Source organism: Pipistrellus kuhlii, unplaced genomic scaffold, assembly GCF_014108245.1.
Source record: "Pipistrellus kuhlii isolate mPipKuh1 unplaced genomic scaffold, mPipKuh1.p scaffold_m20_p_8, whole genome shotgun sequence".
Lineage (NCBI taxonomy): Eukaryota > Metazoa > Chordata > Mammalia > Chiroptera > Vespertilionidae > Pipistrellus > Pipistrellus kuhlii.
The window spans coordinates 27034198-27569345 of record NW_023425584.1 but is presented as its reverse complement, the minus strand read 5'-3'; the positions used below and the strand labels follow the sequence as shown (position 1 = coordinate 27569345).

Here is a 535148-nt window from a genome sequence, read left to right as displayed (position 1 = left end):
CCAGCAACCCAACTGCTGTGCCACCTTCCCCACTGCCTCCACATCTGCCCAGGCATCCCCAGCCCAGGCGACTTGCCCACCCCAAGGACTCGCGTCTTATCTGCCTAGACTGCAACGACTCAGGCAGTTATTCACAAGCCCAAGAAATACCGGCCCCCACCCACTCCCCTGCCCCCGTAAGCTACGAGTCTGGCAGCCCGGCCAGATTGCTGGAATGAGGAGGCCCCTCCCTCTGAGGCTTGCAGTGGAGTTTATCCACCTGGGGAAATTGACTTTTAGGTCACAGCTCATGTTCCAATTCCTTCTCCTAAAACCTACGGTAGCTCTGGGCGTCTGACAGATAAGGAATAGTTAGTGGGAGAGAGCCTGATAGAATCGAGAAGAATGCACAGAGAAATTAGGAAAGGAAACTGGCAGATATATAGGTGAAAATGAAACAAACCCCATTTTACTGCAAGAGGCCAAATTTCATAGCACAAACCTAAAATATCTTCCCAGAGTCTGTCGTATTGAAATTTGACTAAGCTGTGTCTCCCACTGACTCCCCACCTCCAGCCTAAGTATCTCACACCCTTGTTAACTCCAGCTGTGAGACTCACTTCAGACTGACTAAACTCTAAAACATAATCTTGGGGAGGCAGGAGGCTAGTCTGTGTCCTAGCCACAGCCTAGAGGCTTAGAGGTAACTAAGGCAGCCACTGATGATTGACTCTGCACAAAAATGGGTTTAGAAGCTTCCCTGATGCCTCAAGAAATCACACATGGGCATCTCTATTCTGGGACACCCCTTCCCCATGTCACACCTGTGCTTCTCAGGATCCGCACGACCACTAGCGATCTGAATGACTTTCAGCAAGTCTTTTCTTCACTGTGGACCTCAGTTTCTCATCTCAGAATGAAACCAGACAATCTTAAGAGTCCCTTTCACCTCTAAAATCACAATAAGTGTAAAAAATGTCTTAATGTTCTATTTTTTTCTCATTAGAGTAACCCATGAGATTGTTTTAAGGAGAAAATCTTATTGGACTCTATTTTTTTGTAGGATGTTCCAGGAAAAGTATGAGAGATGCTCAATAAATCTATTATTGTTATAATTTAGGCATTTTTTCACTGCTAAAAGCCCTAAAACCAAGGCAGGAGGGAGGGGCATTGAGGTAATACAAATGAAGAGTAACTTAAATTTAATTTAGTCTGTTGAACTCAAACTGGCTAGGATGTTATTTTCAAAGATTATCTCTGATATGTCAGGGCCTTCTTAGATTAGGCCATAACCCAAATTCATTCTTTCTCAAATAAGAAGAAACCTAGTTGGTCTTATTTACAGCCATCAGCCCTGTATCACCACTTCTTCTCACAACACTCCTCTCATCTTTTGCCCGTCTGTCTCTTCCTCCTCCAATCAGTCTTATGGCTCTACTCCAGATATTTCCTCTTGAAGTAAAGCACACAGACCAGGAGTAGCTAACATCACAAATAAGGAAACTGAAGTGCAGACATCCACCAGGAAGACAAATGGGTGATTCATAAAAATAAAAATAAAAAGACATGAAAATAAGAGGAGTCTCTCTTTTACAACTTCATGCCCTCATTCACAACTTCACCATTCAGGAAAAGAGGGAAACGTCACATCTAACAAACCAGAGAGAAATGAAAAGAAAAGAAAAGAAAAGAAAAGAAAAGAAAAGAAAAGAAAAGAAAAGAAAAGAAAAGAAAAGAAAAGAAAAGAAAAAGAAAAGAAGCGAAGCCAGAAAAGGAAATATACAAGGGCTGAATATATTCAGGTTTCAATATGATATTACAGCTATTGAGGGGCAGTTTAAAACTTGACAGAATTTTCTTTGCAATCCACTTTTGCCATGCTAACTCATTACAATGTATGTGTTGAAACCATACTACTACCATCTACACTGCTCACTCTATCTACAAGAAGTACACAGGACACAGACAATTCAGAGAAGGCAATCAAGAAAAAACTATCTATTGTAGTAAAACCAGGGCCAAAGCTAAGTCAAGAATTAGTCGCCAGACTGCTGGCACAAAGTTCCTGCCCTAATCATCTCCAGTGTGGGCTAGGGTTTACATTTTCTACCTCATTATCCGAATGTTTTCTGGGCCACAACCTGAACCTGTTTGCTCCAGGGTAGCCTTCCGGAATGGACTTCGGATTAAGAAAAGTTGCTAATGAATTCCTGCAGTGGAGGAAAGTTAAAAGCACCAAAGTATAATAGTGTCTGCCTAGAGGAAGAGGCCTCGCAATAGTGCCTTACCCCTTTCTCAGCTCACCTTCCCATAGTCAAGCCTCCTCCCACGGCTTACCAATAGTGGCCTCACCTTTCCATCCAAAGCAGCTTTGCTCAGGATCCTTCAGCTCTATGCAGCTCAGGAAGAACCATGTTAGAAGAAATTTTGTTGTTGTGGATTTGGTCTAGAAAGTTCTCTGCTATACACTCTTATCTCACCACAAGTAGTCAGTGCAGCATAGTTTATCTGGAGAGAATTAGAAGACCAATCATTCTTAAATTTTTTAATTGAATGTATTGGGATGAAATTGGTTAATAAAATTTTGTAGGTTTCGTGGGTACAATTCTATAACACATCATCTGCCTATTGTATTGTGTGTCCACCACCCCAAGTCAAGTCTTTCCATCAGGATTTATCCCCCCTTTACCCTTTTCTATCTCCCCACCCCATTCCCTCTGGTAATCACCATGCTGTTGTTGTTTTTGAGGTTTTTTTGTTTTTTGGGTTTTTTTGCTTAATCCCTTCACCTTTTCACCCAGTCCTCCAATCCCTCCCCTCTGACAGCTGTCGATTTGTTATCTATGAGTCTGTTTATTCTTTTGATTGTTAGTTCATTTTATTCAGTAAATTCTACATATAAGTGAAATCATATGGTTATTTGTCTTTTTCTGGCTGGCTTATTTCACTTAGCATAATACTCTCCTGGTCTCATTCTTCCTTTTAAGTATATTTTCTTCTTCTTTTTTTGCTTTTATCTTCCTCCAGGACTTCAGTTTCCTACATGTGCAGGCACCTTAATGTGGTACACTGGTCCCACACCTAACTGTGCAGCAGAACCAGCTGACAAATATTGTAGGCATCAGAGAGTCAAAAGGCACAAGAAACTTTTTTTTTAATTGAATAAATCTTTGTTGTTCAGATTATTATAATTGTTCCTCTTTTTTCCCCTATATCTTCCCTTCCCCTGGTTCCCACCACACCTTCTGCCCTTACCTCCTCCCCCCCCCACCCTGCCCACTGTCCTCAACTATAAGTGTACAATTTTTGTCCAGTCTCTGGACTCCCCGACACCCCCCACAACCATTTCCTCCCGAGAATTGTCAATCCACTCCCTTTCTATAGCCATGATTCTATTATATTCACTAATTTATTCTGTTTATCAGATTTTTTTATTCACCTGATTTATTTATTTATTTACTTATTTTTTAATAATAAGCAGAACAGGTTGTGTTTTATTTGGGGCAACTTTGAAAGCAGAAACTGAGGAAGATCAGGACAGCTGATCTGTTGGGCACTTCCTGTGCAGCCATCTTGGATCCTCCCCCTCACCTGATTTTTAGATTCATTTTGTTGATAGATATGTATTTGTATACATACGTAGCTGGAACCTCAACAGATGTCCAGGTGAGGAATCAGACTGCCCCCAGGGGCCCAGATGGCCCTCCCTGAACCCAGACCTCCATCCAGGCCTCAGACCTACCTATTTGTCGCAGACCGTTATGGGTGAGGACCAGAGGGCATTCCAGGGAACCCTACTGGAAGCCAGTGCCTGTTCCTTGATTGGAATCTAAATATCCAGGATAGTCCTGACCACCATTTCATTATCCCAGGCTTGCACTTGCCCCAAACCTCCCACCTGCGTCCGTAGTGCCCCCTGGCCACACCTTGCTCGAGCACCCAGACCTATTGTATATCAGGGCTCAGACCTACATCCGGGTCCCAGACCTTGATGATGGCCTGGCCGAGAAGGCCAACCCTGGACCCAGGTAAAAAACCTCGAACACAAACTTGTAATCGGGGACTAGATCTCTATGCATAAACCCAACAACCATTCCATAACCCAGTCGTTCAGGTGAGGTACCAGACCACTCCTGGGGCTCAGACTTCCCTCCGGGCCAGAACTGCCCTCACAGGACCCAGACCTCCACCTGGGGCTCACACCTACCTCCAGGAGCCAGACTATCATGGTGGGGCCGAGAAGATTATCCCAGGGCCCAGGACTCAAACACAGAATCCAGACTTATATCAGGGGTGTATTTCTCAATTTGTAATCCTGACCACCATTTTCATAACCCAGATGTCCAGGTGAGGTACCAGACTGCCCCCAGGGGCCCAGACGTCCCTCCCTGGCCTCAAAGAACCTCCCAAGACCCAGTCCTCTGTCTGGGGCTCAGACCTACCTATTTGTCACAGACCATTATGGCGAGGAACAGAAGGCCATTCCCTGAACCATACTGAAAGCCAGTGCTCTTCCTGAATTTGAGTCTAAATATTCAGTCTAGTCCTGACCACCATTTCATCATCTGGAGGTCCTGCCCTTGACCCAAACCTCACACCTGGTTTCATAGCGCCCCCTAGTGACCACACCTTATTTGAGCACCCAGACCTACATCTGGGTGCCAGACCTTTCTGGCTGGGCAGAGAAGGCCAATGGGGGCCCAGGCCAGGAACCTCAAACACAGAGTTGTATCAGGGGACTAGATCTCTATGTATAACCCCAACAACCATTCCATAACCCAGATGTTCAGGTGAGGTACCAGACCTACCCTGGAGCTCATCCTTCTCTCTGGGCCCGAACTGCCCTCAGACACCCAGATCTCCATCGGGGTCCAAGACTATCATGGCAGGTCCGAGAAGATTATCCAGAAGCTCAGGTCTGAAACACAGAATCCAGTCTTATATCAAGGGTATAGGTCTCCATTTGTGAGAACACCATTCGATAACCCAGATGTCCAAGTGAGATACCAGGCCAGACCCTGAGCCCAGAAGTCCCTTCGTGGCTCGAACTGCCTTCCCAGGACCCAGACCTCCATCAGGGACTCAGAACCTACAATCAGGTCCTAGACCATTATTGGTGAGGATCACAAGGCCATTCCGGGGACACAGACTTGAACCCACTGCCTATTCCTTTATTGGAATTTAAATATCTAGGCTATTCCTGACCACCAATTCATAATCACGAGGTCTTGCCCTTTACCCAAAACTCCTTTGTGGGCCCATAGCGCCCCCTAGTGACCACACGTCTCTCCCAGCACCCAGACCTATATCCAGGGCTCAGACCTTCATGGTGGGGCAGAGAAGGCCAACCTGGAGCCCAGGCCACAAACCTCGAACACAGAGTTGTATCAGGAGATCTCTATGCATAACCCCAATAACCATTCCATAACTCAGATGTTAAAAATTTTTTATTAAGACGTAACATAAGACTGGTGCAGCTCCATCTGAACAAAAATAAATGTGAGAAAACTGAGGTTTCTTAGAGTTATATGACCAATCCATGTGCCTCTCTCACATCAATGTTTCTCTCCCTCCCTCTCCTGCCCCGCTTGCTTGCTTCTCTGCAGCTTTGCTCCCTTCTGCAGTGCTTGGCTTCTTTCTTCGGGTCTTCAGTCTTCACTCTGGCCTGGGTATGCAAATTAACCACCATCTTGGTTGGGATAATTTGCATACTCACCCTGATTGGCTGGTGGTCATGGCTTGTGGGTGTAGCAAAGGTATGGTCAATTTGCATGTTTCTCTTTTATTAGAGAGGATAGTGGATAGTTTTTATTGTGTAGAATACACATAAAAAATTTACTATTTTAATTATTTTTAAGTGCACAAAGAAGTGACATTAAGTACATTAACAATGTTGTGCACCATCACCATATTCATCTCCAGAATATTTTCATCCCCAAAGAATAGTAAATAGTAATTAAATAGTAATTTTTCATTCTCCCCTCTTCCAAACCCCCGATAACCTCTAATTCTACTTTCTGTCTCTATGAACTTGCCTAGATACCTCGTGTAAGGACAATCATACAATATTTGTCATTTTTTGGTGTCAGGCCTATTTCACTAAGCATATGCTTTGTTTTTATTTTTTATTTCAGAGAGGAAAGGAGAGGGAGAGAGAGACTGAAACATCAATGATGTGAGAGGATCATTAATTGGCTGCCTTCTGCACACCCCCTACTGGGGATCAAGCCCGCCAAGTGCCCATGACCAGAATCAAACCCTGGACCCTTCAGTCCGCAGGCCAATACTCTATCCCCTGAGCCAAACCAGCCAGGGCACAGCCTAATGCTTTTAAGGTTCATTCGCGTTGAAGCATGTATCAAAATTTCATTTTTTCCCACTAATCATCCAAGAGATGTCTTTTATTTTTTAATACTTCTACTTTATTTATACAACTTCCAGTGAGTGATGATGACCAGTGCAGGGTCCTTTGGGAAGTCCCTGTTTCTAGTAGAGTTTGGGAGAAATCTAAGCCCAGTGGGAGAAGGATCAAAAGCACCTCAATTCCCATTACTTACCTTGAGTAATGTTAACTTGCTGACTTCTAGTCAGACTCACTTTCTCTACTGCCAATGTCAGCAATGAATTTAGAGCTGACCAATCTCAAACTTTAAAATATTATTTTAAGGAGGGAGGGAGGGGAGGGAGAGCGAGCGAGCGCAATTGTCTCCCATCATGTCCTGACATAGGTATGTGCCCTGATCAGGAATCGAACCTGTGATTTTTCTGGTGCACGAGACAATGCTCTAACCAACTGAGCCCCACCGGCCAGGGCCAACCTCAGTTTTTATGAATATGAGTAGAGTGCCTGCCACCCTTCTCACATTCTGTAAGGCTTTTCCTCCCCAAAGGTCCACACATTGGCAACGAAATTTCATGTTTTGTGGCTGAATTGATAAAAAATTTCATTTTTTGTGGCTGAATGTGATACATACATACAATTCTATTGTATGTATATATCACATTTTGTTTATCCAGCCATCTGTTGATAGAAAACATTTTTTTATACTTTACCTTTTCACAGAGTACAATTTAGTAAACATTTCCCTGATGTTTGACATTTATAGGTTCCAATCTCTTGCTACAGATAATGTTATGATTGCCTTTGTGCAAACTCTGTTTTCCTTTTATTAAATTGTGTTTTTTGGGTTAAATTCCTAGTACTCAAGTCCTAGATTCAAAGGATATGAATACTTTATTCTCACTAAATAGATTCATATTTATCCTCCTCGTTCATCATCTTTCCCAGCCTGATGATGAAATTAGTATCTGTAATTTGATATAAAAGTATAAAACTTTGATTAGAATCAATTGGAAGGTACAAACAATTCCACCAATTGAAAATAAAAGCTTCAAGTTCATGGATATATGGACCGAGAGATTTGAGGGGAACTTTCTGTGACTCTGATGTTAGGAGTAAAGAAACTGAGATGTCAAATGGGCATTTTAGTCACAATCTCTCTTCTATGTAACCCAAGTCTCATCTTCTCTGTACCAAACTCTATTACAAGAGTTTGGCTCAGTGGATAGAGCGTCAGCCCAAGGACCTCAATTGCAGGCTCAATCCCCAGCCCTGGTTGGGGCATGTGTGGGAGGCAACCAATCAGTGTGGCTCTCTCACATCAATGTTTCTCTTTTGCAACCGCAAAGATGGACCTGAGGATTGCTAGTCAGGAAAATGCAAATATCATATGATTTCACTTGTATGTGGAATGAACAAATTTTTTTTAAAAAAAGAGACTCATAGATACAAAGAATAGACAGCTGTCAGAGGGAAGGGGGATTAGGGACTAGCTAAAAAAGGTGAAGGGAGTAAGAAAAAAACAATAACTCATAGACACAAACAACAGTATGGTGATTATCAGAGGGAAAGGGAGGTAGGAAAGGGCCAAGGGGTATAAATGGTGATGGAAGAAGACTTCACTTTGGGTGGTGAACATACTAGAATATACTGGTGATGTGTTGTAGAACTGTACATTTGAAACAATTTTATTAATCAATGTCACCCCAATAAATTCATAATAAATAAATATCAGCTCCATTGACGGCAGGGACTTTTTAAATACACGTTCATATGTTTTATATATGTTTTTATATGTTTTAAAATGTGTTCTTATTGACTTTAGAGAGAGAAGGAGATGGAGAAACATTGATATAAGGGAGAAACATAAATCAGCTGCCTCTCATACACATCCTGACCAGGTGGCCAGGGCACTGCTCTATTCCAGCTGAATCATCAAGCATAAGAGTCATAAACTTAACCTGACATCATAGGAAAACAGAGAGACAATTTCAAATGAGAAAATTTATGATAGGTGAGGAGAGTAACATAGTGCAAATAGGTCTTTTTTTTATTATTAAAAGCAGAGGATAGACAAAACCGGTTTGGCTCAGTGGATAGAGCATCTGTCTGCGGACTGAAGAGTCCCAGGTTAGATTCCGGTCAAGGACATGTACATTGGTTGCAGGCACATCCCCGGTGGGGGGTGTGCAGGAGGCAGCTGGTCGATGTTTTTCTCTCGATGTTTCTAGCTCTCTAGCCCTCTCCCTTCCTCTCTGTGAAAAATCAATAAAATATATATATTTTTTTTTAAAGCAGAGGATATATATATTTTTAAATATATTTCTTTAATGATTTCAGAGAGTAAGGGAGGAGAGAAACATCAATGATGAGAGCGAATCACTGAACGCCTGCCTCCTGCATGCCCCCTATTGGGGATTAAGCCCAAAACCCAGGCATGTGCCCTTGGCCTGAATTGAACCTGGGACTCTTTAGTCCGAAGGCTGATGCTCTATCCACTGAGTCAAGCCGGCTAGGGCGCAAATAGGTCTTCTTCAGATATGGTGGTGCCTGGGAGATCAAGTCGTTAGAAAATTGTGGAGGGGATTAAAATTTTTTGCACTGAAGAGATGACAACTTTTGGCACATTCAAAAGGATTGCTGAAATCTTAATAAAAGTAACTATTTACAAGAGTGTGGGTACAGTCAAGGAAACACTGTTTGGAGAACCATCTGGGGGCCAGCAACAGGGAGCCTAAAGTAGCAAAAGGGAGTAGTTACCAAAAGACAGAGCTGTGTCAGCCACTGGAGCAAAAATGTGGCCACTGATAACCTGTTTGCTGAATATATTTGGGGACAGGAAACAAATACCTTGATGTTACCTTTCTCCCTCTCCAAATCTCCTGCTAGTTGTTCCCACTGTCCAAACCCAAAATGAAGCCAGAGAAAATAGTGCCCAGTTATTAACACAGTTCAAGAAATAGGAAAGTGGAGAATAGCTCAGGAAGAAAAAAGATAATCTTCATCATTAAAACCACTTTGTAAAGCTATCTCCAAAAGAAATAATGCTTTAGACCTGGCCGGGTGACCCAGTTGGAGCATCATCCCATGAAACAAAAGGCGGCAGGTTCAATCCCGGTCAGGGCACAGACCTAGGTTTGGTTCAATGCCCAGTTGGGATATATATTGAAGGCAACTGATCAATATTTCTCTCTCACATCCATGCTTCTCTCTCTCAAAATCAATAAACATATTCTTGGATGAGGATTTAAAGAAACAATGCTTCAATGTGCTTACCAGCATTGTCAACTATGTCCAAACTTCCTTCTAAATCTCTTCCCATTCTCCATGGCATCACCTTCCTTCTGTTCACACAATAATTGATTCAACTCCTCCTCCTCCTCCTCTATTCCCCACATATCCAATCATTTGCCAATTATACTTTCACAACTTCCCTCAAATTCCCTTTCAGTCCATTTCCAGTTCTGCCTGTTTGTACATGCTTTCATTTTCTTACTGGTTAATATCAGTTGTTAGTTTAACTTAGCCACCTTGCCACCTAAAACATTCAAATGACACCTATGCTACTGGATTAATCTTTCTAAATTAGTTTCACTACCACTATTGTTGCTCAAAAACCTTTAGTGACACTTGGTATAGCTCAGTGGTTGAGCACTGACCTATGAACCAGAGGTAATTTTAAGTAGATGGACAAAAAAGGCAGAGACATGGAATATATACAGAGAAGTATGTCTCCTGTGTGCTAAACACTCCTAAGTACATTTACAAATGTTCTCATTGGTTCCATTCAATAATCCTCTTTTCATAGATTAGGTACCCGAATGGAATTATGATTCCATTCCCCGTCAGTGCACACGCTCAGGTTGTGGGTTTGTTCTCCTGAGGTGAGAATGGGGGCGGGGGTAGAGGGAGGGGAGATAGTGTAGGAAGCAGCCAATCATCGTTGATGTTTCTATCTCTCCCTCTCCCTTCTTCTCTGAAATCAATAAAAATATATTTAAAAAAGAAACTTGAAAAAAACCTTTAGTGACTTCTACTGCCTGCCAGATTAGCATACTACTCAAAGACCTAAGTATGCAGTTCCAGTTTTTCCCAATTTATTTCCCACAACTCTCCTTTATCTTCAGTACAGATTAGCCACTTGTATTTGGAAGCAAATGAAGGTTACTGGAAAGTGTACACCATTGAAATTGGTCAGACTTGGATTCACCTCCCCAGCTCAATAACATCACCAGCTGGTGGCCTTGGGAAAGTTACCTCCCCTTTCTGAGATAAGCTTCGGGTACCTAATCTATGAAAAGAGGATTATTGAATGGAACCAATGAGAACATTTGTAAATGTACTTAGGAGTGTTTAGCACACAGGAGACATACTTCTCTGTATATATTCCATGTCTCTGCCTTTTTTGTCCATCTACTTAAAATTACCTCTTCCCCACCCCCCTTTTTGTGGCTCATTTTTTTAGGTCAAATGCTTTATCTATCCACGGTGCTTCTCTTAATCTTTCTTACTATCTGGAAGTCACTGGTCCTCAACCTTCACATTTTTATCTTCCTTATAGTAGCAAGTACTTAAACACAGAGAGCTAAAATGGTTGATATCTCCACTAAAGTTGATGCAGTAGAGGTATGGTGTCCTCACATCCAAGCTAACCCAGCAAGTCTTCAGGGTTTAGTAAAGCTTAGATTAAAAACCAAATCTCAGTTACTAAGACTGCTATATGGACTACATATGCTTATATCACTACTCCTTTCAAGAGTTATTCAAATACTATGTGATTGGGATGAGGATGAGGTGTGCTAGTCAATCACACCTCTTATCGGAGGTTCTAATATTAGCAATACTATGCATCAGTGACAATAGTAAGACCTTTTACTTTAAATGAATTTTCACTGAATCTGTTCAACCCTGTGACACAGACATTACTAGTAGTCTCTCCTTTTTAAAGAAAGAAAACTGAGATTCAGGCTAATTTGTTCAAGATCATAGAGCTAGAAAGTGACAGGGTCAGGAATGGAACCTGGTCCTTTTTATTTAATCCTCAACCAATAACATTGATTGATTTTAAAGAGGAAGGGAGCGAGAAACATCAATTGGTAGCTTCCCATATGTGCCCCAACCAAGGATCAAACCCACAACCTAAGTATGTTCCCTGACTAGGAGCCAAACCCATAACCTTTCCCTATATGGGACAAGGCTCCAATTGAGCCACACCACCACACCGGTCAAGGTGGAACTTGGTCTATTGATGCTAAGATGTATGTCCTTAAGAATTATAAAATATTAAATCAGATGCCTAACTCTGAGGCAAATTACTTCACAATATATGCATCAAAGAAAAAAAATGCATCGTTTATGTTATCTGAACAAGTAATCGGAAAATGTACACTAAACGACAAGACTAACTCTAATTTGTTTGCATGATGTGACAATATGAGATGGTGCTACAACGCTGAAAAAGAATGGATACATAATTTCAAAAGAAATAGAATTCCAACCAGAATGCAAGCTATTTTAAGACAGGAACCCATTGCTATGTATGTCTGGATCCCAGATGTGTTTTGCACAAAGAAGGTAATCAATACCTGATAAAATAGATGGTAACCATTGGGAAATAGGCATACTACTTAAACGGTAGAAGTTCATATCAGAGAATTTTAGAGCAGGATATGGACACAAACCTATTTCAGGTATTTTTTTTTTTTTAAGCAAACCATATAAAATGGTAGAAAAATTAATGGAGCCAAAGAAAATCTGCTTGAGTAGAAAAGAAAGCACACAACTATGAGTAGAATGCCTGGCAAAGTATCTTTTTAAATCCTTTCCCTCTCTGAATATTCAAATCTTCCAGCTCCAGTGCGAGTACAAAAGTAGGTAGAAGCAGTACATGACTCAATTTCCTTTCTAGCCGTCCAACTTTGGGATTCCTTTTTATTTGGGGGTTGGGGGTCCTTTTTATAAAATATATTTTATTGATTTTATACAGAGAGGAAGGGAGAGAGATAGAGTTAGAAACATCAATGAGAGAGAGTCATCGATCAGCTGCCTCTTGCACACCCCCCACTGGGGACATGCCCGCAACCAAGGCACATGCCCTTGACCAGAATTGAACCCGGGTCCCTTCAGTCCCCAAGCCGACGGTCTATCCATTGAGCCAAACTGGTTTCGGCTGGGGGTCCTTTTTAAAAGCAGTTTTCAATTATCTCCTTTTTCAGATAAATGTTTTATCTGCAACATTTATATTATAATATTAGGATTCATTCACCCAAAGCCAGTTCCAATGCCAAAGACTAATTTCCCAAAACCAGTTATGTGCTTCTCTTTGAAATGAATAATAAATTCTATTTCCCAAGTAAGACACTTCCACACATATTTAGTAAAAAACTAAATTTAAGCATCAAGAACATTCATAATGTGCTAAATTCAAATTAACTTGAGGCTAATTCATGTCCACTAATTTTTCAAACTAACCCCACCTCCCCCAAAACTATACAACTGTTAACTTTATTATTTTTAAAAATCCTCACCCGAGGATATTTTTCCATTAATTTCTTAAGAGAACAAGAGGGAAAGACAGAAATACAAGTGTGAGAGAAACACATCGATGGGTTGCCTCCTGCACATGCCAACCAGGGCCTGGACCAGGAAGGATCCTGCAACTAAGGTACATGACCTTGACCAGAATCGAACCAGGAACCCTTCAGTCCTTAGGGAGACTCCATCCACTGAGCCAACCCACTTAAGGCTGTAAACTTTATTTATAAAGTAAAATTTAGGACACATATAAACCTTTCAATTATAGCAAATGCAGTTACTTTTTCTTCAAAAACTGTATTAATGATTGCAAGTTATTTCCTAACAAAACTGTATTTTAAGAAAAAAATTGTATTTTAAAGTCAGCTAATAAGTCAAAATATAGCAAAGACATAAGACAATGCAAAGATGGTGAGCATAATGCTAACAGTGGCCTACTATATAATATATTAGAGGCCCAGTGCATGAAGTTTGTGCTCAGGGGTCCCTAGGCCTGGCCAGCCTTTCTTCCCCTGGCTGCCAGTTGGTGTCTTCCTTCCCCAGCTACCAACCGGGGCCTACCTTCATTCCACACTGCCTTCTGGTGGTCACATCTTAGGGAGCGATCGAACTCCTGGTCTCCTGGCCAAGCTCCCAAGGGGACACTTCACATATTAGCCTTTTATATGTACATAGATAATGATTATCATTTTTCAATTTAGGATCTCAACTGATTAAGGTGTCTCCCTTAAGGTGATTTTGTTAATACTTACCAAAAAATCATGAATCATGAAATAAAGCAAAATAAAAATGGATGATGTACTTTAAGGGTCTTTGTGATATAACAATTAAAAATAAAGGAGTCCAATACATTATGCAATGAGCTTTGCCATAAGCTGTTGGATGAATGCCCTTCCATTCAAATTTCAAAGCTAGTCCTAATGTCTAACATCTTCCTTGACCCACATAGGTCACCACTATGGCTCATCTATCTCTGACTAAAATGCCCACTCTATCACAATTCCTTAAATTCCACCACAAACTAAACTGTGGGTACCTTATGAGCAAGGACTGTTCCTTATTTATTGTTTAGCTAGGTCATGCTCAATAAATTTTCAAGTATTCAAATCAGAGCTAATCTAAGGGTTCCTCTTAAAGGCTGTTACTGAATAATAACCAAACATGATGAAAAGAGTAACATTTTCAAATTAGAATTCAAGTGATTATAGTCTCCATGCACATATGAAGTCCGAATAACTTAATTTACCAAGGTTAAATAGTAAGATCTGAATTCACATTTCAATTGGATTATTGCCCAACTAGGATCCAGAGCAAACCTTTCCCAGGATAACTTTCGATTATTTTCTCTTTAGCTTAAGTATTTAGTAAATCACTTAAAATTCAACTAAAGACGATTTCTATAGTAAAAATCCTCTATTAACACGCAACTGAAATATGCTGTAAGTTTTAAGTAGGATAAACCAAAGAAGAGCAATAAACAGCGTATTTATTGCTACAAAATAATCCCAAAACTCAATATATATAGCACCTTCAGAATAAAGGGCACTTAGGCTTTTTATTGTTTGGTGTTTTGGTTTTGTTTTTAATCCTTACCAGGGGATATTTTTCCAGTGATTTTTAGGGAAAGTGGGAGAGGGAAAGACAGAAACATCAATGTGAGAGAAACACATCTATTCATTGCCTCCTACAGGAGTCCTGATCAGGGCCAGGGCCAGGGCCAGGGAGGAGCCTGTATGTGCCCTTGATAGGATCAAACCCTGGACCCTTTGGTCTGCAGGCTGCTGACCAGACTGGCTAGGGCAGCCTTGTTTTTAAAAGATGAATTACTTATTTTTTAATCAAGTATTTCTCATAAGAAACTAAAACAAAAATCAGAAGAAAAAAAATGTCCAAGCAAAATTGGTATTTTAACTGTAAAATATCCAACAAATCCTTGCAGGGCCCTAGCAGATTTAAGAGGACTAGCTGGTTATCTATATAACCAATGTCTTTAGCCAGGCTCCTATACTTTTGTTCCTCTTTGACAGGTTATAAATGGCAAAACAAGACCTGCAGAAGTTTTAAATTATGAGAAGAAAAACTGGAAATGTGTTAATTAATAAATTATGGTATTGGTGCCAATAAAAAGATCTAGAAGTACCCAGAGATAACCTAATATAGGTTATAGAGTACTGGGAGAAAACAAGAGGTTTTGTTTTTTTTACCTTACAATGTGCTTTTTAAATGCAAGCAAAGATGCCCATTTCTTGTTCTCAATAGCTACACGATCTTACACAAATTATTTCAATTAGGTAAGCCTGTAGCTACTATGCAACAGACAGACATTAGGATCTCATCATAGAATTATTCTGAGAAGATAAATGAAATGATGCTTTGCAAAGTGCTTAACAGTGCAAAGCATATAGCCAACACAGTAAATAATGCTAAGTCTTATGTGCAGACATCATATAGAAAAACTGGGAAGTATCTCTGCAGTAAAACTATTGGAGAATACAAAAAGGGAAGACAAAAGTCATTGACTGTGTTATCATATATAATCTGCTTTTACAATTTTCAGTAAAATGTTCTCATTGAATTTAACCTAAAGCTTTAAAAAATGAGTATGTACCTTTTTCTATATGTATACTGAGAACTGAAAAATACACCAGACAACTGCTACATTATCTAGCACATTTAACTCTGAAGTAGCTATTTCATCAACCAAGTATATATTTGATGATAATCACTGCATTATTCCTAACAGCAATGGAAGAAAACTCTTATTCATCAATAAAGGAATGTTCTAAGTTGTGTTTTAACTATATTATGCAACAGTATACAGACATATATGGGAGAATACACATAAACTGGACTATATAAACTTATTTTTAAATTAACCTCAGTGTGGGCTGGCTTTAGCTCAGCGGTTCGAATAAATTAACCTCAGTGCACACAAAAATATATCTAGCTGGCCTGGCCAGGTGGCTGGTTGTGGGTTCCGAGTCAAAACACATACCTAAGTTGTGGGTTCGAAGGGTATGTAAGGGGACAACTGATCAGTTTTTCTCTCCCTCTCTAAAAAATAAAAACACATCTTTAGGTGAGGAGGATTAAAGATCTAGCTGAATATATATATCTACTAACAAAAATTATCCTTGAGAAGGTTTGCTCACATAGATAGGACTTTTATTCACTTTAGTTTGGTTTATAAGCAGCTAATTCTAAGTTATTTTAAAAAATATACCAGAGCCCCAAGATTCAGTAAGATTTTTGGATTCCCTATTTCCTTGTAATACTGGTATTTTCTGTGACTTTAAGTATAATCCAAATGTTATGCAACACTTTTGCAGCATATAGCAGAAAGTATATTTTTTAGCTTTATTATTTCATGGGACTTTTTAATTGGAAAAAAATGTAATTTTTTTATATCCACTTTTAATAAAAAGTATGAGATAAAGGGACATTAAACTAACCTTTAGCTGAAACCGGTTTGGCTCAGTGGATAGAGTGTCAGCCTACAGACTGAAGGGTCCCAGGTTCAATTCCGGTCAAGGGCACGTATTTTGATTGCAAGCACATCCCCAGGGGGAGGCAGCTGATCGATGTTTCTAGCTCTCTATTCCTCTCCCTTCCTCTCTGTGAAAAATCAATAAAATATATATTTTTAAAAACATTAAAAAAATTAACCTTTAGTAAAATACTAGGAAAAAGAAGGGGGAAAAAAGCCTAGTCCTCCCTTGGTTTAGAGATGATCTTTGTGGCTGTTTCAGAAGAAAACAAAATAGGGCATCTGAAACTGAAATAGAAGCAATTTTTCCTAGTGATCAAAATCTTCTCTGACTCAGAAAATTAGTTAAAATGGAAGAGACTTACCCAAAGTACAAATGTTGCTTTTTTGGGTAGTATGCATAATGTCTAGATGCAGTTCTGTTCAAATCAACCCAATATCCAAACATGCATTTTCAATCAGCAAAAACACAGGCATTTTTAAATTCAAATTCCTAAATTTCAGAAAATTTGGCAGTTAAAAGTAAATAAGGCTACAAATTAAGTAATAACTAACACTGTCACTTCTAGTCTTAAAATAATCATAAATACCAAATTCTCAAGTATCCTCAATCTTTTGACCTTGCTTAAAAACAAAAATGTATGGTGAAATATTTAAATATGAAATCTTTTTCCAAATCATTAATTTATAGGAAACAATCCATTATCATTCTAACTTGATAGTTATCGCTCTGAATACCAAATGCAAGCTTAAAATTTGAAATTACTACCAATTTTTAAAGACATTTTAAACCACTTTTAACTAATGACTACCACTGAATTTATACTAAAAATACTGTATTCGCAAGTTTTCCACAATAGGGAAACAAATTGTACTCAAAGAAATCAAAACATACAACTGGTTGCCCCTCCTCCCAATAAGAGTCCCACATGCCAAAAATGCTTGCATAAAAATTGACAAAAGGAATTCTGAAGAGTAAATACCAGTCCAAATTACAGAAATTTGTAGAGGCACACACATGACAATATAGCTAACTATTAATATACCTTAAACAGAACACTAAGTCGCTTTCCTAGCAAACAGAAGTTACTTTTACATCATTCAATTTTAGAAGTCACTATATTGGAATTCAAAATGACAACAATCTTATCACTTTTGAAAACCCTCCAAAAGATGGTCTATTCCCAGAAAAAAAATAGATCTTCCACTAAAACTGAGTAAAGACGAACAGTGACAATTAAAACAATTTAAGCATATCATTCTCTGTACCCTACAGAACTCTAAAACACTAGACCAAATAAAAATAAAGCCCACATGTAGGGATTCACTAAAAGTGAAGAGAAAAAAAACCACCCTGTAGAAACATTTGAGAGCAAAATACCTTGTGTTTACTCTACGTACAAAAACATCTATCCTATTTGCCATAGAAATACACTTAGGTATTCATACCAAGTATCAGCTACCCTTCGTTAAAGTGACAACCGAACAGCCATAACCTATCTTAGCAATCTTGACCTTTCTTCCCCTTGAGTAGAGCACTGATAATTAAGGGGGGAAATTTTGGCAAGCATCTTAAAAATATACATAGTGACAAGAACTAAAAGAGAAAAGGGGTCAGATGTTAAAATATCCTTTTAAGTCCAATAATCTCCTTCACAAAGCTTCTTAGCAGGGCTTTTGGCAGCAAAATTGAAGCCAAGTATTTTATAACATTAAATTAAATGTACTAGATTAACAGGTATTCTGAACCCACCCACCAGGTTATACATACTCTCACTCAATCGTGTAAAGAATTCTTTATTTGTTATATCCATAAACGTTGCTATTCTATATTTCTATCCAGTAAGATAATTTTCTCCTATATCGTTGTTTTGTTTTTTTATAAACAACTTGAAATCTATTGCAAGGGCTACAAATATACATTTGTTAACCAAGCAGAATACAGATATTTTGCTTTACAACTTGCATCTAAGATACCAGTACAGTAGCTGGTTCATTAGTTGTCATAGCAATTTGGGGCCATTGCCCAAGCTATGCATAGCAGTTTACATTTTCAAATCTCATGTAAAAAGGGCAATTGTAATATGGACTCATAACTACATTCCTATGAAGCCCACCTTAGTTACAAGTAAATGTGTAACCAAGTCTGCACAGATTTTTGATGGCAAAACTTCTAAATCTGATGCAATTGTCCTAAACTCAAGTTTTTAAACAAATTTTGCCCATATAATGCCATCCTGCCAGTAGATGGCGCTACAAACACTGGGGAAAGGATTTCCATGAGGCCAGCAGCTACAGGATAAAAACATTTAAACCTGCACTGAAAATACAAAAATGCATTTTTAGAGGGTAAAATATAACCCTTATTGTAACCATTCATTTCAGACAAACCAATAAGAGGGATGAAACTAGGCCATCTGAAAGTTTTTAAACAGTTTATATGAATGAAAACACATGCTTAACACAATATTTTAGAACTGCACAGTACATACTTTGAAGTAAATTCTCATAGAAAGAAGTAACCAATCATGTCAAGATGATATGCAAATCCTTTAAGTACAAGAGATGGATGCACAGAAATTTTAAAGATCCTAAAAAGCCGCATCCACCATTTCAAAAGTTTTGCCTGTAAAGGGATAAAATTCAACACGTCACTAGCAGGGCAACAGAAAAAAAAAAACAAACCACAGGACCTTTTAAAAGTTTGTCTAAGTACACATCAAAATTAAGAATTAACACGAAAAATTTTCAACTAGTATCCCTTAAAACGGTACGGAATGGATCCTAGAAAAAAAATGTTAGACATGTACGGTCAAACACAATGATTTATTAAAAATAAAACGTAAAAATGATTTTTGTACATATGCTTCCAAATTTCAGGCATGGGATCCAAGTAGATTTCATAGAAAACGCTGTAGCCAGGTATCAAGTCCTTACAACAAAGTAAACTAACCCCCCACCCCAACCCCCACCCACCCAGGTGTTGCTACAGAATCAGCAAGTTCACTCCCTCCCTCCCCCAAAAACACAAATTAAAACAAGACATTTTGCTAGTATAAAAACGACCAAGGTCCAAGTAATAATAAAAAAATAGAGTCCATCAATAACTAACACAAAAATGTGTATGTGGGGCAGAGTCCATCTTCCAAGGGAGAGACGAGAGGTGGCAGGCAAACAGGACGATACCCCTAAAGGTAAGCAGCCTTAGCAGCGGCTCCCCCAAGGGCAAAACGGGGAAGGCGGTGGGAGAGAACGGAACTCAGGAGTTGACCGTAGGGTTATTGAAAACAGCTACCCCTAAAGTCAATCCCAGACATTAAATTTCTTTTTAGAAGGAACTGCCTCCATAGCCACCCCCACCGCCATAGCCACCTCTGTAAGGTCCACTGTTACTGCGGCCGCCCCAGCTGCTGCCTCCGCCGCCGCCGCCGCCGCTCTTCATGGGCCCGTAGGAGGACTGGTGCTGGCTGTAGCTGCCGAAGCCGCCGAAGCCGTTCCCGTAGTCGCTGCCACCGTAGGACGAGCCGCCGCCGCCGCCGCCGTAGGCATTGTAGCCGCCGCCGTAACCACCGTAGCTGTTGTAACCGCCGCCGCCGCCCTTGGACAGGCCGTTCTGGTCGCGACCACCGCCGCGGCCCCGGCCGCCCCGGCCGCCCCGGCCCGACCGGGAGCCGCCGCCGCCCCCGCCCGAGTGGATATCCTCCTTGGGGACGGCCTTCTTCACCTCCACGCGATGGCCCTGGATCGGATGGAACTTGACCACCGCGGCCTTGTCTGCCGCGTCGTGATTCTGGAAATACACGAAGCCGAAGCCTCGCTTTTTGCCAGACTGCTTGTCGGCGATGATCTCGGCCTTCTCCACGGTGCCGAACTGCGAGAAGTGCTCGATCAGGTCGCCCTCGGCCACGTCTCCTTTAAGGCCGCCGACAAAGAGCTTCTTAACCTTGGCGTGGGCACCGGGCCGCGCCGAATCCTCCCGGGACACCGCCCGCTTCAGCTCCACCGTGTTGCCGTCCACGGCGTGGGGAGACGCGGCCATGGCGGCGTCGGCCTCCTCCACATTGGAGTAGGTCACGAAGCCGAAGCAGCGGGAGCGCTTGGTCTGGGGGTTCACCACCACCACGCAGTCCGTCAGGGTCCCAAAGGCCTCAAAGTGGCCGCGCAGGCCCGACTCACTCGTCTGCACGTTGAGGCCGCCGATGAACAGCTTACACAGCTGGGAATTCTCCATCTCCAAGGCCCGGGCCTTCCCCCCGCCCTGCGAGCTCCGAGGTTTCGCCGTCGCCGTTATCGTTGGCTAAGGCCTCTTCACAGACCGGGCCCAGCCGTTGCCGGAGCCGCCGCCGCCGATCGCCGACGGGGAAGGGAAGGAGGGAAGGGGAGGGAAGGAGGAAAAAAGGAAGGGGGAGGGAAGGGGAGAGATGCCGGCTAGAGGGCGAGCCGAGGAAACTGGAAGACAACCAAGGCCGCAGCTACCGCCACCTCCGATCCCCTATCAGGGCACCACACAAAGAGGCCGCTGAACGCGCGCGCACCCTCCCCGAGACGTGCGTCACCGCCGACGTACGGCAGCCCAGGGCTACCCGCCAATCCCCGCCTGGTTCTCCTTAGTCCCGCCTACCGCGCCGCAGCGCCGCTCTGGATCGCAGACTCCCCGCCCTCCGCGATCTAACCCAGCTCACGGCCTGCCCCGTTCCTGCCTTGCCAATACCGGCCAGCTTTTACTTCCGAGCTCTCCACTGTGCCCTGACGAGAGACTCCCCCTGCACTCCCCGCACCTCCGCGATTCATTTGCACCCGGCTCCGCGGCTGTTCCCAGTGATTTTACCCCTCCCCTTGCCGTGTCCCCTCGCCCAACTCCGCAGTGGCGTTCGCGCCAGCCCCTTGAGAGACAAGTCAATTCAGCCAATCACCGTAATCTGCTTCCACCCACTTCCGTTTTCTGCAGCCGCTAGACGGGCGCGCTCCCCGGAGCGCGCCGGCCCCGACGCCCCCGACGTGCGGAGCCTGCAGCAGCCTCACGCCTCCTCCCGCCCCGGGCTTGCAGGGGGTTGGGAGGGGCGATGCGCGGAGGCACTCTAGAGGCCGTTCCCAACGGATGCGGCCTGGGGCGCCACGCGCGGGTTTTTTGAAAACTTGACTGTTGGGACTGGGGGCCTGGATGTATTCGCGCTACACCTGGCGCTCTTGCCCCCCGTCCGCACAAAGATGAGAGGTAGAGGCCTGATCGGGAAAGGCGGTTATTGGCCGTTTACAGTGGCCCGACGCGCAGTTAAACTAAACATTGGCACGTGGCCCTGCGCGGAAGCGAGCCCGAGGCGCTGAGGAAGAGAGCGACGTGCCAAAGGGCTTCAGCCTGTACCGCCCAGGCCACCCTTGGCCGTCCGTGAAGCCCTTCTGCGACGCCCTTCTCTGCCTCCCTTCGCGCACTCCCACAGAAGACGTTTCACTTTAAGTGAAGACGTTTTATATATTTAGTTTACGTTATATACGGTATACGTTGCTTTCTTTTTAAAACGTTACCTTCTTAAAGGTGTTTAATACCAGACTGAAAGCTGAGGGAGTTGAACACATGAACATTACATACAAATATCACGCACCCCTGATACTTTGGCCTTACAGATCCTAAGATGGGAATGCAAGAAAATTAAAATGGCTTCTATTTATTGAACCTTTGTGTGCCAAACAAGATACAGTTAGTGGGACATTAGATGAGGCATTATGTGACCAAGAGCTCCCCAAACCATGTGGTAAATACTGAAGAAGAGGAATGATTTGTGAAAGAGGTGGAAGTTGCATTGAATTTCAGAGTCAACGACTAAAGATTTCTATAGGGAGTCTGAACAAATTCCGGAGGAGACAAAGCTACGTAAGTTTCAAAGGGACCAGTTTGGAGCAGGTTTTGATACAAGATAGAGGGCTCTTGATATTAGGAATGTCTGGAATTTTATGAGTTTAAATATTATTCCAAGTGTATATAAAAAGGCTATCTACATTTGGAATAATAAGGTTTGGGGGCAAAGAGCCCAATGCCTGCTTGGTTCATAGTAAGGGCTCTGTTTATCTAACAAATAGTATGCCAAGTATTGAGAATATTGCAGTAAACAATAGACAAAAATCTCTGCCATCAAGAAGTTTATGTTCTAACAGGAAGAGTCAGACAATAAAGAATGGTATATAGCATGTTAAAAAATTGTGTCACTAGAAAAAAGAGGACAATAGGAAACTATTACCTTGTTTTAAAAAAAGATGTATGTCAGGATTGCTAAATGATAATGATAAAGGATGAGGGAAATAAAAGCATTCCAGTGATTGGAATCTGGAAGCCTAAAATACAGCAATGGTAGAACTAGAAAATCTAAGACAATAAATTATTTTGGAGGAAGTGGGGAAGATGATGAACATAGTTATACATGTTTAAGGGGACACTGATATTCATGGTGCAATGTTTTTTGGGATGCCTTACAGGTGAGAGAATACATTTTAGAATCATCCAAAAAATGTTAAAACAATAAAAGATGAATTCTGAAGAAAAGAAAATAAGGCGATAACTTATTTTCCTATGTAATCTGTAAATTTTAAAGTAACAGCATTGGCCTGCTGACCTGAAGAGTCCCAGGTTTGATTCTGGTCAAGGGCACATGCCTGGATTGAGGTCTCAATCGCCAGTAGGGGGCAGCCGATCAATGATTCACATCATCTATGTCTATCCCTCTCCCTTCCTCTGAAATGAATAAAATATAAATATAACAAATAAAGATAAAGTAACAGTTTCACCTACATTGTTTAAAAATAATCCTCCACATCACCTAATTGGGGATCCATTATGAGTTAATTTATCTTGAGTAGGAAAGCTTCACAGAGGTGTATGTCTGGTATAAGCCTTCCATATAGAAGAAAGATTCAGGAAGCCAGGATAAATATAAGATACTTGAATGTTAGATTCTTTTCAGAGATTAGATTGGTAAAGGTAGGGCCACTTAATGAAGTCAGTTTTCTTCCCCTCAGATCATTCAGGGAGACAAACTTGTTTTTACCTACTTTACCTTTTAAATCATTGCCTGAGTTTGTTTCTTGACTTTGCTTATAGGTGTGTCAGCCTTCCAACACACACACACACACACACACACACAAATGTAAAAATCAACTGACATTTAGACAACATTTGGTTTTCACCCTTCCTGCAAGATTGATTACAAAAACCTCCTTAAATGTGGTGGTTACAAACTCACAGAACTTCACATTAAAAGGTTGTATTTTAATGTTCCTAAATTATACTTAAAAAAAGAAAGAGAGAACTGGAGAAAAAATAATAATTGAGGGAGAAAAGGAAAACTATAGCCATCAATATTTCCAGAAAGAAACAATTATTTTTTTAATCAATGCTTCATAACATCCAAGAATGTTTGTTTTGTTTTTGCATTTAAGGCCCTGTTATGGACTGAACTGTGTTTCCCTTTCCCCAAAATTCTAATTAATGTAACTGTAATTGAAGATAAAGTATCTGAAGAGACCATTGAGGTATGACCTGAATCCAATAGGACTGGTGTCCTTATAAGAAAAGGATGAAACTAATACAATATAATATTGAATGTAAACTGCAATTGAAAAATTTTAAATAAGCTCCCGTGTATTTAAAAGTTTCCCTGAAAATAAGACAGTGTCTTATATTAATTTTTGCTCCCAAAGATGCGCTAGGTCTTATTTTCAAGGGATGTCTTATTTTTCCATGAAGAAGAATACGGTACACATTTATTGTTAAATGAAAATAAAGGAAATTTATTACCTGTATACGGTACGGTAGTACAGTTGTCAACACAAACTAGACAAATTGAATCCTACAGTATCAAGAATTTACTCATTTATTCAATGACAATCATGTCAAAATCTTCTGGAACATCATCATAACAATCTAATTCCTGAATTTCCTGGTGAATTTCTTGACTCCATTTCTTTCAGAATCAGTGGACCAAATCTCTCATGTTTAGCCTGGGGGGGGGGGGCTTATTTTTGGGGGGATTCCTAATATTTCACTCAGAAGGAAACCTGTAAGTAGGTCTTATTTTCGGAGGATGTCTTATTTTCGGGGAAACAGTAGTAGCAGCAGCAGTAGTAGTAGTAGTAGTAGTAGTAGAAGAAGAAGAAGAAGAAGAAGAAGTAGTAGTAGTAGTAGTAGTAGTAGTAGTAGTAGAAGAGGAGAATAAGACATCAGGGCCACATGTGCACAAGAGGGATGACTATGAAGAGACAGCAAGAGGTTTGGTCACTTACAGGCCCAGGACAGAGGTCTCAGAAGAATCCAGCCCTACTGGCACTTTTTATCTTAAACTTTGAACCTCCAGAACTGTGAGAAAATTAACTTCTATTGTTTAAGCCACCAGTCTGTGGTACTTTGTTATGACAGTGCTGGCAAGCTATTAATTGCACCTAGAAAAAAAGTGCTTTCAGTATCTATATTCAGAGGTATGAGACTTCACTGGATTTCTTTAGGCAAGATTACACCAGATTTTATCTATGAATTTCATAACAGAGTGACAGAATTACATTCCTTAAAGTTACATAAATTAATGTAATACTTTAAACAATAGGATTTTTTTTTTCATTTAAATTACATAAATTAACTTTTGGTTTTGAATTTTATGGCTTTCATTTGTTTTTTGTTTGTTTTTAGTGCATTGTTTTTACTTAGTTCAATAAGAACTTCAACTTTTTTTAGTATTTCCTTCAGCAAATCAATGTGAAAATCAAGTTTTACCTGTTAAATCCATTTTCAACTTCTTGTTTCAGACTATAGTTTCGTTGGGCATGTGAGTTACAATTTACAAAGCTTACAACAGAAAAGAGAAAAAATTTACATTGATTGAGATCAAGTTTCCATCAACCTAAAAAAATAGCAACTCAAAGTGAGATTTAATTTGTAAAGTGTTCTATACTCCTATCTGTGAGTGAAGCTACATTCTTACTACCATATACATCTTGAGTGCTCAGGAATCTGGTTCTTCTTCATTTCTAATTACATACCAAACAGAGGAAAGAACAGGTTAGTCTTATTCTGTACGCTTCAAGAGTAATACTTAGTTGTAGTTGTTCAGTGAGTTCAGATTATGTACAAAGCCTTTCTGAATTACACAGGATCTAAACATTTTAACTTAAATTATATTTACTGTAATTTTAGCATATTAATGAGAAAGAAAATTATGCACATCTTTTTTCCAACTAAGAGTAGGAAAACAATAGAAAAATTAGCCAAGATTTATATGAGCAAGTATAATGATGAGATTATCAGCTATGAAACCAAGAATCACATGCTTTTTGAGAAACCTATTCTATATGATCATCACTGGCTGGAATCACTCAGTGTATATAGAAGTGGTTTGGGATTGGCTATATACACACCCTAATTTACCTGAAATCTATTTTGCTGCCAGAATTCTGTACTATTAAACACTAGTACAAATAACTTTTTTTCCTGAAAAGTTGTAAGTAAATTGCCATATGATGCCCCAGTGCCCATACTAAAAACTTTAGTCAATAAGTGCTATAAGTGAGGACATAATCACAATACCACCAACACAACCAGAAAATTGATCTATTATTATCAACTAATACACTAGCCCTATTCAAGTTTGATAATGGCCCCAAGAATACAAGAGGATCTAGTTCAGGATAACATGTTACATTTAGTTGTCTTGTCTCTTTAGTTTTCTTGAACTATAATAGTATGTCAATCTTTCCTTGACTCGGATGAACTTGACTCTTTTGAAGATTATAAAACCAGTTATTTTGTATAATTTCTGTAAATCTGTATCTTTGGATGATATTACATCCTATCAGATGACACGTAATTTCTATTTGTTTCATTACTGTTTTGTTGGAGTATTTTGAGATTACATAATAACTCTTTCCTCATCAATTTTTCATCCACTAGTTTTTAGTATTCATTGATGTTTCTTGGCTGAATTATTACTATTATGTTTTTGAAATAGTAAAAATTTCTAAATCAATTATCCCTTCTATCTTTATTATCTTTCCCCCAATTATTTGTGCATTTTTTATATCAATATGGACTCATGGATTTCTACTTTTTTAGTGGGTTGTAATTTGCTATTATCATTATTTTGATGCTCTAAGTAGCCCAGATTTGGCCATGCAAGCTGACTTCTCTGTTCTTTTGACATGTCCCTGTAATTCACTGAGCACTTTTTGCTTGCTGGCCTAACAAGATATTTCATGTTCATCTTGGACCTTCCCTGCCCTGGAATCAGTTATTTTTCCAAGGATTCTTGGTTCCTTTTAGTGAATAATGGTACTTAGAAACCAAGTTATGTGTTCATTACTATTTGTTGCTGCTCCCAGGCAGAGAAAGAGAATATATGTATGTACACATATATACAGTACATTATGTATACATGTATATTACATGTATATAATCTACACATTTACATCTACTTTTATTTTTACATCTATCTACCTATCAATCAATCAAACCACTGGTTCACACCACTACCTCCAATTCCAATCCAATACCACAGAATTCATTCTAGTTTATTTCTATTTCCATATTTACAATATATCTTTTTCTCTGACAGTCAAAAACCTGGTTGCCATTATTCTAAATACATTTACTCATTAGCTCAGTCCACCTAAGCATGAATAAAATTTCATGAGGATGGTAAATGTTAAAAATTGAAGAGATTATCCTTAAAAGTCTTGATCAAGAGGGCAACAAGAAAAGCCCAGAGCAAGCAAAAGGAAGGAAATAATAAAGATCAGAGATGAAATAACATAGAGACCAAAAAAACAAAACAAAACAAAACAAAATAATACAAAAGATCAATAAAACTGAGAGCTGGTTCTTTGAGAGGATAAACAAGATTGATGAACCTCTAGCCAGGCTCACCAAGAAGCAAAAAGAGAGGGCTCAAATAAACAAAATCAGAAATGAAAGAGGTGAAGTAACAACTGACCACACAGAAATACAAAGGATTATGAAAAAATACTATGAATAACTCTATTCCAACAAACTGAACAACTTAGATGAAATAGACATATTGTTAGAAAAATACAAGCTTCCAAAATTCTATCAGGAAGAATAAAACAACCTGAATAGGCCAATAACGACTGCAGAAATTGAAGCAGTAATCAAAAATCTTCCAGCAAACAAAAGCTCTGGTCTGGACAACTTTACAAGGGAGTTCTACCAAGCTTTCAAAGAACCAAAACCTATCCTCCTCAGACTATTCAAAAAAAATTCAAGAGGAAGGCACACTTCTAAACTCTTTCTATGAAGCCAGCATTACCCTAATTCCAAACCCAGATAAAGACACCACAAAGAAAGAGAACTATAGGGCAATATCCTTGATGAACAAAGATGCTAAAATCCTCAACAAAATTCTAGCTAATCTTATCCAGCATTATATTAGAAAGACCATATACCATGACCAAGTGGGATTTATTTCAGGGATGCAAGGATGTTACAATATCCACAAATCAATAAATGTGATACATCACATAAACAAATTGAGAGACAAAAATCACATAATCATATCAAATGATGCAGAAAAAAAGCATTTGACAAAATCCAACATCCTTTCTTGACAAAAACTCTCAGCAAAGTGGGAATAGGGGAATCATACCTCAACATAATAAAAGCCTATATGACAAACCTACAGCCAACATCATACTCAGTGGGCAAAAACTAAGTCCTTTTTCCCTAAGAACAGGAACAAGACAGAAATGCCTACTTTCACCACTCTTGTTTGATACATTACTGGAAGTGTTAGCCATAGCAATCAGACAAGAAGAAGAAATAAAAGCATCCAAATTGGATGTATTATGTCATATTTGCAGATGACATAACACTGTACATAGAAAACACCGAAGACTCCATAAAAAACTACTGAACTTAGTCAATGAATTTGGCATTGTAGCAGGATACAAAATTAACACCCAGAAATCTATGGCTTTTTTATATACCAACAATGAACTTACAGAAACAGAAACTAAAAATAAATAAGTAAATAAGTAAATAAAATAAAAAATAAAAATCCCACTTACTGTTGCACCAAAAAAAATTAAGATACCTAAGAATAAACTTAACTAATGAGGTAAAAGACCTGTACTTGGAAAACTATAGGACATTGAAAAAAGAGATAGAGGAAGAATAAACAAATGGAAGAACATACTGTGTTCATGGATTGGTAGAATTCAACATAATTAAAATGTCCATACTGCCAACTTACTCCATACATAAAAACAAACTCAAAATGGTTAAAGGACCTAAATGAAAAGTGGGAAGACGCCATAGGCAGCAAAATATCAGACATGCTGTAGCAATATCTTTTTTTTTTTTTTTTTTTTTTTTTTTTTTTTTTTTTTTTTTGCAAAGCTGTGGTCCTCTTTATTCACATCTTTGGAACAGTGCATAAAAGTTTTACATCCAGAAGCTATCTATATAGTCTTTGCAAACTTACAATCTTAAAATATCAACAACTTCCCCCCCCTTTCATATTCACTGACTTTTATTTTTTTATTAAGGTATTATATGTGTACATATCTTACCATTGCCCCCCCCCCCACTCCCATAGATGCCCTCACCCCCCAGAGTTTTACGTCCATTGGTTATGCTTATATGCATGCATACAAGTCCTTCGGTTGATCTCTTATCTCCTCCATATCTCCCTACCCTTCCTGCTATAATTTGACAGTCTGTTTGTGGCTTTACTGTCTCTGTATCTATCTTTTTGTTCATCAGTTTATATGTAGTAGCAATATCTTTACCGATACAGCTCCTAGGGCAATGGAGACTAAGGAGAAAATAAATAAATGGGATTACATCAAAATAAAAAGCTTCTGCACAGCAAAAGAAACCATCAACAAAACAACAAGAAAGCCCACTGCACGGGAGAACATATTTGCCAATGCTATTTCAGATAAGGGTTTAATCTCCAAAATTTACAGGGAACTCATACAACTTAACAAAAGAAAGATAAGTAATCTGATCAAAACATGGGCAAAGGACATAAATAGACAAGTGCTGAAAGAGGACATACAGAAGGCCGAGAGACATATGAAAACACTCTCAAAGTCACTAATTGTCTGAGAGATGCAAATCAAAACAACAAGGTACCATAGCACACCTTTCAGAATGGCTATCATCAACAAATCAACAAATGACAAGTGCTGGCGAAGATGAGGAGAAAAAGGGACCCTCATGCTCTACTATATAGTAGGAATGCATACTAGTGCAGCCACTGTGGAGAACAGTATGGAGTTTCCTCAAAAAACTAAAAATGAAACTCCCATTAGACCCAGTAATCTCACTTCTAGGAATATATCCCAAGAAACTAGAAATACTGATCAGAAAGGATATATGTACCCCTATGTTCATAGCAGCACAATTCACTATAGTTAAGATTTGGAAACAGCATAAGTTCCCATCAGCAGATGAGTGGATTAAAAAACTGTGGTACAGCTACACAATAGAATACTACGCTGCTGTAAAAAAAGAAGGAACTTTTACCATTTGCAACAGCATGGATGGAACTGGAGAGCATTATGCTAAGCAAAATTAGCCATTCAGAGAAAGATAAATATCACACAATCTCGCTCATATGTGGGATATAATGATTAACATAAACTGACGGGCAAAAATAGATCCAGAGACAAGGTAGCACTAAACAGACCGTCCAACCTCAGAGAGAAGACAGGGGAGGGGGGAGGGCTGAAGATCAACCAAAAGACTTGTATGCATGCATATTAGCATAGCCAATGGACACAAATATTGGGAACGTGTGAGTGGCCAGGGGTGGCCAATCAGTGAATGTAATACTTTAAACAAAAAAAAAATTTTTTTGTAAGACTTTATTTGTGTAAACTTCTGACACATGCCAGAGAGCAAGATCTCAAATGCTCCCACAATCTGATGGGAAGAGGATCTGCATAGACATACAAATTGCCAACAAGTACAGGAAAAGGTGCTCAACATAACTAATCATCAGAGAAATGCAAGTCAAAACCATACCTGTTAGAATGGCTATTACAAAGAAGACAAGAAATAACAAGTGTTGATGAGAATATGGAGCAAAAGGAACCTCTGTGCACTGTTGGAGGGAATGTAAATTAGTCCAACCAACCGCTATGGAAAACAACCTACTAATAAGTGTTGGTCAATGGATAAAGGAAATGTGGTACATATATAAAAAGTGAAATATTTTTCAGTTATTAAAAAGAAGGAAGTTGTGCCATTTGAGACAATATAGATGAAACTTGAAGGCATTATATTAAGTGAAATTAATAGAGAAAAATACTGTATACATATCACTTATATGTGGAATCTAAGAAAAAACCATAACTCATAGATACAGAGAACATTTGAATGGTTTCCAGACAGAGGCCAGAAAATAGATGAGGATGGTCAAAAGGTACAAACTCCCGGTTTTAGAATAATTGAGTCCTGGGTGGAGGTCAGGGTTTGATTGCCAGTCAGGGCACATGCCCAGGCTGTGGGCTAGATCCCCAGGGCAGCGTGTGCAGGAGGCAGCTGATCGGTGAGTTCTCTTTCATCACTGATATTTCTCTCTCTGTCTCTCTCCCTCCCTATTCTCCTCCCTCCCTCCCTCCTTATTCCTCTCCCTTTATCTCTCTGAAATCAATAAAAATATTTTTTTAAAAATAAGTCTTGGGGGTGTGATGTACAGCATGGCTACTATAGTTAGGAAAACTGTATAAGTGGGACTAAAGGAGAAGACACAATCATACAGGTTATAAATCCAACAATGAGTTGATTAATACAAGTGTTGAAGTAAATTTTTAACTGATTATTCAGTTTACTTAGCACTACATATAATACTGAAAATGCCAGATTTTTTTTTAAACAAGGCAAAAGAGTTAAGAGAAGAATGGGTAAAAATCCAGAAAATACCACAGAAAAGACAAGCTTCTATGCCCTATAACTATTGCTATGATTTGGTAGTTTCAAAGTTTGGAATCATAACCACACACAACCATATATTGCTTCTCTTTGGTAAGTTACCTATCTCAAAATAGTTCAAATTCATTCTTTTCCTTTCAAATGTGATATTCCATTTACATGCCACAAGATGGCAGAGAACACATTCCTAAATAGCAAAAACATAACAAAACAAAACACTCACCTTTTTCTTTTACCTGAAGAAGTCCAGCTCTATGGATAGAGGACAAATCCAAACACCTTAGAAAAGTATCTCATTTTTAAAGGCTTCAATGTCACAACTTTCCTCTGATATTTGGGAAACCTGTTAAAAAATTTATATCAAGACAATATAGCCAAGATGAGCTCAAATATGGGAAATTAAAGTTCAGAAAGAATTAAGAATAATGTTGGCTTTAAAAACTACCAAAAACAAAGAAAAAAAATTTTTAAATGCTTTGGTCCTGATGTCTCTGAGAAAACTTAATGGCTGCTTCCTGGTCATCCCTACTTGCCTGTCCCTCAAGCGTCTCAAATTCAACTTGTCCCACACTAAACTTGTCATCTTCCACACTCTCTTCTTTGTGTTCCTATTCTAGTTAAGAATTCTATTGCCCATCAGGCACGGCTCAATGACTGAGTGTCAACCTATGAACCGGGAGGTCACGGTTAGATTCCCGGTTGGGGCACGTGCCCAGGTTTTGGGTCTATACCCATTGTGGGGCCTGCAGGAGGCAGCCATTCAATGGTTCTCTCATCATTGATATTTCTATCTTTCTCTTCATCTCTGAAATCAATAAAATATATAAAAAGAATACTTTCATCTCCCTGGCTAGTGTGACTCGGCTGTAGGATCATTCTGAATACCAAAAGGTCGATTCAATTTCGTCAGGACACATACCTAGGTTTTGGGTTCAGTCCCAGTTGAAGCATGTACAAAGGCAACCAATTGATGTTTCTTTCTCAATTTCTCTCCCTCTCCCTCTCCCTCTCCCCCTCCCTCTCCCTCGCCCTCACCCCTCTCCCCTCTCCCCTCTCCCCTCTCTCCTCTCTCCTCTCTTCCCTCCTCTCCTCTTTCCCCCCCCCCTCTCTCTTCCTCCCTCCTCCCCTCTCTTTAAAATCAATAAAAACATATCCTCAAGTAAGGCTTTAAAAAAATACTATCATCAACCTGGTTGCCAAATCCAGAAATCCTCAGGTCATCCTTGTTGTTTCAATATCTGACTGATAAAAAAAAATCTCTTTTCTTCATTATTGTTGCTGTTATGAAGTCAACTACTAATCCAACTATTTCTCCTTTAAAAGTAGTCTACTGTAGGGAGCGGTTATAGGGTTAAGTCTCGGACTGACCTGTTGGCAAAGCCACCAGCAAGTCCCAGTTTAGAGGGCACAGCCCTGTTAGCATAATTAAGCTTGATCTTATGACACTCCCTAGATCTTCCTGGATAGCTGATGGGCTGTGGGAGGTGCAGCAAGTGCTGCCAAAACAAGTGAAACTTATAAGAGCATTGTAAATTACCTTGTTTACCTCTGACTATTATATAAAATAAAGCCTCAGCTTGCAGTCTGGATCTTTTCTGTGGTCTCAGCCAGGCACAGAAAATTTACCTAGACCCAGCTTATCTTTGTCTTTTCTTCATCCTTCACTGGCCCTACTCAGGCTTGCCAAACCCTTGGCTGTGCTGGCATAGCACAGTCTCTTCTGGTGCTTCTGATATATATTTTTTTCGTTGCCTATTATTTGATGTAGTTTCTATGATGTGTCTTCAGTGAAATTCTTTTTTTTTTTAATTGTTGACAGTATTACAATGTCCCTCATTTTCTTCCCCTTTGTTTCCTTCCACCCAGTCCCCACTTCATCCCAGGCCTTCACAACACTACTGTGTCCATGGGCTCTGCATATGTGTTCTTTGGTTAATCTCTTCCTGTTCCCTCCTTCTCCCTCCTCTCTGAAATCTGTTATTTTTGTTCCATGTATCCATGCCTCTGGACCTATTTTATTCTTCAGTTTATTTTCTTCATTAGATTCCACGTTAAGTGAGATCATATGATATTTCTCTTTCGCTGACTGGCTTATTTCACTTAGCATAATAACAACCCCCAAATTCATCTACTCTGTCACAAAGGGTAAGAGGTCCTTCTTTTTCACAGCTACATAGTATTCCATTGTGTAAATGTACCACAACTTTTTTTTATGGGTGGGTTTCTTTTTATTTACCCTATCCAATTGTTGAGCTTCTTTAATTCATTCTAAAATAGTCATTTCATATTCAAGCAATGCCTCTGTCCCATTCTTTCTCTTCTTTTCTTATGTCACCCCAATTAAATGAATGATAAATCCCCTTATCCTACTCACCACATATCTTTTAAGAAAAATGATTTTATTGACTTTAGAAAGAGTGAGGGAGAGTGAGAAAGAGAAACATGGATGAGAGAGAAGCATAGATTGGCTGCCTCCTGCATGCCCTCTACTGCATGGGAATACAGTCTGATACCCAGGTATGTGCCCTGTCCAGGAATTGAACCCATAACCTTTAAGTGCATAGGACAATGCTCAACAAACTGAGCTACACCAGCCAGGACTCACCATACATCTTAATCACTCTTCCATATTTTCCATATTTTTGTCTCTCTTCAAAGTATCCTGGATATCTTCTGATCTACCCTATAGTTCACTAATTCTCTTTAGCTTTGCTCAATATTCTCTCAAACCCTTCAACTGAATTTTTATTAATTTATTCATTTCTAGAAAATTCTTTTTGATCCCTTTTCAAATATTTTCTCTTCATTTTATTTATTTTTAAAGATTTTAAAAATGATTTTGAGAGCAAGAGTCCTTGACAGAGGTAAGGATAGCTATAGCAGGGTGAGAAAAAAAAAGGAAGATTTTTTTCACCAAGCTCTGGTATAATCTATCAGCTGTAACACATAGATAACTGAGACCAGCAGGCAGGCCAGCCAATTGCCATGTCCCCTCCCCCTGACCAGGCTGGCTGGACCCCACCCATGCATGAATTCATGCACTGGGCTTCTAATATATATACAATATATACAGAGATAATAATAATCTGGCCACTCAGTGTATATGAAACAGAGTTTATTCTTATATTCTTATTATAGTATTTTCCATATGAACTATAAACCTATTTTTGCCCAATCCTGTATATGCCAGAAAATCCCATAGATTTTCAAAATGCTCTCTTACTATCATCTCTACAAGATGACTGAAAATTATATTTTGACACATCTTTTAAACAGTTCCATCTAATATATTGGGCTGAGATCCTGACTCCTCCCTTCTGGTTTTTCATTGGTCTCAGATCCTGCTGGATTCCAGAGCTGTGTGTGATGATTTCAACTCCAAGAGGCAGCATCTGAAATGAAGCTATATGTTATTTGGTGGACAGATAAGCCAAGAAGAAAGAGAGGGATGTTGTGACTTGGAGACGTGGCAAGCATGTCATCTTTTGAAGAGAAATAAACTTAGAAAAATAATCATGGAAATGAAGAAAGAAAACATGTAGAAGATGAAAAGAATAGCATGAGAGAGAAATTTCCAACAGGTAAGAAACTGGGAAACAAACCTCTTCAATGCTAAAGAAAAATCTTGCTAATGTGTTTTTCTAATGTTTATTTATATTAAAACAACCTCACTTTAAAATATGCAAAGATTTAAAATAATAAAATAAAATATGTGAAGATTATTAAAAATTAGAACTATCCTATTTTCAGGCCTGTTTATATCAGCTGTCTTCTTGTTTATGTGATCTGAAAAGCAATGCCATAGTTTTGGAGTACACTATTTCTAAAGGAAATCACCAAATGCTAGTATTAGCACAATGGAGTTTTAATTACTTTCTGTTTTGTCTGTTTTTAAGTAAACTTAAAAACGTGGGTTTTGTTTTTTTTTTCCATTGACAGAATTTAGTTCTTCTTCTTGATACATTTAATGTGTTATTATTTTTAAAGAATTAAAAACCCTTAACATCTCTATAATGGTAAGCTCAGTCATTAACCTAGAAAATTAAAGCCAATTCAGACAATCTGTGTTGGCTTGATTTTAAAAGTAACTATTAGACTTTGGAAGATGAAAAGTATATATTTTTCACTAACACTTTTTGTGAACTCAGGCAATTGTCAAATTCAAGGAAAAAATGGATAAACTATCTCCAGCAGAGAAAATCAAAGTACAGATGAGTTAATGTTATCCCCAAAAGAACAGATGAGTTAATGTTATCCCCAAATCTCAATAGATGAACATGAAATTGTATTTTTTGGAATGGGTGAATAATAGGATAAGGAGTTTGCATGATGTGGAATAACGAGGCCTATTACTTTTAATAAGGCTGAAAGAGAGTAGGCATTGTTTCTTGATGCTTCTTGTGGTTAGTTAATTTAGTCCTTCGTTCTTAGGGAAGGCTTTAAGATGTATCTTTACAGAGATTCTAGTTATATTTGTTTTCATGGGGGATAAAATATTAATTTAATTGTTTTTTAATATGAAATGATCATATAAACTAGCAATATTACTGTGCATGTGGTTTAAAAAGTAGAAGTCTTGGCTCTGCTACTAACTACATAACCATGAGAAAGTCGCTGGGTCTTAGTTGCTAGTGACTTAGTCTACTCCAGATAGAATTAAAGTATCATTCCTATCAAAAGTAAAGGACCACTTGGAGATCAAATAAGACAGAGCACTTTGTTAGTACTTAAATTCTTGAGTGAATTAATAAATGGGGTAGTATTTTTAAAATAATTAAGTTTTACAATTGGGGGGGGAGACATATGTAATATTTTCAACAATAAAGAATTTTTAAAAAATCATTAAGCTCTAAACAAGTATTAGGTGTTATTTGTACCAACACAACCTTAGAATCTGTATTCTTAGAGGTTTTATAAAAAGGAGAAAGAGTTCTATTGGTGGGGCAGGGGGGAGATGCTAGCAGTATAGGACCCTTACATACATACTTGGGGAGTGGGAATATGAAAAATTTCACTTTGCACAAAGCCACAGACTCCCTGAAGTTACGTAAAGAATTTTTTAATATAAAAGAAATATAAAATGTCCTACTCACCTGCTTTTAATTTTTTAATATATTTTTATTGATTTCAGAGAGGACGGGAAAGGAAGAGAGAGATAGAAACATCAATGATGACAGAGAATCATCCATTGGCTGCCTCCTGCACCCCCCACACTGGGGATTAAGCCAACAAACTGGACATATGACCTTATTGGAATCAAACCGTGACCTCCTGGTTCATAGGTCAACACATAACTACCGAATCACACCGGCCAGGCTACTCACTTGCTTTTAATATTAAGAGAAAGAAATACAGAAATTTCTTGTAGTCTTCAAGGTCAAAACACCACAGCACCAAATGAAATATAATACATAATCTAACATATACTTTAGTTTTTCTGGGTTATGGATAATTAAGGGAAAAGGTGAAATAGAAAAGAGATAACAGATAGAAAGAGAAGAAAACAATGAAAGGTAAAAATACAAACAAAAACCAAACACAGAGAAACCAAAGGACAGACACACATGAACTCTATCCTTAACCCTACATACTCCCCCAAAAAGAGTTATTGGAATAGAGACATAAGAAAGGACACACACTAACAAGATGAAATTCAGAAACAAAAATAAATATGCATCTATTTATTTATACTATGGTGGAGTATATAAGTTTTGGTCATCTTGAAACTTTGAAACAAAGAGTACCAAAAAATGTATAATGTAATATTGTACATTTACACAAAAGTACAGTAGCCAGTTTAAGGCATCTGCCTCAGGAGCTACATACAATGAAGTTGAAAGTTGAAGATTATAAACCTCTACCATATGATAAACATATTTTTGGGTAAAATATCACTTGGTAATTTGAGATCTCACAGTCCTGGTCATTTCCAACCAAATAAACCAAAGATGAACTTTCCTAAAATAGAAATGTATCCCAACATTTTGTTTCCAGATAGGCAGTATTCAATATTATAACTTAATTAGGGGCCTGGTGCATGAAATTCGTGCATTAGGGAGGGGTCCCTCAGCCCAGCCTGCCCCCTCTCACATATTGGGAGCCCTCAGGGGATGTCCTATTGATGGTTTAGGTCCACTCCCCTAGATAAACATGTAAAGGGTTAGGGTTAGGTTTAGGGTTAGGGTTAATTTGCATACTCACTCTGATTGGCTGTGGGCATGGCAGAGGTACAGTCAATTTATATATCTATCTATTATTAGGTAAGACTAGAGGCCTGGTGCATGAAATTCGTGCATGGGAGGTTGGGGCGTGTCCCTCAGCCCAGCACCCTCTCCAATCTGGGATCCACTGGGATTGGACCTAAACAGGCAGTCAGACATCCCTCTCACAATCCAGGATTGCTGGCTCCCAACTGCTTGCCTGCTTGCCTTCCTGGTTGCCCCTGTTTCTGCCTGCCAGCCTGATCACCTCCTAGCCACTCCCCTGCCAGCCTGATTGATTCCTAACTACTCCCCTGCCAGCTCATTCTAGCCTACCAATCTGTACATGTAGTTATTTCCTATTTCCTATTTCCTTTTCATTCCTTTTTTCTTCCAAGTTAAGCTTGCTTGGTAGAAGGTCTCCAATAAACAATTAAAGCTTTCTATTTCTCATTTGTATTTCTGGTCCACTCACTGTCATAAAGAACTTAAATCTGTCTTGACATTCCCCTTCAGCCAATACCTGTAAACTTTAAGGCTGCTGAACCCCTGAATCATCCAAACCCTAAACCTTCACTTCAAAAACCACTGTTTCTTATTTTAAATGTTGCTATTTCTACTTGCCACTGTACCATATCTGAGTCATAGATCATTTCCTTGGGTCTTTCTTTATTAAACATATTATTTTATCAACAGTTTCTTTTCATCTGTGGTATTTTTATAGTGTTCCTCATTGTAGTATCCATTGATAAAACCATTATAGACATAGGTATTCTTAAGGTTATTTCTTTTCAATAAGAATCTGCTAAGCTGCCAGGACCGGTTTGGCTCAACGGATAGAGCGTCGGCTTGGGGACTGAGGGGTCCCAGGTTCGATTCCAGTCAGGGGCATGTACTTTGGTTGCGGGCATATCCCCAGTGGGGGGTGTGCAAGAGGCAGCTGATCGATGACTCTCTCTCATCGATGTTTCTAACTCTCTATCTCTCTCCCTCCCTCTCTGTACAAAATCAATAAAAATATATTAAAAAAAAAAAAAAAAAAAAAAAGAATCTGCTAAGCTTTTGAACTCAAGAGAGAATGTGAAAGCAAGCCAGGGTAATTTCAAACAGCATATAAAAGTCTGTTCTCTTTCATTACTATTGGTCAGCTTCCTTTATAAATGCACTATGTGGGGGACAAATTCAGTTGTGTGTTTTCATTTAATCCTTACAATGACCAAACAGACATTTTTATCCCCATTTTACAGATAGTAAAACTGAGCAGAAAGGCTAATTAATTTATGGCAAAGTCATACAGACACCAAGTTGTGATGCTCCAACTGGAACTCAACTCCAAACATATTGCTTCTGGCCTCCACAACACACACACACAAGACTGAAGGTGACAGGGATCGGGATGTATATTTGGGCTGCCTTATACAGTTGACAGAATCCTGTCACATATCTTTATATTCATTAGCTCTAAAAACTATGCTGGTAGAACAAAAATAAAGCACTCTGAGATGAGAGGAAGGCCAGGATATAGAGAGACACTCTGGATATCTACCTGTATCCTCTCAGGGAAACTGTTCCGCCTATAGAACTGTCTAGTTTGTAAAGAACTTACATTAATATTCTGCATTGTGTTTAATATTTTAGGATTTACAGAGCATACTCAAGTCTTTCATACATTTTCATCAAGCACAGATAAAGATCAAAGAAGATTAAATCATCCTAATTACTCCTTGCAAGTCTCAGAGCAAGTACCTCCTAAGAACTGGTGGTCAAAGTATTCACCAACAAAACAAGTAAGCTTAGAAAAACTTTCTCATAACCCTGACAAAATGGAATTTCCTTTAAACCATTCAGCACCTAATAAAACCAATATAAAGAGCAATAACTCTGCATTTTTCTACTTTGACTCCTGTCAACCCCCTTTTCTAGTCTTGCTCCTATTACTAATAGCCTATACTGTGGTCTTAATTGTGGGCCTTTCTGGAAACCTCTCTCTCATCATTATCATCTTCAAGAAGCAGAGAGAAGCTCAGAATGTCACCAACATACTGATTACCAATCTCTCTCTCTCTGACATCTTGGTATGTGTTATGTGCATCCCTTTTACTGTCATCTATACTCTGATGGACCATTGGATATTTGGAGATACCATGTGCAAACTAACTTCCTATGTACAGAGTGTCTCCATTTCTGTATCCATATTCTCACTTGTGTTAATTGCTGTTGAAAGATATCAGCTGATTGTGAACCCCCGTGGCTGGAAGCCCAATGTATCTCATGCCTACTGGGGTATCACCTTGATTTGGCTATTTTCTCTTCTGTTGTCTATTCCCTTCTTCCTGTCCTACCACCTCACTGATATGCCTTTCCACAACCTCTCTCTACCCACTGACCTCTATACTCACCATGTTGCCTGTGTAGAGAACTGGCCCTCCAAAATGAACCAGCTCCTCTTTACTACTTCCATGTTTATGCTCCAGTATTGTTTCCCTCTGAGCTTCATCCTCATCTGCTACATGAAGATTATTATCTGCCTCCATAAGAGAAATGGAAAGGTAGACAGGAAGAGAGAAAATGAGAGCCGGCTCAATGAGAACAAGAGGATTAACACAATGTTGATCTCCATCGTGGTGACATTTGGGGCCTGCTGGTTGCCCTTGAACATCTTCAATGTCATCTTTGACTGGAATCATGAGGTGTTGATGAGCTGCCACCATGACCTGGTGTTTGTGGTTTGCCACTTGGTTGCTATGGTTTCTACATGCATAAACCCTCTCTTTTATGGTTTTCTCAACAAAAATTTCCAAAAGGACCTGGTGGTGCTTATTCACCACTGCTGGTGCTTTACACCTCAGGAAAGATATGAAAATATTGCCATCTCCACTGTGCACACAGATGAATCTAAGGGATCATTAAGATTGGCTCCTACATCAACAGGTATATAAAAATTGTTAACATGTAATACTAAAGCTCTTCTTGAATGGGAGATGAAGAGGTAATATAATAGATGAGGATAGGGCAAGATTCATAAAGAAGAATCCAAAAGCAAATAATAAAAAAAGCAACTTTATACTACCCAGTTTTGTTTTAGGCCAACCTACCTGTCTGTCATCTCTCTCTCTCTCTCTCTCTCTCTCTCTCTTTCTCTCTTTCTTCTCTTCCCCTCTCTCTCTCCCTTCCTCCCTCCCTCCTCCCCCCACCCTTTCTCATACACACACCATACCCCTTTTGTCTTAGGAGAATAACTCAAGCAATTTAGCTGCCATCATTATAGGAAAGAATGAAAGTGAAAATGCAAAAGAGATAAGCAGTACTAATTGCTGGAGAACAAAGTTCCCAGATACTATTGTTCAATGGAATATCCAGAGTCATTATTAATGATATATTTAGTAAAAATAATGCTTTAGTGTTGAAGCAATTTCTTATAGATATGGAAATTATAACTTTCAACCATGTAATCAGCAAACCCAGAAAGCCCCCATAATAATTTATTAATTAGCTAACAAAATAAGTATAGATTGAAAATTAAAGGAATGGTTTGAACTTAATATTTAACCTAAGTATTATAATTTATCATTTATCCCAGTAACTAAATCAGATTCTTTAGTTTATGATAACACCATATTTTCTTCAGTAACAATGCTATTAGCACCACTAGAACTGGCCACAAACTCTTTTACATACCAATTATACTAAAAATCACATTGGCTAATTTATTAATGGTCAATGTAGACAGAACCTTCATTTCAGAATGGCTTTTTATCCTTAATTCTTTTTTTTTAATTTTTTTATTAAGATATTATATGTGTATATACCTTACCAATCCCCACCCTTAATTCTTTATGTATATTAAGTAGAGGTCATTATGATTCTATCATTGGGCTTGAGGGAAGTCACCAGTAGCACTTCTATAATTAGCACCAAATATTTTAAATCTCTTGTAAATTTTTAAAAAATATTTTATTGATTTTTCACAGAGAGGAAGGGAGAGGGATGGAGAGCTAGAAACATCGACCAGCTGCCTCCTGCACACCTCCCACCGGGGATGTGCCCACATGTCCTTTACTGGAATCGAACCCGGGACCTCTCAGTCCGCAGGCTGATGCTCTATCCACTGAGCCAAACCAGTTTAAGCTAAATTTTGTAACAAAGATTTTTTAAAATTCCTCATCCCCACAGAGTCACTTATTTTGGAGAATTAGCTATATTGTTTTCAAAAAGAATACTAAGCTACTGTTCAAATAGCCATTGGCTCAGTGACTTCCACTAAACCATGACCAGCTTTACTAGTATATCTTTTGATGACTATCCCTTATACTGTTACATTTGAGATGCAGCTTACTTGTATGTTTAAAATGTAACAGTATTTTCTTTTTTTCTTTTGAATAAAAAGTAATGTTTCTCTGAATACCTATGATTTTCCATTGTGACTTTTTTCTTACACATTAGCCTACATGTTTTCCACTCCTGAAGGATCTCTCTCTCTCTCTCCCTCCCTCCCTCCATTTTTAAAAACTAATTTTTTAAAGATTTATTTTTATTTATTTCGGAGAGGAAGGGAGGGAGGGAGAGAGATAGAAACATCAATGATGAGATAAAATCATTGATCAGCCACCCCTTGAACTCCCCTGCGTTGGGGATGGAGCCCACAACCCACCCAAGTATGTGTCCCTATCAACCAACCTCCTGATTCATTGGTCAATGCTCAATCACTGAGCCACACTGGCTGAGCACTCCCTCTCTCTCTTTTTGCTCTCCTCTCCTCCTCCTCTCCTCCCTCCCTACTTTCTCTGTCTTTTTCTTCTCTTCACGATTTCTATTCTCTGTTATATCACTTTGGGAAAAATTAATAGCAAAAGCATCACAAGACACTAAAATGAAATAAAATGTAACAGTCTCACAAAATTAGCTACCAATAGAAACTCTTATCTAAAAACCAATTTCAAATGGTGTCAACTTAGAATCTTAAAGGAACAGGACTGTAGTCACTTAGACCAGAAAGCAGTCAACTCTCCCTAGATATGTTTTCTAACTCTTCTGACAGACAATGATTAGTACTATAGTTAAGACTAATGGAATATTTTACTTCCTTGATAAAGATTTATTGATTCTAGTTTCCATTACTAAAATGATTCTGATCAAGCCACTGAAAGCAGGAAAGAGCTTTCATCAAACTCTGCTACTATCGCCTCTCCTGACCCCTTACACATATACCCAGTATCCTCTAACTCTAATCCCTTCACTATCATTAAGAAGAAATCTCCAGGAATTCTCAGGGCCTACTCAAGAAGGCAAATAATCCTTTCCACTAATATTTACAGGGTAAAATAAGACTGTTTTTAGAGTATTAAATTTGACAGTAAAATAGTAGTCTTCAGGCTAATTTAAATTGGCCAATTGAAATAAGTGAATATTCTAGAAAATTTAATTGTACTGGACAAAAAGCTGTCTAAAATTTTTATTGGTAGTTCATCTCATGGTAAAATTGTGTAACATGTAATTAACCTAAAGCAGTAATATTTTAGTGCAAAATTTTAAATTTAAAAGCAATCAAGATTACATTATAAAATTTCCAAAAGCCTCCTAATATTTAAATCAAAAAAGGGGGGATAGTAGAAGAATATCATGTAAGGAAAAATAGCCTGAAAGTAAATTACATCTAGAAAATTTTTACTTTAGAAAATTAACTTTCATTTGTAATGCTAACAGCATACATAGTGTCAAAATAAGCCAAAGGAAAATAATTTGGGCAAAAAAATGAAAAAGGATCGCAAGTCAAATTTATAGAAAAGATTCCTTTATTAACTTTTGGTCGAGAATATGTTTGTATATTTTCAGAAAACAACTCCAAGACCATGTGGATTCCTGCAACAGAGAGGAATTGACAGGACTATTCTAACCATGAAGACAGGAGAGAAATAGTCCAGAGATGGAAGACACTGATGATACCTTGCCATACTAGCAGTCAGCAGCTGTGCGTCACTGCAGGTTGCCCAGGACCAAACCAGAGAGGGTCAGACCTGCATTACCACCATTTGTCCACCATCCAGAACTGAAATATTGCTGACATGTACACGTAAGGAACTGTTTGACATTGAAATTGGGACTCAAAAGAACTGCCCAGAAAGAAACTTACTACAGACTGATTCATTTGCCTCTCAGCATAACCATTATTGCTTGTCTCATTTTTGGTTCTTATAAGTGTGTTTCTAGTAGCACATGATCTCACTCATCTAGGGGAAATGATGAACAACATAGACTGATGAACAAGAACAGACCCAGAATCAAGGAAGCATAGGTCAGACTGTAGGACCTCAGAGGGAAGGTAGGGGAGGGTGGGGATAATGGGGAAGAGATCAAATAAAGGACTGTGTGCATGCATATGAGCCTAATCAGTGGTCACAGACAACAGGGAGGAGGGGGCATGCGTGGGGAGGGGTTTGGGATGGGAATGGGAGGGATGAGGACAAATATGTGATATCTTAATCAATAAAGAAATTTTAAAAAAGAAATCTCCAACTATGATTAAATATTATGATGTTCTTTCTGGCTTCATGAGAAGATTTTTTATTCTCCTACAAAACTGTTTTATCTTTTTTTCTAAACTTCTTGAGTTCTAATGAAACAAAAGTCATTAATGATATAACTATCAATCACAGTCTTTCTTATGTTTATTTTTATCTCAAAAATGAATTAAATCTACTTTTTAATGAATGTCTTTATCCTTAAAGGGCTTATGTTCTGACAGATAGTAGAGCACAAGTCAGTAAGTAGCTATTTGAGAAGGTATAATGTAAATATAAACAAAGTGTTGTAAGGACCCAGTGGGGGTAAAACTAATTTTTGAGAGAAAACAAGGAAAATTTTCAGAAAAGTCAATCTTATTTCCTGTTTTTGCAATATTTGAGGATGGTTCACACCAATATGGCATACTGTTGGACCTCTTAGTAAATAAAATAAGGCCTCATTTTCTCTCCTGGGGCATTACTGTTGCAATTCTTCTATGTGCACACCTGAGAGTTTCTAAAGCCTTCCTTTTGGATACTTGGGATTCCTAATCAGGTGCTTCTGGCAACGCTGCTTCAAAATATTTTCCAAATGTGTGCAACAGTCTCCTATTTCCCTCTGCCACAGAAAGCCCTAAAAATGCTCACTACTGGGAGAAACAAAACTGCTTCAAACCTCCAAAAACTCCTTGAAAATACTCACATTTGCAAATGGACCAAACGCACAGGAAGAAACCTGGCTGAAGTATTAATTCTTGAATAAACTTATTATATAGTCTAGGACAAATTAGTTTTCTTCTCTACATCTTAGTTTCTTCTTCTGTAAAGTAAGGAGTTAAATTAGATGGTTTTTCAGGTCCACTGAGCTCTCTTTAAAGGATAAAAATGAAAGTGAGCTCATCAGTGTGGTTCAGTTGGTTGAACATCATCCAAGTACCAAGAGGTTGCCTGTTCTATTCCTGGTCAGAGCACACGCCCAGGTTTCAGGCTCAATCCCCAATAAGGGGTGTGCAGGAGGCAACCAAACGATATTTCTCTTATCAACGTTTCTACCTCTCTCCTCCCTTCCCCTCTCTCTAAAATTAATTAAAAACAAACATCTTTTTAAAACATAAATAATGGATTGGAGATGGGGGATGAATATGAGTTTGGAGTCCCTGGCAGTAAAATTCCAAGAGGGCAATAGTTTGTGAATACCCAAAACTCAGAATAGGTTGGTAACCAACCATTAACTGAAACCTGGGTTCTTATAAGTGTGTTTCTAGTAGCACATGGCTGGTTTAATTTCACAGAGGGGAAGAGCCCTGGGGTTCTGATTTAAGAATGTGAATCCTTTGAGAAATTATTTAACATGGAGTTGAAGTATTTAGGGGAGAAATGTAGATAGTGGTAAAGGAATAAATCCTCTTCACCTTTGCAGAATAGAGCAAAGCAACATTTCTTTCCTAAGCTAAAAACAAGAGCAAAGATATGATCTTGCTGCCACCTTGTGGCAAACTGCGCAGCTTAGAAAGAAGGGTTTACTTTATCTGGGTCCCCAGTCTAAATCTCCCTTAGGAGACCACATCCTCCTAGGCCCTTACAGTCACACAGAGCTTAATAATTCAAAAAACACTTTCAACCCCATTATCTCATTTCATTCTCAAAGCAAATCTGTGAAGCGGCAGGAAGAAGGTATACCTCTTTGCCAGAGAAAGAACCAAAACTTAGAAAGACTATGTGACCTGTCTAAGTCACACAGTTAGTAACTCACAGTCATCTCCTGACACTAAGTCAGACAATTCATTCACTCTACCGTGTAGGGGCAGGGATAAAACAGGGTTAGGTATGTTCTAGGAACTTGTGAGGGAGGCTTAAAGAGAAATGCTCAATTTCTTCTGCAGACTCAACAGACCACAATCAGGTTGCAGAAAAAGACATACAGATAAGCCTGGATTCCTGCCTTCCTTCCTGATTTGCACATTCTTGGTTAACATCTACAGGTCTCTGCAGTTGCTCTCCCTCCCTGTTCCCCAACCCCAGCCTACCTATCAGGGTTGAAGACATTTGTAACTAAATGCTGACCAAATGGATCTCAGGCAAGGGAGCCAAAGCATCCAGAAATAAGCAAAAACTATTGTACTTCGATCACTGCTCTGTCCTTGGGCTATAGTTCATAATATCTGTGGATCAGCCCAAGTTTTCTAATAAATTTTGATGAGAAGACTAGTTGGCTTGTGCCATAATGATGTCAAGCTCACCAAAATCGAAGGGGCAATGTCTGGGTTATATGATTTACTAACTGGCATATAGAAATGACTTACTAGTAAAATTAATCTGAGAATTTCCAATTTGTCTAAAGCAACCATAACCTTTTTCCTGTGGAATTACAAAGAAAAAAATTTACAAAGCCTAATACCTAAACTTTCCACTAGCGTAGTAGTCCTTTCATTTCATTCATTCATGCAGTCATTCAGTCATTCACTGAATAGACATTCACTAAATGAATAGAATACTGTAATAATCCCTCTAATGAAGACTGTTGCCTAGTAGTGAATAGCAGAAAACAAGCAAAAAAATATAATTGTAAGTGTGTGTAAGATATAAATATTAATTGGGTGAGAAGGAAAAAAAAATCCTTGACCTATGAACTGTGGCCTCCTGCTTCATAGGTCAATGGCTAGGGAAAGAAGTGGATGAAGAATGATTTCACAGGTATCTATAATAATAAAAGCATAATATGCAAATCAACTGAACGACCAAACAGCAGAATGACTACTCAGACAACCTTCCAGATGACACTTTATGACATGCACAGGCGCCAGGCCAGCCAAGGCAGGTGCAATGCGATTGGTCAGGGGGCCCTGCCATCACCCCATGGCCACCCTCTGTGGGGGCGATCAATGCGGTGCTCTGTGATTGATCACCCCAAAGAGAGAGGCCCAGGCTATCCAGCTGGTGGTGCTACGGTGGGTGGGCAGGGCCTCCCTCCACTAGGCGATGGATCTGCCCCCCCATCCCCCACGATCCATCGCCCCACAGAGAGCCAAGCGATCACTCCCAAAACCTGCTGCCTGCAGAGGGAGGCGACCAGTGGCAGGGGACAGTGCTACACAGATGACAAGCAGTGGCAGCAACGGAGGTGGGCCAGCTGCCAGCAGCCGGGGGGTGGAGGAGGGGGCGTGTTGGAAGGGGAGGAAAGAAAGTCCTGATAGGCCCTGATGGCTGGCCAGGTACACTACCCGAGGGGTCCCAGATTGTGAGAGGGCACAGGCTGGGCTGAGGGACACCCCTCCAACCCCGTGCACAAATTTTGTTCACTGGGCCTCTAGTATAATACATAAAACCTTTCACAGCTTGGCCTTTTCAAACCCTCCCTGCCTCTCTCCTGTCACTACTTTGCTCTCACCCTACCATATGCTCTTTTTTCTTCTTTCCTGTTTTTTTGTTTTTTGTTTTGTTTTATCTTTTATATGCCTTTTTATTATATTGATTTTAAAGAGAAACATCAATTTGTTAATCCACTTATTTATGCATTCATTGGTTGATTCTTGTATGTGCCCTGACATCGAACCTACAACCATGGCATATCAGAACAACGCTTTAATCAACTGAGCTACCCAGCCAGGATGCCCTACCATATTCTGAATATAAGTTTTCTTCAGTAATTTAAGGATAAAAGCTTAGGTTTTGGAATCAGATAGATATTTGTTCTAATCCCAGCTCTAACACTTTAGACAACCTTGGGTAAATTATGAGATTTCCTCAAGCTTCAATTTCTTAATCTATAAAGTGAATATTATTGTGAGAGTCAAGTGATATAATGTATGCAAAGCATATAGTTTTGTGCCTGACATCTAGGAAATACATAGTAAATACTAACTGATCATTTCTCTGTGCCTTTGATCATGTTGTTTTCTTTGCCCGAGATTCCTTTCACCTTCCCAAACTGTTTTACACCTATTTTTCCTTTATTTTTATTTTTTAAATATATTTTTACTTATTTCAGAGAAGAAGGGAGAAGGAGAGAGAGAGAGAGAAACATCAATGATGAGAGAGAATCAGGAACCAGCAGCCTGGGGGAGGGGCCATGGGTGGTTGGCCAACTGGCCCTGCCCCTGATTGGGGGGGGAGGGTAATCAGGGGTAAGACAGCCAGGAAGAGGAGCTGCAGGAGTTTGGCCACCCAGTCACGCCCCCTATTGGGGGGGGGGGGGTATCAGAAGCAGGCAGCCGGCAGGAGGAGCTGTGGACCTATCATGGTGGGGCAGGCTGATGGGGGCATGGCTGTTGGGAGGGGAAGGGAGGGGGCATTCGGCTGGCAGACCCCACTTTTGATCGAGGTGGGAGAGTCAAACAGGGAAAGGCCAGCAGCAGGGAAAGGCCAAGAGATTGGCCGCTGGCCCCACACTCCGATCAGGCAAGTTTGCTGGCCACAGTGAGTGTCATAGCAACTAATTGTTAGGTCGTTATGGCCATTACAGTAGCTACCTTTTAATATATAGAGATAATTATTATCATCTCTTGTTGCATCTAAGAAATGCCCATAAGAAAAAATGTGAATTCTGTACATTTTTAAAATGAAAGGATTCTATAATTCATTATTCCCTATCCCTTCCTTCTCCATATCACCTTTCTTCAGGACAAAGACAGAAAAATCTGAAACTTTCTCTCTAAAAGCCTATGGAACAATGTACCCAACAGCAGAAACCAGGAGAGAAAGAGCTTAGCGCTCCTACCCAGTGAGAGTCATTGCTGTGGATCTGGAAAAAACAGAGGAGCCTCTTTCATCATTTCAGAATATAGCATGCAGCTGTTCTTCTGCTATGCCACACATCCTGAAGTTGCTACCAAGAGCTAAAAACAGAGCTCAGGCAATCAGTCCAGTGGAGCCAAGATCATTCTTTTTCAAGGTGGCCCCATTAGAAATAAATGGGCACTTTGTACCCCTTTTCTAACCAAGAATTGGTCTTCCCCACCAGACTGTAAGTTCCTTGAAGGCAAAACCTTTATCTAGTTTATCTTTATAATTTAAGCTCCTAGCAAATCACTGAGGAAAGAGCAGGTACTCAATAAATATTTGTTCAATAAAAGAATTAATTGCTTGTTCTTTTATTTGGAGTAGAGCACAAACAGAAAAGGAACATTGATAGTCATATAAAGAACCAATTGTTGGGGGAATCTTTTAATAATTCTTGTCAGAGAGTACAAACTTGTTCACAAGTTTCAATCTCCCTCTCTCTCTCTCTCTCTCTCTCTCTCTCTCTCTCTCTCTCTCTCTCTCTCTCCCTCCCTCCCTCCCTCCCTCCCTCCCTCCCTCCCTCCCTCTCTCTTTCCTCTCTCCTCTCTCTCTCTCTCCCTCTCTCTCTTTCTCTCTCTCTCCTCTCTCCTCTCTCCTCTCTCCTCCTCTCCCCCTTTCTCCCCCACCCCTGTCTCTCTCCTTCCCTCCTGCTTTCCCTCCACCACTACCCCCATATACCTCATTCAAAACTTGGCTCCAGTGCCTCCTCTTCCATGAAGCTTTTCTCAACCACTATAGTGGAAAAGGATATCTTCTTGATTTCCTATAACACTTTGGATATATTGAAGCATTCATAATATTCTAGTATATTGTGATTAGTTGTATAAGTTTCATAATTTTTACAACATTAAGGGCTAGGGTCATCTTGATTTTCTTAGGTATCCGCATAGTGCTCTGTACACACCAGTCATCTGATGAGTGTTCAGAGCATTCACATTCATTGGCTAAACTTTGTAAAATAAAAAATATAATCATTCAACCCAATTAAAGTATAAAACAAGTGAGCCTTAAGTAGTGTTTTATTCATAAGATCTTTTCTCTTAAAAGTTGATACACTGTTTTGGAAGTTTTGCCACTCTATTATTTTCTGTTTTATTAAGTAATATCTTTTATTCTTAAAAACCTAACAAAAACTCTCATGAGACATTTTTTTTTATTCGAGTTGAATTTAAAAGAAAAATTCATCCGAAACTGGTCTGGCTCAGTGGATAGAGCGTCGGCCTGTGGACTGAAAGGTCCCAGGTTCAATTCTGATCAAGGGCATGTACCTTGGTTGTGGGCACATCCCCAGTAGGGGTGTGGAAGAGGCAGCTGATCGATGTTTCTAGCTTTTCTATCCCTCTCTCTTCCTCTCTGTAAAAAATCAATAAAATATTTTTTTTTTAAAGGAAGAAAGAAAAATTCACCAGGATGGGGGTGGGGGTGAGGAGGGAGGAAATGGGAGACATCTGTAATGCTAGCAACAATCAAAATATTTTTTTATAAGTGAGCACCATCCTAATACATTCATCTCTGAGGAAAAGAATCAGGCACACAGGTTTGGAAGTTATACATATTCTGCCTTGATTTATAAGGTCCATTTAGGTGAAGGCCAAAGTAAGAGAGTCCCTGTATTTTTCTTGAGGACATACTATGTGTGGTTGTATTAGGCATTTTGCATGATAAAAGCTTCTTTTAGAGTACTATTATTTTTTCTGTTACCTAAATGTTTGCAGGTTCCCCATTTCTTTGACGTTTATATAAAATAACTCATGACCAAAAAAAATTTCACAACATCTATAATAATACAAGCCTAAGCGACCATCGCAACCGAATGGACAACTGAACAGACTGCGTGGGGCAACCAGGCCGGCAGGGGTTAGTGAGGGGCAACCAAACGACTGAACAAGCAGGCTGCATGGGGCAACCAGGCCAGCAGGGGGTTAGTGAGGGGCGACCAAATGACTGAACAAGCAGGCTGCATGGGGTGACCAGGTTGACGGGGGGGCGGGGGGCAGTTGGGATAACTAGGCCGGCAAGGAGGCAGTTAGGGGCAATCAGCCAGGCAGGCAGGTGAGCAGTTAGGAGCCAATGGTCCCAAATTGTGAAACATCTGTTCCCCCTACCCATTCCCCATGATTGGGCCTAAACCAGCAGTTGGACATTCCCCGAAGGGTCCCAGATTGTTGAAGGTGCAAGCTGGGTTGAGGGGGGACACCCCCCCCACCCCCATGCACAAATTCATGCACAGGGCCTCTAGTCTACCTATAACAATAAAAGCATAATATGCTAATTGGACTGGACAGCCGAACATCCTTCCAAACGTCCTTCCAGAGGACCTTCCAGACAAAGCTGGGGCTGTGAGGGCCGAGGCAAGCCACCACAGCTGCAAGGGCCAAGCCCCTTGTATGAATTTCATTAAAAGTAATAATTTCACATATTCTCCAAATTCCAGACTAAAACGGCGGGTATCAAAAATCAAGATTGAGAATCACTAGACAACTACACACCCTGGCCAAGCCCTTGGTTTTTTCCATTATTGTCCCTAACTACTTCTCATCATAGAAATAGGGCACAAAGGAAAAGATAAACCATTTAAAAAGTTAAATGACTTTAGGCTATTATACTTCTCAAAGGTAAGGTCTAGAATAGAAGTAAATCTCTTTTCTTGAAATTAAGTGTGAGCTGAAGCTTCCTTGTTACTTGAATAATTGCTTATTTTCTCGTCTAGATGATATACTCTAGATCAGGGGTGGGGAACCTTTTCTCTGACAAGAGTCATTTGGACATTTATAACATCATTCAAGGCCATACAAAGTTATAAACTTAAAAATTAGCCTGCTATATTTGGTCAAACATTTAACTCACCCCCAATGTCTTGGCAGGGCCAGACCAATTTCTCAGACCTTATATGGCCTGAGGGTCAGACGTTCCTCACACCTGTGTATAGATACCATTGTCATCAGATATTTACCACTTTATTACCCTTTCCTCTCTGTTCATTTCTTCTAGATTAAATATTAAGGTATATAAACCAATGGCATTTTCCTACCACTCCTATGCCCAGCAATCAGTTCATTGTGGCCGTCTTGGTGTCATTTCTTAAAGTTATCATATTTGACTATTGGAGCACATTTAGATCATCTAACCCAACTTTTCCATTTTATACATGAGGAGTCCAAAGTCTAAAGAAAATATACTGTTTGTTCAAGGTCATTACACCCAAAAAATGTCTAGACACAAAGATGGCCATTAAAAAAATATTTTATTGACTGAAATTAAGTTAATTGCTTCTTTGTTTTACTAAACTATCTGACAACCCTATAGAATGTAGAAGGAAGAGGTGAAAGTGCTGTTCTGAATATTATGGCTTATAAAGCAATTTGGCACAGACTCTAGAGCAAGCTGCCTGAGTTCTGATGTGGTCTCTACCACTGCCCATCTGTATGAACTTAGAAAATTTTACATATTTTAGCCTCAGCTTCCTCAACTGTAAAATGAACATAATAACAGAAACTACATCAAATGGTTATTTATTTAATAACATTTGTTGAATACCTGTTCTGCAGCATGTACTGTGTTAGATGCTGGGAATACAACAATGGACAAGAAAAACAAGATCCTACCCTTAGGAGCTAACATTATACTATGATTAAAGGATGTAATTCATATAAAATGCCTAATAGAGAGTCTGGCACCTAATAAATGTTCAATAAATGTTAGTTGTTGTTATTTAAAATGTATGCTATATCTACATTTAAAAAGCAAATCTTACAAAAGGAATATTTTGGGGCATTAAACAGCTCACATAACAGTGTTTCACAAGCACAGATATTATCACTATGGCAACATTTTTCTGAATACCTTACGAGGACTAGATTGATACTGTGAAAGGTTCAGGAATATTCTGTGAAAACACCTTGTAAAGAATGGCATGTAGTGGGTAGAGCAAATCCTCGCCAGTTTATGTCCCAAAATGACAACTCTATTATAGAATCCTTTAATAAAACATTAAGTTAAAAAACATAAATATATAGCATAAAATTAACCCATTTTATTTTATTTACTTATTTATTTTGTTAGTCCTCATCCAAGGATATGTTTCCTATTAATTTTTAGAGAGAGTGGAAGGGAGGGGAGAGAGAGAGAAAATGTAGAGACAGAAAGAAACATTGATGTGAGAGAAACACATGTTGATTAGTTGCCTCCCGAATACAACCAATGGGTTGGAGGATAGAGGAGAGTGGAAAAGGAACCTGAACCCAAACCCAAACCTGAAACCCAGGTATGTGACCTTGATCCGGAAATTGTACTAGTGACCCTCTGGTGCACAGACTGACACTCTAACACTGAGCAATGGTGGGCAGGGCTTTAAAAAGAATATTTGTTATAAACTAACCATTTTAAAGGCATTCAGAGGCATTTAGTCCTTTCCCAATATTGTACCACCTCTGCCTAATTCCAAAATGTTTCCATCATTCCAAAGTAAAACCCCTTATTGGTTACAAGTTTCTCCCTATTCCTCCTCCCTATAACCCCTGGCAACGACCAATCTGATTCTGTGTCTATGGATTTATCTATTCTGGTTATTTCATATAAATATCATAATATAATATGTGATCTTTTATATTAGTTTTTTCACTTATTATAATATTTTGGAGATATATCCATGTTGTGATATATATTAGTAAACAATTCCTTATTATGGCTGAGAAATATTTCACTGTATGTATATATCACAATTTCCTTATCTGTTCATCTGTTGATGAACATTTGGGCTATTTCTACCTTTTGGCTATTGTGAATAGTGTTGCTGTGAGAATGCATGGACATACAATTCTTTTGGTTATATATCTAAGAATGGAATTGCAGCATCATATGACCATTCTCGTGTTTAACTTTTCCACATTCTATCAAATTGTTTTCCACAGAGACTGAACTAATTTTACATTCCCACTAGTAATGTCAAGGGTTTCAAGGAGGAGTTGGCTTGGATGACCTAAAGCTGCCTTTATCTTTGACAGCCTGGTAAGAATAGCATCCAGGGGCCAGATGCTGAGTCACAGATTCCTACAGTAACAGAGACCTTCCAGTCATCTGCACTCATGATAATATCGCATAAATTACTTCTTTTCTGATGAAACATGCCATGCCTTGATAAGAGAGACCATATTTTTAATGAATCATTTCAGGACAATTACCTTTTTTGCATTACTACTGGAAATAGGATTATACTGAATTTCCCCAGCTTCTGTCATGATCAACAAGCATCGTTTAATTTTTAAACAACTGACTGAATCTAGATAGAGAAGTAGTCTACAACTATGAAGCAAAAAAAAAAAAAAAGTTGGCCTACAAACAGCTCATAAACAAACAAACAAACAAACAATAACAAAAAAACTGGTTGAGTTGAATGGCTTTCAAAACTTTTATAATGTGGGGATAAGCAATTCCACTTAGTTTACCATATTACTGTAATCCTATCTTACTTAGGGATTACTTACTCAAGGAAACTAAGGATTGCTAAGGTTGCATTTAGGATACACTTAGTTTACTGTAAATGTATTATGGCATTTTCATTTCTTCCTTTTGTTAGTTCTTTCATAGCACTCTCCAGCTGCTCAGCACTGGGCACACAGTAGGTAAGTCTTCAATCAAAGCTTGCTATTTATCATATAATCTGCTGGTACAGAGAGTAAAAAGCTATACTTATCACAGATTTTCAGTTTATTCATGATAACATGAAGTTTATTTATTAGACCTAAATTCTCTTATTGTATTTAAGGTATACTGATCGAGCAGGACAATCAAAAGCACATCTGCCAAAAGTGTGTAAAACAGAAGTCTTAAGCTTCCAAGAAAAAATAGGCTTGTTCCACATTCCTCTCCATAACATTCTACAACCTTGCGTATATTCTCCTCCAAATCCAATGCTAAGATTAGATTTCTGAAATCAGTCAAGTAGTAATGCTGACCCAAGCAACTGTAGCTCTCTCCAGTCTTCTGTACTAAAAGAGCAGCTTGAATTTCCTTGAAATGCCAATACCAAAATTCTTTACATTCCAGACAAAAATGCTTTGATCACCATGAGACTTTGGCTTCTACCATGCCTTTTATCACTTAGTTTTCATTTAGATTTGATGTGTAATTATTACTGGTTAACTCAAGGTTACATATTTTTGTCCTGCCGTGTGGCTAATTGAAAGCTGGGGCTGCACCAGAGAGGAATCGGGAGACCCTTCCCCAGCCCTTCCAGCTGATACCCTAGTCTTTTTCCACACAGCTGTCATTCCAGTTTTATGTCCCTTCTTGCCAGACAGCAGGGATCTACCTCAAACAAACCCAATCTGGAGGGGCTCTTTCTGTGGGGACAACAGGAGCAGGAAAGCAGACAGACAACGTGGAGGCTGTGAGTACCTTTGAAACCAAGGCTACTGGTTGGCTGGGTTTTCTCATATCCTACAAATGATAACAAATATTCCTAATTCCTACGGCCCAGGACAGAGAATACAATCCTGATGATTTGAATTTTTAAGTAGCTAGTATAGTGGCTTCCTACCTCTACTCCTCTCAGGAGTAAATAAATTTACTCACTTATCAATAAATACTTATTAACACTAAGCAAAATACAGGAGGGGATTCAAAGATATACTGCAACTCAATATTTCCTGGCTCTAAATATTTGGAGCTATAAAAGCGCCTGCACTTCCCAGCACTCCTCTCGTTGGTCAGACAGACCTTCTAAATGCCAAGCTGGGTGTGTGGGAGGCCAGAGAAAGAGCAGCCCTCTCATTCTCTTCAATGTACCTGGGCCCTTGACTCTGTGCACTGGGAAAGCCTGGCAGAGTTTGAAAAAAAGTTCTGCAAATCAGCTGCTGATGACTATAAGACTGAAAATGACAGGGAAAAATAAAGATAAATTGTATTAGCATAGCCAGAAGGAAAGGGAAAAGGATGTATAGAAAAGTGAAGGCATGAAAGAATAGTAAATAGCTTATCTCTAATAGTAAATAGCTTATCTCTGCCAGAGATGGCAGTGGGATTTTGGCTCACCTTGTAGAACTCAACTCAGAAGGTCTGAAGCCAATAACTATCTGTGAAGGATCCCTGATGGCTGGATTAAAACAACTATCATGTATATTATGCTAAATACAGGGGAAAAGGCAGAGACAGAAAAGCACTACTGAATTCCCATTTGATCTTTCCTTTCATCATACACATTCAGTCAAAAACCTAAGGAAATCCAATGTATTTGTTTTTGTGTACTGGGTCTGTAGTTGATTTTTATTTCTCTCACCTCTCCGCCATATGTTCCAAGTTTTCTATAATGAGAATGCATTTTTACAGAAACATTTAAATACATTATGTTATAAAAAATTTTAAACCTCCAGACTTGGAGAGAGGGCCCTGGGTCAGACTAGGCATTGCTGAGTGGACCTAGAAATCCCAGAGCTCCAGGGCTCTTTTTTTTTTTTTTTTTTTAATTTATTTATTTATTTATTTTACATATTTTAATGATTTTTTTTTTGCCCCCCTCCCTCCCTCCCCCATATCCCCTCCCTCCCCATAGTTTTATGTCCATTGGTTGTACTTATATGCATGTATACAAGTCCTTCGGTTGATCTATTATCTCCCCCAGATCCTCCTCCCCTCCCCACTGTAATTTGACAATCTGCTTGTTGCTTTACTGTCTCTATATCTATCTTTTGGTTCATCAGTTTATAATGCTCTTTATTATCCACAAATGAGTGAGGTCATGTGGTGTTTCTCTTTCATTGATTGGCTTATTTCACTCAGCATGATGTTCTCCAATTCCATCCAGGTTGCTGCAAATGATGAGAATTCCTTCTTCTTTATGGCAGCATAGTATTCCATTGTGTAGATGTACCATAGTTTTTGGATCCAATCATCTGCTGACGGGCACCTAGGCTGTTTCCAAATTCTGGCTATTGTAGATTGTGCTGCTATGAACATAGGGGTGCATATATCCTTTCTGATTGGTGTTTCTAGTTTCTTGGGATATATTCCTAGGAGTGGGATTACTGGGTCAAATGGGAGTTCCATTTTCAGTTTTTTGAGGAAACTCCACACTGTTCTCCACAGTGGTTGCACCAGTCTGCATTCCCACCAGCAGTGCACGAGGGTTCCTTTTTCTCCGCAACCTCGCCAACACTTGTCGTTTGTCGATTTGTTGATGTTGGCCATTCTGACAGGTGTGAGATGGTACTGCATTGTTGTTTTGATTTGCATCTCTCGTATAATTAGTGACTTTGAGCATGTTTTCATGTGCCTTTTGGCCTTCCTTCTGTCTTCTTTTGAAAATATTCTATTTAGGTCCCTTGCCCATTTCTTAATTGGATCATTCATCTTCCTTTTATTTAGTTGTATCAGCTGTCTGTAGATGTTAGAGATTAAACCTTTATCAGTGGTGTTATTTGCAAATATGTTCTCCCACACCGTGGGCTTTCTTGTTGTTTTGTTGATGGTTTCTTTTGCTGTAAAAAAGCTTTTTATTTTGATGTAGTCCCATTTGTTTATTTTCTCTTTAGCTTCCATTGCCCTAGGGGCAGTATCAGTGAAGAAGTTCTTTTGGCATACGTCTGAGATTTTGCTGCCTGAGGATGCTTCTAGTATTTTTATGGTTTCCCGTCTGATGTTTAAGTCCTGTATCCATTTTGAGTTTATTTTTGTGTATGGTGTAAGTTGGTGATCTAGTTTCATTCTTTTGCATGTGTCTACCCAATTTTCCCAACACCATTTATTGAAGAAACTGTCTTGACTCCATTGTATATTCTTTCCTCCTTTGTCAAATATTAATTGAGCATATTGATTTGGGTTGATATCTGGGTTCTCGATTCTATTCCATTGATCTATATGTCTGTTCTTGTGCCAGTACCAGGCTGTTTTGAGAACAGTGGCTTTGTAATACAGTTTGAAGTCCGGTATTGAGATCCCTCCTACTTTACCCTTCTTTCTCAGGATTGCTGTGGCTATTCGGGGTCTTTTATTGTTCCAAATGAACTGTTGGAGAGTTCTTTCTAGGTCAGTGAAATATGCCCTTGGTATTTTAATGGAGAGTGCATTGAACCTATAGATTGCTTTAGGAAGTATGGACATTTTGATGATGTTGATTCTACCAATCCATGAACATGGTATGTTCTTCCATCTCCTTACATCATCCTCTATCTCTTTTTTCAATGTCGTGTAATTTTCTGCATATAGATCCTTTACTTCCTTAGTTAAATTTATTCCTAGGTATCTTAATTTTTTTGGTGCAATGGTAAATGGAATTGCTTTTTTAGTCTCTGTTTCTGTAGTTTCACTGTTGGTGTATAGAAATGCCATGGATTTCTTGGCGTTAATTTTGTATCCTGCTACATTGCCAAATTCATTTATTAAGTCAATTAGTTTCTTAATGGAGTCTTTTGGGTTCTTTATGTACAATATCATGTCATCTGCAAATAAGGATAACTTTACTTCTTCTTTTCCAATTTGGATGCCTTTTATTTCGTCCTCTTGTCTAATTGCAATGGCTAGTACTTCCAGTACTATGTCAAACAGGAGTGGCGAAAGTGGGCATCCCTGTCTTGTTCCTGTTCTTAGAGGGAATGGTTTTAGTTTTTGCCCATTGAGTATAATGTTGGCTGTGGGTTTATCATATATAGCTTTTATTATGTTGAGGTATGATCCTTGTACTCCCACTTTGTTAAGAGTTTTTATCAGGAAAGGGTGTTGGATTTTATCGAATGCTTTTTCTGCATCAATTGATATGACTATATGATTTTTATCTTTCAATTTGTTTATGTGATGTATCACGTTTATTGATTTGCGGATATTGTACCATCCTTGCATTCCTGGAATAAATCCTACTTGGTCATGGTGAATGATCTTTGTGATGCTCTGCTGGAGCCGATTTGCTAGGATTTTGTTGAGGATTTTGGCATCTATGTTCATGAGGGATATTGGCCTGTAATTCTCTTTCATTGAGTTGTCTTTATCTGGTTTTGGTATTAGGGTGATGCTGGCTTCATAGAAGGAGTTTGGAAGTGTTCCTTCCTCTTGAATTTTTTGGAAAAGTCTGAGGAGGATAGGTTTTAGTTCTTCCTTGAATGTTTGGTAAAACTCTCCTGTGAAGCCATCTGGCCCTGGGCTTTTGTTTGCTGGAAGCTTTCTGATGACTGTTTCAATTTCTTCCCAAGTCACTGGTCTATTGAGATTTTTAGATTCTTCCTGATCGAGTTTTGGAAGTTTGTATTTTTCTAGGAATATGTCCATTTCCTCCAGGTTGTTCAGTTTGTTGGAATAGAGTTGTTCGTAGTATTTTGTAACAATCCGTTGTATTTCGTTGGGGTCTGTTGTTATTTCACCTCTTTCATTTCTGATTTTGTTTATTTGGGTCCTCTCTCTTTGTTTCTTAGTTAGCCTGGCTAGAGGTTCATCTATCTTGTTTATTCTTTCAAAGAACCAGCTCTTGGTTTTGTTGATCTTATGTATTGTTTTTTTGGTCTCTATGTCGTTTATCTGTGCTCTGATTTTTGTTATTTCCTTCCTTCTGCTTACACTGGGCTTTTCTTGTTGCTCCTTTTCTAACTCTTTGAGTTGTAGAGTTAGATCATCTGTTACCCCTTTTCCTAGTTTTTTGCAATAGGCTTGTAAGGATATGAACTTCCCTCTCAAGACTGCTTTTGCTGTGTCCCATAGATTTTGGATTGTTGTGTTTTCATTGTCATTTGTTTCCAGGATGTTTTTAATTTCTTCCTTGATTTCTCTGGTAACCCAGTCCTTGTTTAATAGCGTGCTGTTTAGTCTCCATGTGTTTGATTTCTTTGGATTATTTTTATTGTAGTTAATTTCCAGTTTTATGCCATTATGGTCTGAGAAGATACTTGATATGATTTCTATCTTCTTGAATTTGAAGAGACTTTGCCTATGACCCAAAATGTGGTCTATCTTTGAGAATGTCCCATGTGCACTTGAGAAGAATGTATATTCTGTGGCTTTGGGGTGGAGTGTTCTGAAGATGTCAATTAATTCCATCTGGTCTAGTGAGTCACTTAGGATCGATATTTCTTTGCTGTTTTTTTGTTTAGATGATTTGTCGAAGGGTGACAGTGGGGTATTAAAATCTCCTACTATGATTGTATTGCTATTAATCTCTCTCTTAATGTCCTCCAGCAGTTTTTTTATGTATTTGGTTGCTCCTGTATTGGGTGCATATATATTTACCAGGGTTATTTCTTCTTGTTGGATTGTTCCCTTTAGTATTATGAAATGGCCTTCATTATCTCTTATTATGTCCTTCACTCTGAGATCTAATTTGTCAGATATAAGTATTGCTACCCCAGCTTTTTTTTCATTTCCATTTGCCTGGAAAACTTTTTTCCATCCCTTCACCCTCAGTCTGTGTGCATCTTTTTTTCTGAGGTGGGTTTCTTGTAGACAGGGCTCTTAACACTAATTCCAACAAGGATCTGTTGGCTTTTCTTTCTTTTTTTAATTTTTAAAAGTATGTTTTTATTGACTTTATCGAGAGAGGAAGGGAGAGGGAGAGTGAAACAGTGATGTGAAAAACATTGCTCAGCTGCCTCCTGCACACCCCCTACTGGGGATCAAGCCCAAAACTCGGGCAAGTGCCCTAATCAGGAATCAAACCAGTGACCTCTCAGTTCATGGGAGGATGCTCAACCAACTGAGCCACACCAGCCAGGGCTCTGTTGGATTTTCTGAATCTAGCACTTAACAAGGGGATTTCAGCTTTCCTTACAGACTTGTCTGAGGGTCACAAGATAAATATGTTACAGCGTTTTATGAATGTCAAGCACTTAATCTAGTATTGTTCCAGTTAAAGGCAATTTCCTATAAAACTAAAAGAGGGTAGGGATTTACATAGATTTTCCTACCACCACCACCATCACGAGGACTTTAGTTCAATGAGATACATAGATTAAATCTGACTGACAAAGGCTCTTTGCTCAGGACATCTGAACCAAATACAGAAACAGAAATTCAGCAATAAAAACCTTTACTCCATGTCAGGTGACTTGGATCTCTGTGAAATCTTCAGGTCCTAGAACTGAGTTCCTGAGAGCTCTTTTCATCTTTCCAACTCTGAATCTGATCCCTTGGAGGAAACTCTGAAACCCAACTGACATGGAAGAGCTTTAGCAAAAATGTTTTTGAAATTAGAACAGATCAAGTGCTTTTCCCTGAGATTAACCCTGAGTTTGGTTTGGAGTAGTCACCTTGATGTATTTATGCCCCAGAGGACTTGGAGGGACTAATTAATTGAGCCTGACAAGAAGCACCAACAAGTATATCCAGACAGGGCTACAGACTTTTACTGACACTAGTCCATGGCCAAATCTCTTTCTCATTCTTGCTCCTGTTTGCACAGTGCATTAGAAGAATGGATGATGTCAACACCAGCCGAGAAGACAGGTTATCTCAATACTCAACCCTGGCAGGAGAATCTGTGCCCTGATTTATTTTTAGTACTTTTCTACCTTAGTAATCCAGTCAGCTGAAGAAAAGCCAGCAACCTGATGTTCTCTGAGCTCACTACCCTTATTTGTCCCTTAGCAATCAGCAAGACATTTAGTCACCGAGAAGAAAATTTACTAGGAGTGTGAGGTCCCATCATTTGCAAACTTTTAGAGGCCACATAGGATAATTATCCCAACCCAAGTAGATGTTGAGTCTCACTATTTTGATAATAACCATTTATTCAAGGGAGAAAGACAAAGAAAGAGAGGTTGCTAACAAAAACAATTATATATAGCCTATCATTTTTGTCAGCAGCGTGGAGGATGGGGTATAAAGCAAGAATTCTGCTTTACCTTTCATGAAATGTGAGACCTTAATGTGTGAGGGCATACATTCTGTTCATTTTAAGCTTCAAGCTGGACTATTGCCAAGAGTTCACAATGAATAGTCAGAGCCTTTTCACTAAGATGCAAAAAGTAACGTATCAAACTATTAACTAGTAATTTCTACATTTTTGCATTTGAATTTAACCCCAAATATTAAATTTTATTTCAATCTTATATAGCTTGTCAGGACATATTTATCCAACACCAGCTGTCCTCTTGTTTAAAAGCTGCACCACAAAGACAAAATTAGAATCAAGTGAGGATCATATTCCTCAGCAACAATTCTGCTGTATCTCTCAACGATGCCCTGAGCCATAACTGACAGACAAAATACCGGCATTATTGTTTTTTTTCTTAGACATCTCCTAAGCAGTCACAATGTGGTAGGAACTGTATAGATAACCAAAACAAGGCATAAGCCCTAAACTCAGAGAATTATACTCCTGGGTACAAAATTATTTCCAAGGTTATCTTTCACCAAAATGGGAATAAAGTATGTACTGTTTTGACAGAAAAAGGAGGGAGTGATATCAACTATCACAATCCTTCCCCAGTTTTTTTTTGAGTTTTCCTCTTCAGGAATTTTCCAAACTTATATGAGGCTCAAATTAGACTAAAGTCTGGATAAGATTCAACTGTTCATTATTTCAAACAGAAAAGATCAAATGCCATCATCTTGATATTAGATACTTGGTGGACAATGTATTGTATAAAAATATAATACTAACAAAGAATAATCTCAAAATTCTAAATCTCAATGGAGTCTAAGTGTAATTAGAGCTATAAAAAAATACATTGTGAATGTTTTATGCTCAGTTTGAAAGACCATATTTCTTTCTTTTTTTTGTAAATGTAGTGCTTTTTAATAAAAACTATTTTTTCAAATATATATCCATATGTAGATAAAGACAAATATGAATATGTGAAATTTTTATATAGTGTACAATAAAAAGTAGGTTTAAAATGTGTGCTTATATGTCAGACACTTTATTATAGCACTAGAAATATAAAGATGAAGACATCCTCATTCATTATGGAATTCATGCTATCATCAATAATATGTGAATTATGGACTCCTACACTAGGACTCTGCCTTATCTTTGTTTCCCAGAACCTAGCACTATGTGTGCCTGTAAAAAGAAGGTGCTTGATAATTTGGACTCAACTGAATTGAACCTTAACACCAGACAGATTTGTTAGACTGAATGGCAAGCTGAAACGTTGACAGTTAAAACCTGATTACCTTAACACCTGGCTGAAGAGGCTCTAGGGGAGAGCCTGGAACAGGGTGCAGCGGGATGGCTGTTTCAAATGAAATTTCTCCTTCCACTAAAGGAAGAATGAAAGACCATATTTCTTAATAGGCAATTTAAAAGAGAAGAAAGCAAAAGTGACCAATAAGCATACAAAAGATGCACCTCATTTATGATTAAAGGCATGTAAGTCTACAAAACAATAAAATACTATATTTTGAGGGTTAAAAGGAGTTATCCTCAAATATTGAGAATGTACCATTTTAGAAAAAGACAATCTGGCCATGAATTAAAATTTTAAATGCATGTGCTCCCTCCACCCCCTGCCCGAAATTCCACTGCTATAGATATACTTATAACAGTATGCAAAGATCTATTTATAAAGATGCTCACTTATGTATTGTTTTTAACAGCTCACATATTCTTCAACAGATAACTAATTAAGTAAACTATTATAAACAATTTTAAAATTCTTTGTAGGAATTTAGAAGAATAAATTAGATTTTTGCATATTGTTTATCAAATGATGACCCAGATATATTACATGAAAAAGTAAGGTATACAATATTATATATAGTATGGTTACATGTATGAAAAATAAAGTCATATACATAACTATATTTATATATCTGGAAGGATATTAAGAAACTATTAATAGTAGAATTTGGAGACTGAAAAGCGTCAACTTTTACTTTTCCCTTTATGACTTCTGTACTTTCTGAATTTTTAGAATTTTGCCCTAAGAATCTACTACTTTTTAAAAATTTTAATTTATTGATTTGAGAGAAAAAGAAACATTGATTTATTGTTCTACCCATTTGTGTACTCACTAGAGGCTTGATGCACAAAATTTGTGCAAAGGCCTTAGCCATGGCCCCCGCCTACCACTGCCATGGGCCTTTGCTGCCTCTGTCACAGCCCTCGCCCACTGTGGCTTTGTACTGAAGGAAGGATGTCCAGAAAGACATCCTGTCTAACTAGCATGTTATGCTTTTATTTTAGATTGGTTGATTCCTGTATGTGCCCTGACTGGGGATCAAACCCAAAACTTTGGCATATCATGCTCTAACCAGCTGAGCTACTACTTTTATTTTTAAAAATCTTTTGGCACTCATAAGTTTGTTTCAATTTTCTGAAAAATTCTTTTGTATGGAACATCCCAAGTCCCTTACAAATCAAAAGAATTAAATTATACTCAGAGTAGTTTTATTATTAACTATATTTTACTGTATTCTAATTGGTAATTCCTATAGTTCAGCAGAATTGGCCAGAATTCCTTTTATTTACTAGGCAAGATAACAATAAGAACTGTTTTTATATATCACTTTTATTATGAAAACTAGAGGCCCAGTGCACAAAATTCATGCACTGGGGGTGGGGAGTCCCTCAGCCCAGCTTGTGCCCTCTCACAGTCCGGGACCCCTTGGGGGATGTAGCAGTGTGCCAAGCAGCAGGCTGCCACGGAAGAGCCTGAACTGGGGCCAAGTGCCACTCATGCTCATCCCGGCCCACTGCGCCTGCTGCCACGGAATCAGGAGAGGCTCCCGCAGTAGCATCTGCACTCACCAGCTGTGAGCCTGGCTTCTGGCTGAGCAGTGTTCCCCCTGTGGGAGCACACTGATCACCAGGAGGCAGCTCCTGCATTGAACATCTGCCCCATAGTGGTCAGTGTGCATCATACCAACTGGTCGTTCCAATCATTCCACCAAATCAGTTGCTTGGGCTTAATTATATAGGCTAAAGACCTGGTGCACAAATTGTCCCTCAGTCTGGCCTGCAGGATTGAGCCAAAACCAGCTCTCTGACATCTCCCAAGGGGTCCTGGATTGTGAGAGGGCACAGGCCAGGCTGAGGGACCCAACTGGTGCAAGGTCAGGGCCGGGGAGGGATGCTGGAGGTTGGCCAGCCAGGGTGGAACCATAGGAGGGCAACAGGGCATGTCCAGCCCATCACATTCAGTCCCAATCGGCTGGACCCCAGCAGCAAGTTAATTTACTGGTTGGAGCATCTGCCCCTTGGTGATCAGTACACATCATAGCGAGCAGTTGAGTGGCCTTAGCATATCATTAGCATATTATGCTTTGATTGGTTGAACAGCAGACTGGTCGACCAGACACTTAGCATATTAGGCTTTTATTATATAGGATGGATTTGACCTACCAGGATATATTTCTTCATACTTTAGTGTCATTTTAATGACTATAAAAGATTTAATGTCATAATATCTAATGTCAGAAGGATATTAAGTATGACAATACTTTGAGGACATTAAATTTATTATGGGACCTCTGACCTCAAGTTTAAGAATCCAAGAATGTAACATTGAGTAAATGGCAGGCAAGCATGATCTGATGTAGGAAAGCACACTATAAGTTATTAAATGAAACAGAAACTTAGATAGTAAAACATTAGTATATTTTGTATATTACTGCCTTACCTGATCTCACCAAGCCTCAGGTTAGACATAACTACTCAAATTATCTACATTTTGGTATACTGCACAGAAAAGGTGTACTCCACAGATATAGGCTAAGGTGGCAATTTTAATTTCCTTCTCTTACTTTTGGCAGACACTGTAAATAGGATGGATTCTCCATGATGTTACTTTTGAGTATATAGATGTAGTTTTTTACAAATGAACTCAGGTGCATAACATATATAATAATTCATATTTTGAAGCAAATTATAAATTAACATTCATGCCACTTTTCTACTTTATTTTATATTCTGCTTTATTTTCTTATTACTTTTTCTTTTTTAATAATTCTTTAAGGTTGAATGTATTACATATGTCCCTTCCCTCTCCCCCATTAACCCCTTCTAGCCTGCCTCCACCCCTCACCTTCACCACCCTATTGTTTGTGTCCATGTGTTATGCATATACGCATATAAGTTCTTGGTTGATCTCTTCCCACCCACCCACCTCCACCTTCCCTTTGAGATGTGTCCTTACTTTTTAAATAAGTCTTATCAAGGATATACTATTGAATCTTAAGCTAAAATAGGAAGGTTAAAATAATGAATTTTTTCATTCGTCCATTAACATTACAATTAATTTGATTAAGGGCAGGACCCTGCATTGGACACTTTTTGAGATATATAGATACCTGATATAGCAAAGCACTATACCTGGCACTCAACACATTTTTTTGAATTGGATCTAGCAGAAAAATATACCAAGTATATAGTTTATGGTTGCATCCTTAAATAGATTGGGGATTAGCATGGATCACTTGGAATTTGGTCAGAATACAGAGATTTATGATCAAAACAACGTCCCATCAACCCCCTCACCACATATCTTCCCAGGCCACTCTGAAAAGCAGTAACTTCCTTGTTGCCAGTCCTCTCCTCTCTCCTTTGTGCAAGTTGTCTCATTTGGCATTAAGGGCCAGGAGTTGAGTCTCTGCTACTTGATACCTAATATGAAACCTCTATCCCCTGTGTCCTATACATGATGACAAGTAAATCTCCCTTAAGTACAGGACCTATCATGTCACTGTATTACCAGTACAGAAACCTGCAACAATTCCTTAACATATAATATCTACTAGTAAATCTTTACCATGGTACTTAAGGATCTTTGAGATATGATACTAACTAACCTCTTTCCTATTACACCGACTTAACTGCTTTCCCTTTGCATGCCTCACACTTTAACAATGTTAAGACTTTGCTCATGCTATTTGTCAAAGTGTGCTCTGTGGACCAGCAGCATCAGTTTTATCTAGGAGCTTGTGAGAAATGCAGGATCTCGGGCCCCAACCTAGACTTATTAAAGGAGATCTGCATTTTAACAAGATATTCAGGTATGCTTAAGCAGGTTAAATTTTGAGAACTACTTAAAACTATCCAATGCATTTCCATGGTGCTTGAGAGGCTCCTGTTATCATTATTTATCTCTCTACAGAATGTGTGAATGCCTAGAAAGCAAAAGGCTATCTAAATTATGTGCCTAAAGTATGTTGTCCAGCCCTCAGAAACAAAGAAATACTTTGAGTGTATATTCCAAAATCTATAGATTAGGTTTGTTTCAGTTTTGCAGCTAAAATGGTAACTAAAATCACCATCCTTCACTCCATTGTCTGAAAAACCAGACCCAACATAGACATCATACTTACACAAACTCAAACAGATATACATACAAGGTAATTTATAAATAGGATTTTTAATAAGAAACACAATTGCAAAAGAACAATAAGTTAAAGCCTGCCATGAATATCCAAACTGTTTCTGAAGCAAGTAAACAATCGCTCTAAATTCCCTTTACACTAAAACTGAGGGAATAGGTTTACTTGATGGGCTCTAAGGTCATTTTGGGTTCTAATATTAAATAGTTGTATGATTCTAGGTGATATCACTTCTGCACTGTCTCTCCCCCTGCTCCCTCCCCTCTCCCCCACTTGTAGCTGTAGGAACCAGGGACAGCCCTGAGATTAAGTCTGAAGCTGCAAATCCTGAGTTCCTCTCTTAGTTCTCTCTAAATCCCAACTTCTCCATAACCTCCCTGAAAAGCCTGCTCTGCATGTATCTACTATCATTACACCTCCCCCACAGCCTCCTGGCATTTCAAACTGCCCTTGGCCTCCATGAGCTTGTCACCTCTCTCCCCTACTATATTAGTATACTCATCTTCTCAATCTCTCACACAGCTAAACACTGCCAAGGTGACAGTGAATTAAACTAAACCGTGTTAGAAGAAGGAAGTTAGGAGAACAAGATGTCCCACTAGTCTGCCCTAATCACTGTCTTCCCCTACTCTTTTATTCATCATATTCTATAGTGAAGGTGCTGGACCTAGTGGAATTCGCCTTTGGAGTCTCAAATATTTTATTTACTAACCACACTTTCAGTTCCACTTCTGCCGAGACCTTTGATGTGGGTCTTTGGGGCTTTTACCTAGATCTATTTTACTTCTCAAAACGAATCAATAGTTACCACACATCTCTCTCACATTCTGCAGAAGCTTTTTGCACACTGTCCAGTTCTACTTACTAGTACCTCAACACCACATATATTTACTTATACATCTAAGAAGTAGCAGAGACCACTGTCAAAGTTAAGTTTCTGACCCAGGGTCCTGTATATAAGAAGATTACTGGTGGAGATTTCCATTCATATCCTTATAAGGCCCCTTCTAAAACCAAAGGCTAGATATGAAGTAGAACTTCAGGCTTTTTTTTTTTAGAACCCAGGTCCCCTTTCCTCCTAATTCCCAATAAGGGCAAAGGTCAAGAAAGTATACTTCTTATAACAGAGGGTAGAATTCTCTGATCTGGAGATGAACTGTGTGGATTTACTCCTGGCTCCACCCTGTGTAACCTCTCTTGTAAAAGAAAGAGTATCTCTACATCTTGGATTTTTAAGAATGAGAAAATGCATATAAAGTAGTTAGTATGTAGGGAATTAATCTCACTTTACAATTGCTAAAAATTAAGATCAGAGAAGATTGTGCATGCTATTTTATTTTATTTTTAATTTGTAAAGCCAGCTTAATGCTACAGAGTCTCCTCTCTAGGACTCTTCTAGTTACATATAGCTCTAGTACATGTTGCTGTCCATGTGGTGGGTAACCTGACTCCCAGCTAATGACAGTATGCGGTCCTAGATGTCCTGTGCACACAGTATTCCTCTTGGTAATAACTGCATATGTGTGCATGGCATCATCTTGTAAAATGATGCCATCATCAATATATAAAAACATATATTCAAGCCAGTGGCATCAAAAAGGACAAATTTCCTCTTCTATTTTTTTTTAAATATATTTTATTGATTTTTGTACAGAGAGGAAGGGAGAGAGATAGAGAGCTAGAAACATCGATGAGAGAGAGTCATCGATCAGTTGCCTCCTGCACACCCCCTACCGGGGACATGCCCGCAACCAAGGTACATGCCCCTGACCGGAATCGAACCCGGGTCCCTTCAGTCCCCAAGCCGACGCTCTATCCATCGAGCTAAACTGGTCCCGGCTCCTCTTCTATTTTTTAAAATTTAAATATACATATTTTATTGGTTTCAGAGAGGAAGGGAGAGATATATACATAGAAACATCAATGATGAGAGAGAACCATTGATTGGTTGTCTCCTGCATGCTCCACAATGGGGATCGAGCCCACCACCTGGGCGTGTGCCATGACCAGGAATCAAACCATAACCTCTTGGTTCATAGGTTGATGCTTAACCACTGAACTACACCAGCCAGTCTCTTCTTCTATTTTAGGTTAAATATCAATGGAAATAATAGCTTTATGGTTAAATATCAGTCTCTTCTGGTACCTAAGCCATATACAGATTTAATCCCACTGATATCTTTTAGCTAAATAGAACAGAAAATCATAAGATCTGTATGGAACCACAAAAGACCCTCAATAGCCAAAGCAATCCTTAGGAAAAAGAACGAAGCTGGAAGTATCACACCACCGGACTTCAAATTAGACTGCAGCGTAATGATCATTAAAACGGCATGTTGGTGGAGCATTGTCCCACACACCAAAAGGTGTGGTTTGATTCCCGGTCAGAGCACATAACTAGGTTGTAGGTTCAATCCCCAGTTGATCAGGTAAAATTTCTAGTTATCTAGAAAACAAAAGCTCACCCTTGACATTAGCTTAATGTGTTGAAAATAAAAAGGTGATTTATTTTCTGAAAACCAAGAGAGAAAGAACAAAAGAGTCAAACATGAAGGCACTATGGTTAAAAAAAAAATCAAGTGATCTGAAAAACTAAAAATCTACTGTTACTAAAAAAAAAAAAAAAAAAAATGGTCTAGATAAACTGGGGAAGAAATAGTGAGGTGCAAGTTTAGAATTTCTCATGTACCAAAACTTCCTTAAAAATTTTTCAAAACCATCATCAAAATACTGAGTTGATGTCAAATATTATCTTCTCTTCAAACCCCTTGAATATGTTTACAAGTCAAATTCATTCATTTTTGCAAACTGATACCCCAGTGCCATAGAAAGCAGAAACTCTCGACTTTTTCAAAAAGTGATGAAAATCATCATACATGCACATAACTCACAACTCTTTTTCTGACTTAATTCTTGTACCTCTTTCCTCAACTATTTTTCTCTCTCTTTTTGCTGTTGGGTATAATACAAAATAAAAAACAAATGTCTTCCATAATATCTGTTGCTCTGTGGACACTTTAAACTACCGTATTTTTCGGACCATAAGACGCTCCGGACCATAAGACGCACCAGTTTTTAGAGAAGGGAAATGAAGAAAAAAAGATTCTGAAACAAATAGTGTCCTAAAATATTTTATGTGCATTAAAACCCAACATCACAGTCATAAACACATGTAATCAATCCTGTAAAGTAAACAGCAGCATTTAGAACCATTTTAGAGCCGGGCAAGCACACAGAGACCACACAGAGCCGGGCAAGTAAAAAAACTTTTTTTTTAAAGTATATGTGTAGGCTATATTTGGACCATAAGACGCAGGGACTTTTTCCCCCCACTTCTGGGGGGAAAAAAGTGCATCTTATGGTCCAAAAAATACGGTAATTATCTTTTTCTGTGAATGATGGTTACTTAGTATGGCATTTTTTAACAAATAGTAAATAAATATTTTAAATAAATCTAAAACAGACAAAATCATTTGACATTTAGACATTTGAAATGTATGTTGCTAATCTGCCTTACTTTACTTCTCTTTCCCTAATTTTTGCTTAATGTTGCTACTATCAGATTCTTCAGTTGTTCACTTTTATAAAGAATTAGGGTCCACCCAGCCGTCATGACTCAGTGGTTTAGCATCAACCTATGAACCAGAAGGTCATTGTTTGATTTCCAGTCGGGGTACAAGGCCCAGGTTGTGGGCTTGATCCCCATTATGGGGCATGCAGGAAGCAGTTGATCAATCATTCTTTGTCATTATTGATGTGTCTCCCTATTTCTCCCTCTCCCTCTGAAATCAATAAAAATATTTTAAATAATAATAACTTAAAAAATAAAAAGATCTAGTGTTCTACTTTTCAGACCACTGAACCTATATTATATACATTAAGCTAGCATAACTCTGCAGACATCCTAGCTATTCGGGCAATGTTATAAGGGCATCATCATTGTTCATATGTATGATTTCTGTGTATCCTGTCATCTTTCCAGAGTAAGATTGCCAAGATCTTGGACTCTTCATTTGGTGGAGTCTAATTCTGTTCTCTTTACAAAGAGCTAGGGTTACACTCAGCAAAGGTTACCATTTACGTGAGACATGAAGCTTGCCTGCTAGCATAACTCATCCCCAAAGTAAAATCCCTAGCTATTTTTTTCTCTCAAGGACATACCCAGTGCTACCTAAAATCAAGAAGGAACACTTCAGGATAGTCACATGTATTCTGAACCCACATTTTCATTTTAATACTCTGAAGTATGGTATTTTTTCATAGCAGTCAAGCAAAAGGATTTTTATTATTTATTTTTCTAAACGTCCTTTTCTAACCCCTAGAGGAAGATATATGAGAATCAAATGTAAAAACTAGAGTGGCTTTAGCAAAAGAACTCAATATTTAAGAGGTAATTTTCTTTTTATAAATTATTCCTTTTCTGGAAATGAGGTGGTTCTCATGTTTTATCACTTACCCAATGAGTTTTGAAAGGTTTGTTTTCATAAATAAATAACATTTTAAGTTGTTTAAGTAAGTCTAAAATCAAGCTAAAAAATAAAAATAAAAATAAAACTGAGCTCATTTTTCTACATTCCAGAGTGGCAATCTAAGCCACAACCCTAAATAATGACTGCTTTTGCTTTTAGCCCAATGTTTATCTTCACCTTATCCTCTCATGGAATTTCATCTATTGTAGTAATTATGTAAATCAGAGATTTTTAAAGTATGATCCGACCCTAAAATGTGGAAAATATTTAAAAAAAAAAAAATAGCAAGACCTAGAAGAAACCTTAGGGACCATTCCACTTTTCACAGATAACTAAGATCCCAAAGGGTCTTGCTCAAGATCATATAACTAATTAATGACAGACCTAGAAACAAAATCTAGATTTCTTCAATCCTGAACTAATTATCTACTTTCCACACTACCTGTCCTCTCTATATTTCTGTCCATTCCTATACAATCTTCAGACACAGACTCTTTTAACTCATGCTAGCCAGTGGCATATGCCAAAGTAAAATTCAGAGCACGTGTTGGCTCCATTAGTTATCACTGTCTCCTTTCATTGGTTGGAAGATAAGTCACAGGAGGTGGGAAGTCCTGCCTATCCTCCTTACCCCATGGCTTAAATGCTAGCACTGTGCCCTGACTGGAAATCTTGCCTATGAAGTTTGATTATTCATACTCAGAAAGCATCTGGAATGTTAGGAGGTCCCAGTATGACCTTCCCTTTATAAGGCTTGGATTTTCTCTTTTCCTTCTTATTAGCCTGGGGACATAGAACAATTTAAATGTGGGGGGAAACCTGAATTTCATCCACCACCATAACAATTCTGCTGTTTTCTAGTTTCTCCTTTGAGACATGCCAAGGGGCTTAGAGGAAATTCTAGCCTCTTGAACCAACTGGCCTTGTATTTATTTATAAGTTATGTTTCTTCCAAGAAGTTTCATGCATACTCTCTCATTTAATCCTTCTCTTCCCATGAGGGGAAGCATTTCATTTTTATCTTCCCGTTACAGTCAGAGTTTCCCTGCTGTTTATAGGGTTTCTCTCCAGAGTTTAATACTTAAAGGTTAGAATCTCTAGAAACCACAAACATTCTCCACTAAAGTCTTATAGACAATACTGCCAATAAAGCAAATTAATTCATTCAACAACTATTTACTGAGTATCTTCTATGTGCCTGACACTATTCTACACATGGTGGATATAAGAGTGAACAAAACAAACATTGTCTCTGCCACCACGGAGCTTACAAACAAAAAGGACTATTCCATCACCCAATGAATTCAGAACCATAAATGCACATTAAAAGGAAAAATAATCACTATCGCCTCTATTCAAACTAATTTTTAATTATTAAATGTATATAGTAATATAGAGTTCATTTGCTAGAGGCCTATTGGATAGCACTAGAAGACAGAGATTTGGATTCTATTAATAATTCTGACTCTACCAATAGATTACATGACCTTGAGCAATTATTAAAACCTCTCTGTCCCTTAGTTTTGTTGTCTGAAGATGTTAGACAAAATTTCTCATATCTTCCCTTAGTCTGCAATGCTTTGATTGCTTAACTTCACCTAAGATGGCCAGTGTAGTGTGAGGACTTACTGCCAAGGTTAGAAAAAGAGGAATCCTTCTGTATCGATTGCTTTTATTTGTGGGATGGGGTTGAGGGAAACAGCATAAAGCAATATACACCTTTGTGGAGTCATGTGACCTAAATGTTGGATTGGGTAAATAAACCATCCCAGATATAGTTATTGAAGTATCAGGTTATAAATGTAGAAGATACTGACTCCAGACTCTGTTTAATCATTGGCTATAAAGTGAGCTTTAAACTTTCAAGTAGCTAACACAACAAGAAATACAACCAATATTAAGGTTCAGAGTACCTGTGAGGAAAAACTAAACTAGCAGCATAGGAGAAGCCCAATTATTCATGATACTAAGAACTGAGATCTATTTCTCTACTAAGTCCTCATAGAGATAATACAAACATTAACATCATCCTTCCTTATAATAGACGCAGCAATTTGTTTTATTCAATTTCTTATTATAACAAATATTCTAAAGACTTTAGACCAAAACACGAATTCACAGACACCCTCTGAAATGATGTTTTTTGGAAATAACTCAGTATCTTTTCTGAGTGCAAGTGCTATAGTTCTATAAAGGTAAACATCTGGATTTTTTTAAACTGAAAATATTAAAGTAGTTCCAACTTAGTTAAGAATGCAGATGTTCTGGATCGACATACTGCCTGTAACTAACAACTTGCTGGTCCTAGAGTAAATACAGTCAGTTGAACTAAATTTTATTAAATTCCAGTGAAATTTAGACAGGAGTATTTTTCTCTTTCTTGTAGGTACCCAGGGAAGTAAGAAAACATTTATCTCTGGGATGGTGTTTGGAATATGCAGGAATGTCAGAGTAAGTATGAATGAGCATTTAATATAAGAGGATTTCTGCTTCTTAAAAAAATACACCAAAAACTACCAAACTTTGAAATTTTTATTTGCTTTATACATTATCTTGTGTGCATAAATTAAGTGTTTAGTAACAGCCCACTCACTACTGAACTAAGAAAAAGGAAGTTTAAAACAAAACTTTAGGAGACATATTCCCCTAATAATTGGTCAAAAAGAAAAAAACTTTAAAATTATTATGCAAAAGAAAAATAAATATTAGGCAAAAAAAATGATATGCATTCAAATGTATACAGTTAGGCATTTCTATCAAAGCCACCTCTAATCTTTCATTCACTAGATTGTGTTTGGTTTGGTTTCTTCTACAGGATAAAGAAGAAAACCACTAGAGTTTCTCTGACCATCAGTTCCCAGATTAATGAAACTTCCAACATCAGATCAAGTTATTCTACCTTAGTTCAACCATTGTGTATTGACCCTCAGAGGGTAGGTACGGTTTTAAAAGCCTTCTAAGGAGTTCTAGTAATGGAGACCAAGGCCCAGAAGAGAAGTTGCATGGATCAATGCAACTTTCTTGAAAAGTAGTAGACATGAGGAGAACATCCAGCTGCATGATCTCAGAAGCAACAATAAAGAAATCCATGGGTCTCAGAAATAACTCCATGGTGGTTCTGTGGTTTGGCCATTTGTCTGCATGCCAGACCAAAAGGGACAGTTGGTTTTTAGGAGCTCAGTACCATAAAGAGTATTCTAACTATCTGAGGAATGAATTCTCTATTTAAAAAAATAGGGGTGGGAGGAGATGCTTTTTCAAAAACTTCAAAATTAAAAGAACAACTGTATGGAGGAAGGGAAAAAATCTAATCAGTAAAATTTAGAAACTTTTAATATACAGCCTCTAAATAATTGCCAATATTTATTTATCATATAATAATATAATTGCCCAGTGTTCTATTTCACCATCTCATCTAATGGAATGCTGGAGGAGAGAGATAAAAAGGTGGCATTGGAACAGACATCCAAAGTGACTAAATTAGAAGCATGAGCCACCCTTTCTGATGTGGCTTAGTAGCTGAATGCTGACCAATGAACCAGAGGTCAAGGTTCAATTCCCGGTCAAGGCATATGCCTAGGTTGTGGACTGATCCTAGTATGAGGTGTGCAGGAAGTAGCCAATCAATGGTTTTCTGTAATCATTAATGTTTTCTATCTCTCCCTCTCTCTTCCTCTCTGAAATCAACAAAAATATATTTTTTAAAAAGAAGCATCCTTTTCAAAAGTAATCTTAGGGTGTGGTTAGTAGCAGCTAAAACTGATGCAATTAGTTCACAGCCACCAAGCACCTCAGTTTCAGGGCCTTGATGATATGGATGATAGTGTCTCTTCTATTTCTTAAACCAGATGCAGAGTCCCTGCAGCAGCCTTTCAGAACCCACGTTTGTTGTGGCCCCAGTGTTTACCAAGGTAACTTATCCATACTGCATGATAGAGTTTGGCTTTTATAGATAAATTGCAGGTATTATCAAAGGGGTAAAAAGAAGGAAATTTGAACTAGAAAGGACCTCAGAGATTATTATTATTTTGTATATGAGAAATCTGAGTTCCAGAGTGGGTGAAATTTCACAGAGCAACTCAAGGTTTATCCTGTGCTCTTAGGCTTTTGCTCAATCCTCCAGCTCTGGAGGGCAATCCTTTCTCCAAGCAATCCTCTCTCCTCCAGGTTTATCAGGTTCTCCTAACTAGCTATAAGACACCCTTATGAAGAAGTCAATATGCAAAGCAGTATCTATTTCCTGCTTTGGTCACAGTCTGAAATCAGGATTGAGAAGATTCCTCTATCACCTACTGAAAACAGCAAAATTTAATCAGCTAGGTCAAACCAAACTAAGTTTGAAATCCTCTTCCAATCTCCAAATCTGACAGAACTGGAACATTTTTCTGCCCATTGCTGGCCCAAAGTATGAGAAGCATGGTTAGGGACTTAACCTGTACCACATACAGGATGGGAGACATAGAAAGTAATGCCATTAAGAAGTACTGCCCTAGCCCAGTGCTTGGCAAACCATGGCTTGCAAGCCACATGTGACTCTTTGGCCCCTTGAGTGTGTCTCTTTCACAAAATACCACATGCAATTGAAACTTTGTGGCCCATGCACAGAAGTGGGTTTTTGGCCTGGGCGAGTCTATTTTGAAGAAGTGGTTCTAATGCCAAGCCACACTCAAGGGGCCAAACAAACAAAAAAGGTGAGTTCCACAGAGATTGAGTCTTCCAAGTTTCTAGAATCAGCTTCAACCAGATGAAGGCAGAGTTGAGATTTTGGCTCAAGTCTTCTAAGTCATTGTTCAGAATCCCTAACAAATTATAAAACTGCCCAAGCTACTTGACCAGTAAATAAGATTAAATTACTTGACCAGTAAATAAAGATTAAATCTATGAAAATATATATATATTAGAGGCCCAGTGCATGAAATTCATGCACTGGAGGGGGGGTCCCTCAGCCCAATCTGCACTGTCTCCAATCTGGGCCCCCTTGAGGGATGTCTGACTGCAGTTGGACATCCCTTTCACAATCTAGGACTGCTGGCTCTCAACTCCTCGCCTGCCTGCCTTCCTGATTGCCCCTAACTGCTTCTGCCTGCCAGCCTGATCACCCCCTAACCACTCCCCTGCCAGCCTAATTGACGCCTAACTGCTCCCCTGCCAGCCTGATCATCCCCAACTGCCCTCCCCTAATACCCCGGTCACCCCCAAATGCCCTCCCTTGTATATTCCCTCTTTATTAGATAGCATATTGGACAGTCCTAACTGGTTTTGCTCAGTGGATAGAGCATTGGCCTGCAGACTCAAGGGTCTCAGGTTTGATTCTGGTCAAGGCCATGTACCTTGGTTGGGGGCACATACCCAGTGGGGAGTGTACAGGAGGCAGCTGATTGATATTTCTCTCTCATAGATGTTTCTAGCTCTCTATCCCTTCCCCTTCCTCTCTGTAAAAAGTCAATAAAATATATTTTTTTAAAAAGAAACATTTAAAATTCCTCCATATCTGCCTGGCTGGTGTGACCCCAGGCTGCCACCACTGAAGGGGATCGCACCTTGGTCAGGCTGAGACCCAACCCAGGCTGCCATCTCACACTGGCCAGACGGGGGGAGCATGCCCCAGCCAGGCTGAGACCCCAGCTCAGGCTACACCAGGGCTAGGGGATCGCACAGCTTGGGGGGTCAGGCCCTGCTGGTCTGAGACTCAGCCCAAGCTGTCCCCTCGGCCAGGGGATAGCGCAGTGCTGATAGCGCAGTGCTGGTGCGTGGCTGCTGCAGCTGGCCTGAAGACTGTGCCACGTGGATGCATGGCCCTGCTGGCCTGAGACCCCAGCTGAGGCTGCCACCCTGGCCAGGGTATCCATCAGCTTGGATGCTAGGCCCTGCCTGCCTGAGACCTCAGTCCAGGCTGCCACCGCTGATTGGGTGATCGCACAGTGGTGGTGCCCAGCCATGTAGGCCTGAGATCCCAGCCCATGCTGCTGCCGCAATGGAGTAAAGACTTTTCTTTTTTGACATTTTTTAAAAATTATTTTTAGAGAGAAAGAGACATTGATTTGTTGTTCCACTTATTTTTATGCATTCTTTAGCTGATTCTTGTATGTGCCCTAACCGGGGATTGAACCCACAACTTTAGTTTATCAAACAACATTCTAACCAACTTGGGCAGGGCAGTAAAGACTTTTCAACTACTCTTTTTTCTATTTTGAAAAATGGCTCTTGGGGCATGAATAACAATTTTCTTATTAAAACAACTCTATAAAACTAAGATAAAAATAAATTTATACCTGACTATAAAGTACAAAAGAATGCCCAGAAGGTCCTTGTTTTGATTAGTCAGTTGTCAATAATTACAATGAAAAAGTATGCACACTTACTGTAACTTATATCCCAAATCATTGAATATAGTAAAAGTTCTTTCCATTCTGTGATTCTGTGTTCTTCAGCATCTTCAAGACATCTCTACAACCAGAGGTCAATTTGTTGTGTTTGAATGCCAAATCCAGGCCACAGCCACAGTACAAGTTCACTGGTACAGAGAGAAAGAGAAGATAGCAAACTCAGATGACTTTCGGATTCTAAGGAAAAGTATCATAATAAGATTTTCAATTTTCTTTTTATTCCAATTAACTCTGAAGTCTAATTCATGTTTAAAAGTTTAACAGCTGATTTATTATAGACTCAGAGATTTCTATTGTTATTTTTATATACAAATGTTTCCTCAACAGAAACATCCAAAAAAGACAAGAAGGCGTGCTCTCACTCCCAGGAGCATGCCAACACCTTTCCCTTCCTCTTTTTCTCCCCCCATAGGCATACATCTCCTAAACTGTAAGGGACTCCATAAGACTTACAACCAGAAAACAAGGAGCATCCCTGAACCTATCTTCAATGTCCCCTTTTCTCTGACTTCTTAGTGAGCTAGAGAAGCCAAATCTAGACTCATTTCCCGGTCTAATCTCTCTCCTGTTGCTTCTTCTATCCTAGGCCCTTCCTTGTTTCACTGTCCCCAGCTTTAATATAAAGAAGGAGGAAAGAAGATAGCAAATTGATGAAACTATCATTTTAATAGCTATGAAAGGACTGATTTTCATAAATTAATCTTAACTATCTTGCCAATAATTTCTTGGTATAAAAACAATTTTAAAAATGTGAGAATAAAAATATTCTTTAAAAGAATAAGACAAATGAAAACTGATATATAAATTTCTAAATACTTTATTATGAAGTGTTCTATAGAATAATTAGCTTAGGGAAGGGTGAAGACATGACAATATCACTCATGCTAAACACTAAGTTTGTACTTTATAAATAATTTCTCATTTAATCTTCACATCAACATTTTGAGCTATGTGCTATTACTGCCACTTTATAAGTTAAAAAACAACAACAACAACTAACATCAGAAATGTTAAACACCTTGTCCAAGGTCACAAAGCTAGTAAATGGTACAGCCAGGGTTTAAGTCAAAATAGTTCTTGAACCAAGTGAAGAAAATATATGCATTTAAAAGATTAAGTCAAAACAACTGAATATTTGCATATCATATTTAAGAAACATTTGTATAACACAATATGATATTTTGCTTCCTACATGCCCTCTACTGAGGACCAAGCCAGCAACCCGGACATGTGTCCCTGAAAGGAAACTGAACCTGCAACCTCTTAATACACAGGACAATGCTCAACCAGCTGAGTCACACCAGCCAGGGCACAAATTTATTACAATAAATGTAAAAAACCTATAATAACATAAAAAAAACACTATCCATTTTCTCACCATCCAGAGAAAACCATTAACTTTTATGTACTTTTCTACAATGCTACTACAATATTTTTATAATGTGTTTAACTTTAAAGATATTAGAAGAAAAGGTTTTCCTTTGGAGAAAAGGAGAGCACCTCAGAATTAATGTTTTAACAATGGTTCACATCAGTGAAAAGATATTACCTGGTCTTACCTTCATGGTAGAAATAAAGAACAAAGGTCCAAAGAAGAAACGTAATTTTCACACAGTGACAGAGCAATTTCGTGGCAGAACAGGATAAAATAAAATTCTTCCAGCACCCTGCAAAGTGTCTGTTCCTTTATGCACTTTTTATGAGTCTCTCCAGAGTTTATAGTCTCTGATTCCAGATTACTGCTTCAAATTATTTCTCATATACATATGGCCCCTTTTCCCAACTAAATTAATTGTCACCATTTAAATTTTCTCTCTATTCTCTTGTTTTATTTTTCAGAAGCTTGTTTATCACCCATTCCTGGTAAGTACAAATTTCTAACATCTTGATAAGTGACTAAGCCAAAATTAGTATCTAAGAATACATTGTGTCCTAAATTATTTTTGCCTTCATGAGCAGTTTTGAAGCTACCCTGTGCCAACTCTTGAACTGACACACAGAAGAAACAAGATAACTAGACTATTTAAGTGTATTTATTCATCTACTCATTCACTCAACATATATTTCCTGACTAGAGACTATGGGCAGGTTCCTTTCTTGGCCATTGTGTCTGAACCTCATAGAGCATGAATTCTTCTTCTAATTCTGGTTGACATAGTATTTGTGACTCATGAACTATGCAACAGAGGCAGTTAAGGAGGTATCCTGACATCAAATATCCAAATTGTTGACTGTCCAAGAAGGAAATGTGCCTATCGCACAGTGGCCATCACTGTATTAACATTAAATCTAACTACCATGGCAATGATAATTTTTATGTCAGTTCAGAAAATCTTTCTATATAGAACTTTTATGCTAAGCACTAAAGCTACAGAAATCTAGAAGTCAAGAAATAAAGTGTAATCTCTGCTTTCAAGGAACACATAATCTAGTACAGAAAACAGATATGACTAAGAGGCAGGTAATTGGGATTGAGCTAGTACTAATTTGGGTTATATTTTTAAGATTTCTCTTCATGAGAAATGAGCTCAAAGACAAAAATTTAATCAGATGGATTTTCTCAGGAATATTCTATTCCTAGTACTTACTCGCCCTGACATTTTCCCACATTATTCAGTTAGTGGTTGAGTTTCCATTAGAATGAATCACTTTTGTTTGTTAATTTGAGACATCCAAATATTCTGTTCATGTTGAATCTCTTCCTTTTTCAGAGGAAGTCTGCGCCTTGATTATTACAGAAGTATTTCCTGAAGACTCTGGGGAATTCAAGTGCATTGCAGAAAATGAGGCTGGGTCTGCAGTCTCCATAGCAAGACTCATTGTTTCCCCAGGTAATTATTCTTCAGGATCTCCTTGATCCTTTTCAACCCTGAGCCAAGAGGAAGGTCTTCTGCTCTATCTGAACTGGTGACTAATTATGCTTTTCAGAAGGAAAAGAAGTGGAAAAATCAGAGAGTTCTCCAAAGTTACTGATCAGGAAATGTTCTCCAAAACTGGCCTCCTTTCCTTGGAGCAGTAAAAGCTACAAAAAGAACAAAAATCCAGACAATGCCTTAATAAGCCATATGCCAACAACTCCTGAAACAGCCAGTCCCGCTGAATATGAGATTCAGATTCCAAAGGAGAATTTCTGCACCATCGATGAAAATTCCTCTGAGCTACCACCACTATGGTAAGGCCAGAGAGACCTAACATTCACTCATTCAACAGATGTTCTCGGTTCTGTAGGTAGAACAGTAAACATTATAAAGCTTCTGCCCTCAGGTAGCTTGCATGCCAGATGAATCACTTTTTATTTTATTTTATTTTATTTTATTTTATTTTATTTTATTTTATTTTTATTTTATTTTATACTGTACTAGGATAGAATGGACCTCCTCAGTAGCTTCTGAGACTAATTCATTTCTATCGAATATCACAATTACCTTAGCAAACCTGGTTCCCCTTTCTTCTGCAACATCATGCAGTTAGTGACCAAGTTCCCACTAGGATGAATCATTTTAACTGTCATTTCTCTCTTGCCCTCCATCACCATGGATGCAATAGTAAGTCATGTGTTTTGATTCATATTTAAGGGTTTGTTACAGAAACTTAATAGAAAAAAAATCAACAATGCTCAAATGGCACAAGATTTTGAAGAAGTGGAATCTTTTTCCAAAACAGAATTCAGTGTCATAAATAGGTGCACAGGTTTCTTCACGGTCAGTCTCAGAATAAAGACAGGATTGTCCTATATTGTATTGAGAGAACAAATGTATAAATGTAAAGAAAATTAAGTAAGTAAATTTGCCAGTCAGGTTATGTTTAAAACAACACCATCTACTACCATCCCTACCCCTCAAACAAATTATTGATTAAAAAACAACCTAAGGTAGGGGTGTCGAACTCAGTCAGAGAAGGGGCCAAAATCTAAAATCCAGCCTAAATCGCGGGCCGAATGGTTTACTGAACAGTCATAAACTGTCATTGTGATGGAAACGCAGCGGAGTGCAGTGATGACAGCGCGGTGCGGGCCACATTGCAAGGCCTGGCGGGACGGATTTGGCCCACGGGCCTTGTGTTTGACACATGTGACCTAAGGTCTAGCCAGCGTGGTTCAGTGGTTGAGCATCAACCTATGAACCAAAAGATCATGGCTCAATCCCCAGTAGGGGGCATGCAGGAAGCAGTTGATCAATGATTCTCATCATTGATGTTTCTATCTCTTTCCCTCTCACTTCCTCTCTGAAACCAATAAAAATATATTTAAAAACAAAAACAAAAAAAGACCTAAGCCCTGGCCAGTGTTTCTGTGTTCTCAGTGGTTAGAGCATTGGCCCATATACCAAGGGGTCGCAGGTTTATTCCTGATCAACTTACCTGGGTTGCAGGTTCAACCCTTGACCCCGGTTGGAGCATATACAGGAGGCAGCCAACTGATGTGTCTCTCTCACTTTGATCTCTCTCTCTCTCTCTCTCTCTCTCTCTCTCTCTCTCTCTCTCTCTCTCTCTCTCTCTCTCTCTCTCTCTCTCCCTCTCTCCCTCTCTCTTTCTCTCCCCCCCCAAAAAAAAACCAATGGCGGATTAATGGGGGGGGGGACCCTAAAAATTGATACTTAAAAGTCGTTTAATTTTTTTTTTTTTAACAATGCCTAACATAGTCCACTAAGTATTTTATCAGCATGGTTAATTTTAGGTAAATTTAGACTAAATACCTTTAATAAAACTTATACAGCATCCTTAACTAGATACCTAGTACTACTAAATATAGTCTGTTAATTACAATAAAAAGATATTGGAATCTCTTTTAAGATGAGATTTCTTGCATAATATTTGGGTCTATGAAGTGAGAGAAATATATCATGTTAGAGATGGAAGGAATCATAGGTCATCTACTGTGTTTCCCCGAAAATAAGACATCCTCCGAAAATAAGACCTAGCGCATGGGAAGATAAGACATCCCCTAAAAATAAGACCTAGCGCAACTTTGGGAGAAAAAATTAATATAAGACACTGTCTTATTTTCGGGGAAACAGGGTATATAAAGTTCCTCATTCTGCAAATGACTAAATTATAGATGGTTGGCTCACATTGTTAAGGGATGGTTCTTCATGCTTCCAAGACCTTGGATACTTCCAAGTGTTTCTTGCAATGATGAGAGTGTGGAAAAGAGTTTAGACTTAACAGACCTGGAACAATATATGTAAATTACATAGTAGGAATTCAATAAATAGTAGCTAGCACTTCCCTGCATTGCTTTTTTGTCAGGCTCAGTATATCTCCAATAAGTTTATGACTGTGATTTCTGTTGGTTTCCTGGAATCCCTTTAAGCTTCTAGGATCACTAGTTGCCTGATCAGTAGTTACCTCTATAAATAAATATTTCTCATGGGGTCCAGTAAGAATGGGTGTGTAGGGCAATAAATAACACTGCAACTTATTCAACAAACATTTGTTAAACACTTTCTATGTATTCATCAGTTTCTGTGCTAGATTTGTTTTGGGAAGATGGCCAATACTGATATCTAAATTTTTTTCTACATAAGTACTTTTTAAGCTATGAGCCTTTAGGTCTTAAAAAGACCTTGAATTTGTAATATATTACTTTTCATAGGAGTTTACCAACTTTATCATTAACAACATCTTTTGTGGGGAAAATTACTGGGTAAAAGTTCCATAAAAGTTAAGTTTTTATAGGGTCTATTCTGAGCTACACTGTCCTAGGCAAGATAAATAATAAACAGTCCCTCCTACATTAGGCTAACAGGAAAAAGGTTTACCTAATGTAGGAGATATATCACAATATATCCCACTATATGATTTCCTATTTCATTTGAGTCTCTCAGCAACCTCTGATTTAGATTAGTATAGCAGATACTATCTTTGTTTGCCAGTTAATTATTAAAGCTCAGAGAGTTTAAGCAGCTTGTCTAAGGTTACTCAGTAAGTAGGTGGTAGAGTGGGCATTAAAAACAAGGCCCATTCATCACTGGCCTTGTTTCTAGAGGAGCCTTACAAGATAGAACGTCAGCCTTAAAATCTATGAAGAGGGGATTTAGTCCTTCTTTCTTCAACAGGGAAGATTCACAAAGCCCCCACCATGAAAAAAAAAATTGAGTTTTCTTTATACTTTTCTATTTCCAAATTCATTGCTCTTCCCCGTATAGGAGTTTGCTAAAGATCATAGTCAACATTCACATCTAAAATAAAGAAGCCTGAGAGAAAAGCTCATGTAATCCCACTCCTTAAATATCACTAAGACATCTGAGATATTGTTTAGATTGTGGACTCTTACTTTGACATGCCAGCATAGGTAGATGGACAGACAAGCACATCAGATGTCACTGTTTGGCAGCTGATAAAAGTCAGTGGTGCTATAATACTAAGCACAGAGCCACTAGATTAGTCTGTGAGGGAAGGGGATGCCTCTTCCTTCCCTGCAATAGGGGGTTAAACCCAGCTGGCAACCTCCAGAATTACGGGTAAGTCCCTTCTTTATTCCTGCTGCCTTTGAGTTTTGTTTTTGTTTTTTGTCCAAATCAGAGGAGCATGTACAGAAGTGATCTTCAGATAAAAGTTTGAAAGCCACAATGGTATAACAAAGATTTGAAGAGAAAGTGCTCTATTCATTCCACTGAAACTGGCAGAGATTAGAGAAAGGGTAGAAGAAAAAGTAGTTATGTGTTATTATTTTTAAGACATGATTTTTCCTTGAAAGGAGACACTTGAACTGACTAACTGTGGTGATATGCTTCAAAATATCCTCAATCAGTTTTTTCTGCAAGTTTGTGCTGTACTAGAGATAAGGAAAAATGTTAAGATTTTTTAAAATAGGAGACTGACTAATATTTTATTTATAAAATATTTTATATTTATTTAACATAATTTAGAATAAAATGATAACTTTCATGTAATAGAATAGATTCTAGAATTGAATTGTTGAACAGTAACTACAAACATGAAGAAAAGCCTTTTAGAATTACCTGTGGGAACATCTGTATAAAATGTAGTGAGATATAAACAAAATAAAACTTTTGAAAGGAAAAATTTGAGCTTAAAAAAATAAGTAATTTTTAACTGTATAGACTGATACAAAAATGAACAAGATAGTTGACATTAAAAAATATATATGAAGAAAAATAGGGGACTTTTTGGAAAAAAACCTGCTGGCTATTAAACAGTTTATTCTTTGCTATTTGAAATGAATCTGAATCACGTGCCTGCCCAAAAAGGAGTTTAGAAATCAAACTGGATTCAATTCTGCAATGTAATAAATAAACCGATAACTACAAAACTACTTACCTTGAAATAGCCTCTTATTTTCTTTTTTAGAAAATCTAATTAAAGCTTCTTTTGGGTGTTTTTCTTCAACAATTTAAAGGCCTAATATAGTTAATTACTAAAATGGAATCTAGTTTAATATACTTGTGTTCAGAAACTTGAAGTTAAGGAATATATGACATTTTACCTCTTTTCATAGGATCTTTCTCTTAGCTGTGTAGTTGAATGTTTGTTCTTTCCCAAAACTGCTAGTTTTAATTTAAACTATATACACAATTAGGATGAAGTTGTCTGGAATTTTTTTATTAAAAATACTTTTTTCAAGATAGGAAATTAAATAAGATTTTGTTTCAATAATGACAATTTGGCTAATTTTTAATCAGCTAAAGTTTGATTTAGCATTATCTCAGTATTGGTTTAAACTATGTGAAACAAACTAAATGTGTTTTGAACTAAATTACCTGATATTTTTAGTGAAAACAGAATTAATGCTACAATTTATAGGACTAGTCTTTGTAATGTCTATATATATAGTCTTGCTTAGATATACCATGCTAATGGAAGAAATCAGAGGCAAATATAATTCCTTAAGGTGATTTTAGTGACAAATAATTCCTCTAAGGAAAAATGGGGATCTACTATAGAAAGTCAGGTGAACCATAGTAAGTAAGTAAGAGAAATAGCACCTATCTTTTTTTAGTAAGGTAGAGGCTAGCTTCACAGTTGTCTTATTTCCTTCTGTACATCCTGTTTATCATTTCTAAAAAAATAAAAGGAGCTAAAATAATGTTTAAATTAATCTGAAATACATATTAAACAGGTAAAAAAATAAAAAGTAAAAATAATTAAAAGAACATCAAGATCAATAACTAGATAGTATAATCTGAAAATAACAGAAAAAATCACAAATGGCTTTGGAATGCAGTTAATGACATACATTATATACATACAAAGAGACACAAACGCGTAGTAACTCCTTAATTATTGTCTACTTTGTACAATGGTCAATTTGAAATCAAGGGAAGAAAAAGAGGCAGTGAATTGTAAGGTTAAAAAAATCCACTCAAAGTTGTTAATAGTGAATTATAGATGTTCACTCTACATTGTGAAATTGTGAAAGAGCAAAGGAATAAATACGGACATTAGACTAACATTCTTACAAAATAAGCATACAGTTCCCTTTGATTTACCAAGACATCATTCATCCCAGATCACCAGGATATGAATTAACTGGTGTATCATTGGTTTTGATGAGCAATGGGAAGGATTCAAACTGAATGAAAGCTGACATGCTATATATTAATATTTAACTGCTAATAATTTTTAAATAATTAATTTCTGTGGTTAATGAAACAGTAACCTCTGGACAATAAATAATCATGAGACATGGGAAAAGTCATTTGTGCAATGACAGAGAAAAAGGAAGTGTAGAAACCAGGAAAGTTCTACTCAGAGATAACCTTGAAAAGCACATAAGCTTCTAAAGATGTTAAATAAACAGTACTGTTCTTTATGCAAATATTGTAACTAAATTATTTTCTCCTTTTGAAGGAAAGACATTCTTCAAGAGAAGGCCCCTCCATCAAAGCCAGGAACACAATATCCCCAGGATCTCAACAAGAAGGTGCAGACCAAGGTTGCTTCTGATTCCTTGCAACCTTCTATAATTCCAGGCTTACAGTCCCAAATTCAGGACCCCAACTCTTCAGGAGCAAATCATTATAGTAATAAATTGCCTTTGTCTCCCGTAAACCAACTAAGCATGTTTAACTACGAACGGCCAAAACACTTCATCCAATCCCAAAATCCATGTGGCTCCAGACTGCAGCCTCCTGGACCGGAAACCTCCAGCTACTCTAGCCAGACCAAACAGTCTTCCATCATCATCCAGCCCCGCCAGTGCACAGAGCAAAGATTTTCTGCTTCATCAACAGTGAGCTCTCACATCACCATGTCCTCTGCTTTCCCTGCTTCTCCCCAGCAGCCTGCTGGCTTCAACCCGGGCCAAAGGGTTACAGCCACATATAACCAGTCCCCCGCCAGCTTCCTCAGCTCCATATTACCATCACAGCCTGATTACAGTAGCAGTAAAATCCCTTCCACTGTGGACTCCAAGTAAGTGAGTTTTTTAAATATATGCATACGCATATATACTGCATATACAGTGTCCAAAGATGGTGGGGGCAGAGGGAAGTAATGTAGTCATTCCTCACTATCTAAAAAGGCAATGTGACCTCAATGTCTCATCCCAAAATTCTCCTAGAACACCTTGAACCAGGGTACTGGCAATAAGAGGTGAGCTGAATCAAATCATCTATGAACCCATACAATTACCCATTATTTTCCACCTTCAAAAAATATTTCTAATATATCAAGCACAGTGACTATTGCCCCAGTCCTAAGCTAAGTTCCTTATGCTGCAAATTTAATTGCTCTGGTTCTGGGCTCAGCTGAGATGAACACCTGCCTGCTCATCTTCAGATAGGATTTCCTCTCATATAAGCAAAGGCTATTAAATTTCTTCTCAGTCTCTATCTTTCTTCCTATCCATTTTCCCCTCTGTTGAATATTCAATTGGCTAAAAAGAAAATCTGGGATTCAGACACTAAAAGTGTATGACTTTTCCTTATTATGATCAGAAAAAAAGGCTTGAATAGATACAAGTTTACAACCTTAAGGTTTCCTTAGATGATTAAAACCACACTTTGTTCAAATTGGTTAGGCTGATCTAAACACAGGGAAGAATACCTGCAGCCTTATGCAAGCATGTACTATTTTCACAGTCCGTATCAGTAGAACCTGATACGAAGGACATAGTGGTTGTGCTTTTTTTAAAACATGAACTGAATACTTTGTGCTTATGTAAAGTTAGGGCTATCAGTTTTCCTATTCCTTGGCTAGCTAGAACATTAGAGAATTAAATCAGAGGCATCTGAAAAAATTGTCTGATGGAATGTATTTGTTGCAGGCTTACTGGCAAATTTGCAGACATTCTTGCTAATTTCTCTCAGTAGAGGCTAATTTTTTTCCTAGATATTCCTATTGTTGATGACTATTCTGGAAACCTAGTTGAACTGACTGTAGCATTCAACCTGCAAATAAAACTTTTTAATATTTTTAAGAATAAAAACCAAAAATAGTTGTTAAAATCCTGTCTACTAGGCTTAACTATTTGAAATGTCTAATAGTCTATTTTAACCTACAAAAATGGTGTGTCATATGTTTGATCTAGTATATTTATTTATTTGGGGGGGGGGGAGATATATCAATTTATTGTTCCACTCATGTATGCATTCATTGGTTGCTTCCTGTATGTGCCCTAACTGGGAATTGAACCCGCAAATTGGTGTTATTAGGATGATGCTCTAACCAACTGATAATCTACTCAGCCAGGGCTCAACCTAATAATTTTAAAAGGTGTATTCAAGAATTAAAAGCCCTCTCTTTCTTTTCCCTATCAAATTTCCAATGTGTCAATTATAACATATGGTAGATTTTCTTTGGTAATATTTTATCCAGATTATCTTTTTCCATCTAACTTTCAGTGATTTCCACATTTCTTATATGAGCATTTTAAAATCTAAAATAACCTTTTTTGACTATATTTTTCTTAATAAAGTCCTATTCCAAATTCCTGCCCAGAAAAGAAAGCCATCAAATAAATATTACTGAGCCTCAACCATGTGTTCAAAACAAGAGACAAAGGCAAAAATGGAGAGGATAAGAAATAAAACATAGGAGGTCCCCAAACCAGAGATCAAAGATCCAGCTTTAGCTGTTCCATTTTCAGCAACCACAGATAACCCTTTTAATCTGCCCACAGCCACTTGATACTCATTCTATGCCCAGCTGCACGGGGTGGAAAGCTCTGGGCCTTTGAACATTTGTGTGCAACTCCCTCATTGTTATGCTGTGCTTAAATTTGCCATGTCTTCTAAAATAATCTCTTGGATTCTGACCTAGAAAAGTTTGAAAGTTTTACTTAGCTTTTCATCAGTAAGAAACCCTTAAATTGATCAAACCACCAACTAGAAACTGAGATGAACTCTTTAATTCTAATTATTCCTTCCAAAAACTTTGCTGTGTGATATTCAGCAACTTTACCTTACCCACTCAGTGATTCAATTTTCTGATTCATAACAAAATTAAGGATTTGGGTGATAACAATAGGAAAAAAGGCCTATACAGCAGTGTGCAAGTATAACTTTATAAATATAAGTAAATATAAAGTCCTAACTGGTAATAATGGATGTATTCAGTGAATAAAGTGACTGATTCTCGGGCTTGGTTTTGATAATCCCTCAAGATTTCTCAGAGATATTATATGATGAGAGTCTGAAAAAAGAATTATTTAATATTAATTCACTCTAACAAATGTGTGACTTGTATAAAAATGATAGGTTAGCATTTTTAAAAAATAGGCTATTTTAACTTCATACATTGGAGGAACAGATCTATAAAACCAAAGGAATTTTACTACTGCAACCTGAGAATTCAATCACAAAACAAACAAATGAACAAAGAACAAAAACAAAAACACTATTTATTTAAACACTTGGTTTGGCTATTTACTTTACTTTAATTAAGGATTAATATAGACAACCTTAAAGATCTGAAATGTAAGAAGGGGAAATATGTACCACCAACTTTCATTAGAGCATCTTGAATACAATGAAAAATATTCATTCATTCAACTGATAATATTACCTACCGTATACCCAAGCTCTGTTAGTGGATATAAATGATAACGATAATGAGCAATAAGACTTTTTTTTCAGTTATGTTTACAATATAGAGATACTAACCAAGTCCCCAAAGTCTACAAAAATTAAAATTATGGCTCCATTCAGAGAAGATACATTTCCACTTAGCTTACAAATTCTTTGTTTTTCTTTTTGTTAATCTTCCGACTAGGATATTTTTTCCATTGCTTTTCAGAGAGAGTTAAAAGGGAAGATGGAATGGGAGAGAGAGAATGAGAGAAACATCAATGTGAGAAAGATACATCGACTGGTTGCCTCCTGAAGGCACCCCTACCAGGGGTGGGGAGTGAACAAGCAACCCTGATATGTGCCCTTGACCAGGAATCCAACTGGCCACCCTTCAGTGTAAGGGCTAATACTCCAACCACTGAACTATACCCGGCCAGGGCACAAATTCTTTTAATGATCATTGAGAATATTTGAATAAGAATATGCCACAAAATAGAGCAAGTTTGCCTCATCTGTGTACTTGGAGAATGTTTATTATACTAATAGTAAACATTCATTGAAGGCCGTTTTTCCCACATTAAATAGATATAAGATAGCACTTATATAGCCCTAAGTGAATAAACTATGTGAAATATGAACAAAGCACTGTGAAAACTGTACCTAACAATATAATAATATTTAGAAGTCTCTAAATACTACCTCTGTTCTCCATCAGAATCAACAAGGGAACTCTCGGAGAAGCAAGAACATCTTAGAAGGAAATTTAGGATCAGAATTTAAAATAAGAATTTAAACCAAACTCTTCAACTGCTATTCAAATTTGCTTGCTTTCTTTTTCTTCAAATCTCCCCTTTTTTTTTATCTTACATTTCTTTCTCCTTCCTCCCCTAGTCATTCCTTTCTTTCTCCAAATATCATTTCAGCAACATTAAAGAAACTGTCATTACTGTAGAAGCTATTTGTTATATAGTGCCATATTTGCATTTTCTAGAATAAGAAATTAATAGGAGTCCTGGCCACTGTGGATTAGTTGTTTGGGCATCATCCCATGCACTGAAAGGTCACAGGTTCAATTCCAGGTCAGGGCACATACATGCCTGGGTTGCTGGTTTGATTCCCAATAAAGAGCGTGCAAGAGGCAACCAATCGAAGTTGCATTCTCACATGGATGTTTCTTCCTCTCTCTTCCTCTCTAAAAATCGATTTTAAAAAATCTTTAAAAAAAGAAAGAAATAGGAATTGGAAATTAATAGGAAATAGAAAATCCAATGGCTATGTAAACTGTATCCTCCATTTAGCAATAGAATAGTCACTAAAGATCAGTGGTTATACTAGTAAATGTGTAACAATGAGCTGGAGGAAAGAGCCATTATCTGTGGTACTTACCAATTTCCCTGGTGTAGATATTCCCACAACCACTAATTCAACCACATAATGAGATCACATGGAGCTGGGAAGAGATGCTAAAAATCAGCCCTCTTGAGCCCATATGAGTCAAGCACATCAATGCTTAATATCCACCTATAAATCAAACTTAGGAAATTCAGTTTTAAGATTAGAAGTACTCTCAAGCTACAAGTAACTCCTTACTCTCACTTCTTAGGGAAGATCTTCAAGGAAGGACATGCTCCTTGCATCTAACCTAAATTATTTTTTCTGCTACTTAATTTTCTTGCCAAAACTTAAAGAAACAAAAAAGCTGGTAACAACTCTTATAAAATCCTTCTTATTACTAGGGGAATTGGTGTTTGTATTAACACTAGTAGTACTAAGTGGTAGATTCAATGTATTTAAAGGTAACTGACAAAATAAGGCCAAGTCTCTTTTAGATACACCTCTTCCCCCCCCCCATCTCTCTCTCTCTCTCTCTCTCTCTCTCTCTCTCTCTCTCTCTCTCTCTCTCTCTCTCTCTCTGTATTTTGAAGGAAGTAAACAAAAACAAAAACAAACCACATGACAACAGTACGGCCATTACCAGAAGGAAATGGGGTGGTGGGAAGCAGGAGAGTGTAAAGGAGGAATAAATGGTGATGGAGAGACATGAATTGGGGTAGTCCAATATACAGATGATGTATTATAGAATTATAAACCTTAAACCTATATAGTTGTATTAACCAATGTAATCCAAATAATTCAATTTTAAAAATACACATCTTAAATATTTTCTTTTTAAAAAAAAATTTTTTTTTTTTAAAGCTATCAACAACCCTCAGTTGGCCAATCTGTGAATGCTAAGCCATACCAAAGTACAAATGCTAAGCCCACACCAAGGACTCCTGACCATGAAATACAAGGATCAAAAGAAGCTCTGATTCAAGATTTGGAAAGAAAGCTAAAATGCAAGGACAGCCTTCTTCATAATGGCAATCAAGTGAGCAAGAAGTCTATTTTATACAAAAAGCCAATTAAACTAAAAAATCTAATCTCAATAAGAAAAGTCTTTCTGACTCACATATTTATGACTGTATAAGCAGCAAGAAATAGGATAATCTTTTTTTTAAGGAATATTTAGGTCCTATTTAATATTTCTGTGCATGAAATCACATCTTTGGTGTGGAGTAGTAAAAAATGAAGCAAATGAAAAATCAATCTGAATGATTTAATAAATATTTTCTGTTTTAAGCATTACCTCTCCTAAAATATCTAATGACCAAAAAGGAAATACTGTTAACCTGACTTCTTCATATATTTAGTATATATTATTGATGGACAAGTAGGTATAATTTTTTATTACGTAACTCTTACTGTGTACATTGTATTTAGTTGCCTATCTTTGAAACAGTACTATATGCCTTTAACCCAAACATATTTAACATACCAGTTGCACTGTTTTCAGCCAGAAGTTAGTAAGTCAAATATTCAGTTAATACAAGTTCTTTCTGAAAGTGAGGACATGCAGTACTATATTCAAAGACAGAGATGACTGGAACATACACAAGAAGGAAGGGAAAGAATTTCCCTTGGCTTGGGAGAGCCATATTCAAGGGTGATTATGCCTGCTGTTCCAAGGAGCAAAAAGAAAAGCGAATATCACAGATAAGAAAAGTGGCACTAGAGTAGAAGGAAAAGCTTTGAATGAAAGAAAATACTTTTTAAATCATAGCATCTACTTATAATTCTAAACACAGAACTACACTTTTTTGGTAAAATTAGTAGTGGATTTAAATTAAACAACTTATATTAAATCTCATTATCATTCTCCTTAATGACATTTCTTTAAAGAGGCTAACATATGAGGAGAAGATGGCTCGCAGATTGCTAGGACCACAGAATGCAGCTGCTGTGTTTCAAGCTCAAAATGACAGTGAGGCACAAGATTCACCACAGGTAAATTAAAATAATCTTTATCTAACTGGAGTCCTTTTTGTGTGTATGACTTTTCAATATCTGCTTTCTAAATGTTTATAAATAGCATTCAAAGTAAAAATGGGAGAGGCCGTGATAGGCTAAAATATATGTATCAAGTTTTAATTTTCCCCATTTTCTGGTGATTCTAATATCTCCACAAGAAATGTCACATGCCCAGCGGCATGGCTCAGTGATCGAGTGTCGACCTGTGAACCGGGAGGTCACGGTTCAATTCCCATTCAGAGCACAAGCCTAGGTTGCGGGCTCAATACCCATTAGGAGGAGTACAGGAGACAGCTGACCAATGATTCCTTCTCAGTATTGCTGTTTCTATCTCTCTCTCCCTCTCCCTTCCTCTCTCTGAAATCAATAAAAATATATTTGTTTTAAAAACACTTTAAAATGACGGTGGTGGTACCAAGAAAAGAGACAGCAGCAAAATATATCATTATGAAATCAGAAAATACAAATCCTACATTTTTGTACACTTCAAACAAAATATCAAACTGTGTATAATTGAAGTATAGCATCTACAAATACAAATATATACATATTCAAACCATCTTAAAAGGACAAAGTAAAAAACTTACTAAATGTTTTCAGCTTAAAAATGTAATACTTATAAACCCCTCAAGCTCCCACATACCTTTAAAAAAAAAACAAAACAATGTGAATATTCTAATGTCAGAGATGATGATCCAAATTTTTGGAAATTTTGAGTTTAACTAAATTATTTTTTTTAATTTTTACAAAAAAATAGTTGATTTGCTTGATCACTGAATTGTTTTGACATTTTGCTTAGAAAATCTTACACCCAGCCAAAAATTATGAGTTTTAAGAATTTTGTTTTAAAATGACAAAATACATTAAACATATTCATCCAAAAATAAATTATTTGTAATGATCTGCTGTGTTGCTGTGCAGATGTTTTTCATATTTTTGAGTAGGAACTATATTTTTTGCTTCTTTGTATCTCCCACTATGAACAGTGAAATATACAAATAGGCATGAAATATTTAATCAATTTATTAATTCTATTATAATTTTCATCAATTCATAACTTTACTTTCAAATAGAAATAATCTTCTGGTGCTCAGATAATAAATTCTAAAAGATGTTTGTTAAATATATCTTTATTAAGCAGGAAGGGAAGTAACTAATAGTTTTTCAAAGACTTTTCATAGCTCTACACATGTCTTCCATGATGTCCATCAGGATTTTGTGTCATGAGCTAAAAAGAGAAGTATTTTCCAGTCAAATATGTGTTTACTGCTGTTGGTGCCACTTTCGAGCAGCAGGTATAATATCCTGCATCCACTGCCAACAAAACTGACTTCATGTCTATTCTTGTTTTACTAAAGGACAATCTGTACTATGTGCTCCCATTTCAAATATACCAGAGGGACACATCATCCTTTGTCAAAAAAAATAGTCATCTAGCCTAGCTGGCATGGCTCAGTGGTTGAGTGTCGACCTATGAACCAGGAGGTAACAAATCAATTCCTGATCAGTGCATTGCCTGGGTTGCAGGCTCAATCCCCAGGCAGCCAATCAATGAGTCTCTCCCATCCTTGGTGTTTCTCTCTCTCTCTCCCTTCCTTTTTGAAGTCCATAAAAAATATTTATTTAAATAGTCTTCTGAAAAATGAACCACTATCAACTCAGTCTCATAAATCATGCCTGTGGAACAGTCTTATTAATTCTTGGGATTTCTTGCTAGAATATTATAAGGTTAGTGCAGTATGTTTTAAACGTTTAAAAGCTAAATATATAGAACTGACCATAACTGTAAAAATACAGCCAACAGAGAAATGTTCCTCTCAACTACAACTACTTAATTCTGTTTCATTTCAAGCTAACAATTGTATGTTAACATTATCACTCTTTTAATTTCAAGCAGCACAATTCAGAACATGCACGGTTGCAAGTTCCTACATCACATGTAAGGTAAAAAATAATTTAATTTTAAATATATTATTTGCTATCGAAAATTTTTTAGCTTAAAAATATAATACTTGCCGAATCAGGTTTGGCTCAGTGGATAGAGCATCAGCCTGTGGGCTGAAGGGTCCCAGGTTCGATTCCGGTCAAGGACATGTACATTGGTTGTGGGCACATCCCCAGTAGGGGGTGTGCAGGAGACAGCTGATTGATGACTCTCATCAATGTTTCTAGCTCTCTATCCTCTCCCTTCCTCTCTGAGAAGAATCAATAAAATATATTTTTTTAAATGTAATACTTATCAAGTTCTCAAGCTTCTCACTTATCTTTTATAAAAACAATATGAATTTTCTAATGTCAGAGATGATGACCAACATTTTATCTAATCTTGGCGGATGTGCTCAATGATTAGAGCATCAGTCCATACACCAAATGGTCATGGGCTCAATTCTCAGTCAAGCGCATAATCCTGGGTTGCAGGTTCAATCCCCAGCCCCCATTGGGGTTCATGTGGGAGGCAATCAATGGACGTGTCTCTCTCACATCAATGTCCCTCCCCCTCTATCGCCCTCTCTCATTCTTTCTCCCTCTCTCTCCCTTTTCCTCCCTTCCACTCTCTAAAAACCAATGAAAAAATATCCTTGGGTGAGGATTAACAACAACAACAACATTTTTTTATCTGTTAAGGCCCTGGCTGGGTAGCTTAGGCAGCCATCGCCAACCGGTGCTCTGCAGACCACTGGTGGTCCATTAGGTCCGAAAGGTTGGTGACCGCTGGTTCAGAGCATCATCCTGATATGCCAAGTTTGCAGGTTTCATCACCATTCATGGTACTGCTAATTATTAGAACTATCTTAGAGGACGTTTTAAAATGTTTTCGTCAAATAAGCCATGACCATGTTTCCATGTTAAACAACTTTTTCATGATAATGGAAACCCAATTCTAACAATCTTTGCATGTGATAAGAATTATCCATGGGGTACTCTGATTTTTAGTAAATCAATTTCTTCACCAATTCATGCCACTATAAAAAAGAAAGAGTGCAATTTGTACCAAATGTTTCTAAACTGCTACCATTTCTAACAGTTATCAAATATTCCACAGCTAAATAAAGCCCTAAGGCCTTTCTCCATTGTTATTATACTATCAAACAGTATAGACTCTGGGGTTTCAAATTTGATGGCTAAACTATGTTTGTGTGAAAGTAAGAACAATGACAACTTCTTACATAGTAGTTATTAAAATACTTTTGTAGAAGTAGATCATCTTCAAGGGGAGGCGTGAATGATGAGGATGCAATCCAGGAGAAATTTTACCCGCCTCGTTTCATTCAAGTGCCAGAGAATATGTCAATTGAAGAAGGAAGATTCTGCAGAATGGACTTCAAAGTAAGTTTCAAAGTATTGGAAGAAAATTAACAATGGGATACTAAGTTTTTAAAAATGTTCTCTTCCTCTTCATAGCTTGCTACACAGCTTGAGAAGTAGTGTGTATAACGGATAAGAACACAGTGCTGGAGCCGAGCTTACCTGGGTTTGAATCCTGGCTCTGCCACTTTTCAGCTATGTAACCTTAGACAAGTCATTTAACCTCTCTGTGCTTTTGTCTCATCTGTAAAATGAGAATAACAAATGTACCTACTTCATAAAGTTGTTTGAGGATTAACTAAGTAACCAGGTATAAGATATTCACAATAGTGCCAACCACCTACTGAATACTCTAAGTGAAGCTATAATAATAGGATTTCAAGTATAGAGTGCCTCTTTAGTTCTCCATTAAGAAATTCTAGCAACCCTGCTTTCTCTCTGCCAAGAAGAGTTCTTCAAGCTAGACCAGCTTTTCCTACAATTTCATTATCCTCATTTTGGAGAATTTTTTCTTATGTTTTTCTGGATTGAAAAACATTTTATAAGAATGAACGTCAGCCGAAACCGGTTTGGCTCAGTGGATAGAGTGTCGGCCTGTGGACTGAAGGGTCCCAGGTTCGATTCCGGTCAAGGGCATGTACCTTGGTTGCAGGCACATCCCCAGTAGCGAGTGTGCAAGAGGTAACTGATCGATGATTCTGTCTCATGGATGTTTCTAACTCTCTATCCCTCTCTCTTCCTCTCTGTAAAAAATCAATAAAATATATTTTAAAAATTAAAATAAGAGTGAAAGTCAGTGTGTAGACTTAATTGTTAAGGCTTATATAAGAACACTTAACAAACTGTTACTCATATACCAGTACTACAGCTCGAGAACACCGTTTTGGAAAGGTTATTCATTAGATCAGCAAGCCTCATATATATATGTGCTTCTGGGACTGCTTTTTCAGTCACTATTAGCCAGAAAAGACATATGACTTCCATATTCTTTAATTAAAAGATCTTAAAGAACCTGAGGTTGCACATGAAAGAGCTAGATGTGGTTTAAGATATTCATAAAATACTACATTAATTTGAAGAGTTTTCATTTCAGTTCTATTAAAAATATTGAAAGTAAATACCTTTTAAGCTCTTATTTAGCATTTTCAATCATAAACCCACTCGGGTTAAAATTCATAGACAAATGGGTTCCAATGATGCTATCATTTAAAATTGCTGTCTCCCTTACATTTTCATTTCTAGGTGAGCGGACTGCCAGCTCCTGATGTGTCATGGTATCTGAATGGAAGGCCAGTTCAATCAGATGAATTTCATAAAATGATAGTGTCTGAGAAGGGTTTTCATTCACTCATCTTTGAAGTGGTCAGAGTTTCAGATGCAGGGGCTTATGTGTGTGTGGCTAAGAACAGAGCAGGAGAAGCCACCTTTACTGTGCAGCTGGACGTCCTAGGTAAGCCCTCTGAGAGATCACAAAGTGTCTTTAAACCTGTAGTATTAAAAAAGAAAGTATTAAAAAGAAAATCTTAGAGGACTTCATAGGTAAGGTTAATGTCCACGCTATACAATCCAGTAGAGCCCCAGTTTTTTACCCAAAAGCCACGAATGAGGTGGAAGTATGAGGGGGGATAATATTCTTGAGGAAAACTCAGTGAAATTAGAAAAATAGATCTACCACCAGAGCTTTTCTGGGAAAGAAATAAAGAAGTGGTATAATTTCAGACAGACCAAATAAGATAGTAGAAGCATTTCTATAGATGTAACTAACAGGTTTTAAAGTGAAAAATGTTAGTCTAATCATTTGTCTGGTCTACAATCTAAAATAATCAATCTGACACATTTTCACAGAATTGTCATAATCATGCATAGCTTAAAACTGAAGAGTAAATATCAACTTTTACCTTAGACTGTGTTCCTTTTACTAGGACACTCAATTTGTAATTATGATAACAAAAACATGCCTACCAGCTTTAGAAAACATATATGGCAAAACTCCTATCTTAAATGTTCTTTGTAAGGCTGTTCTCATAAAGTTGATGTTCTATTTTAAATTACTATAATTTAAGTGCTTTAAATATATCACATTTGTAATGGTTTAAGCCATGGTTTATCACTTAGAAGAATTGGCTATTACTCATTTTTTGTTATATAAAAGCTTGACAACTTGAAAAAAAAATTTTTCAGTTTGTATACCACTCAGATCAATGAAAACTCTATAAAATTATTCTATAATATAATAAGGGACCTCAGTCTAAGTGAAAAAATGGGTGATCTTGAAATAAAAAAGCAAAAAGTCAAGTGATTAAGTTTTGGGCAAATCTTCCTTGTGCTAATAGTTCCAGAAATACCATAATGTTAGAGCTGAAAGAGACCTTGGCAGGCATCTGTGCAATCTCCTCATTTCTCCTTCAGAAAAACTAGGATTGTGGTATTATAGTATCATTTCCTCTTATCCCTCAGGTATTTGAAGAAAAGACTTATTAATTATTGACATTTGTATATTATTTTATTGTTTACAAAGTGCTTCTTCACTCATTATCTTAATTGATCCTCACAATAATTTTGTATGGTAGCACAGCAGTCACTATTACTTGGGTATTGTATTATTTTACAATAGATAACACTGAGCCTCAGAGAAACTAAACAAAATTTTTCAGAAGTTGGCATGGCTAGTGGAGCAAATAGAGAATTTGAACCCAAGTTGATGGTACTCTTTTGTACCACTCATGCTGCCTCTCTATAGGTGACATAATAAAAAACAATGAGTTAAATTCTTTTAATGAAACATGATTATAAATTCAATGCATCATTACCTTACTATTTTAGAGCTCTGAATTGTATAATACAATGGTATTGTATATTATTTTAGCTAAAGCTAAAACATGAAGCTTCCAATCCTTTCTACTTTTAAAAACTTTTATATCAACATACAAGTTTCATAATACTTTGGCTTGACTTAATATCTTTTTTATAATATTTCAAATATTTGTTTTTTTATTAATATTTAGCAAAAGAACATAGAAGAGCACCAATGTTTATCTATAAACCACAGAGCAAAAAAGTTTTTGAGGGAGACTCAGTGAAGCTAGAATGCCAAATCTCAGCTGTTCCTCCACCAAAACTTTTCTGGAAAAGAAATAATGAAATGGTACAATTCAACACTGATCGAATAAGGTAGGATAAGTATTTCAAGATTTAACTGTAATTTACTTTGGTCAATCTAGTTATGCTTTGAAAAGCATTATAAATGGCATGAATGTGATCTCAATTTGTCTCGTTTTTAAAACATCTATAGAAATATAAACTTCATTAAGCCATAATCCACTAATCAGAAATTTATAGCATAAAGCAAGCTAGTATTTACCTTGTTACTAACAATAAACAAAGATGGCTCAAAGAAATAGATGATATAAACAAGATTTGCTGTGGGGATATTTAATTCAAGAAAACTAATAGCTATTTGGCAATGACTAAATATAGCCTCAGAATTCCCAAAAGCTTCTTTTTCTTATTAGTCTGACTTTATAGATCATGAACATCATAAATAAAACATTCACAGGAAAATTAACTCTTATATTTTCATTCTTGTTTCTTTTCAGCTTATATCATGATAACTCTGGAAGAATTACTTTACTGATAAAAGATGTAAACAAGAAAGATGCTGGGTGGTATACTGTGTCTGCAGTTAATGAAGCCGGAGTGATCACATGTAACACAAGATTAGATGTTACAGGTACGTCACACTGATATAAAGCATTAAATCAAGTGTTATAAATGACTTTACCCGGAAGTCACAAATCCCAGCACAGCTCAAAATCTGAGGGGTTTTTCCTATATGTAATCAGTTTTGGTTTCTTTTTCTTTTCCTAGTCTGATGTGAATGCCTGGTGCAACCCATTTGTTTAGATTTTCTAAATTAATTTTTATTTGCTCTATTTTAGCCCGTCCAAACCAAACTCTTCCAGCTCCTAAACAGTTACGTGTTCGGCCAACTTTCAGCAAGTATTTAGCACTTAATGGAAAAGGTTTGGATGTCAAACAAGCTTTTAACCCTGAAGGAGAGTTTCAGCGTCTGGCAGCTCAATCTGGACTCTATGAAAGTGAAGAACTTTAGTGACTTCACCAACATTGGAAAGCACAGCTACACTATTAGTAATATATTTGATTAAAGTTTTGAAATAAATCCATAGCTGTATTAACAGATTATGGCTTTCATTAGGTAATAAAACTAATATACATTTATAATATTATTTAGCCTTTGACTCTTGCACATTCTATCTACTTCTCTGGCTTGTGAAGCCAACAGAAAATCCGGGTACATGGTTTATAATTGTAAAAGAGTATCTTAAAATGTGGGATTTTAAACATCTGAGTCATACATTTAACAATTACAGTTATGAATTAATATCAACTTTTTAGACACAACTATTGCTAATAATAAGACTTACTAGTACTTCTTTCTAAATACTGTTTTACCCATTTTCTCTTCTATGAATACTAACATGGTATTAGATTATCTGAGTGTTCCAAAGTTTTATGTCAAAAAGAATAAAATTTCAATTACTTAAAACGGACTGTTTTCTTTTCACAAAAAGTCTAGAACTTTAACATAAAACTTCTGGTTTTTTATTTATCAAACAACTAGCAAACCTTAAGAATAACTAGTTCCAAAAGAACAACATTATATTCCAGAATGGTGTGTCTTCTCGGTAAAAACTCTCGGCTCAATTTCTCCTGAAACGGGGCTAGATTTTCCAAGGCTTTGCACTTCAAAAGCATGAGGAAATCTCTCCTGAAATTCTCAGTTTTAACCAAATAAGTAGCTAATTCTTCAAGATCTTTGAGACTACTGAACTCAATAGAATAAGAACAGTTTGCAGTCAGCTGCTTAATTCTTATATTTAATGTAAATCTGAATAGCTGTATTTTGGGGGTTTTTTTCCTCCTACATTTCAAGTTCAGATAACCTGTTACATTAAAAAGCATACTTCTGTAAGCATCTGAGTTTAGTCTAAGCACAGGAAAGAGCAAATCCTTTGATTAAACTATACCTAAGCTAGGACAGCAGCCTTTTCTTTCTCAGGCCCCTGTCCATGGCTGTCAGGCCTCCCCTGTTCCTTTTATCATCCGTAGCCTCTGACCCTCCCCGCTGTGTGGCCTAGTTTTGCTTTTTATCTGCACATAAAACAGCATTTATCAACATCAGACTACATCTCTTTCAGGAAAATAACAAACAAAAATGGCTTTATTTCTTTACTTTCAAAACAGCTAGCTGGTTTTCTTTGCTGGCTGCCCTAGGGCCCTTCAACTGACTTCCGTCGTGTTTTCCTTTTACCCACGTGAGAGTCCTGCCCCTTCGGTCTCACAGCCCGGCTGGCTTTGGACGCCTTCATTTACACCCACATCTGTTTGGCTTTTTCTACAGTTGGTTTTCAAAGCGTCCACATCTTAGCAAAGCTTCAGGGACAGGCGTGAGTCTGGGCTCCCAAGGAGTACTGTTTTCTGGCCTTCTACATGATCACTGCAAAGCTGGGTTGTTATTAATTTGTTTATTTATTTTAACGTTCCCTTTAGCCATGCCGAGAGGGAAAGGAGGGTGGAAGCTATTTCTGGCAACATCTCTCGGCTAATTCTTTCCAAACACTGGGACTTTTTTAAAACGCTGCAGGACGCGGGACAAATTGTTAAAAATCGGGACTGTCCCGCCAGAATCGGGACGCCTGGTCACCTTAGCTAAGAAATGCCCAGTTTCTAACGGGAGCAGCGGCAGCAGGGGCTCGTGGTTCTGCGTGCGGCCCAGGCGTAGGGACCTGGCCCTGCCTGCACTTTGGGGAACTGGCCTCTCGGCACCTTCGGTTTCCTCAGACCTAAAACGAGGACGAAACACCTACCTTTCAAGAAGGGGTGTGTGAAGACCAAACGAGCCAATAAACACTAAAAAGTATTCAACAAGGAGTAGCCCGTTACAATTAGTTACTTCTACTTTTAGGACTAGCCGCGGGAGCCAGGCTGGCCCTGGCAGGCGCCCTCCCGCTGGAGGCGAACGGCGCGGCCTCCGACCCCCGCCTCGGCCGAAGCCCTTCTAGAAGGTCCTCGGCGCGCACGCGCGCTGACCACCTGGAGCGCGGCCGGCGCCCCTCGCGGAGCTGCCGGCTCGCGCAGGCGCAGGAGCGAGGCGGCTCGCGCAGGCGCGGCGGGCCGGGGAGGTTGGGCCGGCGCCTCTCCCGGGTCCGCCATGCCTGTGGCATCTCGTTGGCACCGAGGCGGTGAGGGATGCTTCTGCGGGGGGAGTTTTGTAACTCCGTATCTGTTCCTGGGAGAGAGGTGACCCCCAGCGCGTTTAGCGCTCACGACCTCCACTTAAGCGGATGGGGACGGAGGTCCCATTTTACAGGCTGGGAAACGGAAACGCTGCAGCGGCCGGGCGCTCGCCCCTTGCGGCGTCCTGGCGCTGGACTCCCGCATTTGCTGTACCAGGACCGTCGCCACAACAGCTGGGAGTCGTGATCATGGCTGAATCCCAGGCCGAGTCCTCTTCCCTCCCAGGCTTCCCAAGAAACTGGTGGAGGAAACAATTAAGGACAGATATGGGGGTTTTATTTTCTATTTTGCTTTTTTTTTTCATTTTACAACAGGACTGGTCTTTTCCTGTACATCCGTTTTATGTTATAAAATTCATGAGTATAGAGTCACAAAATGACTGCCCACTTTACCCCCAAGGGAAAATGTTAGAAATGATTCCTCCCTTATAAAAAGTGGGAAGAAACATATAATCAGAAGCCACAGACCCTGTCCTTCACACAGCATAGAATTAAAAGTGGCTGGTTTTATATCATCTATATCTATACACATTAGGAAGTACATAATAATGTAAGGAAATTTTTGTTTTATATTTCACAGGGACTCCAAAACATAACCTGCATTTCAGAAATGAAGTACAACAAAGTAGAAGCATACTTCTGGAGTTATTAATCTACCTTATTTTTTTAATAATCCTATGTATATGTAAGTACACAGATGTAGATAAAATGCTACTTGAACTAAAGTTATGTGGAGATGAGAAATAAAACGTGGACTTTATAAGCCAGAGGCTTTCAGAATACTAAAACACACTAGTGACACGTTTCAGACTTTATCTCAAATTCATTTACATTGGCACTATTTCCAATTCTTAAGGGACAAAACTTTAGATCACAGAAGTAAAGCTTTCATAGTCAGCATTGACTGAATTAGTTATTCCTTTCAGTTGGCATTTCTGACTTGAATGTAAAGTAAGTTGGCAATCCTAACTTCATTTCTTTTAGAGCCATGTATTGTAGATACACTAGAAGCCTGGTGATTGAAAATCGTGTCCTGGCAGGTGGGGGGGAGGGTCCCCTCAGCCTGGCCCGTGCCCTCTTGCAGTCCAGGAGCCCTTAGGGGATGTCCAACTGACAGCTTAGGCCTGCTTTGAGTTGGCCTAAGCTGGCGATCGGACATCCTTAGCGCTGCCACAGAGGCAGAGAGGCTCCCGCCACCACTGCCCTCGCCAGCCATGAGCCAGGCTTCTGCTGAGCAGTGGGCTCCACTGACCACCAGGGAGCAGCTCCTGTATTGAGTGTCTGCCCCCTGGTGGTCAGTGCACATCATCATAGTGACTGGTAGTTCTGTCATTCAATCAATTTGTATGTTAGCCTTTTATTATGTTATAAGTCAAACTACAATTGAGGCCAAAGGAGTTAATTTTAGTCTCTGCTTTGTTCTTTTCCCTGTTCTGTTGCACAATTAATAGTAAAAAATGCTTGTGCTGAGTCACAAAACTTTGGATCAATACAGATCTGTTAAGGACTGAGAAAACTTCTCAACCTATATTCCTCCTATGTAGGTCAATGTCATTGATTTCAGTTATAAAGAACATTTTTTTTAATTTATTTATTTATTTGTTTGTTTGTTTGTTTGAGAGAGGGGAGAAACTTCTAATCTGCTGCCTCCTTCATTACCCCCATAACCCAGATGTGTACTGACTGGGAATTGAACCGGTGATCTCTTGGTTCATGGACTGACACTCAACCACTGAGCCACACCAGCATTTTGTCTTTAAAGTGCCTAACGTAGAGTAGATGTAATCCCACCAGCCTGACTGACTTCATTTTGGTATGGACTAACACTGGTAATCATATATCAATTAATAGGTTTGTAGGTGTGAGCTTGACTTGGATCTTGATTTAAAAGGCAACTACAGCCAACCTTATAAATTAAGATGTCTTAGGCTTTTTTTTTTAACTACCACATGTAGGGACAGAAAAATATAAAAATATAATTCCATTCAGGGATCAAAAACCTTTATATAATTAGAATTGAAAACAATTTAAGTCTCCATCAATGGAAGATTTATTTAACATTACAGTGAAATAATGCAACATTAAAGAAAGGCATAGGCTCATGTGTGCTATGGAATGATGTTGAAGATAAATGATCTGTAAAAGGGCTTATAGCAAAAAAAAAAAAAAAAAAAAAAAAAAAATTATTCCACACTCCACTCTAAAACGCACCCACCCACCCCTAGAAAGAGAAAAAATTCTAGTTAATACTTGTTAAAATTCTTACGAAGTGCCATAACATAGTTTTAAATGTTCCACGTGCATTTTCTCACTTCTCATAACAAAACTATGAGGTAAGAAATACTATTTCTATGATAGGACTCAAACCATTTGTAGTCAAAGCCTATAGTCTTTTTTTTAAAAATAGTTTTTTTTATTGATTTCAGAGAGGAAGGGAGAGAGAGAGAGAAATATCAATGAGAAAGAATCGTTAATTGGCCAGCTCCTGCACACCCCTCCACAGCCCGAGCATGTGTCCTCAACCGACATAAAACCCAGGACCCTTCAGCCCACAGGCCAACACTGTATCCACTGAGCCGAACCAGCCAGAGCCAAGTCCATAGTCTTGACTACTCACCATAGTAATTGCCTGCTGTCAATATACGTATTGTAGAAAAAAGAAAAAAAAAGCCAAATTGCAGAATAGTATGTATAATGAGGTCTCATTTTTATAAAAATAATTTTCTTTATAAATGTGTGTGTAAAGAAAAATCTGGAGAGTATATGCTGAATCTAACTCAAGCAGTGGGAGTACAGAAATCTTCCTGCTTTATATGTTTTTATTTTAGCTTTATTATTACTATTATTTTTATAATTAGACAAAGATTAAAATTGAATTTTAAAAAAATTGGGGACAAATTATAAATGCATATTTAATCCAGATAAACTCAGTTTTTAAAAATAAGTTTTAAAACAAAAAATTTCTTCTTCTTAGTGACTTTTGGGACGGTAAACCCACATATGTATTACTTAAACAAACTTATGTCATCTGTATTTTTGGACACTTCTGTGCCTGGTGAAGAAAGGACCAGCTTTAAGTCTATTTGCAGCATCCCTGATTTTTGGAAGGTAAGGTAGCATGTGACTGTGGATAAAGTAGTGTTAGGTAATGCATAAACCTTTGGCACATGTAGTAGGCACTTGATACAGTGCATATTTGGTGAAGAAATGAGTAAAAGTTAATGTAATTTCTTTATATTATAGTCAACCAACCAGTGAGTGTTTATTGAGGAGTTATGTTCCCAGTGTGAGTGCTTATAATTAAAAAAATAAATAAGTACTGTCCTAGCCAGTTTGGCTTAGTGGATAGAGTGTCGACCCCCAGACTGAAGGGTCCTGAGTTCAATTCCCAGTAAAGGGCACGTACTTGGATTGCAGGCTTGATCTCCGGCCCTGGTGGGGGCACCTGTAGGAGGCAACCAATCAATGTATCTCTCTCACACCGATGTTTCTCTCTCTGTCTCTCCCTCTCCCGTCCACTCTCTCTAAAAATCAATGGAAAAATATCCTCAAATGAGGATTAAAAAAATTTTTTTAATGTCTTATTTATTGCATTTAGAAAATAAACTTGCTTCTTATGTGGCAGGATCCAAAGTCAGTCTATAATTGTGTATAGTGAAAATTACTCTTTTTAAAAATCCTTAAATTGCCCATAAAATGAAACATATGCCATGTGGGTATACTATACAACCCTATACTGTGTGAGAGTTATAGTAGCATACAGTATATAATAAAGAGTATACATAGCCGAGACCAGTTTGGCTCAGTGGATAGAGCGTCGGTCTGCGGACTAAAGGGTCCCAGGTTCGATTCCGGTCAAGGGCATGTACATTGGTTGCAGGGACAAACCCAGTGGGGGTTGTGCAGGAGGCAGCTGATTGATGTTTCTCTCTCATCGATGTTTCTAACTCTCTATCCCTCTCCTTTCCTCTGTGTGAAAAATCAATAAAATATTTAGGAAAAAAAAGAGTATATATATATATACACAAAATATAATTTTATAGTGTTTTTAATTGCATAAGAGAATCATTGCTTCAACATTTGAAACAGATTTGTTTTTTTCTTTTTTCTTTTTATTTATTTTTAAATAAATCTTTATTGCTCAGATTATTACAATTGTTTCTCCTTTTTCCCCTCATAGCTCCCTTCCACCGGTTCCGCGCCCCCCCCCCAGCCCCCCCGTCTGCCCTTACCTCCCTTTCTCCCCCATCCCCCGCCATTGTCCTCATCCATAGGTGTACGATTTTAATCCAGCCTCTTTCTGCACCCCCCACACCCCTAGATTTGTTTTGTTTTTTTCATTACACTTAGCAAAATGCTTACATTGTGAGGAAAGAACAACTAAGAAAACAGTAGTTTCAGGTTCCCATGTCATAACCATTAGAGCTTGCTGGAAGAGGTAGGAAAGGTTTTCAAGAGGTGATGACTATTCATTTGAGCTTTAAAGGATTAGTAACGCAAGGGCATTCTAGGAAGAATAAGCAATATGTTCTATGAAAATTCTACATATGGGGCTATATTTGACATTATAGGCAAACTAGAGGCCCAGTGCACAAAACTCGTGTACTTGGGGAAGACCCTCAGAACTGCCTGTGCTCTGTCCCAGTCCGGGAGCCCTTGAGAGATATCTGGCTGCTGGCTCACCAGCCATGAGCCCAGCTTCTGGCTGAGCAGCACTCCCCCTATGGGAGCACATTGACCACCAGGGGCAGCTCCTATGATGAGCATCTGCCCCTGGTGGTCAGTGCACATCATAACAACTGATCATTTGGCTATTGGTTCTGTTTGCATATTAGCCTTTTATTTTATAGGATAGAAGATGAGGTAGAAAAGGCCAAACTATGAATTAGGTCAAATCATGAAAGCCATGCTAGGAATTTGGATCTTATCAAAGAGACAAGGTCATCATTATCATTAATATTAATGTTGGCTTAGTCAATAATTTTCATCCTCATCCTCAAAATCACTGGTTTTTATATTCTGATGGGTAACATTATGAATGTAGAGTCTGTTATACAGTTGACATGAAAATACTTTTCCCATAACATTTGTTTTTCCATGTGAAGTTTATGAAAGGACCCCTTTTAGAAGGTCTATACTGGGACTCATGGTACAGTAACAGCCAGTTGTATAATTCAAAGAACAGCAGCCGCATCTACTCTGAGAACATACTCTTAGGAGTCCCCAGAGTCCGTCAACTAAAAGTCCGTAACAACACCTGCAAGGTCTATTCATCCCTTCAGTTTCTGATGAGGGAATGTTATGCCAAATACACTTCTAAAAATGAAGACATGTCTGATTTTGGGCTTCAAGTTGAGACTGAGTAAGTAGTATAAAAATACACGTAACATTTTCTAGCAGCTAACCATTGTATCTTTAAACAGTTGTGAAAATATGTGTATTTTCCAAATAATGCCAACAGGGGCCTTGTTCCAATAATAGTATCAAAGGACAACTCAGCCTTGCAGTGTTTAAAAAAAGAAAGAGCTGAACCTGTTATTTGTTTTGTCTGCCAAATGGCATATGAAGTGCTAACTCATTGGACACAAGGGAAAGGGTCCATTTTTGCTCTTACAAGACTCAATGAGCTCTTCTGGCAATGGCCAGACTCACTTCAAAGACATCCCAAATGCTTCTTGGGATCCTGTGGAGTATCCTAGGTGTCCTGAGCAACCTTCCTTCTTTCTCACTGCAGCATACTTCAGTGATGTCTCTATTGTTGCTAACATAAAAAAGGGACAGTTATGCTGTGCGGGCACTGCATCTGCTGATGCCTGCCAAAGATGTTATGACCATTGTTCTTTAAAACGGCTGAGGCTTCTGCTGGTGTAGACTCCTGTCTATATATAAAAAATTTGTGCCCTAGCTGGTTTGGCTCAGTGAACAGAGCATTGGTCTATGGACCAAAAGGTCCCGGGTTCAACTCCAGTCAAGGGCACACACCTTGGTTGCAGGCTCCTCCCCCCGCCCAGGCCCTGTTTTCTCTGTCCCTCTCTTCCCCTCTCTCTAAAAATCAATGGACAAATATGCTCGGGAGAGGATTTAAAAAAAACACACACACAATCCAAACCCAGTGATGCTACCTCCCTTTAGCACAGAAGTTGCTGGCATCATTGCTTTCAGGGTCCTATGAAAATGTCAGGGGGCAGATAATCTTTTCTGTGGAATTTTCATTAAATATGAGTATTTTTTTTCTTAGTGGTGTCATTTTTATCCCCCTATAAACAAATATAGTATCATAAATAGAAATACAATTTAAGTGGTACAATTTTGGATAATCATTTCAATCTATTTTGGGTAGATAGAATGACTGAAATAAGGAATTAAGGCTTTATTATTATTATTATTTTAATATTTTACAATTAAGTTAAAAGAAAAAACGGAAACAAAATGTAGTTACACACATTTTACTTTGATATATGTAATTTCATTAAAATAACATACCTATATAACAATATTTACATTATAACAAAGTCCTATGTACTGGGTGTTTTATAAATGGTGTATGACCTTTAGAAGACACACCATGAAGCACCTTTTTTTTCCCATGCTGAGTCAGATATTTCTGAATCAAAACCTTTGGTATTCTTGTTCTAGTCAAAGACTTAAGAGCTAATACAACAACAGAGACAATATGTTAAAGAATAAAGTCAGTCATTATTTTCCAGTGTTTAAGCTCCTTGAGGCAAAAATAGATTTAAAAATATTTTATGGTAGTCCAGTGTCTTGTCCACAATAAGCATTAAAAAATGAAAACATATTTAATATTAATTCTTTTAACTTCATCCTCAACTCATTGTTTTGCTTCAAAATTACTATAACACTTATGAACTTAGTACTATTCTTTTAACAACTACTTTTGAACCAAAGTTTAGCTGAAATTCTTAGAATGCTTCCAATTCAGGTCCTTCTCATCTCTCCACTATTCTTTTTATATTAACAGATGGAAGTATTCTACTCCTACTGTCAATGCCCCTTGGCACTGGGGATTTGTTGGTGTTTACAGAAATGGGGGATATATTTTCACTTTATCAAAATCAAAATCTGAAACCAAAGACAAGTTCATTAACCTTCAAAAGAACGACTGGATCACTAGAGGGACTCGAGTTGTTTTTATTGATTTTACGTTATACAATGCTAATGTAAACCTGTTTTGCATCATCAGGTGAGTGATTCAAAACCTGTTAAGAAATTTAAAAAGCATCCAGAGCCCTGGCCAGGTGGCTCAGTTGTTTGGAGCATGGTCCCATGTACAAAAGATTGCAGGTTTGATTCCCAGTTGGCATGTACAGGAGACAATCAATCAATGTTTTTCTCTAAAAAAATAAAATAAACGAAAAACATTCAGAACTCTTATTAGGGTTTCCAGTTTTTGCATGTCTGTACTGAGATTAAAATTATAAGCTTAAAAATATAATGTCATTTTGCTAATAATGAAAAAGAAGATTAAGCAACATCATATTTCATTATTTGAGAATATATTCAAGAACTTGGAGAATTACATACAATATGTTGGTTTTATATTACTAAAGGATATATAATTTTATTGTCACCCCGCAAGTGCAGAGGTCTAACATTTAGTCTTGATGATTTCTTCTTCTATTCCAGTCATTCAAATAGTTACAGTGAAACACAATCATGGCCTTTAAAATTTGTAAAAATGAATAAAGCAAGTGAATTACCTTAAGCAGCCAATGGATAGTATACCTATTATTTTACAGTTCTTCTCTTTAAGGAATCAGAGGTGTTGAGTTTTTTGTTTGTTTTTTTAAATATGTGTATGTGGTTTGTTTTTTTTTAGAGAGTGAGGGAGGAAAAGGAAGAGAGGAGAAATAAAAACATCAATGAGAGGGTAACATCAATAGGCTGCCTCCAGCAGGACCACTGCTGGCATCGAGCCCACAACCTGGGCATGTGACTGACCAGGAATATAACCAGATGACAATCAACCAAGCCACACGAGCTGATCAAGGAATCAAGAGCTTTTTTATCACCATTGTTCACCTTTCCTACTAGTCCTTATCAGGATAAAGTGAAGAGTACAAATCACTTCTATGTCCTAAACAAGAGTGGAAACATTGGGGTAATTGCCTTAAAGGCATATGAAGAACTCTGTAATACTACAATAGATTAAATACAGATTTCCTTTCTCTAGGTTTAATGCTTATTCCTTGTTATCTTTTAAAATGTTATTTTTTTAAAAACCAGCAAATTTTGAAACCTTTATCTGGTAGTATATCTAATCAGTAGTTGTGAGTAAGTATGTTACTTTCACCAAGACCTCACCTACTTGTTTTCTTTTTTGTACACTGTGTCTGGAAAAGTAAATGCAGTCCTTTTTCTCTCTTTTTCTTCTCTGTTTACACTTCAGATCAAAATACTGAGTTTCTTTAACTGATTCACTTATCCAACACTGCACACCTACTATATGCAAAGTGGAACCAATAGTTCTCCTTTCCACTTGTTAACTGGCTATTTTGTTTTTGTTCTTGTTTTGGCAGCATCTTATTCCAGTAAGACATGCTAATATCTTTAGGTAGAAATAATTACTTTGTGACATGGTGATAGAGATGCTTGTTCCTTAAAGTACTGCCAATTCTTAATTATCTGAAGTTGTGGCGAACATTAGAAGTACCGTGAACAACCTCAAAATCATATTATATTTAGTGATGGAATTCATTTTAATATTTATATTTACATAATAGATCTTCATATCCAACATCAGTGCCGAAAGTAAACATACACTTGCTTTAGTAGAATATGTGATCTTGACATTTAGAAACAAGAACTATCTCTGATAAGGTAAAGAAAGAGAGTGTATTTCCCTTCTCTGAAGTATTCAAGAATTACGTATTTTGGGGTGAGTCCTGACTAATAATAGTACGTAACTGACAGTATGGTATTTTCTTGAACATCATCTCCTTCTCCTGTGGAGATAAATTAGTATTCCCAGTTGTGAACAAACAATCTAAATGTAGCATAAAATGAATGTCTGGCTAAAATCACATCTCGTTTTCTTATTTATCTTGGTCTTTGACTATTGGAAATATGCAAAGTACATAAAGAGTACAGTCATTAAAAAAAATAAGTAAAAACCCACTAGAAATTTTTCAAATTGAATCCATGACCTCAAGAAAACATATTTTGTATAAAATAATTGGTTATCACTAAATTACACATCAGCACCAATTAGGAATTTCACATTGAATTACATACTGAAATATAAATGCCTGAAATGCACAAATCTAATTTTACAGATTGGTGGCAGAATTCCCTGCAACTGGAGGAATACTTACTTCATGGCAGATTTACTCAGTGAAATTCCTCAAATATGTTAGCAACTATGATTATTTTATTGCTGTCTGTGAAATCGCATTTTTTATTTTTTTTATCATCTTCATAATACAAGAAGGCATAAAAATGATAAAATTTAAGTTTGCCTATTTCAAAAGTATTGGGAACTGGCTAGAATTACTACTTTTGGTGGTAAGTATATATTCAAATGTATCGTTGAAGGAACTCACATATGAATCAATCAATAAGAGGTGCAAAAAGCAGAAATTTTTATTCATTGGGACTTATTTTAAAAACTTAAAATATCAAATCATAAAATGAACAGTTACAGTACATTCTAATGGTGTGCTTCCAAAAGGGAATAGTCTTTTTTTTTTTTTTCCTTGTTTGATTCTTGGACCAGGGTAAACCTAGAGGAATAGTAATTCCATAGGTATTATGATTTAATATGCACAATAGGTCTCACCTACCCTCAATCAAAAATCTATTTTTTACAATCATGTTGAAAATCATGGATCTTTTCTCTGTTGCTTAAATCTGCTTTCCTCCTTGCACTGAATTTTGAAAGAATAGCTAAAAGACAAGACTACACAAATACTGAAGGGGGAGGAGGTTTGAACAGCCAGAGGGTAGCCTGTGGGCACAGAGGATACCAGTATGCAGAAACAGTCTCTGAAAGAAATTTCAAAGACTGCCAGTCCTGGTCACTAGAACATCCTACCTAATAAAAGAGTAATATGCAAATTAAACATCAGTCTGCTACACCTATGAGCCACGCCCACCATCCACACCCACCAGCCAATCAGAGTATACAAATAGACCCAACAAGATGGCCACAGAGAACAGGAAAAAGGCTTGCGTTTCCCAGGCAATGGAAGAAGCCAAGCTTTCCGCCTGCCCTAGCCGGCCTAAGCCTTCACTCAAGGCTACAAAGTTTCAATTATAGAAGGTAAACAAATCCAAACAGAAATGGCAGCAGCCACGGAGCAAGCAGAAGGCTTGGCTCCACTCCAGGCTACAAAGTTTTAATTGTAGAAGGTAAATAAATTCCAGATACCAGGGCCTCCGCTTGGGTCACCAGGAGGCGTGACTGGCCTTACAAACCACCAAAGGCCTCTCGCTCAGGCCATCCCACTCCCCAAGGGAACCCCCACCCTGATTCGGGACACCCTTCAGGGCAAACCAGCTGGCCCCCACCCATGCACCAGGCTTCTATCCTATCTAATAATCTAATAAAAGAGTAATATGCAGATTGACCATCACTCCAACACACAATAGCTGCTCCCATGTATTCAATAGTCAAAGATTCTGCCCCCATGTGGACACAAGATGGCCACCATAGGATGGCCAGCAGGGGAGAGCAGTTGGGAGGCACCAGGCCTTCAAAGGAGGGCAGTTGAGAGGGACCAGGCCTGCAAGGGCAGTTGGAGGCGATCAACCCTGCAGGGGAGGGCAGTTAGGGTGATCAGGCCAGCAGAGGATGGAAGTTGGGGGCAAACAGGATGGCAGGGGAGCAGTTAGACATCAATAAGGCTAGTATGGGAATGGTTAGGGGTAATAGGCTGGCAGGCAGAAGTGGTTAGGGGCAATCAGGAAGGCAAGCAGGCAAGCAGTTGGGAGCCAGGCAGTCGGACATCCCTTAAGGGGTCCCAGATTGGAGAAGGTGCAGGCTGGGCTGAGAGACACCTCCCCTCCCCTCCCCACCCTGTGCACAAATTTCGTGCACCAGGTCTCTAGTAATAAAATAAACAGGAATGTAGGTAGGGTGTGACAAGTGGTAAGAGCATGGTTTAGGAACAATGAACAAACACTTCTGATGCATACAACCTGATTTTTCACCCCTATTGACCAAGTTAATAGATAAGCCTTATTTCCCAAAACCAGGTTGAAAGTTTATGAGAGTCAGAAAGTGTGCCATCTACCTTTCTATATCCCTAATAATGTTTAACATATGGCAGGCATGGTGTTAAGTGTTTAATGATTTGACTATTTCAGGCAAGGGTAATCAAAAGGAAATTTTCATGATAGTTATAAAGCTCTGATATCTAGTCCTGAAATCTTCTTCTAAAGAAGTGGTAAAGGGTTCCAATGGGGTTTCTTTTTTTGAAACTGTAAAATTTTGTCCTTGTAGTGCTATATGGTGGAAATATAAAATTTTTAGGTATCATGCGGTTACATGAAGCAGAAATCCTTACAGCCTAGTCAGAATTATATAGGCATTGTATATATTTGTGTTTTAGGACTCAAAGAAACAAGCAGGCAGATAGATTAGGATGGTCAGGTTGATATTTTTTAAAAAATATATTTTATTGATTTTTTTACAGAGAGGAAAGGAGAGGGACAGAAAGCTAGAAACATCGATGAGAGAGAATCATCGATCAGCTGCCTCCTGCACACCTCCCACCGGGGATGCGCCGGCAACCCAAGTACATGCCCCCGACCGGAATCCAACCCGGACCCTTCAGTCCACAGGCTCTATCCTCTGAGCCAAACCGTTTTCGGCAATATTTTTCTACATTATGATTAAACATCTATAAATTGAGGCTTACTTCCACTTACTGAAACCCTACGTTTTATCTCTCCCTCCCTTTTGTCGAACTTTTGATTAACTTTTCCATGTGCTTCTTCATAAAGTGCAGGAGATTTAGAGGTAGAAATAGCCACTAATTTAACTCTTCTTTTTTCCCCCATATAGTTGTATTTCTTTACAATTTTCTTCAACTTATACAGTAAAATACAAATTTCCCTCATACTTGAACAGCTGTTAAAACATACTGAACAATATTCAGACTTCTATTTGCTCACATATTGGCTCATTTTTTACAACAATATACTTGCTATTACCGTCTTTTTTGCATGGATAAAGGTATTTATATTTTATTATATTAGATACAACAGAATAGATATATTTTTATATTAGATATCAAAATGGGAACTTAAACTACAAAGCATGAAAAAATAAAAGGATATTCTTAACTATAAAATAATTTTAAAAGTAGTTTGGCCATGTAATGATTGTGACACATCCTTAAATATCCCTATCATTAAGCATCTCTTTGAAATTAAATCAGATTTCTTCTGAAGTTATTTTAAGTAATTATAATCTTTAATATTCTATTTCAATTAATTTTGTTCTTTTTCAGATATTCAAATTCATAAGCTTTAATAACACAATGTCTCAGCTGTCATCAACCCTATCCTGCTGTATCAAAGACATAGTAGGATTTACCATCATGTTTTTTATAATACTCCTTGCTTATGCAAAGTTAGGATTTCTTCTTTTTGGATCACAGGTTGACGACTTCTCTACTTTACGAAATTCCATGTAAGCTCTTAGTATAAATGTAATTATATTTCCAGCTTATAACAAAAAAAATCACAAAAAGATCTATGTTAAGTAGTAACATAAGCTCTAATAACTTTAAACTTGGTTTTATATTTTCACTATTAGCTAAGTATGTCACACTCAAAGCATGGTTAGGCATTGAAAGATCCAAATGGATGGTGATATCAGTTTTTTAAGAGTTACAGGAAAAGTTGGAAAATAAATTTCATTTCTCACTAGAAGTGAAAATTTTATCTAAGATAAAAGAAATTGGCTCCATGTCTGAGCAAAAGAAATCGTGTTTTCTTTAGAGGTCTCCATCTTTAGAACCCTTTTGTTATTGACCTGATTGCCCTTTGCTACTCTAGTAAAGCTGTGTTTTAAAAAATAATAATTAATTAAAATAGCTTTATACATATAAAGCATCAGCAGGTAACAAACTTATAAAACTAATTAGAATCCCTAAAAAAGTATTCAGGCTTTCCTTTAAAAGTGAATAATTTTAATAAATTTACTCCCCTTTTCAAGTAGGTAAGCAAGCTCTGTCTGTATAAGTAAACTATGATATTCTAAAATATCAATTTTCAAAACACACCCTGTGGACTCTAGACCAAGATTGTCTGGGGGAAAATGGCCTCAGATTTAAGTAAAATTGGGAAATTTTGCAGTGCATAGTAATATATGGTTGTGAAAGAAGAAAAAAAAATAACTTTCTTAACTTTAGTTAAGAACATATTTGTCCTTGACCCTTTTTGTTAATTTTGGGGAATCTGGTCTAAAAAATTGTCTTAGGTTGCCCTCTTTTCACCATCCACATCTAGAGAATTGAAGTACCAATGTTATAAAATGTAATGACATTTTTCTGAAATAAACCTTTACTAAGTCAGTAGTAGGAAGAGTAGACTAGGAACCAAGAGGATTTGACTCTACTTTTCCAATTCTACCATTTGCTATTTGTCATTTCTAGACCCTAATTTCTTTATCTATAAATTAAGGGAATGAACTAAATCACTTCCAAAGGTCCTCAACTTCAAACAACCTATAATTTAAGAAGTCTAATTAGCCCGACCAGTGTGGCTCAATGGTTGAGTGTCAATCCATGAACCAGGAGATCTCTTTGCAATCAGCATTTCACTTTTTACCTTGTGTAGAAGAGGATTACAAACCAGTATTAAAAGTTGGATAAATACTTTGAGCATGACTTAATAAGGTTTTGGGCACTAGGAATGAAATTCTAGTCCTAGTCCTAGGACTCTAAATAGCCGATTTCTTCAAAAGCATTTTCTTCCTTCTTGGTAGATAGCCCTATGCTCCTTTGTGTGATTGGCTAAAGCAACATGGAATAAGAAGCACTCTCCCTTTTGACTGACTGACCAATCATGCCAAATGTCTACATACTTTGAAAAATTCCTTAAAATTTCCCCCTTATAAAATAAAGAACTCACATAATTTATAACATACCCCTGATGTGTCTGGCAATGCCACTGCAAATTAATGATGAGAATAATAAGACCTCAGATTAAGAAATCCTAATTCTACAACTAGAGCTATGCTCATTCCAAACCTTAATTTCTTAATTTTCCATCTTTAATAAGTGCTCGTTTCGGCAGCACATATACTAAAATTGGAATGATACAGAGAAGATTATCACACTGTCAAACCTTAGAGGGAAGGTAGGGGAGGGTGAGGGTAAGAGGGAGAGATCAACCAAAGGACTTGTATGCATGCATGTAAGCCTAACCAATGGACACAGACACCAGGGGGGGTGAGGGCATGACTGAGGGTAGAGGTTGGGGGAAATAATGAGGGGATGAGGACACATATATAATGTCTTAATCAATAAATTAAAAATAAATAAATATAAAATTAAGAAATTGAAGACTTTAAAAATATTTCAAATGCTACCGTGTTTCCCCGAAAATAAAACATCCTCCGAAAATAAGACCTACTTACAGGTTTCCTTCTGAGTGAAATATAAGGAATCCCCCCAAAAATAAGACCCCCCCCTAGGCTAAACATGAGAGATTTGGTCCACTGATTCTGAAAGAAATGGAGTCACAAGAAATTCACCAGGAAATTCAGGAATTGGATTGTTATGATGTTCCAGAAGATGATGACATGATTGTCATTGAATAAATGAGTAAATTCTTGATACTGTAGGATTCAGTTTGTCTGGTTTGTGTTGACAACTACCGTACTACCGTATATAGGAATAAATTTCCTTTATTTTCATTTAACAATAAATGTGTACCGTATTCTTCTTCATGGAAAAATAAGACATCCCCTGAAAATAAGACCTAACGCATCTTTGGGAGCAAAAATTAATATAAGACACTGTCTTATTTTTGGGGAAACGGGGTATTTCATATCAAAACCAAGTTTTTATTGTTATTGAAGAGAATAAACCTCAGGATCATGTTTGAGACTTAGCATTGACTAATTATTGGCTATTTTAAAAAAAGAGCAAAAATTAAACATATCATTGATATTAGAAGACATTGTATGGCTCTTGGGTCTAGGTACAGTTTGAAAATCACTTGAACAGCCCAAACTGGTTTGGCTCAGTGGTAGAGTGTGGGCCTGCAGACTGAAAGGTCCCGGGTTCGATTCCGGTCAAGGGCATGTACCTTGGTTGTGGGCGCATCTCCGGTGGGGGTGTGCAAGAGGCAACTGGTCGATGTTTTTCTCTCATCGACGTTTCTAGCTCTCTATCCCTCTCTCTTCCTCTCTATAAAAAAAGAAAGAAAGAAAGAAAGAAAGAAAGAAAGAAAGAAAGAAAGAAAGAAAGAAAGAAAAGAAAAGGAAAGAAAAGAAAAGAAAGAAAGAAAGGAAACCACTTGAACAAAGTGAAAGTATTTTAAGCTTTAGAAAGGCACAGGAATAGCTAAGGAGGCCACTGTGAAGAGAGTTGGTAAAAAGGTAGCCTGGGAAAAGGTTCAGATCTTACAATTAAACATTGGGTTGACTTTAGTTAAATAAATTGAAGCCCAACATTACCTGTTCAGCTATTGAGGTACCTCAAGTCTTGCCTTCAGGGGAATTTTCTACATTCCGTTTTCTAGAACTCTGTGCTGTAACATAACTAAAGCCATTCCGCTTATGCCATAATATCGTCTAATCTTTTTCCTTCTTCTCATCAAAGATTTACACAGTTTCGAATTATTCTTGGGGATTTTAATTTTGCTGCTATTCAGCAAGCCAGTCCTATCTTGGGACCCATTTACTTCATCACCTTCATCTTATTCATATTCCTTGTCCTGCTGGTAAGAATGACCATATGTTTCCTTTTTTGTATACATATTTTTGAGTGAAAATTGAAATGAACAACTTAGAAGAAATTACAGTATCACTATTTAGCTGTCAGAACACTTTACATTGACTAATGCATATATAAGTAACCATTCATATGCACTATTTAAAATTTTATTTTCTATAAACATGTCTGCCTAGGTCTACAAACTACACATTACCCAGTCTGCTGTATTTTAGTCTTCAGAGCAATTTCTCTAATACTGACTATATGAGTTACTTTTAAAATTTAAATCTAATTTTACAAATCCCAGCACTTGCCAAAATCACTAACATTTAAACTAAGTTTTTATTGAAATAATTTATTTGAATATTTCTGTCCAGAACATGTTCTTGGCAATAATTATTTTTACCTATTCGGAAGTGCAAGATGATTATTCAATAGGCAGAAGATCATCGTTTAAACTTTGTAAACCGATTAAGAAGGTATGTCAAATTATTTTTCTAATTAGAATTCTAAGACAAATGTTGCTCAGTTTATACACTTGTAGTTTGAATAACACTTAAACCCAAAAGTGGGTTCTGGTTTGGGTGTGATTTTGAGGGGAGTGTGTGTGTTTTTTCATTTTGGCCCAGTGAAAATCATTTTTGTATTATTTCACTACCAGGGCAGTGAAATAAACTCTCTGGCTTTTTTAAAAAGCATGACCAAAATTATTTCAGAGTTTAATGTATCAAGTAGTAATTGGGCTATTTACTAAATGCAAAGAACTGAATAAACTTTTCTCTCCAAAAGTTTTCCATTTAGATGCCGACTAATTTCTAGAAACAATCTAAACTCAGAATCCCATGTCTTACCTTCCTCACTTTCCTATTCCCATTAATGACAACACTCTTCTCAGGTGCCCCGGGCTCAAATATCTTGGACTTATTTCCTCGTCCCTTATACAATCTGCTGCCAAGGTTTGTCTAAAGTTTTTGTTCATGTGTGTGGAACTCAAGGACACTCTTAATTCTGTCACCTTATCAGGGCCCTCAGTACTTTCCACCCAGCCTTTTGTATAGTAACATCTTACCTGCTCTAGCCTCTTTCCTGTGCCAGGCCAGCTCTGTGCATATTATTTCTCTGCTCAAAATTCTTCAGTTCCCCTGGGCCTATCAAAATAAGTTCAAATTTTTACTATTCTTGTTATTAACCTTCACCCAAGAATATTTTCCCATTGATTTTTAGAGAGTGAAAGAAATGGAGACACGGAGAAACATCAATGTGAGAGAGACATCAACTGGTTGCTTCCTACATGCGCCCTGACCTGGCAGGAATCGAGCCTGCAGCCCAGGTATCTGCCCCTGACCAGAACCAAATCTGCGACTGCTTGTCCATAGGCCGATGCTCTAGCCACTGAACCAAAGGGGCCAGGGCTAAGTTCAAATTCTTTCCTCAAACATTCAGGGCCCTTCTAAAGTCTCACAGCCCCAAATTATCGTTCTTTACTATCATCCAACTACAGCATTTCTACCTCCCATGCCTCCATTTCCAGCATGGTAGGGCCCAATGTTGTAAGCACAGTGCTGTTTACCACGCTTCCTCTCACTGTCTCCTCTGCTCATGTCATTCTCTATATGCCCTGTGCTCTCTCACTGACATTCTATTCTTTCCAACAAAGGAATCTTCTTTGTCCTCTGTTTCTTTTTAAAATATGTTTTTATTGGTTTTTAGAGAGGGAGAGGGAAACATCAATGAGAAGCATCATTGATCGGCTGCCTCCCGCATGGCCCCCAACTGGGGATCAAGCCCACAACCTGGGCATGTCCTATGACCGGGGATTGAACCATGACCTCCTGGTTCCTGGGTCGATGCTCAACCTCTAAGCCACACAAGCCGGGCCTTCTCTGTCCTTTTGACACCACCTCCTTTTGGATGGTAGCAACGACATGTGTGTACAGATCATCTTGCCTCTCTCTGCTTAGCCATACCTTTAACTAACACTTAACACAGAAAAGGTCCTAATAGCTGTAGGGTTAGTGGGATTTAACATCTGTATCCAAGAACTTATATGTAAAATAAAACTATTAATATATCCACCAATGAACTTCCTGTTGTTTCATCATTTATCTTATGATGTTGGTTATATGCATTAAAGTGTTAACTTTTTTTTTTTTTTTTATTGATTTGAGAGAAAAAGAGGGAGAGAAATATTGACTGGCTGCCTCCTGCATGCCCCCTACTGGGGATCGAGCCTGAAACCCAGGCATGTGCCCTGACCGGGAACCAAACAGGCATTTTTATTGTTGACACCATTATAGATGTTTGCCTTTCCTCCCCTTTGCCCACCTATCTCCCAGTCCCACCGTTGTCTGTGACCATAGGCTATGCATATATGTTCTTTGTTAATAGTACTTTTTAAAGAAGTTTTTTTTCAAGTGCAGGTCTGATGCCCACAGGAGAACCTTTTTCTTTGCACCAACAGGCAGAAAGCATAGTGCTGACAAACTGAAACCGTATCATTTGCCTCTACCTTTCTTTAGTGTAGCAATTCCTAGAGACAAGCATTCCATATTTCCGTTACCTGGACCAAAAATTAACAAAACAGGTGCCAAAACCGGTTTGGCTCAGTGGATAGAGCGTCGTCTGTGGACTGAACGGTCCCAGGTTAGATTCTGGTCAAGGGCATGTACCTTGGTTGTGGGCACATCCCCAGTAGGGAGTGTGCAGGAGGCAGCTGGTTGATGTTTCTCTCTCATCGATGTTTCTAGCTCTCTATCCCTCTCCATTCCTCTCTGTAAAAAGTCCATAAAATATATTTTAAAAATACAGGTGTTTTTAATTTTTAATTATATCCAGATTTGCAATAATATTCTTGAAAAACTCAAGCTAAAGAAACCTCAAGAAGGTGAAGACGATAAAAGGTAAGATGATTTAAAATTTTTAATTTACAATTTAAAATCTCTATATTTTACAAGAAACTTATGGGTAAGGTTTTGATAGCAAAACCACTACCATCCAAAGTGCTGACTCTAAATATGTTAATAAACCCAGTAGTGCTTAACTTCTGAGAGTGTCTTGAAACTCTAAGCTAATCTAAAAGTAATATAAGGTATGCCATACCATTAATAAAACAGAAGCTGGACAGGAGGGTGAAATTCCTCTATAAAGATAGGAAACAATTTTAGTCTACATTTAATGCATTTATTTAGCTATTGAAATAAAAACATTTACACAAAACATTAATACACTTACATTTATTGAGTAACTTTGTCATTAAAATGCTTTCCAAACCCATACCTCTTGACAATGGGACATAAACACTTTTTTATAGTTAGAAATGTCTAACTTTTTCTGGGTAACTTTTTTTTTTTTAATATATTTTGTTGTTTTTTTACAGAGAGGAAGAGACAGGGATAGAGAGTTAGAAACATCGATGAGAGAATCATCGATCAGTTGCCTCTTGCACACCCCCTACTGGGGATGTGCCCGCAACCAAGGTATATGCCCTTGACCGGAATCGAACCCGGTACCTTTCAGTCCCTAGGCTGACGCTCTATCCACTGAGCCAAACCAGTTTCGGCTCTGGGTAACTTCTTAATGACATTTTCCAAAAAATCAAGTATCAGAAAGAATAGAAATGCAATTCAGAACCTTTATATAAACCTGCTTGTATTTTATGCTGGCATTTCCCTATTTACTGACATGTGCCTCTAATTTTTCTTTTATATTTCCAGTAAGAAAAACAAAGATTTGGCTGAAGAAGCCAGAAAAAAAGGCTTCGACGAAAATGTAAGATTTTAATTTTCTCATAAAGAAGTTATAGCTTTATTAGAAATACAATAACATAAATGTCCCGATTTAGAAATGAAATTATTTTTTTCAGAGCAGTAGTTGCTGCCTCCAAATATTTCTCCCAGAATCTATGCCCTTATTTAGGACAAATCATTTGGATTCCAAATGCACCCTCTTTCTTATTGGTGCTCTCAGCCAGATACCCTGGTCCCATAGCTGTGCTCTCACTGTGGAATAATCACACGAGGTTTAGTATACTCAATTGAGATGATTATGTAATCATCTAGTAATCATTAATATGAGAAATCACTTTAATGATTTTTTGTATTTCAGAACTATAACATATTCAATAAATGGCTCAGTATATATACACGTATGCTTAAGAAATAATTATAGAGCATACAATATATGCAAGGAAAGAAAATGTAAGTCAAGGATTTTTATATCTACCAAAATGCTCTCAAAGAGTTTTGAACATGGAGGAATTCAGGTAATACTGTTGTATTCCTGAGGATTCTACAAGGATCAGCTTCTGCCAACCAAGAGATGATGGAGAAATTTTGGAAAAAAGGAAGGAGGGACAGAGAAGGAATAAGCAGAAAAAGCTGACTGACTGGTTCACATACTAGTATAATAGTTGAAATTATCTTTTAGAGTTAACCAAGAAGAAAAAACTTTAGCATATTTAAGAGTACAATAGTGAATAAGAAAAATTGTTTTAATTATTTTAAAACTCCTTTATCACATTTTAATATCTCTGAAATCAAGATGTGCCTTATGGTTGACATAGTGTCATTCTTTAATTGGCAGCATTTTTCATAAGTGGTACATTAAAAAGAAGTGTCTTACAGTAGACTCCACTTCTCAAATACAGGGAAATATAGAAACAATTTAAAATGTAACTTGGCAGTAGAAGAGGAAGGAGAAGAGGAGGAAGAAATTACAAGTTAATTTTCTTCTCAAACTTGTTTAATTCCTTATAGAGGAATCCAAAGCAAGAAAGTGAAGTCTCAGGATGTATAAAAAGTTACATGACTAAAAACAAACCACTGAGCCCAGCCAGCATGGCTCAGTGGCTGAGTGTCAATCTTTAAACCAGGAAGTTACGGTTTGATTCCTGGTGAGGGCACATGCCTGGGTTGCAGGCTCAATCCCCAGTGTGAAGCCTCCCCAGTATGGGGCGTGCAGGAGGCAGCTGATTTAATGATCTCTCACCCTCTCCCTTCCTCTCTGAAATCAACAAAAATATATTAAAAACATACACTGAAACAAAAATACCTAAATGGCAAAAGTACAAAACCAAAAAAGAGAACAGAAAATATAACACATGGTAAAAGATTTAAAATATAACCCTAAGACAATAAATATAATTGTGACCAAATATAACACACCTATCAGTAATGGCAAAAAGTATAATCTAGTTAAAAAGAAAAAGAACATATTTTCAGATTGAATCACAAAGCAATACCCAATTCTATGCTATATCCTAAAATATACAACTAAAATAAAGTAATTCAGAAAAGTTAAACATAAAAACATGAACTAAAGTATAATAGGCAAGGAAAAGATATAATGGGACACAATTTAACTAAAGATAGAATTTAAGACAAAAAGCTCTGAATGAGATGAAGGGCACTTTATAAAGCTAAGATCAGCTCTAATAGTCATGATTATCAATGCACCAGATAGCATGTCATCAACTTCCATAAAACTACTGGACTTAGGTAATAGGAACACACAAAAAATAGACAACAGATCAAGAAAAATAAAAGTATTTTTAAAAGACAATATAGCCGAAACCGGTTTGGCTCAGTGGATAGAGTGTCGGCCTGCGGACTGGGGGGTCCCAGGTTCGATTCGGGTCAAGGGCATGTACCTTGGCTGTGGGCACATACCCAGTGCAGGATGTGCAGGAGGCAGCTGATTGATGCTTCTCTCTCATCGATGTTTCTAACTCTCTGTCCCCCTCCCTTCCTCTCTATGAAAAATCAATAAAATATAAAAATAAATAAAATAAAAAGACAACATAATAAATAGGCAATATTAGTTATGTATTAAATTCTGTACTCTCAGAAGATACTTTTCAAAAACCCATTCATTAAAACTGATCATATATTGGGCCACAAAGAGAAGCTCAATAAATTTCAAAAAGTAGTTAATACAGAAAAATCTTCTTGCCCTGGCCTGTGTAGCTTGGTTTGTTGAAAGTTATAGTTTTCAAAACAGTATGGTACTGGTATAAAGACAACTAGACTAATGATCAGAATTGAGAGCCCAAAAATCAATCAATCAATTTTCATTCTCACATCGATGTTTCTCTTTCCCTATCCCTTCCTCTTTCTCTAAAATCAGTAAAAACATATTTTAAAAAGAAAACAAATCTGAAAACTACATAAAAATATATTAATGAAATTATAAAATAAAAATTATTTAACCAAGAAAAAATTTAATTATCAGTAAACAATTTTTAATCAAAGAGAAAATACAAAATGAAACTGTAGACTTCCCAGGAAACAAAATGATAAAAACACTATATAACAGAATCTATAAGATAAAGTCAAATTATTTACCCAGAGGGAAAATTAATAGCCTTAAGTTTATCAATAAAAATCAAAGACAGAAAACATATTAATTTTAGCACGTGACTCAAAAAGTTAGAAAATAGACAATAAATAAGAAATAAAGATAAAAGCAGAATTGAGTTACAAACAAAAATTAGTATACTAATAAATAAGTAAAAGGCTGGTTCTTTGAAAAGATCGGTGAAGTCACTAGACAACAAACGGAATAAGAGGGAGGAAGCATAAACATACAAAGTAAAAAACAACAATGTGGAAATAATCAACAAAAGAAATTTTTTAATTTCACCAAAAGAAATAGAAGATAACACAAACAAATGGAAAGACATTCTGTGCTCATGGAGTGGAAAAATTAATATTGTTAAAATGTCCCTACCACATGAACCCATAAACAGATTCAATGCAATCCATATTAAAATTCCAATGGCACTTATTATAGAAATAGAAAAAATTCTTAAATTTGTATGAAAGCACAACAGACCCTGAATAGCCAAAACAATTTTGAGGAAGAACGGAATCATGCTCCTTGATTTCAAACTATTACAAAGCTATAATTTTCAAAACAGAATATATTTGCAAGTCATATATCTGGCAAGGGGTTAATCTCCAAAATATATACAGAACTCATATAACTCAATAACAACAACAATAAACAAATGGGCAGAAGACCTGCATAAACATTTTTCATGTGAGACATACAGATGGTCATCAGCAGGTAATAATAAAGATGCTCACATAATAATCAGAAAGTTGCAAATCAAAACCACAGTGAGATTGCACCTCACACCTGTGAGAGTGGCTATCATAAAAAAACAAGAAATAACAAGTGTTGGCAAGGATTTGAGAAAAGGGAACCCTTGTGCACTCCAAGGGGGGCGATGTAAACTGCTTCAGTCATGAAAAATACGAAACTTCCTCAAAAATTAAAAATAGAACTACCATATGATTTGGCAATTCTACTTCTGGGATTTTATCTGAAGGAAATAAAAGCACTAACTCAAAAAGATACCTGCACCCACAATCCATTGCAGCATTTTCAATACCAATACATGGAAGTGTACATTAACGGAAAAATGGGTCAAGAAATGTGGTTTATACACAATGGTATATTATTCATCCATAAAAAAAACAAAATCCTGCCATTTGTGACAACGTTGATAGTATGTTACGTGAAATAAGTCAAAGAGAAGTACTACATGGTTTCACTTGTATGTGGAATATGTTTTTAAAAATTCACAGATACAGAGAACAGATTGGTGTTTGCCAGGGTGTGGTTGGGGGGTCAGCTAAATGGGTAAATGTGGTTAAAGGTACAAACTTCCAGTTTTAAGACATGGGGATATAATATTCAGCAGGGTGGCTATAGTTAATAACTGTGCTGTGTATTTGAAAGCTGCTAAGAGATCTTAAAAGTTCTTATCACAATAAAAAAAATCTGTAACGGCATGTTTGAGGGATGTTATCTAAACTTATTGTGATCACTTCACAATATGTGAAGAGTGAAACAAAATAAGTTTACCATTGTGAGTGCACAAAACAGTTTATTCACTTTTTTTTTTTTTTTTTTAATCCTCACCAAAGGACATGCTTTTATTGATTTGAGAGAGAAAGAAGAGGGACAGAGAAACATTGACCGGTTGCTTCCTACATATGCCCTGACCAGTAATCGACCCCACACCTGCCAGGGCTACAGAGTTTACTCCTATATTTTTTTATACAAACAACTATAAACCTATTTTTGCCTCACCCTGATATATCAAATTATTATGTTGTACACCTGAAACAAGTCACTAGAGATTTTTATTAAAATTTCATGCAAATAACATTTGAAAAACTGAATGTAATGAATTTTTCTATAAATATCAACTTGATCAAAACAGCATAGAAGAGACTTTTTTTAATATGTATTTTATTGATTTTACACAGAGAGGAACTGAGATAGAGTTAGAAACATCGATGAGAGAGAAACATCGACCAGCTGCCTCTTGCACACCCCACACTGGGGATGTGCCCACAAACAAGGTATGTGCCCTTGACCGGAATCGAACCCGGGATCTTCCAGTCCGCAGGCCGATGCTCTATCCACTGAGCCAAACCGGTTTCGGCAGAAAGAGACTTTTTAAAGCCTAAACAAATCTCTACTGTAGAAGAAATCAAGTCATCAAAGGGCTACCTTAAAAAAAAATCAGGCCCAGTGGGTTTCACAAGGGAATTTTACCAGATTTTTAAATTGATTTTTAGGGAAAGAAGGGAGAGAAACATCCAAGTAAGAACAGAACATCATTGCCCAGCCAACATGGCTCCGTAATTGTGCATCAACCCATGAGCCAGGACACCGGTGGATTCTCAGTCAGGGTTCATGCCTGGGTTGCAGGCTCAATCCCCAGTAGAAGGCGTACGATAGGCAACTAATTGATGATTCTTTCTCATCATTGACGGTTCTCTCTCCCTCTCCTTTCCTCTCTGAAATCAATAAGAATGTATATTTTTAAAAAGAGCAGAACATCAATTGGCTGCCTCTGTCTGACCCCCACTGAGAATCAAGCCTGAAATATGGGTATGTGCCCTGACCAAGAATTGAACTGGCAACCTTTTGGTGCATGGGATAATGTTGAACCAACCAGGGTGTATTTTATAGAACAAGTTAATTTCAAAACTATTTAAATTGTTCCAGAGCAAATAAAAAACATCCAAATTATTTTTACAAAGTGTTTATATAGTGATTCTAAAATCTGGCAAAGATTATACCAAAAATAAATAAATAGTAATAATAAAACTTATCACATAAATAATAAATTTATCACCTAAACATTATCAAACAATCTAAGAGAACAAAATTATGTATCACTAGAGGCCTAGAGCACGCATTCGTGCACCACTGGGGGTCCCTTGGCCTGGCCTGCACCCTCTCGCAATCCAGAACCCATCAGGGGATGCCAGACTGCCAGTTTCAGCCCGATCCCCAAAGGTCTCTACTATGCATATACAATCTTTGGTTAATCTCTCCCTGCCCTCACCCACCCCCATTCCCTTTAAGATTCATCAGTCTATTCCATGTTTCCATGCCTGTGCATTGAGCATCTGCCCCCTGGTGGTCAGTGCATGTCATAGCTATCGGTCCAATAGTGGAACAGTTGCCTAGGCTTTTATATATACAGATGATTTTGACAGAATTTATTCTAAGATGGAATGATGTTTCAAAATTGGATAATAATTCATTCTATTAATAGACTCTAAAAGGAAAATTACATGATCATTTTCCATAGATGTTGGGATATTTGATAAGTTTCAACATTCAATCTTGAGGGGGAAAATAAAGCAAAATAGGAAGCGATGGATACTTCCTTGATATAATAAAAACATATTCACCCTTAATCTAGCACTTTGCTTAACTCGGAGAAACACTGGACCTATCAGAAACAAGACAAAGAGGTACTGGAGGGATCAGCCAAAACAATTAATAAATTAGAAGTATAAAAATTACCTCTGTGATTCCCTTAAGTTTTCTAGATATACAAATGAACTAAAAATTTATAACAAATTCCATACAGTAGTAGAAAAAATGGTTCACATACATACAACCATGTTATATATGTAAATATCTATTGTTTGTTTAAAAAATGTAATAGAAGACTTCATTTATAAAAGCAACAATGTAGAAAATGCCAAGGAATTACTAAAAAGTGTTTAAAACCAAAATGAGGGAAAATTTTAAACATTCCTTAGACACAAAAATTCACTTAAAAAATGAAAATATATACTTATTAATGTATCAGTCAGGACCTAGTAAGGAAAATGGAAATCACAATATATATTTCAAATACAGAAAATTTACCACAGGGAATTTGGTTAAAGAAGTACTGGAAGACCGAAGAGGTAAAAACATGAGGCAATAAATAATCTGTAGGGTGATGCTACCACTCCAGGGTGAAGGTACAAAGGTGGGGTTATCAGAACCTACTGCACAGGTGTTGCTCAGACCTCTAACTGCACCCAGCCCACTCTGAGGGAGTGTGGAGTCTTATTCTGGGTATGCCAAAAAGTGCTAGTAGCAAGTCTGGGAATGAATTTCAAAGCTTGAGACAAAGCATCACAGAGAATAGTATGAGGATTAAGTTTTTAGTTGGGCAACTTTAGCTAAATAGTTGGCACTGTTCATCCTACAGGCTGTTTAGTTACACACATTTGAATTTCCATAAAACAACAGTAAATACTTCAAGCTTCCATCTAATAAGATGAAACTATCCTTTATACAAATAAAGGTACATTTATCCTCACTCCCAAAAGGGAGAAGCAAAGTCCCAAACGTAATTGTATCCATCCTGTTAGTGAGTTTAAGGCCTTTTTTATTCAAATCAAAATCCCTTAAAAATATGATTAAACTACAAAGCTTATTTTGGGACATGTTTGTATTGAAAGCACTTGTCCACTCAGAATTCCTAAGCCCCAAGGATAGCCCTCTCTGCACTCATTTTGTAGTTGCAACAAATTTCCTCTTGATAATTAGGATCAATCACCAAAGTCAGTTGAATCTTTGCCTAAAGGATTCCAAATGGCCAGGTGGAAGGCTCAAATTCTCGTCAATTGTTGTGTCCCTTGATGGAAGCATGCTGTTTATCAGTTTGTTCCTTTAGACCTCCCCTGACACCAACTACTCATCAGTAAGGATCCAATCAGAAAAATAGAAACACAGTAGGTAGTTCAAAAGGAGGTTTACTACAGAGAATTCATTTCTGAGCTTTTAGGATGACTATAAGAATTAATGTGGAACACCAAATTAATCCAGAAACAACTATAAAGGGCAGCTACCACTTACAGGGAAGAGGTGGGATGACCAAAACCTAGGAACTTGGAGGAAATGTCCCTAATGAGTTGCTGCTCTGCCTTTGATTTTCCTATGACAAGGAAGTCTGCATGGGAAAAAGTGATGGCTGAGATGGGTTTTTTGAAAGGTGAGTCAAGTTTATCAGGCATAGTTTATTCAACCCATATTACTAATATTTCCACATTATTATAGGCCTGGTCACTTAGAAATAGTTATGGGACCTACCACTTTTTAAACAACACATCAAAAGCATTTAGTAAATATGTCAAAACGTGGGTGCTGTCATGTGGCCAAAATAAAACTAGAAATATTAAAAGCAATCCTTTCCTACTTCAAATACTATCTGGTAAGTTTCTCTAACCAGAACAGCACACATTTATTAGGTGAACAGTGCATAAACATACACAGGCATCATCATTCTAAGGAAGGTAATCAAAAACCCTTGTAACAGAGATCCACTTTGCTACTTACTGATACTGCAGGAGCGGGACAACATCATACTCATTTACTGACAAGTATTTGAGTCACAGCTAAACGCATTTTCCTCTTTTTCTAGAGCTGTCCTTATTTTCCACAATGTACAAGGAAGTTTTTCTAAAGTTTGGGAAAAGGCATTTGCACACTAAAGAAAAGTGGGCAGTAGTGAGGACAAAGCACAGGAGGGACTCCTTAGAATCAGAGGATGTAGCAACAGGAACTTGCTGGTACGAGGAACTAGTAGACAGACGGGAGTACACAAATTGATGCAATAATTATGAAGAGAGGATTGGGATGGTTATGTAAGGCTGCAGGAATGTGGCTGAGAAGCAGCTGTGCAGGCAAAGAATACACACAGATATACTTTGAAGTATAGTTGCAAGAACAGAGGTACAAAAATATCTCAGCTTTGGCCCAGTGAAGAATGAAGAAAATCATGAGGGGAAAAAATGAGTTGGAGATGCAGTGCGGAAGAGGCAATGAAATAAGTTGAGAATTTTAATTTAAAAATTCCCCAACTCTACCAACAGTTCTAACACTAGGTCCTCTGAAGTACTCTGCTAATGCAAAGAACTAAAACTGCCAAGGCAAAAAGGCAGTGGGGCTCACACCTCAACCCTGTGATGCTTGTAAGACAAAGACTTGAAATAGAGAAAAATTTAAGATTGCAGACTAGGCTTTTCCTCTAACTTGACAGGAGATTCAAAGTGCAGAGCAGATGAAAAAATGGAAGGAGAGGCTTGAGAAAAAGTATTATTCTGCAGAAATCCAGGATGACTACCAGCCTGTCACTCAACAAGAATTTAAAGAGTAAGTATTTGTTCCCACCAGGGTACAACGGGATTATCATGACATGGGGGTTGGGGAAATGAGTTACACACATTATTTTCCCGAACCCAAAACCTATTCTGCTAAGATGTCACTTTTTCCCAATTTCTTTTACCCAATTTTAAAGTTAAACAGAAAGCACAAGGTTTCACTTGTTTAAATGTAGGAGTGAGACCAACTGCTTTTATCCTTGCATTTCTTTCTTTCTTTCCTTTTTTTAATATATTTTATTGATTTTTTACAGAGAGGAAGGGAGAGAGATAGAGAGCTAGAAACATCGATGAGAGAGAAACATTGAACAGTTGCCTCTTGCATACTCCCTACTGGGGATGTGCCCACCGGAATCAAACCTGGGACCTTTCAGTCCGCAGACCGATGCTCTACCAGTGAGCCAAACCGGTTTTGGCTATCCCTGCATTTCTAAAAAGGAACTGCCATTTATACTTTATGTGTAGCAGATACTGTTCATTCTCCACACAGCTTTAGATTAGATGCGTAACTGACCATACTAAACATGTTTTAGTTTAAATAATCCCTTTCCACTCAAAGAACTTCACAATAGGCACTAATAATTGGCTCTATGCACAAAAGTGTTACTGATTCATTCTCTACTGCCTTCTAAATTATCTCGTAGCCTCTTTTTATATACTGTGGAGCTGGAGAAAGAATTACACTACATCAGTTTAAAGCTAAACCGAATGATGAGAAAAATTTCAGCGCTATCCTACTGAGACAAATGGAGGTGAGAATCTGTGATGCAATCATTATACATTTCTAACAAAGATTCATTTCTGTATTGAATTATTTCCTAAACTGTCCCATTTTCCAATATACTTTAAAAGCACTAAACCACCTATCATCAAACGATTGCCAGAGTCAATGATAATCATCAAATGATTTCTGGAACTTAAGTGCTCAATATGCCTCCAAAGTATATATACACTGGTTCACATAGAGAATTCTATATTATTATTATTATTAAATTCTATGAATGTGAAAGGAGAAGTACAAATAATGTTGCTTATAGTTCATGGTGCAGGTCTCTAATTAACAGCTCAGTAAGTAGGTAAAGATGGTTTCTCAATGTTCCACAACTATAAGAACTGCTGGTGCTCTCATCATGTACCATGTTCCAACTTCCTCTAACCAGATGATAAACACATAGTACTCTGCAAAGCTATCACACAATGGCTCAAGTAAAATAATCTCTCATCTCCATTCGTCCCAATTTGAAATCTCCTATAAAAAGCTAGTGTTAATGAATAAACTTTCTAACCACCTATAGAATTTTACTAATACTTTCAAACTAGAAACCCATCTAAACTATTTCTATAGCGACAGCTTAGTTTCCCAAAAGTGCTTCCTCAACTACTTTAAAAAGCAAAATACACTTTAAAAAATAAAGAGCAAAGTAGTAGTATACGGAGATAAAGTCACGTTTGAAAAGTGTAAATGAGGGTACTCCCAAAGCCTGTTTGGATGGCTGCAAAGTTATGTGTGGCTGACATTTTGGAAACTAGAAGGAAACTCCTCTAATTTGTTTAGGTTACATAAACCCTCATAGAAAAACCTTTTGTTCTCTTAGCCCAAGCAACAGCATTTTGACCATAGTACTCAACTTCCACATTGCTACTCGACAGTGCCTGGATTTTAAAATCTGAATAAAGGACATTTTCAGTCTACCCACATTCTTCGGGCCAGCCTCACCACGTTTTCTTAATAGGATAATTCACTGCAACAAGAAATGCTGACTACTCTCTCTGCATCTTCTCCCTGCATTCCCACAAGGGAATCAACAACATGGCCTTTCCCTGTTTTACCACTTCTCAGAGCTGTAGCCAACCAGATAGTTCACTAACCCTGTTGTCCGCGCCCCCCCCCCCCCCCCAATATGATCCCGGGTTAGGGTAATTCAAAGCCTCCGAACATTAAGACAAGGGAACACTTGAGATCTCTCTTTTTCACTTTTCAACATCTGGTAGGGGTGGAGGGGGGCGGGGGGGGGAAGCAAACAACATTTACAATGACTTAGAACATCAAAGTTCTTTTATTACAAAAGTCTATACAATGAAGTGCCAGACACAGCAATGCAATTATATGGGTAGTCATGTATATATCTATATATTGTTTATATATAGATATACAGTTTTAACTTATGCCAAAGTAAAACTATCACAAACTGCCTTATTCTACCACCTACAGCTCAACTATGACACACAATATTGTCACACAGCATAAGTGCTGCCATGCCACTTTTATCTATTCTATTCACAGCCAAACAGTAACAGCGAATAACCAATATCATGAAGCAGCTGTTAATTTTTAAATGAAACCAGTCAGGCCACTGACTTATAAAAATATGGTACTCATATAGATTTAGCATTACAAAGAAGGAATATATTATTTAAAACATTTAAATAGTGCATATGGACATTTTTGCATGTGGTATATAAAACGTTCATATAAAATATACAGTGCACATTAAATTAGATGTTTGGATATACTCCTATCTGGGGACTGGTAGAAATTAACTAAATGCACACTGCATGATGGATTCAAATCAAAGGGATCTTTTGGCATTCTCAATTTCTCTTGTCTAGGTATACATTATGAATGAATAACCTAGCTGTATCAAAAGGAAAGGACATGCAAAGAGCAGGACTTAGTGTACTCCTTAACTACATGTTCACCACCAATGAATATTCCCTCCCTGCAAAACAGGCATTGCACACACAGGTGAAATATGAAACACTAGAAATGCTACTTATTATCAAGCTACTTCATGGGCTTACTATGCAATAGTGCCAGCAGACTGAGGTCCATGCTTCCCTCATCTTATTAAAGGATGTTGCAAAAGTCCATTTTTGTATGGAACAAATTTTTAATATTAACTAGTTAAGAAAACCAAGCACGAGTCATTACATGCAAAACATGGGCACAATCAAAGTGAGATATTCATCATTCCAAAAAAGCATCAGGAAAAAAAAAGAATACTTAGATTGAGCCTGACCAGAAGATGCTATTAATGACTGTTACAATATTAGCACAAATAAAGTCCATTCTGTGAAAATGATTAGCAGAATGATACCTCATGGGTACCCAAAGAAAAAGCCATGCAAAGACAAAGAAAACAAGATATGCTTCGAGTATGTGACTTGGGGCATACCACTATACATCTTGTGACCAGCGCTTTGAACAACATGTGATTAATCAAAAAGTAGTCCCTTTAAAAGATGTTTTCTTTATGGATTTTGATTAAGAGAAAAAAGGATGCAACCTCCTAAAGGTACATGTAAAAATGCAGTGGTATAGCCCTTGTTAAGAAAAGATTTACTTCAGGCATAATGATTCTTTTGCCAATTTAGGCTCATTTAATTGAACACACAAATCTGAGTACCATCAGAGTTCCTACATACTGACATGGCTCTTTACTCATATTATGTGGAGGTCGGTGGGGAGAAAAAATGGAGGATCTGATCCAGACAAATCACATCATCACCAGTTGATGAACAGTAGCTGAGAAAACAAACAGTAATTTAAGTCCCATAGGCAGCATGTGGTATGATTCAGTTGTGTGTGTTTTCACTATATGAATGAGCAGAGTCACTTTTTGGTCTAACCTCTCTTATCTTGATCCAGGAGCTGTGTTGACCACTGAAATTTTGTTAACATACTACCTGTGAAAAAGTGTTACTTTGGGAATTAAACAGAAATATGTTCCACAGAAGGACTTGAAATTTCAGTTTTCGGAGAAAACAGAACATAGAGTATATGTGCACAGTTATATGCTTTTCTTTCAAATTTTCTGTCATTCTGTAAGAAAAAGGCAACCAAAATAATTCAATGTGAAGATTTTCCTCTTAATTTTCTTCAGTAATGAAAAAAACAATAAAATTGGTAGTAACAAAAAGCTTGTACTTCCAAAGTCCTTGAGGTTGAAAGGATAAAATACCAGTCTTTTACTAATAGGATGTATCTGAAGTATAAAACAATGAAGAAACGGGTGTTTGGTAAAGGTGGCGCGGACAGTCTGGTTAATATGGAACATTGTGTTCTCTAGAGAGGGTCTACTTACCCTACCCCATCATTTCTCTAGTGGCACCACAACCAAATTACAAAATGAGACTGAGTGCCTGACAAAAAGAACTCAAGTACCAGCCAAGTACACATGATAACAGTTTTAGGGAATACAACTGATTTTATGATGTCTCAAGCATTTTTATATGGATTTTGAAGAATCTTGCTTGCTGATAAGAACTTCAAGAAGCCTAAGCTTGGCTTTAATTTTCTTGTACTCCCTGTACTCCTCAAGTACTGGAACACGATCCTCTTTCTGGGCATTCCTAGGGGAGATAATAGAACATGTAATATTCGAGATCATCTGGAAATAAAGTTCCAGAGTTATCCTAATGTGAAACAATGTTACCAAATATAAATTCAAACAAAAAATTGCTCTGTAAGGAAAATGTATTATTGGATTAATTCCTCCATCCCCAAGGAACATTCCTGAAATACTTCTCTTTTTTTATGGATTTTTCTATTGATAGATTAAATGATACTATACTTACCAATGATCACTGTAAATAACTAGAGGTAATCTTTATTTTACTTTTTTATAGGTAATATTTTAATAAGACATACACTGCTAATCTCTGTCAGGTCTGGAGTGCACATATTAAGTGCCAAAGGGCTACAATGAGTCATTTCAGACATAACTCTGGCTTCAGTGAATTGAGATGTAAAAGCAAAACATCTTACTTACAGTAGCAAATAATTTACTAACTTCATATCCTATATAATAAAAACCCAATATGCTAAGTGTCTAGTCATCCATTCAACCAATCAAAGCATAATATGCTAATGATATGCTAAGGCCACTCAACTGCTTGCTACGACATGCACTGACCACCAAGCGCACTGACCACCAAGCAGCAGATGCTCCAATCAATAGGTTACCTTGTTGCTGGGGTCTGGCCAAGTGAGATAGGCTGGACACACCCTGGAGCCCTCCCGTGGTCCCTCCCCAACTCCAACTGTGCCCCCATTGGGGTCCCTCGGCCTGGCCTGCGCCCTCTCACAATCCGGGACCCCTTAGTAGATATCAGAGAGCCGATTTTGGCTCGATCTTGCATGAATTCGTGCACCTGGCTCTAGTTATTAATGACCCAATACAATCCAGGTAAAGCACTAGGTATAATAATTATAAGCAAAATTTACTTCCAATAATGAATGAAAGGGTACTTGGAAAATTCATTCTTGTACTTGAGATTTTTTTTTAAAACTATTTTTGCTAACCTGTATAGAGAACTCTCAAATTATTTAAAGTAAACACATTTTAACTCTAGCCAGTTTTGCTCAATGGATGGAGCACTGGCCTGCAGAATGAAGGGTCCCAGGTTTGATTCTGATCAAGAGCATGTACCTTGGTTGCAGGAACATCCCCAGTAGGGGGTGTGCAGGAGGCAGCTGATTGATGTTTCTAACTCTCTATCCCTCTCCCTTCCTCTCTGTAAAAAATCAATAAAATATATTTATAAAGTAAACACATTTTATAATTTGTAATATACCCATTGCTGGTAAGACCACCGTTACATGGTAAGACTTTTCTGAAACTTGAGATAGCCCTCATTTCTGGGTGCCATTTGAATTAGGATGTATTTTTCTTACTCGAAAAAGAGTCTCACTGAGTCAACTGCACATTATGCAGTTAAATAAAGCCAACTGTCATACTGAATACAGGAGCCACATGACTGCCACCCTGTGACAACCTTGGAAATGGGCAGCCTGGAAGGAACATGCAACCTACGCAACAATGGTTTCAGTGTAAGAAGCCAAACCAACTGCAGATGCCACTCATGTTCTGAGACCCTTTCTAATATAATACATCTTGTTTCACTGATACTTCCAAAGGGTGACAGTGTAGTATAAAAGAACAAAAAAATGACACTCAATCAAGCCTCTCTAGGACAACATTAGATGTTATTCCAGCTTTTTTTTTTTTTTTTTTAAATATGTATTTTCACTGGTTTCAGAGAGGAAGGGAGAGGGAGAATCACTGATCGGCTGCCTCCTGCATAATCCCCACTGGGGATCAAGCCCACAACCCTGTGCTCTTGACTGGAATTGAATCTAGGACCCCCCCACAGGCTGACGCTCTATTCACTGAGCCAAACCAGCGAGAGCCCTCTGACATTTACTTGCCATTATGTATAAAAAATGTTCTCAGGGCTTCAATTTAAAAAAAAAAAGTTTCTTACTTTTATTGGCAGTGCTAATATCCTTATATGCACAATTTATTTCTGATCCTCTATATTTAACATGAGCACTTGCGAGTTTAAAAAGGCTCAATTTTGTGATGTTCAACAAACCTTCCGTTCTGTTGATAAAATGCTTCTTCAAATTCTCGTAATGTTTTACGTAGTTTCTTTTTTTCAGCTCTGGCTTTCCAAAGTTGTTCCAGTAATTCAGGCCTAAAATTGAAATAGGAAGAAAACATTACTAAAAGGACACTGTTGATTCTTATGTTTTCAACAGTGATTTGAACCCTGGCTTCATCCCAGACCAACTAAATCAGAATAGTTGCCAGTAGGGCTCTGCAGCAATAGTTAAAACATTATATATATATCTCCTGCCCTTTCTTTCCTCTTAGCACTAGCTAGCAATAGCCCAAGGCCCAGCTCCCGGGTCAGCCAACACCATGGGCTTTGGAGACCTGAAAAGCCCTTCCAGCCTCCAGGTGCTCAACAACCGCCTGGAGGACAAGAGCTAAATCGAGGGGTATGCACCATCACAAGCAGATGTGGCTGTATCTGAAGCAGTCTCCAGCCCACCACCTGCCAACCTGTACCGTGCCCTTCGTTGGTACAATCGCATCAAATGTTACAAAAAGGAGCAGGCCAGCCTGCCCGAAGTGAAGAAAGCTTTGGACAAGGATGGCCCTACTAATGTGGAAGATACCACAGGAGTGGAGCTACTGATAGTCAAGACAATGACTATGACCTTGAACTGTTTGGGTCTGATGATGAGGAGGAAAGCAAAGAGGATAAGGGAACGCCTTGCACAGTATTAAAGGCAGGCAAAAAACCTGCACTTGTTGACAAGTCTTCCATCTTCTTAAATGTGAAACCTTGGGATGATGAGACAAGTATGGCAAAACTAGAGGAATGTGTCAGGAGCATTCAAGCAGATGGCTTGGTCTGGGGCTCTTCTGAACTGGTCCCAGTGGGGTATGGAATTAAAAAGTTAAATACAGTGTGTAGTGGGAGATGATAAAATTGGAACAGACATGCTGGAGGAGCAGTTCACTGCTTTTGAGGACTATGTGTAGTCCATGGACATGCTGCTTTCAACAAGATCTAAAATCCATCCTGAATCAGTGCCCTTTAAATAAAAGCTTGAAAGATTAAAAAAAAAAAAATCCTCCCAGGTGACCCTAAGAACCAAAGTCAGACACCATATCAGGTAAGAAGCTGACAGAGAACTTAACAAATAACTATCAGCTGTTTCTGGCACTTTGTTAGGAAGCAAATGTAGAATTTTAGTTTTTAAATTTTTCAACACACTAATATTTCATTTAAAAATTGTGAACTGGACATGTATTTGTACATCACGTTTTTTTAAAATGATGTATCTCCTAAGTACTGTATTAATTCCTGCCAAGTGCTCAATTACTTAACATTACATTTCTTGTCATATAATTTTTATTATACCAATAGGCTAAAATCACAAACTAGCTGACATACATAGATGCTGCTCGAGTACTTGACAATCGGAGATCCAGAGCCAGTTTTTCTTGATTTTCCTCCACATCAGATTCTGAGTTTTCTAATGAAGACTGTGCCTGTACAGCAGTTTGCAATATATCAGTTAACTCAGAGGACAGACTAACACCATCTTCTTCTTCTTCCTAAAAAGATATTCAAAAACAAGGAATCAAACAGGCATGACTTTCAACTTTTCTTTTAGAAAAGAGATCGGAGAATAATTTCTTTTAAGGATTACCTTGATTTCTTCAAAAAAATGTGCAGTTTCGCCTTCTATGATTGGCTGTAACATCTGACCCCTTCGCTTGGTGGATGGAGATCCCTGCAACAATCAACATACAAATGATTAAATTTTAAATATTTATTCATTGAGGCTTCACTTAATAATGGTCAACTTTATTTTCAAAATCCTAATCATTTATGCTATTATTTAGGAATTTCTTAGTAAAGAAAATGTTCTTGCTTATATTTATTTTCTAGTTGTGTGTACACAACAGTGACAAATTATATTTTATGTACAAATAATTATAGCCTTAACCAGTCAGCTCCAGTCAAGGACACACACCTGGGTTGCAATTTCCTCCCCAGCTTGAGCCCTGGTCAGGGTGTCTGTGGGAGCAACCAATCGATGTATTTCTTTCTTTTCTTTTTTTTTAAAATATATTTTATTGATTTTTTACAGAAAGAGATAGTTAGAAACATCGATGAGAGAGAATCATTGATGAGAATCATCGATCAGCTGCCTCTTGCACACCTCCTACTGGGGCTGTGCCCGCAATCAAGGTACATGCCCTTGACCGGAATCAAACCCGGGACCCTTCAGTCCACAGGCCAACGCTCTATCCACTGAGCCAAACTGGTTTCCGCTCAATGTATTTCTTTCACATCGGTATTTCTATTTTTCCCTCTCTCTTCCACTCTCTCTAAAAATCGATGGGGCCGAAACCAGTTTGGCTCAGTGGATAGAGTGTCGGCCTGCAGATTGAAAGGTCCCGGGTTCAATTCTGGTCAAGGGCATGAACCTTGGTTGCCGGCACATCCCTGGTGGGGGGTGTGCAAGAGGCAGCTGATGGATGATTCTCTCTCATCGATATTTCTAACTCTCTATCCCTCTCTTCCTCTCTGTAAAAAATCAATGGAAAAAATATCCTTGGGTGAAGATTAAAACAAACAAAATAAATAATTCTAAAAAGGGCTCATTCAGTAAATACTTTAAAAATTCTAAGTAAAAGAAATGACAATTTATTAGAAAAATGTTCCTTTATAAGAATAGCTGTTAACCATTTTGGTCTGAGGAACACTTCATACTTCTTTTAAAAAGCAACAGCTTTAGCCCTAGTCTGTATGTCTCATTGCCTAGAGCAGTGGTCGGCAAACTCATTAGTCAACAGAGCCAAATATCAACAGTACAGCAATTAAAATTTCTTTTGAGAGCCAAAAAATTTTTTAAAAATATATTTTATTATTTTTTTAAAAGAGAGGAAATAGAAAGTCAGAAATATCAAAGAGAGAGAAACATCGATCAGCTGCCTCCTGCACACACCCCACTGGGGATATGCACGCAACTGAGGTACATGCCCTTGACCATAATCGAACCTGGGACCTTTTAGTCCGCAGGCCGACACTCTATCCACTGAGCCAAACCAGTTTTGACAAGAACCAAATTTTTAAAACTTAAACTTCTAACACCATTTCTTCAAAATAGACTTGCCCAGGCCGTGTATTTTGTAGAAGAGCCCCACTCAAGGGGCCAAAGAGCCATATGTGACTCGAGCTTCAGTTTGCAGACCTCGGGCCTAGAGCATCGGCCTGTGGCTTGAAGGGGCTCAGGTTTGATTCAGGTCAAGGGCATGTACCTCGGTTACAGGCTCGAATCCCAGAGCATAAAGAAGGCAACCAATGTGTGTACGTCGCTTATATTGATGCTTCTCTCTATCTCCAATCCCCACCCCCCACCTCTCTCTAAGTCAATGGAAAAAATATATTCTCAAGTAAGGATTAACAAAAATAAAAACATTAAAAAGTAAGTGTCAGCGTAAACTAGGAGATCATGGTTCCAGGTTGCAGGCTCGATCCCCAGAGGGTGATGTTTCAATCTCTCCTTCTCCCTACTTCTCTCAAATCAATAAAAATATATTTTTGAGAGGAGAAACCAGCATGGCAGCATAAGATATACACCTGTGCGTGCTGCTTCTCACAACCAGATCAAAACCACAACTAAAAGACAAAATCGCTATCACCAGAACCATGGGAAGTTCTATAACTAAAAGGCAAGAAAAAAGCGCATTGAGACTGGTTAAGAGGTGCAGAGGAAAAGCAAAGGTACAGAGACACACAAACTGGGCTGGCAACTGGGTGAGCTGTTTTTTTCAATTGGAAGGGAGTTCACGTCCCAACTGCTCTAAACTCCAGTTTCCGGTGAGACTCTGGGGACCCAGACTCCTAACATGGGGTCGGAAAGTGAGGGTGGCTTTCACACAGAGGTGCTCACAGGGATTTGTTACTGTGTGGGGATGCAAGACATGATGACACAGAGATGTGGGGACACTGAGACACACATCTATAATCAGATGACTGGCAGCCACCACTGATTGCTCTGCCCTGGTGACTCCCTAAGCCCTGCCCCACCCAATTTTCAACCCCACCCAAGCTGTGTGCAGCAGTTTTTGCATATAAATAGCCTGTCCCTTCTCTGCCTAATCTAACAAACTGCAGCTGAGTCAGAGAGCCCCAAAAATTCCAAACCCCAAACAAAGAGGAGAAATCTACAGATTTTGCCGTAGCTCCTGCTGGATGGCCTCAGGTAGTGGTTGACTTTGCACTCCTTGGAGATCCAGGAGCCAGTGTACCAGTGGTCAGTGTGAGATGATACCAGATTGCAACTCCTCATATCCATAAGATACTCAAGAGGCAGACCCAGTAAGCACCAAAGCCCCACTGAAGCAAGTCCTGCCCCATAAGGGTGTCTCCTGCACAACAGTTTTCCATTTTAGACACAGTGGGTCCTCACAGCCAATTAGCCTGCAGGTCAATTCCTCCCAGTGTACCAACAGCAATCAAGGTTTCACTACAAGAAGACTGTATCCAGCCCACAAAGGGGTGTATCAAGAGTGTCCACTTCAGGTGATTGGAAATTAAGCATACACTGTCTGAAATAAAGAATAATATATCGAAATTCAACAGTAGACCAGAGAATCCCAAGAATCATGTCAAAGATTTGAAATACGAGGAAGCAAAAAACACCCAACCAGAAAGCAAAAAGCAAAAAGAATCCAAAAATATGAACATAGTGTAAGGAGCCTCTGGGACAACTTCAAGCGTACCAACATCAGAATTATGGGAGTGCCAGAAGAAGAGAGCGAGCAAGATACTGAAAACCTATTTGAAGAAATAATGACAGAAAACTTCCCCTACCTGGTGAAAAAAATAGACTTACAAGTCCAAGAAATGCAGAGACTCCCAAACAAGAGGAATCCAAAAAGAACCACACCAAAACACAATATAATGAAAATACCAAGGGCAAAAGACAAAGAGAGAATCATAAAAACACCAAGAGAAAAATAGTCAGTTACACACAAGAGAGTTCCCATATGACTGTCAGCTGATTTCTCAACAGAAACTATGCCGGCCAAATGGGAGTGACAAGAAATATTCAAAGTGATGAATAGCAAAAACCTACAACCAAGATTACTCGACCCAGCAAAGCCATCATTCAGAATTGAAGATCAGATAAAGAGCTTCACAGATAAGAAAAAGCTAAAGGAGTTCAGCACCACCAAACCTCAATTATATGAAATGCTGAAGGGTATTCTTTAAGAAGTAGAAGAAGAAAAAGGTAAAGATAAAAATTATGAATAATGAAGTGACAACAAATACAGATATATCAACAAGTGAATCCAAAAATCAAGTGAATAAAAAAATCTGATGAACAGAATAAACTGGTGAATATACTAGAATCAGGAACATAGAAAGGGAGTGGACTGACAATTCTCAAGGGGAAGGGGGAGTGAGGGATACAGGAAGAGATTGGACAAAAATCTTACTCCTATGGATGAGGACAGTGACAGGGGTAAAGGCACGGGGGTGGAGGGGGAAACCGGGTAGAAGGGAGCTATGGGGGTGAAAGAAGAGGAACATCTATAATAATCTGAACAATAAAGATTTATTTAAAAAAAAATATATATATATATATAAAAGTAACAGCTTCATTATGTCACATACCATAAAATTCACCCTTTTTTAAGTGAGTTTTAGTATACTGAATTAACAAGTTGTACAATCATCACCACTAAAACATTTCATCACTACCCTCAACCCCCAAAATCGTATGCTTCATCAGCTGTTACCCGAAGATGCCCTCTACCCTTGGCAAACACTAATCTATATTCTGTACCTATGAGCTGGCCTATTCTAGATATTTCATATAAATGGAATCATACAATTTGTGGCCTTTTGCATTTGGCTTCTTTTATTTTGCATAAATATTTTCAAGGTTCATCCATGTTGTTTTATGTACAAGTACTCCATTCCTTTTAATGGCTAAGTAATATTCCATTAACTGGATACACTTATTTTTAAAATCCTCACCCAAAGGATAGGTTATTGACTTTAGAGACGAAGGGGAAGAGAGAAACAGACAGAGAAACTCAATTGGTTGCCTCCCATCCACACTCCAACTAGGGATAGAACACACAATTTAGGTATGTCCCATGACCGAAAATCAAACTGGCAACCTTTTGATGTCACAGGACTATACTCCAGCCAACTAAGAAATCAGTCAGGGCGATACAATACTTCTGTTTATTCATCAGTCACTGGACAATTTGAGTTGTATTAAATATACTTATATGGCCCTAGTTGACGTGGCTCAGTTGGTTGGAATATCATCCCATAGACAAAAGGTGGCAAGTTCGGTTCTCAGTGAAGGTACATACCCAGGTTTCAGGTTCAGTCCTCAGTTGGGGCTCGTATAAGAGGCAACCTATCAATGTTTCTTAATCTCTTTCTCTTTTAAAAAAAATCAGTAATAATTAAATTAACTTTTATATACAAAGTATATAAACTGTATAAGTTTTTTCTCCTGTTCAAAGAAAGCTGACTACTGATAAAAGAGATACAAATTGACCATACGTTCGCAACACCCACCAACCAATCAGGAGTGTGTGTGCAAATTAACCCAGCGAAGATTGCAGGTTAATTTGCGTACACATGGGCGGGGCTGCTGGGGCAGGGAGGGATGCAGGCATTTTGCCCCACCCCAGGAGCCCTGGGCGTCTGGGCAGCATGGGAAGGCAGAAAGGTGGCTTCGGGACGGAGTGAAGAGGGGCTGGCAGCCAGGGTAAAGAAGGCCCCATTCTTGCACGAATCTTCATGCATTGGGCCTCTAGTATCTATATAAAAGTGTTGAGATGACCAACTTGAAAACAACAACAGCCAATTCAAAAAGAATCAGGGCCACCTGGCCAGTGGTTAATGTCATCCTGATATGCCAAGTTAAGGGTTTAATCTCTAGTCAGGGCACAAACAAGAAGTAATCAATGAATGTGTAAGTAAACGGAACAAAAAATTGATGTTTATGTCTCTCTTTCCCTTCCCTCTCTCTAAGTATAAAAAAAAAAAAATTAAATTACAAAAGAATCAGTTTCTATGAAGACTAAATAAAAAGTGCTCAGAAGACCAATGTGAACCTTCTAATGAGTAGTCAGGGGGTGAGAGCCTGAAGGAAACCACCATGAAAGTGGCTACCACCATAAAAATGGCCTGCAAGCCTAAGCAAATCATAAGCTCTGGTAAATTAATTACTATAAGATGATACATAATGGGCTAGGTGCTGTTTTTTACTTGAGCCTGAGAGAAATCTAAAGCCATACTATCTAATGGTTAATTTGGGAATAACACTTAATTTACACATTAGTATTAGAGTTACAATCCTCTAAAATTGGACACAAATATAAATAAGCATTATTTTAGCAAACTTTTTCATTTAAAAAGATAAACTTAAAAAAATCAGTTGATATTATTGTGCAAAAAAACCCCACATAATCATGATGGACATCCCAAAACTAATGTATTTTCAAAGACATTAAATTAAATGGGGATTGGGGGAAAGGGAGGGAGGAAGAGACTGAACATAAACTGTGCACCTATGGATGAGGACAATGGGAGGTGGGGAGGGGGTGGAAGGTGGGGTGGGAACCTGGTGGAAAGGGGAAGAAATGAGGAACCTTTGTAATAATATGAACAATAAAGATTGATATAAAAAAAATTAAATGGGGAAAAAAAACTAGGTAAGAGTTTGAAATATAGATTTCACAAAGTAGGTGACCCTGGGCATATCGCTCCTGAGCCTCAGTTTCATCATCTGTGAAATGAGGATATAAGGCTATCTTCTGTTACCTGTTGAAATTTCTCGGGATGTAATGATATAATCATGCATAAAAATGCTTTACAAAAATGACTAGTAGTAGGAGATAATAGTAAGTACTTCTTATTAATTTCCTAATTTTTTTAAAGCAGTAACCACCTTACAATATATAATTCATGCTACCAAGCCTGTGTCTTTCTCCCACATATTACCAAAACTTTAACTTTTTAAGAGTAGGTCTTGGCAAAATTAACTAGATAAATTTTTGCATATTTTACTTACAAGGATAGGAGTAATGCTAGCTCTTGTCAACATCTGTTTTACAAGTCTGTATCTATCATAGAGAGGTTTAACAATGTGCCTTTCTTCCCTGGTCACCTGAAGCAAAAACAATGGAAATTATCTGGTCATAAGAAATCTAAAATGTCCAAAATATTAAGCATACTGTCTTTCCCCCTAATTTTTAAAAGTTATTTTAAATACCGTATTTTTCGGACCATAAGATGCACTTTTTCCCCCCCAGAAGTGGGGGGGAAAAGTCCCTGCGTCTTATGGTCCAAATATAGCCTACACATATACTTTAAAAAAAAAGTTTTTTTACTTGCCCGGCTCTGTGTGGTCTCTGTGTGCTTGCCCGGCTCTAAAATGGTTCTAAATGCTGCTGTTTACTTTACAGGGTTGATTACATGTGTTATGACTGTGATGTTGGGTTTTAATGCACATAAAATATTTTAGGACACTATTTGTTTCAGAATCTTTTTTTCTTCATTTCCCTTCTCTAAAAACTGGTACGTCTTATGGTCCGAAAAATACGGTAAGTAGTTAATTTCCCAAGTGAAGGGAACAATGCTCTATAATATAGCTCTGAAGATGTGGGCCACAAATGTGGTTCATCCTCTTTTTTAAGATAGATATCAACTTTATTTTTTTAAGCAAGAGAAGCATTACCGGCCTTCCATGTTGACTTTCATAGTAAAGAAGACTTTTCTGGAGAGAAGTTTTCTCTTCTGCCAAATGATCTTTTGTCATTTTCTAGGAAAAAACAAAAACAAAACAAAACAAAACACTCCCTTTTGTACCATCATTACTGTCCTCACTCCCAATGTAAATAATTACGAGTGAAAGGGCAGTTCATCATCTCTCTAACCAAGGCTAATAATACATCTTTGGACGAAACCGGTTTGGTGGTAGAGCGTCGGTCTGCGGGCTAAAAGGTCCCAGGTTCGATTCCGGTCAAGGGCATGTACATTGGTTGCGGGCACATCCCAGGTAGGGGGTGTGCAAGAGGCAGCTGGTCGATGTTTCTCTCTCATCGACGTTTCTAGCTCTCTATCTCTCTCCCTTCCTCTCTGTAAAAAAATCAATAAAATATATATTAAAAAAAAATACATCTTTGCTTGTGAATTTATAGCAACATTTCTCAATCACCTGCAGAATCTGGTCTCCTGATATTTAGGTATCAGTCTTCTTTGGTGGTTTAATTTATATTTTATCTTAATAAGTTATGAACACCAGCTTAGTGGTCTTATTTTATTTAATCTCTTTTTGTTCAATATCTTAATCTATAAAAGGGGAAACTTCACCTGTCTCATAGGGCTCTAATCAGTTAGTATGGTGTAAAGGTATACAATAAGCACACATAAATGCCTATTAATTTATTTAAATTTACATAGCTTTATTGACATTTAACTATATATAGGCCTTATAATCTAATATTTCTCTTAAAAAAAAAATCTAGAAGCAGATCAGTGGAAAGATTGTGAATAAAAACAATGTCAATTTGTGACTTGAGACTTTACAACCTCCGTATCTCTTCATCTGGAACTTACTTTTCACTATAATCCTCTTGTCATAACTTTTAGTACTCTAAATATACTAGAGTAGGCAAGACACCCCAAATTTATTTGCCTATAGAACCTTCCAGCTTTGTTCCATAGGACCTTTTAACATATCAGCAAACTAATGTTCCACAGACTACTCTTTAACACTACACCAAAGAAACTCTCTACTTAATCCCAGAAAGTTGATACTATCTATCCTGATTCTCACCAGAGTAAAATTAGAAGAAATAAAAAAAAAAATCACTGGATATCTTCCTCTAACAAATTATCACTTTAGATTATATGTTTTTTGTAGAGGACAGCTGGGTATAGACTCTATAATAATATGAACAATGTAATTTCAACCTCAAGCCTAATTTTTAAACCTGAATGTGAAAAGCTAATCCAATCAAAATAACTTAAAGGGCGTTGGTTGGTCTAACACAAGATCAAAACAACTAAAGTTGGAGAAAAGGAGCAATTAGAATTCTAAACCAGCTCTGTTCAAAGGAAAGCAACTCCAATACTTATATAATGAAAGAGAAATAATTCTTTTGTCAAGATAGTGTGGACAAAAGTTCACTTGGGACCATCTATTATCTCTGTACTCTCCCAGCAAATAATTTGGGTTGCCAAGTGGTTTGACCAGGACAGCCTGAGGCATGAGCTCAGTGAGTAATGGTTTGCTTCAAAAAATCCTTTCATTTAGCCCTAACAGGTTTGGCTCAGTGGATAGAGCGTCTGCCTGCGGATTGAAGGGTCCCAGGTTTGATTCCGATCAAGGGCATATACCTTGGTTGCAGGCACATCCCCAGTGGGGAGTGTGCAGGAGGCAGCTGATTCATGTTTCTCTCTCATTGATGTTTCTAACGCTCTATACTTCTCCCTTCCTTTCTGTAAAAAAAAAAAAAAAAAAAAAAAAAAAATCCATTAAAAAAATTTCATTCATTTAATCCTTATAATAACCCTTAGTATTTTAATTGGCATCATCATAGTAAGTCATAGGGCTAAGACAACCTATACACATACTATAATCAGTCAGGGCCATGCATAAAAATTCAATACATATAAGTGTTAAGATACAAAGCCAAAATTCAAACTGAGATTGTTTCATGCTCTTTACTCATCTTACCAACTGCCTCCAATATAAATGAACAGATCCCTAAATGATCGGGCACTTTTGGTGTGCTGATAAAAACATATATCTATATCTGAAAACTTGGGGAGCAGACTCTGGCCAGTCAGACTACCTAGATATATCTATGTAACTGTGGTAATTACTTTGTTTTAAAGACTCTAAAGTCTAGTCTAGGCAAACACCATAGATCAAGATTACTTTGATATCTTCTGGAAGACACCTCTCAACACGTTTTTCCTTCAGTCTTTTCATAATAAGTTCCAGTGTTGCTTCCTTAGATGGCTTCTTCTCCTTATGAATGACCCTGGATTCATCTTCATTCTCTTCATCCTCATGGTCTAGAGAAGAGCCAAAGCTTTTTGGAAGAGTATTACTACGTGGACGTGTCTGAGGTACCAATTCTCCATCAGAGCTTCTGTGTTTTGCATCTACATTTCAGAACCAAAAAGACAGATCAGAGATTTTAACTAAAATGCAACTAAGTCAAAAGAGTAAGCAATAAACAAGATATAAAAAGAGGAAAATATACATTAACAGCACCCAGGCTCAGATATTTCAAGATTACATGACATATTTAAATTATATATAGCAACCAATATTCACAGATATTGTAAGATGCTCTTACTATAATATAAGATACTCTGATAAGAATTAGAAAAACACATATGTCCCTATTTTCATGTAGAATATAATTCAGGAAGGAAAAACAAAAACTTAGTAATCAAATTCATAAACCAAATTTCAGAGTGCTAAGTGCTATAAAGAAGGCAAGATAGCCGAAACCGGTTTGGCTCAGTGGATAGAGCATCAGCCTACGGACTGAAAGGTCCCAGATTCGATTCTGGTTAAGGGAATGTACCTCGGTTGCGGGCACATCCCCATTGGGGGGTGTGCAAGAGGCAACTGATCGATGACTCTCTCCCATCAATGTTTCTAACTCTCTATCCCTCTCTATATAAAAATCAATAGAATATTTTTTTTTTTTAAAGAAAAAAGACAAGCCGAAACCGGTTTGGCTCAATGGTAGAGCGTCGGTCTGCGGACTGAAAGGTCCCAGGTTCGATTCCGGTCAAGAGCATGTACCTGAGTTGCGGGCATATTCCCAGTAGGAGGTGTGCAAGAGGCAGCTGGTCGATGTTTCTCTCTCATCGACGTTTCTAGCTCTCTATATCTCTCCCTTCCTCTCTGTAAAAAATCAATAAAATATATTTTAAAAAAAAGAAAGAAAAAAGACAAGATAGGATCGTTTCACAGTGCTGAAAGGAACAGAGCTGTGATTGTGGAAGAACAGCTACATTGGATGGGATTGACAATGAAGACCTTTCTGAGATAGTGACATCCTCGTTGAACATGGAAAAAGAAGATAACCTAGTATAAAAGATTTAGGGGAGAACATTCCTTCCCAATTGAGGCAATAGCCAACAGTGCATAGGCCCTAAAGTGTGCCATGTGCAAGGAACAGAAAATGAGAAAAGAAAGTGACAAAATGAGCAGAGTATGCAAGGCTATGAAACCCATGGCAAGAAATCTGGACTTTATCTAAGTGGGAAAGAAAGCGTAATGGAGGGCTTTGAACAAGATTAGTAACAGTTTTTGAAAAGATAATTCTAGCTGCTATGAAGAGAATGGACTATAGGACAAGAGTGGGGAAAAATTTAAAAATTACTTGGAAAACGCCGAAACCGGTTTGGCTCAGTAATAGAGCATTGGCTTGCGGAGTGAAAGGTCCCGGGTTCGATTCTGGTCAAGGGCATGTACCTTGGTTGCGGGCACATCCCCAGTGCAGGAGGCAGCTAATCGATGTTTCTCTTTCATCGATGTTTCTAACTCTCTCTCCCTCTCTCTTCCTCTCTGTGAAAAATGAATAAAATATATATTTTTTAAATTACTTGGAAACCAATTTTCCTCATTTAAAGTCAATATGGTTAGAAATTGGCATTAAACAAGGAAATGCTTAACAGAGTTGTAGGAAACAATTCTAATGAAGAGCTATGAGAACTTACTGACAAAAATGTAAACTCAATGACAATAGGGACACTATCTTGTTCAATGCTATAACCTCATGTCTACAAGTACTTTCTACCTAAAGATACTAAAAATTTGGTTAAATTCAAATGAATAAACCAAAACATGATAGTCCAGGTTATAAGCCTTTACTTAGTACAGATAAAATTTTTAAGTATTAAAACATGCCAAGTACCCTGACCAAACCTGACTTTAACAATTGGTTAAAGTCAAGTTTGTGTGTCCGATCTCAGATCAGGCACGTACAAGAAACAACCAATGAATGCATAAGCAAGTGGAACAACAAATCAATGTCTCTGTCTCTCTCTCTCTGTCCCGTTCTTCTCCCTTCTCTAAAATCAATAAATGAAAAAAAAAAAATTTAAACATGCTCATAAACATACAAAGTAATTATATCTTAGCAACTGCTGTTCTGGGTTAACAGTAACACAACACCTAGTTTTGGACTCAAGACTTATTTAGTTTTTATAGTAAAAACAGTTTACTATGATTAAATATTCTTAGTCTAAGATGAAATACCAGACACCAAAACTGCTTAGTATTTGAAATACACTTCAGATAAACTTTACAATATCACCTATGAATTTACAATCAAGGGCACCTTTCCAAAGAACACTACTCATTAAAACAGGAAAGACATTTGGAAGAACTGTATAGTGCCACAACTGACCATAATTAAAAGAAAACTTTTACTTTGGTGATTAGTGTCCAAGATTTAAAATTATCAAAATTATAACTATAATTCTCATAAACATTATGAAGAATATTTTAAAAATGAAAATATATTACAGAAGTGACACATTTAATACCTTTAATTTGCTTCCGCAGTTTAGTAAGCTCTGTCATCCATTTTAATACCTTTGGGTTAGCTGCAATATCACTGTAAGAAGGCTGGAAAATTAAGAAACAGAATCACTGACACTTTTGTGGTAAATAATAGTTACATTAATTTATGCCAAAGTAATATTTTATAGTTTCCACAGCAGAGATTTCACTCGATTTTTCAACTTACCTTATTTTAAGAGGATATGAAAGCTCTCACAACAGTATTTTGCAACTGGCAGGAGCCAGATTTAAATATGGATCTTCTTTCCACTTCACATTCTGATTATTAAATTAAATTTATTATATTTAAAATTATTAAACTCTTTCTCCACTTCCTACCCTTGGTACTTGTGGTTTTGGAGGGGGAACAGAAATAATATTAACGTGATTTGTCAATGTATAGTATTTACTTTAAAAATTCTATAGCCCAGCTGGCATGGCTCAGCGGTTGAACGTCGACCTATGTACCAGGAGGTCACAGTTCGATTCTCAAACAGGGCATATGCCTGGGTTGCGGGATTGAACCCCAGTGTGGGACATGCAGGAGGCAGCTGATCAATGATTCTTTCTCACCAGTGATGTTTCTATCTCTCTCTGTCCCTTTTCTGAAATCAATAAAAATATGTATTTTTTTAAAAACTCCATAAGCTGTTTTGCCAATGGAAATATCTGGCATGAAAACCAGGACACTAAGGATCTACATAATTTCAGATCTGTATGATGTCTGGGCATCTCAGATTCTCTTTCCCAGGAAGAGATGAACTAATGCTCTCCAAATACATTCTCCCAGTTCCAATAGATGTACCTCACATGAAAATATTACAAACTGCCGAAACTGGTTTGGCTCAATGGATAGAGCGTCGGCTTGGGGACTGAAAGGTCCCGGGTTTGATTCCGGTCAAGGGCATGTTGATTGCGGGCATATCCCCAGTGGGGGGTGTGCAAGAGGCAGCTGATCGATGACTCTCTCTCGTCGATGTTTCTAACTCTCTATCTCTCTCCCTTCCTCTCTGTACAAAATCAATAAAATATATTTAAAAAAAGAAAATATTACAAACTTACCTTGCTATTTCTTTCCCTTTCAAACTGTTCTTCAAATTGTCTGATTTTTTTCTGAAGTTTCCTGACTAACTGATATGGTGTTCTGTCTTCTCTTTTTTCATCTTTTGAACTAAAGGATGATCTTCGAATCCTGAATTAAAACAAGAGGCAAAAACAGTGTGTTCAAATTTTAAGTTAACACCTAATCTCTTATTGCCCTTATAAAAATGATACTATAACCAAGAAGTATATCCCTAATACTAAAAAACAGAAAAAGAAACTTATGCTGTAGTGTTCTAGGCCATAAAATTAGCTAATGTAGCATTGATTAAAACAATTTTAAATCATTCAAAAGTTGTTTGGGCAAAGGCAAAAACAAAGATACCCTGCAGCTCAGAGCTCTCTTTGTGTTCTGCAAAGGAAAGACTTTGACATTAAGAATCAATTAAAAAAAAAAAAAAAAGAATTTAATTCAAAATTTTGACAAGCTCTGTTTGCTGCTTCCCTTCCAGGTATCTGTATTTCAACTATAAATGATTAAATGAATAAATACACTGTGAGAAAATTTCTATTAGAGAACAAATCCCAAATGGTATTCCCCAATGAATCCAGAATTTAGGGATCCAAAAAATTAAGTTACAAAAATGTGCTTCATGATATATGAGAAAGCTTTGAACTTCACTGCCTGAGTTTCAAAGGACCAGGGTAAATAATAGGAATTATTTTCCTCTCATAAGTACATAAAAATCATATACCTAGCAAAAGACATTGCTTTAGATGAGGAAGTCAATGTTTCTGGATCATGTAAGAAACGCTGGCTTTGCCCAAAATCTAAACTACGGTGTGATAATACTGGAGGACAGTCCTCTTCCAGGGGGTGATGATTCATTCTTCCAGCTTGTGGAGAAAGTTGAGCTTCCCCAGACTCAGAGTCTTCCTGCCAAGACTTAAAAGCAGGAAATGGCTCTGTAAAACAAACACAAAGAACAGTGCCATGGGTCTCTTGGTTCCACATGGAAAAGAAGTCACACAACATCAGCTATATGTCTTTTAGATCAGATCATTATGCGGTGATTCATATAATATTTATGATAGTTTAAAAAAAAAAACAAGGGATACTAGTATCTTCATAAAGCCTACTATGGTTTAAAATTGCCTGAGTTTCATTTTTAAGCCTAGAGTTCTATTTTCATATAAGGAATTATACTTTAAATTTTTGAACCCAGTCACAAAGTAAGAAAGGACACTGTCAAGCTCTTTAAAATTATAGAAATGTTATTTTTCAAGTATGGTAAAGTCTTCATTTAGAAACACTCAGAAGTCCTCAGGCAGGAATTTAACTTAGCCAAATGCTGCCAGGTGAACAAACTGTCCCTCACTGTCAGTGGCTATGTGAAGAAGTGGAAGCTATTCCCCAAGCTATACAGAACACTCACCAAATGGAGTTCTCGGACTCCAAATGAATTCTAACATTTCCAAACAAGTAGCTAACTCACCTAATAGCACCTAGCCTAATATTAAACTGTGGTGGTTATTTTCTGTTACAGGATTCCGATGCATAATATATATTTTAATAATTAAACACCCAACAGTATTATCAAGACATAATTTAATAACACGTCTTTCTTAATCGCATGTATTTTATTGGTTACCCAGTGTTTTCAAATAAAACTACAATGACATTTAATATCTTTGCATATATAGGGCTTAATAACATATAAATAGAGATAAATATGCGGTCCATAAATATATTCCAAATATAAAATCAACTTTCAAGTATTACTGAAATCTGTGGGGAAGGGGAGATACTTTTCTATCTACACATTAACTTCATTTAAAACTACAATTTAAAACTTTTATGCCATGGTTATTAACAACAACAACAAGTTTTAAAGTATTTTGGGATGCAAAGATGGCTTGACAATGTCAAAAATCAAGAATGACATTTTCTTTTTCTTCACTCAATAGCTAAGGATTGCTACTTTAGTAATTTAGTTTCTAATTTTATGTATTAGCAATTTAAAGCATTACAGTTTTTTCAGGGTAATAAAAACATAATTTTGTTAGTTTTTAAAGCTAAGATCAACCTGAACACTAAAAAGATACAAAGCGTGCCTTTCCACAAGAAACCCAGCAATTAAGTGATTTTCAAAGCAACCCTTGTACCTGCTTCCCAGCATATAAGAAACTGGCAAACATTTTACAGGAAATCTCCTATTTTAAGAAAAGATAGAAATAACAGAAACCATTTTTTCTGGGTACCATTTTTAACCCAGAACTGTTTTCCAACCATATGGGGACAGCAGGAGAAGGGCTAATAAAAAAGGCAAACAAAGTGAACCATAAAAAGGCATAAAAACTAAACTATGGTGAACCATACTTACCCTCCCCATCTCTCTGCAGATGCATTGTTTTGAAATCAATGAGGGGGAAAGTGATAGGGCATGACGCTAATAAAATGGAAAAAAAATGGCAAAAAATACTAAAGTGAACACAGCACAGTCAGAACAAACCATACACATAACTAACACAAGCCAAAGATACCAAAAATATTTCCCTAAAACCAGTTAGGCATTCCATTCAAAAACTTTATCCAAAGAAATTACTAACCAAACTTTAAAAACAAACACAAACATACATTTGCATTTCAGCAAGCAAGGCAAAAGAAATCAGAGTACTGTTTAATTAAAACTCAAACATAAAACTCTTAACCAGGTACTATTTGAAGCTTTTTTTAGTATAATTGATTTAATACAAAAAATATCTATCTTTGATTGTTCTTTGATTGCTGTTTTCCACTCAAGAGTTAGCTGGAGAGAATCTAAAGGAAAAATGTTATCCACTTCCATTAAAAGCCAAGACCTTTTGAACAGCTGCTACAAATTCATACCAGTGGGTAGATATGTGCTACCTGCTTACCAGCTACATTCTGTTGACTATACATACTTGGAGCAATACAAAAAAGAAACACACACACAGGAAGAGGTGGACTTCTATCTGAAGTCACCCCACTTCTCTATTAAGAGTTACACTAGCCGGGACCGGTCTGGCTCAGTGGATAGAGCGTCGGCCTGCGGACTGAAAGGTCCCGGGTTCGATTCCGGGCAAGGGCATGTACCCTGATTGCAGGCACATCCCCAGTGGGGGGTGTGCAAGAGGCAGCTGACCGATGATTCTTTTTTCATCGATGTTTCTAACTCTCTCTCTCTCTCTTCCTCTCTGTGAAAATCAATAAAAAATATATATTAAAAAAAAAAGTTACTCTAGACAAGGTTTGTCTCTGATTCTAAGGTATCTAGGGTCTAAAATAATTCTGCCTGTTCACAAAGACATTTAGAACTAGAGGCCCGGTGCACAAATTTTTACACCAGTGTGGTCCCTCAGCCTGGCCTGTGAGATCAGGCTGAAACCAGCTCTCTGACATCCTCCAGGCCGAAACCAGCACTCTAACATCCTCCTAGGATTCCTGGATTGCAAGAAGGTACAGGCCAGGCTGAGGGACCTCACTGGTGTGTGATTGGGGCTAAGGAAGGACTCGGGATGTTGGCCAGCAGGTGAGTGATTGTGGGAGGGCTCCAGGGCATGTCTGGCCTTTCTCACTCGGCTGGACCCCAGCAGCAAGCTAACCTACTGGTTGGAGCATCTGCCCCCTGGTATCAATGCACATCATAGCGATCGGTTGAGTGGCCTTAGCATATAATTAGCATATTACACTTTGATTGGTTGAACATCCTACCAGCCAACCAAACATTTAGCATAGCCAACTGGACACTTAGCATATTAGGCTTTTATTATACAAGCAGTCCTTGGGTTATGTCAGACTCTACATATGTCATTTCGTGGTTATGTCACCATCTCCCATTTATTTGTTAAAAAAAAAAAAAGTTCCATCATTTTGACGTATGTACATGTGTGCTTTACGTTTTTATTATTTATTTACCACAAGTAAAAGTCAGGAATTGTTATCTTTCTTTTAAATTTTTTTTACTGTTTCACTTCATTACTGCTGTGTATGTGCTCCATATGAGTGACATAGGTGCTTATGAAGGTGGGTTCCGACGGCAAACATCACATTACATAGTGCTGTAGGAACTCCGACGTAACCCAAGGACCTACTGTATAGGACATCCTAACTTTACACAGAAAATCAATCTTTGTGTTGGTGGCAAAGTTGGAAGGAACAACATGGTGTGCTAATGGCCACTCTCCCAAGTACATACAGGGTTCATAAATGAGACGTTCACTCAGATATCTGAAAAATCACTGACTCCTATTCCTGGAAGTGCCAGAAGGAGAACTACATGGATTTCTCAAGGCTATAACTCAGGTAGATAACAGGGCACCTTGGGCACTGAAAATCGGGGATCAGTAGTCCATATGTTACCCCCCTTCCATAACACCAGCTGTTAAGCGGCGGATTCTGACACAGAAACAAAAAGAGGCCAGCATTAGGTTTTCTTTGGGAAATCCCCAGGTAGTAGCTGAAGCTAGACAATGTCCTATTTCTTCAGATGATGAAAAATAATTGCTCTTTTATGCTTAATACTTAAGAGGAGGACCTTCAGCATTGGATTGTAAAGGGCTGCATTCTCCATGAGGAAGAAGCCTAAGTCCCGTGTCAGAATCCCAGCCTCATCTTTCAGAGACTCCTTTCCTACTGTGGCTTGTGGGATGCTCTATTGACCATCAATCCTTTTCAGTGACTATGCCAGGATAAATAACTAAGAAAGACATTTGATTTTCACTGCCACCAGGATGCTAACATATCCCCTAACTCTGAGGAACATCTTCATAAATTCTAAACATCCTGAATAACCCAGAATATAGCAAATGAAAGACAACTTCCCTATTTGTGTATTAGTCTAAGTTAAGAAACATAATGTACCACTGGGGGGCATACAAAACATCTAAACAAAAAAATAAGAGGGGGAGTGGGAGACAGCAGTAAAAGTTGGCACAGACAATGACATGGCTGGGACTTTAAAAACTGGCTATATCTTAAAAATAAATACATAAAAACACTCCAAATAAGATCAGGTGAGTTGACTGGAGGAGGCAAAGGGATTGGTATTGGCATTGCAATTCCTCTTGTCATTGCCACTGTATGTTATTATCTAACTTGCCAAAGGTGAGATAACCAAGGGATCTTCATCCAAGTGAACAAATATGTAACTTTATTTAAGATTTTTGAGTTGTCTCACTGTCTCTTTATCAAGGAAGGTGTATGATCCAAAAGGACTCCTGGATCCAAAATTGTTGCTTGCTAGCACTCCCCACCCCAATATTTTATTTGAAAGTTTACAAATATACAGTTAAGTTTGAAGAATTTTACAATGAACACCCATATCAATTACCTAGATTCCACCATTAGCATTTGACTATATATGCTTTATAACATTTATCTACCCCATTAACCATCTTATTTTTTCATGAATGTCAAAGTAAAATGCAAATATTAGTATATATCCCCTTAAACATGCAAATCAATCATTTGAATTCCATATTTATTAACTTTTGCTTTTTTTTTTTTAATAAAAAAACAAACTCATATATAATGAAATAGAAGTACCCAGATGTCTTGTTTTTTTAATTTAAATTCAAACTTTTCTCCTTTATAAAAATTGCTGGGGCCCTAACTGGTTTGTATCCGTAGATAGAGCGTTGGCCTGTGGACTGAAAGGTCAAGGGCATGTACCTTGGTTATAGGTACATCCCCAGTTAGGGGGTGTTCAGGAGGCAGATGATCAATATTTCTCTCTCATTGATGTTTCTAACTTTCTATTCTTTCCCTTCCTCTCTGTAGAAAAATCAATAAAATATATATATTTTAAAATTGCTAGGACCTAGCTCCCGAACTTTATAACCAAACTTAACAGGGATATGGTACAGTATTTGCACAGAAATGCCCTTGAAGATTTTTTTTTAATGATCATAAAGAACAGGAAGCCATATATATATAAAACTCCCCTCTTTAATATGGCGAAATTCCCCAAGACCTCAAGATACTGGGCTTTTAAAGACTGGTCAATATTACCTAATTTAACAATTAACAAAAGCCTATTCTGAGTGATTTTATATTTTTCACTCTGTTTTAACATTTATCTTCAAAGCTAATGGATCAGATAAGATTGTCTAGCTCAGTGGTGGTCAGCAAACTCATTAGTCAACAGAGCCAAATATCAACAGTAAAACGATTGAAATTTCTTTTGAGAGCCAAATTTTTTATTTTTAAAAAATATATATTTTATTATTTTTTTACAGACAGAAAGGGAGAGGGATAAAGAGTCAGAAACATCGATGAGAGAGAAACACTGATCAGCCGCCGCCTGCACGCCCCCACTGGGTATGGGCCCGCAACTAAGGCACATGCCCTTGACCAGAATCGAATCTGGGACCCTGGTCTGCAGGCCGATGCTCTATACACTGTGCCAAACCAGTTAGTCAGAGCCAAATTTTTTAAACTTAAACTTCTTCTAATGCCACTTCTTCAAAATAGACTTGCCAGGCCGTGGTATTCTGTGGAGGAGCCACACTCAAGGGGCCAAAGAGCCGCATTTGGCTCGTGAGCTGCAGTTTGCCGACCACTGGTCTAGCTCATAAGAGATAGTTGCCCCATGATCTCATTAATGCATTTGAGTAAAACCATTCACTCATATGAAAAAGAAAACAGAAAATAAAAATCAATAAGATTGTCCAGAAAAATGCTAGTAATCTCATAACTGCTTGGAAAACTTCATTTACAAAGAACATTATCAGAAAAATAATTAGTGTGGGTAAAATTACCTTCCCATTTATCACCATCAGAAATATTCTTCAGATCTAAATGTGGAATTTGGACACATGCTGCTTCTCCTTGAACACCACTTTGATTTCCTGGCACTTCTGATTCAGTGTTGGCATTCAAATCACATATCTTGCTACAAGAGTCCTATATTTTAAAATAAAGAATACATTTCTCATCTAGGAAGCTTTTTATACTCAGCTTACAGACAACCAGCATATATCCTGTGTGATATTCATTAGTTTACTGTGCTTATACAATAAGCTCCCCATTCCCACCATCCACAATATTTTCAAATATAAATTTGCAGTTTTATATGTCTTAATGGGAAACAATGTTTGGACCCCAAATTCAGGAAAGTATTTTCATAACTAAGTTTCTTGTAACCAAAAGTGGCATATTAAGTGCTACTTTAACTGTAAAACATTTGGTCAGAGTATATTTTAAATCTCCTTGAAATCTATACAACTCAAAAGTTAAAAGCCAGATATAATAATTGGTAGCTTAAGCCTAGTCAAATTTCTAAGAAACATAAAAGAAAAAGAATTCTTACCAGAATTAAGTGCGACAATTTATCACTGTCAAATGACAAATGTTCTTTCCTAAAAATACAAATGAAGTTATTAGTCTTAAGAATAAATAGGTTACTATCACTGCATATTTCTTACCTAGATTCATGTCTTCCCCATAGAGTTAGCATTTACAATGTGACAGAAGAATGACAACTCGACACATTCCCATTCTTTGGAGCCCTATATCTGAAAATCACACACTACTGAAAAGATCCACAGAATCACTTCAGGTTAGAAAAATTAAGTAACACTCACCACCTTCCCATACAACCACACACACCCCCCAAAATTTTTTTTAAACTTAAAAGAAAAATAAGCCTGGCCAGAGTGGTTTAGATGATTGAGCGTCATTTTGTGCACCAAAGGGCTGCCATTCAGGGCACATGCCTGGACTGTGGGTTTGATCCCCAGCGGGAGCACATGTGGAAAGCAACTAACCAATCAATGTTTCTCTCTCTGTCTTCCTCTCTCTCAGCATGTCCTCTGGTGAGGATTAAAAAAAAGAAAGAAAATAAAAAATATTAGAACTAAATGTATAATACAAAAGATTTTGTAAAATAAATATTAGTTTTAACCAAACAGCTCTATATTCCCTCACTCTGAGATATATTTTTCTTTTAAAGATGATTTTTGAAAGGTATAGCTATGTCCTATTATCTTAAGTCTGATTGTGTTCTATCACAATGAAAACTTCTAAACCTCTCCTTCCTAAAAATATCATAACATTTAATAGGAAATTTTATTTCAATTCACTTCTTATTTTCCCACAAAAACCACCCCTATTTAGAACAAGTGTAACAGCAAACTATCACAAAGGACCTCTACCTAAATAACCTGTCAACAGAGCAACTAGTATCGTACTAGGTTAAAAATACAGTTACTGAGGGAAAATTCTTCTCCCCAAAGACACTGTGGCAATTTACAATGATATGCAAAGGTGCTACTTCTACCCTGCCATAACAGGGTAAGCACTCAGAAAACAGGTCTTGATCTAAATATGGCAAGTCATCTCCTCATATACCTAATTAATTACCTTATTCTTGCTGAACATGTAAACAACTAAATTCCCTGGCAAGCTCAAAAGCCTTCCTTTGCTTAGAGTGGGAACAAGTGGTAGGATAAGCTAAATTCTACCCTAACAGACTAAATTCGAGAAACATGTGTTAAACATACAGAATGTAAAATCCACCTAACCAAGAAACTCTTTGATCTAAAAACAAGTTTGCTAACCTATACACAAGTTGAAGAGGAAAGAGCTTTTTCCAAAAAGATTGAGTCCTCACTAAATGGATCCTTATTGTTCTACCAAATCCAGATGTCATCATTCTGGGGATGCCTGTCAATGCTGTTAATCTTATATCTTCAGCCCATAGCTCCAATACTCCCTGGGCTGGAAGAGGATCATTCCTGCCTCCTGAAAGGAAGCACAAGGAACTGCTGTAAGCAGGAAATCTGTGGACCTTCAGAGTATGGGGACACTCCAGAGACATGGCTCCAAAGAATTTACTTACCCTCAGAGAACAGGTTTCCTACTCACAATTAAAAAAGACAATGGCATTAAGTTTTTCCTTGCCAACAGGCTATCACCAAATTAATAATGCTATTTGGAATTTCTCAGTATTTACAATCTAGTCTGCATCTTTATTACTGATTTGTTTTCAGAATACCAATTATCTTTCCTAAGAAAATTATAATACACTTCTTAGCAACATCTTAAAGAATTACAAAAAGGGTAACAAAAACATTCTAGAAATCTTCTTTCTGTTCAAAGAGCCTCTTATGGATTATTCTGGAGACTATATATGGCTGAAATATTCACTGCCTCAAGGAATCCCCTTCCCATTACTGCTAGTAAACAAGAAGGGAAACAAGCACCAACTGCCATGAAATGGTTAAGCTAAGTGAAGTAAGTCAGATGAAAAAGACCCCCCCAAAAATATAATTCAAACAACTAACAAAACAACCTAAGATAAACTCATAGATAGATAGACAGAATCGTAGCTACCAGAAGGGAAGGAGGGTGGGGGACAGCAAATTAGGTAAAGGGGTCAAATATCAGTGGTATACAGATACTGAATTATATATTATACACCTGAATCTTATATATTAATGATGTTATCTCAATATGTTTATTTTTTTTTTTTAAAGAGACAGTCCTGGGCCCTGGCTGCTTTGGCTCAGTGAATAGAGCGTCAGCTTGTGGACTGAAAGGACCTGGGTTCGGTTCTGGTCAAGGGCACATGCCCAGGCTGCGGGCTCAATCCCCAGTGGGGGATGTGCAAGAGGCAGCCAATCAATGATTCCCTGTCATCATTAATGTTTCTATCTCTCTCTCCCTCTCCCTTCCTCCCTGAAATCAACAAAAATATATAAAAAATAAATAAAAGAGATAGTCCTGGGACATACCAAGGAGAAGAGGAACAAAAACATCCTAAATGTATTTGTTGAAGCAAATATACTACAATCTTTCAGTTAGAGATGCATAGTTACAAGACTATGATACATTGAAAGATATATTCAGAGTATCAATAAATTCCTAATTGTTCTACAAATCAACTGAGTTTTAAGTTTCTCTAAGGTGGCTGTATTCATTCCTCTGAATGTTTCCCAAGTTATAACTGTCTGAACCTATACCCATTACCATTAAAATAAGAAGCTTGGTTCTTTAGATTATCTAAAATATATGATATAAAAGAGTCATCTAAAAATTCCACCCACAAATTTAAGAACTCCAAATCTCAAAATGATTAATTCATTAGCAACAATAAGAAAAAATGCTTACCTCTCAAGACAGCCATCTTCACTATCACCATGGTCACCACATGGCTCTAACAGTATACCTACAGACTGATAAAAAAGAAAAACACCACTGTATTAATGGAGCTCACAATACTCATATATGAGAGGAAGTTTCCAATCTTAAGAGTAATAGACACAAGTTAGTCAAATGCCCCTCTTTAGCTCACTACCTTATTATGTAATAGGTACTACTACCACCATCACAATCCTTTTCCTTCCTTATAATTCTCTCCTCCAAAAAAGATGATTTTGTGGTCCCACTTGCCAACTCTGCTTCTCCTGAGTCTCAAATATAGAAGTTGGTATTTGAAATACAACTGTGAATCTCAAAAACGTAAGAACAATCCTCCATTTCCTAATAGGTTTAGTGATACCATCCCATTTCTATTACTTCCCATAATAAATATCTATCAAGTCTAACCCAAATGTCCTGTGCATTCCTACAAATTATGTAAACTTCCTAGTGTTTTTTATCACCACCTCTGAAATCAACAAAAGGTTCAAGTTTCTTAAGAAACTGACCCAATTTTGTTTAATATGAAAGACAGTCCATAGTTATCTGAAAGAGCTATTAAAAGTTATCCCTTTTCCAACTACTTATCTCTGTAAGGCTAAATTGTCTTCATACACCTCATATAAAAGAATTTATAGCAACAACCATGACACTCCTCAAAATAAAAAAATCTAAATAGCTGCTTATCATTAAGGGGGGAAAAAGTAATTTTCTTACTTATGTTACCTTGAATGAGTGTATTATTGTTTTGTTCGAGTTAAGAAACATTTTTATATTTCTGTTTTAATTTCTAATATACTAAATACTGATAAATATACCTATGTAAGTAATAGCTTTATGGGATCCTCAGTAACTTTTCGTTATTGTTGTTAATCCTTACCAGAGGATTTTTTCCCATTGATATTAGAGAATGAAAGAGGGGAGGACATCAATGGGAGAGACACATCAATTGGTTGCCTCCCACACATACCCCAACCTGGGGTGGGGATCGAACCTACAACCTAGGTACATGCCCTTAACCGGGAATCAAGCCCTCAACCCTTCCGTCCTCAGGTCAACACTCTAACCACTGAACAAAATATTCCACTGAACCAAGGATCCTCAATAACATCTATAATAATAAAAGCCTAAGCAACCATCACAACCAAATGGATTGTGTGGGGCAACTAGGCCAATAGGGGGTTAGTAAGAGGCGACCAAACGACTGAGCGGCAGGCTGGGTGGGGAAACCAGGCCAGCAGGCAGGTTAGTGAGGGGGTGACCAAACAACCAAACAGCAGGCTGGTGAGGGTGCGGGGGAGGGAGTTGGGGGCGATCAAGAAGGCAGGCAGGTGAGCAGTTATGAGCCAGTGGTCCCGGATTGTGAGAGGCATGTCCAACTGCCGGTTTAGGCCCAATCCCCTCCCCACATGCACAAATTTTGTGCACTGGGCCTCTAGTCTATATAAAACCCTAATCCTATCTAATAAAAGAGTAATATGCAAATTAACCATCATTCCAACACATAAGATGGCCATAAGGTCTAAGATGGCTGCCCCCATGTGGACACAAGATGGACACCACAAGATGGCCGGCAGGGGTTGGCAGTTGTGGGTGATCAGGCCAGCAGGGGAGGGCAGTTGGGAGGGACGAAACCTGCAGGGAAGGACAGTTAGGGGGTACAAGGCCATCAGGGGAGGGCAGTTAGGGGTCAACAGGCTGGCAGGGGAGTGCAGTTAGGGGCAATCAGGCTGGCAGGGAAGCTGTTAGGCATCAATCAGGCTAACAGGAGAGTGGTTAGGGGGTGATCGGGCTGGCAGGCAGCAGTTAGGGACAATCAGGCAGGTGAGCGGCTGGAAGCCAGCAGTCCTGGATTGTGAGAGGGATGCCAGGCAGTCAGACATCCCATGAGGGATCCCAGATTAGAGAGGGTGCAGACTGGGCTGAGGGACCACCCCCCCACATGCACAAATTTCAATATGCAAATAAACCAAATGGTGGAACAACTGAACAGGTTAGTATAACATGCACTGACCACCAGGGGGCGTGTGCAGAACAAGGTGGGCATCGGCAGCAGGAGGCAGAGCATAAAACATGGTGGGCGTCAGCCATGGCAGGATGGTGGAGCAGGTGAGCAGGGATGCCAGACCAAGGCAGGGCACCGCGCCAGTCGCTGTCATCGGGGCAAGCCTCTGATAGGGCAAGCCTAATGAAAATTCTTTGCTCCCATACACCACAGTCCTGCCTGGTGCTCTCACCTGCTGCTGGTGCTGGTCCTGATTACCCCTCAGGGCTTCTCCACCTCCCCCCTGCTCCTGAGGGGCAATTGGGGCCGGCAACCACCTCTCACACCTGCTGCCAGCGCCAGAGCCACTGCTCGCACCCACTGCCGGCGCTGGCCCCACTCATACCTACAGCCATTGCCAGAGCTGCTGCTCATACCCACTGCCAGCGCCCGGTGCTGGTCCTGATCACTCAGCACTGTCAGCAGATGTAAGCAACAGCTGCCGGCCCCAATTGCTCTGAAGGCTTCTCTTAACACCCCTTGCTCCTGAGGGGCAATCGGGAGGCCACCATGAGGGGCCGGGCAGAGACACAGAGTATGGGCCGAGACCTGCCCCTGTGCCCACTGCAGCCTTGTGGCCCAGTTTCTTTCAAGATGCACAAATTCATGCACTGGACCCCTAGTCAGTATAAATAAAAGTCTAAGCAACCAGCCAGCTGGTAGCTATGACACGCATTGACCACCAGGGGGCATACAATGCAGGAGTAGAAACCACAAGCATGGAAACATGGAACAGACTGATGAATCTCAGAGGGAAGGAAGGATGGGGGAGAGTAGGAAGAGATTAACCAAACATCTTAAATGCATACTAGAGGCCAGTGGCCTGAGCCCTCTCACAATCTGGGACCCCTCGGGGAATGTCGGAGAACCTGTTTTGGCCCCACCAGTACACTAATCCATGCACCAGACCTCTAGTGTAAGAATATAAAGAGGTCCTGAGATCCAAAGTGTGAGAAGCACTGATCTATAAACAGACTTCAGCAACCTTTGTTTTCTAAAACATGATGAAATCATTTAATTGGATCCTGACAAGACATTAAGGGTGAGTTAATTAAATTTTTGACCAAATATAGCAGGTTAATTTTTAAGTTGATAATTTTGTATGACCCTCAAATGATGTTATAAATATCCAAATGGTCCTTGGCAGAAAAAAGATTCCCTACCCCTGCTCTAGATGGCTTCTGCTATCAAAGGAATAATGAAACAATCAGAATTGTATGTTTACCACACCTAACAATTTTTTTTAAGTCTTTGCATTTCTTACCTGGTTATTTTCTTCATCATCAAATACAAAATCTTGCTGCATAACTTCATTGTCTAAATTAGTGCTGGCCACAGATTCTGAGCAGTCTCTGCTTCTTTCACCGGCATTAATAACATCATCAGCAATATTAACCCTAGAAATGAAGATTAAAAAATCAGATCAGGTCAAATGTTGAATATGTAATGCCTTTAAAATAAACAATGATCTGAAACTTTTACTTATTAAAGAAAATACACCCTTTCCATAAAAATCCACTCCCTTTATCCTGCCCAAGTTTCATTAAATGCACTGAGTTTTTGTCTCTCCATGACATGTTGTAAGGAATCTACCTTGTTTGTTATCCCTTTTGAAAATGAATGGTGCCCTTGCCAGTGTGGCTCATTTGGTAGGAGCATTGTTTCATGCACCTAAAGGTCACAGATTCAATTCCCGGCCAATGATCACATGCACAAGGAATGATATCAACCTCCTATCTCTGTAACCTATCTGTCTAGATCTCTGCTTGTTTCTCCTGGTGTGATCCTGCTACACAGAGGTCTAACTTTTTTAAAGTATTTTTCATGTAACATAGTCTGTAAAGGTAAGCTAGCTACCTTCAATACTTTATCTGATGTTCTGGGAGGAAAACCTGGCTGTGTTGGACTTAATAAACAATTTCAGAGATTTTCTATGTACATACATATATATAATACTAGAGACCCTGTGCCAAAATTCGTTCAGTCCCTAGGCCTGGCTGGCAATCAAAGCACGAGCACCTGGCATGGAAGGGCAGGTCCATCTGACCTCTGGGCCCTGGGCAGCACCTGGTCCCCACACACCTCCCTCCTCCTGAGTCCCCACACAGAGAAGCGGTGAGCATGACCGGATGCCACAGGACAGGGTTCAGTTGGTTCAGTGTGGGCCTCTAGGCCACCCAGCAGCACCGCACAGAAGCCGTGAGAGCAGTGCACTCTCTCCCATCTGGCCTCGCAGACCAGCTACTGTGTGAACCCACGGGAGGCAGTGGCGGTCCGGCTCACCCAGAAGAGGCCACGCAGGTGCAGGGCGGGCTCCTCATGGGCGCCCAACACCTGAGCACGGAGGCTTCCCCAGTGCGCAAGGCCTGGCATCCAGAGGAGAGTAGCAGGTGGAGTGAGAGCGAGCTAGGCAGACAGCCTGTATTCTCACCACACCTCCGTCCCGTCACCCCACCCCCAGGTAGCTGGCGAGAGGTTGCAGCCCCCAGCCCAGGCACTGCAGGAGGTTGGTCACTGCCACCCACTCCCCAGTTCCCTGTCCCAGCCTGGGGCCCAGCCCCGATCGGGCAATCAGGGCCTGTCAGCCTGGGGAAGGACTGGAAAGTTGCCCAGCAGGCCCCATCCGACAATTAGGGCCTGCGGGCCAGGAGAAGCTCCTGCTTTAAGCGTCTGCGCGCTAGTGGTTAGTGCGTGTCATAGCAACCAGTCATACTGTCATAACAGTCACTTAGTGTTTTATATGTACTAGTATAGACTAGTATAGATAATTTACATACAAAGTCACTTTTCACACAAACTTCCAGAAATCTCTACGATAAGACCCCATTATTTAAATAGTTTTTTAAAGATAACAAAACAACTTTATAACTCATAATAGCAGTAAAAAGTTTTTAAAAATTTCTTACTGGTTATTAGATCCTTCCCCATCACAATTAATACTTCCTGCTTCATTATTACACACCAGACTTTGCTGTTGTAAATTAAGATCATGATCTATGCTGCTCTGCAGATCAAAAAGGTGCTTTTCCACAGCTGTTCTAATTGTTCTGTCTAAAATGCTACAAAACAGAGCACATTTTAGTGAGATGCAGTCATCCTAACTACATATTTCATCACATGAACATAAATGTTAATGTGACCATTAAAACAAATTATTATGAATTTTAATGAGTAAGCAAGAGTGTAAAAAGAAATACATAGAAGGAATAAACAACATAGGATCAAATTTTAAAATGAACTTTGCCCAAATAGATATTATACAAATCAATCTTAATGTCACTACTACTACTGAGGTGGGAAGGACCAGTGTCAATAATTCATCCTCACTACTCTATAGTCACTTAAATAGACTTTTCAAAACTATGTTTATAAAGCAAAATAATTTATCTTGCTCAGTTAAATAAAAGAAAATGTAAGGGAATTGTTCCTATTTTTTATGTGAAGTCTATTTCTTTCTTTCTTTTTTTCTTTTCTTTTTTTTTTTTAAACACTGATTTGTTGTCCCACTTATTTATGCACTCACTGGCTGATTCTTATATGTTCCCTGAATGGGGATTGAACATGCAACCTTGGTATTTCAGATGATGCTCTAACCAACTGAGCTTACCTGGCTAGGGCCAAAGTCTACTTCCTCAAGAAAATAATAAAAAAGCTCTAACAGTTTTCTATCTTAGTGCCTTCTTCATTTGTTTCTACTACAGTACATAAACTACTAACTAGTTTCACTGTGTTATGTACAATCCTTCCTCTAAAGGAAGCACAATAAATACATGATTTTCATTTCTACAATTCAGCAATTTCTTTTTTAACTTTGGAATTGTCTTCTTTAAGTATAACTACTTACTCTGCAGAGGCTGGTAAGACGCTGGTGGGAGATATATGGGCACTGTAATCAAAGAAAGAAATTAGCTATAAAATTTTAAAATACTAAATGACTTCAAAATATGCTGAAAACTGCCACATTTGTACTACATTGACACAACCAGAAGAGCATGCGTTTTATGTTCATCTCTAGCAGAGTATGATAATAAAAGATCCTTAAAAACATTCTCCTTCCTGTGTGTGTGTGTGTGGGAGGAGGGGAGGGTGCCAGCTACTTCATCTGATACTCACTTGGAGAAACACTGACTTATTCCAAATCTTGAGGAAAAATTACCTACTGGCCCAATAAAAGTACCCATGTAGGATAGTATGTTGGTCTCAATACTGGTCCTATACACCTTGCCAGAAGTAATAGTATTTACTATTTCTCAGAGGATGTTCTCAAGCAACAATCAGGAAAGGCAAAACCTAGCCGTTTTTCGCTAAGTGGTTATCAAGTGTCGGCTGTCGGACTGAAAGGTTCTAAGTTTGATTCTGGTCAAGGACATGTACCTTGGTTGCAGACTCGATCCCCAGCCCCAGTTGGGGCATTTGCAGGAAGCAACCAATGTCTTTCTCATATCGATGTTTCTGTGTGTGTGTGTCTCTCCCTCTCCCTTCCAATTGTTAAAAAAAAAAAAAAATCCTCTAGTGAGGAATAATAAAAATAAATTTGTGTTTTTAAAAAGAAATATATGTAAGAGGTTGCATTTTTTTTTTAAAAGGTATCTATGTTGTAACTGAAATTTTCTTAGCAAGATTATTTTAAGTTTTCTTGTTTGATTTCATGGTTGAGTGAATCTACATCTAGAATAAAATGCTCAAAAGCTAAAGTTCTTTCAAATGAAATACTACCTTGTTGATGCTGTAACACTATTTGTTTCCAGGATGTTTTCAGTCATCCTTAATTGTACCACCTCTGGCATATCATTTGATTTTTCTGCTCCCTCTTCTGGAAGTTCTTCTATATGTTCCAGCTTTTCATCTTCCTCTTCCTCCTCAGAAAGTTCATTAACCTATATCAAAGGAAACAGAGAAGTAAAATTTCATGAAACTAGAAAAGAAAAAAGAAAAGAAAAATTTATGAAACTGCCGAAACCGGTTTGGCTCAATGGATAGAGCGTCCGCTTGGGGACAGAAAGGTCCCGGGTTCGATTCCGGTCAGGGGCATGTACCTTGGTTGCGGGCATATCCCCAGTGGGGGGTGTGCAAGAGGCAGCTGATCGATGACTCTCTCTCATTGATGCTTCTAACTCTCTATCTCTCTCCCTTCCTCTCTGTACAAAATCAATAAAATATATATTTTTTTAAAAATTTATGAAACTGTTAATTAACATTACCTAAGATGTACTATTCTAAGAAAATTTTAAACAAAACTCATTTTTTACTTCATTTCCTAGGACCAAAGATCAATGGGAAAAACCCTTTGGTTCACACACAAAAAAAGCTCTCTCTCACCCCACACTTATCTTCAAAAGTTCTTCTGATTCTCTCCTTGTCAATTTGACCTTCCACTTATCAAGAGTCTATTCTGTTCATAAGTTATTCTGAACCTGCCCAATATATATGCAGCTACTTCAACTCCACTTAAGGAAAACCCTCGTCCATACTTCCGTCTCTTCTTTCTTTGACTGCTATCATTCCCCTCTCTAGGGTCTTATGAAATGCCTGCTCTCCATACTCCAGCTTATGGAGAATGCTGCTCCCTGCCTTCCCAAATGTATACAGAAACATAATTATCACCTACATCTTCAAAGCATTCTACTGGATTCGCATTCATTTAAGGACCCCACGTCTACTGACTCCGGGCCATTTTTCAAATACACCCTATTCATCATATCCAGTTCTCTCTTCTCTCTCACTCTTCTCATACTATCGATATTACTAAAAGTATCTACTACGTTAAAGAGACTCTAACAGCCAACTAGTTGCATTAATAGGCTGAAACTCCAAAAGAAGAGAGCACGACACAAACTTCCTTCCCTCCTTCCTTCCCTCTTTTCCTCCTTCCCCTCTTTCTCTCTCTCCCACCCCCACATCTCTCTAAAAAAAACAAAAAACAAAAAGAAAACTGCCCCAGCTGGTTTGGCTCAGTGAATAGAGTTGGCCTGGGGACTGAGAAGGCCTGGGTTTAATTTCAACCAAGGGCACATGCCCAAGTTGCAGGCTCAATCCCCAGTAGGGGCATGCAGGAGGCAGCCAATCAATTATTCTCTCTCACCACTGATGTTCCTATTGCTTCCCTCTCTCCTTTCCTCTCTGAAATCAATAAAAATATATTTTAAAACTTTTTTTTAATATATTTTATTGATTCTGTACAGAGAGGAAGGGAGAGAGATAGAGAGTTAGAAACATCGATGAGAGAGAGTCATCGATTAGCTGCCTCCTGCACGCCCCCTACTGGGGATATGCCCGCAACCAAGGTACATGCCCTTGACCGGAATCAAACCTGGGACCCTTCAGTCCCCAAGCCGACGCTCTATCCACTGAGCCAAACCGGTCCCAGCAATTTTAAAACTTTTTTAATCAATAAATATATTTTAAAAATACTAATGCAATACTTGTGAGATAGATATATTTCAGTATACATTAGAAAACTGCAGAAAAGAAATATCAGAGAACTACCCTATATAATAAAAGCCTAATATGCTAAGTATCCAGTCGTCCAATCAGCCATTCAACCAATCAAAGTGTAATATGCAAATGATATGCTAATGTCGCTCAACCGCTCGTTATTATGTGCACTGACCACCAGGGAGCAGACAACCAGTCAATCAGTCGTTATGACGGGCATTGACCACCAGGGGGGCAGACACTGATGATTGGGACTGAGCGAGACAGGCTAGACACGCCCTGGAGCCCTCCCACAGTCCCTCTCCAGCTGGCCAACCTCCCAACTGACCACCATGGAGCAGATGCTCAACGCAGGAGCTGCACTCTACTTTGGTGGTTAGTGCACTCCCACAGCCAACCTTCTGCGATCCCGTGCCCCCCCCCCACTCCCAGGCAGTCCCCTGATAGGCCTCAATTACTGCCCAGGCCAAGGGACCCCACCTGTATACAAATTCATGCACCAGGCCTCTAGTACCATAATATAGAGCATAATTAAGGATACCCTGAAGACTTCATAGTCAAGATAAACATTAGGTCAAATTGGCATCATCAGTTTTTTATTGATTGGAGAGAGGAGGGAGAGAGAGAGAAACATCAATTTATTCCACATATTTATGCATTCATTCGTTCATTCTCATATATCCCTAACTGGGGGGTCAAACCCGCAACCTTAATATATTCTACTGTAGCCAAAACCGGTTTAGCTCAATGGATAAAGCGTCGGCTTGGGGACTGAAGGGTCCCGGGTTCGATTCCGGTCAAGGGCATGTACCTTGGTTGCGGGCATATCCCCAGTAGGGGGTGTGCAAGAGGCAACTGATCGATGACTCTCTCTCATCGATGTTTCTAACTCTCTATCTCTCTCCCTTCCTCTCTGAACAAAATCAATAAAATATATTAAAAAAAAAAAAAAAGATATCTGATGTCAATGTGATTCTCATTTAAAAAAAATATATATATATATATATATATATATATATATATATATTCTACTGTAATTAACTGAACTATCCAGCCATCATATCACATCAATGTTTCTCTCTCTCCCTTCCTCTCTCTCTAACATTCAACAAAAATATTCACCCTGGCTGGTGTTCTCAACAGTTAGAGCATAGGCCATGCACTGAAGGGTCACAGGTTCCACTATCTGAGTTGCAGATTTGATCCCTGTCTTGGTCAGGGCATGTGAGAGGGGGAACCAATTGATATGTTTGTCTCTCTCTCTCCCCGTCCTTACCTCCGTTTTACTCTCTCTGAAAAATCAATGAAAAAATCACTCTTGGGTGAGTTTTAACAAAAAATAATTAGTTTTTTAAAACTTTTTAAAGAGTCTTGGTTCTTTAAAAAAAATGCTTACATGAAAAAAACATGAAAAACTAAGGAAAATATAAACCCCAAAGATTAATTAAACTTATCCATAAAAGCTCACAAAAGTATAAGAACTCTTTTAAACAAAAGCTGGGCTAAAATAAAATTCCTAATTCATAAGAAAATGAGAGACATCTGTAATACTATTAACAATAAAATAAAATTTAAAAGTTAAATAAAAACAGAACAAAACAAACATCTTAATTCATATAATCAGAGCCAAGACCTATAAAAATTAATGAATATCTGTATGATTTTCAAGAGATGCTGCTTGCCCTAGCTAGTTTGGCTGAGTGGATAGAGTGTCAGCCTGCAGATTGAAGGATCCCAGGTTCGATTTCAATCAAGGGCAATGCCCCAGTTGTGGGCTTGATCCCCAGTAAGGGATATACAGGAGGCAGCTGATCAATGAGTCTCTCTTATCATTGATGTCTCTATTTCTCTCTCCCTCTCCAAAATCAATAAAATGTTGGTTTTTTAAAAAATAAATGCTTCTTTATAATCTAAGAGCAAATAAAACAACTCAAATGTTCACCATGGGTGGGAAGTTATCAACCAAAGACCTTGTATGCATAGATACATAACCCATGGACCCAGACAATAGGGTGGTGAAGAACTGGGCAGGGGCAGCCAGGGGCTGGCTGGAGGGGGTCAATGGGGGAAACAGGGGAATTATTGTACTTTCAACAGTAATTACTTTTTTAAAAATAATGATCCTATATAATAAAAAGCTAACATACAAATCGACCTAAGGGCAGAATGACCAGTCGCTATGACATGCACTGTCCACCGGGGGCAGGAGTTCAATGCAAACACTGCCCCTGGTTGTCAGTGTGCTGCAGGGGGGGGGGGGGGGGGGAGTCAGCACTGCTCAGCCAGAAGTTGGGCTCATGCTGGTGAGTGCAGCGGTGGTGGCAGGAGCATCTCCCATCTCTGCAGCAGCACTAAGGATGTCCAAGGGCTCCTGGACTGCAACAGGGCACAGGCTGGGCTGAGGGGACCCCCCCCCCCCCGCCAGTGCACAATTTCGTACACCAGGACTCTAGTAATAAATGAAAATAATGTGAGCATATAATTTATTATCTAATCCTGGATATATTAATAAAACTAAAAATAATAAAATGAAATAAACTTGAATATATTTTAAAGTGAAAAGAGAAGCTACTAATAATATTACATCAGAAAGCAGATATAAACCAGGACTATTCTGAAAAAACTGGGATGTACAGTCACCTTTGAAGTGGGCACTGGCACTATAAGTCAAATATAATATCTTATATATTCACACAATAGGAAAGTACACAGATATAAAATATATATATATGTTCTCTATATTCCAATAGAAAAGATCTCCAAGGTATACTGTTATCTATTATAGTTCAAAAAACCAAAAAACCAACAAGGTACAGAATAGTGTGTATGGTATGCTACTTTCCTGTTAAAAAAAAACAAAAAAACTGCAAAATAAAAATATTTACTTATATTTGCATGAAGAAACTCTGGAAAAATACTTTTTTTTTTTTTTTAAATGAGGGAAGGGGGTGAGTATGGGTTAGAGAAATATATTTTACTGAATATTTTACCTTTTTTTTTTTAACCAATTGGACAATTATTCATTAAAAAAAAAAAAAAAAAAAAATATATATATATATATATATATATATATATATATATGAAACAGCCCCAACCCATACACAAATAAGTTAATAAAGGCTTGCTTAACAAATAATTTCACTGAAATGCAAAAGAAAAATTTCCACATAGAATTAAATAATAAATTCTAAATCTAAATCTGAATTGTGACTTTAAAATAAATTACAATTACTCAGCATCAATATTCTCATTTCATAAAGGAGAAAGATATTTGTACAATCTCAACCAAGGCATAGCAGTAACAACAAAATATAAGGCAGCCTAAGAAACAGATTTTAATGTTCAAGTTACAAAGTAAAAAATTTATCTGCAACCTAAACTTACTCTAAAGCTTCTCATTAATGACAATGATTGTACTGCTATACTGAGTTGCTACTTTAACCAAGAAAAACTTTATTTACTTAAGAGTTTGAATGAACTTTGTATTGAATCTTTGTCTACCTTCTACTTCTTACCCTCTGCCTACATTCCTCTATGCTAGCAGTTTCTTTGCAAGGACAAACACACACACACACAAAACCACTATTCTTACAAAATACACAAAGCTTAAGTTAACAGAAGAAAAAACACAAAGAAAAAATAAACATACAAAATCTCTATATATTCTGGTTACAATGCCTTTCCCATATTACCCAAATTAAGAACAAGTTGTTCAGAAAAAATACCACATTCAGCTATTACTTGGATGTAGATGATTCCATATAATAACCAAGAGCAGATCTTCCAATTTAGTCCTTAAAAATTCCACCAGCCCTAACCGGTTTGGCTCAGTGGACAGAGCGTAGGCCTGCGGACTCAAGGGTCCCAGGTTCAATTCTGGTCAAGGGCACGTACCTTGATTTCAGGCACAATACCTGTAGGGAGTGTGTAGGAGGCAGCTGATCAATGTTTCTCTTTCATTGATGTTTCTAACTCTCTATCCCTTTCCCTTCCTCTCTGTAAGAAATAAAATTTTAAAAAATTCCACCAAAGTTTGTACCAAGCCTTTGAGAGCAATTATTTTTTTAAAAATTCTTCCTCCTAGAATATTTAAAATATTCTTACCTGTTCAGTAATTGAACTTAAATCATTAGATGAAAAGTCTTCCTCTTCATTTTCAAAAAACTCATAGTAATTTTCCAGAAGTCCAGCCATTATCCTGCTCATTATTTCTTGTTCTTTCAGATCTTCCACATCTGTGTAAATGCTAAGAATAAAAGTCCAAATTGAATTGAGAGTTCTTAAATCAATCACAGGTAAAGACAGAAGACAACCAATGAGACATTTTATAATCTTGAGCAATGTCATCATTCTGTGCCTCAGTTTTCCTATCTGTAAAGCCTACCTAATTTGTACCCTGTTCAAAAAATGCTAGGAAGATTAACCAGATCTAGTATAAAAAATAATGGTGCATCAAGCAACCTATGATTCATGGGAGACAGCATAATGATTCTATTCCACAAACTTTTTAATTAAACAAAAATGATGAAAGAACTTACTGGAAGACATCTGGACCAAAGACAGCAGCCAAAGAGTTTGCAGACCAAATTTCTTCATGATGTGATGCTACATTGGCTAAAAATCTACACAGAAACTTTAACAAACTGTAATTAACAGATGGAAGCTGTTGCAAGAGGAACCTCAACTTTCTTCCAAATTCATCTTCGTTATTATAATCTATAAAACATAATGACAGGTGTTTTTAATGAAGCAAAAGCAAAGCTCAAACATTGTGCCAGGTTCACATTACTCCACCCACATCACCTTTTTTCTGTTAACAATTCAAAACCTCTTCACTTCCTCTACTACAAGCCAAATGCCCTCAGGGTTTTCATTTCACTTATTAAGTGGAAAAGAGGAGTGGAGAAGGAACTCACGCCTTTAATTGTTGAAGGATGTTTTCCTCATCTATTACTCACTGGCCCCAATTCTCTAATTTTTTTTTAAATTCTCATCATATTGTCTCTTGCATGACTATACCAATATTTACAAACTAGTGTAAATTATAAATCAAAATACACTGACCAATACCAGTCAAGTACTAGTGAGTACTAGTCAAGTACTAGTGAGCAAAGAGAAGCAATTTAACCCTAGCTGGTTTGGCTCAGTGGATAGAGTGTCAGTCTGTGGAATGAAGGGTTCCAGGTTCAATTTCGGTCAAGGGCACACGTCCAGATTGCAAGTGCGATGCACACAGGAGACAGTCAATCAATGATTATCTCTCTCTCTCTCTCTCCCCTGCTTTTCTTTCTGAAATCAATAAAAAATACTTTTATTTTATAAAAAGAGAGAAGCAATCTAACCTGATAATAATGTCATACTTTTGACTTGAACAAACGGGGAAACAAAGGAGTGACTTTCTTCTCCCTTGACATCCCAAAATGAACAATCACCATCTTTGGGAACACTAACAGAACTAAATAAAAAGGAATTCCATTTCTCATGTGTTTTTCTCCTCTGAGCTGGTGTTGGCTTCTGTTATGCAAGTGAATTTTCAACTAACAGAAGTAGGCCGTTTTTATCATGTCAAACATGCCAGGGTTGCGGGCTTGTTGCCTGATGTGGGTGGGGCGTGCAAAATGCAGCTGATCAATGGTTCTCTCTCATCATTAATGATTCTGTCTCTCTCTCCCTCTCCCTTACTCTATGAAATCCATAAAAATTCATATTTTTTAAAGTAAATAAAAATAAACCCAATTAAAAAAAATATTTTTCTTGAGGTTCATAAAACTAATTTTAAAATTCTTAGTTGAAAAACTCTTAATAGGTTATGATCATGATAGCAATTCTGTGGGGTGATTGATCACAGGGGCCCCAGATCGATAGCCTGCAGAGGGAGGCCCTGCCCACCTACCACAGTGCTGCCAGCCAGGTGGCCTGGGCCTCCCTCTGCGGGATGATCGTGGGGCGATGGTGGGGCCCCCCAACCAATCACATCACACTGCCTTGGCTGGCCTGGTGCCAGTGTATGTCATAGTATGGTCATCTGGAAGATCGTCCAGATGGTCGTTCTGCTGTTTGGTCGTTCAGTTGATTGCATATTATACTTTTATTATTATAAATGTTACTGTCATACTTTAAATGAATATCAATTAAAATGACAATCCTAGTGACAAACAGCCTCTGATAGTCTCAATGAGTCAATGACTGTATTACCATTTATGATGGGGTCTCTCTTTTCCCAATCCAGCACGGAAAGAGAGATGATCCGGTTCTTCGAGTAGAGGGGCTGGGGATTGAGGAAATATGAAAGAAACAAGATACAAAATGGAAGGGAAAAGCTGAGAATCGGGTAGATGGCAGTCTTCTGAGGGAAAGACAGTGACCCAAAGCTGATACAGCTCTGGGTCATTTATATCCCAAATACCACGGGGTTTCACCAAAACTTAAGATAAAGGGATCTTGGGTGGGCCCAGGTCCTATTGACTCCCTCATTCCTGATGCTAGCCTAAATTTACATATCAAAGTCCACTCATAAAGGTAAGAGTCAGTGCTGATAACACATCTGCCTTTTTGCTAAGATGTGTATCCAAGATGTGGTTTTGCCTATCGCCAGGGTTTCAGCTGACAATAATTAAAGAATGCCCATGTGCCTTTCCAGGGGGCCCTCTGCACCATTAAATTTCATTCCAATTATTCTTTTATAAATTTTCATTCAAGACTGAATATTATCTGATTTTTTTTAATATATTTTATTATTATATTTAATATATTTTTACAGAGAGGAAGGGAGAGAGATAGAGAGCTAGAAAGGTTGATGAGAGAGAAACATCGACCAGCTGCCTCTTGCACACCCCCTACCGGGGATGTGCCCGCAACCAACATACATGCCCCTGACCGGAATCGAACCTGGGACCTTTCAGTCCGCAGACCAACGCTTTACCACTGAGCCAAACCGGTTTCGGCAAGATTTTTGCTAGAAAGTTCTATCAAGCCAGGAATAAATATCCTGTAATAACATCACCACTAAGCAATACCACTGGCTATTATTGGACACTCTGCTACACTTATTACCTTAAATGTATTTTTTCTTTCTTCTTTCCCTATCCTCTTACTCCTTGTTCTTATCTCCTGCCTTCCCTCCTCTTAAACCACTATCTTAGACCAATTATAAAAAGTAAATGTTCCACAGGAATCTGATAAGTTGCCATTCTTGACTAGACCAAAAAGCCCACGTCCCCAAATAGGCACATAAGAAATGAATCTTAGAACTACTATAATTACTGCTTACACATCAAGATTTCTAAAGATAAGGACTCTGAAATTAATGTTAAATGGCTGTTTGATAAGAATCAAATTTTGTTACCTTGAGAAAGCTGCATCAAGTGAATATGCAAACTGCCAGGGATAACAGGTTCAGGAAGTTCTTGAAGGAAAAACCTAAGAAGACTAATAGCTGAGGGAACATCTGCTTCCTTAACCAAATCCACTTCTTCTCCACTGTCGTATCTCTGCCGAAGCCACTCCACTGTCTCAGCATTTCCATTGACTTGAAAAAGTCCTCGTTGCTCCAGACCTCCTACATTAGTTCAAGGCAAAATTAAATAAGCTTCAACTTTAATTACTTGATCATATATTCTCCAATCAACTGAAAATATTCAGACTTTTGGAAAGCCATTCTCTTAGCTCCCCTGACTGGGCTAAACACCTTCAAATTATACTCCCCTAACTGTCTGTCCTGAGGGATATTCTACTTCATCCCACCCCCTATTTTCTTAATATAATTTTATTGACTTCAGAGAGGAAGGGAGAGGGAGAGATAGAAACATCAATGATGAAAGAGAATCATTGATCGACTTCGTCCTACATGCTCCCTAGTGGGGATCAAACTCCCAACCCAAGCATGTGCCCCAATCTCCTGATTCATAGGTCAAAGCTCAACAATTGAGCCACACCAGTTGGGCTATCCCACCCGATATCCATTAAAAATATTCCTAATATTTCCCACACACTAAAATGCTCTACATTGGGCATTTCTGAGTATAAAACACACTAAAATATTAAAAAAAAAAAAAAAAAAAAAAACTTCTATTGTTTTTCCTCATTATATTTTGGACTTTCTATGCTTAAAAAATTTAAAAAAAATCCAAGATCAAAATGGGTTAAGTTGTGTTTATTAAAACAAAGGCTAGCCCTCAAAGTAAGGAAATGTATACCATGTTCCTCAATATAGTCCACAACGTGGCGGACTATGAATGGAACCTCATTGTCTGGATGTCCTCCCTGCTGCAGCTCATCAAGTGGAATTCCAAATATTTTGTTAGCAAGAACGGAGTTGCAGTTACTCAAGGAAGGGGAGGAGCTCTTCCTCATATCTTTTTTGCAGCCAGAAATCAAGCTGTCTTTTCTGCCAAATGAAAAACAACAAAAAAGACTATAATGATTAACAGGTGGCAATATGACTAAATACATTGAAGAAAAAGGCTTTACACCTCAGTGTGTTCTCATCTATTAAATATGTTTCAATTATCAGGCTCACACTAGTATGTTCTACAAATAAAGTTCAATATAATCACCTAAGCATTTTCTCTACTATGCAGGGTTAGGTCTAAATACTAGCACTTGCATATTTATCAAACAATGGCAAAGTTGGTCATTAAACTTAGCAAAGGACATTAATGTCCTAAAGAAGAATTAAAGGGCAAATCTGGCTCAAAGATGGCCTTTACTAACCAAGTTTATTAATGACACAGATAAGAAGCCAAATCCAATCATGTCTGGACTCTCTTATATGAAATTCATATAATCGATTCATTCATAAGCACCCAAATATAAGAGAATCACTTTTACAAGTGATTCTTTTACAAAAATCACTTTTGTAAGTAATGGGCTAATAAAAACAAGATTAACCAGTTCTTATTTCTACATGACAGAGTATGTCTTTATAAACACAGGAAATTTTTCAGTTCTAGACATCAACCTTCAATGAAAATATTATCAATCCTGTTTCATAATTACTCAAAAAAATCTGCACAGCACAGAAAAACTAAGTGATTAGTCTTAACTTTGTAATTGTGATCAGTAAAGAGGCAGTAGGGAAAAAAATGTTTCTAATATCTAAAACATCAAAAACCAATCCCAAGAAAAGTTCATTTTCTAAAAGAAACATATACTGTTGTATATGTGGGAAAGGAGTATTTTTAAAAGAAATAAGGGGGATAAGTGGTGATGGAGACTTGACTTGGGGTAATGAACACACAGTACAGTGTACAGATGATGTGTTGTGAACTGTGCATCTGAAACCTGTACATTTTGGTTAACCAGTATCACCCAGTAAGTTCAACAAAAAATGAAGGGAAAAAAAGCTTTTTCAAAAGTTAATAATGAACAAAATGATACAAACTGCGCTTTTTCATCACCCCAGAGAAACAACTCCTTCTGTACTACAAAAGAATGATAACAAAGCAAAAAATTTAATCTGTTCAATACTCTGAATTTTTTAAATATATATATATATTTTTTTTTTAATTTATTTCAGAAAGGAAAGGAGAGAGAGATAGAAACATCAATAATGAAAGAGAATCATTGATCCACTGCTCCTGCACACCCCCTACTGGGGATTGAGCCTGAAATCTGGGCAGGATCCTTGACCTCCTGGTTCATAGGTCGATGCTCAATCACTGAGCCACACCTGCCAAGGGATATTCTGAAGTTTTTACCAAAATCAAGTCCTTATATACAGTGAGTCCCTCCAAAATGTATACCCACTTTAACAGCTGATAGCTTAATTTTGAAAATAAAATGTCACTTAATAGACACTGCCTTTATAATTATTTAAAGTGTATACATACATTTTTGGGGGGACACCCTACTGATGTACCCACTGGATCAAGAAAGTGTCACAACATGACTAGGAAATGAATCCATCCAACATATAAGAACAGTAGACATTAACTTAGGAACAGCAAAAGGCCGTAAATTTAAATAGTTTTAGACACATAAGATCCATTCTTCAACATATCTGGTACGAGCTAATGACTACAAAAACCTCAAATTAATCATCAAATAGCAGTAATAATAAGTAAACTCCAAAATCTCTGGGGATGATTACCATTTTGAAAAACTTACCTTTGAGTACTTAAACACCTAAGTTTAAAAAACGAATTCTGCACCAGCTACCCTCACTGAGCAAGCATTCTTTTGTCATTTATGGCTGTTTGAGATTATGGCAGAAGATCAGCCTGTAGTTCCTCATTGAAGAAACGCAGAACTCGATCAGTACTTCAGCAATTAATCTAGAAGAAGAAAAAACAATTCTTTTAATTTCCTATAACATCTTTAACTGTGAGAAAAGACTAGAATAAGAAGTGAGGTTCATTTAGGAAGGTTCCTATACTCATTATACTGAAAGGCATTCTTCTGCCTAAGAAATGTATCTGTGACCTATTTAGAGGCAAAATCTTGCACAAAGTTTAAAAGTATGATAGCTAACCAGGGTAAGAATGTTTCTGCTAAAAATAAAGGAACTGCACAGGAGAATCTTTGGCAGCACACATTTTCAGAGATTATACTGTTCAAATAATTCATTTTCCTCACTGGACCCACATTTGCATAGACACCCCACCCAGTTCCATTCCATCCATATATACTCAGAACAAAACATGGAAACACTTTCAGATCAAAGAATGAAAGATAATTTTAAGCTTGAAACTTCACTTTCTTACTTTATTCTTTTCTTTGTATACAACATTTTGTTAGCAAGAACTAGTTACTTCAGCTTTCTGATTTGGAGAGGTAATAGCGCATGTTAGACAAGAGCAATTAATAGAACCAGAAGGGCATGCAGTCAAATATCAACTCCACCATTCTGTAGATGTGACCCTGAACTACTTCCATGTCCCTAAGCCTGGGTTTCCTTATATAACACTACACACTTGTTAAGTTTAACTGAGATAATGCATGCATGTAATACAGAATCAGTTTCCATTCTCTTCTTTGAATAATATTAAAAGACTATAAAATAGGCTGGAGAGAGAGAGGAAGAAGGGAAAAACCTGTTTAGCAATGTTTAATCACCTGTGAATCCTCGTAATCTATTTTAAAATCTTTTAATAAGCTCAGTAAACTACACTGAAGCATTCTGCTTAAGAAACGTTCAGGGTTCAGGTAAGCAGAAAAGCAGAAGAGTATTATCATTTAGTGCAGTTTCGAGGGGAAGGAAAACCACATTCCCACAACAAATCTTTTTTTTATATGTATTTTTATTTCAGAGAGGAAAGGAGGAGGAATGATAGAAACATTGATGGGGGAGAATCATAAACTGGCTGCCTCCTCCTACACATCCCACACTGGGGATCAAGCCTGAAATCTGGGCATATGCCCCGACTGTGGATCAAACCATGACTTCATAGTTCATAAGTCAACGCTCAACCACTGAGCAACACCAGCCAGGCTCACAACTAATCTTTAGTAGATGATTACTTCCAAAACACCCTGAAATGCCTGCTAAAATGTGTAGTCTATTCATCTGAGTAAACAACTTCAAAGTTACAATCATCCCTCCCTCAATATCTACAGGGAATTTGTTATTCCTCCTCAGATAGGAAATCTGAAGATGCTCAAGTCCCATATATAAAACAAGAGGCCTGGTACACGAAGTTCGTGCACAGATGCAGACCCTAGGCCTGGCTAGTGATCAAAGCACAAGTGTCTGATGTGGAAGGGCAGGTCCCAGTTGACTTCTGGGCCCTGGGGAGCACCTGGACCACTGAACCCCACACGCCCCCCTCTGCCTGAGTCCAAGCGCCCACACAGAGAAGCAGTAAGTACTACCAGATGCCGCGGGCCAGGGCACAACGTGGGCCTCTGGGCCTCCCAGTGGTGTTGCACGTAAACGGGCAGGCAGCACACACTCCCCCAGTGGGCCTCGGGCTCTGGTTCCTGCGCAAACCCATGGGGAGCCTGACCAGCCCCTGTGGTCCCAGTGACTGCAGCCCGGGCCATCTAGAAGAGGCCACACAAGCTGCGATCGGAGGCTGCAGGCCAGAGGGGAGGGACCAAGAGATGGTCAATGTACCTCATGGAGACTGGTCACATGGTCGTTCTGGTCGTTACGCTTATGGTTTGCTGGCCTTTTATTACATAGGATTGTTTAGGGAATAATGACAAGGAAAACAGCCTGTACATATTCAGTACCAACCATCATAAGCCTAACTATAATATATATAATAGTACATGGCAGCAACAAAAAAGGTTTTTTTCTCCTAAATACTTTCCATTCACATCTGGATTGAATGCATGAATGAGGAACCCACAGATAGAGAGGGTCAATTATATTGAAGATCCTTTAAAGAAGTTAACTTCAGGGACAAGCTGTTTAATGAACTTACAATTCAGCTTGATGCCATCATAACACAAAGAAAAGGGGGATTTGCTTGATGTACAATAAATGAAGACTCATTAGAAGAGTGTGTCAGAAGCAAATTACATATAATCACTAAAATGGCTACTCATTTAGTGTCCTTAGTGAAATCAGGAACCAGTTATCTCATCCTGTGTTCTCTACTACTCCCAGCCTCTAACTAGACAATCTGAAAAGCATTTTTCCTAAGGTGACACTGGGTAGGAATCTATGAATTCATCATTAAAAAGATCCTTACTACAAGAAAAACAAAAGCAGAAATTTTTCAGCCATTGAGTTTTTCTCCTGAAGAGCATTGACAATGAAGATGAAAACATTAAGTAGCTAATATTAAAAGAGCAGTTCCTGTGTGCCACACAGTTCATGCCCTTTACATGTATCACACAGCTCATGCACTTTACATGTATTAATCGGGTATTATTCTTTTAACCCTTATTTTAATGAGACATTGCTTAGAGATTTATCAATTTACCCACAGTAATCCCAACTGTTAAGGGTCAGAGGCAGAATTTGAACCCAGACAGTTTGAACTGGGTTCAAAGTCTGGCTCTTAAAATCCTTGTTCTTAATCACTATACAAGTTAAAGTACCATAGAATCTCACATTTTATCACTCAAACTGGCCACAAAACATTACATACATTTTAGGAGATCACTTATCCTAGCTTGCTGAAAGGTAATTTAATGAGTGCCATTAGTGACAAGCCCTACTAGTCAATGATTAGTCACTTGAGACCTTTATATAGAGCACACTATTGAGGGCATTCAGACTGCAGTGGCCCAAAATATTTCTTCAACTACAAAATAGTTTTTTACATTACTTAGTCCTGTTCCAGTCCCCTTTACAGAACTTAAATCATGTAAATATTCATTCCACATCTGTAGTGAGTTGAATAGTGGCCCCAAAAATCTCATGTCTACCTAGAACCTCAAATGTGACTATTTGGAAATAGGATCTCTTTTTTTTTTTTTTTTTTAATATATTTTATTGATTTTTTACAGAGAGGAAGGGAGAGGATAGAAAGTCAGAAACATCAATCAGCCACCCCTACTGGGGATGTGCCTGCAACCAAGGTACATGCCCTTGACCGGAATCAAACCCGGGACCCTTGAGTCTGCAGGCCAATGCTCTATCCACTGAGCCAAACCGGTTTCGGCTGGAAATAGGATCTTTATATACGTAATTAATTATCTCAAAAATGAAATCATCATAGTTTTGGGGTGAATCCTATATCCAATGACTGGTGTCCTTATAAGATGACAAGACACACACAAAAAAGGAGGAAAAAAATTAAATTCTGGAGAAACCAAGATGCCGGCATAAGTAAACACTTGAACTTGTTGCCTCACACCACCACTTCAAAACTACAACTAAAAGACAAAACGGACTTCATCCAGAATCACAGGAAGGCTAGCTGAGTGGAAATTCTACAATTAGAAGGAAAGAGAAAAGCACATTGAGACTGGGAGAAGGTATGGAAGTAAACTGCAGAGGTACAGAGGCCCACGCACACACAGGAGAGGGCTAGCAACTGAGTACACAGTTGTCTTTCTCAATCGAAGAGAGACACAAGCTCCAGACTGCTCTGAACTCCAGTTCCAAGTGAGACTCTGGAGACTCAGACTCAAACTCAGACGAGGAGAAACTGGACTGTCTGGCAGCAGGCGAAACTCTAGGGCAGCTTTCTCTCAGAGGTGTCTGCTGCGATTATCAAGGGACACTGAGACCCAGGGACTCCTAGGGCAGGGCTGAGGATCAGCTATTGATGTTTGCTCCACCTGTGGATTCCCTGAGATCCCTTCCTACCCAAGCTGTGTGCAGAGGCTTTTGCATATGAATGTCTTGGCCCTTTACAACCTGAAATTACCCAACAAACTGCAGGTGGGTCAGAGAGACCCAGAACATCCAAAAGAAGGCCCAAGGCCCCACAGCAGCTTGCACTGCTTCACAGCTGGGCCTCATCAGGGCACCTCCAAATCCCAAACAAAAAGGAATCTACAGATCTCTCTGTAGCTCCTGTTGGGTGGCCTCAGGCAGAGGCTAAATTAGCACTTCCTTAGAGATCCAAGAGCCAGTTACCCAATAGTCAGAGTGGGACCATCCAGATTACAACTCCTCAGATCCATAAGTGACACACTCAGGGGGCAGACTCAGTGAGCACCAAAGCTCCACTGAAGCAAGTCTTGCCCCATGAGGGTGTCTCCAGCACAGAAGTTCTCCCATCATAAACACATCTGATTCTCACAGCCAACTGGCCTGGAGGTCAATTCCTCCCTGTGATACCAATAACAATCAAGGCTTAACTACAACAAGACTGTGCACACAGACCACAAAGGGGTGCACCAAGAGTGTCCACCTCAGGTAACTGGAAAGGCTGAGCCACTGGCCCATATAGGACACCTAGCACACAAAGCCACTCTATCAACACAGGGAAGCAGCCAAAATGTAGAGACAAACAGGTCACGGAAGAAATGGAGGAAAGCAAACTACTGGATATAGAGTTCAAAACCATGGTTATAAGGTTTTTCAAGAATTTTCTAGAAATCACCAATAAATTTAGCGAGACCTTCGAGGATATGAAAAAGGACCAACTAGAAATTAAACATACACTGACTGAAATAAAGAATAATATACAGAGATCCAACAGCAGATTAGAGGATCGTAAGAATCAAGTCAAAGATTTAAAATATGAAGAAGCAAAAAAACACCCAACCAGAAAAAAGAATCCAAAAAGTTGAAGATAGTGTAAGGAGTCTTTGGGACAACTTCAAATGAACCAACATCAGAATTATGGGGGTACCAGAAGCAGAGAGAGAACAAGATACTGAAAACCTATTGAAGAAATAATGACAGAAAACTTCCCCCGTCTGGTGAAAGAAATAGACTTACAAGTCCAGGAAGCACAGAGGACCATACCAAGACACATCATACCGGTAATTAAAATGCCAAGGGCAAAAGACAAAAAGAGAATCTTAAAAGCAGCAAGAAAAAAACAGTCGATTATCATTTTATACATAAAGCCACCTATAATAAGAGCAGTCAGTATCTGCCGCCCTAACCTATTTGGCTCAGGGGATAGAGCATCAGCCTGCGGACTGAAGGGTCCCAGGTTCGATTCCAGTTAGGGCATGTGCCTTGGTTGTTGTGGTCACATCTCCAGTAGGAGGTGTGCAGGACGCAGCTGATCAATGTTTCTCTCTCATTTATGTTTCTAATTCTCTAACCCTCTCCCTTCCTCTCTGTAAAAAAAAATAAAATAAAAATCAATAATATATATATATATATATATATATATATATATATATATATATATATATTTTAAAGATGGAATAGTTTGTCTCCTTCAATGAGGCCATTTATTCACATAAATGTCCATCAATTTTAAAAAAAAGAACAGTATATGCCAAGATAAATGACATTTTCATGTGAAAAAGTTCTACCTTCAAACTCAATAGAAATAAACAAATTGCTTTGTCCAAAATGCTTTTGACAAAATAGGATACAATTTACATATAGAAGTTTAAAAGAGCTACCTCAAAATTGCTAAAGATGACCCCCAAAAAAACTCTTATCACTAACATACAAAGAGAGAAGAGCCAAGAGGGAACTAGGTCTCGAAGATGGTGAGCTGTGGGAACAGAGATTTAAATTTGTAGACAAGTGCTGTGTCTAACTATAAATCAGTGAACCAAAGCTTAAGGAAAATAAATTTACCCCTGCTCCATACATTCAGCTTTTCACTGGTACCCTCTGAACAATGCGCCAAAGCAAATGAAAAGGCACCTCTTTCATTCTAACTGAATAAGGATGGTACTTCAAAAGTTACCAATATGCTAAGTCGGTGGTTCCTTCCTGGCCTGAGAAATTGTCAAGGCATTAATTTGTCTGAGATCCTTAACAGTACACCAAGCAAACAGAAAGGTTGAACACATCTCAACAGCACATAAACTGATCTGTCAAGTGTTCATAGATGCTATTGGGTTAGGAAAACACAAGTCATTTAAATTATTATTAAGACTCATATTGACTTGACTTTTAAGTAATTTATCAAAGTATAAGTAAGAATTCATTAGTAGAATGTTTTTAAATTAAAGAGAGCTCTAACACTCAAAAGTTTAGGAATGCCTTTGCCTAAAAAGAAAAAAGGAAGTATAAAGATTTCTTGCAAATCCTATGCCTGAGGATTTTTTCACTTAAACATACTATCTTTTTAATACATTTTTATTGATTTCAGAGGAAGGAAGAGGGAGAGATAGAAACATCAATGATAAGAGTCACTGATGGACTGCCTCCTGCAGTACTTTTACATTAAAAACAAACAGAAACATAAATTTCAATTCTCTCTCTCTCTCTCTCTCTCTCTCTCACACACACACACACACACACTCTCTCTCTCTCTCTCTCTCTCTCTCTCTCTCTCTCTCTCTCTCCCTCTCTCCCTCTCCCCCCCCCCCCTCTCTCTCTCTCAATAGGTCATCTGCCTATCCAAAGTGCCAGTACCTCACTTTTGACGTCAGCGACCCAGAGCACTGGTTCTCCAACTTCATCTGGGATTGGAGAGGGGTTTATTCAAAGTAAGTTTACAATTGTGAATACAGTAAACAGTTTATTCTTGGATTATTATTTATTAACTGTTGTATTATTCTTTATGTGAGAATAATACAATAATAATATAAACCTACTTTTGTCCCACCCTTTATAGAATGCAAAACCACAAGCATTCAGGTGACTGTAATACATATAAAATTTTAAGAACCTCTGGCATACAGGATAAACTATAAACTCCATTGCATGGTCTATAAGTATGTCATCTACCAGTAAAATTTCCTTTCCTGCTATTCCTCCACCTGAATGGACTCTTCAACAATAAATACTTAACTAGTTGAAGCTCAGACAGGTTTTGCACATACTGTTTTCTGTACTTGGAACCCTAACTCAACATCATGACCAACCCCATCTTGTTCAACAAACTTACACTGATCTTCAAAAGTCTCAACTCCAGGCCTCAGCCCGAGTACTGAAGGGTCCCAGGTTCGATTCTGGTCATGGGCACATGTCTGGGTTGTGGGTTCTACCCCCAGTGTGGGGCGTGCAGGAGTCAGCCAATCGATGATTCTCTCACAACACTGATGTTCCTACCTCTCCTCCCTCTCCCTTCCTCTCTGAAATTAATAAAAATATTTTTAACTAAATTAATTTTGTTTTAAAGTCTCAACTCCAACTTCCTGTCAAACCTTCCCTTACTTCCTGGGACAGACAGTTCTTTCACCTTTTCAGCGGTCACCTCACACAACAGAAGACAGGAGCCATGTCATTTCACCTTGTATCACCAAAGCCCTCACACAATGCCTGACACATGATTTAAATTTTTTAACATATGCTGAATGAAGACGTGAGAGGCAAATAATGCTGGCTATTCAATGTATGTAATACTTTCAACAATGAAGATTAAAAGGACAAGTAAACAGGTTAAAAAAAAGAAGAAGAATGCTAGAAGCAGGCACTAGTCCCCTTTTACATGTATTGTAAGTCTCAAATCACTTGGCTAAACTTCAAAATTTGAAATGGTTATGCTAGAATGTGCCACTGGATCTAACTGCAAATCTTTCTAATGAAAGTCTTTCAAAAACCAGAACATTAATATAAGCATCATTACAGGGCAAAATATTTACTCACATTTGCTTAGAAACCAGCCATAATTCTGATTCAAAAAGCCAGGGACAACATGTGGTACCTGGGGTTAGCCTCCAAAATTAGATAAAAGAAATTTCCTCAAAGGATGACCTCCTGAGATATCCGTCAGATCTAGAGTTCTACATGGTTCACATATCAGTACATTAAAAAACAAAATAAAAAACAGGAAAAAGTTTACTCTTACTTATGCAAGCATAAAGAAAGGTGACACTTTAAATGCTTGTCAAACCTATAATGTTCTATGGCTAGATGGCCCCCAAAAGATTCCCTTTCACCACTTAATATCACTGGTCTGCTAATTTAGCATTATTTTCTATTAAGTCAAAGTGAATATCTGCTAAATTAGCTCTTCCCACTAGGTATTAGCAAAACGAGGTTCCTTTTTTTAAAGTACACGATTTTATTGTATATGCATAATAGAGAACACATTATTATGTTATGTGTGTGCATAATCGTACTTTTTACAAATGTACTCTTCAAGACTCCTCTATTCTAGTAACCTTTCACCTCTTCTCCATTGAAATCATGCACATCAAGGGCCCACTTAGCCCCATGGTCAGCAAACTGCGGCTCTCGAGCCACATGCAGCTCTTTGGCCCCTTGAGTGTGGCTCTTCCACAAAATACCATGGCCTGGGCGAGTTTATTATGAAGAAGTAGCGTTAGAAGAAGTTTAAGTTTAAAATTTTTGGCTCCTAAAAGAAATTTTAATCGTTGTACTATTGATATTTGGCTCTATTGACTAATGAGTTTGCCGATCACTGGCTTAGCCCAATGAGTAATGTCTTAAGGGACCAGTTTATCATTTCTTATAGCTCACTAATACAAAACTACAATGAACTTCATTTTATAAGGGATATTAAGGGTAATTGAACAATTTGTTCTAGCCAAATGAATCCCTTGAAATCAGAACATTTCTCTTTTTGCACAGATGTATAAAACCTGCTCTGGGGAAAAGGAAGGAAGCTGGAATATGAACAAAAAAATATTACACTTATTTGTATATCTGTCTTCTCCACTAGATTGTGAACTTTGAGTTCAAAAAAGTATAGCTATAGCAATTTATACTATTTCTCCAATACTGAAGTTAGTGGACAATAAAGAGGGAAGCCATACAGACAAAGATTATTCATAAATGACCAAAGTAGTCATTTTATTGGAGAAAAACATTTCCACCATTTTCTCTGTCCTAAAACAATGGCATTCTAACAAAATAAAATAAAAATTTACGCCGAAACCGGTTTGGCTCAGTGGATAGAGCATCAGCCTGCAGACTCAAGGGTCCCAGATTCGATTCTGGTCAAGGGCATGTACCTTGGTTGCGGGCACATCCCCAGTAGAAGGTGGGCAAGAGGCAGCTGATCGATGATTCTCTCTCATCGATGTTTCTAACTCTCCACCCCTCTCTCTTCCTCTCTGTAAAAAAATCAATAAAAAATATTAAAAATAAAAGTAAAAAAAGAAAAGAAAATTTACTTCACCCAATGAAGAATTTTATGACACTGTGTTATGCCTTCCTACCATCTTCCCAAGGACTGAAACTGTCACAGATCCCTAATTAGTGACACAAGTAAATTGGAGAAAATACCCAGTTTATAGGGGTAGGGGCATTTATTTTATTTGTTGTTGAGAGAGAGAGAGACAGAGAGAGAGAGAGAGACAGACAGAGACAGAGAGAGACAGAGACAGAGAGACACATCGATTTGTTGTTCCACTTATTTACACATTCACTAATCAATTCTTTTATGTGCCCAGACCAGGCTTCAACCTGCAAGGGGATCCAACTGCAACCTTGGGAGTATCAGGACCTGGCTCTAACCAACTCAACTACCCAGCCAGGGCTCTGTCCCAGTTTTAAAAGCAGCACAGATTAAGGAAGAAGGGGCTCCAGTGGATATAACAAATGATGACCAGTTCATTCAATTCCATTCAACAAGTACCAAATGCATAGACCTGTGAGAACCCGGGCCATCAAGTACAGCAAGATAACAAAAAGGAAAGATGACGAGAAAAGTAGCCTCACATTAACCCAGAAAGTCACTTAATTCAAAACTATCCTTTCATGTCTGCCTTTTTAAAACTAAGTGCATCCCATTATTTAATGTTCACAGTCAGCAATACTGTGGTTCCGGTTGCCATTTCTACATTATCAGAACTTGAAAGTAAAATAAGGACCCAATACTTTAATGGAGACTTCTTGTTTTCCTTAAAATATTAGACGGCCTAATGGGGAACCGAATGCAGTTCTGCAACTTTCTAAAAGTCAACTTTGTTTTTAACTGATTAAAAACAAACAAACAAACAAAAAGTTCACAAATTCCCACTGGGCAAGTGTGCCAACCGATTCAATTTTCTATAACCTTGTCTGGAAACCAGGCCCCCGCTGGCCTGACCTGTGCACGGCGCATTCTACACAAGTCCGCGGGGGCCGATAGCCTCATATAGCCTCCGAGCGATTTAAGGAAGTCAGCAATCGCTCATCTCACGTGATCTTTATAAGGGGCGCAGTTGAGCCAGGAATGAGCCACACACTCTTTTCTGCATCAACTTCGCTGCCCGGCGTAGAGGAAGTGGGCCGAGGGCGGCTCAGGGCCGGCGGGCAGGAGGGGCCAGCACACCGATGTGGGCCGCGGGGCCCTCTCCTATCTCGGAGGAGCTGGAAGGCGAGGCGGGCACACCGCTCGCGCGCACTGCAGCGGCTGAAGACCGAACGAGGGCTGCCCGGTACACACCCACTGCCGGGGGCACGACTTCCCCGGCTTTCCCTCGAGGAGAAAGCGGGGCGGGGGGGGGGGCCTCTCCACGAAATGCCCCACCTGCAGGAACTGCCCAGGGGCTCCAGCACCCCGACCTGCACCGCCCCGGAGCCCGCGCGGGTGGGACTAGCGCGGGTGGGCGGCCGGGAGGGGGGGTTTGGGGGGGAGTGAGCCGCGGTGACCGGAGGCCCGGCGCATGCGCAGACAGGGCACCCGCCCGTTCGCTTACCGTTGGAACCGCGACGCCCCGTTCCCCGGCCGCGGCCGCTTGTCCAGGACCCGCGGGGACGGGAGGAGGACGAGAACGGAGGCCTCGAGCGAGTCCGCGGCCGGCGTGCCTCTCCCGAAGACGGCCGCTGTGGAGGGCCTAAAGCGGCGGCTGAGGCACCGGGCCAGCCCGATAAGCGACCCCCGGATGTCCCCGGCGGTGGCGGTGGCGGTGGCGGAGACGCGGGAGAAGGGCGGGGGCGGCGGCGGCGGCGGCGGAGGCGGCAGCGGAGGCGCAGAGCCGCCCTAACGGCAAGCGGAGGAGAGCTGAGGGCGGAGGGCGGGCAGCGGCCGGGCCGGATGTGACGTACGCGCGGGGCGGGGCGGGGCGGGGCGGCCCGCGGGAGGGGCGGAAGTGGGGGGCGCTGGCGAGCGCGCCTGGAGGGCGGGGATACCCTGGCCTCCAGCCGCAGGCTTGCAGTCTGCGGGCTTTAAAAACGCGTTGCTTCTCCCGAATTCAGGCCCCGGATTCGGGTGCGAGCAGCGGGGCGCGGGCCTGCGGGCGGTGTCTGGGGCTCCTCGGTCTGGGGAGGGGCTGTAGGAAGGATAAAGGACCGGTCGTCCGGAAGACCGAGGTCGCGCCCGGTTTCTGCGGAGAGGGTCGTGCCCCCCTGCACAGGCCGGAATGACCTGGGTGCCCTTGTCCACGTGAGGAGCGCCGAGCCCGTCACCGAAAACCGCCTGGCGGACGGAGGCGGTGACTCACGTCCCGGTTCCCAGAACCCGGGGGGTTAGGTCGGCGACCATGCCCGCCCCCCACCGCGCCTCTTCACCTAAGGCCATGGCCCAGACTTGAGAGAGCACAGATGCCTCTGATGCCCACAGTCTGAGAATATGACAGTCGATAGGCAACGTGTTCGCAGGGAGCTTTCTATACCAAACCAGGATTTGAGAGGCAAACCTGAAATAAGAAGCACGGGGCGCTCTCTGAGCCTGCGGAGTCTGATCTAAGTTGCAGTTCCCACAGGCTCACAAAGGTTTGCATATTCGGCCAACCTGCTTTGCTTTTTAGTCTGTTTAGGGCTTTAGATGTTCCATGGAGGAGAACGCCGTGTTCTGCCTTTGGACTCCCTGCCAGTGGGTAGATCCACACCTACACAAAGAATTCTGGGTGTCTGTAGAAATATAAAGCACCACGATTCGATTGTCCCCTACCTGCCTCAGCTGGAAGTCAGTAACCTGGAGGATGTAAAACAAAGTACCCTCATAGAACTTGAGACAAGATTAAAAAAAAAAAAAAAAAGTCACCCTATGAGATGATCTGTAAATGTGTTACAGAGGCCAGGGCGGTTGCCAACTTTCATCAGTCCCTACGTGTCATATGCCCAGGTGATGCTGTCATAAAAGAAGGGTGGGGTCCGTAAAGAGTCTAGAACTGAAGAATCTGAATAAGAATGCATTGTGAGCTCCCACTCTGTCCAGGAGAAAGGTTCCTGATTCTAATAACCAGGAACAATACTCATGATCAGGACGGTTAAAAAACTTAATTCGGATCCAGTCACACAATCAACAAATATTTACTGAGTGTTTACTGTGTTTTAGTCTCTTGGGATAATTTAGCAAATAAGATTCCTGCCTATTTGGGGTTTATCTCTAGCAAACTTAAATTCTGAATACTCTTTAAGAACATATAATGGCCCCTACTGTGATTCCACACTCATCAAGTAGTCTTCCCACCCCTCAAGGGGTCTCAGAGTAAATTAGCACACCCAGAGAGAAACAACTGTCCAAGGCACGTGGCTGGTTCTGGTTGTACTAACTACACAGTCTTTCTCAATAAATTCACATAATCAGGCTCTGTTCACTGGGTTGAATTATAGAGTTGTTTTATCCCAATTAATTTCCCAGAGCCTGATTAGGTTTGAGTGAAGTGAAATCTAAGTTACTGAATCTGCCAAACTGAGGACCAGACAGATCCTGGTTTCATAGAAGCCCAATCAGGATGCAGCCTATGCAGTCAGCTTTGCGTCTCTCTTTAAACATCTTAAATGGAAGCTTTACCTGTGATTTCATGCTTGAAGAACAGGAGCAAAATAATTGCTCCTAAAGCTTAATCATAATCTAGTAAAAATCCCAAGAGAGTAAATTGTTAGAGTAAAAATCCTCCTGAAACTGCCCCGCCTATGGAACTTAGGCTCCTGCTGACATAACTGACTGTAATATGTACTTTATTCCGAGTGTGAAACCCAAGACTTTAATTTCCCAGAGAACAAGACTCCCTCGCATTTATGTGCCCTACTCTCAACATATGGGATCTCAAAAAAAACAAATGAATTGCTTTAATGATCATTTTCCTTTATAAAACTCAAGAACATGTTTTTGGAAGACGTTTTTTTCCAGATCTTACTTTATAATAGGTAACCAGTATGTTTAACATACTGTTTTTAACTTTCAAAAACAAGACAGAATATGTTTTTATCTGTTGCCATCCCTTTATACCTGTGCAGGGGAAGTAGATCTGTCATACACCCAATTCAGTAATAGAAAGTCCTTGGGTCATTGAGTAGCAAAGAGTAAAACTTTTCCCTCTTATCCAGCTAGGCTCAGCTGGCTCACTCCTTGCTGTGGAGACCAGCATGCCTGGTCTGTCTTGCTCTCTTCTAGCTTACCAGACCCAAAGACAGGGAGAGAGAGGAAAAGAAAGGGAACCAGGAAAAATCTGAACTTATTTAGGAAGCGGCAGTAAAATGTTTTGTCCAAACTAAATTAGTGTGACTATTTTCCAACAGATGGAAATGAAGTTTCTGGACCAGCACGTATTTCTGATGGTGCTGTCTGGGGCAGCTCTGGATGGCTGACCCATAGCTGGCCCACGTGAAGCTCTCACGTGCTTCTTATCCAAACGGACTTGGGAGTACAGGCTAGTCCCAGTTCAGCTTCAGTATTCCTCTGCTACTAAAATACCTGCCAGTCCTCCTCTTGTCCTCTATATTTTCCTGGCAGGAGTAGACTCAGATCCACTCTGCCGCTCGAACTGCAAAAGACACAATTCCATTTTAGGCTCTTCTCAGCTTGAGGTAAGAGGCAGGCTGGCATCTGAGGTAAGATCAATCATAGCATACTGGCAACAGTCTCAAAAGGAAAACTCAATATTTTCACTTGGCTTTTTATAACTTACTATAAGAAATTAGACTATTTACCTGATTTTGTCTAAAACCTCTCATTTCTAGGGCAAGTCCATTTCATAACTAACTTTAGTGAAATTTTTGGGGAGGTAGGGAAAAATTGTTGGGTATTTTGGTCCGGTTCTCAACTAGGATAATTTTTTTTTTTTTTTTTTTTTGGTCATGTCTAGAGACTTCTTGGTTATCAAAACTCAGAAGAAGCTATTGATATTAGCATCTTATGGGTAGAGGTCAAATAAGCTGCTAAACATTCTACAATTCACAGGACAGCCTTTCCTATAAGATAGGGGTGTCGAACTCAATCAGAGAAGGGGCCAAAATCTAAAATCCAGCCTAAATCGCGGGCCGAATGGTTTACTGAACAGTCATAAACTGTCATTGTGATGGAAACGCAGCGGAGTGCAGTGATGACAGCGCGGTGCGGGCCACATTGCAAGGCCTGGCGGGACGGATTTGGCCCGCAGGCCTTGTGTTTGACACGTGCTATAAGGAATTATCTTGCTGAAAATGTAACTTCAATTTCTACACTATGGAATTTCTACACTTGACAGTCACTATGAGCATACTTCAAAAGTACATCACTTTTTCTTCTTTTCTCCTATGAATTCTTTATCTGTAGATATAGAAGTTACATTTTAACATATAATTAGTGTAAAAAACAGCATTTCAGATATACGTTTGGCCAGGATAAGAAGTGACTGGTATGATTATAAGTCTTCCTCTGGAGGGGAGACCTGCCAGGATAATTATTATTTTGTTTTTTTATAATGAGACCACTCGTTTATTATAAATACTGGTGATATCAGAATGAAGAAAATTAAATTTCTCACTGCCAAGAAAATTATTACTTGAGGTGATATTTTTATAGCCCAGGGAAACAAACATTTAACCCAACTTATCTGAGCAGAGGTTAATGCTTCTCAGAAATCAAGTCATGAGTCAAATCACCAGGGAAGGAATATATATTTGGTGCAACCCCAGACCATGTCCTAGATATCAGAAAGGATTTCGGTATGCCTGCCTCCCCAGAGTCACCAGTGTCTGGAATGAGACATGAAGTCAGGGAGTAGCTCTGTCTTTGCAGTCAGTCACTTTACAACTAATACCCTTATTATTCAAAGAGAATGCAAATGGCCTGGCCAGCATGGCTCAGTGGTTGAGCATCAACCTATGAACAGGAGGACATGGTTCAATTCCCCGTCTGGACACATGCCCAGATTGTGGGCTCAGTCCCCAGTGTGGGGCATGTAGGAGGCAGCCGATCAATGATTCTCTCTCATCATTGATGTTTCTATCTCTCTCTTCCTCTCCCTTCCTCTCTAAATCAATAACTATACATATTAAACACACACACACACAGAATGCAAATGGACTTCTTCCCCCCAGCTCCTCATCCTTGATTAGTGTGAATTTAGCTCTTCGAGATGTAGAAGGATGTTGAGCCAATCTCTTGTGCCATCAATAAGGAAACTTTCATTATTCATGTGTCTTCCTCTCACTTACTGGTCTCATCTCTGCCCAAGGCTATTTGTTCAGGAGTTCAGGAGGCTGCTATTATCTTTTTTTTTTTTTTTCCTTTTTAAAAAAAAAAATATCTCACCCAATAATATTTTTTTCCATTGGTTTTTAGTGAGAGTGAAAGGGAGAAAGGGGGAGAGAGAGACAGAGAAACATTCATGTGACAGAGACACATCAATTGGTTGCTTCCTAACCACGCACCCCAACGGGGCCTGGGGAGGGACCCTAAACCCAGGTATGTGCCCTTGGCTAGAAATTGAACCTGGGATCCTTTGGTCCGCAGGCCAACACTCTATCCACTGAGACAAACCAGCTAAGGCTCCATTTATTTTTAAATGAAAACCAAGACACACACACACCCCCCTCTCAACTCTTGGTGCTGTTTTTAAAAATCTTCTGAACTTCATGAATTACAACATATACAGGCACACCTCCTCTTTAATCATAAGCATATTTACACTGTAATTTCATAATATGACAAATATCGTAAGTGTGGATAGGGATGGGGAAATACATGCGATTTTTGTGGGGATGGTGTGGGAGCTCCTCCACAGGGAGAAGAGGTTGTAGGACTCTGACTTCCACTCAGCAGTAAAATGCTACCAAATTCAATCAAACTCAGTAATTACTTCTCATTTTCTGGAAGTACTAATTTCTTCTGAGAAAAAAGAAAGGACTAAAATCCTAACAAAATTTAAGCCTTCTCAGAGAGAAAGCAACTCACCATTAGAGAACAGTATTGCTGGCTCTTCTGAGGAATGCAATGGAAATCTGTCTGTGTCACTTCCCCCCCCCTCCCCAAATCACTGTGCCAGTGTGCAAGAACGCATGTCCCAGGGTGTACAAATTTCATGCCAGCATCAAAATAATGGCAAATACTGTCCTGATCTTAGCAACCCGAATAACCTTTATACAATTTATTCAACACAGATTTCTTGAGCAATTATTAAGGGCCAGGCACTGTGTTAGGAGACATAATCATATTTGCCCTGCAAAGCTTCATCATACCTATCTCTGGAAGAGAAATGTTTCTGGAATAGAATCATAGTTAACATAATGTTGATTTCAGCTTCTGTACTCACTCACACAGCCATTGGTGCCATCCAGTTTGGGAACTGGAACAATTGACAGTAACTGTCATCTTTGCCAAGTCTACATTTTTGGCCTGACAACTCAAAATTCAGTGTATGACAATAATATAAACCAATGAGATTGTCAGCTATAAGATTAAGTTGTTTGGACTTCTTTATTAAATTCTATAGTCAACTAGATAATTTTTCTACAACCAGAATTTTTATTGTTTAAAAAAAAAAGAATAGATGTCCATTTCTTCTCTTCCCTCAATCTATATCCATGTTAAGGAAAGAAAAAATGCCCAGAGACTCAATGAGACATTCACAAAACCATGGATCTTCCACTGCCCCTTTAGCCAGAAATCCAGGCAGGAGGGTCTTGCTCTTGCCATTCTGCATACCCTACCTCTTCTTTAGAGGCTTTGGGCTTTAAAAAAAAAAAAAACATTATATATATGTTTTTATTTTTTAGAGAGCAAGGAAGGGAAAGGAAGAGAGAGAAAAATCAATATGAAAAAACATCCATCTGTTGCCTCCTGCTGGCCCTCATCTCCCCGCCCCCTTAATGGGGTTTGAGCCCACAATCCAGGCATGAGCCCTGACTGGGAATCCAATCAGCAACCTTTTGGTGCATGGGAACAAGGCTCAACCAACAGAGCCACACTGGCCAGACTGGTCTTCCTACCTTTGGACCAGCCAAGCTCCTTTTCAAACTCCTGTCATTGGGCCCACGCCTTCTGTGGCAAACCAACAGCCCGTATATTTGCAGATTGCAATCTAACTATGTACAACCATATTTTTGCTAAACATTTACACTTGACTGCTCTTTTTCACTAACGACAAGGGGGTGATGATTTGCAGAAGCATTTAATGTTTCCCCAGTCCCAAGCTCTGAAGCAGAGAAGCTCTGAAACATGAAGACTCACACCCTTATTTTAGGTTTTCATACTGAAAGAGAAACCAAACTGTGAGAAGTGGTATAGTTATTATGCATGTGTCTGATTATCCCTCTTAGCTTGTGGCATTGTCTATCCCAAACAAGTGTCTTGCCAAAAACAAGTACTGTAAAAGCACTTGTTGAAAAATAAGTGGTCCTTGGTTTAACCAAATTTGGTCTTATTTAATAAGATTTTGCTATTTGTTTCTTCTTATTGGCTTTATCATTTTGGCTCCACCTGGAAAACTTGGATACTTCTTAGTTATTCAGACACTTAAGATTTTATTGAGCACCTGGTATGTGCCACATACTGTGTTAAGTGCTGGAAACACAGCAGTGAACACACTAGACATGATTCCTGCCTTCGCTTCTGATAAACACAAGTTATCATTCCTGCTGCGTGGTTAACTCCTGCTTATTGTTCAACAAGCCTAAATTCAGTTTAAGTGTCACTTTATCTGGGCAGCCTCCACGACCTTATCTAGGTTAAATAAGGCATCCCTATTCTCCAGGCCTCTGGCATCTTGCCCATATATCACATTGGCAACTTCCCCCAAAACTAAGATCTCCAAAGGGAGATCTCAGTGGGAGGACAAGAAAAAAACCTGACCTACTGAAGGAAAAGATAAGGATATCTGACTATCTTCACTTTAACTGTGGATGGAACAGAAGAAAACAAGTCTCCTCTGAAAATTCCTAAACAAGTTCCCAGCATAGTATGGGAGCCAGAATTCCACACCGCCTAGTGACCCAGGAAACCCTGAGCTGATAACCATAAAGGTGCTCACTTTAGTGCCCCCAGGCACCCTATACACGCAAAAGGAAATCCTCTCTGGAAATCCTACAGGTAAGGTTCCAAGAAATATGACCTTATAATAAATTATCATCCGAAGGATATAATGAACTTCAGAATACCTGCAATGTCTGCAAGTATTCTAGTTCAGATACAGAACAAAGTATGTGTGTTATTGTGATAAGAAATATGGCCCTCGCTGGTTTGGCTCAGTGGATAGAGCATTGATCGGTGGACTGAAGGGTCCAGGGTTCAATTCCATTCAAGGGCAAATGCCGGGGTTGCAGGCTCGATCCCCAAGAAACAACCGATCAATGATTCTGTCTCATTATTGATGTTTCCATGTCTCTTTCCCTCTCCCACTATAAAATCAATTTTTAAAAATTTTAATATATATATATATTTTAAAGATATAGATATTTTGTCTTTGTCCCAGATCCCTAGCACAGAATATTGTTATTCATAACAAGTCCCTTTCCATCACACCTGAGTTTATGCTAAAGAGGTTACTTAAGGTGTGGCCCCTAGAGAGCCTCAGGATGGGGCTGGTGCCAGAAAGACCACAGGATTAGAGGGCTGTAACGTTCAGCCCCACCCTTGACTCCAGTGAAAGGAGGAGAGTTCTGTAAAAACAGCCTTCAGAAGCTAAAAGGGCAAGGAAATGGAGTCTACCCTGGAAGCCCCTAGATTTTCCCCTAGAGTCCAGATTTTAGCCCAGTGAGACCCAAATTAGACTGTGAGATCATAAATTTGTGTTGTTGTTATTGTTTTGGAGTAATTATAGATTTATATAAAAGTTGCAAAGAGCCAAAACCGGTTTGGCTCAGTGAATAGTGCGTCGGCCTGCGGACTGGGGGGTCCCAGGTTCAATTCCGGTCAAGGGCATGTATCTTGGTTGCAGGCACATCACCAGTAGGGGGTATGCAAGAGGCAGCTGAATGATGATTCTCTCACATTGATGTTTCTAACTCTCTATCCCTCTCTCTTCCTCTCTGTAAAAAATCAATAAAAATATATTAAAAAAATAAAAACAAAAAGTTGCAAAGAGTATTCAGAGTTCCCAGATTCCCTTAATACTAGTACTTAAGCCTTTAAAAAAAAAAAATAGGCCAGTTAGAGAGTTCAGTCAATTAAAATATTGTCCTGATACACTAGGTTGCAGGTTTGATAAGGGCACATACAAGAGGCAACCAATGCCGAAACTGGTTTGGCTCAGGTCTGCAGACTGAAAGGTCCCAAGTTCAATTCCGGTCAAAGACATGTACCTTGGTTGTGGGCACATCCCCAGTGGGGGATGTGCAGGAGGCAGCTGATCCGATGTCTCTCTCTCATTGATGTTTCTAACTCTCTATCCTTCTCCCTTCCTCTTTGTAAAAAATCAATAAAATATATATATTTTTAAAAAGAGGCAACCAATGAATGCAATGAGTGGAACAACAGATTGAACTCTCTCTCTCCCTTCTACTCTCTCTCAAATCCTATATAATAAAGAGGTAATATGCAAATTGACCATCAATCTAACAAACAATATCGCCACCCCCATGTGGACACAAAATGGCCAGCAGGGAAGAGCAGTTGTGGGCAATCAGGCCAGCAGGGGATGGCAGTTGGGAGGGATCAGGCCTGCAAGGGAGGGCAGTTGTGGGGGATCAGGCCTGCAGGGGAGGGCAATGGGGGGGGGGGGCCAGGCCTGCAGGGGAGGGCAGTTGGGGGCGACCAGACCAGCAAGGGAGGGCAGTTAAGGGCAACTGGGCCACAGGGGAGGGCAGTTAGGGCGAATTGGACCAGCAGGGGAGCAGCTAGGCATCGATCAGGCTGGCAGGGGAGTGGTTAGGGGGTGATCTGGCAGGCAGAAGTGGTTAGGGGCAATCAGGCAGGCAGGCAAGCATGCAATTGGGAGCCAGCAGTCCTGGATTGTGAAAGGGATCCCAGATTGAAGAGGGTGCAGAGAGACACACACCCGCCCTCCTCCATGCATAAATTTCATGCACTGGGCCTCTAGTCAATAATAAAAGAAGAAAAATAGATTTAGAATAGTTTTAGGTTCACAGCAAAAATGAGCAGAAGCTACAGAGACTTACCATATAGCTTCCCCTCTCCCCCAATATGAATGTGTGTGGTTTTAAACCATTACTTTGTAGCAGTTTGTTAGAACAATTTAAAAACAAAACAAAACACTATTACAATGAGAAATGGCATTTCTAGGAGGAAAAAAAAGAGAGAAGTAGTTTACTTAAAATGCTAAAGAAAAATGAGAGAATAATTAATCCAAAATTGAGTATAATTGGTAGTTCTATGGAGGTATGGGACACCACAAGACAGGGCTGCACCAGATTCTAAGTTGCTTGTGTGGGAGTTAGAAAAAGGATCATTCTCTGGGCAGATGATTTAGAAAACGACAGCCCACAGCCTAGCAGCAGACTGAGTCTTTGTGCCCAAGGAGACCGCCCTCCCCTTGGCAAGGACCGCTGTGCAGCGCACAACTTGCACCGCCACAGTGCTGGCAGCCCGACCAAAGACCTTCAGAGGTTTTGTAATATTCTGCTTCTCAAACTGGGTGGAGGATAGTGGATTACTTTTTCAGAATTATCCTTCAAGCTATGTATATACATTACATACTCTTATATAAATATTGTTCCCAATTTTAAATGTTAGAATATCAGCAATGTGAGGAAATGTAGTGCCCCCCGCACCCCATGCAGGCTTTGCCAGTATGCTGGTGCCGTTCCCCTCTGCATACAATCAAAAACCAGCAAGTTCTGAGTGATGTTTTTCTTAACTCCATGTAATCTCTCCTCAGAGTTGGAGCAAGTTACCCCTGAGCAAGAAAACAGGGTTTCCCTTCTTTCAGCCCATCCCTATCTTAAAAAAGAAGTTGTACCTGTTTTCTCACCCAGATATTATTCAGAGGTAGGAGATGAATGTGCAAACTCCAGAGAAGTTGGTGGGCACTTGTATTCCAAGAAAGTTACCTGAGACCTGAATCGGAATTTCGTTAGCAGGAATCTGGCCTGTCTGATAAATTCAGACATGCTGCCTCAGAGGAAGCAAAGAGATATCAGGAGTCTAAGATTCTGAGATACAGCAACTCCGCGTTCACCTTGACCCTTCCAAAGAAGTTCAGGACCTTTCTTTCATTTTTTTTGTTTTTGTTTTTGTTTTTGTTTTTGTTTTTTAACAGAGCACTTTGGGAAAACAGAAAGCTACTGAAATACCTCTCTCTTGCTCTCAGGCCATCCTGCCATCTTCAGAAGGGTCACTACAGTTCACTGGTCCAACAATCCAAGCCACAAACCATGAAGAGGAAGTTTTGCTTCTTACATAAGAGCTCTTCCTGCCCTTTCAGACCTAAGATGTGCTTGGCTCTACCCAGCTATTATGTTGGACCTCCCATAAATAAGTACTCAGAGAGGGGTTGAGAGATGTCTAATCTATACCACCACCCTTTATAATTTTTTTCAAATATATTAAGTCCTCCCTTAACATCATCAATAGGTTCTTTAAGAAAAATGATGTAGGCCGAAACCGGTTTGGCTCAGTGGTAGAGCGTCGGTCTGCGGACTGGGGGGTCCCGGGTTCCATTCCAGTCAGGGGCATGTACATTGGTTGCGGGCACATCCCCGGTAGGGGGTGTGCAAGAGGCAGCCGGTTGATGTTTCTCTCTCATCGACGTTTCTAGCTCTCTATCTCTCTCCCTTTCTCTCTGTAAAAAATCAATAAAATATATATATTTTTTAAATGATGTATATATAATGAAGCCAATTTTACCATAGACTAGTTGACATTAATAAGAGTTAAATTCCTGTGGCTATTTTATTTAAATTTATTTTATTTTATTTTATTTATTTAAATTCCTGTGGTCACAAAAACATCACCAAACTTCTAAATAAAGACCCCAAACCCTTCTAATATTAAGTACTGAAATGTGAGCTATACATACACTTAAGAAAGATTAATAAAAACAAGTAGGATCATTATTTTCCAACCTGCTATTGCAGTTTAAGCTCACGGGTGGTCAGAGCCTGTCCCGGCAGACCAGGGTGGAAGGTGGGAACCCACCTGGACAGGATGCCTTTCACTGCAGGGCCACTCACACACAGACCCCCCCAGTCAGATGGGGACAGTGTGGACACACCAGTTTACTTCATGTGCACATCTCTGGGATGTGGAGGGAAATTGGAGCAGCGAGAGAAAAACCATGCAGACATGGAGAGACCCGCATGTGGCCCTGGTGGGAATCCATTTTTTTCTCATCAACGTTATAAAATGACATTGAACAAAATGATATTGAGGACCTGCTGTACAAAATAATAATAGATATCAGGAAAATTCAAAAAATGTAGATGACTAAAGAATAAAAAGCAAAACTCTCTTTTACCCTGTAATCTTACTCCCTTCGCTAAAGCTAAACTTTATGAGCTTTTAGAGTCCCGGTGCACGGAATTTGTGCACTGGGGGGGTGGGGGGGGTGTGCCTTAGCCTGGCCTGTGCCCTCTCACAGTCCAGGAGCCCTCAGTGATGTCTGACTGATGGCTTAGGCCTGCTCCCTGTCGTTGGCACTGATGCAGAGGCGGGAGAGGCTCCCACCACCACTGCTGCACTCGCCAGCCATGAGCCCAGCTTCTGGCGCACTGACCACCAGGGGTCAGCTCCTGCATTGATGGTCAATGGGTGTCATAGCAACTGGTCATTCCACCATTTGGTTGATTTGCATATCAGCCTTTTATTATATAGGATATCCTCCCACACCTCTTTTCACACAATTATAAAATGCACACACTCACAATTATTTTTCTTAATATAAAAAAAAATTCTATATTATCAAAACCTAATATACAAATTGACCGAATGGCAAAATGATCAGTCGCTATGACGTGCACTTACCACCAGAGGGCAGATGCTCAACACATGAGCTGCCCCCTGGTGGTCAGTGCGCTCCCACAGGGGGAGCGCCACTCAGCCAGAAGCCGGGTTCACAACTGGCGAGCTCTGAGGCAGTGGCAGCTTCTTCCACCTCCACAGCAGCACTAAGAATCCCTCTTGGGATATGTGTCTGCTGGCCCTGAGGGGGTCCCAGACTGCAATAGGGTGCAGGCTGGGCTGAGGCCCCCTGCCACTCTTCCCAGTGCACAAACGTTGTGCACCAGGCCTCATGCTCATATAATGTTCTATAATGTGCTTTTTACAAATAATAATCCATAAAAATATGTCTATATTCGTAAATTTAGGTTGTTGCCAGTTTTCTATATTAAAAACAGTAGTGCAATAAATGCTTGTACACTGGTGTATATTTGTGTTTAACAGATTCCAGGAAACAAAATTGCTAAGCTAAAGAGTAATACATTTAAAATTTAATAGATACTACCAAACTTACCTCAGAACAGGCTTTTTGAACAGTATAGGAGAGTGACTATTTGCTTAAACTTTCACCACCTGTGGATATTATGTATATTTTCACTTTCTGCCACTTTGATGAGCAAAAACAATAGTACACATTACTTAACTTATAGTTTCCTAATTACAAATGAGACTGTGTATATGCTTCCTGGCTAGTTGTATTTCTTATTTAGTGAGTTACCGACCCATCGCCATTTCCTATTTTTCTGCTTGTAACTTCCTCATTTTGATGGTAAGAGTGGCTACTGTATATTGAGCACTTGGTTGTGTGCCAGCTTCTGCACTAGATGCTTTAAAATGTTCTTTTCTCTGAACGTTCTGTACATGAGAAATATGAGAAACATATGGAGATGAAATTCAAACCATGGTCTTTTTCAATGTTCTCTTTTCCTCCAATGGCCACACTTTTTCCATCGTATCACTAAACCAAAAAGCTTCATTTTACTGAAACACAGACACTCCAAATGGAGTGACTTACCAAACATAGCCCGTAGCTATCGATACATGCCCATCTCAGACCAGACCACTGGGAAACTTTTCACCACTCTGGTCTTACTTGAAAACTGCAAAAAAACTCTTCAGGCAAATTTATTAGACTTCACTGCCTATAATATCTGTGTCCTTAGAGATAAAAAACCAACCCGCAGGACAAGGGTCGAAGATAAAATAGAAACACCAAAAACATGGAGACCTTGGCCCCATTCCATCCATATCACAGTCAAAGCAGAGGGCTGATGGCAGGACAAGCCAGCCCTAGAGACTAGTGTGGTTTTCAGTCACCTCCCAGCACCCACCAGCCATGATAATTTTTAAAAATATATATTTTTATTGATTTAAGAGAGAGGAAGGGGGAGGGAGAAAGAGATAGAAACATCAATGATGAGTGGGAAACATTGATCTGCTGCCTCCTGCATGCCCCCCACTGGGGATCAAGCCCTCAACCTGGGCGTGTGCCCTTGACTAGAATTGAACCCAGGACCCTTCTGACATTGTGTCCACTGAACCAAGCCAGCCAGGGCCATATATATATATATATATATATATATATATATATATATATATATATATATATATATATATATAATATTTAACACTGAGGATAAATGAACTGTCAATCATAGGCATGAGTAGCAAACAATTTGAAGTTCTGCTCTTTAAAAAATCAAGATGTTTATCTTACAGCCCTTTTATTAATCCAGAATGAAAAGTGTCCTTAAGAATTTCACCTTTTTTTTTCTCAAATGTGATTAACCTAATGAGACTAATGAGAGGTGTAAAAAATGTAATTTTCTGATTTTATTGTTCATATCAATCATAATCTTCTAAAGAAAAGGAGGATGGAGTAAATAATGTCTGAAAAGCTGCCAAACTTCCTTCCTTCCAAAAGCCTTAATTAAATGCCTGTGTAATTCTATATAATAAAAGCCTAATGTGCGAATTGACCGAACATCACGACTGGTGGAACGACCAGTTGCTATGACATGCACTGACCACCAGGGGGCACACGCTCAAGGCAGGAGCTGCCCCAGCCCACAGGCCCCAGGCCAGCCAAGGCAGGTGCCAGTGGGGCTCTACCCCCACTCCCACCATTGCCCCACCGGTCGCCCCACAGATCGGCCTGATTGCCAGCCAGGCCTAGGGGCCATACTCATGCACCAATTTTGTGCATCAGGCCTCTAGTAAATTGATAACAGCTTGAAGTGGGGTATGTGGAGGTGCATTAAACAAGTCTTTCTTCCTTTGTATAATTAAACCTTTCCAACAATAAAAAGGTGTTTTTTAAAAAACAAAACAAAAAAAAACACATATGTGCCAGACACTGGAGGTTCAGCAAATTGAAGATAGTTCCAATTCTTCTGAGGATCAAAAATCCCTTTCATTATTATGTCAACATGTTACAAAGCACTTTCACATGTGATATCTGAGTCATCCTACAAACATATTATGTTTGCAAATTCAATGGAAGCTTCCCACCTTTCATTCTTTTCTTCCTGATCTTTCTTTGTTTTCTGAAATAAATCTAACATAGGGAGGGCCCAAACTCTTAACAGGTAGGATTGTGGTTGGGGGTTGGGAGAGGTGAGTGGGACCTTTATCCTATGGGTGGAGTTAGTTTGAGAATGTTTCAGACATTTAAGATTCTAATAATATTATCGGAATCTTAAATACCATCTCCACCCTTTTAAATACTTAGGGTGAGCCTTTCACTCACAAAATCTTCCTTTAAATTCAGGTGATTCTCTTATTTCAAGACAGTTAAACTGGGTCAGAAAAAGAGTCGCTTTACCAGGATTAGATAGCAAAATGGAGTAAAATTTCATTCCCTTCACCTCTCAGAATCTCACTCTCGTGAAGTGCAACCATGAAGACTAGAATCCTGAGGCTTACAACTAAATTATGTTTCAAATCAGATCTCTGACTGTTCCATGGAGCTGACCAAGAAACTCGTTACCTTTGAATTCTGTCAGCTCTGAGCCCACAGGATATGTTCTGCTTCAATTCTCTTCTGGAAGTTTCTACCTACTAATGTGGCTGTAGGGTCCTATTCATGTGTACAAACTTCCATTTCTTCAGTTAGCCATGAAAAATTCCAGAGAGTTCAGCCATACTGGTATAGCCTCTTGCTTCTTTGTTGTCTAATTCTTTTTTGCAAACATTGTTTAAAATATGTTTTTATTGATGAGAGAGAGAGAGAGAGAGAGAGAGAGAGAGAGGAAAGGAGATGGAGAGAGAAAAAACATAGATTTGTGAGAGAAATATCAATTGATTGCCTCCTGTACGTGCCCTGACTGGGGATTGAACCCATAACCTAGGTATGTTCCTTGACTGGAATCGAACCATTGACCTTTTCATGCATGGGATGATGTTCCAACAAAGTATGAGCAAAGAAGTTTATGCCCAAAGACAAGCCTGGTTGTCAGAGGTTAGCGCTCTCCTATTAGCCACCTCACCCATAATTGTTACTTCACCTTCCACCCTGTTTGCACACAACCTAACATTGGATGCTTCCTACCTCCTTCCCAGGAACTTTAGGTAGATTTTGACATAAAAGCACCTCCAAGGATTCTCCAGATTCTTTCAGAAACACAGCTGAGCAATCGTTTCTTTCTCAAAAGATCTACACCAGCCACTACAGTACAGACACACAATTTTCCAGAGCTGAGATAGACAAAGTAAAAGGCAATGGACATGCCGATACCAGTTTGACTCAATGGATAGAGCGTCCGCCTGCAGACTGAAAGGTCCCGGGTTTGATTCCGGTCAAGGGCATGTGCCTTGGTTGCGGGCACGTCTCCAGTGGGGGGGTGTGGGGTGTGTGTGTGCAAGAGGCAGCTGATTGATGTTTCTAACTCTTTATCCCTCTCTCTTCCTCTCTGTAAAAAAAAAAAATCAATAAAATAAAATAAAATAAAAAAGGCAATGGACAGAAGTGAGAGAGCTGGAAGGAAGCCCTGGTTTCCCTAAGCACCACTCCTCCAGCTTTGTGGGGGAGCTGTAAAGGCGCTTCCTGACTCAGCCAGGGCCATGCTCCCAGGATAAGAAGTGAAACACATACATTTTATACATAATGGCAAGTAAATGTCAGAGGGCTCTCGCTGGTTTGGCTCAGTCAGAGCGTCAGCCTGTGGAGGGTCCTGGGTTCAATTCCAGTCAAGAGCACATGCCTGGGTTGCTGGCTTGATCCCCAGTAGGGGTTGCAGGAGGCAACCGATCAATGATTCTCTCTCATCATTGATCTATCTATCCCTTCCTCTCTGAAAAAAAAAAATAAATGAATATATTAAAAAGTAAAATAAAGTACAATTCCGTGGTTTCAAACTGAAATTCTACAACAGAGCAATTTTACCACATTAAAACAGGACTAAAGACCAAAATCCTCTAGAGAGAATTATTCTAGCTTGGGAAAATCCTTGAGATAAATTGAATATGGAGGCTATGAGGAAGGGACTCTAAAAAGATGAATATTCTCTTTTGTGATCATGTCACAAGTACTTCGTAAAAACGTTTATATGTGACACCTTTGTTCATTCAGCTGACCTTTACTCAGCACTTCTCTGGGCCTGGTGCTATTTTTATAAAGACTTGTCGGCCCTGGGGATTCCTCTTCATTCAAGCTTGGCTCCCACCACTTCCAGAAATGTGCTATAAGAAATAGCTCAGCCGGGGCCGGCGTGGCTCCGTGGTTGAACATAGACCTATGAACTAGGAGGTCATGGTTCAATTCCCGGTCAGGGCACATGCCCAGGTTTCAGGCTTGCTTCTCAGTGTGGAGTGTGCAGGAGGCAGCCAATCAATGATTCTCTCTCATCATTGATGTTTCTACTACCCTGTTTCCCAGAAAATAAGACAGTGTCTTATATTAATTTTTTCTCCCAAAGTTGTGCTAGGTCTTATTTTCAGGGGATGTCTTATCTTTCCATGTGCTGGGTCTTATTTTCAGAGGATGTTTTATTTTCGGGGAAACACGGTAGATGCAGCCCCTGCTGTGTTCCAGTGATTTTCATTAGCCACCAGCACAGAAAGTCTTGCAGCCATGTTCCAAGTTGGTGGAAAGTTTGGTTCTAGTTGGTTGTCAAAGAATTGAAACCTGAATCAAAACAAATTGATCAAGCCGAAATCGGTTTGGCTCAGTGGATAGAGCGTCGGCCTGTGGACTGAAAGGTCCCAGGTTTGATTCCAGTCAAGGGCATGTACCTTGGTTGCGGACACATCCCCGGTAGGGGGTGTGCAAGAGGCAGTTGATCGATGATTCTCTCTCATTGTTGTTTCTAACTCCATCCCTCTCTCTTCCTCTCTGTAAAAAATCGATAAAATATATTTTTTTAAAAACAACACAAATTGATCAAGAATAACAAGGAACAATCTGATATGCCAGAAGTTCCCTAGTAGTTTTTAAAGTCACAGGATGCCAAGCTAGCTTTTGCCAGATTGAGGAAGACTTCCTTGCTGCTTCATGCTGATGTCCATAGCTGGGAACAGAGGGTAAAATGTTTCTGTAATGTAAATCCCTGACCTTTCAGAGTTATTGATATTTCTCTCTTTATTCTTTTCCTGATATCAGTAGCTTTTATTTTACCTTGACTTGACTTGCATGTGTCTGTGGTTATTCTGGGGAGGGAAAGAGCAGACATCTGACTGAGTAGAAAAACAGGAGCCAAGGACACAGAATGAACACGGTTATCTATATTCTCTCAGGACAAGCCATTTTGTTCCGTGGGAAAATGTTGCGATCAGTGGACATTGTGGCTTGTGGCTTCAGATACCATGGCACCCACTCAAAGGAAAGCTGAACGTTTCTGCACAAGAGGTTCTGATAAATATTGGGACAGAAACAACTGGAAAGAAAGGAAGGAAGGAAGGAAGGAAGGAAGGGATGGAGGGAGGGAGGGAGGGAGGGAGGGAGGGAGGGAGGGAGGGAGGAAGGAAAGAAAAGAAAGAAAAGAAAAGAAAAAAGAAAGAAAGACAGATAGACAGACAGACAAGACAGGGATGCTTGTCTAATAGTTTTCATTTCTGACAAAGACTTTGTATTTAATTCTATTGCCAGCAAAACTCCTGTCACATGAGCTATGCTATGCACAGTGCTAGCCACTGGGAACATGTAAGTGAACAAAACAAATTAAAATCCTGGGCTGAAGGACCTGACAATGAACTAGTACACTTGCACAGTGCTTACCTTGAGCCAAGCAGGGGTCCTGAGCACTTCACACATACCAACTCACTTGGTCTTCATAACATCTCTATGAGGTAGGTACATTAACATTATCCCCATTTTACAAATGAAGACAGAGGTACAGAAACATGAAGTTATCCTAATTAGTTACAGAGCCGAGATGTGAACCCAGGCAGGCCGTCTGACTCCAGGGTCTAGCTCTTATGTTATGCCACGGCTAACTCTGGAAAAGCCCAAAGAAATTATTTTCAAAATTTAATTGGTTTTTAATTTCTTGCCAAAAGATGATGACCTTATAAAGTTGGTGTAACAGGCCAATTTCAAAACAGTATGTACTTAGAAAATTTACAAGAGAGAGAAACATTTTCTATTCGACATTAATACAAAGTGAGAGACAGAAAGTATCTATCCTAATAATAGCCTAGGGTTGTCACGACCAGGACGGACGACCGAACAGTGGGCCCCTGGCCCCCGGCACACAGACGGGAGGGTCTTTGGGCTCTGGGCCCCTGGGGCATGGCGGGGGGAGAGATGTGTGGGCCCCAGCCAGCAAAGCACACAGGCGGGAAGGATCTGTGAGCCCCTGGACATCCGAGGTGCCGTGGTGCCAAGAAGGGTCTTCAACCCCGAGGCACGGAAGTGAGAAGCGTCTGTGGCCCCCAGGCCTTCAGGGTGCGGCAGAACTCTGGCTCTCGTGCTTTTAGGGGTGTGGCCAGCCTTCAAACTGGAACGTGACAAGAGGGAGGAGGGAGCCCCATTCCTCATAGAATCCACTGTTGGGAGGAAGAAGCCTGCCTGCCTGCCTGATTGCCCTAACCACTCTGCCTTCCTTCCTGCCTGCCCGAGGGTCCCAGATTGCAAGAGTGTTTAGGCCAGGCTGAGGGAACCCCCTGTGCACAATTTTGTGCACCGGGCCTCTAGTCTATATATATAAAACCCTAATATGCAGATAGACCAAACAGCTAAACAATCCAACAACTGGTTGTTAGAACGTGTGCTGGCCACCAAGGGGAGTGCACAGAACGTGGCAGGCATTGGCAGCAGGTGGAAGAGTGTGAAACATGGTGGATATTGGCCACAGCGAAATGTTTGACCAGTAAGCAGGGGCACCAGACGAAGGCAGGGTGCCATTGTCATCGAGGCGAGCCTCTGGTGGTTACTGAAAATTCTTTGCTTCAACATGCTGCAGTCCCTCCCACCACTTACACCTGCTGCTGGTGCTGGAGCCGCTGCTCACACCCACTGCCAGCGCCCAGCACCAATCCTGATTGCTCAGAGACATCAGTGGGTGGGAGTGGCAGCTGATGGCCCCAATCACCCCTGAGGACTTCTCCAACTCCCTCTGCTCCTGAGGGGCGATTGGGGCTGGCAGCCATCTCTTGCACCTGCTGCCGGCAACAGCCCCAATCGCTCAGCGCCATCAGCAGGTGCCAGAGCTGTTGGCGCATGGGAGCAGCAGCAGCAGCGGGAGAGGGGCTTCCGGCAGACAGGGGACTGGGGGCTGTGGTGGGATGGGCCAGGTGGGGGCATGGAGGATGGGCCAAGACCCACCCTTGTGCCCACTGCAGCCTCCAGGACCACTGTTCCTTTTGAGGTGATTAATTCGTGCACTGGGGCCCTAGTTCTCTTATAAATTTTAAAATCTTTTTTTTTTTTTAATCTTCACCCATGGACATGTTTTTATTGATTTTAGAGAGAGAGGAAAGGAGAGAGAAACATTGATGTGAGAGAAACATCAACAAGTTGCCTCCCTTACGTGCCCCAACTGGGGATCAAACTCACCACCTAGATATGTGCCCTGACTGGGAATTGAACCCACAGCCTTTTGGTGTATGGGGCAACACTCCAATCAATTTAGCCACCCAGCCAGAGCTGTATACGCTATAATTTAAATAAATGTAGTACCAGGCCCTTGATGGGTAGCTCAGTTGGTTAGAGCATCGTCCAAATATGCCAAAGTTGTGGGTTTGATCCCCAGTCAGGGCATATGTAAGAATGAACTAATGAATGCATTAAATATGTGGAACAACAAAGTGATGTTTCTTTCTCTCTGCCTCTGTCTATCTGTCTCTCCCTTCCTCTCTAAAATCAATCAATCAATAATTTTAAAAGTAAATGAATATAGTGCCAGCTGAGAGCTTTGAGACATTTATTTTTGTTTCTTATTTTTGGTTTACACATTCCTTGAAACAATATGACAATCAGGAATGATAATCCTCACATTATTTTGTAGATGACAAACAATAATTATAATACACTCTTTGCTGATATTAACTAATGTCACCCACAGAAAAATCTGTAAGAAAGGATGACCTAAGAACTTTTGGTCCCTGAACCTCTGGCTGCACCCTCTGGTGTTTCTGCCCAAGCTCAAGCCAAGCTCCAAGAGGCAGCCTGGGCACATTTGTTCTATCAGGGCTGGAAGGGCTCCTCAATACCATCTTGTCTAGGTACCTTACTTTATAATTGAGGGGGAAACTCAGGCTCAGAAGGGAAGGGAGATAATGACAGATGCAGAGCTAGAGCCCAGGCCTCCTGTAGGGATACAGTTTTATTGATTTCAGACAGAGAGGGGGGGGGGGAGAGGGAGGGAGGGAGGGAGAGAGGGAGGGAGAGAGAGAGAGAGAGAGAGAGAGAGAGAGAGAGAGAGAGAGAGAGAGAGAGAGAGAGGGACTTCCAACAGTTGCCTCTGTACCAGCACCCTGACTGGGAATCAAACCCACCACCTTTCCTTGCATGGGACGATGCTCCCACTGACTGAGCCACACTGGCCAGAGCACACACAGAATTTTAAAAACTATAGTCTCGTTCCTATTGCCCATTTCTCTTCATTATCTCTCCCATATTTTCTCTGGGAAAGCTGAGTTTGTGGGACAAGCAGAGTTATAGTCATTTAGGAATTAAGAGGGAGTGATTTCATCTAAAAAAAAACAAGAATTCCAACGTGTGTGTGTGTGTGTGTGTGTGTGTGTAGTTGATTTTTTACAGAAAGAAAGGGAGCGGGATAGAAAGCTAGAAACATCGATGAGAGAGAAACACCGACCAGCTGCCTCCTGCACACCCACTACTGGGGATGTGCCCGCAACCAAGGTACATGCCCTTGACTGGAATTGAACCCCAGACCTTTCAGTCCAAAGACCGATGCTCTATCCACTAAGCCAAACCGGTTTCGGCAAACTTGTGCTTCTGAATGGTCAAAATGATATCCAGAGAGTGAACCGTATCCCCCAGATCACATGGAAGGTAAGAGCTGGACTCTGAGCAGGCAGATAACTCCTGGAAAGGTGTCATTTTAGAGGCAGGGATGGTTCTGACTATCTACTCTACACTAAATGCTACTTCCTATGATTCAAGCCAATAATTTCATCATCAGAGTTTCTTATGAAATGCAAATTTCCCTTGCAAAGGCTAATAAATCAATGGAGAGTCTCTCCAAATGAATGACTTCCATAGAAGCTCCGCCCACGTCCCTGACTTCCCAATGCACTCTTCCTAACCTGTGTGTACACAGCTCAGGCTCACATGTCGATGCAATGTTGCAGGGCAGCGCTTCAACAGTCTGCACTTCATCTGCACACATCCCCTTCCGTGTCCTCCACAGGCTGGAGACCGCTCTCCATGCAGTTCTGTTAGGGGGCCACATGAGAGCAGTATCGCATGGGACTATGGTCGACAAAATGAGGCAGGAGAGCCACATGTGGATTTTTGGCCCCTTGAGTGTGGCTCTTCCACAAAATACCACGGCCTGGGCGAGTCTGTTTTGAAGAAGTGGCGTTAGAAGAAGTTTAAGTTGAAAAAAAAAATTGGCTCTCAAAAGAAATTGCAATCATTATACTGTTGATATTTGGCTCAGTTGACTAATGAGTTTGCCGACCACTGGCCTAAACCAACAGGAACGAGCGCTCTGCCCATCTGGGTGCCAAAATCTGAAATCAGGGCGTCTAGGGCCGTGCTCCCCCAGGGTCCTTCCTGCCTCGTCAGCCTCGGGCTCCTGGGGCTCCTTTGCTCCTGGCCCCATCCCTCCACGGTCCCCTCCTCTTGGCCTGGCCTCTCCCGCCATCCTCACCTGACTCCGCCTCCGCCCTTACAGAAGCCCACATCCAGTTCACAAGTTCTCGTGTGTGTGCGCCCGCGCACCTCCAGCCTATCGCGGCCCCGCCCGCTGATGTCGTGCGCACCTCCGTCCAACCACATGCCCCCTCCCCTGATCAGGAGCGCTCCACGTGGCCCTGCCTCCTGATCACGTGCTCACCCTGGCTGTCCACGTGCCCCCGCCCCAGATGACGTGCGCACCTCCGGCCAATCACGTGGCCCTGCCCCCATCAAATGTGCACCTCAGCTCTGGGGGGAGGGGGGGGTGAAGCTGGGGCAGCACAGAGAGGGCGAGGGGCTTCTTCCTCTGAGGGCACACAGCAGGAGAAGGACAGAGAGCAAAATGGAAGCCCTGGCTGCCCAGAGCCTCTGTCCCCTTGACCTGTGACCTCTGCCACCTACACCCGTGGCAGCATCTCGCGTCCTCCGGGCCCCCAGCCAGCACACGGCACCCTCAGCGCTCCCCTGTAGCTCCAGGGACCTGCTGGGCCCAGGCCCCAGCCGGTCACCTGTCCCCCAGGTCCTGCCTTCAGCCCCAGGGTCCTCAGACCAAGTCTGGGGGTGGGGCTGGCAGTGCGGGTGGGATAGGGGGTGAAGTTAGTCCCAGCTCCTGGAGAGCTCAGCCTGAGCCCTCTGCGGCCACCGGAGGGGATGGGTCTGCGGGGTGGCTAGGCAGAACAGGTCTTCCAGGGCAACTACTGGGTGCCCAGCCGGCTCCAGAGCCATCCTACAGCCTCCCTCTCAAGAGGAAGCAGCTGTGCTTTCCGCCCGGCCCAGCCCAGCCTTGGGAGGAGGCAGGGGCTGTCGCCCTCTGCTGGCCAGGTCCTGTTACTGCGGAAAGTAGGAGGCACTCCGCCACCCAGCCGCTGCCCACTGGGAGCCAGCCACACATCACCCCCATGTCCCAGGTCAGAACCAGGCCTCTGCGGGGCTCCCCTCAGCCGGGATGGAGAAGAGCTGGACTGGGAATCGGGACGGTCTCTGCCACGGATGTGTGTGGTCCCCAAGTTCACAGGAGGCTCCGGGGCCTTCGGGGCATCTGTGACTGCCGCTCTATCACCACAGATCCCTTCGGGGCACAGGTTGGGGCCCTAGGGACCTGTAAGCAGCCTCTAGGGCCGGAGTTCTCTGCTCTGTCCTCCACACGCCGCTCAGAAGAGGATGGGTACCTTGCCCACAAATGGGCAGCCGACTCAGGCCCGTGGGTATGGACACAGCCTCTGGGCCGGCTGGTGATGGCAACAGGCAGCTGGAGCTGGAGCCCAGGCTCATGTGGGTGCAAGCGGCAGGAAGGGAGTGGGCTTGGCTGTGCCATCTCCCTCCGACCCGACCTGCAGCTACAGGGGAAAGGGCACTCCGGTGTCCTCTCCCAGGCGCCCTCCACACGCACAGCAGGTGCCCCACTTTGCCCCAAGCAGCTTTATTTCAAGGCCATCGGACAAGGAAGGCATTATTTGCGGAAAGGACTGGACGTGGAAGCCCTTTGAAATCCCCCCTCCCGCTCAAGGGCAGCCCTCAGGCCCTGGCAAGCCTGCATGGTCCTGGATTCCAGAGGAGGGAAGCCTTTCTCCCAGGAAGGAGGGGACTATTTCCTGAGTCTGCTGCTCCAATGGCCATAGACTGGCGGAAACCCGTGGTGGGCAAACTGCGGCCCAAGAGCCATGTTCCGCTCTTTGGCCCCTTGAGTGTGGCTCTTCCACAAAACACCACGGCCTGGGCGAATCTATTTTGAAGAGGTGGTGTTAGAAGAAGTTTATGTTGGAAAAAAAAAAATTGGCTCTCAAAAAAGAAATTGCAATTGTTGTACTTTTGATATTTGGCTCAGTTGCCTAATGAGTTTGCTGACTGACCACTGGCACAGGATAACGTGTAAATCCTTCTGCTTACTGTGCAGATCTGTCTGATTTGGTAAAGAATATGCTCTAGAGGACAGGGTCTGGTCTGCTGGTTCACAGATATAGTCCCAGCACTTAGACTGGTACCTGGTACACATGGAGCTAAAAATATATGTTGATCAACTAACTGATTCAAGTGTTCCTACACACATTTATCACCTAAGACTTCCTGACTAGAATACTCACAAACTTTAACAACTCCCTGACTTTTGTATATATATGCAATTGTCTGTTGCACCTTGGTTCCTGTGCTTTTTCCTCTGAAAACATCCTTTATCTCCACCCCCCTCCTCTGCCCATCCATCAAGTCATTTCTGCCATGAGCCTTCCTGATTATACCAGGCAACATGACATTTTTTTTTTTTTCTGTTTCAACTGTTTTAGCAATGTGACTTCTTTTGCCATAAGCTACTATATCCATCACTCAGCTGGCATTCCTCCTCCCCTCAGTTTACATTGTCCTGGGGTTCTGCATTGCCCTGGTGCTGCAGTCTTACTCTTCATTTCCAGATATAAAATTTATTCTAAGAGCAAGAACCATTCTTTTATTTATTTATTTTTTTTATTTCAGAAAGGAAGGGAGAGGGGGAGAGAGATAGAAACCTCAATGATGGGAGAGAATCATTGATCAATTGCCTTCTGCATGCCCTTAATGGAGATCTAGCCATCAACCCTGGCATGTGCCCATGACCGGAATGGAACCCTGACTTCCTGGTTCCTAGCTGAATGCTCAACCATTAAGCCACACCAGCCATGCAACACAAAAGGGTCTTTTATAAGATTAAAGATATGCTTCACAAACCTGTTGGGAGGAAAGTATATTCTGCATGCTGGAGGGATGCGAATCATTAGGGAGCCAGAGAGCAGACTGTAGTAGGCAGCCTCTAAGATGGTCACCAATGATCTCTGCCTCCTGCTATTTATTCATACTCTTGTGTAATCCTTCCTATTGAGTGTGAGTTGAACTTATCACACACTTATAATAACAAAATACAGGGGGGAAAAGATGGATGTCCCTCTGGGATTAGGTTACAAAAAGACAGTGGCTTCTGTCTTAAGTGCACTCACTCTCCTGACTCACCCAGGGGGAGCCAGCAGCCATACTATGATGAGACCTTGCAACAGAAGCATCCGGCTAAGCTGCACCACAGATACTACGAGACGATAAATGTTATTGTCTTAAGTCACTCGTTTTAATGGTAATTTGTTACACTGGATAGCTAATACAGACTGCCAGGACCTAAAATCTTCAACAGATTAGAGGTGGAGAAGTACAGAGAACAACTACAACAAAGAGGAGCAATGAGTAGTAGAGTTGAACACGCGATGCAAAGTTTGCATTAGTGAAGGAGAGAGGAAGAAAAGTCTGGAAGGGTCACGGAGTAGCAGGGAGGTTGTGAGGGCACAGAAGTGTGAGAAGTGTAGAACAGTAACTCCTTGAGAAGGTTGCAAGGAACAATACCCCCATACTGAGCTAAGATCCAATTAAAGCAAGCAAGAGAAGAGAACAATAGGAGAAGAAAGCTGTGCAAAATGTAGAGCAGTAACTGGGCCAGATTGAAGCAGGTCTGAGAGCTAAACATCTTGAGAGGCATTTTAGATTAAGTAGCAGAGTTTGGGATGGAAAGGAGAGAAACTGATTTGCTGTTCCACCCATCCCTTCATTCATTGGCTGATTCTTTTATGTACCCTGACAAGGGGATCAGACTCACAGTCTTGGTGTATTGGAATGGACTCTAACCAACTGAGCTGCCCAGCCAGGGCCTGAAACTTATCAACCTTATAGAATTACTACTCTTATGAGAATGCCTAATTTTGGTTTAATATAAAAATTAAGAGAAAACAAGATATATTGATATATAGTGTCACTGAAATAAGTTCATGATATAATAAAATGAGAAATAACAGCATAATTTTATTTTTTAAATTACATATGCAGTCCTAGCATGTTTGACTCAGTGGATTGAGCATCGGCTTGCAGACCAAAGGGTCTCGGTTCAATTCCAGTCAAGGGCATGTACCTTGGTTTCAGGTTCATCCTTGGCCCAGGGCACTGTTTGGGGCACATACAAGAAGCAACCAATCGATGTATTTCTCTCACATTGATATTTCTCTGTGTCTTTCCCTCTCTCATCTACCATTTTCTAAAAATCAATGGAAAAATATCCTCAGATGAGGATAAACAACAATAATAATGATATTAATAAATACAATACAATAAAATTACATATGCCAAGAAAAAAAAAACTATTCATAATGGTTACTTACAAGGGAAAGACTCTCACTTTTTACATTATGTGTATTTAATCCTTTTTGGTAACAAGCATAAATCACATACTTTTTTAATGAGACTGACGCTCTGCCTACTGCGCTAAGGAGGCTGAATCACATACTTTTTTAAAAGCCTATTTATTCATGTGTGCACATCAAGTATTTGTTGCTTGGTTGATAAGTTTCTCAATTATATCTTATATCCACAAGTTTTTCAAGGACAATATTATCTTAGAAGCATTACCGTATATCGACCACAACACCAACTTTGAGCTGGCTACCCATTGGGCAGGGGTTCAACAAAGGCTGGAACTACAGTACTGAATCCCACGTCCCATCAACAAAGAGCCTCTCGTACCACTCGCTGCCACCAGATGGCAGGTCTCTATTAGAAGTCTTCTTCCAAGGAATAGTCTCATTACTTTCAAACCCGCTCCCCCCTCTCATCCCCAACCTTTCCAGAGTACTGTATCTCACTGGAGTATTATTATAAATTATTTATAATTTTCTGTCTCTATCAGACTGAGAACTCCTTCAGGATAAAAACATAAATTAAGGATAATTCATCTTAGACCCATTAGTATTGGGTACTGGCCTGAACTCAATAGGTAAACATTCTTAGAATGAATAAATAGATGCATAGGTAATTGAAAACTAATAAAATCCTACAATAATTACTATACTTTCTTTCCCAATGATCAATCAAGGATCAGTAATTGGGAATTTCTGTGCACTATCCAGTGTCCAGAGATAGGAGTTGAGAATGGAGGAAGAATAAAAGATATAATTAAGGGTTTTTCGCCAACTTATATCTCTCTTTGGAGGAGCCCCTCCAACTCCAAACCTTCCTAGGCTAATGGTGAAGTTGTAGCTTCTGCTATCTGGCAGCTCGGTCTGGTGGGAGAAATGCTACTATCCTTGGATAGAGTCTCCAGTAATTGGGATTGACAAGGCCTAGCCCCGGGGAGCTTCCAGATTGATAAAGGAAACACACCTTTGAACATGAAACAAATTTAGTCTTGGCTTGCAGACATCCCCTCTAATGTACCCCAGCCCTCCAGGCCCATGTGTTCAACAGACACCAACTGTTCCCATTTTCCACACAGGAGTGCCTTCTCCCCACAACAGTAACCCTGGGTCTGAAAGGGACACAATGTTTCTCCTCTTCCTTCTCTGGGCATACCACTGAGGAACTTTGCAAGTCATTAAAGCTCAACTGAGGGCCAAAGAGAGGGTCAGGAGCCCAGGCTGCTAAGGCATTTGGACTGGGAATCAAGTATCCCCAGGGGGTCGGAAGAGACAAGGTTCCAGGGAGGAGGGGTGGAGACCAGGAATGAAAATTCCTGAGCTCTGTTCAGTGTCACAGCTCTGCAGAATATGCAAGGAGGCTCATTCTCCCGCTTCCCAGCCTTCTTATCTAATTAGCAGAGTCGTGTAAAAAGTCAGAAATCCTATCTCTTTTCTGGCATTCTCCAGCCACTCTCCACCCTCTCACTCCATACTCCCCCCCCTCCCCCCCCAGACTCCAGAATTGTTCTGCTGACTCAAAGCCCTAGAGGATATTGAAAAAGAAAAGTGGGGGAACGGGCTTTGGGGAGTTCGATGAAAGTGCACATTCGGAACGGAAGTATTGGCCTGGGATGCACACCATCATCATCACAGGTGACCAGCCATCTTAGTTTGCCCAACACTGTCCTTGTTTAAGTACCTTAGGGCCCTCACCACAGCAGACTCTTCAGTCCTGGGAAAAGCAGAATGGTAGGAGCCAGGCTCTCTTGGACCAACTCACTGTGTAACCCTGAGTAACTCCTGCACTTCAGTTACTTCCTTGCAAAATGGAACCCTTCAGCTGAGACACTGTTTCTATGAATGGTCTCCAATGGTGTTCTGGGAGGTGGCTCCTGGCTTAGGGAACTGATTGCTAAATTTTCAGGAATTTTGCAAACTGGTTTTTAAACACAGCCATTATTTTTTTTTAAATATATTTTATTGATTTTTTTACAGAGAGGAAGGGAGAGAGAGAGCTAGAAACATTGACCAGCTGCCTCTTGCACACCCCCTACTGGGGATGTACCCGCAACCAATGTACATGCCCTCGACAGGAATTGAACCTGGGACCTTTCAGTCCGCAGACCGACGCTCTATTCACTGAGCCAAACCAGTTTCGGCAACACAGCCATTATTAAAAACTAAACTGGCCCTTGCCAGTTTGGCTCAGTGGTTAGAGTGTCGACCTGTGGATTGAAGGGTCTCAGTTCGATTCTGGTTGGGGCACATGCAGGAGGCAGCCAACTGATGCATCTCTCTCATATCAATGTTTTTCTCTCTGTGTCTCCCACTCTCTCTAAAAATCAATGGAAAAATATCCTTGGTTGAGGATTAATCCTTGGAGGGGTGTGGGCTGAGTGGAGGTGGGGGGGGGGGAAGGTTGGGAAATGGGGGACATCTGTAACACTGTCAACAATTTTAAAAAGAAGAGAAAAAATTTGCCCTACCCAGTTTGGCTCAGTGGATGGATCATCAGCCAGCGGATTCATGGAGCATCATTCATGTTTCTCTCTCCCAGGTTAGATTCCGGTCAAAGGCATGTGCCTTGGTTGGGTTGCAGGCACATCACCAGTAGAGGGTGTGCAGGAGGCAGTTGACTGATGTTTCTCATCGATGTTTCTAACTCTCCCTCTCCCTTCCTCTCTGTAAAAAAATCAATAAAATATATATTTTTTAAACGAAGAGAAAAAATTTATTTAGATAAACTTACAATTAAGTAAGTTATATTAAAAACAAAGATAATAAGTAATGAAAATTCATCACTTTCGGGAGGGAGCGTGAGAGATCAATAAAAGGACTTGTATACATGCATATAAGCATAACCCATGGACAGGGGTAAAGGGCATGTCCTGGGGGGTGGGAACAATGTGGGGAAGTTTATATGTACTAGTACCGTAATACTTTAAACAATAGAGAATTTTAAAAAGAAAATTCATCACTTTCTAATTATTTTACATTACTCAAAGTTACTTACATCTATTATTTTATGATATGATAAAAATGTTATATAAAGATGTGCTACTGTTCATCTCTTCCTAAATCCACATTGGTAGTTTGAATCAGCCATCATGAGAACACACCATGAAAATTAGTAAATACTACCAATTATGGTTTCTGTCACACTAAGCTAATTGTTAAACATTTATCAGAACACCACTAGTTCAGAGACACTATTCTGTCTGTCTTGTCACAGGTGCACTCTATCTCTACTGTCATCTTCTGCTCTAATCTTTATTTCAGATTTCCATTCCAGAAAGAGATAAACCAAGAGTTGGGTCATCATTTAAAAACCAATGAGCCCTAGCAGGTTTGGCTCAGTGGATAGAGTGTCCACCTTCAAACTGAAGGGTCCTGGATTCAATTCTAGTCAAGGGCACATGCCCAGTTGTGGACTCAATCCCGAGTAGGGGATGTGCAGGAGTCAGCCAATCAATGATTCTCTCTCATCATTAATGTTTCTATCTCTCTCTCCCCTCTCCCTTCCTCTCTGAAATTAATAAAAATATATTTTAAAAAAACAAACTAATGAGAGCCTTGGTGGTGTGGCTCAGTGGTTGAGTATCCACCCATGAACAAAGAGTTCAATTCCTGGTAGGGCACATGCCTGTGTTTCGGGCTCAATCTCCAGTAGGAGTTGTGCAAGAGCAGCCAATTGATGATTCTCTCTTATCATTGATGTTTCTCTCTCCCTTTCTCTTCTTCTCTCTCTATAAATCAAAAAAAAAAATTTAATGAACTAAAATCCTATATAATAAAAGGGTAATATTCAAATTGTCCCCTCGACCAAGAGTTTGGCCCGAGTTGAGCCAGGAGCAGCCCCACCAGCCAATCTCCTGCATCTGCTCCCCTGAGCTGGGCTGGGCCTATCAGCCCTGATTGGAGCAGGCCAGCCGGACCCTCTCCCCACTCCCATGCATGAATTTGTGCACCCAGCTTCTAGTAAATTAACAAAACAACTAATGAGATAGTAGAGCTGGGGTTAAGGAAATAAATGCACAGTTTGGTTGCAAATGATCTGTAGACTCTATAGTAGAGCCTGTCTTTGGCTCTTCGCTCCTTCCAGGAAACCCCTCTGTCCACAATGCAGGATTTGGACAGTTCAGCAGAGGTCTTATGTAGACAGAACCCTATAGGACTATGAAGAAGGCATTGGTTGTCCTCCAGGTATCTATCTTACAGGTCTATCTTGATAACCAACTGAAGGATTCAAAGTTAACTAAGATGATTCTCATTCTGACACTTAGGAAAGAGAATATTTCCCCATGTCTGGCCTACACTCACCTCTGGAATTAATAAATTCTGCAAATTCTAAAATTAGAATTAAAGCATGCAAGAGAGTTGGGAAAATCTTTAGAGTTCATTCAACATTCAACATTTTCCCTGCTCCCGAATTTTGCAGATGAAGAAACTGAATCCACACAATAGTTAATAGCTTGCCCAAGGTCACACAACAGAATAGTGGCCAAAGTTTAGGGCTCCCAATACCTGGAGCAGAGGCATTCTCTTAATATCTTAAATTCCTTTTAAAAACATTATGTGATCTCTAGAGAATCTGCACAGGAGCAAGCACAAAGTTTGCACACAAAAAGCATACTAATTTCACCTCTGCTTTCTAGAAAATAAAGGAATATTTTTATAGAGTACCAACTAGATGCCAGGTGCTATGGGGAACAAAGAAGCATAAGACCCAGTGGATCAAACACAAAAAGTGAATTTGGAGTTACTTCTAAAACTCTTTCAAGGGATGTGAGGGGACTTCCCTAGGGCTAATTCTAACCCTAATCTGACCCCTCAGTGAGTAGCATGTTTCTCTCTCACATCAATGTTTCTCTCTCTCTCTCTCTCTCTCTCTCTCTCTCTCTCTCTCTCTCTCTCTCATCATTTTAAAAAACATGTCCTCAGGTGAGGATTAAACAATAAATATTGTTTAATCCTCACCTGAGGACTTGTTTTTGAACCCTGCTGACATGGCTTACTGGTTGAGCATAGACCTATGAACCAGGAGGGCATGGTTCGATTCCCGGTCAAGGGCACATGCCTGGGTTGTGGGCTTGATCCCCTGTGGGAGACATGTAGGAAGCAGCTGATCAATTATTCTATCATCTATGATGTTTCTACCTCCCTCTTTCTCTCAATCATTCTCTGAAATCAATATAAATATATTAAAAATAAATAAATTTTGGTAGAGCTATACAATAAAATATTTAAATATATTTATCGAGTGAGTGAAAGAGAGAGGAAGAAAGAAAGCATGGGTAAATTAGTGGAGATGTTTCTCTCTCTAAAATTGATCAATAAATAACAATTTTAAACAAAATTAAATTAAAAGCCAACTAATGCAATGTTCTGGAAAATAAAAATAAAATGTCTCACCCTGAAATCCCTTTGGTGAGGGGATTTCTGAGCTGTTTTTCTCATCCAATCAGGCCTGGGATGCTAGGAAGCAACCCATGGGCACAGGGTAATGAGTCAGGACTGTGACTTCCTGTTTGTATTTTCCTCTGAATCTCTCTAGTCTGCCTTCCCCAGCCTTAGGAAAGTGCTTTACCAACCAAGGAAGAAAATATCTACCCCTTCACTGTAATCTTCAGTCCTACCTAACATAACGGTGCCTCAGGCCCTTCCTTCCTTCCTTCCTTCCTTCCTTCCTTCCTTCCTTCCTTCCTTCCTTTCTTCCTTCCTTCCTCCCTTCCTTCAGTTCTGTCATTTTTCATTCATCCAGGCATCATCTTAAGCACTAAGAATACTAAGCAAATCTAAAAGACAGATTCCTGCTTAAGGGGCTGATGTCCTTGAAACAAAGTGGTATCAGAAAGAAAGTCTTTTCAAATACAGCTCTGGGTGGTCCAAAGGTTGATTCCCATGGATACAAACAGCTAACAAACTGGAGATCTAACTCTCAAATACAAAATGATAGACCTATTAGTAAGGAAAGAAATTCACTAGAGCTTACTTTGGTAGAATGTGCTAGAAGGAAATGCTGTAGAGGTGATCTCTGCAGTGTTTCTGCTTCCTGGTCCCACAATCTCATGACTTCACAGTCAATAAGGGAGGAGGGGGGAATAGTGTACCCTTAGTTGGGTACATAATTATTAACACCTTAGGGAGCAAGGCAGGGTAAGGGGTGGAGTCTCATTGACAGATAAGGGCACTGAAGCTCCAAGGGACAGGTGACCTACCTTCAGGGTTAGGAACCCTTCCTTCTCCAGGCTACACGATTCTGAGAAATGAGCCCTCAAGCAGGAAGAGACATAAGTTTGATTTATAAAGGAAAGATATTTCCAGAGTATGGAAAGACTTCAGACCCTCTGTCAGCCTGGGAGGGAAGAAAGGCTGGAGGGGCGGAGTGGTGTGAGGTAGGGCGGGGCTGTTTCTGAGGCTTTGGCCTGAGTCCCTCCTCCCTGGTCCCCCATTGGGCCAGTGGCTCCTGCAGCCCTGCCAGCGAGGGACAAATGAGAAGGGCTGTTGATTTTCCCCTCTTGGCCATTCAGAATTTCCCCACATATATACTGAGGAAGACCCTGCCCTCGCCTCACTTTTTCTCTGGACTTGTCCGTGGGCTGATTCTAGTCCCCTAGGGCTGGGCAGGGCCATGGGGGTCCTGTTTATGCTCAGGGTGGCTGTGGGCATATGCTCTGCCACTTTCAGTGCCTCTGCCTGGTAAGTCCTTTCCCCCACCCCACCCTCCCTGCCATGGAAGCCCCATTATCTCAGCCCTGTTCACCAATGCCTCACTTTTTCTCTTTGGCAGGTCAGTGAACAATTTCCTGATAACAGGTCCCAAGGTAGGATGCTCTCTGGCTTCTATACCCATTCAGCTTCCTAAGGGATCTCTTTTGGGGAAGGAAAAGAGGGGAGGGGAGATAATGCCAGAATCCCTCACCCAGAAGAACCCATGATTGTTCTTTCATGGAGAGCTAACCCATTTGAGTTCTGCCTGCTGCTCCCCAGATGACCTTATCTGAGCCAGGGCTGAAGCTCATAGCCCTTTTCCCTTTGCAAGGCCTATCTGACCTACACTACCAGTGTGGCCCTGGGTGCCCAGAGCGGCATTGAAGAGTGTAAGTTCCAATTTGCTTGGGAACGCTGGAACTGCCCTGAAAATGCTCTCCAGCTCTCTACTCACAACAGGCTGAGAGGTGGTAAGTTTGTGCACCTGTACAAGGGGGTATATGTGCATGGAGGTGGGCTTGCAGTATGTGTGCATGTGTAGCATATATGTGCACAGTGAAATGAAAAAGTTATCAATGATCTGTTGACCTGCCACTTCCTGGCTATGTGACCTAAGTTACTTCCCCTCTCTCAGCCCCAGTTCTGTTATTTTGTCATAAGACCAGCTTATCAGGAACATTGTAAGGATTGAATGATATATTTAGTACAAATATAGTAATTACGCTATTTTTTTAAATGCATGCTTATATTTCTATGTTTGCACTGATTTAAATGAAATAAAAATGGGGGAAAGACTGCGTTTGTGAGGGAATATCCCATTTGCCCATCTACCATAAAATCCCAACAGCATAGAAGCTGAGTGATTACATTGAGATGTGCCTCAGGTGGGGTATGTGTTTGCACCTGTATGTGTATCTGTGCAGCATAAAAGTCATTTATATAGGAATAATAAAGAGTTGCCTGGGAAGAGTTGGGGAAAGGAGTAAAGAAGATGAAGACAAAAAGAAATATCTCCCTGTGGGGTATACAGAAAGAATGGGGAGTGCATGGAAATGAAATAAGACAATGTTTATAAAGAGTTAAGATAGAAGCTCATGCCCTAGCCAGTTTGGCTCAGTGGATAGAGCATCGGCCTGTGGACCAAAGGGTCCCGGTTCGATTCCAGTCAAGGGCACATACCTCAGCTGCAGGCTCCTTCTTGGCTGGGCCCTGTTCGGGGCGCGTGCAGGAGGCAACCAATTAATGTGTTTCTTTCATATCAATATTTCTCTCTGTTGCTCCCTCTCTCTTTCACTCTCTTTAAAAATCAGTGGGAAAATATCCACTGGTGAGAATTTAAAAAAAAGAGAGAGAGAGAGAGAAAAGATACAAGCTCAGTAAGTGGTAGCTATGATCATTATGATCATTATTATTATTATTACAGGGCTGTAGTTGTATGTCAGAAGGAAGAAAAGGTTTACTAAGACAGCCTCAGGGCATGAGTCCTCAATGCCAGAGGTCCAAAAGCAGTGGGTCATGACCAGAGGCCTAGGCTAGACTTCTGGAAAGAAGAGTCTTGCTCTCAACACCACAGCTGATGAGGAAAGTGGCCTTGGTCCCATCACTCTTTCATCTCTGGGTTTTGCTTCCCTTCTCTAAAGTGTGGGGATGCTCATCTCTGCCTGAATGAAGTAACAGATATGTACTGTTCTCTCAAGTCCAAGAGCATCCTCTTAAACTCAAAAGGGGCAGGAGACAAGGGAGAGAAACAGCATTGCTTTTCCAAGGCCTCTGTTTTGGGTCATCAGAGTCCAAGTTTCCAGTACCCTTTCTCTCTCCAAAGCCACCAGGGAGACTTCATTCATTCATGCTATCAGCTCTGCGGGAGTCATGCACACCATCACCAAGAACTGTAGCATGGGCGACTTTGAAAGCTGTGGCTGTGATGAGTCAAAAAATGGAAAAACAGGTAAGTTGGGCTGTCTAATGAGAGGAAGGGGAGAGGAGTGCAGAGCTGTGTGCCTGCCAAGATGACCATGACTCTTCTCCTGGGACTTTGTAGGAAACTGTACACAGAACTGTTCTTTTCATGTGTATAGGAGGCCATGGCTGGATCTGGGGAGGCTGCAGCGACAATGTGGAATTTGGGGAAAGGATCTCCAAACTCTTTGTGGACAGCCTGGAGAAGGGAAAGGATGCCAGAGCCCTGATGAATCTTCACAACAACAGGGCAGGCAGGCTGGTGGGTATGGGAGTTGGCCAGTCAGCCATCAGACTCAGTATTGGCAACAGCTGCATATCTGTACAGCTTTTCACAACTTACCAAGAGCTATCTCATATCCATGTTTCAGCCTCACATTACCCAGCCAGGACTGACATGGTTACCCCATTCTCTGGATAACAAACCTAGTTAAGGCCAAGCCAAGTGGCTTAATTAAGTCAATATAACTAAGAAGCATCATAGCCAGACAATGAACTCAGATCTTTTGGGATCTAGTCCTCTTATCACTAAACCTGGTGCTCTGGCTCCTCCACAGGCAGGTTTCTGAGAGCCCGGAATCAAAGTCTTGCTTCAGTGACTTAAAATTTTTAGTCCTTTGCCAAGCTGGTATGGCTCAGTGGTTGAGCACTGACCTATGAACCAGGAGATCACAGTTTAATTCCCAGTCTGGGCACATGCCCAGGTTGCAGGCTCTATCCCCAGTGTGAGGCATGCAGGAGGCAGCTAATCAATGATTCTCCCATAATTGATGTTTCTATCTCTCCCTCTCCCTCATCCTCTCTGAAATCAATAAAATGTTATTATTATTTTTTAAATATATTTTATTGATTTTTTACAGCAAGGAAGGGAGAGAGACAGAGAGCTAGAAACGTCGATGAGAGAGAAATATCGACCAGCTGCCTCTTGCACACCCCCTACCGGGGATGTGCCCGCAACCAATGTATATGCCCTTGACCGGCATCGAACCTGGGACCTTTCAGTCCACAGACCGACACTCTACCGCTGAGCCAAACCGATTTCGGCAAATATTATTTTAAAAAAATATATTTTATTGATTTTTTACAGAGAGGAAGGGAGAGGAGAGCGATAGAGAACCAGAAACATCGATGAGAGAGAGACATTGACCAGCTGCCTCCTGCACACCCCACACCAGGGATGTGCCCACAGCCAATGCACATGCCCCCGACCGGAATCGAACCTGGGACCCTTCAGTCCACAGACCGACGCTCTATCCACTGAACCAAACCGGTTTCAGCTAAAATATTATTTTTTTAAAATTATTTTTTTTAAAATTAGCCTGCTATATTTGGTCAAACATTTCATTAACTCCACTCTAATGCCTTGGCAGGGCCAGACCAAATGATTTCAGAACTTATGCAGCTTATGAGCCAGATGTTCCCACCCCTGCTAGGTATTCTGAACTAAGATCTGGAAGCAAGTTGGATTTAGAGCTAAGAGCATAGAAGTTTCCCTTTGAACCTATATCTAGATGTCTTGGTTGCCCAGGGCAAGGGGAAGAGGTCTTAAACATTACGGATGTGGGTAACTGCTTTGGGTAGAGGTTCGAACTCCAGGAGCTTCCTTCCCTCTGGGAGAGGGCCCAGAACACAAATCCAGACCCCACAAATACTATAGCCCCCAGATCCAAAACAATATCAGTGTCAATGATCATATTTTCTTTATAATTTACAAAGTGCTTTCCGGATCATTCTTATTCCAGTTGGGCAGGTAAAGCAACAAGCTCAATAAGTGATGAATTTTGGGCCTGGAGCCTTGGTTTCCTGACTCCAATAATCGATTCAACACTTGCCTACCTTTCTTTAAGAATAACCCAGGGGAGCTTTATAAATTCACTAATACCAAGGCCCTTAAATCTTTGAACATTCTAATTGATAAGATCTGAAGTAGGACACAGGAAAAAATATTTTTCATGGGCTCCCCCAAGTAATTCCAAGGATCCTCTAAAATTTGGTCTTTCCTATCCAGAGCAATTCTCTCACTTGTACTTTCTTTCTCTGTCTTTCTGTGAAGGCCGTAAGAGCCACAATGAAAAGGACCTGCAAATGCCACGGCATCTCGGGGAGCTGCAGCATCCAGACATGCTGGATGCAGCTGGCTGACTTCCGGGAGATAGGAGACTTCCTAAAGGCCAAGTATGACCAAGCACTGAAAATTGAAATGGTTAAGCGCCAGCTAAGAGCTGGGAACAGTGCCGAGGGCCACTGGACACCCAGAGAAGCCTTCCTTCCTAGTGCAGAGGCTGAGCTGATCTTTTTAGAGGAATCACCAAATTACTGTATCCGCAATTCCAGTCTGGGCATCTATGGCACAGAGGGTCGGGAATGTTTGCAGAACAGCCACAACACATCCAGGTGGGACCGACACAGCTGCAGGCGCCTGTGCACTGAGTGTGGCCTGCAGGTGGAAGGGAGGAAAACTGAGGCCATCAGCAGCTGTAACTGCAAATTCCAGTGGTGCTGTATAGTCAAGTGTGACCAGTGTAAGCATGTGGTGAACAAATTCTATTGCACACGCTCCCTAGGCAGTGCTTGGTCCCGAGGCAAGGGCAGCACATGATAACACCCCGCACAAACTTACTTGTTCAATTGAATGACAATGGAGGGGGACACAGCTTCTCTCTGGGACAGAGAAGATTGGAAAATCACAGGGTTGGTCTCGATATCTACAATACGTGGGGAAATGGAGGCTCAAGATTATATAGCATACTCTTAACAGAGTATGAAATTAAAACCTGGGCCTCCTAATTTTATCTTCCCACAAGTTACTTCCTGGTTTTTGTACCTGTACTTTTGGAGGTTATTTGGTTTGGTATTCATATCCAGAGGGGCCTTCAAAGTAATGTTTCCCTGTAAGTTTCAGAACATGTTCAACCTAGCTGTGCTGCTGAGAACCAGAGGGAATGGAAGCAAAAAGTAACAGCATTCTTCCCCTACTCTAGCTAGCTCCCAAAAGACCAGCTACAAGTTCATGCAGATGAATACAGCAGAAACCACATACCTGCCTAGTGGGAAGCTTGTAGTTGGGTTTTTCACCTGTGTATGCACTTTTGGAAATTTCTTCCCACCCAGTCCTGGGGGAGCCAGGATCCAATATGACTGAGGACGTTTCCAGCTCAGAAACCACCTTTGGACCATGCAGAAGTAATAATGGTCCCAGTAAGTGGACAGGTGACTACAACTTATCTAGACAACCCCCACAAGAGAGACAATTCCCCTGCAAAGAGCTGCAAAACGACTCTGTTTTGTTTTACTCCCAGATTGAGAACTCAACTTTATTTTCCAATAAATGCTTCCAGAATGTATATCCAGCTGAGACCTTTTATTTCTCTCTTTGGAAAACTTAAGATCAGAAAGGGAATGATGTATACCAATTATGCACAAAGCTAAGGGAGAAACCAGAACTATCCAATCACTTGACATCAGTGTTTGACAAATAATAAAATTGAGACTGAGAAGCTGGCCAATCCAGATTCCCAGATTAAAAGGTGTTATTTTAATGCAACCTAAGCAACTTGAGGAACAAGGATGCCCTTTGAACTTGAACCATATTCAAAGTGTGTTTACTCTCTTAACTTTGGCTTCCTGGGGTGTCTGTACACCAAGGAACTGGGCCTCAGGGCAAGAGACTAGGAAAGTTGTGGATTCTACCTTCCTCATTTGCATTTCTATATCTTCCACTTGCAATCTTTGGGGGAGGAGTAGACTCCCCAAAAGAGTTTTAGGAGCTTAACTGATCGCCTAAATCTGAGCATCTCCACCTTGGGGGTCTCCCCTCTCAGCAAAGGCCACACCTAAGTTATTTTTAAATACCAACAGGAAATAATTTTTTTTTTAATGAAAAGGAAGGTGACATGTCCATTAAGAAAGTTGGCATCTCAATAGACACCATGAGTTGGTGCCTTGAAAGGCCACTCCAGTGCTTTTAAAACTATCACAGAGACCAGAGACAATTTAGCCTATGTCAAAAAAGCAGAAACATTTCCTTTACCTCGCTCCTTCTAAGGAAGGTAAAAAACACTACAATTAGTGACAGAAAGGAAGTGTGTGTGTGTGTGTGTGTGTGTGTGTGTGTGTGTGTGTGTGTGTTTGTAGAGATAGTAGAAGGGGGAATGGAAGAGATACTAAGCACAAAATTGTGGTGAATAAATAGGTAACCAAAAGGTTATTTCCCTGTGACTTGGAGAAAAAGAAAACCAAAAACATAAAATTACCTGGTCTTGAGGTTAAACCTCAATAAACATAGGTGCCAAAGAACCCATCATGAAACCTGAGTTGTGATGCTGTTAGAGAAATGAACAACATGGACTTTCTCCCTTTATTCCTAACTCAATCTCCATCAAAGGACCCAAGTACCAGAGGCTTTGACATTTTCCCTGGGGCCTGGCTGACATTCCCAAATAACCCGCGAGGGGATTTTTAAAAAGAAAACCATCCCTGCTGCCCTGTCCAAATTATCACTCAAGAAGAACATGGTTGTATTTTCTGTGGGTTTATATCTAATGTTTTCACTAATGAAACCCAGAGTAATTGGGAATTCTATGAAAAGTTCGTCAACTTCTCCAAAAAGCTCATAGCCCTTCTTCTTCAAGACTCTTCCATCCTCATTCATCTTACCCTCCTGACAATCAATCACATCAACCAATCTTCCCACATGGGCCCTGGGCCAGAAACTAAAGAAATTTGAATTTCTCTACATCCATCACCTTCTTGGCAGGGATTCATTCCAAGGCATTACAGTGTCATTCAGATTCATTCATTTCCATCCTATACCTCTTCCCTTTTGGCTCGTCCTTAACAAGCTGGCTATCATTAAGGTGCCAGAACATTAAAACCCCATGCTCAATAGGTTCAGGACCCAGGACAGGAAGATTGTCCACAATCTGGTGGTGGATTTGAAAACCTGCTGAAAAAGGAATCGACTCATTGAGGGAAACCAGTTCCTGAGCCTATTTCCATATTTCAGTAAATCCAAGTGCTGTGTTTCACGTCAACTGGAGAATAGAAGCCTGTATTTTCTCAATCTAGATTAAAAAAGGAAATATGCTTATGCTTGTCAGGCCCCTACAAAGTTTTCCCCTCCTGCTCCTCCTCCTCCTCCTCTTCCTCTTCCTCCCCCCCCCCCTCTTTCTCCTCTTCCTTCATTTGACTTTTGCTGTGCGTAGAATTAAAGACTCCTAAGAAAATCCTGAGGCCTTTACCTAGAGTTTCCTTTGGTCTCTTGCCAATCTTCTTAGAGCTCGCTGGTGAGTTATCATACCGGTAAGGGTGGAAAGGAAGTAACTGAACACCTACTAAGTGTCACATGCTTAAAATATATTATCTCCTTTAGTCCTCAATACTATTCTATTAAAAGGTTACAATTATTCCCCGCTTACTACTGAGGAAACAGGCTCAGAGAAGTTAAGCACCCAACCTAAAATTAAACACAAGGAAATGGATTTGAATTCAGGCCTGCTATCAACGCTGGCTTATACACGACTTACACTCTGGGAGCCCAGATATTCTTAACTGTCTTGACAGCTTTGTAGAGTGACTACCATTCATATGCAGTGAAAGGTGTCCTCTTTCTCCCTCTTCTGCAAATAGGAGAGTCACATTTCTCAGCCCTTCTCCAGAATGAAGAAACCTAACTTTTGACATGCAAAGGCCTTCCTTAGAATGATAAAGCCAATAGCCTAACTCCTGCTGACTTGGGGAGGGCAGGATCCTGGTTCTCAGGGGGTACTCAATGAAAAAGGCTAACTATTATGGTCCATATTAGAGGTCAAAGTTTCAAAAGGAATATCAAAGGAGGGGTGTTTGTTTTAGAGGATAAAGGAAGAAAAAACAGGATCCAGAGAAAGACAAATTTCTAGCCCCAGATCACAAACTACTTATAATTCTTGATCACAAAAGATAGTGACTTAGAACCAAAATAAATATGTTTGTGTTGGGAGAAAATGAAATGAAAGCAAGGACTAAAGCAAATTAATTCCAGAGGAAGTTAAAGTTTGGATAGGACTCTACACCGTCTAATTCTGAGACATTCTCTACCATAGGAGGAAAGCTGGGTTTAGCCCTGAACACTTTCCATGGCTGGTGCTCTGCCCACCCTGTCAGGCTGCTGTTTTCAGCAGGAAAGGGATGTATTATGACCAATGGGAAGCATTAAATAAATTAGGCCAGTGCTGTAGAAAGCTTCAGATTTTACTTTGGGTAATGAATGTAAGGATGTGGGTAAGAGATGGGTGGGATGAAGGTAAGGGAAAGTCATGGTGGTGCATCATGTACAGGTAGGTCTGCACCATCTCATTTCTTCACCAAGAACTTCTTGCAGTCTATACCAGATCACCTGATTCAACCACCTGCTTCTTAAGAAAAGAGTACTTAATTCAAAGCTGAAGGAAGAGAAGCACATTGTACACTGCTCTGAAAGACAGTTAGGGAGAGGGAAGCCATTTCTTCCCAACTTGGAAGTGCTTATTAGGACATTTGCTGAATGTCTAGCCTGCTTTATTATAAGCCTACCAAATCTTCTAGGAACTCTCATAGAGTAAGGTCTTCAAACACTTCTTTTCTCCAAGCCAAATAACCATAATTACTCCAGTTTTCCACTAGTTCTCCCTCATACTCTTTTTCTTAGACTATCTTCAAATGCACCTACTTTGGGTTTCTATGAGGAGTCAAGTGAGGTGTGTACCCTTCTCAAACCTCAATTGCCATCATGTCTTTGCCCTCAAGTATCTGGGGGAAAAATCTACCTAATTGGCTGTTACGGAGCTTTGATTGCCTTATCAGGTCCCACTTGCATTTCTACCTTGTCCAAGTTCATTTCTAATCTGTAAGAATTTTTATGATTTAATTTGAGCCAATTTGATGAAAACTGTCTGGAAGCAAAATCTCAATGGATTGAGAAAATGCTCAAGAGAATGGCAATTTTGTGCCTTGTTTTATACATTATCAAGGAATATACCAACCTAGAGTATGGATATCAGTGATGATTTGCTTTTAGTTAAGAAGTTTTAATTTCAGATCATTCTATTTGGATACTTTTGGTCTGAGCTTGTAAGGTGGTCATACAGGCCTCCCACTGAAGCAAGTCCTACTTCATAAGGGTGTCTCCTACACAGCAACTCTTCCATTGTAGTCCTAGCTGGTCCTTATAGCAAATTGGCCTAGAGGTCAACTCCTCCCAGTGACGTCAACAGCAATCAAGACTCAACTTCAACAAGACAGTACACATATAGCCATAGCAGGTTCGGCTCAGTGGATAGAGCATCGGCCTGTAGACTAAAGGGTCCTGGGTTCAATTCCATTCAAGGGCACATGCCCGGGTCGCAGGCTCAACCTCAGGGCTTGCAGAAGGCAGCCAATCAATGATTCTTTCTCATCACTGATGTTTCTATCTCTTTCTCCAACTACTTTCCTGAAATCAATAAAAATATATATTTTTAAAAAAGACTGTACACACAGCCCACACAGGGGTGCACCTGGAGTGCCCAGCTCACGTGACAACTGGGGAAGCTGAGCTACTGGGCCCTACAGGAAACCTACTACACAAGGCCACTCTACCAATTCCAGGAGACATAGCAGCTCTACCTAAAACATAAAAACAATCGCATGGAAGCAGCCAAAATGTGGAGACAAAGAAACATGTCACAAATGAAAGAACAGAAGAAATCTCCAGAAAAAGAAATAAATGAAATGGAAGCAAACAAACTACTGGGTACAGAGTTCAAAACAATGGTTGCAAGGTTGTTCAAGAATCTTAATGAGAGCTTCAAGGGATGCAGTGAGAGCTTCAAGGGACTTAGTGAGACTTTCAAGGATCTTAGTGAGAATTTCAAAGACATGAAAAAGGACCAGTCAGAAATTAAGCATACACTAACTGAAATAAAGAATAATTTACAGCCCTCATTGGTTTGACTCAGTGGATAGAGTGTTGGCCTGTGGACTGAATGGTCCCAGGTTCAATTCCAGTCAAGGGCACATGCCTGGGTTTTAGACTCGACTCCCAGTGGGGAGCATGCAGGAGGCAGCCAATCGATGATTCTCTCTCATCATTGATGTTTCTGTCTCTCTCTCCCTCTCCTTTTCTCTCTGAAATCAATAAAATAATAATAACAATAATTTACAGTGATTCAACAGTAGAGGATTTGAGAATCAAACCAATGAATTGGAAGTGCCATAGTAATAGTGATAATGATAGAAAATAAGTAGAGTGTTACAATGTTATAACAATCCTATCTAATAAAGATGAAATATGCTAATTGACCAACACACCCTCACAAGATGGTGGTGCCTTGTCCCCTCAGCCTGCCTCATCCAGCCAGAGTCCCTCAGTCCCCTCAGCCCTGCCTCAACCAGCTGAAGTCCCCCAGTCTCTTCAGCCTCATAGGGGAAGGCAGTTGGAATGATTGGGCCAATAGGGGAGCAGTTAGGCATAAATCAGGCCAGCAGGAGAGCAGTTAGGGGGCTACAGGCTGCCAGTCAGAGTGGTTAGGGGCAATCAGGCGGGGATGGATGGCAGGCGAGTGGTTAGGAGTCAGCCATCCCAGATTGTGAGAAGGATGTCTGATTGCTGGGATCAGGCCTAAACTGGCAATAGGAAATCCCCTGAAGGGTCCCAGATTGGAGAGGGTGCAGGCTTGGCTGAGGGACACCCTGCCCCCATGCACAAATTTCATGCACTGGGCCTCTAGTAGAAAATAATTAGAGTGTTATAGGAAATGTAGAAAAATTATTTTTTGTGAAATATTAAAGAGCACAGGGAATGACCACTCTGGCCAAGCCCTAACTGCATATAAATAAGACCAAAGGTGAATGCTACTCTTAGGAATGATGTATTTAAAACCTTCTGAGTGACATTATGATTGATAATCAGCTTGTACTCTGATTAACACTGTGTAGTCACCTGGACTGCTGTGGATCAGAACAGGCTTAAAAATGGGTCTCCGACTTCAGACATTGATCATCCTCTTGGTCCAAGCTCCATGATGCCTTGCTCCACACCGGATGGCAGAAGAACAGTCAAACTTCTGACCACAAGACTTCGGTCACCCTCCTCCTGCTGACTCAACCCAACCAGACAGATAACCACCCGAAGATGGATCCACTGCTGCCCGCAGAGGACATCACTGTTCCCCAGGGACCCCGTTAAGTCTGAGCCCACAGCACCAGAAACCTTGTGAGTAATAAAGTGTGCTGGGTGATTTGCAACTACATATTCTTGTGTGGCATAATTTCTCCAGAAGTCTTAACTATATTAATATAAGGTAGATGATAATGCCTACCCTCTATCCTGCTTGCTTAGAGTAGTATCTTCGCTAGCAATGCCTTAATGTCTGAACACTTGCTCGGTCAAGTTTATCTCCAGGGATGCCTTGGATTACATCCCATATACTCTACTTGGACAGAAAGCTAAAGATACCCAATCAGAAGAGCAAATTGAAAAGAAAAAAAAAGTGAAGATAGTGTAAGGAGCCTTGGGGACAGCTTCAGGTGTACCAACATTTGCATTATCAGGGTGCCAGGAAAAGAAGAGAGAGTGAGCAAGATATTGAAAGCCTATTTGAAGAAATAATAACAGAAAACTTCCCCTTCCTGGTGAAAGAAATAGATGTACAAGTCCAGGAAGCACAGAGAGCCCCCAAACAAGAGGAATTCAAAGAGGACCACACCAAGACACATCATAATTAAAATGTGAAAGTTTAAAGACAAGAGAGAATCCTAAAATCAGCAAAAGAAAAGCAGTTAGTTACCTACAAGGGAGTTCCCATAAGGTTCTGAGCTGATTTCTCAACAAAAACTTTGCAGGCTAGAAAGGAGTGGCAAGAAATATTCAAAGTGATGAATAGCAATGACCTACAACCAAGATTACTCTACCCAGCAAAGCTATAATTTAAAATTGAAGGTCATATAAAGAGCATCACAGACAAAAAAAAGCTAAAGGAGTTCACCACCACCAAACCAGTATTACATGAAATGTTGAAGGGTATTCTTTTCTTTTTTTTTTTTTTAATATTATTTTATTGATTTTTTGTTTGTTTGTTTTGTTTTTTTACAGAGAGAAAGGGAGAGGGATAAAGAGTTAGAGACATGGATGAGAGAGAAACATCGACCAGCTGCCTTCTGCACACCCCACACTGGGGATGTGCCTGCAACCAAGGTACATGCCCTTGACTGAAATTGAACCTGGGACCTTTCAGTCTGCAAGCTGATGCTCTATCCACTGAAGCCAAACTGGTTTTGACTTGAAGGCTATTCGTTAAGAAGAGGAAGAAGAGCCTGGCCAGTGTGGCTCAGTGGTTTAGCGTCAACCTATGAACCAAGAGGTTGCAGTTTGATTCCAGGTCAGGGCATATGCCAAGTTTCAAGCTCAATCCCCAGTAGGGGGCGAACAGAAGGTAGCCAATCAACAATTCTCTCTTATCACCGAAACCGGTTTGGCTCAGTGGTAGAGCGTTGGTCTGCGGACTGAAAGGTCCCAGGTTTGATCCTGGTCAAGGGCATGTACCTTGGTTGCGGGCGGGCACATCCCCGGTAGGGGGTGTGCAAGAGGCAACTGGTCAATGTTTCTCTCTCATCGACGTTTCTAGCTCTCTATCTCTCTCCCTTCCTCTCTGTAAAAAATCAATAAGATATATATTTTTAAAAATAATAATAATAATTCTCTCTTATCATTGATGTTTATCTCTCTCTCTCTTCCCCTTACTCTTTGAAATCAATAAAAATATATTTAAAAAGTAGTAGTAATCGAAGAAAGATAAAACAAAAGATGGCAATAAATATATATATATCAACTATTGAATCTAAAAATTGAAATAAATGAACAAGGAATCTAATAAACAAAATAAACTGATGAATAAAATATAACCAGAGGCATGGAAACACAGAATAGACTGATGAATCTCAGAGAGAAGGGTCATAGGGTGGGAAGAGATTAACTAAAGATCTTATATGCAAAGATCTTATATGGACACAGACAACAGAGTGATAAAAACCTGGGATGGGGTGGGAACTGGGTAGAGGGGTCGATGGGTGAAATGAAGGGAGTATCTATAATACTCTCAACAGTAAAGATTTATATATATATATATATATATATATATATATATATATATATATGTGTGTGTGTGTGTGTGTGTGTGTGTGTGTGTGTGTGTGTGTGTTTATATATATATATATATTTATATTATTGACTTTTTACAGAGAGAAAGGGAGAGGGATATAGAGTTAGAAACATCAATCAGAGGGAGGGAGGGGGGAAAATAAAATAAAATTTAAATTTAAAAAAAAAACTGAAAAAAAAAAAAGAAACATCAATCAGCTGCCTCCTGCACACTTCCCACAGGGGATGTGCCCACAATCAAGGTACATGCCCTTGACTGGAATCGAACCCGGGACCTTTCAGTCTGCAGGCCAACACTCTATCCACTGAGCCAAACCAGTTAGGGTTCAACAGTAAAGATTTAAAAAAATAAATAAACCAAGGAAGCAAGAGAGCAAGAAGAAGGAAGGAAAAAATGGAGGGAGGGAGGGAAGGGAGAAGGAGCCATTAATAAAAATTTGGAATCCAGTTGTGATAACATCCAGTCAAACCCAGGAACCCTCTTAGCTGGTTTTTTTTTTTGTTCAGGCTCTCAGAAAGTAATTCCAATTGAAAAGCCAGAATGAAAAACCAGCTACCCATTTTTCCTCCTGCCCTCCCTTAGCCTGGATTCTCTCAATCCTTACTGCACCTTTAGTTCCACCTCAAGGATTTTTTTAATAAACAGCTCACATAAAATCATGACTTCTTACCTTGAAACAGGGAGATTCAAGATTCCAAGCAAAACCTACCCAAGTTCACTGGTGCAAAACAAGGAGCCAGTGGGGCACAATGGGCCCCTGCAGACACCTAGCAAGTCCAGTTCTTACAAGGTGGTCCTGAGTGGACTTCTTTGGAGAAATGTCCAAACTTGTAAGAATTTTTATGAGTTCATTTGAGCCAAATTGATGATATTTGCCAGGAAGCAAAAATCTCAACAGATTGAGAACATTCTCCAGAAATGGCAGTTTTGCACCTTATTTTATACATTGCTAGTGGAACCTTCATTCGTGCAAGAATGGGCCTTCATTTTCCTGGCTGCCGACACCACCTTCACTCTGGCCTGAGCAGCCTTTCCACTCTGACCAGGAGCCGCTTTTTTGCCTTCCCACGCTGCCCAAAGACTTGGGATGGCTAGGGTGGTGCTGTATGCCTGCATCCCGCCCCATGCTCAGAGCCTGTGTATGCAAATTAACCCATCATCTTTGTTGGGTTAATTCGCATACTCACTACTGATTGGCTGGTGGGCATAGCAAAGTAAGGTCAATTAGCAGGTTACTCTTTTATTACGTAGATAATCAAAGGAGGAGGCATAAAGAGGGCTACAGGAAATTAATTAGTGATAGAACAGGGAGGTAGGAGAAAGCAAAGTGGGAAAATCAGATTCAATAAAGAGTAAAATGAAGGGATGAATATTTCTTTCACATTGGTAGGTATAGAATAGTGAACAATTAACATTTGTAGCACATAGAGTTGGTATGGGGTTGAGGAGGAAAAAGGAGATAACAATGAAGGATTCCTTGGCCTCTTGCTCTGGTGTGGAGGTTGTGGACTGAAAGGTCTAGAGGAGAACAGTACTGTGACATTTCAAAGGTAAGTTGTCAGGTATGTTACCTTACATGCAAAAAGATAACAGAAAGGTTCAGTTAAAGTAAAGATTGACCTTAGTCAAGGAAGATATCAGCCTGGGGCATGACTACTTTCCATGACTCATTTTTAGTTAAGAAAATTTTTAAAATAAATATTTTTATTAATTTCAGAGGAAGGGAGAGGGAGAGAGAGAAAAATATCAATGTTGAGAGAAAATTATTGATGGACTGCCTCTTGCATGCCCCCTACTGGCAACCAAGCCTGCAACCCAGGCATGCGCCCTGATCTGGAATTGAACCATGACCTGGTTCATAGATTGACATGTAATCATTGAGCCACACTGCCAGGTTCAGCCAAGTAATCTTGATTCTCAGCCCCATCAGTTGGGACCTCAGTCATTAAGCTCCTGTGCTAGGGGCTTGAGGTATTGTGAGGGCAAGAGTATGAACTTGACAATCAAAACACTCTTCTTTCTCTGCTCTCTCGCATGGAGAAGTTACATACTCTAAAATTCCAATTTTATTTCTCTTCTGAGGATTACTAAGCACCACAGCTCTAATGTTTTACTGGCCATTTCTATTTGAGTGACAGAGTTTTCTCTTCTGACTTCTGTTTCCATCAGTGGCCTAATGAAACTTTCATTAGGCCACTGATGGAAACAGAAGTAAACTGAGGCTTACTTCTAAGTCATGCCTAATTCCTCCCTCTGCTCAATTTTTCATATTCAGTCATCTTTCTTTGATTTGTCCTCCATACCCACCTCTCCATTATGTTTGCTTCCATTCTAGACTGACTATTGTAACTTGAACCTGATTTTCCTACTAACTCAATAGCTGGTATTTTGCCTCTCAACTCTGCACCTAACATAGTCCTATCACATTTATCTGACTAATACTAGTATACCACATACATTCAATATAGCATGACCAGATTTAAAAACAAAAACAAAAAAACTGCCCTGGCCAGTGTAGCTCAGTTGGTTGGAGTGTTGTCACACACACTGAAAAGTGGCAGGTTTGATTCCCAGTCGGGATGGGTTCAATCCCTGGTCGGGGCATATAAGGCAGAGGGGAGTCAATGTTTCTTTTTCACATTGATGCTTCTCTCTTTCTCTGCCTTCCTCTTTCTTAAATCCTAATTTAATTCAGTACACCAAAAAGTCACAGGTTCAATTCCTAGTCAAGGCATATACCCAGGTTGCAGGTTCTATCCCAAGTTGGGGTACATATGGAAAGCAGCTGATCGATGTTTCTCTTACAAAGTTTCCTTCTCCCTTCCCCTCTCCCTAAAATCAATAAAAATATTTAAAACAAACAAACATATCCTTGGGTGAGGATTAAAAAAAAAAAAAAACACAGCCGAAACCGGTTTGGCTCAGTGGTAGAGCGTTGGTCTGCAGACTGAAGGGTCCCAGGTTCGATTCCAGTCAAGGGCATGTGCGTTGGTTGCAGGCACATCCCCAGTAGGAGGTGTGCAGGAGGCAGCTGGTCGATGTTTCTCTCTCATCGATGTTTCTAGCTCTCCCTCTCCCGTCCTCTCTGTTTTAAAAAATCAATAAAATATATTTAAAAAGAAACAAAAAACAAAACCACAAAAACTTGTGATGTCATAGAGAATAAAATCTTAGTAATTCTTTGGGCAAACATTTTAAGTGTCCTCAATGTAGCACTACCCTACTGTAAAGATTAACAATTTTTTTCTATAAATATATTCTAGCCGAAGCCGGTTTGGCTCAGTGGTAGAGCGTCGGTCTGCAGACTGAGAGGTCCCTGGTTCGATTCCGGTCAGGGGCATGTACCTTGGTTGCAGGCACATCCCCAGTAGGGGGTGTGCAGGAGGCAGCTGGTCGATGTTTCTGTCTCGTTGACGTTTCTAGCTCTCTATCTCTCTCCCTTCCTCTCTGTAAAAATTCAATAAAATATATTTTAAAAAAGAAAGAAAGAAAGAAAGAAAGAAAGAAAGAAAGAAAGAAAGAAAGAAAGAAAGAAAGAAACGCCACACCTCTCTCATTAATACCCACAAGTGCCCAAAGATGAAACTGAGCAACTGAACTTCATTTTGATTCTGGGAACAGATAGGTACAGACTTCTGGCAGGTAAGAAAATAGATAAGCTAACCTTTGTGGGGACCTTCATCACTCTATTCATTCAATGAATGCCTTCTATGGGTCAGGGACTATGCTAGGTGCCTGCTGGGGACATAAAGATGAAGGACATAGTCCCTCTCAATCAAGGAGGAAAAAACACCTTTGCTCAAGTGGTATGATAAACATTCTAATGGAAGTATATAGGGGCGGGGGTAACACAGGGATCAAAGTAACCATTGTGTCTGGCCCAGAAATGAAGCAAAGCTCATCCAGGTAGTGAGAGGAGCTGAACATTACAAGTGTGCTCTGAAGCCAGAGTGGCTCCTTTCCATACACACTCCTGTTTATTTGTTTGTTTTGTTTAAAAACAAGTCTTGTGCTTCCTAGAATAAATGTAAAATCATGACAGGTTGGTGGGGTTAAAAAATGAAGGCTTTGGTTCACAGACCATTGACAATAGAGAACTGCCCTTTCTAATGAGCCTGAATCAGAGGCGGGGTGAGAATGGGGGTTAGAGGAAAACATGGGAGAGTGGTTTATTGCTGTTCACACACAAAAAAAGCAATAAAATACTTTGCTCTGAGCTGCATAAGGGTCATAATGGTATGATAAGCTATCATTTAAGATGAGGAGGAAATTGAAGTTTCATTTCCTTGCTTTTGTGGCACCCCTTGAATTGGGTTGATGACACTATTCAGTCAGTCAGCATGAGGCCTGCCTTACCAATTTTGTTTTGCAAAACAAAGCCAGTCACGGTCAAACTCAGTTGGTCAATTCCATAGATTAACAGGAGAGCAAGACAGCTGGGATAGCTCTGGCTGGGAATGATGGGGTTAATCCTAGGCCAGCTTGGCAGGGAGTTTCATAAGATTTTTGGGGCCCCTGGCAGCCTGATTTCTTTAGACCCAGAGTATGGTGTGATAGAAAAATCTGGCCAGAATCTATAGAAACACAAACTTGAAAGAACAGATTTTCTTTAGAAAATAACAATAATACAAAATTTCCCTTAAATCCTGGTCTCCAATATACCTGCACAATTCACAAACTAAAGAAAACAGTGAGGATGAAAATAATGTTAAAGTTCTACTGAATAACTCAGCCAGTATGGCTCAGTGGCTGAACACTGACCCATGCCCACGCACCAAGAAGTCACTGGTTGGATTCCTGGTCAAAGCACATGACAGGGTTGTGGGCTTGGTCCCCAGTGAGGTATGCAGGAGGCAACTGATCAATGTTGATGTTTCTCTCTCAATGTTTCTATCTCCCTCTCCCTTTCTAACATAAAAAAAAAAAACATTTAAAAACACACACACACACACAACACAAAATTCTACCGAATAGCCAGGCATTTTCTGTTGCCTCTGTAGCTAGACATTAGAAAATAATTATTGATTCTCTTAGAGCAGTGTTTCCCAAAATGTGGTACGTGTACCCCCAGGGGTACGGGAAGAGTTTGGTAGGGGTACGCACTGCACCGTGCTTAGCTGCGCCTAATTCTATGTTCTCTTGAGTACGAGGGGTACTCAGTGTTACGAAAATTATAGAAGGGGTACACATATGTCGAAAGTTTGGGAAACACTGTCTTAGAGGATGATACAAGCCATTCTGTTTCCTCTCCATGTCCAGAAGTTTCTGGAAAATTGAGGCCACTTTAGAATAGATCAGTCTGGAGCTTTTCACAGTTCCCATTAGCTAAGAAAATTTTATTTTTCTGTCTTTCTGAATTCTTATGCTTCTTTTTTTTTTTTTTTTTTAAATACTTTTATTGATTTCAGAGAGGAAGGGAGAGAGAGAGAGATAGAAACATTAATGATGAGGGAGAATCATTGATTGGCGCTTCTGCATGCACCCTACTGGGGATCAATCCCACAACTGGGGCATGTGCCCTGCCTGAGAATATAATTGTAACCTCCTGGTTCAGAGGTCACCACTTAATGACTGTGCCACACAGGCTGGACTGAATTCTTATGTTTCTGATGAAAAACCAATTCTGCAATTAACACATAAGGACTATCAGAGAGCCAAGGAAATCTGCACATGCAATGAAGTTGCCTGAACAATAATGAGGTTCATGTTCCAAAAGGAGATTAAGTTAAGGTTTACTTTAGTTCCCTAAGGTTGTTTTATATTTTCCCTAAAGATTCCTGCATCTCCTGTGACTATTGATCCAATTTAAGTTTCAGGTAATCAAAGCAATTCAGTTTTGTGGGGAAAGTGATGGTGATTTTATCACAGATTTTGTTATAATGCCATCCAATTTACTTTCTGAGCTTCAATCTCTCTATTGTTTAAAAAAATTGATTGGATTAGATTGTTTTGATACCGTTATAATAACTTGGTTAGTATTTAACAAGAAAGGAGTAAAAGGAAGACTAGATAATATAGGCATGCCATTTATACAACGTTGCAAATTTAACACTCTCTAAGTCTGTTCCCCATTGATCAATGGGGAAAGGGACTGGACAAAGGCAGTTTGGACACATACACAGTAAGGTCTGAGTAACATGGGAAGGTGCTTTACTTGTCAATCACACCTGGGAACAGGTAATTGGCTAGAAAAGGCATGGCCACTGCAAGGGCAAGAAACCTGAATATTTAAACTTTTGAACAAAAGGAGTTCACCTCTGTCCTGTCTTCCTGCTTGCCTGCACTCCTGTGATTCCTGTTGCAGGGGCATACACCCCTGTACCCATGTGGGACCCACACAAAGGAGTGATGGTATTTAATTAACAATGCTGAACTGGATCCAACTGCAACATGGAACGGAAGCTCTGGACACTGGCCCTCCTTTTGACTCTATTGGAAACCCAGTTGCACCTTTTTCAAGACTGGGTTAAGGAACATGGGACTTTACAACCCAAGGAATATAACTCCACATCAATAAAAACCATTCCGGGGAAACTAAGATGGTAGCATAGATAAACACTTGAACTTGCTGCCTCACACAACCACTTCCAAACTACAACTAAAAGACAAAATGGACATTATCCAGAACCACAGGAAGGCTGGCTGAGTGGAAATTCTACAACTAGAAGGAAAGAGAAAAGCACACTGAGACTCACAGGAGCTGTGAAAGTAAAGTGAGAGGTACTGAGGCGCATGCATGGAGAGGGTTGACAACTGAATATGCACCCAGCTTTTTCAAGTGGGAGGGAGACACAAGCTCCCGATTGCTCTGAACTCCAGTTCTGGGTGAGACTCTGGAGTCCCAGACTCATACAGGGAGAAACTGGACTGTCAGGCAGCAGGCAGAACCCAAGGGCAGCTTTCTCTTAGAGGTGCTTGCAGCAATTACTGAGGGGCACTGAGACCCGGGGGCCTCTTAGGACAGGGCTAATGGGGAAGCCATTGCTGTTTGCTCCACCCCAAAACCCCGCCCCACTCAAGCAGTACACAGAGGCTTTTGCATATGAATGGCCTGGTCCTTTGAATTCTAAACTTACCTAACAAACTGCAGCTGAGTTACAGAGACCCAGAACATCCAAAAGAAGAGTCAAGGCCCCACAGCAGCCTGCATTGCTTCACAGCTGGGCCTCATCAGGGCACCTCCAAAACCCAAACAAAGAAGAGGAATCTGCAGATCTCTCCATAACTTCTGCTGGGTGGCCTCAGGCAGAGGTAAAATTAACACTTCCTTAGAGATCCAAGAGCCAGTGTACCCAGTGGTCAGAGTGTGACCTCCAGATTACAACTCCTCAGATTCATAAGGGACACACTTAGGGGGCAGAATCAGTGAGCAGCAAAGCCCCACTGAAGCAAGTCTTGTCTCATAAGGGTGTCTCCAGCACAGAAGTTCTCCCATCATAGACACAGCTGATCCACACAGCCTGGAGGTCAATTCCTCCCAGTGATACCAACAACAATCAAGGCTTAACTACAATAAGACTGTGCACACAGCCCTCAAAGGGGTGCACCAAGAGTGTTCACCTCAAGTAATTAGAGAGGCTGAACCACTGGGCCCTATAGGACACCTAGCACACAAAGCCACTCTCAACACAGGGAAGCAGCCAAAATGTAGAGACAAAGAAACAGGTCACGGAAGAAATGGAGGAAAGCAAACTACTGGATATAGAGTTCAAAACCATGGTTATAAGGTTTTACGACAATTTTCTAGAAAAGGCTGATAAATTTAGCGAGACCCTCGAGGATATGAGAAAGGACCAATCAGAAATTAAGCATACACTGACTGAAATAAAAAATAATATACAGAGATCCAACAGCAGACTAGAGGATCACAAGAATCAAGTTAAATATTTGAAATACAAAGAAGCAAAAAACACCCAACTGGAAAAGCAAAAAAAAAAAAAAAAAAAAAAAAAAAAAGAATCCAAAAATATGAAGATAGTGTAAGAAGCCTCTGGGACAATTTCAAGTGTGCCAACATCTGAATTATGGGGGTGCCAGAAGAAGAAAGAGAGCAAGATACTGAAAACCTATTTGAAGAAATAATGACAGAAAACTTCCCCCACCTGGTGAAAGAAACAGACTTATAAGTCCAGGAAGCTTAGAAAACCCAAACAAAAGGAATCCAATGAGAACCACACCAAAATACATCATAATTAAAATGCCAAGAGCAAAAGACAGAGAATATTAAAAGCACCAAAAGAAAAACAATTACCTACAAGGGAGCACCCATACAATTGTCAGCTGATTTCTCAACAGATACTATGCAGGCCAGACGGGAGTGGTAAGAAATATTCAAAGTGATGAATAGCAAGAAACTATAACCAATATTACTCTACCCAGCAAAGCTATCATTCAGAATTGAAGGTCTATAAAGAGCTTCACAGATAAGAAAAGCTAAACCAGTTCATCACCCTCAAACCAGTTATTATATGAAATACTGAAAAGTATTCTTTAAGAAGAGGAAGAAGAAAATGGTAAGAAAAAAAATTATGAACAAATACAGATCTATCAACAAGTGAATTTAAAAATCAAGTGAATAAAAAAATGTGATGAACAGAATAAACTGGTGAATATAATAGAATCAGGGGCATAGAAAGGGAATGGACTGACAATTCTCAGGGGGAAAGGAGTGTGGGGGTGTGGGAAGAGACTGGAAAAAATTGTATACTGATGGATGAGGACAGTGGGGGGTAAGGGCAGAGAGTGGGGTGGGAACTGGGTGGAGGGGAACTATGAGGGATAAAAAGAGGAACAACTGTAATAATCTGAACAATAAGATTAAAAAAAACTAAAAAAAACAACAACATTCATTCTCCTGTGGGAATCTTAGAAACTTCATTTTTCTAAAGATATTTTAAGAACCCCACGCCCATGAACAATGGAGAAGTTTGATGCTCTGATAGCAGTATTATATATTTACAACTTCTTTAAAATTCTATTCTGAGCCTCTATGTTTCTCTATCCTGACAGTTCTGGTCTTCAAAGATGCCCATGATAATTGCCATAAAGAATAAATTAGAAGTATTTTTGGTTTCTAGAAATGTATAGCCTGTAAAATAGCAATAGTCCGATGTTCCTCATGTATATATAGTCTTACTATTAGGTTTCACTAATTTGAACTTTATGCTGAAAGAAGCTTATTTGTATATTATATTTTTAAAGGGTTTACTATTGTATTAACAAACTAGAGGCCTGATGCATGAAAATTCATGCACTGGGGGGAGTCCCTCAGCCCAGCCTGTTCCCTCTCACAGTCTGAGAGCCCTCAGGGGTGGGAGGCAAACTGGCAATCAGGGGAAGGCAATACCCCATCACACCTCTGCTGCTCCCACTGCCAGCAGCACAAGCCTCGGCCGGCCCTGGTTACCTGAGCCTCGAGCTACCCTGGTCGGCTAGGGGGCTGAGGGGGTTGGGGGACTCCGGAGGCAGATGCACAGAGCAGCCACATACCTGCCACCCCGGCAGGCTAAGGGGACAGGGTACCGCCATCTTGTGGCTGTGGGCGCCACCATCTTTGCGATGGCATGAGGGTCAATTAGCATATTCCCTCTTTATTAGATAGGATAAGACTGCAGTTTGAGGTTTTAACTACTTCTCAAGGGGCTAGTGGCAATAGTGAGTAGCATTCTGGATGTGACCCAGCCATTAGATTGATGTGTAACCTTGGGCAGGTCTCAGCTAGCCTGAGCCTCATTTTGTCCAAGTATAAATAAAGGGGTTGAATTAAGTGGTTTAAAATTAATTGGTAAAGCCTTTTTTTTTTTTTTTTTTTTTTTTTTAAGCACTTGGGCAAATACAAGTAGTGGTTAAGAATAATTAAAGGCATTAATACCTTTAATAATATGGAGAATGAAAGAGATTTGGAGGAAGGGAACCTGTGATTATTAGCAACAGAAAACAATAGCGTAAACTGAGTAAAGCTCCAAGTTTCATTCCCTTAATTTATACTCAATAAATCCATGAAGTAAATAAACTTGATTTGTACACAACATTTAGTTGGCCCTATGAGGAAAATGATAAGTTTCTCAAGTCTGCGAAAAAGCACCATAAAACAATGGAAAGGCTTTAGAGCCAAATATAATTAGTTCAAAACCCTGATGCTAGCCCTGGCTGTTGTGTTCAGTGGTTAGAGTGTTGCAGGTTTGATCCCTGGCCCTAGTTCAGGGTGCATGCAGGAGACCAATCAATGTGTCTTTCTAACATCAATGTTTCTCTCTCTCTCCCTCCCTCCCTTCTACTCTCCGTAAAAAAAAGCAAGGGAAAAAATATCAATTTTTTTTAACAAAACAAAACAAAACAAAAAACCCTGCTCTAATAATTCCTAGATATAACCTTAAGATTGTTAAGATTGTTTTGACAATTAAGTAAGATAACAGGTGAAAATGCTGTTTCCAAAGACCATTTCACCATATTGTCTACTACATTCTGTTAAAGAAGTATGCTATTAAGTGCCAAAGAAGTCAGAAATTAAGCAAGAAGTCATAGCCGATTTGGCTCAGAGGATGGAGCATCGGTCTATGGACTGAAGGGTCTCAGGTTTGATTCTGGTCAAGGGCACATGACCGGGTTGTGGACTCATCCCCAGTAGGGGGCATGCAGGAGGCAGCTGATCCATGATTCTCTCTCATCATGGATATTTCTGTCCCTTTCTCCCTCTCCCTTCTTCTCTGAAATCAATAAAAATATTTTTAAATATTTTTAAAAGAAATTAACAAATATGTGATACCTTAATCAATAAAGTAATTAAAAAAAGAAATTAAGCATGAGGAGTTCATAGGCACAAGAAATAGACATCTAGTAGAGCAAAAATACAAAAAGTTTTCTAGGTTAGGGATAGTACAAGCACCAAAGAGTAGGAAAGTCTTCCGGTGTCTGTGCTGTGGGAAGAAGGGGTAAGGGAAGGGAGTGTACAGAGGTAGAAATGACTAAGGCGAACATGGATCACTCTAGCTACAGCAGTATCCATAAAAGCAGGTTCTGGGGAGGTAATTTTGGAAAGATAAGCACTGGCCAGTCAGTCTGTGGGAGCCCTGAAAGCCAGGCTAAAAATATAAAATATTTTTTTCACCATATTAGGTATACACTAGATACTCAGTAAGTATTTGTCACAAAGTAGAGAGAATTAACTTCAAACCTAGCTACCAAATGGAAGTAGGAAACCTGTTTTCGATATGGGCATTGTACTTTCAATTCAAGTTCTCTGGCTAATCAGAACAGGAAGAAAGCACGATAGCATACTATTTTTAACTCCTTTACTCTGCAATGTGCTCTATAATTTCAAAATGTTTATAGCAGATTATGTGGAGGTCAGGAATACCAAATTCACCTGAAACTATTATAATATTGTGTGTCAACTATACTTAATTAAAAATTGAATTAGTACAGTTTATCCTATGTAATAAAAGGCTAATATGCAAATCGATTAAACAGCAGAATGACAAGTCGCTATGATGTGCACTGACCATCAGGAGGCAGATGCTCAATGCAGGAGCTGTCCCCTGGTGGTCAATGCGCTCCCACAGGAGGAGCACTGCTCAGCCAGAAGCTGGGCTCACTGCCAATGAGCACAGCAGCAGCGGTGGCAGGAGCCTCTCCCGCCTCTGCATCAGCTGGACATCCTCCAAGGGCTCCTGGATTGCAAGAGGGAGCAGGCTGGGCTGAGGAACAGCCCCCCCCCCCCCCCCCCCGCCGCCGCCCCCACCGAGTTCACAAATTTCATGCACTGGGCCCCTATTGATTAATAAATGCAAACGGAAATATAATGGTCTTAGAAAAAAAGATAAAGGGAAATGATCAAGAAGAGGGCAGTAAAAAAGATGAAGAGACTTTCAAAATAATAGAGCTGTAAAGAGGAAGAAAAGCATTATGAAAAGATGCAATGGCATGGAATCCAGTTAAAAGGCCAGCTCAGATGGCCTAGGAGAGCCCAGGATCAAGCCTCAGAAACAGGTAACTATCTCTGGAGCCAAGAGAGGGCAGGTGGGGGCACCCTGACTCTTAGAAAGATTAAAAAAAGGGGGGGGGGAATCCTACGTACAATGATGTGGCCAGATTGGGGCTTACTATAATAGCAACAGAAAGAGGGAAATAACAATGTGATTTCACCAATAGGATGATGCCCTAACAATATTACATTTTTACTTAATGTAGTATATTGTTTCTCACTACAAAGATCAGAGTGATTTCAAATCTTACATTTCCTCAAACATCCCTGAGAGGCAGCAATGAACTCAAAATGGTTGGCCATTTTTAAAAAATATATTTTTATTGATTTCAGAAAGAAAAGGAGAAGGGGAGAGAGATAGAAACATCAATAATGAAAGAGAATCATTGATTGGTTGCCTCATGTAAGCCCCACACTGGGGATTGAGCCCACAATCCAGACATGTGCCCTTGACTGAAATCAAACCTGGGACCCTTCAGTCCACAGTCCAACACTCTATCCACTGAGCCAAACCAGCTAGGTCTGGTTGGCCATTTATGTGTTGAACCTGTATCTCTGAAAGGTTCAAACAAGTTAAATTAGACTAGAACTTGAGAGTCCAATTAAATATATTTTACTTCAATGGAATTTTGAAAGAATATAGCTTTAAAGTAAAAATTTTCATGTGGGATGTTTAGTCAATAGCCAGTCATCAGAGGGCTAGAAGTTTGGCATGACCAATTCTTCACAGTCCATTTGCTAAGAGACACATCCTAAAAACAAGCACCACTAAAAAGGACGTCCTTGTTTCCAAAGCTTTAACCTCATTGTAGGCTGATTGTTTTATATAGGTCCTTGTCTAACCATTTTATGGGGCAAGAGGCTCTAAACCACATATATATGTTAAAGACTCCTTGAAATGTTCTCACATTGGCCAGGACCAGAAACACTAGGTAAAGTCTAAAGAGGTTGTCATTCTAGCCCCAACATAAAGGCCACCCAGAAGGATCAGGATCTTACAATCCTGATTAAGATTTATTAGCCCTTGAGATGCTTATTCTTATACAATAGCTTAACTCTCTCCAACCCACAATTTAAATAAAAATTGTGCCAGATCCTAGTCGAAGAGTTGAGAGTGCTAATTAAGTAAGCTCAGTAGATCTGCTCCAAAATAAAAGAGTTGAACATTGAAAGAGATCCACATTAACGATAAACAGTTTGAAGAAGGATTTAGAAATTGTAGTTTAGGTCGACATATTATTAGTAATTTGTGTCTTTCAAGTGCTTTGTCTAATCAAATTTGTCAAAGATATCCACATAAAGTTGTTCATAATATTCCCTTATTGTGCTTTTAATATCTGTAAGGTTTGTAATGATTTGACAACATTGGGTTGAATGAGCAGAATTGATTTGAGGGGATGAGAAGGGAGTGGGGAATTGGAGGCTTTGATAGATCATATGCAACCGTATTTTCCAAGGAGCACTCCCCACATCTAGCCAAGAAATGCAGATGAGGCAAGTAAAAACAAAGGTGTGGGGGGAGTTTATGATTCTAGTGATGAGGTTGTTGGTCTGATTAGCTGCCCATTTGTCTGCAAGCTGCTTTCTCCTCCCATTCCGTGCTCCCTGTCATCACAATGCAGCCTGCTGTCCAGGAAGCCTGAGGAAGGGGCTCCCTCTGGAGCTGATGGCAGTGGCACTTCGGGAAGTGCTGGCAGGGGGTGGGCTATAAAAAAACAATTTGGCCTAGGAACAAAAGACATCAATCACAGCAGTGTCACCAACTCTATTTGGATGAGGGAGAGTACTTTCTGGCCAGAGAAGTAGGAAAGGAACAGACAACATAATTTTACTTAGTCATTTCCTCTTTCTAAAGGACTAAAAAGTCTACTTAATTTAATAGGAAAGCTATACCACGACTACTCCACAAAGGTCTTTTTCTTTAATCATGTCCTTTGGTGAGTTGAGAGAAAGCTATCTCATTTGCAGCCTCTTATGTGAAATTGCCAGAAATCACTAGACCCTAACTTTAGTAAACTTCTCTGTAAGCTTGGGAGTTTCTGAGATTTAATTAACTTTTGGAAAGTAATTATGGATCTCAAATGAAAGGTGCAAAATTAGTATAAGGAATGTTATCAGTGAAAGGACTAACAAAAATAACCAAAGAGAAGTACCTGAGGTCACAGAAATAGCAAAGAAGAATAGAGCCATCCCTGAATCAAAAATCAAAGCATAATCGAAATAGTTCTTATAGTTAACTGCATAAGAGAAATTACAATATTTCTGAGCTGGGAAAGTACTTCTCAAAAGTATCTGTGACTTTCAAATCAAGCTAATGCTTAAACCAGGGCAGATAGGCTATTGCCCGAGGTTCTTTTTTTCAAGTATGATTCTACTCTTCAAACCCCCCAAACAGAAGCTGAGGCAGGTATGCCCAGGTTAGACATATTCCTTATTTCTTGGCTAAGTATAAGACTGGCAAGAAGCCTGGGAAGAGGGGGGCTTCACCTCAGATCTAAACTTCTAAAGAAGTAAAGAAAAATCTAAACTTCTGCTGTAGAGAGCTTCATATATTATATATCTAATATACCTCAAATTAGCCTTCTCTATTTTTCCTCCCTAAAAAATAAATAAATAAAACAGTCACAAATGGCAGAGATAACTTTCAGTATGAGATTTTTCTGCTATATACAATGCTACTTTTTTTTTCCCCCCACGAGAGGGGGCTATTGTGGCGAAAATGATCTCTTGAAGCTGTCGCATAGAAATCCCATTAAAAAAAACTATTTGCTTTATCCTATATGTTCTTGGCCATTGCTCAAAATATGGCAATCTTTTAAGATTTTAGTGTTATATTAAAGAAGAAAAAGTTAGTACTTTCCAACAAGCATGGCCCTCAGGCCTGACAACATACATACTGTTAAGGAATTGAACTCTTGATAGCTGACCATGGTCTTTTGGAAATTAAGATTTCATAGATCTTCTCAAATCTAGCTTTTGGTTTTATGGATTTTCTCTATTACTTATATGTTCTCATTTTTGTCTTCATTGCTTCCTTCTTTTGTGCTTGCTTTGGGTTTGATTTTCTCTTCTTTTTTCTAGTTAATTAAAGTGGAAGCTTAAAACATTAAAAATGATTTTAGTTTGTCTTTCCATTATTGATATTTCTTTTTCTTTGTTTAAAACATATTTAAAAATATATATATATTATTGATTTTTTTTATTTTTATTTTTTTTTTTTTAACAGAGAGGAAGGGAGAGGGATAGAGAGTTAGAAATATCAATCAACTGCCTCCTGCACACTCCCTACTAGGGATCAACCGAGCATGTGCCCTGACCAGGAATGGAACCAAGATCTCCTGGTTCCTGATCAACACTCAACCACTGAGCAACACCAACTGAACAAGGATTGTTTCTTAAAAAAACATATTTCTATTGATTTTTAGATATTTTTATTGATTTTTTTAGAGAGAAAGGAACGGGGGTGGGGGGAGAAAGAAACATTGATGAGAGAGGAAACATTGATCAGCTGCCTCTTGCACACCCCATACTTGGGATCAAGATGAAAACCCATACATATGCCTTGACAGGGACTCAGAATGGGAGTCAAACCCATGACCCCTGATGCCTGAGACGAAGCTTATCTACTGAGATGCACCAGGCAGCCAGTTGGGTGATTTAAACGATTTATCTTCTGATTAGGGAGGAGTGTAAACCTCTTACTCTTTAAAAAATAAAATCTTTATTGTTGAAAGTATTGCATATGTAGCCGTTTCCCCACAATTGCCCCTTTCTAGTCTACCCCTGTCCCTACTCCAGGCCTTCACCACCCTATTGTATGTGTCCATGGGTTATGCATATATGCATATAAGCTCTTTGGTTGATCTCTTCCCACCCACCCACCCCAACCTTCCCTCTAAGATTTCACGTTTACTCTTAAGTATCTTTGGTTAAGCAAGATAGGATCTTGCAATTTAGTAGATGGCTATAAAACACTTGTGTTTAATTTAACTATCTTAGTTTCCCTATTTCACTGCCTTTGGCTTACTAACCTGTCTCATTACCAAGTCTTATGTGGTATCTTCTTTAATTCCCTAGTTGTAGAACTTCCATTCAGCCAGATTTCTGAATGATGGTTGTTCTGAATGATGGTTGTTTTATATTTTAGTTCTAATTTTGATGTGGTTGTGGAAGGAGGTGATGATCATGTTTACCTATGCTACCATCTCGATCAAAAGCCTCTTTTGTTTTTTGAAGCTTCTTTAGTTCTTTTAAAGCTAGAACAGTTCCTCTCGATTTCAACTTTTTGAAAAGATGAGGCCAGTTTAAGTATGTAGTCTTAATAAAAGTATTTCACAACCTGGATTTATTTAAAAAGTAAATTATAATTTATTTAATAAATATAATTTCAGAGGAGGATCCAAGATGGCTGCTCGGGTAGACATCTAACCGCAGCAGCACACAACAATTTCAATGGAATACAACTAAAATGTAGAGTGGACATTGCCCAGAGCTACAGGTAGTTGACTGACTGAAAACTCTACAATAGGAAGGAGGGAGAAAACCAGAAGGAAAATCAGAGGAGCTGAAAAATCCTAAGGTACGGAGACATGCTGCGCGCCCGCACACACGCGCGGAGAGGTCGCAGCCGGAGAGGAGGAGAGGGCTGGGTGCTGCCTGGCGTTCCCTAGCAGGAAGGAAATAGAACCCCCAGCCTGGGCTGAACCCCCGAACCAGCAGCGCTGAGCCCCAGTTATGAGCCAGACCCTGGGGACCCAGGCTCCAGCAGGGGGAGACGGGGCTGTGAGGCGGAATCCCGGGGGAACAGCGAAAGGTGGGGCCCCCGGAGTCGCGTGCACATTGCGCGCAGAGGACTGAATGTTGACTCTGATGCTGGATTACCCTAGCGGGAAGAAACAAAGCCTCCGGCGGCGCTGAGCCTCAGTCCGGACCACCCCGAACTCCAGGTCTGGGCCAGTCCCTGGGGACCCAAGCTCAAGCAGAGGGAGACGGGGCTGTGAGGTGTAGTCCTGGGAGAGCGGCGAAAGGCCGAGCCCCCGGAGTCGCGCACACTGCGCGCAGAGGACAGTCTGTTGACTCTGATCCTGGACTCTCCTAGCAGGAGGGAGAAAGAAAGCTCCAGACTGGAGGAACACGACAGGGAGCAGGAGCCCCTGCCGGACACCGGCCAGCCGGGCACCAGCAGGGAGTCGGGCGACGGGGCCCCTGGGGGGAGGAGGGTGACCCTGAGCCTTCGACCACTGAGCGCAGGCAACGGAGCCAAGGCCGGGGGCTGCTTCCTGGGCGGCGCCAACCCCAGCAACAGGCTGAAGCAGTGCAGGAGCCCGCGAAGAACAAAGGGGTGCCACAGGCCAACCTGCTGAGCTCCCAGGACAAGGAGGAAGAAACCAAAGAAGTTCTCAATGTGAAGAAATCAAGTGAGAGCAAAAGATAGTAAAATTACTTAAGAAAGAATACAAAGAAGATCTTGAAAAATCAAAGACTAAGTCAGAACTCAACTCACCAGCCAACATTGCAACATAAATGCGTTTTTAAAAAAAAAAGAAAGAAAAGAAAAAGGGACAGAATGTTGGAACAGCGGCGATCAGGCCTAGAGTGGCCAGGCACAAGGCAATGGCAGCCGGGCCCAGAGCAGCAGCGGCCAGGCCCCAGAGCAGCAGCAGCCAGAACCAGAGCATCAATGGCCAGCACTAGAGCAGCCAGACCTGGGGCAGTGGCAGCCAGGCCTGAGGCGGAGGCGGCCAAGCCCAGGATGGCCAATCCAGGAAAACCCAGAACCGGAGTGGCTGGGCCCGGAGAAGCCGGGCCCAGAGCAGCCGGGTTGGGAACAGCCAGGCCCAGAACAGCAGTAGCCAAGCCCAAAGCATCCAGGCCGGGAGCGGCCAGGCTCGGAGCGGCCGGGCCCGGGACAGCCAGGCCCAGAGCAGCCGGGTCGGGTGCGGCCAGGCCTGGAGCAGCAGCTGCCAGGCTGGGAGCGGCCAGGCCCAGAGCAGCCGGATCTGGTGCGGCCAGGCTCAGAGCAGCAGCTGCCAGGCTGGGAGCGGCCAGGCCCGGAGCAGCGGCTGCCAGGCTGGGAGCGGCCAGGCCCGGAGCGGCTGGGCCCGGAGCAACCGGGCCCGGAGCAACCGGGCCCAGAGCAGCCGGGTCGGGTGCGGACAGGCCTGGAGCAGCAACAGCCAAGTCCAGAGCAACTAGGTTGGGAGCGGCAGTGACCAGACCCGGAGCAGCTGGTTGTGGAACGAACCAGAGCAACAGAGGCCAGGCCCGGAGCAGCCAGGCCCGAAACAGCTCACTCCTCGCCTGCCCCTGCCCCACGGCTGCCTCTCAGACATGGCTGGAAACTTTTGTGGGAACTTGAGGGTCTGCTAAATCAAGTGATGAAGGCTTAGATCTGGATGTGCTGAGTTAGTATAGTGCTGGGGTGTTTATCTGTGAGTGCCTTGGGTGGGGCCTGGATGAGGCTGGTTGACCTATCTGGAAATGTCTTTTGTGTCAAGTGTATCATTGGGCATGTGGAGGTATTATTGATATGAGAAAATGCTAAGTAACAGATTTACTATCTGAAAAGAGATTTACTATCGGGGAAAGGGAGGGAGGAAGAGACTGAACATAAACTGTGCACCTATGGATAAGGACAATGGGGAATGGGGAGGGGGCGGAGGGTGGGGTGGGAATCTGGTGGAGGGGGGAAGAAATGAGGAACCTTTGTAATAATATGAACAATAAAGATTGATTAAAAAAATAATAATAATAAAATAAATAAATAATTTCACCACATTAAAATAAAAACTAGTACCTTATCATACTGGTAGCCCAGTTGTAGCCCAGTTGCTTGAGCATTGTCCCATGCACCATGAGATTCCTGGTCAGGGTACATGCCTACGTTGTACCATTTCGGAGCGTGCAAGAAGCAGCTGATTGATATTTCTCTCTCTCATTAACACCTTTCTCTCTCTCTCTCTCTCTCTCTCTCTCTCTCTCTCTCTCTCTCTCTCTCCAATAAAAACATAATAAACAACCAAATAAACTAGTACCTCATCACAAAAACATAATTGGGAAACACTAATCTAAGGACTATTTGATAGGTTGACCAATCATTCCATGTTGCCCTGAACTGAGAGGGCTCTCCCGATGTAGGACTTTCAGTGATACAACCAGGATCAAGAATCAATGTCTAGCTGAAACCGGATAGCTCTATCAGTGGATAGAGCATCAGTCTTCAACTCAAGGGTCCTGGGTTCAATTCCAGTCAGGGGCATGTACCTTGGTTGCAGGCACATCCCCAGTAGGGGGTGTGCAGGAGGGAGCTGATCTATGTTTCTCTCTCAATGATGTTTCTAACTCTCTATCCCGCTCCCTTCCTCTCTGTAAAATAAATAAATAAACAAACAAACAAATAAATAAATTATATATATATATATAAAATTTTATTTTTATTTTTTTTAAAGAATCAATGACTGGTCACCCTTGGAGAGCTCTGATTAATGTCCAGGAAATAGTTATATAAATGACTAGAGGCCCAGTGCATGAAATTCATGCATGGAGCGGGGTTTCCCTCAACTCATCTTGCACCCTTTCCAATTGGGGACTCCTTGCAGGATGTCTGACTGCCATTTTAGGCCTGGTCCCAGGGATTGGGCCTAAACTGGCAAGACATCCCTCTCACTATCTGGGATCACTGGCTTCTAACTGCATATCTGCCTGCCTGCCTGCCTGCCTGATTGCCCCTAACTGCTTCTGCCAGATACTCAGTTGCCAGCCCTCTCCGGGCACGCCTCGGTAACCTCTGCCTTCTGCAGCTCCTGTGAGTCTCAGTGTGCTTTTCTCTTTCTTTCTAGTTGTAGAATTTCCACTCAGCCAGCCTTTCTGTAGTTCTGGATGATGTCCGTTTTTTCTTTAGTTGTAGTTTTGGAATTGTTGTGTGAGGCAGCAGTTTAGGTGTTTACCTGTGCTGCCATCTTGGTTTCCCTGGTTTCAATTCTTGGTCTGGCACATGCCTGGGTTGCAGACTCGATCCCCAGTAGGGAGCATACAGGAGGCAGCCAATCAATTATTTTCTCTCATCATTGATGTTTCTATCTTTCCCTCTCCCTTCCTCTATGAAATCAATACAAATATATTTTAAAAAATCATACCCTTTTTACCTTAGATAATATCTGCGGCACAAAACACAACTATTCTTTTAAAAAATATTTTTTAAAAATAGTTTAAAAAACACACAAATAATTTATTCACATGTACTACTTAAACCCTTAAGAGCTATGGTTGGATTTTAAAAAATTAATTATTGTCTAAAGTTTTACATATGTCTCCTTTTTTCACAATTGACCCCACAACCCCCCAGCCATTCCCACCCCAGTGTTTGTGTCCTTTGGTTGCTCTCTAACACCTCCCTCCTCGCCATTTCTCTCTGGATCTATTCTCATTCATCAAATTATGTTTATCATTATATCCCACACATGAGTGAGATCATGTTTGTTTTTTAAGTAGAAGCTTAGAATCATGCCTTTAAAATGAGATCATTCATGATTTGTTCTTTGAAGGATTTATTTTAATAAGGTTCTTCTACAATTGGATGGTGACAAAGTTTAGGTTTGTTGGGATTATTTTCCAACAGCCAATCAGCTAGCCAAATCTATGAAGAAAAAAAAAGATACCTTAACTTAGTAAACATTGAAATATTTTCTTCAATATATAGCATATCGATTTAAACCTTAAACAGTTTTCAAAATCACTCTAAAAATAATGAGAAAATGACCATTAAAAACTGAAACATTAAATTTAGATTGTCAGTACAGATCCAAATTGGAAAGAAAGAAGTAAAACTATCTCCATTCACAAATGATATGATCCTATATATAGAAAATCCCAAAGAATTCACAAGAAAGCTACCAGAGCTAATACATGAATTTGGCAAATTTATAGGTTATAAGATCAACACATAAAAGTCAGATGTTTCTATACATTGCTAACGAACAATCCAAAAAGAAAATTAAGCTGAAACCACTTTGGTAGAGCGTCGGTCTGTGGACTGAAGGGTCCCAAGTTCAATTCCGGTCAAGGGCATGTATTGTACATTGGTTGTGGGCACATCCCTGGTGGGGGGTGTGCATAAGGCAGCTGGTCCATGTTTCTCTCTCATCGATGTTTCTAGCTTTCTATCCCTCTCCCTTCCTCTCTGTAAAAAATCAATAAAATATGTTTTCAAAAAAACAACAAAAAAGGAAATTAAGAAATCACTTTCATTTATAATAGCACTGAAAAACACATATGTAGGAATAAATTTAACCACCTTGTATAACTGAGAACTATTAAACATAGCTGGTATCCTATTTCAGAAGTTGTCTTTTTGCAGATCTTGGTGTTAAAAGATAAAACAAAAACAAAAAAAACACCACATAGTTGAAAGAAATTTAAAGACTTAAATAAATAAATACATGCTGTGTTAATGGAGAGTGGAGAGGCTTAATACTGTTAAGAAGTTAAATATCAATACTACACAAACTGATATGCATATTCAACATAATACATATCAAATTTCCAACAATAATTTTTGCATAAATAAAAAAGTCAATTCTCAGATTTATATAGAATTTCAAGAGGGCTCTGAATAGCCAAAGCAATCATAAAAAAGAACAAAATTGGAGGATTCTCTGACTTCGTTCTTTCTCATTTCAAAATTTTCTTCAAAGCAATAGCAATCCAAGCAGTGTGATTCTGACAAATAAATAGACCTATATAGACCAATGAAATAGCACTTTAGAGTCCAGAAATAAATCCTAACACATATATAAAAATTAATTCAAAATGGATCAACAACTGAAATATAAGAGCTAAAACCATTAAAATGTTTTTTAAAATATATTTTTAAATCGATTTCAGAGAATAAGGGAGAGGGAGAGAGAAACAGAAACATCAATGATGAGAGAGAATCACTAAAAGGTTACGTCCTGCAGGCCTCACACTGGGGATCGAGCTCGAAACGGGGCATGTGCCCAGACAGGGAATCAAACCATGAGTTCCAGATTCATAGGTCAATGTTCAGCCAATCAGCCATGCCAGTCAGGCAACCATTAAGATCACAAAAGAAAACATAGAAATAAATCTTCATCACCTTGGCTTTAACAATAGGATTCTTAGATATGATACCAAAAGCATGAGCAACAAAATAAAAAAGATAAACTGATTTTCATCTAAATTTTAAAACTTTTTGGCATAAAAGAACTATCAATAAAGTGAAAAGAACCAACCTACAGAAAGGGAGAAAAATTTAACAAATAATATATCTGACAAAGATTTGATACCTATAACATGTAAAAAAAACTACAACACAACAACAACAAAAAATTAAGACTGGGCAAAAAACTTTAACTGGAACAGACATTTCTACAAAGAAAAGATACAAATGGCCAATAAGCACATGAAAAGATGCTCAACATAATTTACATTAGAGAAATACAAATAACTGATAAACTATTTCACATCTACTAGGATGATTATAATGAAACAAAAACAGAAAGGCCTGCAGCCAATTGAATGTGTGAGGGAGGCAACTAATCAATGTGTCTCACATCAATGTTTTTCTCTCTATGGGTCTCTCCCCCTCCTTTCCACACTCTCTAAAAATCAATGGAAAAAAGGTGAGGATTAACAACAACAACAACAAAAACAATGATTCTCAGTACTTACACTGTTTCAAAGAATAAAATATTTGAGATATGAAAACTATATTCAGCCGAGACCGGTTTGGCTCAGTGGATAGAGCATCGGCTTGGGGACTGAAGGGTCCCGGGTTCGATTCCGGTCAAGGGCATGTACCTTGGTTGCGGGCATATCCCCAGTGGGGGGTGTGCAAGAGGCAGCTGATCGATGACTCTCTCATCGATGTTTCTAGCTTTCTATCTCTCTCCCGTCCTCTCTGTACAAAAATCAATACAATATATTTAAAAACAAAACAAAACAAAAAAAACTATTGTATATTCAATATTCTTTAATGTGAATAAAAAGATTTCTTACACAAGGATCTGCTGGCTTGTGCTTACAAAGCTCTGTGAGTCCTTTCAGCAGAGTTGGAATGACATATAAATTCAAATAGTCCCTCGCAGCTTGTCCCACTGGAATAGGCTCAACAATCACTGCAAATACAAATGTATCCCCATTAAAGCTAACATAAATGATGAAATATTACACAGTCATTAAAAAAGATACCTTCAAAGAAAGTTTAATGTAATGAGAAATACTTATAAAGGTTTTTAAGGGAATACAACTGATACATAGCATAATAGTTGACTCAAAAACACACAAGTACACACATAAAAAAAATAAGACTACTTAAGACTGGCAAGAAACATATCAAAATGCTAATAGTAATCATGTGTATGATTCTGATTATTTTTCAACTATATCTTTTTCTGAATTTTTATTTCCATGTTTTTTACAGTAAATGTTATAACACAATGTTATGAAAAATAAAAAAATGAACAACATGTAAAATCAGGGAGATTCATTCAAAAAATTCCTGCCAACAAAATGAAGGCGCTTCACAAAGTGGTAGATACAACAGTGAATAGTATGTAGTTCTTGCTCTCTTTTAGACTACTGAATATACATAAAGAACTTATATCTGTCTATATAATATGTATTAATATTCCTACTCTTATTTTTCAGGTTTATTATTTAAAAACTTGGGGAAACTGTTGTCTTTTCAGCCTTATTTGAACACAATGGAGGTGAACCAGATTTGCAATACAGGAAAGAATCCTATATGATAAAAGGCTAATATGCAAATTGTCCCCTTAACCAGAGTTCAACCGGGAGTTCGATCAGGGGACAGGGTCGCAGGCCAACCGCTCATGGCCCCTCCCCCTGGCCAGCCTCACCCCTTATCAGCCCCCTCCACCCCAATCAGGGTAGACTGGCTGGATCCCACCTGTGCACAAATTCATGCACTGGGCCTCTAGCATATTTATATAAGAAAGAATGGATTTTATAAGGTTTAGTAGATCTTTTGAGATTGACCTCCATCAATATGCTACTTTTTAAAAAATTTATTGATTTTAGAGAAGAAGGGGGGGAGAGAGAGAAACATCAATTTGTTAATCCACTCATTGGTTCTTTTTTTGAATGGAGGGTTTTTTTGTGTGTTACTTAAAAATATATTTTATTGATTTTTTACAGAGAGGAAGGGAGAGGGATAGAGACCTAGAAACATCGATGAGAGAGAAACTGTGATCAGCTACCTTATGTACACCTCCTACTAGGGATGTACCCGCAACCAAGATGCATGTCCTTGACCAGAATCGAAGGCCGACACTCTATCCACTGAGCCAAACTGGTTAGGGCTCATTGGTTGATTCTTATGTGCCCCTGACCAGGAAGCAAATCCACAACTTTGGCATATTGGGAAGACGCTCTAACCAACTGAGATACCCATCCAGTGCTCTCGGTCCTATTTTAAAAATGAAAATCAGATTAAAATGCTTCATTGGCTCTTGCTTGCATATATAGTCAAGACAGGACTCCATATTTATGGCCCATAAGATTCTGTAGCATGTCACCTATACTACCTCTCCAAACTCATTTTATTTCTCTTACCAATATCTTTTTTTGTTTATAGGATGTGCCAAGTTATTTCCTGCTCATGATTTGAGCACATGCTATTCCTTCTGCTAGAACATTCTTCCCTTTACTCTGGTTAACCACTGCTTACTCTTTGGATCTCAGCTAAAAAGTCACTTTCTCTGTCAGATCTTCCTTTCAGTCCACAATTGCTTTGTATAGCACTTATCACACAATAACTATGCAATTACTTGGGTAATTCTTGTTTAATGGCTATCTTTCAAACACTAAACTCCATGGGAGAACAGACCTCATCCATTTTTTAATGATTTTTAAAGTTTTATTGAGATAATTTACATATCATAAAATTCATCCATTATGTATACAAGTGATATTTAATAAATACCGTGTTTCCCCAAAAATAAGTCAGACTCCGAAAATAAGACCTAGCGCATGGAAAGATAAGACATCCCCTGAAAATAAGACCTAGCACAACTTTGGGAGAAAAAATTAATATAAGAAATTGTCTTATTTTCGGGGAAACAGGGTATTTAGTTGTGTTATCATCACCATGATCCAGTTTTAGAACACTTTGATCACTCCAAAAATATTTCCTTGTGTCTATTTACAATTTAAAATATTTCCTTGTGTCTATTTACAATTTCCGGCTTCCATTCCTATCCCCAGCAACCACTGTGCTTCTTTCTGTTTCTAAAAATTTGCCTTTTCTGGATATTTCATAAGTGGATTATGTAATATGTGGTCTTTTGTGCCTGGATTCTTTCACCTAGCATGTTTTAAGGTTCATCCATGTTGTGGCATGTATCATGTTCCTTTTAGTTCAGTTTAATTCTGTTTTATGGCTAACAGTTGGATTGTTTCCAATTTGGGGTACATTAAATAATGCTGCTATAAAGATTCACATGTGTCATTATGTAGATGGATGTTTTAAAAAGTATTGGGTGGTAGATTCTGCCCGGAGTTGAATGGCTAACAGACTTACCTAGTTTCTTAATATTTTAAGAAAAGGCCAAAATGTTTTTCAAAAGTACTATAAGCCCTGGCCGGGTAGTCAGTTGGTTAGAGCATCATTCTGATATACCAAGGTTTCAGGTTCAATCCCAGTCAGAACACATACAAGAATCAACCAATGAATGCATAAATAAGAGGAACAACAAATCAATGTTGTTGTTTTCTCCCTCTTCTCCCTCCCCCTCCCTCCCTCCCTCCCTCTCTCTCTCTCTCTCTCTCTCTCTCTCTCTCTCTCTCTCTCTCTCTCTCTCTTTCTCTCTCTCTCTCTCTCTTTCTCTCCCCCCAAATAAGTAAAAATACAAAAGTGGCTGTAACATTTGCAATAATGTATGAGGATCCCAGGATTGCTATATCCTTACCATTGATTATAGCCGTTCTAATGGAAATGCCATGGTATCTCATTGTGGTTTTATTTTGCACTTCTCCAATTATTAAGTTGAGCACTTTTTCATGTGCATATTAGCCACTCATATACTGTCTTTTGTGAAATACTTATTCAAATTTTGCCCGTGTTTTAATTGGGTTGTTTATTATTGAGTTGTAAGAATTCTTTATACAGGGTGAAACAAAAGGAGGTTTGTGGCACTAGCTGGTTTGACTCAGTGGATAGAGCACTGGCCTTCAAACTGAAGGTCCTAGGTTCGATTATGGACAAGGGCACATGCCAGGGTTGCAGGCTTGATCCCCAATGGGGGGAGTGCAGGAGGCTGCCTATAAGTTATTCTCTTTCATTATAGATCTTTCTCTCTCTCTTCCTCTCTAAAATAAATAAAAATATATTAATAAAAAGAAAACATATCCCCAGTAGGGGGTGTGCAAGAGGCAACTGATCGATGACTCTCTCTCATCGATGTTTCTAACTCTCTCTCTCTCTCCCTTCCTCTCTGTACAAAATCAATAAAATATATTTTTTTTTAAAAAAGAAAAGAAAAAACACATAAACTGATGTTTGAGATATGCTTCAAAATAATATGGAAGCAAGAGATATAGGAGCTGAGGTTACAGATGAAATATGATTGACCATAACTATTAAATTTGGGTGATGAGCTCATTAGGGCTTTATTATATTACTTGAGGCCCAGTGCACAAAATTCATGCATGGTGTGGGGAGGGTGTCCCTCAACCAGCCTGCATCCTCTCCAATCTGGGACCTCTTGAGGGATGTCCAACTGCCCATTTAGGCCCAATCCCAGTGAGGCAGTCAAACATCCTTCTCACAATCCAATACTGCTGGCTACCAACTGCTCTGCCTGCCTGCCTGATTGCCCCTAACTGCTTCTGCCTGCCAGCCTAATCACCCTCTAATCACTCCCATGCCAGCCTGATTAATGCCTAACTGCTCCCCTGCCAGCCTGTTTGCCCCTAACTGCCCTCCCCTGCAGGCTTGATTGCCCCCAACTGCCCTCCCTTGCAGGCCTGGTCCCTCCCATCTGCCATCCCCACTGGCCATCTTGTATCAGCCATCTTGTGTCCACATGGGAGCAACCATCTTGTGTGTTGGAGTGATGGTTAATTTGAATATTACTCTTTTATTAGATAGAATTCTGCCTATTTTTGTGTATGTTGCAAATTTTATACAATAAATAGTTCTGAAGAAAATGACACCTTAATACAATGGATATGTGACAGAAATTAGATCAGTAAGATTAAATATAAGTAGGCAAATACTTTTGGATACAAATATCTATAACACAGTTTTTAAAAAATATATATATTTTATTGATTTTTTACAGTGAGGAAGAGAGAGGGATAGAGAGTTAGAAACATCAATGAGAGAGAATCATCGACCAGCTGTCTCTTGCATACCTCCTACTGGGCATGTGCCCGCAACCAAGTTACATGCCTTTGACTGGAATCAAACTTGGAACCTTTTAGTCCGCAGACTGATGCTCTCTCCACTGAGCAAAACCGGTTTCGGCAAAACAGGTGTTTTTTTTTAAATAATATATTTTATTAATTTTTTACAGAGATGAAGGGAGAGGGACAGAGAGTTAGAATCACTGATAAGGAAGAAACATTGATTAGCCTCCTCCTGTACACCTTCACTGGGGATGTACCGGCAACCAAGGTACATGCCCTTGACCAGAATCGAACCTGAGACCTTTCAGTCCAAAAGCCAATGCTCTATCCACTGAGCCAAACCAGTTAGGGCTCTAAAACAGTTTTTGTTTAAAAATCAGGACTTTTAAATATCCAAGATAGTTTTCTGTTTTCTTTGAATAAATATTCAATATAAAATAGAGAGGAACAAGTCTAAATGAGTTAGAAAAGAAATAACATGCAAAAAAATTTTTTTAAAAACTGCCTGATACTTTGCATTTTGTCTTCATAATGAAAATCGGCAAATGTTCTTTGTCTTAAAATTACTGAAAACAAACTAAAAACCTCAATGTTGTCCTCATTGTGCCTACTTCTAAAAGATTTATAGCCCTAGCTGGTTTAGCTCAGTGGATAGAGCATCGGCCTGTGGACTGAAGGGTCCTTAGTTCAATTCTGGTCAAGGGCACATGCCCGGGTTGTGGGCCCCATCCCCAGTGTGGAGTGTGCAGGAGGCAGCCAATCAATGATTCTCTCGCATCATTGATGTTTCTATCTCTCCCTTCCTTTCTGATATCAATAAAATTATTAAATAAATAAATGATTTATAGCCTTCACAACAGGATGGAAACAAACAAAAAAGGCCAAGAATTATTAATTTCACAATTGCATGTGTGCTGGACAAATAGTACACTGTTAGAGAAAATGGAAAACCAATAATAATTTCCAAGGGAGATTCTTTTTTTCACGTGTAACAAATTTCACTGATGCATTATAGATAATTCAAAAGTATTACAACACAGAAGGAGAAGAAAAATCCTAAATATTTCTAGTCCAAGAGAAAAGAAAGAAAAAAATTAAACTGTTCTCAAAAGATTTCCTAGTAGGCACAATTTAGTTCTGAAGATAATGTTGAGTTTTCTATTCTTGGCTTTAAGTTAACTACAACTTGAAAATATGACAAAATATATTGGAGAAAAGCCATTACTTTTTTCCTAGTTACATCCCAAAATAAAAGAAAAATCAAACAATAAGGAGATGCAATTGACTAATTACTCATCTATAACTCACCTTCAGGAAACATGAATCGAATTTCTCTTTCAGCTGCAGCAAAATCAGAACTCCCATGAAGTGCATTCCTTAGGTCATCTGTGCCATAAATTGCCCTTAGACTAAAAACAAGTTAGAGATGATGACCACCCAATCTGACATCCTTTTTCTTACTTTTTACATATGCATCCTATTTAAGTATTTTACAAAAGCTTTGCCACTTCTCACATATTGTTTTAAGCCTGAATTCAAGCTTTAATCTATCTAGATGAGAGTCAAATATCTTTAAAATCTTCAGGAGGGATACAATGGGGAAACAGGAGTTCTCTGGATGAAAAATAGATGTTTTATGAGAAGTGAAAAAGCAGTATCAATTCAAAAGTGCAAGAACTCACCTGGCTGGCGTGGCTCAGTGGCTGAGTGTGGACCTAAGAACCAGGAGTTCATGGTTCAATTCCTGGCAAGGGTACATGCCCGGATTGCGGTCTCAACCCCCTGTATGGGGTGTGCAGGAGGCAGCCAATCAATGATTCTCATCATTGATGTTTGCATCTCTCTCTCCCTTCCTCTCTGAAATCAATAAAAATGTATTTTTTTTTAAATGCAAGAACTCAATGTCCACTGTTTTCTAGACATTAATGATAATGCTGGAAATCTTGAGTTCTGGTCCTGTATTATCAATACTCTTTTAAAATACAACATCAATTTTCTTTTGTTTGTTTTTTTAAATATATATTTTATTGATTTTGTACAGAGAGGAAGGGAGAGAGATAGAGAGTTAGAAACATCGATGAGAGAGAACCATTGATCAGCTGCTTCTTGCACACCCCCTACTGGGATTGTGCCCGCAACCAAGGTACATGCCCTTGACCGAAATCGAACCCGGGACCCTTCAGTCCCCAAGCCGATGCTCTATCCATTGAGCCAAACCGGTTTCGGCAAAATACTACATCAATTTTCTCATGATAAACCCTACTTCAGTGGTAGTTTAATTCCAGGATAAGCAAATAAGGTTAATCAACCACAGACAGACATTCCCTGAGACCTTTTGTGGTATTTGGTATTAAGATACAGATTTAAATAGTTAAAACATAAAATGAACCTCCCTGCCACCCCAAAAAACCAAACAACAACAGTTAAACTTAGGAAAACTTTAAATAAAAGAAAATCCCTATTACAATGAAATCAGATTTTTTTTTTTCATTTTCATAGTAGGATTGTATTTTTCCCTAGGAAAGTTACCTGTCTGGATGTGTCTCCTTAGCTACTAAGCTATTGCTTGGTCCCAAAAGTTCTTTCCAGTAAGAGATGGCTTTATGTCTAGCTAATATCATAGCAACAAGTGGTCCAGAACTCATATAAGCTGTTAAGTTGGGGAAAAACATTTTCCCATACTGTTCCACATAAAAGTTACTACAATGCTCAGGGCTAAGTTGTAGTTTTCTTCTCTATAAGAGAAACAAAATCAACAAAAATATTTAATATGACAGTTCAATAATACCTGGTTAAGTCATTAATAACTTAAAATTAGTACCAACCTGATTATAAATTTGACATTTATTTTTGTATTATGAAGAAAGGATTAGGTAAGAAATTTAAATATAGGATGTAAATAAAATTATAAGAATTATTTAACCAACTTAAGAAAAACTATTCCAACATATACTTTTAAAAAATATATCTTTATTGATTTCAGAGGAAGGGAAAGGGAGAGAAAGAAACATCAATGATGAGAGAGAATCACTGATTGCTGCCTTCTGCACGCCACAGCCTGGGGATCGAGCCTACAAACTGGGAATGGGCCCTGATCAGGAATTGAACTATAATCTTGATTCATAGGTTGAATCTCAACCACTGAGCTACTCCAGCTGGGCAACATATGCTTTGTTATTAACAAACTCATCATATCTCCTTCTTAAAATAAAAACATTCTAACCACCAGTATTTTGTTTTTTGTTGTTGTTGTTGTTAATCCTCACCCAAGGGTATTTTTTCTATTGATTTTTAGAGTGAATGGAAGGAAAAGGGGGTTGGGGGAGAAGAGGAAAAAAACCAACATCATCAATGTAAGAGAGAGACACACATCAATTGGTGGCCTCCAGAACATGCCCCGTCCGGGGGAAGGAATCAAACTTGCAATCCAGGTAACTGCCCTTGACTGGGAATCGAACCTCTGACCCTTCGGTATGCAGGACAACACTCTAACCACTGAACCACACCAGCCAGGGCAGTATTTTGTTGATGAATACTCTGTGTACATTAAAGTAACAAAAATGAATTTTAGAATATTCCCATTCATTCTTCTTATCTACTTGTGGTATTTTCCTATTTTATTGTGAAATTTTCCTACAGTATTTTAAGGGAGCTGGTCTAACTGTGGCACTTAGAAATATGCAACTAATGCAGTAGTTTCAAGATGGCTGCAGAGTAGGTGGATCTTTCTTGCACTTTCTCCCAGAACCATACTGGAAATAAAACTAAACTGCATGTGCTATTGTGTGGAAGAGCCACACTCAAGGGGCCAAAGAGCCGCATGTGGCTCATGAGCCGCAGTTTGCTGACCACTGCATTAGCTCATTTAACTTTAGCACCTGTCGATTCCCAGTAGCTTTTCCAGAATTGCTATCTTCACCATGAAGCTCCATGAGTTTTCCCAATTCAAATTTGAATTTCTTCAGCATTTTGACTTTTCTTACAAAGACATTGTGGAGAGAATAGATTGGTAAGCTTTTTCTGCCTTTTCTAATGCTATCTGGAATCAGTTAATTGACCACTTCTTTCAAGTCATTTGTTCGCACCTCTTGGGTCATGATTCCCACTATCTTCTGGATTTGGTGGACCTGTTGATGCTGAGCTTAAGAGTCTTCCAAATCTGCCAAAGCTGGTTTGGCTCAGTGATTGAGCATTGGTCTGCGGACTGAAAGGTCCTAGGTTCGATTCCGGTCAAGGGCATGTACATTGGTTGAGGGCACATCCCCGTTGGGTGTGCAGGAGGCAGCTGGTCGATGTTTCTATTTCATTGACGTTTCTAACTCTCTATCTCTCTCCTTTCCTCTCTGTAAAAAAAAATCAATAAAATATATATTTTTTAAAAAGTCTTCCAAATCTGATTGTTTCACTTTTAAAAAATAAAATAAAAACAACACAGATAAATGAAACAAATAACTATCGCTAACCTTGACATTAACATGAGCTTCTATCATGATCTGGCACTTTTTTTTTTTTTTTTTTTTTTTACCATTTTGTCACAGGAAAGATCCATGCCATGGAAATTAGTCACATAGTTTTTTGCCTGAAAAGCCTCAGTAATTTGCTTGAATTTTCTAAATGCAACTCATCAGTCTGCACATCAGCTAGGCTCATTTCAAAAACATAACCCTTGAGACCATCAGATGTGATTTTGGATCCTTGAGTTCTCATGACGAGTGTTTTTCCAACGTTTCTTTTTAAAAATTAATTAATTTATTTATTTTTATTTTTTTATTTTTTTAAACATATATTTTATTGATTTTTTACAGAGAGGAAGAGAGAGGAATAGTTAGAAACATCGATGAGAGAGAAACATCGACCAGCTGCCTCCTGTACATGCCCTTGACTGGAATCGAACCTGGGACTCTTGAGTCCGCAGGCCAACGCTCTATCCACTGAGCCAAACCGGTTTCGGCAAAAAAAAATTATTTATTTATTTATTTATTTATTTTTAACCCTCACCTGACAACATTTTTTCCCACTGATTTTCAGACAGAGTGGAAGGGAGAGAGGATAGGGGGAGAGAGAAACATCAAAATGAGAAAGACACATCAATTGGTTGCCTCCCACATGCCCCCAAATAGAGCCAGGGATAGAACTTGCAACCGAGATACATGCATTTGACCAGGAATTGAACCCTCAGCCCTTTGGTTCAAGGGCTGGTGCCCTAACCACTGAGAAAAACTGATGAGGGTTCCAATATTTCTTATATTGAATAGAACTGGTGCTTTCACATCATATCAAGTTTTCTTAGAAAAATGGGTCAACCCCCTTTATTCTTGGGTCCCTTTTTGCCTCCTTTTGTAAGAGACTGGTTCTTGCCCACTGCCATGGTGTTGCTCAGAGAGCCTAAAGGCCAGTCCAAGTTTTTAAAAAATGGTTTACCTGGTTTTCCTAACAACATTAAAAATTTCATTTTACCTGAGTCCTTTCATTACTATATGAAATATTTCCTTATACTTTCCTGTATTATTTCCTTACGCTTTCTTTTATTTCCCTATCTTCAGCCTCCACCTATCCTAAGTTCAACCAATATCCCATTTCTTTCCCGAAGATTCTTTTTCATTTTTTAAAACATTGACTAAATAGGCAATATGACACAGTATAAGAGAATAAAAACAGGAATTTCAAATAAAAATGATACAAAAAAGGAAGATTAAACTTATTCAGTTCTATTTAATATTTTTTTACATTCATTTTCAAACCTTTACCAACTGCAGAACAAAAAAAGCTTAAAACATTAAATGTTTGTAATAATTGAGAAAAAAAAAAATACCAACAGTCTCCAAGTCCATCAATAGAGGACCAAGTAGCCCAGCCAGTGTGGCTGTCCTTGAGCATGGATCCATGCACCAAGAGGTCATTGATTGGATTTCCAATCGGAGAGCCTGGGTTGTAGGCCCAATCTCCAGCAAGGGGTGTGCAGGAGACAATCAATGTTGATGTTTCTCTCTCATTGATGTTACCTCTCCCTCTCCCTCCCCCTCTCTCTAAAATCAACTTTTTATTTTATTTATTTATTTTTTTTAAGAGGACCAAGTAAATAAATTGTGGTTCATCCACACAGGGGATATTACACAAAAGTTAGGAGGAGTAAGTTAGATTCAGATGTTATGATCTGAAATGATATGTGAGGGATTTGTAAAGGTAGGTCAAGAGAAAGGGATTGTCCTATTTTAACAGAGAGGGATACTTGTGAATGCAAAGAAAATCCTGGAAGAACAGAAAGTGTTGCGGAACCGGTTTGGCTCAGTGGATAGAGTGTCAGCCTGCGGACTCAAGGGTCCCAGGTTTGATTCCTTGGTTGCAGGCACATCCCCAGTGGGTGGTGTGCAAGAGGCAGCTGATCGAAGATTCTCATCAATATTTCTAACTCTCTATCCCTCCCTCTTACTCTCTGTAAAAAATCAATAAAATATATTTTTTTAAAAAGAAAATGTTAAGTGGTTGCCTCTTCTGGAGACTGAGATTTGGAGTGGGAGAGGAGGTAAAAGAATTTTATTTTTCATTTTACATATTTTGAAGTGTGAAAAAAAAAACAACCTTAAATCTATCTCATATAATTTTTATAGTTAGATGAATAAACCTAAATTTAATGCTAAATACTATTGCTCTAAATAAGTTAACACATTTACACAGACATAAAAAAGAAGGATCAATGAGAGAAAATAACATAATCATCGTGCCCAAAAGTTACCTGAACAATGGTGAATCCAGATCTGATAATAATATCTTGTATCTCCTCCTCTTTGTCAACAATATCCGGTTTGATAATGGCCAGAGTTTTTTCTACATATATCTGAAGTGGGGGCATTGATAGTTCCATTCTGGTCTTTTGAGGTTCAAGTTAAAGAGATTCTTGACAGGTATCAACTGCAATGACATGCATTCCCGTAACCCCAATAAAATCTAATTGTGATTAAGAATGGCATTATTAGCCAAAACCAGTTTGGCTCAGTGGTAGAGCGTCGGTCTGTGGACAGAAAGGTCCCAGGTTCGATTCTGGTCAGGGGCATGTACATTGGTTGTGGGCACATCCCTGGTGGTGGTGGTGGGGGGGAGTGTGTGTGCAGGAGGCAGCTGGTCGATGTTTCTCTCTCATCGATGTTTCTAGCTCTCTATCTCCTTTTCTCTCTGTAAAAAAATCAATAAAATATATTTTTAAAAAAAGAATGGCATTATTAGGTGCTTGATTTTATTAATTTATAAAGTTAGAAACTGCAACATGTTTTTCTATAAGCAGTGTCTGATACAGGCATACATGGGAGATATTGCAGACTCTATCTCGAGTATCGAAATAAAGGGTGTAATAAACTTTTTTGCTGGTGGAGGGTCTTGCCTTCAGTTTATAAAACACGCAATACCTATGAAGCGAAGAAAGCAAGTGCAATAAAACAAGGTATGCCTGTAATACAATTTCTACTCTGCGGTTGTGCCCTGGGATTTCCTGAACACTTTTTCTTCTCTCCCCCCAATCCTGCAGATCTCTCCCTCTCCCCCACCCTTCACCATTTATCCCCTTTATGCTCACTTCCACTTCCACCCCATCCCATCCCTCCACAATCATTACACTACTGTTTATGTCCATGAGGATTGAGCAAAAAAGGAGAGAGGGAGGAGAGGGAGGGAAGGAAGGGGAGGGGGAGAGAGAGAAAGAATGAATGAGAAAGGGAGGGAGAGGAGGAAGGGAAAGAAGAAGGGGAGAGAGAAGAAGAGGGAGGGAGTCAGAGAGGAAGGGCGAGGGAGAGGGAGAGAAGGAGAGAGGAAGAGAATGAGGGAGAGAGGGAGGGAGGAAAAGAGAGAAAGAGAGAGATTCCTAAATACTTTCAATGAGGTGGAGAGGCCAAGGGCAACTTGTCCCCTGGACCTCTCCCAGCCGCAGCCACAGATTCTGAGTCTGACGTTGGTTCTGGCACTCACCTCCGTGCTAACTGGTTTTATGGATCCACTGCTCGTTGCTAGGAGACGTGAAGCCCAGTTTAAGGACGGTGGCTGCAGAGAGTCATTCCCAGCAGTCCGTTTAACAGCCTCTGGAGGGCTCCTTAACCAAGGAAGCCAGCCACAGTCATTTTTATTCCCCTTAAGAATCTTAGCGTACTAGATGTTTTCTTACATTTTAGTCATAATTTAGCTTCTTTCATCCTTCTACTCATTTGAAGTACGCTTCAATTGCCCCCATTTTATAAATGAGACAAAGCCATAAACACTTTACCCACCCCATCCTCCTTCCATGTCATTTTCATTTCACCAAATGATGCTGTCCCCTCTATTCCCAGCTTCTGTAATCATTAAAAAGCACTCTTATACTTGTGAAGTAACATTTATTTATAGAGCAATCGTAAGAGGTCTAATCCAGTTACCTCTAAATTAAGCCTATGGAACAAAGATATGGGTAATGTTTATTACCTCAAATTAAGTTTCCCCCCTTTTCTTAAAATTATGTCCACAGGCATCTTTGACTCCTAGGTTGTGAGTTGAGGTATTATTATTATTATTATTATTATTATTATTATGAAAGACAAAAGAGAAGGTGAACAAGTACAGGGATCTTCTCTGGATCAGTCTCAATGAGGTCCAAATTCCAGAAAAGGTCAGGGTTGCAGCTCCAGTTTAACAACACGGTTTTCCATCATGCACTGGATTGGCTGGTTCTCATTCCAGACTATTTAAGTTTCTTCTTTTGTCTAGCCAAATACTCAGCACCTACAGGGTCAAGGCAGATAGTGAACTATCAATCTTAAAAGCCAAAGAGGTTTGAGTTTCTTTTTCCACAATGAAATTTGATTATCTTTTTTTTCTTTAAAATATGATGTTACCTAGAAAATAAACCCTCAAATGTCATCTTCTGGCTACTATATCTTATCCCCTATGGATGGGATAGTGTGAACATACATTAATATTAACATTTAAAATGAACAGTGACTCTAGCCTCTGGTTTGCATGTTTAGCCCTCTGGTTTGAGACTCTTGCAGTGGAAGCTTTCATTACCATTACAGCTCTCTTGAGAACCCTTCAGTACTTCACTGTTAAAACTGGTCCTACTAAGGCTCAGAATTTTCTGAACCAGCAGGTAAAATGTTAATCATTGAATCACCTCTAAACATAAACTCTGGAACACTTCAACATCATCCACCCTTATTCTCAGACTTTCTAAAATCTGGTTCTGAAGATTATACTAGTTTTTCTTGCAGCTGTCTACATAAAGTACCTGAATCTGCTCCAGGACTTCTCGCTGCATCTCCACAGCCATATGATACACATGATGATCAGAGTCATTGTACATCACAGCATTTTGGAACATCAGCATCAAGTCTCGCTGGAATTGTGCCATGGTGCGAATCCGTCCTTTAGACAGATTCCTTTTCAGGGTAGTTAAATCCATGGGTCTACATGTGGCCAAGAAAAAAGCAGAGGAAATCTAATCTTCATGTGGAACATGTGGTGACATAATATGATCTCTTGAAGAACTAACCAGTTTTTTTTTTTTAAGCATTTTTAAAAATTGATTTTTAGAGAAAGAAAAAGGGAGAAACATCTATGCAAGAGTGAAACATTGGTCAGCTGCCTCCTACTGGGTATCAAACCAGTAACCCTTATGGGCACAGGATGATGACGAACCCACTAAACTTTAGTGACTAAAGCAATGGCAATAACCAGCTTTCTTTCTTTTTCTTTTTTTAAACTATATTTTATTAATTTTTTTACAGAGAGGAAGGGAGAGGGATATTGAGTTAGAATCATCGATTCTAACAACCCCTACTGAAGATGTGCCCGAAACCAAGGTACATGTTCTTGACCAGAATTGAACCTGGGACCTTTCAGTCCACAGGCTGACGCTCTACCCACTGAGCCAAATCAGTTAGGGCCCAGCTTTCTTTTTTTTTTTTTTGTTAATCCTCACCTGAGGATATTTTTCCATTGATGTTTAGAGAGAGTAGAAGAGAGAGAACTATCGATGTGAGAGAGATGTATTGATTGGTTGCCTTGTGCATGAGCCCTAACCAGGGCCTGGGCCAGGGAGGAGCCTGTAACCAAGGATGTGCCTTTGACTGGAATTGAACCCAAGATCCTTTGGTCCGCAAGCCGATGCTCTATCCACTGAACCAAACTGTCTAGGGCTCCATTGATTTTTATACAGAGTGAACGGGAGGGGGAAAGACGAGAGAAACATCAATATGAGAGACACATTGATTGGTTGCCTCCCACATGTTCCTGGGGATCAAGCCTACAACTAAGGTATGTGCCCTTGACTGGAATCAAATCTAGAACCTTTCAGTCTTGGCCGGTGCTCTATCTACTGAGCCAAACTAGCTAAGGCAGTAACTAGCTCATAATGAAAATGGTAGTAAAAATAATAACCCTCATCAGATAATAAAATAGCAACAGCAGTTAACATTTGACTACTACTACCTAAAATAGGCCAAGTACTAAGTTAGGTACTTTCCATATTAACTCAGTTAAACCTCCCAATAAACCTATAAGGGAGGTACCATTATTACAACCAACTGGCAATGAGCAAACTGAGATCTGAAAAGGTTAAGTACTAGCTCAAAGTCACACAACCTGGAATCTAATTGGGAGGCAGTCTGACTTTATAACCTATAGGCCCAATTACTATAGTCTACTATTGTAGGAGGAGGGTTGGCCCCAGGTACCAACGCTGTAAAGAACTCCAATGATCAATGTGTCATATGGGAGTTATTGACTGATTGTTTAAAGTGTAGAGTCATATATTAGATATTAAATCTACGTCTATTATTGCATAATCAAAAGCTAAGAATGTTTTTCTCCTTCCATGGTGAAGAAAAGAGTGAGAATCAAGTCAATATTAAGACAAATTATATAAATATAATTGATTTTGGAGAGAAAAGGAGGGATAGAAATAGAAACATCAATGATGAGAAAATCATTGACTGTTTCCTGCATGCCCCCTAGTGGAAATTGAGCCCACAACCCAGGTATGTGCCCTTGACTAGAATCTGGGACCTTTCAGTCCATAGGCAGATATTCTATCCACTGAGCCAAATCAGCTAGGGCTTAAGACAAATTACTAGTGAGATACAGAGAGTGGGTATATAAGAGAAAAGCAGTGTAGAAAGAGGACTGAAGTGAGAGGTAAGAATCTGTGATTTAGCCCAATCAACATTTCTCAAAGGTTGAGCATCCACCTATGAATCAGGAAGTCATGGTTCGATTCCCGGTCAGGGCACATAGCTTGGTTTGGGCTCAATTCCTAGTCGAGGGCAGGAAGCAGCCAATCAATGGTTCTTTCTTATCATTGATGTTTCCCTCTCCCTTCTCCCCTCTCCCTTCTCCCCTCTCCCCTCTCCCCTCTCCCCCTTCCCCTCCCCTCTCCCCCTCCCCCTCTGAAATATATATATATATATATATATATATATATATATATTTTTTTTTTTTTTTTTTTTTTTTTTTTTAATAATCTGGGATTTAGTTCTAGCTCTGCTATTCGCTGTTGATCACAGGGAAGTCAAGACCACCTCTGAGACTTAGTTTCCTTACCTATAGAATAAAGGAATCTGTCTCCAATGGTCCTTTCCTGTTCTTTTATAGTCTATTAACATTCTGGTTTATGACAGCTTTATTTATTTGTTTATTTGTTTATTTATTTATTTATATATTTTAAATCATTGTTGTTGAAAGTATAACATATGTCCCCCTTTTCCCCTCATTGATTCCCCAGGTTCCCAAGGCCTTCACCACTCTACTGTCTGTGTCCAAGGGTTATGCATACATCCATACAAGTTCTTTGGTCGATCTCTCCCCCACCTGCACCCCACCTTCCCTCTGAGATTCGACAGTCTGTTCCATATTTCTATGTCTCTGAATATATTTTATTCATCAGTTTATTTATGACAGCATTTTAAATGAAACATGCTATAAAAATCCAAAATACTATAACCAGACAACGTTTGTAACATCATTTGGATTATCATCTTTGCCTTAGTCATACCTATAACTGTCAGAATTAATATAGTGTTCCTTTTAAAGTTCTGCTCCAAAAGAACAATGTCAAAAACTTTGGAAAGTGGAGAAACCAAGATGGCGGCATAGGGTAGACACCCGAATGCAGCCATCACAACAAATTTGAATTTAGAACTGAAAAACAGGGGAAACACCACCCTGAAGCGCTGGACGGCTGGCTGAGAGGAGGCTCTACCATCTGGGAAGGAGAAAGAAGGCGCGCTGAACCTCAGGAACTGTGAAGGTGCGGAGAACTGTGCATGTGAAAAGGCGGCCGCAGAGTTCACTGCCGGCTTGCTTGCAGAGCGCGGAGAGGGCAGGCCGAGTTCGCTACTGGCTTACTCCCTGCGCGCACAGAGAGGGCGGACAGCTAATGCGCGGCTGGCTTTCTTGTTCGGGAGGAAAACAGAACCACCCTATTTCGCTGATAGATGGCCCCAGACAGGGAGAGGCCAGACTGTCAGGCAGTGGGCAGAGATCTCTCGGAGGTGTGTGAAGCCAGCGGCCATTACTGCGGGACTCAGAAACCAGACCCTCGTAGGGAGGGGCTGAATAAAGCTTGTCTGCACCAACCGAGACTCCGCCCCATCCAAGCTGATCACAGAAGCCCTTCCAGTGGCTAGCTTCCTCGTTCGCTGCCAATAGAACTCTCCTAGGGAGGGGCAGACAGGAATCTAAAGCTTGTCTGCAACCAATTGTGCAGGATTCAACAAAGCTTGTCTGTGCCACCCCGAGACTCTGCCCCATTCAAGCAAAATACAGAAGCCCTCCTAGTTGAGACACTTCTGATACTCATAATCAATTGGCTTGGAGATCAATGCTTCCCAGTGATACCAACAGCAAGCAAGGCTTAACAACAAGACTGCACACACAGCCCACAAAGGGCTACACCAAGACTGTCCACTCAGGTAACTGGGAGGCTGACTTACTGAACCATATAGGTAGGATACCTTAGCACACAAAGCCACCCTATCAACTCAGGGAAGCTGTGAAAATGCCGAGACAAGGAAACAGATCACAAACAAAAGAAATGGAGGAAAAGAAGAGACTGGATATAGAGTTCAAAACCACACTTATAAGGTTTTTCAAGAATTTCCTAGAAAAGGTCGATAAGACCTATGAGGAGATGAAAAGGGATCAACAAGAACTAATAAGGGATCAACAAAAAATAAAGAATACATTGTCTGAAATAAAAAATACTATACAGAATCCTAAAAACAGAATGGAAGATCGCAAGAATCAAGTCAAAGATTTGGAACATAAAGAGCCAGAAGATACTCCTCCACAGAAGCAAGAAGACAAGAGAATCCAGAAAGTTGAAGATAATGTAAGAAACCTCTGGGACAACTTCAAGCAAACCAACATCAGAATTATGGGGGTCCCAGAAGATGAGAGAGAGCAAGATATCAAAAACATACTGAAAGAAATAGTGACAGAAAACTTCCCCCACCTAGTGAAAGAATTAGACTTACAAGTTCAGGAAGTGCACAGAACTCCAAACAAAAGGAATCCAAAGAAGACCACACCAAGACACATCATAATTAAAATTCCAAGAGCAAAAGACAAAGAGAGAATATTAAAAGAAGTAAGAGCAAAGCAGGTAGTTACCTATAAAGGAGCACCCATACGATTGTCAGCTGGTTTCTCAACAGAAACCATGCAGGCCAGACGGGAATGGCAAGAAATATTCAAGGTGATGAATAGCAAGAACCTACAGCCAAAAATAATCTACCCAGCAAAGCTATCACTCAGAATCGAAGGCCAGATAAAGAGCTTCACTAATAAAAAAAAAAAGCTAAAGGAGTTCATCACCGCTGAACCAGAATCATATGAATTGCTGAAGGGGGTTCTTTTGGAAGAGAAAGTAAATAAAGATAAAAACTATGAACAACAAATACGTAACTATCAACAAGTGAATCTAAAAACCAAGGGAATTTAAAAAAATCTGATGAACAATAGTAACTGGTGAATATAATAGAATCAGAGGTATGGAAGGGGAGTGAACTGACAATTCTCGGGGAAAAGGGGAGAAGGGGGTGTGGGAAGAGACTGAACATAAACTGTCTACCTATAATGAGGACAATGGGGGGTGCGGAAAGGGCAGAGGGTGGGGTGGGAACCTGGTGGAGGGGAGCAATGGAGGGGGGGCGGAAATGAGGAACATTTGTAATAATATGAACAATAAAGATTTATTAAAAAAAAAAAAAAAACTTTAGAAAGTGCCCTATCTGGTTTGGCTCAGTGGATAGAGCATCCGCCTTCAGACTGAAGGGTCCTGGGTTCCATTCTGGTCAAGGACACATGCTCGGGTTGCAAGCTTGATCCCAAGTAAGGGGCAAACAGATGCTTCTCTCTCTCTCCCTCTCTGAAATCAATTTAAAAAATATATTAAAAAAAATACTACTGAAGGCAAATGTAAGATCATAATAAATATTACATAAAATTTAACAATTAAAAAAGCCCATTTTATCTTTTTGTTCCCCTTCATTCCTTCTCAAATAAAAGACTGAGCTCACCATAACTTTACAAACTTATTCAGCTATAAAGTTTATTTTAAATTTGTAAGTAATATAAATGAAATAAATAATCTAATAGATGGAGAATAACATCAGAAAAGACAGACATAAAAGCAACCAACCTTTCTTGCCCCCTTTTCCACTGACCTTTTCACCACATCCTTGTATCCTGGGGCCTGCCTTTCTGACACTGGCTTCAGAAATGGACTGCTGAACCTGTTAGGGGACAAATCCAGAAAGGATGGAGAAACCGTGGAAAGTCACTCTAAATGAGAAGAATGGCTATGAACATCAAGAGTGGTTTGGAGCCGAAACTGGTTTGGCTCAGTGGTAGAGCGTCGGTCTGCGGACTGAAGGGTCCTGGGTTCGATTCCGGTCAAGGGCATGTACCTGGGTTGCGGGCACATCCCCAGTAGGGGGTGTGCAAGAGGCAGCTGGTCGATGTTTCTCTCTCATCGACGTTTCTAGCTCTCTATATCTCTCCCTTCCTCTCTTTTTGTAAAAAAATCAATAAAATATATTAAAAAAAAAAAAAAAAAAAAGAGTGGTTTGGAGATCTACCTGTGACTGGCAATCATCTTCCATACTGGCAGGAGAGTCTTCTTAAACAATAAGTGATCCTGAACAGGATCACTCTGGCTTAGATTAGACCTGTGAGATAAAAAAGGACAGAAAAGAAACAATAATTTCACAAATGGCTTTCTGTCACTCCTAGTGGGTAATGAGGTTTTCTCAAGACAGTGTTCCTACTTAATAATACCATAAGAATAAAAACATAATTAATGCTTCCATAAGAAACCCTAAATTCTATAAATATTCTCTTACTAATCACTATTACTCAATGAAGTAGTTACCATTTTATCAAGTATATTACAAATCTACAATTGTCCTTGCTTTTTGGTCTCTTTGCTGATTTGTTCTTTAACACCTATGACTCTAAAATACTATTCTATGAAAGTAGTCTTTTTTTCACTGACATTTCCCAAGTGCCTGGCACATAGTAGGTGCTCAATTAAGTATCTGATAAATGAATCTGGTCCTATTTTTATGTAAAAATATGACACACTAATAACTATGTCTCCCATGTCTCAACAAAGAAAATACGTGGTTCCACATCCCAAAGAATCCTCACATTTTACCTGATTGTACACAATTTAAGTATTTTTTCTTTTCACTCTCCTGTATAAAGTAACTCTGAAAATACCTAAGAAAATTTCATTTATTTTCATGGCCATTTCTTCTCTGAGTTAAACTATCTATTTAGTTTTTCTTCAGAGATGAAATTGTCCAATGTTTTCTTTCTTTCTTTTTTTAAAAACAATATATTTTATTGATTTTTTTACAAAGAGGAAGGGAGAAGGATAAAGAACTAGAAACATCGATCAGCTGCCTCCTGCACACTCCTCACTGGATATGTGCCCGCAAACAAGGTACATGCCTTTGACCAGAATCAAACCTGGGACCCTTGAGTCTGCAGGCCAACACTCTATCCACTGAGCAAGCTGGTTAGGGCCATGGTTGGCAAACAGTGGCTTGTGAGCCACATGCAGCTCTTTGGCCCCTTGAGTGTGGCTCTTCCTCAAAATACCACGGCCTGGGCAAGTCTATTTTGAAGAAGTAGCATTAGAAGAAGTTTAAAAATTTTGGCTCTCAAAAGAAATTTAAATCTTTCTACTGTTGATAGTTAGGTCTGTTGACTAATGAGTTTGCCGACCACTGGGCTAGGGCTTTTTTTTTTTTTTTTTTTTTTTTGTGAGAGAAGGAGAGAAAAACATTTACCCGTTTTTCCACTTCTTCATGCATTCATTGGTTGGCCCTTGCATATGCCCTCACTGGGGATTGAACCCATAACCATGGCCTATAGGGAAGACAACGCTCTAACCAATTGAGCTACCCAGTCAGGTCTATCTATTTCTTTTTATAATTTCCCAAGTTGGCAAGTTTTCTATTTATTCCAAAATTAAACATCATTTTCCACTTTATCCACTCTATTTTCTCTAAATGAATTCTCTTCACAGCTAAGTCTTCACACCCTCATTTTGCTTTATGTACCTTGTAAGTGTGCATCCATTTGATAACAACTCACATCTCCAATTTTATATTTTTCCAATTTGAGCAGCTTCACATAACTGTTTATTTTCATGATACAATATCTTACCTGCTTCTAAATTATATACTACAAAAATAAACTTATCCTTAAACACAGAAGCCTATCAGAACAAGTGATTTAAAGTCCTACAAACAAACTTCTTCCTTTGTTTCTGATTAGTCAACCATAATGAATAATAACTCCTTGGTGCTTGTGCAAATTTATTCACACATCAACACAACAGATATTTAATACATTTCCATTATGAAAGGTATTGCACTAGGTTCTGTAACCTCATAATCAATTACCTTTGTAATATTTTAAGAAACAACCTGTTGCTTATCTTTATTTCCACCTATTTAGAAATATTAATACATGGCAAGCAACTACAAGTAAAAGTGTGGGAATGGAGCCCTAACTGGTTTGGCTCTGTGGATAGAGCATCGGCCTGTGGACTGAAGGGTCCTGAGTTCGATTCCAATCAAAGGCACATGCCTGGGTTGCGGGATCAATCCCCAATAGGAGGCATACAGAAGACAGTCAATCAATGATTCTCATCATTGATGTTTCTATCTCTATCCCCCTCTCCCTTCCTCTCTGAAATCAATAAAAATTTAAAAAGAAATCTAGAGAAATTAAAATAAATAATTTTAATAACAATAAAAAGTGTGGTAGTGGAAAGGAGCTGCAGACTGGAAGTGATGCTCCAAAGGCTCTACTTCTCTCTACTCTTTTTTTTTTTTTTTTTAATTTATTTATTTATTTATTTATTTACATATTTTAATGATTTTTTTTTGCCCCCCTCCCTCCCTCCCCCATATCCCCTCCCTCCCCATAGTTTTATGTCCATTGGTTGTACTTATATGCATGTATACAAGTCCTTCGGTTGATCTATTATCTCCCCCAGATCCTCCTCCCCTCCCCGCTGTAATTTGACAATCTGCTTGTTGCTTTACTGTCTCTATATCTATCTTTTGGTTCATCAGTTTATAATGCTCTTTATTATCCACAAATGAGTGAGGTCATGTGGTGTTTCTCTACTTCTCTCTACTCTTGAGAGTCAGTACAGACTAAGGGAGAAGACAGAAAAGAGGGGCCTGGAGAATGTCTATCCCTCAAAGTAGTTTTAAGCTTCCCAATGATAGCACAAGAACTCAGTTTTCTAGTTCCCCTTAAACTATCTACCAAGCAAAATCAATTACTAATATCTATTGCCATTCACGACACTGAAATATCTTGGAATAATAAGTCCCAGATTAGAGATTTTTCTGTTTTTTTAGATAGTTATCACATGCCATCTGCTCACACACAGGGAGTTACCAAAAAGCAAAGGAAGCAATTCTTCAGTAACATAGGTTTCAAGCGATATTCTATTTGTATAACAAAAATTTGAAATCTGCTATTTAAAATATACTTATACATGGTTCAGTTGTATACCTTAAATTTAAAAAGGCTAAAATGATGATTGGTTTGCCTTTCCACAGATATGTGGGTGGATCAGGAATACAGTGAAAACAAAACACTATTCATGCTATCTTCTCTCAATAGACAAAAGACCAGATCCAAAAAAGGAATTATTTATTATCATAACAAAAATAACTTTGTTTTCTGATTTAGAAAAAATTCACTTTACTAAAAAGGAAAAAATTCTAAAATGTAACCTTTGGCCCCATAATTACTTATAAAAAGATGAGACAAGCATATAAACAATTTCCTAAGATTTGTGAAAAAGGAACACAGAGATCACAACTTCAAAATAATTTTTCATTTCAAGTTAATAGGAGTGTCTTAGAGAGAGAGGAAGAGAGCAAGCAAGAGCAAGAAAGACATCAATTTATTGTTTCACATATTTATGCATTCATTGTTTAACTCATATGTGCCCTGATCAAGGACTGAACCCACAACCTGGTGTATCAGGAAATGCTCTAACAAACTGAGCTAACTAGGCCTATCTTAGTATTTTTAAAAGAAATATAGTTTGTATAAATAGATAAGAGAGACAATCTGAATTAGCAATATTGCCTGAATAAAGATTAGAGAGACGGATTATGAAAGAGATTCTTAATGTTGATAAGACAGACTTGTTTTATAAGAGGAAAGCATATAGACTTATATTTATACAGGAAAATTATATTTAATTCTATTTCTAGTGTTTTCCAACTCTAATTTCCTTTTTTTACTTTGCAAAAGTAATCTATATTCATGCTAACAATTCAAACAGGCATAAACATAAATCCTAACAACCTTGGATAAATATCTATACTTACAGATTTGAGGAAGTAGCATGGCTGAAAAGGACATCCACCAGAGGAGCCTCCTGAATGCTAGAGCCATCATCAAACTCACCTGAGGAGGGCCGGTCTTCCATCTCTGACACATACCCTTCGCCCTGATCCTCCTCTTTGGATTCTTGCTGAACCTCTCCCTAGAAGTGCCAGGAAACAATGGAAACTTTAGAAAAAAAAAATTATTATCTGCAAGGTAATTTTAGTTAATTTATTTTTATTACTGAGAGAGAGATTTATTATTCCACTTATTTATGCATTCATTGGTTGTTTCTTGTATGTGCCCTGACCAGGGATTGAAACACACTACCTTGGAGTACTAGGTTAGTGCTCTAACCAACTGAGCTATAGGTTCAGGGCCTCTGCAAGATAATTTTACATGCATGGAGTAAATGAAAGCTGATTTTAAGGTGAGAAGAGGCCATTTATATAAAGCTATAAAAGAAATTAGGGAAATATGACTTAACTAGACCTAAGTCAATTAATTCTTGTTAACATTCTTGCTGGAGAACTTTGTACTCCCAAGAAAAAAATGAAAAAGCAATATGTTCAATTCTAGATGGATGCTGTATCCTTTTGTTTATTTACTAGAGGCCGTTGCACCCGTGGGGTCCTTCAGCCTGGCCTCCGGGGATCCAGCCGAAACCAGCAGTCCAACATCCCCCTAGGGACGTAGTAGTGTGAGAAGCAGCAGGTGACTGGGGAGGAGCCTGAGCCCTAGCTGAGCACAGTGCTGCTGGGCTCGCTGCCGCTCTGCTCTGGTCTCTGCACATTCATCCTAGGGTAATATTGGTGTGCCCATGAAGGAGAAGCAGCAGCGGGCTCATGCCCAGTAAGTCCTGTTCCACGACCTGGTCCAGATGGGGGAGGGGCCCGCAACGGGAGCAAGAGAGGCTCCTCCACCGCAGCTGCGCTCACCAACTAGCCAGTCAGCCAGCCAGCTAGCCGTGAGCCCAGCATCTGACACCTATAGGTCAGCTGAGCAACGCTCCCACTGTGGAAGCGCACTGACCACCAGGGGGCAGCTTCTGCATTGAGCGTCTGCCCCCTGGTGGTCAGTGTGCATCATAGCGAGTGGTTGAAAGGTTGCTTAGGCTTTTATATATAGATTTAGTTAGTTAGTTAATCCTCACCTGAGGATATTTTTTCCATTGATTTTTAGAGAGAGTGGAAGGGAGGGGTACAGACACAGAGAAACATCAATCTGAGCGACATTGATTGGTTGCCTTCTGCATGTGCTCCAACCAGGGCCAGGTATTGAACCTGCAACCAATGTACATGCCCTTGACCAGATTCAAGCCTGCGACTGTGATACTCTAACCACTGAGCAAACTGGCTAGGGCGAATGCTATATCTTTTTAAAATTTTCATCATTTTTGTGGTTCTGGAGCTAACTAGTCTAACTGATCACATAATATTTAATATTATATTATAAATTCTGAATTTTACTGATTACTTACTATGAACTAGGCCCTATGCTAAGTTTTCCCCACGAATTATCATTTAACCTCACAACAAAACTATAAGAGAAAGAACTAATTCCAGATACAGCAGAGAAAACTGAGGTTCTAAAATGTTCACTAACATACTTAAGGTCCCATAGCTAATTGATGCTAAACCAAGATTTGGACTCAGGTAGTTGAACTCTAGAGCTACCTATGTGCTTTACCACTCTGCTCTGCCTCCTGTGCAGAGGACTAGACAGCTGGTTTAAGTTATTCACTTACCTCTTTATTCTCTGTTGGTAGTCCCAAAACTGCACAAATATCTGAGGGAGCTGGAGCCACTTCTGGCCTTCCATGTTCTCCCAGTGACTCCTCAGCTACCAATGGTTCTACCTTAGCTGAAAGCTCTTCAGGCTCTCTGCAGGGCTCCTCATCTCCTTCAGTAGCTTCAATTTCCCTTTCCTCTTGTCTGGTATCAGGTGAAGGGCAGCAACCTTCACTTGATTCTTTGCTGCTAATGCACAATGGCTCCATTAAATAAGCTACCTGCAATCATAGTCTATTGTTAGATTAGAAACACCAATGGAAATCATCTACATATCAATAATGTCACATGATTACACTGCCACTGTGTCTAAGCCTGAGGTGGCAAATATATTAACTTTTTTGACCATTTAAAATTCATTAAATGTCTTATACTAGAGGCCCGGTGCACAAATCCGTGCACCCATGGGGCCCCTCGGCCTGGCCTGTGGGTTCGGGCCGAAACCAGCTCTCTGACATCCCTAGAGGGGTCCTGGATTGTGAGAGGGTGCAGGCCAGGCCGAGGGATCCCACTAGTGCACCATCAGAGCTGGGGAGGGACACGGGAAGTTGGCCAGCAGGGGAGGGACTGTGGGAGGGCTTCAGGGCATCCTGCCCATCCTGCTCAGTCTCCATCAGCCAGAACCCAGCAGCAAGCTAATCTACTGGTCGAAGCATCTTCCCCCTGGTGGTCAGTACACATCATAACAAGCAGTTGAGCAGCCTTAGCAAATCATTAGCATTTTATGCTTTGATTGAACAACCGACCAGTCAACCGGACACAGCATATTAGGTTTTTATTATAATAGGATACACTGGCACTGTACTAGTTGGTAAGGACCTAATAATAAACAAGATATTGGCCTTGCCTCAAAGAGCTTATATTATACATTTTCATCTCAAGTGTCAATTCTGATCAATTGGGACTGGCTACCAAACTGCTGAAAATTTTGTCTGCCAAAACAGAAGTGGCAACATTTGAACTGGATTCTTGCTGATCTTCACCTATATTATCCTGACTGTGTGTGTGGTTGCTGCATAAATATAAACTGTCAAATTCTGTTTATTTCTGATCCTCAGACCTAGCATAATAAAATACTGTAAAATATTGCCTTTAACATCATACATTATAAGCTTTAAGGTGAGTTTGGGCAAGAATCACTTCTCATGACTGAAAGAATGAATTGCAAGGATACTCTTATAGGGTAGTCCTACATACAGAAATTTCATTTCCTTTGACTCAGGATCCCAATAACTGGATTTTAGAATATTCAGCTTAAAAGTACACATTTGAAGCACATTTTGTGTTAGTACCAAGTGCTGAAGACACAGCAATGAACTTAGTCCCTGTGGAGCTTATATTTCAGTAAATAATATTAAGAGTGGTAAAAATATATATGGGTAAGCATTCTCTTACTAGCAGGCGTCTTCAAACTACGGCCCGCGGGCCACATGCGGCCCGCAGAGGAGTCTGATCTGGCCCGCCAGGTTTTTTGGGCAGTGAGCGCAGCCGAGGTGTTACAGTAGGAATTAGTAGTTCATATAGTCCGGCCCTCCAGCTCTCTGAGGGACCGTGATCTGGCCCCCACTTTAAAAAGTTTGAGGACCCCTGTTTAGAGTTAAGTCTCTTCCAACTTTGAAAATAACGACTCCCCATTACCTCAGAGAGAAAGTGTAGGAGGTTCTGGTGGCTGATTTGCTCTGTCTCTTCCTGAGATTCCTCACTGCCTCCGTCCCCCATAAGCAGCTCACTAGATTCTGTCCCTGGGCTGCTTTCCACTAATTCCTCAGACCCTGGCTCCTCAGTTTCCCTCCATCTGCCCACATCAAGATCCAGACTGGAGTCCCACGAGCTGAAGAGGGACCTGCAGTTGTTGCTCAACTCAGAGTCATTGGGATAGTCTTGTTCAGAATCCAACCAAACCCATTCACGCCCCATCTGTAAATACACAGAAAAAAAAATGCATTAAATTCACTCAGATCAATATTCCTAAGGCATTTGCATCTCATCTCCCAAGTTCAATAGAAAGATAAGGGGACATAAATGTATTTCTACTCATTAATAACAATAAAAGATAGCTGAAATGAGATACCAGGAGACAAAATGATCTGTCATTGGGAATAAAGAAAAAGTCCCATGTCAAACAGTAAAATAAAGATATTACCCGGTAAGTTTTTTTTTTTCTTGGACTTCCTCCTAACTTCAAAACAAAAAGAACTGGAGCATAAGTACTGCATAGGAAATATAGTCAACAATATTGCAATAAATATGTATGGTGCCAGGTGGGTCACAGAAGTATCAGGGGTAACACTTTACCAAGTATCTAACTACTATAGTGTATCTAACTACTATAGTGTATCTAATTACTATAGTGTATCTAACTACTATTAGTTTCAGGTACACCTGAAACTAATACAAAATAATATTGATTGTACACTATAATTGAAAAACATAAAAAATAAAGTAGGCCATAGTTAGCTGAATGAAGTTCCTCTATTCGAAATCATTCTTAAAATCAACTGCAAGGCAATAAATAAGAGAGATTAGTGATATTTTCCTCAGTGTATAGGTATGAAACTATCAACCGTTAAATCCTCAAAAATACATTTTAAGATTACCCATTATATCCAATTCTCACTTTTCAGAATGAAAATTGCAACATCAAGTTTTAAAAATATCTTCCTTTCATTACACTATCCCAGTGGTTGGCAAATTCATTAGTCAACAGAGTGGCAAACGAGCCACAATTTGCCAACCACTGCACTATATTGATTTTCCTACCCCTTTGTTCTCTCCTTTTACAACTACTACTTTCAACAAATCCTTATCAATGTTCTTGCGTGGTCCTCTACTTCCTCATTGATACATACTTAAAAAAAAAATATATATATATATATATATATATATATATATATATGTATATGTCTATCTATATGTGTATATATATATATATATATATATATATATATATATATATGCACACACACACATACTTTGAGGTTTCAATTTTTATATCTTTTCAGGTGGCTCCCAAATCTCTGTCTTTTAACTTCTTATGTGCATTCTGGTCTCATTTCTCTCTGTACCCAAAAGTCAATTCCTTTTTGGTGCTCTATCATCTGCTTCAACTCAACATTTCAAAAACTTGGATCACATCTCTTTCTGATTATCTCCAAAATCATTTACTCTCACCAATTTCCTTATCCCCATCAATACTATTTCTTGATCCTGTTTTAACTCATCTCCTGCATTTGGTAAGCAAGTCCACTTCCCAGTTTTCTTCCATTTTTCTCAATCCCCATTCTTTGCTCCTCAATGCTATAGCCCCTTGATCAATTTCTCTATCTTTAATCCAATCTGCTCTCAACGTCTCCCTGTGCAAGGCTTTACAACAGCTATTCCCTCAATATAAATTTCTCAATCTGCCACTCGGAAGAACTCCATAAATCAAACCCTACTTCATTATTCCTTAAGATGATCCCTGTTCTAATTACGTCTCCCTATTGCCCCCACCATAGATACCTACACCTTTAACCTGGATTGCTAAACTTATTCATCACCTTCTCTACCAATCCAAATCTGTTCTTTTAATGGTTCTCCTTGTCCATACTTCTCCAACTGTAAAGGCTTCACTGCTTATTTACATGCACATTTGTGCATTGCTTTGGTGGTACATTGCAGTTATTTTCCTGGGCTCATTAAACTCCTTTCCATCACCTCATAAAGACTGTATTCTTTTAGCTTGTTAGCATCCTAACAAACTTTAAAAAAATAAAGATCTGGCCTGGCCAGCATGGCTCAGTGGTTGAGCAGCAACCTATGAACCAGAAAATAATTGGATTCACAGTCAGGGAACATGCTTGGGTTGTAGGCTTGATCCCCAATGTGGGGCATGCAGGAGGCAGCCGATCAATGACTTTCTCATTGATGTTTCTCTCATATATATATAATTATATGGCCCTGACCAGTTTGGCTCATTGGATAGTGTCAGCCTGCAGACTGAAGAGTCCCAGGTTCTATTCCGGTCAAGGGTATGTACTTTGCGGGAACATCCCCGGTAGGGGGTATGCAGGAGGCAGCCCATTGAAGTCTTTCATCCGATGATTCTGGCTCTCTATCCCTCCCCCTTCCTCTCTGTAAAAAAATCAATAAAATAACATGTGCACATGTGTGTGTGTACACACACACACAAATTCTGACTTCTAATCATTTTTGTTGTTAATCCTCAATTTACTTTTAGAAAGAGTGGGAGGGGGAGAAACAGAAACATGGATGTGAGAGAAACACATCAATTGGTTGCCTCCAGCACAAGCTTTGGGGCAAGGGATCAAGCCTGCTACAACGGAGGTACGTGCCCTTGACTGAAATGAACCTTCAGTCCTTGGGCTGACACTCTAGCCACTGTGCCAAACCAGCTAGGGCCTCATCATCTTTCCTATACCGACCTTTCTCAAGAAGGCTCAAAGTATGAAGCAATACCCTATTAATCTCCATGTCTTTATAATAAAAGGTTATAACTACTTTCCACTGAGTTAATTTTTATGTATTGTAGTAAGTTAGAATAAGCTCAAGTGATGTGGTAACTCTTAAACTCAGTTTAGCCTTCAAATAACATATTATGAATCTAAAACACATAAGAACCCCATATATGGAAATAGATAAGGAAACAGTAATATACTATCCTAGAAATACCATCTGCATAGTATTATGTATAAATGAACAAAATAAAGGTCAGCACTACCGATACATCTATGCTCAAATCTAGGACAATGACACAAACAAAACTTTTAAAACCTTTCAGTTTTCCCCAGCATTCAAGGGGAAATGAGTCCTTATTGTACAACACAACACTTTAAAACAGCTGTCGACACTCAGTGGTCCTCGAGGTCCGAAAGGTTGGCAACGGCTGGTTTAAGAAACCTTTGGAGCAGTGGTTGCCAACCAGTGATCTCTGGACCACTGGTGGTCCGTAAGGTCCGGAAAAATTGGTGATTGCTGCTCTAAAACATTACAAATTAAATCTTGGTTATTTACCTTCTCTGAGTTGTAACAGAGTAATTCATTTTATAAGACCACGTTCCCTCTCTAACAAATGACGAAATAGTTATCATGCAGAAGAAATCACAGGTTTCATACACACACAAGAACACACCAAAGACGAGTTTTCTTTCAGAGTTTATTTTGAACACAAACACTTCACAGATTTTTTTAAAAGTCTGTACACTTCACAAGACAGTACAAATTAGCTACTATCTGTTAGTTACACATTAGGACATTAACACAGCCCATGATTTTTGCCCTAAAACAGGCAATTATGCTACTCCAACTCTCTGAGATTTTCCCAGATCATGTCACACGGCCCAGGAGCCTCCTCTTCTGTATCTCCCACTTCTGGAACTGGGCCCACAAGCCCAAACTTTAACTTGTTTATTTCTTTTCAGGTTCAGCACAATGAGGGTACTCTGAGACTTCACTTTTTCATCTTCATATCTGCTTCAATGGCACAGCGGCGCCCCCTGGTGCCACCATCCTAAATAACAGGCAGACAAAGAAAGGGAGCATGAGTGAGTTGGTTAAAAAATAAAGGAAAGAACAAGAATGCTGGGGATTTGATTTCTTAAGGGAGAGGGGAATTAGCAGAAAAATCCAGGAAATGAGGGACATAATATGTCTTCCCATAGTGTGTAGTAAAAATCACCTGGTAGTACTTTGTAAGAGAATATGTAGTACAGAGTATCTTGCTCCTGCCCACCAGAGGTTGCTGGAGTTCATCTGGGGCCCACAAAATGACTATTTGTCATCCCTCCGCAGCCCCCAAATTATGTGCAAAGGAACAGGAAGAGTAAAAGGTGGGAGAGTCAGAAAGGGCAGTGGATAGTGAGATTCTTAGCTAACATACCTGTCCAGCTGTTTGTTGGTCCCTAAAGAAAGGCCTTTCCTGCAGACTGACCCTGGCACTAGTTCCCTAGCACCACCTGACAGTTGTTTTCCATGAGATCAGGACAATCAGAAGGCTTCTTTCCATCTGCTGCTCTCTCCCTGCAGCCCAGATCCTTCCTCTTGTGCAATACATTGCTGTCTTCAATAGATAAAAGATCCTATTAACCAGCCTTGTAACAGCCAGCCAATTGCTTGGGATCCAGAGTCACTGTTGCAGGCCAATAAAAAAGAACGGAGATTATAGTGTTCTGTCTGTGGTACAGGCTGAGGCCTGTAGGCAAGATGGATGAACACTTTTGCTTGGCCAGGCCATTTTTACATTTCTAACATTTAAGAACTCAAATATTTAGAGCTCACCAACACAAGTTGCCTTTGAGGCAACAGTAAAAATAAAAATACCATCTTGTATTTGTATAACATTTTAATTTTTTTCAAGCCAGTTCCATACCCCTTATCTCATTTTATCCTCACAACATCCCTGTGAGGTAGGCTGGACAGGTACATCATTATATTAGCTCCAGCAGACAGATGAGGAAAACAAGGCTCCAAGACATAATCCAGTCAATTTAAGATCATGTGGCTTTTCTATCTTGCCTAATGCCCTTTCCATTATATCATGTCTCAGCACCCAAAAATGAATAACAGTCAGAGTCTCCAATTCATGGAGAAAGGAATAGGTCTTTAGTCTAGCTTTCCTAGGCTTATCACTATTTGTACCAGCCACTATTATCTGCAGCAGTCATTGTTACCGAGATCTTTATCTTATATTTTACTGAATGCTTATGTATGTAGGCATCAGTCTTGCAACTTATTATTAGGGGAAAATATAAAAACTGTGTGTTGAGTATCTAGTATGAGGAACGCTTTCAAAAGCCAGCTAGTAGCTGCTTCTCTGAATAATTTTCTATTTGTAAGAAAAGAATTGGCTAAAGGAGTCAGGAAATGAGGAGGAGTACATCCTAGATCCTTACCAATACCTCATTCCAGCCCAGTGAACTCATAAAAAGTCCCTACCCAGCCCACACACACACATGCAGAAAGACAGGAATGCAGAAGAAGAGACAGGTTCTTATTCAATTACCTGAATAAACAGTTCAACACATTGCTACATCTGCATGTTGGCTTTCCCTCTGCCACCCACCCCCAGCGGGAGCAGAGAATCTCTGTGGCACCACCCCTTGCAGCCATTCAATACTTACAAAGAGAGAGAGAAGGAAGGCAGGAGAGCCCATGGGGACACTGTCCTGTTAGAGGACAAACAAACACTGATCAGGTTCCACAGAAACTCTCAGCCATAAGCACCCCAAACCTCAGGACAGAGAAACAAGCACCACACACACAAAGACAAAACTTAAAAACTCAAGAACAAGAAGAAAGAGACCCAAAAGCAATCTAGCCATTATGCCTCTGGAACAGAAACTAATGGTCTGCAATTGTTACAAGCCAAGACATTTCCCACCTTGTGAGCACTCTCAGAAGAATTAGTAATTTGCTCACTCAGCTCACAATTTCTCCCATGTGACTGGGCCTTTCAGTCACAGTAGGTTTCTTGTTTAGATGGAAGCAAACGACCAACATTCTAAGGCTTGTACTAGGTGTACCAGTTAATAATGCGGATTTTGTAATAAAAGAAAACACGGTACTTTTAAGAGAAACATCAAAAGTGCTTTATTCATCCCTGGCTGGCTTGGCTCAATAGATAGAGGGCCTGAGGACTGAAGGATCCCAGGTTCGATTCTGGCCAACGGCACATGCCCAGGTTGTGAGTTCAATCCTAGTGGGGGACATGCAAGAGCCAGCCTATCAATGATTCTCTCTCATCACTGATATTTCTCTCTTCTCCCTTCCTCTTTGAAATCAATAAAGATATATATTTTTTTAAAGTACTTTATTCAAAGTAATGTCCATCGCTAGCTACACATTTCCCCCCATCTTTCAGGTAATTTGTGAATACCATCCCAATAGAACTTTTCTTGTTTTGAGGCAAACCATTCAGAGACCCAATTTTCCACTTCTTCGTACATTTTGAAGAGCTGCTCAGAAAGTATGTGTGCCATTGATCGGAACAAGTGGTAATGTGAAGGAGCGAGGTCTGGTGAATACGGCGGGTGGGTTAACACTTCCCAGGCAAGATCTTTTAACGTGTCTTTAACGGGTTTTGAAGTGTGTGATGGTGCATCATCATGAAGGAAAATTACTTTGCCGTATATTCTGGCACATTCTGGTCGTTTCACGATCAAAGCATGGTTCAAATTGATTATTTGTTGTTGGTAGCAATCAGTATTAACAGTATCATCTGGTTTTAGAAGCTCATAATACACCACACCTTCCTGATCCCAGCAAACGCAGAGCATTGTCTTCTTTCCAAAGTGATTTGGCCTTGCAATTGATGTTGATGGTTGAACTGGATCAACCCATGATTTTGTGCATTTGGGATTCTCAAAATAAATCCACTTTTCATTGCCAGTCACAATTCAATGCAAAAAAGACTTTCTTTCATGCCGTTGAAGCAAATTTTACTGATGACTTTTCGGTTTTCCATTTGTCTTTCTTTCAGTTGATGTGGCACCCATCTTCCTTCTTTTAAAATCTTTCCCATTGAAAAATGGAACATGTTCACCATAAGCTTCCTGAAGTACAGGATAACTTTCAGCAGCACTTTTCTTCAAAATAAAGTAATGAATTAAAACTTCCCACAAATGCTCTTTTTTTGGCACGAAATTCGACATTTTTAAACGTAAAAATATGGATGATGTTAACACCTTCAGCAAATTTGACTTATGAAGTTTTGAAGCTTGCTGTCAATACAACAAAATAGCATAGATATCAACATATGTGGAAATCCATCTATTGAAAAAAATCCGCATTATTAACCGGTATACCTAGTATGTACACCACTGGAATACTGAAGCCCAACAATACCAAGCTGTAACCTAAAGTTCTTTGGATGCTTCAGACTTCTAGCACTGGAACAATGGCAAACAGGCTCTTTCTTGGTCTCCTCACCTTCTCTGAAGCATCCTGTTTGCGGGTAGAATCTCTTCCTCGAAGACTTTTAGCACTGATCCCAGACTCAGATGTTTGCATAATCAACTGTGTGGCCAGGAATTGCTGTAGGGAGAAGAAACACAGTTGGCCCTAGAGACCAGATCCAGTAGGGAAGAATTAAAGATACCTTAGGCTTTGTAAATATAGTACCCTTTTGCAATCAGCATTCAAATACTTCTAGAAATTTAAAACACTCACTTTTAATTTTCGTTGTACATTTAAGAATCTAAAAATGCCAAATGGCTCTTTTTTTTTTTGGCTATAACATAGGATTGAAATTTCTATTCTCTAAGAAAGAATAAAACTAGATGAACCAAAGACTACCAAGTAATTTAAGTAATTTGGCAGACTCTGCAGAGATAGACCACATCCCTTCAAGTTTAATATCCCAAAAGGTGCCTGGCAATGCATTTATAGGTTAGAAATAAGTTTCTAGCCGGGACAGGTTTAGCTCAATGGATAGAGCGTCGGCTTGGGGACTGAAAGGACCCGGGTTCGATTCCGGTCAAGGGCATGTACCTTGGTTGCGTGCATATCCCCAGTAGGGGGTGTGCGGGAGGCAACTGATCGATGACTCTCTCTCATCGATGTTTCTAACTCTCTATCTCTCTCCCTTCCTCTCTGTACAAAATCAATAAAAATATATTTAAAAAAAGAAAAAAAGAAAAAGAAAAAAAAAGAAATAAGTTTCTATTTGTTGATTGTCTACTATAGTTATACTTAATGTAATACAAAATATACGTTAATCATTTTATAAGTATTTTATATTAAAATTTCAGGAAATTTGCCCAAGAAAGATGACTATTCTCTCACAACTCATTTACCATGCCAACATGAAAAAAGTAACATGAGCCCAGCAGACATGGCTCAGTAGTTGAACATCAACCTATGAACCAGAAGGTCACAGTTCGATTCCTGCTCAGGGCATATGCCCAGGTTGTGGGCTTGATCCCCAGTGTGGGGCGTGCAGAAGGCAGCTGGATCCATGATTCTCTCTCATCATTGATGTTTCTATCTATCTTTCCTTCTCCTTTCCACTCTGAAAACAATAAAAATATATTTAACATGAATCCAGCAAAAATAAAATTTCATATTCCTGTGTTTCTGCCTAATGCTATTCCAAGTAAAAGCCACCCTTTTCCTGACATCAATGTGAATCATTCCCTTGAGTATTTTCATTTCATCCATGCTCAAAAACTGAGGATCCTACAAAGTACCTGGATCTGCTCCAAAACATCTCGCTGCATCTCTACTGCCATGTGATAGACATCGTGATCCGAGCTATTATACATTACAGCATTCTGGAACATCAACATAATGTCACGCTGGAATTCAGCTGTGCTGCGGATCAGTCCATTTTCAATGTTTTTCTTAATTGTTGACAAATCCATTGGCCTGAAAAAGAACAACAGGTAAATTCATGAGCGGGGAAGAGGACTCAACTGGATCCCTGAATATATTATTACCATTTAGATCTTCTCACACATCCTGCTAATCCCAGCTGCCAGGACTTGGAACACTAAACCCTCACCCTGAAACATGTACTGAACCCAAAAACAAAAATCAGCCTGTATAATAAATACTGAGAAAGAATATAGAAGGGGTTAATTCTTTTAGACTATCATTGGTGATCCAGCTGCTGAAATAATCAGTTTAGCAGTTGGTCACCTTTACTCACATCAAAAACATTTGCTTTAAACTTACCGTCTAAAGCAAAAATCAACTAAGACTGAACAACTTACAATCCAGCGAAGTTGCCATGCTGAATTGATTATGGCTTACCTCTGCACGATGCTGTGGTAGCCAGGTGCTATGTCATCTGTAACAGGCTGCAGAAACACATTGGCATATCTGTCCAAAGAGAATAAGGTGCAATTACTGGCTTGTCCCCCAAAGCAGAGGTGAGAGAACCTAAGTAGCTGAAGGTTGTTAAGAGCCAATGCCTCTAGCCTCAAATAAGCCTACTCAAATATTCTTCTAGTCACCAACGAGAGGAGAAAGTATTCTTACTAACTGGTAAAGCCCCTACTCACCTATGATTAGCTGCAGCTCTCCATACAAGCATGATGGCTTTCTTCCAGATTTTCTGTGCTTGAATAGCTTCCTGATCCTCACTACAGACAGAGCTAAAATAAAAAAATACAGAAGTTCCACTAGGCATAAGTTTAAAAAAAAAAGTCCTAATTATTTCTTGTCAACTACAGGCATACCTTATTTTACTGTGCTTTGCTTTACTGAGCTTGAAAGATGTTACGTTTTTTTTACAAATTGAAGGCAAAACCCTCCACCAGCAAAAAGATTATGACTCACTTTATTGTGATACTCAGTTTATTGTGGTGGTCGGGAAACAAAACCAAAGTATCCCCAAGGTATGCCTGTATTTACTCCAAGTCAAGAAAGGGAAGATGAAAAAGTAAGATTAAAGAAAAGATCCTCTCCTACTTCTGACCTTCACTGCCTTGACCTCAAAGGAAGAATCTTAGATACTCACAACTGTGAAGAAGCAGGACTGCTGGGGATGGAGTCCGCCAGTGTGTGGGACTGCAGAGTAGCATTGTGTATACTAAAGCCATCATCACTCTCGCTCACAGGGGGTTCGTTATCCATTTCTGACAAGTAGCCTTCTCCTTGATCTTCTTCCTTAGGCTCCTCTAGACTCGCTGCTTCACTGACTCCATCTTCCTCCTCATCCTCACCTGGGGCATCCTTAGACACAGTGTGCTCCAGTTAGCAAATGTAAGCAAAGTCATTATGCAAGGTGTTATTAAACATAATCTGCCTTTTGGGTTAGATCAGTTCTAGAAAATGACCTCACACTGTTTCCTCACTAAGCCCTCTACCATTTATCCTACCATCCACTTAAAGACACTGAGTGATCAAGTAATTTAGAGCCTGGATAAAGCCAGGATCTTTTTAAAAGGAAGAAACAAAAAAAGCTACTTACTTAAGACTAAGCTAAGAGGCGTTCCTTCTTTCCCCTTGCTCTTGAGAGGAACTCTGACCCTGGGTACAAAGTTATCAAAAATAGCTTTTATTTTGTGTCTTATCTGATGGAGCAAGAACTCATCGCTTTATTTGAGTCTTTTAATACTACTTCAGTAATTCTAAAAAAATGATTTCCTCTTAATAGTGTAACTAATAACTTAATTTCTTATATGTTCTCCCTATCTCTAATATCCCTATTCATTTGATACATCACTCTGAATATATCAAAGCTTCTTTGTGCACTATATGCAAAGAAAGGTCTGTATGATATTCCTAAATTTTCAGATGGGAAGCACATGTTGCCATAATATTCCCACTACACCTAACTGTCCACTGCAGCTCTTTCCCATGCAACTCCTAAACCAGTCTCATCTCAGAGAATAAAGATGGGAATTTATGGAAATTTGTTAAAAATGTAGTGCTATAGGAAAATCTAGTCACACACCAATAGGAATAAAGAAAAGTCTGAAATACCTTTATCTGGCTTCCAAAAATAGTCCCTGATTCTTCTTTCAATGAGTCTGCAGAGGAGAGAAAGACTACCTGAAGAGTTTTCCACCTTAGCCTTCCCCTTCCTATGGACAATAATCCCCTGCTGCTCTCCTTTGCATGCTGACCTATTCTATCTCCTCTACCTGCCCACAACCCACAATCCCTCAGAAGCTAAAGCAAAAAGATTTCAAGTTAATTACAGATTACAGATTTTCTGGCCTTATTATTTACCTGACATTTCAAATTTGTGCTGAGTTTCTGCCTCTAAAGGATCTTCCATGGGATTTGAGCCATGTGATGGAGATAGCATGCTCCCTGGGGATGCCTAAAGACCAAAAACAACAAACACCCTAAGTACTGGTAAATCACTACAGCTTACACACTTTTATTCTTCAATGATAATGTGACTATATAAGCAATTCGAAGTCCTATCCATGTAATTAGATTCTAATATATTTAATAGATATAAGTATATGTATGTATAGCACTGATCACACTTATACACTTTAGACACATCAAACATGTTAAAATTCAGGAATGCAACAACAACAAAAAAAACCCATAGAGGCCTAAACTTTCACTTCTTACCTAAGGTATAACCCTCCACCCTCCCAGGCTCTTATAGTAAATACCTCTGTCTTTACAGTTGTAAGTGCAGTCTCATCGCTTTTCCCACTGGCAACATCTACTTCAGCAATCTCTCCAGCTGCAGTACTTCTGGGTTCCTCATCTAAGTCCTGATTCCTGAGTTCTGGTGGCTCCATACATGTGGCTGGAGCAACCCCAGTGACTATTTCAGCTCCTGAAATGCCTTGCTCTGGTTCTGTAGGTTCCATTTTGATCTCAACACCAGGTTCTCTGATGTCTACCAGTTCATGGATTCCTTTGTTTTCTGATTCCTCAAAGTCCAGCCTCTCTTGCTTGACTGTCAATTCTGGTGCAGAAAGAGGTACTGGCTTGTCCCGTTCCTGCTGCACAGGGTGCTCCCAGGGGCCAGGCAGAGACCGAGGATCATCATTGTCTTCACAGAACGACAATGCTGCTTCCACTGCTGCCACATCCAGCACTTCAGGATGATCATCTACCTGTCCCATAAAACATACATGCTGAAGTCACAGAAGCCCAATTACCTCAATTCTGTAAGCACTGAAGAAGATGGCCTGAATCTGCAGCTTCTCTCTCTATTTTCAACATGTATTAGAAGCAATCATGGACAGGCATCTGTCATGTGCAAATCAATAACATAGGGATGGCTCAGGAGATAACTAGTACATCAGCACCAAAGGGCTTTGGGACTACAGAGATGGAAGTGGGCAGAGGCATGAAAATTGTTTATGTAATTGTTACTATGAGAAGCAAGGAGAGGCTAAGGAGAGAAGCCTATGTATGACCCATGAGAGATTCTTTTGGGTGTTGCTGAATAGTTACCTTGTCCTCAATGATAGCAATGATGTCTCCAACAGTCTCAAAATCAAGCTCTTCACCTGTGTAAGACACAGCTATATCCATCTTCTCAGCCAGATCTAAATCTTCCTTCCCATCTATGCTGGGAGCCTTTGATCCTCCAGAAGCCTCTGCTACCCCTGATCGGAAACACTCCTCTTTGATAGAATTGATAATCATGGAGATTTCACTGCTATCCATGGAAACAGTCACAGTATGTGGATCCCCCACAGCCTCCATGGGAACACAAGTATCAGGCTGACTCACTGAATAACAGGAAGAGAAAAGTATCTCAGAAATTTATTTAGAACCAAACAACTACATGGAGATCACATCAAGGATGTAGACAGATGGCAAGTCCCCATACACTAAAGCTTAGAAAAAGTTCTTATATCTGCCTGTTTTCTTCTCCCAGTTTATCTAGAACACATGTGTCAAACACAAGGCCCGCGGGCCAAATCCGTCCCGCCAGGCCTTGCAATGTGGCCCACACCGCGCTGTCATCACTGCACTCCGCTGCGTTTCCATCAGAATGACAGTTTATGACTGTTGAGTAAACCATTCGGCCCGCGATTTAGGCTGGATTTTAGATTTTGGCCCCTTCTCTGATTGAGTTCGACACCCCTAATCCAGAAAGTAAGGTGAGAACATATTCTCAACGCCACTCCTATGTGTACATTTGGCCTTTTCCCCAACACATAAATGCCCACCCACCTCTTCTCATATCCTTGTTTTTCTAAGTATAAAGATGACAAATGTCCACGGGGAACAGAACAGAGGCATGTGAATTAGAGCTAATGCTCTTGATCACCTCTAACTGACATTTTGGACCTAGCAGCTGCTCAGGGCGTGGGTCAGGGACGCACCTGGAGCTACACTCTCAGGAGTGGAGACAGCCGGAGCAGAGGATGGTGCTGGTAGCGCAGGCATCATGACAATGGTAGCCTGGGACACAGACTCTACAGGGGGTGGCACAAGTTTAACTGGAGGCTCACTGGCAACAGTAGTGAAGGAAGCAAGAGGTGTGGTGAACTGTGTAGGACCAGCTTCTAAAAGCCGGGAAAGAGTGGGAGCACCTAACAGACAAAGAGGTACACAAAATGAGGTAAGAAAGAAGAACATAAATAAGAAGCAATGGCCACTTTAAGACACAACCAAGAAAATTTTAATCTCAAAGGATGAAAGCAATTCCTGTTGAATAAACTCATTACCTATAACTTTACTTTCTCTAATTTTACTTAATATCTTATACCAGTGGTTGGCAAACTGCAGTTCGCAAGCCACATGCGGCTCTTTGGCCCCGTGTGGCTCTTCCACAAAATACCATGTGTAGGCTCACACATACTGTGCGAATGAAACTTCATAGCCCATGCACAGAAGTCGGTTTTCGGCTCTCAAAAGAAATTTCAATCGTTGTACTGTTGATATTTGGCCCTGTTGACTGAATTTGCCAACCACTGTCTTATACTAAGATAGGAATGACCCAAAGCACTAGAAGTCACAATGTATATAAAAATTGGATGGTAATTTTTCCTCAGAAAAAAAATTAAACATAACAAAAACTGGTCTGAATAAATGTCACTCTGCTAAAGTGTGTCATAAACCAACCAAAATCAAATGCCAATGTTTGTTTGGTATTTTGTAAAGGGCTTTTTTTTGCCTTACATTTAATTCTCACTACATTTTTGCAAAGTATAAACACTGCAATTAATAAAAGAGAAAACTGAGGCTCAAGAGTTAAGTTTCTTAGCCAAAGTCACAAAACCAGAGTGTGGTAGGCCTGAGACTCAAGTCCAATTCCCTGAATCTAAATCTCAATCCTCTACTCTATAAACTCAGGTATCTTGATTTGCAAGCCCCAGAGAAGCAGCTTCACTATTAATTTCTCTAGTCCTCTAATATCTATGCTGTGATCACCCAGGGCTATCAATATTTTGAAGATGAAATGGATTTAAAATCTGGGACACTACAGGATTTAACAAGTTAAATAGTTCCAAGGTTGGACTTTAAATCTAGGATTAACAATTGCTTAGTAACAAAGGCTAGAAACCAAGGACTATCAATGCCAAGTTCAATATCTCTAAAGTAAAATGAGTAATGGAAAAGTGATGACTTACCTGAGGCAGCAGGGGAAGCTGCAACAGTGTTAGATGTTTGCTGCAAATCCCCACCATGTATCATGGGAAGGACCCCGCCTACCTCCAGGAGGACACCTGTACTGTTCAGGTGGCCAGAAGCCACAGCCATTTCACTCTCATTGACCTATCAGGGAAGAATAGAGGTGAAGGCTACACTCAAGCTTTCCTTTACTACCACTTCCCAAAAAAGCTCCAGCAGTTGACCAAACTTTACAAAAATAAAAGTTAATATCCAAAGAGAGTAATTTCAGGCCCAAGGGAAACTCTTAATTTTGTAACAAGAGTTCTCTGGAGAAGAGAACCAAAATAATTATGGTTTCAAATACCTCAGGATCCAAGAATACTATCAACTTATTGTGTTGGATTTTTTTTAAAATTAATTAACATTTAGGAGATTTTTTCCTCTTTTGAATCTTTTTTTCCATGTCATATTTTAGGTCCCAGGCACTCCCTTCCAAAATGTTAAATCACCACAGCTCTCAAACACCCACAGAAGTCTCCATACCAGTCTGGGGCTAGTAGGCAGGAGGCTGCCCTTCTTCAAGAGCTCTGACAGCAGAGGGGAGGGGGGTGGAGTTGCTTTCTGTCCAAGCATCTTTTTCTGGGGTGAATCATCTGTTACTGGGGTCATGGGGGCTTCTAAGGGTGCAGAGCCTGGAGGAAGGGTGTCAGGAATCCCAGGAAACGAGGTGACTGGGGTACTCGGCAAAGTCCCAGGGGTTACCTAAGAGACAACAGAGAACCTTTATCTGACTTCTCAAACTCTGAAAGGTTCCCTATTAATCTGGGTGGGTTAGTGTGTCTAACTATTATTGTTTTAGTCCTGAGTGGATCTGCCCAGAAACCCCCTATCCTCCTGCTCTCAGCCATAACTTTCTTCCCCACAATTGTTTCTTTTACATCTACCCATAATGATCCAATCACCCCACCCAACCTACCTTTTATACAAACTTCTTACCCACTATCAATATATTACAAAACAACTGTTCCTTATTTCAGCCTGAATTTCATAGGACTAATACACTTACAAACAATTCCTTGACATAGTCTTTTACCTATCTCTCAAAAGTTCAAAGCCTCAATGTTTTTAGGTCCATCCTTATCTTAAGAGCACAGAGCAAGGTCAAGTCTTTGACATACAGACCAAGAGAGGAAGTTGCCTCCAGGCCAAAAGTGATTTCCTCATCACTCAGCTCTCTGCTGGCTTATTGCCCCTTTGCTGATTAATTCCTGCATATGGAAATATACTCACCCCAGAGGTGGCCTCTTCCATAGTGGTTGCAGTCAAGTCCCCAAGTGGATAATCACTTCCTGGGGAAGCAGAATCTATAGGAGATCGAACCATCACAGTGGGTAACCTCCGAGGGGGTGTTTTTACTGCTTGACGAGCTAGAACATATAAGAGAACAATTTCTAAGTCTTCAAGATTAATTAAGTGAAACTAGACACTTCTTGGCTATTATATAATGAAGGACAAACAGGTATAGTGCATTACTTAAACAACATTGAGTTTGGATTAGAAAGCTTTCTTTTTTGTGTCTGTTATTTTCATTTTCACTATTATGGCCTTTTCACATTTCTAAATCTCAGCTTGATCTATGGATACTTTAGAAAGACATAAAGCAGATAGGAAGGAAAGTATATATTTATTGCACACTTGCACATCAAATTGATGAACATAGTATCATATGTGGTCCTTTCATGAAATTTAAAACTCAGAAATTTTTTTTTCTTTTGGCCTATTCTGAGTAACTGCAGTGTTAAAGTAAGTTTTTGAAAAGACTTCAGTAACACTTCTGGGAAATAAGAAAGTTTATCCAAAAGAAATTCTTAAACAAACACCTTTTAATTTTTTATCTAAAAAAAGGAATTGAAAACTAATGTTTTTATTAATTTTAGAAATAGAGGAAGGGGGAGGGTCAGAGAGAGAGAAATATCAGTGGAAGAGAAACACTGACCAATCAACCGGCTGCCTACTGCATACCCCATATCGGGGAATGAGCCCACAACCCAGGTACATGCCCTAACCAAGAATTGAACTGACGGACCTTTGGTGTATGAGTCCAATGCTTAACTGAACCTCACCAGCTGAGCACATTAAGCAAACATTTAAACTATTCAATTATCCCAAAGATCCTTGAGTAGGAAAATGGTTTAAACAGCCTTCTCAACAACTTTTTAAGATTCTGCTTTTGCCCAGCTGGTGCAGCTCAGTGATTGAGTGTTAACTCATGAACCAAGAGATCACAGTTTGATTCCCAGTTGGGGCACATACCCAGGGTTTTGAGCTCAATCCCCAGTAGGGGGCATGCAGGAGGCAGCCAATCGATGCTTCTCTCTCATCATTGATGTTTCTCTCCCTCTCTCTCTCTCTCTCTCTCTCTCTCTCTCTCTCTCTCTCTTTTTCTCTTGGAAATCAATAAAAACATTTTTTTTTTTTTTAAGATTCTGCTTCTAACAAGAAAGAAAGACCTCATGAACTCAGAGCATGTATTCCTAGAATTACAAATGCTTAAGTTCCTCTTCTTATCCAGTGCCTGGAATATTCTCAATCTTTTTATAGGCCTTTGACTTCTAAAATCTTAATTATGTTCAACATCTTTATTTTCAAACCTTTGTATCCTAAAAGTACACAGATCTACTGAGACTTGAGCAAAGCTAATTTTCTAAGAGTTCTTTCCAGGAAACAAAGGGATGTTTTTATTCTGATAAAAGAGATGACAAAGGAAAGTGCAGGTAAATTGGAATCAGTGGATTCTACATTATAAAATAGTTTTCAATTGCTTTTAGAATGCAATACCGTATAGTCAATCGCTAAATAGTCACTAGGCTCAGCTTACCTTGATATGCAGCATCCGTAGCCTTCCTCTTTACTTCAGCCTCCTCTTCCTCCAATTTCTTTTTCCTAAAGAGAAAATTAAAGGTTAGATTTTAGCCAGCTCTAGCACCTCCACGTTTCACAGAGCCTGACAAGGAAATTATTTGCCTGGCTAGCAGTTTCTGGATGAAAGGGCTAAAAAGGAATCAGTATCAGCAGAATAGGAAATTTTGAGAGTATTGCCTAATTACCAGTTCTTCATCCACACAAACTAAAGCCACTTTTAAGTTAGAACTAAGTTATGTTCTCATACTGTAATGTTCTATCTCATTACTTTCTAGAACTCATTCTGCCCCACCCCCTCCCAATACCAGGCCACTATGCAGCTTTCCCTTTCTAGAATCTCTCCAAGTCTTAAAGGAATGGCAGAAGGAGAAAATAAGCCAGATTATTAGAGGAGAAAAGGGGGTAAAGAGAAAAAAGTATAAGAATAATAACATAATGTAACCCACGTTGCAATGTCATTGCAAAGCTCCTCCAGTCTGCTGTCCATGTGCCCGGCCTGAATTAGTTCTGCATCTCTTTTCAGTCGTCTGTAGGAAGAAAGGGTGGTAGATAGACTTGGGTTTTTTAATCTGCTACTTAAAAAATTCTGACCAGACGGTGTGGTTCTGGGGTTGAGCGTCAATCCATGAACCAGGAGGCCACGGTTTGATTCTCAGTCAGAGCACATGTCCAGGATGTGGGCCCCCAGTGGAGGAAATACAAGAGGTGTCCAATTAATGATTACCTCTTCACTGATGTTTCTCTCTCCCTCCCTCCATCCTTCCCTTTTCCCCTCCCTTCCTCTCTCTGAAATCAAGAAAAATAAAAATAAAATCCTGCCCTAGTTAGTTTGGCTCAGTAGATAGAAACTCAGCCTGCTGACTGAAGTGTCACGGGTTCAATTTCCAGGGTCAAGGGCAACATGCTCAGTTGTGGTCTTGATCCCCAGTTGGGAGCATGCAGGAGGCAGCTGATCAATGATTTTCTCTCATCATTGATGTTTCTCTCTCCATTCATCTTTGAAATCCATAAAAATATATTAAAATGTTAGAAATAAATAAAATCCTGACCAATATTAGAAGTCATTCTCTTTTGTCTCCCCCAATCATTTGGCATTTCTCTGAAAAGTACCTATATTTTTCCTGGGTTTCCTTTATCATTTTCTTTAATTCCTCAACTCGTTCAGCAGTCAGTTTCCGAACAATGACATCTTCAACAGTTTCCACCACTTCTCCCTTTTCACCCCGTTTCCGTCTGTGGAAAATGAAAACATATACACATTTGAATAAGAGAATATCTATTCCCATTCCCACTTGCTTTCTTTGAGCCTTTTCAACCACCATCTAACCACAGATAACTTCTCCAATACTTTTATCACCCAGTAATATAAATAGATATATTAATAAACCAAGACTTCCTCAGTAAACACTCTCAATCCACTAAAGAGATTTAACTTGAGTGCCTGATTTTGTACTTACTTTGGGGTCTCGGTAGTTTCTAGAAGTTCAGAGTACTGAGAAGCACAATGCTATGGAAAAAAAAAGTGCAAGATGAGCAAGCCAAGAAAATTTAAACATACTAAAGTTTAGAGAAGGGAGACATGAGTGTTTCTAGGAGAGCAAATTACTTAGTGTCAAATCAGCTCAAAATAAAAAGATAACCTAATAGCCAATATTTATAGCTATTATCTACTGAGTAGTTACCATATGCAAGGCACTGTGCTAAATGTTTTATAGGTATTACCTCAGTTGAATCTTCAAAACAATCCTGAAGCAACTTTTATCTCTATTTTACAAATGAAAACTGAAGCTCATTGTCCAAAGTTTTCAAGCAGAGTCATATTAAACCCAGATCTATTTAATCCCAAGCTTGGGCTCTTCTGTGTGGTTTTTTGGGGTTTTGTTTTTTTTTTTTTTTTTACTTTTAGATATTTCTTTTGAAGAGGGGCTCTTAACAATTATGCTACACTGACAATAGTAATTTGTAAAATGAGCATACGTAGATAGATAAGCAAACAACAGATAATGAAAAGGTACTCTCCCTCCTCATGGTATAAAAGTCTTGTGATTAAAAGGCAAGGAACCCACTTCACATCTCAGAGACTGCTCTAAAACTTGCTTGGGAACTTACTTTTTGCGAGAACCAGTCTGGAGGGCGGCCAGGTTCTGCAAAGGGCTTGATTGCTCTGCTAACCGATACCCTATAAAATAAGAAAAGCCTTAATACACACCAAACAGAAGAAAAAAAGAAGGGGGGGGGGGCGCAAAAGATGGGGGAAGGCACAGAGAGGAAAAGTACACTGACAGTTCAATGTTTGAAGCACAAACCTTGGGGGGGGGAAAACTGCCACTGGGAGGTATACTGTCAAATGTGACTATGGAAAATAACATTACTTTAAAGTCATTTAGAAGGATTCATTGCTAAAGTTTTCCTAGGTGATGTATTTCCTAGGTGAAGTGAAGGTATTAGAACCTAATAAAGCATCATTTCTGTTCATTTGGGAAAATACTTTTATGTTGATTTTGACTTCTTAGAAAGATCTGCCTTTTGAAAAGCAATTTATAATATAATACAGACCTAAAAATGTTCTTCTGATCCAAAAATACAGCTCTCCTAGTAATGTAATAATAAGAAAATAATGCAACAGCCCTGGCTGGTGTGGCTCAGAGTTAGAGCATCAGTCCTTGCACAGAAGGGTCACAGGTTTGATACCTAGCCAAGGGCAAGTAATCTATGTTGTAGATTCATTACCTTGCCCCCGTTGAGTGTATGTAGGAGGCAACCAATGTGTCTTCCTCATGTCAATGTTTCTCTCTCTCTCTTCCTTCCTTCCACCCTCACTAAAAATCAATGGAGCCCTGGCTGGTTTGGCTCAGTGAGTAGAACGCTGGCCTGCAGACTGAAGGGTTCTAGGTTTGATTCCAATCAAAAGCATGTGCCTGGGTTGCAGACTTGATTCCTGGTTGGGGCATGCAGGAGGCAGCCAATCAATGATTCTCTCTCATCATTGATGTTTCTATCCCTCTCTACCTCTCCCTTCCTCTCTGTAATCAATAAAAAATATTTTTTAAAAATCAATGGAAAAAATATCCTTAGGTGAGGATTAAAAAAAAAAAAAAAACATTAACAAAATAAGCAAGCACCAAGAAGTATAGTGTAAACTTGATCAGAATGGTGAATAGTTAGGTTTTCCTTAATGACTGCAAAAGGATCTTTACCATATGACTCTCTAACTCTATGAAATATTGAACAGTCCATAAATATAACCATGGAATATATGTGGTGATATGAATATAACAATATTAAAAAAGCTGACAATTTTCTGCTATGAAGTAATTATACAACCTTTTAAAAAGTTGCAAGTATAAACATGCAAAAATGAAAAGAGTTGGACCAGAATGAGATTTTTTTTTAAGTATATTAAGATTTTTTTCTGTCCAGGTACTGAATACATGGGCAATCTAGATTGATTATTCTCCATACTTCTCTTTTAAGGTTGAAATATTTCATAACTTTAAAAAGTTTTTAAAATTTGATCCATAATTTATAACTTATACTGAGAAAAGTCCTAAATACACCCAAGATTTAAATGTTCAAAAAAATTTAACCATGAAAGTACTAGAAGAAATCATAGACTATTTTATATTTCAGACTAAAGAAGATCTTTCTATTTATGACACAAAATCCAAGAGCTGTAAAAGAAAATTATTAAATCACATTTTAAAAATATTTTATTTATTTTTATTGATTGATTTTAGAGAGAGGGAGGGAGGGGGCAGAGAGAAACAGAAACACACTGAGAGAGATGGATTTGATTTTCCAATTATTTATGTATTTACTGGACTGACCAGGGATCCACAACCTTGGCATATTGAGACAATGTTCTAACCAATGGAGCTATCTGGTGAGGGCTTAAAAGTTTTAAGGTAAAAATACCACCATAAATAAGTCAGATGGCGCAAAAAGCTGCATCTCACACCTCAAATGATTAATCTCTCCAATACACAAGGAGCTCCCCAAATTAAGAGGATATAATCAAATAGAAAAATCAGTTTATAGATGGAAACAAAATTGGCTCCTTAACACATGAAAATATTCTACCTCACTCATCACAGAATAAAATGCAAATGAAAAAAGGAAAACTATTTTTCACCTTTTATAATACTGTCCAAGATAAAAAACACAATCTATGAACCAGGGTATAGAAAACAGACATTCTGGTATATTATCAAAGGGAGTATAAATTGAAACAATCTCTGAGTAGGGCAATATATTTGTCAAATTTTATAAACTCATATAAACTCTTTGATACAATTATTTTTTTAAGTATATTTTATTGATTTTTTTTTTTTTTTTTTTTTTTTTTTTTACAGAGAGGAAGAGAGAGGTAGAGAGTTAGAAACATTGACGAGAAAGAAAAATTGATCAGCTGCCTCCTGCACACCCTCCACTGGGGATGTGCCCGAAACCAAGGTACATGCCCTTGACCAGAATCAAACCTAAGACCCCTCAATCTGCAAGCCAACACTCTATCCACAGAGCCAAACTGGTTTCGGCTGATCCAATTATTTTACTTTCAGTTTATCTTAGATAGTACTTATACATAACTATGCAAGATTGTATTTGTGTAGGCAAATGTCCATTAAGATAGTACAACTTTATGATATATCCAAAAACAATATCATGTAGCTGTTGTTTTTTTTTTTTAAAAAAGGCAGCAATAAGATAGATCCTGATATACAGATATATAAAGACCTAAAAGATATAATATGCCCAGCTGGTGTGACTCAATGGTTGAGCATCGTCCCATGAACCAGGAGCTCACAGTTCAATTCCAGGTCAGGGCACATGCCCACATTGTGGCCTCCATCCCCAGCAAAGGCATTCAACAGGCAGGCAATCAGTGATTCTCTCTCATCATTAATGTTTCTAGCTCTCCTTCTCCCCTCCTCTTTGAAATCAATAAAAATATATTTAAAAAGGAAAAAGAAAATATATTTTTGTTCATATTTACAAAATTAATGCCTAGAGAAACACACAAGAAACTGCTAACATGAGGGAGAAAGACACTGTACCATTTTGAATTTTGAACCTTGTCCTAGTACTTCCTCAACAAATACCAATTTAAAATTTCAAAGTGTTTTCACGCTATTTTTCTAATAAAATTGTGAGAAAATATACAGATTAGATTGTATTCCAAACCAGTTTCCTTGACGGTTTGTTTAAAAAAATCAGTTCAGTCCTTGCCTGTGTGGTTCAGTGGTCGGAGTGTTGACCTAAGCACCATAGAGTCTTGGGTTCAATTCCCAGACAAGGGCATGTACCTGGGTTGCAGGTTTGATTCCTAGTTCCAGTTGGGGCAAGTGTGGAAGGCAACTATTAATGTGTTTCTGTGGATATTTCTCTGCCCACCCACCCCCTTCCCTTCAACATAGTTTGATTCCCAGTAAGCACAAATGTCTGGGTTGTGGGCTCAATCCCCAGTAGGAGGTATGCAGGAGGCAGTTGATCAATGATTCTCTCTCATCATTGATGTTTCTATCTCTCCCTCTCCCTTCTCTGAAATCAATAAAAACATTTTTTTTAAAAAAGGTGTGAGAGCCAGGACCGGTTTGGCTCAGTGGATAGAGCGTCAGCCTGCGGACTGAAAGGTCCTGGGTTCGATTCCGGTCAAGGACATGTACCTTGGTTGCGGGCACATCCCCGGTAGGGGGTGTGCAAGAGGCAGCTGGTCGGTGTTTCTCTCTCATCGACGTTTCTAACTCTCTGTCCCTCTCAATTCCTCTCTGTGTAAAATCAATAAAGTATATTTAAAAAAAAAAAAAAAAGGTGTGAGATATTCTATGTAGCAGTTGTTCTTGAATCAAAGTAAATGGTAAACCCCAACACAAGATGAACCACACTAAATTGATAAATCTCAGATTTAACTTAAATATAACTCAAGTGAAATATAAATTGAACTTTTTTTTTTTTTTTTTTTTTTGGTCTGTTAGCTTGTTAATCCTAACCTGAGGTCATTTTTCCATTGATTTTGAGAGTGGAAGGGAAGGGGAGAGACAGACATGGATATGAGAGACACACGCCGATTAGTTGACTCCTGATGCATCCTGATCAGGTCTAGAGATCCAACCTGTAAACCAGGTACCCACCCTTGACCGGAATCAAACCGTATGCTTCACTCCAAGGACTAACGCTCTACCTACCGAGCCAAACCAGCTATGGCCCCACTTACATCTTTGAAAAGTTATTTTTAAAATAGATAAAAGTGTCCCTGGCTGGTTTGGCTCAGGGAATGGAGTGTTGGGGCACATCCTCAGGAGAGGGTGTGCAGGAGGCAGTTGATTGATGTTTCTCATCAATGTTTCAAACTATCCCTCTCCCTTCCTCTCTGTAAGAAAATCAATAAAATTTATTTTTAAAAAATAAAAATAATAAAAATAAAAAAATAATATAAAGTGGCAGAAATACTAAAGGTGACCAGTAACTGCTTTTGTAAACTCATCTGAATGGTTAAAGTAGAAGAGGCATACCATGTAAACACAAATGTGTATAGTAAACTATAAGGCTTAAGACAATTAAAATGGCCTTGGATCCTGAGGGAAAGGAGGAGGTAAAAACGTTAAAAATGAAAAAGTGTATGTCCTAGTAGCAAAAAAGTTGGAAACCACAGTCCTATTATTTGATACTTAAAAAGAAATACTGGAGTGCCAAAACAATTCAATGAAAGCAGTGTCTTTAAACAAATACTGGGTACTGGGAGAGTGGATATCTACATGCAAAAGGGTCCCCTGCCTTAGAACATACATAAAATTACCTCAAAATGGACCCAGCATATAATTGTAGAGCTAAAACTATAAAGCTCTTAAAAGAAAGCATAAAATTAAATGGTTTCTTAGCTATGACACCAAAAACACAAACAGAAGAAAAAAAAATACATAAATTGGACACATCAAAATGAAAAACTTTTGAGTAATCAACAATACCAATAAAAAATGTAAGACAATACACACACAAAAAGAAGTATTTGAAAGTTGTTTGACAAGGATTTGTGTCCAGGGTAAAGAACTCTTTAAAGTTAGTAATAAATATAATTAAAGTACCTGAACAGAAATGTCTCCAAAGTAGACATACACATGGCTAATAAGCATATAAAAAGGTATTCAAGATTAGGCATTAGGTATATGCAAATCAAAACCACAATGAGATATCATTACATATTCATAGTACAGCTATAATAAAAAAAGACAAAAAATGTTGAACCCACATTTTTATATATATAGTTCATTATAACCCATATATATAGCCCAGCTGGTGTAGCTCAGTGGTTTAATTGTCGACCCATGAACCAAGAGGTCAGATCCCCAGTGGGGGGCATGCAGGAAGAGTCAATCAGTGATTCTTTCTCACTGATATTTCTCTCTCTCTCTCTCCCTTCCTCTCTGAAATCAATTAAAAAAATAATAATTTTTCAGTTCCTCAAAAGTTAAACATTGACTTAAAACAACACAAATGCTCATCAACTGATGAATGGATAAACAAAATGTGGTATACTCATACAGACCATCATTTAGTCATACAAAGAAAAAGTATAAATGATATAATAAGAACCTTGAAAGTATTATGCTAAGTAAAAAAAATCCAGTCATAAAAGACCACAAATATTTCATTTACATGAAATGTCCAGAATAAACAGAAAGTAAATAATTAGATGAGGTGGAGATTTTACAGTGACTGACAGTTGCACAACTCTGAATATACTAAATTCTGTGAATGCATTGGGTTAATATTATGGCATGTAAATTACCCTATCTAATAAAGAGGGAATATGCTAAATGACACTCACACCATTGCAAATATGGTGGCACCCACAGCCAATAAGGAGAAAAAATGTTATTTGACTGTCCCACCCTCAAAGATGGCAGCCCCAGTGGGATGCCTGCCTCCAGAGTCCCCTAGTCTCCTCAGCCTCCTAGGGCCAGCAGCAGAGGTGTGATGGGGCATCATCTTCCCCTGATGGTAGGGTTGCCTCCCACCCCTGAGGGCTCCTAGATTGAGAGAGGGGGCAGGCTGGGTTCAGAAAACCCCCCTTCAGTGCATGAATTTTCATGCATCAGGCCTCTAGAATCTTAATAAAGTTGTATAAAAGAAACTTAGAGGCCCAGGGCAAGGCCCCTCAGCCTGGCCTGCGCCCTCTCACAATCTGGGACCCCTTGGGAGATGTTGGACTGCTGAGGGATGTAGTAATGCCTGAAGCGGCAGGCAGCGGGGGAGGAGCCCAAGCCAGGCGGGCACCACTCCAGCTCATCCAGCCCCTCTCGGCCTGTGGCTGCAGCTCAGAAACGCTGCCTCCAAGGTGGGAGAGGCTCATGCTGCCACAGTTGCACTCGCCAGCCATGGGCCCAGCTTACTTCGGTCAGCTAAGCAGTACTCCCACTGTGGGAGCACACTTTGGGGGGGGGGAGGGTGTATCTCCTGCATTTAGTGTCTGCCCTCTGGTGGCCAGTGCATGTCATAGCTACCGGTTGCTTAGACTTTTTTATATATATATTAATATATAATATAGGTCTGTCCCCTCAATCCAGCCGCGCCCTCTTGCAATCTGGGACCCCTTGGGGGATGTCCAACAGCTTAGGCCTGCTCCTCAGGAGATCGGGCCTACACCACAGTCAACATCCTTAGAGCTACTGAGGAGGCAGGAGGGACTCCTACCATCACTGCTATTAAGCTTGCAGAGGTGAGCCAGGCTTGTGGCTGAGTGGAGCTCCCTTTGTTAGAGGGCACTGACCACCAGGGGGCAGCTCCTGCATTGAGTGTCTGTCCCTTGGTGTTTGGCGTGTGTCAATGCAACCTGTTGTCCCCCACTTAGGATCAATTTGCATATTACCCTTTATTATATAGGAAGATACTGCTTATAGGTCAGTATGACTAATTACAGGAATCCAGTAATGTAAAAAAAAAAAAAAATTTTTTTTTTAAATCAACTATTTTGAAGACCCAAGAAACCAGACATCTGAAATACCTTACCAATTTTGATCCCCACTCCGCATGACAGAAGATGCTAAACACAGCTTCTCTCGGATGGACCATGGTTCTGTGGGGCCACTACTCAACAGCTTGTGTTCTGAAAGGAGAGGAGGTTTAGAAGCAACCCCTGAGGCACCAGTTCTTGGCCCCAAAGGGAGGTCTAAAAGCCTAATATAAAACATCCCGACTTGTAAGGACAAAGTGAGCTCCCTCAGCAAATCTTAATTTTCACCTCGCTAGTAAAATATCACCACTGGATGGGTGGTACCTATTCATTGCGTGCAAATTGCAATGAGTATCTGGTAAAATATTTAATTTCCTCATGACTACCCTGCTTTATAAAAATATTCTTAAAAAAAAAAAAACAACGTCAGATTTAAGATAAAGCAGTTTTCCCAAAAGGCCGTTTTAATAATACATATTTTATCCCAATGTGAACTCCAGGACTTTATTTCATTTCCCAGGATTTTATTTCATTCCCCCTCACTGCACCGCCTCCTCCCAAGCATGAACTTGTTTACTGTTTTCAGACTCTCCCCGCCCCCTTGAGTTGTCAGGCCTAAAAGATCTTGTCAGTCCACAAAACAGAGGAAAATGGCTGAGATGCAAGAGACGCGGTTTCCCTGGCGGCAGAAAATTTCCCATTTCTCTGTGGCAGACAGCAGGAGCCCACAAAGGTTGGTCCGAGTGTGAACGGCTCTTTGAGGTGCCGGCCACTCGGTACGGCTCACAACACGTCTTGGTCTGCACGCCGCGTCTCTAGAGCAGCTTTACACCCTCACTCCCCACAGTTCCCAAACGTACAAGGATTTGCTGAGCTGCTGCTTTCAAACCTCCGCGGCTGCCCTAAGACACAAGACCCCTACTCTTTTGAACCCCCAAATAATGGCCTTTCCACGACGCTGTCGAGCGAAAGTCTCTGACGACTCTGGGCTCTCAGGAACATCATGGGCTTCCCCGAGCGCGTGACGGAAACCAGGGGCCCGGCCGCGGCTCTACAAAAGCCTTCCCCGCAAAACAGCGCCGATACTTACTGCCCGTTCCGGTCGCCATCTTGGCCCGAAGTCTTCGGCCCCCGAGGGAAGACGGCTTCGTAGAGGTCCGAGACGTGGGGGAGTCTGGGAAATAGTTTGGGCGTTTGTTCGTGTGTCTCCTGGGAAATGTAGTCTCCCACCCCGAGACGAACAAGCGTCTTCAACCAGCTCTCCTTGGCGCTCCTGAGAAGGAACGGGCTAAAGGACCAAGGATGAGGGCTGAAACCTCAGGACTTCCTTTAGCGTTCGTGGGAAATAAATGCTTAGGGTCCAAGAAAAAAAAAAAAGTATTAAGCGGGAAGAATTCCACGGGGCTCAACTCCAAACTCCGACAGTTGGAAACCCGGATGCACATCAGCAAGGAAAGGTCAACCCGGAACCAATCTGTTCCCAGTTGTACCCGCCCCCTTTCCTTGCGCTCATTGGTAGGTGAAGGCCTCTCTGTCTGATTGGCGGACGAAGGCAGCGCGTAATTTAAAACATTGTATCAGTAACAAAGGCGCACCTCGTGGGCGGAGTTTTGTTCTATAAAGGCCAAAGCCCGGGTTCGGCGGCCGGGTGTGAGTGGGCCGGTACCAGACGGGGAACGGTGTCGCTCGCGTCTTCGGGTGAGTATGAGGTTGTGCTGGAGTCCAGCTGGGGGACCGGCTTTTTCCCTCGCAGGACAGGATTGTCAGAAAGCGAAGCTGCCTGCCATCACTTTTTTCTTAATTCCTCTGTCCTCACGGTGGGCCTGGGGGCGAGGTTGGAGAAGGTGCTACTGACGCCACCCTCACATCACCCCTGGGCGAGGCACCTTACGTGGAGCGTGACCTTCTGCTTTTTGAACCAGGTATCTGTTCATTCCAGTAGGTGGTCTTAAACTATTAAATGATTAACTCCTATCATCCCCTTCCTGAGAGTGGAAGGGAAAGGAGAGTAGGGATTCAGGAGGCGATGCCAACGTGTCCTGGGGTAAGGGAATTGTTTGTTTTTTACCTAGAATTTGCAACCCTTTCTGTCCTTAAGATTCTTCTCCTTACCCACTTTTTTTAGACCTAAGTTGCCCCAGCTATGTCCCGAGGGATCCTTTCTCCGCCAGCCGGCTTGCTCTCGGATGAAGATGTCGTACTGTCCCCCATGTTTGAGTCCACGCTTGCAGATTTGAGGTCTGTGGTTCGTAAGGACCTGCTGTCAGACTGCTCTGTCATCTCCACCTCCTTGGAGGACAAGCAGCAGGTAAAAGAGTTGGAGAGTGGTAGGAGCAGAAAGTGATATCCCCAGCCTACTCTACTGAGTAGTTATAGTTAGTATGAGGTCAAAGACCAGCATTCCTCAGGGTCTGAGAGTTAGTGACTAGAAAAAAAATATAGAACTATTGTTTGTATTGCATTTAATGATATACCCTCAAGTGCATATCATCAGTTAATACCTTGAGGGAAAGATAATAGTTATCTTTCCACCAAGAGGCCCAGAGGCCTTGAAGAATTTGCACAAGGTCAAACTGCTATTAAATAGGTGGAATGTACATTCAGGTCTTAATGCCAACCATAGCTTCCATTTATGAAGCCTTTGTACTTGGCTGGAGTTTCTCGTTGACATTTTTTTTTTGTTTGGTTGGTTTTGGTAGCCATATATATAACGACCAATATTTATGTACAAAACATACACCCAAATTGGGGACAGGCTGGTTCTTAACACGTAGTCCCTGATTTGTCAGAATGTCATAAAGCCTTAAAATTTGATGCAGAACTTTTATGTCAGTTGCACTGGTATATTATTCAGCTAAAACAATTCAGAGTTTGCATCAAGATCTAGAAGGCGTTCATGAATCCAAAACAGGTGGGAAACCAATGGAGCAGTTAAGGCTTTTGATTTAGGTCTCCTGAGGGGAAGCAGAATATTGCCAGGACTTGTCACAGCCTTCACCCTTCTTCCAGAGGAGTTCAGGCTGGGCATCAGGCCTGCCCGTGATTCCCTTCTCTCTATTCCTGGGGCCCTACAAGGCCAAGTTTATCTCCAGAAATCTAGGTGGGTTCTCATTGACATTTGAGACCTGATAATTCTTCGTTGTATGGGTATGTCCTGTGCATTGCAAGATGCTTAGGCAGCATTCCTGGCCTCTACCCACTTGTGACAACCTAGAACCTGTCCTGACACTGCTAAATGTTCTTTGGGAGGGAAATGCCCCCGGTTGAGAACAACTCTGCTCATAAGTCTCTGTTAGAGAAAGGTTTATCAAAGCGGGAGCCTCAATAATGCCTCTTAGAGTTCCTGGGCCATAATAGGCAGATCTCTTAAATATTGGTTGAAAGAATGAAGTGGGTACTATATTATTAACCCCATTCTATATGAGGAAAGTGAGGCAAAGAGAATTTAAAGAAGTTTTTCAAGGTCTTATAGTTACTAAAGGATGAAATTGGACCTCAAATTCAGGTGTGTCTGCCTCCAAGGTGCTTAACTACTGTGCTTTACTATAATATGTAGTCAACCAGTTCTAACTCTTGGTGTGGTAAGCCAGGATTATAGGATACTGAAGAGACAGTAGGAAAGGGATAAAGTACTAAAGAAATCTATGTAAGTTGGAATGATTATGGAACCAAAGAGTAGCTATAGCTACAGAGAGACACTTGAGGTAGAAGGAGGGTAGTGTTAGCATTATTTTCAGGAACTGTGTTATGCTTGCCCATCTGCTCAGAGATAATGGCTGAGATTAACCTGTAGTTCTGGTCTGGAATTCTGCCACAGGTTCCATCTGAGGATAGTACAGAGAAGGTGAAAGTATATCTGAGGGTCAGGCCCTTGTTACCTTCAGAGCTGGAACGGCAGGAAGATCAGGTGAGTTTCTGAGGGAGGATTCAAGGTGGAATGATACAGTACAGAAGAGTTCTCAGGAATGCTTCCTTCTGTGTCAACTGTGTCTTCCCCTTTCTTAGGATTGTGTCCGTATTGAGAATGCGGAGACCCTTGTGCTACAGGCACCCAAAGACTCCTTTGCCCAGAAGAGTAATGAACGGGGAATTGGCCAAGCCACCCACAGGTTCACCTTTTCCCAGGTATGAAGGTACTGGTCTGTGAACATGGGACCAACATGTAAGGGCAACCTTAGTCCCTCTTTAGAAGGAAAGCTTTTTACTTGCTTGTGAATTTCTTATAGAGGGTGGGGGAAAGTACCTTTATAGTTGTGTGTAAAATAGAGTTTATTCTTGTATTATTAATTATATTAATTATTGTATAATTTTCTATGTTAACTGTAGACCTACTTTTGTCCTTCCCTGTATATGCATGTCTACAATTTTAGGTGCCCTTGTTATGAGCTAGCCAGTGTGTCAAGTACTTTATGTGCATTAATTCCTAACAACTCTATTATAATTATCATATTGTCCCTATTTTCCTGACAAGGATACTGTGGCTCAGTGAAGGTTATGTTGCTGAAGCTAGTCAGTGGTAGGGTTAGGTCTTGAATCCACCACAGGTTCCATCTGAGGATAGCACAGATGCTTGTGACCATTATGTTGCCCTGTTGTATACGCAGCATTGGACTTCGTGGATAGCATACCTTAGGTCAGTGGTTGGCAAACTCATTAATCAACAGAGCCAAATATCAACACTACAACGATTGAAATTTCTTTTGAGAGCCAAATTTTTTAAACTTAAACTTCTTCTAACGCCACTTCTTCAAAGTAGACTCACCCAGGCCGTGGTATTTTGTGGAAGAGCCACACTGAAGGGGCCAAAGAGCTGCATGTGGCTCTCGACGACCACAGCCTTAGGTATATGTTAATCTGGATGAAAGATGGACTGGCAGAGAGTAGTTGAGTCCTCAGTGTGTGGGGAGCAGCTGGCAGCCCTGCAGGAAGAAGTGGCTTGAGCATTGTCTAGGGCCAGCCACCCAGGAAGAGATGCATCTGCTAGCTCTGTGCAGGAGGCAAATGGGAGATAAAAGGTCTCTGAGAAACTGAATCTGTCTCTAGATCTTTGGACCAGAAGTAGGGCAAGCATCCTTCTTCAACCTGACTGTGAAGGAGATGGTAAAAGACGTACTCAAAGGACAGAACTGGCTTATCTATGCATATGGAGTCACCAACTCAGGGAAAACCCACACGATTCAAGGTGAGTAGTAGGCCTCACAGGATTGCTGATTGCCCTATAATGGTATTGTCATTGCTTTTGGATGCTGTCCATTGGAGGAGAAAGGCACTTGCCTCAGCTACTCATCTTTTACATTCCTCTAGGTACCATCAAAGATGGAGGGATCCTGCCCCGGTCCCTGGTTCTGATCTTCAATAGCCTCCAAGGCCAACTTCATCCCACACCTGATCTGAAGCCGTTGCTCTGTAATGAGGTAATCTGGCTTGACAGCAAGCAGATCCGACAGGAGGAAATGAAGAAACTGGCCCTGCTAACTGGAGGCCTCCAAGAGGTGAAGTGTTATTATCTACAGAGGTGGGGATAAGGGGACAAATCTCTGGAAAGTTTCATACTTATTTTCTCCCTGGGGCTCTCCAGGAGGAACTGTCTACCTCCTTGAAGAAGAGCGTCTACATTGAAAATCGAATAGGTACCAGCGCCAGCTTTGACAGTGGCATTGCTGGGCTCTCCTCCACCAGTCAGTTTACTAGCAGTAGCCAGCTAGATGGTAAGTAACATGACTGGGCTCAGTGCCAAGTCACAGTAAGAACCCACTCCCTGCTCTCAACAACTGCCAGGAGTAGAGATCAGAGATTGCAACCTGAGCTCTGCCTCCTGAGAACCCTGCAAGCCAAAGGGGAGATGGACTGCTTTAAGATTGATGGTACATTTGCTTCTTCCCCAGAAACAAGTAACCGATGGGCACAGCCAGACAGTGCCCCTATAAGTGTACCTGCAGACATTCGCTTCTCCATCTGGATCTCCTTCTTTGAGATCTACAATGAACTGCTTTATGATCTGTTAGAACCACCTAACCAACAGCGCAAGAGGCAGATTCTGCGGCTATATGAGGATCAGAATGGCAATCCCTACGTGAAAGGTATGGGAAAGCAGAGAGGCTGATATGAACCCTGGACAGGACTTGGACAGAGACTAAGAAAAGAGTTAGGTACCCCCATCTTATGTATGCCCTTCTCTTGCCCTCAGATCTCAATTGGATTCACGTTCAGGATGCTGAGGAGGCCTTGAGACTCCTGAAAGTGGGTCGTAAAAACCAGAGCTTTGCCAGCACGCACCTGAACCAGAACTCCAGCCGTAGGTTAGTGGGCTGTGAGAGCCAGCCTTTGTTCTAGGAAATATTAATCCTCCAGTTGGTCATGGAAGATGTGTAATGACCTTTTTCTTTTTCTTAACTTCTAGTCACAGCATCTTCTCCATTCGGATCCTGCACCTTCAAGGGGAAGGGGACATTGTCCCCAAGATCAGCGAGTAAGATTTTCCATTTAGAAATTTGGACTTCTGGGCTATAAATGGTGGTGGGGGAGGGGGCTCAGAGGATTACTCTGATAGATTCTTGTTCTCCTTCCTTAGGCAGTGAGATTCTTGGAGGTTCTTCCTCTCCTCACAAGTATAGGAAGGGCTGGAAGGTTCATAACATATTGGTTCTTATGTCAGATCCTGTCCTTTCAAGGTTGTCATTCTGTGATCTGGCTGGCACAGAACGCTGCAAAGATCAGAAGAGTGGTGAGCGGCTAAAGGAAGCAGGAAACATTAACACTTCTCTGCACACCCTGGGCCGCTGTATTGCTGTCCTGCGCCAAAACCAGCAGAACAGGTGAGATTTTGACTGCAAGCCATGGGCTTAATGGTCTGGAACTCTGCAGTTTACTAAGGAACTTTCTGGTCACCACTAGGGATCGTGCTAGAATACTTCAAGCTGGAGTTCTGCTCACAGCTCTACTCTTCTGATTCCCTGCCAGGTCAAAGCAGAACCTGATTCCCTTCCGCGACAGCAAGTTGACTCGAGTGTTTCAAGGCTTCTTCACAGGCCGAGGCCGCTCCTGCATGATTGTCAATGTGAATCCCTGTGCATCTACTTATGATGAGACCCTTCACGTGGCCAAGTTCTCAGCCATTGCCAGCCAGGTGAGAAGTTGGTACCTCTGGAATGGTACCTTCATTTAAGAAAGCTACTAAGGACTAGTCCTGGATTCAATTGAGATATCTTCCCCCTACTAGCTTGTGCATGCTCCACCTGTACAACTGGGACTCCCATCGCTACATTCATTCATCAAGCAACACAGTCTGCAGGCATCCTCCAGCTTAGAGATAGAAACTAAGACAGACCCAGGCCTTGATGATGACATTGAAAGTGAAGCTGATATCTCCATGTATAGCAAGGAGGTGAGAATACAAGAAAATTTTGTAGCAGCTTAATGGCTGCACATTTCCTATGCTGCCTTCCAGGTGGGCCTGGACCTTTTAGAAGCATGGCCGCCTGATTACCTCTGACCTGTGTCCCTTCTAGGACCTCCTTCAGGTGGTGGAAGCCATGAAAGCACTGCTTTTGAAAGAACGGCAGGAAAAGTTGCAGCTGGAGATGCAACTCCGTGATGAAATATGCAATGAGATGGTGAAGCAGATGCAACAGCGTGAACAGTGGTGCAGGTACTGGCTGAGTGGCCCATCTTTGTCTGACACCTGGATCAGAGGGTGGGAAGTAGGGGCTAGAATGGAATTGTGCCTCAAGATCTGTCTTCATCCTTTAAAATTCTTCAAATTGGTCATAGCTGGACGTTAAACTAACTTCATGGATATTAAATTCATTTTGGTTTTATAATTTTGGGGGAATTTATTGAAGAACCAGTTCAGACTCCCATGTGGGGAAGAGGAAAGAATCTCACAGCACAGTCTCCCACATGGGGAGGGGGAAAATCTGTCCTCCATGCTCACTCCTCAGAATCTTCACTCACTTCTGTTTTCTCCTCTGACAGTGAACATTTGGACACCCAAAAGGAACTATTAGAGGAAACATATGAAGAGAAATTAAAGATCCTCAAGGAGTCACTGACAAGTTTTTACCAAGAGGAGCTTCAGGTGAGTTGCCCTGAACTAGCCCCAACTGGCTAATCAGATTCCCATAACTACTTGCTTAAGGTTAACAGATTTTGTAAACTCTGGTAGAGGCGGGAATACGTAACTCACTTTTCTGTAGTACCCTTAGTACTTTGTGTGTGCCAGTCTGTTTGGCAAATTGATTAAAGGTCTGGTTGGCCAGAAAAGGTATATGTGCTAACCAAAAAGCTTATGTATCAGGGAAGATTTGGTTCATTATGCAGTCATCTGTTTCTGCAGTGTTTGACTGTGGATGGAATTGTGCCTTCTCCTTCCCTCTTAGGAGCGGGATGAGAAGATTGAAGAGCTAGAAGCTCAAGTGCAGGAAGCCAGACAACCGCCAAGAGCTCATCAACAATCAGGGTCTGAATTGTCCGTAAGACGGTCACAAAGGCTGGCTGCTGCTTCTCACTCCACCCAGCAGCTCCAAGAGGTTACAGCCAAACTGGACCAGTGCAAAGCAGAGCTCAACTCGACCACTGAGGGTGAGGAAGGAGAGGGCAGTGCCTCAAGGCAGAGCTATTCTCCAAACTTAGACCTTCTGGCACTAGCTCCAACAATAATTTCCTTATTTTGGCGCTACATCCCCAGACCTTTCGCTCTAGGATACACAAAGGCTCCCTTTTTATTATATTTGCTGCAACTGTTGTTAACTCAGAGATAAGTCCAAGGTTAGAAAGCCTGCATATTAATGTTTCTTGTTTCTTCCCTCAGAGCTACGGAAGTATCAGAAAATGTTAGAACCACCACCCTCAGCCAAGCTCTTCACCACTGATGTGGACAAGAAGTTAGAGGAGGGCCAGAAGGTGATTACCTTTCTCTGTTACCAGAACTTTTACCTAAGCCCAGCCAGCGTGGCTCAGTTGTTGAGCATCTACCTATGAACTAGGAGATCACAGTTCAATTACCAGTCAGGGCACATGTCCGGGGTGTGGGCTCGATCCCTAGTGTGGGACGTGCTAGAGGCAGCCATTCAATGATTCTCATCATTGATGTTTCTTTCTCCCTCTCCCTTCCTTTCTGAAATCAGTAAAAATGTTTTTGGGTTTTCTTTTTAAATCAATCTCTCTAAGCCAGAGAGATTTAAAAATCAAACTTTTACTTAAGGCAATGTCTAACACTGTATCCCTGGTTCATGTAAGAATAAGTTTTCTGTGCACTGTCTTGGAGGCTGGCTACTTTATTCAGCTGATCAGCCTTGTATTTTACTTCTCTTCAAATGGCTATCTGACTCCTCCAGATCATTATCCTGGTTGAACTTGGCCACAATTTATTACTCCTCTTTCTTTTTCAGAATATAAGGTTGCTACGGACAGAGCTTCAGAAACTTGGTGAATCTCTCCAGTCAGCAGAAAGAGCCTGTTGCCATAGCACTGGGGCAGGAAAACTTCGCCAAGCCTTGTCTACATGTGATGACATCTTAATCAAACAGGTTAGGACAGCCTAACTATCCCCTTCTCTCTCATCAGCCCACACCAGGGTTATGTGAAAAGGTGAATGAGGAGTAGAAGAGAAAGGTCAAGATTTTAAGTATAAGGCCCTGTGCTAATTTATAGGCATTTTCTCTGTTGTAACAATACTAGGGAGGTAGTTAATATCACATTTCATCCAAGATGCTTAGATTGTAAGAAACCATTTTATGCACAGACCTGAAATCCTCGACAAAACACTAACAATTAAGTTCTGAAATTAAAGAGTTGCAGTTGTTAATAGCAGTGGATGGCAGGTATTACCTTGCCCTTCTTATTCTCTCAGACACCAGATATGATTTCTATGACTTTACTGATCTTCCTTAGGATCATACCCTGGCTGAGCTGCAGAATAACATGATGTTGGTAAAAATGGACCTTCGGAAGAAGGCGGCATGCATTGCGGAGCAGTACCATACTGTGCTAAAACTCCAAGGCCAGGCTTCTACCAAAAAGCGCGTTGGTGTCAACCAGGAAAACCAGCAACCAAACCAAGAGCCCCCAGGGAAGAAACCATTTCTTCGAAATTTTCTTCATCGAACACCCACCTGCCAAAGCTCAACCGACTGCAGCCCTTATGCTCGGATCCTGCGCTCACGGCATACCCCTTTACTCAAGTCTGGGCCATTTGGCAAAAAATACTGAGGTTGTGGGGAAGAAGAGAGCAATCCTGTCCTGAGGTGGGTCAGCTGCTCAGCTTAAGAAATGTGTCTTTTAAACTTCACCATATATATAAACCTTGAACTTTATGCAAAATGTAATATTCATACACTAGTTGTTTGATTTTTTGTAATATAGTCACCTATGTAATCTCATGCTTTTTTACTTATGTTTTTTTTTATTCAGCACAAAAAAGAAAGCTATATTAAAGATATTGTTCACATTTTTTTAATCTGAATCCCAAATTTAACAAAACCATTCAAATTATAAAAGGAAAGAAAAATTTAAAATTATCATTCAGGCCTATGGAAACCCTGTACAGGAATGTTGCTAGACATCTAAGAAAGCTTAATAAGAAATGAATTCAAGGGACATTATATAGTCTAAACCTTCTTTACTATAAAATGAAGTATCATACATTAGGTGAATAGGTAACAAACTTGTTTTGGAAACATGGACATAGGAAGGCTGGGTCCTGAGCTCAGAATAATTCGTGTCTCTACTATACAAATTCATTGCAGCATACATGACCATTGCATATTCCTCCTACTAAATATGCATGCACAGGCCTAACACCCTTTAAGAGCACACTAACAATGATTCCCTTTACCTTGACTAGCCTGAAAAAAAGACAATTACATCAAAAATATTAAAACAGACCAGCTTGAAATGAGTTTATTCTTGTCTGTAGTTACAAAAAGTTATCTCCAAATGGCCATGAGATTATCTGTGATCCTGTCTCCTTACTTTGCTTTTGGGGGAGGATATAGATAACTAGACATCTTTTGCTCTTAGAAGGGGCCTTCATGCTCCGTGAGATTATGTTTGTCCCTTCTATTCAACTCTAGTAAGATACCTCGAATTTGAAATATTCTAGGATACTCTTTAAAACAAATGTACAGGCAGTCTTTGGGCTACATCAGACACGACGTACAACGTTCATGGTTTTGTCACCATCTCTCATTTATTAAGAAGAAAAAAAAAAGTTCGTCATTTCTACATATGTGCTTTGTTTTTTATTATTTATTTACCACAAGTAAAGGTCAGGAATTGTTATCCTTCTCTGTCACTTCATTACTGGTATGTGCTCCATGTGAGTGACATAGGTGCCTATGCAGTAGGTGGATTCAGACTGATGATAAAAATCATGCTGTAGGACAGACAGATCTCCGACGTAACCCAAGGACCTACTGTATAGTTTTACTCCATTTAAACCTAATCTCTTGACAGAACAGTCATGCTCAGCAAATCCAAGAATACGATCATGTCTATCCAGCGCCCTAACCTTGCTAGGGTATCCAGTGCCCCTACTGTCAGCAGAGGATAGAATCACAAACTTTTCTCCTTTCCTCATTTCTCAGGAAACCACTCCCAGCAGCATTAAAACGGTGCCTGTAGCCTTGCCTGTGCTAAAGTGCTAGTACAAGGATGTTTGGAGGTATGGTGGGGGGAATCTGGGAAGAAGGCCAGACTCTGTAGCTACTCAGAACATAAGGAAGAAGTGCTTCTAACTGGCAAGACGGTGTCTGTTTCCTGCCAGGATTCTTCTGTCATTCTACTCTGAAAGTGATCCTATAAACTCTCCCCAAGGAGCTGTTTCCATCTGTACACACAAAAAGAGCTAAGGTCCTTTGAAGAACAGACATGGCGACTTTTTACATGGGGGTAAGGCTTAACATCAGTCTGGCAATGTGCTAGTCAACTATGGTGTGACTGAAGACAGGTTGAGTGGAGAAACTCTGCGTGTAGGAGTATTGTTAGCAGACAGTGATGCCGGTAGGAAAAAGGGTGCAGGCATCTCAGTGGAAGGAGTCTCTCCTTGGTTCCGAAGCTGCAAGATTTGCCGGAGCAAGGCCTTACCTTCTTCCCGGGTCTGAAACAAAGTCAGGCATCTATTTCAAAATATGTTCAAGGATGTTCTCAAAAACAGGTTCTAAAATACTCATGTTTAAGTTTCACAAATCAAGATAGCCTTTTCACTTACCTTATTATCCACTTTCTACTCCCAAATCATGGTAAAGATTATATGTTTGACCCCAAATCCAAACTCAATAACTGATACTCACATCATTGAATGCACAACACTTCTGGGCACAAGTTGAAGCTTCATCCCACAGCTTGCACTTAAAATAGTATTGGGCCAGATAGCGGAAAGCTGTGCTCTCCTCCAAGTGTTCCACTATTTCCTAGATAAGGAAAGCAGAGATGACTAAGGTGATAATAAATAAAATCAGCAACCCAGTCTTCATGTCCAGGACACATACCCCACAAGTATAGATATCTTGGATATATTTGATGTAACATTGAGCAGCCTGTTCTGACTCAGTCAACTGTTCATGAAGCCTACAAAAGAAATTGGTCTTTAAGTACAAATCAGATCTCAAAGCTAAATAATGATAAATAGTAAAAGCACATTATTAAAACCAAAAAAAAAATGACAACACAAAGACAATTACAAATTTTTACATAAATAGCACACTGGATCCAGAATAGTATTAGTGTCAGAAGCAAGGTTATTTTTATCCAATTTAGTATCATTATTCTGCTACTGGTAATGGAGGGAAAGTTAGCAAATACATAAGCTGAGTAACACACTTTTGCAGAAACTTTGTTAATATCCTGAGATTTTAAAAAAGATAATTCAGATTTTTTTCTAATAAGCCAGAAAAGAACTGGCATGAATAAAATAAAATTGTATTTAAGAAACTCTTTGCCTAGTTCTTATTAGGAGAGCAGTACTTTGTTTTCCTAGACTGCTGACATAAAATTTTCATTTCATTTCTTTCAATTTATTCTTGGTCCCTTGCCTAATAGGAAAGCAATTCCCACTTTAAAGAGAAGTGTTAGTCTCTCAAGTCAAATGGCAAAATTCTTAGATCACTATTCATACACCCTGCTACATCCCCATATTCATGTAGAATGATGGATAAAAGGCTCACCCACCATACCAGAGGAGCCAACAGAAATATCAATAGCATTTTATTACTCTCACTCACTTTGCAAGTTTCACCAGAGCCATTTTCTCCACATCTCCCACGGCGTAAGCTCTCCAGTAACACTGTCAAAAAAATAAACTTGTCACTCTGACCATTGCTCAGGTGCCATGACTAATCACACAAAGGCTCAAGTCCTGCAAGCCTCCCAGAACTTCGGATTTGCAAGATGCAGGCATTTACTAAATCATAGGTCCAGGCTACATAATGACATTTCCACAGATAATGTCACCCAAGCTTTGCTTTTTAGCCTATTATGTATTCTGACTTCCACATGTAGAGATACCAGAATGAAGAAAAGTTAGAGAGCACAGATAGCCCCACCCTTCATCCAAGCAGCAGATTCCCACTCAATTCTCAAGAACTCAATCTCATACCTTTTTGGCTTCCACAAGTTGATTGAGTTTCTCATAACATTCTCCTAAAGCAACCAGCATACGAGAATCATTGGGCCTGAGACAAAATAGTAATAGTGTGAAAAAGTCTTATAGATAACTAAATTCCACCACCACCACTGTAGTGATCCCCCCTTATTCGAGGTTTCACTTTCCACAGTCAACTGCAGTCTGAAAATATCACATGGAAAATTCCAGAAATAAACAGTTCTTAAGTTTTAAATTGCACACCATTCTGAGTAGCATGATGAAATCTCACACCATCTTGCTCCTTCCCATCCAGGACATGAATGATCCCTTTGGCCAGTATATCCACACTCTATATACTACCCACTAGTTAGTCACTCAGTGGCCATCAAAAGAGAAAGAAGTGTCAGCACTCCCCAAAACAAACACATTGTCAAGTGGCCAGACTTACCGAAGCTGATGGGCCCGTCTATAATAATAAAGGCAATAAAATGGCATCTTAAGGATTTCATAGGTCTGCCCGAGGCCATACCAGGCTCTGTAGTCCCGCTTATTAACCTCAATGGCATGTCTAAGAAATGGAAGAGAGACTGGTAAGACAGCAGAATCAAAGTTAGCAAGTTGCAGGCTCAGAAAAGGCTCCTAACATCACAGCAATCTGCTCTACCAAACCCCACAACTAGGAGCTCACCTGTAAGCCTGAATAGCAGCAGATGTGTTCTTCATTTCCATGTACTCATGTCCCATTAGTGTCCAGGCCCCAAGATACCGAGGATTCAATTTCAAAGCTCTTTGGAAATATAAGGCTGCTTTCTCATGCTGAGAACGCAAACTATAATAATTGCCTGATTGAAAAACAAAAAATATGAATAATTAGAAAGGTAAAAATAGAAGTTTACGGCCTAGCCTGTTTTGTTCAGTGGATAGAGCATCAGAACTAAAGGTTCATGGGTTCGATTCTGGATCCCTGGCCCAGTCAAGTCCACTGGGGGAAGCAACCAATCAATGTGCTTTTCTCACGTCGATCTTTGTCTTTCACATCTCTCTGTCTTTCCCCCTCCCTTCCACTCTCTCTAAAAATCAAAAGAAAAACATCCTCAGGTGAGGATTAACAAAAAATTAAATAAAAAATAAAAGTCCACTAAAATAAGCATCATTCCACATGAAACCATAACTCCTTCCCCCAAATCCCTTGCAGACAGCCGAACTGTACATAAGAGAAATATCATTGCTCCCTAGGGAAATATATATATCAAATAAATATATATAGAATATATATATATATATATATCATTTATCACACATTCTGGTTTTAAAAGTGTTCCCTAACATTGCAAGTTTTTCTTCATTTTATTTTATCTTATATAGCAATTATACATATATTTTGTTAAAGGGTAAGACATTTTTAAAGTAAGCTTTATATTTTGGTTTTCCAACTATATTGCTAGGGCACCTCAGGGGTGAAAAAGGTAGAGCTCTGAGCTCTGCTCTTCCTCAGGAATCAAGCAGTTATATTATCGCTAGAGGCCCAGTGCATGAAATTCGTTCACAGGATAGGGGGAGGTCCCCCTCAGCCCAGCCTGCACCCTCTCCAATCCAGGAACCCTTGGGGGATGTCCAACTGCTGGTTTAGGCTCGATCCCAGAGATTGGGCCTAAACCTGCAGTCAGTCATACCTCTCACAATCCTGGACTGCTGGCTCCTAATCACTTACCTGCCTGCCTTCCTGATTGCCCCCAACTGCCCCCACTGCCGACCTGGTTGCCCCTCACAGCCCCCCCATTAGCCTGGTCACCCAATGCAGCCTGCTGTTCAATCATTTGGTCGTCCCTTACTAATCCCCCCTTGCCAGCCTGGTTGCTCCATGCAGCCTGCTGTTCAGTCGTTTGGTCGCCCTTCATTAACCCTCCTACTGATGAAAGAGAATCATTGATCAGCTGCCTTCTGCATACCCCCTTACTGGGAATTGAACTTGCAACCCCCAGGGAATGTGCCCTGAATGGAAACTGAATCGTGACCTCCTGGCTCATAGGCTCAACCACTGCACCACACTGCCCCACACTGCCCCGGCCCTATGTACTCTGCTAGCATCCTATGTTTACCTCAATCATAACACTCAGCCCATTGTATTGTAACTGTTTTCTTATTGGACTTCCTAAATAGGCAATTAGGGTAGATAATGCAATACAAAGCACAGTGCCTGGCACTCTGAGTAGAAGATGCTTGAAGATGTTTTCTGAATAAACTGAAGTTCCATCCTCACTTAATGGACTTTATACTTTATTCATAATGTTCTATATTGAGAAGATCATTCGTTCCTACTCTTACTTAGGTTTTTAAAGGACTTATTACATAACCATGCCAGACTACAACTTTCTCAAGGACTGGAAATATTCACTGAATAATTGATGAATTTAAATTCTATCAGTTTAGAGTGTCGGCCTGCGGACTGAAAGGTCCCAGGTTCGATTCCTGTCAAGGGCATGTATCTTGGTTGCTGATCGATGTTTCTCTCTTATCGATGTTTCTAACTATCTATCCCTCTCTCTTCCTCTCTGTAAAAAAATCAATAAAATATATATTTTAAAAAAATTCTATCAGTTTATTAACAACATCCTGATCTAGAAAGGTACAAATGCATGATCTTGATGCAATGTCACCAAAGACCCAGAGATAGGTATGTCCCTTTCATCTCCAGGAAACATAGACTTCCAACCACAACCAATCAAGCTCACTTTTACCCAGGAGTGGCCATTCATATTTTTATGTCAGCTGATCAGGCTATACTAGTGTGGCCAAGTACATAGGACCATGGTTCATAACCAGAGATGATTCTGACCCAAGAAGTTATTTGACAATACCTGCAAATATTTTTTTAAATACATTTTTATTTATTTCAGAGAGGAATGGAGAGGGAGAATGATAGAAACATCAATACAGAGAATCATTGATCGGGCTGCCTCCTGCACGCTTCCTATTGGGGATTGAGCCCACAACCCCAGGCATGTGCCCTTGACCAGAATCGAACCAGGGACCTTCAGTCTGCAGACCTACACTATATCCACTGTGCCAAACTGTGTAGGGCACCTGCAAGTATTTTTTATCAGCACAACTAGGGGGAAGGAGCAGTGTGTAGATGCTAAGGATACTACTAATACCCTACACTGCATAGGACAGCCCTCCACAAAAAAATAGTTACCCTAAAATGTCATTAATGCCAAGATTGAGACACCCCAATACATAGAAACAGGCACTCTCATATCTTTTCATAGGATTGCAAATTCTTTCAAATTTTTCTTTTTAAGAAAAGGAGAGAGAGAGAGAGAGAGAGAGAGAGAGAGAGAGAGAGAGAGAGAGAGAGAGAGAGAGAGAGCATCAACCAGTTGCCTCCTGTATACCCCCAACCAGGGTTAGAGCCCGCAACCAGGGCGTGTGCCCTGACTGGGAATCCAACCAGCAACCTCTTGATGCACGGGATGACACCCAACCAACTGAGCCTCACCAGCTAAGGCCTTCCAAACTTTTTAGTAGTACTAAAGTTTAAACTATATATATAACGTTTGATCCAGTCTTTTACTGCTTATTATACAAAAATAATTGCATTAACATGCAAAAACAAATGTACACATACAAAAATGATTCCTAAAGCAATTTTTATATTAAAATGATGGCACATCTATATAATATTAGATCACAATAAAAATAATAAAAATCTAGACCCCAAAAAAGAAAAAGATATATTAAGTTTAAAAAAGGAAGTTACAAAGCAATGTGTATAATGGCATATTTTTTACAAACTGTACACACACTTGCACACACACATTTTTAGTATTCACACAGAAAAATATTCTGGAGTCATGTTCTCTAAACAATCTTGGGGATGGGGTTATAGCGAGCTTTCACATTCTATTGTACATAATTTTGTTACTTTTGACACTTTTATATTGTTGTTATTTTTATACTTATATTATTTACAATAAAGGTAAATCTTAAAAGAAAAAGAATAATGACTCTTACCAATTACACAGCAAGTTTCTACACGATATTTATCAATCTCACAGAGGTTGTGAGCCAGATAACTCAACTCAGATTTCATGCTCTGGAAGAAAAGAAAAAGACAGTCTAAGCATGAAAAATGAACCTCTTATTTTTCTTGTAGTTAATGCAACTGGATAACAATCCAACCCAGATGAAAGCACAAATGAGCTTAATGAAGTCCCAGTTAAGGAAGCAGCTCACCCTGACATAAAGAAGGTTGGAGAATGTATCCATATTCTCAATCCTATAAGGGTCTTGTTTCCTTAGCTCATTAAAAATAGAGAGGGCTTTATCAATATCTGCAGAAAAAACATAGTTCAGAAAACAACACAATGATACTTTCAGGTTTTGAAGAATTTCATTGTCCTTATTCACTTACCTCTGATATTGTGATAGGCAACCGCAATTTGGGAAACAATATAAGAGCTCTTAGAAAAGCCCACATCAATGAGATTCTGATACTTTTGCAGGGCCTCCTCTATCAACTGCAATTCTGTGTATATATGAGCCAGAAAAAACTCTTTCATCCAGGTGTCTGGCAAAGACAGGAACTTCAGCTGGCAGCAGGAAAGAGAGGAACACATTTAATATATTTTGACCTCTCCCAAAAGAACATCAAGGAACTATTATATTTTTATTGTCTAAAGCAGCGATTTTCAACCAGTGTGCCACAAGAGGCACAGTGCTGTGCTGAAAGAATTTTAAAACATGCAACACCTGACTATTTAGTCAGGGGTCACTGACCCCTTTTCCCTTACACTGTCAAATAAAAAAAGTGACAAGAGTTAACACAACAGTACCCGCCTGGAATGAATGACCCAAAATTATACTTTTTTTTTTTCTGTCAGATTGACAAAAACTGTATTTTTTTTAGTGTTCCACAGAATTTTAGTAATTAGTTTACATGTGCCATTAGATGAAAAAGCTTGAAAATCACTATCTAAAGATGTTTATCATGGGAAATTTTACTATAGCGCCTAATAATGGACACAGAGCATTTCAAGTTTAATAGGATTTACAAGCATAGTAGGGAGGAAAGGCACAGTTGGGGAAGGCTTCGAAGAATAGATAGGATTTGAGATATCTTGGAGGGTGGGTATATTTGAATAAAAAAAGGGGAAAGGAGCTTTCTTCCCGGAGTGGCTCGGAGGCTAGCGTGGGGCTCAGCGTGGTCTTTGTTAGCTTCCACCATGGCGTACCGCGGCCAGGGCCAGAAGGTGCAGGTGATGGTGCAGCCCATCAACCTCATCTTCAGATACTTGCAAAATAGATCTCGCATTCAGGTGTGGCTTTATGAGCAAGTGAATATGCGGATAGAAGGCTGTATCATTGGTTTTGATGAGTATATGAACCTCGTATTAGATGATGCAGAAGAGATTCATTCTAAAACAAAGTCAAGGAAACAACTAGGTCGGATCATGCTGAAAGGAGATAATATTACTCTGCTCCAAAGTGTCTCCACCTAGAAATGACTTGAATGCTAAGTGAGGAGTTACTGAGAAACAATATAGTTTGTGTTTATGGTGTCCTTTGTTTGAAGAGTATGTCTTACCCATTTATTCATATTGGCTTACAATAACCTTAAGTAACTACTAGATGACAATAAATGATGTCGAATTGTTTTTGTTAAAAAAAAAAGGGGGGGGGGGAAGGAAGAGAAAAAAATGAACATTCTAGGCAAGGACAACATAAATAAAAGAAAAACGGCTATGATGAATGTGGGTGAAGAGGGAAGCTTTGTGCTCGGATGCAGTGGAAAAATAAGACTGAAATGGTAGGGTGGTTCCTATAGTGCAATAGGAAATGGTATGCAACAGGAAACCACTGAATTTTTATGCAAGAGAATCATGATGACATGGGTGTTTTAAGAATAAATTTGGAAACCATATGCAGGAGGGCTTAGAAATGGGAGTATAAAGATGGGAAAGCTAGAAAGTATATATTACTTATAAGAAATCCAAGTTGGAAATAAACAAGATGTCAAAAGAAGCCAAAAGAAAGAGACAGATACAAGTAGAAACCATGGCCCTAACTGGTTTGGCTCAATGGATAGAGCATTGGCCAGCAGACTCAAGGGTCCCAGGTTCGATTCCAGTCAAGGACATTCCTCTCTGTAAAAAAATCAATAAAATATATATTTTTTTTAATGTTATCATTTCCATTAATTACCGAAGAACAGCAAATAAACTTTATAGACCATATTCTCTAATAATGCCTACTAAAATGATTGCAGTTTATAAACTAATTTCATATATATTATTTCCTTAATTAACAAATCTCTGTATCTTCTCAAAGTTCTATGAGCTGAGCAGAGACTTAAAATGTTTTAAATATGATCCCCTTTAAAAATATATATTTTTTATTGCTTTCAGAGAGAAAGGTAAAGGGAAAGAGAGATAGAAACATCAATGATGAGAGAAAATCATCAATTGGCTGCCTACTGAATACCCCCCAACCGGGGACAGAGCTGCAACCCAAGCATGTGCCTTGATGGGGAATTGAACCATGACCTCCTGGTTCATTCATAGGTGTTAACCACTGGGCCACACTGGCTGGGATAAATATGATCCTTGATATCAGAGGAACCTTTCCTATAACAGCATCTTTGAAATTAAGAAACTGCAACAGTATTTAGTCTATAAAACAAGTTTCAGTAAAACTTGAATGTGAACACATGAATATGAAAGGTATCTTCTATAATAATAAAAGCGTTATATGATAATTAGACTAGACGGCCGAAAGACCTGAACGTCATTCCAGACAAAGCTGCTGTGGCAGGGACTGAGGCAGAGGTGGTTAGGGACGATCAGGCAGGCAGGCGAGCAGTTAGGAGCCAGCAGTCCTGGATTGCGAGAGGGATGCCTGACTGCCAGTTTAGGCTCAATCCCGCTGGGATCCCTATGGAATCAGGCCTAGGCCTAAACCAGTATCAGACATCCCCTGAGGGGTCCCGGATTGCGAGAGGGTGCAGGCCAGGCTGAGGGACATCTCCCCCCCCCATGCCAGCCCCGAGCACGAATTTCGTGCAACAAGCCTCTAGTCTATAATAAGGGTAATATGTTAATTAGACCAGACGACCTTCGAAACAAGCTGAGGCTACGAGGGAAGCCCGGGTCCCAAGTCCCGGGTGCCCGCTGGCAGCCAGAGGGAAGCCTATGTCCCAGGTGCCAGAGGGAAGCCAGTGCTGGCAGCTGGAGGAAGGAAGGCCTACTCTTGCACGAATTTTGTGCATCGGGCCTCTAGTCCTAATATAACTGGATGCAAATCAAACAGCAACTACCAAACAAGAGCTAGACATTTGTCTTTCAAATGAAGACCTGAAGACTGAAATCCCAACTGTGAAAGAGACCAGAGAAGGAGCAAAGAGCTATCTATATAATCAAACGTCTCTCCTCCCACCCCATTACTACAAAATTATATAAAACTTGAAGCACACACTTTTTCACATAGCTCATCTTTTTAAAAAAATTTTTAGTGATTTCTCAGAGGAAGGGAGAGATAGAGAAATAGAAACATCAATGATGAGAGAGAATCATTGACTGATTGCCTCCTGCATGCTCCCCACTAGGGATCAAGCCCATAACCTGGGCATGTGCCTTTGGTGAGAATCAAACCCTGGACCCTTCAATCACAGGCGACACACTAACCTCTGAGAAAACCTGCTAGGGCACATAACTCATCTTAACTTACCATCTCTTTGTCTGTAATCAAGTTACAGAGTTCTAGCCAGGCTCCCCAATGCAAAGGCAAAACGTGGGTAGCCTCCACAAATACATCAATGGCCTCTTTCACCAAGTCCAGTTTTCGAAGCACAACACCATACCTAGAAAAGAAGGAAACCAGCACAGAAGGTAATGCTCTATAACAGCTCTCTTCTACTCAGGAGAATGTTGTACAAAGTTCCAACTTACTCTAACACTTACAGATAAAGGCCAAAACCATCAAGTTCCCGAGCTTGGTGCTTTTTGCTGAGCTCCACTCTCAGTTCTCTAAGAGCCTCATTTTTTACTTGTCCTTTTTCCAGAGGGCCTAGAAAACAAACAAAGTCTCTAAGAGAAAACTGCTGGTCTTCATTTTATAGACCTGACATTTCTTTTGGCATCCAACAGCTACACCTGAAACTTCCAGCAAGCACTCACAAGTGGTCAATATCTTATATAATCCCCCCCCCCCCAAAAAAAAAATAACAACTGATAACTGGTCTGCAGTCATATTTTGCTAAGCCCACACAGGTTTTTAAAGTTTTGAATTAGTATCAACATTTAAAAACCTGAATTTCTAGCTTCAGGTTGCAGGCAATGGAATAGAGTCAGAGAAGAAAGCCTTGACAACAGCAGGCCACAAGGCAACCCTCAGCTGGAACTGGGAGACAATCAGCCAGTTGTGCTATCCAATTTCCAATAGCCCTCCTCTGGCCACTTCACACATTTGTACTCCCTGCCTGGCTTCTATAGGCATGTGTGTGTGCAACCCTGCTTTCATCTAAAAGGTAAAAAAAGAAATTCATACCTAGGCTATCAACTGTTTCATCATCCTTCTTCTTTTCTCCAGACTGTAAGAGAAAATCCACACATGGGTCTTTCTACCAATAAATTTTGAACCTGTTCTAACACTAACAGCCTGATTCTACCTAAAGGGCCCCAAACCATCCAAAATGGCAGCTACTATTGGTCACTAATTTTAAGTAACTATTCACAGGCTCCCTCTGGTCAAATCTGGAATAATTTGTGCACCAAATAATTAAGTACTGAAATGAATTATATAAACAATTAAAAATAAAAGAATCCTTAAGTCCATACTAGGTAAATAGATAAATGGACAGGGAAGGAAAGACTCTTGCTTAGAACAGAATGACAAATGAGCAGCAGTAAATGTGGAGAGTGCTAGAGGGGAAAATCATCATTTTGCAACATCATAGTAAAATATACTTCAAGCAAGAATTAACAATGAATTTCCTGACTAATGGATATTTAAGTTGTTGACATTTTGGGGTACTGCAAAAAAATTTCCATGAACAGAGGTATTAACATTGGGCAAGTTACTTAAAGTAGAACTGCTTGGTCATAGTATTTCAAATTAATATAATCTTCCCAAACTGACCTCAAATGGGGGGGTGGGGGGGATCTACTGCCTCGCACCTTTGTCAATATTATCAGATTTTTAAAATATTTTATTTCATAGCATTTTTTTTAACTCTATGACTTCTTTATTATTGTCAAATATTTAAAAAGTACATTCACCAAATAGGCTATTGCTATACTATTTAAAAGGTTTAATTTTTTCCACTTGGTTCAAAGTAGAAATAGCCCTCACCAGGTATCTAGAATACATGTACAGGAAATAGGCTTTCTTGCTATTGCAACCATGCAGGAAATGTGCTGCCCGGTCATACTCTTTAACATCAAAGTAGGCTTTGGCCAGGGTGTAAGCATCCATATCCTGGGCATCTTCCTAGAAGAGACAAATTTTTGTAAATGACTGGGAATAAGATAAAAAAGTTCAAATCCAATTTCAAGATGTAAGAAAAAATAATTTTTCTCTCCTTTTCCTCCTCCCAAAACCATCCTACATAATAAAAGGCTAATATGCAAATCAACTGAACAGTGGAACAACCAGTCGCTATGACTCGCACTGACCACCGAAGGGCAGACGCTACTCCCTGGTGGTTATGTGCTCCCATGGTGGAGCACTGCTCAACCAGAAGCCCTGAGCCGGGCTCATGGCTGGAGAGTGCAGCAGCGGTGGAGGGAGCCTCTCCTGCCTCTGCAGCAGCACTAAGGATGTCCAACTGCCAGACAGCAAGAGGGTACAGGCCAGGCTGAGGGGACCCCCGAGTGCACAAATTTCTGACACTGGACCTCTAGTATGTATAATGAAGTCAAGTCAGATAACTTTCTTTTTCTTCAAAATAAAAAGTTATGGGAGCCCAGCTACAGTGGCTTGGTGGTTAAGCATCAACCTATGAACCAGGAGATCCCAGTTCATTTCCCAGTCAGGGCACACGACCAGGTTGAGGGCTTAATTCTGTAATTCTGGGGGGGAAAGGGGGGGAGAAGCAGGGGGAAGCAGGAGGCAGCCTATCAATGTTTCTCTCACATCATTGATGTTTCTATCTCGCTCGCTCTCTCTCCCTTCCTCTCTGATATTAATAAAAGTACATATTTTTTAAAGTTAGAGGAAAAAATAAAAATTTATAAAATATTAAACCAACACACTCAGAAACATTTATTGTTTCTGTAAATGTAGAAGTTGTATAGGCTTTAGTATTAGAGATCTATATTCAAACTCTAACTCTGATTTTCTGGCTTCATGACATCAAAGTTACTTAGCTTCTCTGAGTATTCACTTCTTCATCAGTAAATGGAGCCAATAATTTAGATTTGACATGAAGAAAAAGGTGAGAAAGTTATAGAAAATGTTTGGCATTGCCGAAACCGGTTTGGCTCAGTGGATAGAGCATCGGTCTGTGGACTCAAGGGCCCCAGGTTTGATTCCAGTCAAGGGCATGTACATTGGTTGCGGGCATATCCCCTAAAGGGGATGTGCAGGAGGCAGCTGTTCAATGTTTCTCTCTCATCGATGTTTCTAGCTCTCTATCCCTCTCCCTTCCTCTCTGTATAGAATTAATAAAATATATTTTTTTAAAGGAAAATAAAATGTTTGGCATTAATGTTTGGCATTCCCTTCCTTCCCCAGGCTTTTAAATTTCTACATAAATGCAATATGCTGCAATTACTTATACTTTTTGTACTTCAAGAACATTTTGACATGTTAGTATTGCCAAAAAGAAAAAACTACAATACAGCTATAATTCTGTGGAGAAAAAAAATGAAATAATGCATATTTAAGTCAAACGTATAATCCACATCCCAAATTCTAGGGATAAGCTGATTAAAACTTCAATAATTTCATTCTCCTCTTGCTTCTTGCCCCAAATATTACCAGCAAAAAAACAGGAACCAAAACATATTCAGTGTTTTCTTCACTGGATAAACCTGTCTTAAATGTGGCTCTTCAGCTTAGGATTCTGCTGGCTCTTTTCATATCCACTTACAATTTGTTTATTTCTCCCCCTGCTCCTTCTCAACCTGCATTACACCTTTTTAAAAATATGTTTCTATTTATTTTAGAGAGAAAGGTAGAAAGAGAGATGGAAGGAGGGAGAAGAAGAGGGAGAGGGAAAAGGAGAGATCAGCTGCCTCCCACAAGCACCACTGGACCAGGGAATCAAGCCTGTAACCTGGGCATGTACCCACGCGGACTGGGCATCAACCAGAGACCTTTCAGTTCACCGGTGGGCACTCAACCAACTGAACCACACCAGCCAAGGCTGCACTATACCTTTTAGAGTAAAAAATACTCATTGTTTTTAAAGGGGGGTTAGGAATCAAGTAACAAAATGGATTATGATAAAAAGCATTCAGACTACATAGTCTATGTAAACACATGTAGTACTATAGATGACATAAAACATATTCATATCTCATTTAATTCCCTCAACTGTCCCATAAAGTAAATACTATTTTACCCTCTCTCCACAGATGAGGATACTATAGTTCAGGAGGTTAAACTGCCGAAAGTCACCAATGTGGCTGAGATTGGAGCCCAGAGCTGTGTGAATCCAAAACCAGTTTCTCACTGTTGTAAAAACCTTCGATTCTTGCTCTCTTTCTAAACTGGGCTACAAAAGCGAAAAGGCTGAAATCCTAAGCATGGATTTTTTCCCCCCCTTATTCTCTCCAGCTTAAGTAAACGCACTACCATTTAAAACGCCCAGCTCTTTGCCCTAGCCAGCTTGGCTCAGTGGATAGAGCATCAGCCTGTGGACTGAAGGGTCCCAGGTTCAATTCTGGCCAAGGGCACATGCCTGGGTTTTGGGCTCGATTCCCAGGGGGGGGCGTGCAGGAGGCAGCCCATCAATGATTCTCTCGCATTATTGATGTTTCTATTTCTCTCTCCTCCCTTCCTCTCTGAAATCAATAAATAAATATATTTTTGTAAAAAATAAAATAAAATAAAAAATTAAAAAAATAAAATAAAACGCCCAGCTCTTTAAATGATTGAATTCCTTTTTGCAAACATTCCTGCGAAGTAAGCAGTCTGCTCCCTCCATTGACAAGTCCTTCCCTCTGGTTGCAGATGGGGAGCAGTCCTTACCTCTGTCATAGGCGGAGGCGGCTGCAGCTCGACTAGAGGCAACGCCGGGAGGGAGAAGGCCAACTCCGCGGACCTGGAACACCCGCAAACTGAGTCAGCTCCGCAAGCCCCCCAAGGCCAAGGACCCCAAGCCCGGCCCCGTCCCACCCTGACATCTCACCATTTACTACTGTGCAGTAGGCCCCGCTCTCGGGTAAGGCCAGCGATAAGTAGCAGCTGCTTTTTAATTTCCCGCAAATTTGAGAAATCGCCACTAGCTGACAAGATGGGTACCCCCGGAGTGGTCAGGGCCACAGGAACTACAGAGGGGCTCGCGGCCATCTTTCTGCCTCGGCCGCCCCAGCCAATCAGCAGCGATGATGCTAGCTGTGCGCCGGCACCAAACAAGGTTTCCTGTTATTGGTGCGCTCTTGCTCCAGGACAACCAATCATAGATCTCACTTCTTACAACGTCACCAAGAGGCCGGGAAAGAGGAGACCATTACATCTCCGATTGGCCAAGAGCTACCGGGGCGGGAAAATTAGAAGCTGGAAAGCAGGGTGGGGAAAGCCATGATCTCTGGGCGTGGCTGAGAGGAATAAGTGGCCGGGAAAAGTGGACTGGAAAACGGGAGGTGGGAATAGGAGCGAGAAAGTGGGCAGAAGAGAGAATGCCCTGCACCTTTGGGATGATGTCATTGGACTACAGATAAAAAGAGTGTCTTTTGTGAGCGGATCCTGTTGCCACTGATTAACCAAAGTGATGCATGTGTCTAACGAATCCTTTCAGAACAACTTACATCTTTGCAACCACCCCCATGATGAATAAAATCCATTGCCGAACTCCGGGGTGACATGCTGCTGGTTGTTTAGACTCTATGCCCCAAGTCCGACCTTTTTTGCATTAGTCGAGCTGCAGCTGCCTCCGTCTGTTACAGAGGCAAGGACTACTTACTCCCCATTAACCCAAAACGTAGTGAACTGTCACTAGAGAGGAGCAGACTGCGGGAATGTTTGTAAAAGGAATTCAAGCATTTAATGAGCTGGGCTGTTTTAAGCGATTTTAAGTGTGGTTGTGTTGTGATCCCTGCTCTGGCCAACAGATGGAGCCATTCCCTCCCTCTCCACACTTCCAACCGCTTAAGCAGAAAAGCGGTTGCTTAAACGCCATGTGCTCCACAGATGCGAGGACTGCGGCCATCACAACACTGGAGGCCAAAGAAGGGCGAGGACTGACTGACAGGAAGAATTTATTACAAATAAACCCAGTGAGGACTTAAGAAGAACCCGTTTCCCAGTAGGGTTTTGGCATTCTTAACATTTTGAACTGGTTCTTTGTTGGGGAAGGGGGAGGGCTGTCCTGAACCATTGTAAGACGTTTAGTATCCCTGGACTCTACCCATTAGATATTAGTAGCATGCTCCTCCCCTAAACTGTGACAACTGAAAATGTCTCAGACATTGCCAAATGTCTGGGGAAGGAGGGGCAAAATCATCCCTATTTGAGAACCACTAGTTGGGGCCAGTAATGGTGTTGGGGCAGTGGTCTATAGAGACTGGGGGATGAACTCTGAGGGCCACCTGCCCTGAAAGCTCAATTTCCAATGCTTGGTAGTTGTGGGAAGAGCCTTAAAACAAGGAAACTAGCCGGCCTCACCTGATGAGTAGGAAAGGCTAAGAGGGTCACAAAGAAAAGGGGAGAGAGCAAAAGTGAATTTGAAACACACATTCTTTTTAAAAATATATATTTTATTGATTTTTTTTTTTTTTTTTTTTTTTTTTTACAGAAGTGAAGGGAGAGGGATAGAGAGCTAGAAACATCGATGAGAGAGATACATCGACCAGCTGCCTCCTGCACACCCCCCACCGGGGATGTGCCCACAACCAATGTACATGCCCTTGACCAGAATCAAACCTGGGACTTTTCAGTCCACAGACCGACGCTCTATCCATTGAGCCAAACCGGTTTCAGCTGAAACATACATTCTTAAGATGGTTCTATGAGGTGGGGTTATTCATATACATAAATATAGAGGCCTGGTGCATAAAATTCAAGCATGGGTAGGGTCCCTAGGCCTGGCAGATCTGTGGGGTGACCGGCAGGGCGATGGGGGGTGCCCCCCCCCCATATCTCCCTGGCACCCACCTTGGCTGGCCTGGGGCCTGTGAGCTGGTAAAAGCTCCTGTGTTGAGCATCTGCTCCCTGGTGATCCGTGCACATCATAGCAGCTGGTCATTCCACCAGTCATTCCATCTATCAGTTGATTTGCATACTAGACTTTTATTATACAGGACTAGTTAAAAGCCCAGCTACCCTTAAGGCAGAACGACCAGTCACTATGACACGCACTGACCACCAGGGGGCAGATGCTCAACATAGGAGCTGGTGGTCAGTGTGCTCCCACAGTGTGAGAGCACTGCTCAGCTCAGCTGGAAGCCCAGTTCACAGCTGGCAAGCACCGCAGCGGTGGCAGGTGGCAGTGGTGGGAGCCTCTCCCGCCTCCGCAGCAGTGCTAAGGAGCAGCCAGCCAAGCAAGGAGCAAGCAGGCAGGCGGTAAGGATCGAGGGGTCCCAGATTGCGAGAGGGATGTCTGACTGCCAGTGTAGGCCCTTATGCTAGGATGTGGGTGGAATTAAAAAGTTGAAAATACAGATGGACATTAACCTGCCTCCCCACAGTTTAAGAAAGGTTGAGTCATAGTCTTCTGGGATGAAGAATATGAAGATGACAGGCAGCCTGAGCACTGGGGGGGAAATGTATTTTTAATAGCTGCGATGACCATTTAAGCTATTATGGCCCCATCTTTACTGATCTAAGCTCATACTTAAGTGGAAATTTACTTGAAAAGCCCTTTCTTTGCATAATGGAAAGGCAGGCTTGTCCACTCCCATCTCCCCAAGGTAATAGCCCCAGGATGTAATGGGAGACCTCCCTACCAGTTCTGCTCATCAGGGGCTTGCAGCCTAGGTACTCCCCCTTCTCAGTGTCCTTCATCCCTATTACTCAACAAGTCCCCCTAAGGATGCCTCACCTCCAAGGTCATCGTTGAGAACTGTTAGGAAGAAGGAGAATTGATCAGGCTGACATCATTGTGTGGCTCAGCCTCTTTATCTCAGGAAGATGTTCCAGAAGGACTTCCACTGCAGGGGCAACAGGCTGAGCCTCATTGCAGCAGGCTTCCCATTGGGTAGGCAAAAATGGTGACTTCCCCCAGGATGGCCACAGGACCCCACACCAGGCTACCCATGGTTCCAAGCAGGGTGTGGCTCCATCCTTACCCAACAACTGCTTTCCTGCACTGCTCTGGGCCCTACCAAAGGGGGGCAGAGGAGGAGGTAATATTTTTTAACTACTAAAGTGAACATTCACTTAGAATAATAAAAGAAGTCATAACAAATTACACAGTTAAGAAAACTGACAAATAGGACAAGCATTACAAACTAGGGGAGGGAGACACCATATATTTTTATTAATTAACTGCCTGACATATCTAAATAATACACTTTCCCCCTATGTTTTACGCTACAAGCTGCTGCTTCTTTTTTTTTTTTTTTTTTTTTTTTTTTTTTACAGAGAGGAAGAGAGAGGGATAGAGAGTTAGGAACATCAATGAGAGAGAATCATCGATCAGCTGCCTCTTGCACACCCTCACTGGGGATGTGCCCGCAACCAAGGTACATGCCCTTGACCAGAATCGAACCTGGGACCCTTCAGTCCGCAGGCCAATGCTCTATCCACTGAGCCAAACCAGTTTCAGCTGCTTCTTTTTTAATTGAATACTTTCACTTTACTAACCTTGACACACAAGAGCCTCCTTTTGTTTTGTATTGTTTTGTTTTATAATTGATTTTAGAGAAAGGAAGGGAGACAGACAGACAGAGACAGGAGAAACATCCATTGGCTGCCTCTTACTCAAGCCCAATGCGGAATCAAACCCGCCACCTTTTGGCATATGAGACAACGCTCCAACAAACAGCCACATCGGCCTTTTGCTTTCCTCGTACTTGAATTTTGGTTGAGGTACAAGATGCATACAATAAAATTGGAAAAGCACACTGATCTTAAGTGTACACTTCAATGGTTTTGTTATATATGCACATACTCATATAACAACCACCCAGATCAAGACATACATATGTTTTATCTGCAGTTGGGAATACATGAATGTGAACAGGTGACCTAATTTTTTATAGGTTATTTTTTAACATTTATTTATTTTTTTTAAGAAAAAAATTTTTAAATATCTTTTATTGATTTTTTACAGAGAGGAAGAGAGAGAGATAGAGAGCTAGAAACATCGATGAGAGAGAAACATTGACCAGTTGCCTCTTGCACACCCCCTACTGGGGATGTGCCCACAACCAAGGTACGTGCCCTTGACCGGAATTGAACCCAGGACCTTTCAGTTCACAGACCTACGCTCTACCATTGAGCCAAACTGGTTTCGGCTAACATTTATTTTTGAAAGTATTACAGATGTCCTCCACTTCCCCCCCACTTTGCCCTACCCCAGGCCTTCCCCAAACCATTGTCTTTGTTCATTGGTTAATCACTTCCGATCCCACTCCCCCACTTTCCCCACTGAGATCTGTCATTCTGTTCCATGCATTCTACCCAAACATTTTTTTAAAATAAACATAAGGTGACCTAATTTTTTATTTTATGGTGGGTTGGTGCCCCTAAGTCCTGTGTTCTACAAGGGTGAACTATAGAACATTTCCGACAGGTGTTTACTCTTCACCCAGTTTTATTACTAACAATACCATTTTTTAAACATTAATTTGGGTCCAGGTATTAGGCTAAGTGTTTTATGTTCATGCTGTCATTTGATCCTTGCAACAAATTACTACTATCAACTCCATCTTACAAGGAAAGAAACTGAAGCTTTGAGAATTTTAATGCCTTGCTAACGGTCACCCAAAGAAGCAGGTGCAGCATGGCACTTGAACCAAGGTCTACCAGACTTCAAGGCCCACGTGCCTACCCACTGCCATAGCGGGGGCTCCTACTGGCACCACTTCAAAGTAACAGAGTGTTTCCCCATTTTTGTTTTATTTTGCTTATGTTCTCCCCCTTTAAAACCGGGATGAAATGATCTCCATCTTCAATATAGCCCCTCCTGCAGCCCCAGTGCCTGATTCCTGCCCCCTGAGGAAGACATAAGAGGACCCCACACCAGCCCATGTTTCTGGAAGCCACTGTGGCCTTCTGGTGGGCTCGTGGTTAGAGAAAACAGCAGAGTTCACACTCTTGCCCAGGAGTCATGAGAGTGGAAAGTTTAGACCTGCTCAAGCCTGAGAGTGCTCTTTATTTGGATTCAGAGTATGAAAGTCTTCATTTGGAGTCAGGCAGTCTTTGGTTCAAATCCTGCTTCAACCACTTCCTAGCCAAGTGACCATGAGCAATTTATCTCTTAGAATGAGAGTTCCCTCAACTGGAATAGGAGGATATGAAGAAAAGCTTGCTCACCGAAACCGGTTTGGCTCAGTGGGTAGAGCTTGGGTCTGCGAACTCAAGGGTCCCATGTTTGATTCCGGTCAAGGACATGTACTTTGGTTGCAAGCACATCCCCAGTAGGGGGTGTGCAAGAGGCAGCTGATCAATGATTCTCTCTCATCGATGTTTCTAACTCTCTATCCCTCTCTTTTCCTCTCTGTAAAAAATCAACAAAATATATATTTTAAAAAGAAAGAAAGAAAGAAAAAGAAAGAAAGGAAGGAAGGAAGGAAGGAAGGAAGGAAGGAAGGAAGGAAGGAACAAAGAAAAGCTTGCTCATAGGGTGTGTTTTAAAAAAAAATGTTTTTATTTCTTTTTTTAATATATTTTATTAATTTTTTACAGAGAAGAAGGGAGAGGGATAGAAAGCTAGAAACATCAATGAGAGAGTTACATCGACAAGCTGCTTCCTGCACATCCCCCACCAGGGATGTGCCCACAACCAAAGTACTTGCCCTTGACTGAAATCAAACATGGGACCCTTGAGTTCGCAGACCCACGCTCTATCCACTGAGCCAAACTGGTTTCGGTTGTTTTTATTTCTTTTAGAGAGAGAAACATTGATCAGTTGACAACCGGAAACCTGGGTATGTACCCTGACTGGGAATCCAACCGGCAACCTTTCTGTGCATGGAAGGACACTCAACTAAGCCACACCAGGTAGTTGAGTTGTTTTTTGGATGAGATGAGATCATGCTATGTACATAGTAAGTATCATACACCAAGATGTTTGCTCTTCCAACAGGCACAGGGGCCAGTGTCCTTGTACACTTGCCAGATGACCACTGGGTTCAGGTCAGGAAAGAATCAACCACAATCAATTTGGGGTTGGTGGCAAATAAAGATGAGGGAGAGGAAGGAAGTCAGGAAGATGAAAGATCGGGGCAGAGAGACTGAAGTGTAAGCCAGGAGTCCATAGCTGGCACCTCAGTCTCCAGATTGAGTCTCTGCTGGGGCATCATGTCTGGTGAGGATTTAAGCATCTCAGACAGCTCACAGCTTGCATCTGCCTACTTGGAGGCACCACTCGTTATTGGAGTCTACTAAAACCCTCTTTCTTTTTACCCCCCTACTCTGCCCTCCAAGCGGAGGCTGGTCCCAAGCTGACCCATCTGGTAAACACGTCTCCTCGTTACCGACCTCATACTGAGGTGGCATGGCTCAGTCCATGCCAGGAGACACACAGAGACATGTATCCCATCCACTCCTCCAACCCTACCCGCCCCCGTTCCCCCAACCCCCCCTCCCCCAGGCTTCAGCAAGAAAAACTACATCTTCTCTCCTACCTCTCTAACTTGAGGAGGCTGGCAAGAGGCTAAATTCACTCCTTTCCAAACTGACCCAAGAAAAATCATTAGGCTCATTTATTGAGCCACCCTGGGAGTGAGGGTGGAGATGTGCAGTGAGTACATGCGAACTGCTATGCCTAGTTTTCTCAACAACCCTGAGAGAGAAGTGTTATTTCCTCCTTTTCATATGTGAGGAAACCGAGGCTCTGAGAAGTTGACAGCCATAACACCACACCAGTATGTGGCCAAGGCAGAATCCAAATCCAGGTTTACATCTAAAACCTTAGTTGTTTTAACTAGTACCTTTCCATTTAAATTAGCCTTTAAAAAAAAAAAAACATTTTTTTTATTGATTTTTTACAGAGAAACATCAATCAGCTGCCTCCTGCACACCCCCCACCGGGGATGTGCCGGCAACCGAGGTACATGCCCTTGACCGGAATCGAACCCGGGTCCCTTCAGTCCGCAGGCCAACGCCCTTTCCACTGAGCCAAACTGGTTTTGGCTAAATTAGCCTTTTTTATAGTAAATGCTAATGTTCCAAACTCACAAAGAAACGAAGGCTCACAGAAATTTAGCGATTTACCTGCAATCATGCAATTATTCCTTTCCTCATTAAGTCTGCTATTTCCCACATCCCTGTGGACTGCTCTCCTAGAGACTGTCATTTGTTGCTTCAGGTTGGAGCTGATTGGCTAAGAGTCCAGCCTCCCTGTTTGCTCTCATGGTGCCTAGTGTGTGCCTGGCTCTTGGACTCCAAGCATAGTCAGTGCTTGCTAACTGAAACGAATTCCAAAAGGCTGCCAGAGTCTCTCTGAAGCCCCTGCCTCTGAGGGTCCCTCGGGCCCAGGAAGTGTGATGACCTCAGATTGGGCCAAAGGCAATAACCCAGAGCTTCAGGCATCCAGCCCCAGGCAGCAGTCAGAGGACCCAGAGTAAATGGGATTTAATCCCATAATGGAATGTGACTCAGATAAGGCTTTTATCAATCCTAACAGGGCTGTGAGCCTGGGGGAGGGAGGAGGCTTCCCAGAGTCATAGAGGGATGCTTTGCACTGTCCTGGGGCTGCCCAAATGTCTCCAAAGGCCTGGCCCCTCTGGGCAGTGGTCGGCAAACTCATTAGTCAACAGAGCCAAATAACAACAGTACAACTATTGAAATTTCTTTTGAGAGCCAAATTTTTTAAACTTAAACTTCTTCTAATGCCACTTCTTCAGAATAGACTCGCCCAGGCCGTGGTATTTTGTGGAAGAGCCACACTCAAGGGGCCAAAGAGCCGCATGTGGCTCCCCAGCCGCAGTTTGCCGACCACTGGCCTAGGGCAAGCATGTCAAACTAGAGGCGGATGGGCTGCATGTGGCCTGCGGGCTGCGAATTTAGCATGCTTGGCCTAGGGAAAAGTGGAGATATCAAGGGACACTCTGAGGTACTTGACTCAAATTTTCATGACCAAGCAAACAGGGGGGAAATCCATATGCTCAGGCACAGAGCATATTAAAATTCTTAATAACACTTAAAATTATAACAAGAATAATAAGAAGTATTTACTAGGCACTGTACTAAGCATTTAAATGCATTCTCATTAAGCCCTCACAAAATGTCTGCAGCAGGTACCATTAAGATCCTTATTACAGAACTGGAAATCAGGAAGTTGCCTGCCAAAGGTCTCACAGTTGCTAAAAGGGAAGAGCTGGAATTTACACCTCAATCATCGTGATTCAATGCTCTCTGGCCTCTCCAGGGCAATGATTGCCCATCCACGCTCACTCTTCCTCACACACTTCTCACCACCACCCCCTCCTCACCCCCCGGAATCTTTGTTTGCCAACACCCCATTTGCTTCCCTTCTTCCTGGAATAATTCCAGGAAGCTTTATGTAACCACAAACTGCAGCCTCCCCCCATTTCTTGGAAAGGAAAGAAATAAAGGATAAAGCAAGGTGAGCTGACCAATCAGGAGCAAAGGGGCTATACAACCCCACCTACCAAGCCCTGGGGGCAAGCCACACCAAAGGCAAAGTGAAGTCTGGCCTACGGCCAACCACTTTCCTTCCCCCCCCCCCCCCCAACCCCAGCACCAACCTTCCCAACCTCACTTCTCATTTTTTCTAGATCAACTTTACTTTTTATGCCCCTACCCCATTAGTCTTGTTCTTCCAAGAAACTAAGTACCCACAGTTAGCAATAGACTACGGATTTACCTCCCTCGCCAGAGAGGAACACATACAATGCAATATTAATAGTCATACCAGCTAACACTGAACATTACTATATGCCAGACACTTTTCTTTCATTCTGAACTGGAAACTGCAAACAGAACAAGCAGTAGCTTTCATGTCACTTACAATGAGACTAATTCAAACAAGGGGAGGGATTCAGAATAAGCACCCCCAAGATGTGCGTGCCTCCATGGTGTGCCGGTTATTTGAGCTAAAGGTAATCAAGACTCTACTGGCTCAAGAGAAACTTTCCCTGCTTAACGGTCTAGAACAGCATTTTTCAACCGCTGCTCCTGCCGCGAGATGTTGCCTGGTGTGCCGTAGGTGCAGACAAGACAAAAATTTTATAATTCTTCACTATTTTGTTTACTTAATATTTCATAATAAAGTAATTATAAAATACTTTCTTTGTGTTTATTTGATTCCTATTCAAGAGAATTACTTTATATATAGTCAATATAGGCACAGAGTTAAATTTTTTAACATTTTCTAATGGTGGTGTGCCTCGTGATTTTTTTTATGAAACAAGTGTGCCTTTGCCCAAAAAAGGTTGAAAAACACTGGTCTAGAAGAATTTAAATTAGGAGCTTGGCCTGCGATAAGAGTTAAAATCAGAAATAATTCTTTACCTATCTAGATGACAGGGCAAACTACTAATTACTGCACACATGTCCTCCCTGCACCCTGCACTTACCTTGTGAAGCCCCTCATCCCTGGCTCAGAGAGGAAGGGGGAAGAGAGAGAGAGAAAAAGAAACATCAATGTGAGAGAAAAACATCACCGTCAGCTGCCCCCTGCACATGCCCCAGGGATTAAACCCAAAACCCAGGTAGGTGCACTGACTGTTACGAAGCGAGTTCTCAAGAAATGGACCACCGGAGCCAATTTGATTAAGCATGCTAGAATTTATTACAGATTCGAATCTGGACTCAAACCTTGGCTGACGCAGCAGCCGGTAAACACCCAGGTAAGAGCCCTGATGGAGGGGCAGTCCCTCCAGAGCGCTCACACAAAAACACAGACAAACACACACCTACCGCGGCCAGTCAGGCTCTTCGGAATGGGGGTCCCTCATGGTCCTGGCTGGGGATTCCAGTCATGATCCCCAAGGACCACCAGGGAGCCGAGTCCGATGCAATAAACAAAAGAGCCATCTCTATGCTAGCATGGGCCCTGTCCCACTCATGCCGGCAGCATGGCGGAAGAGAGCGAATATCGCCCAGTCCAGGAGTTTTATTCAGGTAGGTGATGTCACTGCCTCGGCTAACCCTGATTGGCCCCTCAGGACTAAATTCTAAAGACTGGGGATGGCCTGCAGGGTTGGTTCCCAGTCACACTCTGCTTGACATTGGATGTGGCCCTATCTTGCCCATAATACAAAAGCAGAACTAAAGGTTATCTACAGTTTCTACCCCTGAAGCTACTGAGTCAGTGGGAGTCAATCTCCTGTAACTACCCTATTGTTTAAGCAAGCAATCGAAGGTAGAAGTCAGATAGCAAGGTTAAAATTCAAACAGCAGTTTTTACCCAAGTATGAGTGCTACCATATTTCACTGACCAGGAATTGAACCCATGACCTTCTGTTGCAAAGAACGATGTTCCAACCAACCAAACCACACTGGCCATGGCAGAAGGTCTTATATACCCATGCTCCTTTCTGTCTCTGAACCTCTCCCCTATGTGGTGTCTCTGACTCTCTCAGGTATAAATGGTTCCCATATATATGTGTGTATTAAATTTGGCTATTTTCTCTTGTTAATCTGTCTCATTTTTTTTTATTTTTTATTAAAGCAGCAAGAAGAACCTTAAGGATAGAGGAAGTTTCTCCTCTCCCCCTCTCCCCGCCCCGTCCCCACATACACACACACACAATACATGATATTCCACTAGCTTTTCTATGTACTAGACCCAGTACTCAGGAGACAGAAGAGCATGGGGCCAAAGAATGTAGACACTAGACTCAGGCCAACTCACATCTGGGGTCAGCTCCATTGCTGACAAGCTAGTTCTGAGTCTCAGGTTCTTCATCTATAAAATGTATATAATAATATATATAAAATATTGTGCCAGGACAGGACAGTCAAGGGTTCGGTGAATCTGAGGGGGTGGGGGTGGGGGGCGAGGCGAAGGATTAAAGAAAAGACAGAGAAAGATAATAAGCTGGGGCTTGGTGGATCTCCTATGCCTGGCTGAGGCCACAGAGAGAGGTCCAGCCAGAAAGGTGAGGCTTTATTTTATAGTTAGAGAAAAACAGGGTAGTAGTCAACATAGTTACAATGTTCTTAGGAGTTTCACTTATTTTGTCAGCACTTGCTGCACCTCCCACAGCACATTAGCTACCTAGGAAAGATCTAGGGAACGTCACAATGTTAAGCTTAATTACGCTAAGAGGGCTGTGCCCTCTAAGCTGGGACTTGTTTGTGGCTTTGCCAACAGGTCAGTCCAAGGCTTAACCCTATAGCCGCTCCCTATAAAATCTTTATTTATTTCAGAGAGAAAGGGAGAGGGAGAGATAGAAACATCAATGAATTTTTTTTTTTAATGGCATTACTAGTTCTGGTGTCTGCATGATTCACTACAATTTCTTGGTCCTACTTCCAGTAGACTGAGAATAGGAATCAGATTTGTCCAACTTATATTGAATGTTCACTTCTGGTCCCCATGTGGCCAAGGGGACAGGATCACATGGTACACAGTTGTTATCCAGGTCTAGCTTTTGGGTAGGGACTGTGAGTAGGAACAATTCCTGAAGAACCGGGGCATGGAATGACAAAGCAAAGCATGTATATTCATTAGTTTTGCCCTGGCCAGGGTGCTCAGTTTGTTAGAGTGCCGTCCTGATATATCGAGGTTCAATCCCCCGTCAGGGCATATACCAGAATCAACTAATGAATACATAAATAAGTGGAACAACAATTTGATGTTTCTCTCTCTCCTTTCCTCTCATTCTTTCTCTCTCTAAAATCAATCAAGCAGCCCTAGCCAGTTCGCTCAGTGGATAGAGCGCCGGCCTGCAGACTGAAAGGTTTCAGGTTTGATTCCAGTCAAGGGCATATACCTTGGTTGTAGGCTCCGGCTCTGGTCAGGGGCATGTTTCTCTCTCACATCAATGTTTCTCTCAGTCTCTCCCCCTCCCTTCCAGTGTCTCTTAAAAAATCAATGGGAGCCGAAACCGGTTTGGCTCAGTGGATAGAGCATTGGCCTGCAGACTGAAAGGTCCCGGGTTCGATTCCAATCAAGGGCATGTACCTTGGTTGCGGGCACATCCCCAGTAGGAAGTGTGCAAAAGGCAGCTGATTGATGATTCTCTCTCATCGATGTTTCTAACTCTCTATCCCTCTCTCTTCCTCTCTGTAAAAACACAATAAAATATATTTTTTTAAAATCAATGGGAAAATATATATATTTAGGTGAGGATTAAAAAAATAATAATAAATTAAAATCAATCAAGCAATAAAAAGAATAAAAACAGTTCTGGAGACTATAATGACCTAATTGGCCAAACTGCCTATTTTGTTCTAAAACAGTAGCTGACAGATACATTTGTGAACAGATTTAATAATGGCTGCCATTTCTTAAGCTCTCACCCTCGTATTTAATTTAATCTTCACAAAACCCTTCCTGATAGGCATTTCTGTCTTACAGATGAAGAACCTGGGGCTCAGGAAGGTTACATGAGAAGCAGGCGAATCACAATGAGCTAGGATTGAAGTGTGTGTCTAGTTCAGTGATCGCCAACCTTTCAGACCTCATGGACCACCAGTGAGTGGTCCACAGATCCCTGGTTGGCGACTGCTGGTCTAGTTGACTTCTAGTCCTGTGCTCTTAACTTCTAGGCGTAGGAGGCTTATGCTATTGTGGTGAAAAGCAGGTTTCAGCTGCTGCTCTCTAGCTTAGAATCATAATATTAAATATATTTATAAGGTCTACAAACTTCCTCAAATTGCCTTTACTTCATGACTCATATGAGCCCCCAGCCACCTGTGCAGTAGTCAGGATAGGATCAAATGAAGTGTCTTGTCCAAAGGTGGGACTCCTAGGCCCAGGCTCTAAGCCAGCCATCGCCAATCTTTCAGACCTCATGGGCCACCAGTGGTCCGAGGACCACCAGTTGGCAACTGCTACCCTAAGCTGTAGAGCCTGAAGACCTGATATGCAATCTGCAAATTATTCAGTCATCATGGGGAGTTTCTGGTCTCCAGGTTCTCTGGAATCATAGGAGATTCTATACGTTAAAGTTCCTCTCCCCAACCCCCACTCCCACCCTACAGCACCCTGCCCCCCACCGTAAACTTTGGCCTCTACGTAATAATATATGGTTCCAGCCCCGACCCCCTTTCCCATCAAGTTCAGAAAGAAAAACACAAAAGGATTTCTGGTTCAGGGAGAAAACTACCTCCTTTACACTTGGCTTCTTTTCCATTAAGATTGAAGGTTGCAAATCAGTCAGGAGAAAATTGCCCTTGGGACTGTTGAGTAGACATCTTCGCTCAAATCAGACCTCGTACGCGTGTGTCAAAAGCACCTCACACTCTCATTCATTGCCAGCCAAGTCTCTGGGGCAGTGCAATTGATTTAGGAGCATTCGCTGCACACATCTTCTATATATTATAACTGCCAGGCAAGCCATCTGATTACTACTCACTGGCTCACTGGTTCAATGGACAAGGTGAATCTACAAGGAGATAAGGAGAATGCTACGGAATGACAGACAGAGCTGCTGTCCCTCACATTCCAGGATTAAAGAGCTGAGAACGCTGAGGGTACTAAAAATTCTCCAGATTTTAAAGGAGTCAGGGTAGGAGCTATCATTGAACATCTACCACATGCCAGGTATTTGGCATACATTAGTTCATTTAATCTTTACAACTCTAGTAGGTTGATGCTATTAATACCTTTACTTACAGAGATAAACTATTTTTTAAAATATATATTTTATTGATTTTTTTTTTTTTTTTTTTTTTTTTTTTTTTTACAGAGAGGAAGGGAGAAGGATAGAGTTAGAAACATCAATGAGAGAGAAACATAGATCAGCTGCCTCCTGCACACCCCCTACTGGGGATGTGCCCGCAACCAAGGTACATGCCCTTGACCAGAATCAAACCTGGGATCCTTCAGTCTGCAGGCCAACGCTCTATCCACTGAGCCAAACCGGTTAGGGCAGATAAACTATTTTAACTATGGAAAGTAGGGTTTCTTAAACACAATAATAAACTATGAGTCCGTTTTATAAGTGGAGCATTCTCTTTAAAATTAATTTCTCTTACCGAACAAGGGAGCTGGCAAGAGTTCTCTGAGCAGAGTGGTTTAATGGTTATCACTATCTTACTGCTTTGCCCCGCTGTCATCTTCCCTAAGAAACTTTAAGTGCACTTTTGTGGTCAGACAGAACTGTATTTCAATCATGGCTCTTCTGGTAATCAGGAAAATGAATTCACGCTCAGTATTTCAAACAGAAAGAGTTTAATCCTGACATTTAACACTGTGACCACTCGGGTGATGGAAAAACAGAAGCCCAACGAGGGGAAAGTGAGGTAACCCAGAGATCAGCCAGAGCAGGAAACCACTTCCATCCCCGGTCTGGAGCCGCAGCGCAGAAGCGGCTGCCCGGTTCAGCACGCGGCACCGCAGAATGTGCCTCTGTGGTGTGTGGATTGTTTTGAGCTAAATGCAACCGAGACCAAGCAAGCTCCAGAGAAACTTACCCTCCCCGTCACTGCCTAGAATTTAAATTAGGAGCCTCGCCCATGATCAGATTACCACCAAAAATAACTTTATTATGGCTTATCTATACGGAGGGCAAACTACTAACTGCTGAACACGTGCTCTCTCTGAAACTATCTTCTGAAGCCCCAAGGTGCCTTTCACCTCAGCCCTAGAGCAGAATGTCATATACTCCTCATTTTCTCTTTCCGTCTCTCAACCTCTCTCAGGCATGTGGGTCTCTGATTCTCTCATGGATAGGCGGCTCCCACACATGTACAATTAAATTTGGTCATTTTCTCTTGCTAATTTGCCTCGCACCTACTTGATACTTAGGCAAGGGGAAAGAACCTTAAGAATAGAGAAAGTGTCTTTCTCTCCCAAACTGCCAAGGCTGTGGGTATCCTGGCTCCTCCTGTCCTCCACCCTCCAATCTTGTGCCCAAGGCTCACCACGGGCCAAACCCAGCCAAAAGCCAGTGGACAAGGAAGCTGGGGAAAGGCAGCCTGCCGGGAGATGGGATGGAGGTAAGGAGCGAGGTTGGCCCGCCTGTGACAGACTATCGGAAGGGGATCAATGGATCTGAGGGCCAGCAGGCAGAGTGATGGCCCCCACTCTTGCTAATTTCATATTTCTTCCTTATAAAATATTTGTCTCACAGGGTTGTTGTGAAAATTAGAGAGGCAAATCTAAATAAACATTAGCATAGTCCCTGGTGTGTACTACATGGAGTCAGCTGTAATGTTTCCCTCAGTGGGAAAACCAAGATTCAGATCAGATGATTTGCTCGTGTTGGGTAGGTTACTTGAGCAGGTCACTTCCTTCGCCTGAGCCCAGTTCACTGGGCTGCTGAGGGGCGTCATTCTTCCTGCAAATACTTACTGAGCACCTGTCACGCTTGGGGCTCTGGGGGTGCAAGGCAGGCCCCCTCAGTCCTTGCTCTCCTGGGGTTTACAATCTGGTCGGGAGAAAGAGCAGACCAGAAAGCTGTACAGATGATACCGTGACACAGGCCATGAAAGAAGGTACTAGGAGGCTGGGTTATCCAGTGGCCTGGCCTAGTCCGGGGAGGTCAGGGCGGCTTCCCTGTGCCAAAGCGCACAGGGAAAAGCACAAGGAGCCCTAGGGTACGTTTGAACGTTGCCCCAGCCTCTCCAGGGTCAGGCCACGGTGCTGGCCCGCGTGGACTCCCGCACCCCACGCCTCGCGAGGACTCCCGCACCTCACGCAGGGCCTCCGAGAGCGGCTCAGGCGGGGCTGCCCTTCTCGGGCACCGCCTCCCGCCGGAGTCTCCAGACCCAGGCGCAGCCCCGCTGCTCGCAGCCTCGCAGCCCCGCGCCCCCGGCGGGGCGGCCGGTGATAGTTCGCTAATGCATATCGAATTTTCGTTGAATTGGGCCCACCGCCCCCGCACAGAGCGCAGCGGCGCTGCCAGATCCTCTTAATCCCCTTTGCATCGATCCCGCCGTTAATGACATAACCTTCTCCCCTAATTAACTGACAAATGCATTAGGCGGCGAGCCTCCTCCGCACGCCGCCCGCGGCTTCCCACCGCGATCCAGCCTGCGCGGGCGCGGGGTGCGGGGCGCTGCGGGCACCTCCCTCCCTGAACCCAGGGAGCAGCTACTGGGGTGGCGGCTGGGAACGATGTTCCAGGGTTTCCGTGCCCCTGCCAATCTTACCAGTATATATATTAAAAAAAAAAAGTTTGCGTTGTCGCTCAGTGTACTAATCCTGGGCACAGCACTTAACATCCTGTAGCTCACAGACTCAGCACCAACACCAGGCAGAGAGGAAATGGGCGCTGGCAGGTCGAAGAGCAGTCACCGTATACCCCAGGGCATGCAGCAGGTACCCCACCTGTCCTACCACGTTTGTGTCCTTAAATCCTAGGCTACCTGCCCTCCGATATGGAATTAGAACTCACTGCATATGGAATACACTAATTGTGAAGCACTTAGCAGCAGACAACCTGGCACATAATAAACACTCACATTTTATGTGCCAGGATAACTTGTTGAAATACTAATGTAGGCTTATTCTCCTTTTACCCGCCCTCTCCTGCATGCCCATTTGAATCAAGTGGTCAGGTTTTTGTGATGCAGCAGAGAAAACAGAAGCAGCTGCCTGAGACCCCTCACCAGACAAACACAGGAGTCCTAAACATCATATAATTCACAGAGGAGTCTCCTCTCTCTCCTCTAACAGACACAAATGCACATTGAATGCCGGAACCAGGGCAGGACTTACCCTCGGCTTCATTTATAAAATAGAAATATTACCTTCAGTTCTATTCAAGGTACAATTTCTAGCCCCTACTCCCTCCAAGCATGATATAGTAGGGACTTTGCGGTAATGGATCTTTTCACATGCATTACAAATTACTGAAATGATTTGGCTGTCACTCTGGTTCTCTCTTCACCCTGGTTACCATGCCTTTGTTTTTATCTTGTTGTATGGTGTACTTTTTATATAAGTCACCTCAAATCTCTTCTGGGATAAGGCAAAATATGAAAATTATATTTGCCGAAACCTGTTTGGCTCAATGGATAGAGCGTCAGCCTGCGGACTGAAGGGTCCTGTGTTCGATTCCAGTCAAGGGCATGTACCTTGGTTGCGGGCACATCTCCAGTTGGGGGTGTGCAGGAGGCAGCTGCTCTATGTTTTTCTCTCATCAATGTTTCTACCTCTCTATCCCTCTCCCTTCCTCTCTGTAAAAAAATCAATAAAATATATTTTTTAAAAATAGAGAGACTGAAGCGTGGTAAGATTAAGCAATTTGCTTGAATTCATCCAGCTAATAAGGTACAGTTGAGCAACACAGGTTTGAACTGCATGCATTGGGTGCACTTATGCATGTGTGTGTGTGTTTTTTTAACTTTGGGAATCAAAGATGTTAAGGGCCAACTGTATGCATTTGATCTATACCATTTGAGCATCTGCTGATTTTGGTATGGGGGTGTGTATCCTGGAACCAACCCCTCTGTGGATATTGACAGACAATTTGAGTTTATGAGGAATCAAAAGTTATATCTGGATTTTCAACTGAAGGGTGAGAGGGTGTTAGTGTCCCAAACCCCTACCCTCCCCCTGCTCCCAACCCGCCATCATTCAAGGGTCAATTGTAGTTTTGCTGGATTCACACCAAGATCAAGCTGAATTCACTTTCTATTGTGTTCTTCTCACCATAACGTGCTTTCATTGAACAGAGGGCTTCATTTCCTAAGACATGACATGCAATTCCTAAGGAATTAAGTGTATTTTATTTGGCCTAAGAAGGAGTTCATTTCTTGGATCCTTCACCACAGATTTCCCCCAGGGGAAGAAGGTTGGGGAGGGAGCCAGCCTGAATCAGATGGTCTTTTTCAGAAGACACAAGGAGGCTTTGTGATGGAGACTGTTTAAAGGGCAAGCAGACTCTCCCTGGGGCAGTTGGGAAATGAGGCAAATCTAAATGCCAAGCCAGCCGACCACCATTGAAAGGGAGGAGGAATGAGATGGCCTCCCTTCTGACATTCCACTATAGGATATGCTCATCTCCCTGACTTCCTTCCCTTCCTAAGAAACATTTCTATTGCCCATCTCTATCTACTGAGCTTCTCTTTATCCTTTGATATCTTACTGAAACTTTGCCTCTTCTTGAAGCCCTCCATGATGAATTAACTGCCCGTCCCTCAGGAGCCTGCTTCAAATCAACTTGCCAGGGAGTAGCTCTGTGAATTTAGGCAAGTTTTAACTTGTAGACATGTTTCTCCATCTGTAAAATTGGGATAATAGTGCCTGCTCTCAGAGGGCCATGAAGAAGTTTAAAATGAATTATGCATGTGAGAAGAAAATACATTGCCTATGTATATTCATGGCCTAAATCTGTCCTCTGAGGAGCAATGGGGAGAGAGAAGAGAGTCTAGCTGAGTGGCTGCTTGTGTACACTATTACAGACAGAGAAATGGGGAAAGTGAATTTTAAGTTTTGCTGCGTATTTTTTTAAAGACCTCATCTACATTACTTTAAATAGTTGATGTAGATAGGTATCAATCTTGAAGTAGTAATGTAGATGTGGTCTTAAAAAAAAAATACACAGCAAAACTTAAAACTCACTTTCTCCATCTCTCTGCCTGTATAGTGTACGCTTCAAGTAATGTAGAGACAAGACTAATACCTATGTGCAGATGAGACCACGAGGCAGCTCAGCTTTTAAAAGGATACAAATGTAAAGTTCTTAGCACAGTGTTTGAGCCACATCAAATGCTCAAATAATGAAGCCTCCACAACAAAACTTGTTCTCATCTCTGTGCCAACCTACTGTCCTACCCAGCCCTTGGTGAGTACTCAGCAGGAAGAAGCCTCCATGGGAACCAGAAAGCCAGTCAAAGTCTGGGACAAATGTCCTGAGAGGTCAGCATGGGGAGGGGCCATTTGCTGCTCTGCCTCTGTGCGGGGTGGACTCTCCCTTCCTATTTGTCACTGTTCCCAGCCGGACAAAGGCTCACTTCATCTTCTGACCCACTGACCTCTGTGCCTTGGGATGTCACTGAGGGGTGAGGAGCCACGCATGCCAGGCCAGAATTCTGCACACCAGCTCCCCAACATTCCTGCCTGCTCCACAAGGCCTGCCTTTCAGGCAGCAGCTCTGCAATTAGACGTGTCCTCAGAGGAGAGCTCCCCCAATGCTGTTGGGAGATGAGTGACAGGACCATCCGGGAGCACCTTCCCTCACAATACTCCAGTCAGAGAAGACTGCTTGTTTTCCCTCCCCAACACTCCCTGCCCTTTTCATTCTTTACATTTGCCCACTCTTCTCTCTAGGGTGCCTTTCACCCATTTCTACCTAATAAACACTATTCATTCTTCCAGACTCGGCCCAAGTAACTTCTCTTCCAGGAAACCAGCCTAAAAGAGGCCCCTCTGACTCCATAACCTTCATCATGGCCTCTGCTATAATTTCGGAAGTGACGTCTCACCCCAACACTGGATAAAGGTGATGTGGATCAAAGACTGTACCTGAGAGTCAAGAAGATTAAAGTTTGATTTCTGGATCAGCCACCTGTCAGTCCTATAACCTTGGACAAGTTGCTTGACCTAAGATCCCTTGTAAAAGAAGAAAAATGAAGATAGTTCCGAATAGTAAGTGAGATAATGTTCATTAAGCTATTAGCATGGATGGTGCTTTGCACACATTAAGCTCTTAATAAATGTTAGCTATTACCTTGTTTCCCCGAAAATAAGACATCCTCCGAAAATAAGACCTATTTACAGGTTTCCTGCTGAGTGAAATATATGGCATCCCCCCAAAAATAAGACCCCTACCTAGGCTAAACATGAGAGATTTGGTCCACTGATTCTGAAAGAAATGGAGTCGCAACAAATTCACCAGGAAATTCAGGAATTGGATTGTTATGATGATGTTCCAGAAGATGATGACATGATTGTCATTGAATAAATGAGTAAATTCTTGATACTGTAGGACTCACAGTTTGGTTTGTGTTGACAACTACCGTACTACTGTACCGTATACAGGTAATAAATTTCCTTTATTTTCATTTAACAATATATGTGTACCATATTCTTCTTCATGGAAAAATAAGACATCCCTTGAAAATAAGACCTAGTGCATCTTTAGGAGCAAAAATTAATATAAGACACTGTCTTATTTTCGGGGAAACACGGCATTATCGTCTCTGCCTCTCTTCCACCCTCACACCCACCCACCCGCAGTGTATCAGATAAGGCAATGACCAACTCGACATCTGAAGGTGGAATTTTATTGTAACCAGTTTTCTAGCTTCCAGATGTGAATAGGTTTCCTTCTGAGAGAAGCAGAGATGCTAAAAGAGGCTGGAATTTCCAAGCACCAGCGATCACAAGAGAGGAATGAAGGTAAGAGCCTAGGACTGTTGGTCAGAGGGGACATAGAGGCAAAAATGAAGATTATCAGACAAAGATGTTGGCAATGCTTTTGTTGTGGAGGAAAAACTTTTTCTTCTGCCCTCTTAAAACTAGACTTAAGCTAGCAAAAGACAGATTAATGGGAGAAAAGGCACAGTTTTTTTAATTAATATTTACCTGTAGAAAAGAAGTAAAACTTAAACAAGACTTGGGGTTAGATTGGAACCTTATATATCCTTTTAACAAGGAGTCCAAGGGACAATAAATTGTGGGGGTGACTAGGAAATCTATGGGGGAAACTAATGGGAGGGGCTATTTAAGTAATGTCTGCTTATGCAAATTCATCTTGGTGTTAACTTTGTCTTCAGTTATGCCCTGCTATCAGGCTGATAAGGGGTGTCAGAGAATTCTTCCTGCCTCTGTTGATTCTCAGTTGCCTTCAATTAAAAACAATCCTTATGCCAAAGTGGCATATTTTGGGATGGCATATTTTTTAAACATATTTTTATTGACTTCAGACAGGAAGGGAGAGGGAAGAGAAAGATAGAAACATAGATGATGAGAATCATTGATCATCTGCCTCCTGCATGACTGAGCCTGCAACCTAGGCATATGCTCTTGACTGGAATCGAACCTGGGACCCTTCAGTCCCGAGCCTGATGCTCTACCCACTAAGCCAAATCGGCTAGAGCGGGTGGCATATTCTGATTGTCTGCACTTAGCTTTCCTCTTCAACTGCAAGGATCAGAAATCTAGCAAGCCCCACGGTAGCAAAGCCTTCTTCTGAATCCATACAGAACCCCTCAGATCTACCTCCTGAAGTTTCTCAGACCCAAAGGAGCTGCAGTACCTTCCCTGTGTTTCTACATTCCCCTCCCTTCAGGGCATCCAAGAAGGAAGCTCAGAAAAGTCACTTCTAGGTCAGGGAGAAAAACACAAAAGCAAATCTGGACCTCAGGTGATTAAGGTTCACCCCAATTCCCTGACAAGCGTCTATGCCTTTGGGTGTACTAGTGAGCCACGCTGACTTCTTTCAGAACTGCCCTTCACTAACAGGCCTGGGAGCCTGTAATCACTTTGCTGGCGCATGGAACTGGTTTCTTTACCCAGCTGATAAGCCTGAGATGGACCCTCGATCCAGAAAAGCCAATCTAGAACCTGTGCATGGGCAATAAGATTTTCCATGAATCTGAAATTGGGATAGGAGGTCGTTTAGCTGAAGTTGCTACACCTGGAATGTCATGCGGAAGAAGCAGGTCTGCAGAGAGAGTGAAGTAGATGGTCTATGATGTCTAGGCCTTCAATAAGTAGGGCTCAAAACTGGACCCTGGCTTGCCAGTTCCAGATCCCCAAAGGCCTGGGATTGGGTTGCATGACACTCCCCTTTTACCAAGTAATTCCAATGTTTCAGTTACTTGCAGCTAAAAGACCCTTGATTAAAGCATTTTCTTTGAGTCCATGGCTCGTGCAAGGTCCCTCAGGGCCTGAGCCACAGACCCAGAGCTCTGGCTTCATCCTGCAGTTCAGACCTTGAATAGTGAATCTCCCAGAATTCAGCCCATTTGGAGGGAGGGCCAGCACCATCACTCACCACCATTCCAGTGCAGGGAGTGGAATACATGGTGCTCACAAATCCTCTCCCAGAAATAATAGTAACAGCTGTCACTGATTGAGTCTTCATGCCGTATCAGGCACTATACTGTTATAATTATTTCCAGTCATCAACACAACTCTGGTTGGTTTTCAATATTTTTATGGAGATCAAAATGAGCATAAATTCCTCATGCTTATTAAGCTTTTATAGAAATAGGAAGCCAAAAGATTGCCAACCCAAACCATTAAAATTTATATAAACATTAGTTGATATATTTTTATTGATTTAAGAGAGGAAGGGAGAGGGAGAGAGAGAAACATCAATGATGAGAGAGAATCATTGATCAGCTGCCTCCCACATGCCCCCTACTGGGGAATGAGCCTGCAACCTGGGCATGTGCCCTTGACCAGAATCGAACCTGGGAACTTTTAGTCCCCAGGCTGATGCTCTATCCACTGAGCCAAACCTGCTAAAGCTGCCAATTCGTTTTTTAGCTAAAACTAAATTACTGTTGTATATATTTAAAAATAAAGCAAACCCTTTAAGTTGGCATCTCCACTGTAGATGAGGAAATAGTGGGTCAGAGGAGTAAAGAATATTTCCCGAGGTCAAACAGCTGACTGTTATAATCAACCAGGATAAAGAGCCTCAGCCGCCTAAACTTGAGGCCCAGCTGCCAGAGTCCTGGGCTGACCCTTCACTGAAGTGGTAGCTTATGAACGGGTAAGGACAGATCTTGAAAAATACAGAACAAATACTTGTTAAAGGTTTGTTGACTAACTGAATGATGGAATGAGTAGATTTGAAGATAGTTGTTTAAAAGACAGTGTGCTTCACCCCAAACATGCAGAGGTCTACAATTCAGTACTCTCCATTTATTAATGGTGCCAGCAGCTCTTCCCACCTCGCTACCCAGAAGCTAGTCTAATGGCATTAACCATCCCAGCCAGCCAGGATACCATTAAAAGCTTCAGTCCAGTCACTGTGCCCCCACCCCCGGTCTTGGCTCTGGGCCCTGGGCTGGGAGAGAGGTCTGGTTGTTTACCAGGAATTTGGACCTTCTTCAGAGAAAAGCACAGATGACCTATTAGTCTAATTCAAGCACTTAGCAAGGAGTGACTGTACCATTCACACCCCGGCCCTAGGCTAATGGAGCCAACGCAAATGGAGAGGCCCTGACAGCTCAGAGATCTTCCTGGGAGGGGAAGAAGGGAAGGTTCTCCCAGCGTCCCACTGGAGTTTTCGGGGAGGAAGGTGGTTTATATATTTCCTGGAGACGGGTGGCCAATGCGGATACAAGAATATACAGGGAGAGGTTTCCTATTCTACCCACCACTCTGCAGCCCCTCTACGCATCCTACGCCCAAATTGCCTTAAAATCTGGGTGGAGAAAAATAGGAAAACAAGCAGATATCCATTAATACAGAACTCATTAAATATAATAAACTATGGCCGAAACCGGTTTGGCTCAGTGGTAGAGCGTCGGTCTGCGGACTCAAAGGTTCCAGGTTCGATTCCGGTCAGGGGCATGTACATTGGTTGCAGGCACATCCCCAGTAAGGGGTGTGCAAGAGGCAGCTGGTCAGTGTTTCTCTCTCATTGACGTTTCTAGCTCTCTATCTCTCTCCCTTCCTCTCTGTAAAAAATCAATAAAATATATTTTAAAATAAATAAATAAATAAATAAATAAATATAATAAACTATGTATGTAGAACTAATGAATTCATACAAGTGCATGTTACAAAGCTGATAAAAAGGGTGATATAAGACCAAGTTCTACTTCGATATGCAGTGTCTGCCTCCCCTTATGTAAAAATTATACATACCCTTAGATGCTCATGTGTACAGATGTGTAGGGAGCAGATTTGGAAGTTTGACAGTGATATTTTAAAGGTTTTTCATTTCTTCTTGCTAATTATCTATATCACCCGAATTCTCTACAAAAACCTTATACTATAATTGCTAACTCTTTTGAGTTCTTTTTTTTTTTAAATATATATTTTATTGATTTTTCACAGAGAGGAAGAGAGAGGGATAGAGAGTTAGAAACATTGATGAGAGAGAATCATCGATCAGCTGCCTCTTGCACACCCCCTGCTGGGGATGCGCCCGCAACCAAGGTACATGCCCTTGACCGGAATCGAACCCGGGACCTTTCAGTCCACAGGCCGACGCTCTATTCACTGAGCCAAACTGGTCCCGGCCTCTTTTGAGTTCTTACTTTGTGTCAGTCACAATGCTTTTACATGGCTTATCTCATTTCTTATGTGGTAGATTCTAGGCTTCTTCCATGTTACACATGTGGATAATAAGGCCCTGAGAGGTTAAGCCCAAGGTCACATAGTTAAAACACTGACAAAATCAAGTGTTGTTGGAGGATTAAAATAATTAATACATGTACTTGCACACAGTAGGGGTTCAATAACTGAGGTTATCATTATGATTATTGCACAGCACTTACCACACTGCATTTTTTATTGACTGTCTTGTCTACTCTCCTGCCTTGTGAAAAGCTTGAAAACATGATCTGAGTATTATTACCTTGGAATCTCCTGCATGTAGCACAGTGCCTTGCAACCAGCATTCATCAGGTGCTTATGGAAAGGGTGAGTGAATGAGTTAACGGACAAATGTCCACAAACCTGTAAGTATATTCTCCCAACTACTTTGCATAGGTGGCTGTTTCCTTATCCCAACAGGGTTGTTAATCAGATCAAGTACCAGTCTCCCCTTTCCTCAAGCCCCCATTAGACTGTGGAGCAAACCAGTAACACAAGCAGGTACCCAATAAATACTGTGTTTGACTAAGGACCCTCCCCTCTACGCTGCTGTGACAGATCCCAGGCAGTATCCCAGGAATGGCTGGAGCTTGGCCAGATACAGATCTACAGCCTCAGATAAGCTATTTTTTTCTTCTTTTTCCAACTCTATGTCAAGAACACAGAGAGGCTGGGAAACTTGCCTAAGGTCACACAGCAGTGGGTGGTAGAGTTGATATGTCCCCTGATCACTGGTCTGTGCTCCTCTGCCTGTAAAATCCCAAGTTCTGTATAAATTCACAATGTGTGAAAATGGAAAAAGAGCAAAGTTTTAAGTCAAAATGTTTAATCATAATCCAAGAGGCTGGGAGGACTTTGGGGCAGTAGCAGGAGGAAATCAAGGCCTAAATACTCCAGCTCCTGATGCTCAAATGCTCTGTAGGGTTCCAGGCAGGACAGGCATCAGGTTCCCTCCTCCATTCAGATGAGGGAGCAGGATTCTTGCTTTGGCCTTCCTAACGATGGAGGCTGTTTCCAAGCTGCCTCAGAACACCCAGCCCTGACTACCTGGAGAATGCAGTAGCCACTGATTTGTTAAACCCTGATGACCTGGGAGGAAGGGAGCAGGAGGGAGCTTCGTAGAACCAGTCACCACCAGAAGATATGGCTAGACCATGGTGACCAATTCCCAAGGAGGGGTGGCCTGAGTCAGCCGTGGAGGGAATGAGACCTTAGCCAGTCAGCTTCGATTGTGTGGATGTGCAGCAGTGGGGGTATCAGGGTGCCGGCCGTGTTGTGTACTGAGCCTCCTTCTGGATGCGGTCCTTTCCCCACTTCTTGCAGGCGGCAGGTCAGGCTGGGCGTAGTAGAGGGGACGAGGGGCCCTAGGGATGTCCAGCTATCAGAAACTTGGGAGCAGAATCAAGGTCAGTGTGCAGGAGAAGAGAGAGGGCATCCAGGGCTGTGGCCTCAAAGCAAGGTTTTTGTTCTGTGGAAGAAATGCGATGGAGTTAGCTCTTCCCCCTTCACCACCTCGGCCTCCGTCCAGGCCTGCCCCCTTCACCTAAGGTGTCCCTTAGAGGCCGAGAGTATTTGTGATAACAGGGACGTTCCCCACTTCATCCCCCCAGCCTGCCTTGTCTGGGACTCTCCAGACGATTCAGTAAAGGGATGAGGGGTGTAACAGAGGAGGCCCTACCTGGCGTTCCATCACGGGTAAAGTGGAGTCTGACAAGTCCTGGGAGAAGAGCTGGCTGTGGAAACGCATCTTATCTGCAATAGCCTCCACTGAGGAGAAAAGAGAAGATAGTTTAGCCGAAACTGGTTTTGGCTCAGTGGATAGAGCATGGGCCTGCGGACTGAAAGGTCCCAAGTTCGATTCTGGACAAGGGCATGTACCTTGGTTGGGGGCACATCCCCAGTAGGGGGTGTAAAAGAGGCAGCTGATCGATGATTCTCCCTCTATCCCTCTCTCTTCCTCTCTGTAAAAAAATCAATCATATATATATATCGATATATATATATATATATATTTTGTTTGTTTGTTTGTTTGTTTTTCCAAAGAGAGAGGGAGAAGATAGTTTAGAAGCGGACAGTTGTGGGCTCTTTAGGCTCCCAAGGAAGGAAATGGAATATCTCTGGGACCCTGGGATATAGGAGGGTAGACGCGAGGAAAGGACGGCATCAAGAAAGAGGTGTGGTGTCCTGGGCCCTGCCAGGTTGAACAGGAAGCCTGGAGGTCCCTCAGGGAGCAGGAGAAGGAAGGCCCAGGCTGGGGGATGTAAACCTATCCTAAGGAGGGCACTGCTTGGCCTGCAGGAGACAGACAGAGCTGACCCTTTTCCCCTCCCTGAGACCAGATGGCCTGGCCACTGAGGAGGGAGCGGAGCGGAGGGAGCACACTTACTGAGGCAGGGGTTGTGGGAAAAGGACTCTTCCAACCGCTCACATTCCTCCTGCAGATTGCCGCTGCCTCGGCAGGTACAGCTTAAGGCAACACTAGCATTGACGTTGCTGATGAAGTTGGGGGTCATGTCAGTTCCTGGGGGGTAAAGAGGGGATTGTCAGAGCCTAGGCCAACTCCAACTTCAGCTCCCACCCTCTCTCATCAATCTCAGGAGCACTCCATCTGGGTTCAGTAGCCAGAGCATTCTCACCCCAGGGCCAGCCTATATCCCCTAGCCTCACCAATCAGCCCCATGTATGCTTGCAGACATCTGGACTGTTCTGTAGCGCAGGTCCCTAGGATGTCCATAGGATGGCAATGGGTCTGAAAATCGGCCAGGCGTGATCTGGAAGAAAGAAAATTCAAGAGTTTCCTTTGAGGACCTGGCCTGCAGCCAGATCTTATGCCGCCCCTTCAGCTGACAGGCCTATCTTCATGACAAATCCTCCTCTGCCTTCAGAGCCGGGCCCAGTGGAGTCTGCTCCTGTCACAGTTAAATGCACTATCACCGCGGTCCCCACAGCATATCACTCTGAATTTGGGCTCCACAATCCCTGGTTATGAGATCTCAGGCCGCTTCTTTAACCTCTGTTTCCTCGACTGTAAATAGAGATCATGGATTTTGTGAGGATGAAATAAGCATTTAGCATAGTGCCTGGTACTTATTGCTTAATACACCTTGGATGTTATTATTAACATTCATCCTACAATAAGTAAAACTTTATCTTCAGATGATGGAATTATGGGTATGTTTTTCTCTATAAATTTCTGCAGTTTTCCTTATATTTTGCTTTGTGTTAGGTGGTGGCTTACTTCTCTGTCATCCCCACTCAAATGCAAACTCCTTGAAGAAAGGAATGATATCTTTATCTAGGCCAGCACTTGTTATGTATCAGTACTAGCTACCAGCACAATAACAGGCAGTGTGTCAGAGAAGTTAGGAGCACAGACTCTAGGCCAGACTTCATTCCAAACCTTATTAACAAACCTGGGTGAACGTGACCATGTCCTTTACCCTTTCTCTGCTGTGGCTTCTTCATTTGTAAACTGAGGCTGATAAAAACAAACAAACCCAGCATCTATCTTACAGAGCTCTTTAAAAAAAAAAATATATATATATATATATTATTGATTTTTTACAGAGAGGAAGAGAGAGGGATAGAGAGTTAGAAACATTGATGAGAGAGAAACATCGACCAGCTGCCTCCTGCACACCCCCCACCGGGGATGTGCCCACAACCAACATACATGCCCCTTACCGGAATCGAACCCGGGACCCTTCAGTCTGCAGACTGACGCTCTACCACTGAGCCAAACGGGTTTCGGCCTAACTTACAGAGCTCTTGTTAGGTTTAGATGAGTTAATTAATACATGGTAAGTATTAAAACAGTGCCTAGCCCATAGTCAGTATTCCGTGTTAGTATTATAACCATTGAGAGCTCTGACTGTAATATTTTGCAGAAGAGGAAAGTGGGACTCAGAGGCTAAACAATTTGCCCAAGGTTACTGAGAAGTAAGTGGAAGAATCAGATTGCAAAACAAGGTTGATGTGACTCCATTGTCAACAAATGTCACTTGAATGGATGGTAACTACATTTTGTTGAGTGTTTTCCTGACGAGGCAGAGGAAAGCCAGATCAGAATTTGGCTAAATAATACATATCGAATACCTTTCAAATCCCCACACTCTTTGATTCGGTAATGGTACTTGTAAGCAACACATCCTAATCAATAATTAGATTTGTGTACCAAGATTAATAAATTAGAGTGATACTTATGTAGCTTTATTTAGAAAACATTCTAAATATTCCATAATAAGAATGATTAAATAAAATACGAGGCATCCATAAAATGGAGTAGGCTCTTAAAAATCAAGTGGTGCCCTGGCTGGTTTGGCTCAGTGGATAGAGAATCAGACTGTAGACTGAAGGGTCCTGGGTTCGATTCTTCTGGTCAAGGACATATGCCTGGGTTGCAGGCTCAATCCATAGTGGGGAGCTTTGTAGGAGGCAGCCGATCAGTGTTTCTCATCTTTGATGTTTCTATTTCTTTCTCCCTCTTCCTTCCTCTCTGAAATCAATAAAAATATATTTAAAAAAAAAAAAGTGGTTGCCCTAGCCAGTTTGGCTCAATAGTTAGAGTGTTGGCTAGAGGTTCATTTCTGGTGAAGGGCAATACGTGGGTTGCAGGTTTGAACCCAGGCCCTGATCTGGGAGAGTGCAGAAGGCAACCAATGTGTCTTTCTCACATAGTTGTTTTTCTCTCTCTCTCTTTTTCTCTCTCCCCCTGCTTTCCTCCCTCCCCTTTTCTCTCTCTAAAAATCAATGGGGGGAAAATCATGGGGTGAAGATTAACAAAAAAAACACACACAAAAAAAAACAAGTTGTTAAAGGTAGTAAATGACAAAATAAGCACCACCATTTATTGAGTACTTACTTTGCACCAGCAAGTTAAGCACTATACATAAATTATGTACTTTAATTCTCACCAAACTCCTATAAGTTATTATTTCAGTTTTTACAGAGGTAAAGCTGCGTTAGGCAGAAACCTGGGTTAGGTGATGGAATTTTAGGTAAAATGATTGGCTCAAGGGGTCACACAGACCCACAACTTAAATTTAGATCTGACTTCAGAGCCTGTCTTCACCACTATCCCATACTGCCTCCACCAGAAAATGCTCCGAAGATATGTACCATAAATGAGGAGATATGTACCATAAATGAGGAGATACAAGATATAAACATATTCCCAGAATATCAATTTTTCTTTATCTATATACAAAAAAGGACTAGAATGAAATGCTCCCCAAAGTATGGCCAATTAGCTTCAGGTGATGGATTCTGAGTGGTATTTTTGTAGGTTTTTATATTTTCTCAAGTTTTCACACAAGTAAAATATGATGTATTTTTTTTTCTCAAAAAAGCTTGATTTTTAAATTTATTTAGCTTTCTGACTGTGCTTGTGCCTTCAACACTTTCACAACCATTTTCTGCTCCTCAATAAGGAAAGCACGCTTGATCCTTTCACGGACACATTCAGCACAGATGGATCCACCAGAGGCCCTGCTGACATGATTTTTCATTTTAGACAACCTCATGAGAACTTTAGGCCTCACAGCACGAGCTCCTCGGAGTCAGCCTGGGCACACACCATGCGCAGATTTGGGTGCTTTCCCAACCTTCTCGGTGTAAAGGTAAACAATCCTATTTCCAGGGGTTCGGGACCGTCTAGCTTTGTTAGAGGCTGTATTGTGGGACAGCCTCCGGCGGTATGTCAAACGCTGGACCATGGTGAATGCCTGAAGTCACCATCCCCGGAAGAGAATGCGATGTATTCTTTTTGAGAAACGAGTTTCACAAAGTTCTGAAGGAGAGTTACATGGTTAAGTCAGTCCACAGCCCCGGGGGCAGTCAGACCCAGCGCGGCCTGGAGGGAACGGTGCACACTATGTCCTTGCAGACCCTGCCCTCCGGGCGCCCGCGCACTCCCCCACCCCCATCATCCCCATTCCCCCCCACCCTCCATCCCCCCCATCTTTCTCCCCCACACACACACCTGCACAGCCGGTCCGCGTGGCAGAGGCGCCGCAGCTCCAGGCAGTTGGGGGTCCCGGGCGGCAGCGCGCAGCTGGGGGCGATGGTGTTGCGCCGGCGCTGCCCGCAGCCCAGGTCGGAGGGCGCGCAGGGGCACAGCAGCAGGCCCTGCGCGTGCGGCTCCGGCGCCTTCTCGAAGAAAGCACGGAGCTGCTGGAGGCAGGCGGGGCGCCGGCAGTGGGGCCCCGAGGAGCAGGCCTCCCCGTAGGCCATGCGCAGCCGGTCACACTTGTCGTTGAGAGTGCACAGCATGGCGAACTTCAGGCAGAGGTCCGAGTCTGTGGAGAGAGCCGCACCAGGTCGCCAGTCCTCCTGCAAACCCAGCTTCCCTAGGAATCCTTGCAGCCCTCTGATTTAACAAGCATGGTAGTGGGGGTAGGAAGAGAGGGAGGACTGCTCAGAGTAAGCTGCTCTCCTACTCCTCAGCTTGACCAGGGGAATCAACCCCACATAGTGTACATCTAAAGCTCATTTATCTATATAGAATTCAAGTAGCCAGAAAGCTCACATTACAAAAACCCTTTCCTCAATCTTATGTGTCGAATGAGATCTCATGGTGGAAATAAGCTAGAGACCCTACAACAATCTGAAGCGCTTTCTGACCCGAGCTGGGTTGCTCAGTGGTTACAGCCTTGTTGGCTTGTAGGCAGGTAGCTAGATTGTAGGCTTGATACAATCTAGCAGTAGGCAACTAATCCATGTGTCTCTCCCACATCGATATTTCTGTCTCTTCTCCTCCCTTCCACTCTCTCTAAAATCAATGGAAAAAATACCCTCCGGTGAGGATTAATAAAGCACTTTCTGAACTGTCCAACAAATGCAACCTAATTCTACTTAGGATTTTTGTTTTGTTTTACATCTACCTAATTCTGCTCAGTCACCCGCTTTTTTTACATTGGTTGATGCATGCATAAAAGTTTCCCATTCTCCTGAGTCTTGGGAAATTACAGTGATATTCCAATTAATAGAATATCCTAGCAATCAGAACAATGGAGTAACCGGAAGAGGTAAATTCCTGGATTCCATGTAACTAAAAGTTTATGTATAAATCTCTTTGCTTTTCTCTCAAAATTCGAATACATAGGACTATATAACAAAACTCGCATCTTTCTCAAAAAGAGCGTGGGTGTGTGTATTTCCTTCCAATTAACACAACAGCTTCACTTTCCTAAAAAACATGCATCATAGTCCTTGCCAGACAGATGGTTCCCCACCCTGAGAAACCCCTGAGGAGTCATACTCTCTAACCATTTTCCCTGCCCATCCCATTAAAATGGTTGAAAACAAGCAATTTCCTAGTCTTCAGAGACAAAAAAATCCTACTTAAAAGGAATTTTGGGGTTTTTTTTTTTAGAGAGAAAGATGGACTTGTTGTTCCACTTACTTATGCCCTCACTGATTGATTCTTATATGTGTCCTGGCCAGGGATCAAACTCACAATCATGGCATATCGGGATGATGCTCTAACCAACTGAGCTACCCAAAGCCAGGGCAAAACAACCACGTTTGTGGCTATCTCGAATGAGGTACATTTTTTTCTGGGACTGCTGCCACTCCCACAAACCCTTTGCCGAAACCCACCTTTTGGAACCAAGGAGCCCTAATGGGCTTACTTTGAATGCCTCCCTGATAACTATTGCTTTTTGATGGCTCTTGTGAGGCCAGACTATGCCCCAGAACTCAGGCTCCCGCCCTGCACAATGCTGCTATAGTTACCTGGCAGGCGAGGACTCTTCCCTCACAAGCTCCCAGCTTGGGTTCCCCACCAGGACCCAGGCCCAGCCCCCACACCATACGTAGTCTTGCCTCCACACCTGGCTTGAGGATGCTCAGTTTGCTGATATCCAGTTTCCAGGGTTTTCTGGTCACTGTGTCTTCATAGGGGGAGACATCCAGATCATAGTCACCTAGAGACAAGGAGGGGAGCACCAGAGTCCTGAGGTCCGGGCGGGGGATGGGAGTAGGAGAAACTGAGGCTGCTAAGTCAGACCTCAAAGCTCTGTGGAGAAAAGGAAAACGCAGTCTCTTCCTAACTAGCTGTAAGCTGTGAGAAGAGAGAAAGAGCAGGGCCCTGAATAAACTATAATAGGTTTAATGATAAGAATGGTAAAGGTACCATGTTGAGCACACTGTGTGCTGGGCACTAGAGTCTAAGTGACTCTATATATATATGGTGGTGTCCCTCTAAATATATACACACTTTTAATCCATTATTAATTCCAATGGGTTAAATCTGAAAAGAAAGAAACATCAATTGAGCTGTCAGCTGTTAAAGTGTGTATACATTTTGGGGGGACATCCTGTACATATATTCTATATATATTTGATCTCCTAAGAAGCCTTTGGGTAGGTAAGAAGAAACAGGATGAGAGAAGTTAAGTCGCTTGCTCAGACTCACATAAGCTGAAAAGTGGAGCCGGGATTTCAAACCTAGACTCGCTGATTGCAGAATCTCTGCTCCTAAGCACTAGACATAGTTCTGAAGGTCATGAGCAGGCTACAGTACTTTGTCTTGTTTTCTCTTCCTATTGAAGAAGGGGCAGTGGTAGACTCTGTTCCAGGCCTGCCCACTTGGCTATGGAAGCACTGCATGCCGAGGAGATAGAAGTGAGGCCAGGTCCCAAAGTGAACCTGAGGGAGAAAAGCTTAGACGGAAGAAACTGTGATCTCAAAGGAAACACATCTCTCACAGTACCCCCATGGGGCTGCGGGCTCCTTAAGGGGGGCAGAGTTCATATACATGGTAGGTACTCAGTAAATGTTGGTTAACAAATCTTGCTGGAAGAGAGGCGAGAGAGGTGAGCTTTCAGTTTTGACACCCAATAAACCTCTATGAATGCATCTTCAGGAAATGAGGAATATGGATAATGTCAGCCAAACAGGAGAGGACAGTTTGGATACATGGAAAGACCTCATGCCTCTAAGGGGGAAAGGGAGGCAAAAGGATCCAAGGAGAAGTCTCAGGGGAAGTTCTGAAACAGAAGGATTACGAAGAGGAGTGAAAAGCAGGAATCGAAGAGTGTGATAAATTGTATTACTGTTTCCAATTATTTGCTACCCACCCTGTGGGGAGATTATACATCCCCACCTGTCTCCATGTGACTTTCAGACCCCTGTCCCACTGCCAGGCTTGGCCATGTGATTTGCTTTGTGCATTGTGAGCTGAAGTTTCATAGATAACATCCATCTGAGCAAAAGTTTTAGGGACCATTATCTGGGTCTGCTGTTGCTCTCTTACCTCTATCAGCCTGTTTCCCTGAATGAAGAAGACAGGTAGAGCAACTCATGGAAGCCTGCAGCAGGTGTGTAACATGAGCAAGAAATACATTTTTGTTGTTTGTTTGTTTGTTTGTTTAATATATTTTATTGATTTTTTACAGAGAGGAAGGGAGAGAGATAGAGAGTTAGAAACGTCGATAAGAGAGAAACATCGATCAGTTGCCTCCTGCACAACCCTCACTGGGGATATGCCCGCAACCAAGGTACATGCCCTTGACCGGAATCGAACCCGGGACCCTTGAGTCCGCAGTCCGACGCTCTAGCCACTGAGCCAAACCGGTTTCAGCAAGAAATACATTTTTGTTGTTGAAAGCCAGAGGTTTTGAGGTTGGTTGGTTGTTACTGCAGCATAACATAGCAAATTCTTACTAAAAATGCTATTGGTAAGTAGAAGTGGAGTGAGTGCTGCAGGAACAACAACAACAAAAGTCTAACATATGGACAGAGAGGATCCAAGATGGCTGCTCGGGTAGACACCTAACCGCAGCAGCTCACAACAATTTCAATGGAATACAACTAAAATGTAGAGTGGACATTGCCCAGACCTACAGGTGGTCGACTGACTGAAAACTCTACAATAGGAAGGTGGGAGAAAGCCAGAGGGAAAGTCAGAGGAGCTGAAAAAAGAGCCTAAGGTACGGAGACATGCTGCGCGCTCGCACGTTCGCGCGCACCGAGAGGTCGCAGCCGGAGAGGAGGAGAGGGCTGGGTGCTGCCTGGCGTTCCCTAGCAGGAAGGAAATGAAACCCCCAGCCTGGGCTGAACCCCCGAACTGGCAGCGCTGAGCCCCATTATGGGCCAGATTCTGGGGACCCAGGCTCCGGCAGGGGGAGACGGGGCTGGGAGGCTGAATCCCAGGGGAAAAACGAAAGGCGGGGGCCCCCGGAGTCGCGCGCTTTGTGCGCAGAGGACTGAATGTAGACTCTGATGCTGGATTACCCTAGCCGGAAGGAACAAAGCCTCCGGCGGCGCTGAGCCTCAGAACGGAGCGCCCCGAACTCCCGGTCTGGGCCAGTCCCTGGGGACCCAGGCCCGGGCACGGGGAGACGGGGCTGTGAGGCAAAATCCCGGGGACGGCGCGAAAGGCGGGGTCCCCCGGAGTCGCGCGCTTTGTGCGCAGAGGACTGAATGTTGACTCTGATGCTGGATTACCCTAGCCAGAAGAAACAAAGCCTCCGGCGGCGCTGAGCCTCAGACCGGACCGCCCCGAACTCCCGGTCTGGGCCAGTCCCTGGGGACCCAGGCTGGGCAGGGGGAGACGGGGCTGTGAGGTGGAGTCCTGGGAGCGCGGCGAAAGGCCAAGCCCCCGGAGTCGCGCACACTGCGCGCAGAGGACAGTCTGTTGACTCTGATCCTGGACTCCCCTAGCGGGAGAGAGAAAGAAAGCTCCAGACTGGAGGATCGTGACGAGGAGCAGGAGCCCCCGCTGGACACCTGCCAGCCGGGTGCCAGCAAGGAGCCGGGCGACGGGGCCTCCAGGGGGGGGGTGCCCCTGAGCCCTCGACCGCTGAGCGCAGGCAACAGAGCCAAGGACCGGGGATGCTTCCTGGGCGGCGCCAACCCCAGCGACAGGCTGAAGCAGCGCAGGAGCCCGCGGAGAACAAAGGGGTGCCACAGGCCAACCTGCTGAGATTCCAGGACGGGAAGGAAGAAACAATAGAAGTTCTCAATGTGAAGAAATCAAGTGAGAGCAAATGATAGTAAAATTACTTAAGAAAGAATACAAAGAAGATCTTGAAAAATCAAAGACTAAGTCAGAACTCAACTCACCAGCCAACATTGCAACATAAATGCGTTTTAAAAAAAAAAGAAAGTAAGAAAGAAAGAAAAAGGGACAGAATGTTGGAACAGCGGCGATCAGGCCTAGAGTGGCCAGGCACAAGGCAGTGGCAGCCGGACCCGGAGCAGCAGCGGCCAGGCCCCAGAGCAGCAGCAGCCAGAACCAGAGCATCAACGGCCAGCACTAGAGCAGCCAGACCTGGGGCAGGGGCAGCCAGGCTTGAGGCAGAGGCGGCCAAGCCCAGGGTGGCCAGTCCAGGAACACCCAGACCCGGAGTGGCCGGGCCCGAAGAAGCCAGGCCCAGAGCAGCCGGGTTGGGAGCAGCCAGGCCCAGAACAGCAGAAGCCAAGCCCAAAGCATCCAGCCCAGGTGCGGCCAGGCTCGGAGCAGCCGGGCCTGGGGCAACTGGGCCCAGAGCAGCCGGGTCTGGTGCGGCCAGGCCCGGAGCAGTGGCTGCCAGGCTGGGAGCGGCCAGGCCCGGAGCAACCGGGCCTGGTGCGGCCAGGCCCGGAGCAGCGGCTGACAGGCTGGGAGCAGCCAGGCCCGGAGTGGCCGGGCCCAGAGCGGCTGACAGGCTGGGAGCAACCGGGCCCAGAGCAGCCGGGTCGGGTGTGGCCAGGCCTGTAGCAGTAACAGCCAAGTCCAGAGCAACTAGGTGGGGAGTGGCAGTGACCAGACCCGGAGCAGCGACTGCCAGGCTGGGAGCGGCCAGGCCCGGAGCAGCCGGGTTTGGTGCGGCCAGGCCCGGAGCAGTGGCTGCCAGGCTGGGAGTGGCCAGGCTCGGAGCAGCGGCTGCCAGGCTGGGAGCGGCCAGGCCCGGAGCACCGGGTCTTGTGCGGCCAGGCCAGGAGCAGCGGCTGACAGGCTGGGAGCAGCCAGGCCCGGAGTGGCCGGGCCCAGAGCAACCGGGCCCAGAGCAGCCGGGTCGGGTGTGGCCAGGTCTGTAGCAGCAACAGCCAAGTCCAGAGCAACTAGGTCGGGAGTGGCAGTGACCAGACCCGGAGCAGCAACTGCCAGGCTGGGAGCGGCCAGGCCCGGAGCAGCCGGGTCTGGTGCGGCCAGGCCCGGAGCAGTGGCTGCCAGGCTGGGAGTGGCCAGGCTCGGAGCAGCGGCTGACAGGCTGGGAGCAGCCAGGCCCGGAACGGCCGGGCCCGGAGCAACCGGGCCCAGAGCAGCCGGGTCGGGTGTGGCCAGGCCTGTAGCAGTAACAGCCAAGTCCAGTGCAACTAGGTGGGGAGTGGCAGTGACCAGACCCGGAGCAGCGACTGCCAGGCTGGGAGCGGCCAGGCCCGGAGCAGCCGGGTTTGGTGCGGCCAGGCCCGGAGCAGTGGCTGCCAGGCTGGGAGTGGCCAGGCTCGGAGCAGCGGCTGCCAGGCTGGGAGCGGCCAGGCCCGGAGCAGCCGGGTCTGGTGCGGCCAGGCCAGGAGCAGCGGCTGACAGGCTGGGAGCAGCCAGGCCCGGAGTGGCCGGGCCCGAAGCAACCGGGCCCACAGCAGCCGGGTCGGGTGTGGCCAGGTCTGTAGCAGCAACAGCCAAGTCCAGAGCAACTAGGTGGGGAGTGGCAGTGACCAGACCCAGAGCAGCAACTGCCAGGCTGGGAGTGGCCAGGCCCGGAGCAGCCGGGTCTGGTGCGGCCAGGCCAGGAGCAGCGGCTGACAGGCTGGGAGCAGCCAGGCCCGGAGTGGCCGGGCCCAGAGCAGCTGGGTCAGGTGTGGCCAGGCCTGTAGCAACAACAGTCAGGTCCAGAGCAACTAGGTCAGGAGCGGCAGTGAACAGACCCGGAGCAACGACTGCCATGCTGGGAGCGGCCAGGCCCGGAACAGCCGGGTCTGGTGTGGCCAGGCCCGGAGCAGAGGCTGCCAGGCTGGGAGCGGCCAGGCCCGGAGCAGCCGGGTCTGGTGCGGCCAGGCCAGGAGCAGCAGCTGACAGGCTGGGAGCAGCCAGGCCCGGAGTGGCCGGGCCCGGAGCAACCGGGCCCAGAGCAGCTGGGTCGGGTGTGGCCAGGTCTGTAGCAGCAACAGCCAAGTCCAGAGCAACTAGGTGGGGAGTGGCAGTGACCAGACCCAGAGCAGCAACTGCCAGGCTGGGAGCGGCCAGGCCTGGAACAGCCAGGTCTGGTGTGGCAGGCCCAGAGCAGTGGCTGCCAGACTGGGAGCGGCCAGGCTTGGAGCAGTGGCTGCCAGGCTGGGAGCGGCCAGGCCCGGAGCAGCCGGGTCCGGTGCGGCCAGGCCCGGAGAAGTGGCTGTCAGGCTGGGAGCAGCCAGGCCCGGAGCGGCCGGGCCTGGAGCAATTGGGCCCAGAGCAGCCGAGTCGGGTGTGGCCAGGCCTGTAGCAGCAACAGCCAAGTCCAGAGCAACTGGGTCAGGAGCGGCAGTGACCAGACACGGAGCAGCTGGTTGTGGAACAAACCAGAGCAACAGAGGCCAGGCCCGGAGCAGCCTGGCCCAAAACAGCTCGCTCCTCACCTGCCCCTGCCCCACGGCTGCCTCTCAGACATGGCTGGAAACTTTTGCGGGAACTTGAGGGTCTGCTGAATCAAGTGATGAAGGCTTAGATCTGGATGTGTTGAGTTAGTATAGCGCTGGGGTGTTGATCTGTGAGTGCCTTGGGTGGGGCCTGGATGAGGCTGGTTGACCTATTTGGAAATGTCTTTTGTGTGAAGTGTATCATTGGGCATATGGAGGTATTATTGATATGAGAAAATGCTAAGTAACAGATTTGCTATCTGAAAAGGGATTTACTATCGGGGAAAGGGAGGGAGGAAGAGACTGAACATAAACTGTGCACCAATGGATGAGGATGAGGGGGCAGAGGGTGGGGTGGGAACCTGGTGGAGGGGGGAAGAAACGAGGAACCTGTGTAATAATATGAACAATAAAGATTGATTAAAAAAAAAAAAAAAGTCTAACATATGGCATTGGCTTTGGGACTGAACAGGGTGGTGAACTTGGAAGAAAGATGACATACTGAATGAGCTCATACTTTAAGAGGAGAAGCTGATAAACAGAAGGTTAGTAGTATGTCTTCATTGCTATTGGCTGGATTTGGCAAGGGACTCGAAGGAAGATATAAGCTCAGAAACAAACTGGCCAGTTTGCAAATAGAAAAGAAACAGAAAAGGGAGAATCCAGCAATTCCAGGACTTACAGGATTAAGAGTTGCAACTGCTTCTTATATTCAAATGGTAAAAGATAAAACTGAAAAATGCTTTGAGTGCCCTAGCCCAGTAGTCAACAAACTCATTAGTCAACAGAGCCAAATATCAACAGTACAATGATTGAAATTTCTTTTGAGAGACAAATTTTTAAAACTTAAACTTTTTCTAACACCACTTCTTCAAAATAGACTCGCCCATGGTATTTTGTGGAAGAGCCACTCTCGTGTGGCTCGTGAGCCGCTGTTTGTCGCCCACTGCCCTAGCTGGTTTGGCTTGGAGAATAGAGCATCAGGATGCAGACTGAAGGGTCCAGGTTCGATTCTGGTGAAGGGCACATGCCCGCCTTTCGGGTTCAATCTCCAGTGGGGGCATGCAAGAAGCAGCCAATCAATAATTCTCTCTCATCATTGATGTCTCTCTCTCTTTCTCCCTCTTCCTTCCTCTCTGAAATCAATAATATATATATTATGAAGAATCTCAAAGGAGGATCCAAGATGGCTGCGCCCAGGTGAACACCTAGCCGCAGCCGCACACAACAATTTCAATAAAATACAACTAAAATATAAAACGGACATTGCCCAGAACTACAGGAAGGTTGACTGACTGGAAATTCTACAGCGAGAAGCAAGGAGAAAACCAGAAGGAGGTGCGGAAGAGCTGGAAAAGCCAAGGTACGGAGACGCGGAGACGCGGCGCGCGGAGAGGACGGAGCCGGAGAGGAGGGAGGCCGAGTGCCTGGCGGGCGTTCCTGAGCGGAAAGGAGAGAAAAGCTCCGACTGTGCTGGGCCCCCGACTGCTCTGATCCCCGGTTCTGGGCCAGACCCCGGGGACTCAGGCTCAGCCATAGGGAGCTGGGCTGTAAGGCGGAACCCCGGGGAGAGGCGAAAGGAGGTCCCGGAGGCGCGCACATTGCGCGCAGAGAAGGGACGGTCGGCTGGGCCGCGGGATCGCCCTGACGGGAAGGAGACTGGGGCTCCAGACTGCTCTGAACGCCACCTCCAACTCCACTTCCAACTGAACTGAACCCCAATACCGGGCTCATTGTGGGAGAGCATAGACTGTTTGACAGCAGGCGAAACTCGAGGGCACCTTTCTCTCAGAGGCGCTGGCAGCAGCAAGCACTGAAGGACCCGCATAGGGCGGGGCTGACAGAAGCCAAAGCTGCAGGCTCCACCCTGAAACCCCGTCCCATCTGTAACTGCGAAATGCGACAACAAAATAGATCACAAACGAAAGAAATGGAGGACAAAAAGCGTCTGGATATAGAGTTCAAATCTACCCTTATAAGTTTTTTCAAGAATTTCTTAGAAAAGATGGATAAGGGCTACGAGGATATGAAAAGAGATCAACTAGAATTAATAAGGAGTCAACAAGAAATAAAGAATACATTGTCTGAAATAAAAAATATTTTACTGAGTCCTAAAAACAGAAAGGAAGATCGCAAGAATCAAGTCAAAGATTTGGAACATAAAGAGCCAGAAGACACTCCTCCACAGAAGCTAGAAGGCAAGAGAATCCAGAAAATTGAAGATAATGTAAGAAACCTCTGGGACAACTTCAAGCGAACCAACATCAGAATTATGGGGGTCCCAGAAGATGAGAGAGAGCAAGATATGGAAAACATACTGAAAGAAATAGTGACAGAAAACTTCCCCTACCTGGTGAAAGAATTAGACTTACAAGTCCAGGAAGCGCACAGAACTCCAAACAAAAGGAATCCAAAGAGGACCACACCGAGACACATCATTATTAAAATTCCAAGAGCAAAAGACAAAGAGAGAATATTAAAAGAAGCAAGAGCAAAGAAGGTAGTAACCTACAAAGGAGCACCTATACGATTGTCAGCTGACTTCTCAACAGAAACCATGCAGGCCAGAAGGGAATGGCAAGAAATATTCAAGGTGATGAATAGCAAGAACCTACAGCCAAAAATAATCTACCCAGCAAAGCTATCACTCAGAATCGAAGGCCAGATAAAGAGCTTCACTAATAAAAAAAAGCTAAAGGAGTTCATCACCACCAAACCAGAATTATATGAATTGCTGAAGGGGGTTCTTTCAGAAGAGAAAGTAAACAAAGATAAAAATTATGAACAACAAATACATAACTATCAACAAGTGAATCTAAAAACCAAGGAAATTAAAAAAATCTGATGAACAATATTAACTGTTGAATATAATAGAATCAGAGGTATGGAAGGGGAGTGAACTGACGATTCTTGGGGTAAAGGGGAGAGGGGGGCGTGGGAAGAGACTGAACATAAACTGTGCACCTATGGATGAGGACAATGGGGAGAGGGGAAAGGGCAGAGGGTGGGATGGGAACCTGGTGGAGGAGAGCAATGGTGGGTGGGGGGAAAGGAACATTTGTAATAATATGAACAATAAAAACTTATTAAAAAAAAAAAAAAAAAAAAAAAATAATATATATATTATGTTTTGAGTAATAAAGTCTGTTACAACTCAGCCTTGGAGCAAAGACCAAATCAAGTTTGTGGTTATCATGCCCTTTGTGGAGATCTCTCATTGATTGAGATGGTATCCTAAATCCTGCCAGTTGGACAAACAAATTTGGAGAAAAAAGAATAAGGTAGTTGCTCTCCCACAGAAGTCTGATAAGGGCAAGGTATCTCTAATTCTGTCTAGAAAGAGATGGAGGTCTTAAAAATAATTATAGGAAAGGCCAATACTGGCACAGGAGGGGACAGAAATCAAAGTATAAAAAGAAATTATATTTTGAAAGAGTTCAACTACTAAGAGACACCAATTTGGATGAAAAGAGACTGTGCCTATTGGAGACTTAAAATGCCCAACATTCCTCAGATAAGAAGCAGGCTGAGAATGCTGCTCTGTCAGGTTCTCTCTCCAGCCCTTTTCAGATGTGACCAAAGAAAACACAGCAAGTCTTTGAATTATGTCATTTAGTTCTACATTGTTTCATTATAACGTTGGTGAAGGGAAAAAATTGATTCTCCACAGAGCAACTGTCTGTGTGGAGTTGGCACATCTCCCCATGTCTGCATGGGTTTTCTCTAGGTACTCCAGGTTCCTCCCCGCTCCCAAATATGCGCATGTTAGGTGAACCAGCGTGTGCACATTGTCTCCTCTAAGTGAGCATGGCTGTGGGCATGAGTGGCCCTTTGACAGAAGGGCCTCCTGTCCAGGGTGGGTTCCCGCCTTGCACCCTGAGCTGCCAAGATAGGCTCTGGTCACCCATGACCCTGAACTGGAATACATTATCTTACTTGTTTTTATTAGTCTTTCTTACATGTGTGTACAACTCACATTTATTTCAATGTTTAGTATCAGAAATGTTTGGGTCTTTATTTAGAAGTTTGGGGATGTTTTGAGGCAAGAAATATGCCATAGGAACTTAACTCTAAAATTGGTTTCATTCTATGTCTCTTCACTTAAAGTTGAAGTTTCCAAGAATCTATCAATGATATTAAGTGACAGAAAAGGAAGGCCTTCCCAGAGAGCTAGAGGACAATGAATAGAGCAAGTCTCCCATGGAGCAAGAACAACCCCAGTTCCCCAGGAAGGTGGCCCTGTGACATTTGTCTAGCAGGACTTCAGAGTCTCCCTGAATCAAAGCCTGCTGCCTGACTCCCATCCCTCTTCTTTCTTACTGACAACGCTTGTTCTTGTTTTCCTGCCCTGTTCCATTACTGTGCATTAAGTATACATGGGAGGCAGGTGACTTGTCTTTTTTAGTCCATAATTTTCTAAATCAAGAGGAGCCACACTCAGACCTGATGCAGAAATAATCACAAGATCCTGGACTTGAAGCCTGATGTCATGCTTGGATAAAACTCTTAGGGCATCTTCCTAAGATGCGTATAAGTATATTTTGCTTTCGGAAGAGAGGAAACTAAATATTTTGACCAAGTGGTGGACCATGGAGACTGTATTATTATTTCCAGTTAATTTTGCCCTCACTGTAAGATTACATACCCTCACTTATTGGCGTGTGATTTTCAATGTCTCCCTGGGATGTCAGGCGTGTCTGCCACGTGATTTACTTTATCAGTGAAATGTGAGCATAAGTATTTTATATATAACATCTGAGCAGGAGCTCCTAAAGCCATCACCTGGTCCTGCCATTGTTCATGTCCCTTTGCTCTGGGCTCCCAGCCCCTGACCTTGACTGCCAAGGAGGTTTTGTAGCCCCATGGGACCTGGGGACCCTGGACTGATGGCATGTGGGGAGTAAGGGGGTGTCCAGGAGAGGGACAACTTCCTGTCACCCTACAACTTGTCGTATGGCTACTTCCTGGCCCATAGGCCACTGCAGCCAGTACACCGGTGCCTTTGACATAAAGCCCTGGGCTTCCTCATCGAGGGGCCCAGTGGTACCATTTCACAGGAGATGGGGACACAGGAGAGAATTTGTCCCCCGTCACTAAGTTACTGAGGTGGTCACCTCGCAATGCCCATCCTGGCTGAGAGCTCCAAGGATCAGCCCTTGGCCCACCCTGAGGCCATGTGGCACTAGACATATTTTGTAAACGGGATTCAGGCACCTCTATTCTGGGAGGGACACATAAAACTAAAATAAACTGCTTTACAATGTAAAAAAAAAAAAAAAAAAAAAAAAAAAAAAAAAGAAGGGAACATCCCAGACAGAGGCTGTAACTTCAGCCTGGATCCCGAAATGAAGGGAACGCATGGAACATGAGTAAGAACTAAGCCTTTGTTACTACGGCACGGTCCAGTAAAAACTAACACCGAGTCAGAGGAAGCTCTTTTCTTTGGCTCTTCAAATACATTCTCTCTTTTACCTTCTCCTGCCTGGAATGAGTATCCTTTCTATTGAAGGCTGGACCAGCGCACTGCCTCCCAGTCTCTGCATTTATGGGTTACATTGTATTTGGAGCTTGTTTATGGGTTAAGATCGTTTTCCTCCACCCCCGCTCCAAACTCTTCTGTTCCAGCAGCTCCTCAGGTTGGACCTCAGCCTGTTTCAGGCCTCTGCCAAGAGGCAGCTACACGTTGTCAGGTAAGAACGTGGGAAGTGAGACCGTAATGTTGGGAGACCCAAAAGGATACTGCCAGTTCCTCCCTCCACTTCTTACTGATGTCACATCCCTCTCAGAGTCTACCCAGTGGCTCCTATACTGAAGGATTAAAAAGCAACCCCCTAGAGCCGTCTCCTCTAGCTTAGTCCACTCTAGGCTGGGGACCTCACCAAGGCTGCGGGCGGCGTGAACAGTCCAGTAGATGTCCAGGCAGGCAGTTTGGTTCTTCATGCGCCGGTGACACGTGCAGCTCATCAGAGAGCTGTTCCTGAGGTGCTGTGCTGCCTCCACGCAGTCCACAGGAACTGAAGGCTCCTCTGCTGGGGACGGGGTGCTGACACTGGAAGCGCAGGAACTCAGGTGGTGGTAAGCGGCATTGCAGGTGGGATTGGCCTGGCATTTCCTCCTGGCCTGGAGACAGCTGTTTGTGAGCCGGCCCTCTGTGGGGTGGGGGTCCCCTGTGGAGGGAGAGATAGCAGGTGAGGCTCACATAAGTCAGGGTAGCTGCCTGGGAGTACCACGTCCTCGGGTAAGTTGGGGGATTCAGGTGAAGCTTTGGGCAGGAAAGTATTGGGGTGGCACAAAAGGCCTTTAGAAATACACGTGGGGAGAAGGCAGCCCAGCAGAGGCAGAGAATAGATCAGGCCCAGTAAGAGGAGGGAGTCTGAAGAGAGGCTGCTCAGCCTCCTGGGAGGGGAACGGGGACAGTTGTTTAAACACGATCCTGTCAGGCACAGGGAGGAGGGCTCTGGGCAGAGGTGTCATGGTAGGACTAGCATCATAACCAGAGTTGAGAATGGGTATGGGCCTGCTAATGAGAGTTAGCAATAATTCTGAGTTACTGAAAGTACCTTATCGTGGAAACGGGTTGAGTTAGGATGGGGAGCTTTTGCTAACGCTGTCACTGACTCAGGAATACCAACATTGGTTACAGCTGAGCTCTGGAGGAAGACCCTGCATTCTGGAACTTAGGGTCCCTATCAAGGGATAACAGAACATCATCATACCCCTGTTTTCATGGCAAAATATCTAGGCGTCATTCTTAATTCTTTCCTTCACAACCTATGTTCAATCCAACAAGTCCTGTCAACTCCACAACATATCTGGCATCTGTCCACTTCTCTCCACAGCAATTACTACCTCCTTTGCTCTAGTCAACATTAAATCTTGTCTGAACTACTGCCAAGACTTCTTATTGGTCTCCCTGACTCAATCGTCCACATTCATTCTCCTAAACCACTCACCCACCCTTTCCAGCTTTAATGAGAGTTAATTGATATATAACACGAGTGTGTTTTAGGAGTACAATGTGATTTGATACACATGTATACTGTGAAGTGGTTACCACAATAACATATCCTTCACCTCACACAATTACTCTTTTATTGTTGCAGCCATCTCTTTTTAATGAAAATTTTTAAGTTGGAAAGATTTTTACTGAAGTAAAATTAAAATTAACCATCTTAAAGGGTACAATTAAGTGGCATTTAAATTCATGATTAGTCTAACCATCACCTCCATCTAATTTCGGTACATTTTTATCACCCCAAAAGGAAACCCACACCCACTAATTACACCATTCTACCTTGCTCCTAGTCTCTGGCAACCACTAAACTGCTTTCTGTCTCTACAGATTTTCCTGGATATTTTATGTAAATGGGATAATAAAATATTTACTCTTTTATATCTGGCTTTTTTCATCTAACACACTGTTTTTTGAGGTTCATCCACATTGTAACATGTATTACTATTTCATTCCTTTTTATGGATGAGTAATATTTCATTGTATGGATATATGACATTTTGTTTATCCAAACATCAGTTGATGGACATTTAGGTTGTTTCCTTCTGGTTACTTTGAATAGCATGGCGGTAAACATTCCTGTACAAGTATTTGCTTGAACTTGTATTCAGTTCTTTGGGGTATATACCTAGGAGTGGATAGCTGGATGGTATGGTAATTCTATATTTAACATTTTGGGAAACTGCCAAATTGTTTTCCATAGTGGCTGCACCATTTCACATTCCCACTAATAATATACAAGGGTTCCAATTTCTCCATATACTTGCCAACTCTTGCTATTTTCTTTCTTTTTTTTTTTTTTTTTTTAATAGCTATCCTAATGGGTATGAAGTGGTTTCTATTGTGGTTTTCATTTGCATTTCCCTAATAACTAATGATGTTGCTCAACCATATTTTCATTGTAGCCATTTGTATATCATGTTTGGTAATAAAAATTTTTATTTGAAGCCCAACATACAGAAAAGCGCATAAAAAAGTACAGTTTAATGAATTTCAAACTGAATACACCTGTGTGATCAGACCCCAGGTAAAGGACAAGAACATTACCAGTATCCCATAAGTCCTCTGCCAGTCATCATTCCTTCAAAGAAACCAGCATCTTCATTTCTTTATTTATTTTTTTTTAATAAGAACATTTGTGGGGGTTTTAAATATATTTTTATTGATTTCAGAGAGAAAGCGAGACGGAGATAGAAACATCAATGGTGAGAATGAATCATTGATCGGCTGGCTGCCTCCTGCACACTCCACACAGGGAAATCACGCCTGCAACCCAGGTATGTGCCCTAACTGGGAATCAAACCAGCAACCTCTTGATTTTTTACAGAGAGGAAGGGACCTGAAAAAAGTATTTGTGCCACCCCAATAGCTAGTGTAATTGATTTTTTACAGAGAGGAAGGGAGAGGGATAGAGAGCTAGAAACATCAACGAGAGAGAAATATCGATCAGCTGCCTCCTGCAATCCCCCAACGGGGATGTGCCCGCAACCAATATACATGCCCTTGACTGGAATCGAACCTGGGACCTTTCAGTCCGCAGACCAACGCTCTACCACTGAGCCAAACCAGCTTCGGCAACACTGTTAATCTTTTTATTTAAAATTCCAATATTTTGCCGAAACCGGTTTGGCTCAGTGGTAGAGCGTTGGTCTGTGGACTGAAAGGTCCCGGGTTTGATTCCAGTCAAGGGCATGTACGTTGGTTGCAGGTACATCCCTGATAGGGGGTGTGCAAGAGACAGCTGGTCGATGTTTCTCTCTCATCAATGTTTCTAGCTCTCTAGCTCTCTCCCTTCCTCCTCTCTGTAAAATATCAATAAAATATATGTTTTTTAAAACTACACATTAAAAATAAAATAAAAAAAATAAAATTCCAATATTTTGTTCATCATTGATTTTTTTTTTGGCATTTTTATTTTTTAAAATATTGCATTGAAATATTCTTTATCTTCACTACTGAGTTTCTGGACACTCCCTTCACTCACCTCACTTTAGTCCCAGCCCTATATAGGACCATTTAATTCACTTTTTGGGTCTTAGTTTAACAAATGTAAGATGAAGGGATTGGATTAAACCAGAATTTCTCAATGGAGGAGTGGAAGAAGAGAGAAGTTAGGTCTCTTTTTAGTGGTATATCAGAATTTTCAAAGGAATGTATAGTTTAAAAAAAAGCATATTTAGTCATTTTATATGTGGAAGATGAAAAAACAGCTTTTTACGTTTCGAAATATATTTAAGGAAGGCATGAGATTTTTATCTTTACCAAAAGTGGGACCTGAATTTAAATAGCCTGAGAAATGCTAAATGTTCTGGTAGGTACCCAGTAAGTGTTTGCTGAAAGAAATATAGCAGGTCCAAGTCTCATTGCTTTCACTGGACTAAATTATCCAGTAGTAACAATTTTCAAAAGTAAACATCTCTTAGCTGATAGTTCACCAAGTCTGGGCAATGGCGCATTTAGGGGCATTGAAGCTCAAGATGTTCGGTGTTTATCCTTGATCCTCACATGCAGCCGTACTGTTAGGGTTAGTGAGCTTTCCTGGGCAGTCAAACCATATGAGTGATTTCTTACTGCCCTGATTTGCTAATGGTCAGTTTGGACAAACTAGTCCTTTCCCTCCTTCCTCCCATATCTGCCTTGCACCCAAGATTGCAATTCTCTAGTACGCACCTGTGGACAGAGTCACCAGTCCATGTGCGGTCCCTGCCTCAGCGTTCCCTCCACTCAGGCTCTGGGCAGGAACCCCTCCCTCACAAAGGCCAGGCACGGGCCCATTCCCTGGGACCCCACGCTGCCCTTCCTTAGGCCAGTGGCCTGGTTCTAAAACCAGGCCTTGATCTACACATCCCACAAAACACCTACTGCGCATCTATCAATAACAGGGAAAGGCACTGTGTTGATAGATTGCAGGGAAAGGCCATTTTGCCCAAGAGCCAGCTTTCTCCTCTAATTAAAGAAAGTACATCTTTAAGGGGCGTGGGTTGGTGGTGAGCAATATTCTCAGCAATACAACTAACTAACGATGTTAGCATGTTTTGGCAGCATTTTACAACCCTAGTTTGTGACAAGTCACTTCTAACGGAAACTTCTCATCATCTGTGCCTAGTGTCCACTCCCCCCGTCCTTACAGGGGATGGACGAGATGATGCCCACGTGGAGCAAACGGAGTTTCCCCAGCAGCCAGAGATGGTATTGTGGAAGTTGTGGTTGTTCCGTGACGGCACAGATGCACCACAAAAGAGGAAGAGGGGAGCCGGCGCTAGGAGATGCGTAAGTGTTCTGGTCATTGCATGCAACTCAATCTACAACAGTTCAGACCCTTTATTAGGCATGGGACCCAGCCCTTCCCTGGCCCCTGGGGACCACCTCTAGTTCCCCAGGCCCGGAGGAACCAGGTGGCGGTGCCCAGGGAGTCCTCTCCGGGCAGTGCTGACAGGGCTCCACCTACACTCTGCCTTCCCTCTCCTCCTCCTATCACGCTGGCCGAGAGGGTCCTGGGGGGCACAGGGGACACTCACCAGCTCTGAGCAGCGGCGGCAGCAGCAGCAGGACAGACAGCGCCGACAGCAGGTCCGCGCGGCGCGCCATGGCCACGGAGAGGTGCGGTGCGCGGGCGGCGTTGGCCCCGGGGCTGCTCTGCCGGTGCCGGCGCCCCGCTCCCTCCACTCCCCGCCCTGGAGCTCAGGGAGCTGGGGGCCCGGCCGGCGCCTCCCACCGCTGCCTCCCTCCTCCCCTCCCCTCCCCGCGCGCCGGGCGCCAACTCTCCCACCGGGGTCCTGGGCGCCGCCCTCCAACTCCGAAGCGGACAGACGCGCCTCTCCTTTCTCGGGACGATGAGGGAGAGGACGCTGGGGTGGGGGCAGAGGGCGAGTGCCCTGGGAGCGGGAGGGGCGTGGAAGATCCTGGGGATATTGGGGAAGCCACCGCTGAGAATCACTCACCATCTGGGGGGTTCACAATAGCTATCCCCCCAAAAAAAACAACCTTTCTCACCCCCCACCTACTCTCCCAACAAGGAATAACCAGCACAAATGAAATCTTGTAACAAAACTTGAACACACCAGCACTAGGACACTTGCGTTTCTAGTATTTTTTTTCTTAGAAGTTGCACATATCTATGATTTCATTTTCCCCTCATTAAGTATCTTCAAGGGTAAGAGTTCGTCATTGTTTTTGTTTGTTTGTTTTAATATATTTATTGAATTTTTACAGAGAGGAAGAGATAGAGAGCCAGAAACATCTATGAAAGAGAAGCATCCATCAGCTGCCTCCTGCACACTCCCCACTGGGGATGTGCCCGCAACCAATGTACATGCCCCTGACTGGAATCGAACCTTCAGTCCACAGACCGACGCTCCATCCACTGAGCCAAACCGGTCTCGGCCGTATTGTTTTTAACCCCAAGATTCTGCAAAGATGGATCTCAGACAGGGAGCAGATCTGGTCCCAGATCCCAGGGTCTTTGCCAGACGTGGCTCTTTCAGCCCCCTCAGAGTCATGAGGGAGGATGGAAGGATTAAACCCGTCTCAGACTAAACAGCGGAGATGTCCCTGGAAGACAAGACAAGATCACCGAGGAAGGTGGCTGGAGAGACCATTTAGGTGCCTCATCATTTTCAGGTGACGTTTCAGAGAGCCAGCAGCTCTCCCAAGACGAAGCAGCTCGGTAGAGACAGCTGTGCCATAGCCCAGGGTTGCTCTGTATAGATGCAAAGGTGCTCATTGGCCTGGGGTGGATTCCCACCTGCTCCCAGCACAAATAGAGGGGCAGAAGGACCTGATGACTGACAATTAAGTAAGCAGTGCTTCAAGAGGAAAAGAAGGCGATGAAAGGAAGGAGAGGGCTTCATCCTCTACCCTCTGCCACAGTCCACCTGGCGAAGGGCCAGAAAGGAGGGTACTGAGCAGCACGACATAAACCTCTGAGATTTATTGGCTGCTGCTTCTGGATATGGCCATCCTGCAGTGGCCTCTGGGGGGCATTTGCCAATGTAATCAGCACAGAAAGAGAGCCATTCCAGCCAGGGGTGTAAATCACCCTTCACAAAGCTGGGAGAGAGACATGTGGCCCTAGATAAGGAGAGAGACTGATGTGGCCTCTTGTGCCCTTTTCCTCCCTCCTCCTGCCCAGGGGGGAGCTGGTTCCTGAGCTGTAATGCACTTTAAATGGAGTTTGTGCCTCTTTTTAATCCGTATCAGCCTTGCCAGTCTTACAGAATGGTGGAAGTGAACATCTGGCTACTCCGCTTTTGTCCAAGGCCTGTTTTCCCTCAGGGTGACCTACCTTTCCCAAGTGCCCCCCCCCCCCATTAAGGTTAGAAAACTGTAGCCAGGGAGCCTATGATAGCCCCCACTCTGGCAAGAGTCTCAGAACAGAATTTACAAAGCAGAAGGTAACAATTTTAGGCCGAGGCCTACAAATCAACAAAGATGTGGTGTGTTCAGGGGGCATCTGCTGACCCTCTCCTTCCACAATAAAGACAAATCAAGTTGGGGGTGGGTGGGTAGGTTGGGAAAAGGCATTTGTCCGGGGTGCTTACTGAAAGTGTCTACTCAATGCTATCCCCACGGAATGGACCAGGAAGGCGGGAACAAGGTCACACAGGTGGGCTGAGAGCAATGCCCAGTTCTGAGGCCAGGCTTTTTGTGAGAGTAAATGAGGTGCCTGGAGTATATTTCTGGGCACAGGTGAGGTTGGGGTAGTGGTGGGGAGAGAGGCTGACATCATTGGGCCTTTAATGAGGACCGATAACCAAACTACGGGAGGGTTGAGGAGCCTCTACAAATAAATGTGACTCCAAGACACTCTTCTAGCATAGCCTTCTCCCCCAAACGCGTCCTCTGTGACGGCCAACACCTGCTAGAGAGCATTATCCACCTTGTGGATAATGACAAATGAGACAGTCCTTTCTACGAAGATGATGTTACTCAGCCATCATTCAATCCAATGTCTTTTGAGAGAGATTATGGGTCCAGCTTTGTGCCAGATGCAAAAATTGTTCAGACACAAACCCTGCTCTGGGAGGAACTGCAACCCACTGATTGGGGCTCCAAGGTCCCAAGACCCTGCACTTCAACTCCACTTTCACTTGTAATCTTGGTTTTCTGCTTTCTATCAAGTCCTCTCTCACTCACTGTTAAGCTTTAATTCCTGCTGATATCCTAACCTAGAATATTAGAAATATAGTGAACAGCTAAGAGCACAAGCTTTACACGTTGCCTTGGATCAAACGACATTTCTAACACAGGCTGGGTGACTTGAGCAGTCATTTGATCTTTCTGTGCTTCAATTTGTTTTCATCTGTAAAATTAATAACAGTATCTACTTCATATGTATAATAGTTCTGAGGATTAAACAGTATATATTGAATAAAAGGTTTAACACGGTGCCTGGCACATTGTATCATCCTGCTCTAGCTGGTTTGCTCAGTGGATAGAGTGTCAGCCTGTGGAGTTAAAAGGTCCTGGGTTCGATTCCAGTCAAGGACACATGCCCAGGTAGCTGGCTGCATTCCCAGTAGGGGGTGTGCAGGAGGCAGCCAATCAATGATTCTCTCTCATCACTGATGTTTCTCTCTCCCTCTTCTCTAAAAATAAATAAAAATATTTAAAAATATTTTTTAAAGTGGCATCATCCCAAGTGGCATGCAGAAACTAAACACCTGTGAACTCGACCAGCCCCCATCACCCAACTTGCTGCTTTGGAGCTGGAGACTGCACACAATTCTTCCTTTTGCTGAATATACTAGTGAGCCAGGGATAGAAACAAAAATAATTTCCTACCTTGTCAGTTTTTCGAGGGCCAGGCTTGTGTCATATCTGAATATCTCTGGTACTCAGAATTAACAACTCCAGATATATGTATGTTTACAGGAATTGGTGTTGCCCTAGCTGGTTTGGCTCAGTGGATAGAGCATTGGCATGTGAACTGAAAGGTCCCAGCTTCGATTCCGGTCAAGGGCGCATGCCTGGGTTGTGGGCTTGACCCCCACTTGCAGGAAGCAGCTGATCAATGATTCTCTCTCATCATGGATGTTTTTCTCTCTCTCCCTCTTCTTTCCTCTCTGAAATCAATATATATATATATATTTTTTTTTTAAATAAAGGAAACGGTGTTTCCTTAACACTTGCCTGAAAGAGAATCCTATATGTCTCCCACTTTATACCTGAGAAGGAAAGAGAAAGGCTCCTTTTTTTTTTTTCTTTTTTCTTTTTTTGAGAAACATTGACAGGCTGCCTCCTGCACGTCCCCTACTGGGACATGTGCCCTGATTGGGAATCGAAACCAGCGACCTCTCAGTGCAGAGGATGATGCTCACGCAACTGGACCATTTGGACCAGGCTGCTCCTCCCTTTAGTTTTCCCAGTGATTTTTAGAGAGAGTGGAAGGGAGGCGGGGGAGTGGGGGAGAGAAGAGGGAGAAACAGACACATATGTGACAGAGACAAATGGATTGGTGACCTCCCCCCCACACACACCCTGACTGGGAGCAGGGATTGGATGTGCAACCCAGGTACATGCCCTTGTCCGGGAATCAAACCCACAACCCACATCGGTGCATAGGCCAACACTCTAACCACTGAGCAACGCCAGCCAGGGCTGCTCCTCCCTGTTTAATGGCAGAGGTCATCAGGTCCTAGGTTGAGATTGACAACCAGAAGCAGCTTTTAGGCCCAAAAGTTTCCATGCTTTTTTGCTTGACTTCATGATGAATACTGGCTGTGCAAGGAGAACAGTGCAGAGCTGACCCCCTAAATAGCCTTGTGCTGAGGTCTAAGGGCCAGGGTCATAGTGTCCGCCTTTAGCCTTGCAAGCCTAAGCAATCCTTACGGCCCTGACTTCTCCAGAACCTACAACTGCGGCTTACATATTTAACATGCTACACAATGCCAGCTCTGGAAAGGCACTTTGTTCTTTGATGAGGACCTGGTAACGGAAAATCCATTAAGGTACAGACTCTGGAGCCATACTGACTGGATTCAAATCCCAACTCCATCATTCACTAGCTGTGTGATCTTAAAATAAGTAAATTTCTTTACCTATAAAACATAATAATCATAATAATCAGTACCTGCCTCAGAATTAGTGTGAAAATTAGTTTACATATACACAAGTTTATTAAAAAAAATCTTGCATGCAATACATACCTCCTGAAAATAGCATGAATCAAACCATAATACCTACAGAGTAGGAGGATGTTATAAAATTTATATGGATTCTGGCTGGTGTGGTTCAATTGGTTGGGTATTGTCCCATGCACTGAAAAGTCACTGGTTTGATTCCTGGTCAGGGCACAGGGTGCAGGCCTGGGTTGTAGGTTCGATTCCCCATTGGGGCATGTGCAGGAGGCAGCAGGTAGATGTTTTGCTCTCATGTCGATGTTTCTCTCTCTCCCTTCCTCTCTAAAAATAAATAAAGTAAACAAATAAAAATTACATGGGAAAATGTTGCCTTTTAGGCAAATATAATTTTTCACAAAGTAGATTGTTAAGCCCTTGTTTTTTGTTTTATAACTCAGAATTTCCAATTACTAAGATTACTGAAATGTGAACACATGGGTACCAGTCTCTTCACAGGTGGGGCTTAGTTCTACCTTCCTGGGAATAACTATCAGGAAATAACCCACTAGAGTAGATAATGAGTCAGGGGCCCCTTCTCACAATTGAAAGTGGAGGTGCTTCAAGCACTTTCCTCCTTGGGCTAAGAGAGTTCTTGCTTGGTGGGGGTAAGTGTGTGGGGTGAGGCAGCAGCTTTTCTCTCTTTTTTTCCTTCACCTCTTCTACAATAGCTCTGAGCTCAAGGGCTCAGGGAGACCAGAGAGGAATTTTCCCTCTGCACAGCAGGCATTTGTTAGGAGTGAAGGACGCAAGCTCCAGTGGCTGGCTTAGAGAATACAACAGTGCCCTCTGCTGTGAGGCATGCACACTACACTCCAGAGAAGCATTAGTCCAGCCCTCCTTCCACCTGCTTACTTTTAACTAGGGCTGTATCCAATTAAGCAGACAAAAGCCTACTCACCTTAAAAAACTCTAAGAAGGGAAAACCTGGGATATTGATGAAGAATGCCATTTAAAAGGTCTTCCTTGCTCTGTTTGGGTAATTCAGTTGGTTAGAGCTCCATCATGATTTGCCAAAGTTGTAAGTTTGGTCCTTGGTCAGGGCATATACAAGAATCAACCAATGAATACATAAATAAGTGAAATAGCAAATTGATGTTTCTTTCTCTGAAAGTAATTTTATTTTAAATATATTTTATATAAATATATTTTTACAGAGAGGAAGAGAGAGGAACAGAGTCAGAAACATCGATGAGAGAGAAACATCAATCAGCTGCCTCCTGCACACCCCCTACTGGGGATGTGTCCGCAACCAAGGTACTTGCCCTTGACCGGAATCGAACCCGGGACCTTTCAGTTCACAAATCGACACTCTATCCACTGAGCCAAACCAGTTTCGACTGAAAATAATTAAAAATATATATTTTATTGATTTTTTACAGAGAGGAAAGGAGAGGGATAGAGAGTTAGAAACATCGATGAGAAACACTGATCTGCTGCCTCCTGCACACCTCCCACTGGGGATGTGCCCGCAACTGGTACATGCCCCTGCCCGGAATCGAACCCGGGCTGAAGCTCTATCCACTGAGCCAAACCGGTTTCAGCTAAAAGTAATTTTTAAAAATAAAAGGTCTTCCTTAAATCTAACTGATCTTGCTTGGTACTTTATTTTATCTTATTCCATAAATATAGTGCAAATATCTATTATACTTCCAACCACATTAAATCTAAATTTGTATTTTGTGAGCTGTGAAATGGAGGGGAGAAAAGAGTTTGGGAAATAGAAAAAGCCTAAACTCCATTGTGACTATAGACAAGGAACTTTTTAAGCCAAACTGAACTTATCACTAGCTATAGAGAATGACACTCATCTGGTTTTCTAAGCCTAGATACCAGAGGGCCGAGTCTGGGAAACACTTGAGTGTAACTCATACCATGAGATGGTCTTCAGGAAAGGAAAGCCTGGAATTTTGCTAAAGAATGCACAGAAGGATTTTAATTCCACAGCAGTGGATCTCAAGCTTTGGTGACCATCAGAATCACCTACAAGGGAGATTTTTAAAACTCCGGTTTTTGGGCCCTGACTCAGAGGTTCTGATTTACTAAGTCTGGAATGAGTCCTGAAATTTTGTATTTTAAATGATTTTAGATGATAGTGATGGTCCAAGGTCTAAACTTTTTTTGTTTTTTAATCTTTTTTTGTTTTGTTAATCCTCACCTGAGGATATTTTTCCATTTATTATTTGTTTATTTTATTTTTAAAAAGGGAAAGAGATAGATAGAAGCATCAATAATGAGAAGCACTGATTGGCTGCCTCCTGCACACCCCCCACTGAGGATCAAACCCGCAACCCAGGTTCGTGCTCTTGGCCGGTATCGAACCTGGGGCCCGTCAGTCCGTAGGCCAACACTCTATCAACTAGCTGATCTTGAGAAAAGCAATGTGGTCTTAACTCTGAATTTGAAATGGTTATACCTTTTTGTCGGAAAGAATCTAATTTGGTGACCACTTCCTTATAGAAATCTTCTAGGAGCAGACTAGGCTCACAATCATATCTCTCATTCTACAATGTTTATTTTTCCACTTAATAAAAAGAGAGGGGGGGAAACAAAGAAGGAAAATACAGAGAAAGAATGTGGTAACTCTCTTGCATAGCCGGAAGCTCAGGGAGAAAAAGAGCTAGCTGGCTGGCTTCTAGTTAAAAAGAGAATGTAAACACTCCCTGAAGCAACACACACCCCAATACAACCCAAGGCTACAGCTTACAGAGTCAGCTCCACCAGCCAGCAATTCTGCCGAAACCTAACCAATCCCCAAGACTAGGATTGCATCTGTTTGGCAGCCTGTTGACCTCTTCCTGCCCAGGTTTTCTACATTATCTTTTGGTGACTCCTAAGGAGCCAGCAGCTGATCTATTATCGTAGGTTCCCAGCCTTCACCAGTAAGGCAATCTGCTCCTGCAGCTGCCGCTTCCCTTCCCATGCTTTGCTCTGGCTCCGACACCTCAGCAATTCTGCCTTATGGTCCTGGTGGTGCATAGGGCAGTAGCTCTGTGGTTCGCATAGCACCTGAAAGGAAAGTCAGGGACAGAGTAAGGGATCCTCTATTATTATGCTGACCCAGAATAATAGAGAGGCTGATGGTAGTAGCTAGGAAGGATCAGCAATTTCTTCTGGGATGGCCTTGCATGCCTTTGGAGTTGCACCCTAAAGTTGGCGTCCCCAAGTCTAGGCTCCCTCATTGGCCCACACATCCCATCCTTTACCGGATAGTCTGGAAAGAAGTCTCTGTAGCCCCCTTTGAGGATATAGAGCTCTGGGTAGTACAATGCAGGATACTGGTTCAGGGCCCTGTCCTCCTCTCTCAGAGAGCGGCACCTTTAAAGAAAGCGCAGAGATGGGTGAGGTGAGAAGAAGGTCAGGATTCCATGGGCTGCTCAATGGGGAGGGGGAGAAAGAACAGACTTTTGCTAGCTCCATAAGGACTTCCAGATCTCATTTTCCTTGCAAAACAAGATCTAAGAAGCACCATTCTTTCTCTTTTCCTCCACTAGTGCCTAATTCCAGTCCTTTTTCTTTCACAGCTCCAAACTTTTGAATTGTTGAAACCCCCTTCTTCACCTCCCTATCATTCTTCAAACCACAGGAGAGAGCATTCATTCATTCAATCTGGGAAGGATCCCTTTTAAGTCCCAACTCAAGTTCAAATTTCTATCACCCGGCCTACCCCATGTGGACACTCACATTCGGGGGCCCCTCTCTGAGGAGAATTCACAGTGGAACACGATGATGATTCTCTTCTGGGCATCCAAAGGGACAACAGGCATCTTCAGAAAGAAGTTACACAGTTCCTCCTGACTGAACAAGTTTAAGGCTCCCTGTAGAAAAATTTTAATAAATATTTCCTCAAGGGCCTGTGGACAGTAAAACCAACACTTAGAAATACTTGGGATTCCATACTACCTTGGGAAATTTGGGCCAGGAAGTCTAGACTACAAGCACTTTCAAAGAGACCTAACTGTATCTCTCTATCTACCCCCAGGGCCTGGCTTAGAGATTGGTATGTAGTCGTTACTCAATAAATGTTCATAGAACTAAGTATGCCTGAAGTGTAGTGTCAATGTGAGAACTGACTATGAGCAGTAAAATGTTTGCAAAGTGCCTCTCAGTCCTTGGATGAATGTTTTTATTTCCATGTAAGAGCCCTTGGCTCCTACTGAAAAGAGGGAGATTGGTCTAGGAGGGAAGGGGAAAGTAAATTGCTCAAAGTATATGGAATTAGAAGAGCAGTGAAGACTGACAGCTTTGATGTGCTCCAAATGCAGGTCTGCCCTGGTTCTAGAGTTCACAGAGCTGTCTCCAACCCTTTCCCTGCCAATGTCCCCAACGTAACCTCACCTGGATGTGTCCTCCGAGGTACTCATACGGATAGCGGCAATCGATGATGTAAAACTTTTCAATCAGGCCCTGGAATTTCCCCAACAGTAAGGCAGCCACCTGCACAGAAATGATGATTGAACACCCTGCTTACTGTCACTCTGAAGGAAAAAAGAGACAGTTTCACAGTTTCTGATTTACACTCCCTTTAGTCACCCAGGATTCCACTGTATGACTAGCCTCCAAAAGTTCCCCTATTTTGAAATGTGGCAACGGTTCAGCCCCACCCCACATAAAATGGAATAGCAAGTGGCCTTTTTAGAGAACCGAAATAGCTGGTATTGCCAGGATACTGGGGAAAACCATATTGAAGCTGCTATTCTTGAGGCAGGCATGGCTGGAATCAGTCTTTCAGAAGACAAAGACTTCTGCAGTGGTACAGGTAGCAGCTAGAGATCCAGATTTTGCAAGAGACGGGAAATGGTTCCCCACCCTCCAATATAAAGAAAGAAAGAAAGCCTTAAGTATAAATTAGTTCATCATTTCCATCACCTGGCCTACCCCATGTGGACACTCACTGTCAATACATATAAAAATAAAAGGCCCTGACCGGTTTATCTCAGTGGATAGTGCGTCAGCCTGCGGACTGAAGGGTCCCAGGTTCAATGCAGGTTAAGGGCATGTGCCTTGGTTGCGGGCACATCCCCAGCGGAGGTGTGCGGGAGGCGGCTGATTGATCGATGTTTCTGGCTCTCTATCCCTCTCCCTTCCTCTCTGTCAAAAATCAATAAAATAGCCGAAACCGGTTTGACTCAGTGAATAGTGCGTCGGCCTGCGGCCTGAAAGGTCCCAGGTTCGATTCCAGTCAATGGCATGTACCTTGCTTGCGGGCACATCCCCAGGAGGAGGTGTGCAGGAGGAAGCTGGTTGATGTTTCTCTCTCATCAATATTTCCAACTCTCTATGCCTCTCCCTTACACTCTGTAAAAAAATAAAAAAATAAAAAATAAGCCGGAACCGGTTTGGCTCAATGGATAGAGCATCGGCTTGGGGACTGAAGGGTCCCGGGTTCGATTCCGGTCAAGGGCATGTACCTTGGTTGCGGGCACGTCCCCAGTAGGGGGTGTGCAAGAGGCAGCTGATCGATGACTCTCTTTCATCGATGTTTCTAACTCTTTATCTCTCTCCCTTCCTCTCTGTACAAAATCAATAAAATGTATTAAAAAATAAAATAAAATAAAATAAAATAAAAAATATATATATATATTTAAAGAAATATTATTGATTTTAGAGAGGTAAAGGGAGAGGGAGAGATAGAAACATCAATGATGAGAGAGAATCATTGATAGGCTGCCTCCTGCATACCCCCCACTAGGGATCAAGCCCGCAAGCTGGGCATATGCCCTGACCAGGAATTGAAACCTGACTTCCTGGTTCAGAGGTTGATGCTCAACCACTGAACCACACTGGCCAGGCACTGGGACATTTTTTTGAGTAAAAGAACGGTGTTAGTAATTACCCTGCACTAGTAGGCATAAATGAAATTGTAACATGTAAATCAGGATGTAAGATCACTCAAATGAAGTGATTTTTCCTTTTGGGGTTTTTGCTTTTTCTTTAACTTTCTTTTCTTTCCTTCCTTTCTTGCCTTCTTTCATTTTTTCCTTTCATAAAAATTACATATCACTCATTTAATTAAAAATGAAGATGACAGAAGAATGAGATAAAAGTAAGTCCTTTAACACAGCTTCAGTTGAATAAGGAATCTGTTAGCGAACACAGTCAGTGAAAGAAATACAATCGGAAGTGGGGATTTTAGGGACAGAACAGACCAGATGGTAGCTTATGTAACCAGTTACCATCTCCAGAAATCTGCTTACTGTTTCCGGGCTGATGTACTTCAGATCTTGGTGTCGCCCTGACACGGTTGGCAGTGCACATACCTAGAAATACCAAAGAGATGAAATAACAGCAATTTTTCTATAACCAAATTTGAGAAAAAACGCCCAAATATTATCCTTTTTTTTTTTTTAAAAAATATATTTTATTGATTTTGTACAGAGAGAAAGGGAGAGAGATAGAGAGTTAGAAACATCGATGAGAGAGAGTCATCGATCAGCTGCCTCTTGCACACCCCTACTGGGGATGTGCCCGCAACCAAGGTACATGCCCTTGACCGGAATCGAACCCAGGTCCCTTCAGTCCCCAAGCCGACACTCTATCCATTGAGCCAAACCGGCCTCGGCTGTCCTTCTTTCTTTTTAAAAAAGTATATTTTTTATTGATTTCAGAAAGGAAGAGACAGAAACACCAATGATGAGAATCATTGGTCAGCTGCCTCCTGCACACCCCACACCAGGGATCGAGCTCTCAGCCCGGGCATGTCCCTTGACCAGAACTGAACCCAGGACCCTTCAGGCTGCAGGCCAATGCTTTACCCACTGAGCCAAACCAGCTAGGGCTATTGTCCATCTTTCCAAATGAACTTTACTCCACCCATGGTCTCTATAATGTGCACTCAATTTCTAAAAACTGCAGTAGCAGTTCAATTTATATCAAAGAAACTAATTAAGAATGTGTATAAAAGTACAACCAATGGACATGGAACTCTGGGGAGGGAGGGGATGTGTGGGAGGGAGGGGGGAAAAATCAATAAAATATGTAATAAATAAATAAATAACAAAAAAGAAAAAAGAAAAAAAAAGAATGTGTATAAAGTTTTAGATGTAGCTACAACTATGTCCATCCTGGTATACTTCACACACAAAAAAAATTATAAAATATTTTAGAAGGGATTTATCAAGCCAACAATAGAATAAAATACTGTATTGTTAAAAATGATGAAGTGGATGCCGAAACCAGTTTGGCTCAGTGGATAGAGCGTCGGCCTGCGGACTGACAGGTTTGATTCCGGTCAAGGGCATGTACCGGTTGCGGGCACATCCCAGTAGGGGGGTGTGCAAGAGGCAGCTGATCGATGTCTCTCTCTCATTGATGTTTCTAGCTTTCTATCCCTCTCTCTTCATCTCTGTAAAAACTCAATAAAATATATATTTTTAAAAATGGTGAAGTGGAATTTTTTCTTAAATTGATTTTAGAGAGGAAGGGGCGGGGAATAAAAACAAAAAAATCACAAAACTAGAATAAAACAAAAATGGGAACAACCTTTTACAAGTTACTAATTTGCTATGTAGAAACAAATATGCAGGGGAAAAATGCCTCTAAGATTTTAAGAAATGCTTTGACATTTTTCTGTTTGGGAATTCTAAAGATCAATTAGCCTGGCCTGTGTGGTTCAGTGGTTGAGCATTGACCTGTGAACTAGGAGTTTATGGTTCCATTTCTGGTCAGAGCACACGCCCGGGTTTCTGGCTCAATCCCCCTTATGGGGCATGGAGGAGGCAGCTGATCAATAATTCTCATCATTGATGTTTCTCTCTCTCCCTTCCTCTCTTCAACCAATTTTTAAAAATGCTGTTGTTTTTTTTAAAAAGAGTAGCCTACAGGACAAAAATGGAAATGTTTTATTAAGCTAAAAAAATGGTAACAGAAGAGATAGCTTTCAAATGTCCAGGATAGCATGTGCATTTTCTTCTTTTTTAAATTATACCTAGTGTTCTCTGCAAGCAGAGAAGGAAAGATTCAGACCCCAAATGACTCAAATACAGAAAGGGTGCACCCACGCTCACCTTGGAGAAATCCCCAGTCAGGTACCCCTGGTTAGAAGCTGCCTCCAGCATCTGAGTGGCATTAATGTCACAGAGAGAGACTGTCTTCCTCAGACCTAAGCCCTGAAAACGACAAGATTCCCATACACTCAATTCTCATGTTAAAAGTTTAAAAATCAGGGGATGGAAGAAGTGGAGAATCATTAAAAAATTGCATACCCTCTGTTCAAATAAGTCCACCTGCTTTCCTAAGGAAATAAAGATATGCACAAAAAAACTTGACTATAAGGATGGATAGAAAAAATTACTAATATATTAAATGTTCAATAACAGGTCTTGGTTAAATAAATCATGTACCAGATATTATAAATTACTATTATGCAATAAAACATTGTAGATTAATTTCATTGCATAAAAATAAGTTCATGATATCATTAAGTAGGTTCGAAAAATACTTTGTAATGCTACTTCAATAAAAGAAACATTATTTCATAGGAAAGTACCTGGAAGAACATCAAGTGTTTACAGCGATTATCTCTGGCCTGTGGGACTATGGACATTGGCCACAGCTTCTTTCTGTTTATTTGCACTTTCTTTACTATCATCCTACCGAATAAAGAGGGAATATCTAATTGACCATCACTCCGTCACAAAGATGGCTGCACCCACAGCTGAGGCCAAGTTTCCTTAAGGAGCCTTAACGAGTGATCCGCAGGGACCTGAGGCTGCACCCTCCCCTGCCCCAGGGGGCAATGACAGGGGACCTCAGGCCACACCATGCTCCAGCACTGGGCCAGGGGACCTGAGTTTGTGCCCCCTCCTCCCGGTGCCGGGCTGGGGAACCTGAGGCTGTGCCCAACCCCCACCCACCGGGGCTTGACAGGGGATCTCAGGCAGTGTCCCCCACCTAGCGGGGCTTGATGAGCGACCTTCCAGCACACCCCACCGCCCTAGCTGGGGGACCTGAGGCTATGACCCCTGCCCAGCAGGGCTGGCCAGGTCTGGATCTAGCCCAGTTGGGGGGGAGGGGGCACGGCTGGGGCTGGGTCTCACACAATTTTGAGGTGCATGTGGATGGGCAGGGACTTGACTCTGGGTCTTCCTTTTAATGTGCATGAATCGCGTGCACCGGGCCACTAGTATACTTATGTTATAAAATAGCCAAATATATTTAGTTGTTTTTTTGTTTTTTTTTAAAAGGAAGGAATTTTGTAAACTGAGAAGGCATCACCATTTCCTCATGGCCTATGCACTCTTCAATACACGTAGGCCCGCTACTGTCTGCACCAACCTGGTGCTCTTGTCAACATCATCAACAATCTTCATGTTCCACATCTAATAGTCACTTCTTTAGCCATATGTCTTTCTGAACCTCACAGAAGCTTCCACTGAGTTGCTAATTGCCTCTTCTTTGGCTTCAATGACAAAACCTCCTAGTTTTTAAATTTAGTTGTAATTTGGGAATCCTTATACTAAAAGAACTGTGATGTACTACTTCTCTGTTACTCCTTCTCAGTCTTCTTTGTTGGGCCTCCTAGCCTATTAAATCTCTATACATGTTGGATTCATCAGGGCTAGATACTTGTCCTTTTTTTTTTTTTATCTCTTCACTCTTGCCATAGGTTTGTTTTTTTTAACCCATACTTTTAAATTTATCCTTTATGCTGATGACTTTCAAATTTCTATCACCAGTTAAGACCTCTGCTCTTACTTCCAGATCTCCATATCCACACACCTGCTTCACAATTTTAGAGGCCCTACTAGGTGACATAACAGTGAGTAAGGGAATAGAAGAGACAGACAAATAAATATACTCTATGTTTGTAAGTAGTGACAAATGCTTTAAGTAAAAAATAAAGAAGAATAAATATATAAAAAGAATGTTAGGGTTGGAAAGGTTGTCAGGAAAAGGCCTTTCTGACACGGTGACATATGTGGGAAAATGAGACTGAAATGAGGGAGAAAATTATGTGTTGCTTATGGGATCAATGTTCCAGGCTGAAGGAACTACAAATGGAAAGGCCCAGTGAGAATGGCAAGACCTAGGATGGTCACATTTAGTACAGCATTATTAGCGCAAAAACTAATTGAAGCAATATTATAAATCAACTAGACCTAATAGATATCGATAAAACACTGGACCCAACAACAAAAGAATATACATTCTTCTTAAATATGCATGGAACATTCTCCAGGAGAGACCTTATGCCAGGTCATAAAATAAGCCTCAATAAGTTTCAAAAATTCAAATCATACAAAATATGTTCTCTGATACAGTGGAATAATTAGCAACTAAAAAAAAATCTGGAAAGTTCACAAATATGTAGAAATTAAACAACAAACTACTAAATAATCAGTGGATCAACAAAAAACACAATGGAAATTTAAAAATCCTTTAAAATAAATTAAAACAAAAACACAACCTACCAAAACTTACAGTATGCAGCTAAAGCAGTGCTTAGATGAAAATATATAGCTGTCAACACCTATATAAAGAAGACTTCGCCCTGGCTGGTTTGGCTCAGTGGAGAGAACACTGGCCTGCAGACTAAAGGGTCCTGGGTTCAATTACAGTCAAGGGCACATGCCCAGGTTGTGGCCTCCATCCCCCATAGGGGGCATGCAGGAGGCAACCAATCAATGATTCTCTCTCATCATTAGTGTTTCTATCTCTTTCCCCTCTCCCTTCCTCTCTGAAATCAATAAAAATATATTTAAAAAAAACAAGAAGACAGAAGTCAATAAGCTAACCTTCCACCAAAGAAGAAACCAAATCTAAAGCAAGTATGTAAAAGGAAGAAATAAAAAAGATTACAGCAAAATGTAATAAAGTAGAGAATAAAAAAAAAACAACAGAACAGAAAGTCAGCTGGTCTAGACTGACAAAGGGAAAAAAAAAGAGAAGACTCAAATTACTAAAATCAGAAATGAAAAGAGGGCATTATAGAAATAAGACCATAAGAGAATACTATAATACAGCGTTTTTCAACCCCTGTTCCGCGGCAGTGTGCCGTAGGTGCAGACAAGACAAGAATTTTATAATTTTTCACTATTTTGTTTACTTAATATTTCAGAATAAAGTAATTATAAAATACTTTCTTTGTGTTTATTTGATTCCTATTCAAGAGAATTACTTTATATATAGTCAATATAGGCACAGAGTTAAATTTTTTAACATTTTCTAATGGTGGTGTGCCTCGTGATTTTTTTCATGAAACAAGTGTGCCTTTGCCCAAAAAAGGTTGAAAAACACTGCTATAATATACTAATAAATGAGAAAACTTAAGATTAAATGGTCAAATTCTTTTTTTCTTTTTTTAATATATTTTATTGATTTTTTTCAGAGAGGAGGAGAGAGGGATAGAGAGCTAGAAACGTCGATGAGAGAGAAACATCGACCAGCTGCCTCTTGCACACCCCCTACCGGGGTTGTGCCCGCAACCAATGTACATGCCCTTGACCAGAATCGAACCTGGGACCTTTCAGTCCGCAGACCGACGCTCTAATGGTCAAATTCTTAAAAAGACAAAAACTATTGAAACTAACTCAAGAAAAAAACAGAAAATCAGACTATACGTACAATAAGTAAAGACACTGAATTAGTCATTTTAAAACTTCCCACAAAAGAAGGATCCAAGATGGCTGCATAGCTAAACACCTAATCGCAGCCGCACACAACAATTTCAATAAAATACAACTAAAATATAAAATGGACATTTCCCAGAGCTACAGGAAAGTCGACTGACTGGAAATTCTACAACAAGAAGGAAAGAGAAAACCAGAAGGAAAATCAGAGGAGCTGTAAAAGTCTAAGGTACAGAGCTGATGGGGAGGGGGAGGCTGAGTGCATGGCTGGCTTTCCCTAGCGGGAAGGAGATAAAAACTCCGGATTGTGCTGAACCCCAGACCCGACAGCACTGAACCTCAGTTCTAGGCCAGACCCTGGGGACCCAGGCTCAAACAGAGGAAGCCTGGGCTGTGAGGCGGAATCCCAGGGGAGCGGCGAAAGGCAGAGCCCCCGGAGGCGCGCACATTGCTTGCAGAGAAGGGACGGTTGGCTGTGCTGCGGGATTGCCCTGGCAGGAAGGAGACAAAAGCTCCAGACTGCTCTGAACCCCACTTCGAACTGAACTGAACCCCAGTTCCGGGCTCATTGGGGGAGAGACTAGACTGTTTGGTAGCAGGTGAAACTCGAGGGCACCTCACTCTCAGAGGTGCTTACAGCGAGTACCGAAGGACCCTGAGAAACACTGAGACTCAGGAGCCACATAGGGCGTGGCTGATGTGGCTGATGGAAGCCAAGGCTGTAGGCTCCACCCTGAAACTCCATCCCATCCAAGCAGAACACAGAGACTTTTATTTTATTTTATTTATTTATTTTTTAAAATATATTTTATTTATTTTTTACAGAGAGGAAGGGAGAGAGATAGAGAGCTAGAAACGTCGATGAGAGAGAAACATTGACCAGCTGCCTCTTGCACACCCCCCACCGGGGATGTGCCCGCAACCAAGGTACATGCCCTGACCAGAATTGAACCCGGGACCTTTCAGTCCGCAGACCGACGCTCTACCACTGAGCCAAACTGGCTTCGGCAGAACACAGACTTTTAAGGCTACCAATTCAGGAAAGCTGCAAAAATGCCAAGACAGGGAAATAGATCACAAATGAAAGAAATGGAGGACAAAAAGCGACTGGATATAGAGTTCAAAATCACGCTTATAAGGTTTTTCAAGAATCTCCTAGAAAAGATCGATAAGTCCTATGAGGATATGAAAAGGGATTAACTAGAAATAATAAGGAATCAACAAGAAATAATAAGGGATCAACAAGAAATAAAGAATACATTGTCTGAAATAAAACATATTATACAGAGTCCTAAAAACAGAATGGAAGATCGCAAAAATCAAGTCAAAGATTTGGAACATAAAGAGCCAGAAGACACTCCTCCACAGAAGCAAGAAGGCAAGAGAATCCAGAAAGTTGAAGATAATGTAAGAAACCTCTGGGACAACTTCAAGCAAACCAACATCAGAATTATGGGGGTCCCAGAAGATGAGAGAGAGCAAGATATCGAAAACATACTGAAAGAAATAGTGACAGAAAACTTCCCCCACCTGGTGAAAGAATTTTACAAGTCCAGGAAGCACACAGAACTCCAAAGAAAAGGAATCCAAAGAAGACCACACCAAGACAAATCATAATTAAAATTCCAAGAGCAAAAGACAAAGAGAGAATTTTAAAAGCAGCAAGAGAAAAGCAGGTAGTTACCTATAAAGGAGCACCCATACGATTGTCAGCTGATTTGTCAACAAAAACCATGCAGGCCAGACGGGAATGGCAAGAAATATTCAAGGTGATGAATAGTAAGAACCTACAGCCAAAGATAATTTACCCAGCAAAGCTATCACTCAGAATCGAAGGCCAGATAAAGAGCTTCACCAATAAAAAAAAAGCTAAAGGAGTTCATCACCACCAAACCAGAATTATATGAATTGCTGAAGGGGGTTCTTTTGGAAGAGAAAGTAAATAAAGATAAAAACTATGAACAACAAATACGTAGCTATCAACAAGTGAATCTAAAAACCAAGGGAATTTAAAAAAATCTGATGAACAATATTAACTGGTGAATATAATAGAATCAGAGGTATGGAAGGGGAGTGAACTGCCGATTCTCGGGGAAAAGGGGAGATAAGGATGTGGGAAGAGACTGAACATAAACTGTGTACCTATGGATGAGGACAATGAGGGGTGGGGAAAGGGCAGAGGGTGGAGTGGGAATCTGGTGGAGGGGAGCAATGGAGGGGGGAAAAAAGAGGAACATTTGTAATAATATGAACAATAAAGATGTATTAAAAACAAAACAAAACAAAAAAAACTTCCCACAAAGAAGAGCCCAGGTCCAGATGGCTTCACTGGTGAATTGTGCCTTATATATATTTTTTAAATAAAGAAAAACCAATTCTACACAAACTCTTCCAGAAAATGTAAAAAGAGAATTCTTTCCAAATGATGACATCATTACACTAATACCAATACCAAAGACATTCCAAGAAAAACAAAACACTAAAGAAAGATCAGACCTGGCCAGTGGGGCTCAGTTGGTTGAGCATCAACCCCTTGAATCATGCTTTTTCCAGGTTCCATGCCTCCTCAGGGCGCATGCCCAGGGTTGCAGGCTCCTTCCTAAGTGGGGGGCGGGTAGGAAGCAACTGATCAATGTTTCTCTCTCATCAATGATGTTTCTCTCCCTCTCTCTCTCTCTCCCTCTCCCTCTCCCTCTCCCTCTCTCTCTCTCTCTCTCTCTCTCTCTTTCTTTTTCTCCCTCTAAATACCAATAAAAACATTTAAAAAAAACAACAACACCCTAGCTGAGACCGGTTTGGCTCAATGGATAGAGCGTCGGCTTGGGGACTGAGGGACCCGGGTTCAATTCCGGTCAAGGGCATGTACCTTGGCTGCGGGCATATCACCAGTGGGGGGTGTGCAAGAGGCAGCTGATCGATGACTCTCTCTCATCGATGTTTCTAGCTCTCTATCTCTCTCCCTTCCTCTCTGTACAAAATCAATAAAATATATTTAAAATAAAATAAAATAAAATAAAAAAACCACCCTAAAGATCAGTAATCTCTGCCCTGGCAGGGTAGCTCAGTTGATTAGAGCATCGTCCCTATGTGCCAGGGTTCAATCCCTGATAAGGACACATGTAGAAATCAACCTATGAATGAATGCATAAATGAGTGAAATGACAAATCAGTATATGTCTGTCTCTCTCTTCCCCTTCCTTTCTCTCTAAAAATCAATAAATTTTATAAAACATAAACACAAAAATTCTCAACAAAATTTTAGCAAATCAAATGTAAAGAATTATATAAAAAGAGTATACCATGACAAAATAAGGTTATCATAGAAATGCAAAGTTGTTTTACAGTTCAAAAATCAATATATTCACCATATTAACAAGTTAAAAAAGAAAAGCCATATGATTATCATTTATTTATTTACTTATTTCCTCACCCAAAGATATTTTTTCCATTGATTTTTAGAGAGGGGAAAGGAGTGGGAGAGTCAGAGAGAAACACCGATGTGAGAAAGACACATTGATTGGTTGCCTCCTGCATGCCCCATGCAAGTGCCAGGAGCCTGCAACCAAAGTATGTGCCCTTGACTGGAATGGAACCCGGAACCCTTCAGTTAGATAGGCCAACGCTCTATCCACTAAGCCAAACCACTAAGCCCAGCTATAATAATAAAAGCGCAATATGCTAATTAGACTGCAAGACCTTGGGGAGGAAGCCGGGGCTGCGAGGTAAGGCCAGGTCCTGGGTGCCTGCTGTCCTCTGGAGGGAAGCCCGGGTCCCAGGTGCCAGGGGAAAGCCGGTGCCAGCAGCCAGGGAAGGCCTACTCCTGCATGGCCCTCACCACTTCAGATGTCATTCAAATGTCACTCTGAGGGTCTTCCTCTCTAATCTATGAACCTATCAATTCCCAATCTCTGCCACCCCAATCCAGATATCCCTATTCTCCCTACCCTGCTTTTTTTTTTTTTTCACCATAGTATTTTTATGATCTGCCATATTATAATGTTATTTGTTTACTTGTCTGTTCCCTCTGCACTAGAATGTAGGCTCTTTGAGAGCAGGGACTTTTTTGGGTTATTGTTGTAAGTACTGTATCCCCAACATTAAGTGAATGAATGAATAGGTATATTCCATCCATTACCATTATCACTTACACCAGACTACACTGATGGTAATCCAGTCAAAGTACTATCTAGAACTTCTCACTCAGCAGTTGAGAAGAATCCCATAGTGACCTGATACCATATCAGTCAGATGCCATTAGAATAGAGAGACCATAGCCAAAACCGGTTTGGCTCAGTGGATAGAGTGTCAGCCTGTGGATTGAAAGGTCCCAGGTTCGATTCCAGTCAAGGGCATGTACCTTGGTTGCGGGCACAATCCCCAGGTAGGGGGTGTGCAAGAGGCAGCTGATGGATGTCTCTCTCTCATCGATGTTTCTAACTCTCTATCTCTCTCTCTTCCTCTCTGTAAAAAAAATCAATAAAATATATTAAAAAAAAAAAAGAATAGAGAGACTATGTCTTCATCTCTGCAGACCTACCACTTAGTACAGTGACTACAACATATTAGGTAGGTAGTACTGTTCATTTAAGAATGAAGGAATGAAAATGTAAAGATACATATGAATTGTGACTATTAGAGTATTACAGAGAGCACGTTACCTTGGACTCTTCCTGATCTTCCAGGGAAAACTCCATCAATTCATCTGAAATCTCCTCTGCCTGGTCTTTTCCTAGTTTTAGATTTTTACCCAATTTTGGAACTATAGCGATGGGACTGCCCAGATACTTCATTTCACTTTCCACCAGGTTTCCATTGTCCTGCCAAGTACATTGACAATATTACAAATTACCCAGGACATTTACACCATATAAAAAATCAACTCAGAGTGAATCAAAGATCTAAACTAAAAGAGCTAAAGCTATCAAATTCTTGGAAGAAAACATAGGGGGAAAGCTTCATGACATTGGATTTGGCAATGATTTCTTGGATATGACCATCCTTAAATTTAAACAAAAGATCAGAGGACATACATCTCCTCCCATTCCCTGTTCAAACATTACTTCTCCGACCCCTTTTCTCACTCAAGCCAGCTTAGAAAAATTCAAAGGGTCCTAAATCCAGCTCTACCATCCCATATCCCACAACATCTGAGCTGACCTTTGATGATGTCCAGTGACTCACCAGTGAAGAAAGGGGAGACATGTAAGGGCCCCCTGATTTCTTTTGGAACTTCAGGTTCTTGGGAGACCCGCATTCCAAGGGCTTCAAAGCCTTGTTTTCCTGCATAAGAAAAACTACTTTGGCTGGAGGAAGACATGTGTCAGTAAGCCTGACAAAAACATTGCATTTGATGGAACACGTAAGTTTTCCCTTCATCTCAAACAAATTATGGTTTGGAGTTGATGTATGTTAGGTGGATTTGCTTTGGGGGATACTAATTTTATGTTTATAAGCCAAAAGAAGGAAGGAGCCTGACTAGGGAGGAGGTGAGAATTTTAAAAAATGAGTAAAGGGAGGTTAAAAAGGACAGTATTAAATTTTTTTTAAAACGCTGATTAGGACAGACAAAAACATGGGCATAACTTAATTAATGTGAGAAAAGAAAAATATCTTTTATGAATGACATTGATCAGTTGCTTCCTGACCTGGAGGAAAAGAGGAGAGACAGGGAAAAGAAAAGTATGGCTAGAAAAAGAGATTAGCTGGAGATATTAGAGAATTAATGATTCTGGAGAGGTCAATATCAACTTGATACTCAAAGATGGCCTGAAGCTCAGACCAAAAAGAACCACAGTTTACTAGAAAAGGAACTAAAAAGCTATATTACAGGAGAAGTGAGAAATCAAGAACTCTTGTACATGAAACCATGCAAATAAATAGTATGTGAACAAGTTATGTACGTTATTCTCATCTGGGATTTTTTTAAATCCTAAATTCCTTATTAACAGATTTTTTAAGGAAACCGATCAACTAAACATGAGTATAATGAAGTTCTACTGTGTAAGATTTAGAGCTAGGTTTCTGTTCTAGGGTCAAATCTTAAAAGAAAAAAAACAAAATAAAACAAAACAAAAACCATAATTTTTTCCCTATAGCAATGCTGTTTGTCTAGCATACTGAGGCATAACAAGCTCAAGGTCTCATGATAGAGACGACTTGCTCTACTTAAAGGAAGACATTTGCTAATGTATCTAGGTTTCCATTAAAGACTCACATTTTCTTTATTTGTGGATGAGCTACATATCGCATCTGTCTTCTGGTTGCCATGGTCCAAAGCCTTTGGAGTGCTACAAAGCGGCTGTCCCTACGAAAGATAGTTTTTTGAGAACATCCAACACCTCCAGCCACAGCTAGAAACCCATCTTCCACCGGAGACATCTAACTCTCCCTCAGCATGCAGGAAGGGTCAAGTGGGGTCTGGGAAGGTGGGCTGTGGCCTGAGAAACAAACCCAAACCCAAAAAAGAGGAGCTACTCACTGGGCTGCATTTTATAAGGTGCTTGTGATGATTCCTACAGATCAGATTAAAAAAGCCAGTCAGTTTAGCTCCAAATACTATTTGGTTATTCATCAGTGGTTTGGGGCATCCCAACTTTTCCTTTCTTGCATTTTAGGATCCCTTATACCTAGATGCTATGTCTCTACCAATAACAATATGTAGGGTGATTTCTGTGGTAAATATTAGGATGTTGAGTGACATCTTGGAGTTAAGGCCTTCACTTTACCTACATATTACACATACACACACACAATCATAATATATATAAAGAGCCAGGATCTGTAATGTCCAAAACAACCGAACGAATGACCAAACACCAGGCTAGGCATGCAGCAGGCTTGGATGGGTGGGGACTGGTGAGCAAGCTGAACTGCTGACCTCTCAGTCTCTCCTGGGTCGCAGGCACCGAGGTGACCTGTTGGCATCCCTCAATAGGGCGCCATAAATGTTGGGGTTCTATTCCAAGCCTTACAAAGGCTTGGATGCATAGATGATTAAAAAGGAGTCCAAAGAAGAAAAATATTTTTGAAAGGCATTGGGGGTCAGAAGAGATGTTTCTTAAGACACTGAGGTGCGATGGAGTTAAAAAACTTGTCAGAGTCATAGCTGGTGAAGTAGTAGGCCCCTAGAGTAGACAGTCTGATTCTAGAGCCTACACAAGATACACTAAGTCAGTGAGTTTTAAGCACTAAGATATAGCACTACTCACATGCAGGTAACAGCCTATATCTAAGTGCAATATACAGTTTTCCTCCATTTTTAAAGATAATACTGATTATGTGTGATGGTTAAAATTAACTAACACTCTGGGAAACTTAACAACCTTTCAAGGGAAGGATTTAGGCCTCCAAAGTGAATGTCCCATAGTCTGCAGAGTTTGCATAGGATAAAATCCCTGTGCCAGCACTGAAAGTTTATTTAGCAAAAGAATTTACCTCCAAGCTAACTGTATTTCCTGAGGTCCTGAAGAATCCAAAGGACCTGCAATTAGATATGAAATTATTCTTATCCATGCATCCTCTTTCCTTCTGATTTTCTTTATTACTAGTAAGCCATATAAATTTCAAAGCTAACCTCTAACAGAAAGGCTCTTGCTAAGGTACCAATTTCATGGTACAAGGTACAAGTTATTAGATTCTTTTTTTAAATATATTTTATCGATTTTTACAGAGAGGAAGGGAGAGAGATAGTTAGAAACATCGATGAGAGAGTCATCGATCAGCTGCCTCTTGCACACCCCCTACTGGGGATATGCCCGCAACCAAGGTATATGCCCTTGACCAGAATCGAACCCGGGATCTTTCAGTCCCCAAGCCGACGCTCTATCCATTGAGCCAAACTGGTTTTGGAAACTTATTAGATTCTTAAGAATTTACGTGTGTCATTGAAAGACAAACTACTAGGAAATAATGCAGTAAGCTACAGAGATTTTTTTTTTCATGAACAGAAAATAATGCTTATCACTCAGGCAATCTGAAATTACAACAAATACTAAAATGACTGACTAGTAAAACACATTTCTTTAGGGCTCAGACCCTATAAAAATGCAAGAATTCGCTGACAAAGTATTCATTTATGTGGGTTTCTTTGCCTCTGCTGATATTAGACTAGGTTATAAAACTTCTCTTTTTTTTTTAATTCTTTTTTTTTTTTTAATATATTTTATTGATTTTGTACAGAGAGGAAGGGAGAGAGACAGAGAGTTAGAAACATCGATGCGAGAGAGTCATCGATCAGTTGCCTCTTGCACACCCCCCACTGGGGATATGCCCGCAACCAAGGTACATGCCCTTGACCGGAATCGAACCCGGGTCCCTTCAGTCCCCAAGCCGACGCTCTATCCATTGAGCTAAACCGGTCCTAGCTTTTTTTTTTTTTTTTTTTTTATTCTTTATTGTTGAAAGTGTTATATTTGTCCCCTTTTCCCCTGTTGTCCTCTCCCACTTCTCATCTTAATTATTATTTCCATTCCCATCATTCAGTGAGTTTCAATTTATATTATTAATCAGTCAACAAAATACTCCTTCCTGTCTAAAATTTTCAAATGCAAAGTGACGTCTACTAATGTTATTTTTCTCTTCCCATTGGCTTGATCATCCTCCTAAAAAAATCCTACAGGGCCCTAGCTGGTTTGGCTCAGTGGATAGAAGCATCAGCCTGCAGACTCAAGGGTCCCAGGTTCAAGTCCGGTCAAGGGCACATGCCCAGGTTGTGGGCTTGATCCCCAGTAAGGGGTGTGCAGGAGGCAGCCAATCAATGATTCTCTTTCATCACTGATGTTTCTCTCTCTCCCTCTCTCTTCCTCTCTGAAATCAAAATAAATCCTATAGGTACCCATAGAATTCCAACTTCAAGGCTCTCTGCTTACTTTTACCACCTTCCATGTCTATCTTACCACCCTGACCTCTCCCTTAAGTTATTTTTCCCTTGAAGCCTTTACCTTCCTTCTCTCTACCAGTTCCATCAAGGTCTGCAGAAGCTGTAAGCTGAGTCGCAGACATCTCCCCACTGCTAAGATTCGAAAGATCAAGGCAACGTTTTGGGGTTCCTCTGTTGAGACATAATAGTACATCATTAATCACATTAGGATGTAATATCCTTAAAAAGCAAAGATCATTTTATCCTCAATTTGAAACACCATGGGTGGCTCAGTGGCTGAGCATTGACCCATGAACCAGGAGGTCACAGTTCGATTCCTGGTCAGGGCACATGTCTGGACTGTGGGCTCAATCCCCCGCAATCATGCAGGCAGCCAGTCAATGATTCTCTGTCATTATTGATGTATCTCTCTCTTCTTCTCCCTTACTCTCTGAAATTAATAAAGATATATTTTTTAAAAAGGAAAGAAAACACCCATCCCGTTCTGCTCCCGTTCACATGAAACTTCTTTAAAAAAACAAAACAAACAAAAAAACACCTCTCAATGATTATGACATAATTTGAAAAGTGTCCAAACAAAGCAATTGGTTTTGGAGATATTTTAGACTAGGATGAGGAAAATCTCCCCCATTTTCTCTACTCCGATAATCTGTACCTAATTTTCTCCTCACCAACATACTAAGACAGTACTTTTTTTTTTTAATTGAGAACCAAAGTTTACTGACTGAAATGGGTCTTGACCCCACATCTTCTGCTCTGAGCACACAGATTTTATTTCTCTTGAGTGTCTAGTACTTCTCAAATCTATACCTCTCCAACTAGGCTAAGACATTAGAGCATGGCATGGACAAAATTTAAAGTACAATAACTCTATTATTAATAAAGTGACCAACTCATATAATGCAATAGAGGTTTCAAAGACTTTTCCAAGACATCACATCAGTTGATTCTCATAAGATCCTAGTAAGATAATAACAGATTATTTCTATGTCATAGAAAAGAAGTCTGAGAATCAGTAGAGTTACGTGGTTAGTCAGGGACTAAGACTTAAACTCAGATCTTTGAGCCAGGATAATCTTTAATTTTTTTTTATTTTTTTTAAACTCAGAACTGTTTAGAAAAACAAAAGTAGATAAGGTGTGAAAGGTGGATTTACCCAGACAGAACGCTTTGGTTTCCAGAATCACCGAAGAGTTTGTCCACTGGAGTTCCAGGGAGATCTGGATAGATGGTGAAGGAAGTGTCTCTCTCCAGAAGCAAGTTTAATATCTTCCTCTGATGGGATCTAAAACTGGGTCCTCTGCCAGGACTTCCTTCCTCCCTTGTGGATGAAGTGAGCTCAGCAGACATAGTCTCCGAGCACTAAGAAAGAAAGAAAACCTCGCTGAGAAGAGAACGTCATCTCTACAGGCACATCCCAGATGGTCCAGCTTTCACAACCTCATCCACCCTTCCCAGCGGTGGCCCAGTGGAGCGGTAGAGACTCACAACTTGGCTTGAAGGTCAAACCGCACTCGCCTGAAACGGCCTGACCCGAACTTACCGAGAGGAAACGTCAAGACTTTAAAGCGGAAATAAAAAGATGGCTTTGACTTGTTTGGAACTGCAGCTTGTGACTCCGGACCCGAAGGAACTCAGTTCTCCTAACTCGCGACGATACCTTGGGTCCCCTGAATTCCCGTTTGTGGGGCTCTGGTTCCGGTCTTACCTCAAGCTTCAGTATGAGATTTACCTTCAGGAGAAAGAGCCGTGGGTGGGGGTCAGTCACAAGCAAAGATGTGAGCAGAATTAAAGAAAATCGGGGGGGAAAGAAGCAACTTACCCCACACTACAATTTCACTTGCGATTTTGCGGCTTCTCTCCTCCGAGGGTCTAAGTTACAGCCGCGGAGCAGAACAACAGCCGCAGGTTTGGACCATTCAAACCTTCCGCCTTCCCAACAACCTATCCCGCTCGCCTCTACGCTGCGTCAGCCAATCCCCGCGCCCGCCCAGAACCTTATCAGCCAATCATTTGGCTCGTACATCACCGGGGGGGGGGGCGCGCGTGAGCTGGCGCTGGTAGGAACCCAATTTGCCCCGCCCCACAACCAGAGCACGATGCCGATTGGCCCACTAGCATTCGGCAGCTGCTTAGTAAGGCTCCCCCCTCTCCCCCCCCGCACGAGTCTGGCGTACCATTGGCTTTACCTGCAGCCAATCGCCTCGCCCTTCCTGAAATTTCCCTTCGCCCCGCCCCTCGGACCCCGGGAGATTTAAATTGCACCTCGCTAGCGCTTGTGACGTCCGGTCCTTAATACTTGGAGGTATTAGTTTGGCTAAGGAGGTGTTTTAGACGTTTCTTTTTCCTTGCTTCTTTCCCGTATACTATAAGGACTTTCCCCCTCTCAGCCTGCTACCCTTCCGCTGGACATGGAGCATTTGCCGCGAGTGTGGCAGATGCCGGGGCGAAGCAGGTGTGTGTATTTGATGCTAAGCGGCATTGGCCCCTCCCAAGAGCTTTCCTAGTAAGATCTCCCGGTTAGCCCGCAGCATCTCTAAGACGCTAAATTACGTGAGTAAAGGAAATTCCTTTTCAGGGAAAGCAGGGGAGTTGATTTAGTTATTGGCATAATTCTTTTTAAGAAATTGTATTTTTATTGATTTTTTACAGAAAGGAAGGGAGAGGGATAGTTAGAAACATCGATCAGCTGCCTCCTGCATACGCCCCACTGGGTAATGTGCCTGCAACCGAGGTACATGCCCTTGACCGGCATCGAACCTGGGACCCTTGAGTCTGCAAGCCGACGCTCTATCCACTGAGCCAAACCGGTTAGGGCTTGGCATAATTCTTGTCACAATTCAAAAGATCTCAAAATTTGGTTGCTTATGGAACTTGGAACATTAATTAGGTGATATTAAAATAATCTAATTTTTAATAAATATTTTATTGATTTTAGAGAGGGAGGATAGAAATCTCAAAGATGAGAGAGATTTTAATATACATATATTTTTTATTTTTTTAAATCGATTTTAGAGCCGAAACCGGTTTGGCTCAGTGGTAGAGCATCAGTCTGCGGACTGAAGGGTCCCGGGTTTGATTCCGGTCAAGGGCATGTACCTTGGTTGTGGACATATCCCCAGTAGGGGGTGTGCAAGAGGCAGCTGATCGATGACTCTCATCGATGTTTCTAACTCTCTCTATCCCTCTCCCTCTCTGTAAAAAAATCAATAAAATATATTTTTTTAAAATTGATTTTAGAAGGGAGCAGGGAAAGAAACAATCACAAACAGCACGCCCCCTACTGGGAATTGAGCCTGCAACCAGCGCATGTGCCTGACCCAGAATCCAACAGATGACCTTTTGCTTCACAGGTCCATGCTCAACCACTGAGCCTTACCCGCCCAGCAAGAATTTATTCTTAATTTTGGGGACTTGTTTTTTTAAAATATATTTTATTGACTTTTTACAGAGAGGAAGAGAGAGGGATAGAGAGTTAGAAACATTGATGAGAGAGAATCATCTATTAGCTGCCTCTTATACACCCGCTACTGGAGATATGCCCGCAACCAAGGTACATGCCCTTGACCGGAATCGAACCCGGGACCTTTCAGTTCCCAGGCCGATGCTCTATCCACTGAGCCAAATCGGTTTCGGCTGGGGACTTGTTTTTAAATACTGCTGTGGGAGTGGTGGTGGATCTGGATGAAACAAAATTGGCCATGAGTGTTGGGTGATGGGTAACTGAGGATCCATTATATCAGTGCTCTCAAAGTTTAATCTGTATACAAATCACCTGGGGATCTTGTTAAAATGTAGATTCTGATTCAGTAGATCTGGGTTGAGGCCCAAGATTCTTTACTTCTAGCTCCGTGGTCGGCAAACTGCGCTCGCAAGCCACATGTGGCTCTTTGGCCCCTTGAGTGTGGCTCTTCCACAAAATACCACAGCCTGGGCAAGTTGATTTTTAAGAAGTGGCGTTAGAAGAAGCTTAAGTTTTAAAAATTTGGCTCTCAAAAGAAATTTCAATCATTGTACTGTTGATATTGCGCTCTATCGACTAATGAGTTTGATGATCACTGTTCTAGCTGATGCTGATGCAGGTGGTACAGGGACCATACTTTGAGTAACAAAACATGATGGTATTCTCTTTACTTCTCTGCATAATAAAAAATAAAAATAAACTTGGAAGCAATTTAAAATACAGGCCCCTAAAATGATGATCCAACAGGTCTAGAATGGGGCCCAGGAATTATCAGGGTCCCTGGGTGCTATGTAGACAGATGGCTTGCAGTCTACACTTCGGGGAACAAATTAGAAATGCAACCTTTATCTTTGAAAAACAACCTTTATCAAGTGTTAGCATCTTGATTATAGTAGTGGCTTAGAGGTGTATAGTCAGTTGGGGATTGTCCTAAAATACCCTTTTCATTTGTAGAATTTGTTTCCCCAGAAAGGAGCAGTGTGAAGAGTCTTTACCCTGCAGAGTAGAAATGGTGAGTGTGGGAATCAGCACAGAGCTCTGCCAGGCCAGGTGAGTTTGAAAATCACACTGGGGATTAGGGGAGTGTGGGATGAGTTGTTTTCTGCTTTGATAATTATGATGACACTTCATGTGGCCACTATATACTTCCCCACAGGTGGGAGGTAGAAACAGATGAAATTGTCCTACAACGGCGGCAAAAGCAGATAGATTATGGCAAGCGCACACCTGGTTACCAGTGTTTTCTGCAGCAGGTCCCCAAGTGAGTGTAGTTGTGGGTAGTCACAAGAGTCTCAGTCAAGTGGCTTTAGTTCAATGTCAGGTGTTGGAAATATACTAGAATCTGAGTGCTCTCACAAACTTAAGTATTACTAAAACAAATTCTCCTGCAACCTAGCCCCAAGGTTAAGTCATACTTAGTCCAGAAGACCTTCTTAAAGCCTATCTTTAAAAAAACAAAACCCTCTATCCATGTTTGCTTATGAAGTTTTTTCTTTCCATTTTTATCTCATGCCGCCAGCTGACTTGGCTAACTGAAATGTATTTACCTAATTACATGAAAGTTTACATGCACACATACAACTAACTATATGAAAGATAGAGTGTGTTTGAAAGGGATGCCAAATACTGACTTTTATCCCTATCTTGACTTCTGAGGGAATTGGAATATCTAATTTAACCTTCCCAGAAGAAAGAATATTGGGGAGTTAGGAAGTATGATGTTTAATCTGACTTGAAGATTTTTTTCTGGACTGAGGGCATGGATCATACCTAATTCTCAGAGAATCCCTAATAAGTCTCCTGATTCACTGTGATAAGCAGTGAGCCGTGCCCCCTACACCTCGATCTCAGTCTGACGCATAACTGTTGTTGCCAGGGCACAACGACAGCCAGGACTTCATCCTCAAACTCCAAACAAAAACAGGAGGTATAGCCGCCGCTCCTGGGATGCCCAGATCCGGCAATGGAGAAAAGCACTGCATTCCTGGGACCCCCCCAGCCAGCCTCTGCAGGGCCGGGGGGCTGAGGGGTATGTGCACTATTCTTGATTTCTTCCTAGAGTGGTGGACTCTAGGAAGAAATTAAAAATCTCTCCCATTTTGCAGAGATTTAACTTTCACTGGCTAAAAAGGGAGAGTTGGAATGAGGTGCATGCTCCTCTGACTCTGCTCCCTTCATAGGCAGGGAATGGAGACTCCTCTCTTAGAACCAATGGATTCCACCCCTTTGGATGGCCTCCTGGATGACTGGCTCCAGACCCTGGAACCCTAAGAGAATCTGCAGGAAGCCCAGGTAGTATCTTCTGCTGAAACCCACTAGAGTAGGGTCAGAGAATGGGGTTTGGTCTATGAGGTCACAATTAAGATGAGGTTCAAGCTAAGAGTCGAAAAACAAAAAAGGAAAATGGGGTAGCAAGAAAAAATACAATGACATGAGTAAAAAACAAACAAACAAACAAACATGAGAACTAAAAGTGGCATAAGGATATTATAGTTTGTAATGGGCTGCATTGGGGGGCTATTTTATACTTGATGAAAGAGGTGTAATCTTTTAAAGTGAAGCTTGAAATCTAACTTGTTATTTGTTATTTTTAAACTCTCAGTGTTTTTCAAATGAGCCAATGTTAACTAAACATCTTATATTCAATTATTTAACTTTAGTAAGTATGGCTAATGATAAAAAGGGGGATTATCTAGTGATAAAAATCAAGGGCTTTAGAGCCTCAGACTGCTTTTTAAATTACCACTTTTGTCTACCACATGGGCAGTCCCTTAACCTCTCCAGCCATTTCAGGTCAGATATGATGTTTTTCCACTTGATGATTGTAAGCAAAAATGAGAATACATATTTAAAGTATGTAGCATGGTGCCTGACACATAAGTGTGCCACAACACTAATTATTGGAAACCATATCTCCTGTAACTTCAAACCTCTGCCAGTTCTTTTGCCAGGGGGAAATGGGCAGGGCAAAGGAAACGTGAGGTATATCTTCCCTTGACCCCATTTTCTTACTAAGTACCTAACTTTTCCTCTTCTTTTTCAGTTTGCAGACTAGGTGGCTCTGACTCCTCCCTTCCCAGGCGCTGTGAAGATCCCACCACTGGTTCTACTTTCTAACTGATCACAGCTAGTTATCTGTCCCAGATTTGAGTGAGGTATACATTATTTAGGGAAAAGACACCTTTCAGGGGACCTGTTGCTAAATGTAGTAGTGAGGATTTAATTGCACTACTGTTACTTTCCCATCGATTACAAAAGAAATCTAAAATTCTACAAAGAGATCACAACACAAAGACATTGTTTAAAACCACTCCTTTTCCATGTTTTTTCCCTGTCTCTCTCTAAAACCTTCATTGACTGATGAGACTCAAAATTTACATAAGAACCAGAAACCATCTTCCTATTCCCCAACCTCTTCATCTACTACCGTCTACATTGTCTTCAAAAAGGACTTAAACTTTGGCTGTGGTGGCAGTGGTGGCGGTTTAATAAAAGGTGGTTTAACTCTACCTGAAGAGGAACTACATAGCACCATCACCATCTTTTCCCCATCTGCCTTTTTCCTCCCTCCCAGTCTTAAGGAAAGTGGTCCAGGTGGAACTACCGTACCCCTCCGCCCTTCTGCCCCCCGCCCCTCCCACGCGGGTTACTGAGCCGCCTATGATGTCATAATCACAATCCCATTACCTCATCCTGTTGAGGGGGGGGCGGTGCGTTAGAGGGAGGAAAAGGAGTGATCGGTCCTGGGCCCTCCTTAGCTTTTATAAAGTTTCTGGGTGAGGGCTCATCACAGAACCAAACGGGAACAGCCCCCAACTGTAGTAAAGTCCTGGGTTTACACGGTTCGAGTCGATCTGGCCGCTGGAAGGGGGGGCTCCTGGGACTTAGAGCAGGCCCTAATCGGCGCTTGGACTACACTTCCCAGAAGCCTTCGCGCCGCGGACGGGTCCTCTGCTGGGGGGGGATGGGATTCCTTCAGAGAGGCGGCGGTAGGAGGTGGGAGAGGAGAACAGGTGAGAGGGGCCTTGGCGAATTCTTATTAAGCGGCCCGAGCCGATGAGAAGGCTGTCCTTGGCCCGAGGTGGACACGGAGGGCGGGAGCGGTAGCTTTGTTTACCTTCTCCCGACGCGGCCTCCCCCGCGGCTTTCGAGAGGTGCCTCCAACTGGGCCGGTCCACCTGCTGCAGGATTTTGGAGGGGGGTGACTCCATCGGGAGGAAACCGCCCTCATCCTTAAATCAAAGAACCGGCCTCCTTCCTGACGGCACCGCCTGAGAAAGACTCGGAGAGAGAAGCGACGCGAGTCCCGAGCCCCCGCGGACCGCTCGGGGGCGCTCTGTGGGCGGGAGAGGCGCCCCCGCCCGCCCGGGAGGCCCGTTGGTTCGCGCTGGCGCCTTTTAAGGACACCGTGGGGTGAACGGAGCGCTCAGAGCTGCTCCGGCGCGGCCCTGGGAGCCGGAGGCGCCGCGGTAGGTGGCGGAGGAGGGCAGGTGGCGCTCGGGCCTCGGGGCGGGCTCCCCGGCCGGCCCTCCCTCTTCCCCTCTCTCCCTTCCCCCAGCCCGGCCGCCCGCGCGGCAGGGCCTCGCCGGCCGCCTCCGCGGGGAGAGCAAGGGACCCGGTGGGGGAGGGGTGGCGGAGCGCTGAGTCCCGGACCCTTTCCATCCCCTGCGTCCCGAGTTCGCCTCCGCGGCCCGACGATGGAAGCTAATTGGGAAGAGAGGAGCGACAAGCCCCCTCCTGAGCGAGCCCTGGCGCCCCCACAGGGGCCAGCGGACGACCTATGCCCCACCCCGCGGGGACAGGCAGGGCAGCCGAGGGGGAGGTTGAAAATTGGAGGGGGGCCTAGCCTCTTGCTTCTTCATCGGGGGGGGGGGGGGGAGAGGGGACGGAGGGGGAGGGGTTCGCCCCACTTGTCACCCTTCTCTCCACCAGAGCCACACGGGGGAAGAGCCCTCAGACCCCCACTTACCTGTTCCTGCACCTCCCTGCTTCCTCCTGTTTTCCTTCAGTCTCCCCAAGAGGTTTGGGGCTGGGACCTGAGGGAAGGTCCCCAGAGGATTGGTGACTTCTCCTCCCCATTAGCCTGACTGGATGCTAGGTTCTCCAGGCTTCAGCACAACCTCAGCATCCCTGGAACCCGAGTGTCAGGGGTCACTGCCATCCAATGGGAGGTGGGGGTGAGGGTCCAAGCTTTATTTTAGGGGGCCGATGGTGGAGGGAAAGCCTGGGTCGAGTTGGGCCTGGTGGGATTGTGGGGAGGGCCTAGCGGCCTGCCGCTCCTTGCAGGGCTGAGCTCCGTGCCAGCTAAGCCGAGAAGTTTTAACTTGTTTGGTGAACGTTCAGGGTAGCCTCTGCCCTCAGATAATACAAAATGGAAGGGAAAGGAAGGCGGCAAGAGAGGGCTTCTTACACTTTTTTTTCTTCGTCTGCCCGAGACAGAGGAGGCCCCTCGCGGAGCTGGTTTGCCTTCTTTTGTGTCCTGGTTTGATTCCTTATGGCTTCCGTTCTGTTCCCCCTCTCAGCCTGGCCTGTTTTCGGAAACTCGGGCTGAGAGTATCAGTTGCGTGGTGGTAGTTGCATTGTTCCAATTACCGCCGTGTGTGGCCACATCCCAACAATTAAAACGCAGAAGGGAAAAAAAGAAAAAAAACCCACCACGAAATCACTCTCTTCACTTGATCCCAGAGAGGACTGGGAGTTTGCTGTTTGGCCAAATGCCTCATGAAAAGCCTGAAAGAGTTTTGCTTCACACGCTGCTCCTCATGGCTGGTCAGCCTGTTGTCAGCCTGGAGCCCAGGGTCTCTGGGGTAAACGCCTGCAGTTAGGTTTCCTCTCTGGTTGATCTTTGAGGGTAGAGTTAAGAAACCAAGAGCAGAAGTGATAGAAGCTTTAGCTTCTCCCTCAACATAGTAGGGGAAGTAGCTGAAGAGAGCTCTCAAGAAGCTGGAACTGCATTCAGGGTTGTAATAATTATGCATGAAAATGATAGTTAACTGCACTGATAATTGACTGTTCCCACACCTTTCTTCCAAAAAGCTCCCAAGTATGTCCACGTGTGTTTATTTGCTTTTCCTTGTGGCATGCCTCCCTCTGAGGAAGGAATGGGGTAGAGGTGATCCCTTCTTTTTTTGTAAAAGTAGAAAGTAATCTTGCCCCCAAGGTCACAGAAAAAAGCTCTTTTGGGTGTCATTGAGGTGATTGAGGTTGGCATCTAATCAAAGAGATAAATCTGGTTGCCTTCCTCTTAATGTATCACCACTTGTGGCAGCCTGAGGCTTTGTCGAGCAACAAACCGGAGGGATGAGAAACAGCCTATGTGGACTCCTGGTTTGTACAGGCCAGATGGTATGCTTCTTGCATTTTGGTGTCTGTTATGTTGTATGCGACAGGTTAAGATTATTCGGCCCGTTTTATAATACATGGGTAAATTGAGACTAAGGTTAAGTGATTTGCCAAAACTGCCACAGCAAATAGGGTCAGGATTGAGATTTCTAGATAGTTTATTCCCTTTACTTAGCAAATGCTACAGATACCCTCTGGTGAACAGTCAGCCTGCTAGTCACTTCTAGGAATAGGCAGAATAGTATGAAGACACTAGGTTACCCTCCCCTTCTCCCTGGAGTAAGACCCCTCAGGTAATTATGTGGGCTTAAAGCCTGTTATCTGATAGAATTGGTTTGTTTTTACCAAATTGACCTGAGAAAGAGTCCTGATTAATTGTATTAATGGTTTTTGAGTCAGAACAGGCTAAAAACTTAGTTGAATAAAGTCACAGAGTACCCTGGTACCATTTCCTTATCTTTTTATTTTATAAGAGAATATATACACTATCTGTTGGAAAATTACATCAGCCGGTCAGGCTAAGGGAGAACTACAAACCTCATTGACTCTTATCTGAAGCAGAAAATCATTCCAACCACTGCTGTTCCTGCTCCCTATTATTATTTCTGTAGTCTAGGTAAAGGGTACCTCTCTGCTTCTGATAAATAAAATATTGGGCTAATCAGGATGGAAATAACCATTTGGTCATTCCTCTTTCTCACCTTAGCTGTTTCCTAAGTGGTGCTTGTATTCTGGGTAGACAGCAGAGCATGAACCAGGTTAGGAGTGGCAAATAGGTTTCAATTTGCTTGCCAACTCCAGTTCATTTTACTAGGTATCTGGACTGCCAAGCTTATAATGTGTCTGAGGCTATGTTTAGGCTTACCAGGAAAAAGCTGTGATCAATTAATGATGTCTGCCAGAGGCCTGGCATAGGGATGCTGTGGTATGTGTGCCATGCATTTTCCGTCTCCAGACCAGGTATATCTCTAATATCACTTGGGGCCGGTCCCTCTAATTGGCAGACTCAGCAGGCATGACTGGAGAGGGAAGTCCCCATGGTGCTAGAATGGTGCTGCAGTGGCAGAAGACAGCTCACAAGTGAGATCTGGAAGAACAACAGGGAAGATATCCATCATTTGCTCCGAAGTGTTCAAGTCAGATCCCGGGAAGAATCATGATAACCCTGATCACCGAGCAGCTACAGAAACAGACTCTGGATGAGCTGAAATGCACACGCTTCAGCATCAGTCTGGTAAAAGCCCAGTCTTCCTGCTTCTCCACGACCCCTGCCCCCTTTTTACAGAGGCTGTTTGTTGCTACTACTTCACCCTTGTCCTATGCCATATGAGTCATGGTGCTTCTCCTGGAAGAGTCCAGTAAAAGCTCAAGAAACCCATCCCAAAAGGAAGAAAGCAGGGATTTTTCCACTGATAGAGACGGAACAGTAAAACTTGGGTGGAGAAGGGTTTGAAATATTGGAAGTTGTGCATTATTTTACTAACTTTGGGAAGAAAGAAGAGAACACTTTTTAAAGAGTCCCCAGCCCTGGCTGGTTTAGCTCAGTGGATAGAGTGGGGATTGATAGGTCCTAGGTTCGATTCCAGTCAAAGGCATATGCCTGTGTTGCAGGCTTGATTCCCAGTGTGGGGCGTGCAAGAGGCAGACAGTCAATGATTGATTCTCATCGTTGATGTTTCTATCCCTCTCCCTTCTCAGAAATCAATAAAGACATATATTTTTTTTTTTTTTAAAAAAGAGTCCCTAACATCCCTCTAGCCCAGGAATTGCAGGGGTGAGCTGAACAGGGCTTGGAAATCTGGGTCCTGAACCTGAATCATGATGGATATTGTCTCTCTCTTAGCCTTTGCCTGATCATGCAGACATCTCCAACTGTGGGAACCCTTTCCAGCTTGTGCCTGGTAAGGTATTGTGTATTTGCATAGGTGTGTGTATGTCCATGCTTCCATCCACATATTTCTTTGGTTTCCAGTGACCAGGACTAGGTAGCCTACCTCCACAACATTCTTGTCAGGGTCACCTTCTGAGATGAGCACTTGTCTCTGTTTCATATATCATTAGTAATGTTGAACATTTCTTTGTTTTACATTATTGCACTGTAGGGGTGTACCATAGTTTATTTAACCAGTCTCTTATTAATGTGGATTAGGTTATTTCCAGACAAAACCATAATGAATAGCCTGGTACATATGTCTGTCATTTTACACAGGTGAATGTGTATCTGAAGTATAAATTATACATTATTCCATCAAAGGGTCTGTGATCATGGGGGCAGGCATCACTGTTGTACAACCAGAACTTTAACCCATGATGCTAGGCTGCTGTGCAGCTTTTTTTTCTTTTCTTTTTTTCTAGTATACCTGGCAAGGGAAGTAAGTTGGCAAAAGCATCTTCATTTAATTTCTTTCTCTGATTTATTAAATGCTTGCTGTGAGCCAGGTATTATGTTCCAAGTGCAGAATAGGAGACATGGTCCCTGCCCTCAGGGAGGTTAGTAGGGGGCAGAACTATTGACTAAAAATGTTAAGTGTGGGTTTTCTCAATGATCTTATGACTTCGTATACTTATCAGTTGTTCCAAATATCTAGCTTCTGCAGGTTGCAGTCAGCTAGCCAGAGGAGCTTGGGAGTAGGCATATATATATATCTTTTTTCGTGTTTGTCTTTTTGTTTTTGTTTTGTTTTTGTTTGTTGTCTTGTTGCACCTACCATCACATATCTTTGGAATGTCAAGGTAACCATTTTCCCCCCAGACCCCTCCGGGCACAACCACTGCACCAGAGCAGAGTCCATAGAATCCTTCCCAGTTGTCTTGTTTCCCCACATACTATCTCTATATGCTGTAACATTCTTAACTGTCTGTTACCCACAACATAAAAGATGTCGGCCCTTTGTCTCTTAATGAGCTGCCTCCAGAAGTCATAGAGTTTTGGTTAGAATTCAGTGAGGACCATTCATTTTAGTCCATTTTCTCTTCCACCTCTCGGTCCCCCAATCTGTTTGGATTTCAGAGCAGGTCTGTGGGAAAGGAGTCAACGTATTTGGGTGACCAGACGCAGGCACATAAGCTGCATAAAGTCTTAGGGTTTCCCAAGCATGGTTCCACTACCAAAGGCCTTTTGCATCTTGTTTGCCCTCCCTAGCAATAAAAGTGATCTCTTACCTGTTTGCTTACTTCTTACTCCTTGGCAACCCTAATTCCTATTTTGGTGCTGCTGAGACTTGGAAAGGGGAAAGGCTAAGGAAGGAGAGGATAGGCCAGCTGGGCAGTAGGTTGAGTGGAGTGAGGGATGAGCAGGGCACACTGACACAACGTTTCCATTGTTTTACCTTTGAGGGAGTGGCAAGGCGCTGTATGAGAGTGTATTTCCAATTTCATGTGTTTTGTCATAATGGAGGCAGAATAGCATAGCTGTTAAAAGATCTAATCTTAGACAGACCAGGGTTTGAATCCTGTTTTGGTCATTTGATTGCTACATGACTTTGGGCAAGTTACTGGACTTCTCTTATCTGTGAAATGGGCATAATAATAGTTGTTTTTTTTGGAAACCACAGAAAATGTTGATTACATTATGGGGACATAGTAAGCTCTTAAAAATATATTGGCTATCATTAATATCATTTTTATGATGAATGCCTTCCAGAAGGTGCTTCCTGGAGGGGCTTGCCCCACTGTTCCTGTGCCGAGTTTCAAGACGGCCTCAACCTCAGCTACCACCCGTCAGGCTTGAGCCTGCACCTCAGACCACCCAGCCGGGGAAGCTCCCCACCGGAGCAGCCCCTCTCCCAAGTTCTAAGCCCTGAGCCCCCCGACCCAGAGAAGCTTCCTGTGCCCCCCACCCCTCCACCCAAGAGGCACTGCCGCTCACTCTCGGTGCCCGTGGACCTGTCTCGCTGGCAGCCAGTGTGGCGGCCTGCCCCCTCCAAGCTGTGGACTCCCATCAAGCACCGAGGCAGTGGTGGAGGGGGTGGGCCGCAGGTGCCTCACCAGAGCCCTCCAAAGCGGGTCTCCAGCCTCAGGTTCCTCCAAGCTCCCAGTGCCTCTTCTCAATGTGCCCCGGCCCACAGACCCAGCAGTCCCCCTTTCTTCAGCCTGGCCCTGACCCAAGATTCCTCTCAGCCCTGTGCTGCCTCCCCCCAAAATGGCTCCTGGGAAAGTGATGCTGAATCCCTATCTCCTTGCCCACCCCAACGCCGCTTTTCCCTATCACCCAGCCTGGGCCCACAGGCAAGCCGCTTCTTGCCCTCTGCCCGGAGCTCCCCCGCATCCTCCCCAGAGCTGCCCTGGCGACCCCGAGGCCTCCGCAACCTTCCTCGAAGCCGCTCACAGCCTTGTGATCTGGATGCCCGAAAAGCTGGAGTGAAGCGGCGCCACGAGGAGGACCCCCGGCGGCTAAGGCCTTCCTTGGACTTTGACAAGATGAATCAGGTGGGACCAGCCGGATTAAGGAAGCTAGAATGGTTGGATGGGAGCAGAGGGACTGTGTTCTCTTTCACTGCCCTAGTTCCATGCCTTCCTGGCAGGGCCTCCCCTTTATATCTGAGGTTTCACCGGAGTGACCTACCATCCCAGCTTGCCCAGCACTGTCCCGTTTTAGCACTGAATCCTGAGGTGCCATGTCCTGGGGGTTCCAGAGAAACGGGTGAGAGCCATGTTAAACGTGCCAGTAAGGATTCCCAGATTGTTTTGCTGGAGGCACTTTCCCTCCATTCCTAGAATGCACAAGCCACAGAGTCCTGTCGTCATTGCCCCACCCCTCCTTGTGCTCAAGGATGGTTTTGCCACTTGCCCTTCACTGCCTTGGGTCTGGGAGAGCTAAAAACAGGCTGCTGCAATGTTCATCTGTTCAGCATACGTTTTTGACCTCCCAGTATGAGTGCAGTTGTCTTAAACACTTGCCCACTTTTTCATACTCCTGCTATACCACTGGGTCACAAACCTCTTTGCAAACTTACATACTTATTGACAGTCATCCATCTAACCAGTTAGCAGGTATTTTTTTTTTTTGATACCTACTATGTACCTGACCTTGACAGTATAGGCCCTGGCATTACAGTAGTGAAATAGACATGATATTTCTGCCCATAAATGAGTCTTTAATCTTCTGATGGAAACTGAGATCTCTCCTCAAAGAAATGTTACATGGTCACTGAATTTTCCAAATTTTACCAGTGAGTTCATAAACCTCACCCTAAAGCCTAGGATTCCTGCCTTAGAGAGTAACTAAGGCACAGGACACTTTGAAATACAGCTTGGGCCAGCGTGCTCTGGGATGTTATTCTCTTCCTTTGCCTTCTTAACTTTGTTGTTTATTTGACAGAAACCATACTCAGGAGGTGCCTGTCTCCAAGAAACAGCCCGGGAAGGCAGCAGCATCTCTCCACCGTGGTTCATGGCCTGTAGCCCCCCACCCCTCTCTGCTTCCTGCAGCCCCGTTGCGGGTGCCTCCCAGGTGCTGAGTGAAAGCGAAGAGGAGGAGGAGGGGTCTGTGCGGTGGGGGCGCCAGGCGCTGAGTAAGCGGACACTGTGCCAGCAGGACTTTGGGGACCTGGACTTAAATCTGATTGAGGAGAACTAAAACTGAGAGGCTACTACTTCCTGGGGCCACACAGACTGACTCTCTTATGGCTACTCACAAGTGTCGAGGCTCCAAGACTAGGGGCCCAGCCTGGGAATGGGGATGAGTGGAGGGCTCCCATTCAGGCCAGCCGGAAATCTCGCTCCAGGAAGCTCGACCATGCCGAGACACTGGCCGGGACAAGATAAACAGAGCTGGTGGCGGGAGGGACAGCCCAGAGCAGACCCTTCCCATGGCGGCCCTGAGTGTGAGTATCCCTGCCGATGAGAAAGCAACGGGCAGGGAAGGAAGGGGTCTGCTGACCCCAGCTCGGGGAATTTCACTAGCCCCTTTGCTTCAAAGGGCACTTGTGTCTTAGAATTTGGCCAGGGTGGGGGGGTCATTCAGCCTCCTCGGAGAAATTGTGTGCGAGTGTGTGTGTGTGTGCTTGGGAGTGTACGTGAGGAAAGGTGTAAAGGTGTGTTTGCGTAGCCTTAGGGAAGGAAAGCAGTTGCTCCTTAATAGTAGAGCATCATGATGTCCCCAGGATCTCGAGTTTCCATGGGACAGTGGGCTTGTTCAAGAAGTCGGAAGGAGTTATTTCCAAGTTTTTCTTTTTCCTAAGTAGCTCTGGAACCAGGCTTATAATCCATAAGCACCACTGGCTCTGCAAAGGATTCTGTTTGGGGGTACTGCAGGCTCTTTTAAGTGCTGTGACCTCAGCCAATGATCTTTTCCTCAGGCCCACCCCCCCGTCCCCTAGATAGAGTTAGTATGGGGGCTGGAGAGGGCTTTTCACATTGAGTCTGAGCTGGCCTTTTCTCCTTATCAGATTGCCTAGGCTGTACACCACCTGCCTCTCTCACTCTAAGTAGATGCAAGCACATGTGGGTAACTGAGGCAGGGTTGAAGGGCTTCATCTCTTTCTTTCCCTCTTTACTGATGGGACCTTTTCCCCCTCACCCTCTGACCTTTGATGCATTTGGACTGCTGACCATTTAAAAGCAGCCTGTGATTGCTGCTTTTGTAAAGCAAGCAAGCAACCTCCCTCCACTTTAGCTGTCTGACTATTTGGACTTTCACATATTGGGCTTACCCAGAGTGGAGCGCATCTCTCCGGGGCCGTGGTTGGCGCTGGGTAGACATCTGCATCTGTGTTGTGTGTGTGTGGTGTGGCTGACCAGTAGGTGAGTATCCCTGCGTGTGAGTGAAGCCACTCCCAGGCTGGTGCTCTCCTCCTGTGCCCGGTGACTGCCCAGTGGCAGCCTTAGCTGCCCTTCACTCCCACCTGCTGCCAAAGTCCCGTGCTAATGGGATTACAAATACAAAAAGTGGAAAAAAAATTTTTCGTAAATTTTGTTTTATATTAAAAAAAAAATCCATGAGTCTGTGTGTGTGTTAAACATGAGGTCCTGCCTCTGTGGCCGTGTTTGAAAAAATAAAGTTTTATTAGAATAATCCATTTTCCCAAGCAACCTTGTGTATTACAGTGTCTTCTTCCCATCACCACAAAGAAAGGAAAAGAGGAAGCAGGGAGAAGGCCACCTAACTCTTCCAGCCCCTTCCGATGGCATGGCTGGGCGTTTGCCCTTCCAGGGCAGTATCTATCTGGTCTGTAGGTCCTATGTGGCCACAGCAATCATATCGGATGGCCTGGGTTTCTGTTCAGGCCTGGGTTGTTTCTGGCAGTCTTGATTTAGTCTCTGTCTCTTCTCAACTGTCACTCTCACTTCTAAGAGATTGAAGTGAACTGTTAATACATTCTAGCTTGCTGAGAATGCTTGATGGAATAGGCAGGGACTTGTCTAGACTGGTTTGTAGGCTTTGGGAAATGGGAAAAAAGTCATGATGGGAGACTTGACCTGGAATCTTTTTTTAAAAAAGATGGAGAAATTGCGATTTAGTCGTCAGAATTCAGATTTCCAAGACTTAAGACAACTTCCGCATCTTAAAAATAACTGCCTTTGTAAAATTATCCTACCAGCAGAACTTCTCTTTTGCCCTAGAAGGTGTTATTTCCCCCAATGCCTCAATTGAACGTTCATTTTTGGAAAGAAGCTGTGTGCTTCACTCTTTCTTTAGATCTTTCTGTTCCACCCTTTCTTCTTTCCTACGTTAGCATTCTTCCAATGCGAGTGGGTGAAGTGTAGCTGCTTAGAGATCCAGGCGGGAGCCTCTGTCCCTAAGGCATGCCCTTTCTTTACCAGTTTGGTGCTGACTTGCCGGGCAACAAGAAGAGTCAAGTTGCTTAGCCTCCGTCCCAGTTTCCTGCTTCAAATTAGTGGCCCTTATTATTGAATACCAATGAAGTGTGAGGAGGACAGTATTGGCTTGACTACCTGGAGCAGGAACCTTTGAGGGGATGAAAATACATTCTAAAAAGATAGTACTCTTACTGCCCTGGAGATAAAGGGAGGGGCTCAGAAGGGATGGGGCAATGGAATGTAGTTAAAGAAGCTCAGCATTATAGGTTTTTTCCTTTACTCAAAATGGCTGTTGGGGCAGGGTTAAAGTTTGAACATTTAAAATGACTCTTCCCAACTATTTTCCTTTTTGTTCAATTTTTCTGTTGGGTTTTTCTACTGTTTATTGACTGTGATGCCAAATGTGATTGCATTTACCAGTCCTAACAATGTAGGAAAGTGTAAACTTTCTGAGGGCAAGGGTTTTGTTTTATTTAGTGTTGTGTCCCCAACACTCTAAAAAAGTTACTGGCACGTGAAAAGTGTTTGCCATGTTTGCTGAATGGATTACCCACCTTTGCCTTTCTATCCCCGAGCTTAGGCACATGTCTGTTTCTGTTCTGTGAACACTGGGGTAGTAAATAGAACTGCTCATGGGAGAAAATTCTAGGGGTGAATTTTTCTAGAAAAGCTGCAAGCTAGATCCTGTATGGATTCACGCTTGTTCTTTCTTAACTAACAACTTGTGGGCCCTGTGCTTTAAGAAGTGTCTCTTGGCCAAGGAAAGCATTCTTAGGTCCCAGCTTGGCAATAGGAAAAGGAAGTTATGAGGAATAAGGAGAGAGAAAAATCCAAAGAAATGTTTCCTTGGTGCTCCACAAGGTTAAGTTTAGATTCACTTCCCTAGATGTTTTGTACTTTTACTAAAGTCAATCATTGGTGCCCACTTCCCATCCCTGCCCCCAATTTTTGCTATAAGTAAAGTAGGTCAAGGGTAAAGACAAACTTATGGGCGGATTACTGGGTAGGCACATTAGTTTTGGTGAAAGAACCTGCTACTGCCCTTTCCTGTCTGTAGGGCAGATCTGTGAAAGAAAAGCTACTTTTAGGGTAACAATTATGAATTAGTACTAGACCCTGTATCTTGTCTGTATACTTACTCAGTTTCTGCATCCATAATAACATGGAACCTGTGCTAGTCTCTGACATTACCAACATTAACTGTTGAGGTTTCCCATTGCCTGGAGTGAAAACAACCTAAGCAAAATATTCAGTATCTCTCCACTACATCCCCTTTCTAACAGCAGCTATAGATCTCCCACACTTAATGTGAATTCAGATGGGGGGGGGGGGTTCTTTGTCCCCAGCCCCACTACTTCCATAGTAAGGTGGTACTATTACTAAACCAGAAAAAAAGAATCCCCATCATTGGTCCCTATCCAATTCCCCTAAAACATTAGTCGGCAAATGGCAGTCCTCGAGCCACATGCGGTTCTTTGGCCCCTTGAGTATGTCTCTTCCACAAAATTACCACTTACCCTAATTAACTTAATAACAATGTACCTACCTATATAGTTTAAGTTAAAGAAATTGGGCTCTCAAAAGAAATTTCAATTGTACTGTTGATACTTGGCTCTGTTGACTAATGAGCTTGCCTACCAATGCCCTGAAAGATGAGTTGAGAAACACCTGGACTTAATGACATCGTTATTAGTGGAATAATAAAGTAGGAAAGACTACATTATTGACTTAGAAGGGGAAAAGCTCTATGGGTTAAGTCAGGATATCAAGATGGAAGCTTATTGGCCTTCATCCAGTGGCAAGAGTGGCAGTATCATATCCAATGGATGTAACACATTGGTCAATTGGAAAGGAACCTATGAAGTCATGGGATGATAACCATGTTATGGGCCAATGAGAAGAAAGATACTGTCTGATGGACCAATGGCGAGAAAGTTTCCTAAAAGACAATGGCGGCTCGCGAGCCTTGGTTTGCGGCTCTGTTGACAGAGTTTGCTGACCACTGGGGTAGGGCATGTTCAGGATAGGAAATCAATAGGTATTGGGGTGTTAAACTCTCAGCTCAAAACATTCATTCTCTAGGTCCCTTGCCCCTCAGCTCCCCACTCCAGTAAAAGTCTTTGCGAGGAGGGTAAGCTAAAGCCTTCTAAGATAGGGGACCCCCTGAAATAAGGCTGGGACCCTGATGGTGCCCTGGGGGACTGAAGGACCCGCCCAGTTCCCCACCCCCGCCGAAACTGCAATTCCCCTCCTCGACGCAGGGGGCACTGCAGGCCCTGGGGAGGTTGGGGCGGAGCGCTGCGAGGGGCCCGGAGCTGCCACCCCGCTCCGGTGCGCGGGGGGCGCTGTGCGGCGCCCAGGCTGCGGCTCCGCTCCCGGCCACCGGGGGCGCTGCGCGGCGCCGGTGGTTGGTGGTGGCTGTTGGGGGGGTGGGGGGGAAGCCGCGGCCGCGGGTGGTGCGGAGGGAGGCCTTGCGGGCGGATCGGGCGCTCGGCGGCGAAGGTGGTGGGAGGCGGCGGGCGGGAGCGAGGGTCTGGCCGGCCCTGGCGATGGCGGACGCGGCGGCCTCCCCGGTGGGCAAGCGGCTGCTGCTTCTGTTCGCGGACACCACGGCCTCGGCTTCGGCCTCGGTGCCGGCGGCGGCGGCGGCGGCGGCGGCGGCGGCGGGCGGAGATCCCGGGCCTGCGCTGCGCACTCGGGCCTGGCGGGCCGGCACGGTGCGGGCCATGAGCGGGGCGGTGCCCCAGGACTTGGCGGTGAGTGACGGCCGCGGCGGGCACTCGAGGCCGGGGCTGCGGGGCCTGCGGGGCGGCCTCCCCGGGGGCCATTGTGAGGGGGCGGTGGGGTGGGGGGTGACCCAGTTCCGTGCCCCCCCCCCCAAATCTCCTTAGCGCCCCCCACCGGCTCCTCTCAGCACCCCGAGTTCTGACCAGCATGGCTTCCGCGTCGGGGTGCGCGCCCCGGTTTCCCGGGGGTGGGGGTGGGGGGCGGCCAGGGCACCGAAGCTGCTGCCTCCAGCCGCAGGCCCCGCCTCCTGAGCGACCCTTCTCCGGCCCCCTCCCTCCCCCCCACGCCTCCGGGCAGCGGCTCCAGAACCCGGGCTCCCGGCCCCTCCGAGTTCGGCCGGTGTGGCCGCCGCCGCCCCTGGCCGAGCGGAGCTGCGATCCGCGGCGCTGCCCGACCTGCTCCCCGCTCCCCTCCGGGAGCCCGAGCGGGGCGGGAGCGCGGGCGGCGGGAGCGGCCCCGGCCGTCGGGGGAGCGGCTCCTCCGGGCGTTTCTATCTCTGGCAGCCACTTCCTCCGCGTCCGAGCCGGGCTCAGCCCGCCGGCTCCTGCCGCCCGCTCCCGGGACCCGGGGCTCGGCTCTCCTCGCCCTCCTGGTGACAGGAGCTGCAGATTGTTGCTACGATGGAGACCTGCCTGTGCTGCTCTCCACTCGGCTGCTCCTCTCTCCTAACCTTGGGAGAGGTTTTGTTTTGAAACTTTGTGTTGGGGCTTGACCGCTTTTTTTTTTTTTTTTTTTTTTTTTTTTTTTAGTCCTTTGCCTTGGCGTTATTTCGTGATGAAAAGTTGTTCAGTAATAGAACTTCACCAGCATTCGGGAACATGACGTGCTATTTTTTGTTAATGTGGCGGTAAAAAAATATATATATATTCAGTCTTTGAGCTTTGGCAAGCCTCTTTGAGTTCCTCATTTTTTTTTTCTTCATTTTTTTCTTATAGCAGCCCTAGCTTCTCTTTTGAAATAAGGCTATGAGAAAATAGCAGGGTTCTTTTGGAATGGAATGGGTCAGTAGGCAGAAGGTACGTTTTCTGTGTGAACTTGTGTTCGCTATAAACGCAGACGCATTGGAGGAGATTTAATAGTAATGTTGTAGGTTTCTGTTACTAATTTTTCTATTGATCAGTGATGTTACACCTCCCAACCCCGGGATAGAGGCTTTATCTGGTTGCTTGACAGGTGACCGGCTTAGGCTTTGCTTCTGCTTCTTGAGTTTATTTGCTTTTATCTTTCTCCACGCTACATAAGAAAAGGCTGCTTGAGGGTATTGGTGAGGCTTCCTTGGGGCAAATTTGTAAAAGGATGTCTGGAATATAAGGGTGTGAGGAGGATTAAGGAGATTTGCATTTAAATTCCTCTATGCTTTCTTTAAAAGATTGCTGCTTTCTAGGTGAGATGGGGGGGTGAGGGAGGAGTGTCCCTGTGAGATCCAGTAATTTGCTACCTTGAATGTAAAACATACTTAAGTTCTTCCATTATATGCACACTTTGACCACAGGCCTAGGTTTTCATTCTGAATTTTATATTCTAGTTGTTTCCTCCATTTCATGAATTGCTAATGAGCTCTGCACCTGAAATGGCTACCCATGCAGGTTATTGTTCACTGAGCTCCCTAAGGACAGACGTTTTAGAAGCTCACTGAGATGCTGGACACCTCTAAGCTAAATACTGAATAATTTTCCTACTGGGTCCATGGAATTTGTTTCTCACACCAAGTAAAAGTTGCAGTGATTCTCAGATATTGAGGCCTTGCATGGAGCTGTATGCATTAGAAGCAAAGGCAGGTTTGGGTTTTGAGAATACACTGTGCTTGTATGAATAGCAAGGGACATAGATGAGAAAACAACCAACAAAAATGGTCTTCAGGAATTTTCACCAGTTTGCAAAATTGCTCAAGAATTGCTGTTGCTATGATGAGGTTCTGCTATTGACAATGACTAATGTAGGGTCAGAATTGGCCGTTTGTTTTCCTTTTTCATTAAAGAGCTTTCCTTTGGGCCCTAGACATGTGGGCCTTTCCAATTTGCACCACACCGTAGTAAACACAACCTTCTTCCAATCAAAAGTGTTCTTCCTGTACTCAAGGGTGGAGTTTGCAAGCCGCTGGCCTGTGATTGGGCAGCTCTTCATTCAGTTGTTTAAGATGTTTTCAGGCATGCTTGGTTTTGAGTAATGCATAGCAGGGCGCCCCCTGTTAAGTTTGAGCGAGGGTTGGATAAATGAGCTTTTGAAGTGATTGGAAACACTTCTCAATTTTAGGCTCTATTAATATCCTCTTTATAAATACTTTTGATTCAGAAATCTTTCAAAATATAGCCCTGATCCATTTAATGAACACTTTTTGGGAAAAGAGTATCAAAGCCTTGTGCTACCTTAAGATGAATTATGAAGAAAAGGAGAGTCAGGATCCTCTTGATTGGGAGATTTGTTGATGTGTTGAGCATCTTCATCATCAAAGCCATGCTGACAACTACTAAGATTTTTAGAGTAAGTAGGAAAACAGCTCCCCCCCCCCCCTCCAGTTTCTTTTATTGTAGTTCAAAATAAGCCTGTTGGGTTTTTAAGTCTTTTTTTTTTTTTTTTGTCTTGTTGCAAAATTAGTTTAATGGCTTTATATGTATTTATCTCTAACTTTTCTAACTCAGTGTCCTCTTTGTGTTCCTGAATCATTATTGGTCCATATAAATCGCATAGACCTTTAGACCTTCACAGATGTTGGGATGGTTGTTTTAAAAACCCCACCACCAAAACACACCAAAGAAGGTGGATTTTCCTTTTATTGTTATAAAAGCAAAACTTACATTTTGCAAAATGTCAAACAACCAAAAGTATACAGGGAAAAGCCAACAATATTAATCCTTAACCAGCTCCCATTTATCAAAGGCTTCACTTGTTTTTCTTAATACTGTTACAAAAAGTATAAAACTGTTCATTCCTATACATAGGGTTGCTTTTTAAAGCAAATGGCATGCTACACAATATCTAAAGCCTGCTTATTTTCTTTTTCCCATTTAACATTATATCATGGGCATCAATACCTATAGATCTTACTCTTCCTTTTAGAAAACTAATTATATTCCATAATATGGCTGTACTATAATTTATTCCCCCTTACGGAAGGACATTCAAGTTATTTATAATTTTTGGCACTACAATGCTGTGATTAATAAACTTGTATTTATCTCTTTGTGTAATTAATCATGGTTTTTGTTTATGTAGTTCAATGATCCAGGAGTGGAATTGTTGGGTTGAATCTATATACTTTTAATTTTATTAGTAGTGCCAAGTTATTTTCCAATAAGATTATATTATTTCATACTCCCACCAGTAGAGTATGCATGCAATGCTTGTGTCACCTAACCCTTGCCATCCTCACTATCATCTTTGTAATTTTTGTCTATCTGATGGGTGAAAAATAGTACCTAGCATTTTCATGACCACCAGTAATTTTCTATGTCTGTTGGCCTTTTACATTTCTTTTATGGGTTATCTTTAATATATATATATATATATATATATATATATATATATATATATATATATATATATATATATATTGATTTCAGGGAGAAAGGGAGAGAGAGAGAAACATCAGTGATGAAAGAATCATTGATCAGCTGCCTCCTGTGTGGTTGTTTATGCCTGTATTATGTCTCTGAAAAAAATGAGAGTTATCACTTTATACAACTTCTGTGCATATTAGTGATAGTAATGCCATTATTTGTCAATTGTTTTTGCAATTTTCTCATTTGTCTTTAAAATATATATATATATGTGTGTGTGTGTATATATATATATATATATATATATATATTATTTCAGAGAGGAAGGAAGAATGAGAGAGAGAGAGAAAAAAACATACATGATGAGAGAGAATCATGGATTGGCTGCCTCCTGCAAGTCCCTCCAGTGAGGATTGAACCTGGGACCTTTTGCAAGCTGATGCTTTATCCACTGAGCCAAACAGGCTAGGGCTCTCATAAGTCTTTTGACTTTGTTTTTAAGTTGCTTTGTCACACAGAAAAATAAAATTTTTATATCACCATTTTTTTTTTGTTAATCCTCATCCCAGGATTATTTTTTCCATTGATTTTTAGGGAGAGTGGAAGGAAGGAAAGGAAACATATTTTGTTGATTTCAGAGAGGAGGGGAGAGGGAGAGAGAGAAACATCAATGATGAGAGAGAATCTTCCTGCACATCCCACACTGGGATTGAGCCCACAACCCAGGCATGTGCCCTGACCAGAAATTGAATCCTGACCTTGAATCGATCCCTGACCACCTGGTTCATAGATCATTCAACCAACCATTGAACCATGCCAGTAATGGTTTTTTGATTTTTAAAAAAATATATTTTATTGATTCCCCCCCCCCCCAGAGGGAGGGAGAGGGATGAAGAGTAAAAAACATCGATTAAAAAAACAAACAAACATAGATTAGAGAGAAACTTTGATCAGCTGCCTCCCGCACACTCCCTACTGGGGATGTGCCCGCAGCCGAGGTACATGCCCTTGACCGGAATCGAACCTGGGACCCTTCAGTGCGCAGGCTGACACTCTATCCACTGAGCCAAACCCGTCAGGGCTATCTCACCATTCTTAGTGACTTCTGGGTTTACTTGCTTGAGTAGAGCTACCCCATCTTGAGTCTATATAAATATTCTTCAAAATTTTTAATATTTTCATGTATTTATTTTTACTTTGAGATCTTTGGTCCATGTGAAATATTTTTGTAAATGACAGGTGGGGGAGGGATGATACTTTTTTCCTAAGGTGTAACCAATTGTGGCAACACCATTTTATTAAATAAACTATCTTTTTGTTGCTGTTTGGAAGAATTAAATGATGCTCTGGTAGCATTGCTATTTTGAATGCATTTCTTAGCTATTTCAGCTATCCAGAACTTGCAAGAAGACTTGAAAGCATATCTACTTCCCTTACTTTTTTAAAAATAGCATTTTAAATTGATTTCAGAGAGGAAGGGAGAAGGAGAGAAAGAAACAAGTGATGAGACTCATTGATTAGCTGCCTCCTGCTTGCCTCCTATTGGAGATCGAGCCCACAACCCCAGCCTCTGCCCTGACTGGGAATTGAACCATGACCTCCTGGTTTATAGGTAGACCCTCAACCACTGAGCAACACCTGCTGGGCTCTGCCTTATTTTTCTCTCTTAACTAGAGGCCTGGTGCATGGAATTGGTGGGGAGAGGAGGAAGGGTGTCCCTCAGCCCGGCCTGTGCCCTTGTAGACCAGGAGCCCTGGCTCCTTACCTCCCACCTACTTGCTGCTCCTTAGACCTGCCTCGGAGGCTGAGAGGCCCCTGCCACCGCCACTGTGCTCGCCAGACATAAGCCAGCTTCTGGCTGAGTGGCACTCTCCCAGTGGGAGCGCACTGACCACCAGAGGGCAGCTCCTGCGTTGAGTGTCTGCTCCCTCGTGGTCAGTGCATCATAGTGACCGGTCGTTCTGCCATTTGGTAGATTTGCATATTATCCTTTTATTATATAGGATATTTCCTCTTAATCTGGGCAAAAAGTGGATTCTAAAATACTTCTTTCCTTTGATTTGAGATAATGAAGTAATTATAGCAGTATCTGGGCTAGTACCGTGTTTCTTCTATCTGGAGTCTTCCCAGAGGAAAGAAAGCATATCTGCCTTATTATTTATTTATTTTTTCCTTACCTGCCAGCCTTTCCTCTTTGTCTCAGGTTAGCTGGCCTTTATAATAAATACCTCTCTACTTTGTTTCTAGATATATAATAACTATAGTCAGGTGTCCCAGGTAGTATAATACCATGTTTTCAGTGTGTAATCCATTAGTATTTATTCTCAACCTAAACTTCAGCCTAATTGAAATGGGAGTTTATGGCTTTTGATAATTATCCTTAAATGTCCTTTCATTGCCTATAATTTCAAGTTAAATAAATACCCGAGTGATATCTGAAATTATGCTCTGTTTATTGAACTAAATAGAATGTGTTTTTATGAATCAATGTACAATTTAGAGAACTTTAAATAAAATGAGACTTAAATATTACAAAGGAATATTTAACATTTAAGTCTGAACTCTTCTAAGCACACTTTTCATCTTAACTCTTATAGCAGGAGGATCTTTTTGGTTTGGTTTGGTTTGGTTTTTAGAAGGGTCTATTTTGGAAACATTAGGCCGTCATTGAGTTTTTCAGGCACTCAAGTGCTTCATATACATGGTTAAATTTTTTAAGGTTGTCTTATAGGCGTGTGTAATTTTAATACCTCTATTTTAATTTGTCTTTTCATTCTATTTGTTTTAGCGCTATGCACATTATAAACTGGCCATTTAGTCCTCTCCCTTTACTAACACAATCAAATCTCCCCTCTTAATTACTAATTTGTTTCTAAGAGTTGCTTTACTAACTCCCCACCTGACAAGGGCTTATTTCTTTCTTTAGTATTTCCTTGGTTCTCATCCCCAACTTGTTCTGATTAACTTAGTTTATCCTCTACCCTCCTAAATGGTGGGTAACGTGCCGTTTTCTGTTGTTAGTGATTCTCTTGACAACAGCTGGGGTGGGCTCCTGTAAGCTTTGCTTCCCCACGGCCTGGGGGACACAGCACCTGTTGCTGCTTCTCAGTTTTCCAGTGCCTTTGACAGGTTGTGGTTTTTAAGCTCTCCCCCCACTCTCTCTCTCGCCAGAACATCTTTTACTGTCGTCTGTTAATGGGAAAGTCTACTTGTTTGTTTAGTGGTAACTCATATAGTGTGATCACGGTTTTGCAAGGGCAGAAACTCAGTTTTTTGTGTGTCTTCGGGGGTAATCAGGCCCTAGGAGACTGAGTCTTACTAACTAAACTCTCTGGAGACTGATTTGTAAATCCATATGTAAGGTTTTTAATTTACAGTAGGAAATATACCTATCCAGAGATATTCACAGAGCCCCCACTCATAGACCAAATTACAGATAAGAAGGATCCCTACTGTGCAAAGATATCAGGCAAGGAAAATTGGGTATTGCCAAAAGGACATTTAGAACAAGCAGCCCTGATCTGGTAATCCTCCACTTTCCTAGTTCTCTCTGGTTTCCATTGCTTCCTTCCCCCTTTTACCCTAGGCCAGTGGTCGGCAAAACTCATTAGTCAACAGAGCCAAATATCAACAGTACAACGATTGAAATTTCTTTTGAGAGCCAAATGTTTTAAACTTAAACTTCTAACGCCACTTCTTCAAAATAGACTCATGCAGGCCGTAGTACTTTGTGGAAGAGCCACATGTGGCTCTCGAGCCACAGTTTGCTGACCACGGCCCTATGCTTTTAATGTCATCCATCCGAATCCTATAAAGAGAAAAGAAAGCTTCTCTATTCTAGGTTCAACATTTCTATAAAGCTTTTCTGAATCCCCACTATGTCCTTTTTATTCTTTAGCGCTTTGTGGATATCTCACTTGGAATATTTATCTATTTTTTGTGTGTGTGTTATATAACAAAATATATAACTATCTCCCCTATTAGATTGTAAGTTCATCAAGAATAGGGAGCACAGACATTTTTCTTTCTTTTTTTCTTTTTGGAGAATTTTATTTTTTCCTTTTAAAAAGTTGTGGGGTTTTTTGTTGTTGTTGTTGTTTGTTTTTAATTTTCACCTGAGGAGCGAGGATATTTTTCCATTGATTTTTAGAGTGGAAAGGACAGGGGAGAGGGAAAGAGGGAGAGAGAGACATCCATGCATTAGACACATTGATTGATTGTTTTCCTCAGCTGGGGATTGAACCTACGACCAGGTTTTGTGCCTTGGTCCAGGAATTGAACTCAAGACCCTTCAGTCTGTAGGCCAACGCTCTAGCCAGAGAAAACTGGTCAGGGCTCTTATTATTTCAAAAGGCCTTCTCTGACCACCCTATCTTAAAAAATAAAATATTTAGAAGCCAATATTAGGTTAACTTTCAATGCTGATTTATTATAGGATTTCTACTCTAAAATCCCCAGTTGTAAGATATTTATGATTGATCTTTAAGCTTCTTCTTATGTAATTTTTCTTAATATGGACTTACTACCAACTTTCTTATCTTGACATTATTGGACTTATATTTGGGACCCCAATCCATCCATTGATTTTTTGTGATTTACGTTTGGGTTGTTAAATTAGAAGCTATAGATACTTTGTTTTTCTGATTCTCAAGTAATGCATGACTATTATACAAAATGTAGAAATTATTTTAATAATAACAAGAATATTTCCTGCAGTGTTGCAACTCATTAAGAACTGTTGTTTATATTTTGATACATATTCTAACTAATCTTTTCTTTTTTAGAATTGTAAAAAGTTGAATACTGTAGTTTCAATTTTGAATTTTGCTTTTTCATTTAATATGGCAATTTTTTTCCTGTATTACTAAAAACTTTTATTATGGGTGATTTTAATTTTCTTGGTGCTTCTGTATTTTTCACAGGTAATATGTATTGTTTTTGTAACTAAAAGGAAAACAAGTGCTCAATAGCAAAATCTTTTTAAAATATATATATTTTACTGATTTTTTTTTTACAGAGAAGAAGGGAGAGAGATAGAGTTAGAAACATCAATGAGAGAACCATTGGTGAGCTGCCTCCTGCATGCCCCCTACTGGGGTTGTGCCCACAACCAAGGTACATGCCCTTTACTGGAATCGAACCCAGGTCCCTTCAGTCTGCAGGCCAATGCTTTATCCACTGAGCCAAACTGATTAGGGCAGCAAAATCGTACAATTTTTATTGGCTGAGTAATTTATTTAATTGTTCCCTTCTCATTGGATATTGAAATTGTTGCAGATTCTAGGCTTAATCAATAATTCTGTGATGAACATTTTTGTGAATAAAGTTTTTTATATGTTTATAGTTATTTCCTAGGATTGATGCCAAGAGTGGTATTATGGAAACAAATATACATACTTAAGATTCTTGTTATAGCAATAGCAATTTTTTTTTAATTTTTTTTAAAATATATTTTATTGATTTTACACAGAGAGGAATTGAGAGGGACAGAGAGTTAGAAATGTCGATGAGAGAGAAACATCGACCAGCTGCCTCTTGCACACCCCCCACGGGGGATGTGCCCGCAACCAAGGTACATGCCCTTGACCGGAATCGAACCCGGGACCTTTCAGTCCGCAGGTCGACGATCTATCCACTAAGCCAAACCGGTCCCGGCTTTTTTTTTAATTTTTAAATTTTTTTGTCATAATGGTTATAATCTGACCAGTATTAATGAGTTTGCTTAAAGAATCTATGCTTATTAGGAACCCATGGTCTGCTAGGCGTTTTGTGCTTTAATCCCATGACAATCCTTTGAGGTACTTAAACTGTCCCTATTATTAGGAAAGGAAGTGAGACTCAAAGAGGCTAAAGTGGCGCCTGGCTACATGCTAAGAAATGGGGAAGTTGGGATGCAAATCTAGAACTTTATGATTCCATACACAGCCCCTAAAAGTACTATATATGCTTGAAGTTTGATTCAGGTCATCCCTGTGCTATTCAAGTACTTAACATTTAATTTATTGAGAATGTTAGAAAGTAGAAAAAAATTGGGGATAATTGGTAGAAAGCTATCTCTCTTCTCTAAATGTACTGTAGTGAAAATGCACTCTCAGAAAGCTACTCTTGATTAAGAACCCATGAAAATTTACTTTAAAAAAAAACATATCTATCTATCTATCTATCTATCTATCTATATATATAATTGATTTTTTTTTCCCCACAGAGAGGAAGAGAGAGGGACAGAGAGTTAGAAACATCAATGAGAGAGAATCATCGATCAGCTGCCTCGCAACCAAGGTACATGCCCTTGGCCAGAATCGAACCTGGGACCTTTCAGTCTTCAGGCCGATGCCCTATCCACTGAGCCAAACCAATTTTGGCTTGTTTGTTTATTTTTAATTTGAGCCCAGTTAGCCACTAGGAGCCCATCTTAGTAGATGACTTTTATTTCTCCCCTCCATTCAAGCTCTGCTATGCCAATCCTCTTCCTGTGCCCCAACCACCCCTCTCCCTTCCTAATAATCTGTAACTTGTTCATTTTTCTTTTTTAAATTTAAATTTTTAAATATATTTTTAGGCATTTATTTATTTATTTAATATATTTTATTGATTTCAGAGAGGGAGAGGAAGAGAGAGAATCACTGATCAACTGCTTCTTGCATGCCTCCTTCTGGGGACTGAGCCCAAAACCGGGGCATGTGCCCTTGACTTGAACCCAGGACTCTATCCACTGAGGAAGAGAGTACTACTAAGTAAGCTGTAAATGGCTCTGATTGGCATATTAAAAACAATTAAAAGGAGGCAAGGAGGCAGGTGATCAGTATTTCTCATCATTGATGTTTCTATCTCTCTCCCTCTCCCTTTCTCTCTGAAATTAATTATTAAAAAATACTTTCAAGAATTCATTTGAGTTTAATGTCACTGAAATGAATGTGAATCACATATAGGCCATGAAAGGAATTTTGAGATGAAAGCAAGTTTTATCACTAGCTCTCCTTAACTAATGAAATATTTTTTTTATTAAGTTTTATTTTTTTATTTTTTATTTTTAAATATATTTTATTGATTTTTGTACAGAGTGGAAGGGAGAGAGATAGAGAGTTCGAAACATCAATGAGAGAGAGTCATCGATTAGCTGCCTCTTGCACACCCCCTACTGGGGATATGCCCACAACCAAGGTACATGCCCTTGACCGGAATCGAACCCGGGGCCCTTCAGTCCCCAAGCCGATGCTCTATCCATTGAGCCAAACCGGTCCCGGCAACTAATGAAATATTTTACATCTCATCCTTGGGTTCTAGCTATAGCATGAAGTGCTATATACTACTTATACTCATAATAGAAAAAAATTTAAAACTTAAAAAACATTTTTAAAATTGATTTTTAGAGAGAGAGGAAGGGAGTGGGGGAGAGAGAGTTGTGAGAAACATTGAGCTGCCTCCTGCACTCCTTCTGGAGATTAAGCTGACGACCCAGGCATGTACCCTGACTGAGAATCTAACTAGCAGCCTTTCAGTGCATGGGATGACCCCCAACCAACTAAGCCGGGGCTTAAGACTTTTTAAAAATCAACTCAAACTGTGTTAGTCCTGTTCTGTTCAGATTATCAACTTTCCTTGACCACCTCTGACTCAATCCAATCACTACCATTGATTTTTGTTAGTTTATATCCCTTCTTCCTGTTATGGGGCCTGGTCACAGCCATTTTACCAGTTTGCATTCTATGTACTTTGATCTGATATGATTCCTTACCTTACATGTTTTAACTCTTTCCATTAATCTAGTTGGAGGTGAGGCACAGTTCTCGGGCCAGAAGTAAGCCTCACTGTTGGGAAAACATGTTTACATATGTCCACATTCCATATTACTCTCAAAACAAAGTCATTATTAGCCGGGAACTGTTGTTTGATCCCAAAGCAAACAGTACTGTGATTGTTGTCAAGTTAAACACTTTGTTCCATATCCTTTGCCCAGACAGTTTAAGAGATAATTGCCCTTAAATTAGGTGAAATCTAGCTTTCAGATATTTCTGCTTTTCCCTCATGTTTTCACTTATGTGATGATAGGATTCCTGAATGTTATTTATTTAAATATTTTTTAATTGATTCAGAGAGGAAGGGAGACAGAGAAATAGAAACATCAATGAGGAGAGAGAATCACTGATTGGTTGCTTTCTACACACTCCCCACATTGGGAATTGAGCCTGCAACCCAGGTATGTGCCCTGACCGGGAATCGAACAGTGACCTCCTGGCCCATAAGTCGACCCTCAGCCACTGAGCCATGCCAGCTGGGCATGAATATTAATTTTTTTAAATGTTTAAGTTGTTATATACAAAGAATAAGAATTGTGACAGTTTTATTAGTACAATGACTTCTTTTAGTGTTGTTCTTATATCTGTGTGTTGGTATGACTTAGAATTTTGTGACTCATGTTGACTTTTAAAGTGGTTGGTAGGTTAGAACTGCAGCGTGACACCTAGCTGTTGGTCACCAGGGAGCCTCAACCTCTGGTTTTCTTTTTTTTTTCTTTTTAAAAAAATATATTTTATTGATTTTTCACAGAGAGGAAGGGAGAGGGATAGAGAGCCAGAAACATTGATGAAAGAGAAACATCGACCAGCTGCCTCCTGCACACCCCCCACCAGGGACATGCCCGCAACCAAGATACATGACCTTGACCTGAATCGAACCTGGGACCCTTCAGTCTGCAGACTCTATCCACTGAGCCAAACCGGTTTTGGCAACCTCTGGTTTTCTAAGTGATGGCCAGTAGAACACTCACTCAGGGTCAGATTCAGCATGGGCATTGAACACTCCATGCTCCTTTTCATGGCTTGTCTATTGCCATTGCCTTCTGACAGTTCTATGGGATGCAAAATCCAAGTCATTTAAAAAATTTCCCTTTTCCATTATCCAGCCAGTCTTAAGTCATCAATCTTTATGTTAAGAGTCATGGAGCCCTAACCAGTTCGGCTTAGTAGATAGTCAGCCTGTGAACTGAAGGGTCCTGGGTTCGATTCTGGTTAAGGGCACATGCGTGGGTTGTGGGCTCAATCAATGATTCTTTCTCATCATTGATGTTTCTATCTCCCTCTCCTTTCTTCTCTGGAATCAATAAAAATATATATATTTTAAAAAGAGTCACGGATTCTCACAGGCACAAATCATTTCCTTCCTAGCCTCACTGCTTCCACTCTAGGTCATGATAGTGAAGAACACTCCCTGAGAGGGATCGTGGGCAGGTAGAAGAGGGTAAAAGAAGGATAAATGGTGATGGAAGGAGACCAAACTATGGGTAGTGAACACACAATACAATACACAGGTGATGTATTATAGAATTGTACATTTGAAACCTATTTAATTAACTAATGTAACCCCAATACATTCAATAAAAATATCTTTTTAAAAAATATATTGGCACTTGCTGAAGCTGGTTTGGCTCAGTGGTAGAGCATCGGTCTGCGGACTGAAAGATCCCAGGTTCAATTCAGGGCAAGGGCATGTATCTTGGTTGCAGGCACATCTCTGGTAGGGGGTGTACAAGAGGCAGCTGGTTGATGTTTCTCTCTCATCAACGTTTCTGGCTCTCTATCTCTCTCCCTTCCTCTCTGTAAAAAATCAATAAAATATATTTTTAAAAAACTAAAAAAAAAGTATATTGGCACTAACTGGTTTGGTTCAGTGTATAGAGCGTCAGCCTGCGGACTAAAGAGTCCCAGATTTGATTCCAGTCAATGGTGTGTACCTTGGTTGCAGTAGGGGGTGTGCAGGAGGCAGCTGATCGATGTTTCTCTCTCATTGATGTTTCTAACTTTCTATCTTTCTCCCTTCCTCTCTATAAAAAAAAAAAAACAAAATATTTTTTTTAAATATATATTTTTTTAAATCGATTTTTCACAGAGAAGAAGGGAGAGTTAGAAACATCGTTGAGAGAAACATCGATCAGCTGCCTCCTGCACACCCCCTACTGGGGATGTGCCTGCAACCAAGGTACATGCCGTGGATCAGAATTGAACCTGGGACCCTTGAGTCCACAGGCTGACCCTCTTATCCACTGAGCCAAACCAGTCAGAGCAAAAATTTTTTATAAAAAATAAAACACTCCTTATACCCCCTTCCCTCTAATCCATTTACACATACTGCTAGCTAGCTGAGTTTTCCTGTAACCAAATGCTCTGTTCATACCTTTACCTCAATTTGACCTCTTTTAATGGCACTTGCCATAAACACACTTAAACACATACACATCTCCTTTTGGCAGCTGAATGAAGCCCAATTTTTTTTTTAAATCCCATTACTCAAGATCTTTCCCATTGGCTCTCAGTCTTTTTAGCCTCAGCTCCCTCTCCTTCCCCACAGTGTGCAGTAGCTCCTGGCCTCCTAGAACTTGCTGGGACTTTTTTGGCTTCTGCACTCCTGAAGTGATCTCTCCTGCCTCTGAACACCCCCACATTGTATTTTATTTTATTTCTGTTTACCTTATGGCATATTGTCTGAAGTTATGCTTTACCATTAACCAAACTGCTTTTGAATCCACTTATTTAATTTTCACAACCAGTATATCAGGTAATACAGGTGTGCCTTATCACAAGGGAGGAAACTTAAGACTTGCGGAGAGAAATGTGACCTGCCCAGGTTTTGCAATTAATATAGGGTGGAGGCAAGACTCAAATCCAAGCCTCCTGGAACATAAGCCCTAAGCTTAGTTCTCTGTGCTAACTACCTTTCTTGGTGCCTGAGTCTGCACTTAAATACAACTTTTCTAGTTGCCTGCAAGCTACTTAAATTGTTTTATTCCCTTAGAACATATATATGTATATGTTATATTAAATATATTCATATATTACATATAGTGCAGTTCAGTGTTCTTTGTAAAAATCATGCTCCCCTTTCTGAGCCTTGTTTCCCCATCATGGTTTTTATTTTTTATATTTTTGTTAATCCTCACATGCGGATATTTTTCCATTGCTTTTTAGAGAAAGGGAAAGGGCAGAAGTGGGAGGAGAACAATGTGAGAGAGACACATCAACTGGTTGCCTCCCATAGAACCAGGGGCAGGAGTGAACCTGCAACCCAGATATGTGCCCTTGACCAGGAATCCAACCCCTGACTCTTCAGTATGCCAGCAGATGCTCTAACCATTGAGCAATACCAGTTAGGGCTTATTATTTTTTTAAGTAGAAGTGATGCTTATGTGGTATATTACAAGTTATAAGACTAAAGCTTTACATAATTAATTTAATATCTGGGATAACTTTTCAGCAACGCACTTCATTTGCATGTGAGAAAAATTAAACCTTGCTTGACTACTGAGCAATGAATGGTTCCATACTTTTTAAATATAAGTATCCTGATTTGTATAAAGTTGTAACTAATTTTTATGTTGACTGGATGGCAACATATATATCAACAAAAGCTGCTTTGAACTCAGTAACAATTGTAATGGCTTTGAATTTTATTCATTACATAATCATGTTTAAAAAGTAATAATACATACATGTACAGACATCTAGAGTTCAGTCTGCAGGAAATGCTTTGTGTCCTTAATACTTATGATCTTCCTGGTAATTCCATGGTTCCCAGTTGGGAGTCACTGTTGTGGGGATTCTGATATTGTCCTCCATCCAGAACTAGGAGGGCAAACCCTTTCCCGTGTTTATCCTTTTGAATTTTGCATCATGTGCATATGTCACCTGTTCAAAAATTAATTAAGTTCATGGTTGCTGAAACCAGTTTGACTCAGTGGATAGAGTGTCGGCCTCTGGACTGAAAGGTCCCAGGTTCGATTCCGGTCAAGGGCATGTACATTGGTTTCGGGCACATCCCCAGCAGGCAGTGTGCAGGAGGCAGCTGATCGTTGTTTCTCTATCATTGATGTTTCTAACTCTCTATCCCTCTCCCTTTACTTTCTGTGAAAAATCAATAAAATATATATATTTTTAAAGTTAAAAAAATAAAAACAAGTTAGAATTTTTCCTAGTCAGTGTTCAAAATGGGGTTTATATTTGTTTATATGTAATAATGTGGGATTTTTCCAAACTGCTCTTTATCTCTTTTTGCAGATCTTTGTAGAATTTGATGGCTGTAACTGGAAGCAGCACTCCTGGGTTAAAGTTCATGCTGAAGAAGTTATTGTTCTTCTGCTGGAAGGCTCCCTAGTATGGGCACCCCGGAAGGATCCTGTCCTTATCCAGGGCACTCGAGTCTCAATTACGCACTGGCCAGCCCTGGTGAGTTACTTTGTTGGCTAGAAATATATTTGGACTTTATTCTTATACTATGAACTATGGTTGAACTCTTTGAATTCCTCAAACTCCAAGCTTTGTTCTTAACTCACTTTTATTCTGAAGTTAGCAAAGCAAAAATTGGGAGAGGTCTTTTCTCCTGTTCTCTGAAAATTTGTATATTACATAATATTTTATGTTTTTTGTTTCTCAATTTTTTACCTCTTGTTTTTCTCCTAGTAAGGCTATGAAACAATGTTTGTAATCCTTAAAGTATACTCTTTCCATAGAAACTTTCCCCCCAGCTTTGTTGAGATGTAATTGACATTTAACATTGTATAAGTGTACTACATGATTTGATATATAAGTATATTTTGAAAAGATTACCACAATGTTAGTTAATATGTACATTGACTCATGTTGTTACTTTTGTGTGTGTGGTAAGAATTTTAAGATTTATTCTCTTTGAAACTCTAAACTATACAATACAGTATTGTTATTTATAGTTACTATGCTTATATTAGATTCCCAGAACTGACTCATCCTATAACTAAAGTTTGTATCCTTTGATCTTCCACCCCACCCCACCCCAGTTCTGGCAACCACCAGTCTACTTTCTGTATCTGTGAGTTCAGTTTTTTTAAAATATTTTGCATAAGTGAGATCATACAGTACAGGCAGTCTCGAGTTATGCGGAGATCCTTTCCTGTGTAACTCGATTTTCGCTGTAAGTCGGAACCAACCTACGTCACTCAACATGGAACACATACACAGCAGTAATGAAGTGAAACAGTAAAATAATTTTAAAAGAAAGATAATAATTCCTGACCTTTACTTGTGGTAAATAAATAATAAAAAACATACAGCACAGCCGAAACCTGTTTGGCTCAGTGGTAGAGCATCGGTTTGCAGACTGAAAGGTCTCGGGTTCGATTCCGGTCAGGGGCATGTACATTAGTTGCGGGCACATCCCTAGTAGGGGGTGTGCAAGAGGCAGCTGGTCGATGTTTCTTTCTCATCAACGTTTCTAGCTCTCTCTCTCCCTTCCTCTCTGTAAAAAATTAATAAAATATATTAAAAAAACAAAACAAAACATAAAGCACATATATACATATGTTGAAATGGTGGAGTTTTTTTCTTTTTTTATAAATACTGTAAATGGGAGATGGCAACGTAACCATGAAACAACCTAAGTCAAGTCCAGCGTAGCCTGAGGATTGCCTGTATTTGTCTTTCTCTCTCTGGTTTATTTAATTTAGCCTAATGCCCTCGGGTTTCATCCATGTTGTTGCAAATGGCAGGATTTTCTACTATTTTTAAAAAATATATTTTATTGATTTTTTACAGAGAGTAAGGGAGAGAGAGAATTAGAAACATCAATGAGAGCGATCAATCAGCTGCCTCTTGCACGCCCCCTTCTGGGGATGTGCCCACAACCAAGGTACAATACATGCCCTTGACCGGAATCGAACCCGGGAGGGACCCTTGAGTCCGAAGGCTGACTCTCTATCCATTGAGCCAAACCGGTTTTGACGATTTTCTACTATTTTATGTATAATATTACTTTGTATAAACACAAACACCACATTTTATTTATCCATTCATCCATCACTAGACACTTACGTTGTTTCCATGTCTTGGCTATTGTAAATAATGCTGATATGAACATCGAGGTACAAAAATCTATTTGAGGTAGTGATCTACTTTCCTTCCGATATTTACCCAGAAGAGGGATTGCTGATCATATGGTAGTTCTACTTAAAAAATTAAATATATATATTGGTAGTTTCTTTTTTTAAATAAATAAATGTTTTTATTGATTTTTAGAGAGAGAGGAAGGGAGAGGGATAGAGAGATAGAAACATTAATGAGGAAGAACATAATCTATCTACTGCCTCCTACACATCCCTCCTGGGGATCTAGCTGGCAACCCCGGGTCCTGACTGGGATTCATTTTGTCTTTGGCTGGAATTGAACCTGGGACCCTTCAGTCCACAAGCTATCTCCTATCCACTGAGCCAAACCAGCTAGGGCCAATTGAACTTTTAGAAAAAGCTCAAACAGATATGGGTTCCTTGGTGACTTTGTAGGCTATTTATTTATGAAACAGTAATATGAATTTGCTCATGTATATTTATACCAGTAATTATTTTAGAAATCTCACAAAGATTTCAGGAGTTCTAGAGATTATAACGGTGTAACTCTTTATTCTGGGAATTTAATGTTAAACTAGCCTTCTTGAAGCCAGGCTTTAAGATTAGTCAGATCCCTGGAGAAAATGAGGAATTTCTCATTCTTCTTTTCCTTTTTTGTTGTAAAGAGTATCAAGCTGACTTTCTGCTCTAGTTTGCTTCCTAGACTAGGGTTCCATAGAACATGATTATTTGAGGGCCAATACTGGGTTAGGAATGTTTCCAAGGACTTATGCTCTAGCTTATCTGTATTTACTGTTGTGAAAGATTTATTAATGGATATTTTCTCTAAAGTTAGAGATTTGGTTCAATTATTATTTTCTTTTCTAAGTTCTAATAAATTTCTTGTCATTGTACTTCACAGACTTTCACTCCCTTAGTAGATAAACTCGGTTTGGGCTCTGTGGTTCCAGTTGAATACCTTCTGGATGGAGAGCTTCGTTTCCTGTCAGATACTAATGGGTTGCATCTGTTCCAGGTACTTAACACTTGCTCTAGTCCTAAGCTTATTTATTTCTCTCCTTGTTAATTTCTTCATTGGTTATAAATATGGTATTTCCATTTTTTCTTTTAGCATTGAAATAAAATACTTCCTCTCAATAATTCCCTGTGCCTTTTAGTGTTTTTCTGCTCCCTTAAAAAGTACATTTGGTAACTTGAAGCTTCTTTCTTCTACACAACTCCACTCTACACTTAAATCACTTAACACTTAAGACCACAATTCTTCTGGCTTTCTCCGAAGAGGCAGCTTCCCAGAAGTGGTCTACACTTGTCGTGTCAGTGGCATGGAAGCTGATTCTGAGCAGCATTAAATATTGAAGTGCTTAGGTATATCTTTAGTTACAAAGAAAAGGGATAAGTTAGTCGTTTAAACAAACTAGCATCTGAGTGAGAGTTTCAGAATTTATGGATGCTAATATTTATTTCTCATTAGTAAGGGGTACTGTCTGAAGATTATAAATTAGGAGGCCTTATAATGACCAGCATAAACTGATGAACTAAAATAGATCCAGGGACACAGAAGTATTGAACAGACTGTCGAGCCTCAGAGGGAAGGCAGGAGAGGGTGGGGTAGGAAGTGGGGGAAAGAGATCAACCAAAGGATTTGTATGCATGCATATAAGCATAACCAGAGGACACAGACAGAAGGGGGATAGAGACATATGTAATACTTTCAACAGTTACGAATTTACATTAAAAAATAAAAATTAGGAGGCTTAGAAGAATTTTGCTGTCTTATTGAGGCAGCTAAGAGAAGTCTTTTCTAAACTATATTTTGTGATATATTAATAATGATTTCTTTGTTGATATGTTCTTTTTTCCCTCATTAAGGCTTCACTCTCTTATCAGCCTTGCTTTTTCTATCTTTTAATATTATTGCTTATATGGGTAGGTTCTTGGTAAATGTTGGACAAATATCAAAATAAGGAAAAAGATTTATATGCAATAAAATGTTTTGTGGTCATATGAGTATGAGAAATACTGACCTACAGATTCTTTTCCTATATGCCTTTAATATACTGTTATATGTAGAAAGATATATAATATTTCCAAACCTAATTGATCTTAGCATCCTTATTTTTTATAGAGATTTCATGAGACTAGGGTTCTATAGAATATTCTTTGATAAGTCATACCCTCATGGGTATTATGATTTTTCTCATCTGGTTAGTTATTGCTATTTATTTTAATATTCAATTGTTTTCTCTTATCTTTACCAGATGGGAACAGAGAGCCAAAACCAGATTCTTTTGGAACATGCTGCACTGAGAGAAACAGTTAATGCTTTGATCAGTGACCAAAAGCTACAAGAGATATTTAGCCGAGGTAAGAACAGGTAGTCTTCTGTTCCTGAACTCTGAATCAAGTGTATGGTCACTGGCCAGGACTGTAATACATAGTCTTGTTGTTATGTGAGTTTTGTTGTTTCTTCATTTCCTTTGTATGTGTTTTTTAAATATGTTTTTATTAGTTTCAGAGAGAGGGAGAGAGAGAGTGTGTGAAACTTCATTGATGAGAGAGAATCAACCATATTCTGCACATCCCCTACAGAGGATCAAGTCCACAATCCTGGCATGTGTCTAACCAGATCTAACTGTGACCTCCTGGTTCATAGGTCAACCATTGAGACACACTGGCCAGGCTTTCTCCATTTCTTAAATATTATTATTAAGGATTAATCTTGTAGTAGACACAGTGTTAAGGTAGTGAGGATATAACCATGACCTAGACTCGCACATGTGTCAAACACAAGGCCCGCGGGCCAAATCCGTCCCGCCAGGCCTTGCAATGTGGCCCGCACCGCGCTGTCATCACTGCACTCCGCTGCGTTTCCATCACAATGACAGTTTATGACTGTTCAGTAAACCATTCGGCCCGCGATTTAGGCTGGATTTTAGATTTTGGCCCCTTCTCTGATTGAGTTCGACACCCCTAAAGAGGATATCTCTGCTCTTCTTGAGCTTACTGTCTGTAAGGATCTCAAGGACTAAAGACCGTTGGTACCAACAAATAACAACTTAGAGTGCAAGATATATTCATAAAGGAAGATGTCCACACACTCATTTCCATTTGTTATAGGTGGCAGGAATGGCACGATGTGTCAGATCAGCAAGGTCAGACCAAACCTGGGTTCAGCAATCTCGGTAGTTGGGTTCTAGCTAGGAAAGAATTCAGAATAAAGACCAAAACTGTAAGAGAACACTTATTTTGTAAATCACAGAAGTAAAACGTAATTCCTAGAAGAGATGGTTTTAGAAAATAAGTTATAGAGGTAAAGGAAAGGCCCTTGGAGCTTGGAGTGAAGTAGCTAATGGTAAGATGCCTTGGGCAGGGTTGGGGTGGGAGAAGGGAAAGGCAAAGGTGTGCTCTCGGAAGGGAGTCCAAAGGGCTTTTAGGGTAGAGATTTTAGGGGAGATCTCAGGAAAAGATCTTAATAGAATATTAAGCAGTTTTCCAGGCACTGCTTGGAAACCCTGTCCTTTAGGGTTCTGGTCTACACTGATTGTTTGGCCAACACCAGGGCAAGGAGTCCTTATTCAGTGCAGTGGGGCCTGGTGTTAGCAGTGGCTAGTTTTGTTGCTTATCTGGACCTGGACCTGGAGCTAAAATATAACTGAGGCATAGATGTTATCTCTAGGGAGGAAAGATAAGGAGTCACCACATGACCAGCAGTGTGAGGAAAAGTCACCCTGGGGGTGAGGTCCTACCCTATAGTTGATTGTCTATTGCTAGACACTTGTGGCTTTCCTCCCTTATGACCTTCTATACCTGCCCATCATCCTTGCTCTGCTCTTGAAACTACCTGCAACGCATTAACAGCATGTTATTTTTAAAAATCAGGGGTTGTGGGCTCGAACCCAGTGTGGGGCACACAGGTTAGGGGTGGAGAGGATGTGGCCAATCAGTAATTCTCTCTCAACATTGATGTTTTTATCTCTCTCCTTTTCTCCCTTCCCCACTGAAATCCTATATAATAAAACCCTAATATGCAAATCGACTGTACAGTGGAACAACTGGTCACTATGACTCAGGAGCTGCCCCCTGGTGGTCAGTGAACTCCCACAGGGGGAGCACTGCTCAGCCAGAAGCTGGGCTTTAGGTTGACAGCACAGTGACAGTGGCGGGAGCCTCCCTCATCTCCACAACAGTGCTAAGAATGTTCCAACTGCCGGCTTAGACCTAGGCCTACATTCGGACATCCCCTAAGGGCTCCTGGACTGTGATGGTGCAGTCCGGGCTGAGGGCCCTCCCCCTCCCAGGACAACCAATCTGGTGCACCAGGCCTCTAGTTAATAATCCTGTCTAATAAGAGTAATATGCAAATTGATTCACTCCAACACACAAGATAGCTGTCCCCATATGGTCAAAGATGCCTGCCCCCGTGGCCACCACAAGATGGCCAGCAGAGGAGGGCAGTTGTGGGTGATCAGGCCAGAGGGGTGGGGCAGTTGGGAGGGACCAGACCTGCAAGGGAAGGTAGTTAGGGGGACCAGGTTGGCAGGGGAGGGCAGTTAGGGATAACCAGGCCAACAGAGGAGGGCAGTTAGGGACACTTGGGCTGGTAGGGGAGTAGTTAGGCGTCGATCAGGCTGGCAGGCAGAAGCAGTTAGGTAAATCAGACAGGCAGGCAGGTGAGCCATTGGAGGCCAGCAGTCCTGGATTGTGAGAGGGATGTCTGACCTGACCCTTTAGGCCTGATTCCACCAGGATTGGGCCTAACCGGGTAGTAGGACATCCCTTGAGGAGTCCCAGATTGGAGAGAGTGCAGGCTGGGCTGAGGGAAATACCCCTCCCTGTGCACGAATTTCGTGTACCGGGCCTCTGGTGTTTAATAATCAAGGAAAGGTATGTGGGAGAAAGAATGTATGGAAAAATTGATAGCAGAGAAGAAAATCAAATGAATAGAATAATAAGAGATGGAGGTGTATATGAGAATGTATAGAAAAATTAAGGAAGCTTAATTATAGCTCAAAGATCATTTAAAATAAGTAGTGATTTAACTATATAGTCTCAATTGTATAAGATATGCAAGAGAGAGAAACAGTCCTTTTTTGTAGGCCAGCAGGGTAATATTACCAGCTGATAAAGTAATATGTTTGAAACTGTGTTCCTAGAAGACAGGTGCTATATTTATTCAGGCTATTATTAGGGTAGAGGTTGGTAACCTCATAAATTGAAAACTCTACCTACAGTTATTGAAAACCAGATAGAGTATAAATGGTTATATATCATTCATAATGTCACTTAACAAAAATAGTACATTCAACTTATTGGCCTCCAACTTTTTTTTATGTGTCAGATCTGAATATATTTTCTTTTTTAAAAATATATTTTATTGATTTTTTACAGAGAGGAAGGGAGAGGGATAGAGAGTTTAGAAACATCAATGAGAGAGAAACATTGATCCGTTTCCTCCTGCACTCCCCACCTGGGGATGTGCCCACAACCAAGGTACATGCCCTTGACTGAAATCTAGCCTGGGACCCTTCAGTCTACAGGCTGTTGCTCTATCCACTGAGCAAAACCAATCTGAATATATTTTCATACTACCTGTAGTTTTTTATTTATAAGTTTCCTTTCTCTTCCTTATATTTTAGAATGGTGAGATTGAGATAAGGTGAAATCAGAGACCTGGGGGATTCTAAGAAATTTTCTAAATAAACTAAATTTATAAAGGTCACTGGGAAAACTTTTATTTTTGTTTGTTTGTTTGTTTGTTTTTGTTAATCTTCACCCGAGGATATTTTTCCATTGATTTTTGGAAGAGAGAAGGAAAAGACAGAGAGAAACACTGATATGAGAGAAGCACATCAATTAGTTGTCTCCTACTGCACCAACCAGGGGAGGAGCCTGTAACCAAGTACGTGCCCTTAACCAGAACTGAGCCCGGGACCCGTTATTCTGCAGGCTGGTGCTCTGTCCAGTGAGCCGAACGGGCTAGGGCTATGTTTTATTTTTAAATTGATGAGTACGGTAAGTCTGAGATTGCTCATTCAACTCCATACAAGAAGACTAACAGTGCCATATATCTGCACCAAATAGTTTTCCTTCTGCTTTTAAAAACAATTATGAAAGATAGCATAGCCAAAAATATTTTATACTGACTCATCTCTCCATTAGGTCTCTACAGTGTTCAAGGTCACAGGGTCAAAGTATATCAGCCCGAAAGGGAACAAAGTTGGCTTTATGGTATTGTACACCATCAAGATTCCATTACTCGTCTTATGGATGTGTCTATAACTGAGGTAAGGCTTTGTGTTATGTGTTATTTCATCTTACAGGTGAAGCAAAAGGGAGCATCCTGAGGAAGAAGACTTGGGTTCCATATGTGGCTCTATTGCTTAATGACTGACCTTGAGAAGAAAAGCTGTTCAACTTTCTTAAACGTTGTTCTCAACCCCTTCCTTCCACATTGATCTCATAGCACTGTTGGGAAGTGAGATAATGAATTTGAAAATGCTTTGAAATCTGTAAAACAATATACAAATGTGAAATGCTATTATAATTTTATCATAAAGGTTAGTAGTTAAAAATCTTATTAGCATTTGGTTTTATAATACTTAGACCACTCTCCCTTAGATATTGGAAAGTTGTTTCTAATGAAGGAAACAGAAAAGTATGGCATCTAGAGCAACCTGAAAAATTGTGTCAGAAAAACATTAGATGAGTATTTTGAAGCAAACAGATTTGTATTTACATACCTTTGAATTGGTTTCAGACTTGGTCTTGGCAGTCACGTGTAATATAAGCATAATTATTTATATTTTTGAGTTTTTAAAAAATTATTAAATTTTCATTTTAGAATTTTAAGCAATATTCATATATAAAATAGATATGAAAAGCCTTTCCCTCCCCTAGGCAAATATCACTACCCACAATAGTAACCACCATTAACTGTTTGGTATATATTATATATTCTATAATTTACTTTTGTGTATTTAATTGTAAATTAACATCTTTCTGTGCAAATATATAGAAATCTGCCGTGTTCTTTTAGAATAGATACATATTATTCAACTGGATGGATGTTATGACTAACTTAATCTAAAAATAATGGACATTTAAATCATTGCCAGTATTTTCAATAATACATGTAATGCCACATGAATATCCTTGAATATATATCAATGTACACTGTTTCACATTATTTATTGGGATAAATTCCCAGCTGTGGAATTGCTAGGTCAAAGTATATGCACATTAAATCTGACAATGTCAAATTGGCCCTTTCCAAAAGCTTTTATTCTTTAATAGTAGAGTAGTGCTTTGAATGATAATTGGTTCTGAAGGTTTTTGGTTTCTGTAATGTACAGCAGGTTTTAGAGATGCAGAATTTGAAATTAACATCCCTGAAAGAGACCCAAATTCTTAAAGCTTATCATAGTCCTGACTTTGTTTCAGTTGCTATCTATCCCAATAGTAATAAGATAGTAAAATCCCTGCTCTGGTAGAGTTTTTATTCTACCCTGTTTCCCCGAAAATAAGACAGTGTCTTATATTAATTTTTTCTCTCTAAGTTGCGCTAGGTCTTATTTTCAGGGGATGTCTTATCTTTCCATGCACTGCGTCTTATTTTCGGAGGATGTCTTATTTTCAGGGAAACATGGTACTATGGGAATAGAAATGCAAAGATAATTACATAGATTAGAAAAATAAATAATTGTATCCTTGGTGGACAATGTATTAAATCTTTTTCCCGCTTTTTCATATTATCTGTTATCCTGCTCCCACTATAGACTGGTGAGATCAAGTCTGTAGATCCCAGACTGATTCATGTGATGCTGACAGATAATTCAACGTCTCAGAACGAGGTACAGTAATGGACTAAGTCTCTGAGTAGACTCATGACCTTGCATTATGTTATTATGTAGATTTCTTATATGTGTATTATCTATGAATACCCTTTGGACTTCAGCTCTGGCCACTGTACATTTCTTTTTCTTCTTTTTTTTCATGGTCTTGTCTAGTTAAGAAAGAATAGTCTCAAGAAAAGACCTAATCTGAGCAAACTCTTTTAATCATGGCTATGTTGCCCAGCTGTTTTGAACTCCGTAGCCTAACTATTTCTTCTTCTATTCTTCCAGGACAGGTATATTTGAAAGATACAGTGGACAGTTAGAAATATAATAAGCAGCCGTACTATTCATGACCTACCCAATAATAAGAAATGGAAGAGAAGTTACATTCTCTTTCTTTCCATTAGGTGGTATTGAGCTCCAAAAGAGTCTGATTTTCCTTATCCCAAGAAGGTCAAATAAAACAGGTATCTAGTTCAGTGCTCAGCACACAGTGGATTACTCTATAATTACTATGAACTAGACCAACTCTTGGTTCATTCAAAATTATCGTAGTCCAAAAAATATACATTGTAAATCAATGCCTGAACCAATCAAGGAATTCTGTATGATTTTCCTTCAGTAGAACATTGACTAGGATGGCCATCTGTCCCCATATTCCTCATCGTCTCTTAGCACTTCTGTAATATTGCTGTTTTGGCCACTCATGCTAAGTATAGTTCTTTCTCATCTTCTTTATTCAATCATTTTTTAAAATATATTTTATTGATTATTTACAGAGAGGAAGGAAGAGAGAGAGAGAGAAAGAGAAACATTGATGAGAGAGAAACATCAATCAGCTGCCTTTTGCACACCCTCCACTGGGGATGTGCCCACAACCAAGGTACATGCCCTTGACGGGAGTTGAACCTGGGACCCTTCAGTCCGCAGACCAACGTTCTATCCACTGAGCCAAACCCATTTCAGCTATTCAGTCATTTTTTACTTCATAAAACAAGTTGAGGGTAGGAAAAGAAAAATCAGGGTTAAATTTAATAACTCTTTACTACATATAATATTGCCACAAATAGGATAAGTCTCTTTGTTTACATGGTTGAAAACACATTACTTTTATGGTATTTTGGGCCCCTTTTTTATTCCCTTCCTTATTTCATTTATTCGATTATTATGTGCCAGGTACTGTTCAGTTGGCTAGAAATGTAGCTGGAGAGTACTGGTTTCATGTGAGTAGCAGCTCACTATAAGTAGGACATACATAAAAATTGTTGCTCAGGGATACTGCTGTGAGCCTAGATGAATCAGAGGTAAGATTGATCTATGGTTTTCGGCAATAGATGTTGATTCTGTTCAGCTTTGCCATGATGTGACTATCTTCTTAGCTAGCAAAGAATAATTATTATTGACAGTTCTGCCACATTTTACAGTAATCGTCCTTAGAGATCCATCTCATCTCTTGAGTGAGTGAGCAAGAAAGGAGAAAGGTCGCTGATCATACTTCTGTAGTCTACAACAATGAAAACTGGGTGTTGATAGAGGTTGAAGAAGGGCTAAACAAGTCTTAAAAGGATCAATGAAAACGATTTCTAGAAAACAGAAACAGTTCTTAAATGAAAGATTTAGAAACTTAGATTAATATTACCAGAAGTATAGGTGAAACAGAAAGAAATCTTGGGTTTTGGTTAAAAATTTGGTTAAGAAATTAAAGAAGACAAGATGGAATTGAAGGCAGGAAAGGGAAGGAAGGAGGGAGGGAGAGAGGGAGGAAGAAGAAGGGAGGGAAGGAGGAAGAAAAATAAAGAACTAAAACTGACTAAAGAAATATAAAATTTGAAAAAGTTACAACACCTATAATAATGATTACAAAAAAAAATACAGATCTGCACAAAGAATATATAAATATTCAATGGCTATAAGTAGATTTATTGTTAGGTAATACTAATAGCTAAATAACTATGTTACTGGCTTATTGCCACCCTACCAAATGTTATCACTGAATTAAACTATCTCAAAGTTATCTGAATAAAGCTAAAATGAATACCTGCTTCTTGGTGGGATACCAATCTAAGAATGTTTCATATACTAGTCTTTGCTGCACAAAGATTGCTTGAAAGAATGTTAGCTGTGTCCCAAGCCCCCTTCCCTTTGTCCTTCTCAGAGAAGAAGATAGGAATTGCCCCTTCTAACCTCTATCTTTTAAGGTTATCCGGCCTCTCAAGTAAAGCACAAGTAAGAGTTCATGAGCTAGGCTGAAATTATTGAAAGAGCTAAGAGATTTGACTGTTTGGTCTATGGTAGCATGCCTTTTTTCCTTTCCTCTGTCTAATAAGATCTGGAGATTGCATCTTTTTAAAGTCTGTAAGAGTAATCCAAACCTGCCTCCGTTGGTCTCACTTTTCCTTTAGTCACAGACTCACAAATGTCTGTTTTCCTATTGTCACCAGTTTTTAGTGGCTTCTGGAGGAGGAGATTTTATATTTCAATATTTGAAATGCCATTTTCTGTCAAACAAGGAATTAAATATGGAATAAAGCCGATTTTTTTTTTCATCAAGGGGCAAATGAGCTCCCAGGCTAGCTTTGGCAGTCTGTTTTGTAAAAGAAACTCCACGGATTTTTAAAACCTTCCTTCATTTGAGGAAATACTGCATTTTATTTAAGAGAAGGTTTGCTGAGTGAGTTAATCTCTAGTGACCATTATCTTGTACGTGTGTGTGTGAACTGAGTCACAGGAAGATTGGAGCTTTTTGACATGGGCAATGTTTTAGAGCTGGCATTGGAACTCAGAGATGGGAAAGAACTAATGATTTATGATTTTCACAAGATGGAAAGTCCCTTGTAATAAATTTTCTTTGAATTTTGTTTTGTAGGGGGGTACGTTAAAAGCAGTAAAGTCTTCCAAAGGCAAGAAGAAGAGAGAGAGCATAGAGGGGAAAGATGGCCGGAGGAGAAAAAGTGCTTCGGACTCTGGGTGTGACTCTGCATCAAAGAAATTAAAAGGAGACAGGGGTGAAGTAGACAGTAATGGGAGCGATGGAGGTGAGGCGAGCCGAGGGCCCTGGAAAGGAGGGAATGCCAGTGGAGAGCCAGGGCTGGATCAAAGAACCAAGCCACCACCGACTACATTTGTCCCCCAGATTAACCGAAACATTCGCTTTGCCACTTACACCAAAGAAAACGGCAGGACTCTGGTGGTGCAGGATGGGCCTGTAGGCGGGGACACGACTGCATCTTTCACTCCGTATCCTCCAGCCACAGGGCAGACACCTTTGGCCCCAGAGGCGGGTGGAGCTGACAGCAAAGAGGCAGGAAAAACACTGGAACAAGCTGGTCAGGGCCTGGTGGCTTCAGCAGCTGTGGTCACTACTGCCAGCTCTACCCCAACCACGGTGAGGATCTCAGACACTGGCCTTGCAGCAGGGACTGGGCCGGAAAAACAGAAAGGCAGCTGGTCGCAGGTCCCAGGAGAGGTGAGTTGTTTCAGGGGCAGATTTGCAAGATTTGGTTTTATTCTTTCACTCTTTCTTTCTTGGTAACACATTAAAAGGCATCTCAAATGCTAGCTGGAAGAAGTATATCTAAGATGTGCTTAAATTAAACACTGTGGGTGGACCTTTATTGCTCAATAGACAAATGTGTATATTTTAATAATTTTATTAGCTCTTAAAAGTCAGCTGAACAACTAGGCTAATCAAAATTGATTATGTAACCCAATTTAATGATATATTATGATAGATTTTTTAATGCAATTATCTTTTTAGTTCATATAGTGGTTGAGCTGCCACCAGGCCTGTGAGAGGCAAGGTTAACAAATTACAGTGTTGGTAATAGTGGCACTATAATTAAGGCTATGTGGAAGCCACTGTTACCAACCCATGTTTTCAGTTTATCATTTTTTATATTTTCCCTTGAAGATGAGCTTCTTTCCCATGATTAGATATGGCCATAAAATTTTCTTTTCCAACTTAATCTTTTACTTAATTTTTTATTATTTATTGATTTGAGAGAGAGAGAGAGAGAGAACATTGATTTGTTGTTCTCTTTGTTCATTGGTTGATTCTTGCATGTGCGCTGACTGGAGATCAAACCCATAAACTTGGCATATCAAGATGATGCTCCAACCAACAGGGCCTGGCTTAATCTTTTAAAGTCTAACCTGGAAAATTTGATGGAATTAATCATAATATCCAGTTTACTTTTTCTTTTAAATCTTCACCCAAGGATATGTTTTTTCTTTCTTTTTTTTTTTTTTAATATATATATATTTTTAATTGATTTCAGAGAGGAAAGGAGACAAGGAGAGAGATAGAAACATTGATGATGAGAGAGAATCATTGATTGGTTGCCTCCTACATGCCCCCTAGTGGGGATTGAGCCTGCAACCCAGGCATGTGCCCTTGACTGGAATCAAACCCAGGACCTTTCAGTCCTCAGGCCGACATTCTATCCACTGAGTAAAACCAGCCAGGGCAAGGATATGTTTTTTCATTGATTCTAAAGAGAAGAAGGAGAGGGAGAGAGGGAGAAACATCCATGTGAGAGAGAAACATTGATCGGTTGCCTCCCTTACATGCCATCCCCAAACAGGGACCAAGCCTGAAATCCGGGTCTATGCCCTGACTGACCATCAAATCTGAGGCTCTGCTGCACAGGATGACACTCCAACCAACTGAGCCACACTGGCCAGGGCTACTATTGTCTTACAAAGTGGGACTTTTTAAAAATATAAATTAACGTTAAGTTGGCTCCCAAATCAAATTTGAAGCAGTATAAAAAACAGTTCTCACAATCTTCGGACTCTTATTTTGGTCACCAAAGTATGATTTATGATGCTAGTCATAGTTTTTTCAAGCTGGAGTATGAAATACTAAGATACTAAATTTTTTTAAAGTATGTATAGAAAACTACTGTGTGCTACCATATATTATAAACAAAGAATTGAAATCCCTGTTTGAAGGAGCTCACATCCTAAAATGGAATCATTTTAGGTATAACAATGCCAGAAAAAAAAAGCAAACACATTTAATCTGATTTCTTCCTCTCAAAATGCAATTTGTTAATCCCTAGTGTGCAGGGATGAGGAAGGAGGTAAAATGTCCAAGCAGACTGTAAATGCAAATTTTACACTGTTCATGATTTGTCCTCTATTAAATTGACCAGCATTCCCAAGAGAACTAGGTGAGGGTCTCTATGGGATTTCTAGATTGTATATCATCATATTGCTCAAATTAATTAAAATGAATTCCATGTCAAAGGCAGTGTGGACAAAAATGGAGAATTAAAAAAAAATCAAATTTTACATGGCACAAGAAGAGCTCCACAGAATGCTGTTATTCTTAGAAGAGTAGCAAAGCTTACTAGATGAAGTGTGGATTCTAAACAGGTTGGACAAATTTTTGTGACTGCAGCAGTAATTTTGCTAAGGTGTCAGCCTAGGTATTCTCCTTGGGCTAGGATTTTAAAATACAGAAAGGGATGTTTCCATTATGATACTGAATCTAAAATAGGGACACAACCCTATCCAAAAAAATGTCTTGCCCTTAAAATTGAGTTGAAATCATCTTATCATCACTTTAGTATAAGAAAAGGATTTGGAATTTAATCACTTGAAGGAAAATAAGACCATCCACATTGTTCTTCATTCATGTGTGTATTTATTTTTAAAGGGTAACTTTAGTAGTGAAACCTGAGCTACCCATGCTGGTTCCTTGCAGTCATGCAGGTGTCAAGGCTCCTGGCCAAATCCTGCTGGTGAAGCAACTGCAAGCCTCAGTGCTATGTCTGTCTATTCTTTTCTTTTTAGTTGATGGGGTTTAAGTCAACAGTTGTTGGTTTGTGGAAAAGAAAAGAAAACAGAATTATGAATCCTAAAATGCCCTGAAACTGTCTCTATAGAAATGTCAAAGGAAGGCAAACCTTCCTGATTCTCTTGCCTATGTGCTACCCTCAAGGAAAATCCTAATGTAGACTCCTCTTGAATATTTATTTATTTATTTATTTGTTTATTTATTTATTTTTTAAATATATTTTATTGATTTTTTTACAGAGAAGAAGGGAGAGAGACAGAGAGTTAGAATCATCAATGAGAGAGAGTCATCGATCAGCTGCCTCCTGCACACCCCCCACCGGGGATATGCCCGCAACCAAGGTACATGCCCCTGACTGGAATCGAACCCGGGACCCTTCAGTCTGCAGGCCGACACTCTATCCACTGAGCCAAACCAGTCTCAGCTCCTCTTGAATATTTAAAGAATACTTTAAGTAAATTGAAACTCCATCTTTTTTGTTTTATTTTTTCTCCCTCTCTCTCTCTTTCTCTCTCATATATATATATATGGTTTTTTGTTTGTTTGTTTTTTTAACAGAGCCCCTTTCTATCTGGAACATTTAAAAATTTGTGATAAAGTAACATATACAAAATTGACCATTTTAATAATTTAAAGTAAACAGTACTGTGGCATTTAGTGCTTCCACCATGCTGTGCACCCACAACCACTGACTAATTCCAGAAATTTTCATTACCCCAAAAGGAAGCATCATATTTATTAAGCAGTCATGGAATAATTTATTTCCAGTGTTTTAAAGTGAATGTTTAGGGTTATCATCATCTACTACCTGTGATTTGTTAGTCAAGTGCTAGGATCTGCGTTTTATTCAATTAAAGAGTATTATGTAAGTGCTCATACCTACATATGGATATTTCTGTTAAGGTAAATGGATGTGTAATACATATGAAAGTGATCCTACTTTATGTACATGCATTCTTTATTGTCCAATTTGTTATGCTGAATGCTTTTGTTTAGTGGGCATATCAATATCTTTTTACTTTTTCTTGGTTGGAGGCTTGTTAGCCTAATGATAACACAAGTGTTCAGTAATCAGTATGCTCTTTTTAACTTAGTATCTTTAGGTTTAACTTTAATTGAAACAATGTTAACTTTCAGGTTGACTTGAACCCATAGATAAATGGCCAATTTCTAAAACTTTTCTTTAATGTACAATGGGCTTGTTATGGAGCTGAAGTCAATTTTGTAAGATGAAAAATTTGTAATAGCTTAAATTAAAATTTTAACAATAGCCTCTAATTGAGGTAGATTAATATTACATGATCACTTGGTATGTTTTAAAGTAAAAGCTGATGAATGTTTAAGAAGCCTTTTCACCAATTCCCTGGTAGAGTCATTGTTTCGAAATAGATACCAAAAAGCCTACACAGACTCCTAATGCTATGACAACCAAGGGAGTAGAAGGATGATTGACATCTTGCTATCTCTAGCTTACCTTGCTAAAGATTATCTCTGTGTGGTCTGCGGCAGGTTTCTTCCCTAATGCTGATGAAATCTAGTTATAAGAGTAGCTTTCATGGAATTGTAGGAAAGAAAAGTTGATTGACTGACTCATAAGAAATGTTGGCCTAGGTCCAAGAAAGAGATCATAAGGTTGTCAAGAGAAGTCAACATCACTAACTCAGGCTTTCTTCTTTTCAGAATTCAAGAAATTCTGTTCTGGCCTCTTCTGGATTTGGAGCGTCTCTCCCAAGTTTATCACAACCTTTGACATTTGGAAGTGGAAGGAGCCAGTCCAATGGGGTTCTAGCCACGGAGAACAAACCTTTGGGCTTCTCTTTTGGCAGTAGCTCTGCAACAGAGTCTCAAAAAGACTCTGATCTCTCCAAAAACTTGTTTTTTCAATGCATGCCCCAAACTTTACCAACCAGTAACTACTTCAGTACCGTTTCAGAGAGTTTGGCTGATGATTCCTCCAGTCGAGACTCATTCAAACAAAGCCTTGAGAGCCTGTGTAAAGGCAGATCCACTCTTGGAGCAGACACTAAATCAAGCTCTAAGGCTGGCAGCTCTGTGGACCAGAAAGTGCCTACAGAGTCCATGCCCACCCTCACACCAGCCTTCCCACGGAGCCGCCTCAATGCCCGCACCCCAGAGAGCCATGAAAATCTATTTTTACAGCCCCCTAAACTGTCCCGGGAAGAGCCCTCGAACCCTTTCTTGGCGTTTGTGGAGAAAGTCGAACAAAGCCCTTTCAGTGGCTTTGCATCTCAGGCATCAGGTAGCTCTTCCTCTGCTACCACTGTCACCTCCAAGGCAGCACCCAACTGGCCCGAGTCTCACTCCTCTTCAGAGTCAGCATCTTTAGCAAAGAAGAAAACCCTCTTCATCACAACTGACTCCTCCAAACTGGTGTCGGGTGTTCTCGGCTCAGCTCTTACCACTGGGGGTCCAAGCCTCTCCGCTATGGGAAACGGCCGCTCCAGTTCACCCACCAGCAGCCTCACCCAGCCCATTGAGATGCCTACTCTCTCCTCCAGCCCCACAGAGGAGAGGCCAACTGTGGGGCCTGGGCAGCAGGACAATCCCCTCCTCAAAACCTTCAGTAATGTCTTTGGCAGGCACTCAGGCAGCTTTCTGTCCTCCCCAGCAGATTTTTCACAGGAGAACAAAGCTCCTTTTGAAGCTGTGAAAAGGTTCTCACTGGATGAGCGAAGCTTGGCTTGCAGACAGGACTCGGACTCCAGCACCAACAGTGACCTGTCAGATTTGAGCGACTCTGAGGAGCAGCTGCAGGCCAAAACTGGCCTGAAGGGGATTCCAGAGCACCTGATGGGGAAGCTAGGCCCCAATGGGGAGCGCAGTGCTGAACTGTTGCTGGGCAAAGGCAAAGGGAAGCAGGCGCCGAAGGGCCGGCCTCGGACTGCACCCCTGAAAGGTGATCCTGCTGGGGCTATCTAGCGGCGTGGCTTGGCACTAGCCTGGAATGCCTGTTGTGCTCTTGGGTAGCAGAGGCCCTCGCTTTGATGGAAAGTTTATAATCTCATAAAATTACATAGCCAACGGCCTAACAAAGGCCCCTCACCAGACCTGTTTCAGGGCAGGATTGCATGTAAATCAGCACTGTAAGAGGGTATCTGTTAGTATAACCATAGTTCCACAGAGGAAGTCCTTGACCTTCCTTAGTAGTCTCTTTGTTCGGGAACTCTTTCTTTGTGTTTTTCTCATCCTTTTCTGCTCTCCTTTGGCCCATTCTCTCTACTCACCCCTCACTTTGCTTCTCTCTGACACATATGTAAGGTTTTATGTCATTGCCAAAAGCCATTGTATTCTGTGGTATTAAGTTATTGTCCAGAAGTATAAGAGCTGATGATAAAATTAAAAAAAAGTCTGGTAGTAAAAGTAGCTGTTGTCATTAGGAATTGGTATCCCATTAGAAGCTCAATTAGAAGACTCCTTGATTAGAAATAGTCATATCCCTAGGGGCCAGAGACAGGTGGTGGCTACCTTCTACCTTCTGCCTTCTTGAGTTTTCCTCCTTCATGACCAGAGTTTTTTACTATAATGAGGTACTTCCTTCAAATTCTCCACGGTCTTTACCCCCCCCCCCCCCCCCCCCCCCCCCCCCCCCCCGTGAAGCCTTTTTGCTCCCTCTGCTCCCTTTCTGTCAAGGATGAACTTGATGGGCACACTTATACCTGTCACAACCAACCACCACTTCTTTCTCCCTTGACACAGTTGGCCAGTCAGTCCTGAAAGATGTAAGCAAGGTGAAGAAGCTGAAGCAGTCCGGAGAGCCCTTCCTGCAGGACGGGTCGTGCATCAATGTAGCCCCTCACCTGCACAAGTGCCGCGAGTGCCGCCTGGAGCGGTATCGGAAGTTTAAGGAACAGGAGCAAGATGATTCCACCGTGGCTTGCCGCTTTTTTCACTTCCGGAGGTACCAGACTTCTCTCTCTCTCTTTCCAGTTTCCATTAGTGAGACATAGTTCCCACTTTTTCTGAATCTATAAGTGTGTGTCACCATCTTTCTCTTTGTTTTCCTTACCCCTTTACTCTCAAGTGTGTGCTAAGGCTCTGCCACAGTAGCTACATTTAGTGTGGATGTGAAATGACATGTAGCCTTGTCCTTAGAGAACTGAAGCTGCCAGCCCCTGACCTGTGAGAGTTATTCCTAACTTGGGTTCCTCTTGAAACCAGTGGTATAAGCAGAACTCAGTTTTGGACTATGAATCTGCCTGGCCACTTACTCCCCCTCTTCAGTGCTAGAGTAACTTGGGTTCCTTAGAAAGGAAGAGAAATAAGATTAGGAGATAATGAGCATTGTTTTTGAAATAGAGAAAACTGGTGAAAATCCTAGGGATATCCCCTGCTTTTTACCAAACAAAACCTAATAAACGTAGAAGGGGAATTTCTTCTAAATAATCTTTCAAGAAGCCTTAATTTTTAAAATAAAAAAATTCAAATAATTTATCTACTTGGTGTTGGATTCACTTAGCAAATGTGTATAAAACACATAATGTGTACTAGTCATTGTTCTAGGCACCAAGAATTAAGCAGTGCACAAAACCTTCAAATTCTAGCCTTTGAGAGATTTGCTTTGTAGTTGGAGAGGCAGACAGTAAGAAAAATAAGCTTAAATACATTGTATGTCAGCTGATATTAACTATGAAAAAAATAAAGGGAAAGAGGATTGAAGTGTGGGAGTGAAGGGCACATTTTTCTGGGAGACTAGTATTCCAGGAGGAGGGCATACCAAGAGCAATTGTCCTGAGGCTGGAGTCTGCCTGGTGTGTTTATGGCGATAGGGTGACTATAAAATAGAGTAAGCCAGGGAGGAAAAGAGTTGAGGTTAAAGAGTTAATGATAACCCTGGCAAGTGTGGCTCAGTTGGAGTTTTCTCCCGTATACCAGAAGGTCTTGGGTTCAGTTCCCAGTCTGGACACATGCCTAGGTTGCAGGGTCTATCCCTCTCATGGTACAAGGGAGGCCACCGATCCATGGGTCTCTCGTATTGATGTTTCCATGTTTCTCTCTCTTTCTCGTTCCTTCCCTCCCTCTCTAAAAAACAAAACAAAACAAACACACAGTAAAACCTATAACTACAGGGGGCGGGGGGAGAGTTAATGATGGGGCCAGATTTTAAAGGCTACTCTAAGGGCCTTGGCATTCATGCTGGAATAAGTCATTAGAGGTTTTGAGCTTATGAGTGATGCTGATGAGTGTTTTATAGGAGCACTCAGACTCCCTGTTTGAGACTAGATTACATTGAGGCAAAGGCAGAGAGAAGGGGCTGTTACAATTATCTAGATGAGAAATGGTGGTGGTTTGGTGTGAGGAGGTAGCAGTAGAGGAGATGAAAGTGATTGGATTAATGATATGTTTTGAAAATAGAGCCTACATGATTTTCTGACGGGTTAGGTGTGGAGTATAAAAGAAAGGAGTCAAAGGTTAATTCTACAGCTTTTGGCCTGAGAACTGGTAGAATGGAATTTCCATTTACTGATAAGGAGATTTCTTCGGAAAAGCAGGTTTGGGAAGGAAAATAGGGAGCTTTAACTTGGATATGTTATATTTGAGAAGCCTGTAGATTTCCAAATTGGAATTGCTGAAAGGGTAGCTGGATAGACAATGCTGGAGCTGAGAGAAGAGGTCCAGGAGATAAAAATTTGGATGTCACAAAGTATTTAAAACTAACTATGAGTCTAATTACGATCACTTAATGAACGTAATTAGAGGACTGAGTTCTAGAGCTTTCCAACATTTTGGAGATGGGAAAGATGAGGAGGAACTGGTAGAAGAGGCTGAGAAGGAGCAGCCAGTGGGATATCCTAGAAGACAGCTGAAGAAAGTATTTCCTGGAAGGAATAATGAACTGTGGCAAATGCTGCTTGATTGGGCCAGGTAAGATAAGGACTGGACTATGACCATAGGATTTAACAAGAGGTAATGAATGACCTTGTCAAAACAGTTTTGGTAGATTGGTGAGGGAATACTTGATGGGAGTGGATTAAGAGAAAATAAAAGGGAAAAGAACTAGAACTGGTGACAACCAGTATAGACAACTCTTTCAAGAAACTGCTCTAACAAGCAAATAAATAGAAGAGAGTGGGATCAAAAGGACATCTGAGATATAAACTGTTAGAATGTTTTTGAGATAGCAAGTTCAAATACTGACAATGATTCAGGAGAGAGGAAAACATAACTTAAGAGAGAGAATTTGTGTGTAGAGCAATAGGCGGAGAGATTGGTCTTCACTGGGACGTGGTTCATTCATAATAGCAGATCAGATGATATACATGGAGTTCAGTTGCAGGAAGGTGTGATGGTGAGAGTTTGTTGGAGTTCTCTTCTGGCTCCTTGTATTTTCTCAATGGAATGCTTAGCAAGGTCCTCATGGGGAAAATAATATTGGAGGATTGAAAGAAGATACGAAACAGGCATCTGGAATGTGACTGCCAGGCAATTTTAAGAACTCACGTAATTTAGGTAGACATTAATTTAAAGGGTGATAGCATGGTTCTGTGTTTTCCTCTGCTTACATTTAATGGCAGGGGTATATATGTTAGAACAAGTAGGCATTTCTTGGGACAGCTTTTTAAAGAACCTAGGCCTGCCGAAACCGGTTTGGCTCAGTGGTAGAGTGTCGGTCTGCGGACCGAAAGGTCCCGGGTTCAATTCTGGTCAAGGGCATGTACCTTGGTTGCGGGCACATCCCCAGTAGGGGGTGTGCAAGAGGCAGCTGGTCGATGTTTCTCTCTCATCGACGTTTCTAGCTCTCTCTCTCTCTCCCTTCCTCTCCGTAAAAAATCAATAAAATATATTATAAAAAAAAATAAAAAAAATAAAAATAAAGAACCTATGCCTAGTAAATGTTAACAGAATTTATTATTAGTGCAGAGAATACATACTACATTGATCAAATGTGATGACAATTTTTAACTCAGTCTAATTCCTCTTAAGCTTCATTTTTTTTCTTTTAGGTTCTAGGATTTTAGGAATGTATTAGTTTGCATTGGCTGCTGGTATTTACTATGTATTTGACTGTCTACCTTTTTGTCTCAGGCTGATCTTCACTCGAAAGGGGGTACTCCGTGTGGAGGGGTTTCTGAGTCCCCAGCAAAGTGACCCTGATGCCATGAACCTGTGGATTCCCTCTTCCTCCCTAGCAGAAGGGATAGACCTAGAAACCTCAAAATACATCTTGGCCAATGTTGGGGACCAGTTCTGTCAGCTTGTGATGTCTGAGAAGGAGGCCATGATGATGGTAGAGCCACACCGTAAGGCACCATCTTCCTCACTGGAACTTCCATTATATTTTGCTTAAGGGAAGGAGTGGAAGGAGTGGCAGATGGCATATTCTATAGATGAATTAAGACTGATAAGACTTTTGTGTAGCAAATTATATAACTTGAGGCCCTAACAATATCCAGCAGACCTCATTCTTTTAGTCTTTGAAAGTTGACAGACCAAAAACTTGCCTTTTTTCATTTTTGTCTCAGAGCTTCCATAATAAGTATTATGATCTCTACTTGGGTTTGGTTCACTGAATATTTTCAGCTTGCTGTGAACCCACTTGTATTAGTAAATGATATTCTATTGTATGTGAATAGATGAAGTGCTAAAGAATGCTATGTTACACTGGAACTCACATTATTCAACCATATATGATATTCCCATGCCTGTGAGATACTGGATCCTATTTCTAGGCCAAGGTAAATTGTACTATGAAATTATTCCCTACATTTCAAGAGAAGAATCCTCTTATTTCAAACTACCTCAAATTGACAATTTTACAGTATCTTAAGTAATAACGTGTGACATTTATTCTCTGTTGACACTTGTCAGAAATATTAGAAATTCCATGTGTTTTGTTTCTCTTACAATTATAGAAAGATATATTTCATAAATCTTTGAGCTTTATTGCTGGACAAAATGACTTGAGTAGGAATCAGTGTATCTAGGGTCTATTGCTATAGTTTAGTTTATCTAATGCCAATAATATTTCTCTTCCTCCTCCCACCAGAGAAAGTGGCATGGAAGCGTGCAGTGCGTGGTGTACGGGAAATGTGTGATGTATGTGAAACAACTCTCTTCAACATTCACTGGGTTTGTCGCAAATGTGGATTTGGGGTCTGCCTTGACTGTTACAGGCTCAGGAAAAGCCGTCCACGCAGTGGTAAGCAAATACTGTCCTTTGTAGTTCGACAGGTAACCTGGCGCTTTGAAATTGAAGCAGGGATGGGTTTATGTGCCCTTTTTATTTATTTACTAGAGATCCAATGCACGAAATTCGTGCAAGGGCCTTGGCGCCCCTCCCCCACCACCACCGTAGCTGCCTCTGTGGCTTTGTCCGGAAGGATGTCTGATCTGATTAGCATATTACTCTCTTATTATTTTCTTATATGTATATTTTTATTGACTTCAGAGAGGAAGGAAGTGGGAGAGAGAGATAGAGAGACTCATTGATCAGCTGCCTCTTGTACACATGCACGAGCGCATACAACACATGCATACATACACATGATGTTCCACTCCACCCCTAGGGATTGAGCCCACAACCTGGGCATGTGCCCTGATTAGGAATCGAGTTGTTACCTTCTAATTCATACATAGGTCGATGCTCAATCATTGAGCCATGCCAGGCTAAAATATATATTTTTTTAATTTATTTTTAATTTTTAAAAAGTATTTTATTGATTTTTTTACAGAGAGGAAGAGAGAGAGATAGAGAGCTAGAAACATCGATGAGAGAGAAACATCGACCAGCCGCCTTCTGCACACCCCCTACCGGGGACGTGCCTGCAACCAATGTACATGCCCTTGACCGGAATTGAACCTGGGACCCTTCAGTTCACAGACCGACACTATCCACCGAGCCAAACCAGTTTCGGTTATATATATATATTTTTAAATAGACTATAAATACTATATTTTGGGTTATAAACTAAATCTTAATAAAATTAAGATGATTCATATAGAGTATATTTTTTTACCACAAAAGAATAAATTAGAAATAGAAACTTATCTGGAAAAATCTAATATTTGTAAAGTGAACAACATACTTTTGGGGGTTTTTGGTTTGTTTGTTTTTAAATATTTTTTTATTGATTTGAGAGAGAGAGAAACATCAGTGTGAGAGAAATATCTATACACACACCCCTACCAGAGACTGAACAGCAACATGGACATGTGCCCTGACCAGGAATTAAACCGATAACCTTTCAGTACATGGATGATCTCAACCAACTGAGCAACACTGGCCAGGGCAACAACACAGTTTTAAATATCCAGTGGATCAAAGGGGGGAAAATCACAAGAGAAATGAGAAGATATTTTGAAATAAATAAGGTTCAAACACAGTGGATTGACATTTGTGGAATACAATTAAAGCAGCACTTATAGGGGAATTTAAAGCACTAAACACTTATATTAGAAAAGAAGCAGTATTTCAAACAGCTAAACTTCTGCTTGAGAAAACTAGTTTAAAAAAAAAGGGTGAGAAGATGCACTTTACCAATAGTAGGAATGATAGGTCATTACTACAGATCATTATACTGAAACATTTGACAACTTAAATGTAATGGACAAATTTCATGAAAGACACAAACTGTCAAATTTCTCAAGAAGAAATACAACCTATATAACCTAATATTAAGAAATTGAATTTGGCCGAAACCGGTTTGGCTCAGTGGTGGAGCGTCAGTCTGTGGACTGAGGGGTCCCAGGTTCGATTCCGCTCAGCGGCATGTATGTTGGTTGCGGGCACGTCCCCAGCGGGGGCGGTGCAGGAGGCAGATGGTCGATGTTTCTCTCTCATCGACATTTCTGGCTCTCTGTCTCTCTCCCTTCCTCTTTGTAGAAATCAATGGAATATATTTTTAAAAAAAATTTTTTTTTTAAAGAAAAAAGAAATTGAATTTGTAGTTTAGAAAATCTTCCAACAAAGAAAACTTTAGGCCCAAAGTTGTATCAAACATTTAAGGAGGAAATAATACCAATTCTACACACACTGAGAAAATGGGAGGAAATGCTTAGGAACTCACTTATGAAGGCAGCATCACACTCATATCAAAGCCAGACGAAGACATAGCATCCCACTGCTAGGTATTTATAAAAGAAATTACAACATGTCCTTGTACCTGAATATTTATGATAGCTTTATTCATAATAGCCAAAATTTGGAAACCAGCCAATGAATGGGTAAACAAAATAGGGTACATTCATACCCTAGAATTCCACTCAGCCACAAAAAGGAATGAATTACTGATACATGCAACAATATGGATGAATTTCAAGATCATGATGCTAAACAAAAGAAACCCAATGCAAATGACTATATACTGTATACTTCCAGTTATATGAAATTCTAGAAAAAAGCAAAACTTTAGTGTTAGAAAGTTGATCATTGGTGGCCAAGGGTTGAGAAAGGGGCATTGACTGCAAAGGGCTCCAAGGGAACTTTAGGAAGGGAGATGGAAATGTGCTGTCTTGTGACCTCCTAAGTGAAGGCATTTTACTTATTTCAGAAACAGAGGAGATGGGTGATGAAGAGGTTTTCTCCTGGTTGAAATGTGCAAAGGGGCAGTCCCATGAGCCAGAGAATCTAATGCCCACACAGATTATCCCTGGCACAGGTAAGGAAATTCCTGTTTTAGACTTGGTATGTGGAAGCAGGGGAGAGGAGGGATTTAAAGATAGAATTTAGCCGGGACCGGTTTGGCTCAGTGGATAGAGCATCAGCCTGAGGACTGAAAGGTCCTGGGTTCGATTCCGGTCAAGGGCATGTACCTTGGTTGCAGGTACATCCCCAGTAGGGGGTGTGCAAGAGGCAGCTGATCGATGATTCTCTCTCATCGATGTTTCTGACTCTCTATCCCTCTCTCTTCCTCTCTGTAAAATATCAATAAAATATATTTTTTTAAAAAAGATAGAATTTATACATTATAAAGTTGGTGAAATAGTTGATGCCAGCCTTATATATTTTTTAAGCCTCACCAGATTTCTCCAAGGATTTGAATATTTAGAGAGGTGTTAGCTTGTGTGCAGCCACTGCACACATTTTGCTTCACCTTTCTTATTGGAGAGGTTGATTACCTTTCTACATATCATTTTACATTTTTATGGTTGGCAGGGCCAAAATAGAAAAATCCAATCCCATGCTGTCAGAAAGACTTTTGGTTTTAGGTTTTTAAAAATCCAGCTGAAGTTAATCAAACATGAAGCTAATCAAACTGAGGAAGGCAATTTAACAGCAGGAGTAACTGGTTGTGTTTGTGTCGAAGTCCCAGTTTACTTCATTGATTCCTCTTGACAGTCTGTTTCCAACTTGCGCATCTCCACTAACACATATGCATTAGCGGTGGTGAGCCTGCAAAACTCCTGCTTATATTTTTCTTCACAAAAGAAAGCTTGGGGCTCGGGGAGCACACCTGCACCCTTATACCCCAGTGCTTCCAAGCAGAGGGCTCCCTGAGTGCAGTGGTAGGGTGCTGCTCCCTTCTGGTCTAAGCATTAGTTAAAGGTTTGTGTCAGTTTCACATTGGCCTTTTTTTTCTCCCCACTTTTTCTAGTGTTTGTGTTTTTTGGGGGGGACTTTAAGTAAGGTCTTTAGCACAACACCTGAACATACGAGAATTCTAATGTTATTGTTATTATTACTGTGTCTCTTTTCCAGCTCTTTATAATATTGGAGATATGGTACATGCTGCCCGGGGCAAATGGGGAATTAAAGCAAACTGCCCTTGTATTAGTCGGCAAAACAAATCTGTGTTGAGACCTGCTGTCACCAATGGGATATCACAGGTAAAGTGGGGTTTGTGAGTGAAACTTTAATATGAGTTATTCAAGGGATTTTAATTCCCTCTGACTGGTACAAGTTTCTCTTGATTCATCTTTAAAGCCAATTCACATTTTAGTTGATAAATAATACAAAGAGATTCTTTGTATCTTGTCAAGATTTATACCTCAGGGTCCAGTGTAGGTGAAGAGTGTAGAAAAGGTTACTGGGAATATAGTCCTCTCTGTGCATGGATCCTGTCCTTGTCATGTTAGGTATAAAGGACAGAGATATGAAGATTGGCCTGCTGACCTGAAAGCAATCCCAGCCTCCAAAGGGAGTCTGGTTTTCTCATTGCTGTGTCAGAGGTAGAAGTCATTCCTATTTGTGACTTTTGAACAAGAGGCTGGGGTGTGGTGTGTGTGTGTGTTTAAACTCACATATACACAACTAACTGATTATATTTGGAGGCCCTTCCAGGAATGCTACTATTAATATCTAGTCAATAAAAGGCTCAGAGATTAATGCTGAGAGACCTCAAGATATATTTTCAGTAGAGTTGCCGTATTAAAGCAAATCATATGAAAGTTTCAAGAATAGAATAATAAACATTTATTGAGTTATGTATGCCAGAAAATAAGCTAAGCTCTTTGCATATATTATCTCATTTAACTTTAAAACAGCTCTAGTCAGATTCTGATCACCAATTTGCCATTGCCCAATTTGAGCCTTAGACGTGCTAAACAAAACCATGTTTTATTTTCAAGCCTTTTTCACTGCTCTTTCCACAGAACCTAGCTAGTTTCTGTCACATCATATGACTCAATAAATATATATTGACTGAATGAATGAACAGTTTACAGGATAGTTTCAGACTGTTTTCCCTGACTTAGAGTCCTCTAACTAGACCTATGTAGCCATTATTTTTGCTCCACAAGGACAGCACTCTAACGATGTTGGTGTTGGCCTTCTGTGCTTTAGCTTCCTACCATAAACCCTAGTGCCTCTTCTGGAAGTGAAACCACCTTCTCAGGGGGAGGAGGAACTGCAGCGGTAACAACTCCAGAGACCGATCCCAAAGCTGACAGCATTGACATCAGAGCTGATGAGCCTCCAAAAGCGGACAGTTTGGCATCAAACAGCAGTAGTGAGCTAAAAGCCATCAGGCCCCTTTGTCCTGACACAGCCCCACCCTCCTCTGCCCTGCACTGGTTGGCAGATTTGGCAACTCAGAAAGCTAAAGAAGAAACAAAAGGTGAGATGAACAGAAGCCTCTGCCCTGCATGGGGTGGATCACCTGAGTTTTTCTTGGATTCTTCAGACTCACACATTACCATCAACATTTATGAAACATGCCACTTGCTTTCTCTGGCTGATCACATAAAACAAGGGGATCGCATGTGACTTTTTCTAGAAGTGGAGCTTTTTAAAAAAGGCACATGCCTTGGTCTCTACCCCAGACCTCTTTTAGACAAAATTGATGCACGATTTTTAATAAGCTTCCCAAATGGCTCTGTTATGCAGCCAGGGGTAAACCGTTTTCACTGGGGAATCATTAAAAATGCAGATTCCATGTGCCCCACCAGAACTATTAAATGAGGACAAGACCAAGAATCTCCATTTTTAACAAGCACTCGAGGTGATTCCCCACGGAAGAAACACTGTCTTAGAAAGTGAGGGAAGTGAAAGGTGGATGGGAACAAAAGAAGTGTGAAATCCAGATCTGGGAAAGAAAGGAAGAAGTAGGAGAGCTTCACTTTGGCATGAAACCTACCATAGTTCTAGCTCATCAGGCTTGGCCCAGACAAACCATGCATAGTGTGTCGGGCAGGGGAGAGGAGAGGAAAGGCTTTCCTCCTCCCCCTTGGCTGATTTTTAGGAGTCATTTGCCTGCTGGTGTTCCTTGTTGTGCTAATGCTGTTCCCGGTTATGTTCTTTCAGAAGCAGGGTCCCTGAGGTCGGTGCTCAGTAAAGAGTCTCATTCACCCTTTGGGCTGGACTCGTTCAACTCCACTGCAAAGACTCCAAAGCTTTTTAACAGTCTGTTACTGGGTCCCACTGCCTCCAACAAAACCGAAGGCTCTAGCCTTCGAGACCTCCTTCACTCCGGTCCCGGAAAGCTTCCTCAGACCCCCTTGGACACAGGCATACCCTTCCCCCCGGTCTTCTCTACATCCTCAGCAGTAAGTGTCCTCTCTACAACTCACGCCGTTGCTGTTTCTCCATGCGAGAACCATCAGAAATATGATAGCTGGGTTCGAGGGTAGGCGGGTGACTTGTGTTGGCTACATTGTCCAGCCAACAATCCTTCTTCACATAAAGTTTGGGGTCCTTTTAAGCAGTGAACCTTTTGTGCCATGTTAGGAAGTCAGTGGACATGAGACATTGAAATTATCTATCATCAGTAGAAACTACTTTGTTTTCTTGACAGGCATTCATTTTTATTTTTTTACATAGGCAGTATATTGGTATTGTATTCTCTTGGACATCTAACAGATGCCCCAAACCTAACACTTCTTAAGACCACACTCCTGATCTACCAGTAAGCCTGCTTGCTTCTCCTTCAGTTTTTCTCTCTTGGCCAGTTGGATCTCCATTCTCCAATCTTGCAATCATTTGGGACTCCCCTCATATTTCATATCTAATCTGTCAGCAAATCCTTTCAATTTGATCTTCAAAATGTATAGAGTCCACTCATTTCTCATAAGTCAGTTGCTTTCCCTCTGGTCTGAGCCAACATCCTCTTGTGTGCATTTTTGCAATAAATTCCTTTCTCAGGCCCTCTTTATTGCTTCTCTTTTCACTCTGCAGTCTATTTTACACAGCAGCTAGGTAATCCTTTTAAAATACAGGTCAAGCCGAAACCGGTTTGGCTTAGCGGTAGAGCTTCAGTCTGCGGACTGAAAGGTCCCAAGTTCGATTCCGGTCAAGGGCATGTACGTTGGTTGCGGGCACATCCCCGGTAGGGGGTGTGCAAGAGGCAGCTGGTCGATGTTTCTCTCTCATCGATGTTTCTAGCTCTCTCTCTCTCTCCCTTCCTCTCTGTAAAAAAAAGATAAATAAAATATATTTTTAAAAATAAATAAATAAATAAAATGCAGGTCAAGCTGAAACCAGTTTGGCTCATTGGATAGGATGTTAGCATGTGGACTGAAGGATCCCAGGTTCGATTCCGGTCAAGGGCATGTACCTTGGTTGACGGCACATCCCCAGTGGGGGTCATGCAGGAGGCGGCTGATCGATGACTCTCCCTCATTGATGTTTCTAACTATCTCTCTCCCTTCTTCTCTGTGAAGAATCAATAAAATACATTTTAAAATAAATAAAATAAAATAAAATACAGGTAAACCCTAGCCCGTTTGGTTCAGTGGATAGAGTGTCAGCCTGCAGATTGAACGGTCCCAGGTTCAATTCTGGTCAAGGGCACATGCTCAGATTGCAGGCTCGATCCTCAGTAAGGACTGTGTGGAAGTCAGCCAATCAGTGGATCTCTCTCATCAATGATGTTTCTCTCCCTCTCCCTTCCTCTCTGAAAACAATAAAAATATTTTAATTAACTAATTAATTAATTATAGGTCAAAACATGTCACCTCTGCCTAAAATCCTTTATAGACTTCCTGTTTCTCTCATAAGCAGAATCCTTTCAGTGGACTTTAAGGCTCCACCCCAGCTATATGTCTTCTCACTTCTCCGACTTCAACTACCACTCTCCCTCTTGTTCACCCTCTTCCGGCCTCTCACAACTTCTTGCTATTCCTTGAACATGGTCGGGCATGCACCTCTTCAGAGTCCTTGCACTTGTCCTTTTCTCCACTAGAGCTTTCTTTTTCGGGTAACCACATGGCTTGCTTCATCAACTTCCTCTCCTCCCTCCCAAAATGTCACCCTCTCAGCAAGACTTCCTAGACCACCTTTTAAAAAGTCCATCCCACTTCCATCCTCCACTCATATCTGTTTTTTCTACACTTACTATTTTTACCATTGCACTAAACTACCACCTGACTTAATGTGTATTTTATTTATTGTCTGATCTCCTCTTCTTAAAGGCATTTTTTATTGTTTTATTCATCACTATATCCCCAGTGCCACAGTATTTGACACATACTGGTGCTTAGTAAGCATTTGCTGAAAAGTGAATTCACAAGGTACACAACTTTAAAGATACAGTGAAAAGTCTTCCTTGGTGTCTCCCAGCCACATGTTTCCTTTCTAGAGGTCACTATTGTTTCATGAGTGTCCTTTCAGGGATATTATCATATGTACATAGCTTTGTCCCCTCTTTTTACACAAATGTTCTACATAGTGTTTTTCTGTTTCCAGTTTATATATCTTGAAGATCATTTCAAAGTAGTACATAAACATGTTTCTCATTCTATTTTATGATTAATAGCTGAAATTTAATGAACTGTGGATGGTTGAACCTTGTACAGTATGGGTTATTTGTCTCTTTTGGATAAATGACTTTAAAGAAATTACTTTGCCGCTATTTTTTTTTATACTTGCTCTTAGCTTCCCCTTCCAGTTTTTATTTTTATTTTTAAACTTTCTCAAGATGTTTTATGATTACATGTACTCAATAGAGACAATGATTAGTAACACTTTAGGTATAGCAGGCATAGGATTATTTAGTTTACTAAAGCCCAATTATTTTATGTATCCCTTGGGCATTATAATCACAAAATTTATAACCCACAAAGTAAATTATATTTTTCACTCACAGTATTTTGTGATTCCTCTGGTCTACATGCATATGCTTAATACAAATTAAGGGCTGAATGCAAAGATATTTATTGAGTATCAAATCTCTTGAGGCATAGGGGATCTTTCTGTACTTTCATTAACGTGAAGCAAATATGAAGGATAGGGAAATTTAAGATACTGACTTAATAGGTTCCTTCCTCCAATTATAAAAGACATTTAAACTTATGAAATCTAATCAAGTAAGCAGAACTCCTTCTTATGAATACAACTATTAGACAAATTTGTGAATGCTCTTTTCATGCTGCCTCCATCAAACTTACCTGTGGATTTGTGTCTGGCAGGGAGTGAAGAACAAGGCCAGTCTACCCAACTTCCTTGACCACATTATTGCCTCAGTGGTAGAAAATAAGAAAACCTCAGATGCTGCAAAGCGGGCCTGCAACGTGACTGACACCCAAAAGGAGGTGAAGGAGATGGTGATGGGGTTAAATGTGCTGGACCCCCATACCTCTCACTCCTGGCTCTGTGATGGGAGGCTTCTCTGTCTCCATGACCCCAGCAACAAAAACAATTGGAAGATCTTCAGAGAGTGCTGGAAGCAAGGCCAGGTAAGCGAGAATAGGCAGTTCCCTGTGCTGCCTATCTGCCGCAGCCTCCGGAGAGCTGCAAGTCTCTCTCAGAGACACACGGAAGTTCATTATAGACAGTCTTGCTACTTCGAGTTTTCTTGGATTTTTAAAAATCAGAGATTCCTGCCGAGACCAGTTTGGCTCAATGGATAGAGCGTCGGCTTGGGGACTGAAGGGACCCGGGTTCGATTCCGGACAGGGGCATGTACCTTGGTTGCGGGCATATCCCCAGTAGGGGGGTGTGCAAGAGGCAGCTGATTGATGACTCTCTCTCATCGATGTTTCTAGCTTTCTATCCCTCTCCCTTCCTCTCTGTACAAAATCAATAAAATATATATTTTTTTAAAAATCAGAGATTCCTGAGAAAACATTATGGATTCTTTTATTTCTAAGCTGTGGACCTCTGTTCTTAATAGGTCTGTTGAAATTCCTGTTAGGTGGCATTAATGACACCTTTAGGGGAAAATCCTTCAGTGTGATGTGTAGTGAGATCAGGGTGGGTGGAAGTGGGTCGTACTTTTTCTAGGTAAATATTTTAAGGACATACAAGTTTTTTTGTTTTTTGTTCTTTGTTTTTTAATATATTTTATTGATTTTTGTACAGAGAGAAAGGGAGAGAGAGAGAGAGTTAGAAACATCAATGAGAGAGAGTCATCGATCAGCTGCCTCTTGCAACACCCCCTACTGGGGATATGCCCGCAACCAAGGTACATGCCCTTGACCGGAATCGAACCCGGGGCCCTTCAGTCCCCAAGCCGACACTCTATCCACTGAGCCAAACCGGTCCCGGCAGGACATACAAGTTTTTGTGATAGTGTGATAACACTGCCTAATTTTTTTCTTCTTTATTTATTGATTGATTGATTGATTGATTTTTTACAGAGAGGAAGAGAGGGAGATAGAGAGCTAGAAACGTTGATGAGAGAGAAACATCGACCAGCTGCCTCTTGCACACCCCCTATCAGGGATGTACCCGCAACCAATGTACATGCCCTTGACTGGTCTGCAGACTGGAGGGTCCCAGGTTCAATTCCGGTTAAGGGCATATGCATTGCTTGCGGGCACATCCCCAGTAGGAATGGTTTTTATTTTCTGTAGGTGACAGGTTGAAATCAGAGATTCTAAAACTGGGAAGGAACAGTAAATCATCATGGACAAGAAAAGTTGGCCCCCAGAAAACCCTTCTATTATCTCCCTTCACCCTGAGCTCAGAGTATTTCCTAAGTGGGATATTTTTCTTTCCACAGCCAGTGCTGGTTTCAGGGGTACATAAAAAGCTCAAGTCTGAACTCTGGAAGCCAGAAGCCTTTAGCCAAGAATTTGGAGACCAGGATGTGGACTTGGTGAACTGCAGGAACTGTGCTATAATTTCTGATGTGAAAGTTCGGGATTTCTGGGATGGCTTTGAGATCATATGCAGTAAGTAGCTCTTATATCTAGTTCAATAATGGCAAACTGGGAAGTAAGCATCTCTGTGTTCAGTTATGCCCACAGAATAGCAACATATAGCCTCTTGGTGGGAGGAACATTTTTGCCTGTTGCTAACCGGGTAGCTAGCTTGGCAATTGCATACCTTCCAGAGCTCATCTGAGCTTAAGCATGTGATCCACAGAGTGTGTGAAGCACACTTTCACCCTAAGGAAGGGGGATAGAATTCATCACAGAAAAATGAACTTTGCCTCTTTGCCTTTCCTCTGAGGTGGAAAATTATAGGTGTACTAAAGCAGTGGGTGAGAAAAACAGCCCATCTAGTCCATTATGGGAGTTTACAAGTCTGAAAATAAGAGCTTAGTCTTCTCTTAGTCTCCTAAATTTTGTAGTCCCTGGAAAATCATACAACAGCCAACCCAGCAGATGTTTGCAAAAGTGTTTCTGTCTTCCAGAACGATTAAGGTCAGAAGATGGACAGCCAATGGTGCTCAAACTCAAGGACTGGCCCCCGGGGGAAGATTTTCGGGACATGATGCCAACAAGGTTAGTGAATTACAGTGGGTCGTCTTGAGAGACTTTTCCTTGCTGAAGCCGTCATAAAGTCATCACAGAAAAATGAACTTTGCCTCTTTGCCTTTTTCCACCAGTTAACAAATTAAGTCATCTTTCCTGCTTTTTTTGTAGGTTTGAAGATCTGATGGAGAACCTTCCTCTACCAGAATATACCAAACGAGATGGCAGACTCAATCTGGCCTCTAGGCTACCCAGCTACTTCGTAAGGCCTGATCTCGGCCCCAAGATGTACAATGCCTATGGTATGAGAGTGAGGCCATATTGCTCTTTTTGGACATTATTGTTCCCATTTTACCTATAAAGGGAGTATAGAGATGATAGAGGGCAGTGTCAGGTGCTAGAGAAGTTAATAGTATCCAGGATGGTCTTGAATATGTTTGCTTTCATCATACTAGTTTGCATAATATCTATATGGGTCCAGTCAGTTTGTATATCTATGGTAGTTAGAAAGTATCCTCTCAAAAATTCTATACAAGGAAACATGATTCTTGGTTTTTAAGGGACTCATAAAGTAACAGTGAAGAAGCTGAGTACTATGCTACCCAACCAGCTCTTTGTGAAGTTTCAATAACGTCCTAAATCACTGTGAAAACCAAGCTGTATTTGTTTATTTTATTAATTTTTTTAATCTTCACCCGAGGATATTTTTCTATTGATTTTTTAGAGAGAGGGAAAGACAGAGAGAAATATTGATATGAGAGAAACACATCAATTGGTTGCCTCCTGCATGAGCCCCGACCAGGGCTCTGGGCCAGGGAGGATCCTGCAACCAATGTACGTTTCTTGGATCAGAATTGAATCTGGGGCCCTTTGTTCCGCAGGCTGACACTCTATCCACTGAGCCAAACTAGCGAGGGCCAAGCTATATTTGGTATATGTCCTAATGCCCATATCCGTTTTGCTTTTGAAGAGGAAATCATTTTTGCCCTGACTGGAGTGGCTCAGTTGGTGCGGCATCATCCTGTCCACAGAAAGGTTGCCAGTTCAACTCCTGATGAGGGCACATGCCCAAGTTGTGGGCTGGATACCCCAGTGGGGGCATGCAGGAAGCCGCCAATCGATGCTAGTAAAACAGTAGTATCAACCAAGCTAGAAATCAGTCTTAAAATGCTATGAAAGTCATAAACAAGATATTCTTCCAATGTTATTCAATTAAAAGTATCTTCGAGTATGTTTTCACTTGCAGGGTCTATATGGATTCTTCAAAATATTCTCTTTCACCTTGCATATTCTCTTTTACCTTTTGCCTTCAGGCTTGATAACAGCGGAAGATAGAAGAGTTGGCACAACAAACCTTCACTTGGATGTGTCTGATGCAGTTAACGTGATGGTGTATGTTGGGATCCCCGTCGGGGAGGGTGCTCATGATGAAGGTACGATTTCTAGAATCCACTGTTTGAGGCATGGCCTTGAGAATAGAATTGGGTGTCTTCCCCTCAATCAGGGCCAGTGGCTTTTTCTTTTACTTATTTATTTTAATATATTTTTATTGATTTCAGAGAGGAAGGGAGAGAGAAATAGAAACATCAGTGATGAGAGAGAATAATTGATCGGTTGCCTCCTGCACACCCCACACGGGATTGAGCCTGCAACCCAAGCATGTGCCCTGACTGGGAATCAAACCATCTCCTCCTGGTTCATAGGTTGACACTCAACCACTAAACCACGCCAATCAGGCAGTGGCTTTTTCTTAAATTTCTTCCAGGCCTAATATGGTGCCCTGCGTATGTTTTTAGACAAGAAGGTTTTAGCAGAGAAGAGGCTACTTGTGTATCTGACTAGTCATTCTGGGAGAATGTGTAGCACCACAAAGAGGAATGAAGAAGGAATGGCAAACCAGCCTACTTGGTCATCAGCCAGATCAGCTGTGGATGACAGATGATAAAGATAGGTCACTTGCACAGAAATGAAGCATGAAAGTATATTTTGCTGCATCTATACTCCCTGCTATCTCAGTATAAGATTAATATGTGTTAATTATGGAAGTTTTAGAAAGCATAGGCAATTTTAAAGAAGAAAATAAGTAACTCAAAATCTCAAGGTTCATAGATAATCAGTATTATTACTTTGGTATATGTCCTGCCATACATTTGCTTTTGATACTGCACATCTACAGATCCTTCCACTGTGTTGTCCTTTGAGAGGTTGTACTATATAAGCATTAGAAGCCAGCCCCCGTAACTTGCCAGAGAAGCTTTATACTTCATGACTTTAAACCCGTAGCATCCATAGCATTTAGAAGAGGTCTGAGAAAGTGTAGAGTTCACCTACTTGCACTTGCAGCAGGAGCTAACGTGCAGTTTGAACATAAGATATGATTACACAGTTTGAACAAGAGGTATGTTTTAAAGGGCTCAGCTGCAGCTAAAGGGTCCCAGGTTCCATTACAGTCAAGGGCACGTGCCCAGGTTGTTAGCTTAATCCCCAGTAAGGGAGCATGCAGGAGGCAGCCAATTGATGATTCTCCCTCATCATTGATGTTTCTCTCACCCCCTCCTTTCCGCTCTAAAAACAATAAAAATATAGTTTTTTAAAGAAATACGTTGTAAATGAAAGCTATGCCTCCAAAAAAATGCCCAGTGTCTGTGAAATAAGAAAGATTAAGATTGCTCTTCCTGTGTTTAGGAAGCTTAGACCTATATGACTTTTGATTTTATCTTGTATTATTCCAGAGACATAAGAACAGTAGAGACTAAATTTGTTTGAATTAGACATTTTGCTTCACTCAGAAGTATTAAAATGACTGGTTATATTGAAAAGTGGCATTTTGCTCTTTTCAGAAGTACTCAAGACAATAGACGAGGGAGATGCCGATGATGTGACAAAGCAGAGGATTCACGATGGAAAGGAGAAGCCCGGTGCTTTGTGGCACATCTACGCAGCCAAGGACGCGGAAAAGATCCGGGAGCTGCTCCGCAAGGTGAGGTGGCACCCAGGTTGCAGACTGCAGGTCCGAGAATGCAGGTCCGCGAATGCAGAGACAGCCTGCCTAAGGTGTTTCATGTGGGTTTCTGGCATTACAGACCTGTGCCTCTCGTCAAAATGCCCCGAAGGCCTGAATCTACACCGAGAGGATGTTGTTTAGAAGAAAGCTTTGGCCCACGAGGGACACTGCTACAACAAGTTGGATATATGCTGTTCGTAATTTATTGATCTTTCCGTCTTTGTGTTTTGGTCATGGCTTCAGGTTGGAGAAGAGCAAGGCCAAGAGAATCCCCCTGATCATGACCCAATTCATGACCAAAGTTGGTACCTGGACCAGACCCTTCGTAAGAGACTCTACGAAGAATATGGTGTGCAAGGCTGGGCCATCGTTCAGTTCCTGGGAGATGCCGTCTTCATACCTGCTGGAGCCCCACACCAGGTGGGTCCATTTCAGGAACTGGGCCTCATAGTCCCATGAGCTTCTTTATTTCTTTCCTGCTGATCTGGCAATAAATATAAATGGCTGGATTAGACAGATTGCTCTTAAACTATTATACAATTTATGTTTGGTTTTTAATTTTCTTCTATGTGATTTTAAATGCTCATTTAGAATTTTTCAAACAATGGAAACTATTAAAGAAAAAGTGAAAGTCTCAGCTCAACTCCCATTACCCTCCCCCCCTTTAAAAAAAAAAAATATATATATATATATATTTATTTTATTTTATTTTATTTTATTTTTTTTTTTTTCAGAGAGGGAGAAAGAGATAGAAACGGTTAATGATGGAGAAAGAATCATTGATTGGCTGTCTCCTACATGCCCCACTGGGCATGTTCCCTGACTGGGAATTGAACCGTGACCTCCTGGTTCATAGGTAGACGCTCCCATACCCCTTTTTGATCCCCTCATCCTGCCTTCCTCCGAGGTAGCCTACTGTTAATAGTTTTGTATATATTTTTCTAGATACTTTTCTATGCATATACTAATGTTTTATATTTATAAATTTATACTTACAGTTTTTCCACAAGTGTTGTCTTTATAAAAATGAAATTATTATAAGTATTTCTGAAGTTGTTTTTTTAACTATATAATTTTGCATATGTTACTAAACTCTAATGCCTGATATTTTCCCTCCCAGGTGCACAATCTATACAGCTGCATAAAAGTAGCAGAAGATTTTGTATCTCCAGAACATGTAAAGCACTGTTTCCGCCTGACGCAGGAATTCAGGCATCTCTCTAACACTCATACAAATCATGAGGATAAACTGCAGGTAAATAACTACTCCTTCACTTCTCATCTCCTACTCGATTACACACATAGGAGGCACATTCTGTTTCCTGAGAGTATGCTCTGGGAGGTAAAACTGTGGAGAGTAGAGAAGACTCATGTTTTAACCTAATAATTCACAGTGTAACAGTCTTCTCTTTCTCCGCCCTGGGATACAGACTGTTTCAGTGTTCACTGCCACTAGACTGACTTCCCCAGTCAGGTGAGAAAAGCATTGTGACAGTTTTTTTTCTGAGAAGGGATATTTCTCTGGAGTGGCTTCTCAGAGCAGATTTCTGTGCAGACTCAGTCGCTTAGAGCTCTGCTAATGACTCAGTCCATGGCCTAAGAGGAGTGGGGGTTGTTTCCCCCTGTAGATCTAAGCTGGACAATCAGATTCAGTTTTCCTCTGTATCTAAAGTGGATTAGAACTTTAAGGGCAGAACTTCATTGTTCACATCCGGGTGCTTTAGTAGCATAGAAGAAGAAAGAAGCAAGATTGCCTGAGCAGAACTTCAGCATTCTGAGTACACACTCCAGCCTCTCACTTAATGGCCTGTTTGCCTCCATCAGCCTGTGGCTCAGGTGTGTCTTCTTTGGTCAGTGGCCAGTGCGGTTGGAGATTTTTCTTGGTTGTTGGTATTTTCAGTCACCTTCAACCTGTTCCTTTTTCAAAATTATAAACCATTTCAACCATCAAATTCTTATACAGAGTATAATCATATTGATAAGTAGATAACATTGACATTATAGACATAATGCAAATATTCAGGCATACATATTTTCAGATGACACCTCCGTTAGGTTTCACCTTCTATCAGGTTACGTCCCATCCTCTGCTTTATATTTTCTGTGGTATTTTTTTACCACCCAACATTGTATTTTATCTGTTGATTTCTATCCCTACTATAGTATAAGCTATTTAAACTATGAAGGCAAGGATTTTACCATTTTATTCTCTGCTTTTCCCTAGCACAATATTGGTTGTATAGTAGGTACTCAGTAAATATTTGTTGAATTAATACAAAAATTTAGTAGAGAGTAGCACAAGGGGCTTGTGTGCCCATCACACAGCTTAAGAAGAAAAACACGTATATGCATACATATAATATATACAACATAAACATTGTTGGAGTCTCCATCCCATCTCCCTGCTTTCCTTCCTCAGAATACTCACCATCTTAGTTTAAAACTATCTTTAAGTTATTCACTTTATTTCAGTAACTTTTACTCTATCTTCTTACCTCATTCTAGAGAAATTAGAAAATAAATATCAGGGAAAATACCCAATAATCCTACCTGCCCACTTTGAGTGCATTCTTATTCACTACAGGACCTTAGGCGAGGTTCTTAATCCTGGAACCTTGATTTCTTCAGTTTCTCGTCTGTAAAATAAGAGATAATAATAAAATGTACCTCATGGGATTATGGTAAGAATTAAATGAAAGTCCACATAAAGAACTTAGTAGTCATGCACAGCACATAGAAGCACATAGATGGTGATGATTAGATAGCCTTTCAAATGATTTCATTATTCCTTTTTGAATATAGACCTTATGTCCTATGTGACTTGTAAGTCTGCTTTAGGATGGGTATGGGAAGCACACAGTCCTGGTTGAGGGCCTTCCTCACTAACAGCAGGCATATAGGCAGCCTAGAACACACGTTTTCATTTGCAGAGACAACAGGGGCTGCCATGCTCTGACTGCCGTTTGCTCTCCCCAGGTGAAGAACATCATCTATCACGCAGTGAAAGATGCTGTTGGCACCCTCAAGGCTCATGAGTCCAAACTGGCCCGGTCGTAGGCTGGAGAGATTGCAGACTCCCCTGTGAAGCAGGTCTTTCACTCCCACAAACCGGAACGGCAGGGCTCTGCTGGAGCAGAGGTGCTTCACCCGGAGCCAGTGTGGTCAGTATTACAAACTCCAGCCACTCTCTTCTACGCTGCCTCAACACTGAAGGCTGTGACACAGGAAAGCTGCACAGTTCACACACAGCTTCGGACCCCAAGCCGAGGGTGCCACATTCCCATCCTGTGGTCTTTGGGACTGAATGGCCTGAACATCGCTGGCTTTCCTGAAGTCTTATGATCTGGGATTTGTGGAAACCAGGACTGTGGGCACACCTTTCTTTTCTTTTTTTCTTTTTTTTTCTCTCGTGCCTAGTTAATTGGGAATGTTTGGAGGTATGGGGAATCACATAACTGGTACAAGTAGGGGCTCATTGCTTAAACATGCCTGGTGGAAGCCTGGCAGTGTCTCTGCACGTGACCTCTGACACAGCCCATCCCAGGAGACAGGGTGAAGCCATTCCCCACTATCTCCCCCGTGAACACTGGGGTCTTGCAGGACCCAGGGAGGACCCACTGCTTTTCCCAGGAGGCTCCAGGATTAGGAATGTGTGTATTTAGTGAAAAATAGGTTTGTAGTGAAATAGTTACTATTTCATGAAAGTAGATATTTTTAGAACTTTTGAAATACCGCAGTTTTCCTGGATTATGAGGAAAGGCACATTACATTTAGTCTTCCTTTCGATGAAACACTTTGAAGAAATATGATTTTTTAGAAATCAACTGCCCATTATAGCACAAAATCAGCCAAAGCAGAATTTAAAAGAATTGGCGTCTTGGGATTCTTTTTGTTTCTCCCCCTCCCATCTCAGTCCTATCTTGAGGGAACAGCCATCTGAGAAAGAGCGTTGTCCTGTCTGAGCTGTGGTGTGCTCCACACACACACACACGGTGACTCCAGGAACATTTCCATCTGTCACCAGCGTTCCCTCGGGACGGACTCCGCGTAACAGTTCCAAATTTGAGGGAAAGTGATTTTCCTACATGAGGCTTTTTGTTTTTGGGGGTTTTTGTCCAGAAATATTTTCAGTGAAACTTTCCAACTCAGTGGAGTTTTATTAAAAATTTATTTGAAAATAATGGAATTCATTGGCCCATGGGTACATTGGATAATGTATCTTCTTTCTGGCTGTACTGTAGTGCCCTGAAGGCTTGTTTATATGTTCACAGGTTTTTTTTGTTTTTGTTTTTTTAATAAAAGTCATTTACTGTAGAATACATTTAATTTCACTTTCTGTATTTTAATTTTGTTGAAGGGCTGATTGGGATTTCCATGTTCTTATTAAAAATCTAACAAATCTGTTTTGAGTGGACTAAATTCTTCTTGTGCCAGCCATTCTAAGAACAAAACCAGCCTGGCTATTGTAGCTCAATGGTTGAGCATCAGCCTATGAACCAGGAGGTCACGGTTCAGTTCCCAGTCAGGGCACATGCTGTGTTTTCAGGCTCAATCCCCAATAGGGGGCATGCAGGTGGCTCAGTGGATTAATGATCAGTGATTATTTTATCATTGATGTTACTATCTCCCTCTCCCTTTCTCTGAAATCGATGAAAATATAAAAAAGGAAATAAAAAGCAAGGCCAGGTGGAGGGGGGGTTGGAAGTGGAGGACGATTTGTTTTCAGATCTTCATTACATTGCTGCATCTAATTATCCTTTGCTTCTCAATTTGTTCCAAATTGGGAAAGGGAAGTGCCAGATCATTGTGGTTTGAGGGCTTGAGGGTGAAGGGAAGGGAGCCACATCAGAGGGACAGGAGGAGGGGTTATTTATACTCGTAGTGAATGGAGTGGAGAAGGTGGGACCCTACCTTCCTGGGGAAGTTTGCCGGGGAGGGGCTGGGGGGCGGTCTTCAAAGCAGGTAGCCGGGCTGCCCACTTAGGAAATGGCTCTAGATCCATCTCAGAGTTGGCAGGAGAAGACCCCAAAAGGGATTTGTTGTTATCAAACAGCAATGAAAGTGGCTTGAGGAGTTAGGACAGACTGGACTCTAATTAGAAAAGGCCTTTTCAAGAGGAAGTTGTAAAGAATAGCAAGAGGGGTCATTAGAGGCCACTTCTCAAGCCTGTTGGAAATGACTTCCAAAGTGTTTAAGCCTGGAAATACAATTATCAGGGTGGAAATAGATCGCCGTGAGGTTCAAAAGATAACGAGTTTGAATAGGACCATAACAGGTTCAGAGCTCCGAGCACCTCCTTTGAGCCTGCACAGGCACGGGGTGATGCTGTGACCGCCAGGATTACACCTCCACATCAAGGGCAGATGAATGTGGAGGGGACAGGAAAGGAAAGCGTCGGGGAGAAGGGGAGTTGTGGAGGTTGGCCTTCGTTGCTTTGGTGAAAATCGGGAGGCGGGCTGGGGCTAGCCTACATTCTGGGTATAAATGGCTTCAGAATTGGGGCATACACAGCTTCCAGTGCTTGCTTGCTGATGGAAGTGAAGCTGGGTGGAGCTCCCTGTTCCACCTCCTACCTAGACCCCAGGCCTTCCAAGAAGGCCTGACTCCCCTCCCCCAGAGGAGCACAGGGCTCCCCTGCAAAGCTTAGGCACTGACGATGCTGAAAACGCAGGTCAGATAGGGGGTTTTTCTTCAAACCGGGGTGATTGGTGGGGTGGTCAGGTACAGCTATACCTTGACTTCAAGAATTCTTGGGTAGATGTCTTTATGGGGCCTGGGAGGATTTGCGAGTCATCATTGGGAAAAGAAGCCTATTTAAAGTACACTGCCTGGGTTCGTATCTTAAACACATGACTTAGTGGTTTTGTGACACTTGGTAAATTATTGAACCTCCACAAGCTTCCCGTTTCTTTATCTTCGAAGTGAGGATAATCATAACCTCTGCCTTAGAGGGTGGTGGTGAGGATTCACCGCAATAATGCACGGGAAGCTCTTGGCTCGGGGCCTGGCCCACAATCAGCGCCCAGAAGCCATGGCTGTTCTTCCTCTTAAACATCCTGTGGGATGGTTAAGCCTCTCGGCACCGTGTGGGCAGGGCAGGGGGCGGCTGGGATGTCAGGATGGAGCCGCGGAGGCCTCCCAGGACTTCCACCCGGGCTTGGAACCTAGGCCGGCGGAGGGGAGAGCCGGGCTCTGAGGTCAAGGGCGCATGCCCGGGACAGCAGGTGCGGGGGGCGCGCGGCCTCCCCTTTAAGAACCGCCACCGCCCACGGCCCGCCGCTGCGGCAGGGACCTCCCCTTTAACGCAGGGGCTGGTGCTCCGCGGCCGCCGCGGCTGCTGCTGCTGCTGCTGCTCCTGCTGCTCCTGCTGCTGCGGCTCCTCCTGCGGCTCCTGCTGTCACCGTTCGACCTCAGCAGCTGCATCCTCGGCCCTGGCGGGGTCCGCGCCCCGCGCCCCGCGCCCGCCATGGTGTCCTGGATCATCTCTCGCCTGGTGGTGTGAGTGCCGCGCGCGGCGGGCGAGGGGGCCGGGCCGGGCCGGGGCTGGGGCTGGGCTGGGGCTGGGGCTGGGGCTGGGGCTGGGCTGGGGCTGGGGCGGGGGCTGGGCGGGGGCTGGGTGGGGGCTGCGGGGTATCGAAGCCCGGATGGACCGCTCGGGGCTTCACACAGCACAGTCATTCGTCCTTATTTGTGGTCCCAGAGACATGGAGGGTGGGACCCAGGACTGGGGGGAGGAAGATACTGAGGAGCCTGGCAGGCCTGGCTTCTACCCCTTTTATCTTGAATTTCCCTGCTCCCTCGCCCTCCCTCATCCTAAGGCTGAGCAGCATGGATTGATTTATGGGGGAGGCGGGCATGTCCCTTCCCCCACCTAACAGAGATGTCTGAGGAGCTGCTCCGATCTGGGCCCGCATCTCCCTGGGGGCAGCTAATGGAAGCGTGAGGAGCAAGGCCGGCCTCGTTATGCCTTACTTTAGGGCCATGGCAGCATCCTTGGCCTCCCCAAAGGGCTGGCTTCCCCTCCTCTCCCACTGACTGTCAGGGGTGGGGGTGAGGGCACATTCTCTGAAGGGCCTCCGGGGGTCCTGTCTGGGCGTGGGGAAGCAGAGACGTTTGGGGGGACGATATGTGGGGGTAACCCAGAGAGGACGTATGTGCTCAGCCTGGGATTGTGAAGGCCATGGAACGGGGCGTTAGTGGCCTCCATTCCACATCCCGGCTCCGGAGGAACCTGCTCCCACAGCCCAGGTTTTGTCCTTGAGGATCCCACCCCACCCCCTCTCTACAGGCCAGGTTGGACGTCCCCTGCCTCTCACTGGGTCCATGTGGGAGCAGGCAGCAGCAGCAGGGCTGGGCGGGCTGGCAGGGCGCCTCAGGAGCCTCAGGACCCTGGCCCTCCGCTTCCACGGGACTGACAGCCCGAGTCCCCTCCCTGCTGCCTTCTTCCCATTCGGTGTGGCGTGTGTTTGTGTCCTGGCTTCCTCCAGACCGGAATCCCCTTCCTTCCTCTCTTTCCCACCCCACCCAGAGGGAGTCCATGTGGCCTTCGGAGTGGCTGCTGCTCTCCTGTCGGGATGAGCTCCCTGCGGGCACAGCCCTCGGATCCCCTCCCCTGAGGCCCGTGTGTGGTCTCCACTGGGATCACCACCAGGTCCACTCCACGGGGCCGGGTCCTCCCCTGAGACTGGCCCCAAGAATAAACCTCTTTGCCCCTCCCAGGGCTTCCTGCCCGTGCCCTCTGCTCCCCGGGGCCTCAGTGGTGCTACCGGCTGCCAGGTTGAGTGCCCTGTTAGAGTATCGGGAACCCTTGCCGACCTCGCCATACCCAGCATGGCTCTGAGACAGGGCAGATGGGTATGAACGAACATGGTGTTGGGGAAGGAAGACACCCTGGTGGCAGTAGCCGGACACCCACTCCCATATGGGTGTGTGCATAAGCAAAGGATCCTGGCTGAAGAGACTGACCACATTGGGCCCTCTGGCTTCTGGGCCTTTCCATACCTCGGGGTCTGGAGAGAAACTGGACAATAGAGCAGGGCAGGGACAGCGCCGTGGCTGGCTAGGACTTCCATGCATGTGTGTGACCTGAGTCTTGAGCTCATCCATCCAGTTCCCATCACCCACCCAGGGGCTGGTGCAGAGCTGGGAGGGAGCGGCCGCCGCTCTTGGCCGAGGGGCCCCGTAACCATGCCTGCCTCCCTAGGCTCGTCTTCGGCACGCTGTACCCAGCCTACTCTTCCTACAAAGCCGTGAAGACAAAAAACGTGAAGGAATATGTGAGTGTGTGGCCCTTCAACTCCCACCCGCCCAACCCGCATGGCAGAGATAGGGGAGGGCAGTGGGTCATGTTATAAATGGGGTGACCGTACCAATGCTGTCGGCACCAGTGAGGCCCTGGTTCAAAGGAGATTCCTGTGTGTTCCTTCCCCCGGCCCAGGTGTGACCCGCAGGCATAATTGACGTCCTGAGTGTTCCCTTCCCCGCAGAACGCCCAGGGTGGTTGGCAGGCAGAGGCCCCTCAGGCCCCAGCCGACGCTGCCCTCTGTACCCTCAGGTGAAGTGGATGATGTACTGGATCGTCTTTGCCTTCTTCACCACGGCCGAGACACTCACCGACATCGTGCTCTCCTGGTGAGGCCCAGCGACCCCTCCCTGGGCTCTCTCTGCCCAGCCGGCCATGAGGCCACAGTTCTGTGCGGTTCTGGATGTCCCCCTCCCCCTGCCCTCGACCCCATCCAGGCCTGTCTTGATCAGCAGAATAAGGACAAACATATTTGTTTTGTGGCAGCCAAAGCACCACAACGCAATTCAGGAAAGCTGTTGCTGCCAGGCTTCCTGTGACGTCTGGCAGGTCACAGCTCTCTAGCCTCTGCTTCTCCATTGGTGAATGTTTCAGTCCTCCACACATTGGGTGATTGTACTTCCAAGACATTTTTCAGGCACTACTGGTCTATGTATCAACACGATGAGGACAGGGAGGGCACGTCTCCATCATCTCTATATTCACAGCAGGAGCTCAAAAGTGTTCATTAAATGGGCAGATGCGTTTGGAAGAGAAGACCAACAGCACACACACAGTACACGAGAAGTCAAGAGAAGGGAGTTTTAGGGAGAGGGAGAGGACAAAAGATCATTGCATTTATCAGTTACAGTTATTCCTCACTTAACATGATTGTCAGGTTCTGCAACCTTTTTAAAAATATATTTTTATTGATTTCAGAGAGGAAGGGAGAGAGAGAGAGATAGAAACATCAATGATGAGAGAGAATCATTGATCGGCTGCCTCCTGCACACCCCCTACTGGGGATAGAGCCTACAACCCGGGCATGTGCCCTTAACTGGAATCGAACCCAGGACCCTTCAGTCCATAGGCCGATGCTCTATCCACTGAGCCAAACAGACTAGGGCAGGTTCTGCAACTTTAAGCGAAGCGACATATAATGAAACCAATTTTACCACAGGCTAATTGATATATTAATAAGAATTAAGTTCTACAGCGGCTCATTATAACAAAATGGCATTGAATGAGGAGTTATTTCAAGACCTGCTGTACCAGGGCCTATGGCCTTTGAGAAAAAATAATTTTAGCACAGGGAGGAAAGTGGGCTGAAAATTGAGGGCAGGGAGTATAGATGCCTCTTGACTAGCACAGGCAAAGGAGAGAGCTTTGATGGCTGCTCTGTGAGGATGTAGGAGACATGCCTGAAGGAGTTTGTGATCTGAGAGAGGGAACCATGGGGAAGGAGAATAGTCCGTAAAAGCAAGGGGCATGTCTTGGCAGCAAGGGATAGTGCCCAGAACACAGCTGGAGAAGCCCTAGTCTATATTTATATTATATGTTTATTATTATTGATTTCAGAGAGGAAGAAAGAGAGAGAGAAACATCAATGATTAGAATCATTAATAGGCTGCCCCCTGCACGTCCCCCACTGGGGATCAAGCCCATAACCTGGGCATGTGCCCTTGACCAGAATCGAACCCGGGACCAGTTCACAGGCCAACGCTCTATCCACTGAGCCAAACTGGCTAGGGCGAAGCCCTGTCTTCATGGGGGAAAGGGCAGAGAAGACATGGGTGAGGGCACAGTAGACCTAGAAGGTTAGGGAGCACCCTGGTGTTGACCCAGAACAGAGGAGTAGGGGGTCTTCTTTCAGGTTGGGGACTCCCCAGAGAGAAGAGGGCAAGGGAGCCACTGCCGAGGGGCCTCCCACTGGGCTCACTCCTCACCTTCCCAGTGGGGTCGTGGCTGAGCCTCCCCATCAGTCACTCCCAGGGATTTGAAGTGGCCGGTCGCCTGAGCCACACGTGGTGGGAGGCTCGCCAGAGTCGCACAGGCCATCAGCGCGCCTCCTGACGCCCTGCCCCGGGTTTGCCTCTGTCCCACAACAGGTTCCCCTTCTACTTTGAGCTCAAGATCGCCTTTGTGATATGGCTGCTGTCGCCTTACACCAAGGGCTCCAGCGTGCTCTACCGCAAGTTCGTGCACCCGACGCTGTCCAACAAGGAGAAGGTCTGCTCCCAGCCCGCCCGCCCCAGGCCACGGCAGCCCAGCGCCCGCAGCCACGTCCATGCCCGGCCCTCCCAGGGCCCGAGGTGGCCTGGCAGGCCCGGCCTTCTGCCCCAGGCAGGGCCTGGCCACGGGGGCCAGCCCTCACCTCCTCCTTGCTCCCCGCTATGACCCCTCAGGAGATCGACGAGTACATCACCCAGGCCCGAGACAAGAGCTATGAGACCATGATGAGGGTGGGCAAGAGGGGCCTGAACCTGGCCGCCAATGCCGCGGTCACAGCCGCTGCCAAGGTGAGACGGGGGCAGAACCAAGCTCCTGGGACCCCACCCGTTCACCTCGTCCCCCCCTCGATTCGATCCTGCTTCCACCCTGTCCTCAGGGCTGTGAGGGTTTGGGGCTAGTGCAGCCGGGGTGCCAATCCTAGCTCCACCACAGGCCAGCTGAGGGACCTCCACTCCCCGAGCCACAGTTCCCTCATCCGTGCGAAGGAGAAGGATGGCCCCAGCCTGCGGTGCCTCCTGAGGGCTGGATGAGGTCCGGGCCGGGAAGGCACTGCGCCCGGGGGCCTCCCCGGGGCCGCTGGGTGACCACGCTCTCCACCCCGCCCCTCCTCCGGTGCTCCCGGTGCGTGGTGGCGACCCTAGGGCCAGGGGGTGCTGTCAGAGAAGCTCCGAAGCTTCAGCATGCAGGACCTGACCCTGATCCGGGACGAGGACTCGCTGCCCCTGCACGGGCCCGCCGGCCAGCTCCGCCCCGGCCCCGGCGGCCTCCTGGACACCATTGAGGACCCAGGTACAGGCTGGGCAGCCAGGCGCGGGGGCGAGGAGGCGGCCGGGTGGGAGAGACCCCCGGACCCCTGCCCTCCTGTCCTTCCCACAACCAGGAGATGACCCCGCCCCGAGTTTAAGGCCTGGCGCGAACCAGGCCGATGCCCGGACAGAAACCTCCGAGGAGGATGTGGGAGACAAGGCCCCTAAGAGGCTCAAACCCGTCAAGAAAGTGCCCAAAAGCGAGGTGAGAGCCAAGAAGTTGGGGAGAGGGGGAGGGGTTGTGTCTGCAGGCTGAGCGTCCCCTGACCCCTCCCTCCCCTCCCTCCCTCCCTCCCGCAGCCACTGGCTTCCAAGACGGTGAAGGCCCGGCCCAAGAAGAAGACCTGTGGAGGCGGTGACTCGGCTTGAGGTCCCGGCCCCTCAGGCGCGAGCCCGGCTCCGCACTGTGCCCGGAGCCCCTGTGTCTCAGGCCCGGGGCCCGCAGATGGCTGTTTCTGGTGCCGGCCCAGAGGCCCCTTTTCTGGAAGGGCTTGGAAAAGAGGAGGGAGGCCCTGTCGAGGGGGGTGGGGTTTGAAGGTCGAGGCTGGGCCTGGAGCTGAGGACTGAGCCACCCAAGGAGGCGGGGGCTCCTTGGAACCTGAACTGCCGTTGTCCCCGTCCCGCTCTCTGCGCCCACCCAGTGCCTTGCTAAAGCCATGGCCACCGGCTTCTCAGAGGTCCTACCGTGCGCCTGCTGCTCTCCCTGGGCCGGGGGCGGTCATACCCAGATGGATCAGAGCCGGGCCTGGAGGCACCTGGGGAGGGAGAGGGTGGGGGAGCTTCGGGGAACCTGGGCAGGGGCTCCAGGCCATAGCCCTGAAGGGAGGACAGGGCCTCAGCGTGTGCTGAAGTGACCAGGATGGCCATGCGGGAGCTGGAGCTGGGGCATTGGATGAGCTGTGGGCTACACGTCCCCACTAGAAAGAGGTGGGGCTCCAGGGGTGTGCGTATGAGCGTGTGTGTGCGTGCGTGCGTGCGTGCGTGCGTGTGTGTGTGTGTGTGTGTGTGTGTGTATGTGTTTGAGGTAAAGGACTGTCCCTCCAGCAGTGACCTCCTCCCACCCTCAGCCTCCTTCCTAGTCTCTGAGCCTCAGAGGATGACAGCCCGTGAGGTAATGGGGCTGTGAGGAGTGGCTCGTCTCCTTCTCTGCCCTCAGTTCTTTTTTTGCCTCTTCCCTTTCCTGCCCCGCGGCTGGGCTCCTCTACGCGTCGGGGCCCAGAGTGGAGGCCCCTGGGGAGCCAGCTCCTTTTCTCCACACCCAGAGGCCCGTCCTCCTTCCTCCCAGACTCCTCTTCCTGTGCCCAGCAGACTAGGCCCCCTGTGAGCAGACCCTGTCCGAGCCCAGCCTCCGCCGCAGTTTCCGTCGGAGCCAGGAGGACCGTGCGAAGAAGGAACATCCAGGAGCCAAGGGGCTCCCAATTCAGAGGAGAGTGGATGCTCGCTGGACCTCTGGCACCGGACGAGCCAATAAACCGAACTCTGGCACTTCGTTCATGTCAGCCTCTGTGCTTGTTCTCGCCCCACCCAGTCCCGGGGTGGGGGGGACCTGAAGTGAGACTCAGGACCTGGCTGTGCGAGGGAGTGGGAGACAGAGTTCTGGGGAAACAGTTTTGGGACCAGGAGGCATCAGGATTTAAGAAGAGATAGGGGCCTCAACCCTCTAGGACCTTCTGCCCTGAGACCCTCCCCAAATGGACCCTCTGGCACCTCGTGAAAAGTGCCAGGTGTGAACCCCGATAAGGCCTCCCCTGCAGGGCTGGAGGGCTGGATGGCCACAGTGCCCACAAAGGCTGGAAAACATTGGGAGGGGGCTGTGAGACTCTGAAGGAGGAGACAGGTGGGTTGGAGAAAGAGGTGGAGATAGGAACCAGTCCCAAGGCCCATGTCTGACCTGGGAACAGACAAGGAGACAGGCACCCAAGGTCGGGAGCCAAAGAAGCAGCCCATGTGGCCCAGAAGGAAGGGAGGGAGGGAGCCCTGAGCTGCTGGGCTGGGTTGGAGGACAGGGGGAGACTGCAGGGCATGGGTCCAAGCCCGTGGGAAGAAGATCCAGGGGCCGAGGGACACAATTGGCTGAGATGAGACCCTGGAAGGCAGGACTCGGGAGAATGGAAAATATGGCAGAGGAGCAGAAGCAGCATCAGAAGATAAAGGAAAAGAATGGAGAGGGAGGAAAGGAGGGAGGAGCAGAGAACGGCTCAGCTTCATGGAAGGGAAATGGAGGAAGCAGAGCATGGTCTGGGGTGGGGAGTGTGGGGACCTAGCCCCAGCCTCTGGCTGCTCCAAGATTGGCGAAGTGCCCCTACACCAGGCTTTTCTCTCCCTCCCTGGCATCACCGGGTACGGCCTCCAGCCGCACTTGAGCCACGCTGGCCAAGCAGGGCCAGACTGAGGCTGCGGTGGAGGTGCGGTGTGAGAAGCCATCGCAAGGTCATTCCTTTCACCACTGGCCTCTGAGCAAACGGGCCCCTTTCTACATCAGGAGAGGAAGTGTTAGGGCAGAGTTCAGGGGAGAGACTCCCTTGTTCTAGAAAGATCTCCAGAGAGTAAGATGTTAAAGTCTCATGCTAGCAGCAACCACAAGGCCAGGAAAACAGGGTAGGCCCTCTCTGACCTAAATCCTATTTGCTGCATTACACACACACACACACACACACATACACAGGTACACACACACACAGGTACACACACACACACAGGTACATACACACAGGTACACACACACAGGTACACACACACATGCAGGTACACACACACATACAGGTACACACACACAGGTACACGCACACACACACAGCTACACACACACACACAGGTACACACTTGCACCCACAGTGACCGGTAGCTAAAGAGGTCTCTGCCAGACTCAGCATTGCCAGGCTCTCCGTGCACATCTGGGTTTCCCTGTGTCAACAGAAACCCGCTCAGATTGCCAAGCTCATTGGTCCGTTGCCATGGAAACAGTCATTCTCCTAGAACTTGGCCCAAGGCCTGGCCACTGTAGTGCAGGGGAGGAGAAGAGAGATGGAGGGTGACAGAAAACGCGTGGGAAGTCTCCCGGCAGGAGGCTGGTGAGCCCTGGGGCCACCCGCCCTGTCCCCCAGTAGGTCCCTCTAGGCCAGGAGAGTGGGTCAGAGAAGTCACCCCGAGGTGTCAGACTAGAGCTATGTGGAAAGGGCCCAGTCACTGCCTGGGTCCCAGTGGGCATTGAGGGATCCTTCGGGTTTTTTTGTTTGTTTGTTTGTTTTGTTTTAATATATTTTATTGATTTTTTACAGAGAGGAAGGGAGAGAGATAGAGAGCTAGAAACGTCAATGAGAGAGAAACATCGACCAGTTGCCTCCTGCACACCCCCCACCAGAGATGTGCCCGCAACCAAGGTACATGCCCCTGACCGGAATCAAACCCGGGACCCTTCAGTCTGCAGACTGACGCTCTACCACTGAGCCAAACCGGTTTCGGCAAGGGGATCCTTCGTTTTGATGTGGGTGCTGAGGTCTGGCCCTGTGTCCCACAGCCACGCCACCTTGGGGACAGGGGCAGCCCTCCAGGCCTCGGTTCTGGCTGGAATGGCCTTGGGCCTGAAGCTTCCTCAGCCAGCTCCCCCTCCCTTTCTTCTGTTTGCCCCACCTGGAAAAGCTGCTTAAAATGGGATTCCAGGCTGTGACGTCAGAGCAAAGCCAGCAGCTCCCCCCTGTGCCAGCTTTCCTTGATCAGCAGAGCTGAGCCCAGCCTTGCCCAGCCCGGATGAAAGAGGGAAGGCAGAAGAAGCAGAGGAGGCAGGGATTCTGGGCCATGGTGCCCATAACTGTGGCATCCAGGATACCATGGAGAGAGTTTCCAGGCCAAAATTCACCGCTGGCTTCTCTGCTGCCTTAAGTTTCAACCAGTACATGACCATCTTCCTCCTGAATTCCCCAGTTCTTTCCTCTCTGCATCAGGCCTGCCTGGGAGAAGAGGGCAATCTTGAGTCAGAGCCATTTGGGTTTTGCCTGAGAGTTTGTTCTTTTATCTAGGCTGGAGGCAGTGATGCTTGGCAGGGATGCCTGCAAGAAGGAAAAGTACCACTAGGTGGCGCAGCTCCCTCCCAATATGGGTTTCCCTGGCTTCTGCTGGAGACAGTCTTCCCTGCAGCCCATCTGCTTAAAATAGGTGAGCAGGGAGCCTCATGCCTCACTCCCTGGAGCTGGAGGTTCATGAATAAAGCATCTTGCCGGTGGACAGGTCAGCCATGGATTCTCAAGCAATCGCTTCACAAGCTCAGCCTGTGTGCACATCTGGTCCTACTCCCCACAGGAGGTCAGACTAGAGGGCAGGTGTTCCCTTTGGGTGAGAATCAGGCACCTCCGGAGAGCAGGGAGATTGCAAGACTGACCCTGGAAGGGCCCTGCAGCACAAGGGACCCAACCTGGGCTTCTGAAATGGCATCTCGAGAGGCTGCTGGAGCTGGTTTCAGGGTCAGGTGGGGAGAGTTAGGGAACCTGGGAGGGACAGATTGGGCCCAGAGGAAAGGAAGCTCATCTAGCTGCAGGATTCCACGGATATGATCTCCCTGACGGCCACAGTGGCAGTCCCAGGCCTGCCGCAGGTTTCCCCATCCTCTGTCCCTTTATTTTCTTTTTTAAAAATCGATTTTTAAGCCGAAACTGGTTTGGCTCAGTGGATAGAGCATCGACATGCAGACTGAAAAGTCCCAGGTTCAATTCTGGTCAAGGGCATGTATCTTGGTTGCGGGCACATCCCCAGTAGGGGGCGTGCAAGAGGCAGCTGATTGATGATTCTCTCTCATCGATGTTTCTAACTCTATCTCTCTCCCTTTGTCTCTGTAAAAAATCAATAAAAATATATATTTTTAAAAAAAATCAATTTTTAATTGATTTCAGAGAGGAAGAGAGAGACAGAACATCAATGATGAGAGAGATCAGCTGCCTCCTGCATGCCCCACTGGGGATCAAGCCCACAACCTGGGCACGTGCCCTGACCGGGAATTGAACCCTGATCTCCTGGTTCATAGACCGAGGCTCAACCTCTAAGCACGCTGGCCAGGCCCCCTTCATTTATGTTCGCCGGGAGTGTCATGGATTGAAAAAGAAGACAAAGACCTTAATCTCTAGATCCTTGAATCCCAAGGTATTTTTGCAGGAGCCCAGGCTGAGGATCCTCAGTGATCTGCCTTGCCTGACCTCTTTCCCAAACTGACCCCACCAGCCCTGCATCCCTAATGAATTACCTCTCCTTTTGTCCCGGCCAGATGAGTGATGAATAAATAATGCTGCCTGAAATATTGATGGCCAGTTTTACACCAGGATCCCTCAGCTATGCCTGTCACTGGGGAACTCGAGAGCTGACAGAGAGATGGATGGCCCCCAGAGAGCTCCTCCCTGCCTCTGCCAACAGAAGGTCTTTCTTTGCCAAGATTTCAACCTGTTCCCATCTCAGCCAGAATCATGATTCACTCTTACCAAGTAAGAAGAGGAAAGATCCCCAGACACTGACTCAGCTAGCCCCCAGGGGTAAGCTAAACCAAGCAGAGACCCTTCTTGAAACCTGTGCCTCCCGAGATGCGATTGAGATCGATCCCATTTCCACTGTTCTAGGTCCACGCTGGGCCTGTGAGGTCCAGCTTTCCGAGTGAGTCAAAAGGAGACCTGCAACTTCCCCGCCCCCACCTAAACTATTTAGAGCCAGAGCAGAAGGGACTGAGTGCTCCCAGTCCTCTCTGGCCTAGGTCACTCTCACCTGGTTTTGTTTTCCCTGGAGGAAGGGAAGGGGAGAGGAGGAGGAGGAGGAAGAGGAGGAGGAGGAGGATACTTCTGAGCCCTCCTGAGCCCAACTCACCCAGCACCAGTGCCAGCGCCCTTTGCAAAGCCTGGCCTTCTCCAATCTTTGCCTGTGCAGTGCCTTCTGCCCAAGCACGCTTGTTCTCCTGTTTCACCTTGACCAACGCCTGTGTGCACCTCAAGTCCCAGCTGAGATGGGGCTCCCCAACCCCACTCCTTCCGGGCCTATGCAGCATCTGCTCTTCCTCCCTGACAGCCCACATCACCCTGTTTGTTTCCCCATCACCCTGAAAGCCATGTAGCAGGCGATGGATCTACCGGCTTCCCACAATTTCCCCAGCATCCAGTAAGGGGCCTAGCGTCCAGTACGCACTCGGCACATTTCTGTGGAATGTCTGAAGGGCGCCCCTGCAGCGGTCCTGGGGAAACACCAGCCTTCAAACCTCAGCATCCCAGTGCTGAGGTGTTTGCCTGCCCCTGGGGGTGCTGCCCAGATCAGCCCCTCCCTCTGGTCGCCCCGTTGTGCTCAGGCTCACTTGCTCTCCTTTTCTCTCTCTCACACACACAGATGGGAATCAGCTTTCCAGCCACATTCAGTTCTCACTTTAATTCGAAAGCTAAATTGGGAGGAAGAGCAGCTTCACACTCCCAATTTAGCCTGGGAGAGAAAAAGGGAGCCAGCCTGGATGTTGCCAGGGAAAGGAGGAAGTTGGGTTTGGGGCAGGGAGTGATGGCAAAACATATCCAAGAGAAGACTAGAAACCCCGCCCACCCACCTCCTACAAATAAACCACACCGAGCCGTGACCCCAGGATGACCCCTAGAAGGCTTCTTTCCTGCTTCCGTGCAGCCCCTCCATGCATCCTCCCTGTCTAGGGGTGGGTGAGAGGAGGCAAAGGAAACCTGGGTTTTCAAAACCATCCAAAGGCAGAGCTCCTGCTGCTTTGGTCACTGGTCGCAGGAAACCAGGAAGTCCTTCTTAGGTCTAACTTGAATCCCTCTTGTGATAGCTGAGACGGAGGGTGAACGAAAACAGAATCCACAGACACTTTCCCACTCACATTCACAGATGCCGATAGGTGGGAAAAACCTACCTGTCCGCCGGCAGATGCGTGGATAAACACAACGCGCTATCTCCACACCATGGAATATCATTTAGCCTCAGGAAGAAGGGAAGTTCTACCACACGCTGTAACATGGCTGAACCATGAGCCCGTTGTGCTCATTAAAATAAGCCCGTTGAAAAAGCACCAGTATGACTCCAGGGGCTGTGGGGAGGGAGCAGGATGGGGAATCCGTGTTGTGTGGGTACAGAGCTTTTGTTTGGGGATGATGAAAAGAAATTCTGGAAAAGGACATTTGGGATGGTTGTGTAACACTGTGGATGTGCTTAATGCCACTGGATTGTACACGTAAAATGGTTAAAATAGGCTACGTATGTTTTACCACAGAATTTCTTTAAAGATACACTGAGTCCAGTGTTGGCTTTAAGACACAGTCACCCTGCCTCATGGCTCTCCCTGCGGCTGAGCCAGAGGGAACCTGCGTCCTGTGAGTCCCAAGGACGCCCTCCCTTCGCCTGCTGATAGGAAGAGAAGCGCTGCCTCAGCCCAGAGCAAAACCAAGCCCCTTGGGGGATCTCCGGGAGAGGGCGGACCCTCCCTCCCTCGCTGCACCACTCCTCAGTGGACAGCTGGATGGAAGCTCTTCCTCCGGCTTCCGGCCCGCTTCCTCTCCAGTCCCTCACTCTGATGCTCCCTAACCCGGCTTCCACATGGGGGTGATAGGAGGAGGAAAACAAAAAGACACGCTTCCATCCAGCCTCTCCGACGATCCGACTGCCGCTGTACATGGAAATGGGTGCACTTGGGGCCCAGCTGCCTGTCAGCCAATTTGGGCACCAGCTTTTTCTTGCTGGGAGGCCCCTGGAGGGCGTCTGTGGTAACTGGCGAGGATGCATCCAATCCTGCCGTCTCTCCTGGACCATCGCATGGGCATGGTTTCCTGGCTGGTCTCACCACCAGCCCTCCCCACCCAGTCTCCTGCCGGTATTTTAAAGCCGCACGTGGCTTTCTGACTGCCTGGGAACCACTTCAGTGGGTGGGAGCCGGGTTAACAGCTCCCACTGAGCTTCCCCCGTGAGAGCACGGATCACACTCCTGTACTTGCTTATTTACTCATCTGTCTCCCCGCTAGGCTGTGAACTGCCTAGAGCAGAGCGAATGTCTGATAAATAATTGTTGGGTGAGTGACTTGAAATGATCTGTTCACAAGTCTGTCTCACCTATTCCATTTGACTCAGGAACCCCTGTAGGGGGACAGCTTTGTCTGACTCATGCTGGGACCCCAGAGGGTTTGGTATGAGGGAGGTTCAGCTCCAGGGTCCTGGAGACAGACTGTCTGGACTAGAATCCCGGCTCCCCCTTTGCCTGGCTCTCTGACCTCGAGCAAGTCACCTGCCTTCTCGGAACGTGTTTCCACATCAGTGAAATGGGGGCGAGAATGCATGGTGAGGACAAATGCCCGCCGAGGGTTTAGCACAGAGACTCTCACCCCGTAAGAGTGCCTGGGGGTGCGGGTGAGTTAGAGAATGCACCTGGAGATCCAGGAAAACCGAGGAAACAAGCACTACCCACCACTCGCTGCTGCGTTCCGTGTTTGGAGGTGAGGGTGGGGGTGAGGGCAGTGCCAGAGTCGGGTAACCCCGGGCTGCCTGCCCCCTCACACCAGATCTGCAGCATCCACGCTCCCCTGCCACAAGCTGAGCAGCCCCGGCTCCGGGCAGTGGTGAGGGGCCAGAAATAACCGTGGTTGCTATTCCTGCCTTTCTGGGCTGGATGGAAACACTGCCTTTCTCATCTAAAGGCTGCTCCACACTTCCTGCACATCAGTGGTTCTTATGTAACACTCCCCTCCCGCTGCCTGCCCAACGAGCTTCCAGCGATGTCTGCAGTCAGCGTTGCCATGCACTCGGCTGGGGGCGGGGGGAGCAGAGAACTCACCGCACCCTGGATTGTCCTCTAAGCCCACGGTCCTGCCAGCCCTGGCCTGGGAGACAGGCCCCCCAGCATAGAGCAGAGGGGCTAATGGCCAAGGACAGTCATTGTTTACTGCATCCGCAGGGGATTCTGGGACAGAGAGGACCCAGAGAGCATTACCTAATCGTCCACCTACCTCCACCCACTCCCTATCCCCTTAACAGACCCTTGTGCCGCCTCCCCAAGTTATTATGTCCATGTCTTCCATCTCAGGCCCAGCCTAACTCTGTCTGGCACATGACCCCTCAACAGACTCTGAGGACAGCAGCCCAGACCCCAACTCTCTCAGGCAGACCCCACCCTGTCTGGGCCCAGTCCTCCCTGGTCCCCTCCCTCCAGCCTCTGGACCCCGTCTGGAGCGTGCAGAGAGCCCCCTCTTCAGAGCCCAGGAGACCCCGTCTGCGTTCCTCTGCATGGGTCCCTCTCAGAACTTGCCTTCTGCAGCTATGCTCGGACTCAGGCTCCCCTCGGGCACCCCGTCCTCCGTCGCAGAGTAGAAGAGACGGCTTCACACTCCAACACTCTGGGTGATTCTCTCTCTCTCTCGTCTCCCCTGCCTTTCTCTGTGCCTCTATTTCTCCCCGCCTTCTCAGCGCACCTCTGTGCCACCCTCTGCCTGGTCTCTCCAGGCTTCTTCTCACCCCTCTAGACCTGGGGGGCGAGCAGAGCTGCCCCAGCCCCTGAAGACCAGGCCCTCCGTGTTTCCGTCAGGGCCCGTCAGCCGTCGGAAAGTGTGACGGGCACCCTAGACAGAACCAAAAAGAGAGTCACTTCCTGAGTCCCGGGGCCGGCCACCGCCGCGGCAAACCACAGGCTGAGCAGCGCATGTGGGTGCTGACGTAGCCCGGGGTTGGGGAGAAGGAAGCGGCAATGGAAAAAGGGGCTTGTTTTTCTCCGAAAGCGGCAGCTTGCTCCGCTCTGGGCTGGGTGTCTGAGACATGACGGTTCCCTCTGGCTTTCTCCTGGAGCCCCTGCCGCCATGGACAAGCTCAGTTCTCCCCTCACCTCTGCCTCCTCCTCCCCCTCCCATCTGCAAGGAAAGTCTGGGCACAGACAGCAGCTCAGACCTGCAGACCCTCTGAGGGCCTCTCCCCCCTCCCAGGGCTCCTGGCCCCAGTCACCTGGTGGCCACGGCCTGAGAGCCCCAGACTCACCCCTAAACAGGACGTGAGGCTGCACGGTGCACAGACCAGGGTGCCTCCAAGCTGGTTGCCTTGAGGCCCCAGGCCAGTTGTTGGCCACAAGTTGGGTGCTCCTAAGCCCACGCTGAGATTTGGCTCCTTGGAAGGGGACAATTCTTTTTAGCACGTCTCCGCCCCTTGAAGTCACAGCAAACAGAAGTGTGCCACTGGCCAAAAGACAGCTGAGAGGAGTGTGGGGTTAACTCAGATGCCCCACGCCTGCCCTGCTGCTGAGAAGGCAGACCAGCAGCACGACCCCACCCAGGACACCGGCTCTCAGCCTTCCCTCCCGCCGGCTGTCCCCACACAGAGCAGGCTTGGGGCTGGGCTGCCTGTGGGAGCTCTGAGCCAGCTCCTCTCCCTGTCCCTGGGAAGGGCTGCCTTGTACGAGGACACACCACAGAGGCCGGGCAGGGGTGAGAAGGCCACCTTCTCCTGCGTTTGAGCTGGAGAGGACAGAACAGAGGAGATGAGAGTGGAGGGGAACAGCTGAACCCTAAACATCCTCACTGCCTGCACCTTAGCCTGAAGCTCCAGAGGGATCATGGCCAGACCTCCCTCCCCCCGCCCCCTGAGGCCTTCACACGCTGTCCGCATTGCCAGGAATGCTCTCCCCATCACACTCCTCTGTGCAGAGTTGGTTTCTGCTCATCCTTTACGTCTATGTAAATGTCACCTCCTCTGAGATGACGTCCGTCCCCTCTCTGGCATGTTGCACTTATCATAACCTGAAACTATCCTTTATATTTATGTAGCTGTTTAATTCCACCTATCCCACTGAATCGTGGTTTCCCGGAGGGCAAAACTACCTCTGCCTTCTCCACTGCGGAATCTCCAAGACTTAGCACTGCATCTGATACAAGCAGTGGCCAATAGACTTTTTAAAAAAATAAATGTTTTATTCAGTTTACCTCCTACTACTTCCCAACAGGAACCTTCTCTATTTCAGCCCATTTTTCCTAGACAGGCAGCATACGGACTCTCCTGGCCACCCCACCCCCACCCCTGGCCTGAAACTGCCTCTCCCTTCCTAACCACAAAGTGTGGTCCTTCTCATGTTCTTTCTCCTCCAAAATCTCATCATCCCTGCCCTATTCTGTCCCCTGAAGCCTTTTCTTCCCTTTGTCCCCTATGTCCTTTGGTGTAACTGACTTTTGGCAGCTAATGAGGCTGCTTTCTACTTTTTTTTTTTTTTTTTTTTTTTTAATATATATTTTATTGATTTTTTACAGAGAGGATGAGAGAGGGATAGAGAGCTAGAAACATCAATGAGGGAGAAACATCGACCAGCTGCCTCTTGCACACCCCCTACGGGGGATGTGCCCGCAACCAATGTACATGCCCTTGACCGGAATCGAACCTGGGACCTTTCAGTTCGCAGACCGACGCTCTACCACTGAGCCAAACCGGTTTCGGCTGCTTTCTACTTTTTTATTGACTGATTGATTTTAGAGATCAATCGGTTGTTCCACTTATTTATGCATTCATTAATTGATTCTTGTATGTGCCCTGACCAGAGATGGAACCTGAAATCTTGGTCTATCAGGTCAACTCTCTAACCAACTGAGCTGCTCAGCCAGGGTTTGCTTCTTATTCTTAATTCTTTTTTTGTTTTGTTTGCTTATTTTGTCAGTCTTTAGCTAAGGATATTATTTTCCCATTTATTTTTAGAGAGAGTGGGAGGAAGAGAGAAAGAGGAACATCAATGTGAAAGAGACACATTGATTGGTTGTCTCCGGCACACCTCCCAACCAGGCCAGATATTGAACCTGCAAACCAGGTATGTGTGTTCCCTTGACCAGGAATTGACCCTTTGCTGTGTGGGCTGTCGCTCTATCCACCGAGCACACCAGCTAGGGCACCTATTCTTAATTCTTATGTAACTTAGAACCCAGACTTCTTCTACCCAACGGTAAGTTCCTTAGAGACAAGGGCCTATGCCGTAGGCCTTAGCCCAAGTCCTGCCCACAGTTAGTCCTCAGAAAAGATTTTTGTTGTGGATAATGAGTGTATTAATCAGAACCTCCTAGGTTGTCAGAAACAGAAATGTGCCTGTTTTATTTTATTAAATAAAAGAGGAATTTCGCCTGCATAACTAAAACCCCCAGACTTTATCCGGAGAATCGCTCTCTGTAGATGTTTTCTCTCTGACTTCCTCTGCACTGGTTTCCTGGGTAGGCTCTCCAGCCTGATGGCAAGATGGCCTCCAGGCTCACATTCCATTGGCTGAGTGCCTTCAGGGGAAGAGAATTCCTGTTTTGAGAGTCCCAGAAGTGATGCTCATGGGCCTGGTTTGAGCCATGTGCCTGTCCAGATTCAATCTTCATAACTAGGAAGATGGAATGCGCCTCGACTAGAGCGTGCCTAGGTGGATGGCCAGGCGTGGGCGACGTTCACACTTCCAGATGCAGGATGGGGTCATCTTCCCCACACACACACACATGGATTGGGGTGGTTCCCCAAAGAAAGGCACTGGCTGCGGAGTAGTTATGAAAAGAAAGGAGCATTGATGATGGGCACCCAAAACAGAAGATGTATACTACAAGGATTTCCATGGCTCAGCTTCAGCAAGGACCTTAAGAGTGCTTTAGGTCAGCTTGCACATTAGAATCACAGGGGAACTGGTTTGCCCTGCCTTTTGGGGGACAGCGCGGGGATACTACGATGAGGTGCTTGCTCAGTTCTGGCACTCACAAGCTCAGGAAGATTATGATTCAGTTGGTCTAGGGCAGTGGTTGGCAAACTCATTAGTCAACAGAGCGGCAAACCTCGGCTCGTGAGCCGCAGTTTGCCGACCATTGGTCTAGGGTAAAACCTTTCTTTTTCAGGGCTCCAGGGGTGAGTCTTCTGCACAGTCACAGTTTCAAATTCTGCTCTAGGAAATGATGTTCTACTGCAGCGAGAAGGATTCAGATCAGCTCTGCGGGACAATGCCCCCTGTGTTAGAATTGAAATGTTTCTCCCTCTCTGTGCCACTGGTCAGAAAAGGTCACTGGGGCTTGCTCAGAGGCCAAGGGTGTGTGGGTGGGCTGTGGGTGACCCTGTGGGTCAGAAGCCCCTGAGAACAACAATAGCCACTGTTTATTAAATGCCAACTGTAAGGCAGGCCCCGTGCTTTGGGACTTCAAAGATGGCAGTCCATTTAAGTTTCAGTCTTCACGATAACCCGTTATGTGGAAATCATGAACATTAGCCCTATTTTACAGCTGAAGGAAGCAAGATACAAAGAGCCCGGGTTAGGTACCTCACCAGGGAGTGGCAAAACAGGCATTCAGACACAGAACCATGTGACCCTGCTTAGCGGGGCCTTCCTGGCCTGCAGGAGGCCCCAGACAGGCTCATCACTCCGGCCCCTAAATGGACAACTCCGTGGGTAGTTGGTGGGAGTGGGTCCCCTACCCAGCCCTAGGCACTGGGATGAGGAGCTCAGACCTAGAGCAGAGAGACAAGGGAATCCTGGTTCACTGCAGGGTTCCTTAAGAAGACTTTTATAGGCCTCGCTGGTTTGGCTCAGTAGATGGAGCGTAGGCCTGCGGGCTGAAAGGTCCTGGGTTTGGTTCCAGTGAAGGCACACACACAGGTGGTGGGCTTGATCCCTAGTACTGCAGGAGGCAGCCGATCAATGATTCTCTCATCACTGATGTTTCTCCCTCCCACTTCCTCTCTGAAATCAATAAAAGTATATTTTTAAAAAGATTTTAATTTTGCCGGGATCGGTTTGGCTCAGTGGATAGAGCGTCGGCCTGAAAGGCCCCAGGTTCGATTCCGGTCAAGGGCATGTACCTTGGTTGCGGGCACATCCCCAGTAGGGGGTGTGCAAGAGGCAGCTGATCGATGATTCTCTCTCATCGATGTTTCTAGCTCTCTATCCCTCTCTCTTCCTCTCTGTGAAAAATCAATAAAATATATTTTTTTTAAAAAGATTTTTATTTAAAAAAATGTGTGTGTGTGTGTGTGTGTGTGTGTGTGTGTGGTGGGGGTGGGACGGTTACAGAGGGATGAAGCCCAAGAGAGTCACACACACACACCCACCCCCCATTCAAATCCCTTGACCCCGCCTTTCTGCGGCTCTTTGGTTCCTAGAGACCTTGACCTGCCCACTTCCCTCCAGGTGTCATCAGCGCCCTCCTTCCACAGACACATCTGCTTTATTTTCATTTTTTCAAATGCATTTTTATTGACTTCAGAGAGGAAGGGAGAGGGAGAGATAGAAACATCAATGATGAAACAGAATCATCGATCGGCTGTCCCCTGCACTGGGGATCGGGTTTGCAATCCAGGCATGTGGCCTGACCCGCATCGAACCTGGTTCATAGGTCCACACTCAACCGCTGAGCCACGTCGGCCAGGCTGCTTTCTTTTTAAATTCAGGAAAAACAACAACCCTTCTTCCCCTGGATTCAGAGCTAGAGCTGGTCTTCCGCCCCCGGGATCCCTGTTGTCTTTGGGGTGTGCGGACCGGACAGGGAAGGGCTTCCCTGCTCGCGTCCACTCCCCGGAGGCCTGCGGTAACGGTTCCGCCCCCGCACCCTCTCCATCGCGGGGAGGGGAGCGTCGCCCGCGCGGAGCCCGGTCGCCTCGGCGGCGGCGGCTCCCCGGGGGCCGCGGGGGGAGCCCGGCTGCGGCGCCTGCTCAGTGCGCGCTCACTGCGGCTCCCGCGCCCCCGGCCTGGCGCGGCGCCGGCGCGGAGCCCGGAGGGGGGGCGGGAAGACGGCGGAAGAGCCCGCTCGGCCGGGGGCTCCGGAGCCGAGCCGGAGAGGGACCTCCAGGGGGCAGCACCAAACCGCTGAGCACGTCCTTTCCACGTCCCAGCCCGGGGTCCCCAGGCTGCCCGCAGGGAAGCCCCCTTTTCAGACTCCCGCCTGTCCACCCCACCTCCACCCATTCTGGATAAAGATGGGAAAGCCTCCCACCACCACAAGGATCACAGTGCCTGGGGGGAGGGGGGAAAGGACTCAGGTCTCCCCTAGGGCAATCAGATATCCCCTCATCCGGTCACCCAAAGGTGGCCTCTTTCCCGGAGGACACCTTTCAGCTCTGGGTGGCCAAGAGGGATCCCCAAGCTCCAACATCCCACTGGAAAAGGTCCGAGAAGCAGGATGCCCATTACAACGCAAAGGAACCCAGGAGCCATCTAAGCTGTTATTTCCCAGCCTCACTCCCCCGCGAGGACCTGGACAGGCCCCACGAGGCAGGTGGCGGCCGGGGGTCAAGGCCCCGCCCCTCCCGGGAGGGAGGCCTCCGACCCGGCGGCCCGCCGCTCCTCCCCTTCGCTCCCGCTCCGCTCCCACGGTCCCAGGGGCGGGCGGGCGCTGGGTGACGGGGGAGGACGCCGGCCCGGCTCGCCTCGCCCCCGCCCCGGCCGGGCTTCCCCAGCCCGGTCCCGCCGGGGAGCCTCCGGAGCCGAGGCTCCGCGCCCGGGCGTCCCCCGCTCTCGCGCGCGCCCGGGCTCCCGGCGGGGAACCAGGGGGGAGGGGGGAGCCCGGAGCAGCCGGCGGAGGCCGGAAACGCCATATAAGGCGCAGGAAGGATCCCCCGCCGGAACAGCCCTTATTTGGTCAGCGCCTTATTTGGAGCGGCCCGATATGGGCCGGCCGCTTCCGGCGCCGGGAGGAGGGAGGGGGGGCGGCGGGGGGCGGAGGGACGGGGCGGGGGCAGCGCCGGGATCCCAGGGCCGCTGGGCTCCGCGAGCGCCCGGCTGCGGCTGGGGCCTCGGGCTGCCGCGAGGTGCGGGCTCCTGGGTGCCCAGAGCGGGCGGAGGGCCTGGGGCGCGGGGTGGCGATGCCCACCGGGGCCTGGGACCGGGGGCTTCACGTCACTCCGGGTCCTCCCGGCAGCCTTTCCATATTAGGGCTTCCTGCTTCCCATATATGGCCATGTACGTCACGACGGGGGCTGGCCCGCGCGGCGCCAGACCCTTCAAATAGAGGCGGATCCGGGGAGCCGCGAGAGATCCCAGCGCGCACAACTAGGGGAGCCGCCGCCGCCAGCGACCGCCGCCGCCCGCTTCCGCCGCCAGGACCGGCCCCGCAGCCACGCCGCGCACACCCCGGCCGGCGGCGAGGGCAAGCCCGGGGACTCCGCCCGCGCTCCCCACACTGTGCCCCGAGCCCCGCATGTGACCCGGCCAGGTTGCCGGGAGTGTGCCCCCCGCCTCTCCAGCCCCGCGCTGCCCCGTCCGCCCCAGCAGCCGCGCTCCAGCCCGCCCGCCCGACTGGGATGGCCGCAGCCAAGGCCGAGATGCAGCTGATGTCCCCGCTGCAGATCTCGGACCCGTTCGGCTCCTTTCCCCACTCGCCCGCCATGGACAACTACCCAAAGCTGGAGGAGATGATGATGCTGAGCAACGGGGCTCCCCAGTTCCTCGGAGCCGCCGGGGCGCCCGAGGGCAGCGGTGGCAACAGCGGCGGCAGCAGCAGCAGCAGCGGCGGAGGCGGCGGGGGCAGCAGCAGCAGCAGCAGCAACAGCAGCAGCGCTTTCAACCCGCAAGGAGAGGCGGGCGACCAGCCCTACGAGCACTTGACCCCAGGTAAGCGGTGGCCTACTCCGAAGATTTAGCCCCTTCGCCCCCATCCTCGCGCCCAGTCCTCCCCCACAGCCTTTGCAGGATCTCAAGGGTGCAAGTGGGGTTTCCCTCCTAGTCCTTGCATCGCGGGGTCCTGTGTTAGGGAGGGATGCCTGGGGACATCCACCCCCGCCCCCACCCTCCTCATCCCCGGCGGCGCGCAGGGGAGCGAGCTCTTGTTTTGGAAGGAGAGCTCTGAGGCTGCGTGGGTGGGTGGCGGTGGGGGGGAGGGAGGGCTTGTTTTGATAAGCGGGACTGCGAGGCCCTCCCCCTTCCCGAAAAGCTTGCCTTGCCTGCCGCCCGTCCCCAGGGAAGGGCTGTGATCCGCGGCCGGGGATGCCCGGCTCCCCGGGGTAGGGGGTGCGCATAGCGGGACTGAGCGGGGAGCTGGCGGGAATCCCTGCGCCGCGCAGCCGCCGCCGCTGCGGAGTGCCGGGCGCTGCAGCGGAGGGGGATTCTCCGTATTTGCGTCAGCTGTTGTTGGATTGGGTTCTGCCTCTGGAGCGTGTCCAGGAACATTGCAGTCTGCTGTTATCAATTATTAACCAGCTGGGCAGTCAATGATTTTGCCGGCCCGACCTCTTGCCTGACAGCCTGGCTCCTCCTCCTCCTCCTCCTCCTCCTCCTAGTCCTCCAGTGATTGCTCTCCAGTAACCAAGCCTCCTCCTCTTTTTTCTCCTGCCAGAGTCTTTTCCTGACATGTCCCTGAATAACGAGAAGGTTCTGGTGGAGACAAGTTATTCCAGCCACACCACCCGGCTGCCCCCCATCACCTACACGGGCCGCTTCTCCCTGGAGCCTGCACCCAACAGTGGCAACACCTTGTGGCCCGAGCCCCTCTTCAGCCTGGTTAGCGGCCTCGTGAGCATGAGCAACCCACCGGCCACCTCCTCCTCGGCACCATCTCCGGCAGCCTCTTCCTCCTCCTCCTCCTCCTCGGCCTCCCAGAGCCCACCCCTGAGCTGCGCGGTGCAGTCCAACGACAGCAGCCCCATTTACTCGGCCGCACCCACCTACCCCACAGGACCGAACACTGACATCTTCCCTGAGCCTCAAGGCCAGGCCTTTCCAGGCCCGGCAGGCACTGCGCTCCAGTACCCGCCGCCGCCTGCCTACCCTGCCGCCAAGGGCAGCTTCCAGGTCCCCATGATTCCAGACTATCTGTTTCCACAACAGCAGGGGGACCTGGGCCTGGGCACCCCAGACCAGAAGCCCTTCCAGGGCCTGGAGGGCCGTCCTCAGCAGCCTTCCCTCACTCCCCTCTCCACCATCAAGGCCTTTGCCACCCAGTCGGGCTCTCAGGACCTCAAGGCCCTCAACACCTCTTACCAGTCCCAGCTCATCAAACCCAGCCGCATGCGCAAGTACCCCAACCGGCCCAGCAAGACGCCCCCCCACGAGCGCCCCTACGCCTGTCCGGTGGAGTCCTGCGACCGCCGCTTCTCCCGCTCCGATGAGCTCACCCGCCACATTCGCATCCACACCGGCCAGAAGCCCTTCCAGTGCCGCATCTGCATGCGCAACTTCAGCCGCAGCGACCACCTCACCACGCACATCCGCACCCACACAGGCGAGAAGCCCTTCGCCTGTGACATCTGTGGGAGAAAGTTCGCCAGGAGCGATGAGCGCAAGAGGCATACCAAGATCCACCTGCGGCAGAAGGACAAGAAAGCAGACAAAGGGGTGGCCTCCTCGGCCACCCCCTCCCTCTCTTCCTATTCATCACCGGCGGCTACCTCCTATACCTCCCCGGTCACTACCTCTTACCCGTCCCCGGCCACCACCTCCTACCCATCCCCCGTGCCCACCTCCTACTCCTCCCCTGGCTCTTCCACCTACCCCTCCCCTGTGCACAGCGGTTTCCCCTCGCCCTCCGTGGCCACCACGTACTCCTCTGTCCCCCCTGCTTTCGCGGCCCAAGTCAGCAGCTTCCCGTCCTCGGCAGTCACCAACTCCTTCAGCACCTCCACAGGGCTTTCGGACATGACAACCACCTTTTCTCCCAGGACAATTGAAATTTGCTAAAGGAAAAGGGAAAAAAAGGGAAAAGGGAGGAAAAGAAACACAAGAGACTTAAAGGACAGGAGTAGGAGATACGTCAGATGGAGGTTCTCAGAGCCAATCCTTCTCTAACTTGACCCCCTGGGGTCAGCGTGGAAATTCTGTTGGCCAACAATCCTTTCTGCCCTCACCCCCTTCCTCATCAACTCCCTTTGACTTCAGCTGCCTGAAAACAGCCATGTCCAAGTTCTTCACCTCTATCCAAAGAACTTGATTTGCATGGATTTTGGATATATCATTTCAGTATCATCTCCGCCATAGGCCTGACCCCCCGTCCCTCCAATGCTAGAAAATCAAGTTGGCAAAATGGGGTTCGGGCCCCTCAGAGCCCAGCCCTGTACCCTTGTACAGTGTCTGTGCTATGGATTTTGTTTTTCTTGGGGTACTCTTGATGTGAAGATAATTTGCATATTCTATTGTATTATTTGGAGCTGGGCCTCACTTGGGGGGTGGGGGGGGAGAAAAACCAAGCAAACCAACAATGGTGATCCTTTATTTTGTGATGATGCTGTGATGATTAAGTTTGAAGCTTTTTTTGAAACAGCAGTCCTTGGTATTAATCAGAGCATGTGTCAGAGTGATGTTCCGTTAACCTTTTTGTAAATATTGCCTGACTGTACTCTCACATGTGGCAAAATATGGTTTGGTTTTTCTTTTTTTTTTGAAAGTGGTTTTCTTCGTCCCTTCGGTTTAAAAGTTTCACGTCTTGGTGCCTTTTGTGTGATACGCCTTGCTGACAGTTTGACCTGTGCCAGTTTAAGGGACGCGCTCACCTCTAGCCTTAAGGGGGGCAGGGAGTGATGATTGGGGGAAAGCTTTGGAAGCAAAACAAGGAAGAGGGCTGAGCTGAGCTTCGGTTCTCCAGAATGTAAGGGGGGAAAAAATCTAGAAATCTGAACTCTCAAAAGTCTATTTTTTTAACTGAAAATGTAAATTTATAAATATATTCAGGAGTTGGAATGTTGTAGTTACCTACTGAGTAGGCGGCGATTTTTGTATGTTATGAACATGCAGTTCATTATTTTGTGGTTTTATTTTTACTATGTACTTGTGTTTGCTTAAACAAAGTGACTGTTTGGCTTATAAACACATTGAATGCGCTTTATTGCTCATGGGATATGTGGTGTATATCCTTCAGAATAATTAAAAGGAAAATAAAATAGCTGTGGTTGCGCGTATCTTTCCTGGGCTGGGGGTGGGCTCTGCAGTCTCCCTGTTGAAGGTTTTGAGGTGTTTTTACAGAGACAAGGATATTCCCACCAGAGTCGTCATGCCCACTGTGTGTCATTGGGATGAGTTCTTTTTTAAAAATTGATTTTAGAAAGGGAAGAAGGAGAGAGATGTCAATATGAGAGAGTTACGGTGATTGGTTGCCTCCCGTATGTGCTGTGACGGGACCGAACCCACAACCCAGGTATGTGCCTTAATCAGGAGTGGATCCTGTGACCTAGTGCACAGGACAATGCTCCAACCAATTGAGCCAAACCAGCCAGGATTGGAATGAATTCCTTATAAGGGCTAGGTGTGTGGGTCTTTTTTTTACTCTTCAGTATATATTTTATTGATTTTTTTACAGAGAAGAAGGGAGAGGAAGAGAGAGAAGCATCCATGAGAGAAACATTGATCAGTTGCCTCCTGCACACCCCCTACTGGGAATGTGCCCACAACCAAGGTATATGCCCTTGACCAGAATCGAACCTGGGACCTTTCAGTTCGCAGGTCGACATTCTATCCACTGAGCCAAACCGGTTAGGGCTTTAAATTTATTTTTAATGTATTTTTTAATTGTTTTCAGAGAGGAAGGGATAGGGAGAGAGAAACATCAATGATGAGGGAGAATCATTGATCGACTGCCTCCTATACACCGCCTACTGGGGATAAGCCCACAACTAGGACATGTGCCCTAACTATGAATCAAACCTTGACCTCTGGTTCATAAATCAGTACTCAACCACTGAACCACCCAGCAGGGCAGGGTCTTGTCTTCTTGATTCTGGGCCTGTTCCTTCTCAATGTGGTGGGCTGCTGCTTTATCCTGGTTAGTTAAAGCTAAAGAAGGCCAGAGGTAGGGGTGGAACACGTGGTCAGAGGCAGAACTATTCTCCTGGCTCCAAATGTTTAGCCAACCCCGCTCCCCATCTCTACCAAGGGTTGGGAAAATCTATGTCCTTGGGAACTCTTGCCCATATGCACTTGGCAGGAGTTAAGGGGTGGTCACAGGGCTCTGGGAAATAGTAAAAGCTGGAGCTGACTCAGACTCTCCCTCCCATCCTCCACGTCCCCAGAAACCTGAGGGTGTTGAAGAAACTTAGAGGAGGCGAGGGCCAGTTCTCAAGCCAAGAATCCTTCCAGGAAGAAATCTCATTACTTGCCAGCTGGAGCTGCCATCCTTGGCAGCTTCCGGGGGCATGAGACAGAGTGGGCAGGAGGCTGGCCTGGTGTTTAAGGTTCCCATCCAGACCAAGTCTGTACTGTTTTGTAGGAGGCCTGAGAAGCTAGGTTCCTCTGGTCCCAGCCCATGAGGTTTCACACTTGTGACTATAGCAATCCTTGTGGGCTCATGAGCATCTTATATTCTGAGAGGCCTTGAGCTGGCCACAACAACAATGCGGACTGTCAGTTGGGGAAACAGAAAGGTAAGCCAAAAATTACAACGTGGTGTTATGTTATGTAACACGGGCAATTATGGGGCTCTCTGGGAGCACAGAGAAGGACACCCAACCCGCCCCGGGGCTTAGGAAAGGTGGGGAAATGGAGTTGGGAAGGATAAGTAGGAGTCAACCCGAATGACTTGCTTTGTGTGTGAGGTGGGAAGGGTATTGGTTGAGTTTTTGGCGGGGAAAGTGATGGAAGGATCACTGAATGGAAGCATTACTTCCAATCTTAAATCTTCTGTGAATTGATCAGACACCACCATCTATTACTCAGATGGGTGCAATGGATTTGGTGTCCTGGAGTTCCGAAGCCTTGGGCCCCCTCCTCCCAACTTCTGACCCCCCAAATTAAGGACAATGAACAATCGCCCTCCCTACCTGGTACAGTTCTCAATCCTTGAATGAAGTCAAGGTCTCACCTGCCTCCCCCCTCTTCTCCCTGAGGGTCTCTCCCAGGTTACCCATGGACACCTTCTCCTGGGGCCAGGGGAATTCCAGCAATTGCCTGGAACTGGCCCAATTCTTTTTCTTACATTCCAGCCTTCCTGAACAACACCATTGATCTCTGCCTTTTCCCATGATACCGGACTCCTCAGCCTGGAGCCGGGGAACCCAGCCATATTTTCTAGCAAAGGGCATATCCTTGTGTGCCTCCAGGCAAAATCACCAGGTACCGATGGGACAATATTTGCATTGGCACACCTCTTCCCAGCCCCACCCACCTCTCCCCATCTCACTCTAAGCCCAGGAACACAAGTCTATGCCTGTTACAGATTCTTAAGAATTTCTCCCACATACTCCCAAGAAACAAAACATGGCAAGAATAAGATATGAGAGAAAGAGCAAAGAGAAGCTGTCCCTTTAAAGCAGAGGGTTTCGTATGCTATTCCTGTGCATCCGAATCAGATTCCCAGATTATCTGAATCTTGAGGTCTGGGATGGGGTCCTGGAGCTGGCCTCCGTAGCAAGCACCCCAGGTGATTCTGATGCAGATGGCTTGGTGAGCAATTCTGCCAAGGCTGCTGGCTACTTTTTATAAGTCCTGTCAGCAGGGTATCTTTAGGTTCCGACAGTCCAAACTCAAATTCCTTGGCCTGCTTAACATAGGCCAAGACTCAAAAATTCCCTCGTTTTATAGTCCTAGAGGATAAAATAAAAGGAAAGTGTCCATTTTAACCCCTGCTCCCTGTGAGGGACATCTGAAACCATAGGGCATAGGGCAGTGCTGATAGATGCTATCATCCTAACGGGGAGGGACCCAGGTAATGTTGAGCAGCTGATGGATACCTGGGGACACTGTCTAGGGCTTCGGGAATGTGGAGAAGGATAGAGAGGAGTAAAGCGGGAGAGGTGAGAGGGTAGGGAGCTCCTCCAGCAAAGGGTTCTGAAGAAAGAGAAAGAACCAGGTCCTAAGGACTCTTCACCCTTCCTCCCAGGACCTGAGAGAGACTCTTTTCTCCTGAGTTTCCGGAATGTTCAGCCTCATTCATTTTCAAAGATTCTAAGCACTCAGGATGGCGAGCTGAGCTGGGTTGTCTACCTCCCCTCACTCTGCACTCCCCCACCGCCCGTCAGAAATGGAGACAGGAATGGGTACCATAGGCTCAGAGGTATCCCTGCAGCATCACCCTCTCCCCATCCTTGCTGTTTGTCCTGGTCCAGCCATACATAGGACAGTCTGAGAGGGAAAGATTGGGCAGAGTGAGATCCCAGGGTCCTAAAGAAAACGAGGCCAAGTCTAAAAGAATCAGGTGTTGAACAAATAAAATTACAACATTTTACCCATAAACCTTTGGTGCTAATAAGATTTTTGCACCCAAGGCAAATAGCAAACCTAGCCCTCCACTTCAGTGATTTTTCTTTCCATCTCCCTTCTCCTATTGCTAGAATCTAGGAGAGCCTTTTGAGGCAAAGCTGACTTGAGAAGTTCTCTTCGGTTAAGTTGGCTCAGCTCCACAGGGCCAGGTGAAAACTATCTCGTCTCCCCTTTCAGAGAGCTCTCTCCAACCAGCCCAAATTCCTCAGTGTTTAGATGGTTTTATTATTATTTTAAAAACTTTATTCGAGTACAATTGATATACTGTAAACTGTCCATATAAACTGTCCAACTTAGGAGTCTTTTTTTTTTTAAACTATATTTTATTGATTTTTTCAGAGAGGAGGAGAGAGGGATAGAGAGGTAGAAACGTCAATGAGAGAGAAACATCGACCAGCTGCCTCTTGCACACCCCCTACCGGGAATGTGCCCGCAACCAACGTACATGCCCTTGACCGGAATCGAACCTGGGACCTCTCAGTCCACAGACCGACGCTCTACCACTGAGCCAAACCGGTTTCGGCCCAACTTAGGAGTCTTAAAAAAAAAATATATATATATGTATGTATATGTATATATATATGTATGTATGTATAATTGATTTTTTTACAGAAAAGAAGGGAGAGGGAGAGAAAGTTAGAAACATCGGTGAGAGAGAAACATCAATCAGCTGCCTCCTGCACACCCACTACTGGGATGTGCCTACAACCAAAGTACATGCCCTTGACCGGAATCAAACCTGGGACCCTTCAATTCGCAGGCTGATGCTTTATCCACTGAGTCAAACCAGTTAGGGCTGTGGTCAGCAAATTGTGGTTTTTGAGCCACATGTGGCTCTTTGGCCCCTTGAGTGTGGCTCTTCCACAAAATACCACAGCTTGGGAGAGTCTATTTTGAAGAAGTGGTGTTAGAAGAAGTTTAAGTTTAAAAAAATTGGGCTCTCAAAAGAAATTTCAATTGTTGTACTGTTGATATTTGGGTCTGTTGACTAATGAGTTTGCCGACCACTGGTTAGGGCATGGAGTCTTGATGTATCAGTACAGGTGAAAGCTCACCACAATTAAGATAATGAATCTATCCTCCACCTCAGAAACTTTCCTCCTGTCACTTGGTAATCATTCCTTCTTCCACCCCTGTTCTCAGGCAACCACTTAACTGCTTTCTGTTGCCATATCGATCAGTTTGCCTTTTCGAGAGCTCCATATAAATGGAATAATTCAGTATACACTCATTTTGGTCTGGGTTCTTTCACTTAGCATTGTTTTGATTCATCCATGTTGTTGTGTGAATAAATAGTTCGCTCCCTTTTATTGCCGAGTACTATTCCTCTGGGTGGGCTACGGTACAGTTTGCTTATTCTTTCACCTGTGGATGCATATTGGGTGGGTTCCCTTTGGAGCTGCTGTGAATGAAGCTGCTGTGCACACCCGAGTGTAGGTCTTGGTGTGGATGTGTGTCCCCATTTACTCCAAAGCCTCCCATTCCGGCCCCCTCATCCCAGCACACCTCCATTTCCTCACGTTGCTCTGACTCAAAGCAATAACCACCCGTCTCACCCCCCTATTCTCCCCCACCACACACTCAGAGTCTGGGCTCAGCCTCCTAAGGCTTTGCTTCAGTTAATCTTTCCTCCTATAAACAAAACCAGCCCCTTCATCATTTTTATTGCTCTACTTCACACTCCTTCCCGTTTGTTTATTCCTTCCCTGTAATGAGATGTCTGGGGCTAAGGAAGATATGCTGTCATCATTCGTTCAGCTTGGCAAAGGGATGTGAGTCCTTGGTGATACGTTTCTAAAGAGAAAGGTGCCTGGGAGAGGGGAGGGTACACATTGAAGAGGCACTGCTGCCTCCAAAGGAGGAAGGGGCTGAGATCAGATGATGAGGAAGTTACCCTGGGGAGACTGGTCCTCAGAGGTTATCTGTGCACTTTGCCTTGTGTGACTATCTTCTGAGGGTTCTTTCTTGGATGGCTTTTCTGGAACACAGGCCCTACTCACCTGCCAGTTGCCCCAAACCCTACATCCTGCCCACCTCCAGGTTCTGAAATACTGTCGTCATCACAACTTCTCTTTCTTGTCTTTGGGCCTCGGGAGCCTGGGACTGTGGAGCGGCCTGAGGCCAGAGGACTGGTCTTGGTCTGGGTTCCCAATTCCGATCAACTGGCCCTTGCTGCCTTCCCAGGTATGTATTAAGGCTGGGACCGAGGGAGGGTGGCTTCACTTATTTTAGGAAATGATCTTTAATAATTAGCTTTTCCAGGAACAGGTGCTGGTAATAGGAACAAGTGTTGGTGAGGATATGGAAAAGTTGGAACTCTCCTGTGTTGCTGGTGGGCATGTAAGAAGGAGCAATAACTTTGGGAAATGGTTTAGCTATTTTTTATAAAATGATACATACACTGATCATGTGACCGAGCAATTCATACTCCTAGGTATCCATCCAAGATAAATGAGAATGTGTTATATAAGTATATGATGTGAATGTTCGTAGCAGCATTATCCACAATAGTAAAAAAAGGTGAAAACAATGCTATGTCTATTTTACTGGTGAACGGATAAACAAGAGGTGGTACACCCAAACAATTAAATACCAGGTGAGTGGGTAAACTTAAAAAATGTCATGATACAGAAGTTAGTCCATATTGCATGCCTGCATTTATAGGAAATGTCCAGAAAAGGCAAATCCATAGAGACAGGGAGTAGAGTAGCCGTTACCAGAGGCTTGGGGAAAGAGTAGGTTTTGACTGAGAATGAGCTCGTTATTTGGGGGATGATGCAAATGTTCTGAAAAAGGATTGTGATGCTTGAACAACTTTGTAAATTTACTAACGTCATTCAATAGTACACTTAAAATGGATGCCTTTTGTTGTATGTATCTGCTTGAAGGACACAGCCCTCTAAAATTATGGTGCTGATTTGCAAACTGGAGGCCAAAGAGCAGGCGCTGCAGTAGTGGGGGAGAAGGTCTTCCTAATATTCTCAACAGAACTCATTTTGAGGAAGGGAATTTACAAAATCTGGGGAGAACCCAGGCTGGTTTGGCTCAGTGGATAGAGTGTTGGTCTGTGGGTTTGATTCCAGTCAAGGGCACATGCCCAGGGGGTGTGCAGCAGGCAGCCGATCAAATAATTCTCATTGATGTTTCTATCTCCCTCTCCTTTTCCCTTCCTCTCTGAAATAAATAAAAATATATTTTAAAAAAGAAAAAGAATTACCAATGAGCCCTGGATGGTTTGACTCAGTGATTAGAGCATCAGCCCATAGTCCAAAGGGTCACAAATTAGATTCCCAGTCAAGGGCAAGTACCTTGGGTGCAGGTTCAATTCCCAGCCCCAGTAAGGGCAAGGAGGCAACCAATTGGTGTCTCTCATATCGATCTTTTTCTCCCTTCTTCTTCTTCTTCTTCTTCTTCTTCTTCTTCTTCTTCTTCTTCTTCTTCTTCTTCTCTCTCTCTCTCTCTCTCTCTCTCTCTCTCTCTCTCTCTCTCTCTCTCTCTCTCATTGACTGTTTCTGATGACATTATAGCAGCCTCAGAACCAATTTGCCCCCTCAGATTTATGATAACTCCCCCAAATCATCTCCTCCGAATCATCTTTCATTCTCTTCAGAGCCAGACTTCATTTGGGGCTAATGAAACTACCAAAGTCCTTAGAATGTTCTTCTCAGAGCATCTTGGCTCTATCCAGAAAGAATTTTTTTCAGTCTCCTCAGGCCCAACTGTCAGGCTTCTTTCATAAAGCAAGTCTTTAGTTATTAATCCATGGCCTGCAGGTTCCGCATCAGTTTAACGGGGAAACGGATGCTTATTTTCTTCTTTTTCTAGAAAAGAAGAACATTACTTTTTTCTGAGTATAGAAACACCTCACCTTTTTTACAACTTAACTTTGACACACACAAAAAAATGCATACACTGATGGAGGGAGAATAACCTATCACATGCTTTCCTGAGGGCAATTCAAGAGCAGGCACCCAAAGCCCTATTAGAGTTTGTGCCCTCAGACCTAGCAATTCTCCCAAGACTGCTGTTAGTTACAGCATTGTTTGTCATGGAGAAAAGCTGGCAACAACTCGAATGCCCCATGGCTGATGGCTGAAATCAATTGTTACATGATGGACTACTATGTAGCCATTACTATAAATCATATTTTGAAATAATTATTGACCTGAAAAAATGCCCACAATATAACACTAAGCGATCAAGTAATATATAAAACTTTCTATATGACATGACTCCAGTTTTGTACAATACATACTAAGGCGCTTACATATACATCAAATGTCAATAATTGTTACTATGGTGGGATTATGGGAAATGTTTATGTCATCTTTATACTTGACTTTATTTTCAAATACGCAGGTGGTTTTTATTATCAGAAGAAAATTATTCTATTTATGAAAGAAAAACATAAGGCTAGGCAAGCAAATAATTCTTCTCTTTCTGGGAGGTCAGGGAGGTGACTTAGACCACAGGAATTTACTTCTCACAGTGCTGGAGGCTAGACGTGCACGATCAAGGTGCCAGCCGTTTCATTTTCCTCCGAGGCCTTTCTGCTTGGCTGCCCTCTTGCTGCCTTGTGACCTCCCTCTGTGCACACAGGCTCCTGGTGTCTCAATGATTATTTTCCAGAATCTGAGTGATGTAGGGGTCTTTTCTTTTTTTTTTTCTCTCTCTCTCTTTTTTTTTTTTTTTTTTTTTTGGTTGATGTAGGGGTCTTTATGAAGATTCTGGTGAAATATTCTCTCCCCTGCAGATGCCTGCCCCTTCGGCCATAAGTTCTTGAAAGAGGAGCGTTAAAAGTAAAGAAGGGCCGAAACCGGTTTGGCTCAGTGGTAGAGCGTCTGTCTGCGGACTGATAGGTCCCAGTTTCCATTCCAGTCAAGGGCATGTACATTGGTTGCGGGCACATCCCTGGTAGAGGGTGTGCAAGAGGCAGCTGGTCAATGTTTCTCTCTCATTGACGTTTCTAGCTCTCTATCTCTCTCCCTTCCTCTCTGTGAAAAATCAATAAATATTTTTTTAAAAAAAAAAAAAAAACCTCCCTTAAAAAAAAAAGTAAAGAAGGAAGAGCGTTTCTAGGAGCTCAGTGGACACACGTGGGTGTTAGTGTTGCCTGTGGGTGGGTGGTCTGCGGGGCAGGATGGAAGAACTAGTGAGCTGCTGCTGGCTTCCAAATTTGGGGGCTGTACATTTGTGTGTGTTTTAAGTCAGAAAGGGTAGTTATTTTATTAGATCATCAAGCTCCCTCAACTACTTTTTAAAAAAATATATTTTATTGATTTTTCACAGAGAGGAAGAGAGAGGGATAGAGAGTCAGAAACATTGATGAGAGGGAATCATTGATTCTTGCACACCTCCTACTGGGGATTTGCCCGCAACCAAGGTACATGCCCTTGACCGGAATCGAACCTGAGACCTTTCAGTCCGCAGGCCGACACTCTATCCACTGAGCCAAACCGGTTTCTGCTCCCTCAACTACTTCTTTGAGAATTCATGAGATCTTGCTCTTATCTCAGAATGATGTCTCGAGAAACATCTATCAGAACGTTAAACCTAAGGGAAGGTAGGGAAGGGTGGGGGTAAGAAGGAGCGATCAACCAAAGGACTGTATGCATGCATATAAGCCTAACCAATGGACACAGACAACAGGGTGGTAAGGGCATGAATGGGGGGGGGGGTTTTGAGGGGTAATGGGGGAATAAGGACACATGTAATACCATAATTAATAAGGAAATTTAAAAAAGCAACCAAAGAGTACACAGCCAAAATAGTGTTAATTTTAAGTATTATAAAGATGTAGCAGCTGAAACTGGTTTGGCTCAGTGGATAGAGCGTCGGTTTGTGAACTGAAAAGTCCCAGGTTCGATTCCGGTCAAGGGCATGTACCTTAGTTGCGGGCACATCCCTGGTGTGGGGTGTGCAGGAGGCAGCTGGTCGATGTCTCTCTTTCATTGATGTTTCTAGCTCTCTAGCTCTCTCCTCTCCCTTCCTCTCTGTAAAAAATCCAATAAAAATATATTTTAAAAAAAGATGTAGCAGACAATTAATTGAAAAACTACTCTTTCTAGATCTTTTTTGGTATTTGAGGCTTTGTGAGCTTTTATAAATATGTACTTTGTGTGATCTTTATGTACCTTATTTTGTATTCTTATTTTAAAAGAGGGCCCCTCAAATTGCACAAGCTTCGGGAAGCCATTAAACCCAGATTCACCCCTGGCAACAGTTTTAGATTTTCTTGTGATGCTTGCTCCTAGCAGATTCATTAATCCTTGCATTTTTTTAAAAAACATATTTTATTGATTTTACACAGAGAGGAATTGAGAGAAACAGAGAGTTAGAAACGTCGATGAGAGAGAAACATCAACCAGCTGCCTCCAGCACACCCTCCACTGGGGATGTGCCCGCAACCAAGGTACATGCCCTTGACCGGAATCGAACCTGGGACCCTTCAGTCCGCAGGCCAACGCTCTATCCACTGAGCCAAACCGGTCCCGGCTAATCCCTGCATTTTACCAAATTCCCATCCCACTTTCCCCTACTTCTTTGCTCCCTTATATATATATAAAGAAAAGGAATGATGTCTCTATGTTCATTAAACACACACACACACACACACACACACACACACACACACACACGTGTGCGCGAAGCCTTTCTTCTAAATTTCTTTCTTCTGCTTATTACTGAGTTGGTGTTAACCAGGTAGTCTTTTTGTTTTTTTTTAAGCATATTTTATTGATTTTTCCACAGAGAGGAAGGGAGAGGGATAGAGAGCTAGAAACCTCGATGGGAGAGAAACATCGACCAGCTGCCTCCTGCACACCCCCTATCAGGGATGTGCCCGCAACCAATGTACATGCCCTTGACCAGAATCGAACCTGGGACCTTTCTGTCCGCAGACCGACGCTCTATCCACTGAGCCAAACCAGTTTCAGCTAACCAGGTAGTCTTGTTGGTTATTCTTGGATTAGATTGTTTGCTTTGTTTGTCTGGATTGAGTGGGCTCTTGGAAGGAAGAGCCCACATCTGGATAACTTTCTTGGAACCGTACTCAGCATTGGGCCATCCAAAGTCTATGCTGCTCCTTCAGTCACTCAGTCATGTGTCAAATACTGACTTTTTATCAGGCCCTGAGCATGTAAAGATAAACAAGATTGGGAATTGGGAGGTGGTGGTGGTGGTAGAATTAGAAATAATTACCTTACAGTGTGATGACTTAGAGGTGTATATGGAACAGAGAATGACTAATTCTGTCAAAGAGGGGGAAAGAGAGAAACAGGTTGTAGAAGGAAGCTTGGGAGTTCACAGGAGGATTTTCAGGCAGAGGGAACACCAACTGCAAAGGCAAATTGTTGTTCAGGGATGAATGGTGGGGTGGGGTGGCCAAGTAAGGAGAGGAGGAACAGGAAATGCTGCTGGAAAGGCAGGTTGGGGCCGGATTGGGAAGGTTCTACTTTTCTTTTAATTGGTTTTAGAGAGAGAGGAAGGAGGAGAAAGACATAGCTTTGTTGTTCCGCTCATTTATGCATCCATTAATTGATTCCTGTATATACCCTGACCAGGGATCAAACCCACAACAACATTGGTATACAGGGATGATGCTCTAACCATCACTATTACCCTCCACGGCTGGTTCTACTTTTCTTAGAAGCAACAAGGTCTTAAGAAATGTTATAAAGAAGACTGACATGGGGATGCAGCGTCAAGTCCCACCACCAAAAACACACACAAACAAACAAACAAAAAAACACAAGACTGACAACTTAATCTGAGCATGTTTCCCGGTGTTGGAAAGTTATTCTCTGCTCCATACACACTTCTAAATTATCACACTTCCTTCCTGCCTCTTTGGGAAGGTCCTGGTGCCCCTGATTCACTTCCAATGTATTATTGCAGTAATAATAGTAATGATAAGAAATAATTAGGGTTGGTCACTTCAGGTTTTATACATGCTATTTAATTTCAGCTTTCAATAAAGTAAGAATTGCCTTGAACTCAATTATTCAATCTTAGTCCATTTTCTATCAAATACTAGTAAGATATAATGTCTAAATATGATCTGATTTCATGGATACTCACTTTTTTTGTTGTATAAAATTTCAGACACAAATGTAGAAGGAAATAGTGTAATAATCCTCTCTGTGTCTATCAAGTAGTTTGACAACCGTCGATTCACAGCAGTCTTGTTTCGTCTATAGCAGCGGTCACCAACCTCTCGGACCTCTCGGACCCCTGGTTGGCAACCGCCGGTCTGTATCACACTGGTTCCTCCTTCCTCGGCACACTGGGTTGCTTTGAAGCAGATTCTAGATGTTATATAATTTCATCTGTAAACACTTCAGTATATATCTTTTAAAAATTTTTATTTTATTGTTTAAAAGTATTACAAATAGTAGTACATATGTCTCCTTTTTTCTGCCATTGACCTTCCCCCGGCCTCTCCTCCCCCCCCCCCCTCCCTGTGTCTTATGGCCACTGGCTATGCTCATATGCATGCACACTAGTCCTTCAGTTGATCTCTTAACATCCTCCCCCCCGTATATATCTTTATAATTATTTTAAGTTCTTTTTATTGAATCAAGACCTAAAAGAGACTATATCTTGCATTTGGTTCATAGGTTTTTAAGTTTCTTTCATTCATAATGGTTCCCATTGCTACTTATTAACTGAAGAAATCAGGTTATTTGTTCTGAAGAATTACCCACTTCCGGGATTTGACAGATTGCACTCTCCCCACTGCATATGTTCTTCTACCCTGTGAATTTCCTATAAACTATGTGTTACATCCAGAGGTTCGATCAGATTCAGATTCACTTTTTAAGTGAAGCGATGTTTTTGCTATTATAACATAACAAGAGGCACATACTTTTTAGTTGGATCTCTAATTCCCTACATGATTTTTTAAAATTGCAGTAGAATTATATAACATAAAATTCTCCATTTTAAAGTGTATAATTCAATAGTTTTAACTATATGTACGATGTTGTGCAGTCATTGCCACTGATTTCAGAACATTTCCATCATCTTCAAAGGAAACCCCTACCTGTTAACAGTCACTCTCCACGCCATCCCTAATCCCAGCACCTGGCAACCAGTAATCGACTGTCTGTCTCTATAGATATCGATTTGATTTGCCTTTTATGGACATTTTATATAAATGGAATAACAGAAGATGTAGCTTTTTGTATCTGACTTGTGGTAAGCATAATGTTTTAAAGGTTCCTCTATATTATAGCATGCTTCCTTCCTTCCTTCCTCCCTCCCTCCCTCCCTCCCTCCCTCCCTCCCTCCCTCCCTCCCTCCCTCTTTCTTTCTTTCTTTCTTTCTTTCTTTCTTTCTTTCTTTCTTTCTTTCTTTCTTTCTTTCTTTCTTTCTTTCTTTCTTTCTTTCTTTCTTTCTTTCTTTCGCTGAATAATATTCCACTGAATGGATATACCACATTTTGCTTACCCTTTCATCAGTTGATGGGCATTTGGATTGTTTTCATTTTTGGGTATTATGAATAATACTGCTGCTATGAACATTATGTATAGGTTTCTAAGGGAACATATGTTTTCAATTCTCTTGGGTGGTTTCTCTTTTTGTGATGTTCAAGTTGATTGGTGGGCTCAAGTATTATTGGTATTTTAAAGTTCCCCTCAATCTTTCACCTAGTGGTCTTAGAAATTCCCAATGATTGCTGATCCATATCTAAATCCATTATCTCATTAGAGGTTACAAAATGGTGATTTTGTAATTCTGTCATTCTGTTTGCATTTATTAGCCAGAATTTGTCTATAAAGAACAGACACTAGCCGAAACCGGTTTGGCTCAGTGGATAGAGCGTCGGCCTGCAGACTGAGAGGTCTCGGGTTCGATTCCGGTCAAGGGCATGTACCTTGGTTGCGGGCATATCCCCAGTAGGGGGTGTGCAGGAGGCAGCTGATTGATGACTCTCTCTCATCGATGTTTCTAACTCTCTATCCCTCTCTCTTCCTCTCTGTAAAATATCAATAAAAATATATTTTAAAAAAAAGAACAGATACTAAATCATAATTGTAAAAAAAAAGAAAAAGAAAAAGAAAAGAAAGGATAAATACTTGACTGCTTTATTTTGCTTATCAAATAATGATATTTTGTACTTTCCTGTATGGAACCCTAATAAATTCTGGGTCTCTATATGGTTAAAGTACTATATGGAGTTGCAAATAAAGAATTATTATCCTGGATCATAATAAAAAAGTTATTTCAATCTCTACTTGGGGAATCCAAGCAATACTAATATTTCATATTAGTATTGCCCACAGCAATACTAATATTTCATAAAATTCCTCCTACCTTTCCTTTCTAATGGGCCTCTTTCCCTTCTCCCTTCCCCTTCCTAGTTCTTTATTATATAGATCAATTTAGCTTCTCAGCCCAAGTCCTTCCTTTCCCAGCCTCTCAGGATCTCCATCTCACTCTCTCTCTCTAACCAGCACTCCCACCCCAAACCCCCAATCTGATCCTACATACAAAAGATCCAGAAACTAGGCTGGCAGAGACCAAACTCTAAACTGGAAAGCAAGATTGTATTCTGAGCTGGAAACCTTCTGGGGGACGGTGGGAAGAGAGAAAAGAGGGAGGAGCACTCACACTAACAAATCTTATTTCCATCACTTGTACTTTCTGTAATGAACACACATCACATATGGTGGGATACAAGATAAATAAATAAAAGGCTCTAAAAATAAGAGATGGCAGCGAAGAGATGAGCACTATTCTTTTTCACTTTCCAGGTCCCCTTCCTCTCCAGACTGACTGCTACATCCCTGACTTCTCCCAGGGAAAGTGAAGGGGAACCTTTCCTCTGACTCAGGATTCTGAGACACACACACACACACACACACACACACACACACACACACACCCAGCCCAGCCTGGTGGTGGGAGCCGTGGAGTCTGTTCCTGTCACAGTGCAGAGGACCTGCCCAGCTGGAGAGGCTGCTGCTGGCTGTTCTCCCGGTTGAAATCGCTGGGCTTCCCATCCTCTTCCCCAGGAAGCACCACCCAGGTCTTCAGGAGACCTCCCGAGGGCTGTTGGATTTATGCACTTGTGCATCTCAAGGCATGTTGAGGGTAGTGAAGCTCCCTCAAGGTTTCCTCCTGTTGGAGTTTGCATTGGAGACAGCCACCGTCCCAAGATCCAGGGCCCCCAGGAATACTCGGGTGGCCAGTCTGAGCTCACAGGCGAACACTCCCAGCCAGGCGGCGCAGCGTGGCGAGCAGCCGCGGAATGCGGGTGTGGGCGGCTTTTTGTGGTCTGGGCCCATGGGAGCAGGAGCCCCGGAAGGGGTGGAGGAGACTCGGCAGCAGCCTTGCAAAGCGGGAGCTCTGAGCCCCACACACCGATCCTAATCCCTCACGCTGCCACTTAACTGCTCAGTGGTCACGGCAAGTTCCCTACTTCCCCCAGCCTCAGTTCTCACTTGGAGAAAACGGGCATCATGGTTTCAACGCCTGGGTTTGCAGTGAGGATTAAATGAGACACTGTCTGTAGCGTGCCCAGCCCACTCCCATTCACTGGGAGCCACAGCTATTGAGAAGCCCATCAATGTCTCTAAAGCAGGCAAAACAGTAGGATCTGAGGGGATTAAATTAGATCATTAATGAAGTGTGATTGACGCCTGTAAACATTAGCCATTAATACTACTAACCGTTCTGCTGGAGGTCACAACCTGATAGTTCCCTGCTCTTTGCTGCTTCCTCACCCTGTTCCAGTTGCCAGAATATGACTTTTCTCATCTTTTTAGACAGAAGACTCACAGAAAGAAGAATGATGCCCGGAGCCCTGGCGGGTGTGACGTGGCTCAGTGTATCGTCCCTCCACAAGGGAAGGTTTCGGGTTCCATTCCCAGTCAGGGCACATGCCTAGGTTTCGGGTTCAGTCCCAGGTAGGGGTGTGTACGGGAGGCAACCTACTGATGTCTGTCTCTACATTGCTGTTCCTCTCTCTCTAAACATCAATTAAAAAGAAAAAGAAAAAAAAAAAAAAAAAAAAAAAAAAAAAAAAAAGCCAAAACCGGTTTGGCTCAGTGGATAGAGCGTCGGTCTGCGGACTGAAAGGTCCCGGGTTCGATTCCGGTCAAGGACATGTATGTCGGTTGCGGGCACATCCCCAGTAGGGGGTGTGCAGGAGGCAGCTGACAGATGATTCTCTCTCATTGATGTTTCTAACTCTCTATCCCTCTCTCTTCCTCTCTGTAAAAAATCAATAAAATATATTTTTAAGAAAAGAAAAAAAGAAAAAAAAATGATACCCAGGAAAGAGCGCGTGAGGCAAGGAGGAGGAGCTCCAGAGGTCTCTGCCTCCTGAGACCTGCCTCTCCTTCCTCCCCGCAGCACTCAAACCCAGGGCTTCCTCTGGCACCTCTCCAGGGCAAAGCTCTGGCCCAAGGGTTCATTCAGTGACTTGTATAATTTCCAAAGGATCAGTGTTAATCTTCTCCGCCTACAAGATGAGTGGCAGCTCGAAGCCAAGTGCTTCCCAGCCAAGGAAAGAAGTGGAAGTTTCCCTTTTCCCTGTGTCTCCCTCCCCCGCCCTGCCGTTTGCGGGGGAGCTGGATGTGCTCATTCCGGAGGGACCGAGGGAAGCCGGGGACGGACTATAACGCAATTTTGCCTCGATGAAGCTGGCAGCTGGGAACCACTTTCCCTCGGCTTGCCCTCTGCTGGGGAAACTCCATGACACAGACGAGGCAGCTGGCGGGGGAGGCTTCCAGTTTGAGGCGCTGCTGCTGCTGCTGCTGCTGCTGCAGTGCCGGCCGGCCACACAGGACCCACAGGACTGCGCTGCCACGGAGCCTGAGGCTGATGCCCATTTGGTTCCTGGAGCTCCTAGAAGGCGATGGGGAGGATTTCCTTCTCAGGCACACAGTAGCTAATACAAAGGAAGGCCTGGTTTACCACAGTAGGAGCATGGGTTAGGAATCAGAAGACCTGGGTTCTAGCCCTCAAGCCACCAACCACTCCATGGCCATGTGATTTGGGGCCAGGTTGCTTAAGATCTTTGCCTAAATGTTGGTTTTCCCCATGGGTAACATGAGTGGCCTACTCCCTCCCTCGTAGGATGGTGGGGAGAAGTAGTTGAAATAATGTATGGGAAACGGGGACAAGTGAGATGGTTAATAAATAGCCATCTATTGCATGGAGGAGCGAAAGAGAAAGGAGATCGCCGGATTGCAGAGGCTTTGTGGGTGATCAGCCTCTACAGAAGCCAGCACCAGCATGACGCCCTTTGCTGGGTGCCTGGTTTCAGTGAAGATGAGTGTTTCCCATTCACCGTGTGACCCCGAGAGACTCCCTAAGTATCCTGGGTCCCAGGACTGGTTTCTCTGGGAGAGTGAGGATCAGCCTGCAGGGCACAAGGAGCCTGTTCCTCAGAGATCCAATCAGCATCTCCTGTAAGCCCTCTCCTGCCCTCCGTGAACCAGCCGTCCTCTGTGCCCGGCCCCGCACCCCCATCCTGGGGGGGCCAGGATGACAGGCCACTTGTCTCCCTATGATCTGCTGTGGAGGGAAGGAGCTCTGTCTCTGCCGGAATTGAAAACATCCTTGAGGGCT

General features: G+C 41.9%; 20 protein-coding genes, 2 long non-coding RNA genes, 1 other non-coding gene and 3 pseudogenes across 72 annotated transcripts in view; 13 read left to right on the top strand and 13 right to left on the bottom strand.

The window, feature by feature from the left end:
- Positions 1-196, bottom strand: part of KLHL3 (kelch like family member 3) — a 100461-nt gene extending 100265 nt beyond the window's left edge. For 2 of the 4 annotated variants that reach the window (XR_006740633.1, XM_045576343.1), the window contains exon 1: positions 1-196. This exon is cut by the window's left edge and continues 332 nt beyond it. The gene's annotated coding sequence lies outside the window, so the exon portion shown is untranslated. The other 2 variants (XM_045576347.1, XM_045576344.1) reach the window with 1 other exon arrangement.
- Positions 197-19147: 18951 nt separating this feature from the next.
- Positions 19148-21044, bottom strand: HNRNPA0 (heterogeneous nuclear ribonucleoprotein A0). The gene has a single exon (XM_036423482.2). The coding sequence runs from the start codon at positions 20569-20571 to the stop codon at positions 19669-19671; it is 903 nt and encodes a 300-aa protein (XP_036279375.1). The 5' UTR covers positions 20572-21044; the 3' UTR covers positions 19148-19668.
- An 18073-nt stretch (positions 21045-39117) lies between these two features.
- Positions 39118-40425, top strand: LOC118710901 (neuropeptide Y receptor type 6). Its single transcript, XM_036423701.2, has one exon. The coding sequence runs from the start codon at positions 39296-39298 to the stop codon at positions 40409-40411; it is 1116 nt and encodes a 371-aa protein (XP_036279594.1). The 5' UTR covers positions 39118-39295; the 3' UTR covers positions 40412-40425.
- Positions 40426-81188: 40763 nt separating this feature from the next.
- On the bottom strand, positions 81189-81323 carry LOC118711938. Its single transcript, XR_004985889.1, has one exon. It is a non-coding gene; the product is annotated as a small nucleolar RNA SNORA66 (small nucleolar RNA).
- A 2858-nt stretch (positions 81324-84181) lies between these two features.
- MYOT (myotilin) lies at positions 84182-101033 on the top strand. Of its 3 annotated transcripts, none has more exons than XM_036424546.1 (10): positions 84182-84298; positions 86649-87212; positions 92006-92180; positions 93032-93136; positions 95058-95104; positions 96355-96487; positions 97709-97916; positions 99472-99637; positions 100063-100196; positions 100405-101033. In XM_036424546.1, the coding sequence occupies exons 2-10, from the start codon at positions 86860-86862 to the stop codon at positions 100575-100577; spliced, it is 1494 nt and encodes a 497-aa protein (XP_036280439.1). In that variant the 5' UTR covers positions 84182-84298; positions 86649-86859; the 3' UTR covers positions 100578-101033. The 3 variants fall into 3 exon arrangements, with proteins under 3 accessions (XP_036280439.1, XP_036280438.1, XP_036280441.1); XM_036424545.1 differs by having other exon boundaries at positions 95055-95104; XM_036424548.2 differs by lacking the exon at positions 84182-84298 and adding an exon at positions 84830-84878 and having other exon boundaries at positions 95055-95104.
- A 1798-nt stretch (positions 101034-102831) lies between these two features.
- On the top strand, positions 102832-131979 carry PKD2L2 (polycystin 2 like 2, transient receptor potential cation channel). The gene is made up of 14 exons (XM_036424290.2): positions 102832-103009; positions 103364-103468; positions 105758-105891; positions 107889-108145; positions 109766-109987; positions 112080-112308; positions 114812-114982; positions 115260-115441; positions 118584-118704; positions 119075-119176; positions 121533-121597; positions 122411-122465; positions 131047-131159; positions 131812-131979. The coding sequence occupies exons 1-14, from the start codon at positions 102832-102834 to the stop codon at positions 131906-131908; spliced, it is 2031 nt and encodes a 676-aa protein (XP_036280183.1). The 3' UTR covers positions 131909-131979.
- A 1228-nt stretch (positions 131980-133207) lies between these two features.
- Positions 133208-192015, bottom strand: FAM13B (family with sequence similarity 13 member B). 14 transcript variants are annotated; one of them, XM_036423280.2, is made up of 24 exons: positions 191876-192015; positions 180905-181071; positions 178993-179183; positions 178143-178355; positions 175336-175513; positions 174902-175043; positions 169079-169239; positions 168207-168248; positions 167269-167421; positions 165627-165759; positions 162289-162353; positions 159488-159536; positions 158937-159081; positions 154538-154603; positions 152909-153119; positions 152175-152304; positions 151097-151178; positions 148461-148690; positions 146253-146336; positions 145587-145682; positions 139179-139262; positions 138920-139083; positions 137546-137647; positions 133208-135520 (listed from the first exon to the last, which is right to left on the bottom strand). In XM_036423280.2, exons 3-24 carry the CDS (start codon positions 179147-179149, stop codon positions 135397-135399), a joined length of 2811 nt encoding a protein of 936 aa, XP_036279173.1. In that variant the 5' UTR covers positions 179150-179183; positions 180905-181071; positions 191876-192015; the 3' UTR covers positions 133208-135396. The 14 variants fall into 14 exon arrangements, with proteins under 14 accessions (XP_036279173.1, XP_036279177.1, XP_036279176.1 ...); XM_036423284.2 differs by lacking the exon at positions 146253-146336; XM_036423283.2 differs by lacking the exon at positions 154538-154603.
- Positions 137830-138594, top strand: LOC118710694 (annotated as a pseudogene).
- A 33119-nt stretch (positions 192016-225134) lies between the features above and the next one.
- Positions 225135-230834, top strand: WNT8A (Wnt family member 8A). Its single transcript, XM_045576748.1, is given in 7 exon segments — positions 225135-225434; positions 225436-225474; positions 225476-225521; positions 225740-225878; positions 227231-227356; positions 227487-227629; positions 229421-230834. Coding segments are annotated over 7 exon segments (1107 nt in total). The 5' UTR covers positions 225135-225366; the 3' UTR covers positions 229967-230834.
- A 14897-nt stretch (positions 230835-245731) lies between these two features.
- LOC123651776 lies at positions 245732-251422 on the bottom strand. Its single transcript, XR_006740689.1, has 3 exons — positions 251412-251422; positions 251270-251271; positions 245732-245980 (listed from the first exon to the last, which is right to left on the bottom strand). It is a non-coding gene; the product is annotated as an uncharacterized LOC123651776 (long non-coding RNA).
- A 1907-nt stretch (positions 251423-253329) lies between these two features.
- LOC118711979 lies at positions 253330-253441 on the top strand (annotated as a pseudogene).
- A 5486-nt stretch (positions 253442-258927) lies between these two features.
- NME5 (NME/NM23 family member 5) lies at positions 258928-273978 on the bottom strand. 2 transcript variants are annotated; one of them, XM_045576805.1, is made up of 6 exons: positions 273850-273978; positions 272627-272728; positions 268423-268628; positions 267202-267302; positions 261520-261638; positions 258929-259138 (listed from the first exon to the last, which is right to left on the bottom strand). In XM_045576805.1, the coding sequence occupies exons 3-6, from the start codon at positions 268563-268565 to the stop codon at positions 259055-259057; spliced, it is 447 nt and encodes a 148-aa protein (XP_045432761.1). In that variant the 5' UTR covers positions 268566-268628; positions 272627-272728; positions 273850-273978; the 3' UTR covers positions 258929-259054. The 2 variants fall into 2 exon arrangements, with proteins under 2 accessions (XP_036279228.1, XP_045432761.1); XM_036423335.2 differs by lacking the exon at positions 273850-273978 and having other exon boundaries at positions 258928-259138; positions 272627-272848.
- Positions 273979-280611: 6633 nt separating this feature from the next.
- LOC118710708 (bromodomain-containing protein 8) lies at positions 280612-288715 on the bottom strand. Its single transcript, XM_045576806.1, has 5 exons — positions 288210-288715; positions 286529-286792; positions 284863-284941; positions 280989-281078; positions 280612-280643 (listed from the first exon to the last, which is right to left on the bottom strand). Exons 1-4 carry the CDS (start codon positions 288486-288488, stop codon positions 281068-281070), a joined length of 633 nt encoding a protein of 210 aa, XP_045432762.1. The 5' UTR covers positions 288489-288715; the 3' UTR covers positions 280612-280643; positions 280989-281067.
- Positions 288716-291709: 2994 nt separating this feature from the next.
- On the bottom strand, positions 291710-315742 carry BRD8 (bromodomain containing 8). Of its 15 annotated transcripts, none has more exons than XR_004985489.2 (22): positions 315518-315738; positions 314484-314580; positions 307590-307659; positions 306938-306987; positions 306591-306713; positions 305927-306007; positions 305437-305501; positions 303849-303985; positions 303102-303320; positions 302576-302720; positions 301325-301534; positions 300444-300724; positions 299648-300100; positions 299247-299340; positions 298998-299044; positions 298030-298259; positions 297572-297664; positions 297321-297389; positions 296756-296933; positions 295497-295628; positions 292450-292698; positions 291710-292080 (listed from the first exon to the last, which is right to left on the bottom strand). XR_004985489.2 is itself a non-coding variant. In XM_036423316.2 (22 exons), exons 1-22 carry the CDS (start codon positions 315534-315536, stop codon positions 292021-292023), a joined length of 2898 nt encoding a protein of 965 aa, XP_036279209.1. In that variant the 5' UTR covers positions 315537-315736; the 3' UTR covers positions 291710-292020. The 15 variants fall into 15 exon arrangements, 12 of the variants coding, with proteins under 12 accessions (XP_036279209.1, XP_036279210.1, XP_036279211.1 ...); XR_004985490.2 differs by having other exon boundaries at positions 295497-295601; positions 315518-315734; XM_036423316.2 differs by lacking the exon at positions 292450-292698 and adding an exon at positions 293690-293734 and having other exon boundaries at positions 315518-315736.
- A 264-nt stretch (positions 315743-316006) lies between these two features.
- On the top strand, positions 316007-324877 carry KIF20A (kinesin family member 20A). 2 transcript variants are annotated; one of them, XM_036423327.2, is made up of 19 exons: positions 316007-316125; positions 316553-316735; positions 318245-318334; positions 318433-318552; positions 319471-319609; positions 319732-319919; positions 320006-320135; positions 320313-320507; positions 320615-320726; positions 320828-320896; positions 321099-321242; positions 321388-321553; positions 321647-321811; positions 321936-322075; positions 322402-322504; positions 322806-323007; positions 323237-323328; positions 323817-323954; positions 324319-324877. In XM_036423327.2, exons 2-19 carry the CDS (start codon positions 316571-316573, stop codon positions 324634-324636), a joined length of 2676 nt encoding a protein of 891 aa, XP_036279220.1. In that variant the 5' UTR covers positions 316007-316125; positions 316553-316570; the 3' UTR covers positions 324637-324877. The 2 variants fall into 2 exon arrangements, with proteins under 2 accessions (XP_036279220.1, XP_045432760.1); XM_045576804.1 differs by lacking the exon at positions 316007-316125 and adding an exon at positions 316145-316349.
- A 421-nt stretch (positions 324878-325298) lies between these two features.
- On the bottom strand, positions 325299-340557 carry CDC23 (cell division cycle 23). 2 transcript variants are annotated; one of them, XM_036423329.2, is made up of 16 exons: positions 340362-340557; positions 340202-340274; positions 337358-337495; positions 336554-336596; positions 335968-336073; positions 335735-335867; positions 332424-332601; positions 332246-332343; positions 332024-332105; positions 328698-328851; positions 328458-328577; positions 328022-328097; positions 327648-327709; positions 326916-326994; positions 326718-326837; positions 325299-326524 (listed from the first exon to the last, which is right to left on the bottom strand). In XM_036423329.2, the coding sequence occupies exons 1-16, from the start codon at positions 340520-340522 to the stop codon at positions 326354-326356; spliced, it is 1794 nt and encodes a 597-aa protein (XP_036279222.1). In that variant the 5' UTR covers positions 340523-340557; the 3' UTR covers positions 325299-326353. The 2 variants fall into 2 exon arrangements, with proteins under 2 accessions (XP_036279222.1, XP_036279223.1); XM_036423330.2 differs by lacking the exon at positions 340202-340274 and having other exon boundaries at positions 340362-340501.
- On the top strand, positions 333220-333674 carry LOC118710712 (small nuclear ribonucleoprotein E-like). The gene has a single exon (XM_036423337.2). It carries the CDS (start codon positions 333235-333237, stop codon positions 333508-333510), a length of 276 nt encoding a protein of 91 aa, XP_036279230.1. The 5' UTR covers positions 333220-333234; the 3' UTR covers positions 333511-333674.
- A 24898-nt stretch (positions 340558-365455) lies between the features above and the next one.
- Positions 365456-388985, bottom strand: GFRA3 (GDNF family receptor alpha 3). 2 transcript variants are annotated; one of them, XM_036423331.2, is made up of 8 exons: positions 388719-388962; positions 384068-384355; positions 372479-372571; positions 370627-370942; positions 367314-367417; positions 367033-367167; positions 366325-366413; positions 365456-366114 (listed from the first exon to the last, which is right to left on the bottom strand). In XM_036423331.2, exons 1-8 carry the CDS (start codon positions 388786-388788, stop codon positions 366028-366030), a joined length of 1182 nt encoding a protein of 393 aa, XP_036279224.1. In that variant the 5' UTR covers positions 388789-388962; the 3' UTR covers positions 365456-366027. The 2 variants fall into 2 exon arrangements, with proteins under 2 accessions (XP_036279224.1, XP_036279225.1); XM_036423332.2 differs by lacking the exon at positions 366325-366413 and having other exon boundaries at positions 388719-388985.
- LOC118710711 lies at positions 369976-370403 on the bottom strand (annotated as a pseudogene).
- Positions 388986-395814: 6829 nt separating the features above from the next.
- On the bottom strand, positions 395815-415718 carry CDC25C (cell division cycle 25C). Of its 4 annotated transcripts, none has more exons than XM_045576543.1 (15): positions 415593-415718; positions 415309-415497; positions 414922-415127; positions 413827-413936; positions 412322-412367; positions 411366-411399; positions 411102-411191; positions 410069-410167; positions 409546-409704; positions 401324-401425; positions 399515-399577; positions 397656-397754; positions 397002-397135; positions 396524-396635; positions 395815-396326 (listed from the first exon to the last, which is right to left on the bottom strand). In XM_045576543.1, the coding sequence occupies exons 3-15, from the start codon at positions 415113-415115 to the stop codon at positions 396174-396176; spliced, it is 1395 nt and encodes a 464-aa protein (XP_045432499.1). In that variant the 5' UTR covers positions 415116-415127; positions 415309-415497; positions 415593-415718; the 3' UTR covers positions 395815-396173. The 4 variants fall into 4 exon arrangements, with proteins under 4 accessions (XP_045432499.1, XP_045432500.1, XP_045432501.1 ...); XM_045576544.1 differs by having other exon boundaries at positions 415588-415709; XM_045576545.1 differs by lacking the exon at positions 401324-401425.
- Positions 415719-415948: 230 nt separating this feature from the next.
- Positions 415949-420399, top strand: LOC118711718 (oocyte-specific histone RNA stem-loop-binding protein 2). Its single transcript, XM_045576546.1, has 6 exons — positions 415949-416220; positions 418198-418278; positions 418385-418489; positions 419105-419257; positions 419409-419520; positions 420272-420399. Exons 1-5 carry the CDS (start codon positions 416177-416179, stop codon positions 419497-419499), a joined length of 474 nt encoding a protein of 157 aa, XP_045432502.1. The 5' UTR covers positions 415949-416176; the 3' UTR covers positions 419500-419520; positions 420272-420399.
- Positions 420400-420986: 587 nt separating this feature from the next.
- Positions 420987-430510, top strand: FAM53C (family with sequence similarity 53 member C). 4 transcript variants are annotated; one of them, XM_036425015.1, is made up of 5 exons: positions 420987-421241; positions 424575-424804; positions 425414-425471; positions 427214-427998; positions 428891-430510. In XM_036425015.1, the coding sequence occupies exons 2-5, from the start codon at positions 424727-424729 to the stop codon at positions 429146-429148; spliced, it is 1179 nt and encodes a 392-aa protein (XP_036280908.1). In that variant the 5' UTR covers positions 420987-421241; positions 424575-424726; the 3' UTR covers positions 429149-430510. The 4 variants fall into 4 exon arrangements, with proteins under 4 accessions (XP_036280908.1, XP_036280905.1, XP_036280906.1 ...); XM_036425012.2 differs by lacking the exon at positions 420987-421241 and adding an exon at positions 421408-421697; XM_036425013.1 differs by lacking the exon at positions 420987-421241 and adding an exon at positions 422751-423035.
- Positions 430511-433784: 3274 nt separating this feature from the next.
- Positions 433785-491555, top strand: KDM3B (lysine demethylase 3B). Of its 6 annotated transcripts, none has more exons than XM_045576540.1 (24): positions 433786-434087; positions 449663-449830; positions 452381-452494; positions 453738-453843; positions 457639-457763; positions 459255-459329; positions 462181-462780; positions 466798-468034; positions 468835-469036; positions 472162-472376; positions 473123-473275; positions 475626-475733; positions 476774-476901; positions 477857-478130; positions 478817-479058; positions 481918-482184; positions 483453-483624; positions 484089-484179; positions 484321-484451; positions 485463-485582; positions 486990-487129; positions 487397-487573; positions 488274-488408; positions 490084-491555. In XM_045576540.1, the coding sequence occupies exons 1-24, from the start codon at positions 433881-433883 to the stop codon at positions 490186-490188; spliced, it is 5292 nt and encodes a 1763-aa protein (XP_045432496.1). In that variant the 5' UTR covers positions 433786-433880; the 3' UTR covers positions 490189-491555. The 6 variants fall into 6 exon arrangements, with proteins under 6 accessions (XP_045432497.1, XP_036280898.1, XP_045432496.1 ...); XM_036425003.2 differs by having other exon boundaries at positions 433881-434087; positions 490130-491555; XM_045576541.1 differs by lacking the exon at positions 485463-485582 and having other exon boundaries at positions 433785-434087.
- A 1773-nt stretch (positions 491556-493328) lies between these two features.
- Positions 493329-499960, top strand: REEP2 (receptor accessory protein 2). Of its 3 annotated transcripts, none has more exons than XM_036424122.2 (8): positions 493329-493651; positions 495357-495429; positions 495708-495784; positions 497543-497663; positions 497840-497953; positions 498314-498455; positions 498547-498677; positions 498773-499960. In XM_036424122.2, exons 1-8 carry the CDS (start codon positions 493620-493622, stop codon positions 498839-498841), a joined length of 759 nt encoding a protein of 252 aa, XP_036280015.1. In that variant the 5' UTR covers positions 493329-493619; the 3' UTR covers positions 498842-499960. The 3 variants fall into 3 exon arrangements, with proteins under 3 accessions (XP_036280015.1, XP_036280014.1, XP_036280016.1); XM_036424121.2 differs by having other exon boundaries at positions 493345-493651; positions 498308-498455; XM_036424123.2 differs by lacking the exon at positions 495357-495429 and having other exon boundaries at positions 493346-493651; positions 498308-498455.
- Positions 497846-513438, bottom strand: LOC123651797. Its single transcript, XR_006740729.1, has 3 exons — positions 513427-513438; positions 509620-509622; positions 497846-498009 (listed from the first exon to the last, which is right to left on the bottom strand). It is a non-coding gene; the product is annotated as an uncharacterized LOC123651797 (long non-coding RNA).
- A 981-nt stretch (positions 513439-514419) lies between these two features.
- On the top strand, positions 514420-517969 carry EGR1 (early growth response 1). The gene is made up of 2 exons (XM_036424115.2): positions 514420-515000; positions 515722-517969. The coding sequence occupies exons 1-2, from the start codon at positions 514691-514693 to the stop codon at positions 517059-517061; spliced, it is 1650 nt and encodes a 549-aa protein (XP_036280008.1). The 5' UTR covers positions 514420-514690; the 3' UTR covers positions 517062-517969.
- Positions 517970-535148: the final 17179 nt, after the last annotated feature.

Coding starts and splice junctions, on each gene's coding strand:
- HNRNPA0 (XM_036423482.2), bottom strand. CDS start 20,571: ATGGAGAATTCCCAGCTGTGTAAGCTGTTCATCGGCGGCCTCAACGTG.
- LOC118710901 (XM_036423701.2), top strand. CDS start 39,296: ATGGAATTTCCTTTAAACCATTCAGCACCTAATAAAACCAATATAAAG.
- MYOT (XM_036424545.1), top strand. CDS start 86,860: ATGTTTAACTACGAACGGCCAAAACACTTCATCCAATCCCAAAATCCA. Junction 87,213..92,005: donor CCTTCCACTGTGGACTCCAA/GTAAGTGAGTTT, acceptor TTTTTTTTAAAG/CTATCAACAACCCTCAGTTG. Junction 99,638..100,062: donor TTCAACACTGATCGAATAAG/GTAGGATAAGTA, acceptor GTTTCTTTTCAG/CTTATATCATGATAACTCTG.
- PKD2L2 (XM_036424290.2), top strand. CDS start 102,832: ATGGGGACGGAGGTCCCATTTTACAGGCTGGGAAACGGAAACGCTGCA. Junction 103,469..105,757: donor TTTAATAATCCTATGTATAT/GTAAGTACACAG, acceptor TCTTCTTCTTAG/TGACTTTTGGGACGGTAAAC. Junction 122,466..131,046: donor AAAAAGGCTTCGACGAAAAT/GTAAGATTTTAA, acceptor CTAACTTGACAG/GAGATTCAAAGTGCAGAGCA.
- FAM13B (XM_036423280.2), bottom strand. CDS start 179,149: ATGAGGAAGAGCTCCTCCCCTTCCTTGAGTAACTGCAACTCCGTTCTT. Junction 165,760..167,268: donor GGGGAAGGATCTAATAACCA/GTAAGAAATTTT, acceptor CTTCATTTCTAG/GGTTAATATTGCTGATGATG. Junction 146,337..148,460: donor GTCTTCCAGAAGATATCAAA/GTAATCTTGATC, acceptor GTTTTTTCCTAG/AAAATGACAAAAGATCATTT.
- NME5 (XM_036423335.2), bottom strand. CDS start 272,755: ATGGAACTATCAATGCCCCCACTTCAGATATATGTAGAAAAAACTCTG. Junction 261,639..267,201: donor TCGATTCATGTTTCCTGAAG/GTGAGTTATAGA, acceptor TTGTATTTGCAG/TGATTGTTGAGCCTATTCCA. Junction 259,139..261,519: donor ACAAGCCAGCAGATCCTTGT/GTAAGAAATCTT, acceptor TTTTCTTCATAG/ATTTGGCTAGCTGATTGGCT.
- LOC118710708 (XM_045576806.1), bottom strand. CDS start 288,488: ATGGGGCGTGAATGGGTTTGGTTGGATTCTGAACAAGACTATCCCAAT. Junction 286,793..288,209: donor TCCTACACTTTCTCTCTGAG/GTAATGGGGAGT, acceptor CTATGATTGCAG/GTAGCTTATTTAATGGAGCC. Junction 284,942..286,528: donor TACCAACAGAGAATAAAGAG/GTAAGTGAATAA, acceptor TGGCACTTCTAG/GGAGAGGTTCAGCAAGAATC.
- BRD8 (XM_036423316.2), bottom strand. Junction 301,535..302,575: donor AGCTTCCCCTGCTGCCTCAG/GTAAGTCATCAC, acceptor TTTGTCTGTTAG/GTGCTCCCACTCTTTCCCGG. Junction 298,260..298,997: donor TTTTTGGAAGCCAGATAAAG/GTATTTCAGACT, acceptor TGCTAACTGGAG/CACACTGTGTCTAAGGATGC.
- KIF20A (XM_036423327.2), top strand. CDS start 316,571: ATGTCCCGAGGGATCCTTTCTCCGCCAGCCGGCTTGCTCTCGGATGAA. Junction 318,335..318,432: donor TGGAACGGCAGGAAGATCAG/GTGAGTTTCTGA, acceptor CCCCTTTCTTAG/GATTGTGTCCGTATTGAGAA. Junction 321,243..321,387: donor CGCCAAAACCAGCAGAACAG/GTGAGATTTTGA, acceptor ATTCCCTGCCAG/GTCAAAGCAGAACCTGATTC.
- LOC118710712 (XM_036423337.2), top strand. CDS start 333,235: ATGGCGTACCGCGGCCAGGGCCAGAAGGTGCAGGTGATGGTGCAGCCC.
- CDC23 (XM_036423329.2), bottom strand. CDS start 340,522: ATGGCCGCGAGCCCCTCTGTAGTTCCTGTGGCCCTGACCACTCCGGGG. Junction 335,868..335,967: donor GATGGTTTTGGCCTTTATCT/GTAAGTGTTAGA, acceptor CTTCTTTTCTAG/GTATGGTGTTGTGCTTCGAA. Junction 328,852..332,023: donor AGAAACTTGCTGTGTAATTG/GTAAGAGTCATT, acceptor TTTTTCAATCAG/GCAATTATTATAGTTTGCGT.
- GFRA3 (XM_036423331.2), bottom strand. CDS start 388,788: ATGGCGCGCCGCGCGGACCTGCTGTCGGCGCTGTCTGTCCTGCTGCTG. Junction 366,414..367,032: donor TTCCCACAACCCCTGCCTCA/GTAAGTGTGCTC, acceptor TTTTCTCCTCAG/TGGAGGCTATTGCAGATAAG. Junction 366,115..366,324: donor TACCCGTGATGGAACGCCAG/GTAGGGCCTCCT, acceptor TTTCTTCCACAG/AACAAAAACCTTGCTTTGAG.
- CDC25C (XM_045576543.1), bottom strand. CDS start 415,115: ATGTCTGCTGAGCTCACTTCATCCACAAGGGAGGAAGGAAGTCCTGGC. Junction 412,368..413,826: donor AACTGGTAGAGAGAAGGAAG/GTAAAGGCTTCA, acceptor ATCTAATTGCAG/GTCCTTTGGATTCTTCAGGA. Junction 396,327..396,523: donor ACTTCTTTCCAGACTATCCG/GTAAAGGATGGG, acceptor CTTTCCTTTCAG/GTGCTATGCGAACCACAGAG.
- LOC118711718 (XM_045576546.1), top strand. CDS start 416,177: ATGGAGCATTTGCCGCGAGTGTGGCAGATGCCGGGGCGAAGCAG. Junction 416,221..418,197: donor CAGATGCCGGGGCGAAGCAG/GTGTGTGTATTT, acceptor TTGTTTCCCCAG/AAAGGAGCAGTGTGAAGAGT. Junction 419,258..419,408: donor CAGGGCCGGGGGGCTGAGGG/GTATGTGCACTA, acceptor CTCCCTTCATAG/GCAGGGAATGGAGACTCCTC.
- FAM53C (XM_036425015.1), top strand. CDS start 424,727: ATGATAACCCTGATCACCGAGCAGCTACAGAAACAGACTCTGGATGAG. Junction 424,805..425,413: donor CACGCTTCAGCATCAGTCTG/GTAAAAGCCCAG, acceptor TCTCTCTCTTAG/CCTTTGCCTGATCATGCAGA. Junction 427,999..428,890: donor ACTTTGACAAGATGAATCAG/GTGGGACCAGCC, acceptor TTTATTTGACAG/AAACCATACTCAGGAGGTGC.
- KDM3B (XM_045576540.1), top strand. CDS start 433,881: ATGGCGGACGCGGCGGCCTCCCCGGTGGGCAAGCGGCTGCTGCTTCTG. Junction 482,185..483,452: donor AGTGCTGGAAGCAAGGCCAG/GTAAGCGAGAAT, acceptor TTCTTTCCACAG/CCAGTGCTGGTTTCAGGGGT. Junction 487,574..488,273: donor CTGCTGGAGCCCCACACCAG/GTGGGTCCATTT, acceptor TTTCCCTCCCAG/GTGCACAATCTATACAGCTG.
- REEP2 (XM_036424121.2), top strand. CDS start 493,620: ATGGTGTCCTGGATCATCTCTCGCCTGGTGGT. Junction 497,664..497,839: donor CGCTGTCCAACAAGGAGAAG/GTCTGCTCCCAG, acceptor ATGACCCCTCAG/GAGATCGACGAGTACATCAC. Junction 498,456..498,546: donor GGACACCATTGAGGACCCAG/GTACAGGCTGGG, acceptor TCCCACAACCAG/GAGATGACCCCGCCCCGAGT.
- EGR1 (XM_036424115.2), top strand. CDS start 514,691: ATGGCCGCAGCCAAGGCCGAGATGCAGCTGATGTCCCCGCTGCAGATC. Junction 515,001..515,721: donor CTACGAGCACTTGACCCCAG/GTAAGCGGTGGC, acceptor TTCTCCTGCCAG/AGTCTTTTCCTGACATGTCC.